Genomic DNA, 576,716 nt, shown 5'->3' with positions numbered 1-576,716 from the left:
CACAACTTGACTAGAAGAAGGGATCGGTTGGTAGGACATGTTCTGAGGCATCAAGGGATCACCAATTTGGTACTGGAGGGCAGCGTGGAGGGAAAAAATCGTAGAGGGAGACCAAGAGATGAATACACTAAGCAGATACAGAAGGATGTAGGTTGCGATAGGTTCTGGGAGATGAAGAAGCTTGCACAGGATAGAGTAGCATGGAGAGCTGCATCAAACCAGTCTCAGGACTGAAGACCACAACAACAACAACCGAGGCACTGCAGCGTCGATGGCTGTACCAAGGACGTCATTCACGGCTTACTCACGTCGATGCCATCACGCATGGAATGACTTATCAGGGACCATGACCGACCCTGTGCCTACCAGGCAACTGGACACATGCTGAACCGAGGTGACTGAAATGCCAATCATTTTTGCAGAACGTACTAATGTACATGCCTTGCGAATATGAACGTTCTATCTCTAGTCGTTCAAGGTGCTTTCTTCTTTCCGAACATGAGTATATTATTATTACTCGTATTTCCCTATAACTTACTTCTGTTTTTTCTTAGAATTTCGAACAATTTGCAACATTTGACGTCGTCAGATCCTAGGAACGTGTCTCGATTTTTCTGCAGTCTTGCTTCCAATATCAACCACAACGTCAGAACTGCATCTCTGGTGCCTTTCCCTTTCCTAAAGCCAAAGTGATCATCATTTAACACATCTTCATTTACTCTTCCATTCTTCTGCACATTATTCATGGCAGCAACTTGGATGCATGATCTGTTAAGCTGATTGTGCTGTAATTCTCATTCTCGTCAGTTCTTCCAGTTTTTGGAATTGTGTGGATGATTTTCTTCTGAAAGTCAACTGGTTTGGCGCCGGACTCACACATTCTACGAACCAACGTGACTAGTTGTTTTGAGCACTTGCCCGCGAAAGGCAAAGGTCTCGAGTTCGAGTCTCGGTCGGGCACACAGTTTTAATATGCCAGGAAGTTTCATATCAGCGCACACTCCGCTGCAGAGTGAATATCTCATTCTGGAATAGTCGTTTTGTTGCCACTTCCCACAACGATTTTAGAAATTCTGTTGGAATGTTATCAATCCTTTCTGCCTTATATTTCCAAAGATCTTTTAAATTCTGATACTGGACCCCCTGTTCTTTTATATCGAACTCCTGTTTCTTCTCCTATCACGTCACCAGACAAATCTTCTCACTCATAGAGATCTTCAATGTACTCCTTCCACCTATCCACTATCTCCTCTGCATTTAACAGTGGAATTCTCATTGCACTCTTAATGTTACCACACTTGCTTTTAATTTTATCGAGAGTTATTTTGACTTTTCTATACGCTGAGTCAGTTATTCCTTTTTCGATTTCTTCACATTTTTCTTGCAACCAGTTCCCCTTAGCTTCCTTGCACTTCCTGTTTATTTCACTCCTAAGTGACTTGTATTTTTGTGTTCGTGAACTTCCCTGAAAATTTTAGCACTTCGTTCTTTCATCGATCAACTGAAGTATTTCCTGAATTATCTATGGTTTCTTCGCAGCTACCTTCTCCATATCTGTGTTTTCTTTCCGACTTGTATGAATGAATAGCCAAGTGAGCTATCCCTATCACAGTCTCTACAGCGGTGGAGAACTTCAAGCATATCTCTTCATTACTTACTACTGCCGTACCCACTTCTTCATGCGTTGATTCTTCGTGACACGTCTTTTAAACTTCACCCTACTCTTCAGCAATACTAAATTGTGATCCGAATCTATATCTGCTGCTGTGTACGCCTTACAATCCAATATCTGACTTCACAAACTGTCTGACCATGGTGTAATCTAACTGAAATCTTGCCGTCACTTCCAGACTTTCCTAAGTATACCCTCTCCTCTTGTGATTCTTGAACAGAGTATTCGCTATTACTAACTGGTATTTATTGTAAAAATCAGTCATTCTTCTCTCTCATTCCTAGTGCCAAGTCAGTATTCTTCCGTTAGCATTTCTTCTACTCTTCTGTTCATTCCACTACAACCGCATTCAAATCCCACAGGACTATTATATTTTCATCTCCCTTTACGTGCTGAATTACCTGTTCAGTATCCTCAAAAATGTATTAAGTTTAAAAAGGCTTTTTGTTAATTCTCATCACAGGAGAGCAAAAATGGAAGCTTGCAAGAAAGAAGACAGCGAGCAAACCGAATCAGGTTGTAAAGTTTGATGGAGGATCATTGCAGAAGAATCAATACATCGAAAGTACGCGGAAGAACCAGCCGTCATCACAAAACGCGAGTATGTGGGGTTTTCGCTGAAACAGTCTACTGAACAGTTACCAGCATTATGTTGGTTGATGAGAGACTGACCTACAGAGCTAATACGAACGGTGTTACGAAAAGCGACTGTTTAGCAATCTTTCACATTTAGATTATTTTAACTATTGTGAGAACCAAAGCGCACTTTATGTGATGAATCTAAGGAAAATTGACATCACACTACCGGCCGGTGTGGCCGAGCGGTTCTAGGAGCTTCAGTCCAGAACGACGCTGCTGCTACGGTCGCAGGTTCGAATCCTGCCTCGGGCATGGATGTGTCTGATGTCCTTAGGTTAGTTAGGTTTAAGTAGTTCTAAGTCTAGGGTACTGATGACCTCAGATGTTAAGTCCCATAGTGCTTGAGCCATTTGAACTATTTGAGATCATACTACTAAAATACGTCATTACTGGGCGTCCATTGTGCTTTATAATTCGGTGCTCAAGAATCAGACCAGTACAACCTAGTTCTGATGTGTGTATAACTGGACAAATAAGGTACCTACTTGACATGACTCAAATTTTCCTTGAACCATTCAGAAACTATTTCATCTGAGTCAGGGGGCCTGTAAAAGAAATGGATTATTAGTTTTGTTCGGGATGTCGAATACAACCTCCATCAGTAATCCTGCTTTCTGCTTTCTCCTGGGCTACATCCCGCATCCCCACACGGTCGGCATATTAATCATTATTTGGAAATGTTAGTGACAGAGAGTGGCCAGATGAGATTTCTGTCCCACTCATTCCCTCTGGGGACTCTATTGGTCTGTGTATTCAAGTGAGGAGATGGTGACCCACTCACAAGGCGAGTGCAGCGCTGCGGCGATACTGCCCTCTATCGTCCATTGAGGTCCATTTGCTCCGGTGGGCATTCAACTTCCGTGCATCCCGAAACCAGAATAACCGTTGCAACATCGGGAGGGATGTTCATCAACAGCACGAAATTTTCAAGAGAAGGATATACGTAAAGAAACTTCGGTGTCGCCAGATGTTAAACCAGTTTAACAGGTAGATCAGATTGCAATTGCCATCATGGCTGAGAACTGGATGTAAAGACAGCACGGGTTGCAAAATGTGAGAGCGACCACTTCCTTATAAAAAGCTGCCTACAGGTACAACCCGCAATCAGAGTTAGAAACAATCTTAAGAAAGTAGTGGCTACCACGTGGATGAGCTCAAAGATGCTACAAAGAAAGGACGAATTTAAGCCACAGCTTATCAAAAGCTTTCAATTTCTGCATGAAGAGGGTTCACAAAAGAACCCAGTAGAAATGTGAAAAGATGCCCAAATTACAGTAAAAGATGAGGCAAAGATAGTCATCAAGAAGCGGATCAGGGCCAAGAAGAATTGGTTCGAGGACGAAAGCCAAAAGAAGGGCAATCAAGCAAAATTGGGTACGAGGCCAGATTTTGCTTAAAACACAGTTCGAAGAAGTACGGAGAACTACTCAAGGAACCCTGAGGACAGCAAAGAGATTGTACCTCAAAGAAATGATAGAGGAAGTGCAATATCTTGCGAAAAGAGGCGCGAAAGGCATACCAGAGCCACCAAAAATTTGTCAGGGACTATAATGAGGCTATACGCACCAACGAATCCAACATGGCGGAGAGATAGAAACAATACTTCATGAAGCTCCTTAACTGGGATGAACCTAAAGATCTGTTCGAATTTCAATCTTGCAGGATAGAATTTAGCAGTTTCCAGAAGAAGTGACTGTTGAATATCAGGGGGTTGGGATTCAGAAAGGGCCGTTCGACTATCGACTACATCTATGTGACGCGACAGCTTACCGAAAAGTTGTGTGAATATGGTGAAGACCTGCATGTGCTCTCCATAGATTTTAAAAAGGCATATGATTGCATCCACCGGGACAGCCTGATGTATTGCCTAACCGAGTTTGAAATATCGAAGAAACTCGTCAGCCTAATTCGAGTTTTTCGCACTGATTCAAAAGGCAAAGCGAAGCTCGGGAACCAAGTCACAGAGCTATTACACAAACACAAGGTTGAGACAAGGAGATTGTTTAACCTGACGCTCGAAAAGCTAGTGAGGGAAGCTTTCCATAAGAACTTAGAGGGGACCGTTGTAGAGGATAAGAAAATCACATATCTCGCCTTTGCCGACTATGTGATCCTGTTGTCCAGATCTAAGGAAGAACCGAGCGACAGCGAGCAGAGTCGGTCTCCTTGCGAATGAATCTAAGACCGAATATCTGGTGGTGAGCAAGACTCATGCTATTGAACATTTCGACTCTAGCTTATGGTAGTCGGAACCCGCCCATACGAAAGGATTCGTAATTTTAAATATCTTGGGTAATCTTTACAGAGGACGCATCGTTTGTGGCAGAAAACAAATCGCCGATCCAAGTCGCAAACCGATCATACTTCCGCTGAGTCCGCTTTTTAAACAGCGCAGTCTCTCACGAAATTTTAAAGTCCAGTTGTACCAAACACTGTTCCATCCCGTTGCGGAACTTGGAGCGTCCGGAAAAAAGTCTTAAATAATCTTGTTTGCAAACGAAAAGTCTTAAGGAAAACCAATGATCAGGTACAAGGTGACATCACTGGAGAATGTGGGACCCGGCATAATTGTGAGCTGGGTGAAATCTACAGCAGATCAAATAACGTAGGTGTGATGAGAAGCAATGGCTGATATGTGCAGGACATATCCCTCGGATGGATAAACACCGATGGCCTTTGAAATCTATGGATTTTAGTCGCTGCGGAAGAAGACCACTAGGAAGACCAAAACAGTGGTGAAGAGATAAAATCCATGAGGTCTTGCTGCAGATCGGCATAGATGGTGACTGGCGACAGAAGACACGAAACAGAATCCCGTGGAAAAGGAGCCTTCTTACTGCTGGCTGTCCTCTGGGCATGATCGCGTAAAGTAAACTAAGTTGGATGTAATCGCTGCTGCACAAGAAAGGCAGTCGCGGTAGGCGACAACAAGATAGCCAGATGATTGATAACAAAAAAAGCACTATGTCAGTTTTCTGTGTAACAAGTAATACACATCTACACGCAATGTCCGTGAGCGGTACTGGCTTCTCCTGCATCTGTAAGCTTCAAGGTCGAAGAATGGTAAGTCGTATTACCTCAATAAAAACACTCACGCTGGTAGTAAAAGTGTTATCAGTCGTAGCAGTGACGGAGTGCAAAAACTATGCAGTCACGCGGTGGGTTTCTTCTTTTCTTTTTTTCTCTTTACAGTGAGACAGAATTGCGACTTTGGTTTCTCAGTACGATAGGGTATTTGACAGTTTTCCGGAAATCATCATAAATGATTAATGTCGTTTTATGCTTAGAACATGCTTTTTTCCCCATGAATTTCAATATTTTTTTTTACAAAAGACGGAAATGAAGTTCAAATAATTTGAAAGCTCACTAAAGCGCTCCATTTGAGTCATGTAATTCCTATGACGTCACTAGATAACACGTAGCTCCTACTCTCGTAACGCTCACCGTGTTATCTTCTTTCGGAAGTCACGTTTCGTAAAACTTGTTACAAATGGTGTCTAGTACTTTTTTGTCCGTAAGGTGTAATAGGCTATTTTTTATTTTAATTTATTCATTAGTTACTGCAAGAAAGTGATGAAAAACGCACTACTAAACTATATCTTTGTTTTAAACGTGAGCCGTTTTTTATTTTGTCAAAACTCAAAAAACTATAGGTCATTCACCTAAAGCCATCCGCGATAGCAACATTTTGCACACCGAGAAGAAAGGACGTAGACTAGATATTCTAGAAGAATTAGAGATTTTCAAGCATTTTGCTCGAAAGGATAACATCATCATTAACGAACAGCTACAGCTACGTAACAAAATATTTTTCAACGGTATAAAGCTATTGCTCGACATCTGGGTCTCCTTGTGCAGGTTGCCGAAATGTTCTTTTTCTTCTAAGGTAGTCATATGTTTTTCAATTATCATACGTTTCTTGGCTGCATTTCACGTCAATATTGCTTTATACAAGTTGTCGTTCAGTCCTATCTACATTTTCATAAAGATGTTTTCATGTTTTATCTTATGAGGTTTCATGTTTTATCTTACTGTTATCAGCTTTGATGTAGACAAATGTTATGTCTATGCTACTATCAAACAAACATTGCTCTCTATTATATACCAAATACCGTTTATTTATAATCATTTCCGCTATATTTCAATGTGAAGTAGCCTTATTGAATCTACGGCTACTAGATGGCGCGCTCGTTGCAGTGCCATGTTCACCTGGCCGCATTTGTTAAAGCGGGCACCTCAGTCCGTTTCGCAACCTGCACCACGCAAGTAACGAGCATCCCTTAGTGGCTCGCCATCACAGTTTTCTTTATCTTAAATATCTTTGTGACTAATGCCCTTTTGGTACATTTATTATTTTATAAATGACATATAAGTACTGCCAGTCTTTCCGTACTTATACTCTATCATACATTTTTAGTCATAATTCTATGACCATGTTATAGAATATAGACCATTCTTTGTTTTAAATTCTGAGGAAGACACTCCTAGCAGTGTCGAAGCCAGGTTAATTTGTTAACAATAGTGACCGAGGGCTGATTTTCTTTCAATTGTAACTCAGAAAATGTGTCTAATAAACAACCAATAATGGGCAAAATGACTAACGTTGATTGCTTTTTTTTCTTCCAAAAAATCGTAAAAATCACTTATTCTATAGGCTGACTGAGGAGTATCGACCTCAGCACTTATAAATCATAGAGTTTCAGGAGCAGTTAATTATACAGTAGAACAACTGATACTTTGAGGTTCTGCATCAACCGCATAGTTTATAAAAGTAACTTTCCTGTGGATTAATGATGTGGAGGAACAGAAACACTGCCATGTGTACATTTGCTAAAGGCAACAAGATAATGCTCTGCGTTCCCCACAAGTGTTATTACGCTGTCTGAACATTTGAAAGTTGAGAAAAGACATGCAAATCCGTTTCCACGTTTCTTGTTTCCGGAACATAAAAATGTGGGCTGTTTTTGAAGACCTAAGAGACAATAAGCGTATCAACATAAAAATATCTTTTTCATTGTTATCTAAAAGTTGTTAATGCGTTTTCCATCAATAAATAACTAAACTCTTTGTTTAAGAAGTGAGGAAAAACACTAATAACTTCGGTCAACGCTCCTGTAATACATGTACAGATTCATCTTACTTCTAGCCTATGACGTCACCAGAGCTTCAGTCAGGAGCAGAGCGGCTTAGATCACGTGACCAAATATTGAAATTTAATGACTTTTAAGCTATAATTACATAAAGATAACTGATATTTTATGACAAAATTGACTGAAAATGCTGCTTAAATGTTATAACCATTCAGAACAACAAAATTAATCATACTTTTAACGTAGAAAATACCGTATGGAGATCTGGTTTACGTCAGGAAATTTCTTATACAAAAACTCGAAACAAAGGCAGAAAAAGTCTCTACTATATTAATTTCTTACCACAATAATAACGTGGTGAGAACACTTCCAAAATAGTACGAAGGGAAAGCAAAAATTACTTTCTTTATTTATTGCCTCATAATCGGTTTGGAGCCATATTTTCTCATCTGCAAATGATTATATTTTGGACAATACTGAAATACACTTTACAGGGAGGAAGTACCTAAAAAAAATGGTTCAAATGGCTCTGAGCACTATGGGACTTAACTTCTCAGGTCATCAGTCCCCTAGAACTTAGAACTACTTAAACCTAACTAACCTAAGAACATCACACACATCCATGCCCGAGGCAGGATTCGAACCTGCGATCGTAGCGGTCACGCGGTTCCTGACTGTAGCGCCTAGAACCGCCCAGTCACTCCGGCCGGCGGAAGTGCCTAAAAGCACTTGCACTGCAGTTCTCAATCAGGTCATGAGAGGTTTCAGTTATGTTACTATCATCAAAGAAATCTATTGTTTTATCAATGCATTACTCTTCAGAAACAATGACTGCTTTATTCCTCTACTCAGGTTTGAGAAGTGCATGATTATCTCTCGTTAATGTTTTTAAGTGGTTTAGTTTCCATCCTGTGCTGCTAGACTGCTCACATTTGAGCTCTCTAGAGTTAATACTGCTGGCTTTAAGGGCTGCTGTATTTTGTTCATTTCAGCTATACTGTTTCACTGGAATGTTTCACCCTAACAAATAATGTTATCAGGTTGTTATAATTAATGTGCCGCTACTCACAGAGGTCCGATACGGATTACCGTATGCCAGCTAAACTTGGTAAATAGACTGATGCATTAACGCGGAAGCGATTTACGCTTGAAAAAAATTAGTTCCGGTTTGGGTCACAAGGTGCAAATCTAGCACTCCCTGGTATTTATGTAGAACAAATTGTGAGAATGGCAGTTAACAATGAAATCAACATTTAGTCTTTCTTCCTTGTTTGACTTTGTGTGCTCACGTCTTGTTCCTAATCCATTATATGTGGAAATATTTATCTACGTCGTTCTTGCATTTACGGTGCCAGATTTGCAATTGGCGGACAAAATTGGAACTAATTTTTTTCCAACATATATCTGTTTGTCGTTGACACATTAGTATATCTACCAAGTTTCGCTATCATACGATACTTACACATTCAAAATGGTTCAAATGGCTCTGAGCACTATGGGATTTAACTTCTGAAGTCATCAGTCCCCTAGAACTTAGAACTACTTAAACCTAACTAACCTAAGGACATCACACACATCCTTGCCCGAGGCAGGATTCGAACCTGCGACCGTAGCGGTCGAGAGGTTCCAGACTGTAACGCCTAGAACCACGTGGCCATTCCGGCCGGCTACGATAATTACAACTTGTAATGGTCCTTTGTGAATAGCCCTATGTGTATAGCTGCACTTTAACTGTAAGTGTACGTAGGGACTCCAGAAAGTAAATCGCACATGTCGTTCCACGCAGGAACACCCGCAGGATTTTATGTTGGTAGAAACAAAACATTATCATCATCATCTGATCAGAAATTTCGTGGACATTGTCATCGGCTTTTCATTTGCTCATATTGATTTTTACAGTGCACTTTTAGTGTCTGGTCAGTGCTATAAACATAAATAGATAACAGTGTAATTACAGTAATACCTGTTTTTAAGAGGCACTTTCATAATGATTTTCGCATTTTTTCGTAACTTGAATGTACTCTAAACTGCGACAAATCATCAAAAAGAACATTTTAATTTGTTCTTTCTCTTAAAATCAACAAGCAATAGGATGTTTAGTTTCTATTAATTCCGGAGGAGTCTCACTGACTGGTTCTTCTACACCCGTTCTTCTACACTCTTAGTTTAGTTTGTCATGTTAATAAAATTATTTGATTTCTCAGCTGCATATTTAATTCATTCGGAATTCATATGCATTTTCACAGATTCATAAAACTTTTAAAATTGGTGAGTGGATGGCTTATGAATGTGCCATGACGACTCAATGCGTTATACGAGACCGAAAACTCACACGCAACTTATAAAGCGCACTGTTAACTGCTTTAGAATAAACCAAACATGGATTTCAATGACATCCAATTAAATCGAAATGTTCTCTTTATGAAGACATTATTCTCGTAATTATAATTTTCCTCGGGTTGCCTTAGATTCAATAAAATCTTATGCTTTCAGGAGTCGTCAATATTTTTTTCAATGTCATTTCCGACATCGGAAACACTGACCAGGAGACTACTATCCTTTTCACCGAAGCTCTTGAAGCCAGGAGGAGTACTGGTTAGATCTACATCTTCTCCATTACTACAATTACTGGAATTTTTAATAGAAGGATTTGAATTTGACTCATCCATTTCTTGTGATGTTTTGTCGTGGGTAGTATATTTTTCGATTCCTCCACTTTAATTTTCGGTTTTCATTTGTTTATGAAGCACATTTTTACCATTCTATTCACTACTCTTTTACTCATCACAATCCATAAAATCATAATTAATCCACTTCCATGCATTACTACCCCCTCACAACTCATTGTTGACTATGAAAAGACTGAGAGACAACTTCATTCACTGCCGACAACACACTCACGCCGTACCGATCAGCTGAGATTCGTAACAGTGAATTATAGAGACGTTGATGCTCAAATGTGCTTATTTGCAGTGTTGATTATGAAGTTAATTAAATGAAGGCTCCTGCACAACAGTTACTCAATGAGTGTCATCCACCAGCATAGGGTGGCGGTAGCTCCAATACGACAACTTCTTTACTTCTACAGACAAGTACCGACCAGTGGCCACCTACTACAAATGTTTACATGGAATGGAGTGGGGCCTCTGGTCCAACTGAAGCGATCATTTACTGGAAATGGTTACGTTCGGCTAGTTGGTGACCATTTCCAGTCATTCATCTATGGAATTTTTATTTATGAAGTCACTGAGTCCCAGTTGTCCGTAATTGGTATGATGACTATCCTGGATAATTTGAGCGAATGATTTGGCCGTGCGGATCGCCCGACATGAATCCCAGCGATAGTTTATGGGACTTAATCAAGAAGAGGTCAGTTCGTGCACAAAATCTTGCTTCGGCAACGCTTCCGAAATTATATTTCTTCAGGGAACTTCCAACGACTTGTTGAGTCCATTCCACGTCCAGGTGCTGCACTACGCCTAGAAAAGACGGTCCGACACGATGTTAGGAGGCATTATATGACTTTTGTCGCCTCAGTGTAGTCTGATGTTGCGTCTCCATTCCAAACGGTTTTAGTGGCTTGTGAGTCAAATGTCTTGTAGAGCACGTTGCTGTGTGAAGCGCTTCTAAAGTGTGGTATTGGCGTGTTGTGTTTGTGTAGTTGTTGCGTGAGAAAGGAGAAGATCAAACACAGTTTTTATCTCACAGCCCATTTCTTTCGATGGTCGACAGCATACTTGGAAGTCACATGTTACTCATTTCTCCTCATATGTTAGCTCTCTATATAAACAGTTTTGGAATTGGCGATTAGTATTCTGCGTTTTTGTATTCTTTCATGTATTCACATCAATCATCACGTGCGTTTTCCAAGAGTTTGTGTACTCTTTTTTGATGATTGTCATTGGGTCAATGCTGTGATTAGGTACATGTAGACTACAGAGTAAAACCCGAAATGACTCGCTTGCATCTAAACTACCTGAAACCCGTCTTCGAAATAAGTATATTTAGGGGCTGCACGGTGATAGTTTTTTCCTTACACTGTCGAGAGTGTGGCTCGTAGGTTGAATGTTAAAGTGCCAGAGTACGGATAAGAGATCTCGTCAATAAAATTCATCTGGGTTTGAGGCCGCATTGTCATCTGTAAAATTCCGACGTTTCGGCGCCTGTTGCAAGGCGCCTTCCTCAGGGTGTATTGCTAACTGCTGAATGAGCACTAGTTTGGATGTTTATATACTATGGAGGAGTGCTGTCATTGGATGTGAGGGTGAGGAGGAAGGGTATTATGAGTTCATTTTGTTGGTCTTTACATTGCGTGTTGTCATTGGCGGAAATGGGCGTTTTCCATTGAAGTTTCCTTTTCTGCTTGCCATTGGTGGAAATCGGCGGAGACTGAGCGGTGACTACGGTGTAGCGTTGTTTACTAACTGCTTACAAGGGAACCTCCCCATCGCACCCCCCTCAGATTTAGTTATAAGTTGGCACAGTGGATAGGCCTTGAAAAACTGAATACAGATCAATCGAGAAAACAGGAAGAAGTTGTGTGGAACCACAGGACCACGCCGCTCCTGAGCTCAGGCTCTCCTTCATGTTACCTATCTTGCGCATGGACTACTCAGTTTGTATATTTTGCTTATTTTTTTCATAGTTACACACAACTTCTTCCTGTTTTCTCGATTGATCTGTGTTCAGTTTTACAAGGCCTATCCACTGTGCCAACTTATAACTAAATCTGCGGGGGATGCGATGGGGAGGTTTCCTTGTTAGTATCGACTAGGCCGCGTCGGTGCTGTGTGCACCCTCCACCGCTGTGGCCTACCGTGCGCCTGTTTCTCTACGAGAGCTGGCCTTCCGCAAAGCTGTCACTGCTGGCAGCCAAGTCACTGGAAGTCGGTGCCCGTCTTCTCTATTCATGTTGTCGGGTCGCTTGTCTATTTCTATAGCCTCTCTAATCTTCCTCCTCAAACTAAAAGGCTGATTTGCCAGTACGCGGGCCTCTCGAAATTAGATCTACATCGTGCACTGTTCCTGATGTTCTACCACCGCTAATTTGTTGTATTGTTTGAGGCGGATGTATCTCTCGTGTTCAGTTAAAATTGTGCTTATTGGACGCCCAGTCTCACCTACATACACCAGTCCACATTCGCACCGCATTTCATACACTCCGGCGGCACGGAACTTGTCAAATGTATCTTTCGTCGAGCCCAGAATGTCTTTTATTTTGTTGTTGCTACGAAAAATCGACTTAATGCCTGCCCGACGGAGAATTTTGTCCAGACGTTCAGTAACCCCTTGTACATATGGTAGCACGACAGTGTTCTGTGCTTCGTTCTGCATTTCGCCCTTGCCTTCCTCCTTCGGCGCCATGATTTTGTGTATGATTCTGATGTCGTAGCCATTAGCTCCAAAAATGGACCTGAGGTTCTGTAGTTCAGCTTGCAGGTTGGTTTCATCACTGATCCTGTACGCTCTCTTATTTAAAGTTTTCAGGGCCGAATTCTTTTGAGTAGGACGGTGGTGGGAGGATGCATGCAGGTACCTGTTCGTATTGGTGGGCTTCCTATAAACTCTGTCTCCGAGCTTCCCCTCTGGCTTACGGTAAACTTCTACGTGGAGAAAAGGCAATACCCCGTTCTTTTCTATCTCCGTCGTAAAGTGAATTTTGCTGTGCAGCTAGTTGAGATGTTCGTGAAAGTTCTGAAGCTCTTCTTCTCTGTCATCAACATATCGTAGCCAACATTCTGGACGTAATGGTGCGGACTGGAGTGTTGTTTCTTCGACGCTTGCATAAAAATGTCTGCTGCGGCCGGCGAAAGAGGGGAACCCATAGCTACACCGTCCGTCTACTCATAAAAATCCCCTTTCCACCTGAAGCATGTGGTCATCGAACAGTGGCGCACTAGCTCGCAGATATCAGGTGCCAAACGTTCCTCTAAGATGTTCATGGTGTCCGTCACGGGTACATTAGCGAACAAAGACTTCACGTCAAAACTGACCATCAGATCCATATCTGAAATACGTTTTTCTTTCAAAAGTGCTGTAAAATGGGTGGAGTCCTTGACGTATGAATCTGTATGGCTCACTAAACTCACTGCAACAAGGGCCGAAACGTCGTAATTTTACAGATGACAATCCGGCCTGAAACCCAGAAGAATTTTATTGACTGTGACAACGGCCGCGGAAGCCTACGTTTACAAGAGTGCTCGTGTTTCACCCTGGAGTGTTCTATAATTTTTGTGTGTCACTTTTCACGTCTTTGAACTATGGCAACGGAAAAATTTGCACGCTGATTCGTAGCTCACGTTAAATTTTAGATCCTCAGACCAAACGACGGAGGAATGGCAACGGCATGCAACTTCCAATAGCACCATGTCCAATGAAGCACTGCAATGTTCAAACTAGCTCTTTAGTTAATGACAGTTTTAGCTTTTACCTTTACACAGTAAAAATCCTCTCTAATAGCCGGAGTCTTTCGATCCCTCAAGGTCAGTTCGGCTTATTCTGATGAGAACAGATGCTACTGTAACCGACCAGTTGAGGTGACTTGAAAATGTTATGAAACAGTGTAATTGCAGAAGACTGGCCACTAGCTTTAAAGAATCACTTATTCGAGACAGGTTAAAATCAAACTGCCTTCCCAACTAAAGATATCAAATGCAGGGTGAAGGAGCATAGGAAGATAATGAGCCAGATATCGCAAAGAACAGCCTTGGCTGACGATCAGTTCTGAACAGGAAGCACGCGGAGCTCTAATGTAACACTGCGACATTTTCCACGGTAAGGTATGTTAGGAGACACACCCAACGTCGCGCAGAGCTTCTCGCGTTTGATGACCTTCTAGCGACCAAACTTGTTTCCATACAGTCTGAGACCACTGCTCACAACACACTGCTATGCGTAATTATTTGTGCTACCGGTTTTCCTGCGCTAGCTGGGATAGTGTTACTGTTAATCTGCCCTGCGGCACGTTGTCTGTAACAGCGCTTCGAAATACACACCAATATTCCCGGAAATTACAACTTTCCGAGACATCTGCCAGAATGAGTCGACACCGGAGGGATGTGCAGAACTGTCTGCTAGCACCATCTTCAATATGACTGGAGGGTAGGCCAAGCTAAGTCACTGAAGAGCCGCTAGCCGACGTGGCAACATTTACGTTGGTGAGCCCCATCAACGTCGAATGGTGCTCGTGTGGAATCGTTGGATAGTTTCCGATCGGAAGGTAATTAGTCCTAAATTACATGAGCTATTGCATTCTCTTCTTCTCCGCGCTATACCAACACTGTAAGAGATACGAGTTTACAACTTGAGTGAAACAGTGAAGGAAACCTCGACTGCTCAGAAAACGATGTGGCAATGCGCAAAATGACTTCTCTTTGTCTCTAAAGTTGTGTCCACACCAGTCGGTGTCGACCTGCGCAGCACAAAACCAACACTGGTAGTTCGGTGCAGTGCGGCGCGGTCGGCGTGGAAGGCAAGCAGCGCAGCTCACAACGGTCAAGTTCAAAGCAGTGTCGGTATATAAAAGGAAGTGGTTTGTGCTCTTCTGGGTGGTTCTGTTTGGGCGGTGTTTTTCGTAACCGTATCCATTCTTATTGACGCGCATGCACTGCACGCGCGCCTACAAACATTCTACTCCAATCTGCGCAGTTTATAGCTGCTCTGCGCCGGCTAAATGGGATAGTCCTATTTGAAAGCCTGAAAAATAGACGATTTTCGAAACTTTTTCCAAGTAAAATAAAAGGTACTGCTATATCCGATTCTATAATCTTATTCCTTACACTTTTCATTTTTGTGTTCACATCCGACGCTCCCTGTAACCGCTGCACCAGGTGGAACGACTCCTGACAGCCGGAACATTTACCGTGGGAGGAAATTCCCGAAGCCCTCCTGCTGGAACGGTAACAAAATAATTTTTTATGAGTAATTTTAAATATATTTCCTATCATCATACTTCAGATAACGGAAAAATTTAAGTTTTAACAAAATGTTGACATGTTGAAACAAGTGTCATTCTATTCGTCCACAAAACTGAGACAAAAGAGTGCACCGAAAACAGACTTTTGTAGATATCGCAGAAAGGCTGCATAAGCTGATAGATAATTCAGTTTAGAATGCCGACATCAAATTCCGATCGAAATTATGTTTACCACTCTCAACTTGTGTTTCCCAACAATTTGAACAATACGATTTCGAGAAAAATGCGTTTAAAGTTTTTCGTTATATTTTTTGCAGTTAAGCGCTCCCTGGACTACTCAGTAATTCTACCAGGTCAAAAAAAAGGAAGTCCTCCTCCACTTTCCTCGTGGCCATGGTGTTCTCGTGCGCCACTTTGGCAGCCCTCTTCATCCACTGCTCTGCTCGCTCGATACGCTTTTCGTCCGTTTTTGTGCAGAAGTTTTAATAGGCTGGTTCGATCTCAAGTTAGAGCACGTTCATAATGTCCATAATACCTTCGTCGAAATTACGTGCTGTCACTTCGGCAGTAATGTGCTCTTTTTCCCGTTGTGAATGATTTTCAGAGACACTTTTCCACAAATCGCTTTGTAGGTTGATAACGGAGTTTTCTGGCAAACGTTGGTAGAACACTATAATAAAGTAGACATCCCAGGAAGCATCTTAAGCAACAAAAAAATCGACTCTTTTTCATTTTCAAAGACAACTACACCCTTAACCCCTTCAGAAGTTTCAGAATAAATTTCACAGGAAAGTAAATTTTTGGTCTCTCCCGTTCTTCCTAACTTTCGCTATTGAGATGTAATCCAACAAGGCACGTGTAGTCTTAGAATTAACCGCAGACGCTCGCTTGTATTTCATCTGCAACGTCCGTTTGCTTGACCACGTCAGTTATTCATCGGCCAACTTGGGACGGTCACTCCCAGATGCCTTCTCTACTTCTTCAGATTCTCTGTATGAACACATCCCAATTTACCCCGCCTCACACATCAACTATCTATCGCAACATAATGTCTCCTAGATGTTACTGTCTATTCAAAAAATTCGCAAATTCCATCTTTATGCTAATGCTTGTCTTTGGGACAAGATACTGTGCACTCTGCGAACAATTCCGTGCCCTGTTACAGTTAGTGAAAAGCTAAGGCATTGCATAGATTTTGCCTCAGAAAAAGCTAAGCAAATGGTCACATCTCAACAACATACTGTCTGTGCCGTGAGTAAAAAGTAAACCTTTCCACAACCACGACATTTGTCTGAGCACCGTAGCGCTTTACATGCCATTGTCCAGTTCGACGTAACGCGCCGTTGATTTCCTCCGACTTACCCAGTTATAAAGGTATCTGCAGTATAACGTGGGCTCCGAACCATCTGGGCCGCAGACAGCGTTCAGTACTATTTAACAAGACTGCAATTATTATAGTGTCATTCTACGTTCTCATGGCATTACTTGATGATAACGTGCACTTCACTAAAATGTGCAGGTGTTTCCATTCACCTGAACATAACGTTTCTTCATAAAAAGTGGGTGGCAAATACGTCATTGCTTATCTGTGTTATTCTGTGCATCACACATTTGGAAGGAATTGAAGGCGTATTTTCAAAGAAAAGTTCAAGACAATTTTCTTAACAAAAATCTTCTATTCTCTGTAATAATAACTACAGATTTTTAACAGTGTAATGATACTTGATCACAGCCAACACTTAGTTTAAGAATCATGAAAGAAGGTAATATACGTGGAAGAGGCCTGGAGGCACTGGAAGGATTCAGACAGGTTATATAACGACAAGACAGAGAGTGGTTTGAAATTTTAAGACATTTTCAGGAGCAGATGTGGACTCTGACCACAATTTATTGGCTATGAACTGTAGATTACAACTGAAGAAACCGCAAAAAGGTAGGAATTTAAGGAGATGGGACCAGGTTAAAGTTAAAAAACCAGAGTTTGTAGAGTTCCAGACGGAGCGTTAGGGAACGATTGACAACAACAAAGGAAAGGAATACAGTAGAAAAAGAAAGGATAGCTTTGAAAGATGAAATGGTGAAGGCAGCAGAGAATCAAGTAGGTAAAAAGACGATGGCTAGAAGAAATCCTCGTGTAACACAAGAGATATTGGATTTAATTGATGAAAGAAGAAAATATAAAAAAGCAGTAAATGAAGCAGGCGAAACAGAATACAAATGTCTCAAAAATGAGATCGACAGAAAGTGCAAAATGGCTAACAAGGAATGGCTAGTGGACAAATGTAATGGGAGAAGCATATATCGCTACAGGCAAGACAGATGCCGTCTACAGGAAAATAAAAGAGACCTTTGAAGAGAACCACGTGTATGAATATCAAGAGCTCAGATGGAAAACCAGACCTAAGCAAAGAAGGGAAAGCAGAAAGGTGGGTGAAGTATATTGAGGGTCTATACAAGGGCAGTACTTTAGGACAGTAGTATGGAAATGGAAGAGGGGGTAGATGAAGACAGAGCACTGAAAGACCTAAGTCGAAACAAGGCCCCGGGAGCAGACAACATTCCGTTAGAACTACTGATAGCCTGGGTAGAGACAGCCATGACAAAACTCTTCCATCTGGTGAGCAAGATGTATGAGACGTCCGAAATACCCTAAGCCTTCAAGAAGAATAGAATAATTTCAATCCCAAAGAAAGCAGATGCTGACAAGTTTAAAAATAACTGAACTATCAGTTTAATCAGTCACAGGTTGCATAATACTAACAAGAATTCTTTACGGAAGAATGGAGACCATGATAGAAGCTGACCCCGCGAATATCAGTACGGATTCCAGAGAAATATAGCAATATGCGTGGGAGTATTGAACCTACATCTTACCTTAGAAGAAATGTTAAGAAAAGGCAAACCCATCTTAATGGCATTAATAGACTGAGAGAAAGCATTTGGTAATGTTGTCTACAATACTCTCTTTCAAATTCTAGATGTGGCAGGAATAAAATACATGGAGCGAAAGGCTATTTACAATTTGTACAGAAACCAGATGGCAGTTATAAGAGTCGACGAATGGGAAGCAGTGGTCGAGATGGAGGGAGCAGGATCGTAACCTATCCCCGATGTTATTTAATCTGTATGTTGAGCAAGCGGTAAAGCATACAAAAGAAAAATTGGGAGTAGGAATTAAAATCCAGGGAGAGGAAACAAAACCTTGAGGTTTGCCGACGGCATTGTAATTCTGTCAGAGATAACAAAGGATCTGAAACAGCACTTGAACGGAATGGACAGTGTCTTGAAATAAGGATATAAGATGAACATAAACAAAAGCAAAACGAGTATAATGAAATGTAGTCGAGGTAAATCAGGTGATGCTGACGGAATTAGATTAAGCAATGAGACACTTAAAATAGTAGATAGGATATTTTATTTGGGCAACAAAATGCCTAATGATGGTCGAAGTTTTAAAGGATATAAAATGTAGACTGGACATGGAAAGGAAAGCGTTCCTGAAGAGGAGAAGTTTGTTAACATCGAGTATAGATTTAAGGGTGAAGTGGTCTTTTCTGAAAGTATTTGTATGGACTGTAGCTATGTATGGAAGTGAAACATGGACGATAAGCACTGTAGACAAGAAGAGAATAGAATCTTTCGAAATGTAGTGCTACAGAAGAATGCTGAAGATTAGATTGGTAGAGTACGTAACTAATGAGGAGGTACTGAGTAGAATCGGAGAGAAAAGGAATTTGTTCCAGAACTTGACTAGAAGAAGCGATTGGTTGGTAGGACACATTTTGAGGCATCAAGATATCACCAATTTAGAACTGGAGGGTAGCGTGGGGATATAACTTGACGAGATAGACCAAGAGATGAATACAGTAAGCAGATTCAGTAGGATGTGGGTTGCAATAGTTACTCGGAGATGAAGAGGCCTGCACAGGATAGAGCAGCATGGAGAGCTGCATCAAATCAGTCTTTGGACTGAAGACCACAATAACAACAATAACTATGGTCAATCTCTAAAAGTTTTAGAATTTGGAAATTGTGGATGTTTTAATAAGAGATGAAACTTAGTAACTGATGCAACCATCCTGATTTGAGTTTTGCATTTCTTTTTTTTTCGAATCACTGAATGCTCTGCTGGAATAATTCCACACAACAGTCTATGATCGTCTCCTTCCTCGTTGTTATCGCGTTGAATGGTTCAAATGGCTCTGAGCACTATGGAACTTAACATCTTAGGTCATCAGTCCCCTAGAACTTAGAACTACTTAAACCTAACTAACCTAAGGACATCACAAACATCCACGTCCGAGGCAGGATTCGAACCTGCGACCGTAGCAGTCCCGCGGTTCCGAACTGAAGCGCCTAGAACCGCACGGCCACCGCGGCCGGTTATCGCGTTAAAAGTAACGCCTTATACACTCCAGATATTACTACCATCCATTCAGTTCGTGTACTTATTATTAATCCATTAATGTAATGAACTGCACCTAGACCATCCGGCAGTGTTAACAGTGGTCGTACGGAATGAAAACAAAAATCTTGCTCTAGTGGGCAATCTAAATTATTTCAAAGAATTATCCACTAGTATGGCCTGCTATGAGCCGGCCTCTGTTCTATGGCCCGTTGCACTTAGTCAGTGAATACAGGAACGGTTAATGCTGGTTCGTCCACAGCTCGTGGTCGTGCGGTAGCGTTCTCGCTTCCCACGCCCGGGTTTCCGGGTTCGATTCCCGGCGGGGTCAGGAATTTTCTCTGCCTCGTGATGACTGGGTGTTATGTGATGTCCTTAGGTTAGTTAGGTTTAAGTAGTTCTAAGTTCGAGGGGACTGATGACCATAGACGTTAAGTCCCATAGTGCTCAGAGCCATTTGAACCATTTTGAATCAATGCTGGCTCTGGATGACGGTGTAGTTGTCTCCTTATGATGTTCCGTACATGCTCAATTGGAGACAGATCCTGTGATCGAGCAGGCCAAGGCAAAAAATCGACAATCTGTACAGCACGTTGGGTTACAACAGCGGTATGTGGGCGAGAGCTATCCTACTGGAAAATACGCCCTGCAATGTTGTCCATGGAAGACAGAACAGGTCAAATCACCACACTCGCGTACAAATTTGTAGTCAGGATGCGTGATATGATCACGAGAGTTCTCCTGCTGTCATACGAAATTGCACCCGAGACCATAATTCCAGGAGTAGACCTAAGTGCGTCACGGCCGCATACAGCTTGGCTTCAGGCGCTTAACTGACCTCCTCCTAAGCATCACACGACCATCACTGGAACCGAGGCAGAACCGCTATTCATCAGAAGACACAACAGACATCCACTCCGCCCGCCAATGAGCTCTCGCTTGACATCACTGGAGCGCTGATTTGAGGTCAGTGGAACGCTACAAATATAGCACCATTCTTATATGTCATCTATCAAAGATCATTGGAACGGCGGAAAGTTCCAAGGGGCTGGAAGAAGGCCCAGGTCATAGCAATCTATAAAAAGGGTACACAATCGGATGCACATAATTACTGGCCAATTTCACTGACATCGATTTGTTGTAGAATCATGGAACATATTTTTTTTCAGACATAATGACCTTTCTAGACTCTGAGAAGCTCATCTGTAGAAACCAGCACGGTTTTAGGAAACAGCGGTCATGCGAGACACAGCTGGCCCTCTTTGTGCGTGATATACAACATGCTCTAGATACCGGCTCCCAGGTTGATGCCATATTTCTCGACTTTCGAAAGACATTCGACTCAGTTCCGCACTGTCGCTTGCTACAAAAAGTGCGCGCTTACGGTCTATCGGATGACATATGTGGTTGGATAGAAAGTTTTCTAACAGACAGGGAGCAGTATGTCGTCCTGAACGGGGTAACTTCGACAGAAACAAGAATAACTTCAGGTGTGCCCCAGGGCAGCGTAATAGGTCCTCTGCTTTTTACGATTTGTATAAACGATCAGGTTGATGGTACTGACAGCGGCCTTAGACTGATGCTGTAGTCTACAGGAAAGCAGTATCACACGAAAGCTGTGAACAAATCAGTACGGATTTGCAGAAAATAAATGCATAGTGTAAAGACTGGTAGTTATCTCTCAATATTAGTAAGTGTAACCTACTGCGTATAACAAGGCGAAAATCCCCATTAATGTAGGAGTACAAAATAAATGCCCAGTCTTCGAAAGCGGTAACGTCCGTCAAGTATCTGGGTGTGACTATTCGAAATGATCTCAAATGGAATGGGCTGATTACACAAGTAACGGGTAAGGCGAACTCTATATTGCTGTGTATTGGTAAAATCCTGAAGCTATGCAGTCCGTCAGCAAAGGAAATAGCTAACAATACGTTAGTTTGTCCAGTCTTGGAGTACTGTTCCGCTGTGTGGGACGCTTACCAGTTGGGTCTGATTCAAGAGATTGAGAAGGTCCAAAGAACGGCAACATTCGTGACTGGTACATTTAGCCATCGCCATAACGTTACAGATCTCATAGAAAGTTTGAAGTGGGACACACTTGCAGACAGACGGCGCGCTAAACAGAAGGGGCTGCTCACTAAATTCCGAAATCCGATCTTCAGCGAGGATGCAGAGCATATATTATTACCACCAACTTTCAAGTCGCGCAATGATCACCATTCAAAGATAAGGGAAATGAGAGCTCGTACTGAGGCGTTCAGACAGTCGTTTTTCCCTTGCCCTATCCGCGAGTGGAACAGAGGGGGTGAAATACGACTTTGGCGCGGATTGTGCCCTCCGCCGCACACCGCTTGGTGGCTAGCGGAGTATATATGTAGGTGTAGATGTAGATGAGTAAGGCTCGGAGCTGTCCTTGATTTGTAACAGTTTGTTGTGTCACTGTGGTGCCAATTGCTGGTCAAATTGCTGCTACAGACGCAGTACGATGCGCCAGAGCCATACACCGAAGACGGCGGTCTTCTCTCTCGTTAGTGCCATGTGGCCGCCCGGAGTCTGGTCTTCTTGCGACCGTACCTGCCCGTGACAACTGCTGCCAGCAAGCATGTACAGTGGCTACATTCCAAACCGGCCCTCCAAATCTGACGTACGCAGAGTGCGCCGTCTCTCTGCACGGTCGTCTGTCTGAAAGGGCCCACGAACACACAAACGTCCAAAAATGGCCTGAAATGTTGTGTAATGTGGTTGGTGTCTGTAAGGGTACTTTTTTAGTATAGCCGTGCTGCCTCTCGAACCTTTTCCATCCGCTTGGCCATATACAAACATCTCGGCTTGTTCCAGACATGGATACTGACCATTCTGTTGGTTACAGTATTCTGCGTCAACTACACAACCTGCAACGCACAAGGAATACAAGGCACGTGGTCAGGGGAACTTTCATTCGTCAGGGTCATCTACCGTGGCAACAATGCATTTCCTGACACATGTTCATAGACCCTTTTTTCCTCTATTTCCAGTCAGTAATCCATCCCTGCACTTTGTCAGTTTTATTAATTTTCACCCTGTACATAATATACAGACATATATTTAAGAGAGAAAGGGAAATTACGAGTACAACGTGAATGTTTTCTGTTAAAACCGATTGCGAGAAAGAAAATTTTGTGCTGTGCTATGTTATTCAATCTTTATATTGAGCAAGCAGTAAAGGAAACAAAAGAAAAATTTGGAGTAGGTATTAAAATCCAGGGAGAAGAAATAAAAACTTTGAGGTTCGCCGATGACATTGTAATTCTGTCAGAGACAGCAAAGGACTTGGAAGAGCAATTGAACGGAATGGACAGTGTCTTTAAAGGAGGATATATGATGAACATAGACAAAAGCAAAACGAGGATAATGGAATGTAGTCGAATTAAATCGGGTGGTGCTGAGGGAATTAGATTAGGAAATGAGACACTTAAAGTAGTAAAGGAGTTTTGCTAATTGGGGACCAAAATAATTGATGATGGTCGAAGTAGAGAGGATGTAAAATGTAGACTGGCAATGGCAAGGAAAGCGTTTCTGAAGAAGAGAAATTTGTTAACATCGAGTATAGATTTAAGCGTCAGGAAGTCGTTTCTGAAAGTATTTGTATGGAGTGTAGCCATGCATGGAAGTGAAGCATGGACAATAAATACACTCCTGGAAATGGAAAAAAGAACACATTGACACCGGTGTGTCAGACCCACCATACTTGCTCCGGACACTGCGAGAGGGCTGTACAAGCAATGATCACACGCACGGCACAGCGGACACACCAGGAACCGCGGTGTTGGCCGTCGAATGGCGCTAGCTGCGCAGCATTTGTGCACCGCCGCCGTCAGTGTCAGCCAGTTTGCCGTGGCATACGGAGCTCCATCGCAGTCTTTAACACTGGTAGCATGCCGCGACAGCGTGGACGTGAACCGTATGTGCAGTTGACGGACTTTGAGCGAGGGCGTATAGTGGGCATGCGGGAGGCCGGGTGGACGTACCGCCGAATTGCTCAACACGTGGGGCGTGAGGTCTCCACAGTACATCGATGTTGTCGCCAGTGGTCGGCGGAAGGTGCACGTGCCCGTCGACCTGGGACCGGACCGCAGCGACGCACGGATGCACGCCAAGACCGTAGGATCCCACGCAGTGCCGTAGGGGACCGCACCGCCACTTCCCAGCAAATTAGGGACACTGTTGCTCCTGGGGTATCGGCGAGGACCATTCACAACCGTCTCCATGAGGCTGGGCTGCGGTCCCGCACACCGTTAGGCCGTCTTCCGCTCACGCCCCAACATCGTGCAGCCCGCCTCCAGTGGTGTCGCGACAGGCGTGAGTGGAGGGACGAATGGAGACGTGTCGTCTTCAGCGATGAGAGTCGCTTCTGCCTTGGTTCCAATGATGGTCGTATGCGTGTTTGGCACCGTGCAGGTGAGCGCCACAATCAGGACTGCATACGACCGGGGCACACAGGGCCAACACCCGGCATCATGGTGTGGGGAGCGATCTCCTACACTGGCCGTACACCACTGGTGATCGTCGAGGGGACACTGAATAGTGCACGGTACATCCAAACCGTCATCGAACCCATCGTTCTACCATTCCTAGACCGGCAAGGGAACTTGCTGTTCCAACAGGACAATGCACGTCCGCATGTATCCCGTGCCACCCAACGTGCTCTAGAAGGTGTAACTCAACTACCCTGGCCAGCAAGATCTCCGGATCTGTCCCCCATTGAGCATGTTTGGGACTGGATGAAGCGTCGTCTCACGCGGTCTGCACGTCCAGCACGAACGCTGGCCCAACTGAGGCGCCAGGTGGAAATGGCATGGCAAGCCGTTCCACAGGACTACATCCAGCATCTCTACGATCGTCTCCATGGGAGAATAGCAGCCTGCATTGCTGCGAAAGGTGGATATACACTGTACTAGTGCCGACATTGTGCATGCTCTGTTGCCTGTGTCTATGTGCCTGTGGTTCTGTCAGTGTGATCATGTGATGTATCTGACCCCAGGAATGTTTCAATAAAGTTTCCCCTTCCTGGGACAATGAATTCACGGTGTTCTTATTTCAATATCCAGGAGTGTAGTTTGGACAAGAAGAGAATAGAAGCTTTTGAAATGTGGCGCTACAGAAGAATGTTGAAGATTAGGTGGGTAGAGGTATTGAATATGATTGGGGAGAAGAGAAGTTTGTGGCACAACTTGACTAGAAGAAGGGATCGGTTGGTAGGACATGTCCTGAGGCATCAAGGGATCACAAATTTAGCATTGGAGGGCAGTGTGGAGGGTAAAAATCGTAGAGGGAGACCAAGAGATGAATACACTAAACAGATTCAGAAGGATGTAGGTTGCAGTAGGTACTGGGAGATGAAGGAGCTTGCACAGGATAGATTAGCATGGAGAGCTGCATCAAACCAGTCTCAGGATTGAAGACCACAACAACAACAACATGAAAAAATATGGTTTTGTTTTGTTTCTAGCTGTCAGTGTCAATTGCAATAAGTTGGACGTGTAAACCATTAGACAAACTGTTCTTCTTATGCATCTTCTCATACAAAAATTGACACACAGCAACGTGCTGTGTTGTTTTCTCCCTATCTGTTTTATAGAAAACAAAAAAGTTGTAATTATGTCTTATCGGCTCATGAAAAGAATACTATTACGAAATCTGAATCCTGCCGGTTCTCAGATTAAAACTATGTGAAACACTGTCATTGAAGCTACCATCCTTACAGATCCATCAGCTGATGAGGTATCTCTCATATCCAGTATGCGAATCATCCCAGCCGGTTTATCCATTAATTTCAAGCGGCTTCGATTCTCAGTCAAAGTTACATTTTCAATAACAGTAAACAAGGCTCAAGATCAGAGAGAGGTCAGAGAAGGGGGAGGCAGTGCACATAAGGAGGAGGTATATAAAGACTTTCCTTCTTTCCAAAATTGAGTTTACAGAACCAAATAGGGATAACGCAGGGGTACGTCTAATAATAAATCAGAAACCAGGAGTGGGGGTAAGCTACTAAGAACAGCATTGTGAAGGCATTGCCATAGCCACGGTAGATAAAAAGCCAACACCCGCCACAGTAGTACAAGTTTATATCCCTACTAGCGCTGCAGATGATTGAGAGATTGAAAGAATGTGTGATGAGATAAAATAAATTTTCAGATAATTATGGAAATTGAATATTTTATCGTGATGGAGATTGAAAATTGATAGTAAGGAAAGGAAGAGAACGAAAAATAGAAGAAGATAGACGGTTTGAGAATCATGTAAGAAAGCAGTATGCATGGAAAACACAAGGCGAGACTGAAAGATTTCAAATTTATTACATAATAATAAGACAAACATCCAGTTGTAAAATTGCAAAGTAAATAACTTTTCTGCATTAAGTTCGATGTGGTTGCAGATGACAAACTGTGAAAGAAAACCAGTGCAATAAAAAACGTAAAAACCCAGGAAAACCACAGAATGTAGTAATGAGGTATATACATGCAGAACGTTGTCTTTCATTGTGGTATGTTGATAATTTTTACTTTTTGACCACCTAATTAAAGAGAACAATTCTTGGGTGATAGGCGTTTCCCCTCTATTCTTCGCATGGCATCTTCAGAGGCATGTTTCTAGAATGTTGTTCTACATTTCGTGTTTTTGTTCCATTCTAACACTGTCCTTCTTATAACACTTGTTCGGTTCCTAGCGCTGTGAAGTCTGAAAACAAAATTTCAAATGGCGATTATAAGAAGAAAAACATTGCTAACAATCGACCAGAACATAACATGTAGAACACCAACAAAACTTGCCACTGAAGATGCCTTGCAAAGAATGAAGACGAAACGTGTATGGCGCAAAAATTGTGTTTCACTTATTTGTAATTAGACGGTCTTACTGTAAAAATTATCAACATGTCGTAATATTATACGCAACAGAGGACGCTAGAAGTAAAAAGCTGTTTGACAGAAAATAAAATTCTACTGATGATACTGAAACTTCAGCGAAACACATCTGGGAAAGAAAAGGAAAGTTAAATTTGTCGTTTTCTCAAGGCAGCCCTCTTCCATAAAGAAAGCTAGTAAGACAAAGATTTCAAAACCACACTTTAAGCTGTAATTTCTCGAAGCAGATATGGAATCTGACCATAATTCATTGGTCTTGAACTGCAGATTAAAGCTGAATAAATAGAAATAAGGAAGGAAATTTAGGACGTGGGACCTTGTTAAATTGTTGGAGCCAACTGTTCTTCAGAGTTTCAAAGTGTGCATTAGGCAACATTTCACTGAAACTGAGTGAACGAATACATTAGAAAACGAATGGGTAGCTTCAAGAGATGAGAGAATGAAGGCAGCAGAGGATCAAATAAGTTAAACGACAAGACCTGGTAGAAATTCTTGATTACACAGGAGGTATCAAACAGATAGATTAGTCATTAAAATTTGTAATGTCTCAACAAAAAAGAGATATTTTTATCCTTTATTGTGATTTCATTCCCCTGCCCCATATGGACAGGGGAGGGCTGTCAGCGGCACAATCCGCCGCTCTTCAGCTGAGTGACAAGACAACTAAGACAAGAATAAAATGTTACATATATAAGGCGATAAAAAAGGGAAACATAAAACAGAGTAAGAGGAGATAATGGAGGTAAAAATACAATGACAGGAAGACGCTCATGAGAGGATAATTAAAAAAGTCATCATAAAGTTAAAAAACACAGTTGACGATTCTTAAACCACGAAGAAGACACTGAATGCACATGCCCAGGTTAAAAGTCGGCCACAGTATTAAAAACACTCCAGAACAAAACACTTTAAACCCACTTAGAGCACACACGATGTAGAATGAAACTGCCAGGTGGGACCAGCCGAGAGATAGGCCTGAGAGGATGGAAAAGGAGGGGAGAGCAAGGTGCAGCAGTGGAGGCGGTAGGATGAAAAGAGTAGGGGCATCAGCAGGTGCACGAAGAGGCAGGAGACTGGTGGGGCAGGAGATGAAGAGGGATGACAAGGCAGGAGGGAGTGCAGAGACACTGAAGGGGAGCACAAGAGAGGGAGGAAAAAAGGGGTAATATTAAGTGGACATTTTAATTGAAATGTTTGGGTCAAACGTATCTTATAACCGCACATAAGTCTCTTGTAACCCACACAATCATACAACAATAGTTAGGAAAAACAGCGGTGCTCCTACTGATAATCCCATATCACATAGTATATTATAAATTCAGAACTTTGTGTGCATGTTTGTTACTGCATGGCGCTAAAACCACTGGACGGCTACGGATGAATTTTGACAGTGAGGTAGCTTATGCCCTGGAGTAATAGACAGGCTACTTTTGGAAATTATATAGTATCAGATATTTATTTATTTGAAAGATATAACGTGAAATACGGAATAATAACTCAACTCTAATCAGCAACCAATGAAAAGTCTTAAAAGAAAGGCCAGTCAAAAACAGCATTGCGTAAAGGCTAATTTCCAGATTGGAAACTGTGTTATGGCAGTTTTGCGTTTCAAGGCAACATGACGTGGAAGATTTATGACAAACCCAACATTCTTGGTAAGATTTGCTCTAATTAAATGTCAGGTAAAACCATATTGGCAGCAGCAGCCTTAACGAGCTACTAATACATCATCTCCCCTTTTTTTCCTTTATTATTAATTTCAAACCTGATACATGTATGCCAGCATCGGTATATTACGCCGCTCTTCAGCCACAGATAAAACTAATGATACAAAAGAAGACAATCGTAGAACAGACAGGGTGGATATACAAACGCAGACATACAAAATTAAAACACACGGAGCCGTTCACGGGCACAGAGTCCAAAATAATGTTCAGACACGTGGACACGCACAGAGATGCCAGATGGCACACGCGAACGTTGGAGCACAAACGAGTAACACTGGAACACTTGAATACGAACACGACGACACACACAAACACTAGGCGATGATTACCGGCGCGCGAAAGTTCACTATACGTGTGCGAGACCGGGGACCTGCCAAAAGGGGAAAAACTGCTATGCGACGGTTCATTTGTTTTCCATTACAATTGTTTGATTAACTTCAGGCCATCAGGCGTGTACTATTGAGCGTATCCTAACGTTTGTGAGGCGAAAATTACCAATATTACAATGTTCTCCAGAGCTGTTTAAAACTCATGCACCAATATGATTGTGATCGTGCAGAACTTTCTGAATTTTCACAACCGTTGCTAATTCAACTCCCTGAATAACTTAACACCGTCTGTCAGTCTCCCCTTCGTCGTCTCCCATAAAGTGAACTTGCAAAAATTGTGCTTCACCATTGGACGGATGTAAAAGATAGCTGATTTTATGGTGCACTTGACCCTGCACCGTAAAGATCGGTGAAAATCCAGGCACGGCGAGAAAGCCATCTGACCCCAAAGAAGGTCACGTGGAAACAGGAATTATATTTTTTTATGTGGTTTAGGAACTGTTGTGAGTTGTCAGCCTCTCCAGTAAATAATTCCTCTAGACGATCCACCGGCTCTTCTGGTGTAGGAACGGATATCTTGCTTCCAGAACAACACATTTCCATCGATTCCTTCTTGCATTTCAGTGTCTTACAAAATCTGCATGCCTTGTTTGATGAGTCTGTGGTTACCGTAATCCAAAGTTGCATCATAGTCGAAAGCACATTTCATTTCTTTTCTTTTGTTTTTTGGAAAACCCCACGTATTCATTGCAAATATTTGCCAACGTTCAACCTGTCGATGAGCAACAAACAGCGTGTCGGCGTGCGTCTACTGCTTTGACTGCTGCAGAGCAATGCACGGATGAATGCGTAGTGCGTCCGCCTGACGCCGAGAAACCGCACCTTCGGCTGTCTCAGTGCGTTCAGCTGTCTGCGGACATGGAGTATCGGCTTGTGCAGCGGTTTTAACTACTCGAGCTTTTGGCTGACGGTCCGCCTGATCAAATCGCCGTTCTTCAGCACGTGCAAAAGATTGTTGCTATCTCCTTAGCTCGAGCTCTTTCTGAGCTCTGTGACTGAGTTGACTTGTGGTTTCTAGGCATCAAAAATTGAAACGGTAATACCTAAACTGAAAAACTAATCTCGTAAGATATCCAACCTAAACAACCTATAACTAAATACAATAACAACAATACAGTAATTCAAAACAAATGCCAAGTTTACGAACGAAATAAACTACAATCCTAACAACGAAACAAACTGTCGAGATCCCTCTTACGCTAAGCAGACGAACGAAAGAAACAACAGTCCTAACCAATAAACAAACTACGAAGATCTTACAAATACCAAGTACACGAACGATTGAAACAACAAACTAACTGGATATATGAAGATAGTAACTGTTCTCGAAAGAACAAATACCGTTGATGACCATGCAGCCTCTCTAGGGTAAACGATAATTAATTGAAACCCTCTGCTGCTGACAGGTGTTGTGGATATACCTCGATGGGGACAGCTGAAAATGTGTGCCCCGACCGGGAGTCGAACCCAGGATACCCCGTTTACATGGCAGACGCTCTATCCATCTCAGCCGCAGAGGACACAGATGAATAGCGCGATTGCAGGGACTTATTCCTTGCACGCTTCCCGTGAGACCCACACTCCCAACTGTCCACAATCTAACTTCCTGGCAGATTAAAACTGTGTGCCCGACCGAGACTCGAACTCGGGACCTTTGCCTTTCGCTGGCAAGTGCTCTACCAACTGAGCTACCGAGTACTCACGCCCGGTACTCACAGCTTTACTTCTGCCAGTACCTCGTCTCCTACCTTCCAAACTTTACAGAAGCTCTCCTGCGAACCTTGCAGAACTAGCACTCCTGAAAGAAAGGATATTGCGGAGACATGGCTTAGCCACAGCCTGGAGGATGTTTCCAGAATGAGTCGTGCTTCGGTTGCTCAGTTGGTAGAGCACTTGCCCGTGAAAGGCAAAGGTCCCGAGTTCGAGTCTCGGTCGGGCACACAGTTTTAATCTGCCAGGAAGTTTCATATCAGCGCACACTCCGCTGCAGAGTGAAAATCTCATTCTGTCCACAATCTACATACGTAATGTACCCAATAGATATTTGCCCATCCACTCATTAATCGCGCACACTAAGGTAACGATTTCCGTAAGAGTTCGGGCAAGGTGTGCGCATTCGCACAGACGAAGGTCAATGGCTGGGTAGCCTTTAACTATATACCGGGTGATCAAAAAGTCAGTATAAATTTGAAAACGTAAGAAGCCACGGAATAATGTAGACAGAGAGGTGTAAATCGACACACATGCTTGGAATGACATGGGGTTTTATCAGAACAAAAAAAGTTCACAAAGTGTCGACAGATGGCGCTTATTCTGGTTTTGTAACTGCTGCCGTGACGGGTGAGAGGTACGCCGATATGTTACAGAATCGCATCATCCCCAGCCTGGCTGATAAACACCTGCTGGGGCGTACGATGTTTATGCAGGATGGCGCTCCACCCCATATTGCTAGACGCGTGAAAGATCTCTTGCGCGCGTCGTTTCGTGGTGATCGTGTGCTCAGTCGCCACTTTCGTCATGCTTGGCCTCCCAGGTCCCCAGACCTCAGTCCGTGCGATTATTGGCTTTGGGGTTACCTGAAGTCGCAAGCGTATCGTGATCGACCGACATCTCAAGGGGTGCTGAAAGACAAATCCGACGCCAATGCCTCACCATAACTCCGGACATGCTTTACAGTGCTGTTCACAACATTATTCCTCGACTACAGCTATTGTCGAGGAATGATTGAGCATTTCCTGTACAGAACATCATCTTTGCTTTGTCTTACTTTGTTATGCTAATTATTGCTATTCTGATCAGATGAAGCGCCATCTGTCCGACATTTTTTGAACTTTTGTAATTTTTTGTAAGGTGTAAAAAAGATCTGATGATGGTCATTACGGACTGAAACCGGTCATCGTCTAAAGAATTCATATTGTGATCAAAGACTGGAATGAAAAACATTTGACATTATTGGATCACTGTTTGTATACGCGACCATGTCGCAGTTGGTGATGTGATTTTGCCGTGGTGGATGGGCTTACGTAACTAACAGTATCACATCTGTACACCCATGCTGACTGGGTAGTACAGTTTATTTATCGTCATACGTACACTTTAGGCATTGTTGTATGATTCATTTGTCATTTATAGTCGATCTCTATCAAATTATTATGCTTACAGCGCTACGTATTGCTACATTTTGTAACTATTTATTTTTCTTCTATCATACGTTTCTAGCCGGCCGAGGTGGCCGAGCGGTTCTAGGCGCTTCAGTCCGGAACCGCGCGACTGCTACGGTCGCAGGTTCGAATCCTGCCTCGGGCATGGATGTGTGTGATGTCCTTAGGTTAGTTAGGTTTAAGTAGTTCTAAGTTCTAGGGGACTGATGACCTGAGCAGTTAAGTCCCATAGTGCTCAGGGCCATTTAAACCATTTTTTTGTTAAGTCCCATAGTGCTCGGAGCCATTTGAACAATTTCATATGTTCTCCGATAATATTCCGTTGCAATTTGACGTCATTCTGACCAGTGGTATTATTTCTACAGCGGTTTGAAATTTTAATTATAATCACCCTGTATATTGACATCGTTCGCAATGGCGTCTTGCAAGCGGAAATAATTCTCTGCATGCAGCTCGGTTTGGTTTACCGCTATGAACTTTAGCCGCTCACTCTTCAAGTACATGTGTACCAAATGGTTCAAATGGCTCTGAGCACTATGGGACTCAACTGCTGTGGTCATCAGTCCCCTAGAACTTAAAACTGCTTAAACCTAACTAACCTAAGGACATCACACACACCCATGTCCAAGGCAGGATTCGAACCTGCAACCGTAGCAGCAGCGCGGCTCCGGACTGCAGCGCCTAGAACCGCACGGCCACCGCGGCCGGCCATGTGTACCTAAAATGCGACAGAAGTACCGTAGTACACCATAGCGGCGAGTTGAAGTCGTGTTTGCGGAGCATCAGGTGAAAAGAATAGAAAGCCTCGCATGTCACTTTTTTGTTCGGGCTCTCTCCCCCAGTCGCCGAGTTCGTTTGAGGAATACAGGAATGATATCCTTCTTGGCCTTTCCGAACATAATGGGATACTGCAGAGCATCATAGTAGCGGTGTGTATCCGCGTTCCAGGTGACGCATTGGTCGCGCTTGCGCAGGACACTGCTGTCACCGGCCGCTGTGACCGAGCGGTTCTAGGCGCTTCAGTCCGGAACCGCGCTGCTGCTGCGGTCGCAGGTTCGAATCCTGCCTCGGGCATGGATGTGTGTGATGTCTTTAGGTTGGTTAGGTTTAAGTAGTTCTCAGTCTAGGGGACTGATGACCTCAGATGTTAAGACCCATAGTGCTTAGAGCCATTTCAACCAATTTGAAAACTACATGTTCTCTGATTGAGAAGACAATTAGCACATTTACAGGGTTCTTTTCACAAATTATAAAATATGGACTGCGGAACGCAACTAGTCCACGTCCTCCTTTCATCGAATAGAAACAGTAAAAGATGAAGCGCTCAAGGCCTTATTTGTCTTGAAACAACTGAATCATTAATCGATACGTGTACATAGAGATTTACAGCCGCAGCGCAAGAGCGGCAAAGATAAATGCTAAATATAATTTTGACGATGCCGTTATGGCCTTATCACTTTAAGACAAGGTGTAAAAAAGGTCTGAGGATGGTCATTACGGACTGAAACCGGTCATCGTCTAAAGAATTCATATTGTGATCAAAGACTGGAATAAAAAAAAACATTTTAAGATCATATCACATCGGATGGGAATTTTTTCCTTCGAAAGGGCACGGCCGCTTTCCTTCTCCATCCTTCCCCAATCCGAGCTTGTGCTCCGTCTCTAATGACCTCGTCGTCGATGGAACTTTGAACACCGATCTCCTCCGCATGATGTGGCATTTTTTCACGCATCTCCTTGTTTATGACGTCATACCTCCAGAACTATGATAGGCAGGTGGTTCTTACACCCTCAGCGATTGTTGCCGGATAGTAAGTGATACGTACACCAAGTTTGGTTGAAATTGGTCCATTGGTTTAGGAGGAGATGTGGAACACACACACACACACACACACACACGCACACACACACACACATGCGCGCGCATGCAAATAACACACTCACACGCATACATACATAGATTTTTTAATCTTTTTCTCGCTTACTGCCCCACAAAGCAGTAAAAGGAAAACAGTTAATCGCTTTGTAAATGTTCGTTGTTCATGCGGCTACACTTCAGCCCGAGCGGTTCTAGGCGCTACAGTCTGGAACCGCGGGGCCGCTACGGTCGCAGGTTCGAATCCTGCCTCGGGCATGGATGTGCGTGATGTCCTTAGGTTAGTTAGGTTAGGTTTAAGCAGTTCTTAGTTCTAAGGGACTGATGACCTCATAAGTTAAGTCCCATAGTGCTCAGAGCCATTTTTTTTTTTTTTTTTTTTTTTACACTTCGGCACCTACTCATTCGTAATCAGATGTTTGAAGCTTTTGCATACATGGGAGTCCCATTCTTTAAAGAATGAGGGATCGGGGGCAGGTTATTGATAAAGTACTCCTTCTTCCTTTTCTTCGCCTTGCTCCCTCGCCGTTAAATTATTGGACTTGACAGTATTAGTGGTAGAGAGTTTCCGGCCACCCTGTTTGTCGCCATCCCTTTCCCCCTCTCACCAGCGACGGACTTCGTGTGCCCCATCAGTGTGCGTCTAGCGTTACACCATGTGCAAACATTTTCTAAATGTACCGAGAATGTCGTAACTGAGTTGGGACGTGGGAGCGAGCCCGATATTCACCTAGTTGGGTGTGGCAAATCGCCTAAAAACCACATGAAGCCTGACCCACAGAACGGCTCCCCATTATTCATCCGCTGGGCGCATCTTCCAGAAATCCCGAAGCGACTCGTTTTTACTTTTTATTGTTGTAAAAGCAAATTTCAAATGAAAAATTGATGCAGACACATACTGTAGTGTTCAACTTAAATGTCCTCATTAAACAACTATGAGACAAAATTTTCTGTAGCAATCACATACCGTGTTTGTCTGACCTTTCCACAAACAGGTTTCATCGTTATTGTTACTAAGCAGTTGATGAATTATTGTACATGAAATAGGTTCTCTTCCTTCCTTATTTGTTTGTCAAATTCTTAACGAAACATCAGTTCAATTCTTAAGCTTAAAATCCATATCCAGACGCATTATGAAAATGGAAGTACGTATACAGTGCTGGACATTAAAATTGCAACACCAAGAAGAAATGCAGATGATAAACGGGTATTCATTGGACAAATATATTACACTGGAACTGACACGTTATTACATTTTCACGCAATTTGGGTGCATAGATCCTGAGAAATCGGTACACAGAACAACCAGCTCTGGCCGCAATAACGGCCTTGATGCACCTGGGCATTGAGTCAGAGCTTGGATGGAGTGTACAGGTACAGCTGCCCATGCAGCTTCAACACGATACCACAGTTCATCACAGTTGCTCGGCCACCATCGACTAGACGTTTTCAATTGGTGATAGATCTGGAGAATGTGCTGGCCAGGGCAGCAGTCGAAGATTTTCTGTATCCAGAAAGGCTCGTACAGGACCTGTAACATGCGGTTGTGCATTATCCTGCTGAAATGTAGGGTTTCGCAGAGATCGAATGAAGGGTAGAGCCACGGGTCGTAACACATCTGAAATGTAACGTCCACTGTTCAAAGTGCCGTCAATGCGAACAAGAGGTGACCGAGACGTGTAACCAATGGCACCCCATACCATCACGCCGGGTGAAACGCCAGTATGGCGATGACGAATACACTCTTCCAATGTGCGTTCACTGCGATGTTGCCAAACACGGATGTGACCATCTTGATGCTGTAAACAGAACCTGGATCCATCCGAAAAAATGACGTTTTGTCATTCGTGCACCGAGGTTCGTCGTTGAGTACACCATCGCAGGCGCTCATGTCTGAGATGCAGCGTCAAGGGTAACCGCAGCCATGGTCTCTGGGCTGATAGTCCATGCTGCTGCAAACGTCGTCGAACTGTTCGTGCAGATGGTTGTTGTCTTGCAAACGTCCCCATCTGTTGACTTAGGGATTGAGTCGTGGCTGCACGGTCCGTTATAGCCATGCGGATAAGATGCTTCTCATCTCGACTGCTAGTGATACGAGGCCGTTGGGATCCAGCACGGCGTTCCGTATTACCCTCCTGAACCCACCGATTCCATATTCTGCTAACAGTCATTGGATCTCGACCAACGCGAGCAGCAATGTTGCGATACGATAAACCGCAGTCGCAATAGGATACAATCCGACCTTTATCTAAGTCAGGAACGTGATGGTACGCATTTCTCCTCCTTACACGATGCATCACAACAACGTTTCACCAGGCAACGTTGGTCAACCGCTGTTTGTGTATGAGAAATCGGTTGGTAACATTCCTCGTGTCAGCACGTTGTAGGTGTCGCCACGGGCCCCCACCTTGTGTGAATACTCTGAAAAGCTAACCATTTGCTTATCACAGCATCTTCTTCCTTCCGATTAAATTTCGCGTCTGTAGCACGTCATCGTCGTGGTGTAGCAATTTTAATGGCCAGTAGTGTATGTATGTGTGCGTGTTTCACATCTCCTCCTGAACCAGACGGTACACTTATGACTTACTGTCTGGAAAGAATGACTGTGATTGAAGAACCACCCATCTACCAAAGGGGTGGGAGTGAAAAAACAGTGCAGTCCACGACGCGCAAATACCCTCATTTTGTCGTCAAGTATTTGCTAATAAGAGCGCTTAGATACTTGCAACAAATTTTAAGCATTATTTCAAAACTTAATGAAACTTCTTCTCGCTGACAAAGTGATGAAAAGAGCCGTCCTCTGTGGCCGATCGATTCTAGGTTCTTCAGTCCGGAACCGCGCTGCTGCTACGGTTGCAGGTTCGAATCCTGCCTCGGGCATGAATGTGTGTGATGTTCTTAAGTTAGTTAGGTTTAGTCTACGGGACTGATGACCTCAGATGTTAAGTCCCATAGTGCTTAGAGCTTAGAGCCATTCTGATGAAAAGATAAAAGCTTATTGTTTACAGTTTCGCTGTTCATGTAGTGAAACTGCAGCTTGAAGCATGACGTTTTCATTTCTCGTTTATTGTTCATATTTTCGCTGGTCATGCAGTAAAACTGCTCCATGAAACACCACGTTTTATTTTCTTAGTTCTTTACTACTAACTATATTCGCGCCACATTTTGCAGATTGTGTTCATACATACCACTGAATGTGCCAGCAAAATTGTATCATTGTGCGCCACACAGTTCAAGAAGATACGACATCACAGGCACTGAGATGCGTAAAAAATTTCCGCATCGTGCATGACGCTTAAATTATTACGTCTTTGCTGACAGCTCTATTCGCAACACATTTCACAGACTGCATTCACATATGTCCCTGAATGTACGTACAAAAATACAGTATGTCATTGTATGACGCATAGTTCGGGAATACGACGCCAAATACTAAGATGCGTGAAAATTAGATTCGATTAGATTAGATTTACTTTCATTCCAATTGATCCGTAGTGAGGAGGTACTCGAGGATGTAGAAAATGTCATAAAAACAACAATACATGACAAATATTTATAACTCAAACAAATAAGCTAATGTACCATTCCACAGGTCGCAAGTGGAATGATCGTCATTTTTTAATGAACACTATATGAAAGGATCATTTTACAAATACTAATGCACTGAATTTAAAATTAAAAAAAGTTTTTTTATTTATTTATAAGGTAATAAACGTGTAATACAACTACTATAATACTTATTTACAATGAAGATATTACTGCACTGAAATGGTGCAGAAGTTAGATTGTACTTACACACACAAACACACACACTTATTTACAATGAACACATAACTGAACTGAAATTGTGCAGAAGATATATATATCTCAGTTGGTTCTACTGAGAAATTCATCTATAGAGTAAAAGGAGTTGGCCACCAATAAACCCTTTAGGCTTCTCTTAAACTGAATTCCATTGGTTGTTAAGCTTTTTACGGCTGCTGGCAAGTTATTGAAAATGTGTGTTCCTGAATAATGCACACCTTTTTGTACAAGACTAAGTGACTTTAAATCCTTGTGAAGATTATTCTAATTTCTAGTATTGATTCCCTGAATCGAGCTGTTGGTTTGAAAAAGTGATATATTTTTAATGACAAATTTCATTAAATAATGAATGTATTGGGAAGCAGTATTTAGTGCCCCTAGTTCCCTAAAGAGGCTTCTGCGGGATGTTCTTGAGTTCACACCTCATATAACTCTTACTGCATGTTTTTGTGCATCATGTGGCATCATGTACGACGTTTCAGTGTATTACTTTTTTACTCCTAACTCTATTCTCAGCACATTTCGCAGTGGTATTCGCATGCTGTTGAATGTAGCTAGGTAAGTATATCATTGTAAAATATATAGTTCAAGCGATATGACGTCGTTAACACTGAGATGTGTGAAAAACTGTTGCATCATGCATGACGTTCTAATTTTACTGCTAACACTACTAACACTATTAACAAAAAATTTCGCCGATAGTAGCCATATATACCACAGGATGTACCTACAAAATTATACCAAGTACAACACACATTTCAGAAGATATGACGTCACAAACACTGAGATGCGCGAAAATGAAGCTGCAGGACGAAATTCGCTAGATATAGGGGAAATGGAAGTATGTGTACAGGTACGAGTGAAATGTTTTAAACACATCTGAAATATATTTGATATGTTTAAAGCCACGGGTAAAGAGCCCATCCTAAAACCCTGGAACGACTTCAAACAAATTTGGTACACATAAAAGTTACGGTCCGGAAATAAATACTGTGAGGGTAAGAACCACTAGCTTCCTATTGAGATGGTGATAACGTGGAGAGAGAAGGGAGGAGCAGAAGATGGACGGAGAGAGAGGGCGGAGAAGGAGATGAGCACAGATAAGAGGAGCAGGAGATGGACAGAGAAAGGAAAGAAGAAGAGATGGACAGAGACAGGGGGAGAAAGAGGCAGGAAGAGGGGAAGGAAGAGATGAACAGAGAGAGGAGAAATGAGAGATAGGCAGAAAGAGGAGGAGAAAGAGATGAACAAGAGAAAGGAGAGGAAGGAAAGAGATGGACAGAGAGGGCGGATGATGAAATGGACAGAGAGAGGGAGGAGAGAGTGGCCGGTGTTGGATGAAGATGGGGGGGGGGGGGGGAAAGAGGAGATGGACAGGGAGAGGAGAAGGAGGAGATGGACTAATACAAACATCAAAAAAAAGTTTTTCATCACCTCGGTTCCGAGAGTTCCGGAACCTGTACAGAAAATTGGAGATCAACATAAACATCATTTCCGCCCTTTTTATTACTCATTAAGACCATGCACTGCATGTTTTACCACCATGCAGCGAGACCTTCAGAGGTGGTGGTCCAGATTGCTGTACACACCGGTCCCTCTAATACCCAGAAGCACGTCCTCTTACACTGATGCATGCCTGTATTCGTCGTGGCATACTATCCACAAGTTCATCAAGGCACTGTTGGTCCAGATTGTCCCACTCCTAAACAGCGATTCGGCGTAGATCCTTGAGAGTGGTTGGAGGGTCACTTCGTCCATAAATAGCACTTTTCAATCTATCCCAGACATGTTCGATAGGGTTCATGTCTGGAGAACATGCCGGCCACTCTAGTCGAGCGATGTCGTTATCCTGAAGGAAGTCATTAACAAAATGTGCATTATGGGGGCGCGAATTGTCGTCCACGAAGACGACTGCCTCGCCAATATGCTGCCGATATGATTGCACTATCGGTCGGAGGAAAGCATTCACCTATCGTACAGCCGTTACGGCGCTTTCCATGACCACCAGCGCCGTACGTCGGACCCATATAATGCCACCCCAAAACAGCAGGGTACATTCACCTTGCTGCACTCGCTGGAAGTGTGTCTAAGGCGTTCAGCCTGACCGGGTTGCCTCTAAACGCGTCTCCGACGATTGTCTGGTTGAAGGCGAATGCAACACGTGATGCCAGGCCTGAGCGGTCCATTCGGCATGTTGTTTGTCCTATCTGTACCGCGCTGCATGGTGACGTGGTTGCAAAGATTGACCTGGCCATGGACGTTCGGAGTGAAGTTGCGCATCATGCAGCCTATTGCTCACAGTTTGACTCGTAACACGACGTCCTTGGCTGCACGAAAAGCATTATTCGACATGGTGGCGTTGCTGTCAGGGTTTCTCCGAGCCATAATCCGTAGGTAGCGGTCATCCATTGTAGTAGTAGCCCTGGGCCGGCCGAGGCATGTCATCGACGGTTCCTGTCAGTCTGTACCTCCTGCATGTACGAACAACGTCGCTTTGGTTCACTCCGAGATGCCTCGACTCTTCCCTTCTTGAGAGCCCTTCCTGGCACAAAGTAACAATGCGGACACGATCGAACCGCGATATTGATCGTCAAGGCATGGTTGAACTACAGAGAAGACGAGCTGTGTACCTCCTGCCTGGTGAAATGACTGGAACTCATCGGCTGTCGGACCTGCTCCGTCTAATAGACGCTGCTCATGCATAGTTAGTACATCTTTGGGCGGGTTTAGTGACATGCCTGAACAGTCAAAGGGACTGTGTCTGTTGTATAATATCCACAGTCAATGTCTACGTTCAGGAGTTCTGGGAACTGGGGTGATGAAAAACGTTTTTTGATGTATGAAGTCTTCGCGGGTTGTCAGCCGAGTAGCATCGTCGTCTCATAGCAACGTTTCGATGGAATGCGTCTCCATCATCTTCAGGCGAAGGCGATGAGTGTAAAAGATTGGAATGAATAGATACCAGGGCAACGCCGGAAGCTCAGCTAGTTTGGAAATAAACGAAGGTGCTAAGACAAAACCACACAGTAAGAAAGATAGGGCAAAAAATGATCAATTATCGATTGAGCTGAATTTTTCTATTGTCATTAAATAGTTACAGTACAATTAAAACACTATGTTCCGCGATTCAGTTAATTATGACTAAGGAAAAATATATCTCTTGAATTAAAATTTGAATAAAAGTTTTTTGCGTTTTGTCTCAGTGTTACAGTATGCTTGTATATAAATGTATTCTCACTGTTTCCTTGTGGCTTAATGTTACAAAAAAAAAAAATGTTCAAATGTGTGTGAATTGTTAAGGGTCCAAATTGCTGAGGTCATCGGTCCTTAGGCCTAGCCGGCCAGGGTGGCCGAGCGGCTCTAGGCGCTACAGTCTGGAACCGCTCGACCGCTATGCTCGGAGGTTCCAATCCTGCCTCGGGCATGGATGTGTGTGCTGTCCTTAGGTTAGTTAGGTTTAAGTAGTTGTACGTTCTAAGGGACTGATGACCTTAGAAGTTAAGTCCCATAGTGCTCAGAGCCATTTGAACCAATCCTTAAGCCTACACACTACTTAACCTAACTTAAAGTTACGCTAAGGACGACACACACACACCCATGCCCAAGGGAGGACTCGAAGCTCCGACGGGGTCAGCCGCCAGGACCGTAGCAAGACGCCCAAGACCGCGCGGCTACCCCGCACAACCTGAATGTTACAGTTCCTAAACATATCGAGATAACACGGAAACGAACTTTTGCAATACTAAGTATAACTATGCCCTACCTCTGCATTTTTAACAAATACAGAGATGGTCTCTTTTCTTCTGCAGTTCATCAGGCAGTGTCCGATCCTATGTCTGTAATCCGTTCTGTTTTGTCCACACTCATTACATAGTGTGCAAATTGATCAGTTAACAAGATAACCGTACTGTGTGTTTGGATCGGAAATCGCTTTACATCTGGCTGTGGCATCCGTTCCATAAGATGGGGGTTGGGTTGGGGAAGGAGACCAGACAGCGAGGTCAGCGGTCTCATCGGATTAGGGAAGGAAGTCGCCTGTGCCCTTTCAAAGCAACCATCCCAGCATTTGCCTAAAGCGCTTTAGGGAAATCACGGAAAACCTAAATCAAGGGCGTCGGACGCGGGATTGAACCGTCGTCCTCCCGAATGCGAGTCCAGTGTGCTAGCCACTGCGCCACCTCGCTCTGTGTTCCATAAGAAACAGGTTGTTCTACCCAAACAGGGTTACAGGTAAAGTAGTGATGTGAGTAAAAGTATCAATTGAAAAGTATCGAAATAAACGGTCTGAGTATCAACTTGAAAGTTCTCGATACCAACTAGTATGGATACGGTTTGTGTGTCCCTGCTGATACGTCTTCTCTTTCAGTGGTAACTTCAGAGGTTTTGGGAGCCACTGCTCTGTATCGTGTTGCAGTGCGCTGCTCGCGCTTGCGTCGCGCTTTGAGTGAAAGGTGTGGCAGGGTGTGCGAGGCGAGCGGCGCAGGTCCGCGTCGCGACACCGCGGGACGCCGGGAGCCCCGGAGCCGGCCAATCAGGAGCGGCGTCGCCGCGGCCCAGCCTCGCCGCGCTCTTGGCAGCCGGCACCAGTGCGGGCAGCGCCACACAGCCGCACAGCCGCCGGCATGTCGCCCGTGCACGATTGGACTCGCTCCGACCTCTCCGCCAAGACGGTGAGTCCGCCTCCGCTGGGCCAGCCGCCAGATTTCGTCCCCTCGCTCGTCAGCGCAGCCAGTACTTAGCGGGGGAAACACATGCACCGATTCTGTTCGCCTTTAGCATGACTGTGGTACATATACGTCTACATTCATACTCTGCAAACCATTGTGAAGTGCATGGCGGAGGGTACTTCCCACTGAACATATATTAGAGCTTCTTCCCCTCCCACGTACGTATGGAACACCGGAAGATTCACTGCATAATTGCCTCTAATTTATCCTCGCAGTTCCTAAGGGATGTTTAAGGGGGGTAGACCTCAAACGGGACGACTTGGAGCAGGAGAGACACCACAGGAATTTTTATTTTCCACTGTCTACACTTTTAAAAATAAATTCATAAAACTTTGCCAGAATGACCAGAAAGGATTCAGTATTTACACTTATAGTGGTAGAAGTTCAAAAATATAAGAAAATAATTTATATTTTTACGTTTGTATTTCCCTTTTTTTTACTTACCATTGGCTGCATTTGTTGCTATAGGTACACTTTTCTTCATAAGTAAGGGATATTCTTCGATGGATTTCGCACAGCATATAAACTATACGTACAGGTGTATGAAACTCTAGAATTTTCGAAATCTATTAAAAACTGTGGTAAAACTGAGATAATTAACTATAAAATTTTTGTTTTTTCTAAACATGAAGTTTAAAATGTAACAGCACATTCATTTTTTCATAAATTAAATAATTTCTAGAGTTTTATAAACCTGTAAGTATGGATTGTATGCTGTACAAAAGTCATCGAAGAATCTCTCTTACTTACGAAGAAACATGTACCTATAGCAACAAAAGCAGCCAATAGAACTGAAAAAATGATGAACTTTCACATGTAAAAAAAAAATTATTTTGTTATTTTTTCGAACTTCCGCTGCTATGATTGTGGATCCTTAATCCTTCCTGGTCATGCTGACAAAGTTTTATGAATTTATTCGTAAAAGTATAGACAGTGGAAATTAAATTGTCCTGTGGTGTCTCTCCTGCTCCAAGACGGCCCGTTTGACGTCCTACCCCCCTTAAGAACCAGTGACTGCAACAAGGCACTTTTTTGTGTATAGGTTACACCATTTGAAAATGAGCCTTAAAAGATTCGAAAACCGGTTCTTGGCATCAATAACTATTTCAAGAAAGTGACTTGCAGTTTTCTGTATTTACATTATATACGTAAGAAATTGTATAGCCCTATAGTCAATACATAAAGCCAGTTATTAAAATCGTGTGAGTAAAGTTCCTCGGGATAATTTACGGCTATCTTCGGCTGCATACCAGTTCATTTTTTCTTGCATCTCTGATACACTCTAGCACGAGTTAAACAAACCTGCAGCCATTCGTGTAGCCCTTCGTCTGTATACGTTCAGTATCCCCTGTTGAGGCGAGATCGGACTTCCCGTGTCCATTACGTAGCGCAGTGATATCCCTCTCACTGAGATGGCAATCACTGGACTAACGGCTAAAATCCAGTTTTCCGTTTGTTCCTGAACTAATGTTACCCTAATGTCTTCCTGGCCTATGTAACGTACTTTGCAACTTTCCATCATCGGGTGTGGACTAAAACCGACAGGTAGTTGGTGATGTCACAGTGACGACTTCCACGTTCCACTACAGCGGAATGCGTGAAAGGAAGAACCTGCTGTGTCAGATTTTTGCCTCGTGGACAGCATCGTGACCAATAAGACGCAGCATCGGTTTTACGTCAGAAACACTACTTAGGAGACATATTGTGTTAAGTTAGAAGGAGCTGAACACTCTTGTTTTGTGATATTGTAGCGTACAAAGTATCAATAGAAGCTGTTTCAAAACACCAGCACATTGAGATTGTCTCGAAAACGCTTCGTTTTGGGTAAAACCACTACTTGTTAGACCACAGTCCAACATATACAGTCGGGGGACTCACTGCTGTGAAAGTTGTTAACGTTTGACAGTTGGAACGAGACTAGCGCTCACAGCGGCGAGAAAGTCAGATATAAGGCGAATGTTTGCTCTCATTTTTCCACTTAATTAATGAAATAGTTATTGTACTCGTATTTTTGCATTCCAGCCATTAGTAAATTATCGAGAGATGTGAACGACTGTGAAATAAATGTAAAATCAGCCGAATCCCACTGATGCAACGACATAAGCTACAAATGACTGATGAAGAAATTCTTTCGAATTGCTGCTTACTCCGATGAAAGCAAAAGAATATAGACATATATTTCTATTGTTGCCTATTCTTATTATGGTGGGTACAGTCCTTGTACGTAACAATTTTCTATCTAGCCTAATGATTCACACCTCCTACGATTCACTCGACTTTCTAGTACACGAGTACTTTTGTAAATGTAATTACTTCTCCTCCGAAAGCGAATGTGTTGGAGATTCTTGTCATTTGTGGCTCAGATGTAGCAACAATTGTGGAATTGCTTTCTTTTGCGTTGGGAAACAGTTTTGTTGCTTTTGACGTTTTATTGCCACCTTCAGCTAAATAACTGGGGTGAGTTGATTTGGTATGTTAAATAACAAGTTTCCTACATTTCACATTCACTGATTTGACTAGAAGTGTAGGGAAGGAAACGTCACATTGGTGAGTAGGTAGAAGAAGTCTTTCTACGAAAGGTTAGGTCTTCTGCTGTTTACTAGCCGTTTATTGGTTCTTAAAAGAGAACGACTTCTTCAGCAAATACCTGTAAGTTACAAGAGAATCGTACTTAAACTGTCCTGTGACACTGACGTACCTCCCGAGGTCATTAGCAAACTAAGGAAAAACAGATGCTGTGAAATTTTTTAGTTATTACCGATTTTATGGTACTACATACGCTTCCCATTGTGAAAACTATGCTACAGATCAATATAAACGATACTATTCGCACTCATCCGATATCGCATTCAGGAGTGTAGCTTCCCGTCCGCTTGGAGCGCTGCTGTCGTAGTGTACAACACAAATGAGCAGGAGTGTCGTGACCGTAAGTGCTAGACAGTGTTTAAATGTCAGATAAAGACATATGTGGCTACAACCTTAAGACATTTGTAAAAACTGTATACCATGTAACTTAGACGCTGCAGTCGTGTTCAAGCTCTAGCCTGGTAGACAGTGTTGCAAACTGTCAAGGAAAAGGTTGGGGATTTCCGTCGGTCTACCAGCAATTTTTTTTCCTCTAATGTTTTCTAAATGATTCTGTGACTTTACTAATTTTACAGAAGTATGCTCAACAATATTCGATATTATTTATTATACAGAATGTATACGCTGCAATTCTTCTTGTAGAGGCTAACGATTGAAATGTTCCCCCAATGGCCGGAATTCATACAGTAACGGCCAGTCTGTGTCAGAAAGTAAACGCAAGTTACACACTAGTTTTTGCTATTGTGAAACTTTCAGTGAAAGATATATGCCTTATGGACTGTCTCATCTTTGTGTCTTGTCGGTAAATATCTTTTTCAATGACGGTGAGTAGCTTCGAAAAAGTCTCCCATGCAAATGTCGATCTTGAAACCTATGTGATGTAGAACATTACTTCAGAGTGATAATAGTCAAATCGTCACTGTGGATTACTATGCATGTGCAAACCGACGTTAGACACTGCACTTTAATTGTACACAACTGAAAACCGAAAATGTAATGCATCTTCAGTTGAGTTAATTTTGTGTACATAGTTCCGCGTAGTCAGCGCGTACACAACTTTCCCACTAGAGCGCGCCCCGAAAAGCACAACAGCGCAGGCGCAGCGCTCGTCCTTCTCCGCACTACGAGATGGCGCTGTCATAGAGACGGACCAAATTCTCCTTCCGCCGATCCGCGTATTAATATGTAATGCAGCCAATGAGATTGCTGCTAACGTAGAACGTTTTCTCCTCGCGGATCACACTCGCGCAGTGATACCTGAACGCGCGAGGTATTATAACGAGTGTACAGACCTCCGATTTGTCAGTCTGCATTAGTCTGTAATCAAGTTTCAGTCTGCGCCTAATAAGATTATCATATTCCTGTACATAGCCATGAAGATAAATGTATAGACACTTTGTCAAGTATCAGAGATATGTGAGGATAAGATTAACGCACCAAGACCAAAGGAACTTCAGAGTGTCAATTGTAAAAAGCATCCAGAACCAAGTTAAGTAATTTTATGCTTGTTATTATTTTAATAAATGTGTGTGAAAATTAATCAAGTTCTGTTTAAAGTTGGTCACCGTCAATCTGCTACTCTAAGCGTGCAAGTAGCATTTCTATCGTCTGACCTAACGGCAGAAGATAAACACGCCAGACATATTGCTGACACTCGCCTACTTCGTTAGAGCGACAAGTCAAATAATCTGATGGTGTGTGTACCGAAGGTCTTACAGAACGCACACCACAGTTAATGAATAACTTCTATCAGTATGTACCCCAGATCGTTCTGCAGCAATTCGCTGTTCAAGCTATCGACGAATCTAGAAACATCTTCGTGATTTTCTCCGTCCTTCTTCGCGGATCGCGAAGATAGTCAACACATCTGTTTTATGCGCGTCCGTTCGTGTAAACAAACTTTGTGATTCGTGCAGCAGATGCAGCAACCGCCGCAGGACAGCGCTGCGAACGAGGAGCGTGTTCCGTGTGATGTGTCACGTGGTTTCGGAGCGTACAGTAAGCACGACGGACACTACGTCTGGTGTGCTTAGCGATGAGAAATGTTACCAATGTAAGGAGGGCTTCAGTCCCGTTTGATATGGGTCCCACACACTCGAGCAGTATTCTGGGATGGGTCGCACGAGTGATTTACAAGCAATCTGCTTTGGAGACTGACGGTATTCCCCTAGTCCTTTATCAATGAACTGTTGTATGCCACCTGATTTACTAACGCCTGACTATGTGATCGTTCCCTTTCATATTCTGGCTGGTGGCTGTGGCCCCTTTCATATCCCTACGAAGTTTCACAGTACAATATTTGTTACGAGTTGATCGATTGCAACTGTGATTCGTTGATACTGCAGTCAAAGCGTTCTATACTTTTCGGTTTCGCGAAGTGCACAATTTTACATTTCTCAAAATTTAAAACAGTCTTTACATGACCTTTGCATGTTACCGGTATCTGACTGAATATTTATGCAGACAGTAATTCATTACAGATAACTGCATTATCTGCGAAACATTTGAGGCTACTTTTACTATTATCTGCAAAGTTGTTAGTATGCAACAAGAACAACAATGGTTCCAAAACACTTGCTCAAGTTACTTCTACGTCAGTCGATAATCCTCCATCCACGAAAGAATGCTGCCATCTCCCTACGAAAAGATCCTTAAGACTGCACAAAATCCTCTTGATACCCCACACTACAGTAAGCGGTGATGTGGTACCGAGTCAAATACTTTTCGGAAATCGAGAAATATTGCGTCTGACTGCCTTGATCCACGGCTTTCAGGATGTCATGTCAGAACTGCACGAATTGGCTTTCCCATAACCGATGCTTACGGAATTCGTGCCGGTTGCATAGAAGGGGTAATTCTGTTCGAGATAGATTACATTTGTGAAGTAAGATTCTCCAACAAATGGATGATAAATATATTGGACAGTAGTTTTGTGGATCACTTCGTCTATCCTTCTTGTAGACGGTTGTGATGTGTGCTTTCTTCCAGCTACATGACACAATTTCTTTTCCCAATTATCTATTGTAGTTTATAGTTGAAAGAGGTACTAAATCAGCCTTAAACTCGGTTGCTCACGTGAAAGGGGTTTTGGCTTTGACATTCTTTAACTGATTAGAAAGGAAGTCAACTCAGAGAAACCGCACATAAACAACACAACAGTTACGTTAGTGATGGTTTCTGCCGTGGGCAGAGCGATATGACAACGGTCAACAAAGCAGAAGGCGTGAGCAACTCTGGTTGGTTGTTGCTGTGGTAGTTCTTTTCCAAACAATTAATTGTTATTCTGATCCGGATAAAAATGTATCAGTTGCTGTGACAGGACGATGCGTTTCTCAAGCATTTTCCAGAAATCGAGGTTCAAAGTTATACGAGCCTGTTCAGTACCACAATAGAGCGACAGGCGACGAGTAGCGTCACCAGGTCAAGCGGTTGAGGCGTCACACTACAATTCTACCCTCATTTCCCTTTTTCCTAATCTCCCAACAAACATTTGTTTCGCTACTTCGAATCATGTTTCTTTGGAGAGAAGCAATAGTAATAATGGTAATAACTGTGGTTCACTCCTAGCAATGTACAGTCGAAGAATAATAATGAATCGATATTAAATGGTTCAAATGGCTCTAAGCACTATGAGACTTAGCAACTGAGGTCATTCAGTCCCCTAGATTCAGAACTACTTAAACCTAACTAACCTAAGGACACGACACACATCCATGCCCTAGGTAGGATTATAACTTGCCACCGAAGCAGCAGCGCGGTTCTGAACTGAAGCCCCTAGAACCGCTCGCTCACGCAATAGAGATTATCGTTTATTTAACGATCTATTCTTAAAAATACTTTGGAGTAACGCTTCGTGGAGATGTATGTGCTTTTATAAGCTATTCGGATAAGTTCTGTAGCTTTACAAGTTACACTGAATTTCCTTGATGTTCGTGTCATAAGTTGTCATCAATCTTGATAATCTGCAAACTAAATAATTTTGTATGTTTATAAGTGAAAGAACCAAATTACATTCTCCTTTCTCTTTTGTCTCTACTAGCTAAGATGAATCTCTAGTGTGTTAAAATTAGACCAGGAGCTGTGGACTATACCTCGTCATGAATGTCGTTATTGTTACAATTTCTCGTGTCCAAAGAAAGACGATTCCTTATAGCGATATAAGTGTTTGGTGAATGCCCAGCAAAGCAATTATTACATCCGAACGCAGTACGGGCAGAACTGTAACCTGCCATTTCAACCAGTTGCGCTAACGGCGCTTCGCTTTGGCTTACGCTCTCGCAGTGTGTTCAGAGTGGCTCCTAAAGCTTTGAACCTCGAACTCGCCAAAACGCTTGAGAAGCTCCCATGCAAATGTCGATCTTGAAACCTATGTGATGTAGAACATTACTTCAGAGTGATAATAGTCAAATCGTCACTGTGGATTACTATGCATGTGCAAACCGACGTTAGACACTGTACTTTAACTGTACTCAATTGAAAACCGAAAATGTAATGCATCTTCAGTTGAGTTAATGTTGTGTACATAGTTCCACGTAGTCAGCGCGTACACAACTTTCCCACTAGAGCGCGCCCCGAAAAGCACAACAGCGCAGGCGCAGCGCTCGTCCTTCTCCGCACTACGAGATGGCGCTGTCATAGAGACGGACCAAATTCTCCTTCCGCCGATCCGCGTATTAATATGTAATGCAGCCAATGAGATTGCTGCTAACGTAGAACGTTTTCTCTCGGGTACCCTGGGGGGTCATGAGATGAATCTTTCTTTATACAGGATTATTCATAAGTACCTCTGGGGTTTTAGAGGACGACTCATATTAGTGAATAGAGCATCTCTTCAAGTTTCGATTCGTAATAAGCGCCGGAGTTGGACTACGCGACAAGCCTGTCAGAACATGTACAGTATGAGGGTCAGTCAAATGGAAACCAAACACCCGCCACAACGGGACCAGTGAATGGTTCCATTCAAAAGTAATTACCGCACTCGTTAAGTCATTTATCCCATTGGAAGACGAGACGATCGATTCCTGTTTCGTAGAACACGGTCGGCGTCTGCCGGATCCACAGCCGCACCCACTCTGGCACTTCCTCGTCTGACTCAAACCGACATCCACTCCTGTCTTTCTTCAGGTCGCAGAGACCTGTAAGAGGATGTTGCAGTCCCGAGGACAAACACCAAAGCTAACAGTGGAAACACCGAGGCAGGTGGCGCAGTGGTTAGCAGACTGGACTCGCATTCTAGAAGATAACGATTCAAACTCGCGTCCGGCCATCCTGATCCAGGTTTTCCGTTATTTCACTAAATCGCTTCAGGCAAATGCCGCGACGGTTTCTTTAAAATGGCACTGAGGAAATTCCTTCTCATCATTCTCTAATCCGATGGGACTAATCACCTCGCTGGTTGGTGCCCTCTCTTCATATTAACCAACCAACCGACAGTGGAAAAAGCCCACACCTCCCCCCCCCCCCCCCACCCCCAAGGAAATCCAAAGCTGTAACACAAAGTTTTGGCAAGGTCACGAGAGTCCTTCTTCGATAGCAGGGGCCTTCCATTCGTCGAGTTTGCAGGACGTGGAAGTACAATCAATGAGCAGCACTATGGATACACTGCGCAGAAACTGCGTTTCGCCATAAAGTGAAAACACCCAGAAATGCAATCGGGTGGGATCATCCTGTTGCACCATAACAGCTGCCACACAATGCCAACCGGACGGGGGGCTATGTTTCAGCTATTTGGTTCTCCGTACAGCCCTGATCTCTCACCGTGGGATTTCACATCTTTGGTGACCTGAAGAAAGACATGAGTGGACGTCGGTTTCAGTCGGACGAGAAGGTGCAAGAGTGGGTGAGGCTGTAGGTCTGGCCGTTGCCGACCGCGTTCTAAGAACGTAACTCATCGTCTCGCCTCCCAGCAGCGTAAATGTCTTAACGTGTGTAGTGATTACTTCTGAATCGAACCATTTCATGCCCTCGTTGAGCCGTCTGTTCGGTATTCATTTGACTGCCCCGTATAGGCAAACCATCCGCTCCGTATTATCGCATCGACTTACTTCGCGCCTTACATAGGCAACCCAGTGAACAAATTTTCAATGCGGGCTGCAGTCACGACTTCAAATGGCTCTGAGCACTATGGGACTTAACATCTGAGGTTATCAGTCCCCTAGAACTTAGAACTACTTAAACCTAACTAACCTAAGGACATCACACACATCCATGCCCGAGGCAGGATTCGAACCTGCGACCGTAGCGGTCGCGCGGATCCAGACTGTAGCGCCTAGAACCGCTCGGCCACTCCGGCCGGCGCAGTCACGACTTCCAGACCAATTCGTGCCAGCTACTTCAATTAACTGCGCGCACGTATTGACGTTTGCTGCCACGCATACTGTGCCCGCATTAAAGAACTGTAATACAAGTTATAAACTTGGATAGATGCTGTGTTCACTGACGGGCCTGTTTCCTGTATGTCCTCTATTTTCGTGGAATTGTCCTCTGAAACGCTGGAAGTATTTACGATGACTTGTATTAGCGGCATATTCATGTTTTTATTCGATCAAATACGCATTCCACTTGTCGTAGTTCGGAAATCTCATATTTCTGTGCTCACTAAAGGGTTTCACTGTGCTCCCTTCCTTCAGTTTACTGTAAAATGCCTAGGAGTGAAGAGAATTATGCAATACCAGCCGTTGGCTTTGACCAGTGACGTAATAGTAAGGTATTTAAAATTTTTAAAAAAGAACAAATCTTTTAATTGTCCTGATCGCAAAGATCTATTTCTACGATCAAAACAATTTAAAAATTTATAAAAAAAAGTACATAAAATCGCTTTCGTCCATCGCCTGCAAATGTCAGGCGCAGTTATCAGTGACGCAATACAACATGAGACACGACGCGTTGCGATAAAGGTCATACAGCGCGACGCTTATCCGCGGGACACTAGTTTTCCGATAGAAGCAATACAAGCAACAGGACACAGCATGCCGCAAAATACAAGCATGCCGCACAATACAAGCAACAGGACACAGCATGCCGCAAAATCCTCGCACGTGACACGTTCCTGTAGCCTTGTCACGGACAACTTCCACATACAATGAAGTTGGATGCCTCCTAATATCGTGTCGGATCTCGTTTTGCCCGGAGTAGTGTAACAACTCGACGTAGCACATACTTACCAAGTCGTTGAAAGTCCCTTGCGGAAATATCGAGCCATGCTGCCTCTGTAAAAGAAACACTGTCAGAACAGGCCTTGAAGGGTCAACGATACCAATCGGCCGCGATGTCATCCTCAGCCCTTAGGCGTCACCGGATGGGGATACAGAAGGGCGTATGGTTAGCACACCGCTCTCCCGGCCGTTGACAATCTTCGTAACCAGCAGATTAACGGTCTCATCATTGATTCCGTAGAACCGATGAACATCTTCTGAATTGCGATGCCTTGCTTTAGCGAGTCGATATAAGTCCCGCTCTCCTTCACGTGTGTCAAGTCTGGCGTATGTATAAGCAAACCATGAGGATTTGGTTGCTGCTATAGCCTGCTTTGCATCTCTTCGGGCTCTTCTGTACGCATTCCATCGCTCCACTGTTTTATCGGCAAGAAACTCATGACACAATCGTTTATTTGTGTGTAGCGCGTCTTTGACGGTGTCATTCCAAAGCCACGTATCTCTACAGATTCTCCGTCGTCCTGGTTGTGTTGTCCCAAGAATTTTTTTATGGAAAGTTTCCTCAAAATCGTATGAAAAAGCGGAGAACATGTGCGATTTATGAAACAGCAGCCTTTAATTTTTTAGATCAAAAGTAAAAGTGGAATAGCTACACCGTCTCACAACTGTGTCCAGCACACAGCCTGGCTAAGATGGGTGCACCGCTTCACTACTCGGACCTATTTACTGTCAGAGTGTCTCAGCTTCAGCACTGCATGATACTCCGTGAACACTGCATAGGTAGGCCTGAAGATACTTGCGTTATGTCCTTTTACAGTGTATTGGTAGTATTTGTGTTGTGGATACATGAGCGTCAGATAAAGGGATGAGAAAACACTGTCTATTCTTGTCGAATAGCACCAAGCGCTGCCAGGATTTAACATCAGAATGTGCTGTACGAGTAACTGTCAACAGCGCTATATACTCCCACCATATGAGACGCTACACCTACGACTACAGCTCAACCCAGGGCTTTAGGAATTTTACGCTACCACCTTATCTCCCCTTTCCGGGGCTAATGCGGTAGCCTGGAACTTCTTCCGTTACCGGGATTAAAACGGGCTCAGTACTACGTCACAACCTAAGTAAACGAAGAAAATAATGCAGACACACAACACAGTTGAATTCGTGCCCACAAGTAAACTACAGAGTAATTATTTCTTCTGTTATTACGTACATGTTAGCAATATTCTCCAACGCTTCCATAAAAAGATATCGTAGTTTTACGTGGCAGTGATAATAATAGTTAAATCAAAGATGTAATTTCACTCACCATACAAAACAAATCACCACCAAGAGGCATCACGCTAATACGCCATAACATCATCTCTAACTTTGATAATGGCCTCATTTTGCCAAAAACAACAATATACACCTTCAGGTATACAATTTCCAGTCGATGGTTACTCGCTGACAATTAGATCCTGAGAGCTACCAGACTACGGGGTGTGAATCGCTACATTTCAGCCTCAGTTTTAGTCCCACACATTTCCTATGAGATTAAGAGCGATTGATCCAGCGGACCGGTCGAAGTGCGACTGGGTGCTCGAACGTTCGTAAAACCGTGACAGTATGCGTGCTGCCTTCTGAGCACAGCCGTTGTCATCTTGGATGACGGAACTTATTGATCACGAAGAAAGGGCAATACCTGGTCACCGAGAATGTTAAAATAAGTGTCCTTGTTGAGATTCACCGTAACCTGAATGAATGAGCCCAAGTCATCGCAACACCTCCAAAACATCACAGAACCACCTTCGCCCTGAACTACGACTTCCACAGATTGTAGATTAAAGAAGATTATAGAATAACCACACTAGTAATAGTTTCCTCTTTTACATTCTGCAGAATCAGGATGGATAATTAACCAGGGAACACTTGGTTGTCATCTACAACAGGAAAATAAAAGAAGTCCAGTTGCTTCTGACGTTTATTTCTGCAAATTGAAAATCACCGAAAATATACTATTAGCGTAGCCAGACTGAATGAGAATATTCTAGCATACAACTGAAGTTTCTCATGTTGAGGAAATGGAAAGGAGCGATCTCTATTTCACTTGAAAGAACTTTATATATGCAGGACCGCATTAATCAATATTTATTATTGACGATCGGTTTCAACAGTTGAAACATCTTCTGAGCTTAAAAATTTTTTTGGTTATAAATTTTGTTTCATTACGAGTTTAGCACTCACGACACGTCTACATTATAGTGCAGAATATGCAGCACATTATACATAGGTCCGCCGAAAGTAAAACTATACACAGGCAAAAAGTACCGTTCACACAGCGTAGCACTCCACTATCTGTTATGCCCCATTATAACCTGTGGGAGCTAATCATACCTACTGATAAATATCATCTTTCTCAATTGATATTTCTACTAGAAGCCACTCTGGCACATTTACTATATTATTTTCTTCTTTTTCTTCATGCCATTCTCCGGCTTCGGCGCAGGGTCAGTACAGTTATAAACAAATTTGTTATGGCCAGGTTAAGGGGTGGCCGGATACCTTCCCTGTCGCCATTCCAATGAGTGCTATTTATGTGCCTAGCTTTTTTTTTTTAAGGCAACAGCTTACTTACGTAACAGGCTGTGTTGTTCAAATTAACAGTTATATTTGTTCATATTGATAATCATCTCCCTTATTGTCGACGAAATAAGATTTCGTCTGTGAGTGGTACAACGATGCTTGTTGTTGTTGTGGTCTTCAGTCCTGAGACTGGTTTGATGCAGCTCTCCATGGTACTCTATCCTGTGCAAGCCTCTTCATCTCCCAGTACTTACTGCAACCTCCATCCTTCTGAATCTGCTTAGTGTATACATCTCTTGGTCTTCCTCTACGATTTTTACCCTCCACACTGCCCTCCAATGCTAAATTTGTGATCCCTTGATGCCTCAGAACATGTCCTACCAACCGATCCCTTCTTCTAGTCAAGTTGCGCCACAAACTTCTCTTCTCCCCAATCCTATTCAATACCTCCTCTTTAGTTATGTGATCTACCCATCTAATCTTCAGCATTCTTCTGTAGCACCACATTTCGAAAGCTTCTATTCTCTTCTTGTCCAAACTATTTATCGTCCATGTTTCACTTCCATAGATGGCTACACTCCATACAAATACTTTCAGAAACGACTTCCTGACACTTAAATCTGTACTCGATGTTAACAAATCTCTCTTCTTCAGAAACGCTTTCCTTGCCATTGCCAGTCTACATTTTATATCCTTTCTACTTTGACCATCATCAGTTATTTTGCTCCCCAAAGAGCAAAATTCCTTTACTACATTAAGTGTCTCATTTCCTAATCTAATTCCCTCAGCATCCCCCGACTTAATTCGACTACATTCCATTATCCTCGTTTTGCTTTTGTTGATGTTCATCTTATACCCTCCTTTCAAGACACTGTCCATTCCATTCAACTGCTCTTCCAAATCGTTTGCTGTCTCTGACAGAATTACAATGTCATCGGCGAACCTCAAAGTTTTTATTTCTTCTCCATGGATTTTAATGCCTACTCCGAACTTTTCTTTTGTTTCCTTTACTGCTTGCTCAATATACAGATTGAATAACATCGGGGAGAGGCTACAACCCTGTCTCACTCCCTTCCCAACCACTGCTTCCCTTTCGTGCCCCTCGACTCTTATAACTGCCATCTGGTTTCTGTACAAATTGTAAATAGCCTTTCGCTCACTCTATTTTACCCTGCCACCTTTAGAATTTGAAAGAGAGTATTCCAGTCAACATTGTCAAATGCTTTCTCTAAGTCTACAAATGCTAGAAACGTAGGTTTGCCTTTCCTTAATCTAGCTTCTAAGATAAGTCGTAAGGTCAGTATTGCCTCACGTGTTCCAACATTTCTACGGAATCAAACTGATCTTCCTCGAGGTCGGCTTCTACCAGTTTTTCCATTCGTCTGTAAGGAATTCGCGTTATTATTTTGCAGCTGTGACTTATTAAACTGATAGTTCGGTAATTTTCACATCTGTCAACACCAGCTTTCTTTGGGATTGGAATTATTATATTCTTCTTGAAGTCTGAGGGTATTCCGCCTGTCTCATACGTCTTGCTCACCAGATGGTAGAGTTTTGTCAGGACTGGCCCTCCCAAGGCCGTCAGTAGTTCTAATGGAATGTTGTCTACTCCCGGGGCCTTGTTTCGACTCAGGTCTTTCAGTGCTCTGTCAAACTCTTCACGCAGTATAATATCTCCCATTTCATCTTCATCTACATCCTCTTCCATTTCTATAATATTGTCCTCAAGTACATAGCCCTTGTATAGACCCTCTATATACTCCTTCCACCTTTCTGCATTCGCCTCTTTGCTTAAAACTGGGTTGTCATCTGAGCTCTTGATATTCATACAAGTGGCTCTCTTTTCTCCAAAGGTCTCTTTAATTTTCCTGTAGGCAGTATCTATCTTGCCTCTAGTGAGGTAAGCCTCTACAGCCTTACATTTGTCATCTAGCCATCCCTGCTTAGCCATTTTGCACTTCCTGTCGATCTCATTTTTGAGACGTTTGTATTCCTTTTTGTCTGCTTCATTTACTGCATTTTTATATTTTCTCCTTTCATCAATTAAATTCAATATTTCTTCTGTTACCCAAGGATTTCTATTAGCCCTCGCCTTTTTACCTACTTGATCCTCTGCTGCCTTCACTACTTCATCCCTCAGAGCTACCCATTCTTCTTCTACTGTATTTCTTTCCCCCATTCCTGTCAATTGTTCCCTTATGCTCTCCCTGAAACTCTCTACAACCTCTGGTTCTTTCAGTTTATCCAGGTCCCATCTCCTTAAATTCCCACCTTTTTGCAGTTTCCTCAGTTTTAATCTACAGGTCATAACCAATAGATTGTGGTCAGAGTCCACATCTGCCCCTGGAAATGTCTTACAATTTAATACCTGGTTCCTAAATCTCTGTCTTACCATTATATAATCTATCTGATACCTGCTAGTATCTCCAGGATTCTTCCATATATACAACCTTCTTTTATGATTCTTGAACCAAGTGTTAGCTATGATTAAGTTATGCTCTATGCAAAATTCTACCAGACAGCTTCCTCTTTCATTTCTTAACCCCAACCCATATTCACCTACTACTTCTCTCCCTTTTCCTACTCTCGATTTCCAGTCACCCATGACTATTAAATTTTCGTCTCCTTTCACTACCTGAATAATTTCTTTTATCTCATCATACATTTCATCAATTTCTTCATCCTCTGCAGAGCTAGTTGGCATGTAAACTTGTACTACTGTAGTAGGCATGGATGGGCTTCGTGTCTATCTTGCGTTCACTATGCTGTTTGTAGTAGCTTACCTGCACTCCTATTTTTTTATTCATTATTAAACCTACTCCTGCATTACCTCTATTTGATTTTTTATTGATAACCCTGTATTCGCCTGACCACAGTATCTGACGTGTAGTGAATTTTTCTAACTGTTCACTTGTTCCAAATCAATCGTGTTTGCTTTGCTTCCGCCGGCGGGTGTGGCCGAGGGATTCTAGGCGTTTCAGTCTGGAACCGCGAGACCACTACGGTCGCAGGTTCGAATCCTGCCTCGGGCATGGATGTGTGTGATGTCCTTAGGTTAGTTAGGTTTAAGTAGTTCTAAGTTCTAGGGGACTGATGACCTCAGATGCTAAGTCCCATAGTGGTCAGAGCCATTTGAATCTTTCTTTTTTTGTTTTGCTTTGCTTCCAGGACATCAGAAATCAATCACAGCATGAGTAACTCAGTCGCTAATCGAGTCAGAGATAGCATAAACGAAACGAGAAACCACTCATCTACAGCAGAAGCAACGTCGCGGCAAGTTGCCAGAATTTGCCACAGCTGTTAGCTAAAAGAGAGTTCCACTTCTCAGGCGCCAAGTACAGAAAACAGCGACACTTAGCTGAAGCGCAGATATTCTGCAGAAGTCTCTAAATTCAACCATCAGATGAAGCTAAAGGGCAATGAGATCAGGTGACTCATGGAAGTATTACGAAGAGTTAAGTGAATACACCCAAGTCAGTCGACGAAAAGCACCATCAAAGATTTATTGCCTCAAGTGATGAAAAATTAGACTCATTTGAAAGAAAGACTTCTCCAGGGTGCAAAGAGAGTGTCCAACAGTACGATTATGAATCATTTTCACAACTACAAACCGAAAACTACACTGCTGACAAATATCGTGAACCACACATGGGAGGAGGAAACGAAATGAAAAGGCATGGGATACCTCTTAATATCGTGTCGGACCTCCTTTAGCCCGGCATAGTCCAGCAACTCGACGTAGAATGGACTCAACAAGTCGCTGGAATTCTACTGCAGACATACTGAGCCGTGCTACCTCTATAACCGTCCATAATTGCAAATTTTTGCCGATGCAGGCTTCTGTGCATGAACTGACCCCTCGATTATGTCCCATAGACGTTCGACGGGATTCATGTCGAGTGATCTGGATGGACAAATCATTCCCTCCAAATATCCTGAATGTTCTTCAAACCAATTGCGAACAATTGAGTCCCGGCGACACGGACCATTGTCATCCAAGAAAATTCCATCCTTGTTTGGGAACATTAAGTCCATGAATGGTTGCAGATGGTCTCCAAGTGGCCGAACATAATCATTTCGAGTCAATTATCGGTTCAGTGGGTCCACAGGACCCATTACGTTCCTATAAACACAAACCACACCATTAAGGAGCCACCACCAGCATGCACAGGGCTTGTGTCCATGGATTCGTGGGGGCTGCTCCCCACTAGAACCCTACCATCAGCTCTTACCAACTGAAATAGAGACTTATTTGACCAGCCACGGTTTTCCAGTCGTCTATTGTCCAACCGATACGGTCACGATTGCACTAGAGCTGCATGCGACGTCGTTATCTTAGCGAGGGCACTCGTGTCGATCGTCTGCTGCCATAGCCCATTAACGCCAGATTTCGCCGCCCTGTCCTAACGAATACGTTCGTCCTACGTCCCACATTGATTTCTGTGGTTATTTGACGCCATGTTGCTTCTCATTTAGCTCTGACAAATCTACGCAAACGCAGCTGATCTCGGTCATTTGTGAAGCCCGCCAGCCACTTGGTTGCCCATGGTGATGGGTAATGACTGAAATGTGGTATTTTCGCCACATACTTGACACTGCGGATCTCGGAATATTGAATTCCCTAACAATTTCAGAAGTGGAACGTCCCCTGCGCCTAGTTCCAACTACCATTCCGCGTTAGAGATTTATTAATTCCCGTCGCGCGACCATAAGCACGTCGGACACTTTCTCACATAAATCACCTGAGTACAAACGACAGCTTCACCAATGCACTGCCCTCCTATACTTTGTGTACCCGATACTACCGCCTTCCTCATATGTGCATATCGCTATCCCATGACTTCTCAATGTAGTTACTAAAATAACTAACTCACTAATGGACGTAGCCCTGACTCAAATCACATAGACTTCTGCGCACAGTGTCAGTTAACATACGTTTTATGGATATACACTACTGGCCATTTAAATTGCTACACCAAGAAGAAATGCAGATGATAAACGCGTATTCATTGGACAAATATATTATACTAGAACTGACATGTGATTGCATTTTCACGCAATTTGGTTGCATAGATCCTGACAAGTCAGTACCCTGAACAACCACCACTGGCCGTAATAAAGGCCTTGATACGCCTGTGCATTGAGTCAAACAGAGCTTGGATAGGGTGTATAGGTAGGTACAGCTGCCCATGCAGCTTCAGCACGATACCACAGTTCATCAACAGTAGTGACTGGCGTATTGTGACGACCCAGTTGCTGGGCCACCATTGACCAGACGTTTGCTGTTGGTGCGAGATCGGAAGAATGTGCTGTCCAGGGCAGCAGTCGAACATTTTCTGTATCCAGAAAGGCCCGTACAGGACCTGCAACATGCGGTCGTGCATTATCCTGCTGAAATGTAGGGTTTCGCAGGGATCGAATGAAGGGTAGAGCAACGGGTCGCAACACATCTGAAATGTAACGTCCACTGTTCAAAGTGCCGTCAATGCAAACAAGAGGTGACCGAGCCGTGTAACCAATGGCACCCCATACGAACACATAGGGTGATACGCCAGTATGGCGATAACAAATACACGCTTCCAATGTGCGTTCACGGTGATGTCGCCAAACACGGATGCGACCATCATGATGCTGCAAACAGAACCTGGATTCATTCGAAAAAATGACGTTTTGCCATTCGTGCACCGAGGTTTATCGTTGAGTACACCATCGCAGGGGCTTCTGTCTGTGATGCAGCGTCAGGGGTAACCGCAGCCATGGTCTCCGAGCTGACAGTCCATGCTGCTGCAAACGTCCTCGAACTGTCCGTGCACATGGTTGTTGTCTTACAAACGTCCCCATATGTAGACTCAGGGATCGAGACGTGGCTGCACGACCCGTTACACCCATGCGGATAAGATGCCTGTCATCTCGACTGCTAGTGATACGAGGCCGTTGGGATCCTGCACGGCATTCCATATTGCCCTCCTGGACCCACCGACTCCATATTGTGCTAACTTTCATTGGGTCTCGAAAACGCGAGCAGCAATGTCTCGATACGATAAACCGCAATCGCGATAGGCTACAATCCGACCTTTATCAAAGTCGGAAACGTGATGGTACGCATTTCTCCTCCTTACACGAGGCATCACAACAACGTTTCACCAGGAAACGCCGGTCAACTGCTGTTTGTGTATGAGAAATCGTTGGGAAACTTTCCTCATGTCAGCACGTTGTAGGTGTTGCCACCGGCGCCAACCTTGTGTGAATGCTCTGAAAAGCTAATCATTTGCATATCACAGCATCCTCTTCCTGTCTGTAGCACGTCATCTTCGTGGTGTAGCAATTATAATGGCCAGTAGTGTAGTTAGCGAGATTGTTGTGAGCAATGGGCTTCTTCAAATTATTAGACTCCATCCACGGGCTATTCGTCGGCTTATTTTACTGACAGTTATATTACATACCCAGAAATCTTTTATCATAATTAGTCCTGACTTACGTCCGTAGCAGACATTATTATCGATCGATCACCATACTGGAAATAGAGTAATGTGTGTCCACCCCACCACACCCCACTCCCTCCCCCTCACCGTCCCCCAGGAGATACCATGTTGATACCGTGTAACACCGCCTCTAGGTATGATATAGGTTTGAGTTCGGCGAGGAAAATATGAGGGTTGCCCAGAAACTAATGCTCCGCATTTTTTCTTCAACAATTCTTTATTGAACATAATGAGAAATACGGAAACGAAAGAAAGGTGTTTTATCTACACACCCCACTTTTTACACGTAATCTCCATCCCGTTCCGTGGACTTCCTCCAGCGCGAAACAAGGACGTGTATGCCCTGTCGGTACCAATCCTTGTCCTGGTGGCGGAGCCAGTGCTTCATTGTGTGAATCACCTCCTCATCGTCCTCAAAATGTCTTCCGCGAATGGCATCCTTCAATGGCCCAAACAAGTGGAAGTCCGAGGGGGCTAGGTCAGATGTGTCAGTTGTGACAGCCGTGACAGCCGTGGATGGTCTCCCCGACCGCTGCAGATCGTGGAGCTCCACCGAACCGCCTCCTGATGGCCTCACCTTCCGTGTCCGGGGACTAACTGTACTTCTGTCGTCAGCAGGAGCTGCATAGACTTCGCACGAGCGTTTGTGAATATTCCCCACAGTTTCTTCCTCTGCAGTGAGAAATTCAATGACATCACGTTGCTTGTAACGTATATCACCTACAGTCGCCGTTTTGAAACTGTCCTGCAGCTACGCTATCTGTCGGAAGTGGCGTAAACTTGGTGAGCTCACTAGGGAGACTTCAAATACATACGTAACGTTTTACATTCGTAGCATTGTTGGCGGATGAGAAAAAAAAATGCAGTGCATTACTTCCTGGGCAACCCTCGTAGTTCACACCTTTTACCAGGTAGGCTATACCCAGCTAAAGCCACTAATTGATGACTAGATCCTGCACAACTGCCAACTTGCGGGCATGTTCATTAGTACATTTCGTCTAACACTCGAAATACTGCGGAACAGTTTTTGTAATTTTAAGAGAAAGGTTTTGTGGCAGTGATTTTAGCGTTTGTGAGTGGCAACTGTGCTGTGACTTGCGCGGTAGTATTATTTTCGGAGGCAGAATTTAGCTTTTCATCATTGTGCTGCTACTTAGGGTCTTTCCCGATTGTCAAAAACTTGGCTACCAGGGTTAGATCGAAAGGGTTTGAGTCGATTAATGTCGAGGCAAGTCAGTGATTGATCAGAGAGGGTAGTTACCAGCACGTCGAAATCACAAGAAAATAATTCATTCTCTCCCTAGTTCTGTTGTTTGGCTGCCGGGCACCTGAAGACAGCGATAATCTGCCGATCTGAGGTCTAGCTAAATCGGTTTAACTTTGCCCTCAACTTGATCTACCAGTCTTTTGTTCTCGATGCTTTTAAATGTTGTTATTTGCATTTTTTTCGTTTGTTTCCCTAGTTGAGTAGACCAATTAAAAACGTATTAAACTTTTGGGACATTGTGACATTGTGCTATCGCTCAAAAAAATTGCAAGTTAATATTCAAATTATGGGCAAGCCTTTCTAGTGCAATCTGGTCTTAGAGATAAATGTAACCAGAAGCACTATACACTGGTGAATCTTCTCTGTGGATGGGAAAACAGTGCAGCGAAGCGCTGTGCACTCTCTGGGAACGAGTCAACAGGTTTCCAGTAACTGAAATCAGCTGGGCTACTTTAATCAATCCGCGACCACCTGCAATGAAGCATCATCGTGCTGTTTTGATATGCAGGGTACAGCAGCCGAGAGGACTATAATGATCTGTCACTTTACAGGCTTCGTTGGCTGCTCTGACTGCCAGTTCATTGCCCGTAATTATCGCTTTCCTCGGTGCCCAGGAGAATATCACACTCTTCCTCAGGTGTTGTAGACGACGGTGTGGTTCCTGTATGGACTGAAGAGGTTTCCTTGCTGGTTAATCGCATTGTATGGCTTGTACGAGTAATAATTTGAGTGAATCGGAGCAGATGAATTCCGGGGGCCGCAGCTATACAACCCTCTGGCTGGTATGTAGCTCGTCATCATAAACAGTGCACTTTCACGGAGAGTCTGCCTCAAGATGCAATCGGGGAAAAATACTGAAGAGCAACGATCTCCTTATTGCTTAAGTGAATCACTGAAATTGAGTGTGTTACTACTGGATACCATAAATGAGTGCGGCGCCTGTGGCGACACAAACCACATCCATGCACGCGCGCAACAGCACTTCAACGCAACTGAGAGCAAGTCTTCGGTTACGCGACCGAACCGGCATTCATTTACACGAAAGGAGTGCCGCTCGACAAGCGCACGGGTACTGCCGCATGGCTTGCGTCATGACAGCCGCCGTATTGGAATCTCACCTTCAGCGATGTGTGGCGCGCACATTTACACGGCAACAGTTATTGGAGGGCTTGAATTAATTATCAGCACCATTACACTATTAAAATCTGTCTAAATAAGGGGCACCGAGTCAGGTGGAGCAATGGTTAGCATAAAGGATTCACATTCGGGAGGGCGACGGTTCAAACCCCAGTCCGGCCATCCTGATTTACGTTTTACGTGATTGCCCTAAATCGCTTCAGGTAAATGCAGGGTTGGTTTCTTTGCAAAGGACACGGCCGATTTCCTTCCCCATCATTTCCTAATCCAGGCTTGCTGTCCGTCACAAATGACATAGTTGTCGACGGGGCGTTAAACACCAATATCCTCTTCCTCCGCTTTGACGCGCTTGACCGGGATAAACTTATATCCAGCCCAAATTCAATAATTAAAGGCATTTAGCTATCTAATCAATTCCACAAGGGTTCCGAGATAAAACAGCTGAACTAGAATATGTACACAGCCAACAGTTCACACTCTACCTGCACCTAACTCCTTGGCAACTTCCTGCAGTTTACACTAATACCACACTCAATTTTCCACGGAAACAAAGGGAATTTAATGTCTGCAAATTGAATATTGCCTAGTCCGCTTTCTCATTGAGCACCACCTCCAGCTAGTTACTGGATCCACGGCTTACTATACGGCCTCTGCGTAGGAATCATGTGCGCACTTCCAAAACCGCTGCGGTAGCCTGGAAACCCGGAAAGTTCTCTGCAGTATTAGACATCCATCCATGGCAACACACTTGCGAACTATTGAAAGTTGTGTATGGGCGAAACAACTTTACTGATGCCTGATAATCAGCAACTCCAGACTTTATATAAGCAACACAAGACTTGGAAAAAAAAAAAAAAAAAAAAAAAAAACCTCCAATCCACACCCCTCCCACTCGTCCCTCTCCCCCACCTCTACCCCTACTGACTAGTGACATGCTCGAACACGGTTTCCAGCAGTCTGAAAGCAAATACGTATGATGGCATAAGTATACGCGTGCTCCCACACAATGAGTGACAATGAGTCATATGGCGAGCACATAAATAACATTCCAACAGTAGCTTCATCTACAGTATATATATAAAAGTTCGTGCAGCCACCGTGGTGGCCTGTTGTAATCTGTTCAGGCTGCTGGAAACCATGGTACTGCGTGTCACGTCTTAACTGTGTGTAGTGAGCCTTTACTTCCCTTTATGCTTGAAAATGGGAGAATGTAGAAATTACAATTGCAAGTAGACTGAATATACTAAAAAATAACATAATGGCTATGGATCCAGTCCCATCAAAATTTTCAAGAATCGTAGGTTAAATCTCCCTATTTGTTCCAGAAGTCTGGAAATAATTCTGGGCCTCTTGAGCATTCAGTGTGCCAGACGGCTCGATCACTACTCAAGACTGTTTTCGGGCACATAGTACTACGCAATAGGAAACAATGCAATTTTAATTTTGATTGCCCCTACAAAAACTTGTACCAACCGTCTGCCTACTTACCGTTCATCGTTGTTGCTGTCTGTCCTGCCACATTTCGTGACTGTCGACAGTCGGACTGTAAGCCGCTGATCTGTATACGGGTAGTTGTTCATTGATACTACTGGAAATGGGAAGAACACAACGGAAATCTTGGACACACGTGAAATAACACCAATGCGCATCATATTATCATTTACAATTTGATATGAACTAGCTCCCCACGACTCTTCGGGGAACATGCGCTTAACCAGATAACCTAGAAACGACTCTCACTGTCGACTCCCGCGTATCAGATTTATACTGTATCAGCATTTGATGCCGAATAATATCTGGTGTACTTGCGGTTGAGTCTAACGGACAGCTATCACACTGCTGTCTTCCTTGCGTATATCTGAGGCTTAATTTTACTTCAGTAACTGTTGGCATAAGACTGAACTTGATTTTTAGTAAGCTTACCAACCACTAGCTATTCAAATGGCATATTTATTAAACAAAGAAAACGCGTTTCGTCTGAAGCAGTGTTGTTTATGTCACATTTGTCGGCCCCCTATGTTAAATTCTGTGGACAATACACATGTCTAAAACCAGCCTCAGGATACACCCCACAAACAGATATATTTCACCTGAGCTGCAAAGCGAAAAACTGTTACTGCTTGAAAGAATCCTAGGTCTTATTAAATTCTGCAGCGGAAGGTCATAACGATTAATCATAATATCATATGCATACGGAACCGGTTTGTCCTCGTGCTGACATTGAAGTGCGACCTTAAAATGGTCCAGACATTCCGGGCGACACGTACCTAACTGTAACAAACACTCCGACGTAATTTCCATTCACACTTAAAGCGAGCGATTTCCAGTTCCGGAACCAGTTTACATAACCCTGTCCGATGTCCGTAATCTCAGGGATTTACGCTGGCTGTCCCTGGTTGAAGCCAACGAACGTCCTTGCTCAATTGGCGTCAGATTACAGCGCCTACATCTACATCTACATTTGCACTTCACTAGCCATCTTACGATGTTTGGCGGAAGGTACTTCAATCTTTTTCCCCATACCCTGTCCCATTCACGAATCATCCACGGGAAGGACAACAATCGCTAAGCCTCCATATGAACTGCAGTTTCTATCATTATCTGTTAGTGGTCATTACGCGAGACGTATGTGGCTGAAAGTAACACGTTGCTCGTGTCTTAGAACATCAACTCTCCACTTCAAGGAGTTTACGATGTATTTATTTCATTTACTGATAGTTCGAAGAAGTGGGTAATGACGAGCTCGATTAAGAACATTCGTTTTTAGCAGATTACTGAAAGCCTTACTTATCTAATACACTTTGGAATACACTCACTTTAGCAATACATTAATACCTCGGACTAGGTGGACCGAACGATACCGCAATAAGGCAAATTCGCGCAAGTCAGGGTCCAATTTTGCGTATAAATAGGCCTACATGCAAATTGTGTTCAACTGGGACCAGAGTTTACAGAAAACGATGTAATTACGAGAAAAACATTTATTAAATGTTAAACAATAAAACAAATCATATTACAGTATAGTATTATTCACTGCAACAATGTAAACCAATGTTATTGTGACGTAGACTGCTTCCTAAAATCTAAAAATGTAGTTTGACGAGTCATTCTTAATTCTCACGCAAAATATCCTCTTAGCGCATTAATAAAATTGTTATGTCCCGTTTTATGGTGGAAGTAAGCATCTCGTTGGATCCTACATTTTTTTAAAATTTGTAAACCTTTTTTAACTGAGGCCTTCTGTCAAGTCTGTAACCTTTATTTGATCTTCTGACTGAACTTGGTCTAAAGAATCAGTTTGTTCAATGTTTTGCTCTTGTTTACGCATTTCTACACTCATGCACCGGGCGAGGTGGCGCAGTGGTTAGCACACTGGACTCGCATTCGGGAGGACGACGGTTCAATCCCGTCTCCGGCCATTCTGATTTAGGTTTTCCGTGATTTCCCTAAATCGTTTCAGGCGAATACCGGGATGGTTCCTTTGAAAGCGCACGGCCGATTTCCTTCCCCATCCTTCCCTAACCCGAGCTTGCGCTCCGTCTCTAATGACCTCGTTGTCGACGGGACGTTAAACACCACTACCCTAACCTAACCACTCATGCTGATAAATTAAGGATAATGCTGATACATGGTGAAACAACGCTCTGGTGAGCGGTTTGCTAGTTTAAATCACCTCGGGGTGTGACCATGCGGTGCATTTGACCTGCGGTCGTCGCACGGTGGGGCTGGCAGTAGTCCAAATAAGCAGAGGTGTGTTGGTGTATGTCAGAGTACGGTGCAGCGAGTAAGTGTGCAGACGTTTTCACACGTGCTAATGGTGACTTTGTGTTGAAAATGGCTCAAAGAACTCATGTTGATGACGTTATGAAGGGTAGAATACTAGTGCGACTGCAGGCTGATCACACACAGCAGGTCGTAGCATGGGCCCTCCGTGTGCCACAAAGTGTGATCTCAAGATTATGGCAACTATTCCAGCAGACAGGAAACGTGTCCAGGCGCTACAGTACGGGACGTCCACAGTGTACAACACCACAAGAAGACGGCCACAGAGTACTGCAGGTAGCCTTGCTCTGGGCTTTACCGCAGCCACTAGAACAATTGTCTCCAGACACACAGTCTACATACGACTGAACAGACACGGTTTATTCACCTGGAGACCCGAAAGTTGCACTACACTGACCCCTGGTCACAGGAGAGCCCGTAAAGCCTGGTGTCAAGTACACAGTACATCGTCACTGGAACAGTGGTCCCAGGTTACGTTCACGGACGAGTCCAGGTATAGTCTGAACAGTGATTCTCACCGGGTTTTCATCTGGCATGAAGCAGGAACCAGATACCAACCCCTTAATGTCCTTGAAAGGGACCTGTGTGGAGGTCGTGGTTTGATGGAGTGGGGTGGGATTATGATTGGTGCCCGTACACCCCTACCTGTCTTTGACAGAGGAACTTTAACAGGTCAGGTGTATCGGAACGTCATTTTGCACCAGTATGTCAGCCTTTTCAGGGGTGCAGTGGGTGCCACCTTCCTCCTGATGGATGATAACGCACGGCCCCACCGAGCTGCCATCGTGGAGGGGTATCTTTAAACAGAAGATATCAGGCGAATGGAGTGACCTGCCTGTTCTCTAGACATAAACCCCATCGAGCATGTCTGGGATGCTCTCGGTCAACGTATCGCTGCACATCTTCAAACCCCTACGACACTTTAGGAGCTCCAACAGGCACTGGTGCAAGAATGAGAGGCTATACCCCAGCAGCTACTCGACCACCTGATCCAAAGTAAGCCGGCCACTGTGGCCGAGCGGTTCTAGGCGCTTCAGTCTGGAACCGCGCGACCGCTAACAGGTTCCTCAGTTTTGCAGATGGTCGGAAAACACACTTGATGTCATATCTTTCGAGGACTCTTCCGATTCTTGACGACATGGCACCAAAGTACGACAAGAAGGCCAAGGTGGTGGGTGTCTTCGTATCTTCATTCTGCTCCATAGACTGAACTCGTTTGGGCCTGAATGCATTACGTATCTGTCGCTCAGAATAACCGTTTTGACGGAAGACTCTTCAAATGTTGCATCTCACTCGGCAGGCTTTCAGAGTCAGATACCACACGCGCTCTATGAACTAGCGTACGTAATGCACTACCGCACTGTGCCGGATGATTGCAGCTTGTGGCCTGAAAATATAGATCTGTATGCGCTGGCTTGTGGTATACGCTGTGTCCCAAGGTTCCATCTGCTTTCCTTCGTACCAAAACATCAAGAAAAGGTAAAGTGCCAACTTTTTCCACTTCCATAGTGAAGTTAATATTCGGATGGAGTGAATTTAAATGTTGAAGAAACGTAGGTAGAGTATCCAGTCCGTGTGGCCACGCCACAAACGTATCGTCAACATACCGCAGAAAACAAGAGGGTTTGAGAGTGGCTGACTGTAGTGCTTTATCTTCAAAGTCCTCCATAAAATAATTGGCCACCACAGGAGAAACAGGGCTCCCCATGGCGACACCGTCCACTTGTTCAAAATATTGGTCTTGAGATAAGAAGTATGTTGAAGTAAGCACATGTTTAAATAGTGCCACTATGTCCTCCTCAAACTTGTTACTAATGAGCTCTAAAGAGTCCTGCAAGGGGACCCTTGTAAATAAAGACACAACATCGAAACTTACTAAGAGATCCGATGATTGCAGTCTAAGAGTTTTCAAACCACCTATGAAATCCTCAGTGTTGCGAATATGATGGTCGCACTTGCCTACGAGTGGTCCCAATAGTGACGTCAGATATTTGGCAGGTGCTCCAGTGTTGCTCACGATGGGGCACAGAGGCACCCCATTCTTATGGATCTTGGGTAGGCCATAGAGTCTAGGAGGAACTGCAGCTTGTTGACGTAAACCATTAGCGACTTGCGCTGGGATCGAGCTCTTTCTGATGAGTTCCAAAGTCTTCCTCTGGATCCTACCCGTCGGATCACTTTTTAATTTACTCTATGCAGGATCGTCGAGCAGTTTGTGCATCTTGCTGTTATATTCTGTGCGTGAGAGGAGAACAGTAGCGTTTCCTTTGTCAGCAGGTAAGATGATGATGTCACGGAAAAAACGCTGGACGACGCTGCACTTTCGGTGCTAGAGAAAGGTCTGAATCTTGCTCCTACACCTGGGACCATTCCTATCCGAGATGTGATTAGTGGAATAGAACAGGCTGTTCTGAAACTTCCTACGGAAGCTGCCGAAGAGATTAGGCGTGATTCATGCCGTATCCTGACTCGGGCGCCACCTAAGAAGACCAGCTTTAACATTACCGCAGCTGAACGAACTCCACTATAAGATCTGAGAAGAGACCAAGACATCGTCATCTGAAATCAAGACTTCAATCAGAAGAAGATAAAATGAAGAAAAATAAAGAAGAATTAGGTGTTGCGTTCAGATCCGCATGCACAAGAAGAAAGATCAGAATAAGAAAAACGACAAATCGGTGAAATACTTTAGATATGGAGGTTCAGGTCACCATGTAATCGAGTGTTAAAAAACTGGAACCAAACACAGTGCCCTCCGCGTGGTGAATATCATCTAGGAAACTGCTGGGCAATATAGGAACTGCCTTTCTTACAAAGAGGAACTTGGGAAGATGAAGAAAGCGCCAAAGACAGTTTTTCTTTCTGATGCAAGAAAAGAATACTGATAAGACAGAAAGTGGAAGTAATGAGCACATGTGAAAGGAAAATTATGTCACGTTTGAATAGCTGCAAAAATACTAAAACTAAGCTTGCAAACGGAAATTTCATGTGTTCTTATCTTGTTTGTGAAGCTGGATCATAACAGGTGTTGTTGAAAATACGCCCCAAGTCCGTGAATTGTCAAGAAATTTATTGTCAGTAAATGTCATCTCTGAAAAGGGACGAGTGGGAACTTTTGACAAGGAAAAGGTGAAGATTGTGAAAGATGGAGATGTTATTTTGTAGGGCAACAAATCAGAAAATGGACTGTACATCATTAACGTTGGAAATTACCGTAAAAAAGAAGTTCTAATGGCACAAAAGAAGAAAACAGTGGCACAAAAACTAGCACATCTAAAGAAGAAAACACCAAAACTGTCTGATGATGTGACACTTCTTATTGTGAAACATGATGGCAAAGCAAGTATGAAAACCATTCAACACTGTGTCATACAGAGCAATGAGATTCCTTGAGATTATTCTCTCTAGTGTACGTGATAAGATAATCCCCTAACTTATCTCAATTAAGAACAATTTTTAACGTGTCTTGATGATTATACACATTTCTTCAGGGTATATCTTCTGAACACAAAAGATGAAAATGAAGGCTACATCAATGAATACGCAAGTGGAAGTTAAACTCATCTCAATCTGAAGGCCGAAAAAAATAAGATATGACAAAGAAGGAGAATATAGAAGTGCTGATTTCAAGGAATGATGTAAAAAGGAAGCTACAGTGATTTACTACGCTATTAAAGAACTTCCTGGTAAGGCAGCAAGAATAAATCGTACTATCATGAACAAATTAAGGACCATGTTGTTTGGTTAAAGAATTGGAAACCCAATTTGGGGCTATACTGTTCTGACTGCAGTTTATCTCATGAACAAAGTCATGCTACAACTATTGACGTGACTGCAGCTCAAATGTGGTATGGTACAAGACAAAATTATCAAGATTGAATTTTTTTCTGTGGTATTCACAAAATGACTTGGGTATTTAAAAAATGAGTATAAGAGATGAAAGAAGTGTTCTTGTAGGATATACAAACAGTGGCTTTGTCATATGGAATCCTAAGACTGGAAATTTTATGACGCAAGAAATAAGAACAACCTAGAAAAAGATCTATCAGGAAAAAACCCTCAAACACATTTGCCAAAGAAAAATGATGATTATGTCATGTTCACATACAAGGAATGCATTGAAGGTGAAGACAAGTTTCAAATGGTTCAAATGGTTCTGAACACTATGGGACTTAACATCTGAGGTCATCAGTGCCCTAGAACTTAGAACTACTTCAACCTAACTAACCTAAGGACATCACACATATCCATGCCCGAGGCAGGATTTGAACCTGCGACCGTAGCGGTAGCGCGGTTCCATACTGAAGCGCCTAGAATCGCTCGGCCACAGCCAAAGACAAGGAAAACTGGATAAAGACTATAAATGAAGAGAAAGAATCATTGAAGAAAAACGAAACTCGGACTCTGGTGAATAAAGAAACTGCTCGTGCAAAATGAGTAACTATATGAAAATGGATTTTCAAGGAAAAGGATAATGGAAAGCACAAAGTTAGGTTGGTTGCCCGAGGATATCAAAAAGATCAAGCAAATATTTTTAGTTTTGTTGTACAAACTAATTTCCTGAGATTCTTATTTGCACTTGCTGAGCAAGAAGATTTGAAAATTACAACAATTGGTGTCATAATTCTTAATGGTGATCTAAAAGGAAATTTTCACAGAAATTCCAGAGGGATGCAAGGCACCTGGGAAAATTTGCCTGCTCAAAAAGGCACTGTATGCTTTGAAACAAGTCAGTGTAGTCAGGAATTGAACAAGTTTCTTAAGAATGAATACTTCATCCAACTGAAATCTGTCCATTGGTTTTACATATCAGATACTGACAAGAAAACGTATCTTGCTATAAATGTTGACAATGGGAACCCATTTGGAGAAGACATCTGTCAAATGAAAAATCTCCTCCAAAAACTTAAGAAAAATATTGTCATTACAGTCGATGAAGAACCAATATTGTATTTTGGACTTTAAATCAAAAGAACGAAAGAAAATGTTTATATTCACCAAGAAAAATATGCTAAAGAAGTTGTGAAAAGATACAGAATGGAAAAATTAACAACTCCAATTTCACCATAAGAAGAAACAGGAGAAATAAGTGCAGAAAAGTGAAACGTTCCATATCGTGGAACTACAGGCAGTTTGTTGTATTTACGCTGCACTTAGCATATGCAGTGAACTATGAAAACAGAGCAATGAGTTACCCATATCACTTATACGCCCAAAATCTGAAGAGAACTTTAAGATACGTGAATTCAACGACAGGGAGTGGAATATTCTACTCATCAGAAATACAAGAAAAAGAAATAGTGGCTTACTGCGATGCAAATTTCGAAGGCCACAGGAAAGATAGAAAAAGTACTACAGATTGTATACTTTTGTACAATTTGCTCAAATCACTTGGTTCTACAGGAAAGAGTGTATCCACAGAATACATATCTGCAGCTCAGTGTTGTCAAAAGAAGAAAATTTTGAAGAATTTCATGGGAGAATTGTTGAATACAGATATAAAAATTACACTTTAAGTGGACAACCAAAGTGCAATAGCAATGACGAAATCTGGTCAAATGTCAAGAATAACTGAGCAGGTTGAGGTGAAGTATCATTTCATCAGTGATGAACTAATCATGGATGGTTCAACATACAATACTACCAAAATCGAGAACACGTTGCTGACATTCTAAGTAAACCTCTCCAAAACATTGCTTTTAAAAGTCTGAAAGGAATTTATATGAATATTTGTTGAGAGTTACGGGTGGAGCATTAGGCAACGATTGACTAGGACAGATGAAAGGAATACAGTAGAAGAAGAATGGGTAGCTTTAAGAGATGAAATAGTGAAGCAGCAGAGGATCAAATAGGTAAAAAGGCAAGGCCTAGTAGAAATCTTTGGATAACACAAGAGATGTTGAATTTAACTGATGAAAGGAGAAAATTGAAAAAGGCATCAAATGAAGCACACGAAAACGAATACAAACGTTTAAAAAATGAAACTGACGGGAAGGGCATAACTGCTACACAGAAGTGGCTACAGAACGGATGCAAGGATTTGGAAGAATATTTCACGAGGGGAAAGGTACACCGCTTACAGGAAAATGAAAGAGGCCTTTAGGGAAAAGGGAAGCAGCTGCAGGAAAATCAAGAGCTCAGATGGTAAACCAATCCTAGGCAAAGGAAGGAACGACGGAAGCAGTATGTAGAGGCTCTATGCAAGGGAGAGCAACTTGAAAGCAATAGTGCAGAAACGGAAGTGGACGTACATGAAGGTGATCTGGAAGATATGATACTGCGAGAAAGATTTGACAAAGCTCTGAAAGATCTAAGTCGAAACAAGGCCCTGGGAGTAGGCGATATTCTGTCAGAACTACTGACAGCCTTGGGAGAGCCAGCCATGACGAAACTCTTCCATTTGGTATGCAAGATGTATAAGACAGGCGAAATACCCTCAGTCTTGAGGAATAATGTAGTAATTCCGATTCCATAGAAAGCACTTGCTGACAGGCGTGAAAATTACCAAACTATCAGTTTTATAAGACATGGTTGTAAAATATTAACACGAATTCCTTACAAAAGAATGGAAAACATGATAGAAGCCGAAATGGGAATATCATTTTGAATTCCAGAGAAACGTGGGAACACACGAGGGAGTACTGACCCTCCGTCTTATCTTAAAGGATAGTTCAAGAAAAGGCAAACCTGCCTTTATAGCATTTGTAGACGTATGGCAATGTTGACTGGAATTCTGTCTATGAAATTCTGTAGGTAGCAGCGATAAAATACAGGGAGCGAAAAGCTATCTACAATTTGTAGAGAAATCAGATGGCAGTTGAAAAATAGTCGATGGGCATGAAAGGAAGGCTGTGGTTCAAAAGCAAGTGAGACAAGGTTGTAGCCTATCGCCGATGTAATTCAATCTGTATATTGAGCAAGCAGTAAAAGAAACCACAGAAAAAACTGGAGTACAAATTAAACTTCAGGGAGAAGAAATAAAAACTTTGAGTGAATTTTATCCATAGTGGATGCTGTCGAACTCCGTGACTGTTCCTTTATCGGGTGTAGAAAAATATCCGCTACCAGTCACAATAAAAGGTTATTTATTTGTCAGACGACCGGTTTCGGGCTTGCGCCCACCTTCAGGTGTTTATACATTCATTTACAACAGTATAAACATGTAAATGAATGTATAAACACCTGGAGATGGGCGCAAGCCTAAAACCGGTCGTGTGACAAATAAATAACCTTTTATTGTGACTGGTAGCGGATATTTTTCTACACCCGAAAAACTTTCAGATTTCCCAATGACATTGTAATTCTGTCAGAGACAGTAAAGGTCTTGGAAGAGCAGTTGAACGGAATAGACGGTGAAAGGAGAATATAAGATGAACATCAACAAAAGAAAAAAAGGTTAATTGAATGTAGTCGAATTAAAGCAGGGGAAATTTAGGATATTAGATCAGAAAACGAAACACTTAAAGCAGTAGATGAGTTTCGTTATTCGGGCAGCAAAGTAACTAATGATGGTCGGAGTAGAGAAGATATAAAATGTAAACTGGCAGTGGGATGAAAAGCATTTCTGAAGAAGAGAAATTTTCTAACATTGAATATAGTATTTAGTGTTATGAAGTCTTTTCTGAAAGTATTTGTCTGGAGTGTACCCATGTATGGAAAAGAAGCATGGACGGTATACAGGTTGGGGAAAAAGAGAATAGAAGCTTTCGAAATGTGGTCCTACAGAAGAATGCTGACGATTGGATGGGTCAATCACGCAGCCAATGTAAAAGTACTGAACAGGACTGCGCAGACAAGAATTTGTAGCACAACTTGACCAAAAGAAGGGATCATTTGATAGCAGACTTTCTGAGACATTATGGGATCATCAACTTAGTATTGGAGGGAAGTGTGTGTGTGTGTGTGTGTGTGTGTGTGTGTGTGTGTGTGTGTGTGTGTGTGTGTGTGTAGGGGGGGGGGGGGGGTTGGGGGTGAATTATCGTAGAGGGATAGCAAGAGACGAATACAGTAAGCAGATTCAGAAAGATGTAGGTTGCAGCTGTTTTTGGAGATAAAGAGGCTCGCAGAGGATAGAGTGCCATGGACAGCGGTATCAACAAGTCTTCGGACTGGAGACCACAACAACAACAACGTAATTGATTCGCTTTGATGGGCAACGAATCCCTTTTCTTCAATGCGGATGCATGATTACATCCGACGTCCTGCGGGAATCTCACAGTATCGAGCATGGAGAACATGCACAAGGACTGGCGAATAGATGGCGTTGGTGGGAATTTGGTTCGGTCGAGAGGCGTGTCGAGATGGTCCGTGCAGTTCCCATAAACGCTGTGTCTGGGTGGCGCAGTGCTTAAAACATCTGCGTAGTAAGCAGGAGATCCCGGGTTCGAACCGCAGTCTGGCACACATTTTCACTCGTCGCCGCTGATTCCACGTCAAATCCCGAATCAGCTGACATCAGTAGTACATACATACATAAATACATTAATGCTTGTTCCATAGATCATGAATAAGACATTTCGTAATGATGTGAAACGTGTCACTTTAACATAGATTTTCTTTACACAAAATAATTAATTTTTTACATATCTAAGAATACATCTATTGAGTAGAAGGAGTCGTCATTCAGAAATTGTTTTAATTTGCTTTTAAATGTTGGTTGGCTATCTGTCAGACTTATAATACTATTTGGCAAATTACCAAAGATTTTTGTGGCAGCATAATTCACCCCTTTCTGTGCCAAAGTGAGATTTAATCCAGAATAGTGAATATCATCCTTTCTTCTAGTGTTGTTGCTATGCACTTCGCTGTTATTTTTGAACTGGGATAGGTTATTAATGACAAATTTCATAAATGAATGTATGTATTGCGAAGGTACTGTGAATATCCCGAGTTCCTTAAATAAATGTCTGCAAGGTGATCTTGGGTGGACTCCAGCTATTATTCTGATCACACACTTTTGTGCAATGAATACTTTCTCTCTTAATGACGAATTTCCCCAAAAGATGATGCCATATGAAAGCAGTGAATGAAAATAGGCATAGTAGGCTAATTTACTGATATTTTTATCACCAAAGTGAGCAATAACGCTAATAGCACAAGTTCTGAACCTAACCGTTTCAACAGATCATCGATGTGTTTCTTCCAGTTCAATTTCTCATCAACGCACACACCAAGAAATTTTGAGTATCCTGCCTTAGCAACAGATCTCCGTTCGTAGTCTATATTTATCAATGAAGTTATGCCATTTACTGTACAGAGTTGTATAAACTGTGTTTTCTCAAAATTTAGTGGTAGTCCATTTGCAGAGAACCACTTAATAATTTTCTGAAAGATATAATTTGCAATTTCCTCTGCTGATTCTTGCTTCTTTTTCTTTCCTTTCTCCCTTCCCCACCTTCAATTTACATGTACTGAAAGAAAAGTGGATGTTTAACTGAAATTAAAAATCTTTTGTTTGCTTTTATTAATTCAGAGATTATCGTCAAAACTGTTTTGGGTAGTGTGAGGAGAGTCACAAAAATCGTAATAAACAAAATATGTGTGCATTAATGTAGGATCTTTGTTGGCTGACGTTTATAATTATGGATGGAGACTCTCGTTCCTTTATAGCCTTGTGGTCTAGTGCACGGTCTTAAAATATAAATCAAAGGCAATCCCCATAATTTTCCTAGTTATCTTGACACTCTGGATAGAGCGATGCAGTCTCTATCAGCGCTTGCAGCCTCTCCAGTTTCTGGGATGCTATGCCAATTACAGCGACTTTTGACTCGGCTAAACCAACCGTTACTAGCTTTAAACGTTTCATCTTCGGTCGCCTTCCCAACTTGTTCTTTCAATTCCTCAAAAGGCTGATCTTGAGAGCACTCCATGTTCTTATCAGCAAGACAATTTTTGAATCTTACTTGGTTATCACATTCAAAAATGAGCATTTTCCACAACTTAGAAAATTTTTTCTTTGTCTTTTATAACAATCGTAATAATCGTTGTGACTGTTGATTCCGGTAGAAGTTCTTTGCCAATTCACAAATTTTAATTTTTGCATCGAAGTCTTTGATAATATTATTAAGTTGCGAGGGTCATGATTTTGTTTTTTTGTTTGATGGGAATGAATCAATTCTACTTCGTTTGGACGACATAGAATCTATCAATGAACCCAGCTTCGTAGCTAAAACGATTACGCTCGAAACACGTACGAACCTGTCGTAAGGCGAACACAGTGTCGGCAGAATGGGGGAAAAGTTGTGTTAAAAAAAAAAAAAAAAAAAAGAAAAGAAAAAAAAGCACGTAACTACGTAACTCTTGATTTGCGCATAACCAGGTACGTTAATCGGGGTGTCATTGTACTCCACATTGCACCATAAGACATTGATCGTTTCGCAGTGGAACTTTAAAGCGTACAACACGCGGCGCGGATGTTCATGTCAAATTAGCAGCTACATCTGAATACCGCACACAAGCACATCGTCTTAACCAGACTCGACTCGAGCAACAGAGTGCTGATTAACAGCCACACTCAGTCGGTCGCGTTAAGTTACAAGAGTCATACACCACACCAAGCATTGTCAATGGACAGCGGTTACTTTGGAATTTTGGCCTGGGCTAAGAAGAATCGATGGAACAAATGTTTTGGAAGCTAATTTTTCGTGGATAAATTACAGTTTCCTAAGATTTTTCTAATGAAACTCAGCCTCTCGTCTGATTAGCCTACAATTAGTTTTATGTGGCCATTGCACTTTAGCTCGTTTCGGATATCTTCAGTCCTCCGCAGATCTTGCTGCATTTCGCTGTAATCTTCTGACGCTATGACAACGACTCGGCGGCATCTAATCGCCATCGAGTGGTGTCAGCCGGATGCGGCATAGCTGAAGAAACTTATGGACTCTGTCCTTGTCTGATTTGAGACCATAAATGAGGCTGAAGTTGGTGCTACACCATATTAGGGTGACGTCCCCTTAGGGTGACTAATCTTATCTCCAGTGTGATAGAAGCAAGAAGGAAATGCAGAAATAATCAGGAAAAGAAAGGACTGCTGTAATACGACACCAATAAATGTTTTTCATCGCCCTTTTATTTCGAAATTCATGCCACAGAAAACAAAAATTGGCTCTGAGACCACCAAATAAAAAAGTCCTACAAAAGACTCGAACCCACACTATCCAGAAAATGGTATGATGCTTTTATTCTCAAGGTGGACCAACACGCTACAAAGCAGTTGATCATAGTGATGAATTCTCCTCGGCTTATCAACCGAGTGGTGGCGTCGTCTTGTCGCAACGTTTCAGTGGGTTTCGTAACCATCATCTTCTGGCGAATTGTCGGGATGCTGGCTGGCGGCTCCTTTTTGACTTTGCTCACTGTGAGGAAGGTCGAGTGGAAGTTTGTGACCTGTTGGCCTTTACTCCCCTAAGAATTTGTTGAAACTTGTTTCTGGACTGTTTAGTTATATCTCGAACTGGCAAGGAGTGCCGAAAATTTATTTCTTGTTCTTGTCGATGTGACGCTTTTTCTTTTTCTTCTTACTAGTGGCTGAGTACTGTTCCTCGGTGTTGGGTTCATACGTAACGTATTCCGTCTTCAGTTTTTCTCCGTACACCAGAGAAATGGTTACACAATGCATCTGCAGAGTGGTAAAGATAGGGTAGTATCAGCTCATAATCCTCCCTGGAAAGTCCTACAAGGCCTTCTGGATAACCAACTGGTTGATGTGGGGGTGGTGGTTTTGGATGGTTTGGTGGGACAAAAGGATAGGGATTTTCGTGGTGGGGTTATGTACCGTCGAGAAGCGAACTATCAATCTTCTTCATTATAGCACTTGCGCTGTACATGTCCGGAAGCTGGAGGAGTGGTACTTCTTCCCTCTCTTATTCCTCTTGTGCAGCTGCTTAGGTGTCCTTTTGCTGTGTCGCCTCCCCTTCGGCAGGCTCGCCGGTTTGCGTGGCCACCGTTACGAACTCCCTCTCTCGTGCAGGAGTCGTGTGGGTGGCGGTGTCACCTCTGGTGGCGGAGTCTTCTTTGGCTGAGCGAAGTTCCTGCGTCAGCACAGCAATCTGACGCCGAGCCTCGCCCAGTTCCGCCAACATGGCCGCCCTCTCTTCCGCCATGGCGGATTTGAAGGCGGACATGGCTTCTTGTACAGCGTCCTTTAGACGCCTGGAAACGACTTCTTCTGTACAAGAGACCGCCTCTTCATGTGTGGTGGTCACTTGCTTCTGCGTCTTCTTCTTGTCCGGTCCGCGCCAATTCCTCTTGTAGGCGCAGGAGCGGGCGTTCGCCTCGTGTGCGTCGCCGCAGTTGACGCAGGTACAAGGGGTGTCCTTCTCTATCTTGCAGTCGCGTGTGTCATGTGCTTGCCCACACTTGAAGCACTCAACTGCGGCGCTGCAGTGCTTGGCGACGTGGCCAAGCTTTTGGCAGCGAAAGCACTGCGCTGCAGTCTTCTTCTTCTTGTTGCCGGACGTTCCTGCCAGCGTGAGCAGCAACTCCGCTAGGGTTGCAGCTTTGGTCCCCTTCCGCGTCCCGACATCTCGAGTAGCAACAGCGACAACAGCGATGCTTACCCCTCCGCAGCGTGAGCGGGAATGTCGGGGTGCTGACGCTGACGCTGGAATGACGAGCCTGCCCTTGGCTCGTGGCGGTGCAGTTTAGACAAAAATTTGTCATTCCTGCGGTTCCTGTAAGAGAGAGAAATATATATTACCACTCTTGTCGATTGGTCCTGTCTGGTGTAACCTGAAAAAGAGAATGACACACTCTGTTGAGGGATTAGTAAAACTTAATCCCTCAGCAGGTCAGGCCAAAGCGTGGTTGGCCTGTGATGAGGTGGTTGGCCCAGTCCACGGATGAGCCGGTTGCGAGAGCGTCCAGTCTTCTCGTAGAACTTCCTGGCGATGGCGCGGAACCTGTCTCGGAGAGGCAGGATCCCGATGTCCTCGTGAAGTTGGCGCGTCGAAAAACGCCTCGGAAAATGCATAGCAGTCTTCAGGGCGCGGTTCTGTACCCCTGCAGAGTCACAATGTGAGCATCTGCGGCTTTCCCCCAGACCACGGCCGCATACTCTAACAGTGGGCAAACCAAAGCGTGATGCCGTGTTGCGATGGCAATGACGACTGCGGATTTAGCAGCGGACACAGGACGCGGAGGCGTCCTACTGCTCTCCCTTTCACATCACGGATGTGATGCTTCCAGGTGAGCCTGCGGTCTAGGGTAACCCCTAGGAATTTTGCCTTCCCACTCCATGGGATGGTTCTCCCAGGATTTCGAGCGGCGTAAGCCCTGGTGGCAGATGTCTTCGAGTGAAAACGACTGCCTGGCTCTTTGTGGCGTTGAATTTCAACCACCACTTTGTGGGAATGTCGGGGTGCTGTGTTCTGCATATCTATATATAGCTGCTTGGCCGCATTCGCTTCTGTAGGCCTGCCAATCACATTCCTCCGGAAGGGGGTACCCCGTCGGTGGTGGTCCAGGCGGGGTGGGGGGGGGGGGGGGGATGAGGACGGCCCGCCGTCGAGACCCGATGGCTATCCAACCTGTCTGCGGACGTCGCTACCTTCAGATCGGAGCGTCCCTGAAGTATTTGGTCAATTGTGGGAATCCCACGCTGCACTCAGCTGAAAACCGCTATCCCTGTTGTTCTGCAGACGTATTTCCACTGTCTCTTTGAAGATCGAGTCCCAGAAATCGTTGGCGCTGCACAGCTTCTTTTCCGAATTCGATAATGCTATGTTCTGCTACAGCGCACTTGTTTGTCAGTCCTAGTCGTACGTTCCTGATGTGTTCAGTACAGCGCTGGGAGATTCATCGCTGTGTCTGACCGATATATTCCATCCCACATTCGCACTCAATACTGTAAATTCCCGGCGTCTGCAGCCCCAGTTGGTCTTTGGATGAGCCAAGTATATCTTTGACTTTTTTCAGTGCGCGAAAGACGGTCGTTATTTCGTGCTTTTTTAATATTCTTGCGATCTTGGATGTTAGCGGTCCAGCAAACGGCAGAAACGCCACACATTTTGCTTCGTCTGCACGCAAAGCGTGTCTTATTTTTGTCTCGGTGTAGTCATTCTTACGGAAGGTTTCACGCAGATGTGCTAACTCACGCGGCAGTCTCTCGCTGTCGCAGACCGACCTAGCTCTTTGTACTAAGGTTTTCAGTACTAAGTTACGTTATTCTGGATGGTGGCAACTCCGAGCATTGAGATATGTCCGTGTGCGTCTTCTTCCTGTAGACAGTGTCCCAAGGTACCGTCGTGGTTTTTCTTGATCAAAATATCCAAGAAGGGAAGGCAGCCATTCTCTTCTACTTCCACTGTGAATTTGATGCTCTCATGTATGCCATTGAGATGGCGTAGGAACTCCTGTAGTTTTTTCCTTGCCTTGGGGCCACACTACGAAAGTATAGTCTACCTATCTGTAAAGCACCTTTGATTTATGGCGGGCGGTGTTCAGTGCCACATCTTCAAAGTGCTCCAAGTACAAGTTGGCAATACCTGGGGCCAGGGGGGGAACCCATGGCAAGTCACTGAAATGTAGCGACAAGACGACGCTCCCACTCGCCTGATAACACGAGAATAATTCATCAGTGGAATATGCCGAGAAAGACTGAAATCGCAGGTGATCAAAGTGTTTTGACACCTCATTGAATCTGGTCTTGATTAAAAGTAAGGATTTTTGACATACTCCAAAGTCTACACCAAAAGTGATTTGCAAATCTGCAGATTTTTTACGTGGTTGTTGTAGGAGATGGTCATCAAAGGGATTTTCCATCGCCACAGAGAGATTTAACGCTGTGATGGCTGCGCCACATCTTTGAACCGGACTTTCTCGACTGCGAAGGTACATTGTGACGTGTGGAGGACAGCTCTGTGCAGGGTTCGGCGGCCTCCGCGTCCACCTCGCAGTGATCGCGCGGTCGCGGCGCTGGAACAGCTATTAATAGCCCCGGTTATAAGGAGAGCCGGCGCGCGCACCCAACGACTCCCCACATGTGGAGCCGGACCTCTGGCCAAAACAGCTCCCACGTCAGAAACGATCGTATGCAAGAATGGCAATAAAACTAAAAGAATTAGGTTGCAGAAGATAAACTTCTTTGCCAAGACCATTAATAACTGTCTAGATCTGAAGATGGTAACATCGATTACCGAAACGGATTGTCATGAATAAAGGTTATTTATCAACGATCTTGGCAAATAAGTTCATTTTCTCTAATCTATTATAACAGCGCCCCGACAGCTGAGTGGTCAACGCGGCGGTCTGTCACGCCAAGGGGCTCAGGTTCGATTCCCGATTGGGTAGGAGATTTTATCTGCTCAGGAACTGGGTGTTTTGTTGTCCTCATTATCATTTCATCATCATCAGTGGAAGGCAACGGGAAAGCACCACTGGAATCACTTCCCTAGACGCTCATGCAGTGGACCTCTCTGACGGGGCTTCACCCATAACAAGACTTGCTGTAAGGTAGAACACAAAGTTTATCATCACAGATCCCCCCTTGTGGCTCAAAATGAGTGGACTAAAAGGAGAAGCTTTCTTCTCGTAAAATGTCATTCCTGTAATAAAAGGCGAATACCAGGCGCACAACAATCACACTGCATACGAACAACATGCTCGGAATGGATAAAAACACAAAAGCAGACTTTATGTTTTCAAATGAACACTCTTCCTGTTGCCTTAAGTTGTGATCGTTGGGGGTTGTGCGGAACTGTTCCTGTTGTTGCTTCTATGAATAAGGCGCTGACCATAGAAGTCATGAGCAGCCAAAATAAATTAATTTCAAACGAATATAGTTAAAATGTTCGCAGTTGGATTCCGTTCTTATACAACTTCGAAACGGAATAAAAAAATATGAGGTCAGGATATATGAGAGTCAGTCAAAAAGTAATGCCTTTTTTTCCTTTTATTTGTCGAGAATCTCAACTGCAACCACGTAGGCTGAAAACCACAACACCGACGATTAATATACGACTTTTCAATATGATCTTCGTCCATTTCTACAGGTTTGGTCCATTTTCTACCAGGAGCATGTATTCAAGTGTATATAGTCTTGCCTCTGAAGCCATTGACGCACGATCATAATTACGGCCTTCTCATCTTCAAAGTGAATCCCACGATGATCGCTGGCCGCTGTGGCCGAGCGGTTCTAGGCGCTTCAGTCCGGAACCGCGCTGCTGCTGTGGTCACAGGTTCGAATCATGCCTCGGGTATGGATGTGTGTGATGTTAGGTTTAAGTAGTTCTAAATCTATGGGACTGATGACCTCAAATAGTAAGTCCCATAGTGCTTAGAGCCATTTGAACCATTTTTGAACCCACGATGATCTTTTATCGGCTCGAACAGATGGACGTACAATGGTGCCAGGTAAGGCTTCCAATTCAGTTTTCACAGTCCCTTCAGCGGTGTTACGACTGGAGTGTAGTCTCGCGTTGTAAAGCAAAAGAATAACATCTGTCATAGCCTTTTTTGGGCGAACTCTCTGAAGATGTTCTTTAAGCTGTTTGAGGGCTCTGACGTATTGGACTGAATTTACTTTGCACCCCTATTCCTAAAAATCAACCATAATCACACCCTCTGCATCCTAGAATACTGTAGCCATTCACACACGTTTGAACTTTTTCTCCTTCTGTGAGTTCCTTTGAGGCTATTCCATTGGCTGCCTCTTTGATACTGGTTCAAAAAATGCCTCTATATTTAATCTCCAGTCACAGGTATTTTTTCCAGAAACTCCTCTCCCTCCAAACGGAAGAGCTGCAAGAGTTGAGAGGCAGTTGTTTATCTTGCCTCTTTGTTCTGATCGGTTAACGTTCTTGATACCCAAGTCACATAAACCTTTTCAAAATCCCAGTTTCTGAATAATAGTCATCCACTGACCTTATCGAGGGAGATAATGCGATGCAAATCATCTACCGCCCCCACTGAATGTTGTTGGAGAGTCACTGTGGTAGCAACCAGCCTGCCACTCTGTGTTTAGTCAGCCAACGGTGGTTGCCCTTCAGCTTCGTTACAGCGACGAACCCATCGTTTATCAGTGCTGATATCCACTTCTCTACCGCTGTACACATTTTTCAATCTTCCATGAATGCGAATGGGCGTTTCACTTATTGCATTTAAGAATACTACAACAGACCGCTAATGTTAACATCGATGTCGGCCATTTTGTAAGTGGCTGCAGTACTGGCGTCTGTTGACACAAACATACTACTGCAATGGACTGGGGAAGAAGCTTTACAGAATAGCGCCAAACTCAAATTTTTCACTTGACCAACTTTATTTAATGAGAAAAAATATAGGAGGCATTACTGTTTGACTGCCTCTCGCATTTCTTTTTAAACCAGCCGTTAAAATTGACGTACAATGACTGTACTGACACTAAAATCCACGGCCTAGCAAAAAAGTGGAGCTCACCGATGACATGGTCGGATGTCAATATGACTTCGCATACGTATACACCTTTATGAGGTAAGTTAATGATTACAGTTGTAATAATTCTCTGTGGCAGGTAAAACGGCTACCAGAATGTATTAGAGATACAATTAAAAGAAAACAGCCCTCGGTCACTAATTTTTAACGAATTAACCGGGTTTCGACACTGCTGGGAGTGTCATCCCCAGAATTTAAACCCAAGAATGGTCTATAACATGGTCACAGAATTATGACTAAAAACAAATGATACAATTATAAGTACGGAATTATCGTGAAAGACCGGCAGTACTTATATGTCATTTATGAAATAATAGATATGCCAAAAGGGCATTATCCACAAAGAAATTTAAGATAAAAAAATTGATGGCGAACCACTAAGGGCTGCTCGTTACTTGCGTGGTGCAGGTTGTCCATTTGAACGACTGTTCGGGACGTACGATATCGAGATTTGTGTGACAGTGGTCCGATATTGGACTGCGAAGGAACTTGAGAGCAGGAATGATCGTCATCAATGTTCCGGTCAGCTACCTCTGGCCAGCACAAGGAAAGATCACTATATTTTGCAACAACAAGCAGAAAGTAACCCCTTCAGGTCTGCACCTGGCATTCGAGAACAAGTAACGGAATCTGTGCAACACTCTGTGTCATCCCGCACTATTGGCCAGAAACTAACAGCTGTCGTACTAGGGAATTACCGTCCCGTGTGTAGGCTGCCGTTAACACCACAACACAAACGGCTACCTTTTGACTGATGTCATGACTAGAGAGCATGGGGCGTTGCTGGATGACGTCCCATTGTCTTCAGGGATGAATCGCCATTCTGTATTACCCCGGGTGGCCAATGGCGGTAGGTATGGCGGCGACCTGCGGACAAATCCCGTTCTTCCAATGTTTTGAAGAGGCGCAGCGGTGTTACTCCCGGCATAATGGTGCGGGAAGTCGTCGGGTGTGTTTTTTGGTCCTGACTGAGAGAACTCTGACGACGCAACGACGTAGCACAGACATCCTGCGTACTCGTGTATTACCTCTCAAGCAACAGTATCGTGGTGCACTTTTCGAGTAGGGCACATGTCGCTATGAACTGTATGCTCGATGCCGAGGTATTCCCATGGCCAACAGGATCCACAGATTTGTCCCCAATACAGCACGTGTGGGACACTCTCGGGCGTCAACTGCGGTGCAGTGCCTGTATCCGGGATATAAAGGACCAGTTACAACAGCTGTGGGTCAGCTTGTCCCAGGAGAGGATACAATGGTTTTATGACACCATTCTCAGCAGAATCAGACCATGCGTTCAAGAAAGAGTGGCTGCAAAGTTGTTCTGACAAAAGGGCTCAAACTGCCAAGTTCGTCGTAAATTTGACTCTAACGTGTAATCACTGAACTAACGTCAAATACTCTCTCAAATTGTAATTTTGTTTTTGTTTCTTCCTCCCCATCTAGGAGTTCCACTTTTTTATGTGGAATAATTTATACTGCTGCAGTCACTTTTTACTAATATTTTACTAGCACAATACATTTCCGCAGCATACTGCCATCATCAGGTGCATTGACAGAATAGTTTTCATTAAGTCTCCATGTAAAATTCTCCATATTGCCTATACATCTAGATAAAAGTCCTCATCTTTACTACAGGTATATATTACTGTGTTTGAAACTGTAAGTAGTTTAGCTTAGATTTTATAACTCTCTGGAAAGATGTTAACAGTCTTTGAAATTGCAAGTAGTTTATCTTTGATTTTTAAAACTCTTTGGAAAGATGTAAACAGATGTTTGTGAAAATCCTAAGTTTTGATTTACCTATTACTGTGCTCTGTGTGCCAGAAAATGAAGTCGCCAACAGAAATCTAAGTAAACGTATTAATATATTACCTCATCATGCTATTCACATAATGTACACACAGTAACAGATTTATCCCTCCACACAAGTTTATTTTTCGATTCTTAGCCCCACAGGCACACACAGCTAATGTACATAACCTATCAGCTGATGTATAAGTAACTGTATAATGCACCTGATGATACATGATGCCGAAATGCATTGTGCTAATAAAATATTAATGAAAAGTTACTGCAGCAGTATAAATTATTCCGCATAATCTTATAGTACAGTCGCAGACCTCAAACAACATCCATATAACATGGAATAAATTTAAATTCCACTTTTTTGTCAGCTAGTGTGATATAACATAGCACTGTGACTGGATAGTCATTGGAAAAAATGAATAAACCAGTCAACCTGAAAACACGTTGTAATCTTACATTTACTCGTTATAATGTATTTGGAAGAGCTGTGGTTACTCAGAATCTTAAAACACCGTGCCATAATTATTTCATCTCGTAAAATGAAGGACTGTTAGGTGCTGAGCCAGTTTGTCTTCATATCATGACAAAAAGTTGCTGTTTTTGTGGTCTTCAACGCTTTTCTTACGATTGCCAGCATCCACCTTATATCCTCTGTACTTCAACCATCGTCACTAATTTTGCTGCTCAGACAGCAAAATTAATGTACTATGTTTAGAATCTAATTTCCTGATTCAAGGAGTGGGGAACGGGCACGGAGGTTAGTACGGTGCTGTGCCACTAAAATCTTTATTTGCCAAAACAAAAGGTAGCATTATACAAGATATAAATATCAAAATTACGCCTTCGTAAGAGAGAGTCTCAGCTCCTTCCAATCTATATAAGCATGGAGCAGATGTGGTTTAAATTCAGAGAAATAATTTCGACAGAGATTGAGAGATATATACCAAATAAATTAATAAGAGATGGTACCGAATCCCCATCACACCTAAAATAGGTCATCACACTGATGCAGAAGAAACTGAAAAAGCATGCGAAATTTAAATGAACGCAAAACACCCAAGATTGGTGATGTTTCACAGGAGCTCTAAATTTAGCGTGATCTTCAATGCGAGATTCTTTTAAAACTTTCCACAACGAAACTCTGTCTCGAAATGTTGCAGAAAACCCAAAAATATTTTGGTCATATGTAAAGTACACCAGCAACAAGACGCACTCCTTATCTTCACTGACGTTATTGATGACAGTGCCACTAAAGTAGAATTACTAAATGTAGTTTTCTGAAATTCCTTCACTAAAGAAGAAGAAATAAATATTCAGGATTTCAAATCAAGAACAATTGTCGAAATGACTAACTTAGAAGTAGATATCCGCGGCGAAGCGAAGCAGTTTAAATCATTTAAAGAAAGCAAGACCTCCAGTCCAGATTGTATATCGGTGAGGTTCCTTTCAGGTTATGCTGGTACAGTAACTCCATGCTTAACAATCATATACAACCGCTCGCTCAACGAAAGATCCTTACCTAAAGATTGGAAAGTTGCCAAAGTCACACCAGCACCCCAGGAAGAAAATAGGAGCAATCCGCTGAATCTCAGACCCATATCGCTAACGTCGATTTTGGAACATATATATCGCTCGAACGTTATGAATTACCTCGAAGGTAATGATTTATTGACAAACAGCCAACACGGATTTTAAAAATATCGTTCCTGTGAAACACAACTAGCTGTTTATTCTCACCAAGCAATCAGTGCTATCGACGGGGGATCTCAAATTGATTCCATAGATATCCAGAAGACTTTTGACATGGTTCCTCATAAGTATCTTCTTATCAAATTTCAAGTCTATGGAGTATCGTGTCTGCGTGCGCACGAATTCGTGATTTGCTGTCAGAAAAGTCATCGTTCGCAGTAACTGATGGAAAGTCATGTAGATAATGTCGTAGGTAAACAACCAAAAACTACGGTTTATTGGCAGAACAATTTTCAAAAAATGCAATGGGGCTACTAGAGACACTGCTTACACTACGCTTATCCACCGTCTTCTGGAGTACTTCTTTGCGGTATGGGATCTGCATCAGATACGATTGACGAAGGATAGCAAAAAAGCCCAAAGAAGGACATCTTGTTTTGTATTATTGCGCAATAGGGGAAAGAGTGCCGTGGATATGATACGTGAACTTGGGTTGCAGTCATTGAATTAAAAGTGATTTTCGTTATGGCAGGATCTTCTTATGAAATTTCAATAAGAAAATATTTTGTGGGCTCCATCTATATAGGGAAAAATGATCATAATAATAAAATAAGAGAAATCAGATCTAGCATGGAAAGATTTAAGGGTTCGTTTTTTCTGTGAACTGTTAGAGTGGAACGATAGATTAATAGCCTGGTGTTTTGATGAACCCTCTGACAAGCACTTAACTGTTAACTGCAGAGTAATCGTGTGGATGTAGATGAATGACAATACAAATTAATTAACCAAAACTTTGACAATATAGTCGTTAGAGAAATACATAGCTCTTTGAACCAATTAAGAATTTGTTACAACTGCGAAATACCCAACACACTAGCAATTTCTAACAATAATTGGAATGGATGAATAGGTTTAGACAATTGTCAGAGTCCCATTAAAAAACAGACTTCTTCTTAACTCATCACATAAATTTGAGGTGAATGAAATTAATTTATTTTTTAAATAATTCATAGTCCATCACATTAAATTTTAAAGGGACTAAAAAAAGGTGATGGTAGAATAACTCTTTAACTGTCCACAGAAAATTTTTAAAAAATGGGCAGAGCAGAAAGAGCAAATGATGAAATTACTCCTTTACAATAAACAGTGACACAAATTTTTTAAAGTTTAGATATAGTTCATGGTGGAGCTAGTCACACTTCAAAAAATTTTATTTAAACAGCCAAATAGCAAATAGTGGTATTAGAAACCCTATGAAGCAGCAGAAGAAAAAAGTAACGTTTATGATTCACGACCTGAAGATAGAAACGAGCCTAACTCAGGTTTAGCAAAGATTGGTACATGAAAGACAATCCAGTAAAGACGACTTAATGTGACTCAAAGGTGCCCACTATCAGTGGTATCCATCATTAAATTAAATAATGCTTACTCACTGAACTCATTATCTACTAGATGGGTAAAAAAGTGGTGACAGTAGACTCCCAGAACAGATTTCCCTAATTTTAATAGATGATTTACTGAAAGCTAGAACAATCACGTTTTAACCTGTAAGACAAACCAATATTAGAAATCAGTTCATGCACAGTACATGCCACCTTCAAGCTTACTAATCAACCTTGAAGATGAGGTTTAAATATTATAACTCCAACGGCCTTGCACAACTGTCTATTGCCTGTTACCAGTAAAAGGCCACATTTGATCAACTTTCCTTTACACAACAGAAATGAGCTAAGTGATGGCCTAAAATTCACATATTGTAATTATATAATTTGCCCATCAAATAACGTGTAACAGATGGGTTAATGCATCAATGCAAAAGTTCACTCGAAACAAGGCAATTCAATGATCTGAGTGAACAGGTGAATCACACACCAAAAAACTAAATTTTCATGTACTTGCTGATGAGCTTTTGAATAGAACAATGAATATCATTACTTGCGCTTGTAATAAAGCAAGACACTCTACAGCTAACAATTTGCTCACTACCCACAATAAGGTTCTATGTAATCATGGTGGTGAATTGCAATCCACAGAAACCCTTGAAGCTCGCCAAGCAAGCCACTCACCGTTAATTCCAAGCAGTGACAGCTTGGGCACCACCTTTCCAACAGTTGGGTGTTCGGCTCCTTTCAAATGGTGACTGCTGTAACGATTTGTAGTGACCTCAGTCACCACTTGTTTTACTGTTATTGATGTTCCTCTTGTCACTCTTTTCAAGAAACATTGTGTTAAATTATGGTGCAGTGATACCTCTACGCCACAACGCTGTGAAATGGTGTGAATTCCTTCTGAGGGAGACATCCAGGCTATCCAGAGGTGCATTAAAATTACCTCTCTCGACATTAGCAGCCAGAAAGTCATACACGTATCAGTTGTTCCATCAGCCAAAGCTTAACCCACCACTGACACATGCGTCCAGCTTGCTGTTCTGGATGAGGTCGTAGTGTAGGTGGTTTGTCGTTGCTTTCCTCTGACCTGATACATGGACGTGATACATACATGTTTGTCATGGATGAGTATCAAATAAGACTATTAGGTAGGAAACTGCAGCCACATACCCTATTCATGTTGACCTACACTAAGAGGAATTCCAAGCTTAACAGTCCCATTTAACAAATGGAACCTCTCAACAGCTTCACGTTCTCACACAATACAAGATTGTGGAGCAATATCGAACATTAGTACGTGATCTGGTGATCTACAACAGCTATACACCACCAACGTGACTAAATATTACTGACGAAAAATTCTTCTACATCAGGGTTCAATCAGCTTACTCCTATTCGAGGTTACTAAGTTGACCAGCGCGATAGCTGACTTATTTTTGAGAAATCTGTTGTCTGGTCTATTTCAGAAAGTTTTAAGTTTTAAAACAGCATTGTTCATTTGTTTCAGCAGGAGAGTGGTAGTAACGAAGACATTGGTTGGAAAAAGAAAGTGATAAACTCAGTGCGCTCTGAATATACTGAGAACCTTTTTAGCTTCAAGCTCTCTGACTTGGAAACCATAAACAGTTGCATCTCGACTGCCTCTTATAATTGAATTAGTCTCAACTGCTGACTGCTCGTGAAGGATTCCCGTCTAAAAATTGGCGTGGTCGCAGGGGATCGTTTCTTTGTCTTTCAGTACTCTAGTTGCTCGATAACGCCAACCTACTGACCGACCGTAACACAACATAATTAAGTTCACTGGATGAAAAAACCGTCACCATGAACGCGCATCACATCTGAGCGTGCGCAAAACAACATTCCCCACAGCATGGATTGCACGAGGAGACATAAACAACCCGCTCAAGTAGGCCGAATGGCGTGTTCGTCTTTTCTGATGTTTGGCGTGTTGTTCAAGGCTGTTCCAGATATTTGTATTAGGATTCAAAGCCCTGCACTTTATGAGTCCTTTCAGGTGTGTAAGAGTTCTGACTGTTAAGCAGTTACTGTTAATGTCACGTACAGGATCATATGGCTATTCAGGAACACAAGGCTGTTAATCTTACGCCCATCGTTAAGGTGATGAGGAAACAATGAAACCTGGTCGTCCAGTAGCTCGACTTGATGTAGCAAGCCAGAGGACTCATTGCGGCATTATTATCTACAAACAACATATAAGTTCATACAGCTTGTATCATCCCTCACATCACCAGGAAGATTCCCTGATGTCTTCGATCAACACTGAAAGCCTCCTGTTTTTAGAAGTAAACTTAGTACGTAAGAGAAGTGATTGCAGTAAACTGCCCTGAAAATATTCCCTTTTATACGATATTTTGACTCAAGAATAATCACTTATGCTATCTGACCTCTATTTAACTGAGATGTTCAGAAGTAGGAAAAGCTCTCATTGCGCAATGAAGAACAAAGGGGAGCCTGAACAAATACTTGAATGAATGCAGAACCATAGTTACACTCTCTCTGACTTCCTGGCGTGATCTGCAAGTAAGGTTACGAAATCCCTTATAAGCAGATTACGTGCAACGAGGGTGTGAGACGACACTTTGTAAGCCTAATGCTGTTCACAGACAGAACATGGAATAAAATAGTCACGTCTAACATAATCGGGAGCAATGTGAAGTCTTGAAGTCTCGTCAACTCTGACTTACCTTACTGGCCGTAGTATGCATGCAATTAATTCAAAACATTTTGGCAGCTCTTTTTTTAGTAATAATTCCGCTGAAGATAGAATGTACGTGATATCTTGTTCTCAGACCAGATACTGTCTCCCTTAAAAAATGTTAGAGCGTATGGAAATAGCGTAGAACTAGGGTGAGTTTTCTAAATGACTAGGCGATGCGAATAAACCGATGTACTTCAGGACAATTCGTACTTATTAATCATTGACTCAATAAACAGTGGGAAGAACAAAATTACATCAGTCCTTTGATGGACCACGTGGAAAGAGAATGAATGGACACTCCATACACATTAAAATACTCGACAAAATATCAGAACAATGGGAAAGTGATGAATGTCATACTCTAATTTCAAGGATGGGCAATTGAAATATCGATATAGTTCAGTGAACATGGAACAACATCTCTCTGTTTTAATATCGGATGTTAAATCTGGACAGGACTGATTGAACACATATAGCCCTGAAAGTATTCCAAACAAAATATTACGCCAAGTTGCGGTAGCATAGCCACATCCTCAGCACAACTGTTGTAGATTACAGTATGAGAATGATCTTCGGAACATCAACTCAGTACTCACAATATCCTCAAAGCAGTCCCAAAAAGAATGGAGATCCAGAACGAGTACGCACACGAAACAGAATGGTTTTGTCTAGCGATCACTGGAGTGTGTTTCCACCAAACTAGTGACCCGTGATTGGACCACTGTGCACATACACCTACAGATCGCCAGCCAAGGCTGTACTATGATTAGCACTCCATAACTCAGGTACAGAATGTTCTGCTTTACTTTAGCGGTTCAAACATCGTACAAAAATAAATGATGTGAAGAACGACTTTTAACGAAAGGCTTCGTCCACTGCAATCAAACAGCTTTGTAGGTGGCTGGGAATGTCTGCTTCGAATGTGGATGATATTTATTTCCTTCACTTATTTACTCCAGTAACCTGAATCTGTCACGATGCTGTTTCGCCCAGAGTATTTTCGTGAATTCCTTGCAGTCCGGTACATTTTCCACTACTGTTGAACCTGCTGTTGACCCGTAAATTCCTCCACTTCCTTCACAGGGTGAGCTTTGCACGTCTGAAGCCAGTTACATCACATTGTGCGCCCAATGACAGACGCTACGTAGGCGCACTGAATGGCCTTTTCTTAGTGTCTGGGATCTATATTTCTGAATTTACGAAGTCGGAAAGTCTCCGGACCGCCACTGTTTATGCGCACACACTGCGATCCTTACAGATCTACTAATAACGATACTGTGTAAAATATTGTAGAAGATATTGTGCCGTGCTGTCAACTTGTTTGAATCTAAATGAGTGATGCCGCACTTCTACAACGACTCGCTCAAAGATAAAAGATATAAAAAAGAAAGCTCTGTGCATAAATGAATCGATACATAGTCTAAGCTCTGCTCAAATACGTTTTACTTGTAGACGATTGGATATTATATCCAAAGATTTATTTTATCTTCACTTAGAGATTTCTTCACTGCTGTCTACAATATCTTGGGAGTGGGTTGATCTCTCTTCCTGGGCTTTATCAGATTGGGTGCACAAGAGTGCTTCTAGTAGGCAGTGCTCTAAATTTCAACGTCTTTGTCGTCAACACTTGATACCGGGAAATGATACTTGTCGACGGACTGTGATTAATCTTACAAGTAAGGAACTGGATGACGTCACGGTTTCAGTGTTGGAAAAAGTTTTAAACTTTGCACCCACGCCTAGAAGCATTCCCACCATGGAATTCATTTCTTCTGTTGAGCAAGCTGTGTTTCATCTTCCGGAAGAACAGGCAGAAGAGATTGGACAGGAGGTTTCTCACCTTTTGCGTCGGGCTCGGCCTCCACAAAATAACATTTCTTAAGCTGAACGAGCAGCCATTCTGTCTACTAGAGAGGACCCTGAACTGTTCATTTTACCAGCGGATAAAGGTAATGCGACCGTTTCAATCTCAAAGGCAGATTATTGAATAAGATGTATGATTTACTTAAGGATCCATCATATCCCACGGATCGCATAAAACGGACTACGATTTCTCTCCTGAAGAAGAGATCCTTACCTGAGGACATTACCAAAAAACTACGTCCTGGTGCGACCGTTTCACCTAGATTATAAGGTTTGCCAAAGATCCATAAGGATGGGGTCCCATTGCGCCCTATTGTTTCTAATTTGGGGGCACCAACTTACGACGTGGCAAAATATTTAGCGTCGGTTCTCAGCCCTCATATGGGTAAATGTGAACACCATATTCTTAACTCCATGGATTTTATTCAGCGTTTAAAATTGCTTCGTCTTGGTCCCTCTGATTTACTTGTTATTTTTGATGTGGTGTCACTTTTTACTCGGGTCCCTCTTGAAGTTTTGAACAAACCGACGGTGTGGCTATGGTTTGTCCTTTATCCCCCATAGTCGCTAATCTTTTTATGAAGGACTTTTAGGATATGGCCCTGAAAACATCATTTTTGAAGTCTTCCTGTTTTCTGAGATATGTTGATGATATGTTTCTTGTTTGGCCACATGGAATAGACTCTTTGCACCAGTTATTGGACCATTTTAACTTTCATCCGAACATCAAATTCACGATGGAAATTGAAGAGGGGTGGGGAGAAAGTTACCTTTTTGGATGTACTAGTTTACGGAAAAGAAGACGGAACTCTTGGATACAGTGTTTACAGGAAACCGACTCATACCGACAGGTATTTACATGCTACCAGTTGCCATCCACCTTTTCAACGTACAGGAATTCTTCGGATCTTGGTTAAACGAGCATATGCTGTCACGGATGCTGAAAATTTACCACAGGAGCTGCAACATCTTAAGGACGTGTTCAATAATAACGGCTTAGGACCGACAAATTCGAAGTGCTTTTGAGTTTTTAACTCTACCTGAACCTTCTGAAGACATCTTTAGGTCTGTGGGTTTTCTTCCGTATGCTGGGAATGTGTCCGCCAATATAGGTAGAGTTTTGAAGAAATGCGACATCAGATATGTTTTTCGTCCGCCAGCTAAGATTCGAGCACTTCTTGGCTCTGTCAAAGATGATTTAGGTTTGACGTTTACAAAATATCGTGTGAGTGTGGGAAAATTTACATTGGACGAACTATTCGTACCTCAACGACAGGTGTATTGAACATCATCGCCATACGCGATTATTACAACCAGATAAAACTGCGGTGGCTGAGCATTGCCTTACAGAGGGACAAAGGATGCTATACAATGAGACGCAAGTAGTTTCAAATGTTTCTCGGTATTGGGATTGTGTTTTAAAAGAATCTGTTGAAATCAGATTAGCAGATAATATCATTAATCGTGACAATGGATACCCACTAAGGGAAACGTGGAATACTGTTTTATCAGACATGCAAAAACAACGACATCTGAATCGGCCGGCTATGAATAATCATTTGTAACGATATATCGTTTTCAACAGTATTCACCACCGGAGGCGCTGCAACTCTTTTTGCGCCAGGGGGCAGCAGGAGTGACTGAGCGCGTGCACACAGTATCTAGCGCATGCGTTGCTGTACTTACGATGCATGTAAAGGTGCAGTCGTTAGCGAGTGTTATAAGTTATCGGCGAGAGCAGCGTAGCTTTTCTCAGCTGATGATGGCGGCCAGGCGGACCGCTCAAATATTGTGCTCAGATGACAGTTTGATCCGGCTGGAAACCCGACAAGAATATAATATACTAACACGCCGGGAGAGTCTACATAGACACTCTAAGCTCTGGTATTTTTTCTGGACATACACTGGTGAGCCGAAACATTATCTATTTAACAAGGACTTCCAGTTCCAGCATCAAACTGAGAACCAAGGGAAACTACCCGAAAACTGTGGTCGCGCCGGGAACTTGGAACTAACTTAGATTTATTTGTGGGACAATTTTGACAATTTTTCCAATCAAAAATTAGAATTTTCCTAAGCCTGCTTACCTTCACACTCAGCAGACCTAAAACGAAAAACATCACAAGAAAAAAATTGTTCTTAATTTATTTGTATGTCATTGAGTAAGATATACGTTCGTACAACTTTCCGGCCATCCTGATTTCGATTTTCTGTGGTTTTCCTGACTCGATTAGGGTGAAAGAGAAGTTTTTTTCAGGATGACTCGGTTTCCTTGTCCTATTCGACCATGATCTGCAATGACCTAATCGTCGAAATTAAATATTCTGCCGTCCTTCATTTACGCTAAGGTGGCGAAAGTCGCAGGATACCGCCTGAAATCATGTCGGACTTCCTTTTGCCCAGCGCAGTGCAGCAGTTGTACGTGCCATGGACTTAACAAATCGTTGGGAGTTCCCTGCAGAAATATTCAGCCTTGCTGCCTCTGAAGCCGTCCATAATTGCGGAAGTTTTAGCACTGAAGGATTTTGTGCACGAACTGACCTGTCGATTATATCCCATAAATGTTCAATCGTATACATGTCGGGCGATCTGAGTGGCGAAACCATTCACTCGAACTGTCCAGAATAGTCTTCAAAGCAGTTGCAAACAACTGTGGGTCGGTGACATGTCGCATTGTCACCCATGAAAATTCTACCGTTGTTTGAGGACATGAAATCCATGAATGGCTGCAAAGGTTCTCCAAGTAGCCGTACATAACAATTTACGATATGAAGACGTCCGAAAGAACAGATGCCATCTTCATATCGTTTAAGGCTAACCGGCTGATGACGTCCTTCAGTGCGGCTGCACACGATTTACGGGACTCGATGGATTGTTTGCCGCGAGTAATGGGCATAATGGCAGGGGCACTACGAATGTAGTGTGTGGACTATAAGTTGAGAATGTGGGTCTCACGAGAAGCGTACCGGCGATAAATCCCTGCAGTCGCACCATCCTCTGTGCCCTCAGTGGCTCAGATGGATAGAGCGTCTGCCATGTAAGTAGCAGATCCCGGGTTCGAGTCCCGGTCGAGGCACACATTTTCAACTGTCCCCGTTGATGTATATCAACGCCTGTCAGCAGCTGATGGTATTGATTTGATTGTAATTTCATAACAATTTACAGTCAAAGATCGGTTCCGTTAGATCAGAGAATTCAGTCCATTCCATGTAAACACAGTGCCTTGTTGACAATTTGGGTCCATGGCTTCGTGAGGTCTGTGCCACACTCCAGCCCCACATCAGTTGTTACCAACTGAAATCGGGACTCATCTGACCGGCCCCGGTTTTCCATTCGACTAGGGCCCAACTGATACGGTCATGAGCGCGGAACAGGCACTGCAGGCGAAGTCGTGCTGTTAGCAAAGGCACTCTTGTCGGTCGTCTGCTGCATATCCTGTTAAAACTAAATTTCCCCTTACTGTCCTAACGAATACGTTTGTCGTACGTTCAACACTGATTTCTGTGGATATTTCACGCAGTGTTTCTTGTCTGTTAACGGACAACTCTACGCAAACGCCGGTGCTCTCGGTCGTTAAGTGAAGGCCGTCGGTCACTGCGTTGTCCCTCGTGAGAGGCAATGCCTGGAATTTGTTATTCTCCGTACACTTTTGATACTGTGGCTCTACCTACGATTTTCGAAATGGTATGTCCCATGCGTCTAGCTACAACTTCCGTTCCGTGTTAAAAGTCTGTTAATTTTCTTCGTGCGGCCATAATCACGTCGCAAACTTTTTCGCATGTGTCACCTGAGTATAAATGACGGCTGCGTCAAAATGCTGTCGTCTTATACACTACTGGCCATTAAAATTGCTACACCACGAAGATAACGTGCTACAGAAGCGAAATTTAACCGACAGGAAGAAGATGCTGTGATATGCAAAAGATTAGCTTATCAGAGCATTCACACAAGGTTGACGCCGGTGGCGCCACATCCAATGTGCTGACATGAGACAAGTTTTCAACCGATTTCTCATACACAAACAGCAGTTGACCGGCGTTGCCTGGTGAAACGTTGTGATGCCTCGTGTAAGGAAGAGAAATACTGCGTACCATCACGTTTCCGACTTTGATAAAGGTCGGATTGTAGCCTATCGCGATTGCAGTTTATCGTATCGCGACATTGCTGCTCGCGTTGTTCGAGATCCAATGACTGTTAGCAGAATATGGAATCGGTGGCTTCAGGAGGGTAATACGGAACGCAGTGCTGGATCCCAACGGCCTAGTATCACTAGCAGTCGAGATGACAGGAATTTTATCCGCATGGTTGTAACGGATCGTGCAGACACGTCTCGATCCCTGAGTCAACAGATGGGGACGTTTGCAAGACAACAACCATCTGCACGAACAGTTCGACGACGTTTGCAGCAGCATGGACTATCAGCTCAGAGACCATGGCTGGGGTTGCCCTTGACGCAGCTGCATCAGACAGGAGCGCCTACGATGGTGTACTCAACGACGAACCTGGGTGCACGAATGGCAAAACGTCATTTTTTCGGATGAATCCAGGTTCTGTGTACAGCATCATGATGGTCGCATCCGTGTTTGGTGACATCGCGGTGAACGCACATTGGAAGCGTGTATTCGTCATCGCCATTCTAGCGTATCACCCGGCGTGATGGTATGGGGTGCCATTGGTTACACGTCTCGGTCACCTCTTGTTCGCACTGACAGCACTTTGAACAGTGGACGTTACATTTCAGATGTGTTACGACCCGTGGCTCTACCCTTCATTCGATCCCTGCCAAACCCTACATTTCAGCAGGATAATGCACGACCACATGTTGCAGATCCTGTACGGGCCTTCCCGGCTACATAAAATCTTCGACTGCTGCCCTGGCCAGCACATTCTCCAGATCTCTCAGCAATTGAAAACGTCTGGTCAATGGTGGCCGAGCAACTGGCTCGTCACAATACGCCAGTCACTACTCTTAATGAACTGTGGCATCGTGTTGAAGCTGCATGGGCAGCTGTACCTGTAAACGCCATCCAAGTTCTGTTTGACTCAATGACCAGGCGTATCAAGGCCGTTATTACGGCCAGAGGTGGTTGTTTTGGGTACTGATTTCTCAGGATCTATGCACCGAAATTGCGTGAAAATGTAATCACATGTCAGTTCTAGTATAATATATTTGTCCAATGAATACCCGTTTATCATCTGCATTTGTTCTTGGTGTAGCAATTTTAATGGCCAGTAGTGTATCTTGGGCACGCGATAATGCCGTCATCCGTATACCTGCGTATCGCTATCCATGACTTTCGACACCTCAGTGTACAAGCGGGAGGAACATCGGTGCCACTGAAACTGACCTCAGCATTCCCACCGCGCATAAGGAGAAACAAACCGGGCAAGACTGACAGACTTTGCTCTACACACACTTACGATAATATTTAGTAACAAGCATTCATGCCGTATATGCTGCTGCAGAAATGATTTTTGCTCAAGTGGTAGAAAGACCCTAGTTACGTCTGTGAGCCAGGTGTGTAACATAATCAAATGCAGTCTCCGTGGCAGTTACATGAGTAGGTAGGAAGTCTGAGAGAGTTGTGCTCTGCGAGCGCTTTGTGTATCGACACTCGCGCACATGCCAGCACGCACCGGTTGCAGCCAGCTCGGCGGCTGCGAGACATCTTGGCCAGCGGCCAGTCGCGCTGAGAATGCAACTAGGGCGGCGGCTGGTCAGGCCAGCGGCTATCAACACGCAGCAGCGGCTTCCCAGACACTCACCTGGCTTATTTGTCCCATCAGTCACCTACTGGTCCGGTTATCAACCACCATCCGGATGCAGGATACAACAGATTAGTTAAAAGCAATTGTGCAAACACCTGACACGATTTGTACAGTTTCTCTGGGTAATTTCGATATTGTTAAGCTACAAAGGAATATGGGATGCTTTTAAGTACTCTGATGTACCCTACATTTTGTGTTAGCAGAAGAGCCAACACCGTGTTATGAGTGGAGGCCGAAATGCACGCGTTTTAACTCAAGCAGGATAGCGTGAGGAGAGAAGAACTGTACTGACGTGAGGTCTGGAACATGACAAGGAATGAGAATTCAGAAAGCGGACGTAATTAGTTTGATACTTAACTTTAATCCATTAATGATGGTCGCTCTTGACGGTACGTGAGTCACAATATTATCTGTTCAGAAGACATAGTAACTGAATATGGCGCCTTGCTAGGTCGTAGCAAATGACGTAGCTGAAGGCTAAGCTAAACTGTCGTCTCGGCTAATGAGAACGGATGTAGACAGTGAACCATCGCTAGCAAAGTCGGCTGTACAGCTGCGGCGAGTGCTAGGGAGTCTCTCTAGACTAGACCTGCCGTGTGGCGGCGCTCGGTCTGCAATCACTGATAGTGGCGACACGCGGGTCCGACGTATACTAACCGACCGCGGTCGATTTAAAGGCTACCACCTAGCAAGTGTGGTGTCTGGCGGTGACACCACAGTTAATACTGAAACCGTGTGGACAAATAAACAGCGGATGGTTAATATGCATTTTATGAAATACTTCAAGCCTGTTTAACATCACCTTGTGGAAACATTACAGATCACCTAGTCCTGTCTTTACGGAGAGCTACAACCTGAAACCAGCGACACAGAGTTTTGGTGCTTATCTAAAAGGTTCTAATTTTAAAGAGCATGTCTTCAAAAAATGGTTCAAATAGCTCTAAGCACTATGGGACTTAACATCTGATGTCATTAGTCCCCTAGACTTAGAACTACTTAAACCTAACTAACCTAACCGGCCACAGCGGCCGGTCTAACAGAATGCTCATCATGAATAAAAATATTGTCTATGGCTACGCTACTGTTCCCCTGCACCCTAATTGGAAAAAAACGCAGTCTGCATCAGATCATTTGAATTTAGGAGCCGGCCGCGGTGGTCTAGTGGTTCTAGGCGCGCAGTCCGGAACCGCGGGACTGCTACGGTCGCAGGTTCGAATCCTGCCTCGGGCATGGATGTGTGTGATGTCTTTAGGTTAGTTAGGTTTAAGTAGTTCTAAGTTCTAGGGAACTGATGACCACAGAAGTTAAGTCCCATAGTGCTCAGATCCATTTGAACCATTGAATTTAGGACATCTACCACCATCCTTTTTCTTGCACCATCATATACAAAATTAATATTGAAGTCACTACATACAACTAATTTCTGATACTTCCTGTAAAGTGAATCAAGAACCCTCTTATAGTCTGGAACCGCGCGACCGCTACGGTAGCAGGTTCGAATCCTGCCTTGGGCATGGATGTGTGTGATGTCCTCAGGTTAGTTAGGTTTAAGTAGTTCTATGTTCTAGGGGACTGATGACCTTAGAAGTTGAGTCTCATAGTGCTCAGAGCCATTTGAACCATTTTTGAAGCACCCTCTCTAGCTTAAGTAGAAATGCTCTGAAGTCAGAGTCAGGGACCTATAAACAACAACAACTAAAAGTTTAGTTTCACTAAATTCAACTGTCCCTGCACAACATTCAAATATCTCTTCAGTGCAGTGCCATGATACGTCTATAGACTCAAATGGAATACTGTTTTTTACGTACATGGCCACTCCCCTACCCTGCAAGGAACTCCTGGCCTGAGGCAGAATCCCAAACATTTCTAACTGTGTACCGGGCATCTCGATTGATGTTTTCATGCAACCTAATCTCAGTCGCCTCTGTCATGACACTATTCCAGAATTTCGGCCTCTGCGCCAGAAACGTGTTTCATAGTAGTCCCTAGAGTTTCATAGCTCTGGACAGTTCAGTGATAGTTTATTTGCCAGATTGCAGCATACTCTTTGTATTTTTTCGGAAAGCAGTTCATCAGGAGGCCTCTTCCTCTAATTTCCATTACCTATAGCCATAGACAGCTGTCTTCCATCAAGGCTCCCCTTCATATATTATTTCCTGTTTACTTGCGTTCACAGTCCTGTAATATTTTAGTAATGACAATACTTTCTGCGAGGTTATTAGAACTATAGTTGTCAGATGTCACATCTGGTCGACGCACAGTGGAAATCAACAGTGCAGATCTATATATATATATGTGTGTGAAATCTTGTGGGACTTAACTGCTAAGGTCATCAGTCCCTAAGCTTACACAGTACTTAACCTAAATTATACTAAGGACAAACACACACACCCATGCCCGAAGGACGACTCGAACCTCCGCCGTAACCAGCCGCAAGTGCAGATCTCATGAATGCGATAAGAACTACTACGTAAGATGGGGCTAGCGAAAATTTTAATGAATAACGTCGTAGAAATCATAAACCTTACAGTAAATTTTAATTTACACATGTCCTTCCGAGTATTCCTGGTGTATGGAATGCTTCCAGCGATCTTCCCCCTGTTGGCAGCAACGATAGAATTCTGTTGACTGAATCGTGTTCAGAATTAATTGCGATTTCGCTTGATTCTCTTCTATGGAGTCGAAACGCCACCCTTTCAACTTCAGTTTCATTTTCATGAAGAGGACGAAATCGTAAGGAGTTAGATCAGTAAGGTACATGGGGGACATTTGAAGCTGTTTTTTTTTTTCTTTTTTCTCTCTCTTTTTAGTTAGATCAGAAAGGTGCGTGGGGGGACACTTGGAGGTTTTCTTTTTCACGAGGTACGTCAGAATGAGCATGGTGCGTTCAGGTCCATTATCATGGTGCAGCAACCAGTCTTTGCTGTTCAATCTGTCAGGCCGTTTGCGTGTATCATATTCCCTCAATCTCTTCAAAACATCGCAGTAGTAGTTTCCTTTGACTATATGACAAAATGAAACAAACTCCTTATGGACAATTCCCTGAATCCAGAATGAATTCTCTCTCCACAGCTGAGTGCACAATAATTAGAAAATTCCTGGTATAGTTACTGTCATCGGACACTACCAGGAAACCGTGGCCGACCCGACGAGAGCGTTGGCGGTGAGCCGCCGAAAAATACGGAAGACAACGACAGCGATGGACGACCAACAACAGGATGGAGTGACAAGTCCGGAGCGTAAACCAAAGTCGAGAGCCCAGACGTAGCGACATTTGGAATCAAGGAACGATGCATACCAAATGTAGAAGTATGAAAACGGAATTTCCCTATAGGTGGTGCTGGACGTCGTGTAGCACCCGTGAGACCGCGTCACCAGCGTCATCTGCTTCATGTAACGGCTGACAACAAATGTCAACACACAGTAAAACAAGCTCCATACATCGGTACCTGTTTGAAACCCGTAAACGCGTCGAGTTTTGTGCCTGCGAACTACGATTTGCGGACAGCATTGGTTTTCTATTCTCATTTGAAGTAAATTGCTGCAGAATCGCATCGAATGCTTGTCAAAGCGAACACGCTCTTGGGAAAACACAGTGTTTCGAGTAGTGCAAACAGTTCAAAAGTGGTGATTTTGACGTGATAAACGACTTGCGCGAGAAACCACCGAAAAAATTCGAAGACAACGATTTGCAGGCCTTATTGGATGAAGATGATACCCAAACTCTACAGGAACTCGCGGAACAACTGAATGTGACGCAAAAACCGTTTCTCTTCGGTTGAAAGGTATGAGAAAGGTGCAGAAAGTAGGAGAATGGGTTCCGCATGAACTGAATGAAAGGTAGAAAGCAAATCGAAAGACCACTTGTGAAATTCTGCTCGCCAGATACAGAAGAAAGTCGTTTCTCCACCGAATACTGACATGTAGTGAAATCTGAGAATCCTAAGGGTCGTAAATCGTTGACATCCACTGCAAGACCAAACCGCTTTGAAAAGAAGACAGTGCTCTATGTTTGGTGGGATCAGAAAGTTGTCATCTGTTATGAGCTGCTAACACCTGGAGAAACCGTTAACACTGCTCGCTACCAACAGCAAATGATCGATTTAAATCGAGCATTAAGTGAAAAACGACCGGAATATAGAAAAAGGCAATACAGAGTCATATTGCTCTATGATAACGCCCCATCACACAGCAAAACGCGCCAGGTAAACGATCGAGGCGTTCAGTTGGGTCATACTAGGACATCCGTCTTATTCTCCAGACTTGGCTCCGTTCGATTATCATCTGTTTGCATCACTGGGACAAGCTGTCGCTGAACAACGCTTCAATTTGTGTGAAAAGGTACGAAAGCCGCTCCCTCACTGGTTCGCTTCAAAAGAAGAACTGTTCTTTTTTTTGCGTGGCGTTCATGGCCTGCCGAAGAGGTGGGAGAGAACTGTATAAATAGCAATGGAGACTATTTTGAATAAAATATTGTTTATCAGTTTCAAACAACAGACATGTAATTACTGCAACCAAATTCCGGTTTCATTCTTATACACCTGGTACAAGGAATGATACGAGAGCCCCAGCCGAAGCACAACGGAGGTCCGGGCCCCTGAGTTGCTAGCCTTGTAGCGTGGCAACAGGCGCCGGTAGGCAGGCGCGTCGTGTGTGGCCTGTGACTAGCGCTGAGGCGGTTAGCGCAGCGCTCGCAAATATTAGGAGCGCCGCCTAGCGGCTGCAGTCTAGGTCCACGCGCTCTGGCGGGCTTCCGAACACGTTGGGTCGGGATTTCAGAGCTGGCTGATTTAAACTGTGTGACGGACCGTGAGTCGAACATGGAACAAGCCCATGTCTGTTGATTCCGTAACTGACACAGTGCGGCTGATAGTTACAACGCCAACAGAACAAACGAACGTGGAAATTACACACTTGAAGGTTTTTAGCCATTTTTAGCAACGCAAAGGTCGACGTAAAGTCCCGATCGACTGGAAATAAAGCGCAGGTGACGCCTGTATATAAGAACGGTAGAAGGATGGATCCTCATAATTACAGACCAATATCCTTATCATCGGTTTGTTGCAGGATTCTCGAAGATATTCTCAGTTCGAATATAATGAATTTCGTTGAGACAGAGAAGTTGCTGTCCATGCATCAGCACGGCTTTAGAAAGCATCGCTCCTGCGAAAAGCAGCTCGCCCTTTTTTCACATGATACCTTGCGAACCATGGATGAAGGGTATCAGACGGATGCCGTATTCCTTGACTTCCGGAAACCGTTTGACTCGGTGCTCCACTGCAGACTCCTAACTGAGGTACGAACCTATGGGATTGGTTCCCAAATATGTGACTGGCTCGAAGACTTCTTAAGTAATAGAATCCAGTACGTTGTCCTCGATGGTGAGTGTTCATTGGAGGTGAGGGTATCATCTGGAGTGCCCCAGGGAAGTGTTGTAGGTCCGCTGTTGTTTTCTATCTACATAAATGATCTTTTGGATAGGGTGGATAGCAGTGTGCGGCTCTTTGATGATGATGCTGTGGTGTACGGGAAGGTGTCATCGTTGAGTGACTGAGGAGGATACAAGATGACTTGGACAGGATTTTTGATTGGTGTAAAGAACGGCAGCTCTCTAAGTATAGATAAATATAAATTAATGCAGATGAATAGGGAAAAGAATCCCGTAATGTTTGAATACTCCATTAGTAGTGTAGCGCTTTACACAGTCACGTCCATTAAATATTTGGGAGTAACATTGCAGAGCGATATGAAGTGGGACAAGTATGTAATGGCAGTTGTGGGGAAGGCGGATAGTCGTCTTCGGTTCACTGGTAGAATTTTGGGAAGATGTGGTTCATCTGTAAAGGAGACCGCTTATAAAACACTAATACGACCTATTCTTGAGTACTGCTCGAGCGTTTGGGATCCCTAGCAGGTCGGATTGAGGGAGGACACAGAAGCAATACAGAGGCGGGCTGCTAGACGAGTGGAGGCGCGAGGATGGCGGGGTAGGAGTAGGGGTTGCAGGTCGCCAGATGCGATGACGCTGACGTCTCAACTCCTACACTACTGGCCATTAAAATTGCTACACCAAGAAGAAATGCAGATGATAAACGGGTATTCATTGGACAAATATATTATACTAGAATTGACATGTGATTACATTTTCACGCGAGTGTCACGGAAATGCTTCAGGAACTCGGGTGGGAGTCTCTGGAGGAAAGGAGGTGTTCTTTTCGTGAATCGCTACTGAGGAAATTTAGAGAACCAGCATTTGAGGCTGACTGCAGTACAATTTTAATGCCGCCAACTTATATTTCGTGGAAAGACCACAAAGATAAGAGAGATTAGGGCTCGTAGAGAGCATATAGGCAGTCATTTTTCCCTCGTTCTGTTTGGGAGTGGAACAGAGAAGATGCTAGTTGTGGTACGAGGTACCCTCCGGCACGCACCGTATGGTGGATTGCGGGGTATGTATGTAGATGTAGATGTTTTGTAGAGCACGCGTCCAGTAAGTTTCGTGGCACCCATACCACAGACTCGCGCTGGACACCTTAACAGTCACACCCCACACTATCGGGAGAGGCACTGTCGATTTTGAGGCGGGCAGCAATGCTAGAGTAGTGGATCACTGAGCATACGAAATTGCCTCGGCCCCCGACCTAGAGATCATTCCAGTGTTCAGGTATTAGTGTTTGTTATATTTGGCTGACGTCAGCATCAGTAATTTTCTGCCCTCATCGCATCTAGCCAAGTGCACCATGGCTATTCCCGGAATCCTGGCATCAGCATCAGCCCCTTGTGCACCGGTCCTTCGCTCCTCATGCACACACTCCCTGCCCCGAATGCTCTTGCTTGTCATCACACTGTCAGTCACCGGTGTCGAGCAATTCTGCATGTTGTGCAGTATTCCAGCCGCTAAGGACAGTTCTACACTACTGGCCATTAAAATTGCTACACCACGAAGATGACGTGCTACAGAAGCGAAACTTAACGGACAGGAAGAAGATGCTGCGATATGCAAATGATTAGCTTTTCAGAGTATTCACACATGGTTGGCGCCGGTGGCGACACCTACAACGTGCTGAGATGAGGAAAGTTTCCAACCGATTTCTCATACACAAACAGCAGTTGACCGGCGTTGCCTGGTGAAACGTGGTTGTGATGCCTCGTGTAAGGAGGATAAATGCGTACCATCACGTTTCCGACTATGATAGAGGTCGGATTGTAGCCTATCGCGACCGCGACAGTGCTGCTCGCGTTGGTCGAGATCCAATGACTGTTAGCAGAATATGGAATCGGTGGGTTCATGAGGGTACACCGGAATGCCGTGCTGGATCCAGACGGCCTCGTATCACTAGCAGTCGAGATGAGAGGCATCTTATCCGCGTGGCTGTAACGGATCGTGCAGCCACATCCCTGAGTCAACATATGGGGACGTTTGCAAGACAACAACCATCTGCACGAACATTTCGACGACCTTTGCAGCAGCATGGACTATCAACTCGGAGACCACGGCTGCGGGGCAAAACGTCATTTTTTCGGATGAATCTAGGTTCTGTTTACAGAATCATGATGGTCGCATCCGTGTTTGGCGACATCGCGGTGAACGCACATTGGAAGCGTGCATTCGTCATCGCCATACTGGCGTACCACCCGGCGTGATGGTATGGGGTGCCATTGGTTACACGTCTCGGTCACCTCTTGTTCGCATTGACGGCACGTTGAACAGTGGACGTTACACTTCAGATGTGTTACGACCCTTGGCTCCACCCTTCATTCGATCCCTGCGAAACCCTACATTTCAGCAGGATAATGCACGACCGCATGTTGCGGGTCCTGTACGGGCCTTTCTGGATACAGAAAATCTTCGACTGCTGCCTTGGCCAGCACATTCTCCAGATCTGTCACCAATTGATAACGTCTGGTCAATGGTGGCCGAGCAACTGGCTGGTCACAATACGCCAGTCACTACTCTTGATGAACTGTGGTATCGTGTTGAAGCTGCATGGGCAGCTGTACCTGTACACGCCATCCAAGCTCTGTTTGACTCAATGCCCAGGCGTATCAAGGCCGTTATTACGGCCAGAGGTGGTTGTTCTGGGTACTGATTTCTCAGGACCTATGCACCCAAATTGCGTGAAAATGTAATCACATGTCAGTTCTAGTATAATATATTTGTCCAATGAATACCCGTTTATCATCTGCATTTCTTCTTGGTGTAGCATTTTTAATGGCCAGTAGTGTAGGAGTTGAGACGTCAGCGCCATCGCATCTGGCGACCTGCAACCCCTACTCCTACCCCGCCATCCTCGCGCCTCCGCTCGTCGACGTCGTCGTGCTTGGAACACGATGAAGACGGCCATCGGGCAGATTTGTCGACGAAGGCTGCGCTTTCCAAAGCGTCCACGGCGACTGCAGCAGAGTGAGCGCGCGACTGGTGCCGGCAGACGCGGCGCGCCATGACGACGTCGGCGCTGCTGACGACGGCGGCGACGCTGCTGACGTCGGCGGCGGTGCTGCTGGCGACGGTGACGCCGCAGGCGCGCGGCGCGGCCGGGCCGCTCGCGCTGCGCGAGGCCTTCTCGTGGCGGCAGATCAACTGGACGTGGCCGGCCGGCGGGCCGCCCGCGGGCGCCGACTACCAGCCGCGCAACAACCTGCCGCTGGGGCTCGCCGTCTGGCGCGACCGCCTCTTCCTCACCGTGCCGCGCCGCAAGGCCGGCGTGCCCGCCACGCTCGGATACGTCGACATCGACCGTAAGTCGCACCGCTGTGTTCCAGCAAGCGCACCGACCGCACTACTGATAAAATGCCCAAGCTACACCCGTCGGGTCACGTGACGTCCTCCACTCGTTACTTTGGAGACGCCATATTGGATTTCGTCGTATTTCGTTGTTTCCACATTATACTGTGTTCGTGCATAAGTTCTACGTTCACGTCTGCATCTACATGCTTACTCTACAACTCGCAATTAAGTGCCTGCCAGAGGGTTCATCGAACCACCTTTAAGTTACTTTCTACCGTTCTCTCTCGAAAAGCTCTGATTTCCTACCCAATGTGGCTTTCGACCATCCTACTCTGCCGATGACCAGCTCCTACGCCTCACTTACCTTCTCACCCTCCAGCTTAACTCCTGTTCCTCTGCCATTTTTGTCCTCCTCGACCTCGAAAAGGCCTACAACCGCGTGTGGGATTCCGCTCTCCTGTTTAAACTCCAGACCTACGCCCTTCCTATCAACTATGTCCGTCTGATTGCCTCCTTCCTCTCCCACCGCCCCTCCTACGTTACCATCTATAAGTCTGATTGCTGCACCCCTCCGTGGGTGTGCCCCAGGGTTCTGTCCTCTCCCATCTCCTCTTCCTCCTGTACATGGCAGATATGCTCCAACCACCTCCTCCAGTACACCTCCTGCAGTATGCCGATGACACCGCCTTCCTTGCCCTCGCTTCTACCCTTCAGTGGTCCCACCACCTTCTCCAGAAACACCTTGACCTTTTCACTGCATGGTTCCTGAAATTCAATCCTTCCAAGACCCAGGCAATCATTGTAGCTTTACCACTCGCTCCTTCTGGCTACTTTTTTACCATCTGCGCCCTTCCTGTCCGCCTCTCCCCCATCCTCTCCTACCTTGGCCTCACCATTGACCGTCACCTCACCTGGATCCCTCATCTCCTATCCAATCCAAAGCCCACAACTGCCTCTGACTCTTAAAACTCCTCTCTGGCTGGACATGGGGGTTGAACCCATCTACCATCCTCCACACCTACAAATCCTTAATCCATCCCATCCTCCATTATGCCAGTCCCACTTGGATATCCACCCCCCCCCCCCCCCCCAAATTCTCTGTGTCCCTCCACATCCTCGAGCACCATGCAGTCCGCCTTGCCTTTGGTACATGCCTCCCATCCCCCATGTGGATCCTCTATGACCTGATTCCTTTCCCCATCTGCTGCTTTTCCTAGAACATATCCACATCCTCTACACCTCCTGCCGACTTGATCCCCCTCATCCCCCGATTTCTCTTCCCCTCTTCAACCCCTGCCCTCTGCCACACCTTCACCGTTGCGTCCTCCCTACCCTTCTCCTAAGGTTGCTTCCATCTACTCCCCCTCCATGATGGTTCCCTCTCTCCCTCCATTTATCCCTCCTCTCAACTCTGATCCTCACTTTCCCCTCCCTCTGTCCTTTTCCAAGGCTCCCTCTCCCCCCCCCCTACCACACTGTTTTGTTTTTCCCTGCCTATCCTCTCTCTGACTCCTTTCTCTCCCCCAAGTCCTTTTGCCTTCCCCTCAACTACCTTCCCCACTCCTTCACACGTCCACCCAGCCCCACTCTTTTCTATGTCCTCTCCCTCCATCGCCTCCCCCATTTTTCTTTCGTCCCCCCTTTTCCTCCCTCATCACTCGGGGTCCTCCCCCCCCCCCCCCCCCGCCCCCATCTGCCACCGTGTCACCGCTATAGTGCGGTTTAAAGTGAGTGTTCAATGTTGTGGGTCCCCTGTCAGTGTTACAACGAGCCACCATACTGTCACTAGGTGTGTTTTTAACTGTTGCGAACAAAAACCAGACTGTCGATGTGTTTTCTAACTGTGACTGTCTACTTACTATGTGTTTCAATCACTATCACCGATCTTTTGCTTTTGTATTTTCTTCGCAACTTTTTCGCCTTGTTTCACTTTTTAGCAGCCACCGTTTTGTCGCCTGCTTTTATTGTTCTATCTCCTAATTCTAATTTTTAGCTTTTCTCTAGGCTGCAGAGTGGCGTATTGTGCTGCTGACAACCTCTTCAACCCCTGCCCTCTGCCACACCTTCACCGTTGCGTCCCCCCTACCCTTCTCCTAAGTTTGCTTCCATCTACTCCCCCTCCTGGATGGTTCCCTCTCTCCCTCCATTTATCCCTCCTCTCAACTCTGATCCTCACCTTCCCCTCCCTCCCTCTGTCCTTTTCCAAGGCTCCCTCTCCCGCCCCCCTCTCCAGAAGAGGAGGCGGAGGGAAATCGAAATCCAATAATGGTAAAAAAGCTCTGATTTCTCTTATTCTATTACGATGATCTTTTTTCCAATGTAAGTGGGCACAAACAAAATATTTTCACTCTCTGAGGAGAAAATTGGCGACAAATTTCATGAGAAGGTCGTGCCGCAGAGGAAAACGCCTTTGTTTTAATGGCAGCCACACCAATTCGTGTATCACATCCGTAGCACCCTCTCCCCTATTTCGCGATAGGACAAAATGAATTGCCTTTCGTTGAACTCTTTCGATACCCTCCGTCAATCCTGCCTGATGCAGTTACTCCAGAAGAGGACGGACAAGCGTACTGTAAGAGATCTCTTTAGTAGATCGGTACATTTTCTTACTGTTCTGCCAAGTCCAGGGAGAGGAAATAAAAACTTCGAGTTTTGCCGATGGCGTAATTCTGTCAGAGACAGCTAAAGTCTTGGAAGAGCAGTTCAGCGGAATGTACATTGTCTTGAAAGGAGGATATAAGATGAACATCAACAAAAGCAAAACGAGAGTAATGGAATGTAGTCGAATTAAATCAGATGATCTGACGGAATTAGTTTAGGCGATGAGACAAGGTGGAAGACGAAAAAAAAATGGCTCTGAGCACTGTGGGACTTAACATCTGAGGTCATCAGTCCCCTAGAACATTAAAACTACCTAAACTAACTAACCCAAGGACGTAACACACATCCATTCCATAGGCAGGATTCGAACCTGCGACCGTAGCGGTCGCGCGGTTCCACACTGAAGCGCCTAGAATCGCTCGGCTACAACGGTCGGCTTGCAGACGAGTTGTGCTATTTGAGCTGCAAAATAACTGATGATGGTTGAAGCAGAGAGGATATAAAATGTAGACTGGCAATGACAAGGAAAGCGCCAGCAAGTCTTTTCTGGAAATATTTGTATGGATTGTAGCCATATATGGAAATGAAACAAAGACGATAAACAGTGTAGACAAGAAGAGAATAGAAGCTTTTGAAATGTATTGCTGAGAAGAATACTGAATATTAGATGGATAGGTCACGTAACTAATGAGGAGGTACTGAATGGAACTGGGGAGAAAATAAACTTGTGGCACAACGTGACTAGAAGAAAGGACCGGTTTCTATGACACATTCTGTGACTCATTAATGGAGTGAGGTGTGAGGGGGAAAAATCTTAGAGGGAGAACTAGACATGGGTACAGTAAGCAGATTCAGTAGGATGTAGGTTGCATTAGTTACTTGGAGATAAAATGGCTTGCTTGCAAAGGATAGGATAGCACGGAGAACTGCATCAAACCAGTCTTCCGACTGAAGACCACAACAACAACAGGCATCATGTCTAAATCATTTCTCAATTCGTTTTGATCATCTGATGACTTCATAAGAAGGTAAATGACTGCATCATCTCCAAAAACTCCAAGAGGACTGCTCAGATTGTCTCCCAAATCGTTTATGTACATCAGGAACCGCAGAAGGCCTATAACACTTCGTTGGGGAACGCCTGATGTTACTTCCTCTTTACTCGGCGACTTCGCGCCAGTTACTACGAACTGTGACCTTTCTAGCAAGAAATCACGAACCCAGACACATAACTAAGACGATAACCCATAGATTCGAATTTTAATTAGAAATTGCTGGTGAGGAACGGTGTCAAAATCCGTCTGGAAATCTAAAAATATGGAATCAATTTGGCATCCCCTGTCAATAGCACCCATTACTTCGTGAGAGTTAAGAGGTAGTTGTGTTTCACAGGAACGATATTTTCTGGATCCGTGTTGGCCATTTGTCAATAAATCGTTTTCTTCAAGGTGATTCATAATGTTCGAGCACAGTGTGTGTTCCAAAATCCTACAGAAAATCGACGTTAGTGATATGTGTCCGTAACTCAGCGGAATACTCTATTTTTTTCTTGGTACTGATGTGCAGCTTTCCAGCCTTTAGGTACGGATCTTTCGTCGAGTGGGAGGTTGTATGTGATTTTAAGTACGGGGTCATTGTATCAGCATATTCTGAAAGGAACCTGACTGGTAAACAATCTGGAACGGAAGCTTTGCCTTTCTGAAATGTTTTAAGCTGCTTCGCTACACGGAGTATACCTAACTCTAAGTTGCTCGCATTGGCAGCTGTTCTTGTTTCGAGTCTGGAGTATTTATTTCGTCTTCTTTGATGAAGGAATTTCGGAAAACCGTGTTTAGTAATTCTGCCTTAGCAGTGCTGTCAGCAGTAACTTTACCTCTATTGATTCCGTCTTGCCACTGCCTTGAAGTTCGTGCTAAATTTCGAGCCTCTTTACAAGTTCGCCAATCTTGAGGGTATTACGTTTTTTTTATATTCGCATGCAGATTCACATAACACAGACTTCAGTCACCAATAATTCACCTGGACTATTTACGACACTCTGCCAACTATAGGCTAACTTTTCGATTCCGGCCGGCCGAAGTGGCCGCGCGGTTCTGGCGCTGCAGTCTGGAACCGGGAGACCGCTACGGTCTCAGGTTCCAATCCTGCCACGGGCATGGATGTGTGTGATGTCCTTAGATTAGTTAGGTTTCACAAGTTCTAAGTTCTAGGGGACTAATGACCTCAGCAGTTGAGTCCCATAGTGCTCAGAGCCATTTGAACCATTTTTTTTCGATTCCGTGACTGCAGAAATCATGAAATGTCCAATTATGTTTGCGGCTAATCGTACTGCTAATGTTCCTGGTCGAAGAGCATTTCTACACTACTGGCTATTAAAACTGCAAATACAAATGCAAATCATAACCGGATATTCATTGGACAAATATATTATAATAGAACTAATATGTGATTACATTTTCACGCACTTTGGATGCATAGATCCTGAGAAATCATTACCCAGAACAACCACCTCTTGCCGTAATAACGGCCTTGATACGCCTGGCTATTGAGTCAAACAGAGCTTGGATGGCGTGTACAGGTACAACTGCCCATGCAGCTTCAACACGATAGCACAGTTCATCAAGAGTAGTGACTGGCGTATTGTGACGAGCCAAATGTTCGGCCACCACTGACCAGACGTTTTCAGTTGGTGAGAGATCTGGAGAATGTGCTGGCCAAGGCAGCAGTGGAACATTTTCTGTATCCAGAAAGGCCCGTACAGGACCTGCAACATTCGGCCGTGCAGTATCCTGCTGAAATGTAGGGTTTCGCAGGGATCGAATGAAGGGTGGAGCCACGGGTCGTAACACATCTGAAATGTAACATCCACTGTTCAACGTGTCGTCCATGCGAACAAGAGGTGACCGAGACGTGTAACCAATGGCACTCAGTACCGTCACGCCGGGTGATACGCCAGTATGGCGATGACGAATACACGCTTCCAATGTGCGTTCACCGCGATGTCGCCAAACACGGATGCGATCATCATGATGCTGTAAACGGAACCTGGATTCATCCTAAAAATTAGGTTTTGCCATTCGTGCACCCAGGTTCGTCGTTGAGTACACCATAGCAGGCGCACCTGTCTGTGATGCAGCGTCAAGGGTAACCGCAGCCATGGTCTCCTAGCTGATGGTCCATGCTGCTGCAAACGTCGTCGAACTGTTCGTGCAGATGGTTGTTGTCTTGCAAACGTCCCCATCTGTTGACTCAGGGATAGAGACGTGGGTGCACAATCCGTTACAGCCATGCGGATAAGATGCCTGTCATCTCGATTGCTAGTGATACGAGGCCGTTGGCATGGAGCTCGGCGTTCCGTATTACCCTCCTAAACCGACCGATTTCATATTCTGCTAACAGTTCAAATTATTCAAATGGCTCTGAGCACTATGCGACTTAACTCCTGAGGTCATCAGTCGCCGAGAACTTAGAACTAATTAAACCTAACTAACCTAAGGACATCACACACATCCATGCCCGAGGCAGGATTCGAACCTGCGACCGTAGCAGTCGCCCGGTTCCAGACTGTAGCGCCTAGAACCGCACGGCCACTCTGGCCGGCTCTGCTAAGAGTCGTTGGATCTCGACCAACGCGAACAGCAATGTCGCGATACGATAAACCGCAATCGCAATAGGCTACAGTCCGACCTTTATCAAAGTCGGATACGTGATGGTACGCATTTATCCTCCTTATACGAGGCATCACAACAACGTTTCACCAGGCAACGCCGGTCAACTGATGTTTGTGTATGAGAAATCGGTTGAACACTTTCCTCATGTCAGCACGTTGTAGGCCAGTAGTGTAATTGTTGTGGGTCTAAGGCGAACAACACGTCGAGCCATGTTCGGAACGCATTTTCATCCTAAAAGGAAGTCCCTTGTTCGATAGAGATCGGAAAAAGTGAAAATCTGAGGGCGCAAGATCAGGTGAATAAGGTGGGTGTGGAATGACTTCCCAACCCAACTGCTGTACTTTTTTTTTTCAGTGTAACAGAATGAGTGTGGGTGTTATCGTGATGTAGCATCACACCACACAGCTTTCTTGGTCATTGTTCTGGGATTGCATCTGCAAGACGTCTCAGTTTTTGACAATAAATGTTAGTAGCGATGGTTACACCTCGGGGAAGCAATTCCTAGTATCTTTTGTGGATTTGTGCAGGTCTCTGTTTGGCCTCAACCATTCCTCTCATTTCCTTATGTTAGCATAAAGACGCCATTTCTCGTCACTAGTAACGGTACAGGATAGGAATGGTCTGTGTTGATCAAGAGCCAATTGATGATGACCAAGCAGAGATGCACATATTGCCAGCCGTTGATTCTATTGATTTAGCCTAACAGAGTGCAGTGTCCATACACGCGATTTCTGAACCGTCTGCATTGCATGCAAATGGTGGATTTATCGCAGTTCATCACATTTGCCAGTTCCCGGGTGCACTGACGTGGATCATTGTGCATTAATGCGTTTAAACGATCTTTATCAAACCCTGTAACACTAACAGTGTGGAGAGTCGCTAATGTGAAAACGTTCCCCTTAAAATGAAAAAAACCATTTTCTTGCGTATCCTGTCCAGTGGCTTTATCCCCATTGACGGCGCAAATGTCTCTGGCTGCCTGTGCAGCTGTCACTTCTCTACTGAACTGAAACAGAAGAATGTGTCGGAAATGTCCCGATTTCTCCACTTGGCACTCCATTGTCTAGCGTCCACAACTCCACTCACTATCTCCAAATGACAATATGTAAACTCAAATAGCAAGAGTGATCTACAAAAAAAAAAAAAAAAAAAAATGACAATCGATAAATAAACCCCGGCCAACAGGGATACCAACATGCAAAACAAAAACGCTACGAACATATACATTAACCTAGCAACTTGCGTGTTATGACAGTACGCCGTTTCAAGGCAATGGCGCAGTGAAGAGTTATCACAAACACGTCACTCTTGGTACGATATATATACACGTAGGTTGGAACTTAAATAGTGGCAACACTTCTGTGGAGACACTATGCAATGGAATCTACTATTGCCGCTGATAGCACACGTTGTTGACATACCTACCTTACCTCCGAGCAAATGGACTCGCCCCTCCTACGTTACCGGCGTGCGCACAGTCGATTGTTTCAGTGATTCCCAGCATCCCGTTCTCAAAGTACGCGAGTCAGCCCCATCTCATAACAGTTATAGGACACCACCAACCGAAGAATCACAAACTTTGTCGAAGTTTTGTATTTTTTATACAACTTTTCTTGTTATTTATCGAACGGCCCATGTACTTCAACTGCTAAGATGCACTGACAGTCAGACTTTTTTGTACAAGCAAATTTACATCAAGGCTTTTGATATGCAGTGTCATTAGTATTTATTAACTCTTTTAGTACTGTTCTCTTTTTATACGGGACAACCAGTTGCTGATTACCTTTAATATTATTGGATAAGCATTTCTTAAGTCTCTTTAGTAATAATGGAACAAACATACAGCTTTCGAGAAATTTTCAAAGGAATTTACGTTGTTACTTTTTAACCTGTTCCAGAATAATCACTTGATGGTGGCAGCAGACTTGTGAAAGGATTCTTCCAATAAGTATAGGAAATAAATCTGATCTAAGGGTACCTTCCGCCAGCTGCGCACAAAACACACACACACACACACACACACACACACACACACACACACACACAGACTAACCCCGAAAAATCACTCTGTTAAACCACTAACAAAAACAGCTTTAGCTACCAACCAAGAGTAAAAGCTACCGATAGGGAACCACATGAAAGTAGTGGGGCCGTAGTATCTACATAATGAGCGTGTACAAAAGACCTGAGTAGTACGGACGTGTAGTACACAGACAACATTACAGGTAAAAGTATAAGTACGAGTGCTCAGGGGTTACTTCAAGCCCCAAAGCGATCTCGAATATTACAGTGGTCTACAAGTATGAAGGTGGGTGTCTGATGTTATTTGCACAACACAGCTTTGTATCCTCAGTGGTGTGGCACATGTGCAACGATTCATGTTTCCCAAGTTCGTGTGTAAGTCTTACTTTATTAGCAAAACACATAAAAAGCAATTTTTGACATAATATTGATTCTGATAGACATAAACTGAAAAAAATTCCTGATCTGCTAGAAATCTGACGAAGTCAATGGGCCGGCTGGTGTGGCCGAGCGGTTCTAGGCGCTTCAGTCTGGAACCGCGCGACCGCTACGGTCGAATGTTCGAATCCTGCCTCGGGCATGGATGTGTGTGATGTCCTTAGGTTGGTTAGGTTTAAGTAGTTCCTAAGTCTAGGGCACTGATGACCTCAGATGTTAAGTCCCATAGTGCTTAGAGCCATTTGAACGAAGTCAATGCACGCCGTGACATGCGTCGTGACGGAAACTACCTGTTACAGATTCACAATTAGTTCTACGTAAGAACACAAGTCCTGGGACATCGAATCTGGGGAAGGCTAGCGTCTGAGGAGGCTACGGCTTTAGGGGTGATGGCTGGTAGTTCGATGTGGCTGCTGTGGAGTATCTTCCCTAGTAGCTGCTGGAGGATCGTTGCGCTGCGGCGCAAATCCAGAGGCTGGGCTCAGCTGGACAGAGCTGCCGTGCATGGCCGGCGAGAGCTCAGCGAGAGCTTAACAAGATCTCCAATGAATAGGCTACAGGGCGCGGTCGGCGTAAAGCCTGTAACGTGTGCATAAGCTGCCTGCTAGGTGTCCATCAGTGTAAAAACAGGCAGCAGGCGGAAGGACATGCGCGGCGCTTGATGGTGGGTGTAACACAGTGCTGCGACTGCAGCGCCACTATCGTCGAAGTACAAGCTGCTGGCGGTGAGGCTGGCGTCTTGTCGTAGCTAATCACTTGCCGTACTTGCATTGCACCGCCAGACGCGGAGAAACGCCTGTGGCACTGGATCCCGACTACCCGCTAGTCACGGTTGCTGTACCGGAAGCAGAAGTGGCTGGCGAATGACTATTGCCTTTATTGGTAACCAGCTACAGTGGGATACACATGACTTCAGGAGAATGCTGACTCTCCCTTAAAAGTGGCATACAGGGTATTTAGAAACGAATATACGGAATTTAACGCTTTTTAACATTTATACATTCATATTACAGTTGTTATAAAGAATACAGCAAACGAAAGAGCATCTCAAACAGTCTTACAAGTGTTCAGTGTGAGCACTATTCGTTACACAGCGAGTCGGTAGGCGGTTTCTTCTCAAACTTAAATCAGTGAATCTGGAGTAACTGTTGCAACAATGCTGTTTCAAATGTGTCGAGTAGATCAGCTGGTAGAGGAAGCACATACACATTATCCTTTATGAACCCTCAAAGGTAAAAATTAAATGACATCTGGTCGTGTGTGAACATGGAGGTCGTGTAAAACAAGTTCTGTCACCCGGCTCCTAGTGGTCGGGTACAACGTTATGCCAGTGAGGTAGCCACCATCTTGCTGCCAAATAAAGATCTGTGGTTGAATTTAAGATAAGAACACAAGTTACAATTGTTTCACCGAAAAATAATGACCTATAAACTTTCCGCCGAGTATTTGGCACAGAAACATTCATTTTAAGAGAGACACGTGGGGATTTTTTGACTTCCAGATGCTTAAATTGTGTATGTTCACATTTTTACTTAGGCAAAATTTCGATTTACCACTGAAGACGACACGATCCAGAAAATCTTTATAGTCACGCGTTTGCAAAGTTGGCTTGTAAACCGCAGTCTGTAGGCTTTAGATCCTGTAAAAACCGCAAACGCAAGGCTGCTCCCCCCCCCCCCCCCCCCCCCCGCCCTGCCACCCTCCTACTAGCTCTCAGGGAAAGGAAAAAATATCACGTAGTCAGAAGTTTTTATTTTAAGAAAATTATTTAAAACATGAAATTGCGCAGGGTTTTTAAAGGCTCGGAACTGGAACTTTGTATGGCGGTTTACAAGTCCCCATTCGTCTTCCAAAATATTAAAAGCGCTTCATACCCCCAGGTGTAGCCCTCTCTGCCGATTTTTTTCATTTGTAACGGAGAAGTCAGACACCAATGTTCATAGATGTAGCTTCAAAAATACTTTAGCAGTTCATAATGAGGATATATTTTCTAAAAAAGCTTTCACCCACTGGTTCACCCACATTGGGTTAAATTCCCAAAAATTCTGAAACAGGTATTTCTTTATTTCTGACCGAGAAACCAAATACCAATTTTCGTAGGTCTAGCTTCAAAATTGCCTTAATAATGCCATTTTTCAAAAAAAATTTTATCCCATATTCCACCCCTTAAGGTTGGAACTTCGAAGAATCCATTCTCAAACGACACCTACAGTATAAGATCTGTATCTCCTCCAAATTTCAACATTTTATACCTAACAATTTGGGCTGGGGATGATGAGTCAGTCACTCAGTGAGGACATTGCTTTTTATTATTATTGTTATGTGCGATTAGACCCTGTTGGATAACGCAGACCTTCTTGATTCTTTTCCCTTTTTTTCACATTGCTCCCATTTTTTCTCCATGGACTCTCTTCCTTTCCTCTGTCCATTTTGTTTCTGCTTTTTTCAGAGCTTCGTATTCTGAGTTTCCATCTGTTAACTTTCCGCTTAAATACCTTTCTGTCCAAAATATCTGAATAATTTATGTGAGCTTTTTGTAGGTCCTTTTTGACCTCTTGTATCCAGGGTATAGTTTTAAGTCCTTCTGTGTATTTAAGAATTTCGTGCTTAAGGTTTCTTTTCGGAAGCCTAGAGACGAGCTCATAAAATTTTAATCGGTTATCTCTAATGTCTGCTGCAAGGTTGGACAATTTCTCAGTTACTTGACGAGACTGTATTTATAGCCCTCTTCTGTTTTCTTTGCCCTTAGTACATTTCTGACTATTTTAGTTCTTTCTTTAACAAGTATTTTAGGTCACCTTTTATGTGGAGTGTCAGGGTTTCACTGGCATACTGGACTTTAGGTTTTAATACTGTATTACAGTGCCTAATTTTAGTAGTTTTGGACATGCGTTTTTTATTGAACACCTTGAAGGTTCTTTCACAGGCCCTCTTTAGTTTTTGGAGGCGAATGTTTTGTGCTATTTTCTCTCTCCGCGTAGGTTCAAGGACTTCACCTAAGTATCTAAGTATTTCAAATATGGGACTCTATTGATATGACCGTATTTTTTAGTCAAGTTTTGGGTGTTAGTTTTTGTGCCATGAACTCAGACTTTAGGAAAGATATTTGCAGACCAACTTTCTCTGCACATTCTTTAAGGGTTTCAACCTGTTCGACTGCCGTTATCATTCGCTAGTACGGCTAAGTCGTCAGCAAAAGCTAAACATGAAATTTTTATGTCATCATTGACTCGCCCCATCTGTATAGGTTTCCAGCAGTTTTTATTCTTCAATACCCTTTCCCATTCGCGGATGATCTTGTCCAGCACAGGGTTGAATAAGAGAGGAGACAGATCATCACCTTGTCGGACGCCAGTTTTGATCAAGGAGGGCTCAGATATTTCACCCATGAATTTCACTTTGGAGATAGTATTGTTCGATGTATCTTTAATGAGGTTATGGGTTTTTGGATCTAAATGGTTCAAATGGCTCTGAGCACTATGGAACTTAACATCTGTGGTCAGCAGTCCCCTAGAACTTAGAACTACTTAAAACTAACTAACCTAAGTACATCACACACATCCATGCTCGAGGCAGGATTCGAACCTGCGACCGTAGCGGTCACGCGGTTCCAGACTGAAGCGCCTAGAACCGCACGGCCACAACGGGCGGCTTTTGGATCTAACCCTTGTTCTTCAAGTATATCGAAAAGTGCTTGTCGTTCAGCTGAGTCGTATGTCTTTTTGAACTCAACAAACGTGCGAATTATTGGGCTGTTTCTGACTGCTTTGTATTTTACCTCTGCTTTTAGACTGAAAAATTTGTTCTGTGCTGGATCTATTGGGGAGAAAGCTATCTTGGTATTCACCAGTTTTATTTTGCAGTTGCTCCTGCACTCTTTGAAGAAGACAGGCTGATAAAACTTTGTAAGCGAGCTGAAGTAGGGATATACCTCGATCATTATTTACATCAATTTGTCTCCTTTTTTGTGTAATGGATGAATAAGTGCACATTTCCATTCCTGGGTTAATTTTTCTGTCTCCCAAATACCTGCAATGATTTGGGTTAATTCTCTGAGAGAATTTGGTCCTAGAGTTCTCAGTAGCTGAGCTATAATCCCATCTTCACCAGATGTTCTACTCTTTCTTAATTTAATAGTGCGTTTGTGAATTTCTTCTTGTGTTGGTGGGAATGATTCAAGGTGCGTCTAAGTAGGCCTTTCTTTATGTAATCTCGAAGGTGGTTCCGGACAATCAAGGAGTGTCGAAAAATTCCCTACAGTTTTCCTGGGTGAAATTTTTCCCATGTATCTGCCCGGCCTTTTTCCAGTTCTTCCCAAGCTTAGTTTCTTTGATTCTCCTGGAGTCAAATTTCTACTGGTGCATTTTCTTGCAGTGGACTCTCTTTGGGTAAATTTCATTTTTAACCGTGTTAGATATTGGTCTCAATCTACGTTTGCACCTTGGTTCAAAATGGTTCAAATGGCTCTGAGCGCTATGGGACTCATCTTCTAAGGTCATCAGTCCCCTAGAACTTAGAACTACTTAAACCTAACTAACCCAAGGACATCACACACATCCATGCCCGAGGCAGGATTCGAACCTGCGACCGTAGCGGACGCGCGGTTCCAGACTGTAGCGCCTTTAACCGCTTGGCCACCACGGCCGGCTACGTTTGCACCTCTACAGACTTGTATGTCATGAACTTCCTTCTGTAGAGAATACGAGATGGCAACATGATCAATCTGATAATCAACGAGCTCTTTAATGGGGGATCTCCAGGTCCTCTGTTTTCGAGGATTCTTCTTGAATGATGTTGACATGATTTTAACGTTGTTTTATTGGCATAGTTCGATAAGCCTTCTCCCGTTTTTGTTGGTAAATTTATCGGCGGGATATTTTCCCACAGATTTACAGTATGTTTTTCTTTGCCTATCTGAGCACTGAAATCACCCAATAAGATTTTGATGTTCTGCTTTGGAAATTTAGTCATTACTTTCTCAAGGTCGGTCCAGAATTTCTCCACAGCCTGTGAATTCTTTTTGTTAGCAATGTTGGTGGGTGTATGAACATTAATTAAGATATATTTCGTGTTAGCGCTCTGCATGCGCATTGTCGTAAGGCGACTTCTTAGGGGGCACATATCTCGAATGGAGTCTGTTACATTATACTGTATGACAAAAGTCATTCCCAGAAGCGGAGCACCTTTAGTGATACGTTTTTCTGTTTTACACTTAAATATGCAGTAATTTCCATAATGTACTGTGGCTTCATCTGTGCATCATGTTTCTCAAAGGCCTAAAATCTGAATTTTTTGTAGATCTAACTCCTGTACTAGGATGTGTAATTTTTCCGGTTGAATTATAGCGTTGATAGTAAATGTGCCTAGATAAGATAGTTTTGGCTGGAAGTCTGTCAGATGACTCCTACTCTCAAGACCCGGTTACCGCCTGTTGGCGGGTGGATTGAGTAGCATCTCGCGTTTGTCCAATGTTTCCACTGGCATATTAGAATCAGGGATTGTTAGTTCCTGGAGCAATTAATGCAGTCGCCCCTAACATAGGGAACAGACGCTGACCAGAAAGCCGCCCATTATGGGTTCAGACGCGTCTGGGTTTGCTATCGTTAGCTTTTATATTAACCCTAAAAGCATGGCTGCCTCTTCCGCCAGTTCCGCCGTACTGATGATCTTTATCTCCGCCTTCACTGCCGTTGAGGTCTTCACCGTTACCCTGGCAAGGGACCCTCTCAAGGTACTATCACTCGAGCCAAGTGAACCAACGTTTTTTACGAGGTGCGACTCACCCCCCTCCTCCTTTCTCAACCGGGCTTGGTAGCGGCTATGCCTTTTATATATAGAGACCGTTATGTAAGCACTGTTTTTCTAGTTTAGAGTTAATGTTTACTCCCTTTATTTACTTTTCAACTTTTTGCCTTTGTAATTAAATTACCACTGCACTGTCAAGGACAAAATTTAATGTGTATTTTTGCTCCATTTTACATGAGCAGCATATTTTTACTGTGCTGTTTGGAAATATTCTAACTTCTTTGACGATGATAATTAAAGTGTAGTGATGGCACTGTAAACCTTAAATTGGTTAACTAAATAAATTGATCTGTAGAACATACACAATATTGTGCCTTTCATTTATATATAATAAAAAACATAACATGTCGTTTTTGTTGCACAGGAAAAGCAGTGCCCGAAATGCTGGAATATCTTCCATCATAACAATTAACGCAAGCACGATAAACATATATGCACAAGAAGAAAAACTGATATGTTGAAAATTTTGGTTGATAACAAAATTCACTGTCTGAATTATCTCAAATCTCTATTGGAATTCAAAATGACAGAGGGAATGATCTGGCTACCAAAAATGTGAGTTAAATTGACTGAAAGATTAATATATGGAAACATTTATATTTATTTCTATATCGACAACACAAATATTGTTCTCGCGGCCTGCTTACTGGGCATGAACACCACTCAGTAATTGGAAAAGTAAGAAGGAAATGGATCATCTCACCTCACCACTCGACTAAGTTAATTATCCATGAAACAATGTGTGACAAATATGAGATCGATAGAATGTGTCAGTCACCCCACCTCATTTGTTTCACTGCTGGTTGACAGACGGCAGTTTTCATCTTCCGTGTTCTGTGGTTCAAACTCCTTTATCTGTGCTGGCTGATTGCCGACCTAAATTCTTCATGGTATAGCCTGGCAGCCAATGCAATATTACCGACCCAGCGATGGAGTCTGTTGTCTGCAGGGATTATTTCACACAAGCGGTGTCAGTGTAGTACAGATATTTGGATGCTGAGATAAGACGACGAAGTGCAGACAGATGCTTAAAGATTCGAGCATCAGGCAGTAAAGAGTGTTTATTTAGTATGAAGTGGAAAGTGACGACTGACATCAGAATGAATGCAGTGATCTGGCTTAATGACTGAAGACTCAGTCGACTATGGTTTGGTGTGCTTCCACAGGGCAAACACATTGTCTCTCTTCTCCTGTCCGATTCCTCTCTCTCTGTATTGCTGGCTCATTGACTCTCTGTATTGCTGGCTCATTGACTGATTCACTTCAGTATGACTGATGGATCCCTGATTTCTCGTGTCATTGATCACTCACTGTTTATGTTTGCCCGCTTGGCTACCCTCTGCCGCAGTGTTGTTACTGTTGTGTCTAGACAAGACAGCCTAGACGCAATGAGAGGAAGCCGAAAGGCACGCGCTCAAACTCACGCAGGCTGGCTTGAGGTCTGAAACAGGATACGTAATGAATGTTATAAAGAAAAGTACGTAGCTTCTGGAATACTTAACTTTAATCCACATTTGTAGAACATCGCTCTTGATGATACATTTAGAATCTCAATATCAATTGAACACGGCGCCTTGCTAGGTCGTAGCAAATGTAGCTGAAGGCTATGCTAACTATCGTCTCGGCAAATGAGAGCGTATTTGTCAGTGAACCATTGCTATGAACGTCGGCTGTACAACTTGGGCGAGTGCTCGTAAGTCTCTCTAGACCTGCCGTGTGGTGGCGGTCGGTCTGCTATCACTGACAGTGGCGACACGCGGGTCCGGCGTATACTAATGGACCGCGGCCGATTTAAAGCTACCACCTAGCAAGTGTGGTGTTTGGCGGTGACACCACAGTTACCATGATTCCCCACTCTTTCCGCGAGGGTGCTGAATTTTCCGTTGTACATCTTTGTCATTGGTGGGATCAATTTACTATCCCACTCAGTGAACAACCGATGTTAAGTGACCACGCATCCCATACTTCATACAAGATAAGATTTCGAACTTTCTATGGCTGGCTTGTAACCTGGAAACTCCTGCATTGCTTTAAGGTTTGCCTCGTTGTGGCCTTATCCAACTCTGACTGCTGGGCTCTTTGAGTATTGCACACCGCTAGGATTTTCATGAAGTGTTTTTCTGCATTCCAAACTTATTAAGAACGTAGAGAGACAGCAACAAACTCACTTGCTTCTCTCACCTGTCTCCAGATGTTTGTGAGTCGGCAGCATCCCTCTTGCTGTTGGTCAGACTTTAAACGGTGCAACCGAATCCAAGTGTAGCAAACACTTTGGTTAAGAGATCCATATCTGGTGGTGGCTTAGTCACCCCTCATACCCTGAGTGCCTTGCAGCAAAGTATTACAAATCAAAACATGTAAATAAAATGCACAATGCATGCACACTTCTTTGACACCAGCTGTAAACAGCAAAGGAAACCAAGTATAACATCGTATTTTGTCTAACAGTTACCATGCACTTAAACATTACACTCATTTATGAAACATCTACTGCAACTTACAATCTCCATGTGTTACGGAAACTATAATATAAATGCTAGGCACTGGGCGATCTCCAATGTGTACACGTGACATCGAAGGTATATCAATGTCAGCTTCACAGCAATGCTCTGAAAACGTCGTGCTGTACTTGATCTGCTGCATTTTCTTACAAACCTTGATCCACAATCTTTCCCTTGCACTGCTCTTCATTAACATATATACGTATGAAGCAACATGCACCTATATTCAGAATTGCTCCCAAACCCCAAGATCGATTTCAATCAAATCTGGGACATAAACAGCTAGCTACATTAGTATCAGCACTGTGGGCTCCTAGCTCCATTAGGAGCGCAGATAAGGACAAAAATGTGTTTTTCCGACACATGCTGTACAGACTGCCCTACACAACAGTCATATTTAGTGGGAATAGTGTCGACCTGCCTTATCGACCTGCTTTTGGGGGCCCTTTATGTCAGAGGCAAAAAAACTGTTTTCAAGTTCCTGACATGTAGACTGCCCAGCACGACAGGCATGTTCTGGGAGTAGTATTAGCTTACTCTATCAACCTGTTTTATTGGGGCTATACTTGTGGAAAAGGATGAGGTGGATAGAGGAGCAAAGCAGCAGAGAAAAGGTCAGTTGTAAACATAAAGCAGTGAACGAAAAAATCGAAACACTTAGACTGTATTTAAACCAAAAGTATTAGTTTAGCTACACCGTTTATATGTAAAAAGCTATCTGAGCATCTGTAAACTAAACGAGTAACCATTTCCATGCAAATTTTTGAATTCATTTCGATGAATAACACTACAGTACAGATATTTGACACAGTGTTTTTGGCCCTTCTAATATGGCTAAGTGAAATAATTGTTGACTTCGTGATTACTGGGCCCTGCATGCTGCGAACATGCAAGGAGTACAACTTAGGCTCTGAATATAATGAATTACTTGTTCTGAAAACTTTCCGATCATTGGATGCCACCGTATTTCTTTTTTTTTTTTTTTTTTTTTACACACACAAAGAGCAATTTGTATATTATATGAACAAAACTTCTTTCTCATCTGCATACATGTTCTATTTTTCCGCTGGCGCAATAACATTATTCTTACAGGGACAGCGGTAAAGGTCGCAGCAAGTATATAGTAATTTGTTAATTTTAATTGTTCAGTGAATTCGAGTGTTAGGTAAAGGAGACGATTAATCAGTCCAAGGTACACTACGGGCCATTAAAATTGCTACACCACAAAGATGACGTGCTACAGACGCGAAATTTAACGGACAGGAAGAAGATGCTGTGATACGCAAATGATTAGCTTTTCAGAGCATTCACACAAGGTTGGCGCCGGTGACGACACCTACACCTACAACGTGCTAACATTAGGAAAGTTTCCAACCGATTTCTCATACACAAACTGCAGTTGACCGGCGTTGCCTGGTGAAACGTTGTTGTGATGCCTCGTGTAAGGAGGAGAAATGCGTACCATCACGTTTCCGACTATGATAAAGGTCGGATTTTAGCCTATCGCGATTGCGGTTTATCGTATCGCGACATTGCTGCTCGCGTTGGTCGAGATCCAATGACTGTTAGCAGAATATTGAATCGGTGGGTTCAGGAGGATAATACGGAACGCAGTGCTGGATCCCAACGGCCTCGTACCACTAGCAGTCGAGATGACAGGAATCTTATCCGCATGGCTGTAGCGGATCGTGCAGCTACGTCTCGATCCCTGAGTCAACAGATGGGGACGTTTGCAAGACAACAACCATCTGCACGAACAGTTCGACGACGTTTGCAGCAGCATGGACTATCAGCTCGGAGACCATGGCTGCGGTTACTCTTGACGCTGCATCACAGACAGGAGCGCCTGCGATGGTGTACTCAACGACGAACCTGGGTGCACGAATGGAAAAATGTCATTTTTTCGGATGAATCCAGGTTCTGTTTACAGCAACATGATAGTCGCATCCGTGTTTGGCGACATCGCTCGAACGCACATTGGAAGAGTGTATTCGTCATCGCCATACTGGCGTACCACCCAGCGTTATGGTATGGTGTGCCATTGGTTACACGTCTCGGTCACCTCTTGTTCGCATTGACCGCACTTTGAACAGTGGACACTACATTTCAGATTTGTTACGACCTATGGCTCTACCCTTCATTCGATCCCTGCGAAACCCTACATTTCAGCAGGATAATGCACGACCACATGTTGCAGGTCCTGTACGGGTCTTTCTGGATACAGAAAATGTTCGAGTGCTTCCCTGTCCAGCACATTCTCCAGATCTCTCACCAACTGAAAACGTCTGGTCAATGGTGGCCGAGCAACTGGCTAGTCACAATACGCCAGTCACTACTCTTGATGAACTGTGGTATCGTGTTGAAGCTGCATGGGCAGCTGTACCTATACACGCCATTCAAGCTTTGTTTGACTCAATGCCCAGGCGTATGAAAGCCGTTATTACGGCCATAGGTGGTTGTTCTGGGTACTGATTTCTCAGGATCTATGCACCGAAATTGCGTGAAAATGTAATCACATGCCAGTTCTTGTATATTATATTAGTGCAATGAATACCCGTTTATCAGCTGCATTTCTTCTTGGTGTCGCAATTTTAATAGCCAGTAGTGTACTTGTGTCTAAGGAAAGAGGCAACGTGCTAAGATGCAGCGTGGCCTGGTTTGTCCACAGGGAAGAGTACGGCGCGGCGGTCGCCTGCCCTGCGGCCCTATCCCAACTGGGAGACGAACCGTCTGGGCAGGGGGCCCACCAGCAGGGGCAGCGCACCGCGCATCACCTCCACCTACCGCGTCTGGGTGGATCCATGCGACCGCCTCTGGGTCGTCGACACCGGGCTCGCCGATCCTGGCAACGGCACTGTCGTCACCATCACCGCACCGCAGATCCTCGTTTTCAACCTGCTCAACGACCGGCCCATCTTCAAGTACAGTCTTTCTTCTTTTTTTTCCTCATTGGTCTTCTGATTTGATGCAGTCCGCCACGAATTCCTCTTCTGTGCCAACCCTCTCATCTCAAGGAGCAGTTGCAACCTACATCCTCAATTCTTTACTGGATGTATTCCATTCTCTGCCTTCCTCTACAGTTTTTAACCTCTGCACCTCCCTCTAATACCATGGAAGTTCTTCGCTGATGTCTTAACACATGTCCTATCATCCTCTCCTTTCTTCTTTTCAGTGTTTTCCATGTATTCCTTTCATCTCCGATTCTGCGCACAACCTCCACATTCCTTCCTAATCAGTCCACTGAATTTCCTAAACTAGTCTGTAGTATCATGCCTCAAATGCTCCCATTCTGTTCTGTTCATATTTTCCACGGTCCATGTGTGCTGTGCTCCAAACGTAAATTCTCAGAAATTTCTTCCGCAAATTGACGCTTATGTTTGGTTCAAAGGTTCAAATGGCTCCGAGCACTATGGGACTTAACATCTGTGGTCATCAGTCCCCTAGAACTTAGAACTACTTAAACCTAACTAACCTAAGGACATCACACACATCCATGCGCGAGGCAGGATTCGAACCTGCGACCGTAGCGGTCACGCGGTTCCAAACTGAAGCGCCTAGAACCGCACGGCCACACCGGCCGGCTATGTTTGGTTCTAGTAGACTTCTCTTTCCCGGGAATGTCCTTTTTCCAGTGCTAGTCTGCTTTTCATGTCCTCCTTGCCCCGTACGTCATTGGTTATTTTGCTGCCTAGGTACCAGAATTCCTTAACTTCGAGTGCCTTGTGATTCCCAATTATGATGTTATGTTCCTCGCTATTCTCATTTCTGCTGCTTCTCGTTACTTTCGTCTTTCTTCGATTTACTCTCAGTCCATATTCTTCACTCATTAAAAAAATTCCATTCAACAGATCCTGTGGTTCTTCTTCACTTTCACTGAAGACAGCAACGTCTGACACCTTTTCTAACCTGAGCGCTTCGTGTTTGGTACTCCACTCTTATTTTTCCCTCTTGGATCTTGTACACACAGTACGTTACCTGTCTTTCCCTAAAGCTTAGCCGGCCGCGGTGGTCTCGCGGTTCTAGGCGCTCAGTCCGGAGCTGCGCGACTGCTATGGTCGCAGGTTCGAATCCTGCCTCGGGCGTGGATGTGTGTGATGTCCTTAGGTTAGTTAGGTTTAAGTAGTTCTAAGTTCTAGGGGACTGATGACCACTGATGTTAAGTCCCATAGTGCTCAGAGCCATTTTGAACCTAAAGCTTACCCCTATTTTTCTCAGAAGAGACTGTGTAGAGCGAAGCGTCTCTGGGACTCTATTATTAAAGAGGCAGTGAAGATACAGGTCAGTGATAACCTGGTCAACCGCGATGGCGGCACCCAACTCAGCACCGCACGGAACACAACATTAGCGAGAATAAGACGAGAGCGCACCGTTGGAGGCAGTTCGGTGGCGGTGGATCGAATAAACAGGCCACATCGAGACGAGACGCCAGGACTCGACGCCCGCAGCTGCCCCCGCCCCCCCCACCGCCACCACCTGCTGCCGCGCCGATTCCGCTAGCGCCTAATTGGCACCGAGGATGCAGAGAAACCTGTGCTCCAGCGGCTATAAAGATCAGGACGAGACGTGAACCTGACACTCGCTGAGTGGCACTGAAGGGTTGAGCTTGCTCCTCTTTCTCGCGCACTGTCAGCCATAGGCCCCCGCTTGCACGGGAGTACAAACAGAAGTGTTTTAGGGCTCAGTTTTTATTAAAACACTGACAGGCACTTGCACCGAGGTCTAGCAGCTCAGCAGAACTGCACTTGGGAAGTTTTGCATGGCGTCGCCTGACAGCAGAATTGTCGTGTCTTCTCGTCGAGGTGGTATGTCGAGCTTTGGTGGTGCCTTGGAGTGGCGACGGTCTCTTTCCGCTGACGACACGAGGCGCATTTTCTTGTTGCCGCTGGCCGCGCCGCCGGCCGTTTCGAGTGCTTCGGCTACCTCACAGTTAGTCTCTGCTCCCCCCAAGAATAGGGAAAAAGTAGGCCAGGACCTGGAAGCAGGCCGCGGAGCCACAGAAAGGCTTTCCGCAGCCTCCGTCCAGAATTCCGCGTCTACCATCGTTCTCCTAGGGTCAGCAATGCAACCGGAAAACCCAACGGTGACAACTAAAGTTGTAACTGACAATCACCTGGCAGCAAACCCCCTTTCCGCTCCAGACATGGCAAACACACGCATATCACAAACAAATACTTGTTAGTATTTGCGATCCCCCCCCCCCTTCCCCCCTAGACCGCTCCTGCTTGCCAACGGCCAAAATCGCCTCGCCGAACACATCCTCCGACTAAGTGGCAAGCAGAAGTCCCGTCAACCGACCAAAATCCTTCCCAAACGCGCAACTGCTAACCAACCCCCTACCCGATCTCAGTTCCTCAAATCCCTGGACTCAAGTCCACCTCATCAAAACAGCGGCGTGCAAGGAAGGACAGGAAGGAGAAGCACTCAGAAGCACTCCACCACCCCCACCCCAACCACTCCAGCACACTGTGAGGAACCTGCGCCTCGACAGCACCTTTCGTCGGCCTGGGAGGGGACCAGGAAACAACGGCAATGGAAGGGAACCACGTAAACGGGCAAGACTCGGACGGTTTCGTGCTGGCGAAGAAAACCTTTCGCCACCCGAGGCTTCCGGCGGTTCGGGGAGTGGGACCCACCCCGAACAGGTTTCAGGCGGTGGCTGATGAGCCAGAGACATCACACGACACAACACAAACCCAAAACCATGTCACCCACCACTTCCCTCCGACTGTCGCAGAGTTTACCCAGAACTATGAGGAACTTTCGAGATGCTAAAAACAGAAATCGGGGGAGGCAGTTTCCAGGCAAAACCTGCTGGTGGTGACAAAATCAAAATAACAGTACGCACACTTGAACACTACACCACAATCAAAACACTTCTTAACAACAAAAACATACCCCACTACACATTCCCCACAACAAAGACACGTAACAAGAACATTGTGATCCGAGACCTCCCGAGGCGACTGTCCCCCCAGGCGATCAAAACAGACTTGACTGCCCAGGGATACGTCGTCAAGGCGGTCCAGCAGATGGGCAACACAGGGAGCAAATGGCCCCTATATCAGGTGACACTGCCAGATATCCCGCAAAACAAGAGGGAAATACAATCCTGGCTGTCCCTGTGACGACTGAACCACTGCGCCGCAAAAACAAGATGGTGCAGTGCTTCAGGTACCAGGGCCTGAATCACATTGCAGCACACTGCACCATGGCAGTAAGGTGCAGAAAATGCGCCGAGGCCCATGACACAAGGACATGCACACTAAAACACACGGACCTACAAATATAAGATGCGCGCTGTGTGGTGAGAAACATGACGAACAGTGTGTGGATGGCGAGAACACCAAGATGTGAATATATGGCAGTGATAAAAGTGGCCGGCCAGTGTGGCCGAGCGGTTCTATGCGCTTCAGTCTGGAACCACGCGACCGCTACGGTCGCAGGTTCAAATCCTGCCTCGGGCATGGATGTGTGTCGATGTCCTTAGGTTAGTCAGGTTTAAGTAGTTCTACGTTCTAGGGGACTGAAGACCTTAGGTCTTAAGTCCCATAGTGTTATGTGCTGCGAATACATAGAAAGATACATCCCTTATCATTTAGCTGCAATATAACAGGTCAGCAACTGGAAGCAGTTAATTCCATAAATTATCTGGGAGTACGCATTAGGAGTGATTTAAAATGGAATGATCATATAAAGCTGATCGTTGGTAAAGCAGATGCCAGACTGAGATTCATTGGAAGAATCCTAAGGAAATGCAATCCGAAAACAAAGTAAGTAGGTTACAGTACGCTTGTTCTCCCACTGCTTGAATACTGCTGAGCATTGTGGGATCCGTACCAGATAGGGTTGATAGAAGAGATAGAGAAGATCCAACGGAGAGCAGCGCGCTTAGTTACAGGGTCATTTAGTAATCGCGAAAGCGTTACGGAGATGATAGATAAACTCCAGTGGAAGACTCTGCAGGAGAGACGCTCAGTAGCTCGGTACGGGCTTTTGTTGAAGTTTCGGGAACATACGCTCACCAAAGAGTCAAGCAGCATATTGCTCCCTCCTACGTATATCTCGCGAAGAGACCATGAGGATAAAATCAGAGAGATTAGAGCCCACACAGAAGCATACCGACAATCCTTCTTTTCACGAACAATACGAGACTGGAATAGAAGGGAGAACCGATAGAGGTACTCAAGGTACCCTCCGCAACACACCGTCAGGTGGCTTGCGGAGTATGGATGTAGATGTAGATGTAGATAGTGCTCAGACCCATTTGATAAAAGTGGTAGTGCGACCTCCAGACCAGATGTGAGGAAACGCAAATCAGCAAATCGTAAGTAATTACTTTTTTTACAAAAAATCGCGAACTGAACTGTTTTATAATCTATAACTAACAAGACTGTATCGTTATAGATCCCGCTGATGATACCTTAGAACAGGAGAAGGCGAAAAGCGTATGGGAGATATAATGTAACTAGCAGCAGGAAAAGGCAATTTGATTTGCAAAACAAGTTCAAAATGGCTCTGAGCACTATGCGACTTCTGAGGTCATCAGTTGTCTAGAACTTAGAACTAATTAAACCTAACTAACCTAAGGACATAATACACATCCATGCCCGAGGCAGGATTCGAACCTGCGACCGTAGCGGTCGCGCGGTTCGAGACTGCAGCGCCTAGAACTGCACGGCCTGCAAAACAAGTATTTATATAATTGCGTAGGCTTCCGCGGCCAGAGTCAGTCGACATAAAAGTTTTCTGGGTTTGGTACCGCGTCATAATGTAAAAAACTACTGCTACTGGAGAAAAACCAACATTTCGGCCACGATTGAAGCGGCCTTCTTCTGGGTCTAATGGTGCGGTCTAGCTGTGCAGTGTCCTTTATATTTTGTTGCTAATGTTCACTGCGCATGGAATTACATCATAATTTTAAAAAGGTAGATAGTTTCATTGGTCACTTAAGGAAGAAGGAGAGGGAACTTTATTTTTCCAGGTGATTATTTTAATAGGTTATTATTAAAATAAAGTTGGTTTTTCTATAGCAGCAGTAGTTCTTTACATTATGACGCGGTACCAAACCCAGAAAACTTTTATGTCGCAGTATTTATATGCTTGCTGCGGAGGATATTATTAGTCTTTTGGTGTCCCTGACAGTGGTAGTCTGTACAATCGCAAGTAAATTACCCTACATTTATCGATTTAGATATTGCAGATACTGTGGATCTGCACTGCCTTACGTGCTGACGCGCGGCCGTGTGCCCGCAGCTACTACCTGAAGGAGGCGGACTACCGGCCGGACTCGTTCTTCGCGCACATCGCGGTGGACGTGACGACGGACAGGTGCGCCGAGGCGTTCGCCTACCTGCCGGACCTGGGATCCTACGCCATGGTGGTGTTCGACCTGGCGCGCATGTCGTCGTTCCGCGTGCAGCACCACTTCTTCTTCTTCGAGCCGCAGCACGGCGACTACCGCATCGCCGGGCTGGACTTCCAGTGGACGGACGGCGTCTTCTCGGCGGCGCTGTCGGCGCCAGACCCCGCGGACGGCGGCTTCCGCACCCTCTACTTCCACGCGCTGTCCGCCACCACCGAGTACGCCGTCTCCACCAGACTCCTGCGCAACAGGTTGGTTCACTCTGCATTACGTGTGCCGAGAGACATTAAAAATGGCCAAACGATTTGAGAAACGAATTGTCTGAAAGCAAGAAATAACATACACTACTGGCCATTAAAATTGCTACACCACGAAGATGACGTGCTACAGACGCGAAACTTTAACGACAGGAAGAAGATGCTGTGATACGCAATTGATTAGCTTTTCAGAGCATTCACACAAGGTTGGCGCCGGTGACGACACCTACAAGGTGCTGACATGAGGAAAGCTTCCAACCGATTTCTCATACACAAACAGCAGTTGACCGGCGTTGCCTGGTGAAACGTTGTTGTGATTCCTTGTGTAAGGAGGAGAAATGCGTACCATCACGTTTCCGACATTGATAAAGGTCGGATTGTAGCCTACCGCGATTGCGGTTTATCGTATAGCGACATTTTTGCTCGCGTTGGTCGAGATCCAGTGACTGTTAGCAGAATATGGAATCGGTGGGTTCAGGAGGGTAATGCGGAACGCCTTGCTGGATCCCAACGGCCTCGTATCACTAGCAGTCGAGATGACAGGCATCTTATCCGCATGGCTGTAACGCATCGTGCAGCCACGTCTCGATACCTGAGTCAACAGATGGGGACGCTTGCAAGACAACAACCATCTGCACGAACAGTTCGACGACGTTTGCAGCAGCATGGACTATCAGCTCGGAGACCACGGCTGCGGTTACCCTTGACGCTGCATCACAGGCAGCACCAACTGCGATAGTGTACTCAACGACGAACCTGGATGCATGAATGGCAAAACGTCATTTTTTCGGATGAATCCAGGTTCTGTTTACAGAATCATGATGGTCGCATCCGTGTTTGGCGACATCTCGGTGAACGCACATTGGAAGCTTGTATTCTTCATCGCCATACTGGCGTATCACCTGGCGTGATGGTATGGGGTGCCATTGGTTACATGTCTCGGTCACCTCTTGTTTGCGTTGACGGCAGTTTGAACAGTGGACGTTACATTTCAGATGTGCCACGACCCGTGGTCCTACCCTTCATTCGATCGCTGCGAAACCCTATATTTCAGCAGGATAATGCACGACCTCTACGGGCCTTTCTTGAGACAGAAAATGTTCTACTGCTGCCCTGGCCAGCACATTCTCCAGATCTCTCACCAATTGAAAACGTCTGATCGATGGTGGGCGAGCAACTGGCTCGTCACAATACGCCAGTCACTACTCTTGATGACTGCGGTATCGTGTTGAAGCTGCATGTGCACCTGTACCTGTACACGCCATCCAAGCTCTGTTTGACTCAATGGCCAGGCGTGTCAAGGCCGTTATTACGGCCAGAGGTGGTTGTTCTGGGTACTGATTTATCAGGATCTATGCACCCAAATCGCGTGAAAACGTAATCACATGTCAGTTCTAGTATAATATATTTGTCCGATGAATACCCGTTTATTATCTGCATTTCTTCTTGGTGTAGCAATTTTAATGGCTAGGTTACAGAAACATTTGAATGATGCAACACCGACAAAGATCCCCTAATACTATTTGTGATTCTAAGTCAAACACTGAAGTTTAAATTTTCAAGTGGCACCTCAAAAAATGGTTTATATGGCTCTGAGCACTATGGGACTTAACATCTGAGGTCATCAGTCCCCTAGAACTTTAAACTACTCAAAGCTAACTAACCTAAGTACATCACACACATCCACGCCTGAGGCAGGATTCTAGCGTGCGACCGTATCAGTCGCACGGTTCTGGACTGAAGCGGCTAGAACCGCTCGAGCCACCGCTGCCAGCTAGTGGCACCTCATTTGCTGTACATAAGAGGGGCGTTCAGTAAGTAATGCAAGCGGTTCCTTTTATTGAGGATTCCAATACACCACATTATCTCCCCACTCCTTTGGTTGCAAAACCGTATTTTTCACCTTCCGGGGAGGGCTCCTATGCCACACGGTACCACTCTAATAATCGACATCGAAGCCAACGTCTTGCTTCATCAATAACCTTCCTATCATCCATGTACTTCTTCCTGCAGAGTGCATTGGCCCAAACAGAAAGGTGTGAGATCTGGGCTGTAGGACGGATAAGGAAGACGAGTCCAATGAAGTTTCGTGAGCTCCTCTCGAGGGCCTATATTTGTGCGAGGGCTTGCGCTGTCATGGAGAAGGAGCAGTTCGTTTGAACTTTTCTGGCGACGAACACGCTGAAATCGTTTCTTCACTTTCACTTCAACAGACTTCAAAGTTTAGCGTTGTACCATGAGGGAGCGCATCAAATAGAACAGCCCCTTCAGAATTCCAAAAGCTCGCCGGCATGGCTTTACCACCAGAGGGTGTGGTTTTAAATTCTTTTTCGGGTGAGAGGTAGTGTGGCGGCACCCTATGGATTGCCGTTTTGTTTTCGGTTCGATATTATGAACCCATGTTTTCATCGCCGGTGATAATGGTCACCAAAAAATTCTCACAATTAGCGTTGTAACGTGCAGGCAGTTTAGCACAAATGGTTGTCCATTGCTCTCTATCGCATTCTGTTGAGGGACGGAGAGGGCACCGATCTTTGAGTGCCCCAACTAGAGGACAAATGTGTCAGCCCTACCAACAGAGACGTCCAATTGTGCAGCGAGTGGTGTTTGATTGTGATCCGTGGATCAACTCGAATGAGAGTGTCCGCACGTTCCAACGTTGCAGGAGTCACAGCTGTGTCAGCCGGCCGGCACGAGGGAGATCAGATGGGTTATCTCGCTGCGATGATGACAGGGGTCTCGTCCAACGACTCACCGTGGCTTTGTTCACTGCCAGGTCTCCATACACATTCTTCAGGTGCCTAGGCATATCTGCGATGTTCTCGTTTTCTGCCAAAAGAAACTCAATGACAGATCTCTGCTTGGAAAGCACCTCTGTCACAGACGCCATTTTGTAGGCTACCTGTAGCGCCGCCACCTATTGGAACATTATGAAACCTTACGGGCTGAAGAGGGAATATTCCACGATATCCCACGACAAATTTCGGGTTTTTCAACCAAAATTAGCTGAGGAAAAAAGTGTTGCATTGCTTATTTCACACGCCAAAATTTCGAGCACCATTCTATGACACGTCAAGCGTTTCTCTAGTCCGTTTCATTGATTACTTGTAGACAAATCATTTCACAAAATATTTCACGGTTTAAAAAAAGTCATTTCAGAATTGTTTCTTAACCGTTAAATATCGCGTAAATTGAACTTTTTACGGGAAATATAGCTCTATACCGTGGAGAAACGAATTTATTGACACTTCATTTATGAAATATCCCATTTTTTCTGAAATCATTACAGAGAATTTCTTAAATATCCAGATTACTTTCAAGTAGTTACGTACACCCTCTTCAAATTTTAAGTTTATATTCATAGCAGTTTTCGCTGGGCACTGATGTGTCAGTGAATCAGTGAGACCCTGCTGCACCCTCCTATGGGTTTATTTTATAAAAACAGTGAAACAAACTTTTTTATTTCTAACAGAGGAGCCAAGTTTTCATAGATTTAGCTTCAAAAATGCTTCTATAACGGAATACTTCCATAAAAACTTTCATCGCCTGTTCACTGCCATACGGGTTGAATTTCCAAAAACAGTGAAACACGTATTTTTTTATGTATTACTGAGACTCCAAATACAAGTGTTCTTGGGTTTAGCTACAAAATACTTTCGTAATGTTACATTTTGGTAAACATTTTCATCCCCTATTTCACCCCCGTAAGGCTTGAATTTCCAAAAACGCTTAAACATTTTTTTTATTTGCAACCGAGAATTTAAATGTGAATTCTAAAATTTTCCTGTCGAATTTAACAGAGGATTTAAATATCAATTTTCACTGTTGTATCTTTAACAATATTTCAATTGTTCTTTAATAACGATCTATTTTCACAAATGACTTTCGCCCACCATTTCACACCCACAGAGGGTTAAATTTCCAAAAACGCTGAAATACATCTTTCTTCAGAGACCAAATACCAATTTTCGTCGATCTAGTTCCAAAATTACCTTAATAGCGCTATATTTTCAAAAAACCTTTCATCTCCTAATTTACCCCTAAAGGGTGAAATTTCAAAAAATCCTTTGTTAAACAACACCTACAGTATGATATCAACACCCTCTCCAAATTTCTGGTTTCTATCCTTAGCGGCTTGGGCTGGGCGATAATGAGTCAGACGGTCAGGACATTTGCACTGCAAGTAATCTTTGGGTGTAAAATGACAACAGGAAAAGGGCAACAACAATAAAAGAATTATAAATGTTTTGACGATATAAACATTACCCTATAAAAGTGTACAAAATATTATGAACCCAAACAATCAACAGTAAAAGGTTATTTAACATTTTACAAGGTGCTTATCCAAACAGTGAGCTACGCCGTCGATGGGAAAACAGCGGCTTGCAGAAGGTCCACAGCCAAAAAAAAATTTTCTTTTTTTTTTGTTTCTTTACAATGCGCGCCTTTAATTCAGCATTATGTTCAAATGTACGATCATGCAAGGGGGCAGTAACACACACGTAAGGCAATTTACAATCACAAACTCAAAGCAGAGAAACGTTGCCACACAGTTATTAATAGCTCCCACAACACCGGGAGATAGGCCCCGCCAGACGACGACCGTTGCACTAACTAGATGAAAAATCTTACTTTCAGTGACGACACCACCTTCTGAAGGTTATTGGCTGCCGCAGGCGGACTTCATAGCTTCCCCAGCCCATGAACGAAAAAAAGGAAAAAAAACGCGCTGCAGAAAGGTCGTCCAGGGCGAAACACTCGTCTCAACTGCCTCGTCCGCCCTCAGCACGGCACACTGCGCCTCCTCCCTCCAAACACGAGTAAGCCAAGGGAAAAACAGGAACAGTGGCAAACGACACGGTTCAAGGTAGAGCTGCAGAGGATCGACGCTTGGGGCAGGGGTTGCCCTCTAGGAAAGCGCGGAAACTCCAAACATGAGTAAACCATGGGGAAAACAGGAACAGTGGCAAACCACACGGTTCAAGGGAGACCTGCAAAGAATCGACGCTTCGGGCAGGGGTTGCCCTCTAGGAAAGTGCGGAAACTGCAAACACAAGTAAACCAAGGGAGAAACAGGAACAGTGGCAAACGACGCGGTTCAAGGGAGAACTGCAGAGGATCGACGCTTCAGGCAGGTGTTGCCCTCTAGCAAAGCGCGGAAACTCCAAACACGAGTAAACCAAGAGAAAAACAGGAACTGTGGCAAACGACATGGTTCAAGGGAGACCTGCAGAGGATCGACGCTTGGGGCAGGGGTTGCCCTTTAGCAAAGCGCGGAAACTCCAAACACGAGTAAACCAAGGGAGAAACAGGAACAGTGGCAAACGACATGGTTCAAGGGAGAGCTGCAGAGGATCGACGCTTGGGGCAGGGGTTGCCCTCTAGGAAAGTGCAGAAACTCCAAACACAAGTAAACCAAGGGAAAAACAGGAACAGTGCCAAACGGCACAGTTCAAGGGAGACGTGCAGAGGATCAACACTTGCGGCAGGGGTTGCCCTCTAGGAAAACGCGGAAACTCCAAACATGAGTAAACCAAGGGAAAAACAGGAACAATGGAAAACGACACGGTTCAAGGAAGACCTGCAGAGGATCGACGCTTCTGGCAGGGGTTGCCCTCTAGGAAAGTGCGGAAACTCCAAACATGAGTAAACCAAGGGAAAAACAGGAACAATGGAAAACGACACGGTTCAAGGAAGACCTGCAGAGGATCGACGCTTCTGGCAGGGGTTGCCCTCTAGGAAAGTGCGGAAACTCCAAACACGAGTAAACCATGGGAAAATCAGGAACAGTGGCAAACGACAGGGTCCAAGGGAGACCTGCAGAGGATCGACGCTTGGGGCAGGGGTTGCCCTCTAGGAAAGCGCAGAAAGTCCAAACACGAGTAAACCAAGGGAAAAACAGAAACTGCGGCGAACGATACGGTTCAAGAGAGACCTGTAGTATATCGACGCTTGGGGCAGGGGTTGCCGCTACGAAGGAGAGAGCTTACTAAACCTTCGCTCAAATAATTGTTGACTGTTGCTCGTCGTTCCGAGATCCATACTACACACAACAAAAAAGTTTTGCATCACCTCGGTTCCAAGAGTTACGGAACCTGTACAGAAAATTGGAATCGAGATCAACATAAACACCATTTCCGCCATTTTTATTGCTCATGAGAACCACACATTGCATGTAGTGCCACCATATAGCGAGACCTTAAGAGGTGGTGGTCCAGATTGCTGTACACTCCGGTACCTCTGATACTCAGTAGTACATCCTCTTGTATCAATGCATGCCTGCATTCGCCGTGGCATACTATCCACAAGTTCATCAAGGTACTGGTCCACATTGTCCCACTGCTCAACGGCGATTGAGTTGGTATGGTAAGCGTCGTCCATAAAGAGCCATTTTCATTCTATCCGAGGCATGTTCGATAGGGTCATGTCTGGAGAACATTCTGGCCTCTCTAGTCGAGCAATGTCGTTATCCCGAAGGAAGTCATTCACGAGATGTGGACGATGGGGTCGCGAATTTTCGTCCATGAAGACGAATGCCTTGCCAATATGCTGCCGATGTGGTTGCACTATCGGTTGGAAGACGGCATTCACGTATCGTACAGCCTTTACGATGCCTTCCATGAGCACCAGCGGCGTACGTCGGCCCCATATAATGCCACCCCAAAACAGCAGGAAACCTTGCACTCGCTGGACAGTGTGTATAAGGCGTTCAGCCTGACCTGGTTGCCTCCAATCACGTCTCCAACTATTGTCTGGTTGAAGGCATATGCGACACTCATCGGTGTGGAGAACGTGATGCCAATTCTGAATGGTCCATTAGGCATGTTGTTGGGCCCATCTGTAAAGCGCTGCATGGTGTCGTAGTTACAAAGATGGGCCTCGCCATGGATGTCGGAAGTGAAGCTGCGTATCATGCAAAAAATTGCGCACATTTTGAGTCGTAACACGATGTCCTGCAACTGCCCGAATAGAATTATTAAACACGATGGCGTTGCTGTCAGGGTTCCGCCGAGCCATAATCCGTAGGTAGCAGTCATCCACTGCAGTAGTAGCCCTTGGACGGCCTGAGCGAGGCATGTCATCGACAGTTCCTGTCTCTCTGTATCTCCTCCACGTCCGAACAACATCGCTTTGGTATCTATCATATTGTATTGTATGTTAACCGGGGACCTAGAAACGACGAAGAGGCTCCGTCCCCGCCGCTGCCGCACCACAACCCCACGACGACTACCGCCGTCCACTTCACCCCTCCGCCGCCCCACACCGAACCCAGCGTTATTGTGCGGTTCGGTCCCCGGTGGACCCCCCAGGGAACGCCTCACACCAGACGAGTGTAACCCCTATGTTTGCGTGGTAGAGTAATGGCGGTGTACGCGTACGTGGAGAACTTGTTTGCGCAGCAATCGCCGACATAGTGTAACTGAGGCGGAACAAGGGAAACCAGCCCGCATTCTCCGAGGCAGATGGAAAACCGCCTAAAAACCATCCACAGACTGGCCGGGTCACCGGACCTCGACACAAATCCGCTGGGTGGATTCGTGCCGGGGACCAGGCGCTCCTTCCCGCCCTGAAAGCCGTGCGTTAGACCGCACGGCCAACCGGGCGGGCTTCGCTTTGGTTTACTCAGAGACGCCTGGCACAAAGTAACAATGCGGGCGCGGTCGAACTGCGGTATTGACCGTCTAGGCATGGTTGAACTACAGACGACACGAGCTGTGTACCTCCTTCCTGGTGGAATGACTGGAATTGATCGGCTGTCGGACCCCCTCCGTCTAATAGGCGCTCCTCATCCATGGTTGTTTAAGTCTTTGGGTGGGTTTAGTGACATCTCTGAATAGCCAAAGGCTCTGTGTCTGTGATACAATATTCACTGTCAACGTCTATCTTCAGGAGTTCTTGGAACCGGGGTGAAAAAAAGTGGTTCAAATGGCTCTGAGCACTATGGGACTTAACTTCTGAGGTCATCAGTCCCCTAGAACTTAGAACCATTTAAACCTAACTAACCTAAGAACATCACACATATCCATGCCCGAGGCTGTAGCGCCTAGAACCGGGGTGATGCAAAACTTTTTTTCATGTGTACAAACTGATAGAGGAAATAAAGAAGACTCAAAGAAGAGCAGCGCGTTTTGTCATAGGTTCATTCAGTAAACACGAAAGCGTCACGAAACTGCTCAGCCAACTGTAATGGCAGGTGCTACCAGAGAGGTGTTCTGTAGCGTGGTGTGGTTTGCTGTTAAAGTTCCGAGAGCGCACATTCCTGGAAGAATCACTCAACGTAGTTGTTCCTTCTCCATATATCTCGCGAATAGACCATGAAGGTAAAAGTAGAGACTTAACAACAATCTTTCTTCCCGGGTACCACCCGCGACTGGAACAGCAAAGGGGGAAGCGACAGTGGTAGAAAATGTGCCCTCTGCGACGTACCATAAAATAGCTTGCGGAGTACAGATGTATATGAAAATCTCTGAACGTCGCCACCGTCATCGGCCCTCAGCTGGGTGTTAAACAGTGGTATGCTGGTGGCTATCCCAATTGTCCTGTAAGCTTTGTGTCAGATGGTTATGCACCGAAACTACATCTACATCTACATTTATACTCCGCAAGCCACCCAACGGTGTGTGGCGGAGGGCACTTTACGTGTCACTGTAATTACCTCCCTTTGCTGTTCCACACGCGTATGGTTCGCGGGAAGAACGACTGCCGGAAAGCCTCCTTGCGCGCTCGAATCTCTCTAATTTTACATTCGTGATCTTCTCGGAAGTATAAGTAGGGGGAAGCAATATATTCGATACCTCATCCAGAAACACACCCTCTCGAAACCTGGACAGCAAGCTACACTGCGATGCAGAGCGCCTGTCTTGAAGAATCTGCCACTTGAGTTTGCTAAACATCTCCGTAACGCTGTCACGCTTACCAATAACCCTGTGACGAAACGCGCCGCTCTTCTTTGGATCTTCTCTATCTCTTCTGTCAACCCGACCTGGTACGGATGTCGCAGCCATGAGAGTACTTCAGAATGGCCGGCGTTTGCAGGACCGCGGCTGGCACGACGCCCTGGTTCCGCTCCTTCCGGGCAGTGGGATCGCGTGGGCCCAGCGGCCAGTCGACTGGCAGCTTCATGGACGAGGAGACGGGCGTGCTCTTCCAGATGGAGGTGAACAACCACCGCGTCACCTGCTGGAACTCGCGCACCGGCCTCCCCATGTCCCCTGCCACCATAGGCGTCGTCGCCCCTGACGACGGTCGCTCCTTCGTCTACCCCAGCGACATCAAGGTAACTAACCGGCACCTGCGCTCCTGCTTGCCGCAATTGTTTAACAGCGTCTTCACAAAGTTGCTTCACATACACAATTTTCAATAAAAATCAATAACCGCAAAAATGCTAGTTACTTGGAAAAATACAAAACAAGTGAGGTAAAATTCTAATAATTAAACGAAGTATTTAGATATTTTAATATTTTAAACAAATATGAGCTCGGTTGTGAGCTCTGCATGATCCATGAGCTATTTTATATTTACGTGACAAACCCTAATTCTAGGGCTGTATTTTATTTTTGACACATGGAACTATCCCGACAATTGTAAAACGGCGATGGTACATTAGTCCTTACTAATGTAAAATTGCTACCTTCTGAAGAAGACAAATTTATATTTGTCGAAACCTAGGTAAAGAATTTCTTTATCCATTGCAACTGGTCGGCTGTTTATAATTTTATTATTATGAAACATTTAGACTTATTTCAGGAGCTTTATTATTATTGCACGAATTAGATTTCGAGTTATAAGTTCGTTTCCTACTACACAACTGATCCCAAAGATGGCAACCAAACAAGGATAAAAGTGGAAACTTTCTTAATCTATTGATTCTTGGTTCAAATGGCTCTAAGCGCTATGGGACTTAACATCTGAGGTCATCAGTCCCCTAGACTTACAACTAGTTAAACCAAACTAACTTAAGGACATGACACACATCCAAGCCCAAGGTACCGAGCGAGGCGGCGCAGTGGATAGCACACTAGACTCGCATTCTGGAGGACGACGGTTCATCTACATCTACATGGATACTCTGGGAAACACACTTAAGTGCCTGGCAGAGGATTCATCGAACCACCTTCACAATTCTCTTTCATTCCAATCTCGTATAGCGCGCGGAAAGAATGAACACCTATATCTTTCCGTACGAGCTCTGCTTTCCCTTATTTGATCGTGGTGATCGTTCCTCTCTATTTAGGTCGGTGTCAACAAAATACTTTCGTATTCGGGGGAGAAAGTTGGTGATTGGAATTTCGTGAGAAGATTCCGTCGCAACGAAAAACGCCTTTCTTTCAGTGATGTCCAGCCCAAATCCTGTTGCCGGCCGCGGTGGTCTAGCGGTTCTAGGCGCGCAGTCCGGAACCGCGCGACTGCTACGGTCGCAGGTTCGAATCCTGCCTCGGGCTTGGATGTGTGTGATGTCCTTAGGTTAGTTAGGTTTAAGTAGTTCTAAGTTCTAGGGGACTGATGACCACAGTAGTTAAGTCCCATAGTGCTCAGAGCCTTTTGAACCATTTTTGAACCCAAATCCTGTATAATTTCTGTGACACTCTCTTCCAAATTTCACGATAATACAAAACGTGCCGCCTTTCTTTGAACTTTTTCGATGTACTCCGTCAGTCCTATCTGGTAAGGATCCCACACCACGCAGCAGTATTCTAAAAGAGGACGGACAAGCATAGTGTAGGCAATATCCTTAGTAGGTCTGTTACATTTTGTAAGTGCCTGCCAATAAATCCTGATTTAGCTTTTCCGTGCTTTCCCTAAATCGCTCCAGGCAAGTGGCGGGACGGTTCCTTTGAAAGGACACGGCCGAATTCCTTCCCTAATCCGATGAGACCGATGACCTCGCTGTTTGGTCTCTCCCCCAAACAACCCAACCCCAAGCCCAAGGTGGGATTCGAGCTTGCGACCGTAGCAGCAACGCGGTTCCAGACTGAAGCGCCTAGAACCACTCGGCCACATCGGCCAGCTATTGATTCTTGGCTTCTATTAGATTAAAGAGAGCCGTTATGATGCCACAAACTTGAAGCCGACGCCCGCCATGTTAGCTGCCCTAAACTTTAGCTTCTGTTGAAATATTTTTATCAGAAACGCCAACTTGCGTCATTTACGGTTATACTAATCATCCTGATTACACTCTAATTTTGTAAAGGAATCAATTTCAGTCGTAAGTGGGCTCATTGAAGAGAGATTTTCTTTTACATGCCGTTCCATGAAATTTGATTGCACTGTTCACTTTTACTGTAGAAGTTTTAGTTCTGTCATTTGACTTCCTATCAGTCTACTCGAAAAGCTCTCTCGGTGAACGCTGTGAGAAGGAAACACTGGAAACCGTCCAAACATAGCAAAATAAGTTCTCAGCGTTTTCGGGAGGGTAAAATAAACCAAACTTCAGTTTCGCCTGTCCGTATTAAGGGAAGCCTTTTCATATCGTTCACTTCTCTTCTTGGTCATTCCAAACGTATAAAAAGGAGAAAGTTACGTTAAGGCGAAATGCATCGTATTATTCGATCAAATATGCTTTTAACAATGTCTTAAAATGCCTTGTCGACAGTGTGTTATTCGCTAAAGCACTGCAAGACTTTCTATTTGAAGCAACTGTTTTGTGCACACGACAGAAGTTAAGAACAAAAAGCAATCATAAACAGCGGTCTGCTAATTTTTTGGGGCATATAGCATGGCGTCCCCGACTTCAAAGCAACTTACAGCTTAAGTCCTTAGTACCATCTTCCCTTATCATACTTTCATGGATTCCTGACTTAAATTATAAATGTTATCTCTGTTGAAAGTCTTGACACAGTAACATTTCTTTTCTACCACATCCATTAGGAAATCATTTATAATAACTATGGACAACATACAGTGGAATAAGGCCATTTGTGTCGTTAACTACTCGTGAATGAAGACATCCACGTTTTGCTCCTATGTAGATGTAACATTTTCTAAAAGGGATGAAAAACTGAACAAAATCTGCTCGTTCAATAGCAATTGCGGGAAAATATAATTTTTTTTTAATTTCTAAGATTTCGAATTGAGTGAGCCTTGCGACATTTCCCTCCGCGTGTAGGACTTCTACATCTATTATGTTTTTGTGGTTTTGGTTTAAGCACTGTTCGGCAAAGGCTAAATCTGATTTCTTTAATCTCCAGCTTCTGTGGTGTTCTTTGAGCCTAGTACACATCGACATCCAAGTCTCTCCAGTATATCAGGACTGATACCACTTGCAGATGAACTTGTAAATCCCTCTTTTCATTATGAGCGGATGTTTATCTTTTGAACTGAAGCAAGATGTACCTAATGGCTGTCGGACATATGGAAACAGAGAGAAACCCTTTGCCTTGAAAATGTTGCTTGGCCTTTTAGACGTTTCATCTGTAGAGGATAAACGGCACCACTTCCTTTTCGATCCTTGTACGTTGTTCACTGGGTACGGTAGGTATCTGGCTTGCTTCTTCAGTTTTTTATTCACAATGTTCTCAATAATTTTGAATTCAGATTCATTACTTCTAGCAAATGATTTGTTATATTACGTTCCTCGTCATATTCTTCTGAGGATAAGTGGACAGCAAAGAGACGGTGATCTCTATGATAGAATGCTGCATGTTTGTAGGCTGTTGGATGTTGAGAGGAAGTTTGGATGAATGTGGCAGTGAAGGAGTATTTCCGGTAGACTTTAAACTTATAGTTGCTATTTTCTGTCTGTTAGTTGATATATAGAGAATTAGTGGTGGAATCTCCTGACTTTATGTTAGTATGGTCCAAATGGCTCTGAGCACTATGGGACTTAACACCTATGGTTATCAGTCCCCTAGAACTTAGAACTACTTAAACCTAACTAACCTAAGGACAGCACACAACACCCAGTCATCACGAGGCAGAGAAAATCCCTGACCCCGCCGGGAATCGAACCCGGGAACCCGGGATGTTAGTATGCTACTGGTTCATATTTTCCAGGAACTTCTGGAGTTGTCTGATGGAACACTTCTCCATTAAAAGAATATCATCGGAATATCTTTACCTATACACAACATGTTTTGCCACTGCTTCACTTTTAAGAAAATCAGCCTCCTACTTCCCCACGAAAATTTCTGATAGCAACGGGGATAAGGTTGAGTTCATTGCCAGACGATGTGCCTTTTTTGTAGTAGCTGTCTTGAAGTCACTTAACCACTGTATTGCTGCACAGAAATTTCTGTCTTCCTGTTTTTGTCACCAGCCTTCTGACTGGTTTGATGCGGTCCACTTCCAAACGAGAGTTCCTCTCCTGTACCAATCTCTTCGCCTCAGTACTAGCACCCTACTCCTCAATTATTTGTTGGATATATTCCAGTCTCTGCCTTCACATACCGTTTTTCCTCTATATCTCCCTCTAGTACCATAAACGTTGTTCCTTGACGTCTTATGTCGTATTGTACTGTCTATTCTTCTTGTCGAAGATTTCCACATGTTCCTCTCTTCGCCGATTTTGCAGAAAACCTCTTCATTTCCTACCTTATCAGTACACTTAATTTTCAACTTCCTTCTGTTGCATTACATCTCAAACACTTCGATCCTCTTCTTTTCCTCTTTTCCTGAATTTTTCTAAACAATGGATTCCTCGAAATTTCTTCCTCAAATTAATGCCGACGTTTGATCCTAGTAGACATCTCTTACGAATGAATGCCCTCATTTTCCTATGCTAGTCTGCTTTTTATCCCCTCCTTGCGTCTTTCATCACTTGCAATGTTCCTTACAAAGGTAGTAGAATTCCTTCACGCCATCAACTATGTGGTCCCCAATGTCGATGTTAAGTTTCTCGCTAATCTCCTTCCATTTTAAACCCACTTCTCCTTGATTTGTGTGTCTTCGCTTCTTCGATGCGGGGACAGAACAACAGGGGCAAACCACTACATCCTTGTCTCATGCCTTCATGATACGCGCATTTCGTCGCTGGCCTTCCATTTTAAAGAGGTACACCTGAGAAACAGCTCTTACGCTGTGAAGGAGCGATGCCTTGATAGGACAAGGCATTAGGCGGCTCGAAAAGCCTTTCGAAATTCTCTGACTAACAAAGACTTACGGCTATTTCTTTTTTCTGAAGATAAGCGGGAACCGTGAGTATGCAAGACCGTCACAGAAACAAGTTGAAATTTTCGTCCGATTTTCGTAAAGGTCAAGTAGAAACACTCGGCTAAAAGTTTTCATAGCAGTCTCTCTACATATTCTAATGTCCCGTACTGTATCAAACTACTTTTATGTTCTGCACATGTAACATATCATAGGTAAACTAGTTTACACAAAATGACGGCCTTCTGATTATTTTTTAAAACACTGAAAGGCTGCCATTAAATTATGTGGACCTCGGTATCACAGAACATATACACTGAAGAGCCAAAGAACTGGTACACCTATCTAATACCGTATAGGGCCCCCGCGAGCACGCAGAAGTGCCGCAACACGACGTGGCATAGACTCGACTAATTTATGAAGCAGTGCTGGAGGAAATTGAAACCATGAATTCTGCAGGGCTGTCATTAAAGGTATGAGGGGATGGAGATCTCTTCTGAACAGCACATTGCAAGTCATCCCAGATATGCTCAATAATGTTTATGTCTGGGGAGTCTGGTGGCCAGCGGAAGCATTTAAACTCGGAAGAGTGGTCCTGGAGCCATCCTTTAGCAATTGTGTACGTGTGGGGTGCCGCATTGTCCTGCTGGAATTTCCAAAAGCCGTCAAAATTCACAACGGATATGAATGTATGCTGGTGATCAGACAGGATACTTACGTACGTGTCACGCGTCAGAGTCGTATCAGGGGTCCCGTATCACTCCAACTGAACCTGTTCCACATCATTACGGAGCCTCCACCAGCATTAACAGTCCACTACTGGCATGTAGGGTCCTTGGATTCATGATGTTGTCTCCATAGCCGTACACGTCCATCCTCTCAATACAATTTGAAACGAGACTCGTCCGACCAGGCAACATGTTTCCAGTCATCAACAGTCCAACTTCAGTGTTGACAGGCACAGGCGAGGCGTAAAGCTTTGTGTCATGCAGTCATCAAGGGTACAGGAGTGGGCCTTTGGCTCCGAAAGCCCATATCGATGATGTTTCGTTGATTGGTTCGCACGTTGACACTTGTTGATGGTTCAGCATTGAAAACTGCACAATTTGGGTATCACGCTGAACAATTCTCTTCAGTCGTCGTTGGTCCCGTTCTAGCAGGATCTTTTTCCAGCCGCAGCGATGTTGGAAATTTGATGTTTTTCCAGATTCCTGATATTCAAGGTACACTCGTCAAATGATCCTACGGGAAAGTCCCTACTTCATCGTTATCTCGGAAATGCCACCGCTCGTGTGCCGACTATAACACCAAGTTCAAACGCACTTAAATCTTGATAACCTGGCATTGTAGCAGCAGTAGCCGGTCTAACAACTGCACCACACACTTGTCTTATATAGGAGTTGCCGACCGTATTCTACCTGTTTACATAGCTCTGTACTTGAATATGCATGTCTATACCAGTTTATTTGGCGCTTCAGCGGATATGGTTACTTTGTTGATTCCAGTATGGGAGACCGGAAGAATACCGACATCTGTCATCTTAAGAGCTTTTTCTTTTTTTAATCTCTCTTTTCTATGGAAAAATCCATGACACGTTGTTTGACATAGGAATGTTAGGCTTATACCCGTACAAGAAAAATCGAAAAATATTGAATACTAACATCGCCAGTATTGCAGGATAATACCAGCAGTATGCAATGCAAATAGAGTAAAATTTCTGTTCCCAGAAAGTAACATATTTCACTGTCTTAATATGTATCAAAATACGTACACAGCATGTTTTCCGAAAGTGGTGTTGAAGTTGGGAAAAAAGCAGTCAACTTCAGCTGTCCTGAAGTCCATATCTCTGTTGATATTTGCTTGATGGTTTTATTAAGCTTATTTTAGGATTTTTTAAACCAGAAACCCAGACTTTGCCAGCCATTTGGTAGTTTTCTTGAAACTGTGCTTAAGGCCTATTTTTCATAGGCAATTCACTGCAACACTACAAGAGCACTCTCCATATTGCCTAGCCCAGGAAATTGATAGAGTGAATTCCAACAAGAAAATCTGAAGAATGAGCGTCTCTGACCTGAGACAGATGTTTAGGAAGCGAATCAGGAACCTTAATTTTGCTAACACTTCCCCTTTCCACACGAAACAGAGGACTGAATTACAGGCAACGCACATTGCATTTGCAAGCCGGAGAGTGCCTACGCCCTGCCACTTCTCAAGGGCAAAAACAACACCTTGTATAAGTGTGTGTGTAGCATCATGTATAAAGTGATTAATATTCGTGAAAGAACTGTTGACAGCAGCATTAAACAAAGCACACTTTAACCATAATAAAAGGAGGAAAATTGGTTTTAAAATCCATATGAATATGACACAAATAATGTCTACACCTACATCCATACTGTGCCAGTCTCTGCACATGATGACTAAAGAAGTTATTTCAGTCATAAAATATTGTTAATTCATCTTTAAGTCAGCAAAGCAGTTACGAAAACACTCTAAGACAGAAACCGACTCTGCCGCCGGAGATTCGAGTCCTCCCTCGGGCATGGATCTGAGTTTTGTTCTGAGCATAAGTTAAAGTTAGTTTAAGTAGTGTGTAAGTCTAGGGACTGATGACCTCAGCAGTTTGGTCCCTCAGGAATTCACACACATTTGAACATGTTTTGAACAGTAACCGACACACCACGAAGGAATCATCCGAATGGGAAGGAAATCGGTAAATGTTATGTTCATGTACATAGAAACAAATGATTACAATTTCAGAAAAATTTGGATGATTTATTCAAGAAGAAGTGCTTCACAAATGGAGCAAGTCAATAATGCGTTGGTCCACTTCTGGTTCAAAATGGTTCAAATGCTCTGAGCACCATGGGACTTAACTTCTGAGGTCATCAGTCCCCTAGAACTTAGAACTAATTAAACATAACTAACCTAAGGACATCACACACATCCATGCCCGAGGCAGGATTCGAACCTGCGACCGTAACGGTCGCGCGGTTCCAGACTGTAGCGCCTAGAACCGTTCGGCCACCCTGGCCGTCTCCACTTCTGGTCTCTGGCCCTTATGCAAGTAGTTGTTCGGCTTAGCCTTGATTGATGGAGTTGTTGTATGTCCTCCTGAGTGAGCGCCAAACTCTGTCCAATTGGCACGTTAGATCGTCAAGATTCCGAGCAGGTTAGAAGGCTCCGCCCATGATTAACGCTCCAAACGTCTCAATTGGAGAGAAATCCGACGACCTTGCTGGCAAATGTACGGTTTGGCAAGCACGAAGACAAGCAGCTGAAAATCTCACCTTGTGTGGGCAGGCATTATCTTGCTCAAATGTAAGCCCAGGATGGGTTGCCATGAACGGCAGCAAAAGCGGCGTAGAATATCGTCAACGTACGTGTAAGGATGCCGCAGATGACAACCAAAGGGGTCATGCTATGAAATGAAATGGCACCCCAGACCATCACTCCTGGTTGTCGGACCATATGTTGGGCGGCAGTCGGGTTGGTATCCCACCGCTGTCCAGGGCGTCTCTAGGCACGTCTTCGCTAGTCATCGGGGCAAAGTACGAAACGGGATTCATCACTGAAGATATTTCAGTTGCAGTCAATGAGATTTCAGGCCGAAAGTGCACTACACGACTGCAAATGGTCTTGTTAGAGTACTGATGTCAATGGTAGTTGGCGCAAGGGTCACCATGAGGTCAGCCCCCTTTCTGTGAACTGCCTATTAATGGTCCTTGTGGTCAATCAAGCACCAGTTGCACGTAGGATCGATGGTAAAGGTGAACCTGGGTCTCTGAGAGACTCCCCGACTATTCAATGAATGCAACTCCATCTTCTGGCTGTTGGTCGGTCATCACCTTCTGTCGTCTCTCTAGGTCGACCGCTTTCTTCTTGACACTGTGGTTGACCAATTTCTGCCAAAATTGGCGAATAGTGGCATCGTTCCTATTCAAATATCGAGCGATCCGCCGATTATTAATCTGGTTACTTTGAGCCCAACTACACGTCCTCCCTCAAATTCTGACATCTAGATATGTTGATCACCCATCTGTCTGCGAGGCATAGTTACTGTCCAGCGCCGGCCGTCGTGACCGTGCGGTTCTAGGCGCTTCAGTCCGGAACCGCGCTGCTGCTACGGTCGCAGGTTCGAATCCTGCCTCGGGCATGGATGTGTGTGATGTCCTTAGGTTAGTTAGATTTAAGTAGATCTAAGTCTTGGGGACTGATGACCTCAGCAGTTAAGTCCCATAGTGCTCAGAGCCATTTGAACCATTACTGTCCAGCTGAGAACACGGAATGAAATTCGCAAAGATTTTATGCCCTGGTAAAGACATTTCCCTTGTCTCTTATCCTTGCCAGTTGTGCGGTCAAATTGCACTGCAGCATCACACATCTTTCATCGACGGCCAAGGTTTACAACTTTTGACGAACTGCCTGTTGGCTTCTGTCTCAGGTTCTTGGCCGACGTTCGTCTGATGATGTTTCTGACGTCTCGCTGGCATGACTGGCTGGCGTTGTCAAAGTTTCACCCTCCGTTGCTGTTGTGAATATCAGTTTCATGACTAATTTGCATAACTTCTTCTTGGTGTGTCGGTATTTTTTAATTTTTTTTTAGAGAGTATGTTATTACATTAAGCAACCTGAAGAAGGAGGAAACCAGAAACACATCTTATCAAAATGAAGTTCTCTTATTCTTCAGTGGTCAAGGCTCCATTTGTACAGACAGAATTGCATCGTATCCTTCTGGTTGCAGGTGGACGCCCGCGGGGACCTGTGGTTCGTGAACAACGTGCTGCCGGTGCTGCTGTACGGCGAGGTCGACAGCAAGGCGTACAACTACCACGTCTTCACGGGCCGCGTCTCTGACGTCATCAGAGGCACTGTCTGCGAGCCTTACCGCCCGGCCCACAGATGGCAGCTGCCGCCGACGCCCGCCGCACGTCTAAGCCTAATCAGCGTGCCTTTTGGATAGGCGCCGAGATCCATGTGCAGGAAGCTGGAACGTCTGTCGATGGACGAGAGGACCAGGATAGTTTCGGAACAATTTGTATGGTTTTTTTCGTGTAATGTGCATTGATGCCATATCTGCCTGCAGTGTCAGAGTAGAGACGACTGAGCTTGTTTGTTACCATTATCTTTGTTTTGTTATGTCATACTCATCATCATCAGATACTATCATCACTTCAGCATTTTATCACACATCCGTGGATTATAAATATTTGCTATTAATCGCCTATCTTTGTCTGCTTTTCTATTGCTATTGGTCTCCTAAACTGATACCCACAATCTTTGTATTTAGACACTTCCAGCGTATACTACTGAAGTCTTCGCCAGAAGATGATGAATACAACACTCGACGAAACGTTGCGGTTTTTCATCACTATCTCACAGCTGTAAACTCCAAATCCTTTCGTCACCCATGACCTTTTTCTACTCTCTCTTCAGTATATTTATTTTGTAAGCAATATAATTTATCTTAAATGTCAATATCAGAAGCATAACAGTCATAAAAAAATTGGTACAATAACATACAGGGCGAACACTAACAAAACTGTCAAACCGCAGCGACGGATTTCTAATTGGAACTGGAGGAAAAAAGGTCCTATGACAATGTGTCTGGAAATGGACGGTGGGCGTGCAACGAGAACTTATCGTACTGGAAGACAGAACAGAGCTGCATCGCATCCACGTCATTACAGATGTTCAAAGTGACCTCCATGGGATTGCAGATGATAGGGGTAGTAGCGGTTGTCAGGCAGGATAGACATAACGTACTTTGGCTTACACCATGTTAGCGGGCCACTTGTCTGAAGCTTGTACTAGGAATCATATCAATATTTTGCAGAACCTGGTCCTCCAAATCTGGTGTACGCCTGCTTGCACGTTTTGTTTTGGCATAGCCATGCTGCCTCTCGACCGTTTCCGTCTGCTTGGCTGTACACAATCTCGGCTTGTTCCCAACGTGAATACCGGACCGTTCCGCTGCTTACAGTACGCTGCCTCGATCACACACGCCGTAACACACAAAGAATACACGGCACGTGGTCAGAGAAACCTATCATGGCAACGATGCATTCCGGACATATGTTCGCAGGGCTTTCTTCCTTCATTTCCGGACAGGAATGCGGCCCTGCAGTTTGTCGGTTTTATTAATGTTCGCTCTGTATACGAGCGGAAAAATTCTCATGTCACAGAACAGAAAAGACGAATATGTTCCTCTTTAAAAGACTCTCACCTATAGAATTCGTTTTATATAAGCAGCACGCAAGTGGGAAACTGAAACTTCTTGGCAGATTAAAACTGTGTGCCGGACGTAGACTCGGACTCGGGACCTTTGCCTTTCGGGGACAAGTGCTCTACCATCTGAGCTACCCAAGCACAGCCTCAATTCTGCCAGTACCTCGTCTCCTACTTTCCAAACTTCACAGAAGCTGTTCTTCGAACATTACAGAACTAGCACTCTTGGAAGAAAGGGTACTGCAGAGACATGGCTTAGCCACAGCCTGGGGGATGTTCCCAGAATGAGATTTTCACTCTGCAGCGGAGTGTACGCTGATATGAAACTGCCTAGCAGATTAAAACTGTGTTCCGGACCGAGACACCATGTCTCCGCAATATCCTTTCTTCCAGGAGTGCTAGTTCAGCAAGGTTCGCAGAAGAGCTTCTGTGCAGTTTGGAATGTAGGAGACGAGGTACTCGCGGAATTGAAGCTGTGAGGACGGGTCGTGAGTCTTGCTTGGGTAGCTCTCGGTGTATCACATTCGCGCTTCGCGCGTCGGACGACTAGGTTGTGCTCTTAGTTCCGCCTCTACCGTAGCGCTGCGTGTTTTCCTCGTGTCCGTTTAGTGTCGTGTTGGTCTCCGTGCGCGTCGCATCGCTGGTTGTCGGCTAGTGTTTGGTGTTCGTGCGGCCCTTCCTGTCGCGGCGTCATCTCGCGCCGTGATGTCCACCATGGTTACCACGAAAATTCCGCGTGCAGTTACTGTCAGCTTCACTTAAATCCACGCGTCACGTCCAGCCCGGTTCTTTGGAGATACATGACTGGTTAGTCGATACAATTAAGTCGCTACTGATCAGGTGCATACTGAATATTTTGACAGCGAATTATATGTGTTTTTTGTTCTTTCTTGACTCGCTCCAGGTTGATAAGATACTTTCTCGTCACGGTTCTCAGGTACCCTTTACGCACCGTGATGGTTCCACTAGTATGGTTCTCGTGGTAAATGCAGAAGTGATATATACGAATGTCAGGGTGTTTAACCCTCCGCCCGAGGTGTAGGACAATTTTCTGAGGCCCGTTTTGCTTCCTTATGGGGAAATACGTCATATTCGAAAGGAACGCTGTTCTGCTCAGCACCGCTTTCAGTTCTATAGTGGTATTCGGTCGGTGGAAATGGTGGTCAAACATATTCCTTCTTATCTATAGGTATTTGGTTATAGGGTCCATATTACGTACAGTGGCCAAGAAGGCACATGTTCTTATTGTAATCAAACCGGTCATTTCAGTACTAATTGTCCGTGGCATATGGTGGTATTAAAGGGTCGACACAGGCGTCCGATACCAGGCGTCGGCTTTGACCCGTGACGTAAGGGTGTTGTGTGTGACGTCATGACGGCGTGGAGTTTGGTTTGTGAGTGTGGCGTGTTTGTAGATGTCGTCGTGTTGTGGTTTGTTGTGCTCTCTGGTGATATGTTCAGGGTTTTCGTTTGTGTGTTGTAATGAGCTCAGTTTGCTTTTGCTCATTATCCAGAATTGTTCGAGTGTCGGCTGTGTTTGTAGTGGAATTCGTTTCAGTGAGTTAACGATTTTGTGTGATGGTTAATTTAGTGTTGTTCGCTGCATATCGTGTGGTAATTGTAGTAAAATTAATCGGTTGTTGTTTTTGTTCAGGAATGGATATGACTGATAAAATTAACAGTGCGCAGGTCACGAGAAGTGTTCGAGCCCAATGTGTGGCTGTGTATGTTGATATTGGTATCGGGAGATGTTTTTCAGCTATATAGGCCAAGGGAAGTGTTTGATCCTAATTTATGGGATCGGGAGCTGCTGTTGAGCTATATAGGTCAAGGGAAGTGTTCGATTCCAGATGATAATGTGTTTAGTGGTGTTTGGGGAGTTTTGTGATGGATTTTTTCGTCGTTTTGTGTGGTTTTGTATGGGGGTGGATGTCTAAATTTGTTTATATTTAGTTTGTCCCCACCCAAAAACACCCCATTTCCCGCGCTTGTCCCGTTAGTGTCATTAGGCTTTTTGTGGAAAGTGTGTGTGTTTGTTTTTCGATGTATTTTCGTCCTCATAATGTGTACGTACCGACTTTATATGCGCCATATTGGAATCGTGGTTTATGGTCGTTTCCGACATATTTGTGCCGTCATGGGTCAAAGCAGACGGGCGGGATCGGACGCTTCCGTATTTCCGCTCCCTGTTACTGAGGGACGCAGTGATCTGTTGATCGACAACGCCCGTGATTTTCTCCCGCTGTCCTTGCATCGGGATGTTGATGCCGTTAAATTTCGATGTGCCCGCCATGATTTCTCACAACAAGTGTCGCCGAACACAGGATGACTCGGCAGATGGTTTCCAGTAAAGGACCCCCTTTCTCAGTCTGAAACCGTGGATGAGGACACAACAGGTGCTTTCACGACTGTGCAGAAGATCCCTGACACCTTATCTGGCGTTGTTCCTGTTGTCGAGGCCGCTCCTTCGGAGACGCCCGTGAAGGAACCTGCTTCCGCTTCTCACGTGTCTTCTCCGGTTCTCTCGGACACTTCTCCTTCCGACTCTGTTTCCCATCCTCCTTTGCGACTTCTGTCGCCCCCTCTGGGTCACAGCCTTCCCCCATGAAACAACTGATTGATTCTCAAGAGCCAGTGGATTCCGTTTTTATTCACTAACCGTCCCTCCGTGATCCCATGTCTGCGGACGAGTGGGATGTAAAGGCCTCTCCCTTGCAATCTGAAACGGAATACCTAAATGATGGTCCCACGCGACCGAACGCGGCAGCGTAGGCGCCGCGGAGCCGCAGTAGAATCCGTAAACAGCCACAGAGAGCCGCTTCACGGCCGAAGAAAAAACAGTGGGAAGATGAGGGTTGTGTTTCGTAGTTCTTCTCTATCTGGTTCGACGATTGATTCTGGTATGGTTACTTATATGTTGCTCCGTCAACTGACGGATCTCTACCGTTCTTTGTTCTTCCTTCTCGGTTGAAGTTCCATGCAGGTATACACATTTCTTACTCAGAATATTAACAGAATATGTACTTGCCGCTTTGCGACAGTTTATATATCAATCTGGGGCAGATGTTTTTTTACAGGAAGTCTTATTCGACCACTTTTCTATTCCTGGGTTAACCCTATTTAATGTAGCTTCCGAACTTTCCACGGGCACTGCCCTGGATTTCGAAGTACTCGACAGTGGATGGGGGATCGGGTGCCCGTTTTGTGATCTCAATTTACTCCTTCTTTATGCCTCTTCTGGCACAAGTCGTACTACCGCACGTTCGAGTTTCTATAAAGAAGAAATCATTTACCCGCTTCGTAAATTCCCGACAAAGATTATCTTAGGTGGGGACATCAGTTGTGTTCTACGGCCTGTGGATCGGTCTCCTAATTTTAATTTCAGTAAAGAACTCTAAGACCTAGTGCGCTCCTTGACGTGTGGGTTTCTCGCTGTCCTTGTGCGACATACATACTTTACTCCTACGTCTATCAGTCGACTCGATCGCTTTTACCTTCCCGATTCCTTGTGTGGGCAACTCCTGGATGTTGATGTGATACCAGCCTCTTTTACTGATCATTGCGCCGTAGCCGTCACTTTTAATTACGAGCTGCAACCGGTAAAATTGTTTCGTCCTCCCTGCATGCTCAATACAGCCTATTTGCAAGATACCTCTCTTGGTATCGTCCTGGAGAACGTATGGGGTCGTTGTTCTCGTACTATGGACCGGTACTCGTCTATTGTGGTGTGGTGGACACTGTATGTTAAATCAGAAATCCGTAGGGCTCTCATGCGAAGGTGGCAGACGACCGACGAACGCAAGAATTTTACTACTCAGTCTTACGTCAACTGTACGATAGTGCTACGCATGTTCCCTACCTGCTACTGATACACAGCGCATCAAAGCCAAATTGCTGCAGCTTAAACGCATCCAAATGGAGGGACCGCAGACGAGGTCTCAACCACGTTCCCTTTTACAAGTCGAATTAACGTCACTTTACCATCCAGTCCGTTTACTGGCCCGCCAGAAACGTGTTTGCCTTGCCTCCCTCACAACCACTGACGGCCGCATGTTCACCTCTCATCGCGACATTTCCGACTTTATTTACACGCATTTTACTGATCTGTAAAATACTCATGTTCCGGCTGAAAACTCTCTCGACGACTTAACGTCCTTGATGCATCGCGTCGTCACTCCTCAATTCAATGACGCCTTTCTGCGTCCCTTTCACAAGGCTGATATACAGGATGTTGTTACAGGATCTCAGTCCCGCAAGTCGCCTGGATTAGATGGTGTTCCTCAGGAGTTTTGTGTTCAATTTTGGCCACTCATTGGTGACAACGTCAATGGTAAATGAAGTGATGCTGGAGTCTCCCTTCCTGCTTCTTTTCATGAAGGTAAACTGACCCTCCTCCCGAAATCTACAGGTCGACCGGCGACTGATTCCCTCCGTCCTATTACTCTCCTTAACTTCGATTATAAAATTGTCGCTCGAGCAATTAATATCCGTCTCTCTAAGCTGCTCGATACCATTATTGCCGGCTACCAAAGCAGTGTGCCTGAGCGCACGATACTGAATTCTGTTCTCAAATGTCGCGATGTAATTTCGGTGGCGACTGCAGCTAATATCCGAGGGGCTTTGCTTTTTCTTGATTTGCAGAAAGCGTTTGATCGTGTCAGCCATGATTTTTTAAAGAGAGTGCTCACCGCTGTCAGCTTTAATAATGATGCTCGACAGGTCTTAACTCGTCGCGCTACAACATGAGGAGGAGGCGTTCACGCCAGACAGTTTATAAAGCTATCGACAATATTGATATGAAAGTTAATAGCGTTAATGGGCAGGTGTTTTTGCATGGCCCTTCTGGTTTTTGTGGAGGAGTGTTTAATTTCACTCTACAAAATAATGATCAGAATAGAGCTGGCAATGGATGGGTGACTGTAGCAATTGTACGTTACCCAGGAGACAGTGTCTACAGTTGAAGGACTTGAGGCTTCTTACGATAGAGACATTATTGCTTATCGTACCTATCATATTGCTGAAGTGTTTAACAGAGATATGGGAGCTTCCTATTTTGTCTCTACTATGCCTCTTGTTCTAAGGACAATTAATCACCGTAGAGTAGGTGAATATGAGTCTGTATCAGTGCGGTGATTGTGAATGCTCACACTACCCCCCGGATATCGATCAGACAGGGTTTACTCCAGGGAAACCCCTTATCCATGTCCCTTTTTGTCTTGTTCTTGGAGCCCTTATTTCGCCACCTCGCCATGCAATTACGCGGCTGGACTATATTGGGGGAACTTTTTTCGGTCCGTGCATGCGCCGATGACGTCATGGTTTTAGTGTGACATGTCGAGGACATACAGAGGCTTAAGGATAACTTCGATCCATTTTGTCGTCTTGCTGGTGCTCGCATCAGTGACCGTAAATGCACGTTCCTACCGTTGAGAGGCTTCGATCATGTCGTCATTCATTGAGCGGCGGTCGTCAATCGCCATAAGACCTTAGGGATCTTAGTGGATCGCAATCCGATCAAAATGACTACACTAAATTGGCGTGAGGTTAAGATTCGTGTTCACATGGCGATCCTTTAACATGAACGCCGTTCCCTTAGACTCCTTCACAAGGTACGGGCTTAAGGAACCTATGTCTTCAGTAAAGTATGTCACGTTGCGCAGGTCTTCCCGCTTCCCGCGATAATGGCCCGCAGACTGAAACAGCTGTCTGGTCGATTCCTGTGGCACCACCATATCTTTCATGTCCGGTATAAAGTAGTGGCCAGGCCTCGAAAGTTTGGAGGATTGGGTCTTTCCGATATCAAAATGAAGACATTCATCTTATTTGCCTGTCGCAATGTTTTAACCTGTACGCGGGCTCCGCATTCAGTTACCTCTCGTTTACGCTTCCGCCTCCGGCCGGTGTGTCTGACCCCTCCTGTTTATTTTGGACGGATTAATCGTAAATTGCGGTACATTCGTGAATACTTTCTAATTATCGGTATCCTAGGTATCTATAACGCATATTAATACCAACATGCTATCACCCCGTTGGGGTGCACCATGTCCCATTTTTTCCGTTGAACTTGCTTTCCCGTCAACGTCTTGGAAAACGGTCTGGTCTCGTCTTAGTCTTCCTACATTGCCGATGGAGATTGCTTCAACGTGGTATAAGATCATTCACCGTCTGATACCTACTAGTGATCGTCTTTTTCGTATTGGCCTTCGTCCGACTAATCAGTGTGAGGAATGTCATCAAACTGACACCTTACTTCACAGGCTTGTTGCTTGTGGACGGGATCATTGGCTCTGGGTCCGCCGTCGGTTAGCTTTCCATACTCGAGGGCCTGAAACCGCTTTCCCAGACGACATTCTCCAAGACATATCCTTTTTTCCTCAAAGGAAAACGAACACGATTGTCTGGCTCTTGGGTTACTATGTTCACTATGTCGTTGAAGGCGGGAATGACCCGGATCACCGCGTTTTTCACCATTATCTGACAACTGCGCATCGAAAATGACAGCGGTTGCCACGATACCGAAAGCTTTTTGCGAATATGCTTTTTCTTGTGTTTAACCGTCAGGGTGTTTGTTAAGCACCCCTGTAATCCCTGTTTCTTCCCTGAGGTTGAGTCCCCTCCCATGCAGCTTTGTCTTGTCACTTTTTCTCTTCCACATATATACCAAAAAAAAAAAATTGACAAGAAGGGTGGGATAATGGGTTAGTCTTCCCATTCAGAATTTAATAATTGTTTGTGCTTGAACTAATTTGTTGATTTTCTTTTTGTAGCTGATATTAAATGATGATTTGACTATGGTTGTCTGATTTTCATGAAAATACAAAGTCAATCTGATAATAAAAAAAGATGGTAGAGCACTTGCCTGTGAAAGGCAATGGTCCCGAGTTCGAGTCTTGGTCCGGCAAACAGTTTTAATCCGCCAGGAAGTTTCATATCAGCGCACACTCCGCTGAAGAGTGAAAATCTCATTCTGAAAGCGGGAAACTAACTGTCTCAATCCTCATTTCTCTTTCCTCACCAAAAATTTTGGCATCCAATCATATTCGCACTCTTTTAAAACACAACGTTGTAAATCATGTTACGCAGTCTTTCGTTGCAGTTAAGCCTTCATACTCACCATCTCCCTCTCACCGCCACTGTCTATATATCTCTCTCTCATTGCTTCCTTTTTCTCCCTTTGATTTCCAGTCTACCCCACTGCCACTGTCTATATATGCCTCTCCCCCACTGCTTTCTTTTCCTCCCTTTGATTTCCAGTATTTCCCATTGCCGCTGTCTCCTCTATCACTTACATTGACTCCTTTTGTCTTTCTTTCCCACTGCCACTGTCTCCACCCTACCTCGGCGTTCAAAACTTCCAGGTTGTCCAACTTTTTTCCTTCTACACACATATTTAAAAATGCGCCCCCTCCTACACCTACGTCTCAAAGTTCGCCGATCTGGGCGGGTCCAGACCTCTCAAGCACAGGTATCGTCTCCACTCAACTGTATTTCTCATTTCCATTGTCTCCTCTCTCTTTCTCTCCCATAGGTACTTTCTCCTCTCTCTTCCACCGTCACTCTCTACTATATTCTTTCAACCCAAAAGAAAGAGAAAGAGAGATGGCTGAAAATGATAGTGGGGGACAAAGAGGGAAGAGGTATTGTTGACCAGTGAGAAAGTGGCAGTAAAAGAGAAAGAGAAATGGCTGGAGACACGAGCAATGGGAGCAAATGAGAGAAGAGATAGTGGAAATGAAAAATACAGATGAGAGGAGACTGTACATAGGCTTGGGGGGTTTGAATCTTCCTAGGCCAACGAACTTTAACACACAGGTGTAGGGGTGGAAGCATTTTGGACCAAAAGCTTAAGCACGTGGATATAGGGGATTCCCTCCCATCCCCCCCCCCCCTAGAATTTTTGAGCGCTGATGTATGGTGGAGACAGTGTCAGTGGGAAAGGAAGACAAAGTGTAAGTGGGAGAGGAGGCACTGGCAGTTGGAAATATTGGAAATAAATGGGAGGAAAAGTAAGCAGTGGGAGAGAGACACATACGGACAGTGACAGTGAGACGAAGCTGCTGAGTATGAAGGCGTGCTACAACGAAAGACTGCGTAAAAGCATTTAGAATGTTCCGTGTTAAAAAAGACCGAATGCTGGTATGTTCACATGTCAAACATTTTAGGGTGGCTCACCACTTTTCTGTAAGTCTTTTAAAGAGGAACCTATTTGCCTATTCTGTGCTCTGACAGGACCATTTTTCCACTGGTTCTCTTATTTTTTGTTTCTCTTATTTTTCCTGCTACCATAGATAGTGTTGCTTGTATAAAACTGATTCCATAGGTCAGTAAAGTTTTGACAAGTTATTTGTGAACTTACAGACATGTATATACTTTGCCACATATAAACATATAAGTACATACACTGATGTCCAAGATTAAAGCAGCAAAACTGCTATTTCCCCGTATGTGCCTAATTCACGATATAATCATACAAATTGTCAACAGACGGTGTTACGGTCGTGTTCTGCACGGAATATAGCATTCCGATCAACGGACAACCACGCCAGCAAGCAGGGAGTGTTTGCATGGTAGTCCCACATCCACAATCGCTGTGTACACGGTCACAGACTGTGCAATATGGCACAGAGAAGATGCCTGCGCTCCCTCTACTGTGAAGGGCCATAGGAAAAATGGAAACAGGAGAGTGACAAACTCATGTGGCCCTATGGCTTAATGTGAATCGTTCAGTTTTTTCTCGTATGAGGTGACAGTTTATAGAGACCGGAACTGTATCTTGGAGACCAGAACAGGACCGACCGCGTGTGACTTCAGAAAGAGTGGACCGTTATTTGGCTTACTACTACACTGCAACTGCCATCTGACCTCAGAGCATCCCCTGCACGTGTTCTATCGATGTAAACGGTGCACAGAAGGCTTCAGCAGAGTGGCCTGCTGTCTGTTTACCTCTGGCGTGTGTACATAGAAGGGAACTTCTACAGGCGTCAACATGCCACCTGGACGACTGGACGATGGGGCAATGTTCTTTTCGCAGATGAGTCCCGATTAGGTCTGGAGAGCGATTCTCGACGGATTCGCATCTGGAGGGCATGTGAACACGGCTCCAGGACCCAAACATTGTAGACAGAGGCCGATATCGAGGAGGATCCCTATTTGTGTAGACAGGGATTATGCTGACCACCTGAACACATCATGGAATGCTGTCAGGTACCGTGAGGAGATCTTGGGATCTCATGCACGGTTGTTGCGATGTGCTGTGGGCCCAGACTTCTTATTGATGGACGAGTAAGCTCGACCTCGTAGTGCACGTGCGGTTGATGTTTCCATGGAATCGGAACATACTGCACGCATGGTGTGGCCTGCTCGCTCTCCCAATTTGAATCCCATAGAGCATGTCTGGGGTGCACTGAGGAGGCAGGCTGCATAACGTCAACATCTACCAACCACTTTCCAAGACTTGTGAGCAGCTCTGCAGGAAGAATGGGGTTTACCGTCTCAGCATGAGATTGATGACATCATTCAGGCATGTCCCATCGACGTCAGGCCTGTATTGGTGCCAGATACGGCGACATCCCATTCTGGGCACATTAACCAGTTGTCAGAATATGTGTGCAAACCTGTTAAGTTGAAAAAAAAGAACATCATTTTTGTGCACCGTTATGTATGTTGCAGCTCATTTCGTTCTGTATTCTTTACATTCCATAATGAGATTTTCACTCTGCAGCGGGGTGTGCGCTGATATGAAACTTCCTGGCAGATTAAAACTGTGTGCACCGACCGAGACTCGAACTCGGGACCTTTGCCTTTCGCGGGCAAGTGCTCGCTGGTAGAGCACTTGCCCGCGAAAGGCAAAGGTCCCGAGTTCGAGTCTCGGTCGGTGCACACAGTTTTAATCTGCCAGGAAGTTTCATATTCTTTACATTGTTTCTACTTTATTATCACTTGTGTATACTATTATGTAACAAAACAAACGCAATCTTGCAAACTTTCCTTTTGTTGCTTTAATGTTGGACGCCAGTTTATGATATAAGCACTCTGTCTTCAGGCCACAAGTGGCCCATCGGGACCATCCGACCGCCGTGTCATCCTCAGCTGAGGATGCGGATAGGAGGGGCGCGTGGTCAGCACACCGCTCTCCCGATCGTTATGATGGTTATCTATGACCGGAGTTGTTACTATTCGGTCGAGTAACTCCTCAATTGGCATCACGAGGATGAGTGCACCCCGAAAAGTGGCAACAACACATGGCGGCCTGGATGGTCACCCATCAAAGTGCCGGCCACTCCCGACAGCGCTTAACTTCGGTGATCTGACGGGAACCGGTGTATTCACTGCGGCAAGGCCGTTGCCTTTATGATATAAGGTCAATACAAAATTGTTTATTTTACATTTTTTCTGGATACTTTGCTCACCGACTACAATTTATTGAAACTCCTGGCTTATGTATTGTATCCTAAAAGAGTTAAAATGTTATTAGAAATATTTTACTGAATTCGCAGTCTTTTCATTTTTACATAAATTTTGGTAGTCATTTTAAGTACTTTTCAGGCACGTTAAGATCTATTGTTAACCCTTATTTTATCACTACAGTAGCATTTTGAGCATATTTGTATAGGCCTGAAGAGCCCTTATACACAGACAGCGCGTCATTAAGTTATATTGATAAATAATGCTGAATAAATCGCAGTTTGGAGACCTCATGACCCTTGCCACGTGTTCATTGTGGCGGTTAGGAACTACATTTACGTCTCAGATCGGATATTACGTTCATAAGTACGGTAACTTCGAACCTCTGGATCACGGCAATAGATAATGATAAAGAAAAAAGTTTCAGAGTTACCCGAGATTATTATCTTAAAAACATACAACAAGTTTCCTTTAATTTACGTCTATGGCCACAAACTTTTTGTTAACAGATTACCTGTTTCGGTCTATAATGATCACCATCAGATCTGTTTTATAAAAACAAAGTCCTAATGTCATGCAGCCCTAGTGGCATCGTCAAATGTTAAATGCACGAGTGATTTTCTCACTGGAACTCCTGTTCAAAACAGTAGTGCTACTGACAACATGACTCGTGCACATGATGTTATTCATACACGGGGTGATCAAAAAGTCAGTATAAATTTGAAAACTGAATAAACCACGGAATAATGTAGATAGAGAGGTAAAAATTGACACACATGCTTGGAATGACATGGGGTTTTATTAGAACAAAAAAAAAAATATTGCTAGACGCGTGAAAGATCGCGCGTCGTTTGTTTATGATCGTGTGCTCAGCCGCCACTTTCGTCATGCTTGGCCTCCCAGGTCCCCAGACCTCAGTCCGTGCGATTATTGGCTTTGGGGTTACCTGAAGTCGCAAGTGCATCTCTAGGGATGCTGAAAGACAATATCCGACGCCAATGCCTCAGCATGCCTCAGCCTCAGCATAACAGTGCTGTTCACAACATTATTCCTCGACTACAGCTATTGTTGAGGAATGATGGTGGACATATTGAACATTCCCTGAAAAGAATATCATCTTTGCTTTGTCTTACTTTGTTATGCTAATTATTGCTATTCTGATCAGATGAAGAGCCATCTGTCGGACATTTTTGAACGATTGTATTTTTTTGGTTCTAATAAAACCCCATGTCATTCCAAGCATGTGTGTCACTTTGTACCTCTCTGTCTACATTATTCCGTGATTTATTCAGTTTTCAAATTTATACTGACTTTTTGATCACCCGGTGTATTTGACGATGCTGGTGCTGATTTTGCATTTAACGTTTGACGATGCCACTATGGCTGAAGTATATTAGTACTTTGTTTTTATAAAACAGATCTGATGATGGTCATTATAGACCGAAACCGGCAATTTGTTAACAAAAAGGTTGTGACGTCAGACGTAAATTAAAGGTGACTTATTGTATATACGGGTCACTGTTTTATTCGCGACAATGTCGCAGCTTGTTAAAAACATACGGTAAAAGTTTCGACAGTTTGCCACGAATGTAAATTATAGAAGTGACTATCCCCACAATTGGTGCTTTTCGTGCCCAAAAATCATGGTTTTTCGAGGTTTTCTCAGAAACCACCACTGAACAAATGATGTTTTTATAGGCTGCCTAATGTCTACCCTGAACAACATCTAATGCAAAAGGAGCAACTGATTTGCTCAAATTACCTGGGCTGGTGGAAGAGTGTAACGTTTAAGTTTTGATCGTGTACTGCGGGGTAGCTACGGTATGTCATTCTTCCAATGGATACACATACGGTAGCTAGGCCAAGGGCTGTCCTAAACACTTGCATCATTATCTCTGTCATCAATGGGACCCAAGATACGACCCCCTGAAAAGTCGCATTTCCGTGCGCGGTTTTTCGGGATATATTGTACCGTGCACGACAGGTGCACGGACCGATGGTAGGGAAAATAAAGATAGCACTGGTATACACATAAATAAGTAAGTACAGTGATCTAACACTCGTAAACAGTTTCATTGTAATACCCCACTCACTACACCCACCAACACCTAAGAAACAAACAATAGGATTGAAAGTATGCTTACGGGACAGATCTCCCTCTCCGTGGGTAAGTACAATTAACACAACAAAAATTAGCACATGAATTTGTGTGAGTACCTATTGTTGTATTCTCGTCTTCTCTGCAGTACCAACCAAAGTTTATGCAACCAGTTCTGCCATTAAACAGCAATACATGCTGAAGATTTCTGCATCTCTCCCATCTAACGCGTTCGAAACAACAGATAAATGAGAAGGTAACGAACATCATTTTTTATAAGTAAAATATAAAGATCGGCTGCAGAGAATTTCTTTTAAATTTATGTTAGGCCGGTATGAGGCCAGGCGCCCATCTTCAGTGGCACACTGTAAGAACTGATGTCACCTGAACAATATCTACAACGTGATGCCCAGCATGATCATGCGACACAACACTGATCTGCCATAATAGATTTAAATTTATAATTAGTTTGATATTATATCTCTAAAATAATAAATCTAATGTAGCCAATGTCGACATTTTAGTCATCCGACATTGCAGTGTCTGTGTTGTTCCGAATTACGATGCAATGTCGTAGTTATCTGCCGACACCGGACAAGCGACTTTCAAGTAAAATACGCCGCCTGTGCGGGAATAAACATAATGGATGTACGAGCAAAGATTGTAGACGTATGGTTGCCGATATATGGAAGTCTGAGGCTGGCTGTGAGTCTTGCACGGGTTGCCTAATGGTAAGGCGACCGCTTGCGATAAGAGGGCAATCCGGGTTCCAGTCCCCGGCCGTCACAAATTTCACTGTCGTCATTCCATTACAGAGCTGATAGTTGACCGTATTCGCAATTACGAATACATTTCATGTATTCTGGATTCTCTTTCCCTTGCCTCCTATCGGTGGATACTGCCACAGTTAGGTCAATTGGTAGGAAATAAATTACATCAAGGGTAGCAGAAAATTTTAAATTTCAGCTCAGTTGGGTGTTACGTCATTAATCAATATGCAAAGGGGTTGGAGAGGTGTGTGCGCTCGCAATACCACTATCGGAAACAATAAATTGATCGACGGGAAATTTGCAGAAATGATTGGGTTTTTAAAGCATTATAGAATTCCCAAAAGGGTTCCCCCACCTGGGTAGAGATCACGTCTGCACCCCTTCCCCACCCCTTGCTTACCACATGACATAATGGAATGAAGTGTGGTAAAGTATCCACCGACTGGGGTCTCCTGCATGTATGCCAATCGTCACGGCGCCACCGCAAATTTCAAAAGCGCCCAATAGCCAGACTATAAGATAACTTTAATAAATAACACAGACCACAGACTGGGCATCGACTGCTTTTATCTCATAATCTCCAAACAAAGCTTCAAATAGCGACGTTCTGTCAATCGGGAAATTCCGGACTCGCGTCCTGTCTCTCTCAATAGGCCACTTCCCATTTGTCTCGGTGAACCACAAAGCGAGGTGGTGCAGTGGTCAGCACACTGGACTTGCATTCGGAAGGATGACAGTTCAAACCTGTGTATGGCCATCCTGATTTAGGTTTTCCGTGATTTCCCTAAGTCGCTTCAGGCAAATACGGGGATGGTTCCTTTGAAATGGCACCGCCGATTTCCTTCCCTATGCTTTCCTAATCCGAGATTGTGCTCACTCTCTAATGACCTCGTTGTCGATGGGACGTTAAACACTGATCTCCTCCTCCTGGAACTTTTATAATTGTAGCCGTGGATAGGTCTCCATCGTGAAATTTCCAACTATTTTTTAAGAACTTCGATTCTTTGTTGTGCTATCTCTCAGACAGAGGAAACCAAATTATTGTTTGTGGGGATTTCAATCTAGATTTTCTGAAAGATTCCCATAGAAACATTGACCTTTAAGTATAACTTGGTTCTTTCAATTTGACATCAGTTATTGATTTTCCTAATCGGGTGGTATAGGAAAGCAGCACATTAATAAATAATGTTTTCTTAGACCAAGATAAATTTCATCAAATAAAAACTTTTCCTGTTAAGAATGGTTTCTATGATCATGACGCACAGCTAGCTACAGTATATGACATAGCTCCATATAATAATGCAAAACAGTCCTCCAAGATAATGCATTCAATTAACCATTTAACAATTCAAACTTTTAGGGAAAGCATCCAACATTTACACTGGGATTAGGTGTACAGGGAACATTATGCTAATTTAAAATTTAACGTATTTCATGAGACCTTTGGAGTATATTTGAAAACAGTTTCCCTAAGAAAACAGTGAAATATAATTGTAAGAAACCATCTAAAAACCCATGGCATATTAAAGGGATAAAAATATCTTGTAAACAGAAAAGGGACATGTATCTTATAGTTACAAGGAGTGATGATCCCAAAACAGTGAAACATTATAAAAACTACTGCACTGTGTTAAGGAAAGTTATTAAAAAGTCGAAAAGTATGTGCATTATACCTTAGATTAGCACGTATGATAATAAAATTAAAAAGCTTGGAATATTGTGGAAAGGAAAACAGGGCAACTGAGAGCACAAGAAAACTATTTCTATCATACACAATGAAAAGTTAGCTAACAGGAAATCAGAAGTAGAAAACATTTTTAATAATCATTTTTAAGGGTTGTAGTGAAAATATGATCGTTATTTATTAGAAAATGGAAGGCAGTATATGGAAGAGGCAATTTGATAAAAATTGAAATTCAACCCACCTCTCCTACTGAAATTAGTAAAATAATAAATTCACTCACATGGAATTGTTGACATTTCTAACAGAGAAGTAAAAGCTTGTTGCCAACATATAAGTTGGAGTCTCAGCCATATACATAATAGCTCATTGAAACAGGGCATTTTCCCAGATAGACTGATATACACTATTGATAATCCATTGGCAAAAAACGGGGGGGGGGGGGGGGGGAATAGGTCTGATGTTAACAACTACTGCCCAATCTCACTTCTCGCAGCTTTATCCAAATTTCTTGAAAAAGTAATGTATTCAAGAGTAATATCACATATTTGTAAAAATGAATTACCAACAAAATGCCAGTTTGGTTTTCAGACAGGCTTCTCAACAGAAAATGCTATATATACTTTCACTGCTCAAATGTTAAATGCTTTGAATAACCTAACATCACTCACTGGGATATTTTGTGATCTCTCAAAGGCTTTTGACTGCGTGAATCATGAAATTCTCCTAGATAAGCTTGAGTATTTTGGTATGAGTGGGAGAGTGCACAAATGGTTTAATTCATACTTAACTGGAAGAATGCAGAAGGTTGAAATTAACGGTACAGATAGTCTGCAAAAATCAGCAGAGTCCTCTAACAGGGGAGGTATCAAGAATAGCGTCCCACAGGGTTCAGTCTTGGGTCCCTTATTGTTCTTAATATACAGGGTGTTACAAAAAGGTACGGCCAAACTTTCAGGAAACATTCCTCACACACAAAGAAAGAAAATATGTTATGTGGACATGTGTCCAGAAACGCTTACTTTCCGTGTTAGAGCTCATCTTATTACTTCTCTTCAAATCACATTAATCATGGAATGGAAACACACAGCAACAGAACGTACCAGCGTGACTTCAAACACTTTGTTACAGGAAATGTTCAAAATGTCCTCCGTTAGCGAGGATACATGCATCCACCCTCCGTCACATGGAATCCCTAATGCGCTGATGTAGCCCTGGAGAATGGCGTATTGTATCACAACCGTCCACAATACGAGCACGAAGAGTCTCTACATTTGGTACCAGGGTTGCGTAGACAAGAGCTTTCAAATGCCCCCATAAATGAAAGTCAAGAGGGTTGAGGTCAGGAGAGTGTGGAGGCCATGGAGCTGGTCTGCCTCTACCAATCCATCGGTCACCGAATCTGTTGTTGAGAAGCGTACGAACACTTCGACTGAAATGTGCAGGAGCTCCATCGTGCATGAACCACATGTTGTGTCGTACTTGTAAAGGCACATGTTCTAGCAGCACAGGTAGAGTATCCCGTATGAAATCATGATAACGTACTCCATTGAGCGTAGGTGGAAGAACATGGGGCCCAATCAAGACATCACCAACAATGCCTGCCCAAACGTTCACAGAAAATCTGTTGATGACGTGATTGCACAACTGCGTGCGGATTCTCGTCAGCCCACACATGTTGATTGTGGGAATTTACAACTTGATCACGTTGGAATGAAGCCTCATTCGTAAAGAGAACATTTGCACTGAAATGAGAATTGACACATTGTTGGATGAACCATTCGCAGAAGTGTACCCTTGGAGGCCATTCAGCTGCTGATAGTGCCTGAACACGCTGTACATGGTACGGAAACAACTGGTTCTCCCGTAGCACTCTCCATACAGTGACGTGGTCAACGTTACCTTGTACAACAGCAACTTCTCTGACGCTGACATTAGGGTTATCGTCAACTGCACGAAGAATTGAATCGTCCATTGCATGTGTCCTGGTCGTTCTAGGTCTTCCCCAGTCGCGAGTCATAGGCTGGAATGTTCCGTGCTCCCTAAGACGCCGATCAATTGCTTCGAAAGTCTTCCTGTCGGGACACCTTCGTTCTGGAAATCTGTCTCGATACAAACGTACCACGCCACGGCCAATGCCCCGTGCTAATCCATACATCAAATTGGCATCTGCCAACTCCGCATTTGTAAACATTGCACTGACTGCAAAACCACGTTCGTGATGAACACTAACCTGTTGATGCTACGTAATGATGTGCTTGATGCTAGTACTGTAGAGCAATGAGTCGCATGTCAACACGAGCACCGAAGTCAACATTATCTTCCTTCAATTGGGCCGACTGGCGGTGAACCGAGGAAGTACAGTACATACTGACGAAACTAAAATGAGTTCTAACATGGAAATTAAGCGATTCCGGACACATGTCCACATAACATCTTTGCTTTATTTGTATGTGAGGAATGTTTCCCGAAAGTTTGGCCGTATCTTTTTGTAACACCCTGTATATTAACGACTTGCCACTCTATTTTTGTTAATGATACAAATATAGTAATCACACTCAACAAGCAAGAATCAGCTGAGGAAATTGCAAATAATGTCTTTCAGAAAATTATTAAGTGGTTCTCTGCAAAAGAACTCGCACTAAATTTTGGGAAAACACAGTTTATTCAATTCTGTACAGTAAATGGCATAACACCATTGATAAATACAGACTATGAAAAGAAATCTGTTGCTAAGGCAGAATACTCGAAATTTCTGGGTGTGTGTGCAATGGTGAGAAATTGAATTGGAAGAAACATATCGATGATATACAGAAACGATTAGTTAGTTATGCTATTAGGGTTATTGCAAATTTTGGTTCTAAACATATCAGTGAATTAGCCTACTATGCCTATATTTCCATTCACTGCTTTTATATGGCACTATATTTTGGGCAATTCGTCATTAAGAGAGAGAGTATGCATTGCACAAAAGCGTGTAATCAGAATAATAGCTGGAACCCACCCAAGATCACCTTCCAGACATTTATTTAAGAAACTTGGGATATTCATAGTGCCTTTGCAATACATATATTGACTTATGAAATTTGTCATTAATAACCCATCCCCATTCAGAAATAATAGTTAAGCGCACAGCTACAACACTAGAAGAAAGGATGATATACACTATTCTGTATTAAATCTCACTTTGGCACAGAAAGGGATGAATTATGCTGCCACAAAAATCTTTGGTCATTTGCAGAATACTATTATCAGTCTGACAGATAGCCAGCCATCATTTAAAAGCAAATTAAAAAAATTTCTGAATGACAGATCCTTCTACTCAATAGATGAATTAGGTTTTTTTGTCTCTCCTCAGAATATTGTATCCCTATTTGCTATCGCTGGAGACAAAGGGAAAGATCAAAAGTAGAATGAAATAACCTATTTGCACTACCCTACCAAATTAATTGTTTAAAAATTCACATGTGTAAAATAGATTGCTTAAAAGATTCACATCCACCTTACAATAATCCTTCTTAGCAATGAAACGTATTTTCAACGTTTGAGTATCACATGCAAACACAATGCAAATCAACTAATGAAATTTCCGCCACAAATAAATCGCAGCGCTAAATATATCCAAGATCTTGTATTCACCGATGTTGGAGAGAACAAACACTCTCCTCCATCACAATTTTTCCACAAAACATATCAGGTGAAAAAAATCCAGTCGATCTCATAAACTCGCGATTGTGAAGAGCGTGCCATCCGCCAATTGCAAGGAGCTGTGGTCCCACCATCCGGGGTATAGCGCCATCTCGCAAGCGACAATGAGGAGAGACCCACACATGCATCGGCTATGCCGGTAGATCCACGCGCATCCCCCAGCTTCCACACACCTGCCATACCGAAATGATCAGAGGTCAGAGAGAGACTGTCACCAAGCAGTCAACCAATCAATTTACACAGGGTGTAACACTTGTCATCACACGTCTGCTTCTATCGCCACTCATGCAGCACGCTGATCATTTCACTAGCCCCGCCGTCACAGGCAAGAGCAGACAGGTTGGTGCATTCCTTGTACCTAACTGCCCATCACAATCTGAGCTAATTCTTTACTTCCAGCCTTTAACTCCTCATAACCACTCCTGCTGCAGCACACTGTGAGTAGAACAGCAGCAGCATGAATGTACACAATAGTTCTAACAAGTTTCGCCCTGACATACCCCCCCCCCCCCCCAGTTCAAAATTCCACGTTTTCCAATTCGAGACAGCGATGTTGTTGACCCTACAACTGGAATTTCACACACAAAATGAAGATTTCTTCCCTTTTATACATTTACGAAGACAGAAAAAAACGGGGCATACATGCGTTTTCACATCACTAAAGTATCATTACTTGTGAAAATCCTTAACAGTGTGGAATAGTCTATATTTCCTCTAAGTATTCTTTCACCAGGTAAAAAAATCGGTTCTAATCAGCTTAATATCTGTTACTTCCTGTATCACAGGACTAGAATATTAAACTCACTTTAGCTCATGACTGAGTGCTAAAATCTCCCTCTGTCACAGGACACCACTTCACTTTCAAACTCTCTTAAAGTAACCAAATGCTTAGCTGCATATGAAGTCTCTGGTTACCTTGTCGACCTTCATTATGAATAACTTCTTGCGGAGGCGCCCGACCGCAGCTGTGTTCTTTGATTTGGAGAAGGCTTACGACACCTGTTGGAGCGCGGGCATTTTCTGCACCAAACATGGGGCTTTCGCGGTCGCCTCCCTCTTTTTATTCGTGCCTTTTTAATGGATCGACAGTTCAGGGTACGTGTGGGTTCTGTCCTGTCCGACGCCTTTCGCTCGGAGAATGGGGTGCCACAGGGCTCAGTTTTAAGCGTCGATCTCTTCGCCATAGCGATCAATCCAATAATGGACTGCCTCCCAGCTGATGTATCAGGCTCCCTTTCCGTGGACGATTTTACCATCTATTGCAGCGCGCAGCGTACATGTTTCCTGGAGCGATGTCTTCAGCGTTGTCTTGACCGTCTTTACTCCTGGAGTGTCGCCAATGGCTTCCGTTTTTGTGCCGAGAAGACGATCTGTATTAACTTCTGTCGCTACAAAGAGTTTCTCCCACCGTCCTTACGACTCAGTCCCGTTGCTCTCCCATTCGTGGAGACAACAAAATTTGCAAGTCTTACATTTGACAGGAAACTTAGCTGGTCTCCACATGTGTCATATTTGGCTGCCCGTTGTACCCGTTCTCTAAATGTCCTCCGTGTTCTCAGTGGTATGTCGTGGGGAGCGGATCGAACCGTCCTACTTCGCCTATATCGGTCGATCGTCCGATCCAAGCTGGATTATGGCAGCTTCGTATACTCCTCTGCACGGCCGTCCATCTTACGCCGCCTCAACTCCATACAACATCGAGGTTTACGTCTTGCGATCGGAGCGTTCTATACTAGTCCCGTCGAGAGTCTTCATGCTGAAGCCGGTGAATTGCCACTAACCTACCGGCGCGATGTACTGCTTTGTCGGTATGCCTGTCGGCTATTGTCGATGCCTGACCACCCGTTTTATCGTTCCTTTTTTGACGACTCTCTCGACCGTCAATACGGGTTGTATGTCTTTGCCCTGCAACCCCTGGAGTTCGCTTTCGTCGCCTCCTTCAGCACCTTGATTTTTCACTCCCTGCAACCTTTCGAGTGGGTGAGAGCCAAACGTCACCTTGGCTCCAGGCTTAGGTTCGCGTTCACCTTGACCTCAGCTCGCTCCCAAAGGAGGTTACCCCCGGTTCAGTATACCGCTCCCGTTTTGTCGAACTTCTTTCGAAGTTCATTAACATGATCTCCATTTATACAGATGACTCTAAGACCAATGACGGTGTCGGGTGTTCTTTTATTGTTGGGGCACACAGTTTCAAATACCGGCTCCATGGCCATTGTTCGGTCTTCACAGCTGAGCTATTTGCCCTCTACCAGGCTGTTATTTACATCTGCCGCCACCGACATTCTGCTTATGTCATCTGCTCCGATTCCCTGAGCGCCATCCAGAGCCTCAGTGATCCGTATCTGGTTCACCCTTTCGTACACCGGATCCAACGCTCTCTTCAGCAGCTGGTGGACGACGGTTCTCCGGTTACCTTTATGTGGGTTCCTGGCCATGTCGGTATCTCTGGGAACGAAGCTGCAGATGCCGTGACCAAGGCTGCGGTCCTCCAGCCTCGGACAGCTTCTTGTTGTGTCCCTTCATCTGATTGTAGCAGGGTAATTTGTCAGCGTATTTTATCGCTGTGGCATGCTGATTCGGCTGCACTTACGGACAACAAGCTTCGGGCCTTGAAACCTCTTCCCGCGGCTTGGACGACCTCTTCACGCCCTTCTCGGCGGGAGGAGGTCGTTTTGGCCCGGTTACGAATTGGACACTGCCGGTTCAGCAATCGCCATCTGCTGGCGGCTGCGCCGGCGCCGTTCTGCCCATGTGGGCAATTGCTGACGGTACGCCACATTTTAACGTCCTGTCCGAATTACTAATACACTGCGCGTTGATCTTGGCCTGCCATGTACTCTGGATGCCATTTTAGCGGATGACCCAGGAGCAGCTGCTCGCGTTCTTCGTTTTATCAACTTGACAAACCTGTCTAAGGGCATTTGATTATGCAGTTTTTTAATCCTCTGCCTCTCTATGTCTTTTATAGTATTGTCCCTTTTAGTTGCTGTTTTCACCTTGTGCCTCGCGGTGCATTCCTAACTTAGTCTGGGCGTTAATGACCATTGTAGTTGTGCGCCCTAAAACCACAAAAAAAGAGGCCACTCTCTGTTGGTCCGTATGAATCAATGTCTCCAGACATGTAAATGGGATTTTCATCTCTCCTCAGGATACTCTCTTCCTATTGGATAATGTTGGAAACAATGGGAACGCTGACACAATTACCATATCAAAAATAAAGTGAAATAATCCCTTTGCACTACACTGTCACATTAATTTTTTAACAACTGACAGGGGTCTAATAGACACTCACTTCAACCTAACGCTGATCCTTCTTCATATAAAACAGATTTTCAACTTTTGAGTATCACATGCCAACATTATGCAAATCTAGTAATGAAATCACTTAATAAAGGCAAGGCCTCCAGTCGAGATTGTATACCAGTCAGGTTCCTCTCAGTGTATGCTGACAAAATAGCTCCATATTTAGCAATTATATACAACCAGTCGCTCACAGAAAGATCCGAACCTAAAGACTGGAAAATTGCTCAAGTCACACCTATACCGAAAAAGGGAAGTAGGAGTAATCCGCTGAATTACAGGCGTATATCACTAACGTCGATCTGCAGTAGAGTTTTGGAACATATACTGTATTCGAACATTATGAAGTACCTCGAAGAAAACGATTTATTGGCACATAGTAAACACGGTTTCAGAAAATATCGTTCTAGTGAAACACAACTGGCTCTTTATACTCATGAAGTAATAAGTGCTATCGACAGGGGATGATAAATTGATTTCATATTTTCAGATTTCCAGAAGGCTTTCGACACCGTTTCTCACAAGCGTCTTCTAACCAAACTGCGTGCCTACAGAGTATCGCCTCAGTTGTGCGACTGGATTCGTGATTTCCTGCCAGAAAGGTCATAGTTCGTAGTAATAGACGGAAAGTCATGGAGTAAAACAGAAATAATATCCGGCGTTCCCCGAGGACGTGTTATAGGCCCTCTGTTGTTCCTGATCCGTATTAACGACATAGGAGACAATCTGAGTAGCCGTCTTAGACTCTTTGCCGTCTTGTAAAGTCATCAGATGATCAAAACGACTTTCAAAATGATTTATATAAGATATCTATATGGTGCGAAAAGTGGCATTTGACCCTGAATAAGGAAAAGTGTGAAGTTATTTACATGAGTACTAAAAGAAATCAGCTAAATTTCGATTACGCGATGTTGTTGTTGTTGTTGTTGTTGTTGTTGTTGTTGTGGTCTTCAGTCCTGAGACTGGTTTGATGCAGCTCTCCATGCTACTCTATCCTGTGCAAGCTTCTTCATTTCCCATTACGTACTGCAGCCTACATCCTCCCTTTCATCTCTTGGCCTCCCTCTACGATTTTTACCCTCCACACTGCCCTCCAGTACTAAATTGGTGATCCCTTGATGCCTCAGAACATGTCCTACCAACCGATCCCTTCTTCTTGTCAAGTTGTGCCACAAACTCCTCTTCTCCCCAATCCTATTCAATACCTCCTCATTAGTTATGTGATCTACCCATCTAATCGTCAGCATTCTTCTGTAGCACCACATTTCGAAAGCTTCTATTCTCTTCTTGTCCAAACTGTTTATCGTCCATGTTTCACTTCCATACATGGCTACATTCCATACGAATACTTTCAGAAACGACTTCCTGACACTTAAATCTATACTCGATGTTAACAAATTTCTCTTCTTCAGAAACGCATTCCTTGCCACTGCCAGTCTACATTTTATATCTTCTCTACTTCGACCATCATCAGTTATATTGCTTCCCAAACAGCAAAACTCCTTTACTACTTTAAGTGTCTCATTTTCTAATCTAATTCACTCAGCATCACCCGACTTAATTCGACTACATTCCATTATTCTCGTTTTGCTTTTGTTGGTGTTCATCTTATATCCTCCTTTCAAGACACTATCCATTCCGTTCAACTGCTCTTGCAAGTCCCTTGCTGTCTCTGACAGAACTACAATGTCATCGGCGAACCTCAAACTTTTTATTTCTTCTCCATGAATTTTAATACCTACTCCGAACTTTTCTTTTGTTTCCTTTACTGCTTGCTCAATATACAGATTGAATAGCATCGGGGAGAGGCTACAACCCTGTCTCACTCCCTTCCCAACCACTGCTTCCCTTTCATACCCCTCGACTCTTATAACTGCCATCTGGTTTCTGTACAAATTGTAAATAGCCATTCGCTCACTGTATTTTACCCCTGCCAGCTTTAGAGTTTGAAAGAAAGTATTCCAGTCAACATTGTCAAAAGCTTTCTCCAAGTCCATAAATGCTAGAAACGTAGGTTAGCCTTTTCTTAGTCTAGCTTCCAAGATAAGTCGTAGGTTCAGTATTGCCTCACGTGTTCCCATATTTCTACGGAATCCAAACTGATCTTTCCCGAGGTCGGCTTCTACCAGTTTTTCCATTCCTCTGTAAAGAATTCGCGTTAGTATTTTGCAGCCGTGACTTATTAAACTGATAGTTCGGTAATTTTCACATTTGTCAACGCCTGCTTTATTTGGGATTGGAATTATTATATTCTTCTTGAAGTCTGAGGGTATTTCGCCTGTCTCATACATTTTCCTCACCAGATGGTAGAGTTTTGTTAGGACTGGCTCTCCCAAGGCCGTCAGTAGTTCTAATGGAATGTTGTATACTCCTGGGGCCTTGTTTCGACTGAGGTCTTTCAGTGCTCTGTCAAACTCTTCGCGCAATATCGTATCTCCCATTTCATCTTCATCTACATTCTCTTCCCTTTCTATAACATTGCCCTCAAGTACATCGCCCTTGTATAGACCCTCTATATACTCCTTCCACCTTTCTGCTTTCCCTTCTTTGCTTAGAACTGCGTTTCCATCTGAGCTCTTGATATTTATACAAGTGGTTCTCTTTTCTCCAAAGGTCTCTTTAATTTTCCTGTAGGCAATATCTATCTTACCTCTAGTGAGATAGGCCTCTACATCTTTACATTTGTCCTCTAGCCATGCCTGCTTGGCCATTTTGCACTTCCTGTCAATCTCATTTTTGAGACGTTTGTATTCCTTTTCGCCTGCTTCATTTACTGCATTTTTGTATTTTCTCCTTTCATCAATTAAATTCAACATTTCTTCTGTTACCCATGGGTTTCTACTAACCCTCGTCTTTTTACCTATTTGATCCTCTGCTGCCTTTACTGGCCAATATTATCACACAGATAATATTGTGGGTAGAGCAAACCAAAGACTGCGATTCATTGGCAGAACACTTAGAAGGTGCAACAGGTATACCAAAGAGAGTGCTTACACTACGATTGTCCGCCCTATTCTGGAGTATTGCTGTTCGTTATGGGATCCGCATCAGGTGGGACTGACGGATGACATCTAAAAAGTACAAAGAAGGGCAGTTCGTTTTGTATTATCGCGAAATATGGGAGATAGTGTCACAGACATGATACGTGAATTGGAGTGGCAATCATCAAAACAAAGGCGTTTTTCGTTGCGACGGGATCTTCTCATGAAATTTCAATCACCAGTTTTCTCCTCCGATTGCGAAAACATTCTGTTGGCACCCACCTACACAGGGAGAAATGATCATCACGATAAAATTAGAGAAATCAGGGCTTGAACAGAAAAATTAAAGCGCTCGTTTTCCCGAGGGCCGTTCGAGAGTGAAACGGTAGAGAGACAGCTTGAAGGTGGTTCATTGAACCGTCTACCAGGCGACTTTAATGTGAATAGCACAGTAATCACGCAGATGTAGATGTAGAAATTTCCGTCACAAGAAGATCGTAGTGTTAAATATATCTGAGGTTTAGTATGCACCGACGTTTGAGAGCATAAAGACCCTCCTCCACCGCAATGTTTCCTCTAAACATATCGTGAAAAAGAATCCTGGCGATCACAAAGCGCGCAATCCGCCGACATCAGGGTACCCCCATCTGCACCAGCTGGGAGAGGCAGACCGACGACCGCGCCGGCCTTGCCCGCCTGTACCGAACTATCGGAAACTATAAATTCATCAGTCGTGAAATTTTACGTCATGACTGGGCCTTTAACGTACTATAGGCTTGCTAAATTTATTCTCTCCGCTACATTCGGAAGAAGGAGGCGGAGGAGAGTTCCACTACGTGATAGGATAGAGACAATAACAAATACCACTGCAAGACAGAGTCCACGACGATGTATTGAGAATTGTTAAACACGATACACTCAAACCACGATCGAATCCGTAGTAGTACTAGTAGTTGTCGTGGCTAAATGTCGGAGATTGGAGTCAATAGGGGAATTGGCGTCGCGACTAGATTTTTAAAGCACCACAGAATTCCTGAATTGGTTCTAAAATGGTTCAAATGGCTCTGCGCACTATGGGGCTTAACTGCTGAGGTCATCAGTCCCCTAGAACTTAGAACTACTTAAACGGAGTGGCCGAGCGGTTCTAGGCGCTACAGTCTGGAACCACGCGACCGCTACAGTCGCAGGTTCGAATCCTGCCTCGGGCATGGATGTGTGTGATGTCCTTAGGTTAGTTAGGTTTGAGTAGTTCTAAGTTCTAGGGGACTGATGACTTGAGAAGTTAAGTCCCATAGTGCTCAGAGCCATTTGAACCATTTTTAAACTACTTAAACCTAACTAACCTAAGGACAACACACATCCATTCCCGAGGCACGATTCGAACCTGCGACCGTAGCGGTCGCGCGGCTCCAGACTGTAGCGCCTAGAACAGCTCGGCCACTCCGGCCGGCGAATTGGTTCTCTTCGCTCCACACAACAACAATACCACTGCAAGTCAGAGTCCACTGCGATGTATTGAGGAGCGCTAAACATGACACACTTAAACCACGGCCGAATCCGTAGCAGTAGTTGCCGTGGGTTCATGTCAGAGAACTCTGAAACACTCGCACATACGACGCACTCACCTCCCTGACAATCACACACGACGCGCCCGTCCACTCAAACAATGCCAACGCTGATGTTCAGGGACCTGAGGAAACTACAGCTGCGGCCACAGCCGTATTTGTGAATGGGTATTTGTGAATCGTTCCAACGAAAAAAACGCCAAGTCAATAATCATATCTGTGGTGAGCTACCCATCACCTACAGCCGCCAGGTGTCATGTCACTGATATCAAATGGATAGGGTAATTAATTAAATTGATCATGAAAGTCACTTCGCATGTCGCGAAATTTTTCTTCTACAGTAGTCGAATTACGTTCACCACGTAGTTCAAATGGGAATCCTTGGAGCAAAGACGAAGGTCTTTTCGAAGAACACTTTATATGTCGCATGAAACCAGGGTTATCGGCAACAGCCCTATAAATTTTTATAAAGTGTCCTTAGCTAAAATCTGAACTCCTTCCGGACAGGCCATGAAGCCCCAAAGGGACCGACCGGCCACCATGTCATCCTCAGCCCACAGGCGTCACTGGCTGCTGATATGGAGGGGCATGTGGTCAGCACACCACTCTCCCGGCCGTATGTCAGTTTCCGAGACCAGAGCCGCTACTTCTCAATCCTTAACTAAAGAGCGTTGTATTATTGGCAGGGGTGATTGCAGTATACAGCTACAGAATGGATCGCGTGTTTGACCCTGTGCAAGACTGTTTGTGCTTTAAACCCTAACAAACAGTACAATGTGCTTCTCTGTACTCTCCGTCATTCACAACCTTGGGTATCAGCTAACAAACATTTTCTATATGGCAACATTCTACTGTATGTCTATTTAGGTAATAATGATACATGCAAGATGACTGCTGTCTTTTGCTTTCCTGGAAAATAGAGCCACCTGCCTCTAAACTTTCATGGATCTGCGTTAAAGGACGATAGGAAGTAGATGATCAGTTGAGAAGGAGAGAAGAAGGTATTGCTGCAGGTCATTTATCATGCATTTAACCATTTTTTCCATTGTTCTCTCGGGGTGCACTAGTTGTGATCGATTCGTATACAACTACGCGTTCTGTGTATGAATTAAATCCTATCTACATGCGTAACAGCAAACCTATCTAAACCACTGTCATCAAAAGACTTCCAACTTCTGTGTGATGAAACATTTCTATCGATGGAAAAGCTGTTTCGGTACCTTTCCCTAGACAAACGAAGATCTATGCAACACACTCCTTTTTTTTGTCACATCTTGGGCATCAAATCGAGTTTATTTCATAACTACGGTGATTCTAAGTTAACAACAGGTGTTTATGAGGCTGAAATCCCCGTGTATACATCTGCTTGACAAGTGTCCTGTCAATGGAGTTAGTGGCGGCATGACGTGTAATTTCACATGTCAATTACCGCTATTATGCGTTTGTCTCTTTCCTTGTAAGAGACATTCTCTGTTACTAACAATCATTTTATAGGAAGTGATGCGAGCATACTATAATTTCTGAACCGTGATCGGATGTGAGTAGTGTGCACTATGCAGAACCATGTAGCCTTAGGAGTGCATGTGTGTATGTTCTCTCTTACCAATACCTTCTTGCTACTGAGCCCAGACACTAGAACTATACTTTAGAATTGATAGCGCAGTTGATTTAGGTACAATTCTTCAAACTCCATCCGTCTGGAGATCCATCATGCATGAAAACCGCACTTTTCTTCTTCGTAACAGTCTGCTGTATCACCACAATTCTTTCACGTCTACTGTACACCGATAATGTATGCTAACCTCCTCAACATGCGCGCATCTGGAGAAATACTGTGCACTTGGATGGGTGCCATGAGTAAAATTGGTGCGGAACAGCAGTTACAGACTCAGCTCGCTCTGCCCCTTCACAAAACATAGAATGTGGCGGTCTGCTTCTGGTCAGATGCAGATTAAATCGGTGATGATACTTTTTTTAATTTAATCGAATGGCTAGGGCTCCCCATCGGGCAGACCGTTCGCCGGGTGCCGGTTTTCAATTTGACGCCACTTTGACGACCTGCAATCGATGAGGATGACAGCACAGCACCCAGTCCCTGGGCGGGAAAAATTCCCCGACACAGCCGGGAATCGAACCCGGGTCCAGAGGATTGACAATCCTTCACGCTGACCATTCAGCAACCGGGGGCGGACTTGGTTATACTAAGAATGAGAAAATGCTCTGTGACTCCCATCCATATAGGGAAAGACGGACAATTGTAATCATAAATTACGCACTATGACCAAAGTGGTAAAAATATGTACACAGCTGTCTGGTATTCTTTGGCATAAATTTTAGAGAATTAACACTAAATGGATGTACTGCACAGTCATCTATCTGCGTTAGCAGTGGTGCTCGCAAAGTAGTGGGGGGGCGGTTTAGCGAAGATACAGAAACCGGGAACCATGCTGCCATGTCACTGGTTAGCGTTGAAATTAGAGAAAAAAACTGTCAAAGTTGCTAAAACTGTTTGCACTATCAGCTATGATTCTTATTACAGTACATCGACAGTGTCTTTTACATCCCATCCATGCACTGCTATGCTGTTGATTACTGCATAATGATTGACTGACATCACTTGTTTGAGATGGGGAAAGAGTCTGTGTGGAGGTGCAACACCTTCTGGGGATAGCTAGCACCGAATTTGTGATCGCATACACGAGTGCATATGATGAATCAATCTAATCACTTTGAAAGACGAGTTTAAATGTAGAGGTCATCAAACAACTTGGTGTTTGGAAACGCTCCACAAAGTCGGAAAACTCTTCCAGTTTCCTTATGCTGTAACTGTATTTTATTCCAATCATGTGTGTTGTGGGAGCAGCAGCCTAATATACTACGTTCAATGTCCAGCTTTCAGTTAGATCCAGTGGATCTAAGCGTGTTAATGTCAGTTTAAAACCTGACACAGACATCTAGGTTGTGGTGGGAAAAACAAAAAGTATGGTGGTGTAAAAGCTGTAGTCATACGCTGCTTGGACGTGTTACAGCAGAAAAAAAAGCATGTCAAGCAACAACACAGGGACCCTATCTTGCGATTGAGTGTCTGTGGGATATGGTCCTCCTACAGTACAGGCGATGACACTTTACTCTGGTCTGTGCAAGTGACTTTGATCACTGAGTGGGGTCGGCGCATATGCTCGATGCCAGCATGCAGATGGTATTTGTTTTCGATATATATATACCGGAAGACATGGACGCAGTAACATCTTATCAAGTCTCTGTCAGATGACATTAACGGAGCTTTTGTAGTTCGTAGTTTTTTATTCTCTGTTGGGAGGCACAAAATAACGACAATAGAGAGAATGTTTGGGTGACACACATGAATGCACCCTGAGAGATGCAGATTTGCTTCGAATTTTAGTAGCTGTATGTAGTTTGGAGATGCACAGCAATGCAGCAGCAAAATCCCCATCTTTCTTTCAGTTCCCATACTGTCTTTTTCTACTACTACCTCGTGTTGTAGGAGAAAACTTCGTTTTGGCTCTGGCCTTACACATCATACACCGCTGGAGGAGCTACAACAAAATATCTGCATTTACACCAAGTGGTCAGAAAAGAGGGTCCTGTCGCATTGACTCAGCTCAACCTGTGTCTACATGGGATGCAGAAGGAGGTAGATATAGCGCTTTGCGTCTTTTGTTCAGTTCCAACTTAAATTGGAACGGTCATATGGGCGAAGCTGCAGGGATGCTGGGCAGAGACTGAGGGACAATTACAAGATGCATAGGGACTGTCTAAAGCCACATTCCAGATAGGTCAGAAAAAGGTGACTCGTTTCGAGCTATGAGAGTGCCACGAATATGACTCACTAGTGGCTGCAGTGATTGAAAGAGATCATAGGATCCAACTCAGATAGATACATAAATGGAAAGACTTCATCCCAAATCGCTGACAGCATTTCTATAAAAAATCGTAACGCTATCGGCAACTCGTGTGTGTGAATGTAGAGCATGACCACTTTTTATTTAGGGTGACCTTAATATAGTGGTTGTGATTGCGTTTTTTAGCACTGTCCTTACGCAAAATGTACGTTGCTGGCGATAGAATACTTCTGTGGTCAACTTCAAATGTCAGATATCAGTAGTTTTCCTCAACAACAACAAAATCGTCTCTCCTCCAGGAATTCCCATTTAAACTGCCTGGTGATTGCAATCCAACTACTGAAAGCCGGCCGTTGTGGCGGAGCGGTTCTAGGCGCTTCAGTCCGGAAGCGCGCTGCTGCTACGGTCGCAGGTTCGAATCCTGCCTCCGGCATGGATGTTGTAATCTCCGTAGGGTAGTTAGGTTTAAGTAGTTTTAAGTTCTAGGGGACTGATGGACTCAGATGTCCCATAGTGCTCAGCCATTTAAACCATCCGACCACTGAAAAAGAAAATTTTGGCGCCATGCGAAGTGTCTCTCATGATCAATTTAATTAATTAGTCTATCAATATGATATCAGTGACATGCCACCTGGTGATTGAGGTGATGGCTGGGACACAATGGATGTGATTCTTGACTTGGGGATTTTTACCTTGTGGCGATATCTTTTAACGATATTTGAATCTCTCACCTACAGAGGGAGAGACGACCATGGTCATAAAATCAGATGTACTATCGATTTTATAAAGTGATACGTAGGGTAAACCTTATATTTATACAACTTCTCTGTGATGTTACCTGAGGGTCTGAAAGTGAGGAGGCGTCCTGTGAGAGTGGTAGATCTTAGTGCTCCATCATGAGCCAAAAATGAGTTGAATATTCTAGTCCTGTGATGCAGCACATGACAGACAGAAAAATATATTTTTCTGCCTGACGAGAGAATACTTAGTGGGGATATACCCTATGCTGCAGTCCTGTACAGAATTTTCGCAACAATAGCAATATGGAAATACGTGTCTGGTCCGATTTTTTCTACCTTCGAAAATGGCTCGTGTAAAAGGGAGAAAGCTACATTTTGCGTGAGAAATTCGAGGTGTATGGTCAATAACATCACTGCCTCCGATTGGGTAAAGTAGATATTTTAAAATGGTCGGTCCATGTTTCGGTGGAATTGCTTAGAACTGCTGTGTACGTTCAAGCTGCAGCTGCTTGTTTCGCGGCTGGCTGAAGCGGCGGTCACGAGCAGTCCGGAACTGGAAGTAACGGAGTAGTACAGCCTGGGCCGGGTACGAAGTATGTGCCGACCTGTCTCATCTGCCTATGGCAGCAATGGCTGATGAAGTGACCAGTGGGCTAGGCGAGTGTGACAGAGGCAGAAGTGCGTGTGCTGCGTGAGAGAAGATTCAAAATGATGGATGTTTGCGCTGTATGTATGTATGGATGTATTTGATAGCATCCAAATTTCTACCACTCCAATCATCTCTGGATGCCCTCCATGGCCAGGAATGGTGCATTCTGGCATACGCGCGGGTCCATGACTGCGGCTGCAACAATGGCTGCAATTTCTTGATGCAATAATTTACCAACAGCCCTATGTATTGTAGATATTTATTTTATTTTATGAACTTCTATGTGCTACCAGTTTCGGCATTATATTGATGCCATCTGCACGCCCCACTCGTCATAGTCGTAAAATCGCTATACACGGAAGGAGCCATATAAATGGATCCGTGAATCAAATCGTCCTGCAACAGCTCTTGGTGGCCAGGCGACACTGATGGGGTGAGAGGGGGGAGAGAGAGGGGGGGAGAGAGAGACAGAGACAGAGACAGAGACAGAGACAGAGACAGAGACAGAGAGAGAGAGAGAGAGAGAGAGAGAGAGAGAGAGAGAGAGAGAGCACGTTGTAGAGAGAAATTTCTCAGGTATCAAGTATCAAAGAGCTGCTGCCAACTGATGCTTTGTTCAGGGATTATCGTGACATTCAGTCTGTCACTCATGGGGCCCAAGCGGATGCCTCTTCGCCACCAGCACATGGCACGACCTCTGGCGGAAACGTCGCTTTAGGAGACCCAGAGCCACCTGCACATACAGTGGCGGAAGCCACCACTGGCTGCAGGATGATGGACAGTGTGTACTTCAAGATCCAAAGATTTTTAACGCTCTAATTACGTGTCATGGGTATTTCATGGTGGTATTCCTTGCGCAATCGGGATTAAAAAAAATAGCGATCGATTTAATTACTTCTTTTTAATGTATTTTACAAGTCCTGCAGCTTCCCAAACGATAATGATGAGCAAGAGAGATGCAACACCTGCAAAATGATTTTTTTTTAAATAAACAATATGCACTATGTGATCAAAAGTATCCGGACACCCTCAAAAACATACGTTTTTCATACTGGGTGCATTGTGCTACCACCTACTGCCAGGTACTCCATATCAGCGACCACAGTAGTCATTAGACATTGTGAGATAGCAGAAGGGGTGCTCTGCAAAACTCAGACTTTGAACGTGGTCAGGTGATTGGGTGACACTTGTGCCATACGTCTGTACGCGAGATTTTCACACTCCTAAACATCCCTATGTCCACTGTTTCCGATGGGGTAGTGAAGTGGAAACGTGAAGGGGCATGTGCAGCACAAAAGCGTACAGGCCGACCTCGTCTGTTGACTGACAGAGACCGCTGACAGTTGAAAAGGGTCGTCATGTGTAATAGGCAGACATCTATCCATACCATCACACAGGAATTCCAAACTGCATCAGGATCCACTGCAAGTACTATAACAGTTAGGTAGGAGGTGAAAAAACTTTGATTTCATGGTCGAGTGACGGCTCATAAGCCACACATCACACCGGTAAATGCCACACGACGCCTCGCTTGGTGTAAGGAGTGCAAACACTGGACGATTGCACAACGGAAAAACGTTACGTGGAGTGACGAATCACAGTACACAATGTGTGGCGACCAGATGGCAGGGTGTGGGTATGGCGAATGACCAGTAAACAGCATCTGCCAGCGTGTGTAGTGCCAACAGTAAAATTCAGAGGCAGTGATGTTATGGTGTGGTCGTGTTTTCCATGGAGGGGGCTTGCACCCCTTGTTGTTTTGCGTGGCACTATCACAGCACAGGCCTACATTGATGTTTTAAGCACCTTGTTGCTTCCCACTGTTCAAGTGCAATTTGGGGATGGCTATTGCATCTTCCAACACCTGTGTCGGAGTGGTTACACGACAATAACATCCCTGTAATGGATTGGCCTGCACAGAGTGCTGACCTGAATCCTATGTTTTGGAACGTGGACTTCGTTCCAGGCCTCACTGACCGACATTAATACATCTCCTCAGTGCCGCATTCCGTGAAGAATGGGCTGCCATTTCCCAAGAAACTTTCCAGCACCTGATTGAACGTATGCCTGCGAGAGTGGAGGCTGTCATCAAGGTTAAGCATGAGCCACTACCATAGTGAATACCAGCACTGCCGATGGGGGGCGCTGTGAAATTGTAAGTCATCTTTCAGCCAGGTGCCTGAATACTTTTGATCACATTGTGTACCTTCTGCTTTGTAGTTGAATTTCCTGTTATGAGATCCTTCCCCTCAAGCACAAGGCCGCAAATTTCCAGATACTGAAAAGGGAGAGAGGAGGGAAGGGTTGGGAGTTTACCAGTGGTAGGAAGTGTTAATTGATAGATTTAATTAAACAGTCAATGAAATTGATATCAAAAGTGAGCTAGTATCATCGAGGTGAGTTCCCTGAGGTATGAAGGTTTTGTGAAGGCTCCCAAACCCAAGATCCTCGGCGGTACTTTTGAGGCAGCCACCACAAATTGTATAAAGCGTGGGTAGTGACCAGGATGTAGCTATGTCTGTCGGCCGAAAAATAATTAATGACAAGAATTGCGCCAGCTAGAATGAAGAGATAACTTATCTTTATTTCTGATGAAACGTGCACCAGCAATACAAGTCCAAGTAATATCCAAGAGTAATCCGTGTACTGAGCCAAGTCAAATACAATAGCAAATATCATACTGCAATGACTCTGCTATAAACTCCACAAAAGGCTAGCAATAGACAATCGACAATAGACTGTCCATCTCAGGGCTAGTGCTCCTCCTTATATGCAAAAGGCAGAGGGCGCTGCAGACCCGAGCTCAGCCATGGCGCGACCTCTTCCGTCAGTCGTCACGCCCTGCGACGCCGATGGCCGCGACAGGAACTGTGGCCAGCAATGTCACGGTCAGGGCGTGCGTGCGCGAGTTGGTTGGTTGGGTCCATGGATACATCAGGAGCAGCATGAGGGGGAGCAGAGGACAATGGGGAGGGGGATGCGTGGGAAAACAATAGCTTAAGGACCTATTAATCAAAAGGGAGGGTTATCCCCAGGGGTTCATAATCCTCTTGGCAGAATAATAGGTTGAACTGTCAATGAGAGGATAATGATAGGTTTGCCCCTGTATGTTTGCTTGCCCCTGAACGTAGGCAACCTGCACTAACAAATTGTGCTTGTGTCGTCCTTTTCCCCCTACTCGCATCTCTGGAATGCCTCCCCTTTCCACTATTAAAGTGTGTTCATATAGCATGAGTCTACTCTCCTCTTAAAGGAGATCCAATTTTATTGATTTCGCTCAGTACTAATTTAATTGTATTTTTCTATAATTCTATGTATTCTCAATCAATTTTCATAATTTTACTAGGTTTTTCGCTATTTTACATGTTTCATTGTGCTCCCCCTCAATTTTTACGTATTTCACATTAATTTTTCTTTATTATACCAGATTTTCCTCTAATTTAACAGATTTTATTTCGTTTTTCGTATTTTTGCACAGTTTTCCATATTTATATGGTCATATTACTCACATACCCATGTGATGTTTCATTTTTTACGAGAATATTTGCGCATGTTATACATTAGTCTACTAAAAAATTCTAGGACTTGCCCACTCCCTGATGATCCACAGCCATACATTTTGGATAGGATGATCATGAAAAGTATAGTAACAGCCACTTCATACTTATGTGAAACTAATGACTCTATTTATGTCCTAGATGTGACAGAGAAATGAAGTACTTCACGTACATCATCATTCATCTAGAGGAGGGTGATGAAATAGGTTTTGCATCAATGAACATGATTCATCACACATGCGTTGGAAACCCTCTGTTTGCAGTGGTGTGGAGATGTTTGCTGGTCCCGGCTGCCTACGGTGGACTGGATGGCCGAGCGGTGACCTCTCCAGTTGTGAGGATGCTAGGAAATGACTGTGGAGGCGTCAGAAACGCCAAAGAAACATTATTAATTCATAATACCTTTATTCTTGGCGAGTACTGTGTGGCTTGGTGATATCTTCCCGAGTCCTCGCTGACTCGTAGCGATGACACCAGCTCCGGGCCGCACAGTCTCACTAGCGCAGCGCCGCGTCCTGTGACGTAGCGAAGGAATGCCCTTAAGGCCGGTTCCCACTAGAGAGCGGCAGCGCGTCGTGCGGCAACGGCAGCGGCAAGCGTTTTCCGCGTTGACGCGGCGGCTCGCGGAATTGGCGTTCCCATCTGGAAGCGGCAGACGTTAGCGGTAGCCAATGACGGACAGCCACTGAGGTACGGGGCAGGGTCCACTGAAACGCGCGGTGCGTTTGATTAACTATATCTTACACCTACACGAAGGAAAGACGAAGTTGGGTGAAGACATACCAGTTTTTCATTTTCTGTACAATGTGCTCTTTCACATATTTCGTTATTCATGTTTTCTCATTTCGCCATAAACAGATTTCATGACTACCGTTCACGATTGTTCACTATCTCCTAACACAGTGAAACAATGTACAACAAGAGAGATTATTCAGATAGTTAAGCGAGACAAAAATTTAAAATGTGGTACGGTAGCAGGTACACGAAAACAGTAAGAACACAAAGGCTAGGTGGAAGGGATGAAAGTGGAAGCCACCTGATAGAATTTCCCACAGAGCATAATGTAATCATCGCCAGCACCTTGCTTAAGAATCACGAAAGAATAATATATATTTGGAACAGTTTTCGAAACCAGATTTTAAATTTAAGGCATTTCCTGGTGCAGACGCAAACCTGACTGAAGACTGTCAACAGCAAGAAAAGCGTTCTGAAAAAGAAAATTTGTTCACACCGAATATAAATGCTAATGGTTGGATACTATTTTACAAAGGTATTTGTGTGGAGTGCAGCCTTGTATGTAAGTGAAACGTGGACGATGAACAGTTCTGTCAAGAAGACAATGGACGCTTTCAAAACGTGGTGATTCATAAGAATGCTGAACATTAGATACGAGGATCGTGTGACTAAAGAAGAGGTACGGAATTAAATAGAGGAGGAAGAGGAAATTATGGCACAACTTTGACAACAATAGGGGTTAGTTGAAAGGACGTATTGTGGGGCGTCAAAGAGTGAGGACAAAGGGGTTGGGTGATAGTATTCTGATAATAATCATCTGTTGAAATACTATTCTACTATTTTATCTATTAATGTAAGCAGTGAATTTACTCTTCCATGCACTCCTTAAAACATTTAAACCAAAACTGAAATCAGCTGAACACCAAATCTTTCAACCACTGTCTGACAACTACTGGATTCACTTTCAACTTTCTATAACTATCACTGGCTAGCCACACACACATACAGACATAAGGAGAACAAAAATAAACAAACATTTGTTTTCAACATATAATTCTGCAGGTTGGCAACATGTACATAAACAAACCAGACAGGAAGGGACATGAGGTGAACACACTGTAGTTACGACTTTAAATCAGAATTTTCCGTAAAACGTCTACTGCTAGTGACAGAAGAAAAAAGAGCGAACATGAAAATGTGCTTATGTTCCATAATCTAAGTTTTAGTTCAACCTCCAGCATGTGACCAGGTGAGGGGAAACGTATATGTCCGCCAAAAACTCAATTCACTGTAAGTAATCAGTCATTCACGTAAAAAAAGATGTGAACTGTTTTATAATCTGCAAGTATCACAGATCAAAACAAAACTGACTCATTCTGGATTCCACCGAAGATGCCTTAAAGTAAAAGGCGAAACGCGTCTTGAATCAGTAAAGTACACTGGATAAAGAAAAAAGGAACGAAACAATCAATAGCTCTACATATTTAGTAAATTACATCTTATGACATACCAGCAAATTAGTTTCGGTTTAACTTCTCATTCGACATGCTATTAATGCCGTTTAAAAAAATTCATCTATCCCTTCCGAAAAACTGTAGTTACTTTCATATCTCGGTAGATAAACAGATTTAGGATATTTATCATGCGACGAAATACATGACTTTTCACAAGTTATCGTTTGCAAAAAACACACATTTCGATTTCTTGAACCATTTACGAAATTTGCGGTTGATACAACCACATGGTTTACGACGAGCAGGACGAAGTACCGGTCGCGTCGCCGAGCAACCTGCGCGCGGTCACGGCATAGCCCGTCCGCCGACATATCAATCAATATCTAGAGAACGGTGATAGCAATCGATCTGCTCTCAGCTTTAAAAACAATTTCGATATGTTGACTAAATTTCATACGCAATAACGTATTACCTAAAATGAGCTGTACGCAAAGTCCACACAATGCGTTTTTGCCTCTGCACACTCATTAAAATTTCGTGTAAAGGTTTACGTAAATGCGATACAGCAAGTAACCACCACGAATAACGAAAAGAAATTCGGTTCCTTATCGAGAGAAGATATCAGGCTGTAACATGTCCAAGAATCAAGTTTTTCTAGCGAATAATTTCCTTGGAATCGGATGTTAAGTATTTCATAGCTGCCGCCGCGTCCGCGCCAGCGGTTCGGCGAAAGTTTGCGTGGCCCGGGGTTCCGTACCTGACGTCACGCTCAGCGCGTTCTGTGAATGGCGGCGCGCACCTGGAGCGCGGCACGCGGCAGCGGAAGCGGTTCGACATGGTCAAACCGCGACGCAGAGCCCGCCGCACCGTGCCGCTGACGCCGTTTCCATGGCAACCACGACGCTGACGCGCGGTTTTGACGCACGGCAGCCCTAGTGGGAACCGGCCTTTACTTCGGCCGCGCGTGGCTGGCAGCATCTGGCTGGCCAGCCGGCTTGGTGGCGGACAGCAAGCTGCTGCGTATGGAGGCTCCGGGTTGGAGTCCCGGCGCTGTCAGCACGAGAGGCGTTCTCGTAGTGCGGAGTGTATCCCACCCCGTCTTCTTCCCTGCTCCTCCTGGTGGCTCGTCCGCGGTGGACGGGCGGAACGGGCTGCAATCCCCCAGCGTCGTCGGCTCAACCGGTTGTGATGGCGGATGCACGGGGCCTAGGCCCCGCACGATCTCGACGATGGCTCACTGATGTGGTCAGCATTGGCGGCGAGCGAGTCTGCCGCGATGTCTGCTAATCCTGGGTTGATGATTGACAGCAGCAGCAGAGAGGGCCAGAGCTGGTACTGTCCCCTCACGTCTGGTGCTGGATGGGCCGCCCTTACTGCTACATCTCCTTAATAAAGATTAACATGTCTCTCACAGAGCTGAGCGCTACGCAGCGGCCCAGTACACATCTAACCGCAACTGTAACTGCGAGTGCCCTGTTGCTATCAAAGCTGGAAGCACGAGCGACGTCCTGACGTCATGCTCGTTTATAATGAACGCATTCGTTCCACTTATACTGCTGATTCATCTGTCGTACTCGCCCCTTAGGTGTTCTTACGACAGAGTTACGTGTTGTTACAGCAGACTTACGTGAAGTTGCAAAATGCAGTACAGCTGATGCTATACCTCTGTCTTGCACTCTACAAAAGGCTCCGTCTAACACAAACCCGCGTGCTAAGCAATCCTCTCTCACCTGTTGTGTGTAACCAGGCCATTGCCCCTGCGTGACGACACATTCCAATATATGTGCAATCCTCTTACCCCTTGGGCTAACCTACTGCCTCTGGCTCTCGGCATAGACAACGAAACTTTGACAATATCCCACGTTTCCAACTCTTTACTATTCCGCGACACTATAGTAGATAGCGCTATAAGTCACACACAGAATTGTATACAAGTCGATCACAAATGTTACCACACAACTGATGCACCCAAAGAGAACAACGGAAAAAAGTGATTAAATTCGTGATAAATGATGTGCAGAATCGTGTCCCTCTCTTTAGAACGCATCATCAGTCCACCATTAAATCATACCTTGTTACAACCCGTCTCAACCGATCATTCCATCTACTTTCTGTCGTCCTTTAACGCAGATCCATGTCAATTTAGAGACAGATGTTTCTCTTTTCTAGGAACTCATCAAAGACCGCAGTCAACTGGCATGTATCACTATTATCTCAATAGACATACAGTAGAACGTTGTTTAAAAAATGTAGAAACTGTTCTGTGAGGTATTTATAATCTGATACCTCGTGATTGCGATTGGTCGAGTGTACAAAGAAACGCATTGTAATTACCAATTGTAAGGGTTTAAAACACCTAAACAGTCTTGCGCAGAGTCAAACATGCAATCCATTCTGTGGCTGTATATTGCAGTCACCTCAGCCGATAATACAATGCTCTTTAGCTAAGGACACTTTATAAATATTTGTAACGCAGTTGCCAATAGCTTTGGTCTCCACCTGGGCTTGTGATGCAACATACATAAATTTATTACTCTACATTTGGTGGTCATCCTCATTAACCATTCTGTTCCAACAGTCTTATCGCTGTTGACAAAAATGATAGTTTCCCTGGTTCCCAGTGCTTCCATGTCACCAATTTCTCGTATTTTTCATGCTGTCACATACTCATTCCCAAGTACATGAATTTTCTTGTACCAAGCAGAAGATATGCAAATACTCCCTCGTTCACCCTCAACTTCCCCCACGTTTTGGGGAATTTACCCTCAGTTTATAAGTATTTTCCATTTTTTGTAGTTTCGTCAATTTATGTCATTTCTAACCATGCGATCGTGGCATCACTCCTTGGCACTTATCCTAAAACTGCTTGTAAATGTAGTACAATTCTCAACATCTAGCGCAAATGTAGGTAATGTATTAGCTAAGCCTGTGACAGGTAGTTACGAGTAAAGAATATGATGACCTGTCTGCTCTTGCCTGTGGCATCGAGGCTAGTGAAATGTCCAGTATGCTGGGTGAATGGCGATAGAAGCAGACGTGTGTGTGTTGCATTAGAAGATTAAAAAGGACAGCTGTTTGTGTTGTGCAAATTGATCGGTTGACTGCTTGCCCACAGTCTCTCTCCAACCTCTGAGCATTTGGTACAGCAAGTGTGTGGAGGCTGGGGGATGCACATGCATTTGCCAGCATAGCTGATACATGTGTGGGTCTCTCCTCACAGGCGCTTGTAAGATGACGCGATGTCCCTGCTGTGGGGATGACGCGACTGTAGTTCCAGGCAGTCGGCAGTTGGTGCGCTCTTAACAATGGCGATTTTATGTGATTGGCTGTAGTTTTTCACCTGATATGTTTAGTGGGAACATTGTGGTGGAGAACGGTGTTTGTGCTCTCATACGTCGGTGCATACATGGCCTCGGAAATATATAGCACTACAATCTATTTGTGGCGCAAATTTCATTCTTGATTTGCATAAGGTTTGCATGTGATGCTTAAACGTTGAAAATACGTTTTATTGCGAAGAAGGATCATTGTAAGATAGAGGTGAGTGTTTTAAGCAATCTACTTGACTCCCATAAATTTTTAAACAATTAATTTGATATGGTAGTGCAAGTGGACTGTTACACTCGGTTTTTGATATGGAGATTGCTTGAGCTCTCCAGTATTAACCAGTAGGAACACAGTGTTCTGAGAAGAGAAGAAAGCCTCCGTCTGTGTGTTTAGAGACGTTGGTTCACACAGACAATTACTGGCATCTTGAGAAAGACAGAGACAGGAAGCGAGTCTGGAATTTCCTGAAAGTTGCTACTTGATGCTTTGTTTGGGGATCATGAGATCAAAGGAGGGTCCTGTACAGTCCATAGTCAGTGGTGTTTAGTAAAGTGATGTGTTACTAGGATATTTGGAAGTTTTGGCAATCACAGTGGTGCTCTGACGATAGACATACAAGCAGATGACCCCAAACGATGGCTACTGTACCGCACTTCACTCCATATCTCGATAATTACAGTTATTACATCATGGAAAGTGGGGGTGGAATGCAGACATGAGCTCCCCCCAAGTAGGGGAATTTCTTTAGCAATTCTATAGTGCTTTAGAAACCCAACCAATTTCAGATTGATCAATTTATTGTTTCTGATAGTGCAAGCACACACACCAGCCCAATCCCTCTGCATATTGTTTAAAGACATAGCTTGCAACTGAGCTGAAATTTAAAATTTTCAGCTATCTCCAACTTAATTGGTTTCCTATCAAATGACATAACTGTGCCAGCATCAACCGACAGAAGGCAAGGGAGAAAAAAATCCAGTTGGATTTGGAAACTGAGTGGTTGCCAGATCGAACCCCACCAACATTTCAGTCCCAGTACCCATCAATAAGAAGCAAGGAAATGTGACAAATGTGGCCACTTGAGAGAGAGAGAGAGAGAGAGAGAGAGAGAGAGAGAGAGAGAGAGAGAATGTGCTGTCACTTGTGCAGCCACTGATAGGCATGTTGTATTGTGGGACCCCGAGCAGCCTATGCCTGCTTGGCCATCGAAAGATTTTTGACAGTGTAATTACACATGATGGGTTATGTCGATGGTATTCCTTGCCCAATCAGAATATAAAGAAAGCAATCGAATTAATTAATTCTTTTCGATCTATTTTACAAGATCGGCATCTTCCCAAACAGCAGAGAATGATAAGGGAGAGAAAAAAATTTATAAGTAAACAATATATCCTTTGCTATATAATTGAATTTCCTGTCATGAGATCCATCCTCTCATGCACAGACCTGTGAATTTCCAGATGGTGGGAGGGAAGGGCTTTGGGATTTACCAGAGAAGAAGGGGTTAATTAATTCATCAATTTAATTAATTAGTCAATCAAATTGACAGAGTGGGAGGGAGCTATTCAAATAACTCAGACCTGATAGTTTACTTGTATCAGCAAGAGGGAGGAAGGGGTCAGAGGTTTGTAGAGAGGATGGGAGGAGGAATGTGGGGGAGGGGGAGGGGTGGAGGGAGGTTTCTCATAAGGATGTATTATCTGCAGAGGGTCATTATCCACTAGTCAAACAATAAGTCAATGGCTGTCAATCAAAAGAAAACAATAGGTTTGCCCCTGAATGTATACTTGCCCCTGATGTGGGCAACTTGCACTATCAAAACGCGCTGTTTCCTGCTTTGCTCTACTACATAGATTGCTACCACAGGTCCTATGGAAGTCCAGGTGAATGACCCTCATAGAACGTTAGTGTTCCACTAGCCTTTGTCTATTGCAGGATGCATGTTTAGAGCAGCAGTTCCCCTGTATGATGGTGTATCCTGTTATGAATATCGACCTGGTGTAGCAAGGAACATAATTCATCTGAACGGGCGACAAGTTTCCATTGATCCAAGATACAATTTGATTATACCATGCCTGCTGGAATCATAACTGACGACGTCGTTGGGTTAACATGCAAACACATGGTCTTTGTCTGTCATGAAGCTCCATATTGAACAGTGTGTACTGAACGGTATGCTCCAAAGCACTGCATTATACTCAGTCCTCACATCAGATGTTCAGCGCGCAAGAGAATCAAGTCAAATAAGAAATTTTTGAGAAAAACAGGCATAAATCTTTTGCTCAGTAATTAATTACGGGAAAATGTTCCCACCACTTTAAAACACTTGAATCGTGAAGATATTTTGTATAATGTATTCTCATATTGAATAAGGATAAATTTAAGTGCTGGTACAGGCTACTGTGGATAGAAAAGTTAAAGTTTGGAGTTGACTGTTTTGTGCATTAAATGTATTGTACCTTCATTGTACTCCTCACGTTTTGTTGTTGTTCTTGTTGTTGTTGTTGTTGTTCTTGTTGTTGTTGTTGTTGTTGTTGTTTTTGTTGTTGTGGTCTTCAATCCAGAGACTGGTTTGATGCAGCTCTCTATGTTACTCTATCCTGTGCAAGCTTCTTCATCTCCCAGTACCTACAGCCACCTACATCCTTCTGAATCTGCTTAGTGTATTCATCTCTTGGTCTCCCTCAACGATCCTTACCCTTCATACTGCCCTCCAATACTAAATTGGTGGTGATCCCTTGATGCCTCAGACCATGTCCTACCAACCGATCCCTTCTTGTAGTCAAGATGTGCCACAAATTTTGTCTTCTCCCTAATACTATCCAATAACCCCTCATTTAGTTATGTGATCTACCCATCTAATCTTCAGCATTCTTCTGTAGCACCACATTTCGAAAGCTTCTATTCTCTTCTTGTCCAAACTAGTTATCGTCCATGTTTCACTTCCATACATGGCTACACTCCATACGAATACTTTCAGAAATGACTTCCTGACACTTAAATCAATACTGGATGTTAACAAATTTCTCTTCTTCAGAAACGCTTTCCTTGCCATTGCCAGCCTACATTTTATATCCTCTCTACTTCGACCATCATCAGTTATTTTGCTCCCCAAATAGCAAAACTCCTTTACGACTTTAAGTGCCTCATTTCCTAATCTAATTCCCTCAGCATCACCCGACTTAATTAGACTACATTCCATTATCCTTGTATTGCTTTTGTTTGTGTTCATCTTATATCCTCCTTTCAAGACACTGTCCATTCCATTCAACTGCTCTTCCAAGTCCTTTGCTGTCTCTGACAGAATTACAATGTCATCGGCAAACCTCAAAGTTTTTATTTCTTCTCCATGAATTTTAATACCTACTCCGAATTTTTCTTTTGTTTCCTTTACTGCTTGCTCAATATACAGATTGAACAACATCGGGGAGAGGCTACAACCCTGTCTTACTCCCTTCCCAACCACTGCTTCCCTTTCATGTCCCTCGACTCTTATAACTGCCATCTGGTTTCTGTACAAATTGTAAATAGCCTTTCGCTCCCTGTATTTTACCCCTGCCACCTTTAGAATTTGAAACAGAGTATTCCAGTCAACATTGTCAAAAGCTTTCTCTAAGTCTACAAATGCTAGAACCGTAGGTTTGCCTTTCCTTAATCTTTCTTCTAAGATAAGTCGTAAGGTCAGTATTGCCTCACGTGTTCCAGTGTTTCTATTGAATCCAAACTGATCTTCCCCGAGGTTGGCTTCTACTAGTTTTTCCATTCGTCTGTAAAGAATTCTTGTTAGTATTTTGCAGCTGTGACTTATTAAGCTGATAGTTCGGTAATTTTCACATCTGTCATCACCTGCTTTCTTTGGGATTGGAATTATTATATTCTTCTTGAAGTCTGAGGGTATTTCGCCTGTTTCATACATCTTGCTCACCAGATGGTAGAGTTTTGTAAGGACTGGCTCTCCCACGGCCGTCAGTAGTTCCAGTGGAATATTGTCTACTCCGGGGGCCTTGTTTCGACTCAGGTCTTTCAGTGCTCTGTCAAACTCTTCACGCAGTATCATATCTCCCATTTCATCTTCATCTACATCCTCTTCCATTTCCATAATATTGTCCTCAAGTACATCGCCCTTGTATAGACCCTCTATATACTCCTTCCACCTTTCTGCTTTCCCTTCTTTGCTTAGAACTGGGTTTCCATCTGAGCTCTTGATATCCATACAAGTCGTTCTCTTATCTGCAAAGGTCTCTTTAATTTTCCTGTAGGCGGTATCTATCTTACCCCTAGCGAGATAGGCCTCTACATCCTTACATTTGTCCTCTAGCCATTCCTGCTTAGCCATTTTGCACTTCCTGTCGATCTCATTTTTGAGACGTTTGTATTCCTTTTTGCCTGTTTCACTTACTGCATTTTTATATTTTCTCCTTTCATCAATTAAATTCTATATTCCTTCTGTTACCCAAGGATTTCTACTACCCCTCGTCTTTTTACCTACTTGATCCTCTGCTGCCTTCACTACTTCATTCCTCAAAGCTACCCATTCTCCTTCTACTGTATTTCTTTCCCCCATTCCTGTCAATTGCTCCCTTATGCTCTCCCTGAATCTCTGTACAACCTCCGGTTCTTTTAGTTTATCCAGGTCCCATCTCCTTAAATTCCCACCTTTTTGCAGTTTCTTCAGTTTTAATCTACAGGTCATAACCAATAGATTGTGGTCAGAGTCCACATCTGCCCCTGGAAATGTCTTACAATTTAAAACCTGGTTCCTAAATCTCTGTCTTACCATTATATAATCTATCAGATACCTTTTAGTATCTCCAGGGTTCTTCCATGTATACAACCTTCTTTCATGATTCTTAAACCAAGTGTTAGTTATGATTATGTTGTGCTCTGTGCAAAATTCGACCAGGCGGCTTCCTCTTTCATTTCTGTCCCCCAATCCATGTTCACCTACTATGTTTCCTTCTCTCCCTTTTCCTACACTCGAATTCCAGTCACCCATGACTATTAAATTTTCGTCTCCCTTCACAATCTGAATAATTTCTTTTATTTCATCATACATTTCTTCAATTTCTTCGTCATCTGCAGAGCTAGTTGGCATATAAACTTGTACTACTGTAGTAGGCGTGGTCTTCGTATCTATCTTGGCCACAATAATGCGTTCACTATTCTGTTTGTAGTAGCTTACCCGCATTCCTATTTTCCTATTCATTATTAAACCTACTCCTGCATTACCCCTATTTGATTTTGTGTTTATAACCCTGTAGTCACCTGACCAGAAGTCTTGTTCCTCCTGCCACCGAACTTCACTAATTCCCACTATATCTAACTTCAACCTATCCATTTCCCTTTTTAAATTTTCTAACCTACCTGCCCGATTAAGGGATCTGACATTCCACGCTCCCATCCGTAGAACGCCAGTTTTCTTTCTCCTGATAACGACATCCTCTTGAGTAGTCCCCGCCCGGAGATCCGAATGGGGGACTATTTTACCTCCGGAATATTTTACCCAAGAGGACGCCATAATCATGTAATCATACAGTAAAGCTGCATGCCCTCGGGAAAAATTACGGCTGTAGTTTCCCCTTGCTTTCAGCCGTTCGCAGTACCAGCACAGCAAGGCCGTTTTGGTTATTGTTACAAGGCCAGATCAGTCAATCATCCAGACTGTTGCCCTTGCAACTACTGAAAAGGCTGCTGCCCCTCTTCAGGAACCACACGTTTGTCTGGCCTCTCAACAGATACCCCTCCGTTGTGGTTGCACCTACGGTACGGCTATCTGTATCGCTGAGGCACGCAAGCCTCCCCACCAACGGCAAGGTCCATGGTTCATGGGGGGGGATCTGTGACTTACCATTATATAATATATCTGAAACCTTCAAGTGTCTCCAGACCTCTTCCATATATACATCCTTCTTTTATGATTCTTGAACCAAGTGTTAGCTATGATTAAGTTATGCTCCATGCAAAATTCTACCAGGCGACTTCCTCTTTCATTTCTTACCCCCATTCCGTATTCACCTACTACGTTTCATTCTCTTCCTTTTCCTACTACCGATTTCCAGTCACCCATGACTATCAAATTTTCGTCTCCCTTCACTAACTGAATAATTTCTTTTATCTCATCATACATTTTATTAATCTTTTCGTCAGCTGTAGAGCTGTTTGGCATATGTACTATTGTGGTAGGCGTGGGTTTCATGTCATCTTGGCCACAAAATGAGTTCACTATGCTGTTTGTAGTACATTACCCACACTCCTATTTTTTTATTCATTACTATAGTTACTCTTGCGTTAACCCTAATTGATATTGTATTTATAATCCTGTATTCACCTGACCAGAAGTCTTGTTCCTCGTGCCACCGAACTTCAGTAATGCCCACTATATCTAACTTTAAGCTACATATTTTCTTTTTTAAATTTTCTAACCTACCTACCCGATTAAGGGATCTGACATTCCACGTTCCGACCCGCAGAACGCCAGTTTTCGTTCTCCTGATGACGTCCTGAGTAGTCCCCGCTCGGAGATCCGAATGGGGGACTATTTTACCTCCGGAATATTTTACCCAAGCGGACGCCATCATCATTTAACCATACAGTAAAGCTGCATGCCCTCGGGAAAAATTACAGCTGTAGTTTCCCCTTGCTTTCAGCCATTCGCAGTACCAGCACAGCCAGGCCGTTTTGGTTAGTGTTACAAGGCCAGATCAGTCAATCATCCAGACTATTGCCCCTGCAACTATTGAAAAGGCTTCTGCCCCTCTTCAGGAACCACACGTTTGTCTGGCCTCTCAACAGATAGCCCTCCATTGTGGTTGCACCTACGATACGGCTATCTATATCGCTGAGGCACGTGAGCCTCCCCACCAATGGCAAGGTCCATGGTTCATGGGAGGGGCACATTTTACTACAGGAAGAGTAAAGAAGTAATTTTTTTAAATGCATAATTATAATTTTGTTCCTTGTGTTTGCTTGTAACAAATTTTTTCCAAACAGGAATCTATGCATTTAAAATTGAAAGAAAAATGCATTTGGTTTCATCTGCTTGCTCTTGAAAAGCTGACGAAGTTCTTGTGGCAGTGTCACACAGTAGGTTCTTGAAAAAATGGTGATATGCACGTGGAATACCTAGGAGTAAATCCTCCGTGTCCTTTTTCTTCATTTTTGTTACTGCACCACGTTGTCTATAAAGAGAGCGTTTCTGGATTTTGCAAAAGTATGTCATGCACTTCTTTTTTAAGTCAACGTCGTCAAATTGCACATGATCATTCAGAGTCTGCTTAAACATTGGGGCAATAGCAAATTCGAATATCATAATGTGACCATCTGTTAGTCAGCCAGCTGATGCCATAACCTTCAACTATTTCTTTTCTTCATAACTGGATTATCCAAGTTTCTGGAGGATAAGAAGCCTGATAATTCCATTTCAATGACTGGGGAACGTTTTCTTTGCTTGCCTAACATATCCATCCACTCATTTGGTGCGTAAATGTAAGAAATTTTCCTAGTGGCTTTCTCCACGAAAACAAAATCATTATCATAAGGTATGGAAGAATGTCCTGATACCAATAACTTGGATCAGTGGCTGAAACTTCACGCTTGGATCTTGACATGACGTCGTGGCAGACAACGATATTTTAATATTCTTGTTTTGGTCGGCACAATAGTGAATATAAGATTATTTTATTGTGACTAGACGCTTCACACCCTTACAGATCTCACTCCAAACCTCAAGAAGTATTTAAAGCTAGCGTCTTTGGAATCTTTTGGAACCAACTATTTTCCGAGCTCTCATAATCACACATGACTAAACAAGTCATTTAACCAACCGTAGTCACCAAGTTTCCAGAAGGAATTGAATATGATTTTTCTCTTCTTCTTTAATCCTATTGTGACATTGTAATTTGCAGAAGGAGGCGTTAGCAAGAAGGTTTTTATCAGAAACACACACACACGTCCTCATGGTATACCAGTGCTCACTTATCTGCTACCGTTGCCTGATACCCGTGTTCAATTTCTAAGGACGTCGCGAACTTCTTCTTCCTCTGCTCTCTGTTCCTCCTTGATTACAGACGTTATTGTCATCTCCTACAGAAGCACCACCTTCCTCAGTATGTGTGTCCTCTCCTGCAAAAAAAAAAAGAAAAATATGCTGAAATATTATTCTATGGCTGTGAAAATGCTGTAAAATATTGTTATCATACTTTTAAGCTCAAAATCCCAGTCTGGTTCTTAAACCTCGTGTATCAAATTCACAAAGTAATTATTAGTTTACCTGAGCTGACATTCCGATGCATTGCCTTCAATATCTACAGATAAATCACCAATAATCAGCAGTCTGTCGTAATTAATAATTCACACTCTGACCAAACAAACAATGCAAACTGCGACAATGGACGTGTACCCATCGTGCTCTGAAGAAAAGACTGCTTCCATCAATGCACAAGTGTTGCCAACAACAGAGCAGTTATTTACATCATCAGGTTATGGCTGTTTTTTGCTCTGCAAGCAGTTTCACAAAAAATACTTAAAAGTGGAATGAATCAAAATTGACCAAACATGGACCTGATTCCCTTCTGCTCTGAACACCCCATATCTGCCATAGAACGCAGCCTATCCTGCTTTACAGAGAGGACTAACCTCTCATGTTCTCTCATCAGGCGTGTATGTTGAAGTCCTTGTCACTTACTCCAGTCGCTTTCCGTAGATGCTCACGACAATAGCACGCGAACATCCGAACAGCTTCGACTTTTCCGAGATGCTCATTTCCAGAGGCCAGATCTTAACAATCTGTCCTCTGTTAAAGTCTCTTTTGCCAATTGATTTCTCTAGTTTCAGTCCATATCGTGTGTAATATGTTTCCTCAGACGTTTCTGCTCATCTTATGTACTTTCGTTACGAAGTCACGTGGCTGCAACGCCATTTGGCATCGATTACTCTCAACCTGAGCGGTGGTCATAATTTTCTGCCACATCGCAGTTCATAAACACATCTGATCAAAAGTATTCAGGCATCTGCTAGTGGACATTAATATAGGATGTGTCCATGATGGCTTGAACACTACTGAAACACTTTCTATGAGGTGTCTGAGTATCTGTTGAGGAATGGCAGCTCATTCTTCGTCAAAAACCATAACCAGAGAGGGTAGCGATACTAGACACTGGGGTCTGAAGCGAAGTCAATGTTCCAACTCCTCTCAAAGGTGTTCCATTGGGTCCAGGCAGGAACTCCAGGCAGGCCATTTCAGGTATAGCGGATGTGTGTGTGTGTGTGTGTGTGTGTGTGTGTGTGTGTGTGTGTGTGTGTGTGTGTGTTGCTCTTAGCATAAGTTAGTTTAAGTAGTGTGTAAGTCTAGGGACCGATGACCTCAGCAGTTTGGTCGCTTAGGAATTCACACACATTTGAACATTTGTTCATATCCTTCCGCATCCAGTGTTTTTTAAGCGCAATAAGGGAATTACACGTCTCTATTGTACACAGTACACAACGGTGTAGAATATGCTCGTATCCTTCCACATACAGTGTTTTCCTAAGTGCAATAAGGGCATCAAACGCTTGCCACGGAAATACCTCCTCTGTACCTCGCTGTTGACGCTACACATTATGGCAGGTAACATCCTACAGTCATTCGCCAAACCCAAATGCTCCTGTCGGATTGCCACAGACCATACAGTGTCAGCACTCCAAATCATTCGATTCCTATCATTCACTGTCCAGTAGCGTCCCACATTACACTTCCTCAAGCCTTTTTAACAGCTGGTCCGCTGGCACCCATTTGGGACTCACGAGTGATCCTTTCCGCCGACTTCGTGGATTTTTTTTCAACCCACTGTTGGCCGAGAAAGCGCGGTGGGACCAAACGCAGAGCGGCCCGCGAACAAACAAACGAACGGAAATGACGGAACAGAGACAACTAAACGAATCCAAGACGTCCACTAGTAATGAAAACGAACAACGGCAGACACTATGTCTGTTGTCGAGGCGATATGTCAAGACGCACGCAACGATTAGACTCACTGGCTGAGCGAGAGGCAGGCGCTTAAATACATGATGGCAGGGCGTCGCTAATGGCCGCTGTGACTACGTGTTCCACTGTGGCGCCCTCACACTAAATATGAGCCAGAGGCGTGCGCCGCCACGGCTTACGGAGCGATGGTACAGAGACCTCTAGAGGTCTTCGACATTCATGACGTCTGGCGCCGATTCAAATTCCGCGGCGCGCGGTACCAGACCCATACTTCGCAATGCTCGACGGTCCCTGCCCACCAGTACACGAGTTCTGCGTGGTATTGCTTTATCTAAGGTTGTTCCTTCGCGTTTCCACTTCACAAGGACATCTCCAACAGTTGACTAGGGCAGTTTTGTCAACAAGTGTTGAAATGTCCCTGATGGACATCTAATGGACAGTCCATTTTCGAAATCGGTGAGCTCTCCTGACCGACCCAATCTCTCGTTTCTGCTTCTCTACTGAGAATCCAATACTCCCCCCTCGTTTTAGGCGAGCAGGTTTATGTCTCGTTACATCTAGTTGACAGTCTTCTGCATTCCATAGGGGTGTCCTGATACTTTTCATCGCATAGTGTATGGCCTGATGTATAATATCGCAAGCCGCATGAAACTGTTCTCAGCTGTTACGGTTTCATCTGAGAGGGTCGCAACGCTGGAAAATTGTGCGAAGGTCAGGCTGCCCTACAGAGGATCGACAGTAGGCCCCGTGACTGACAATTAACTCGCACATAAATACGCATAATTTGTTGTACTTAAGTATACAGTAAGTGTATTACTGTTCTATAACCGTATTTAAACAGCAATAATCATAAAATATCTATGCAGCTCCTCGCAGTCGGCGCATTTTTCTCTTAGTTTACTTTCTGACTGTTTCACACTAACAACGCCTCTAGGCTTCCAGAACATTCATATGAGAATTATTGGCATGTAATTGTTAGAACAGACTGCTTTGATACATACTACAGAACATTAATTTTCATCCTAGAGATAACTGTAAAAGCTTAATAATGCTTCTGGGATGGAACCTGAACACATCAACTTAGCTCCTCGCCCTTGACATCATCGTTGACTAATTTCAAAAACTGCAAGGAGACGTGACGTCAGGATGATGAAATAAATTATACATTTCAGGATCAAAATGCCTCCATATTTATTCCTTTATTAAAATTGTTCCTACACTGCAAACAAACGCCAAATACGTGCCATTAAAGTGCTTGTGAATCGTTTTAGACACTTAGTTTGGCAACCCTTTGTTTTATATGGTGCTTGTGCTCAGTACAACGCTCTGCAATAGTGCGAACTGTTTGTTGGATATACATGCTGCCTCATTCACAGGGTACACCATACGAGATATATTGCGCTCTGTTAAAGCCATCGTTGCTCTTTGAGTGTCCGGTGTGTATGGTGTACCCTGTACAAAGGGAGCTTGACAAGTCGGCCATAGTGGAGCATTGCCTAGAAAAAGGACATAAAATACAGTTTGAAAATACAAAGTGTTGGCTTATGCGTCTACATATTGAGCCTCTGTTATAAAAGAAGTGGCCTAGATTCGTTTAAACAACTTCAACAGAGACCAGGGGCACACACTCAGCAGGGCATGGGGACGGGCGTTGGACATCGAAAGAAAGCAGATATGCAACGTGGGAGCGGCAGTCTCAAACATGGCGCCTGTCCCTGGCGCCACCTGACGTCAACGGTGCTGCCACGGGCAATAGCTGCGCTAACTGCCCGGGTCGACTTAACGCGCATGTGCACCACATTGGGTGTATCTGATTGACGGCTGATGTCATCATGCTTATATAAGCAAGAAACCGTAGCGGCCTGGCAGTCGGTGAGCTCCTGACGATGGCGAAGATGGCCATCAAAAGCTCGAGGATTTTATTCGAATTGACGTGGCTTGAAAACCGATAACGTTTTATTCAGATATTGCATTGTAAGGCGTAATTACGAGCAGATATAGACTCGGATTTACAATTTAGTAATGATTGAAAAGCAGGATCATATTTAGAAACTAGTCAGAAAGAATCAATGATCAAATAAGTGGAATACAGAAGCACTAGGGAATGAAGAGATGGAGCAGGTCGCTTCATCTTATCTGAGGCTATAGATACTGCGATAATGAACAGCCCAGTAGGCGGTTCAGTGAAGAGGAATGGATATCTCTAAAAAGGATAATCACAGAAGTTGGAAAGAAAACCGTAGGTACAAGGAAGGCAACTGTGAAGAAACCATGGCTAACAGATGGAAATACTCCAGCTGACTTACAAATGAAGGAAGTAAAAAAATGTTCAGGAAAATACAGTAATGCAGAAATACAAGTCACTTAGGAATGAAACAAATAGAAATTCAGGGAATCAATGGTGAAATGGCTACATGAAACCTCAGTAACATTAATAATGCAATGGTAATTGCTCTATCAAATACAGAGGAGTGAACGGCTAGGTGGAAAGTGTAAATGAAGGATTTTGTGGTGGGGACCACTTGCCTGATGACGTGACGGAAGTAGAAACAGGTGCCGACAGGGAAAAGATAGGAGATCCAGTAATAAAATCAAAATTTAAGAGAGCTTTGGACGACTTGAGATCCAGTAAGGCGTAATGTATAGGTACTATTACATCGGAATTCCTAAAATGATTGGGGGGGAATGGCAACGAAACGACTATTCACGCTGGTGTGTAAAATGTATGAGACTAGTGATATACGACCATCAGACTTTCGGAAAAACACCATCCATCTAATTCCAAAGATAGTGCAAGACGACAAGTGCGCGAGTTATCGCACAATCAGCTTAACGTTTCAGATGTCAGATGGTGCAAGGTGTTCGAAATACTGAGGCAAATAGGGGTGAGCTATAGGGAGAAACAGGTAATACACAATATGTAAAAGGAGCAAGGGGGAACAGTAACACTGGAAGAACGAAGTGCTCTGATTAAAACGGGTGTAAGATAGTGATGCAGTCTTTCGCCCCTAGTGTTCAATCTACATGTCGAAGAAGCAATTACGGGAATAAAAGACTCAAGAGTTGAATTACAATTCAAGGTGACTGGATATCAATGACAAGGTTCGTTGATGATGCTGCTATCCTCAGTGAAAGTGAAGAGGAGTTACAGGATCTGCCGAAAGGAATGATCAGCTTAATGGGTACAGAATATTGACTGAGAATAAATCGAAAAAGTTGCAGGTATTGATAAGTAGCAGAAATGAAAATAGGGAGAAACATAATATCAGAATTGGGACTCACAAAGTAGATGAAGCTAAGGAATTCTGCTATCTTGGAAGTAAAATAACCCATGATGGATGGAGCAAGGTGGGCATGAAAAACAGTGCTGGAAAAAGGACTTTTCTGGCCAAAAGAAGTCCACTAATATCAAAAAAGGGTCTTAATTTGAGGTTAAATTTCTAGAATCCATGGTTTAGAAATGAAATTTTGATTGCAGGAAAACAGGAAACGAAAGGGTCGAAGCGTTTGAAACGTGGTGTTACAAAATGATGCTGAAAATTAGGTTGATTGAGAAGGTAAGGAATGGGCAGGTTTTCCTCACTATCAACAAGGAAAGGAACATACGGAAAACGCTGACAAGGAGAAGCGACAGGATGATAGGACATCTTTTAAGACATTAGGAAATAACTTCCGCGGTACTAGGCGGAGCTGTAGAGGCTAAAAACTGTAGAGGAAGAAAGAAATTGGAATACACACAACAGATTATTGAGGAAGTAGATTCCATTTGCTATTCTGAGATGAAAATGTTGATACAGGGGAGGAATTAGTGGTCGGCCGAATAAAACAAGTCAGAAAATGAATCATAATAATAATAATAAACCCCGTGGAGGCCCGGGAAAAGAATAGGCCTCCGGTATGTTCTGCAAGACGTAAAAGGCGACGAAAAGAACAAACCACTAATAGGGCTAGCCCCCCCTTTTAGTGCGATTAGTTGGTTCAGGACAGAACTAATGAAGCCTTGGACAAGCGCTGTCATGGGATGACGCTTGAACCCTATGCCCATCCACAATGGTAACGACACTGCTAGCCACATGGAAAATGATTTAAATTCAAATAGAGGTGTTTTGCAGGATATGTTTCCTGCAACCACTCTAGAAGGAAAACAAAGACAGATGATGAGATGGTCAGACGAAGTTATCTGACACCTCATGTTCCGTTATTACCAAGCAACAAACTTAGGAACCAACACAACTGGATACAGATCACAAATATACACAACATTTATTACCAGATACCCAGAATTAAAATTTTCAACAGAACAACGACTAGCTGATCAGATCCGTGTAATAATCAAAAATAACAGGATACCCCAGTCAGAATTAGAAAACATCAAACAACAAGTACAACAAATACTGGAACAAAATAATGTGCAATCAGAAGAAGAAGAAAATACAGTAATGGACTCATAAATCCCAGAGCAAACAAACAAAGAACAACACGCATCAATTAAACAATCAGAGGAAAACGAAATCTTAAGACAGCTACCAGAACAAGCACAAATAGAACACGAAGTGACACACATGTTAGATATAGAAGAAAAATTTCAGCTGACATATATAGAATACAAAGACACAAATACAGACATTAGACCATTCTTGCATAGACCACCAAATAACCCACAAGTCGAAACAACAATAACAACTATCAACACAATCGTACACAACAAAATAAATGAAAATACAACTATGGAAGAGTTACAACTACTGGTTTATATAGGAGCACTCACTACACTAAATATACACACTAGGCAGAGATCAGAACCAACCAACACACAGAAGAAACCCACAAAACCAGCATGGCAACACAGGCTACAGATCAGAATATAGAAACTTAGAAAAGACATCGGACAGCTAACACAATTTATAAAAAATGAAATATCAGACAAAAAAAGAAAAACGTTAGGTAAAATCTCACAAGAAGAAGCAATAGAGCAATTACATGAATTGAAGCAGAAATTACAAGCATTGGCCAAACGACTTAGAAGATGCAAAAAAAAAGTGAAAATAGAAGGAAACAAAACCAAATATTCAACACAAACCAAAAGAAATTTTACCAGACAATAAATAACACACACATTAAATAGACAATCCACCAAACATAACAGACATGGAACACTTCTGGAGCAACATATGGTCAAACCCGGTACATCATAACAGGCATGCACAGTGGATACAAGCAGAAACAGACACATACAAGATGATACCACAAATGCCTGAAGTGATAATTTTACAACATTAAGTCACCCTAGCAATTAATTCTACGCAGAATTGGAAAGCCCCTGGAAAAGATAAAATAGCAAATTACTGGCTAAAGAAGTTCACCTCAACACATTCACATCTAACTAAATTATTTAACATTTACATTGCAGACCCATAAACATTCCCTGATACACTCACACATGGAATAACTTATCTGAAACCTAAAGATCAAGCAGACACAGCAAACCCAGCAAAATATCGCCCCATAACATGCCTACCAACAATATACAAAATATTAACTTCAGTCATTACACAGAAATTAATGACATGTACAACACAGAACAAATTTATAAATGAAGAACAAAAAGGCTATTGCAAAGAAGCACAAGGATGTAAAGAACAACTGATAATAGATGCAGAGGTGACATATCAAGCTAAAACTAAACAAAGGTCACTACACTACGCGTACATTGATTACCAAAAAGCTTTTGATAGTGTATACCACTCATGGTTATTACAAATATTGTAAATATACAAAGTAGATCCTAAATTGATATGGTTCCTAAAGATAGTAATGAAAAATTGGAAAACCACACTCAATATCCAAACAAATTCAAATAATGTCACATCACAGCCAATACAGATTAAGAGTGGAATATACCAAGGAAACTCTTAAAGTCCTTTTTGGTTCTGCCTCGCTCTGAACCCACTATCCAACATGCTAAATAATACAAATTATGGATACAATATTATTAGAACATACCAACACAAAATCACACGTTTGGTATACATGGAAGATCTAAAACTACTGGCAGCAACCAATCAACAACCCAACTATTTACTAAAGATAACATAAATACTCAGCAATGATATAAATATGGCTTTTGGAACAGACAAATGTAAGAAAAATAGCATAGTCAAGGGAAAACACACTAAACAAGAAGATTACATATTGGATAACCACAGTGACTCCATAGAAGCGATGGATACAGACAAAAAATAGGAATAGATAATACAAATATTGAAGAAGAACTAAAAGAAAAATATAGACAAAGACCAACAAAAATACTGAAAACAGAATTGACAGCAAGAAACAAGACAAAAGCTATAAATACTTACGCTATACCAATATTGACCTACTCATTTGGAGTAGTGAAATGGAGTAACACAGACCTAGAAGCACTCAATACACTTACACGATCACAATGCCACAAATATAGAATACATCACATACATTCAGCAACTGAAAGATTCATATTAAGCAGAAAGGAAGGAGGAAGAGGATTTATCGACATAAAAAACCTACATTATGGACAGGTAGAAAATTTAAGAAAATTCTTTATAGAACGAGCAGAAACCAGCAAAATACGCAAAGCAATACCTCATATAAATACATCAGCTACACCACTGCAATTTCATAACCGCCTCTACAACCCTTTAGATCACATAACATCAACAGATACAAAGAAGTTGGAAAAAGAAAACACTACATGGCAAGCACCCGTATCATCTAACACAGCCGCACATTGATCAAGACGCATCCAACACATGGCTAAGAAAAGGCAACATATACAGCGAGATGGAAGGATTCATGATTGCAATACAGGATCAAAGGATAAACACCAGATATTACAGCAAGCATATTATTAAAGATCCCAATACCACAACAGATAAATGCAGACTTTGCAAACAACAACAGAAACAGTAGATCACATCACAAGCGGATGTACAATACTAGCAAATACAGAATACCCCAGAAGCCATGACACTGTAGCAAAAATAATACATCAACAGCTGCCTTACAACATAAACTTATAAAACAACATGTTCCCACATACAAGTATGCACCACAAAATGTACTGGAGAACGATGAATACAAATTATACTGGAACAGAACCATTGTAACAGATAAAACACCACCACATAACAAACCTGACATCATACTCACCAATAAAAAGAAGAAATTAACACAACTAATCGAAATATCCGTACCCAATATAACAAATACACAGAAGAAAACAGGAGAAAAAATTGAAAAATACATCCAACTGGCTGAGGAAGTCAAGGACATGTGGCATCAGGATAAAGTTGACATTATACCAATTACACTATCAGTTACAGGAGTCATACCACACAATATCCACCAGTACATCAACGCAATACAGCTACATCCAAACGTATATATACAACTACAGAAACCTGTAATTATTGAAACGTGTTCAATTACCCGAAAGTTCCTAAATGCAATGTAACATGTACCATACAGTTAAAAGGAAGTCACGCTATTTAAGGTCCGCGTCACTCACCATTTTTAACCAGATGAAACGTCTGAGAAAGGAAAGAAATAATAATAATAATAATAATAATGCTTGGTCGCAGCTTGGGATGACATCATCCCACAATTCTGGATTACTCATCAGCAAGCCGATCTCCCGTATGGAGCACAAACAACTGAACAAGAAACATTAGAACATCTATCCCCTGTAGAGAAGCTGTTCCGAACGTCGCCATAGAGTCAAAATTAAATTTTCTAGTTGTAAAAAATGAAAGTATCTGATCGTGTTTCAATCACGAAAATAAATTATTATTAAAAGTTGATTACTATTCCTGCTATTTCAAAACAAAGTAATACTGATTTTAGTATGCCTTTAACTTTTCACTATGTTTCTTCTATCTGTCTTTAGACCATTTTGAACCAGCCTTTTTAGGTACCCTGCCTTGAAATCCTTCCATTTTCAACACTTTTTCCGAAAAGCTTCTCTGTTGTTTATATTGTTTCTTCGTAAATCCTTTTTAACTTCGTCGACCCAGCTTGTTGTGGGCTTCTTACCTCACAAATCTTAGTAGTTAATCTACTGTCTTGCATTTGAAATATATGTCCAAAAAACAAGAGTCTTCTTTTTCTCATTACATTTGAAATATTTTCTACATTTTGATATATTTCAGCATTGCTTTGTAATTTCCAACCTTGTGCTTTGTTTTGTGGTCCTAATATTTTCATTGAAATTCGCCTCTCTAGTACTTATATCTACGAGATTATATTTTAAAGGCAGGCATTCGCTTGCATATAAGCATTCTGGCTTCTCTAATGTTTTGTAATGCCTTATTTTTGCATTTTTAATGGCGACCATTTACTGTAGAGATCTTTGGTGATACCATATTCTCTCTCCAGTTTTAAGCAAACTTTCTTCTATTCCAGATATTTCCATAGCATTTTCTTAGATTATCTCCCCTAAATACCTGAATTTTCTTAATCTCTCTATTTGGCCAATATTTGTGTTCAGAAATTTTGGAGCATCTTTAACATTTGTTACAATTTTTTTTCTGCAGAAATTTTTAAGGCAGTTTGCTGTTTATTTCTTCCAGGAGATTTATTTGTGTTACAGGAGTTCGGAAAGTATAGCAAAATCATCTGCAAATGCAAGACAGTTCATTTTGTTTTTTTTTTTTCTTTTTTTTCCTTCCTCTTCATAACATTGTAGGTGGCATGTTGAGTTCAATAAGTTTTTCTTTCCTAATTCGTACTATTTTCTCTAACATACTATTAATAAGAATTGGATATAGGCCGTCACCTTCATGTAGGCCTGTTTTTTATTGAAAATCCAAAACATTTCTCCCATAAATTTTACTTTACAGTTGTATCTGTAAATGTTTCAGGGATTAGGTTTGCCAGTTTAGACTTTACGCCAAATACTTCAATTATTTTATCTATAGTTTCTCTGCTAACAAACTCAAAAGCCTTTTTGAAATCTACATGAGTAACTAAAATATCCTTTAAGTAATTTGTGGCGCATTACTGACTTAAGATTAAATATTTATTCTGAGAATGAACGTCCTTTCCTAAAACCATCTTGATATTCACCTAAATGATGTCTGGTGGTTTTTTTCTCATCCTGTTTAGTAAAATCTTGGGAAATACTTTTTATGCTACTGGCAGTAAAGAGACTCCTCTGTAATTTTTCCCATTCTGTTTATTACCTTTCTTGTAGAGGCAACTTTCCCTTCCTCTGAGATTTTTTCTGTTTTCCAGATTTCTGCAAAGAGTAAATTTAGCTCCTTTCCTGTATTGGCAGGGAACACTTCAAAAGTTCAGCTGTAATAGAAGCTTCTCCACCGGCTTCGATGTTTTTGAGTCTTAATTACATCTTGAATTTCTTCTATAGTTGGTGGAATATCATCTCCCCATTAATATCTGAGAATTCTATTTTATAACTTCGTTAAGGACAGTTCAGGAACTGATGAAAATATCTAGCTAGTGTTTCACAATTTTCAGTATTGCTTCACCCAATTTGCAGTTTTCGTTTTTGAAAAAGACTTCGGTGTTTGTAACTCCCTTAATTTGTTCTTAAAAGTTTGATTAATTCCTTTGGTTATTTCATGCCAGCTGCCATTTACCCACTTCAATTTTTTCTTGACAGTTTTTAACTGATTAAGCCTGTCTGTAGTATATTTTATTAACCCTTGTGACTTTCTTTGTTCTTTATCAGATAGGACTTTGACTTTAATCTTAGAGAGGTAATTATCAGAATCAGATTCACCATTCTTTACTACTTTCATATTCATAATTTCCATCGTACTTTTTTGCAAAATAGCCACATGATCAAACTGAAATTTACTTAACATTGGGTTGGGAGATATCCACGTTTTACCTTTTCTTGGGAATTTCCTAAAGACAGTTGACCTTAGGTTGAGGTGAGGGCTTTGACACAAGGTGATTAGTCTCAAGCCAACTGTGTTGGTTCTTCTATAAGCTGGGTAGTGTCCCACTACATTTCTAAATTTCTTTTCTCTGCCTATTTGGCCATTGAAGCCGCCTAATAGTAATATGGTGTTCATCTTTGGAATTTTTAATATTTCCGTTTCTAAAAGATCCCAGAATTCCTGTTTTTTTCGTGTTGTCTTCCTTTATTGGTCCATGGAGATTAACAAGTGTGTATATCTTATGTTTGCATTTTACTAATAGGGAACTGAAATCATTTGAAGCAATGAGTGCTAAAGCTCCGTGAATAACGCAGTAACACTAATAATGTTTTATTTTCCGAACTGCCTGCCGGTGTGGCCGAGCGGTTCTAGGCGCTACAGTCTGGAACCGTGCGACCGCTACGGTCGCAGGTTCGAATCCTGCCTCGGGCATGGATGTGTGTGATGTCCTTAGGTTAGTTAGGTTTAAGTAGTTCTAAAATACTCTCTCTGAGGTGGATTTAAATTCCATAATATTTCCTATTATACTCTTATCAACATAGAAAGCTGTACCCAATAATGGAATCTGATTCATAATTTTGATTGCTGGTTTGCCTTTGAAGATTCTATAGTTACAAGTATCTGCTACATTTTCGTCTAGGAACCTCGTTTCCTGAACTACTAAAACCTGAATTTTGCTTTTCTCTAAAAGTATTTCTAGTTCCTTTTTTACCTGTCTTGATTGGAGAATTTACATTTAAAGTGCCAAGAAAGAATTTGTTTTTGAATTTTATTTTAGAAAGATTTCAAGGTTGCTCTGATTCTACCTTCTGACTGCAGTTGTTGAGACTCCCTAGAACCCTTGGTCCCAGTGCATTCCGTGATGCAATGGTGGATTTCTCTCTCAAGTTATCACCTGGGGTAGAGCATTGATTTTGCGGACTTTCCATACTGCAATTGAAGCTGTATTACATTCAAAGTAAGGAATTATATTCCAAAATAGATCCCACTGTTAGTCCGAAATTTGATTTTTTGTTCGTGGTTCACTCCACTAGGGTCTTCCGTTCTCTCCACCATTGGAAATTAAATCAGTCTTCCTCTTCCGCCCCCAAGGCCGTTGACAGTATATCATCAGGAACTCTAAGCATGGGTCCTCACAGGATACTAACATCCAGACCCATATGGACTCAGGATTTTTAATGAGTTTGCTACTCCTCCCCTGTCACTTGCTAGATGGGGCTCCGGGCCTGGTAGCGGTAATACAGGAGTTCATTATTATTATTTCTTTCCTTTCTCAGACGTTATGTCTGGTTAAAAATAGAAAGTGATGCGGACCTTGATCAAGTGTGACATTCATTTTAAATGTATGGCATATGTTACATTGCATTTAGGAACTTTCGGGTAATTGAACATGTATCAATAATTACAGATTTCTATAGTTGTATATATACGTTTGGATCTAGCTGTGTTGCGTTGATGTACTGGTGGATATTGTGTGGAATGACTCCTGTAGTTAATAGTATAGTTGGTATAATGTCAACTTTATCCTGATGCCACATGTCCTTGACTTCCTCAGCCAGCTGGACGTAATTTTTAATTTTTTCTCCTGTTTTCTTCTGTATATTTGTTGTATTTGGTATGGATATTTCTATTAGTTGTGTTGTATTGGTGAGTATGATGCCAAGTTTGTTATGTGGTGTTGTTTTATCTTCTATAATGGTTCTGTTCCAGTATAATTTGTATTCATCATTCTCCAGTATATTTTGTGGTGCATAATTGTATGTGGGAACGTGTTGTTTTATTATTTTATGTTGTATGGCAAGTTGTTGATGTATTATTTTTGCTACATTGTCATGGCTTCTGGTGAATTCTGTATTTGCTAGTATTGTACATTCGCTTGTGATGTGAGCTACTGTTTCTATTTGTTGTCTGCAAAGTCTGCATTTATCTGTTGTGGTATTGGAATCTTTAATAATATGCTTGCTGTAATATCCGGTGTTTATTATTTGATCCTGTACTGCAGTCATGAATCCTTCCGTCTCACTGTATATATTGCTATTTCTTAGCCATGTGTTATTATTATTATTATTATTATTATTAGTGGCAGCCGTCAGACGCGAAGCACTGGCAACTTGAAGTTCTTCAGTTTCTGTCAGTACCGAAGTAAGAATTCCGGGAACCAAGTGATTTACAAACAATAAATAAAACACACGAATTTTAACTTGGTTGAATCAATATGGTGCAGTGTGTGGGTGAATCAGTCGTCGCTAGGGAAGCAAGATTAGGGATTAAAGTCTTGTTGATACAGAGGACATAAGAGACAGAGCAGAATCTTTGATTAAAAACCGATAAAAACAGTCTCAGTCATATTTTCAGATATTTTATTTCTTATTTGTTGGCACTGCAGTGACAACCGTACTTCTACGTACCTCGCTCCGTTTACCGCCACCAGCAGTCATAATGGCAGTGTAAGCTTGAAGATGGTCTGAGTTAAGAGCTGAAACCTGTTGCCAACAAATAAGAAATAAAAAATCTGATAAAGCAATCGAGACCGTTTTTATTGATTTTTAACATTTTATACCGATCGCTGCTTCCTAAAATTTTAGAAGCTCTGATTGTTTCAAGGATGGGGAAGGATATCAGCTGTGCCCTTTCAAAGGAACGATCTGGTATTTACCTGGAAAAGTTTAGGCAAATCGTGCAAAACCTAAATCTGGATGCCTGGATGCAGACATGAGCTACACCCCTCCCAAATGCGAGACCATCGTGCCAACCACTGCGCTCTGCAAGAAATTCCTCCTGCATCTATGTTTCGACGAATATAGGCTCCTTGACAAGTAAACAGCAATTAACACCCTACTGCATGTGCGGATGATACAGTAACTGAATTCCGCCCGTCGCGTCGTAGTCATTAAGAAACAACACGTGAAAAAAGTCCTCTTATACCGAATTACAACAGGCCATACGAAACGTCGACTCTGCAGATTGATCCCAGGACCAGTTTAACGTTTCAAAACCAGAGCCCATCTAACGCAGCGGCAATGGAATTCCTGTCTCACTATCACGATGTGTGTGTTGTGTGTACAAATGGGTCCATCTCTAGTGATAGCGCTGATTGCGCCCCGAAACTAATGACGAGCCCTACACATGCTGGACCCAAACTCCACTGTTAAGACAGCCGAGCTGATTGCCTTTTTGGAAGCCCTGATACTCGCACAAGCGACCACAGCAGACACAACAGTCATAATACCTGATCATATGTCAGACCTACAACTGATTAGAAACCATCGTAACAGTAGTACAACCCCATAGTTGCAGCTGTTATAAACATTGTGTTTCCAATGCAGAGCAACTATCACATCATCATGATGCCGTGGCCAAAATGCCACTCTGGGATACCTGGAAATGAACAAGTGGGTGGCCTGACAAAGCAAGCATCCTTCATGGAGCTGTTAAATATGAAAAAACTCCCGCTCAGCTCTGAAAGCTGATGTCATTGGACTGGTAAGAGTAATGTTCGAGGACATGTAAAATCAAAGGCAGTCGCTGCAGACTAATTCATCCCATGTTTCCAAGAGTTTCATGGTCTAATAAGACATAAACATCGAGGAGTTTCACAACAGTTTTAGCGCAGCTGAAATTCAGTCATTGGTAGTTCCACAAACCCCTCTATCGGCTCACCCTATGCACCACCGCTCTATGTGTTTGCAGAGAGGAAAGAGATCCAAACCATATACTCAACACATACATCAGTGTGTGTGTGTGTGTGTGTGTGTGTGTGTGTGTGTGTGTGTGTGTGTGTGTAATCTAATGCTCTTGGTAATTAGAATGCTAGGAGAAGAGCAAACCACACTTAATTAACTATATTTCCACATGCTACTCAACTGGATGTGGAATGTTCAGCCTATAACTGTATGTCACCATGTACCTCCTACGTGTATGTGTCTGAATACTGGTGTATCAATAGGTATGGCCCTCTTACCCAAGTCTGGTTACTGTATGTCCGCAGCTCGTGGTCGTGCGGTAGCGTTCTCGCTTCCCGCCCCCGGGTTCCCGGGTTCGATTCCCGGCGGGGTCAGGGATTTACTCTGCCTCGTGATGACTGGGAGTTGTGTGACGTCCTTGGTTACTTAGGTTTAAGTAGTTCTAAATTCTAGGGAACTGATGACCATAGATGTTAAGTCCCATAGTGCTCAAAGCCCTTTTTTTGTTACTGTATATTGTTTTCATGTTCTATATAGATGGTACATACAGACCTGCACAAATGTTCAGTTATCTACCTGCAGCTTTCGAAACAATTCTTGCAGGACATACAAAAGAACATTTTATTGCTAATTAGAGTACTTAGTCATTAATATGGATTGAATTTGGAATATTCCGAATATGTACCAGTGATGTTTTATCATTTTTATCGTGTTGCCAGTATGATTTTAACAGCATACACCACTGTGTATCCTTGTTACATTTTGGTCTTGTTTACTCTTTTTAGTATACTGTGGATATAAAACTTGTTTTATGTCGGAATTTGTACTTTATTAAGACTATTTAACTTCGTATCAGGGTACAACTCAATCTAATGTATGCTCTGGATTGTCAAAACAAACTTTAGAATCACAGAAGAGGAGTGGCGCAAATTTTAAAAATAAAAGTGTTCAAAGAAAATTCTTTTTCATTCTAAAGTGTAGTTAGGTACCAGCAATGTCTGATTGCTCTCAGGGCTAATGGTCTGAGAAAGGTTAGGAACCACTGCAGTAGAGTCTTATAGGCCTACAGTAAAACTTGATGAACTGCCAGAAGTAATGCACAGCATGATTGGCCATGAGGAAAACTAGGTGTAAATACAATCGTTCCATCTGAGCGAACGCGTTGTGCTGTCACTTCACGTAATTACGGCAGGCGAAGCAGGCAAGTGCATACTACCGCTGTGCAACCGAAATTCTATTGGAGAGAGTTTGCAAAAGATTATACTCCGTTCATCATAAGAATAAACCTGATGTAAACATTGCACTATGTGTTCTCCAGCGTTTGCTGTAACCTCATTGGATTTCCGTTTCACGTAGGCCTGCAGCAAGCTGTCTCGAGTACTGTCAAGTATGGTAATAAGGGTACGTTTTGTGATACCCGTTACGCGCACATCGACTTGGCAACAGTACGGAACAACAACTTTACCGGCGCATTTAACTTGGACAGCACTGGCCGGTCAGCTGGTACAGCTAGACTGCAGTGACGTGGCCAGCTGCAGTTTACAGGTAAAAAGAGACGAGCAGAGGAGCAATACCGCTTCGAATGCCATTTAATTTTTAAGCAGAATGAAATAATACACATTAAATCTCCCACAATAGGCTCCTTAGACGACTAGGCGAAAACCGCAAGACGTTATCGTTTTTATCTAACGTACTATTGTAATTAAAGACAAGAATGATGAAAATTCCTGTCTTAACCACAGCGTAATTTTTCTGCATAAGCTGTGTGTAGCGTAAGAGAGTATTGAAGTATTCCACCATATACACTCCTGGAAATGGAAAAAAGAACACATTGACACCGGTGTGTCAGACCCACCATACTTGCTCTGGACACTGCGAGAGGGCTGTACAAGCAATGATCACACGCACGGCACAGCGGACACACCAGGAACCGCGGTGTTGGCCGTCGAATGGCGCTAGCTGCGCAGCATTTGTGCACCGCCACCGTCAGTGTCAGCCAGTTTCCCGTGGCATACGGAGCTCCATCGCAGTCTTTAACACTGGTAGCATGCCGCGACAGCGTGGACGTGAACCGTATGTGCAGTTGACGGACTTTGAGCGAGGGCGTATAGTGGGCATGCGGGAGGCCGGCTGGATGTACCGCCGAATTGCTCAACACGTGGGGCGTGAGGTCTCCACAGTACATCGATGTAGTCGCCAGTGGTCGGCGGAAGGTGCATGTACCCGTCGACCTGGGACCGGACCGCAGCGACGCACGGATGCACGCCAAGACCGTAGGATCCTACGCAGTGCCGTAGGGGACCGCACCGTCACTTCCCAGCAAATTATGGACACTGTTGCTCCTGGTGTATCGGCGAGGACCATTCGCAACCGTCTCCATGAAGCTGGGCTACGGTCCCGCACACCGTTAGGCTGTCTTCCGCTCACGCCCCAACATCGTGCAGCCCGCCTCCAGTGGTGTCGCGACAGGCGTGAATGGAGGGACGAATGGAGACGTGTCGTCTTCAGCGATGAGAGTCGCTTCTGCCTTGGTGCCAATGATGGTCGTATGCGTGTTTGGCGCCGTGCAGGTGAGCGCCACAATCAGGACTGCATACGACCGAGGCACACAGGGCCAACACCCGGCATCATGGTGTGAGGAGCGATCTCCTACACTGGCCGTACACCACTGGTGATCGTCGAGGGGACACTGAATAGTGCACGGTACATCCAAACCGTCATCGAACCCATCGTTCTACCATTCCTAGACCGGCAAGAGAACTTGCTGTTCCAACAGGACAATGCACGTCCGCATGTATCCTGTGCCACCCAACGTGCTCTAGAAGGTGTAAGTCAACTACCCTGGCCAGCAAGATCTCCGGATCTGTCCCCCATTGAGCATGTTTGGGACTGGATGAAGCGTCGTCTCACGCGGTCTGCACGTCCAGCACGAACGCTGGTCCAGCTGAGGCGCCAGGTGGAAATGGCATGGCAAGCCGTTCCACAGGACTACATCCAGCATCTCTACGATCGTCTCCATGGGAGAATAGCAGCCTGCATTGCTGCGAAAGGTGGATATACACTGTACTAGTGCCGACATTGTGCATGCTCTGTTGCCTGTGTCTATGTGCCTGTGGTTCTGTCAGTGTGATCATGTGATGTATCTGACCCCAGGAATGTGTCAATAAAGTTTCCCCTTCCTGGGACAATGAATTCACGGTGTTCTTATTTCAATTTCCAGGAGTGTAGTTAAATACTGAAACCACTGATGGTATTACTTACACAAGTCTGGTAATTTTTAGCTCCTTCCTTATCCGAATCCGAGAAATACATTTCAGTTGTGGAAGTGTTACCTGCTACGTTGATAACGAGCCTATCAACAACAAAACCCACGAAGCCAATCATGCGCAGCATTTTCTCTTCTTTTATGACGAGCCATTCTACATCCCACCAGCGTTTGGCAGTAACGTGACAAAAAGCTGCGTGCGTTAGTTCCAGTACGTCTGGCAGCTTAACAGTCTTGTTATTCCTCGGGCCAAATCCCGCAGCTTGGCTCCAGATCAGTTCTGTTGGGTTCATATTGTAATGGTACAGTAACAAATGTAAAAATGCATCATTTGTATGACGTGCTCGATGCTGTGAAAATGATTGTTTTTCGTGTTTCTACAATAGTTATCTATCTATGTGGTATAAAACGATGGACATGGTCCAAATAAAGAGGATTTGGTTTCTCATTTTTGCCTTAAAGAATTAACTGTTATGTTTTCTTAATTTAAACAACTTTTATGAAGTCATTCATAAAACATCGATAATTAAGAATTTGTATTTGAAATGGAAACAGAAATTTCGCGTCCAGTATGTAATTAGAAACAAGAAGACGTGAATTATTCATAAAAAATTATGATGATTTTTATAATTACGAGATGTATGTATTTCAAATTGAACGAGAAATAAACAGTAACAATGGGGAGATTTGAACCAACGAACGAATTACCAGGTTGTCGTACACATTCCATTACGCTACCGACTGCGCTATACGTTCAACACGACATGTTTCCCTCAATCGCAATATACTTACAGGTCTCGGAAAATTTCAGAGCCGAATATCTCCGTAAATTTATTAAATACACTAAGAACAGCCTATTTCTCGGCAATTTTTAACCGTGTTCCACGCACGTGTCTCACTACAGAACAGAAAGCAGCCTCAATCAGTTTCAGCATTAACCCTCTATTGCCCAAATTATTATTTCCTGTAGAAAAAAATATTTATATGCACAGAATGTTAGAGAATAATGTATTTAACACATATAAGGTGAATTTTTGTTTTTGAAATAATTTATTTTTTAAAAATAGTTCTGTGACTGAGGTCACAGTGGGCAGTTACATTTTTTGTTCAGTCTTGTACAAATAATTTAGTAGTTCTAATTCGAGACAAGAATGGAGCTGCACGTTACGGTAAAATTGGAAGTAAGTAAAGAATAATGAGATAACAATTAATTACAGATAAAAACATACGCAATACAATAATTAAAAAAATACAAACTTAAAAATTGATTTTAATGTCAGCAATTTTCTGGTTATTTTTAATTTCTGACATGAACTACTGAGGATGAAAATAAAAACAAAACAGTTAGAATTTTGTGTGAAGCAAAGATGCACTTTACATTTTGTGCAAAACACTTTTGGTGCACCATTACTTCCTGGTTTTTTGCAACGACCTCTTTTTTCTGAAAATTGAGGCCAGTGGCCAATTCCATCCTTCCTCACTTCTTTTTCAGGCAGTGGTGCTGCTGACCCAGTCTTCTTCTTCAACTGAATTGCAGTTTCCATTGACGAACTACTAGGTTTTCCCCTTTTTTTCTGTCCATCCTTATTCTGTTTGCAACGACAAGCAGCAACAGTAGCTTTGAAGTCCAATAGGCTGAGCTGATCTAGTTTTCTCGCGTTACACTCTGTACAATCTCTTCTGTATAGTAGCCAAGCATTGACTACAGTCAGATCAAGCAAGTGAAATACAATTCTCAAATACCATTTCTTCGACCGGATCTTGATGCGATACAATGCTATCAGTGAGTCCAACAGATCAATACCACCCATGCACTGATTGTAATAGTGAACAATACTGGGGCATTCAACATTTATTTTTTCTTTCTTTGTACAGTCCCATCTCTCCACTGTTGATGTTGGATGAGCACCAACAAAAGTACTGAGCTAATAAACAGGCTTGTTATCATACCATTTTGCTGCACTCAAAGTAATGCCATCAATTTTAGATAAATGTTCCTCATAACTCCCTCGACCCTTATTTTTCATGACTTTGCCAGAAGTGAACATACAGCCTTTGAGCCGATTAGGTCTCACAGTTCCTAAAGACTGAATACCCATCTCTTCTAGTTCAACTTCTAACCGAACTCCTGTGAACCAATTATCAAAATACAGTTTGTGAAACATGTGTCTAGGTATTACAGAAGCCAATCTGAGAAGGTAAGGATGGGACATGTTTCACTTTCCCTGAATATATCTCTAAATTATGTGCAATTCCATGTGAATCGCACAAGACAAATGCTTTGTAACCCCATTTTTTAGGTTTATTTTTGACATAATTCTTCAAGGTGTGTCTTCCCTTGAAAGGAATCATCTGTTCATCCACTGACAATTTTTCACTCATGGGGATTCTTCGAAAATTTTCAACCAATGGCTTCAGAAAGGGTCTGATCTTGTACAATGCGTCAGCTTGATCTATAGTTTCGTTATCATTGAAATGGAGTCCTAATTTTAGCTGCTCCCACCTATTGAGGCTCATTACATCAGCAACAGCTGGAATCTGAATAGTAGTTTTCCAATACATACGAGACAATGGAAGTCCATAAATGGACAAGTACATACAACAACCAAAAATTGTTCAATCTCATTTTTATCAGTGTTTATTGGTTTAGAAATGTCTTTCGGTATCGCATATAAGTTGGTTTGATCTACAGCATTTTCCACAATTGTATCATCTAACAACTGCCTAAAATAGGTCATAGGTAGGTGAGGTTCTTCCAGTGAACACGGGAGACAACACTTCCATGGTTGAACAGGACGAATAATACGATTGCTAGAACGTCTCCAATCATAATTGACTTGAAATTCATCACTAACGTTCTCGTTATCACTTTCATTATTCACAAGTACAGCATTATCACCATCCTCTGCACTATCATTATCACTCTCGCCTATAATTACGACGCTTTTCTACTATCTCAATATCATCCACACTATCTGAATCTAAGACAGAATCTTCTGATTCATACCCAGGAATAGTTCTAACTTCATATTCTTCACCTTTCTTACGTTTTCCATAAAACTTATTGGGCTCCAAGACTCTGTAACAAAGTGAGGTTATGATTCCATTATTGCCCAAGGTGACTTCAGAGAAACGGACCCAAATTCGCTCATAGCACATGCAATATTTATAGTTGCATGAAATGCAGTGTTTATAATGAAGAATGATACTTACATTTCTAAGTATTTTTGTTTCTTGAAAAATGACAATTGCATCACTGTAAATAATAGCTAAACTTGCACCAGCACAGGAAGACGACAAATGACTGCAGTCCAACATTCAATGCTACCTACCAAAGATATTATTATTCTGGTGCCAGTGCAAACAACCTAAATATAAAGCAGCCATATTGTAACACTCAAGTCATACTGGTCAAGAAAGAAATAACGATCCTAATGCGAAATATTACGATAAAATTCGACGTGACTTCAGAGTCACGGTGGGCAGTAGAGGGTTAACAGCGCGACAGCCAGAGCACAACCATGCAGAGGCTGTGACTGTACACGATTTTTTAAATAAAAACTACGTAGCTGAAGCGTGATTAAGAAAAAAGTTGATGGCTGTTAATACTTTTGAATGTCTTAAAGTTTCAGTTAAAGTAACTTAGTAATAAGAAACCTCTTACATAAGTAGGATCTACTTCCAAGAGCGTAACAACACCAGTGTACGTGTGCTATGGCTTCCGACCAATCATAGCGTTTGTGTTTGTTTAAATCAGGTTTATCCTAATGATGAACGGATTATAGTTTCAAAGTAATGGAAAACAATTCACGTTGAATATGACGACACCAACTTGCGCCCTATCCCTTAGCGGGATGACGGGAGAGTGAAGGAGGAAAGATGTCCCGGTGTTTAAGTTCGACACCATGTGGTGGCCCTAGTAAAACTTCTCCCCCCATCTGAGGTCAAGACTGAATGCAACAGTCTTGCCCTTTACTGATTTACGTAATCTTGAGGCTTTCTTATTTTAACTGATATTAAAATTAATCTACCCCCATACTTAGGCAACACATTGGTAGTCTTGGCAAATTAATAATATAAGGTAAATTTGCTAATTAAGTCTTTCAACTTGTTAATTACGTAATTACACAAGTGGTCTGTAGTTATTAATTTTATCCTCTGTATTAATTTGTGATTTTAAACATTGTTTATTAAGTAATTAATCACAACATTATTCGCTGCATCAAACAATCAACAGATGATGACTAATCTGCTGTGGCACATGAAACACTAAGGGTGTTATATTGCACATCAACTGTTAGTTGCCATTGCTTTAACTTGCGCTCAATGTCAGCTTGCATGCCTGTAACTTGAATAATATCAATAACAGCTCCTATTAAAACATTGCTCAGTGTCATGTAGCAGTATCCTTACTATATTAGTTTATTATGGTATCATGAGGAATTCTTCGAGTTGATCTGGTTTGTATCTCCCCAGCAGGAGATAAGCATGTCCATAAGAAAAAGTCTTTTACAAGTTTTTGACATCTGCACATGATACTGATCCCAAACGAAATCGCCGGCCGCGGTGGCCGAGCGGTTCTAGGCGCGTCAGTCTGGAACAGCGCGACCGCTACGGTCGCAGGTTCGAATCCTGCCTTGGGCATGGATGTGTGTGATGTCCTTAGGTTAGTTAGGTTTGAGTAGTTCTAAGTTCTAGGGGACTGATGACCTCAAAAGTTATGTCCCATAGTGCTCAGAACCATTTGAACCATTTTTGAACCAAACGAAATCGACCCCTCTTCCTGCTCACCCTATGGAAGTGCTTCCTTGAAACATGCATTAATACTTGGTCTCTTCAACACTCATCTTCAACTATCAGCTGGAGTCAGAAAAATCCTGCACTCATCGGTGAAGAGAACCTGACAACATTGACACGGTTTGCACTGCTGATGTTCCATTACCCACCTTCTCCATGCACCACAATGCTGGGGCCTTTGTGCTGTTGTTTGCAGCAGACGCCTAGGTGCTTCATATGTCGTATGGAGATGGTTGTCTACATTCTGCGTCGAATAATCCCCAAAGGGCAGTGTACAGATCTGTTGCATTCTCCTTGAGGGTCCTATGAGCTATAACACACACATCAACGAAAGTGTTGTATCACCACGATATGCTGTGCAGCTGTGTTGCTATTGTGACTGTTTCTGTACCTATCAGAAGACTGTCCCTGACGTTGTTTGTAACCGTACACTCATTTATAATGCGTGATACCTACGGTACTGCACTCGAATGGACTCTAGCATTTCAATTGAAAGTAAAGCACCAGTGGACATGTGGAGAAGTCTGTGGAACAGTAGAGTGCACATGGATCATTACACGAAGGACAGTTGTAGCCAATGATCAGGGCTGCATCGTCAAGTTACGTGCAGAAGGTTTGTCAACCAGGGAAGTTGCTCAACATGTTCTCTGGAGTCAAAGTGATGGGGTGCGGACACGAATTCGGTTCAAAATGACAAATGGTGTTGAAGACTTACACCGCAAAGGCTGCCCACCTTCGACAGGTGCACAGGATGATCGATATATACGACATTTGAGTCAAAGGAACTGTGGACCGACTGCTCCAGAACTAAATCCAACATTCTAAGAGGTTACAGGAAATCACGTATCGCATCAAACTGTTAGAAAACGACTGCATGATGTAAATCTCCATTCCCTACGACCACCATGTCGTATCCCAGAACACCACGGACTTCGATACAGATGGACATGAAATCATGATGAATTGATGCCCCAGGATTGGCGTAAGTTGCTGTTCATGGACGAAAGTCGGATCTGTTGTAACCTGATAACTGCAGACAATCTCTGTAGAGAATATCTGCTAATATCTACCGCTTCCAGCACTGTGTGTCACATCTAAAACAAAGTGGTGATGGAGTTATGTTCTGGTGTAGCATTACATGAGGCCACTGTACAGCTCTCGTGGCTGTTGAGGGCAATCTCTCTTTCTGCAGTGCAGGTATGAGATTTTCCAGCCAACAGTGGGATTGAGTCACTAACGGTTTGGTGAGAATTTCAGCTTGATGAACTGTAGCTTGCGTACTGCTTTCGTGGAAACAGTCCTTCAGCCCGCTGGTATCACCAGAATTGAGTGTGCTGCCTGTTTGCTGAGCATGAACCCAATCGAACATGATGCGTGAATCTCGACAACAACCACATATCGTGTGCGACTTATACATAAGTGCATTGAGGAGTGACACAATTGGGCCAGGGCTTGATGACTTCAGTGATGGCATGTCATGATGGATTCAAACCTGCATCTCGGCAAGGGGAAGTTCTACCACATATTGATGTTGCTCACGAGTCCCCTATGGAAACAGACGATTTTGTCAATACAAAAATGCTTGTTCTTTTGATTTGGTGATCTGTACACATTAAGAAAGAATATAGGCACATGCCTCGGTGCTCGTTTTTTTGTTTTATACCGTGAATTTCGAAATAAAGTTGTGATGCAAAACTTTTGTTGATATGTGTATATAGGTAGCGTGTATCAATTGATGTTGTGGTCCACGAGCGATCTCTAGAAGGAAGATCTTCAATATTTGGTGTCAGGTAAATTTTCAAGTGGCGTCAAATATAGAATACTCAATTCACTGTGTGCATAATTATTCCCATGTCGAAATCGTCCCTACACAGCAAACAAACGCCAAATATTGACCACTATGAGAATGACCTTCAGTGTTTAGTGTCCGACCACTATGAGAATGACCTTCAGTGTTTAGTGTCCAACAGCTGAATGTTCAGATGATGTCAATGTGGAGTACACTAATTTGGTGTGCAGCTTCCCACGCTGACAAATCTCATTACTATAAAGGCTGATGGTCACATGGCATAATCTCAAACTCAGCCACTGAGATATGATGACAAACTAACTAGTGAACATAAGCCACATTGTCCCATTCACTACTGGAAACAGCACACACGCTACTGCACTGCACTGATAATGCAGCATTAGTTTCACTGCCAAAACACAATTTGGCTGTTCATAGTGGTTTCTTTTAGTCAAATTACGTTGACAAAGAGGTGTCCAATTTAAAAAAATAACTTTTGAAGGTGATGTATAAGTCTTTCTGTGTGATTTATATACATTATTTTTGTACTGTTGCCAAAATCTCCCTCATAAAAACTCCTCTCCATACAATTCTATCACTTCATCAGACAAATCCTCGGTCTTGTAGAAGTCTTCATTGTATTCTTTCCAACTAATTGCTCTTTCCTTTCTGTTGAACAGTGAAACTCCCACTGCAATCTTAGGGTATGTTCATGCTGCAGACTTTCTACTGACACCTCACTGCCAGCACATTGCACCTCTCTGCTCACCAGGAGACTTGTTACACTTACGCTCCAGCCTGGTTGCTCACTGATGATAATTACCCTGTAGCCTTTTATGTAGGTAACTGAATGCTTGCAGAATCAATCATGGCACTGCTGGAGTGACCTTGAAGCAGCCAATTATGACCTAAGTCTCAGGCCATGCAGCGATGGTCACGGCGCAAAATAACAAACGAGCCGGATATCACCGTCTGGCGAAAATTGTAGGGAGCAGTTCGGCAAGCATCAATAGATTGTTTTGACTTTTATATACGCCGAATCAGTCGTTGTTCTGTCGACCATTTCTTTTATGACATCTTCACATTTTTCTTGCATTGGTTGTGGCTTGACTTCCCCACACGTCCTATTTATTACATTCCTTAGTGACTCACATCGCTATATTTCTGTCTTTTGTTGGACGTTTTTGTACTTTGTTTTGTCAAGCAGTTTAATTAATTCTTCTGTTGCCTAATGTTTCTTCATAGTCACTTTCCATGTACCTATGTTTGTCAGTCTAGCTTCTGTGATTATGTTCAAAATTTTTTAATTGGATAGGTAAAAAAATCTACTCACCAAGCTGGTGCCGTTTGGTGAGTAGATTTTTTATCCAACCAATTAAATAATTTTGTCAATAATTATTTGTTTATGTGATTATGTGTGTTAGCGATGTCTATTCCTCTTCAACTTAACTGCCTAGTGTGGTACTCATTAGGACAATATCCACAGCCTTAGAGACCTTCAAATACATCTCATCATTCCTTGGTATTACAATATCTCACATCTTCCCACATTGATTCTTCTGGAAGATTATTTTAAATTTCAGTTTACTGTTCATCATTACCAAGTTGTGATCTGAGTCTATATCTGCTCCTGGATATGCCTTACAATATAACACAGCTCTACAAAATAAATTTTTTTTTGTTCATCATTACCAAGTTGTGATTTGAGTCTATATCTGCTCCTGGATATGCCTTACAATATAACACAGCTCTACAAAATAATTTTTTTTTTTCGTTGCCAGGGAAGTTTGAACGAAAATGGGATATTGTTATGATACTCATTCCGAGTATATTTGTACTTTTTCCAAATTGGCTCTGGTTTTTGAGATATAGGTTATTTGTGGAAATGAGAGTTTCATGTGGATAATATCGACTGCAGGGTCCATATATGGTGTAATGTATTTGCTACCTGTTTTTTAATTAGTGATAATGTACTATCTTTATTAAACAATTGTGCTCAGGGAGTGCATCTGTGTGGTTGAGGATTACATCATGCAAACATCACACTGTCAGCATGTGTTCAGTCCTGTTGTGCGGTGCGTGTGTTGAAGATATTGAGGGTTGTGCAGATTTGAATTCGGCGGTACTCGACATTCATTTGTTGGCCGAGGTAATCCCCGCAACAGCCGATAGGTAGCGTTCAGTGTAAACAAGAAAAATGGCGATGGTCGAAAGTCACACACATGTGCAGTGCAGCTTCAAGGAGATAGAACCTTTTCATCGGGACGTAGCAAATAAGAGGTGAGTATTCATTTCACACAAAACAATTAATGATGTTTGTTGGATGTGATTGACATGCAAATACAAGAAAGTTCTGCATAATATGTAGTATTTGTGCAATTTTGTTTTAGGAAAACATGAGTTCTTCACGCCGTCTTTGCGTGAACCATCCAGATGAGTTCTGCTACATTTGTGGTGAATACGTTCTTCAAAAGAACAGGAAGAATATCACTCCTTTTGTGAAGGAAGCGTATCTGGCATATTTCGGAATTAAACTTGGAGATCAAGACAAGGCGTGGGCACCCCATAAAGTTTGTAAATGCTGTGTGGAGTGCTTATGGCAGTGGACAAAACGAAAAAGGAAAAGCTTAAACTTCGGAGTGCCTATGGTATGGCGAGAGCAGAAGAACCATACAGATGATTGCTATTTTTGCATTGTTAATGTGAAAGGTTTTAATAGGTTCAAAAAACGAAAGTGGGAATATCCCGATTTGGAGTCAGCAAGAAGACCGGTGGTGCACAGCAACGATGTTCCTGTACCAACCTTCACAACATTACCCACGCTAACATCATCAGATGACGATGTGCACGGCGAGGAATGTACAAGTAGTGGTTCGGAATACGAAGGACGTGAGACACAACCCCAGCAGTTCGACCAGAAGGAGCTCAGTGACTTGATACGAGAACTCAATCTTCCAAAGCAAGCATCAGAACTCTTAGCATCCAGGCTTAAGGAAAAGAACTGTCTTCATCCAAGTGTTAAAATAACAGCTTACTGGACGAGAGAAGAAAACCTTCTTCCATACTTCAACCAAGAAGAGGTTATAGTGTATTGCAGCAATATACCTGGACTTTTGCTTGAATTGGGGCTGCCGGAATATAGACCAGAGGACTGGCGTCTCTTCATAGACAGTTCCACTAGAAGTTTAAAATGTGTTCTCCTACACAATGGCAATCGTTACGCATCTATTCCAATTGCCCACTAAACAAAACTTTGTGAAGCATATGCTAACATCAAGATGGTTCTGCAGAAAATTCAGTATATGCAGCACCAGTGGTTGATTTGTGTTGATTTGAAAATGGTGAACTTCTTGCTTGGACAACAAAGTTGATACACAAAGCACCCATGTTTTATCTGCATGTGGGATAGTAGGGCAAAGCATGAACATTGGAAGCAGAAAACATGGCCTCCAAGGGAACATATGGCTGTTGGTGAAGCAAACATCATTAATGAACCTCTGGTTAGTAGGGACAAGATTGTTCTTCCACCATTACATATTAAGTTAGGACTAATGAAGCAATTCACCAAAGCGTTAGACAGAAATGGTAATTGCTTCACATACATCTGCAATACGTTCCCTGGACTCAGTAGTGAAAAACTTAAGGCAGGAATATTTGATGGTCCTCAAATTCGCAGGCTCATCAACGATACCAATTTTACAAGTGTCATGACTGTCACTGAAGCATCGGACTGGAACATTTTTGTCGCTGTTGAAAAATGTTTTTTGGGCAATCATAAAGCTCCCAATTACGAGGAACTGGTCAAAAACATGCTCACTAACTTTCAAAACTTAGGAGCTAACATGAGCATAAAATTGCACTTCCTTCACAGCCACTTGGATCGATTTCCTCGTAATCTAGGTGATTTCAGTGAGGAACAAGGAGAGCGATTCCATCAAGATATGAAAGGAATAGAGGAAAGATATAAAGGAAGATGGGTCAGGCATATGATGGCAGATTATTGCTGGAATCTGCAACGTGACTGTTCTGAAGAGACCTATAAAAGGAAAGCGTGCAGGAAGCGGTTCGTCATGGACGGAAAATGATATACTTATAGAGAAACTTTTCAATTATGTTTTATACGTGGACAAATGCCTATCAGGTTTTCATAGAAGCTATTTATAAAGATTATTTTCTTTTTTCAATGTAGTTTGTAGCGCTCGAGTTCAGTATTAGTAATTTTTTCTAATTTTTTGAATAAATCATGCATTATCTCAAAAACTAGAGCCAAACTGCATAAATGGTTGCTATATTCGTCCTCAGCACCACTAACCCATCCTAAAGCCACTCAAATATCCTTGGCAAGAAATTGAGTGTTGACCAGTGTAATATATGACTCTGGAATGTCCATCTGAGCATGATGCAATCTAAGTGTAATTTTCTCATTCCTCATTCGCCATTCAGCATGTATAACTGAGCTATTGTTGTTGGTGTAGATTTTCTGTTGATTCTGATAAGAGCAACTCTTATCATCTTTCATATTAACTCACTCTGTGCCCACCCCAGTTATATCATCTTCTGCTTCTGTTGGTATTACCTTATATTTGGATGAGCAGTAAGTACTATATTCTTTCCATATCACTTCACTTATCCTCACAATATATATATTGACCTCTGCATTTGCCTCTTTGGACTTTCTAACTTTCCTGCCATCTGACAGTCCACACTCTGACACGTAGAATGATAAACTTTCGTTGCTTATTCAATCTTTTATTCATGTTTACCTCCCACTTGATTGTCCTCTCCCAGAGATCTGAATTGGGGACTAATCCAGAATCGTTTGCCCATGGGAAGACTATCATGACACTTTTTCAATTGCCAATACAGGTTACATGTCCAGTTCCAGTGAATACACACAATGTGGCTTTAGTACATTGATTCCAATTGCCTTCTGTATCCCCATGCTGTTGTTCATTGCTGATACTTTCACCTTTTGAGAGTAGTTTACCACCCAAAATTTAAGCAGTGTCTGGAATCTAACCTCAGTAGTTTCAATTGCTTGTCAAACACATTCCCCCTTTTTTGTAATTTTCTGTATTTTTTTTCCTTCCATAACGAAACTAATCCATCCCTATCTTCTGTCACATAATGTATTCAAACAGAGAGTAACACAAAGTGTTCTCGTAGACATCCCAGAAGAAGAGGTTTTGAATGAGATATGTTCCCCAGTAACAGTCCTTAATGTGAGAAGACTCTCAGAATGGTCCTAGGAGAAAACAAAAAAAATAAAACTACAAACAAGTGTGTTAACCTTTTACTCTCAAACTCTCCTGCAATATGTATATTTATTTGGTACAAGACGTGAGGTGTCACATCAAGTATCACAAACGGTAATCCACCTCCATTTAGGGAAACAAAGATGAGTATAATAGACACACATTCTCAGACTTAGTTTCCACATATCAATGGCAGTGTGGCGACGTTCAGAGAAGTAGTTAGACATCGACCGTCACCAGCTATGAAGGTTTGATTTCTCGTTGCCATGTTCTTTGGAGCGTCAAGCGTAGACCCACGTCTTGGCGCCCTTTCCTTAGTCTGTGTGCTGTATACATTGTGCCATCAAGTACAATAAATCAGTGTTTTTAGTAATGGGTGTATTATTCGGTATTATAGTACCTACTTATACCCCGTATTGGTGACCCCAAGTTCGTTATTCCACCTTTTCGCATGAGTTAAGTGTTCGGGACTACCGCATCGACTCAACCGCATCACGGAGACAATGGCCATGGGCTACACACACCTGGAGTTCAGCGTCGACCAGCACAATGAAGAAAGCGTGTTTAGCCCGCTGGATTTTCAACACCCTGCTACAGTGAAATCAGCTCACGCTACATCGCCAGAATCTGCTTCCACGCCACTTTGAGTACATAACCTAGAGAACAATCCGAGAGACTCTGGTTTTGTGACGCCATGCTTCCCCCACGTTACACCAAAATATGAATCCCACCAGCGGAACAACCCCTTCAAATTTCCTACACCTACAGCAGTGCAACGAAACATTAATTACAGTGTGCAAGCAGACAGCATTAATTCCGTAGATGGACCTGCTTCTGTCCCATATATACTTCAACAGTATCCTTCTGTGAATGTGACACAGCAACAAGTTGCACAGTCCACGAACGCCTCTATCGACTTATCAGGCAGTTACTCTCATAATGCAAGTGTTACCATACCTTCGCCAGTGAACGTACCTCAGTACTTTTTCGTACCAGTTCATGGAACCTCTTTTTATACGTCCCATGTGAACATTGTAAACGTTGCACCGTGATCACGTAGTACCACACCGCTCCAGTCGATCACGGTGAACTATTCCGCCAGGGGACCATGTAACGTCAATTGTGAACGCTGGCCTAATGTTCAGCCATGTACCACAACACGTGTTGTGCCAGCTGCGTCGATTGACTGCTTCGTTGCACCGAGCTACTCTACCGCCCAACAGTGCCACCGAGCACGCCGGCCGCGCCACGAAGTCTAGAAGATACAACAAACCCCCCCACATGGCACCTGACATCCGTGCGCGCACCTAACCTATCTGCCGCTTCCAAACCGCTGCCACCCAAGAGGCTACCGAAACTACCAGCGTTCACACTAGAGCACCCCGAATTTTGGTTCGCTCTCGCAGAACAAACTTTTCAGTACTATTCGCTCAATGATGACTCAAGATTCATCTGTCAGCTGACCAACCTCCACGACCATGTAGACCTGATCCATGATTTAGTAAGCACATCCCCACAGGTAGACAAATACACAACTGCCAAGGAGATAATATTGGAAAGCGTCATCCAGACGTCAATGGAAAAGGTTCAGAACCTCATCTACAAGGAGCACCTTGGTGACAAAACTCCGTCTCAGATGTGGCAACGCCTATGACTCCTCGTCAACAAACGGGCCCTGCCCAATGACACCCTCATGTCGATATGGATCGGGAAATTGCCTCTCTCCACCCAAACTGCCATCGCCAGCAACGAAGATCAATCAACTGAAGAACGCATCCACGCTGCTGCCCGAGCGCACTCCGCTCTCCAGCGCGAACGCCACGCGCAGCAACCCCCCCCGCCTCCCCCTCGCGCTACAACCTTCCACCCCCCCCCCCCCCCCAACGGCAGGCCGCAGACGACGCCACAACTTAGACGCCGGGCACAACTCACCAGGCCAGCCAAAGCAACTACAAACCGCACAAACAGCAGTGACTACACCACCTCCGTCCCTTCCCCCTAGTCTCAACACTTCCGATGATCCAGAGCCCCAAGAGCACCCACAACACTACCCATTCTTCTACTACCATACCAAGTTCGATCGGGCGCTAAGAGATGCAGCCCTCCTTGCTACCACCCAAATGCACCGCGCAGGTCGGTCTAGGCGCCGCCACCTGCAACGAAAAAGCCAGGTGCCAGCTGTCCCTCCACTCAGTAGAGGAGCCACTCCCTCAGTGCACTCCTACGTACATCAGAGACTGTGAAATAGGCATTCGTTTCCTCATCGATACGGGCGCAGACGTGTCTTCGCTACCACTGTCGATGAAACCAGCAAACATCCGACCACACCGCACACAGTTATGAGCGGTCAACACTACGTGTCTAAAGTGTGTAGGCTCGATGTCATTTTCCGTACACCTTTCCCCCAAGTGCGTGTTTAAGTGGACTTTTCTGGTGGCAGACATTCCAGAACCGATTCTGGGCATTGACTTTCCTAAACACCATGTAATTTCGCCTAACATAGGGTGCGATACTGTTTTTCACGAACTCTCGTGCAAACATTTCCAGTGCGCCACTGCGAGTGTGTGTGATACCGACTTGAGTTCATACTACCACCTAATAAGTTTGTGTGACTCGCTCTCAACCACTTTACAACAAACTACTGACAAACTGTTCGCCAAGACAGATGAGAGGACATGTTTACAACAGGAACAGCACAAGATCAAACGTCACATGGAAAAGGTTACACTCAAGCTTACAGCCACCAGACGATACATCGAGAAGCTACAGGAATGCATCACAGAGGACGATACTAAGGTTAGTACCAGTACCTCGATTTAGAGTGCGAACAGTGATTCTCCACCCACACACAGTGCTAATCTTCCCTCGGCAGACTCTGCACAGCTGCAACCCACAGACACGGATATTTGTAAACTTTCAGGTGTTACCATGACAACCGCGTGCACAAAAAGTGATGTCTTGCGCACGGCAGTTGTCACATCGCCACTAGTGCCAGTTTCCAACACCGCAGTTGTGGCTCGTACTCCCTCACCGCCAGCAACGCCTTCTGTGCCGGACCCGCTAACTAAAGACAAGGCCGCCACTACACGCAAGCATAACGCACTTTTTTCGCCGACTCCAGAAGCGTTTGTTGTTATATCCTAGCCAGTAATGCCACCCGAGCCCGCTGCCAAAAGGTTGGCAGCATCAAAGTCCGGACGCCGTCCGCATAAGCAGCGCCAGCGAGACAGGAAATCGCCGCAAGTCTGCGCGCGCCACCGCTGGCTTCTGGCTTCTTAAGCGCTGGAGTCGCGAGCGCTAGGACAGTTCTGTACTCGCCGCTCAGTTGTATACTCGCCACCGAATTGTGTACTTGCTAGTCAGTTGGGTGTTCATCGCAGCAGAGTTGTTGTTTGTCGTCAGCCGACGCTGACCTAGCCGCTCCGACTCGAACTAGACAGATTTCCGTAGACACGGAGTTCACGACCTTGTTTCTGTATCTTCGTTAATAAAGATAAGTACCGACTTTTGTTTAATCTGAGTGTTTGGGCTTTCATCTTTCTGCTCACTGTTCCAGCGGACCGGTCGGCCCGCTATTAAAAGTGTGGCGGTGACTTCGTAAGCCGTTTCTACGGCGAATTGCTTGTCGCTACGAACACCACCACAAAACTGGCGACGAGGACTTCCGAACTCGTGTGCAGGGCTGGTTCAACTTGTTTCTGGTTATACTAATTATAGCGATAAAATTTTGGGGGCTAATTTAATTTGTGTTCACTATGTCTGCCGAATTACAACAGTTGATCTTGTTACAGAGTCAGCAAATACAAAGTCTGGTGGAAGCGATCGCCAAACAAGCGGCTAATCCTCCAACACAAAAGGAACAAGCACAGGCAGCACCGCCGTTCCGTGCTTTTGATGCATCACGAGAAGAATGGCGAGAATATTTCGCGCAGTTGCAGGCGCACATGACAATCTACAAAATCACAGGTACTGAGCGGCAGCTTTATTTAATTTCCACCGCAGGCGTGGAAGTCTATCGACTACTTTGTAAGTTGTTCCCGGAATCCCAGCCAGAAGCTTTAGACTATGACGTTGTTGTTAACAAGCTTGCTGAGTATTTCGAGTCGCGAGTTCATGTGGCAGCAGCCAGATTCAAGTTCTTCAGATTAAAGAAACTGCCACATCAATCTAATAAACAGTGGTTAACAGATTTACGGGGCCTCACCCGTCAGTGCTGATTTAATTGTGTGTGTGGAGCTTCCTACAGTGATGTCATGTTACGAGACGCTATTACTCAAAACATTGCAGATTCTCGTATTCGTGCTGCTATCTTAAAGTTGCCTGACCCGTCATTAGAGACTGTGATGAACATCATTGAAGCCCAAGATACTTTTGACTATGCTGAGTGTGAGTTAGATCAGCCATGTATTTCTCAAATTGCCTGTGCTAAGCAAGTTATGTCACGCCCGCGGCCCCACCGGCAGAGTCAGCCTGTAAACACTAGCCGGCCGCGTCATGTTAAACACATTCGTCAGCCGCGTGTGCAAAATGATAGAGTTAAGTCTTGCCCTAAGTGTGTTCTTGCTCATCCTCGTGAACGTTGCCCGTTAAGAAACGCGGTTTGTCACTTTTGTCAAAGGAAAGGACACATCCAGACTGTTTGTTTGCGTAAACGCAAGAACAATTCTAGTGCTGCCCAGCCCATGGATATTCATGTTCTTCAAAGCCAGCCCGCCCAGAAGGTCGCGTTTAAAGACTCTTCCACGGTTCGTGTGGGTAATAAACTTGTTCGCAATAAGCCACCCACCCAGCCCTCTGCTATGCGACCCAAGCGTAATTCAAACGCTGTAAAACGTAATGGCGAAGCGGGAGTTGTTGTTCCACCCGCCCAACCCACGAGTTGTCGTAAGCAGCGAACACGCGCTAAACGCGCTGATTTTGTGTCTTCCGCCTCCACTGCACCGATCCAGAGACAGTGTAATAAACTATTTGTGAAGCTACGCATCCAGGATAAGACCTTCAATTTTCAATTAGACACTGGTGCGTCTGTGACTCTCATAAATAGTGCTACGTATGCGGCTATCGGCCGCCCTAAACTTTCAGCGGCAAAACATTCTTTGGCTACTTATAGTGGAGAACAAATTCCTGTGTTAGGTGTATGTAGCGTGCCAGCCACATTCCGTGGCAATACAAAAACAGTTTCATTCACAGTGCTCCGCGCTACAGACAGTGTAAACATTTTCGGATGAGACTGTTTTGACTTGTTTGGCCTGTCTATCCAAGACAATGTGTTGCAAATTAATTCTGTTGTTGTTCCTCAAGACAGCATAACCGATTTGTGTAAACAATACAGTGACATATTTAAAGACGAACTAGGTAATGCTGCGAACTTTGCCGCTCATATTACGTTAAAAGATAATGCTCAGCCTCGATTTTGTCGTGCTCGTCCAGTGCCTCACGCCCTCCGGGCGCCTGTAGAAGATGAACTTCGTCGTTGGCAAAACAACGGTGTTATTCAACCCGTTTCAGCGAGCCAATGGGCTTCTCCCTTAGTTATTATAAAGAAACCGTCTGGCAAGTTACGTTTGTGTGCTGATTTTAAGTCGACAGTTAATCCTCAGACTGTCATTGATTCTTTTCCTTTGCCTAGACCGGACGAGCTGATGGACAAGTTAGGGGACGCTCGTTTCCTTTCCAAAATTGATCTCCGTGAAGCATATTTGCAATTGCCCCTCGACGAGCAATCACAACAGTATTTTGTCATAAACACGTCGTTGGGGTTGTTCCGTTTTCTGCGTTTGCCTTTTGGTTGTGCGTCAGCTCCAGCTGTTTTTCAGCGTTTTTTGTCACAACTTCTGGCTAATGTGCCATCGTGTTGCAACTATTTAGACGATATTGTTGTGTCTGGTCGGACGCCTGCTGAACATTTCCGTAATTTGGAGTGTTTGTTTAAAGTGTTGTCTCAGGCAGACCTACGTTGCAACATCGATAAATGTTCATTTTTCCTTACGGAGATGGAGTATCTGGGACATGTTATTAATGCTCAAGGCTTTCATCCCTCTCAGTCACATTTAGCAGCTATTCGTGATTTGCCCGCCCCTCGCAATCTGCATGAATTACAAGCAGTTCTTGGCAAATTGACGTATTATATTAGGTTTATACCTAATGCGTCACAGATTGCTGCACCGTTGCATCGTCTCCGCCGTAAGAATGTTCCGTTTGTGTGGTCAGCTGATTGCCAGTCAGCCTTTCAGCAGCTTAAAGAGGCTTTATTGAATGATCGTTTTCTGGTCCATTACGACCCTAACAAGCCTCTGGTGTTAGCTTGTGACGCCTCTTCTTTCGGCCTCGGTGCTGTGTTGTCTCACCGAGTCGGTAACACCGAACGTCCTATTGCGTTCGCATCTAAATTGCTAAACAAAGCTCAGTGTAATTATAGCCAATTGGACAAGGAAGCGTTGGCTATTGTGTTCGGTGTCACAAAATTCCATCACTACCTCTATGGTAGACCATTCTATTTAGTCACAGATCACAAGCCCCTGACGTCACTGTTTCATCCGTCTAAACCAGTTCCTCAGCGGACAGCTCAGAGACTACAACATTGGGCTCTTTTGTTATCACAATACCAGTATGAGATACTGTATCGCCCTACAGCTCAGCATGCAAACGCTGACGCGCTTTCTTGATTGCCGATTGCTGCGGATGATGTCTTCGATTCCTCTGACGACTCTTGCCATCAGATTGACGCCGTTGAGCATCAATCCCTCCGGGATTTTCCGATTGATTATCGTCAGGTGGCACGTGAGACAGCTACGGATCCTCATCTGAGTTTACTATTACGTTTTGTTCAACGTGGTTGGCCGTCCAAGGCAAAGGACATATCGGATCCTGTGGTTCGTCGCTATTATCCGCGACGTCATCTGTTGTCTGTTTCGCACGGAGTTTTGCTGTACGCACCGAGAATGACCAGCTTCGTGCAGTGGTTCCCCAAGTGCTCCAATCCAAGGTCCTCGACTTGTTGCATCAAGGTCATTGGGGAGTGGTCCGCACCAAGCAGCTTGCCCGCCGTCATTGTACATGGATCGGCATTGATAAGCAGATTACGCAGATGTCTACAGATTGTTCGACGTGTGCCGAACACCAAGCTGCTCCGCCTCAACGCTATTTTGAGTGGGCACGCCCTGCCGGTCCCTGGCAGCGAGTACATATTGATTTCGCTGGTCCATATTGGAATTCTCGTTGGCTCATCGTGATAGATGCATTTAGTAATTTTCCGTTTGTTGTGCCCATGCAGTCTACAACGTCTGCACAAACTATACAGGCGTTGACTTCAATTTTTTGTATTGAGGGTCTTCCAAAAGTTTTAGTGTCTGACAATGGTCCACAATTTACCTCTGCTGAATTTGAAAGTTTTTGTTCTGCCAATGGCATTCGCCATGTTCTTACTCCGCCGTTCCACCCTCAATCGAATGGTGCAGCGGAACGTTTTGTACGCACATTCAAGGATCATATGGACCGCCTTCGTGCTACGCACTCTCGTCAGCAGGCCCTCATCACGTTCCTGTCGTCGTACCGGACCACGCCACGCGACGGCCCTTCGCCTGCGGAGCTTCTCCACGGCCGTCGTCATCGCACCCTACTACGGTTGTTGCACCCCCCGGATCGACCCGCCGCTTCTGAGCATCGCACGCGTTTTCAGCGCAACGACGCCGTTTTTTTCAGAGTTTATCACGGTCGCCGTCGTTGGGAACGTGGTACCGTGATAAGTGTCCAGGGTCGCGGTTTTTATACTGTTCAAGGTGCTACTGGGGTGCACAGGAGGCATCAGAACCAGTTGCGCCGCGCTGGCCACCCGGATTCTGCCGCTCGTTCTTTGTCCACAGATTTGGTCCGCGGCGGGTTCCAGCCGCGCCTTCCGACTTCGCTGCCGCCCCCAGGGCAGCAGCAGCAGCCGTCGGCGCTACCACGCCGACAGCCCGTCCCGTTGATGCCTCCCGCGCAGCTTCATCCGGGAGCGCCCCCGGCGGTCGCTCCGGCGCCTGCGGTCCCTCTTCAGTCGCCACCGCCTTCGGAGCTGATGGACGTCGACCCCTCAGCCGGGCCGCCTTCCCAAGCGGTGGCTGTGCAGCCTGTCCTGCAGCCGCTTTCCTTGGGCACCCCCAAGGAGTCTGACACCGCAGCGCCTTGTCCGGCGCCCACTCAGCAGCCGTCGACGCAGCGTCAGGAGACGCTGCCTCTCTTCGTGGGTCCCGACGCCCCGTCGCGTCCAGTACCAGAAGCTGCGCCCGTGGTCACAGGCGTGCACCCTGACCTCGGTTTTCAGTCGGTGTTTCCCGAGGCCCCGCGCAGCCAATGCTGGGGTGCGGACCGGGGACTGCCACCGACAACAGTCTCCGCCCCGGTCTCTTCTGCTACGCCTGCGGCCAGACCCCTCCCCCGCCGTCGACGCTCACCACGTCATTATTCAACGACGGTGCGGCGATTTGGGGGGGGAGGAGTGTTATATCCTAGCCAGTAATGCCACCCGAGCCCGCTGCCAAAAGGTTGGCAGCATCAAAGTCCGGACGCCGTCCGCATAAGCAGCGCCAGCGAGACAGGAAATCGCCGCAAGTCTGCGCGCGCCACCGCTGGCTTCTGGCTTCTTAAGCGCTGGAGTCGCGAGCGCTAGGACAGTTCTGTATTCGCCGCTCAGTTGTATACTCGCCACCGAATTGTGTACTTGCTAGTCAGTTGGGTGTTCATCGCAGCAGAGTTGTTGTTTGTCGTCAGCCGACGCTGACCTAGCCGCTCCGACTCGAACTAGACAGATTTCCATAGACACGGAGTTCACGACCTTGTTTCTGTATCTTCGTTAATAAAGACAAGTACCGACTTTTGTTTAATCTGAGTGTTTGGGCTTTCATCTTTCTGTTCACTGTTCCAGCGGACCGGTCGGCCCGCTATTAAAAGTGTGGCGGTGACTTCGTAAGCCGTTTCTACGGCGAATTGCTTGTCGCTACGAACACCGCCACAAAATTTGTCACCCCCGTGCAGCAGGCATCTTCCCTAGAAATGGCCGTCGCGCCACCAACTCAGATTATGGCCACACAGCACACTACGTCAGCAAGGACACAAACAGCTGACCCGAAGACAACCTAACAGCACACTTGGAATACTTTGGACCTGCCAAACCACACCAGGCGCGTTGACCTCGCGCCACTCCAACAGACTGCTGCACAACACACGAGTGCTCACAAGTACACAGTCGCACGCATCGACCAACAGTCTCAGTCGTTACAAACGGAACCATCCACAAACTGCGCCTAACTGATGGACCCCCAATCTCTTGTAAAACTAGACCCTTAAAACCTGAACTCGTGCAGACCGCGAAGGAGCAAATTACTGAGCTTTTACAAGCCAAAGTCCTGGAGCCCTCCTCCAGCGCGTGGTCTATGCCGATACGTTTCGTAGATAAGAAAGACGGTAACAAGAGAATGTGCAGAGACTACAGACTACTCAACGCCTGCACTATTCTTGACAAGTACCCTGTACCTAACATAGCCGATTTTGCACACGTACTTCCCGGCTGTAGTTATTTTTCGGTCATCGACTGCAAACGTGCGTATCATCAGATACCTATGGCACCCGAAGACGTTGAAAAGACGGCCATTACCACACCTTTTGGCCTCTTTGCATACCGTTACATGCCTTCCGGTCTTCGTAACGCAGCCCAGACTTGGCAGCAATTCATAAATTTTTGTTTCACCTATTTAGACGACATCATCGTCTTCAGCCCCTCACTAGAGGACAACAAGACCCATGTACAAACTGTACTCGATACCTTGCAGCCAGCAGGTATCGAAACTAACAGTAAGAAGCTGCAGTTACACCGGACCTCCGTCGACTTCATAGGGTTCGTGGTGTCATCAGTTGGCAGTGCAACCAGTGTTAGAGATGCAACGCCCGTCTACTTACAAGGAATTGCGCTATTTCTTAGGAACAATAAACTATTACAGGTAGCACCTACCTGCCGTGGCAGGTCCAGGCTCCACTTACGGACGCGCTTGCAGGACGGTTAACCTTAGGCACACTACCCGTCCCTTGGACAGAAGAAATGAACTCCGCTTTCGAGAAATTAAAAAAACTTTTGGCCTCAGCGGTTACCATAGCACACCCTCACCCGGAGGCAGAACTATTCATAACTACAGACGCTAGCGAAAACGCAGTAGGCGCCGTCCTGAGCCAAGCGGTCAGCGGCTCTACCTCCCCCCTGAGTTTCTTCTCGAAGAAATTGAACAACGCGCAGAAGTAGTACTCTGCTTTCGATCGTAAACTATTAGCGGTCTACGATGCCATCAAACACTTTCGTCCAGAGATCGAGGGCCGAGGACTCTATATACTCATGGACCACAAACTGTTAGCCGATGCCATACAGAACCCCCCCGAAAGACCCGCCCCCACGCCGTTTTCGATATTTCGACTTCATATCACAGTTTACCACTGATGTGCGGTATATCAGGGGCGCCGACAAGGTCGTCGCAGACTTCCCGTCGCGAGTGGACGCAGTGACGCCACTTTTCGGTATACCGAACCTCGCTACCTTGTAAGCAGTGGACGAGGAACTCTTGACAATGATTTCCGACCAAAACTCGTCACTCAAACCAGTACGCACTACTTACCTGGGCGTAGTGGGCGAGATTTGGTGCAACGAATCCACCAGGACCCTACGACCGTTCAACCCACGTGCCTTACAGCGCGAAGTGTTTCTCAAGCTCCACAATTTAGCACACCCTGGCATCTGCGCATCCACATGACTCATAATGGAATGTTTTGTTTGGCACAACATGAAGCGTAACTGCCAAGAGTGGGCCCGCAACTGTACACCATGCCAACAGAACAAGTTATCACGCCACTCCATATCCCCCACTGCATAGTTTCCCTACACCCACAAGCCGGTTTCAACATGTCCACACAGACTTAGTGGGTCCCCTCACCCCCTCTGAGGGCTACAGGTACATCCTTTCAGTAATTGACAGGACAACACAGTGGATGGAAGCACCACCCCTGCCGAACATTACCGCAGAGACTGTAGCACAAGAATTCTTCTCCGTGTGGATTGCTCGTTTTGGTTCCCCTGCCACTGTCACCACTGACCAAGGTCGCCAGTTCGATTCCACATTGTTCAACTCGCTCTGCACTCTTTGCAGTGTTGCCCGTGTTCACACCACAGCCTACCACCCCCAATACAATGGATTAGTTGAGCGATGGCACAGGACGCTAAAGACTGCAATTCCATGACACAGAAAGCTATGGACAGAGGCACTGCCATTCATACTGCTTGGCCTCCGTGCCACCTACAAGGAAGACTTGAAGGGCACAACTGCCGAGTTCGTGTACAGACAGACACTCGTCTTACCTGGTGAACTGGTCAATCTCTCACCTGAGCCCATCCTCTCCGAGCTACTCACCTTACTTGAATGCGTCAAACTGCATTGCTCTAAACTCCTACCATCCCCCCCCCCCTCCCTCCTCCAGCCACACTCCCCCGCACACAAACATCTTGCGACATTGGAAACCTGCACACACGTAATGCTCCACATGACACAGTGTGGACTCCCCTAAAGCCTCCCTAAACTGGCCCACATAAAATTATTAAACACAAAGACCAGACATTAACATCAAGGTCAAAGGCAGCCCAGTCCACTTCACCGGGTAAAACCAGCATACGTGGAGCCGACGTCCACGCCCCCTCCTGTTGAGGATGCAATTCCTCTAATCACATCACAGCTCACAATCGAGCTCCCTTATTTTGCCCCCGGCTGCTCCCACTTCTAGGCCCCCTGCAACTTGCAGCACTCCTGGCTCACCCTTCCGGGGTTTCTCGCCCCAACCTTCACTGTCCAACTCACCCCAAGCCAAGTCCAGTGACACCAACAGCTCTCCATCAAGCTCTTTACCCCCCCTCTCAGACCTCTCCCCCCACGCCGGGAACATCAAGGTACTCCCAACCAAGCACATATTATCCCCACACTCCCGTGCCCCCCTCGCCGGGTCTGCACAAACCACTGACCCCTCCCAGCTCGCCATTCCAAGGCTTGTCAGCACCCCTACCTAGAACTGATCAGGGCCTTCCACCAGAGACCCACATGATTGAACTGCAGGTGGACATTTCCCCAGGGGATATCACGAACCTCTCTATCACCATCCTAGGTGATTCTGCTTACGTACTGTTAGGAGTAAAACTGTGTGTGTCGCCCCCTACTTCCACACCAGCCACTTCAGTAGTGCAACGATTCCCACTCTCGCCCTCCACATCTGTTGACTCTATCAGAGCATTTGTGTGCCCTAACGGGTTCGTGTTCCTGTGTGTGCCGTGTGCGTCACAGATCTCCTCACCACACCCACACTCCAGGGCTGGCCGGCGCCTTCGCTACCCTCAGAGATTCGACAACTACACCATCCAGTGGCCCCCCCTTGAGCTGCAAGCCCAGCCATCACCGCCGATCCCAGACGACATCGAGGAGTTATCAGTCACACATCTGCCTGTCGGCCCGCTGCCCCCACCCACCGCACTGACGAGTATTCCATACACCAAGGAGGGAGGGTGGGCTATGTGGCGATGTTCACAGAAGTAGTTAAACATTGACTGTCACCAGCTATGAAGGTTTGATTTCTCTTTCCCATGTTCTTTGGAGCGTCAAGCAGAGACCCACATCTTGGCGCCCTTTCCCTTTGTGCTGTATACATTGTGCCATCAAGTACAATAAATCAGTGTTTTAAGTAATGGGTGTATTATTCAGTATTATAGTACCTACTTATACCCCATAGCAGCACCTCAAGCAAAACTTCTGAAGTCATCCATTGCATCACCAACAGATCAGCAGTTACTACAGCACAAATAGTCAACATAATTTTGAATGAACAAAAAAATGGAATTCAAATACAAAAATAAATTCTTCCAAGTGTAACAAGAATCCACATAGACACACAATACAGGAGTTAGGATTTGATGCAAGAGGATTAACTGGACCTCATATTGGATATAATAATTTCCAAGTTCAACATACTTCCCAAGATTATAATGAATCTTTATTAAACCACTCATTGCCAGATAAAATGTTTCGTTTCATTCTTTGTGTTATAGATCAGCTGTGGAAAAATGAACCAGCAGATACACAGCCCTTTAGAACCAGACTGCTTAAACTGATTCCCATATAAGGAAGCTAACAAGGTCACTAAATGCAAAATCAGGAATTTTAGAGTTTTGCAATGGAATACTAGATCTGCTATGTCCAACAAAATCAGCCTGTAAAATGAATTTCATCGACAGAAGATTATGATAGCCTGCATGGTTCCAGTCTTCCTTACCTGTAACTTTCAAAGGATGTTCTTTGACAAGTTCTGACAGATTAGATGGAAAAGCTGGTGTGGCAATTTTGTTTCACAGTGATATATAATATACTAATGTAAATCTACAGTCACACAATTCAAATTTACATGCATTAGCTTTTACTATTTCTTGTATCACATCTACCTTCTTTATAGTGTCTGTTTATAATCCACTAAGAAATAAAATAGAAGCTGGGACATGGAATCGGCTAAATATGCCAGTCACTGTATGTGGTGATTTCAGCTCCCACTGTAAGAGTTGGGGCAGTGATTACACAGACAGAGAAGGAAACAACTTATTGACAGCAATAGAAGATAACCAAGAAACTAACCAACAAACTGTAATGAATGGTGGCCCACCCACCGTCATTCATCATCTGTTTGAAAAACAGTTCACCCCAGACATTATGCTGTATTCTCCTAGCATCGCCAATATTTCCAACTGTGAGTTTTAAGCGACCCACTAGGTTCAGACTTTGACAATCAAAAATTTATTTACATTTTTTGTGTGTAGACCATCAAGCTGATGACTTTTGCAAATGTCTTGCATAGGTTTAGCTAACACTTACATACAGTAGTAGTACATACATTCATCTTAATACCGAGCGAGGTGGCGCAGTGGTAGCACACTGGACTCGCACTCGGGAGGACAACGGCTCAATCCCATCTCCAGCCATCCTGATTTAGGTTTTCCGTAATTTCCCCAAATCATTTCAGGCAAATGCCGGGATGGTTCCTTTGAAAGGGCATGGCCGATTTCCTTCCCAATCCTTCCCTAGCCCGAGCTTCCACTCTGTCTCTAATGACCTCGTTGTCGACAGGACGTTAAACATTAACCTAACCTAACTAATTCATCTTAATATTCTAATTATATTACTTGTTACAGAAGAGGGCAAGTAGATTAGAATTTACTGAGCGAATATAAACATTTATTCACTACGAAGGATTTTAACTACTTGTGGAACAGCTTTAGTTCACAAGTTTGCATAGCATGTGGCAGCTTGTTGAACCATATCTGCCCATTAATGAAAGGACTATTGTCAGTTATTTTTAATTTTGTCCTCTGCCTGAAGTAGTTACTCTTACTTCTAGTATCATAATTATGTGAATCACTGCATTTAGTTACTTTGTTTTTACAATTCATAAAAATACAGGAAGTTTATGCAAATACAAGGAATATACTGTTAGATATTTGCATTGGACAAAGGTTTCACTGCAGACCTCTCTGGACTTTAGTCCATGCATTAATCTAATTGACTTTTCTGTAATACTAATATTCTATTCAGGTGCAGGTCTGCTGCACTATCCCACAACTCAATACCATAATTAAGAAATGGATAAACTTTTCCACAGTAAACAATTTTTAACGTTTGACTTGGGACTGTTTTTGCCAGCTGATTTATCAGACATAGACTACTGCTGATTTTATCACATACAGAAGTAATGTGGTTTACCCAACCCAGATTTTTGTCTGGGAGGACGCCAAGAAATTTAATGTTATGTTTCTGCCTCATGAGAACCAGTTGTTTTAAATGTTAGTGGCTGGGATTTACTGATGGTATTTAGCCCCTGGTGTAGAAAATATGTGGTTACTTCCATTACATCCTTAGTTGCAGCTGATTTTAATGTCTCCACATCTTTTTCATAAAATAAGCATAGGGTACTAGATGTGAGTTTAAGAGTTGTGTCATGTCATTGACATAAACCAAGAAGAGAAAGGACCAAGTATCGATCCCTGGATTACTGTATCTCTAGAAGACTTGAAATCTGTAACCTTATTATCTATTTTACATGAAAGTTTAGTACACTGTTTGTGATTTGTCAAGTATGTGGTCAGTAATCACATAAATGAGAGTTTGATGTTGCAAGCTTTCAATTTCTTAATGAGCTATTCATGGTTGATTGAGTTGAAAACTTTGGAAAGATCTAAGAATACGCCCGCTGTCTTCAGGCCTTGGTCTAGGAGGATGTACATTAAATGGAGAAATTCAGCAACTGCAGTAGTTGTGCACCGATCTTTCCTAAAGCCATACTGGGTTTCTGTTAACAATTTGTTCTTTGTAACATAAGCAGGGATCTGAGAAAGGGTAACCATTTCAAAAACCTTACTAAACCTTACTGAGTGGTAGTTTGAAATCTCTTTTGTATTCCCCTTCTTATGCTCTGGTTTAACAATGCTTATTTTGAGGCTACTAGGATAAGTGTTTTCTCCAACACTATAGTTAATGAGGTACATGAGTGTTGTAACTATTTGTTTTATGCATTTTTAACTGCTACTAAATTGCCAGTAACCATTAAAAACTGGTTTTTAGATGAAGCAGGGGTCAAACAGAGTTTGAAAAACTCTTTGATAGGCAACTCCTTCTACTCTGTAGATGTATATCTTAACAGAGACAGTTAAGCCAGGTTAAGTAAATATGTTTTTTAGATTTCAGTTTTGATAGCACTTGGTCACAACAGTCAATAGTAGGTATTTTGTGTATGATAAATTTATTAATAGTGCATAACAATGTTTCACCCTGACTGTGTGTTAAATCTGCAAAAATTAGGTGCTTCAGTTTACTGTGAAGGAAATGTTCGGGTTAGTTACACCGGACATCCCCCATTTAGTGGTAGTTCATTTATTCACCCAAACACAAGCAAGGCTCACAAAGAACTGACATGGCAGAACAGGCCAAAGATAATCTTAGCTTAGTTCAAAGATGGATGCATTGATGTTGGTGTTGATTTCATCAGCGCCAAACCCCCCCCCCCCCCCCCCCCCGCAGTATGGAGTACTCTTGAGAGGCTGGGGAGGGGGCACTATGGCGTCAGCAGGAGTGATCTGCAGGAGCCGGACCATGGTCAGCTTGACAGTGTCATCGGGGAGCTGTGTGGGTAGATGTCGTGAAGGAAGGTTTGGCCACTGAACCTGGAAGTCAGGAAAGCGAACTGGGCATCGTACTGGGCATGCAGCAACAGGCAGGCCGGCAGCTTGCGGGTGGAACTGAGCGACAATGGCAATGTCTCTGGTGGGTGTGGCGAACACACGAAGCATGTCCAGGTCAACGAAGGGTGGGAGGGAAACACATTTCACCAGGTGGCAGGTAATGGCAGAGGTTGTGTCATGAGCACTGGATGAAGAGAAACACAAAGTGAACAGGGTATAATCATGCAGTATTATTGAGATGTCATGGATTATGTCCAGGGATACAGGCACAAACACCTCGAGCGAGGGCAAGATGGGGGGGAAGGGGGGGCATGAGAAACCTCGACAGGGTGAGGCAGGCGACGGTGGAGAGCTCAAAGGGACCAGCGAAGGGCCCAGCAGCAAGGGTGTGATCGTAGGTAAGCTCGACGTGGGGAGCATATGGTCACTCGACGGAGTGCGTGAGACCGGAGTAGAGGGCGAGGTCGGAGGAGAGCTCGATGATTGGAGCTGGAAGTCACTTGACTGAGTGTGTAAGTCCAATGTGGAGGGAGTGGTCGGAGCATTGTGAGCCACGACAGTGAGTGGCGTGGTCGTGGCCTGAAGGGGGTAAAGGAAGGCTCGACATGAGCAGGTTTAAGTTTGTTGGGAGAGACTGTAACTGCTGAATCTTTCATCTGGATGTCATGTTGGCTGAACGCTGGAGAACTCGGTACGGGCTGGTATATGGAGCTTGGAAGGGAGCACGGACAGTGTCATATCGGAACATGAAGTACTCGCAATTGTCCAGAGATTTCGGGACGTGAACCTTAGGGCGGGAGTGGCTGGCGGGTGGAGGGATATGGTGGTTGATGAAAAGGCGTATGACGTGGTCCACGAAGGAAGGTAAGTCAGACTGAGGGAGAGAAGCGGAAGGGCTCACAAGTTCGCCAGGGAGAACAATGTTCTGGCCATATACAAACTCAGCTATTGTGCCTTTGACGTCTTCCTTATAGATCACACAAATGCCGAGTAGCACAAGGGGAAGGACCTCCATCCATAGAGAGTCATGGCATTGAAGAGCCGCCTTGAAAGTGCGGTGCCAGCGCTCAATTAGCCCATTGCTTTGCAGGTGATATGTTGTGGTATGGATGCGCCAGATGCAGCAAATGTTACAAATCTCATTGAACAGGGCAAACTCAAATTGTCTGCCCTGGTCAGTCGTGATGATAGCTGGACATCCAAAACGCGATACTCATGACTTGACGAAAGCTCGAGCAACAGTTTCTGCCGTAATATTGAGGAGGGGGACAGCCTCAACCGAGCAAGAGGGGGGGGGGGGGGGCAACAATGTCAATATAAATATACTGGAAACGCCCAGGAGGGATCGAAAAGGCACTGAGGGGGGGGGGGGGGTGAAGTGTGCTTGTATACTTTGCAGCGTTGACACGCGATGCAGAGCATACCCATTGCTGGCAGTCCTTGTTGACATTTCTCCACACAAAGCCCTCAGCTATGAGGCGGGCAGATGCACAAACACTGGGGTGGGCTAAATTATGCAATGCGTAACGTGCCCGTACTGTCGTCGCACCAGTTCTCACCAGAAATGCCAGGGAAGGTGGTGCGGACGAAGTGTAGTGAAGAGGTAGAATCTGAAATTCGGTTTTATGTTTCCCAGTCGGTGGGTTGGAGGTTAAGCAGTTCAGAGAAGTCTAACAGTGAATGGACTGCATCGACTCGTGAAAGGAAATCTGCAACTATATTTTCAGCACCCTTTATGTGTCTGACATTGGTAGTGAACTGAGATATGAAATCCATGTATCTGAAGCGACAAGGAGCCGGATCAGCTGGCGGGTTTGTAATGGCCACAGCCAGGGGTTTGTGGTCCGTTAAAACATAGAAAGGGCGTCCCTCAATGTCAGTCTTAAAATGCTTGATCACTTCGTAGACTGCGAGCAACTCCCTGTCAAATGCGGAATATTTCCGTTGTGCATTGGTGAGCTTGCGCAAGAACAACTGCAGAGGCGAAGTTTGGCCGTCGACTGTCTGGCTAAGGACAGCGCTGATGGCAGTATCGCTCATGTCTGTGGTGATGAAAAGCTGCACATTGGGATGAGGATGTGTGATGGTGCAGGCCTCGGCAAGAAAATTTTTGAGGGCAGTGAAAGAGTTAGTCCTAGCAGGGGTCCATGGAATGGGCCGAGATCCAGAAGTGTTGGTGCCTGCCAAGGCATCCGTCAGTGGAGCCCGAATCTCCACAGCCCGAGGTAGATGTTGGCTTTAATAATTAACTGTCCCCAGATAGTGCTGGAGCTCTTTGAATGACGAAGGTCTGGGTAGGTTTAGTATTGTTTGTACTTTCTCAGGGGCGGTGAAATGCCGTCGGCAGAGACCCGAAAACCAAGAAAAGTGACAGCAGGCTGATGTAGCTGCAATTTGTCCTGGTTGGTCTCGATGTCTGCTGCTGTGAGAGTGTTCATAACAGTTTACACATGTCGGATGTTGTCCTCAACATAGGAGCTGAACACAATAATGTCATCAAGATATGCAAAGCAGAATTTTAGGTCGAATAGCACTTTATTGATGAAGCGTTGCTATGTCTGGGTTGCGTTTCTCAAACCGAAGGGCATGAATCGAAACTGAAATAACCCAATTGTGGTGGTGATTGCTGTCTTCTTGATGTCTTCAGGTGCCATGGGGATCTGGTGGTAGGCCCGTTTGCAATCAATGACAGAGAACGTGGTCGCACCTGTGAGGGAACTGGTAAAGTCGGCAATGTTGGGTATGGGATAGGTGTCCATAATTGTTCGTGCGTTTAGTTGACAGTAATCTCCACACATGTGCCAGGACCCGTCTTTCTTGGGTGTCATATGAATGGGCGTAGACCAGCTACTGGCAGAGCTTAGTAGTTCAGAAATCTGATTTTTAAGGTCAGAGAGGCGCTCGGGACAAAGTCGACGTGATTTACTGGAGATTGGGGGACCTGACGTGCGCTGAAGCTTGTGAACCGTGCCGTTGGTGACGACGGAAATGTTGCCGGCGGCGCGGGAGGCGGTTTGTTTACAATGTGTGGTGGGCAAGGCAGGCTAGGCGTGGTTGTGGTGTTTGGAGCCACTTGGCGGATCCGACAGGAGCCAAGGCGGCAAAGTGTGCCAGGAGTCAACACAAGATGGCCCCCGGCCCGCAGCAGTGGCACTGTGGTTGGGTGAGCTTGGTAGAGCTTGTGAGCCATTAGTGAGTCCATTGTCCGAGGGTGTGGCCTGTGACAGCACGGTCGCGGGCGAAACGCTTGGTGTGAGTGCACTGTTTGTGTTGTCAGTGGTGGTCGCACGGCGGTGCGCCGGAGCCGAAGTTGCATAGTTTGAGGTGCTGTTCGCGAGGGGCGGGATAGGAGCTGTCAGTTCAGGAACATGTGATGCTCGTCACGCATGCGCACTTGTGTCCAGCCGAGTGTCAAACACTGCCATGTTAGGACGGTGTGGCCCTGCGGAGCTGTCAGTACATGTTATGGCGGTCTTAATAGTACAGTTGCGAGGGGTACCAGGAGATAAACACACAGAGGCTCGATTGCTGCGACTGCAAGCAGATTCGGCGCACTTATTGACCTTGCTTTGTCCTTGCTGTAGTGTCTGTAATTCCTTTGCTGCATCGGAGAGCTGGAGCTGAGATTCGTGGAGCCAGAGGGAGAGCTTGAAGTTTTCCTTGCGTAGGCGAGCGACGTTTTCAAGCTCGACAAGACACCTGTGCATTGTTTCTTGTAACATCGTCGACAGAGATGAGCATGTACGGATGAGATGAGCCCAGACCGATGTGTCACGGGGGAGTTTGCTCGATGGAGCACAGGGGAAGTGAGTCTTGGACAGGTGATGAAACACGGTGTTTCGCACTAGGTTTGGTGAAAGTTTGTGGTGTCGCAAGAAGTCAATGCCTAGTATAGGTTCATCAATTTCGCACACTAAAAAGTCCACTCGATTTTGCAGTTTGTGAAGAATGATATGACGTGGGAAGTTGAACCCGAGTATTGTAGTTTAGTTGAATTCACGGCCTGCAGTGAAGTATAATGATGGCGGATGTTCGATGACACTAAGGACGTAGGCAGCAGCGAAACATCGGCGCCTGTGTCCACTAGGAAAAGGTATCCCGACGAAATGTCTTTAATGTAAAGTCCTCCGCAATTATCTGGTCTTTCCCGGACAGAATGGAGCACTGGGTGGTGCCTGTCATGTTGTGCGCAGGAGGCGGCATCTGGATCTAGCTGCGATTGGCGTTTGGGAAGTAGCAGGGCGGTCTGCAGTTCCGTGCCACCTCACCAAACCTTGTGTGGAAGTAACAGCACGGGTAGTGCAGTTGCATTTCCTGCGGAACGTTCGTTGCCAGTGGCGGTGGCAGAGGTTCGGTGGCCGCAGCAGGCTCGGTTGCAGGAGGGGGTGTGACCGTGGGCGGAGCCGGTGACGTCCCAGTAGCTTGTTTACTGCTTCCCGGAGCGAGCGGAACGGTCGGCACAGTGCGGCCCCGGCCGCGTCCGGCCGCAGGACGATGAGCCTGAACCAAAGACTTGTCAGGTAGGCAGTGGCTAGCGAAATAGAGCAGTGATGCATCGTGTAGCTTGTCAGCAATTGTCATTCTTTGCTTGACAGGTTCGGGAGACCTCTGAGCCAGAGCAAAGCGGATGTGAGGAGATATTTTATCTGACCAGATGGCGAGGAGAGCTGTGTCAGAGAGTAGATCGGCGCTGACCAGGGCACGTAGCCGTCTCCAGAGCTGGAAAGGTTTGTCGTTGCCTAGTTGCTCGACGTGGAGCACTTGCTTTGTTGCTGCCTCAGTTCAGCGCGCAAGCCGACGTAGAACTGTCTTTTTGGCTAGAGTGTACTCGGTAGATGAGTCTGGGGCATCGACCAGGTCAGCAATCAAGTCCTCCTGGTCGTGCAGGTGGGTGATGAGACACAGAAACCTGGTTGACTCGTCGAGTTTGTAATGGTCGAACACTTCGTCCGCAATTTTGAACAAGGTTTTAGCTCTGTCGGGATTAAACGGCGGCAGCGTCGGTAAGCGTTGTAGAATCTTTGGAAGAACAGATAGAGTTCGTTGGGCACTGCCTGAAACGAGCTGTTGTTGCTGTAGTGTTCCAGGAGAGTGTGCCTCCAGGGGATGTGGCAACGATGGTTGTTTGGGTGGCAGCGTGAAGGTGACACGTCGTGGTTGAGCGTGATCCGTCGCGATGCGGAAGGCCGACGCGGGTGAGACACCGTAATGTGTCAACTGCGGTTGCGGAAGCTCAACACGTTGCAGCTGTGTTCGGATTGACGTGTCGTGGAAGACCGACGCGAATGAGGCACCGAGATGTTCCGAGAACGGTAGCAGAAGCTCGACTGGAACCGGCGCGGGGGCAACAGGTGAGAAAAAGTTCAAAGTTTGAGAATGCGTGTTAGTCCGCGGAAAGCTCGACGAATGATCAGAGCTGGGGCCACCTGTGTTGCAGGGAGGCTACGGGGGTGTGGGCTGTCCGGTAGCACAGTGTGGGAAATGATGTCGAACGTGGGATGGAATGTGTGAATGTTCACTGTTCTTAGTCACTCCACTCAAAATGGTGTGCGGATAAGGTGAATGCCGTAGCACAAAACACTGAGGTGTAGCAGTGGGACGGAAGTGGAGGTCAGGCACAGATAACAAGTTATTGTTCCTGTTGCAGGCCGAGGTATTGAAGTAGGAAGGCATGTGCTGATGCTGAGTCAAGGCAGCCGTGGGCATGGTCGGATGCTGAGGAGGTTGACCTGTGAACAAAGCAGTTCTGGCCATGTGGCAGGTGTCCATGTGGTATTGCACGGATTGGGGCGTGGCAAATCGTTGTCCTGGCGGCGGTAGGTTGTCCAACGAAGCATTTGCAGGAATCGGCATTGGTCCCGCACTGCATGGAGGTCCGTAAGAGGTAACTGCACAGTCGATGAGGGAGGGCACGTGTGGTGGGAACAAAGGCGTTTGATAGCCAGAGTCATGCACACTCCTAACCTCACTAATTGTTGCAGGCTCGAAAACGCCAAGCGAAATGGGCGCAATCGTCGAGAGAGAGGCATCGTGTTGCAGTCCTGGCAGGTGTACATCGCCCGCAACACGATGCATGTCGATCAAAAAATCCGGCGTTAGGCGCTGGGCCTAAATCATTGTTCGAATGCTGTGTCGATGTAATAAAGCGAAAATAAGCGACGTGGAGGTCGCGAACACAGTAAAACGGCGAAAACGGAAGACATTACAACTCGGGGTCACCAGTGAGGGAAATGTTCGGGTTAGTTACACCAAACAACCTACATTTAGCAGTAGTTCATTTATTCACCCAAACACAAGCAAGGCTCACAAAGAACTGACATGGCGGAACAGGTCAAAGATAATCTTAGCATAGTTCAAAGATGGATGCATCGATGTTGGTGTCGATTTCATCTGCGCCACAACTGCACTGTATTCACCTATTTCTACAATCTCCCGACAAATGATAAGGGTATAAGTATTATATTCAAATGTTTTAGTTTTTTATCTTATACTTTCTGACATGTTCCACACCCACAAGAATAATCTCAGTTTTTGTGTCTATGGAAGAAAACTGAATCTAAGCTAATCTGGACTAATCAAGTAGACTACAAAATAGAACAATCAATTGATGTAATGAAGTCTATAGCCGGCACTTGGTGGGGTACTCATCTCTCTGTTCTGCTGATATTACACAGAGTACTAATAACAGTAGTACTAGACTAAGGAAGCTTTCTTTGTGGTAATGGTTCAAAAAAGCTCTGTCTAGATAATCTTCAATATTGTTGTCTTGGGATATGTAAATAAGGAATGCAATCCACAGCCATAAATGCATTGTTGGCTGAAGCAATAGGAAAGCCCCTTTCAGAAAGAAGGCTTCAAATAACAAAGAAGATCTTATAATGGAAGAGACAAGACTCAGGTCTTACTTCACATCGTCTCCTACACCAATTACAATCACTGGATGTGTTAGTAGTTCAAATTCAAATCAAACTCACAACTGTAATCTTACCCTCCCACACATCACCATTAAAATTCACTGTCGGTTCATTATTTTCAAAAGCTCCGAGAGGCATAAGATGCACAAAAGAAAACCTTTTTAATAATCTTCATTATCTCAGTGTTGATGGTACCAAGTTTTGAGTATAGGGTACATTCTTGAGGCTGAAATTTTTATAACGTTGCGGGTTCTAGTTGAACTGAATAACTGATGAAAATTTGCTATGAATATCTTTTTATTTTATCCCATTCTTTTCTATCACACCGACTTTAGAATTCCACTTCAGAACATGAATTCACTTTGTTGTTGTCAAGATTAGAAATTCGTCTACTTCCATCAGAGGCATGCCCACTACTACATTCCGCAGTACTCACACTATTCCAAAGAGTTTACAAAGCAAAAGATTTTTATGTACTGTTTTGAAAAAAGAAGAATCATCACCAAGATATAACATTATTTTATAAATTAATCCAGAAATAAATTTAATAATTGGCATAAGATTGTGCAATTAATAACATGAATTTTAAATGTGCCAGAAATTTTGTAATTTTAAATATTTTTAAAACAAGAGTAATTTTAACTGTATGTACAGAGAAATAACAAATTAATTTCTTTTTACATATTTTAGCCCAAAACACAACACATCACGTACCAAATCATTCAGTTAGACAGCTGATACAATGTTCACCTATACAATGAATCGAGAGAATAAATGGCATAGGTTATTTCTATAAAAAAAAAAAAAAGGTAATGTTAGAGGAGAGTGACCCATTACACAACCTCTCCTTTTATTAGCAGCCATTCAAGAGGTCCAATTAAATTTCCATTCAGTTGCCAGTTGAGTAATGCTACAACTTTTTATTGTAACCTGACAAGGTGCTCTTCTTATAAATGGAACAAGGATGCCATGAATTGAATTTTTGAAGTTTCTTCTAAGGTGTTGTTAATATTTACAGATGGTTCAAAAAGGAGATTCAGTGGTTCTGTTGGCTGTGCTTCCTTATGACCCGTAAATAGAACTTTGCAACCAATTTATCCTTCCAATACATTCTTCCATCTATATCACCGAAAAAATAGCCACGAAGGAGGCACTATTACTAGGTAGACAAACAGGATATGGCAACATTGCAGTTATTTCAGATTCAAAAAGTGTTATTCTAACCAACAAAAATTCAAAATGGAACTATGATACAAACTTACATACAGCTGAAATTATTCACATGGTGATGCAAAGCAATGATAAAGGAATTCTATCTTCTTTCATTTGTATTCTCAGACTTTCAGACATCATAGATAATGAATACGCAGATCAGGTTTGAAGTCAGTAGGAATTTTATATCACTCAAGAGTTTCTAAATCCGACCTCAGTCCATGGATCAAGGAAAAAATTATTATTTATTCAAAGGAATGTTGGAAGCCATCTGTAGCCAATAAGGACAACTTATATGCATTAATACAAGAATCTATCTCACATAAACCTTGATTCCCGGACAGAAATCTTTAAAGGAAATTAATAACTACCGTAACTTAGATATGGTTCAATCACTGATATTTTCCAGCCCAAATTCACCAAATTGGAGTCTTGGATTCTCCTTATTGTGACAGTGACAATATCTCCATGACAGCTCAAACAATATATTCTTTGCTTGTCCAAAACACAGTATGCCCACTACCTTGTGGCTGCAAGACAATATTTAAATTTGTTACTTCAATTCAAATTGCGGCATAGATACTCAGATGTTCAAGAAAGTACCATTGAAAATATATTATTTAATCATTAAAATTTTCAGTACATTATATATGTAATATTAGTGGTTATGTGGTACTATTTACCAAGAGGTAAAGAAAACAAAAAACTAAAGAAAAACCTTGTATTTTACTTTGGATAAAAACAAACATATAATCCTTTATTCCACATAAAATTACAGATTTACGCAGAAATAAAGCAGAATGGAACAACATACTGACAGTGCAACTCAAAGAGTGCAGTACACACAAGTACTCGCAATCAGAAAACAATGCAATGAATCAAGAGTTTCTGAATCTGATCTGTGACATGTTATATCACAAAATTTTTAAGTTTTTACACATGCTATTCCACTTGATAATTGCCACTGAATCGAAATTGCGGTATTGGGTTTTAGAAATAAATAATTTTACAGTTAAATGGTGACCATGACAGCATGTACAAAATATTGTGTGACTGAACCTCAACTACGGAAGTTGATTTATTTATTTATTTATTTATTTATTTATTTTGGGTTCTATATATCCATATGAGAATATATCTCTGGGTATAGAACAAGTCTGTTTTTTACAAATTATTGTTTAGTGCACAAGTACATTGTTCTCATCATATAAATAATAGGAACAGATAAGTTAACATATAACATCACGTATGAGTTACTGTACTTGACTTCTGAATGAATATACAGTTATACATACACATATACATACATTTCAGTTTTTAAATTACACTGTAGATAGATTAAGAATGGTAAAGAATTATAAAGGCCGCAAGAAAAGCATACTCAGGAAGTGTTATGCATTTTGGCTTAGAAATTCGTCTATACTATAAAAAGATCCATCTAGAAGGAACTGCCTCAGCTTTTCTTTAAAGTGGGGTATGTTTCCAACCAGTTCTTCAATTATTGGTGGAAGGACATTAAAAATCTTGGTGCCACGGTCTAACACCCCCTCTGCACGATGCTCTTTGTTTTTACATTATAATGAATATCAAGTTTACTTCTGGTGATATAATTACGGTACAGACTATTGGATTTAAATAAATTGCTATTTTTTTGAAACAAAGCACATCAGGGAAAAATATATTGAGCAGTTGTTGTAAAGATTTTATCTCTAAATAGATTTCTGCATGAGTGCCTAGGATGTACTCTGCACATAATTCTTATGGCTCGCTTCTGTGCATGGAACAGTTTTATTGTCGACAATTGATTTCCCCAAATATTACACTGTAGGCCATAAGCTTATGGAAATAGCAAAAGTATGCTGTTTCTGTTGTGGTCACCTCCCTACTGTCTGATGTGTTTCTCAAGGCAAATGTTATTGAGTTTAACCTTTTCCACAGATCCTGAATATGGTAGTGCCACTTAAGTTTGCTGCCTATATGCAGACCCAAGAATTTGGAGGACTCAACCTTTGTATTAGAGGAAAAAGAACATAATTTGTCTTTTTTAGATTGATGGCAAGACCATTAGTCTCGAACCACTTGTCATAACTGCTATGGTAGTGTCATAAACGAACATGGTGAGTTTCCCATGTTCTGTGGATAGTGGTAGATCATTTATAAATATTAGAAAAAGAAGTGGGCCCAATACTGAGGCTTGAGGTACTCCAATGGCAATGGAGCCCCAGCTGGAAGACACCATGCAGTACTTCCATGATTTCTTTCTGGTTTCTACCACATAGACAGGATTCAAGCCATTTGTCTACTGTTCCACTCAATCCTAGGGTGTTGGCTTTATTCAGAAGAAAATGGTGACTTACACTGTCAAAAGCTTTTGACAGGTCACAAAATATTCGAACTGTCAGCATATTATTATTTATAGATTCTAAAACATTGTCAACAAATGCATCCCCAGTTGATACCCTTTTTGAAAGCCAAACTGGCAACTGCTGAGGGTGCAATATTTACTAAGATGCTCAACCACTCTGTTGTGCACCAATTGGAAAAACTGAGAGTAATGAAATGGGTCAATAATTTGTAGCATCAATCTTTTCCCCCTTTCTATAAATTGGTCGTATAAGTCCACATTCTAGCCTGTCAGGCAATACGCCTTCTTCCAGTGACATATTACAAATATGGCTGAGGACTGTACTTTTTCACTACAACTATATTTCTGTAACTTGGTGGAAATGTTATCAACTCCAACAGAGTTTTTAATTTTTAAAGACAGAATTACTTTTTCTATTTCTTTCACTGCCATTTTCCAAACATTTTGTTACTTAAGGTGTATCTTTATTTAAAGTACCCAGGCACCCCATTTGTTTTGTGACTGTTAAGAAATGGTTATTGAAAATATTAGCCAATATTTCAAGATCAGTCACTGTATTGCACCCATTTCTTAAACTAGTAATTTCTTTGGCAGTTGATCTTTTCCCAGTCTCACGTCTCACATATTTCCATATGGTTTTCATTTTGTTAACCGATTTATCAATTTTCTCTTTGAAGTGCATGTTTTTTGATTTCTGTATCACTTTCCTTAACATCTTAGAGTCCACGTACCTTGCCTCTTCATGTCAGTATTGTTAGACAGTCTGGCTGACCTATAGAATTCTCTTTTTGTTTTACATGTGTACTCCATGGCTTAAATGTAGTGTTAAACTTGTTTCCTGTGACTCTTTTCTTTGGCAACACTTCCTCAAAAAGACTTGTTATTTGATTAATAAAGACAATGCATTTTGAGTTAACTTCTGTTGAATTATATATTTCAAACCAGTCTACTACTTGTTGCTCCTACCTATATGTCTACATTGTTTCTTTATTTACTGGTCTCAAAGTTTTTCAGATAGGTTGTAGTTTTATCTTAAAATCAAACTGAAGGACAGTAAGAAGTACATCATCATGGTCTGACAGCCCACTTAAGACTTGACTGACTGACAAGCTGCTGTGCCTAGACTTATTAACAAAACCATTATCAATAAGAGTACTTGAATGGTCAGGTAACCTAGTGGGAAATTCTACTATTTGCACTAAGTTGTAAGCACTCATCAATTGCTCTAATTCTATTCTATCACTTCTTTCAGTCAAGAAATTTAAATTAAAGTCACCTATTAATATGACTGAAATGTGTTTTTATACAATTTTGACAAAACTGCTTCACTCTGTTTGAGAAAGATTCCGAGATCCCCTGTAGTTACTCTATAAATTAACAATATCACAACTGGTCTCTTATTTGCTGTCAGCTCTATACACACAATTCAAAGTGTTGCTTAGTACAAATCAAGATTTCTCTAATATGTTACTTTGCAAGGTCACAAAACTTTTGTTTCCAGGGACGCACTTTACCGCTAAAGTAAGACGCCCACTCGTAAAATATAAATGAAATATAGTGTCATCTACATCGTGTATTTAGTATTAAAAAGTTGTATTCAAAGTTCACCGCCATACCACTAGGAGCGCTGCTGTCATTCTGTTTCCGTAGCGTCACAGTCTAGACTGTGGTAGCGTTGTACTATTTATATTTTGATATTCTGTGTCGTAGTGTCAGACACCGCAAGATGAGCAGATCATTGGTCTACATATTATTTATTATAGAGTTTATTTCAGTCAGAATGAAAATAAATTGTATTTAATGTCATAAAGACCTTTTGCATTGTGCAGGTTGCTGTTTTATTTGAAAATTAATATCTTTGATGGGTTACGCCTATCATTGATTGGTGCTGTTTCGCTTTCATCAGAGGTGCAAGTGTATTGTGGATTTGGAGTATGGGAGTAAATACTTTTTATGTGGGTGTTGATGAGGATAACACGTTCACTCTTAATGATATTCAAGTGCAACGACAGCGAAAGTAAAGGAAGTGAGATGTTTGTACTGCGAATTAGGCTATACTTGTTTTTAGGTAGCTTTCACGGTAGGTGCCTATGTGCAGCAGAAAATCACAAAAAAATACAAATTGATAGGAATGGTTTCGTGAGATGGCATACGTCAACGTAGCGGAATGGAAACCTGAGCAAGTAACAGAATGGTTGAAAGGTGTGTAAAAACTTGAATTATCAGTAGAAATTAAATTTGTGTGTAAACAACAGGTGTGTGTTTATGGTTCTACTGTGATCAGTAAATCTTTATTATTGGTGATCGTAGGACTCGACAACGCAGTTTTACCGTATATCCATTCCTTTCTGAACAATGAAGTGAGCGGGCAGCAGCTATTGAACCTGAGACCAGACGATCTTGACCACTTGGGTGTACACAAACTTGGTCACCAGGAACTTATTTTGGAAGCTGTCGAACATTTAAGAGATTTTGTAAGTCCAGGGTTGAATTGTTTATTAAATACTAAAGCGGTTTAGTTATTGTATTGTAATATTTGATGTAAACCTCTTCAAATAGTGTGATTAGTAACACTGTAACAGCTCTTCATTATTAGAAGCTTTCACTGCTGCTGTATTCAGTCACTTAATGAAATTTCTAGTGTGTAGATCGCATTCAGTAAAGTAAATTATGTGCAAACCATCACATGAATCTTGTGTGTTCAGTTATTATCCTGTCTTTCAACACTAATGAAAGGATAAATATTTGTCTCTGGGTTGGTTTTTTTTCTTATTTGGTGTAATATACTGAGTAATAACTCATTGAAACAGCACTGTCATTTAATATTTTTTGTAGCACTATGAACTGGACAGAGAAAACTTGCAGTTGCTTGCACTGCGTTTGTCCTGCTCTGCTAACAGCCTATACAAGGAACTATTGCAGAATACTGTCTCACTTCCAGTCAGTACTCAGACACTGGCAGATGTAGCCAATGTAATTAGTGCTGTGAAGCCACTTGTTTGCTGGCTTGACAGGTATGTTTGATTTTACATTTGTTTTATTATTTTCAAAGGTGTTTAGAGCTATGTGTATTTATGGTAACTTTGATCCTAAATGTAAATAAAAAGAATCTTACCTGTTGCTCCTCATTGTTTATGTTCTTTCTTTCTTTACCTTATGTCTATATTTTTGGACTGGTGTTCGTGAAGACTTGATGCATTTTGCCTTCCTGTTTTTGTCACCATATTTCTTTAACTTCTGAATATCAACATTATGCTTCCAAATAGCTAAAAATTGTACTGACTTTCTCAAGTTGCTTCAGAATTTTTGTAGTTTCAACATTAGTGAATGTAGTAGTTTTCTCTGTTTAAGGTACCTGACACCTGCCCTGCCCCCCCCCCCCCCCCCCCCGCCCCCTTCCTGTCCTGTGGCATAAGTCAAGTAAAACTGGCACCTCTCTCTGAACACAAGCAGAGTAAAGTCCAGATCAGTGCCAGTGTCAGTCACTGTGGAGCTTACGTACAGCTCATAGGTTGGCAACATATCAGTTTTGTGTAACCAACTTGAGGTGAGAACATGGATAATGTATTTCTAGCTGTGAAATTGAAACCATTGTCTTGTTTGCTTTTTATAAATCATCCTTCTTGGCAATTCTCCCATTATTTGATTTTTAAAAAAAAAAAAAAAAAAAACATTGATCCTACAATCTCCTCCCACAATTTAATGGTTTAATTAAAACATTGATCCACCTATCTCCTCCCTTGAGCTAATTAAAAAAAATTGATCCCCTTACTCTTTGTGCTTGTGCAGATCGATTACGTAGCAACATAGAACAGAGAAATATTTCATTGTTTTTCGAATACATCATGGGTTGGGACTTGTCCTTGCATTATGTTTATAATTTCATTTACAGCAATGTTTCAGCTTCCCTTCTGAATGTATTCAAAGCACATCATCTGTTTGTTCCTCACTCATTGGCTATGTAACACAAACAGCTGACACCCTTTTGTTCCCATCATACTTCATGGCATGTGCTGTCAACATTCCTGTGCAAAACATGGAAGCACCCCACTGGCCCTGTTTAGACATTCACCACACAGGCCACCTCATACATAAATTCGATCTCCAGTGAGAAGAGCCATTATTGTACACTGCAGATATGAGAAGGTGACCATGGTTTATCTTGGGATTTGCTTTCTATTTTGGTTGACAGCATTGGAGATATAAAGCGTATTGTAAAATTTCTTGTAAAATCTACCCACATACTAAACAATCCACTAGCAGTGCAAGGCAGAGGGTGCTTCATACCACCAGTAGCAACTAACTCCCTGGCCTATTACTCTCATGAATATGCTATGAGGAAAGACGATTTTTACAGTGCCTCTTTACAGGCTTAATATAGGTCTAGAGAAGACAGTAGGGTCATTCCATGTAAAAAGACCCTCTGTACACAAAACTGAAGCAGTTCAAGATAAATTTAATAGAAACTTTTTACAGCAAAAGATCCCTTCTGACAATTAAACAACTTATTTTTTAAAAATAGTGCAGTATTTTATTTCTATACGTATTTCAGTGTCATCGTTGTAGAACTGTCCAGTAAAGGGAAATTGCTGCTTGAGGGTTGACTAGCCTGATCACCTGTGTTTTTGTTTCTCTATTGCTGTCATTTGCCACACTAGCTGTTCACATGTTGTAGAATTTTATCTGAAACGTTGAAGCAAATCAAGTGAGCTTTTCCATGTGTAATGCATCAAAATAAACGTTAATGATCCTTTATCACACAGCCAACAAAACATGATTTTATTTATATTGTAGCAAAAGTAATGAAATTATCAGTTTGAAAGCTTCTGAAAGTGAGGTGTGTGAATGGGTTGCACTTTTCTAGAACAAATTTTCTTTATAGCTTGATTCTTTTGTGCCTAAAATTATGTTGGGTGTGTGACACTGCTTTACCGCATCATATTAACTTTTCCAATTCAATGTTACTCAGTATGCAAACTAAAAAATTACTTAGTTATTTGCTTCTGAGGTGTCTAAACTATGTCTCAGTTTAAGAAAGTCATCTGCTGAGAGAGTACATGTGTTTAGCAAAAAACTTGAACAGGATCCAGTCAAGTATGCAGAATATCAATCGAAAGAGTGTGAAAGGTTTTAATTACGAAGGATGAAAGAAAACAAGCACTTCAAACTGATAGAAAGGAGTTAAAACTCATGTGTTAGCAAGATTGGGTAAGGCAGAAGCAGCAGAGAAAAAGCTGAAATCATTATACAAGACAGACAAAGCATCTCCACTAAAGGATTCATATAACAGTTGCAGGTCATTAGGGAAAGCAGTTGTTAAGGTGAAGAGAAGTTGCCAAACATCTCAAGGAAACTTTGAAAAGAACTGTGTGGGGAATGGTGAAATCGTATCAAGAGATATTACTTGCCTTATGAATTCTAGAAATGTGCAAAACAGAATTTAAAAAGGTGTAACACAACTGCACAGGAAATTAAAGCATCATTGTCATTTCAGGATGGACACTGGAAAAATCTACAGCCAATTCCATCCCTTCGTAAAGTTCATTATGTGGCAACATGTAGTAAATAAGGAGTGTTGAAAGTATCTGTAACCTCTGAACAAGAGGAATCTTGAACAGAATGAACACCTCAATGTCAACCAGTATGGATTCCGAAAACTTGAATCATGTGAAACCCAACGTGCACTTTTCTCACATGACGTACTGAAAGCTTTGGATCAAGGCAATCGTATCAGTGCACTATTTCTTAGTTTCCGAAAAGCATTTGACTCAGTACCACATCTACGCGTATTGTCAAAAGTACGCTCACATGGGGTAGCAAGTGAAATTATCGACTGGATTGAGGGCTTTTTGATAGGAATGACACAGCTTGTTAACTTGGATGGAGGGTCGTTGTCAGATGTAGAAGTAACTTAAGGTTGCCCCAGGAAGTGTGTTGGGACACTTGCTGTTAATGCTGTATGTTAATGACCTTGCAGACAATATTAATTGTGGCATTGGGCTTTTTGCAGATGATGCAATTATCTATAATGAAGTACTATCTGAAAGAAGCTGCATAAATATTAAGCCAGAACGTGATAAGAATTCAAAGTTGTGCAAAGATTGACAACTTGCTCTCAATGTTGAGAAATATAAAATTGTGCACTTCACAAAATGAAAAACTGTAGATCCTATGGCTACACTATCAATGAGTTATTTTTGGAATGATCAGGTCATAACAAATATCTGTGTATGACAATGTAGGGATATGAAATGGAGTGATCACATAGGCGCAGTCGTGGGTGAAGCAATTGGTAGACTGGTTTATTGGTAGGATACTGGGTAAGTGCAGTTGGTCTACAAAGGACACTGCTTACAAATCACTTGTGCAACCAGTTCTAGAATATTGCTCAAGTGTGTGGAACCCACATATTGAGTTATACAGGGAAGTGCAACTCAATTGGTAACAGGTATGCTTAACTTGTCAGAGTCACCGAGATACTAAAGGAACTGAACTGGAAAACTCATGAAGCTAGATGTATACTATCCCAAGATAGTCTATTAACAAAGTTTTTAGAACTAGCTATAAATGATGACTGTAGGAATATACAACAGTCCCCTACATATCACTACATAGGGATCGTGAAGAAAAGATTACAATAATTACTGTAGGCACTGAGGCATTCAAATATTTGTTCTTCCCATACTCCATATGTGAAAGGAACAAGAAGAAACCGTAATAACTGGTACAATGGGATGTACCCTGTGCCATGCAACTAACCGTGGTTTGCAGAGTATAGATGTAGAGTCAGTGACAATTTAGTTGTATCCGCAAGGAGGGGAAGAAGAAGAGGAAGAAGAAATGAAGGAAAAGTCCTCATCCAACAAAGAAAACAGTAACATTAAGCCGGGAGATTTTGTACTAGTGCTAGGAGGAAGCAGGACTATTTTGCAGAAGTGAAGTAATATGAGGAAGAATCTAACCAAGTCTTACTCAATGACGTGCATTCCAATGGGGAGTATTGTTTTTGCTCATTAAATGAAGACAAGTAGAGGGAAGACATATCAGTAATTGTGAAGACAGTACAAACTCCTAACCTGGTCAATAATAGAGGTAAGTTTGTGTTTAAGTTATAAATGCACATTTGCACACCTGTTTTCCCTTCTTTTGTATTGCCTATATTGATTTGTATGATTGTTAATTTCTATTGCTAATTCCCATTTGTTTCTCATACTATCATATCTCTCGCTCTCGCTCTCTCTCTGCACACATTTTCAAACTAAAATTTAGATGTGATGTATGTGTTTGAGAGGAATTTCCATACTGTTTAGGCACTGATGACATTGCTGTGAGCACCCTATATATACCACTATCATGATCTATTCTGTTGTCTCACGAGAAATTAATTTACAATAAAACAGTGTTTCAGTGACACTTATGAGCCAAGAGAATGGAATTTTAACAAAATATCCACATGTCTGGATAAGAAATGTTCCCATTTGTGACACAGAGAACAAAAATTTCAATTTGGTTCCATTATCTGTATTTATCTTAGCTAACTGGATCAAACTTGTTACCTGACTTACTTAAGATGCAGTCTATTGTAATGTAAGAAATTAAGTTTTACCAAGAAAGGCATGATGCTTTTTTAAATGTATTTGTTTTCAAAATGTCATGCATGCAACCATGGAATGACCCAGTACACACACTTCCAAACCCCCCTTATTTCTGTGAAGGTCCCACCATTAGTTTGTTTTCTCTTTTTTAATAATGCTTTCATGTTGGTAACAGCTTTCGAGGCTCAGCTGTCCACCATATTGATGATTTCAACATCAGCTGTCCTTTGGCTCAATATGTTAAGGCATTGTGTCATGTACTTCAGGTGTTGGAAACTGTTCTCTCTGCAATTATTCCAGTTAAGCTATCTTAGCACACCAGACACATTAATAAATGCCGTATCTACCACATTAAGAGTTTATCAGCACATTTCTGAATTCTCTTAACAACTTCAGTGAGGTTGACTGCAGTCTAATAATGGGCTTCACCAACAGATCATTGCTGCGTTCACCTTTTCCATCCTAGATTTCAGATGGTCACTCCATCTCATATCACATCATAGTATCAGTCCCAAATAACCAAAATAGTTAAAGACTTCTGAATACCCTCACTGGTGGTAAAATTTAATGTTATTTGGTTCATTCTCCAACCTCCTTCCCAAATTTATGAGAATTCCACGTTAGTTTTTTTTTTTCCATGCTTATATGCTAATGGCAGCTAGAGTGTAATATCGGAATCCCTTCCTTGAAATCTTGTTTGGGGTGATAGACTGATTTTCAGCATAGCCCAAAGTTCAGGTTAGATCTGAAGGTGACAATTTGGTGCCAGTGAATGTGACTGAATGTTTACATTTTCACTGTGTTTGACTCACTGTGCTTCTCACTATAAAAATTAAAATGGCAATGCAGTTCAAAAAACCATATTACATAAACATGGACAAGTGGCCAGTAAGTGCTTTGATTCATATTATATACATATATTGTACATATACGACAAAAATGCAAGGGAGGTCCATGAAGTAACTTGTACCCTAATGACAGCATGGAAATGTGGCCTTAATCAAAAAGTGACAACAAATCTGGAGATACATTGACTTTTGTACCTGCATATGTTGTGCAGAGATATCTGTTGTTATTACATACATGTAGCAGAGTTCAGATATGACAACATACGAGGGTGAGTCAAATGAAAACCTAAATATTTTTTTAAATATTATTTATTTATATGTTATTCAACATAATCTCCCTCACACTTAATGCAAGTCCTCCAGCACTTAAAAGTGCATAAATTCTGTTAGAAAAAATTTCCTTTGGTAGCCTGTGCAACCACTTGTGCACCACGTGGTGTACCTCTTCATCAGAACGGAACTTTGTTCCTCCCATTGCATCTTTGAGTGGTCCAAACATATGGAAATCACTTGGGGCAGGGTCTTGGTGAGTATGGTGGATGAGGAAGACACTCAAAATGCAGGTCTGTGATTGTTGCAACTGTTGTATGGGCAGTGTGGGGCCTTGCATTGTCATGTTGCAAAAGGACACCTGCTGACAGCAATCCATGTCGCTTTTATTTGATTGCAGGGAGCAGATGATTTTTTAGGAGATCTGTGTATGATGCACTGGTGACAGTGATCCCTCTAGGCATGTAATGCTCCAAAATAACGCCTTTTTCGTCCCCCAAAAGAGAGTCAGCATAACCTTCCCTGCTGATGGTTCGGTTAAAAACTTCTTTGGTTTTGGTGATGAGAAATGGTACCATTCCTTGCTCTCTCTCTTCGTTTCCTTTTAGTGGAAGTGAACCCAGGTTTCGTCCCCAGTAACGATTCTTGCAAGGAAGCCATCACCTTCTCGTTCAAAACGCCAAAGAAGTTGTTCACAAGCATGAACACGTCATTCTCTCATTTCAGGAGTCAGCTGCTGTGGCACCCATCTTGCAGACACTTTGTGAAACTAGAGCACATCATGCACAATATGGTGTGCTGACCCATGACTAATCTGTAAACATGCTGCAATGTCATTCAGTGTGACTCGGTGGTTTTCCTTCACTATGGCTTCAACTGCTAGGCAACAGCCTTGCTGCAGTGGATACACCGGTTCCTGTGAGATCACTGAAGTTAAACGCTGTCGGGCGTGGTCGGCACTTGGATGGGTGAGCATCCAGGCTGCCATGCGCTGTTGCCATTTTTCGGGGTGCACTCAGAATAGTAGCAGCTTCGGTCAAGAATACCATCATAACGCTTCGGGAGAGCAGTGTGCTGACCCCACGCCCCTCCTATCCACATCGAGGAGCATCTTCCACTGAAGTCACACCATTTGCGAACTTCCTACTCCATTCGTAGACTTGCTGCTGTGACAGACATGCATCACCATACTGAACCTTCATTTGTCGATGAATTTCAATAGGTTTCACTATGCAAAACCCGAATAACAGAACACTGTTGTTCTTCCCTGCTGCAAGTCGCAAATGGGGCAGCCATCTTTATACTGATAATGCGACGGTATATGTGCATCTTCACTATTCTGCCACCTACAGGCCATTCTGCACTCTGCTTGTTGCATGCTTACCAACTTACAGGATAACGGCCCGAAATTTCACTTTGTCATTACAAATTTAAAGTTTTTGTTTAACTCACCCTCATAGCACCCCAGGAGTGCCAGAAGGTATTTAGTGGACACAGTACAGGGAAGTATTGTTGAAATTTAGCTTATCTTTCTGTTTTGGTTCCCATTTTTGAAATTTGTAACATACACTTTTTAGAGATGTTGCTGTAAGTGATTAGCCGTAAAATAAAGGAAAGCCACTCACCTACAGCAGATCAATGCATGGAACATAGAAACACATAGCAGAAACCAGCATCCGCAATAGCTTTTGAACAATGACTCTTTTTCTAGCAAAAGCACGCACACACACACACACACACACACACACACACACACACACACACACACACACTCACACACTCACACTCCTGGGGCCACGGCAAAACTGAATAAACTAAGCTTTGTGAAGTTGCATACCCTTATAATAGCCTGCAACTTCTTTGCGTGTTTAGTGTCTTTGATAAGGAGTGCCCTAATCAACTGTCCATAACACAGTAGGTTTCTCCAGTGACAACTACAGTGCAATGTTGTATAACAGTTAGCACACTGGACTCACATTTGGGAGGGCTGTGGATCAAATCCGTACCCAGCCTTTCATATTTAGGTGTTATGTGGTGTCCATCACGCTTGTGTGTGTTCTGTTTATTTTGTTTGTTTGTTTTTTCATTTAATTTTCATTCATCTCGGTGCAGCACTGTCACCCTATGTCCTCAATTATTTCAGTATCTTCCTGCCTGTACAGTTTTTACCCTTTACAGCTCCCTGTAGTACCATGAAACTTATTCTCTGATGCTTAATCATATGTTCTTAATCCTGTTCCTTTTTATTTTCAGTGTTTCCCATGTGTTCCTTTCTTCATTGATTCTGTGGGAAACCTCCCCACTCCTTTATATTACCAGTCCAATAATTTTCAACTTTCTTTTGTGACCCCCATATGTTAAATGCTTAAATTCCCTTCTGTTTCAGTTTTCCTGCTGCCCATGATTCACTACCATACAATGTTGTGCTCCAAATGTAATTTCCTCCTTAAGGCGTTTATTTGACACCAGTAGACTTTCAATGCTAGGAACACACACTGTGCCTGTGTTTGTCTGTTTTTGTTTTCCGATTCCTTCGTCTGTAATAGGTTTCTTTTGCATCCAAAGTAGCAGAATTCTTTAACTTCATTTACTTTGTGACAGTTCATTTTGACATTAAGTTTCTAGTTAGTCACATTTATGTTAATCCTCATTACTGTTGTCCTTTGGCAGTTTACTCTGCCCATACTTTGCACTCGTAAGACTGTTCATCCCATTCAACAGATTCTGTATTCTTCTTCACTTTCATTGAGGATAGCAAAGTCGTCAGTGAATCTTATCATCGATATTGTTTCACCCTGTATTTTTATCCCACTCTTGAAACTTTCTTTTATTTGCATAATTGCTTCTTCTATTTGCATAATTGCTTCTTCTGTGCATAGATTGGACAGTAGGGATGGAAGACTACATCCCTGTCTTACACCCTATTTAATCCTAACAACACTGTAAGTAGTGTCTAGTGAATGCTTATTGCCAGAAATTTGGAATCCACTGCATATTGGAAAAAACTGGGCATGTACACAGTCTGAAGTAGCTTTTTACAAATTTCTGCAGAACTGATACATTGTGTTGACATGGTCTGCCTGCTAATGAATGACCAGCAATTCAAAATGACATTTATGAAGAAAACATCTAAATTGCTTTCTTGAACATTTCATTGTCTGCTAGCATTACCTCATCAGTTACTATCTTATTATCTCCAGACAACAGTTGTTTATCACCACTGCCACAGTAGGTAACAGATTTTCCCATTACTTAACCTTGGTGTGGTGTTAAACTGATAAATCTTATCAGTTGTACTGTGTGTAGGCTATTTGATTCATATTTAGATGAAATAGGTTTAAAGTTCTTTTCTATTCATTCTACCAGGTTTCCCAAGATTTTCCTAGAATGGTGGCATGAGCCAATGAAAAAAAGGTCTTGAATGATTTCCTGCACCATCTTGTCCAATAGAAGCTTGTGCTTTCACTGATATTGATAAGATAATAAACTCAAAATTCCCTTACAACCAGGCTGTTGATTTCTTAATGTGTATTCTGAACCACAGTGCTGTTGACATGGTTTCTTAAAAAACTTGAGCAACTTGGCTCAGTAATTACAGCATTGGACTCACCTCTGGAAGAAACAGGCTTTAGATGTCTGTCTAGCCATCCAGATGTACACTGTTTGTAGGGTCCATAAATCACATAAAGAATATGGCAAGGTTGTTCCATTGTCAAGGGCATGTCCAACCAATATCCTGCTTCATCCTTCTCCAATCTGACCATTAGATCATCTGTAATGACCTTGATGTCAACAGATGTTAAGTCCAAAAAACGTCAGGAACCAATCAGGAATTGAGCCTCCGGCCCTTGGGCATCTGACATTTATCCATGGAGCTACCAAGGGAAAACATCAAAAGTAACATCGGCACATCAACATTCCTCAAGTGTGTATTCGCTTAACTTGGGTTTTGAACACTTACAGTAAGGATACAATTTATCTTCAGGCACCAGTATGCTGTTCATTTCAGATAGCCTGACAGAAGAGAGGGAACATTGAATTGGAACAGGTACTGGTGATTTAGATTATCGTCTTGGCTACTGATACAAAATCAACAGTCTTTTATTAAGTTCCCTTAATAGTTGTGTAGCCTGTGTCTAAAAAAAATTTGCTCTAAGTTACTCAAGAAAAACTACTTGTTCCTCCATGCCCATGAATGAAAAGAGGAATTGCTCTAATAAAATTCATAATGAATAAGTTCCATAACCTGCTTAGGCAAGTAGTCCCATTCCAAGACAAGTTTTGTTCATGTAGGTAAGAAAACAAGTCCTGTATAAGTAAGTAATTACAGTATATCAGAGTCAAGTAAACGATTCAGCGAGTAACATAAATTAAAACTGAGTGTATGAAGTAAGCAGTAGTCACCAAAAAGTCATACACATTTCATTAACACACCTCATGCATCTTGAGCTTAATATTTGAACTTAACAAATAAATGAACTGTACACCATGTTCTTCCTCTTCTCTTTGGATATTAGGTTCCAAGGGCATGATGCTATCTGAAACCCATGAAGAGTTCTGTGCAGTCTGCTCGAATGCTCAGTCGGCTACAAAGTAGCAACACAGTAGCAGGAAGTCAAAGAGCATCTCCTAATGGCTGTGATACAAATTGGCAAGTCTGCAGAACCCTCATTAGGCATCAAAATAGCGCCAGAAAAGTCGCATTAATTTTTTGTTGTTGGTGTATGTATAAGGATACGAGTTTTTTGACTGGAAATTCAAATAGTGCTGTACCTATACCATTGTAAGCTATGTTTTTCCATATGCATTGTAACACTAACACCATTGATATAACCTCTTAGTCAACTAAAATCCTAATGTATTGGCCATGTCAGTTGGTTTTTAAGAAAAGTGAGTAGTAGTTTACACATAATTTCTAATCTAGCTTTTGTTATTGCTTTGACAATTTATCTCCTGTACAAAATACATTTGTACAGAGACTCCTATTTCTTGTGATCCACTTCTCATTCCTAACCTTTGTAATGATGAGTCAGCCATTGGACAACAGAACTAACACTATGTTTAAGGGTCTTAACAATATCTTTAACACACTGAATTTTCACTGTCAGTGAATACTTCTACCAAGGTCAACAGGCCTGATCTTACTGGCAATCCAGCCAGCTATTCTCTACCCTTTATTTCAGGCACTATATCAGAACATTGGTCATTCATGACCAATTTCAGGTATACATTGGCCATCTTAAGATTCTGAAGTGCGTAAAACATCATTTAATACATTAACCCTTTTCCCCACAGACAGACTGCTGTTTTCTCCTAATCCTGTTCTTGCTAGCTTGAGTTCTACCACTGTCCTTGTTGAGGCAGGTGCTATTGATAGAACATCACTGTACAACAATATTCCAAATGTAAATGGCTTGTATGCTCTGGAGAAAGCCCAAGCAATTGTTTTGATTAATATTTATTTCACTTTTGAGATCAGAAGAATAGCCTTGGGAATCAAAATGAGTCTCTACTTTGACAGCCTCTTCAACAGGTTACATGAAAGAGAATTGCTTGGGCCCTCAGAACTGGTATGGATAAAGTTCATATGAGACACTTTTGCCATCTGTATTCTTTTTCTGACTCAATACATTTGCTACATTTTGTTTTACTCTTTTTACAGATAGTTTTTTACTGTGAGTACCCTTGTAGATCATGAACTTTAAATTATCTTTCTCCAAATTCCATAATATTTTTGTCAGTGTTGATATCCATGTGTTTGATTATCTCCTCCTCCCTTTACTTTAGAAAAAATCCACCAGCAAGCAGCAGTAGCTTCCCTTTCACAGTAATCAGTCCCCTCACTTTAACTCTTTGGCTTTAGGGTAAACATCTGTCCTGATGCAAGCTCTTTCAGTAACCCATAGCTTAAAAAGTATGTTGATATTTATTTGAATTTTTGAATATGTCCTGTTATTTTATTGTACTTTGTGTCACAATGTCTTATTTGTGTCATAGTAAACTGAAGTGCATTGTATATCTTTGCATATGTATCAGTGAAACACCATTTTACTTTCACTGCTACGGTGTTAACATGGAATGTTAAGGAAGACTATTTCATTACAGGTCGCCATTTACAGGACAGCTTGAGTATCATGAACGCAAGGTTTCATTGCTACGACTAAGTTTAAAGATAGCTACATGTGCCCATCTTGATCGGTTTGCTGAAAGACCTATAGAAGAGATTCGCTCTTCATGTCAGGAACTAGGAAAATTGGCTGATGGGATAATACAAGATATTGTGGATCCATTAGTTCTTCAACCAGCATCACTTGACCTTGCCACCCTGAGGAAAAGGCCTGGTGATGACCTTGTGAGTATTAGAAAGTATAGAAAAAAATGTGTGCTACCTGTAAACTCTATCTATAGTGATCATTTCTCCAGCTCTGAATCAGCAGAATTTGGAAGGTATTGGGCCACTAGTATTTTGTCTCTGGCCTTAGCAGTCAAACAATAATGTATGCATTAACTTTGTAGTAGTTATTTGTGCATTTGTTGCTTTTGAGAACTGATATGTATTTTGTAGCAATAAGAACTATTATTTAGCCTGCCAATAAGTCACTTTCCACTTTGGTGACATGAAACATCTACTACTTATTACCTGCGCGTATCATTTCCACTTTCTTAGATGGTCATTGCAGATAACAGGGTTTGCAGCTGCACTATGTGAAAAAGACAAAGCATGCCCCTCCTGCACAGCACCTTTCCCTGCTAACTTACATTACATCCACTCATTGCTGCCAGTTGTAGCAAACAACACAAATTCACCATATTGATTGTTACTTAACTTTACTTCAGCAGTGTCCCAATGGAGTCGACATCATTATTCGATCAGTCTGTTGTGCCTCATTTTGCATTACACTCAAATTTAGATCTGAACTTGTAATTGATTAACCCATCCCAAGACAAAAAACTCATAACAGTGGCATATTTAGTTTTTTATGGCTTTTGTATGACCCCATTCAACAGTCGATGTGACAAATCTGAAAAAAAAAATATATTAAACTTATACAAAGTAGACAGTTTCAGTGACCTAGTTTCATAATTGGCTACTCATGAACTGGTTTTATTCTGTCAATGTAATTTCCTTCTTGTGTTAGCTGTCTCCATATAATTACTATTAGCACTGTTATAAAAATTTAACTAATGGCACACTTCCATATGTTGCTCATTGCCAGGTCTCAGCCTTTTATATTTTGCTCATGTGTATCCTGTCAGTTGTAATTCATTCTGCATTAGTTCGATTCCCATTCCTGCCACTGTGTGACATTCCAAATATTTTTCCAAATAGTGTTGCGAATATTTAATGTATCATTGATGTAACCATTGTTTACTTACTATTATTGTTTAGCCATAAAGTTTTGGGAAAAGTCATGCAAGCAACTACTTTTCTAAAAAATTATCTTCATGTCTTGTCTAGATATAATGTGCACTAGTGCATCCTCTTAAACTACTTAATAAAGTGTCCTTGATATACTGCTATGGGAAGGCTGTTCAGGAGGTGAAGTCAGTTCCATCAACTTGTGATACCAAAGAGAGATGCGGATAGTTGATTTAAAAAAAAAAAAAAGGTAAAAAGATATCATATCAATCCATACAGACATGTACACAGCTACAGCTATTTTTGTTTGATAGTTTTGAAAACAAACAAAAAAGTAGAGGCATACTCCAACACTCCAATAACAGGAGTACTGTGAGTATGGTGGTAGCTACAACATTTTCTGAAAGCAAAACCCATTTTCTTCGATAGCAGCTACTGATGGACCTCTGGATGTACGTGTATCGTAAAGAGCATTTTGGATCCCATGAATAAATTTTAAAAAAATTGTTACTGTGGAATGAGAAGAAACCCAAGATGCAAAATGGGACTTGCTGTGACCGCTTTAACCCATTTTAAAAATGTAAATATCAGTTGTTCAGATGCTATCCTATTTCTAGTGTAAGAATATGTTCATGAAATTGCTATTCAAACTAACCTTGTTTCCAGTTACCCTCGCCCTCAGGATGTTTGAAGAAATACCTGAACATTGTGATATGTTTCTGTGTAGGATTAATCATGCTCACAATATTTTAATTCAGTGAGCACTTTAGTAAAAGCTGAGATCAATAGTAAACTTGTGCCACTACAACTGACACATGAACTTAAATTTACGTTAATTTTATATGTGCCTCTGAAGTATGTTTTTGTTATTGATGCTGCTGTCACCACTGCCACCACCACTACTGTCCCTGCTGTTACTAACAAGGGGAGGATGTGGGACAGGGCCCATTGATTTGGCTCAAACTATGAGAGTGGAAGCAGACAGTAACCCGTTTCAAGTTCCTTGTGTATCTCACCATATGCCATAGGAAAAGATAAAATGAGCTCTCAAATTTTTCAGGTAGTTAGTGAGGGAATTTTGAACAATCAATTTCAAGTCAGTGGTGTGGCGCAGTGGTTTAGCACATTGATTGTCAGCTTGCTGGCCTGGGTGTAGTTCCCACTGTTACCATGAATTATTATTATTCCTCATGATGTTAAACTTAATTATAAAATTTAAATTTATTTTAACACTTCAATTTATATATGTAAAATTAATATGTTCTATGTAGTTATGACTGATTAAATTAATTAATATATTTAAAAAATTAATTTACATAAATTGGTGGAGTTTTGAATGAATAAAATTTCTGAAAATTCTGGCAATTAATTATCTGCTTTTTATTTATTATTAGAAGTTACATTACATTTTGTAGAGTGATAATTGTCAGAGAAACACTTAAAACATAAATATCATTCACGTTATGCACATTTTATGACAAAATTTTTTGAACAAGAACATTATTTGAATTATGCCTTAAGGGAAAGCATAGTTCATTCTGGTTTTTAAATTAAGATTTTCTTCTGTCATTTTTTATGCATACTGAATTACTGGGGTGAAAACAGGAGCACTGAATTGATGCTGCATGATTGAATGTGTTTAACTGCGTGATAATTCTTGTTTTTGTTGTAGCAGTTCAGGAACACTTCGTAGTCTTTTAATTAACAATGCAAGAAAAAGATAGATTGCTACTTCCTATCTTTTTGTTGCATGGTTGACGTTCCCACCTGGAATTTCCATTGTTTGATTGATATTTTAATGAGATTTTTGACTTAACAATAGAAACATACATCACAGGGTTGAGGAGGAGGAGTACATTTGGGTGGAATTATCTTCACGGTACACATTAGTTTGCCTTCCTCATTGATGAATGTCTCATCATACAATGTCAGATCTGCTTGGTCACCCCAAAAATCCATCAACAGAAGGAATTTGTTGTTAGCAACATATGGTTTTAAAGTTATTTCCAAAAATTTTACATAAAGCTCTTTTATTAGTTTCCCTGACTTGGAGCAAGTAATGACAACATTCTTACCGTATTTACTCGAATCTAAGCCGCACTTTTTTTCTGGTTTTTGTAATCCAAAAAACCGCCTGCGGCTTAGAATCGAGTGCAAAGCAAGTGGAAGTTCTGAAAAATGTTGGTGGGTGCCGCCACAACTAACTTCTGCCGTCGAATATATGTAGCGCTACACGGCATGCTTTGTAGGCACAAAGATAAATACTGGCACCAAATCCTCTGTGTCAGTAAATAAATTTAAAAAATGGTGGAAGACGAGCTTTTTTCTCCGCCCCGAGTTTTGACCACTGCATTTTCGTACATTATCCAACGAAGTAAATACAAATTCCGTGTTGTTCATCTTCGAATGTAGGAGCATTTTAATGTACTACAAAAATCCGACTGGCAAGACTGTTTGGGATGTTTGTCAATATGGCCAACTCTACGTTCTGAATTTTTTCCTACCTGTGAGAAGAGATGATAGCTAATAGGAACTTTCATGAATTGTGAATCACATGCAGTATTCTCTTCACCATAAGAATAATACGAATATAAACATTTTGTCATGTATTGTTTCGTCTTTGCTGCTATCTCATTTAAATCCTGTCTGCCTGATAAACTACGAAACTAGAGTGAGACAACAGCAAACACGGAAGAATATACATATCATGTCATGTTTATATTTGTATTATTCTTATGCCTAATAGTGATACAGTCAGAAATGAAGCACAGCAATTGACTAGATTTTTAAATCTAAGATGACTCTAATTTCTGTGCAGAATGTAATGTACTAAAGAGGCACCTACAAAGATTTTCAAACGGAGAAAAATTTTCACTAAACTCTCGTTCAGAACATCTTCTATCATATGGAGTCTATTATTTGGTTCTTGTTGATCATTATCAAAGAAAGCAGCAGTGTAAGTAACAACAAATAGCAGTTTTTTTAAAAATTGTAAGCGGCGGTAGCGCGCACAAAAGCAAGCCGTGCCACGAGCGGCAACAGGCCGTAAACACGCACTATCAGAATGTGACAAACAATGCATGACACAGTACAGTAATGAATTTTCAGCTTAGAGTGACGTAAACACCTATAACAAAGAAAACGGCGCTTATCAGATCAAAGAAAAATAAGCAATCAATTCAAACCAGACAAAGCACGTGAAAAAGGAAGGGTACCCGTATAAATAAGGACGGAGTGCCTGACTCATAGCAATGGTTACCTGGTAAAGCTTAACTGCTAAGCTTACAACTCCAACCAAACTACTGTAGCTGTATCGTCATTCATTCGATCTAAATTGTGTCTCATATTACAATGGACCAACTTTGTTTCGGCCTAAAACTTTTCTCTCCCCTTGAATTTCGACTCTCAAATTTCAGGTGCGGCTTAGATTTCAGAATTTTTTTTTCCGCCCCCCCTTGATTTCGAGTCTCATTTTTCAGGTGCGGCTTAGATTCGAGTGCGGCTTAGATTCGAGTGCGGCTTAGATTCGAGTGCGGCTTAGATTCGAGTAAATACGGTATATCCTTCTTATTTCTTGACGGTACTGGCAACTCAAGGACCAAATTTATTGGCAGGCTCTTACATACATAAAAATACACATAGGAACAATTTCCCTGAAGCAGTTCAACTGTACTGAGCTGTATAAGAGTGGGTGGTTTTGGACAGATTGGGCTCTTTGCCAAAACAATCTTTGCCAATTGTCCTGTCATATGTTGATTCACACTGGCATCCATTCGATACACTGTTAATTATATAATCAGGGTTGAAGTTAGACATTATGTGTCTCATATCTATACAAATGTAATCTGCTTCTTCCAGCATTTCTTCCATGTTGCAGTTTTGTTGACAGTTGATGATTTTTCGCTATCTTCTTGAATGTTGATATTAGAAGCTTTTTATCCAGGTATCATTATCAATAAACTGAAATTTTTCTGACAAATATGGAATGTGACCACCATTGCCCATTGTTGTAATGTTCTCATTGTCACTTGTTCGTAACACCTTGTTTATTCTGAAATCTTCCCATGTTTCAGTGTTGATGACTGCAGTTTTGTCGTTACTAGTGCCACCTTTTTCTATTTTTTTCTTTCTTCTTATCAGCCAAGACATGTAAGTATGAGAGTGATATTTGTTAGGATTGTAATCAACATTAAAGCTGTACTTGAAGAAGGAACCTGTTACAAGTTAAATAGGATTCCATAGAGTAAAAGTGTGTGTGTGTGTGTGTGTGTGTGTGTGTGTGTGTGTGTGTGTGTGTGTGTGTGTGTGTGTGTGAGAGAGAGAGAGAGAGAGAGAGAGGGAGAGGGGGGGGGGGGGCGGAGGGGGTTTAGTTTTGATACTTTCACCAATCACTTCACTGGTAGAAAATTCTTGTTGGGTTTCCGTTTCCCAATAAAATAAGAAGAGCCCCCCCCAAGAAAATCGTGCATACATTTGGTGAGACGCTGTTCACTACTTTAGAGACCAATACAGAATGTCTAGGAACTATTGAAATCACAATCTGTCAGAAATGTACCATTTAAGCAATTCCTTTTTAACTGTATTAATTAGTGAAATTAAAGTTGTTATAAATAAACTACATATATTTACTTGGCATATACAAATCAAACTGTTTAAATACGTTCCGATTTTATAATTATCAGTTTAACATTGTGAGGAATAAAATAAAATTAAGGAAAAATAAAATAAAGGTGCTGTAACTTACCAAACGAAAGCGTTGGTATGTTGATAGGAGACAATAAAAAAACACACAAACACACACACAAATTTCGAGCTTTCACAACCCAAGGTTGCTTCATCAGCAAAGAGGGAAAGACGAAAGGATTTGGGTTTTAAGGGAGAGGGTAAGGAGTCATTCCAATCCCGGGAGTGGAAAGACTTCCCTTAGGGGGAAAAAAGGTCACGTATACACTCTCTCGCGCGCGCACACACACACACACACACACACACACACACACACACACACACACACACACACACATCCATCCATTCGCACATATGCAGACACAGGCAGACATATGTAAATGCAAAGAGGTTGGATAGAGATGTCAGTCGAGGCGGAAGTACAGAGGCAAAGATGTTGTTGAATGACAGGTGAGGTACGAGGGGCGGCAACTTGAAATTCGTGGAGATTGAGGCCTGGTGGGTAACGAGAGGAGAGAATATATTGAAGGGCAAGTTCCCATCTCCGAAGTTCTGATAGGTTGGTGTCAGTGGGAAATATTCAGATAACCCGGACGGTGTAACACTGTGCCAAGATGTGCTGGCCATGCACCAAGGCATGTTTAGCCACAGGGTGATCCTCATTACCAACAAACACTTGTCTGCCTGTGTCCGTTCATGCGAATGGACAGTTTGTTGCTGGTCATTCCCACATAGAATGCTTCACAGTGTAGGCATGACAGTTGGTAAATCACGTGGGTGCTTTCACACGTGGCTCTGCCTTTGATCATGCTCACCTTCTGCGTTACAGGACTGGAGATTAGATACAGGCTCCCAGGTAGATGCTATTTTCCTTGGCTTCCGGAAGGCGTTCGATACAGTTCCGCACTGTCGCCTGATAAACAAAGTAAGAGCCTACGGAATATCAGACCAGCTGTGTGGCTGGATTGAAGAGTTTTTAAGCAAACAGAACACAGCTTGTTGTTATCAATGGAGAGAGGTCTACAGACGTTAAGGTAACCTCTGGCGTGCCACAGGGGAGTGTTATGGGACCATTGCTTTTCACAATATATATAAATGACCTAGTAGATAGTGTCAGAAGTTCCATGCGGATTTTCGCGGATGATGCTGTACTATACAGAGAAGTTGCAGCATTAGAAAATTGTAGCGAAATGCATGAAGATCTGCAGCGGATAGGCACTTGGTGCAGGGAGTGGCAACTGACCCTTAACATAGATTAATGTAATGTATTGTGAATACATAGAAAGAAGGATCCTTTATTGTATGATTATATGATACCGGAACAAACACTAGTAGCAGTTACTTCTATAAAATATCTGGGAGTATGCGTGCGGAACGATTTGAAGTGGAATGATCACATAAAATTAATTGTTGGTAAGGTGGGTACCAGGTTGAGATTCATTGGGAGAGTCCTTAGAAAATGTAGTCCATCAACAAAGGAGGTGGCGTACAAAACACTCGTTCGACCTATACTTGAGTATTGCTCATCAGTGTGGGATCTGTACCTGATCGGGTTGACGGAGGAGATAGAGAAGATCCAAAGAAGAGCGGCGCGTTTCGTCACAGGGTTATTTGGTAACCGTGATAGCGTTACGGAGATGTTCAGCAAACTCAAGTGGCAGACTCTGCAAGAGAGGCACTCTGCATCGCGGTGTAGCTTGCTCGCCAGGTTTCGAGAGGGTGTGTTTCTGGATGAGGTATCGAATATATTGCTTCCCCCTACTTATACCTCCCGAGGAGATCACGAATGTAAAATTAGAGAGATTCGAGCGCGCATGGAGGCTTTCAGACAGTTGTTCTTCCCGTGAACCATACGCGACTGGAACAGAAAAGGGAGGTAATGACAGTGGCAGGTAAAGTGCCCTCCGCCACGCACCGTTGGGTGGCTTGCGGAGTATAAATGTAGATGTAGAGTAGGTGGTGGTGGTGGTGGTGGTGGTGGTGGGAGGGTGCATGGGACAGGTTTTACACCGGGGGCAGTTACAAGTGTAGGAGCCATGGCTCCTATCAGAACTCCGGAGATGGGAACTTGCCCTTCAATATATTCTCTCTTTCCGTTACCCACCAGGCATCAACCTCCACTAATTTTAAGTTGCTGCCCCTCGTACATCACCTGCCATTCAACATCATCTTTGCCTCTGTACTTCCGCCTCAACTGACATCTCTGCCCAACCTCTTTGCATTTACATATGTCTGCCTGTCTCTGTATATGTGCAGGTGTGTGTGTGTGTGTGTGTGTGTGTGTGTGTGTGTGTGTGTGTACACACCTGTATTTTATTCCTCCTAAGTTAAGTCTTTCCGCTCCCGGAATTGGAATGACTCCTTACCCTCTCCCTTAAAACCCACATCCTTTCGTCTTTCCGTCTCCTTCCCTCTTTCCTGATGAAGCAACCTTAGGTTGCGAAAATTCGAAATTTGTGTGCGTGTTTGTGTGTTTTTTACTGTCTCCTATCAACATACCAACGCTTTCGTTTGATATATAATGGTAGATAGGTAGCAGCAGGATGAACCAGCAAATTGCCGATGCACCACACTACTGATTTGGTGACTATTCCCCAAAAATCCTTGCACTCTATTCGAAAGACATTTGAGAGCATTTTACGTTTACTATGGCCTACTCAGGTGTCATATTCCGAGAACTTGAAAGGGGCATCTACCTGCTTATACACACACACAGTTTGAGGCAAATCGGGGAGCCCCGTACCAAGGTGTTCCCTTGTAAGTTGAGGATAAGTTTTCAGTGTGTAAATGAAGGCCGAATGCTCTCGTTGGGATAAATGCTGTTATACAAAGTTGATGTAATCACCTACTGTATTGTTATTGTAGAAGTCCACAATTGTACGACATTGATAGCTTGTTCCAATTTTCATCAGAGCATCTGAGGATGTCTGGCAGGTGCCCTCGTGTCATACTTATAGAAAACAACTAGTGGCTGCACTGCTGATGATTAGCATCATCTCTTTGTGGATATGTAAAATTTTAATTAGTACAATTGATATGAATCTTTTACTTTTATGTTTTATGTGAATAATGCTCTCTCTCTCTCTCTCTCTCTCTCTCTCTCTCTCTCTCTCTTTGCTACTGTTGTATATGTGTGTGGTTAGAACTGTTTAATTTATTACTGGACTTGGAGAGCTTATTTTCTTTTCAGGGCTTTTTCCTGGTGCCTTCTTTTCATGGTATTCATCAAATAGGCGAGATTAAATTTAGCTCACCTGCACATCAATGTGGAAAGATTGAGGAAGGTGATGAAGTAGTTCAGGTCAACTATCAGACTGTGGTGAGTTGTGGTTAGCTTATGTGAACACTTCTTCCACATTCCACTTTTGTGTTACACATGACAATTGTTGGATTACAAAGTTATTTTAAAGAAAACATTTTAATAATCTGAATGTGTGTTGAAGACTAAATTCACTTTCAGCCCTACAAAAGTAATTTTTGCCTCATGAGTTTGTTTTCAAATTGTGTTACGGAAATAACACATTTTTATGATTGCGTGTTCCATATATCCTGTAGAAGTCCTGTGTCTTATATGTAGTACATTCTAATTACATTTGTTCGCATAGTGTGGTGTATGAAGACTGTATCTTATTCAATGCGCTACTACGCTTTAGAGAACCTAACAACTTTTATGACATACATTTGATTTTTGGTGCAGTATGGATAATTTCCTCCAACACCCCTCCCTTGTCCTCTACACAACCCCTCTTTTTCACACTCGTATTGTAATGCTTTTCATTCTGTGCAATCAATTATACATTTATGAAGGAAACGTTGCTAATTTATTTTATTACATTCTAAAACAAGATAAAATGTCATTGCCAGTTCGCGGACTCCATTTGTGTCTAAGAAAATTAAGTGAAAGTAGATCTTAGTTCCTCAAAATCATGTTTTCTTATTAATATCATGTTTAGTCCAATGGGTCTCTGCAATTTCATTTCAGTGCTTATCAGCAACTGGCAGATGATATCATTTTATTGTGTTCATTGATAGTTCCAATAATATCTTGTAGTGGATGTATATAATGCCTTTTTTTATAATTATAACAGAGACTAAGAAAGAAAATCAAATTATTATTGGCAAATCTATTTCATTCAGATATTTTGCAGCGTTTTGAAGAAGTATTTAATGCTAACCATTCCAGTATAGACATGGAAAGTAATGATGTTGAGGTTGACATTCGAAGGTCACAATTGACAACTTCCTAAGAAACAGATTAAGACCTTGCAGAAAGTGAATGTTCAATAATGCTTTACTTCACAAAGAAATAGTTTCAAGAAGTATCGTATACTACAAAATATTATGTTGTGAATTTTGTATTTTTTGTAATTTTTACTTTTTATATTATATTTTGTATGTTAGTACAGTAGTACCGGTACATGTGTTACACTGTCAGAGATACCAAAAAGATTGCCATTTATAACTTTAGACTCATTTGTTTCCGGACCAGGATACCGTACTTCAAATTGATACTTTTACTCTTTTTCTATCATTCCTGAAAGTTCGTAACACCACCACGCAATAACCTGCCTCCGTGACTGAGGTTGCTAACGCATGCTTGTGCAGTGGCCCTCAACCTGAGGGTGAACCAGTTCGAATTCCGGCAGTGGAAAAAATTTTCGCTGCCAATATTTGGCCAGCAAGTGAGAGGAGAAGTGGTGACGTAAAGTTTCTGATACCAGACTTCACACCATTGTCCTGGTTTAAATACCAAAACTCTCCACACTGTCTCATGAAGTGCATCTGACACTGTTGATGGTGATCCATCACTCGGATGGGGTCATTAAGCTCAGCAGCCCCCTTGATGCTATTTGTGAGTAGTATGCTATGTGTGGGCACTGGGCTTCACGCTCTCCCTTCTCTCAGCATCATAATCACCATAAACATTCAACACAAACACATTACACTACACTCGATGCCTCCCCCCCCCCACTAAATGAAACCAATTCAGAAATTAAATTTATTTTATGCAACTGGTTGCTGAATCTCTTGATATGTACAACCATAGATGCTGAAGGTGGATAAAATACCATATTTTATTTCTATAACTAGGTAGGGTGGCAAGCAAAAAAAGTCATGATACTGTTCGAAGAGAGCCCTACAGATGTATTTTTGACTCTGAAGAAGCGCCCTCGGCATACGAAAGTATATGGGCAAATTTATATGAAGCCTTACAGATTGCCAAGTAAAAAACGTGCTGCACCATATTCTCGCTGGAATGATAATTTGCCATCACCAAGACCTGAGCTGCTTACAATTCCAGATTTTGAAATGCCATTGCCGAGGTAAGTGTCTATTTTTCCTTTGTACTACTTAACATGTTATTTTCTCACAGAACACAAGTTTATGAAAACCACAAGTTAGAGGTATTTTAAATTTGACAAATTACTTGTATGTTTCCAGTGTCTCAAAAGTATGTTTTGATGAATAAATTTGTGATGGGTGGCATCACTAGATGCAACAAAGAACTCCTCTGTGAGAAAGGAAATATTATTGATGTTTTTCATAGATTGCCCATTGAAAATGCGCTATAATGTTGTGCAGCATTTAGCCTAGTTTAAAATGTTGGGTGGTTGCTACTGGTAGTTGCTCTACTATGTTGCAAACAGTTCTTTAAGTACCTTTTTTTTTTAAATATATTATCTCATATAAATGTAGGGTACTGCCCTCTGTGTTTAGTGAGCAATAACCACAAGAATTATTCTGAATTTTTCATTGCTAATCTCCTCCTCTTGTTTTGAACTCATTTTAGTTTATAAACAACCGTGAAAACTAAAGAACCCCAGAGACATGAGGGTATTGTTAATACTGCCCGCAGATGGCACAGTGTCTTACAGGCAGCACTCTATTTCTCAGGTAGCATAATATATCTCAAAAGATTTTGATATTCTCAGTAATGTTGCAAGACCTCTCAAACTAATCTACATATCATCAATATTGTTGCTGATCTGGAAATATTGAGCAATAATATTGACCATCTAGAGGAATTAAACATTGAAGGGGGTAAATAATAAATTCAGTTGGAGGCATTAACTTGGTGGGAGTGCCAGTGGAGGGGGGGAGTGTAGAGTGAGTGAAGGACGTACGAGATTGGGCTCAAATAGAGAGAGATAAGATGGAGGAATATTAAGGAATATAAGCTCACTAGATGAAATGTTAGTAACCCTTAAAAGAGCGCAATTGCTTTGGAGCACTAAAGGTATTACTCTGGATACGGGCTGGTGCAGTAAGTGTAGGCTACCTGCCAGTTGGCCGTATGATGCACATTCTGCGTATTCTTGACCCATGTGGTCACCTGTGCGTGTAGTCATTCAGCTAGGGCACTATGATCATGACAGCTTCATCATGGGTACCTGACTGTGCATCAGAAGTTTGCCCATTTTTATTTTTGCAACATCCCAGCACCTGAGACTGAGACATTTTATTTAATATCTGTTTAGGAAGCCGATCCACTTATGGGTTCAGTGAACACACTATTGTTTTAATGATGAATTTTGAAATATGGCTATGGTACATTTCAGAATTTATTGTTAAAACATTAGATAGCTCATTGAACCAACAGCTGATCGGGTTCCTAAACAGATATCAAATAAAACATCGTACGCTAGTGCACTCTTGGAAGCTGGGATACTCGGTCCTGCCAACAGCTACCTGTACAGGAAAACTCATGTTAGAACAGCGCTTGGTTGGGGTATTGTTGATAGAGATCAACATGTTAAATCCACATACACACCATAATATACCATGTGTTACCACAGTGATTATAATTATTGATACTGTGGCCTCTGCCATTTCATTTTAACATAGCAAATATATGTGATGGGCACACAGGTACCCATGTGTTATGAATACGGAAGTGAACTAGAGAGATTCTGCACAGTCTGGATAATGTTTCATGAAACCATTATGTCGCTACACATTATTATGTAACAAATGCAGTTCAATTGAATTTAATAATGTATAAATAACTGAATAACTAAACGACAGTTAACAAAATAAAATAATAATAAACTTAAGCAATCTAGACATGTGCAGGACATGTTACTCATATCTCTCATTACTGACACATTTAGGTGACAAAAGTCACAGTATAACTTCTAATGTTGTTTCGGACCTCCTTTTGCCTGGCATAGTGCAACAGCTTCATGTGCCATGGACTCAACAAATCGTTGGAAATCCCCTACAGAAATATTGAGCCAGGCTGCCTCTATAGCCATTCATTATTGCAAAAGTGTTGGCAGTGCAGGATGTTGTGCCCGAACTGACCTCTCATTTATGTCTCGTAAATGTTCAATGGGATTCATATCGGGCAATCATTCACTTCATTTGTTCAGTATGTTCTTCAAACCAAGTGTGAAGAATTGTGGCCGGTGATATGGCACATTATTATCCATAAAAATTGCATCATTGTTTAGGAACATGAAGTTCATGAATGGTTGCAAATGGTCTCCACGTAGCTGAATATAACCATTTCCAGTCAATGATCAGGTGAGTTGGACCAGAGAACCCAGTCCGTTCCATTAAACAAAGCCCACACCATTATGGAGTCACCACCAGCTTGCACAGTGCCTTGTTGACAACGTGGGTCCATGGTTTTGTGGGATCTGCACCACACTCGAACCCTACCATCAGCTCTTACCAACTGAAATAGGGACTTGTCTGGCCAGGCCATGGATATTGTCATGAGCCCAGGAGAGGCACTGTAGGCGATACCGTGCTGTTAGCAAAGGCACATACATCGGTCATCTGCTGCCATAGCCCATTAATGCCACATTTTGCCACACTGTCCTAATGGATATGTATGTCCCACATTGATTTCTGCACTTATTTCACACAGTATTACCTGTCTGTTGGTAATGACAACTCTATGCAAATGCCACTGCTCTCAGTCGTTGTGTGAAGGCCGTTGACCACTGCGTTGTCAGTGGTGAGAGATAATGCCTGAAATTTGATATTCTTGGCTCCCTCTCGACTCTGTGGATCTCAAAATATTGAATGACATAATTTCCAAAATGAAATCTCCACTGCATGTAGCTCCAATTACCATTCCTTGTTCGAAGTCTGTTAATTCCCATCATGCGACCATAATCTCATCGGGAAACTTTGCACATGTATCAGCTGAGTACAAATGACGGCTTCACCAATGCGCTGCCCTTTTATACCTTATGTACGTGATACTACACTGTCTGTATATGTGTACAATGCTGTCACGTGACTTTTGTCACCTCAGTGTGTAAGTCTGGGCAGTGAAGTGGGACGTGTGAGCCAGTTGGTTGTATGGAATCGGCACAGTAAGATGGGTCAACTTGGATATGTGAAAGGATGACAGAAGAGAGCTATCTTGTTTGGAAGTGCCCATCACCTCACAATGAACGAAATTGTCCTATTTGTTGCTATATCAGTGCAGACTGCCCAACATGTCTACAAGGAATGGTGTGTCACTCACAGCCATTTAATGCAGTGTAAGAACCATTGTAAAAACATCTTAACTGGCAGGGACTGGAGGCGAGTGGCATGCCTGTCAGTTATCCAGCAGTTTCAGACCCAACAGAAATTGCTTCTCCCAGTGAATGCTGGTTCATATCAAACAGTTTGTGAACAAACATTATGAAGGAAACTGTATGCAATGTCCATTTGGAGTCTGGCACTTCAAAAGGCCATTGCTAACAGCAGCACATGAAACTATGCATCTTGGCCAAATAACACAGAAACTGGACAGTAGCTGACCAGACGCATGTGTGGTCTGATGAGTTTTGATTTTGCCTCTTTCCAAATGATGCGATATGTCAAGTGCACTGATGGCTCAATGAGGTGTTTTAACCTGCAGTGTGTGTAGAGTATAGGTAGACCAGAATTTGCTTTATAACATTTTGGAGGATTTTTCATGATTTGACCCCATTTGTTTGCATTAACGCGAACATGAATCATTAGCCTCATTCCACTCAGTCTTAACCGAACAGAAAATTTTTAGGACTAATTTGGAGAAGCCATTGAAACTTATCAATATCACCAGAATATGGTAGTTTTACCAGATATAATCATCAGTGAGTGTCTTTGGCTGGATATGGCATACCTGAAGAACCTTGTGGACTCTATACCTCACTAAACTGTGATCATTATCAGGGCCAAGGCCAGAGATTGTGTTGCACAATATTAGTGTCATGTCTTTTGGGAATGACTTAATTTTTTGTCTGGTGTGCTTTTGTGCTTATGAGATGGAAAGTTGTAACATAATGGAGGTAAGAATAGGAAAGGAAGCAAGCAATATTGATCGTTGAGTAGCAGACAGGCACGTTGAAAAGACTGCTAGATATTATTAGCTATCAGACTAATGTGGCCATTTGTGTATGTATATGTGTGTTAAAAGGATTCACACAAAAATTAGAAAAGTTGTTTGTTTAGTTTGTGTGCCTTTTGACAACTCAGTGCCTCAACTACTACCTGTACTCCTCTAAGTCTGTAAATGCTCTGTCCATCGAACCATACATTCTTTATAAGTACTTTAGACCTACAATTACATGATGTACATCCCTTTGGTGTAACTGTTGCTGCTGGTGAAAATCAACTTTCATTCCCTTCCAGATCTTCACCAAAGCAACAGTCTAGAGAAGCAGAGGAACAGCCAGAAGCTGGGTTGGATTCTGATGTGGATGAGGATGATGATGACGACGATGATGAAACTTTTCTACCTGGCTCTGCTGATGACGATGGTGGACAGGCATCACCGACATCTGCTAGACTGTATTTGCCAAAACAAAGGTCATCTGTACAAAGAAGAGCTACTGTTACTGGGGCAAGTCCTACAAGCAAGAGGTCACCAGTGAAATTAGAGGAGGTATGACTCCCTAAATTCTTTCACAGGATTACATACGTAATTCACAGCATTCAGAGTTTGCATGAGACTCACGGAGTCACATCTACTCCCTTTATCAGCCTTAAACTTAACTGTTGCTGTAATTGTGTACAGGTTGCAAAAGACTAAGGGGAAAGCCATGTAAGAACATTAAAAACCCCTTTTTAGGGTTTCATAGCTCAATCGTTAAAAATAGGTCTGAGGTCTATGTCCTTTGCAATCAGAAAATATGGCCATTTATGTCATATATTTTGATATTCTCAAACTCACTCATCAAAACCCGTAGAATACTTCCCGTTGAAGTAGAATCATGAAATTTGGCAAGAAGCAAGGTTTCACAGTACAAGTAAAGAAAAAGAATTAGAAAATTGTGGTCACTTAAAACTTCCAGTCTATTAGGCCATGGTCGATGTTTAAAACTTTATCCTAACATCCCCTCTCCAACTGCAGGAGACATCTTCAGAGGTAAAATGGCGAACTGCAAACAGAACTCAAGGGAGTGTGGAATATATAGGCAGTGTAGAGGGCACAACAGTCTTATTACGTGATGTGGCCTAAGAGATTATCGCTGGTAATGCCAACATTCTTGATTGAAAGTAATCGATTGTCATTTGTACGTTGCAATGTTGAAATCCAAATTTTATCTAATGTAAAATCTTCCTCTTTTCTGTTAAAATTATTACAGTGTTTATAAATCTCAATTGCCTCTCAATACATATGCATATATAATGCAATGTTTTTGGTGTGACAGTTGTCTCGGTGAACTTTATATCACGATCACCATCTTGGTAAAGATATTCCACTATGGCACAATTTATCCATGTGTCCCAAATGGCAATTCCTCTTGTGTTCTATGAGACAGGTGTTAACACTTCTTTTTATGGTACTAATATAAAACAGTCCACAACTACAAGGAATTTTATATATAGCTGGTGTAGCCAAAGGATGTCCTATATCTTTTGCCAATCTTAAACATGTTTTATTTCCTTGGTGGATCTGGAGGTAGTTTCCACACAGTACTTTCTCATACTTTCCCAATACAATCTGTAATCATACAGGTAAATGGAAGGAAAACTTTCCCTTTGGCCAGCCGTTATTCCTCATCAGTCTTGATTCTCTCCCTTGGGTGAAGTGCTCTATCTATCTATCTATCTCCTTGTTAGAATAAACATTCTTCTTGAATGTCAACCATAGATGTTCAAAGTCATCTTTTAATTAAGTCGGTTCACAAATCTTGTGCACCCTATCTACCAAGTTTTTGATCACTCCTCTTTTTTTTTGTCTGGGATGATGGGTAGGATCTTTATACAGGTAACAGTCAGTATGCATTGCATTTCTGTATATTCTGTGGCCCAATGTCCCGTCGCCTCACTTGATAGCAAACACATCCAAGAAATTCAGCTGGCCAGTATTCTCCGTCTCCATAGTAAATTGTATTTTCTGGATTGAGAGATGTATCAAGAAGGCATCCAATTTCTCTGCTCTGTGTGTCCACACTGTGAAAATATCATCGCATCGACGTACTACCTGGCTGGTCTTTTCCTGGCAGTCTGCAATGCCTGTTGTTCAAAGTTCTCTGTAAACAAATTGAAAACACCTGGACTAAGAGGACTACCCTTAGCCACTCCGTCAACGTGTTCATAAAAATTATTATGTTGAAAATAGGTCATGGTGAGGCAGTGTCTGAATAACTCCAAGGTATCTGCTGGAAAAATATCCGCTATACATGAGATAGCTTTATTCACTGGAGTCATGGTAAATAATGGCACAACATCAAAAGTAACTAGGATATCGCCTTGGCCCAAGTGCATTTCTTTTAATTTGTCAATGAAATGATATGAATTTTTAATACAACTATTAATTCCACCAGCATGAGGTTGCAGCAGTGAGGCAAGGTGTCTAGCTAATTCGTGGGTGGGAGACCCTATAGCACTCACAATAGGCCTCAAAAGAATCTGTGATTTTTGCACCTTGGGTGATTCATAGAGCCTACGTGGGTATGGGTCTGTTTTGCAGAGTAGCTTCTTATCGTCAGAGGAGAGTGAAGACGCTTTCACCAGTTGATTAGCGATTTTAAAAATCTTTGTAGTTGGGTAATTCTTAAGTTTTTTATAATTGGTCAGATCCAATATATTGTTGGTCTTTTCATGGTAGTCCTCACTCCTCATTGGGATTACCCAAGATATGTTCTTGTGTCAGTCTTACTTCCAATCCTTTGGTAGTGCTACATGGATTGTATCTGTATGATTCCCTAAGATGTGGAGACCTTATCCATGCACTAACCTCGCACATCAACTCCAGGCCATCAAAGGCATTTCCTACTCTATCAGAGGCAGGGCTATATAATATTGCTTCATTCCAGCCGTTCGTTCCACATTGCACCGTACGAGAAACAACTTCCCTGGGCATGATATTTGTATGGCTTTTACCTTCTTGTGATAGTTCTTTCTTAGATTAGTCTGTATGTTGGATGTTGTGAACTAATTTTTCTGCCAGGTTCAATGACAACATCTTTTTCATACATCTAAAGTATTGGCATTGGACTGATCTTTTTATAATGTTCTTTATGTATTTTATTTTTTTAATCTAAAGTGTCTTGTGCATTTTCAACTTTTCATGGCATAATGAATAGTCCATTAAATTTCGGGTGTACAACCACGCAAATAAAATTTCTTCCACTGATATTTCGGCTGCATACCATTCGGCCATCCTCAGAGTGAGGCACAAGATTGACGTCAAGGTGCGAAGCATGGCCTTATATGCTTTACTGCCGTGGTATGCTTCTGCAAGTTACAGACACTGGTCAGCAGCAGAGAGATACGATTACACATGCGCCACCTGTGGTGAAGGCGTACAGACGTTCGATTCGCTTATTGATGTACAAGGCCTGTCTAAAGGTATCAGACTGTTGGCCAGAAAAAATATTTCAAATACCTAATGAGGTTGTGACCCTAATCCCCTTCAAAGTAGGCCCCTTGTGCTTGCACACACTTAGCCCACCGAATCTTCCACTGCCGAAACACCTCTGAAAGTCTTCTTTTAGAATGGTTTAGCTCCGTTGTTGTGTTCTGCATGCTCTCTTCTCTATTCTTAAAATGGGATCCTTTTAGTGACGTCTTCAATTTTGGAAACAACCAGAAGTCGCAAGGAGCCATGTCTGGAGAGTAGGGAGGTTGGCGAATGGCTGTAATTCTGTGTTTGGCCAGAAATTTTCGATCAAGTGGGATGAATGTGCAGGAGCACGGTAGTGATGTAGTTGCCAGTTTTTCGCCCCCACTTGTCTTATCTTCTGTGCTGAACTGCATCACGGAGTCGCCGGAGAACATCTTGATAGTACTCCTTTGTCACTGTTTGTCCTTCTGGTGCGTATTCCTGATGACACCAAGGAAGACAGTCAGCATCACCTTGATTTTGCTTCACATCTGCCGCATTTTCTTCAGCCTTGGAGATTCAGGATGCTTCCATTGCAATGACTGTCTTTTTGTTTCTGGGTCATACCCATACACCCAAGACCTCTTCATAATACCTGGTTCAGGCCTTCCAGTTGACTCAGAACCAAGTGACCACGTTCAGTTCCAGGGATAATTCTACAGATTGTGGGCTTCATTGAAATTCCATGAGCAATTCTGGTCTACTCACCTTCTGGAATAAAGAGAAGTCCTCAAGGATGGGATGCATTTTTTGGAACAATCTACATGGTAATGGAAATGTCATGTGACTAGGGCCTCCCGTGGTGATATAGCTTAGGGTCCCAGGTATAATACCTTGCAGCCATTCGCCATGGTGGGCCCTCCTTTGCAAGTGATCAATGAAAGAAAAAAAAATAATTTTGAGTGATGCACTAGAGTTTGAAAAATATAAGCTTTTCACAGACTACTGATGTAGTGTATTTGTTAAGGTACATTCTTCATAAGCAGAAGGTTATGATTTTGTTGTTGACTATAATGAAGTACTCTCTGAAAAAAGCTGCACACATACTCAGTCAGATCTTGAAAAGATTCGGTTCTAGGCGCTACAGTCTGGAACCGTGTGACCGCTACGGTCGCAGGTTCGAATCCTGCCTCGGGCATGGATGTGTGTGATGTCCTTAGGTTAGTTAGGTTTAAGTAGTTCTAAGTTCTAGGGGACTGATGACCTCAGAAGTTAAGTCCCATAGTGCTAAGAGCCATTTTTGAACCATTTGAAAAGATTTCAAAGTTGTGCAGTTACTGGCAACTTGCTTTAGATATTCAGAAATTTTAAATTGTGCATTCCACAAAATGAAAAAAAGAAAAACACAATATCCTGTCAATACAATATGTTCAGAATGAGATTTTCACTCTGTAGCAGAGTGTGCGCCGATATGAAACTTTGTGGCAGATTAAAACCGTGTGCCAGACCGAGACTCGAACTCGGAACCTTTGAATTTCGCAGGCAAGTGCTCTACCATCTGAGCTAACCAGCACGACTCACGACCTGTCCTCACAGCTTCAATTTTGCCACTACCTCGTCTCCTACCTTCCAAACTTTACAGAAGCTCTTCTGCAAACCTTGCAGAACTAGCACTTCTGAAAGAAAGAATATTGAGGAGACGTGGCTTAGCCGCAGCCTGGGGATGTTTCCAGAATGAGATTTTCACTCTACAGTGGAGTGTGCACTGATATCAGTCAGTCACAGTCAGAATTAATCAGCACATACAAATACCTGGGTTAAAAATTTGTATGGCTATGATCACATTGGTTCAGTTGTAAAGCAGATGGCAGACTTTTTTCCTCATTTTTAGTTTTGTTATGTTTTGTTCCTTAAAAAAAATATTCTTGTCCTCCCCCCTCCTTGCCACTTACCCCTTACCACTCCATAGCGTTAGAGACTTCAACTCTTAATGGAATAGTTCATGGCTGAATTGTTTTGATATTGTTGCAGAAGAAGCTGAGTAGCACCGTGGTGTAGTGGTTATGATACTAAACTGTTGCATGAAGGGTCGTAAGTTCAAAACTCAGCTGGACTGTACAATTTTAATTTGTATATTTGGTTCAAGTACACACTAGAGGTATCCACAAATGTCGAGAATCATTGTACTGGAATGTTCTATAGCTGTGTATATATACTGTGTGTGTTCTGGCCGGTGGCAGTTTGCTCCACGCTCTTGTATTTGCAAGTGCTGAATATACCTTCATTAAGTGAAGTTTGTGTTCATCATTCATCTAATTACACCTTCTTCTACGTGACATTATTCTGGTGGAGACGCCGGGTATTGGAACTTGTGATAGCGCACATTATCGACGATACAGTGGCTCCCAACAGGCCACGACAGATCCACCATTTACGTGTCAAGAAACCTGAGTTCGAGCTATATTCAACAGATCACAATCTATCGGAGACAGAAGAAGAGGAGGATGTTACAATGACAGCAACTGTGTGCCACCACATGAGACATCCTTCCAGGTTCATTGATGACGAAGGCCAAGATCCAAACAAGTGGCTGAAGGTATATGAGTGTATAGGTAAATTTAACAAATGGGATGACACCGTGTGTTTGGCTAACATATTTTTTTACTTGGAGGGCACTGCCAAGCAATGGTATGAGAACAACGAGGAGAAGTTCACAAGCTGGGAAGTATTCCAGGCGGAACTGCGCAATTATTTCGGCGACACACACACAACAAAAGTGCAAGGCTGAAGATAAACTAAAGTGCAAGGCACAGCGTCCAGGAGAAACTACAGCATCCTACATTCAAGACGTCTTGGAGCTGTGTAAAATAGTGGATCCTAGAATGAAGGAGGAAGATAAGGTTGCACATCTCATGAAGGGTGTTGCTGAGGACATGTATCAAGCCCTACTCCTGAAGGAGGTTTCGACAGCAGACGACTTCATAAAATGTTGCCGGTATATCAAGACAATGCATCAAAAAATAATTACACGCAAGTAGTTTGAAAGGCTTCCAAACGTCATATCAATGTCTGTGATGGAGGAAGCAACTAATTTCACAAGTGTTCTTCATCAGACAGTGAGAGAGGAAGTTTAGAAGGCACTTGGATCGTCCTTCATTTCCTTTTAAAGCGGTGAAAAGTCAAGACCCATGCGGAGTTACTTTCCTACAATGCTGCATGCGGAACTTGTTTGGGCACCAAAGAAGACTGACATCTGTAGGACCCAGGATAACCAACCAGTATGTTTCCATTGCGGACGACCGGGACGTGTGGTGCGCTATTGTCAAGAAAGGTGCGCGAGAAAACAGCAGACCAATCCTAGCCATCGCCAACTCCAAAATGACGAAGATGAAAAAGATGATGTGGGTGCAGAACGGCGTAGGTCACCATCGCCACAAGCTAGCCACTGGAGAGGACGCTCCCCAACACGCCGATCAAGGTCTCCATTGCCGTTTAGAAGCTCCAGCTGATCACCTAGCCACTGCAACCTGGAAAACTAAAGGGTGCAGCCTTCCTTGGAGGTGAGGCCGCCGAAGAGAAAAATCCTCTGCCGTCGATCACTACAAAAATGATAGAAAATTACATTGGTATCCTCATGGATGGCCGACCAGTCCAATCTCTTGTATATGCTGGAGCATCATATTCAGTCATTTCGGAGGAATACTGTCGCCAGTTGCAGAAAATGGTTTTTCTCAACCATGGACATGTAGTTGGGATACTGGCAAATCAAAGTGGATGAGGTTGATAGTGAGAGAACTGCATTCATCACCCCTGAAGGCCTGTATGAGTTTAAGGTAATGCCGTTTGGTTTGTGTGACGTGCCAGCAACTTTTGAACGTGTGATGGATAATTTTCTAAGGCACCTGAAGTGGATGATGTGTCTTTGTTATTTAGATGGCATTATAGTGTTCTCACAGACATTTGATGAACATATAAGAAGACCGAGGGCCGTTCTTAAGGGTCTCCAACAAGGCGGACTGAAACTTAATCCAAGAAAGTGTCTCTTTGGAGCAAAAGAAATCAAAATTCTTGGACACATTGTGTCAAATGGAGGTATGAGGCCAGACCCAGAAAAGGTGAGATCTATAACAGAATTTCTTGTGTCTAAAAGTATTAGAGATGTGAGAAGCTTCCTTGGATTATGTTCTTATTACCATCGTTTTACCAAAGATTTTTGTATCAAAGCCATGCCACTCCAAGGGTTGTTAAAAGCTGATGCTAAATTTATCTGGGGTGGTGCTCATCAAGATTCTTTCAATGTGCTGCGAAAAGCTCTGATGACTGACCCTGTACTTGGTCTGTATGATGAGAGAGCACCTATAGAACTACACACTGATGCCAGCGGGTATGGGATCGGTACTGTTCTGGTACAGATTTCGGATGGAAAAGAGGTGGTTATAGCCTGTGCTTCTGGGACACTTACAATAGCTGAGAGAAACTACTCAACTACAGAAAGAGAATGTCTTGCTGTGATCTGGACCATGTGCAGGTTTCGGCAGTATCTCTATGGAAGGCCATTCACAGTTGTTGCAGACCATCATTCACTTTGTCGGTTGACAGGTCTTAAGGATCCAACAGTACGACTCGCCAGGTGGGCACTACATCTTCAAGAGTGTGACATTACCGTAGTGTACAAAAGTGGAAGAAAACACAAAGATGCCGACTGTCTCTCAAGAAACCCTGTGCAAGACCATCAAGACTTTGATGAAGATAGTGACTGCCTCGCTGTACTCCAGGAACACTCTGCCGAACAGAAGAAGGATGCCAAGATATCTCAAATTATGCTTGCCTTAAATCAATCAGAGGATGTGAAAGGACAATTTAAGGTAGTTAATGGATTATTTTGTGAGAAAAACTTTGATCCTTTTGGAAAGAGGTGGCTACTAGTGATTCCTAAACACATCCGCTTAGGTGTTCTACAGAAATTTCATGACACACCTGAGGCCGGACATTTAGGATTTACTAAGACATACGATAGGATCCGCAAGAGAATTTCCTGGCCTGGTTTCTTTAGGAGTGTCCGTCACTATGTGTCCCACTGTCGAGAGTGCCAGAGGAGAAAGGTGGTTCCTCAGAAACCACCTGGCTGACTCATACCACTTCCACCAGCCAAAATGCCTTTCCACTGTGTTAGGATTGACTTCCTTGGACGATTTCCAATGTCTGCTCGTAGCAGTAGATGGATTATTGTTTGCACTGATTACCTGACATGCTATGCCTTTACAAAAGCCATGAAAACAGCCAAAGTATCCGAGGTAGCCAAATTCATCATGAAAGACATTGTATTAAAACATGGTGCCCCAAGGTCGATATTACGGATCGAGGGAATGTTTTTCAATTGAATCTTGTGACTGAGATAAACCGTCGGTGCAACATTATTCATCGCATGACAGCTGTCTACCATCCGCAAACTAACGGGCTTTCTGAACCCCTTAATAAGACCTTGGCTTACATGCCATTAATGTTCATCAATGTTGAGCAGAGCAACTGGGATGACGTTTGCCTACAATACCGCCAAACAAGACACCACAGGATTTTACGCCATTTTTCCTGCTGCATGGGCGTGATGCGATTACGACGATGGACACTGTGTTTCCATTACATCCTGAAGACATGGACGACAACTACAATGGCCAGGTGTTAACCAGAGCTGAGGAAGCTCAGCAGTTAGCTCGACTCCGCACACTGTAGGTTCAAGAAGACGATCGCCGAAGGTATGACGAGAGCCACCGCCCTGTTGCCTACCAGCCTGGTGACCTCGTCTGGATCTTCACTCCTGTTTGGAAGGTTGGTCTCTCTGAGAAGCTACTTTGGACCTTATAAGGTTGTAAGACAGTTGTCTGATGTTACTAATGAAGTTGAAGATTTTGACCCCGACACAAGACGATGAAAGATCAGAGATATGATCCACATCCTTCGAATGAAGCCCTATAAGGGTCCTGCAATCCAGGGTAAATTCAAAGCTTCAATGACAGGCAACAAGCGGAAATGTGGTGAAGAGTGTAGCGGCAAAAGAAGTTGTAAGATGATCGTCGCCAGGGTGAGAATCAGTCATCGCGAGTCGGAGTATGCAGGACTGATGACTAGTTCCCGGACCAGGACGACGCAACACCGAGATGCTGTTCTCGTAAGGAGGGAACAATGTTGCAGAAGAAACCGAGTAGCATCGTAGTGTAGTGGTTATGATACTAACTGTTGCATGAAGGGTAGTGAGTTCAAAACTCAACTGGACAGTAAAATATTAATTTCTATATTCGGTTTAAGTACATTCTAGAAGTATCCACAAATGTCAAGAACCATTGTAGTGAAATGTTTTGTAGCTGTATGTAGGCCTATACTGTGTGTGTTCTGGCCGGAGGCAGTTCGCTCCGCGCTCTTGTATGTGCAAGTGCTGAATAAATCTTCGTAAAGTGAAGTTAGTGTTTGTCATTCATCTAATTACACCATCTTGTATGTGACAGTATGAAGTATGCTGGGAGAAGCTGAATAATCAATTCATCCTTGGTTAGCTGTTCCTCAATTTCTGATTAAGCATGTGCCCTCTTCCCCACAACAAAATAAAACTTTCAGTTGTTATTTATTAGTTTCCATACTATCATGTCCTGATGTGATTTTCTTAACTTTGTGATCTCATTAGCATTTATTCCCGACCCCCAACAAAGATGATGTGACTTACCATACGAAAGCGCTGGCAGGTCGATAGAAACACGAACAGACACATACATACACACAAAATTCAAGCTTTCGCAACAAACTGTTGCCTCATCAGGAAAGAGGGAAGGAGAGGGAAAGACGAAACGATGTGGGTTTTAAGGGAGAGGGTAAGGAGTCGTTCCAATCCCGGGAGCGGAAAGACTTACCTTAGAGGGAAAAAAGGACGGGTACACACACACACACACACACACACACACACACACACACACACATATCCATCCACACATATACAGACACAAGCAGACATATCTGGTCTTTAAATATGTCTGCTTGTGTCTGTATATGTGTGGATGGATATGTGTGTGTGTGCGCGAGTGTATACCCGTCCTTTTTCCCCCTAAGGTAAGTCTTTCCGCTCCCGGGATTGGAATGACTCCTTACCCTCTCCCTTAAAACCCACATCCTTTCGTCTTTCCCTCTCCTTCCCTCTTTCCTGATGAGGCAACCGTTGGTTGCAAAAGCTAGAATTTTGTGTGTATGTTTGTGTTTGTTTGTGTGTCTATCGACCTGCCAGCGCTTTCGTTCGGTAAGTCACCTCATCTTTGTTTTTATATATATTTTTTCCCACGTGGAATGTTTCCCTCTATTATATATATAATCTTTCATTTAACTATTATCATTTAGTCTTGCTGTGGAAGAAAGAATCTGTGAGCAGATAACGTGTTGATTTGCTATGCTATTATTTATATGTACCGAGCACTGTTTCCATTTGGCAATCGAATATATACCATTTATATGTACCGAGCACTGTTTCCATTTGGCACTCGAATATATACCATACATACTCGAGTAACCCATGCCCTTGAATAATCCGTGCACCCCAATTTTGAGGAAGAGGAAAAAAAAATAATTATTTTTTGCTTTAATTTGTTTTATTTACAAAAAAAAAAGTTTTGTTCCAACATTATGATGTAGTATGTATAATAACTACTGGTTTGAAGCAGTGCTGCTGTACAGGTTGATACATTGTTAAAACGCAACCGATTCAGCGGCGTGCAGCTGGCCAGCCGGCGGGTGGGCGGCCATCAGCGTGCAGCTGGCCGGCTGGCCCATTAGACGGGCGGGCGGGCAGGGAACATTATCACCGCCAGCCGGGACTCAACGCGTACCTACAATAGCTAAAAAAGACATGTGAATTATCTTGCTTAAGAGTTTGTTAATACAGTATGTGCAATAAAATATTTTAGTCAATACCGGTACGTTTTTCTCTCTTACCTCTCTATTCATCACTTTCATCATCATCACTAGCAGGAGAATCATTGTCATCTTCCCATAGAGCGTCGTCCTCTGTTCCATCCAGTGAATTTGTGATTCCACATTTTTTGAAGGATTTTTCCACTGTGGTTGTGGAATGGAGTCCCATGCACTTTTCACCCATTCACAAATCTGGGACAAATCCGGCTATTTGATTTTTCCACTAGGTGTGAACTTACGGTATCATCAACCATCCATTGCGTATATCACTGTTTAAGTGTAGCTTTGAATGGCCGATTTATACACACATCTAGTGGTTGTAGGATGGATGTTAGGCCTCCAGGGATAATGACCAAGTCAGTTTTCGCTTTTTGTAATTTGTCTCGCACTTCCTTAGTTATATGTCTGCGGAAGCTGTCCAGGACCCACATGTTGCATAAATTCAGTAGCGCACCAGGACGACGTTATCAAACTTGTGTCACCCAGTTAATTATAAGTTCATTGTCCATCCACCCTTTCGGATTCGCTCTCACTAATACCGGTATGCCTTTTACTGATATTTTCGGAATAGTTTTCCTTATAAATATCACATAAGGTGGTAGCTTTCATCTATCACCAGTTACACACATCACTGTACATCTTTGTTTCTTACTGCCGCCAGTTCGTATCATGACGCTGGATTCTCCTTTCCTGTTCACTGTGTTGTCGAGCGGCATTTCAAAATAGACTGGCGTTTGATACGCATTACCAATTTGCGATAATATATAGGACTGTTTATGGCGCAGATTTATCACATAACGATGAAAATTCACTATTTTTTCCTCGTAACCGCCTGGAAGCTGCTGAGCGATAGTAGTTTTCCTCTGGAATCCTAAACCGTTTCGGTTGAAAAATCTTGATAGCCAGCCCCGGCTAGCTTTGAAATTGGTAATGCCTAGTTCTTTGGCTAAAGACAGTGCTTTATAAGTTGGCACATTTCACTCGTCACCACGCATCCGTATTGTTTCTTCTCATCTACATAATCGCAGAGCCTTTTCTTGAGGTCCAGTTGCTTCGCTTTTCGGCTGCGAAATGCCTGGCAATTACTATTAGTTTCTTGAAGCTGCGTTTTATTTTTTCGCCAGTCACTAATACAACTCTCACTCACGTTGTACTTTCTTCCTGCTGCATGGTTTCCAATATTCTTGGCTTCTTCAATAATTTTCACTTTTTCTTTAGCAGTGTACGAGTGATAACGAGAACTTGTAGCCATAATTAACAAGTTTGAAGACATTAATACTTCACTCCTAACATGCTACTGATGCATCACAGACTGAGGCCACAACAATGCAATAGTATAATGGGATGTATTATTGGAGGCGGAGCAGTACCAAAAATGTTTAGAATAATCTGTGCACCCCAGTTTTTCGTCCTAAAATTTGGGAAAAACATGCGCGGATTATTCAAGTATATACGGTAATTGTTAGCCTTTATGTAGTTCTGATTTTTCTTTTGTCCTTATTTTCATTTTTAACCAGTCAGTTATTAAATTTGTTTGCAGCTGCTTCGTGGTCTTCCACAAGAAGGACGCGTTCTGCGAGACAAATCAGCAAGTGTTGGCCATGGGTTGTCATCTGGATCATCTCGTCCAGCAACATGCCTTGGTATAGAAGGCCGTAAGTCAGGAACACGGGGGATCCTGGATAAGAGTCACAGTACTCCTGCATATGATCTGACAGACTCAAGAAGTGTTGTCGTGAGGGATGCTGCTATTGTTGACAGTGGACCTCCAGACATCACAGTGATCCAGGCAGTCAACTTACCTCTTGTACAGGCAAATGTTTCTATGGATGTTCAGAAGTAAGCAAGTCCTCATCATGTAACAATGAGCACCACTATTTTAAGATTTGATTGCAATTAGGTAGTAAAACACTCAAACGGTCTAGCTAATGACATGGAACACACACATGAAAGAGGGATAGTAACAACAATAATTAGAAGGTAGCAGTGACAACAGGATGGGTGAGGAGTGTGGGGAGATGTAAACTAGGAAACCAGCGGTTCAGGTTTAAAGCTGAGTAAAGAAAACTATGAGAATAATTGTAAGGTGCATAGAAGGTATATTTTACACTATGGAAGTAGGCAGTGCAGAAGGATGAGATGAAACTATACAAACAAAGTGGAGAGGAATGAAAATTAGGAGTGGCTGAGAATGACACTGAATTTTGTGAGAACAGTGTGTGCGCATATTTCTGAGAACTATATTTTATCTGTCAATAGAAAACTGTACTTTAGTTGGTTGAACAAGAGCATGTCTGGTAGTAGCAACCTTTTTTTGGCAGTACGCTGTTTGCAGCAGTTCAGTCAGTTTTATTCATAGTTGTCTGGAATTTTTCAAAGGTTTGTTGTCCATAGTATCAAAAATTTATCTCACTGAAAACACTACCTATATGAAATTCTTGTGATGTAGTATGAGGATAAACGGAAAGTAAGAGAAGTGATATGCAAAGGACACATGTATTTGCAGCTCACTTTAGCATGCACGCCTTATTCAGGGAATGGATTGAAATTGTAAAAAGTTCTTATTTATATAATTTGAGGGCTTTTTGTTTATTATTCTCGATGATGATGATGATGATGTGAAAGAAAGTAATTTTATTGTAAAACACTTATACAATTTTAAAAAATTTCCTTTCACAAAACTTGAAATACTCTATTAAAGAATTTCCATTTTCTTTTACAACCACACACTTATACATTTAATTTCTTCTTCTAAATGTGTTGTATTCTGCAATGTACATCATCATCTGCAGCATCAGGAAGAGCTTCCAGCCCCTGACCTGGGTCTTCCTCCGTCTTTCACCACTATTCAGTAACCATCCTGTTAAAGTCCTGACCTCGTTTCCCAATTTCTCTTCAACTTCTCTCAGCCAGCTGTCCCCTGGCCTTCTTCTCACAAGGGAATGGTCCAATAAGACATGTCTAAACCTACCTGGAAATTTTTTACACAGGAAGAAGACAACTAAAGAAATGCACTGCCAGAATTTTAGCTGCTAAGACACACTGCAAGTATTTTGTTAAAAATGTTGAAGTTACACATTTTTGCCATGCAAAGGACAGCTTAGAACAGCTGTTTGTACAGCCCTGCCCACCTAGCTCATGACTCAGTGAATCACTCATGCAACACTGCATAGCAGAATTATCTGGAGTTCACAGACGCCAATTTCAGGCACCTAAATCCTGGTTTACAATAGAGCAAATGGAAGCAAACACATAAAAATGAGTATTTGAAGAAAATTTATTATCATTCACTTGTATATGGGTATAATCGTTTATACTGGAGGGAACAGGAGAGAACGTGAGGTAGCGAACATGAATGCTGTGTTATTAGTTTTTAGTTTTTGGAGCTAATATTCAGCATACAGGATACAACTCTATCTTGTTAGAGTCACAATGCCAAACTTTGCTATTCAGTGAGGATTATTTTGCATGGCAAGTACACTGTTCTTGACGGAATATGCAAAATGGTGCAAGGAAGGAAGAATTTAAGTGTCTCAATTTGTATGGAAGTGTGACATGCGTGGAGATCGTGCACTTTACATGAAATTGCATCTCCATCTCTCCTCAGCAGTGGTCCAAAATTCTCCTTGTGTGTCAGCTGCCATTTCTCCCTGGCTTCTCATTATCATTGAGGGGAAATTTATAAACAGGACACTAATTACCAGTGTCAAGCATCATCTCAAGAGGCAACACAGCTAGCATTTCCACTATGTGTAAGGTCTAATGGTCATAATCTTCTTTTCTACAACAAAAATGGTGTAGTGGCAAAGCACATGCTTTGTGATCCAGACAGTGCAGGATCAAATCCCGTTCAGACCACAACTTTTTCACTGTGATTTTTAACTGAGCATTTGCTTCTCACAGATGTTGGAGTGGCCACGAAAGACGTATGGTTTGGATTCCACATTAAACTACAGGTCTCCATTTTCTGATTAGGTAAATGGGGAGGGTTAGGGACACATAAGTAGCTGCAGTGGTGTCCAGTCCAGACCTGCAAGAGGCATACTGGGTGCACCTGTCAGAATTCTCTTTTGAAACTTCCTGGCAGATTAAAACTGTGTGCCGGAGTGAGACTCGAATTCGGGACCTTTGCCTTTTGCGGGCCGGTGCTCTACCATCCGAGCTACCCAAGCACGACTCACGCCCCATCCTCACAGCTTTACTTCCGCCAGTACCTCATCTCCTACCTTCCAAACTTCACAGAAGCTTTCCTGTGATGATGCAGAATTTTCTTTTGCTCATGCTTGTTAGCTTGTTTGCTCCGGGCTTTGGCGTAACTATACAAACGTTTTTTTGAATAACTTCATATTGACAGTTCAGTTCTTGCACATATATTACTGATAAAAGTGGCTAGCAGAGAAAATAAAATCACGGCAATGTTTGATGTCAGAGAAGACGTCCATCAGTGAGGATTTTTAATTTGTTGAAATGAAATGTGTCTTAAGGTACTACATTTTATAACAGTTCCTGTCAGCCATTCCTTATAAAAATGTTTGAATGTTTTACGTTTGACTATCAGTGAAACAGTTCTCTGTTTGTTCTCTATAGTTGTCACAAAAATGCAAAGTGTATTGAATGACAAAAACAAACATTTTTCTCGCTCCGGGCACACTGGACAAAGAAAAAATTGATGCAGTCAGGCACTTTGCAGGAAGCATTAGTTTTATTTAGACAGAACTGGAATGGAGTCTGAAACAGTCCTGGCTGTTGTTCCACATATTGTGCTGCATACCAGGCATATGTGATCAAATTTGTAAATCGTGGTGGAGAAAACTGGTAATGCACAAATGGCTAGAGCTTAGAATACTGATCCAGTGACAAATATGAAATGAGAGGGGTATTGGAAATCATGTTGTCTGATAATTTCCCCAAAAAATGTTTTTATGAGTCACATTAGTAGTTCCAGGCAGAATCCACATTATATCTACAGATTTTTTGTCATCCTCCACAGTAACAGAGGTGGTGCTATGTCCAGACCATGAATCCAACAAAAGCAATGAATTAGTTTCTGCAGCTGGTGGGAATACGTTTTGAACGAAATGTTGAAAAATATTCTTCCCCACTTTTCCAGATTTTGATATGTCGATTACAAGATTTTTGCAACTAAACAGTCCATTCTTTTATTTTTGATCCACATTTGCCTTGCAGTTCTTGAAGACAGATATGTAGCTGCAGAAACAGTAAACCACTCGTACTTATCGCCGGCATTATCGTACATGAATGTGTCAGTGCATTCATTCATTGGGCGGCCGACTCCGTCTTTTATTCACCCCGAAATGGTGAAGTGCATTGTGCCTGCAATTCTTTCACAAAACCTGACAGATCAGCTGTGGGGATAAAAGCAAGTCTCGTCTTTACGTCAGCTATGAATTGCTCTGTACCATTGTCTATCACTGGCAGCTGCTCTACATGTTTATGTGACGTAAACTTGATAATTTTGCTACTTTCTATTCTGTAGATTTCTTGAACCTAGGTAGCCAGGTCGACAAAGCCTGAAACTTAGCAATGTTCATGTCAGATGCAATTCGGAGGGCCTAGTCTCGGGAACGGTGCATAGCCTCTCACGAACAGTTCTAAATCTTCATCAGGTTATCTTCCATTCAGAAGGCTGTTGCACGCAGCGACTGTTATATTGACTTGTAAAGAATAGATTTCAGCTATCAGTCGTCCTTTTGAAATTTTATTGGCAGATCTAGATTTCAACTAGAAACTAGCGATTTGCAATGCACTATCATTTTTCATCAATGTATGTACTGCCTGTTGGTCAGGCTTCACCCAAAGTTCATTTAATACTAAATCTTTCAAATGGCTTTTCATTCATATGGTTTCGGATTTCTGTTTGGCGCATATTTCTTACTGCATGTAATTCGTTCTTACATTTGTACAGTTCATGCTCCGATTTTATGAAGCAAAAACGCCTTTGCACTCTGAATAACTTCAAGCATTTTTTCCCTCTTTCGTTTAACCAATATTTCACACATTTTCTTTGTTGTTGAAAACTATTGCAGAACATGGTTTTTTTTAAGGCTTGGATGGTATTCTTCTTCAGAACTGTTACTGGCACAACTAATGTCATCCGAACCATGATTCATGGAATCGTCACAGTTTTTTCCTATTTCTTCTAACATATCCACAATTTCAAACAAAATATTGATATTCGATTGAATGTCAAGGAAATAAATTAACAAATGACACACATGTACGTCCTTGGGAGAAGTAGGTGATTTCGGCTGGGAACCACATTCTTCATATTTCATAATTGCTAACTTGAGAATGTTAATTGAATTCCACATTACCAGAAAACTGGAAGAATAAAAAGTACTATTAGCAGGCATGCCTTACGAAAGCACAATAAATATTAATTCAGCTTTATCTGCATTCTCAATACTTACCAATACTGCAAAAAGCAACTGATAATTTGTAATAGGTGTTACTTGAGTGGCTAATTCCAGAAAACAGTAACTGTGAACCGTAGTGTCAGAGAAACTATCAACAAAAGATAACCTGAAACATATACATGTCTGTACCATCTGAGCCTTGCTGATTCTATCCATTACTGTAAGGACTTCACCATTTTCCTGATCTCTTAATTGTGCTATCCATTGATGGTAGTCCTACTCTGCTTCTGTAAAATTTCATACATTATAGGATAACTATATTATTCCCTTGATCTTATGTGGAACGTTTTATTCCACACCAAGCTACTGATACTCCTCGAAGATGTTATTGCTTACCACACCATTTTCATCATCATTTCTACCACTTGTTTCACAATACCTGAATCTGTTAACTTTTTACTTCTGTTTCCCCATCAGTGTGGGTCCTGGAGTATTCCTCCTCCTCCTCCTCCTCCTCCTCCTCCTCCTCCTCCTCCTGCACTCACTCTTGCTCACATAAAATTTTGTAACCATATTAATCCAGTCAGTTTTATCCATGCTTATGTTTGCTGTAGCACTTCATTTTGTTTTTTTCTCAGATCCTTAGATCAGCAGCAAAGACCATTATCTTATCATTGTCCTCTCCAACTCTTTGAATCATGAAAACAGGCATGCAGCAAGGTTTCACAGTTCAAGTAAAGTGAAAGAATTCAAAAATTGTTAATTTGTAATTATGTCACGTAAAATATACAGGGTGTTACAAAAAGGTACGGCCAAACTTTCAGGAAACATTCCTCACACACAAAGAAAGAAAATATGTTATGCGGACATGTGTCCGGAAACACTTACTTTCCATGTTAGAGCTCATTTTATTACTTCTCTTCAGATCACATTAATCATGTAATAGAGACACACAGCAACAGAACGTACCAGTGTGACTTCAAATACTTCGTTACAGGAAATGTTCAAAATGTCCTCCGTTAGCGAGGATACATACATCCACCCTCCGTCACATGGGATCCCTGATGCGCTGATGCAGCCCTGGAGAATGGCGTATTGTATCACAGCCGTCCACAATACGAGCACGAAGAGTCTCTACATTTGGTACCGGGGTTGCGTAGACAAGAGCTTTCAAATGCCCCCATAAATGAAAGTCAAGAGGGTTGAGGTCAGGAGACCGTGGAGGCCATGGAATTGGTCCGCCTCTACCAGTCCATTGGTCACTGAATCTGTTGTTGAGAAGCATACGAACACCTCGACTGAAATGTGCAGGAGCTCCATCGTGCATGAACCACATGTTGTGTCGTACTTGTAAGGGCATATGTTCTAGCAGCACAGGTAGAGTATCGCATATGAAATCATGATAACGTGCTCCATTGAGCGCAGGTGGACGAAACGAAAACGAGCTCTAACATGACACATGTCCACATAACATCTTTTCTTTATTTGTGTGTGAGGATTGTTTCCTGAAAGTTTGGTCGTACCTTTTTGTAACACCTTGTATATCTGTTTCTCTGGTAATCTTATGGAGTCACAGTCATTTACTTTTTCATGCAGTTTTTGGAGAAAAAATGTATAGTTAAAGTTTTGCTTTTATTTGTATTAGTTTGTCTTTGTGTAGCTACTGCGCAGGCTTATCAACCATTGTCATTTTTTCACTTTTCACCTTTTCTGCATTGGGTTCAGTCGTTACAAGAGTTGTATCATCAGCATACATTACCCACTTGTAGGGTGTAGACATATGCAGATCATTCATATATATTGAGAAAAGAGTAGACAAAATGGGAGTAATTGACAGGATATTTGATTTATGATTATTTACTGTAACGGCTGGTTACCTGTCCAACAGGTATTGTTTGAGTAATGGTAGTTCATTGTTGTCATCACTACTTTGTTCCAATTTAGATATTAGGATACTATATGATTACAGAGCCAAATGCTTTGCTTAGATGAAGGTGTGTTGCACAGGCAAAAAATTGGTTTCAAAACATCTGAGGATATCTTTCAACTAGATATTTCACAGCTTCAGTGGTGGATAGACTGGACTGAAAGCCACACAGCAAAGAAAGGATAAGTTCATTGTTCCCAAAGTAGCTGCATAGTTGCTCTTTCATGCTGTGTTCAATGACTTTAGATATTATGGGAATAAGGGATGTTGATCTTTAGTTATGAATGTTTTAATCTACCTTCTTATAAAATGGGACAACAGTTGCATCAAATTTTGCCTCTAGTAGGGTTCAGCATTACGCCTTGCAACACTTTTCACACTTTTGCTTCTAGTCAGCTCAGTAACAGAAGTGTAATCTATTTCCTTATTCCATATTTAAAAGATAACATTCTCATTTTGAGTGCTCTAGTCTTTTTTCTGAAATTACAAAAAATATTCTATAAAAGTATAGTTTTTCCAAATGTGAAAAAATGTTCCACATTACAAGATGGTCATGTACCTTGAAAGAGAGTTTAACAGTCTATCTTTTACCTTATTAGGTACTCTGCTGCATACCAATAATCTATATGTGAAATTGAATTAAGTAGAAGTTTCTCAAAAACCAGTTATAAATTACATATGTTTTGAAATAGGAACTCTTGTAAACTAACATAAATTTCAATTTTCAATACTGATAATATTGTTAAGACATTAAAGGACATCAGTTCATTTACAGATATCACATTTTCCATATTAGAAAACCACCTCCTGTTTCAAGATGAAAGATTGTACCAAACCAACAGAGTGTGGCTTAATGTCCTCAGCTTGTTTAACTAGTTTTAAAAATATACAGAATTTTACCCACCATAAAATACTGTAGCTGAAGAATTAACAATTACCTTACTTATAGCTGTAATGTATTATATAGCACTTAAAAATGTAGAACGCAAAATATTTGCAATTGCTGTGCAAAACACAATTTCATGTCCCACAACAATAAAAACAATAGAAAATGCTGTAAAACCACATATGACCATCTCTGTGTGCATTGGTTCTTGAGATTGTAAAATTGGTCACTAGATTGAAACACCCAAACACCATGTGTTCCTAGGTTCACAATCCTCAAAGTGCATACTCTGCCCTACCATGGAAGTTGTTGCCCAAGTCTTAACGCACAGCCTATCATCCTGTCCCTTTTTCTTGTCTGTGTTTTCCAAATTTTTCTTTTTTCACCAGTCCTGCAGAGAATTTCCTTGTGTATCGTGCTACTAGTGTGTGTGGATGTGAGTGCTCAGAGTGCAGTGTCGCCGCATGAGTGTACTTAAATCAACCACCAACTGTATCAGTGTGGGCTGACCATTAGAAGCTGCCTGTAGGAAGCATGCACACGGCGTGGTCTTTCCCACACTGTCTTCTGGTGGCTCGCACATATAGATGTGTGGAGCAGCACTTACTTGTACTCACTATGTTCTTTTAGTTTGTGGTTTACATTGTTATTCAGCGATTTGTGAATATAGCCATATTTGTGTTACTTGGATCAGTTTCATTTATTGCCGACGAGTTTGGAAGGTTTTCCACATGTGCAGTCTTTCAGTGTGGTTACATCAGGTTTAGTCATAATGGACACCATGCTACCATCTCTGAATGAACAGCTCACTTTGCAAGTGGCCACTTTGTCAGCTTCCATTGACAGACAGGGTACCATTCCACCAGTCTATCCACCCACTTTTCCTCTATATGATGATTCAGCTGAGAATTAGGAAGCTTATGAAAAAAGACTCAAGACAGCATTTTTCAGCTTTGTGTCACAGACCTGAATTTGTGCATAGCCCTATTCCTCTCGTTTATTCCACCTAAAGTGTATCAATTACTATGTCATCTTGCCCATTACAAGAACCGGTAGTTCTCACCTTTGATCAGATGTGCAGTTTATTGTCCAACTACCATCATAAATGAATGCTGGTCATAGCAGCACGAGTTGAATTCTACCGATGCCGCATGAAACCAAACCAGTCATATAGGGCTTGGGCAGCCCAACTTCCCAGCCTATGTATAAGTGTCAGTTCGTTACTGATGCCCGTAATGACTCTTATGCAGACTCCATGGTGTGTGATGCAATAATCTGTTTAGCTCTGGACAAAGAAGTGCACCAGAAGGCTTCCCTCTGTGAAACCCTCGTCTTTACAGAATCTTTGCAAATAGCACAATCTCTTGCATTTTCTCGGGCAGTGGGTGCCTAAATTGAAGCATTGGGGGGATGTGGCAGTCTTTTTTTTTTTATCAGTTTACCTATTTTCAGCATCCTTCTAGATCACTGCAAGTCAAACATTTCAGTTCTCTTTCTTTCCGGTTTTCCCACAGTCCATGGTTAACTGCGATGCAAAGCTGTGCCACGCACATGCATTCTCAGATATTTCTTCCTCAGTTTAAGGCTGATATTTGATGCTGGCAGAATTCCCTCAACCTGTGATGGAAATAAAAGAAAGGTCCAAATGTGGGCCAAAAAATTTACCTGCACTAACATGCTTTTTATGTCCTTGCTTCGTTCAGCAAGTTTTGTTATACTTCTAAGGTAGCAGAATTCCTTAACTTCGTCTACTTGTTGGTCCTCAGTTTTGATGTTAAGTTCATCACTAACCTCATTTCTGCTGCTCCTCACAACTCTCTATCTTTCTTCAGTGTACTCACAAATAATAATGTGAATTCAGTAAACTGTTCTTGCCATTCAATATGTCATGTAATTCTTTGTAACTTTACTGATAAAACCATGTCATCAGCAAATCTTATCATAGATATCTTCTCATCCTGAATTTTAGGCCCACATTTGGATGTTTCTTTTATTTCCATCACTGCTTCTTCAATGTATAGCTGGAACACTAGTGGTTAAAGACTACTTCCCTGTCTTGCACCCTTTTTAATCTGATTCCTTCATTCTTGTTACATTCTTATAGTTCCCTCTTGGTTCTCAAACATATTGTGTATTTTCCAGATCCATAAATCCTATGAATGTGTCTTGATTTTTTTAAAGTCTTACTTTCATTATTAATCACAGTGTTAGAATGCCTCTTTGGTGCCCTTATCTTTCTGAAAACCAAACTGACTGTCATTGAACAGACTAATGATTTTCTTTTCAATTTTTTTGTATGTTATTTTACTTCGGTGCATGATAGTTAAGCTGATTGTGTGATAGCTGCTCTTGCAAGATTTGGGGTTGTGTGGTTGGTATTTTTCCTAAAGTCTGGTGGTACGTTTCCATACTTACAGATTCATCGCAATGACTTCAGTAGACATTTGGTTGCCACTTCCTCCAGTGATTTCCAAAATTATTATCTATCGCTTCTGCCTTATTAGATTGGATCCTCCGTGTGTTCCATGTTGACTCTCATTTCATCCTCAGTCACGTCATCAGACAAGTCCTACTCCTTTCCCTCTCACTTCCGCACTTAACAATGGAATTCTCATTGCACTTTATTGTTGGTGCCCTTGCTTTTAATTTTAGAGATGGCTGTTTTCAGTTTTCTATGTGCCAAATCAGTCCTTCCGATGACCATTTCTTCTTTTATTTCTTTACATTTTTTTATGCAGCCATTTTGCCTTGGCATCCTGCATGTCCCATTCTCAAGTGACTGAATTACTGTGAACATTTTTGTAATTTCTTCTTTCATTGATAATCTGAAAATATCCTCTTTTTACCTGAGGTTTCTTTGCTGTTACCTCCCTTGTACCTGTGTTTTTCTGTCCGACTTCTGTGAATGTCCATTTTAGAGATTCCCATTCCTCTTCAATCGAACTATCTACTGTGGTACACAGTCTATAAACTGACATGAGTCCACTTGAAAGTAATTTGTCTACACTACTTTCAGAATTATTTTCATTGTGTATTTATCCATTTTGTGCTGTGCTGCACTGAAATATTTTGTTATAGCCTCAAGTTCAGTGCTAGCACCCTCCAGTACATAAATTTCATTGCTTAATGAAAATGTGCACCTTCTGGTAAGCTTTGTCACATGAAAGTGGTGTGGTATTAGCAGAAATCAGCTTCATGTAAAAGTGACCAGTTGCTGTACTTATTGCCTCAATTATTTTATTTACAGTGGCTGAGGAACTTCACCTCTTAAGTATAAAATTTTTAACTATAACATTTCAGAACTCCCATACATTTTCTGCAGTGTGTGTTAATTATTGTTTCTGTTGCTTATTTGGGATGTCACAGGTATCTGATATTAAAGGAAGGCCTCTTGCCTAATTATGCTCGCTGGTTTCACATACAATATAATATTTGTCAAATTTTCTAAATTTATACCACTTTCTTTTAGGAGTGTCATGACTTATGATAGTTAACTTTGTGTGGACTGTTTGTTTTTGTTACTTGCCTGCATGTGCACTTTGTATTTGGTATTTTGGGTTACTGTCTTCCAAAAGCAAGGTTATAATAAACATCTTTGTAAAATAAGTGTTTTATCCTTACATTTTGGTATATTTTTCTGGATCAGTTGATTAACAAAATTGTTTCTCCCTCCTCTAGCAGATCGGAAATGTCAGAAGTAGGAAACAGCACCATACCTTCATCTTCTGCCGCTGTCACTGTGGAGCATACCACAGCTAATGCAAGAGACATCATTCCTCTTCCTCCAGGTGCTCAGTCTGTACCTTCAAGCAGTAATACCGAAAGAACACAGACACTTCCACTGCAAAATACTCACTCTTCAAATACACCATCTGAACCAGCACCTCCAACAAAGCCCCGTATACCTCTGCCCGTGCTTAGTCCGAGAACACAGAAAAAGAGGAATTTGTTGTTGTCAAGTGAGTAAACCATTTTTAACTTGATATTGTCCAATTTCATAGTTGACTTGTAAGAAGTGAAAACTTTTTGATGATTATATTAATTTAGCTGTAGTGTATATACAACTCCATTTGTTACCTTTGCTCAGCAGCTATTCAGTTTTCCACATCTCTGCATGTTGTTTGTTTGGAAAAATATATTTGCAACCTGGGGCAAAAATTATAGAGGGCCTAGTCAAAAATAAACGTAGCCAGTTTGTCATGTTGGATTCTAAAGTGAGCATGCTAAATTTTACAATAATTAGTCGTTTTAACGTTTTTGCTGTCTTACTTGCTAGCGTAACGCTACTTTTGGAGTGCGTGAGTGGGTTCCTTTTTTCATTAGTGTCTGTATTAAAGGTGCTGCAACAGTAAGCTGCGCATTCATCTGAATGTGTATCTTTTATCTTGTTTACACATGTATGCTATCAATGCTACCACTGTCAAAAACTTGACATCTTGCCTCACCAAATGTCTTGTTCAAATGTTGGCTATAAAATCCTCTCCTTTTTGTCACTTCCCACCTCATTTATCCCCTCACCTACTCCATCCGATATACCCCTCATGCGAGTCTACTTGCCGAACTGCAGGCTCAGCATTGGGTATTCAGATGGCACAATGGGGCTGTACAGGCAGGTGTGTGTGTGTGTGTGTGTGTGTGTGTGTGTGTGTGTGTGTGTGTGTGTGCGCGTGCGTGTGCGTGCGTGGCCGTCCGTCCGTCCATCTGTCCTTCCGTCCATCTGCCTATGCTATTCGGTAAATTCTTACCTTTATTCCTAAATTATTTAGAACAATAAATTATGTTGAATAACTCAGTAGTAGACTTCAGGTCTAGTTTATTATATTTGAGGAGGAGAAAATTATGGATCTGTGATACATAAATTTTGAGTTTACTTGTTGAATTTAAGTTGCCAGAAATTTTGTTAATAGTAATGGTTAGGAGAATGTCACTTGTTTCCCAGTAGGGCTCATTTCTATCAACAAATGGAAATGAAGTCTCATATTGACTCTTAAGATGTTCTTCATTCACTAAAATTGTTACTAGGACGTCGCAACATACCTGCAGCTGAGGCTACTGTGGGTGCTGAAAAATCAGGATGGCTGGTGCGTCGGTGCCGGCAAGGAGGTGCTGGTGCTGCATGGGTGCGGGCTTGGTGTGTGCTCCGAACACCGGTCTTTTACGGCTTCCGTTCACGTGAAGCAGCACATGCGGATATCATGGTGTCATTACCAGGGTTTACTGCAGCACCTGCTACAGAAGTTAAATCGAAGAGCTTTGCTTTCAAGATATACCATACAGGCAAGCATTGCTCTGACTGTTACTCAGGTGTCACATACAAACAATGAATAGTGGCTTTTATACTACACAAGCCACTTTTAAGTTTCTTCAGAAGTAATGAAAAAAATTAATGTAAATTGTTTTATCATTTCTCAAAAGTTTTTCTTTAAAATTTATATACTTTTGCATGCATTTGAACCAGTTCTGTGTTCATTTTTTTTCCTGGCCTATGTTATTACATCAAAAACCTAGTTTTGCAAGAATTCAGCACCACCTGGAGGTAATGAAAAATCACTATCTGTTATATATATATATATATATATATATATATATATATATATATATATATATATATATATAATAGAGGGAAACATTCCACGTGGGAAAAATATATCTAAAAACAAAGATGATGTGACTTACCAAACGAAAGCGCTGGCACGTCGATAGACACACAAACAAACACAAATAGACACACAAAATTCTAGCTTTCACAACCAACGGTTGCTTCGTCAGGAAAGAGGGAAGGAGAGGGAAAGACGAAAGGATGTGGGTTTTAAAGGAGAGGGTAAGGTGTCATTCCAATCCCAGAAGCGGAAAGACTTACCTTAGGGGGAAAAAAGGACGGGTGTACACTCGAGCACGCGCACATATCCATCCACACATATACAGGCACAGGCAGACATATACAGAGGCAAAGAGTTTGGGCAGAGATGTCAGTCGAGGTGGAAGTGCAGAGGCAAAGATGTTGTTGAATGACAGGTGAGGTATGAGTGGCGGCAACTTGAAATTAGCGGAGATTGAGGCCTGGTGGATAGCGGGAAGAGAGGATATATTGAAGAGCAAGTTCCCATCTCCGGAGTTCGGATAGGTTGGTGTTACTGGGAAGTACCCAGATAACCCGGATGGTGTAACACTGTGCCAAGATGTGCTGGCCGTTCACCAAGGCATGTTTGGCCACAGGGTGATCCTCATTACCAACAAACACTGTCTGCCTGTGTCCATTCATGCGAATGGACAGTTTGTTGCTGGTCCTTCTCACATAGAATGCGTCACAGTGTTCTGGGTTTGAGAGGATGAGGAAGTGGCTCTGGTTATTTGCTTCTGTACCAGGTCGGGAGGGTAGTTGCAGGATGCGAAAGCTGTTGTCAGGTTGTTGGTGTAATGGTTCAGGGATTCCGGATTGGAGCAGATTCGTTTGCCACGAAGACCTAGGCTGTAGGGAAGGGACCGTTTGATGTGGTATGGGTGGCAGCTGTCATAATGTAGGTACTGTTGCTTGTTGGTGGGTTTGATGTGGACGGACGTGTGATGCTGGCCATTGGACAGGTGGAGGTCAACATCAAGGAAAGTGGCATGGGATTTGGAGTGGGACCAGGTGAATCTGATGGAACCAAAGGAGTTGAGGTTGGAGAGGAAATTCTGGAGTTCTTCTTCACTGTGAGTCCAGATCATGAAGATGTCATCAATAAATCTGTACCAAACTTTGGGTTGGCAGGCCTGGGTAACCAAGAAGGCTTCCTCTAAGCGACCCATGAATAGGTTGGCGTACGAGGGGGCCATCCTGGTACCCATGGCTGTTCCCTTTAATTGTTGGTATGTCTGGCCTTCAAAAGTGAAGAAGTTGTGGGTCAGGATGAAGCTGGCTAAGGTAATGAGGAAAGAGGTTTTAGGTAGGGTGGCAGGTGATCGGCGTGAAAGGAAGTGCTCCATCGCAGCGTGGCCCTGGACGTGCAGGATATTTGTATATAAGGAAGTGGCATCAATGGTTACAAGGATGGTTTCTGGGGGTAACGGATTGGGTAAGGATTCCAGGCATTCAAGAAAGTGGTTGGTGTCTTTGATGAAGGATGGGAGACTGCATGTAATGGGTTGAAGGTGTTGATCTACGTAGGCAGAGATACGTTCTGTGGGGGCTTGGTAACCAGCTACAATGGGGCAGCCGGGATGATTAGGTTTGTGAAATTTAGGAAGAAGGTAGAAGGTAGGGGTGCGGGGTGTCGGTGGGGTCAGAAGGTTGATGGAGTCAGGTGAAAGGTTTTGTAGGGGCCTAAGGTTCTGAGGATTCCTTGAAGCTCCTCCTGGACATCAGGAATGGGATTACCTTGGCAAACTTTGTATGTGGTGTTGTCTGAAAGCTGACGCAGTCCCTCAGCCACATACTCCCGACGATCAAGTACCACGGTCGTGGAACCCTTGTCCACCGGAAGGATGACGATGGACCGGTCAGCCTTCAGATCACGGATAGCTTGGGCTTCAGCAGAGGTGATGTTGGGAGTAGGATTAAGGTTTTTTATGAAGGATTGAGAGGCAAGGCTGGAAGTCAGAAATTCCTGGAAGGTTCGGAGGGGATGATTTTGAGGAAAAGAGGCGGTGGGTCCCACTGTGACGGAGGACGGAACTGTTCCAGGCAGGGTTCAATTTGGGTAGTGTCGTGGGGAGTTGGATCATTAGGGGTAGGATTAGGATCATTTTTCTTCGTGGCAAAGTGATACTTCCAGCAGAGAGTACGAGTGTAGGACAGTAAATCTTTGACGAGGGCTGTTTGGTTGAATCTGGGAGTGGGGCTGAAGGTGAGGCCTTTGGATAGGACAGAGGTTTCGGATTGGGAGAGAGGTTTGGAGGAAAGGTTAACTACTGAATTAGGGTGTTGTGGTTCCAGATTGTGTGATTGGAATTTTGAGGTGTTGGAGGGAGTGGAGCTGGAAGTGGGAGACTGAGTAGATGGGAGAGACTGGGTTTGTGTGCAACGAGAGGAGGTTGAGGTTTGCTGGAAAGGTTGTGAAGGGTGAGTGAGTTGCCTTTCCGGAGGTGGGAAACCAGGAGATTGGATAGTTATTTAAGGTGGAGGGTGGCATGCTGTTCTAATTTGCGGTTGGCCTGTAGGAGGATGCTCTGAACAGCCGGTGTGGATGTGGGAGAGGAAAGATTGAGGACTTTTATTAAGGATAGGAGTTGACGGGTGTGTTCATTGGCTGAGTTGATGTGTAGGTGAAGGATTAGGTGGGTGAGGGCAATGGATTGTTCAGTTTGGAACTGGTATAGGGACTGATGGAAAGAAGGGTTACAGCCAGAGATGGGAACTTTAAGTGTGAGGCCTTTGGGGGTAACGCCAAATGTCAGACAAGCCTGAGAAAATAAAATATGGGAATGTAATCTGGCTAGGGCAAAGGCATGTTTGCTGCTATCATATAGCTTGGAACAACTGATTTTGGTCAACCATCATAAAATTCAACATTGACTAAATCAGAAACTAGACAAAATTTCCAATCCAAATATAAACAAGCTAGTCTGGAGGCAAGTGATTACCAAAAGTTGATCAAAGCAATTCAAAATATTGTTGTTGAGTTAGGCCTGTATGAAAATTGGTAAAAAATTATCCATTGTATGCCTTTGTGTAAAATTACCATTTTTTCACAACATTGTTTCTTAAAAAATGGCTGTAAAGAAACTGCACAGGCAGCTTATGAGCCACCGGTGTTATAACAAATGATCAATTTTAAAACAATATTAATGTCATGACAGCAGTAATATCACAACAGTAGTAACATCATGTCTCAGTAAACACCATCTAGTGATCAATCTTAAATATGTAAGAGATGACACTCGTATTGCTGTAATTTCTTTTACTGTAATTGGTGTTGTCAACAACCTATATAAACAACATGGACTGCCCAAGATGTTGCCATATTTGAAGCCAGTTAGAAACTTGGCTGCAGTGTTGTACAGCGTTATGATGAGTGATACTTAGCATGGAATCTTAAGGTTTTGTTTGTTATATGCCAATATTTCCTGCTACCAGTGATGATTTATCTGTATTTGTTGTCTGCGCAACACATTTTGGGAAATAATTGCCAATAGGAAGTGCATTTTTCATGCACTGTGGGATGTAAAGTGCAATGTTTGCAATTCGTGAGGTGCTCCATTATTCTGTGACTTTACTATAATGAAAACCGACTTGTTTGTCATACACTATAGATACTGACAATTTGTTTTATAGCTTTACTTACAATTATTATACATTTGACTTGAATGACATTTCGTGGGTTTCATGCTAGGAAGTTATGTCATATGTATTTATTACAGAGATATATTTATATAGGTTGTCGGTATTTGCAGAGGGAGCAAACAGTAGTAGATGTACATAAATGTTTTAAGATGAGCTTTGAAGCATTAATTATCATTGCTTTTGCAGAGAATCTCAGATATCTGGGTCAGAGTTTCTGTTCTAGTGTCAAGTTTTTTGTTTACAGCAGTTCCAGTGGAAGACAGATCTGTCACATTTCATGTAATATTGTGTAAGGATTTTTGTTTCTTGGGACAGAGCAGTTACCAGATCTCTTAATAGGAGAAGAGCATTTATAGATACACTGAGGAGGTTACCTCTTGTTCCAGTCTTGTATTGGTTACCCATCATTGTATTGTATTAGCTCCTTATATTTCAAAGAAATTTTGTGCCGAAAAATAAAGACTAGGTTAATTAGAGTTTATTTACATACACAGGACACATGCCCATTATAGTTGTTACTGTTTAACACCTAATTTTACCTTGGACAAACAGATGTATTGTTGATACATTACAAAATGATAAATGCAGTAGAGGAGTGTACATTAATAATGTGCCTACCAGACTTGCCCTCTGATCTATATACAGAATTTTTATTCATATTTTAAAAGGATAACAATCAATTCTCTGAAATAAAGTAAATTATTATAAATTTTGTTCTGAAGCATGGCATGACTCTAAACTGAAAACTCATTTATATCAATAACTGCTATTTTAGAATCTTGATGCCCTGGAAAAATTTCTGTGGGATCCCATGGCTGTAGTTACTTAAAAACACACATTTTACAAACCCAGTGATGGCTTGGAAGTTTATTAGAGTCAGTACAGGCTTTTCCAGTTATCACAATTGAGTCCCCTTCAAATATCTGTATAAATGTTGATTACAAATTGTGAAGAGATTATATTATCTCAAATCCATTTAAAACACAGAATTTCAAGGCTCTTTGTTATGGAGCATAAAGCTTTCGCTTCATAAGCTTCATAACCTGCTGTCAGGTTGTCTCAAGAGTGCATTCGCTGAATTCTCCATATTTATTTAAACTTTCATGTGTACAACTTGCAGATCATGTGAATTCTGAAGCACAAACTCTGGCTGCAATTAGCATTTCGTCAACTAGTGAAAATGAACATAAATGAGGACAGTGAATTTTTGCCCACATTGTGTATTTCAAATGAGAAGTGTACCTCCCTCCAGAGTGAATGAATAAGTGGAAATATCATTCCTGGCAGAAAACAGCCCTACTACAGTTCATTGATACCCATTACATAGCTCTCAAGTGACTGTATAGTGTTTTGTTCAGCACAGAGGTTACTGGACATTATTCCCACTGAAATGAAGAGATCACAATAACTGTTACTTCAGGTCACTCATGTTGAGGTGGTAATCTTCTTTTGAATATTCATTACACAATTTTCACAGCCTTGCCAGTTTTGATTTGGGAATATCTTGCATGTAAGGCAATAAATGACATTTGTGCGTGACTTATTTGGTAAGAATATCATCTTTGAGATTTTGCTGTGTCTAGGGGGAGCCATGGTGGCTAATTTGATGAATTTATGGTACAGCATGCGAAGAAGATGCCATCTGCAGGATATAAGTTTCAAACATTGAATTTCTGTTAATAGGTATCTTCATCAGATCTGTTGTAGTTTTTATGTCCTTTTTTCTTTTTTTCCCCATGTGTGTTCTTGGGATGACATAACAGCTATTTTGCATGACATAAACTGTTGGGTGAGGGTGAGGGGGGGAAACAACACTACTATAATTTGTTGTGGAGTATAGCAGTACTCATACCATTACACAAAGGGCAATTTATAATTTAACTACATCTTTTGTGTGGTTTAAGCATCTTGATGATAAGAGCTCCATAAGAGATTATTAAAGCCTTTGTTCACAGAATCACACCATACAGTGTTTAAAGCCAAGGTTTGGAGTTTGCATATCAGCTGCATCTGATAATTCAGATTTTTTAGATTTATGAGTGCACTTCAAGTAGATCACGTATTTTTTTACTCTAAGGTTTAATGGTTATAATATTACCTTCAAAATTAAACAATATATCTTTCTGTTTTACCACAATTATTGTTACAGTTAAAGCGATCAACAAATTGTTCTTCAAGTAAGAAACTGACACCAACAGGTTGTCACACATACAAATGGGAATCAAATTGTTTTAATTCTGTAGAAGGCTTTGTTAATTACTACAATAATAGTTGTTCAGTAATTTTGTAATGCCTGCCAATATTTTCCCATATTTTCTTGTTCCATCACCACCATGATCATTTTCACAGCCCATCCCACAGAAAAGGTAACTGATGTGAAATAAAATAAGACATTGGTTGTTTGTAGTTTACATGCCTTTTTTATTCAAAATAGTCTCCTTGTGAGTCAATACACAACTGTAAGTGTTGGAAAAAATGTTCAAAACAATTCTGATAGTCAACAGTTGGAACTGCCTTCAGGACTATTGTCATAGCCACCTGGATATCGGAAATCATGTGAAAAGCCATCCTTTCACCCCCCATTTTCAGTTTGAGAAACAGCCAGAAGTCGCACAGAGCCAAATCTGACGAATATGGAGGGTGGTAAAGTGCAGTGATACCGTTTTGGAGGCCAAGAAATGATGTATGCTCGTACTTTAGTGTGCTGGAGTATTATCATGCAACAAACACCATGTTCGTTGGTTGCAGTATTCAGGCCTCGCCCAAACAGTCTTCACTTGTAAATGAGTTAGAATTCCCAAGTAATAATGTGTGTACACCATTTGATCTTCTGAAGCGAATTCTTTAGGGACAATTTCTTTGGAATCGAAGAAGACTGTGAGCAGTGTCTTGCGTGGCTTTTCTGCATTCAGACTTTTTTTGGTTTCGGAGATTCTGGTCCTTTCCATTCCAAGCTCTAGCGCTTTGTAAGTTCCTCATACTAAAGACACCATGTTGCATCACCTGTTATGATTCACAACAAGAACTCTGAATCCCCATCAGCAAATTGTTTCATTTCTCTGCAGTGTTTCTGATCGTCCATGAGCGAGTGGGGTACAAAGCGACAACAGATGTTCTTTTTGCCCATATTTTCAGTCAGAATATGATGGACGGTTGGTTTAGGAATTCCAGTGAGCTTCTGAATTAACTTGGTAGAAGCTCAACAATCATTTCAAAGAAGTTCAACCACTTTTTCAACATTTTCTTTGACTCAAACTGTCACTGATGTTCTTGGACGTTGTTCACATTCAATGCTCTCTCGGCCATCACAAAGTCTTGCATAACACTTAAAAATGTTTTTATGACTCATTGCTTAACTACCATAAACACATTGTATTATTTCAAAAGTTTCTGTGGCACTCTTGCCCACTTTGAATTTGAAACAAACCTTAATGTTTGCATATTACTCCATTGCTCTTTTCACAACTGAGGTTCAAAATATACTAAGGCGGCAGGTAGTTGAAACACTCTGCATCACATCACAGGTGGAAGTAGTGGTTCCGTGAATATAAAATCAGTCACCTTCTCTGTGGTACGGACTATGTACTTCAGGGACTGTGAGAACTGCAGTGAAAGCATTATTGATAATGAAACTCCTGTTGAGAGAGATTTTTTTTTTTTTTTTTTTTTTTTTTTTTTTTTTTACTAGTTCTTTCCAGATACTTAATACAGAAATTTTCAATATCATCTGATGCCTTTGCCTGTGTCTGAGGTGTGTGTTTCCTGTTTCCAGGTACTGTGTTTTACTTTGCAGTGGAGTCAGAAGATGAGTTAACAGGCTGGTTGGACTGCATAAGTGCTGCCACAGTTGTCAATGATTCATCGCAGGAACCGGAAGGTTTGTTTCTATAAAGTACAAATTTTAAGATTATATACAGTTCATTCTCATGATAAGCAGTGTAATTTCCTTCCTCCACTCCTTTCCTTCTTTTACTGGCCATTGAACGTATGAGACGATTTTAGTTTTGTCATAGATGTGTCCACAGCCTTATTGTAATTTCTGAATGCTAAAGCAATTTCAGTGTCCACTGTAGGCTCTCAGATTCGTTTTATGTATGTGTAACAGTATTACTTTATCTGTACTTACCCTATAAAACTTATGATGTACTTTCAATTAAGTTCTTGAATATTTTAGCCTGCACATACAACAACTAAGGCACAGGCTTTGCTAGAATTTTATCTTGTGTATTCATTAGAGCTACAGTTTAACTTGTCCTGCCTCAAAACAAAAGAAACAAGACTGCTTACAACATCAAGGAACTACTTGTCATAACATATTAGTGTGCAACCTTTTCTGCCTTTAACTGTGTCCTGTCTCTGTGACATGTTTCATTAAAATTTACCAACTCTGTAGCAATGGACAAGCAGTTTACTACAGTTGTGTTCTTGAGCCCCCTATGCAACCTCAGGAAAACAATATGGAGAAATATTTTGAACAGTGGAAGGAATGGATGAAAACAAGCAACATACAAATGTCTCCGACATGAAAATCCTTGCTATTAATTTGATAAGTACACAAATTTACTCCGTAAGTCTCATTTCTTTTGTGTCAGACATGTTCGCAGCTACTGGTCTGGTGGTTAGCCTCTGGATTGCAAGTTCCAGGATTGGAGATTTTCTTCACTCGGGCTGGCCTTCAGGTTGTCCTCATCATTTTATCTCATCTTGATCACAGAGACACGCAATTCCCCAAACAGGTGTCAGATAGAAAGACTTGCACCAGGTGGCCAATTGACCCCAGGTGGGGCCGCCCAGCCAACAACGCTCTTTTCTCTTGTGTTGAGGTAGTGGACATTGTTTCATTACAGTCAGTTCACAAAACAAGGAACTTACTTTTGTGTACATGAAGTCAAAGGGTTAGATGGCACTTCAGAAAAACATGTGGCACTGTTCAATATTTAATTCAAAATTACATTGGTTAATAGATGCACAGAAACCACAGACATGAGTGGCACCAGTTCTTTAAAGTATGTAAGTGTGGTCTGCCAGTTAATAGTTGTAGACACAGATGTTCTGAGTTCTGTTCCGTCAGTGAAAATTGTGGGTGAACTTATTCCGTTTTTACATTTAAAATGTTATGTAATGTATATTTCCTCCAACAATTTTGATAAGTTACAATGAAACGAATACCCTTAGCTGCATACAGGCATTGATATAAGTCAACGGGGACAGCTGAAAATGTGTCTCAACTGGGACTCGAACCTGGGATCTCCTGCTTACATGGCAGACGCTCTATCCATCTGAGCCACTGAGGATACAGAGGATAGTGCAACTGCAGGGACTTATCTCTGTCACACCTGCCGTGAGACCCACATTCGCAACTTATTATCCCCCACTGTATTCATAGTGCCATTGCCCGTCACACTCATTAGTCATGGCTTTACTGCCGATTCCTCAGTATGTGCATCCACACAGAAGATGGTCAAATGGCTGGTGAGCTAAAAACAAAGATGATGTGACTTACCAAATGAAAGTGCTGGCAGGTCGACAGACACACAAACATACACAAACAATTCACCTGACTCCATCAACCTCCTGACCCCACCGACACCCCGCACCCCTACCTTCTACCTTCTTCCTAAAATTCACAAACCCAATCATCCCGGCCGCCCCATTTGAGCTGGTTGCCAAGCCCCCACAGAACGTATCTCTGCCTACGTAGATCAACACCTTCAACCCATTACATGCAGTCTCCCATCCTTCATCAACGACACCAACCACTTTCTCGAACGCCTGGAATCCTTACCCAATCCGTTACCCCCAGAAACCATCCTTGTAACCATTGATGCCACTTCCTTATATACAAATATCCCGCACGTCCAGGGCCTGGCTGCGATGGAGCACTTCCTTTCACGCCGATCACCTGCCACCCTACCTAAAACCTCTTTCCTCATTACCTTAGCCAGCTTCATCCTGACCCACAACTTCTTCACTTTTGAAGGCCAGACATACGAACAATTAAAGGGAACAGCCATGGGTACCAGGATGGCCCCCTCGTACGCCAACCTATTCATGGGTCGCTTAGAGGAAGCCTTCTTGGTTACCCAGGCCTGCCAACCCAAAGTTTGGTACAGATTTATTGATGACATCTTCATGATCTGGACTCACAATGAAGAAGAACTCCAGAATTTCCTCTCCAACCTCAACTCCTTTGGTTCCATCAGATTCACCTGGTCCTACTCCAAATCCCATGCCACTTTCCTTGATGATGACCTCCACCTGTCCAATGGCCAGCTTCACACGTCTGTCCACATCAAACCCACCAACAAGCAACAGTACCTCCACTACGACAGCTGCCACCCATTCCACATCAAACGGTCCCTTCCCTACCGCCTAGGTCTTCGTGGCAAACGAATCTGCTCCAGTCCGGAATCCCTGAACCATTACACCAACAACCTGACAACAGCTTTCGCATCCCGCAACTACCCTCCCAACCTGGTACAGAAGCAAATAACCAGAGCCACTTCCTCATCCTCTCAAACCCAGAACCTCCCACAGAAGAACCACAAAAGTGCCCCACTTGTGACAGGATACTTTCCGGGACTGGATCAGATTCTGAATGTGGCTCTCCAGCAGGGATACGACTTCCTCAAATCCTGCCCTGAAATGAGATCCACCCTTCATGAAATCCTCCCCACTCCACCAAGAGTGTCTTTCCGCCGTCCACCTAACCTTCGTAACCTCTTAGTTCATCCCTATGAAATCCCCAAACCACCTTCCCTACCCTCTGGCTCCTACCCTTGTAACTGCCCCCGGTGTAAAACCTGTCCCATGCACCCTCCCACCACCACCTACTCCAGTCCTGTAACCCGGAAGGTGTACACGATCAAAGGCAGAGCCACGTGTGAAAGCACCCACGTGATCTACCAACTGACCTGCCTACACTGTGACGCATTCTATGTGGGAATGACCAGCAACAAACTGTCCATTCGCATGAATGGACACAGGCAGACAGTGTTTGTTGGTAATGAGGATCACCCTGTGGCTAAACATGCCTTGGTGCACGGCCAGCACATCTTGGCACAGTGTTACACTGTCCGGGTTATCTGGATACTTCCCACCAACACCAACCTATCCAAACTCCGGAGATGGGAACTTGCTCTTCAATATATCCTCTCTTCCCGTTACCCACCAGGCCTCAATCTCCGTTAATTTCAAGTTGCCGCCACTCATACCTCACCCGTCATTCAACATCATCTTTGCCTCTGCACTTCCGCCTCGACTGACATCTCTGCCCAAACTCTTTGTCTTTAAATATGTCTGCTTGTGTCTGTATATGTGTGGATGGATATGTGTGCGTGTGCGAGTGTGTACCCGCCCTTTTTTCCCTCTAAGGTAAGTCTTTCCGCTCCCGGGATTGGAATGACTCCTTACCCTCTCCCTTAAAACTCACTTCCTTTCGTCTTTCCCTCTCCTTCCCTCTTTCCTGATGAGGCAACAGTTTGTTGCGAAAGCTTGAATTGTATGTTTGTGTGTCTGTCGACCTGCCAGCACTTTCATTTGGTAAGTCACATCATCTTTGTTTTTAGATATATTTTTCCTACGTGGAATGTTTCCCTCTATATTTATATGGAGATTACAAAACTATTTTTCTTCCGACATACCAGAAATTTTTTACATTGGTTGCTTCAACAAGAGTAACTTTTTTAAATCAATAATGAATTCACTTAAAAAATACACATATCCTCCATTAGGTTATTAAAATAATATTGGAGTACAGAAAATTATTAGAAAAAGATGGTTTTGCAATTCAACTAATGGGCAAATTCCCTGTGTATAAAATTCTGCCACTTGAAAGTGCAGAAAGCTCATAAGTGTCTAGAAGGTCTTCATCAAAGATAAAATTTTTGAAGATAAGCCACTTTTCATGTGAGGAAAATAGTAGAAATCACTTGGCGCTAAGTATGCTCTGCAGGGTGAATTTTAAAAATACCCGGTTTGAACAGATGCAACGGGGTATTGCATTTGCTGGAAAAGTGTGCGCCCAAGTATTGCATTGCATAGAAACATAATTCTTCATTTGGCCAAACCTTCTCAGGTTTTGTAATGTTTTACAAAACAAATAAGTCCATAATCTTTGTGACTGACTGTTTTTGGTAGGTGTTGATTTCTTTGATTGACATCACAGTACCAGCTCCAAATCACAGACTGCTGTTTTGTTCTGTTTGTTAGCATAGGAAATCCATGTGCCATTGCTAGTTACAATTTTCAGTAGGCATTCTTAATATGTTAAACAATGGACTTAACGATCAGATAAACAGTTATCCATTGTGTTTTGTGGTTCTCAGGAAGGAGCTTCGGAACTCGTTAAGCACAGAACTTCTGGCAGTTTATTCATTTAGTCATGCTCTGACACACCTCTGGAGAGTTGAGACATAGTTAAATTATAGTTTTCATGAATTGTTTCACCAGTTTTCCCTGCCACTTAATTGCTGGCTGCAAATACCTACTCACTTCTTTCGCCATCATGAATATTCTTCATTCCATTCATAAAACAGTGAAACAATGTAGGCACAGCACTTTTGCTCCTTTCATCCAGTAGAACACAACTTTCATGACAAAATTTAGCTGTTTTGAGATTATTTGCAACTAATAACTGTATTACGGAACTGACTTCACATTTTGTTTTTAAATGGTTACTACAATCCAACAATAAACAGTTTTACCTTCCCATCTGTTGCAACATGGAGCACACTAGTTGTGAATCAGTGTCATAATAGTTTCTCCCCCCTCCTCCCCCCCAACTGTGATCTCCACCTTCACCAACACCCCACCCCTACCTCTCCACTATTTAACATGTTGCATGAAACCAGAAATTGTGTTGTAGATAGTCCTCAACATATATTTTTTATCCTTTTCTTGCTACCATCTTTGCCTCTTTGTTTCATCTTTCATAAAAGTTTGATGCAACGTAATAGAGTCTTCCAGTGAAAATTATTTAGGCTGAACTGGAACTCCGCTGACAAACTTTCAGGTGTAATGTATAACCAACACTGCCGTGAAAGCAAGCCTGAGACAGAGCCAAGCAGTATTGAGTGTTAGTCTGAGGGTGAAGAGTATAGTCAACATTTGTGTTGACAACATGAGTTACCATGAGTGAAAGGAACAGTTTTTGTTTTCTAAAGAAGACATCGACAACTACATACGTACTCTGCAAGCCACCATATAATGACATAGCATTGAAATTTGCGCTGTTGTGCACTATTTTCAGTGCAGTACAGATGCAAAGCTAACTGCAACAAAAAACCAAATGAAATGCAATGACTCTGTAATGACACACTGGAGACCATGATCCCTTACACCAAAATACTCAGAAGGTATCCCTGAACAATTGCTGAAAGTTTGTCAGCGGAGTTTCTGGTTCACCATGTATATCCAGTTCATGATCAAAATTCGTTTTCCTACATGCCCTGTTACATCTGAAGGTCAGTAAAAACTGTTAAGTCCACATGTCATTGAGTGTTAGGCACTACCATTATCTGATGAAAACAAGTAACTGTGTTTATGAAACAAAGACCATAACATATTTCTTTTGCAGTTGTCTTTAGTGAAACAGAAGAAGAAGATCCACTGACACCGCTACCAATGGACCAGGACAGCAATCACTCCAGTCCCAAATCTCGAAGATTTGCTGCATGGCTTGGAGGATCCAGTCAGCCTGGATCACCGCAGAATGCCATTACAACTTCCTCAACTGGAGAAGATTCAGGAAAAATTAGGTATGGTATTTGTCACCTGGTACAATAACCGGTCAAAGATGGTGACTTCCCCATTGTTTTGATTGTTGTCACCTGTCACACGCAAAAATTAAATCTTAAATGTTGTGGGTGCAAAAATCGTACTGACAGTTTAGTAGGATTGATGATCTTTGAAGACAAACTTCTCTGCTGTTGCTGGCACTTTTATTTCTTGGGAGCCATAGTTCTGAGAGGTGTTGATAGCATCAAGTTATTTTGAAAATAGGGGAGTCGAAGTTCCTGGGACAGATGTATTACAATAATCTTTCTGGTCACATCGTATCCATGTGTAACAAATTTAGTAAATTGTGCGCGCGCCCACACACACACACACACACACACACACACACACACACACACTCTTCTGGAGGTTCATCATACCAGACGTCTGTGCGCACATCACACAATACCTTTAAATTATAGGCCAGTGGTTTGTAGGCACAGATTTGGTACCCAGTTGTTTCCAAACGTGTTCCATTTGGCTCAGCTGTTTAAAATTGAGGAAGGATTGGTGGTCAATAATTACCTTCAGGAAACAAAATTTTTAGTACTTCTGATATACACATATAAAAGTACATGAAACTGTCCCAGCTTGTAGAATTATAACAACAGATGAGCTGCTCTCATTTTGGGATGTTTGTTTAACTTTCCCATGCTGGCCCCCCTTCCTCCACAAGGAAGAAACTTTTTATTTCTGAAAACTAGGATAGTTTGATGTATCTTGAATTGTGCGTATCAGTGCACTAAAAGTTTTGTTTCCTCAAAGGAAATACTGACCAGGAATTCTGTCTCAGTATTTTATATTTGTCAGATGATTTTTCCTCTTCGTGAAATTAATTATGATTTTTCATGTTTTAATTGTATTTCTTGGTCAGTAGAACTTTGTTTTAATTTACATTCACTTTCTCAGTGCCGAGTCAAGAAAATTTGGTTCACTGAAAAAAGCATCCAGCAATAAGATTGCCAGTACTGCTGCAAATGAATCATCACCAAATCCATCGTCTAGCCTTGATCGGAAATATCTTCGCTTTCTTGGAGCACCACCACAGCCTGTTCCAACAGCACGATTCAGAAGTTACCGACGTGTAGTTCCTGCAGCACCACAGCGACGACCTGTCACTAGTCAAGCAGGTTAGTTGCATTTGCTTTAAGTGCTAACATTTTAGATTAGGCTGTTATGAATGTGAGTTGAAAAATACAAATTATTGTAACCTATAAGGTTTGATGGAGATTTGTGGCATCAGTTCTTGTCACAAAGGGGCCAAAATTGTCATCCATGTGAACATTCAGGAATTGGCAAAATTTGAGATTGACACACACTACCGTTAAGTCAGCCACTTAGTTAGTCAGCCAGACAGCCAGTGAACAAATGAACTTCATCACATTGTCAGTTGTGATTGTATGACGTCCGCAGCTCGTGGTTGTGTGGTCGCATTCTCGCTTCCCGCCCCCGGGTTCCCGGGTTCGATTCCCGGCGGGGTCAGGGATTTTCTCTGCCTCGTGATGACTGGGTGTTGTGTGATGTCCTTAGGTTAGTTAGGTTTAAGTAGTTCTAAGTTCTAGGGAACTGATGACCATAGATGTCAAGTCCCATAGTGCTCAGAGCCATTTGAACCATTTTTGATTGTATGACAACAATAACTACTGGTCATGTAATTGTAAAACAGTTTTAATTTATTTTCTTGTACATGCAGCTAGTTTCAGTGTATCTCATGTTATGACTGAAGTTGTGAGTAATTGTGTTTGTTGTACAGGTACCCAATGAGGTAAGTAATTATAACTTTTTATTATGATTTGGTTATGTACAGAAGAAACGCAAAAATCTGTAGCCATTGTTAAAAATAATTTTTCCCTCTCTCTGTGACTCATTTTTATGTAAAAGAATTTAATTTGTGTGATCGTAAGTTGGATTTACTGACTCTGAAGTATGTGTAAGTGGCATAGTTACATTACTCACAAGCAAAGTACCAAAAGCAAGTGCAGAGTGATTTAAGTAGGAAGTACACAACCAAATCAATGGACAGACAAAGGCTTAAAACTCTTGTCAGAGTACCATTAACCCAGAAAAAATCCGGATAAATGCAAGTGAGACTTGCACACCAAGAGTACCATACAAACTTAATTTTGTATTGTTACATAATTATGTATATAGGTAGTTCATGTATCCCAGCAATTGAGAATCTCGATGATACTTGTCTGTTATCGATATTGGTTCTGACAAGGTATCGGTCCTGGGAATTCCAAGACTTTCCAGAATATTTTAATTTCAAGTTTTAAGTGCATATTTTGTGTAATTTCACATCTGTTATGGTAATTTTTCATTTATTTAAGTTTTGGAGTTATATTAACATGCTGTGTTTATTAACTGTCAATTGCATTTATGTCACTTATTTTGATACTTGAAAACTTAATCATCAAAATCTATAGTGTACTTCCTGATAACCTCAAATCATGAAATTTGGTAAGAATGAAGGTTTCCTAATACATACAAGTAAAGGAGAAAGTCCAAACATTGTTAATTACGTCTCCAAGGGACCATAGACCTCAGGAAGTGATATATTTGATACGTCTACCCAATTGTAAGCATGAGAGGCACCACAGGACATTTTAATTTCCACTGTCCTGGATATGGTTTGATGGCATCCTTTACAAAGTATACACGTTTCAATTCCCCAGAGTGAAATACAGTGACATGCGATAGGAGAATGCTGTGTGAAGAGGTGTGGCACTGCACTTTGGCACACTTACGACCAAATAACATGTCTTACATTTTCTCGAACACATATGTTAAATGCATCAGACTCTTCAGAAAGATGTGCGCTACAAAATGAACATATTTTTGAAAATTCTTTTTTTTTTTTCTTTTTTAATTTTTGACATCCTTAGCATGGAGAGCTGCATCAAACCAGTCTCTGGACTGAAGACCACAACAACAACAACAACAACAACAACAACAACAACAACATCTCAAACACTCGAGGGAGTGGCGGTGTATTGCCCCGATACGGAAATATTGTAGATCTGGGGCTGATGCGCAGAGCAGTCTGAGTTACAGTGGGGAAGTGCGTCGTCTCCACAAGACCCGTGCTTTGCTGTTTCCTCTTCGTGTACTGCTCTCATGTCAAATGAAAATAAAACAGATTTCTGTGGCTGGGGGCTGTCAAGTGAATTAAAATACATTCACACAATTATGGAGGGCTAAAATGTGTTGTTAGTTGCAGATTTTATTTTATTTCCACCTTTGACAGTCAATCGTTAGTTTCCTTGCAGAAAAATGAAGTTCTTTTTGTCGGTTTGCTAAAGAAATTTTCCTTTATTAATCTTTTCCGCTGAGGCATACAATATACTTGAAACGAAGTGTTTAAGTTCACACACTATTTGTTGCATTTCAAGTGCACGTTTTCAACAACTAGCACGTATGTCATTATGCCATAATAAAGAACCAAACATGAGATAACATAGTACTGGTACTCCAAGAAAATTTACATCCCGAAAACTACATTGAAAAGCTTAATATCAGGTCATGGCCTGCTTCACTGGGAATCTGGACATATGAATGTGCACTTTAAATATACCCTTTAAATGTGCACGTTTTAGTATGGATCACAAAATTGCAATGCACTTGGAGTGTCCTCTGCCGACATTGTGGCTGTGCAAGCGCTGTGATGCCTGTCATCTGGCGATCGCTGGCAACTGCAAAAACGAACCTATTTCTAACAGGTCACGGGAAAATATTCCAAATGGTGGTTTGAAAAGCGTTACTATAAAAGTAAATTTCCTTTTACTCAAGTTGAGCTATGTGCGAGTGTGTACGATGGATTTCTTAAATCACAGAGCATTTGACTCTCATTTAAAAATCAACTCTTTGATGCTGAGCCATTTAGATGAATTTCGAGCCCAGATGATCACACATTTATGTCATTATTAAAAATTTTACTGACACATTTGCGTGATATATCTTAAACTGTAATACGCGCATACAGGACCAACATTATATGTGAAATCTTAGCTTCTCTTGCAGCGTACTAATCTTACAGACCAATATTATATGTGAAAGCTTTACTTTTCGTGTAGCAACACTATTAGCTTTTTCTGTTTGTGTGTTTGCGCTACTTAACAGTGATGTTGCTATTGGCTGACTACGTCGAGTGTCCTAAGTTCTGAATACCCGCTTTCATCAGCTGGTGAGATCACATGACATGAGCTATGCCTGGGTTACAAAGCGCATCACAATCTCGATTTCATTGCTTCGGAAAGTAACATGCGGTGTTTGGTGGAATTCGGATTTATACTTCCGTAGTACGAAAATGTGCAGCGTACATGGTGCAGCACATTAAAGATCTTTCCAAAACGTGCTTTTTTCCCTTGTGTTTCGTTTTCTAAACCGCCGGGAAATTCTACGCCGTATATAAAGCCATAACCATTCAAAGGACTGATAAGTTATACAGTTCTGAGAGAAAATACACTGTCAGTTAACAGGGAAAAAGTATGTTTTCACCCGGGAGAAAGTGTATTTTTAATCAGAAAATCCGGGAATTTTTTTTCCTTGTCCGCATATACACCCTGACAAAGCTGCATATAGATTCCGTGGTTCTCCCACACACACACTTACTAACACATCTACTTTCTACATGTACATGTACATACATACTCCACAATCCACCATACGGTGCGTGGTGGAGGGTACCTCATATTTTCTTCCTGCGACGAATTTTAAACCTGCACACACAAACATGTGCTGCACAGTAGGTAGGATTTTACCATCCCACATTCATAACTAGAATATCGTGTGTTTGAGACGGTAGAAGGCTGAGTGGTTCTAGAATTTACACAGAAATTCTCAAATCACTACATATCCCCCCCCCCCCCCCAAGACCGAACACGAAATATTTTATACATAATCATTATTCACATAATATCAATCATAATAACATTTCATATCTTAACAGTATACACTTCTTACGTACGTTTATATACGTATCTTTCCTTTGAGTAACAATTTATGTCCTTTCTTGCACAATCTTTTGCTTATTTTTTCTCTGCTCTTTTCTTCTTTTACTTTCTTATTATGACATGAGCATTTATTTGTTGGTTTAGTCAGCTTTGTTAATATTTAGTAATTGTGAGGACTCTTTTTCTTTTATTTTTTTATTTGTTTGTTTATTTTTTTTTTTATTTCCCCCACCCCCACCCCAGTTGTGAATTTCGGGTGTTTAGGACACATGAGTAATCTTTTTCTCTATTCTTATCTTTAGTACTATCTTTTTCCTGGTATGTACTACTTTCATTGTTTGTAGCTTGGAGGAACTCTGGGTGAAGTTAAAGTGTTCTTTTGACACTCATTTACTTCCACAAAACATAATAATGCTAGTTGTTCATAGAATTTACACTTTCCAGAATAATTCCTATAAAATTTGTGTCTTTTGTCATGATACTGTCCCCTTCTCCTAGGATCAGCACCTATTCCTTGCTTGTGGGTTGACGTTATGGGAGCACTAGCTCTTTCCATTCTGGCAGGTACGCCCCTTACAAAACATCTCTATTTTTTAGGCGACAGATCATCCTATCTCCACGTAGGTACATCTGCCCTTTATACTTAGTGAATGCCTTGTACGCCCCCCTAATCTTTTCTGAGTAGGCCTCATGGTTCGTTACCCTAATATACATTTTTATGTATACCATAATTAAGTATCTTCTGGTAAAGCTATAAATCTATTTTAAACTTAGCAGTCATTCTTTAATATATCATTCTCTCCCTAAGAGTCCTCCTCTACTTATCAACTTCTATACTTTCAATAGAGATAACGCCCCACTATCCTTCAATTTGTCAGAGTTTTTATTGCACTGACGTAGCTTAATGACCAACCTGACTAATTCTACTCCTCCTCTAGTTTTCTTTGTTTGCTCATGCCTCTCTCGTATTTATCCAGTACTCATTACTACTATATAGTTGTTCGTTATGTATGTGCACCTCTTCTTATGTATATTCAATCTAGAACCATCATAACTCCCCATATATGTGCGCATAATTCCCAATGTACACACCTTTTCCCCTACAGCACCGGTGGTTCTCACATCATGACGGGCTTTGTCTTATATAATTTAATGTTTGTGTAGAAGTGTATGTATATTTGTGTATATTTGGATGTGTGTTCGTGTAGTCTGATTCTTCGGCCTTCTTATCTAAAGATAAGATGTAGGTTATTATTACCCACGGAAATAAGGAAGGACTTCAGTGATAGAAGTTTATGAATATGGAAAGAGGGAAAAGATAGACAGGTCCTCAAGATGAGAAGTAAGAACCCATCTATATCACATCTCATAAAAGGTATAAAATACTCTATACAAAATAGAAAACTGTACACTTCGGTATAACAATTGTTCAGTTAGTCACATCATATTATATTTTCCACAAACATAATACTCTATTAAATTTATTTTGTCTAGACATAACTTTCTTTCTTTCTTTCTTCTTCTTCTTCTTGTTCTTCTTCTTCTTCTTCTTCTTCTTCTTCTTCTTCATTTCAAGTTGTTCTTTATTTTATGTTTGTATTCAGTTTTTTTAAGCATTAAGGTTATAGGATAATTTTAGATTTTAAAGGAATTCGGTACAGGAAAACTATTTTGGAAGAAACACAGAAAACAACTTGGGATCCGACGGTCGGCACTCTGCCCATTAATTCAGAGTGTTAATGTCCCTGGGGGATATACAATTTTACATCCTTTATGTTGTATTTCTCTTTTTCTAATCCAGTTGTGGGATCTACTAAAAATAACGTCTTAGGATGGACCACTGTTTGTACCCGGGATGTTCCCTCATATTTTTGAAAAAAGTTGAGTCTCTTTCCTCAGAGTCAACTGGGAAGATGTTGTTTTATAAGAACCAGGTCATCGACTTGGTACTGAGGTTCCACAGCCTTTTCATGGCAGCATGCATGACATAATTTCCCAATTTCCTTCATTACCCGTTCACATGCATTTGATGACAGGTTATAAATGGATATTAACACTTGTCTAATACTTTCCCACACTAGGAATTCTCTAAATTCGTTGCCCACAAATTGTGGTCTGTTATCTGTAAGAAACCATTTTGGTTTACCTACTTCTAGAAAGTATTGTTGTAAACAGTGTATAACTGTCTGCATATTTGCTCGCTTAATAGGATATAGTTTAGCATATTTTGACCAGCATTCTATGATAACCAAAATATATTATACTCCTCCCTTTCCTTGTGGAACTGGTCCAAAGAAATCTGCTGCTGTAAGGTCGTGTAATGGCTTGGGGATAATAGGATACATTCTGTACTTCACGTGAGTATTACTCTCTGGCAAATTTCACAGGTTCCAATCATAGATACTATTTTATGTCCTAGCTTCTTGAAATAATAAAATTTATCCATATAAGATATGCATTTTTTGATTCCAAAGTGTCCAAACCCTGTGTGAACATACCATATAAGTTCGTTTTCCATTATCTTCGGAAGACATAAACGCCAACACTGTGATGTTACACTGTCTCCCCAAAACAAGTTATGATCTACAATTTTCCATTTTCCCAATTGATTAGGAGGTAACGAGTCCTGGATACACATAGAAAATATTTCTGTGAAATAAGGATCATGATGAATATTCTCTGTTATTCTTTGAACCATCTCTTTTACCCTGATGTTCGGATATTCTGATGACATAAAATTAATGGCATAAATAATTCCAGGCCCTTCCGTACGCTTAAAGTCTTCCATTCGTACGGGTAGCCTCAATAATTCATCAGTTACTATATTTTTGGAACCTTTTACTTATCGTATCTTGATATTGTATTCCTGTAGGAAAAATATCCAGCACATCAACCAACTGTGTTGTAATCAATTACTCATCAGAAAGGATAAAGCCTGCTGATCTGTATAAATATGGATTTCTGATCCCCATACTAGTGTTTGAAACTTTTGAATATTCCACACAATCGCCAATAATTCTTTTTCGGTAGCTGTGTAATTTAGTTCGTGCTTAGTTAGGCTACGGCTAACAAAAGCTATGGTTCTGTTCTACATTTCTCAAACCCCATTCTCCGTAGCCTAACAAAAGCTATGGTTCTGTTCTACATTTCTCGAACCCCATTCTCCTTGGAAAAGCTTGGCAGCAATACCGTAATCAGATGCATGTGTCAAAATTTTAAACAGTTCGCCCATAACTGGTTGATGTAATATGGGTGCCTCAACAAGCACTCTTTTAACATTTTCAAATCCATCATTTGCACCTTGAGCCCAAGTCCACAGTACTCCCTGTTTTAGTAAACGTGAACTTCTCAGGTCATTTAACTACTCCCCTCGTACGTACCATCGATAGTATCCGGCCATACCTATAAATCCTTTTAATCGTCTTACATTTCTGGGGTGTGGACATTCTTTGATAGCTTTCATGCATTCAGAGTCTGGTCTGATTCCCTCTACCCCTACAATATGCCCTAAGAACTTAAGTTCTTGGCGCGCAAAAAAGGATTTTGACAGCTTCACCGTAATACCTTTCTCTTTAAATTTTTTCAGAGTCTTGCACAAAGTTAGACACTGTCCCTCCCAAGTAGCTGATATTATTAGGATATCGTCTACATATATTATCAAATCCTTCAATAAGTCTCTTCCCAGTGCTTCATCTAATGCACATATAAGTATGGACACAGAGTTATTAAGTCCAAATGGCAATACATTGAAATGATATGATTTTCCATCAAACAAAAAGGCTTTATACTTTTTGGATTCTTGATGTAATTTTGTCTGCCAATATCTCACGGTCAAATCCATAGTGCTAAAGAATGTTGCCTTTTCAAATTTGGATACGTTAAACTCGGAATTTTCCACTGTCCCTGCTATTATAGGTTGTGGGTTATTAGTAGATAAGCTTGGTTCTTCAATCAATAACCATTCCTTTGTGGGTATTTTGTGCGTAAAGTTAACATACTTATATGGAATATAGCCTCCTAATGTATTTCCACAACCTGGGACCCGGCCCTGGACCCAGGTCAAACAACATTTTCCCCATTACTTAGCGTCACGGGTTGGTTACCGTAATGAGGTACTACATTCCTATTTTGTGTTTGTTGGTGTTACTCGGTAAAAATTCTTGAAGTTACTGGATCTAAATTTGAATGTGGATGCTTCTTTTGATAGTTGCTGTTACAACTTTTCTTACTGCACTGGTGTACTTTTGCTAAATTTGCCTAATGCCGTTTTAAATTATTCCAGCTATTCTTTTTATAGTTTGAACTTTCACTTTGGTGTAAAATTTCGTTGCGGTCCTTATTTATTGCATCAACAAAAGACAACAACTCTTCTACCATTTTCTAACCACTACATAAGATGTCTTTTCTCGCATAGATGGGCAATCGCCTAATTAAAATACGTACCAATCCCTCTTCCTCCACTGGCTTATCTTGATACTTTGCTCGTGTTAAATGCCAATCAATCGAAATATTTCCTCATAGTACCCCAAGTATTATTGTAATATGAGTCCCATAGATCTGATATCAGCTTTTCTTGAGCACTGGCAGACCAGTATTTCTCTTTAAATTTCTTTTGAAAGTCCTCCCAAGAGGAAAAATTCTCAATATTTGCTGTGCCCCATTCTGAGGCTTCCACTAGGAGGTACCCCACAGCAAATTTGATCTTCTTAGAATCTTCCTAATTTTTTGGTAATGCTTTGTTAAACCTTTTTAAGAAATGGGTCGGATGTACTTCTCCGTCAAGCTTAAATTTAGGGAATTGTCTACATAATCTTGTATTAGCTCTCCATTGTATATCAGTCACAGCTTCACTAGTTAATACAACACTAGGTGAAGATACACTTTCGTCTACTTTATCTTGGATAAGCTTAATCTCTTTCCACAGGTCGTCCATACCCTTCCTGGTATCATTAATTTCAGAAGAAGGAATAGGCAATACATTCCTGGATGTTATTCCCTCGGTAACTTTTCGATCTATAATTTCCCCAAATGTTCCTCCAAATTAACTACATTTATGATATCAGAGTTAGCTATTTTCTCTTTGAAATTTCTTTCTACATTATCTACTCGTGTACTGACACCTGTAATCTGCGATTGAATGACTGGAATTAACTCATTCTGCTTATCTACACAAGTATACAACTCATGCCTTACATCATTATACTTACTACTGTATACTTTTTCAAAAGATCCTAACTTTTCAATAAGTTCCGATTCTACACTATTACATTTGTTCTCAATGCTAAGTTCTAACCTTTTTGACAAATCCTGAAGCGTATCATTCTGTTTCTGACTAAGGTTGGTAAACATATGATTTATGTGAGTAGTCAAAGAATTTGTCAACTCATTCTTTAAATCTACTTTTAAATTCTCTACTTTAGTACTTATAGTGTCAAACTCAGTCTTCAAAGCGTCCATGCCTTCGCACAGATTACTAAATTCTTCGCTTTGGCAGTCAACCTTGGCACTTAACAAACCTAAATTTGTCATTAAATATTTAGAGTTTCCCTGTGCGCATTTAAATCTTCACTCTGGGTATTTAATTGACAATTTACGAAGCGTAGTTCTTTACTTAGCGTCACACTTTGAGCTTTGGTTAAATTTACCAACTCAGCCCAGTTAGGCACTTCTTTGCTAATTTTCATAGCCAAACCTATTTTGTTTCATGCTCACCCAGCGTAGAATTCTTGTAGTGTAGGTGAGCAGATGTGGAGGCAGGCCTGCACTGGTGAACAGCAGCTGGTGACGGCGGCATCGGGTGTACGTTGGTTTCCACGTCTGCATCCCCGCGACCTGTGTGAGAGCTGTATACTCCCCACACTGGGTCTTCTTGGTTGAAGCGTTCTATGCATATTTCTTCTTAGACAAATACGTCGAAATGTTCTTTGCTGTTTTATTGTTGTGAATTTTTCATGTCTTCACCATTTTTCATTCAGATTTTGCTCCATTAGATAATTGAACATATTCCAATGTCTCAGAGTAAATCCCTTATCGTATTATGTTTGGTTGCTATGGCAACACACAACAGCTTCTTTTCTTGTTTTTTGACTGAAAATTCCTGTGTTTTTTGTCCTTTTACACAGGTCGCCACATTCTAGCGTTTTGACAACTTACAGTGTGAGTGTGAGTGTGGGTGTGGGGTATACTGATTTATTTCCCCAAACTACATTTCACTTCTTTACGAGATGACTTACTTGGGGTTTGCAGCCGCTCTTCTTTACTGGATAGCTGGCTGCTGGAAACTCTCTTGACTTCTTCTCCGTCGAATAATGCTAGGTACAGGAACTTTCAATCCTCTTTCTACTAGTGAAATAAGTAGTGATACAAACTTTACATTTTGTCAATCAACGATGTATTTGACTTTCAAGCACACTAAAAATTCACACTTTCAACATAATATGTAACTTCAGTAAGTCTCTCGTACAGTTATATGTTAGAAACAAATTGATTTACGTTCGAAAGAAAGTCTGCTTAAACACTACGACTGTCAGAAAAAGAGATTGAAAAAACATCTTGCCTCTAACAAGGCTGAGTCAAGAGTCTATAAGAGTACTTTTTCAAGTGTTCTTGTTTCACAGAACAATAGTCAGTGTCACAATCAGCACAAAGCTGCATATAGATTCTTTGGTTCTTCCATACACAGTCACTAATACACATATGGATTGCCGAACAGGTACTTGTCGGTGCCGTTTGACTTCTGCATCTACTTTCTTCCCGCAACTGATTTTAAACCTTCACACACAAACATGTGACATGCTGTAGGTAGGATTTTACCATCTCACACTCATATTTAGAATATTGTGTGTTCAAGACGGTAGAAGGCTCGGTGGTTCTAGAATTTACACAGAAATTCTCGAATCACTACCTCCTTCTGAGTTAGGCAGCGCGAGCGCACGCGCGTGGCCCCCCACACACACACAAATACATCTCTTGCACACATGAAAACTGTCTCTGGGTGCCAGTGCCAGACTACGAGCAGCTGCTTATGATCCATCATGGATTTTACATTATTTGATTTTTAATACTTCATATAAATAGTGACTGAATTCAAAAATCTAAAATGCTGACATGATCTGCTCATTAAGAGGTGTAATGTTATGTGAAAAGTTCCACCACAGTAAAATAAGTTTTACAGTTACAAACTGTGTATACTACTTGAAACAGTGAAACTCATTGCACTAATACCCAGACTATGTTTATTTGGTATTAAAGAATGAGAGCACTTACTGGTGTGCAACAAACTTTATACATAGTTTTAAACCTTTATGAAACTTTTGCTCATTCACACCATCCACAAAATTATGAAAGGAAAATAATCACTGTTCATGTAGTAAAACTGCCACACCATGCATGACACTTTAATTTATTTCTTTTTTATTACAAACTGTATTTGCAATATATTTTGCAGACAGTGTCCACAAATAGCACTGAATGTACTTGCAAAATTATATCATTGTATGACACACAGTTCAGGAAATATGATGTTATAAACATCGAGAAGTGTGAAAAACTAGCTTTTGCATAAAATTGTGTGCAAATTACCCAGAGTGCACACATCCAATATTTGATGATAAAACCACTGACTTCTAATGAAATTTAAATATAATTTCAAACTTTCTCTAAACTTTTCCTTGCTTGCACATTAGCTCAATTGAAAGGTAGTCAGAAGTTTGAAGCTGTTTTATACACAGGAATTTGTTTCTTTAAAGAACTGGAAGTTTACTGATGTATCAACTTGCTATACAACAATTACTGCTTCATCCAACAGGTCAGTGACCAGACAATGATCACATTACCAAAGAAATTGATAAAGCTGTTATGGATTACAGCATAGTGGGCATGTAGCCACACCCCACTCTCAAGGGAAGGCTTCAGATGGTTTAATTTTGCTAATCTGTGGCTGAGAATAGGCAGAAAAATATTTCCACCCTCAATTAACGCCAGCAACAGACAAGAAGTTTTAATGCAAAGTAGTTTCATGCTCATCAAAAGCTGTTTGGATAAGTACCAAAACAGATACATGGTCAAACCCAACAAAAACTACTCATTAATAAGTTTTATGACCCATTGCATTCAAAGTGTAAACTATCTTAAAGTAGTGCTTGGCACAGCTGTTTTTCCTAAATGACCATACTGGCGCTTACATCTCAGACAAAGCACTAAAAGTCGCTGTAGAAAAAAAAAAAAAACCATTTGAGTGGCTGATTTTGAATCATTGTGTTGTGTTGCTCGTACACTGCAGTTACACATTATGTAGAGTTGAGGATTTGATTTTAAAAAATTATCAAAAATTGCATCATTTTCAGGGAAATTAACAAGGCCTGGAGATATTTGACCACATTTTGAAAAACATTGAATTTACCAAAACACACAATTTTTCAAGATATTGAAACACATTAGAATAGTGTGTGGTTAATGCTGTGACATTTGAATGAGTCAGTGTATGACTAAAATCTATACTGTATTAAAAAAGGAACAATGCAAGAAAATCATCAGTGAAGACTGGAAAACTGGGATTCCATTATAGATGATATTAGTGTGTTGCATTGGTTTTACCGAGTCACATTGGACATCGCAGCAGGTACATGCTATATATAGGTGATGATGCTTAGTGGCAGTGAAAAATGGAAAATTAAACCCAACTGAAATTTCTCAGAGATCTACAATTAAAAATGGTGAAAATAGTGATCATCAAAATTATGCTGTTGGAGATAGAGAAAGACAGATTCATTAAAATCAGAGGTTGGGAGCTCCTAATACAGCTTCTTTGCTTTTCTCAGTTTACAGAAAGGGTATGTAATGTAAATACAATCTGAAAAGGCAGCCCGTGACCACCAAAAACAGCACTACAGATATTGCAAAAAAGTCATACATACATACTGTCTGTGCCTTATTAATTGAAATAAACGTGTAGGGGGTTGTTTTTCAGTTGGTATATTAATTGCAGTTTGTAGTTACATCAGGTATCATTTGCCTCCATTTTATGTTTTTGTTTTTCATCTTGGTGATTTAAACTTAATAGAATTAACTGATTTTTGCACTCATTGTATGAAATGTATGCCTCTGAGCTCTTGAGAAATTTCTACAACTTGTAATGGTGATATGTTCGTTTGATGGGTATTATGTGGACACTAGTGTGAGTTTTAGGTGCGATGTGTTTAACATTATGGTTGCTTAAGATAGCTTCATAGATCAGACAGAAATACTTCATTTATGACACTACAAACATCAGTAAGCAGTAGTGTGGTCTTCATTACCACATAATTTTTGTATTTCGTTTTGCTTTGAACTGTGTGTTGCTCATTGTGTTCATTTCTAATTTTGAAATGAGCAAAGAAACTAATCCTGATCCATTATGGAGTTGAGGATGACTCACATCATCAGAAGGAATTGGCAGTCTCTTTGACCATTTGCCAGTTCTGCTCATAAAGAAGCACAAATCATGGGTTTAGACTGCTAGTCCTGTGAGGAGGAGGCAAGGCTTGTTATCCAGTAGCACACCTCCCCCTTCAGACTGACAAAGTTCCCTTTTGTTTATACGCATGGTTGACTGCCAAGTCAAGATGTCACACTGTTAATCACAGAGCATGATAGCTTAAGGATTATGTTTTAGTACAGTAAGGATGAAAACAATAAATAGAAATGAAGAAAGTCAACCACTCACCTACAGGTGATTGATCTATAATGCAGAGATACATGTAAGAGCACAGAGGCTAAAGTAGCTGTAGATTTACCTCTTTTTGTAGTGCTAGTACACATTGCCGTACACACAGAGACCTTGACGCAACCACCTACAGGTTTGATAACATTGTTTATGAGTGTACTGTTGCCTGTATCTAGTACCTAAAACTGCTTTGGGAAAACAACGAACTCTTAAATCATCATGTGGAATATTCAATTAAAGTCCATCTAATCATAAAGTGTGAAGACAATATTATTAAAAGGAACGTTTGCTACTCACCGTTTACCGTATTTTGTGGGCTATAAGACATACCTTTTTCTTCGAAAAATTGTCTCCAAACGACAGGTATATCTTATACTCGAAATTAATGTTAAAAATGTCCATTGATTGCTAAAATTCCCACCACTCTTAAAAATGGCCATACATTTGATGCCACAGGAAACTTATCTCTATCTGACACCATTGGATTCAACTTTGAGCAGTGCACCTATGTGACGAACATGAGTTGCGAGGATTCACAAGCTTGCAAACACTGTTCCCCTTCTTCCTCGCCATCATAGACACAAAACACTGTCAATTTATGATGTATCATTGCAGTCTATGGCACCATTGAACTTGAGTTGAAAGTGATGTATGTTATTGGTAATAGTACAATATTTTTTATACTAGCTAGTTTTGTAATGGAAAAATGGCATTGGAATTAATACAAAAATTATTGGACTACACACTCTTAAGCTAGTGTTACAGTGGACTTTTAAAGAGGAGTTGGTTGATGCTAAAGGTTTATGAAGTGTCACAGACTTAGCACGCAAACAAAAACCAAAATACCTTAGGAAATGCACAAGAGTATGAAGAAAAATTATCGTCTTTCCATTGCTTTATTGTTCAAAATTGAAAGAAAACCAGTATGGAACTGAGCCAAATAGTGAATATGGACGAGACTCCTCTGACACTTGATGTGCCTAGTAACAGAACTTTTGCCATGAAAGGTTCTAAAACTGTAGCTATAAAAGCAAGTGATTATGAAAAAATGCAATACACTGCAGTCCTTTTATGTTTTCTGACAGTACTAAACTTAATCCAATGATAATTTTCAAGCGCAAAACGATGTCAAAACCTTGTGAACTATTGACAGGTGGTGGTGTTCACATACATGACACTGGTTGGATGGCTGAGGATGGTATGAAATAATGGATTAATGGAGTGTGGGAGAGAAAGAATGGTGTTTTATTGAAGATCAATTCTCTTCTTGTGCTAGATTAGTGTACCAGTCACTTCAAAAATGCTGTGAAAGAGAAATTGTGCAAGGGAAATACAGAGCTTGCTGTTATTCCATGAGGACTTATTTCACAATTGCAACCCCTTTGATGCCATGATAAATAAACCATTGAAAGTGTATATGGGAGAGGACTGGCACAAATGGATGATCGATGAAACCCAACATGAATTCATGTGAAGGGAGCTGTAAAACGACCTACAACCAAACAAATGTGTCAGTGGATAAAACAGCCATGATCTGGAGTGAGAGGGAACATTATTTTTAAATCTTTCAAGAAGTGTGACATAAGTAACACTCTCAGTGACAGTGAAGACCATATTATATACAAAGAGGACAATGTTGATGACAGCGAGGGAGAAGAAGAAGAAGCGGAAAGTCCAGATTTTCAGCAATTTTAAAGGTCAGTTCAGTTTTAAAAACTAAGAATTTTTTTTAGTCTGGCTTTGCAATCTAATAACAAAAATTATAAAAATATTGTGTTTTTTTAAAAATTGCCTAAAAGTTAAGGTGCATCTTACAGGCCACATCATCTTACAGTCTGTTAAATACTGAAGTGGAGATGATATGCTGCAGACATGCACAATAGAAAGATCACTAAACAAGCTTTTGGCCAGCCAGAGACTGCGATCATTTGTGTATGAGTTGCCTAATAGCTTTTCTTCCACCCCCATAACGCAGTGCTGTTTTCTCTTGTTACAATTTTCTAACACAATACTATCCTCAGTGTCCATCCTTTTCTTTCTCTATTTTGCATATTGCATTCCAAACCATGACACACGTTCTGACTTAGGAGCCACTCAGTATCAACTGTCTCGCCCAAGCACAACTCGGGGACAGCTACATGACTGCACCGAATGTTGGTGCAGCATCCCATGTTCTACATTACTCCCACCAATATCATTAATCCTAGACTCTCAAATTGATCACTCTTCCTGCACCGGCCGGCCAGAGTGGCCAAGCGGTTCTAGGCGCTACAGTCTGGAACCGCACGACCGCTACGGTTGCAGGTTCGAATCCTGCCTCGGGCATGGATGTGTGTGATGTCCTTAGGTTAGTTAGGTTTAAGTAGTTCTAAGTTCTAGGGGACTGATGACCTGAGAAGTTGAGTCCCATAGTGCTCAGAGCCATTTGAACCAATCCTGCACCACTCTTGCATATTTTTATGCGTTATTGTCTGTACCTTCCTGTCCAAATGAACTTACACCACATCCCAGCAACCACCAATGTGACCATCCCCCCCCCCCCCCCCCCCCCCCCCCCCCGAGGTTTTCTCCTCTATTATTCCAGTTCGCACATACTAAACTCACCTAATCTAGTAACATCTGCTGCCCCTCTCTTCATACATATCTGCCCACCAACCTGCAATTCACATCTTCAGCATTCTTCTGTAGCACCACATTTTGAAAGCTTCTGTTCTCTTCTTATCTAAACTATTTATCGTCTATGTTACACTTCCCATACATGGCTACACTCCGTGCAAATACTTTCAGAAAATACTTCCTGACAGCTGACTCTACACTTGATGTTACCAGATTTCTCTTTTTCAGAAATGCTTTCCTTGCCATTGCCTGTCTACATTTTATATCCTCTCTACTTCAACCATCATCAGTTATTTTGCTCACCAAATAGCAAAACTCATCTTCTACTCTCATTTTCTAATTCCCTCAACATCACCTGATTTAATTTGGATACATTCCATTATCCTCATTTTGCTTTTGCTGATGTTCATCATATATTCTCCTTTCAAGACTATCCATTCTGTTCAACTGCTCTTCCAGGTCATTTGCTGTCTCTGACAGAATTGCAGTGTTCTCGGCAAACCTCAGAGTTTTTATTTCTTCTCCATGTATTTTAATTCCTACTCCAGATTTTTCTTTTGATTCATTTACTGCTTGCTCAATATACAGCTTGAGTAACATTGGGGATAGGCTACAATCTGTCTCACTCCCTTCCCAACCACTGCTTGCCTGTCATGCCCCTCAACTCTTATAACTGCAGTCTGGTATCTGTACAAATTGTAAATAGCCTTTCACTCCCTGTATTTTACCCTTGCCACCTTCAGAATTTGAAAGAGAGTATTCCAGTCAACATTGTCAAAAGCTTTCTCTAAGTCTACAAATGCTACAAGCATAGGTTTGCCTTTCCTTAATCTTTCTTCTAAGATAAGTCGTAGGGTCAGAATTGCCTCGTGTGTTCGAACATTTCTAAGGAATCCAAACTGATCTTCCCCAAGGTCAGCTTCTACCAGTTTTTCCATTTGTCTGTAAAGAATTCATGTTAGTATTTTGCAGCCATGACTTATTAATCTGATAGTTCACTAATTTTCACAACAATCAATGCCTGCTTCCTTTGGGATTGGAATTATTACATTCTTCTTGAAGTCTGAGGGTATTTTGCCTGTCTCATACATCTTGCCCACTGGATGGAAGAGTTTTGTCATGGCTGGCTCTCCCAAGGTTATCAGTAGTTCTAATGGAATGTTGTCTACTGCCGGAGCCTTTTTTCAACTTAAGTCTTTCAGAGCTCTATCAAATTCTTCATGCAGTATCATATCTCCCATTTCATCTACATCCTCTTCCATTTCCATAATATTTCCCTCAAGTACATCACCCTTGTATAGACCCTCTATGTAATCCTTCCACATTTCTGCTTTCCCTTCTTTGCTTACCCACGGATTTCTACTAGCCCTCGTCTTTTTACCTACTTGATCCTCTGCTGCCTTCACTATTTCATCTCTCAAAGCTACCCATTCTTCTTCTACTGTATTTCTTTCCCCCTTTCTTGTCAATCGTTCCTTAATGCTCTCTCTGAAACTCTCTAGAAGCTCTGGTTCTTTCAGTTTATCCAGGTCCCATCTCCTTAAATTCTACCATTTTTGCAGTTTCATCAATTCATAATCAGTAAATTGTGGTCAGAGTTCACATCTGCCCCTGGAAATGTCTTACAATCTAAAACCTGGTCCCGAAATCTCTGTGTTACCATAATACAGTCAATCTGAAACCTTCCAGTGTCTCTAGGTCTCTTCCATGCATACAATCTTCTTTCATGGTTCTTAAACCACATGTTAGCTATGATTAAATTATGCTTCGTGCAAAATTCCACCAGGCGGTTTCTGCTTTCACTCCTTTCTCTCAGTCTATACTCACCTATTACTTTCCCTTCTCTCCCTCCTCCCACTATCGAATCCCAGTCCCCCATGACTGTTAAAGTTTCGTCTCCCTTCAATGTGTGAATAATTTCTTTTATCGCATCGCACATTTCTTCAATCTCTTCATTATCTGCAGAAGTAGTTGACATATAAACTTGTACTGCTGTGGCAAGGTTGGGCTTTCTGTCTATCTTGGCTACAATAATGCGTTCACTAAGCCGTTCGTAGTAGCTTACCCGTGCTTCTACTTTTTTTAATTCATTATTGAACCTACTCCTGCATTACCCCTATTTGATTTTGTATTTATAACCCTGTATACACATGACCAGAAGTCTTGTTCCTCCTGCCACTGAACTTCACTACTTCCCAGTGTATCTAACTGTAACCTATCCATTTCCCTTTTTAAATTTTCTAATCTACCTGCCCAATTAAGGGATCTGACATTCCGTACTCTGATCCGTAGAACGCCAGTTTTCTTTCTCCTGGTAATGACATTCTCTTTAGTAGTCCCCACCCACATCGGGGAGAGGCTACAACCCTGTCTTACTCCCTTCCCAACCACTGCTTCCCTTTCTTGTCCCTCGACTCTTATAACTGCCATCTGGTTTCTGTACAAATTGTAAATAGCCTTTCGCTCCCTGTATTTTACCCCTGCCACCTTTAGAATTTGAAACAGAGTATTCCAGTCAACATTGTCAAAAGCTTTCTCTAAGTCTACAAATGCTAGAAATGTAGGTTTGCCTTTCCTTAATCTTTCTTCTAAGATAAGTCGTAAGGTCAGTATTGCCTCACGTGTTCCGGTATTTCTACGGAATCCAAGCTGATCTTCCCCAAGGTCGGCTTCTACTAGTTTTTCCATTCGTCTGTAAAGAATTCGAGTTAGTATTTTGCAGCTGTGACTTATTAAACTGATTGTTCGGTAATTTTCACGTCTGTCAACACCTGCTTTCTTTGGGATTGGAATTATTATATTCTTCTTGAAGTTTGAGGGTATTTCGCCTGTTTCATACATCTTGCTCACCAGATGGTAGAGTTTTGTCAGGACTGGCTCTCCCAAGGCCGTCAGTAGTTCCAATGGAATGTTGTCTACTCCGGGGGCCTTGTTTCGACTCAGGTCTTTCAGTGCTCTGTCAAACTCTTCACGCAGTATCGTATCTCCCATTTCATCTTCATCTACATCCTCTTCCATTCCCATAATATTGTCCTCAAGTGCATCGCCCTTGTATAGACCCTCTATATACTCCTTCCACCTTTCTGCTTTCCCTTCTTTGCTTAGAACTGGGTTTCCATCTGAGCTCTTGATGTTCATACAAGTGGTTCTCTTATCTCCAAAGGTATCTTGAATTTTCCTGTAGGCAGTATCTATCTTACCCCTAGTGAAATAAGCCTCTACATCCTTACATTTGTCCTCTAGCCATGGCTGCTTAGCCATTTTGCATTTCCTGTCGACCTCATTTTTGAGACGTTTGTACTCCTTTTTGCCTACTTCATTTACTGCATTTTTATATTTTCTCCTTTCATCAATTAAATTCAATATTTCTTCTGTTACCCAAGGATTTCTACTAGCCCTCGTCTTTTTACCTACTTGATCCTCTGCTGCCTTCACTACTTCTTCCCTCAAAGCTACCCATTCTTCTTCTACTGTATTTCTTTCCCCCATTCCTGTCAATTGTTCCCTTATGCTCTCCCTGAAACTCTGTACAACCTCTGGTTCTTTCAGTTTATCCAGGTCCCATCTCCTTAAATTCCCACCTTTCTGCAGTTTCTTCAGTTTTAATCTACAGGTCATAACCAATAGATTGTGGTCAGAGTCCACATCTGACCCTGGAAATGTCGTACAATTTAAAACCTGGTTCCTAAATCTCTGTCTTACCATTATATAATCTATCTGATACCTTTTAGTATCTCCATGGTTCTTCCATGTATACAACCTTCTATCATGATTCTTAATCCAAGTGTTAGCTATGATTAAGTTGTGCTCTGTGCAAAATTCTACCAGGTGGCTTCCTCTTTCATTTCTTAGCCCCAATCCATATTCACCTACTACGTTTCCTTCTCTCCCTTTTCCTACACTCGAATTCCAGTCACCCATGACTATTAAATTTTCGTCTCCCTTCACTATCTGAATAATTTATTTTATTTCATCATACATTTCTTCAATTTCTTCATCATCTGCAGAGCTAGTTGGCATATAAACTTGTACTACCGTAGTAGGCATGGGCTTCGTGTCTATCTTGGTCACAATGATGCGTTCACTATGCTGTTTGTAGTAGCTTACCCGCATTCCTATTTTGCTATTCATTATTAAACCTACTCCTGCATTACCCCTATTTGACTTTGTGTTTATAACCCTGTAGTCACCTGACCAGAAGTCTTGTTCCTCCTGCCACCGAACTTCACTAATTCCCACTATATCTAACTTTAACCTATCCATTTCCCTTTTTAAATTTTCTAACCTACCTGCCCGATTAAGGGATCTGACATTCCACACTCCGATCCGTAGAACACCAGTTTTCTTTCTCCTGATAACGACATCCTCTTGAGTAGTCCCCGCCCGGAGATCCGAATGGGGGACTATTTTACCTCCGGAATATTTTACCCAAGAGGACGCCATCATCATTTAATCATACAGTAAAAGCTGCATGCCCTCGGGAAAAATTACGGCCGTAGTTTCCCCTTGCTTTCAGCCATTCGCAGTACCAGCACAGCAAGGCCGTGTTGGTTATTGTTACAACGCCAGATCAGTCAATCATCCAGACTGTTGCCCTTGCAACTACTGAAAAGGCTGCTGCCCCTCTTCAGGAACAACACGTTTGTCTGGCCTCTCAACAGATACCCCTCCGTTGTGGTTGTACCTACGGTACAGCTATCTGTATCGCTGAGGCACGCAAGCCTCCCCACCAACGGCAAGGTCCATGGTTCATGGGGGGAGAATACCTTGGCCAAAAGTTAAATATGAACAGTCTTTTTGTTGTGCCCATGTGCAACTCTGCAGATTATCTTTACAGTGAGTAGCAGTCTGTCCTTTTTTTAATGTTGTTGATATTCCAACTTGGAGTTTCCATTGTTTCATCTTATTTTTAGATTCAGGCACATTACATTAACCAAGAAAGATTTTCCCCATCTCACTGACACATTATGGAGCTTGAAGATCATCACATTTAATCATTCATAAGCAGGTAGCAGCATTTCATGCGGAAAGACACGTCAGGCTGTATAGAATCTATTGCATTTGCCAATTTATACTAAAACCAGTTGTTGTAAAGTACATGACCATGGCCTTTACCCATGGCACATGGGTGCTGTTAATCCGTTTGACTTGTAAGCATTGTAGGGACTGTTGAGACTGCTAAGTGGAACATCACAACTGGATACATGAATGCCGCATATATTAAAAGTGGAGTTACACCACAGTAAAGAAAGTGAAAGAAAGCTGAGGTTGTTGTATGGCCATATAAAAAAGTTGTACTTTCTCAGTACCTGTTGGGAAAGTATGCTAGAAATTTTCTGATTTTGAGAGCTGCACAAATCAGTGACATGAAGCATACATCCATAAACAGGAACAAACCGTTGAAAGTCCTCATTTTGTTAGGTACTGAAAAGCATCTTGGTGTACACCATTTTTATCGTTCTGTGTACATTCATGGTTTGACTGTGGATTCACATATTGGTCCATTTAGAGTTTCTTTGAAGTAACATTTACAATAATTGACATATACACACATTACAAGGTTTTGCAGCCTCTAACAAATATCACAGAATATATACTGAAGTGGCCCTACCTTCATTAAATAATACAAAAATATATTCACGTACACAGTTCATGCAAACAGAACTTTACAGTGTAAACAAGATGTGCAGTCGGCGCTGCTCAGTCGATCACCACTATCAGATGTATTGCTATCATGACAGTTGGAAATACTCTGGGAGAGCACATTCAAAGTTGAAGATGCCACTAGTACAAAGCAAGTTAAATGGAAAAATTCTTCACAGTCAAACCTGCAAAGTAGTTGTATATGTCTACCAGTTTATGAACAAAGAAGCTTTGTTACATGCTCCACTGAGACTACAATCCACATTGAAATGAGTGGATGAAGCAACTGGTGTTTCATTTGCTTCCATCTGGCAAACCAAGAGAGAACTGGAAAGAGTCCATGCTATTCTTGCTTGGTGTGTGTAATTCCACATCTTTTTAAGTTACAGTGCATGTGTGTTGCCTTTGGTAATTAGTAAATTGCTTCAATTTTATTGTCAGTACTGTTAAGCATGTGTCCAGTCTCTTTGCGTGTTTGATTATGAAAGTCTCCTAAACATATTATACGTGGAAGATATCTCCAAAAAATTTGGTAAAAAAAATAATCTGCAACTGCTAACTTTTTTCACAAGTAAATCACCCACTCTTGCAGATTCACGCAAATACTCTGCTAAGCTTTACACCCATAAACTTATTCGTAGACAGAGTCCGTATTCCATTTCATATATACCAGAATTTTGAAGAGGTGGTCCTCTCATAACCTATTATTAATGATGGAGACTGAAAAGCAGAAACATTGAGTCATTGAGTCATTGATAGACACATGCAAAACAAGGGATACTTGATAGGGTTCGTAGTTCTCCATTGACGAGGTAGAGTATGCGCGCATGCGCTAGCGCGCGCGCGCGCGCACACACACACACACACACACACACACACACACACACACACACACACAGGCGCAGGTGCACACACATCCCAATGTCCCTGTATGGTGCCAGCATGTGTGTGTGTGTGTGTGTGTGTGTGTGTGTGTGTGTGTGTGTGTGTGGGCGCGCGCCGCGCGCGCTGTAGCTTGTCAAGGATAACTCTAAAAGCTAGCAAGTTTTCCATCTTTTGTTTGTGTGTATCAATGACTCTGCGTTTCTGCTTTTGAGTGCGTGGTCTCCGTTACTCCTAAAGTATTTATACCCTGTTGTTATCTTATTTCTTGACTCTTTGAGTCCATCAAATGGATTTATCTGTTTTGTTTCCAACTGCTCTTGATTGAAGAGAGGAGAGAGAAGATGATAGATACATATTGAATTGTCGAGTTAGAGACAAAAGCTCTACATAATGTATCCACGTAATTACATTTTTTAAAGAAAATCCATTTTATTTGATCCTCTCGTTGCTTATTTAGTGCATATCCATATACCTGATGTTAATACAAAAGAAAGAGTTCAAGGTTAGAAACTAAGCAAGCAGTCATAAAAATGCACTATACTACAGAGACTGAGTTTGAGAGTAGGATTTCAAAACCGTAGGTAAATCCTTTAACACTCATAATTAAATACACATTGTTGTTACATAAATTGTTAATGGGGGCTGTCTTGTATTGCAGGCCATGCTCTTAGTGACTCTCCTGTCCGACCCCCACAACTTCACTCAAGCAATCCATCATTACCAGCATTACCTCCTGACATGGCAGATTATCGGTTGGCTGCAGATTTGCTGCGAGAGTTTGGTCGTGGCCGTCAGGATACTTCAGGATTTGTCACCCTTGAGGAGTTCATGTTGTCACGGCAAGAAGAGGATAGGAGAGCACTTCGTGGGAGCCACAACTCGGAGCGTGAACGGTCTGAACACACCCAACAACCTTCACTGACATCAAGTAAGGAATGGGATGTACCTATATAATAGCCTACAGTAATGACAGAAGCTTTAGAATTGTGATTTGGTATTATATCCAACAATACTGATTTTATTTCTGCAGTTGGTAGTACAGACATATTGCTTTGTCTTTCTTATGGGCACATAGCTTTTTCTTTTTTTTCCCCCAAGATAATCTCTGTGAACAGAAATCTTACAAAAGTGATTTTACTCCCTTAATATTCTCATTTCATTTTTAATTTTTTTCTTTAACACAAAGGCAATCAAATATGGTACATTGTAGAGCTCTTTCATCAGTTCATAGGGAAAAGTTAATTAAAAAAAACACAATACATAGTCATATAATTATCTAAGAATCAACATGTACTTTCACACTTAGTTCTCTAAGTAGCGACATTAACACTTATGAAAGCCGGAACACCAGGAAGTAGAAATGCAACTGAAGTAAATTTTATACCACTGAGAAAGTATGTAACAGTATGCAAATAATGACTACAAAACTGCATATGGTGTCTGGCTTTTAGTATGGTGTTAAGTTCTCACATGCTGCAATCGGAGCCTCTAAAAATTGTAATGTGGAAACAAAAAAGGCTTAGGTATATTCCTGGGGCATCTGCCTCCACTTGGTTTGCAGCAAAAATGTTTGTTGGAGGATCACATTCAGTGACACATGTCGTATGAACTTGTGGGAGAGAAAAGGAAGCAGTTGTACTCACATGGGTGACCATTGTTCTCTTGAAATATGGAAAATAAAATTTCCAAAGAAGCTATGGAATCTTGTACTTTCTAATGTAGCTGTATCAGCTCAAATTGCCCATTATCCCCAGGACTCAAGATCACATGTTGCATCTAATGGCGTCAGAAATTATTGTACTAGGTATTTGTCCATTATGCTGCTTAACTATTGTAGATCTGTAGTCAAGGGACAGCTTCTTTGTTCAGTAATCAAAACATCCTTGGTCCCAGATTCGAACCTCACCACTGCTTACATTTTGAATAAAAAATCATCAGTAATGGCAGCCAAATACTTCCATCATAAGAAGTCACCCTCATTCTGCCAACGACCTTGTCAAAGAGGGTGGAGGAACGGATGAGGTTCAGAGCACTCTCTAGCCCTTGGGGTAGGAAACTGACCATAAAGGCAGAAGAACCAGCAAAGATCAATGGATGTGGATGCAGGAGGCAATGGAAACCACTGCATTAAAGATACAGTACATCATATGTATCCACAGAACATGTGGCCTGCAATTGATAAAGTGTCATGTTGATCTCTCCACTGGCAAATCTCCAGGAGCAAACTGCCAAGAGAGAACAGTAAGAGTAGAAGACCAAGAATGAAGTGCTTGGATTAGAAAGGGTGTTAGACAAGGATGTAGTCTTTCACCCCTTCTGTTCAATCTATACATTGTAGAATCAATGAAAGGTTCAAGAGTGGAATTAAAATGCAAGATGAAAGGACTTCAAGGATAAGACTCACTGATAATGTTACTATCCTTAGTGAAAGTGAAGAAGTAGTACAAGATCTACTAAATGGAATGAACATTCTGCTGAGTACGGAATATGGCTCAAGACCAAAAGAGAAAAGTAATGAGAAGTACCAGAAACAAGAACAGTGAGAAACTTAACATCAGGATTGGTGATCACGAAGTAGATGAAGTTAAGGAATTCTGCTACCTAGGCAGGAAAATAACCCACGACAGACGGTGCAAGGAGGAAATCAAAAGCAGACTAGCACGGACAAAAAGGGCATTCTTAGCCAAGAGAAGTCTACTAGTATCAAACATAGACCTAAATCAGAGGAAAAACTTTCTGAGAATGTGTGTTTGGAGCACAACATTGTATGATAGTGAAATGAAGGCAACAGGAAAACCAGAAGAGAAGAGAATGGAAGTGTTTGAGATACGGTTCTATAGAAGAATCTTGAAAATTAGATCACTTATAAGGTAAGGAATGAGAAGGTTCCCTGCAGAATTGGCAAGGAAAGGAATATACGGAAAACATGGATAAAAAAAAGACAGGATGGTAGGACATCTGTTAAGACATCAGGGAATAACGTCTATAATATTAGGAGGAGCTGTAGAGGGTAAAAACAGTATAGGAAGACAGAGATTTGAATACATCTGACAAATAATTGAAGATGTAGTTTGCGAGTGCTACTCTGAGATGTAGTAGTTTGCACAGGAGAGGAAAAAACTGCTGTATTTGTAGTCACTATACAAGCATCATTAGTGATTACATCGCAGTAGGGTAAGTTGAGGCAGGACTGTTTTGCAAACACACATTCCGCAACTCCACAACCCCTTCTATGATATTCATGTACCTACTGCAGCATGAGACATTTATGATTCATAGGCAGTGGAAGTCAATGAAATGGCAAGTGTATCATCATTCATCATTTCCACCCACCCCAGATGCCATTGAGCTGTCAACACGACAGCTTTCTTGTAGCCATATATATAAGAAGGTAGTCATCTCATGATGTAATCACATTGTGTGTCCTAATGTCTACTTGTCGCAGCACACGACTATCTCCTATCTACAGTTTCCACAAATGTACCGTTGTCATCTTATCGGTGTGCCTAGTATGAGTCAGATTTTGCTGTATGATGTATCCATTACCTAGACCGTGAGCACACACTCATATTGGAATTCATTTGCCTACTGGTATTTCACTCTTCAATATCAACAAGTCACATTGACAGTTGCTGGATTTCAACCTCGTGCTTGGCTCTACAAAAGATCTTTTAAAGCTAAAAACAGCAGGTTTGTATGGCCTCACACTTGTGTTGTAATAAGTCAACAGCCAAATGCAACATTGCATCTCGGAGATGTGATGAATACGTGAGGAACCTTCAACTCAACTACTTGGATAAGTCAGCAGTAATGGAACATAGCATCTTAGAGGAAGACACATTCAACTTTAAAGACACAGAGGTGCTGCGTAGTGCCAGGAGTTTCTAGCATTCTATAATAAAAGAATGAGTGCTTGAAAATTCAGTAAACAGGAGCAGCGGCCTCCATCTGAACTTCAGTTGGGATTACATATTCCAAAAAAAAATTGACAGATTGGAGCACCAACAACAGTCAAGACTAACTGGTGACCCTGGCACTCAGTTTGGGGCCACTGCCCATTATCTCCCCTCCACCACCTGTGACACTCATTTCTGAGTACTCACAGTATGCAAATCTGGTGTGTTTCCAGGAGATGAAAGATGTGACCCAAAACAGATAGCTGGATCTGACAGGACCCAGGCACTTTGCCAGAATATGACAAATAAGAAACTTACTGAAATGTTTCTATGAAAGGTTGACATTACTCGGCTAATTTCTCAAGAAGAAAGTGCATAAACATTTAGTAAACAAATAATACATTGCTATAATCATATTCTGAATGTGATTCATAACATACTTGTGATGATGAGCAACAGACTAAAAAAAAGCAGCAGTGTGGTAAAAAGCAGGGAAATTGAGAAATTGTTATGAAATAATAAGTTAAAATGAAAATGGATAGAATTGTGACCACTTGGCTCAGTTAACATATAAGTGCACAGTGTGTGAAATGTAACTAAGGAGGAAACAATAAAATCCGTAAATGCAACTACCAATACAGCAAAGCTGCTTCATCTTTTATCTGTAAGATGTAAATGCAAAATCAGTATGATGCAGAAAGATTCCAATAGCATCGGTCAATTAGAAATGAAATCTGGCTAAAGGGAGAGAAGGAGATATTTTTAATAATAAATGGTGTACGAAAGACTGGGTACTGCCAAGAGGAATGTGAAATGCAATTTCACGTGGGACCCAAATGATTGAAAAACTCAACGGGTTCCTCCCATTTACTTCTACATCTGTACTCAGCAAATACCTGTGAGGTGCTTGTCAGAGGGTACACCCCATTGCCAAGTTATTAGGGTTTCTTCCTATTCCATTCATGTATGGAGTTCAAGGAGAATGATTGTTTGAATGCCTCTGTGTGTGCAGTAATTATTGTAATGTGATCCTCACGATCCCTATGTGACCAATACGTAGGGGGTTGTAGTATATTCCTAGAGTAATCATTTAAAGCCAGTTCTTGAAACTTTGTTAACGGACTTTTTCGTGGTAGTTCAAGAGTGTTCCAGTTCAGTTCCTTCACTATCTCCATGATACTCTCACACAGGTTAAACAAACCTGTGACCATTCATACTGCCCTTCTCTGTGTGTGTTTAACATCCCCTGTTAATCCTGTAATACAGGCCCACATACTTCAGCAATATTCTAGGACCACTTGAACAAGTGATTTGTAAGCAATCTCCTTTGTAGACTGATTGCACTTCCCCAGTCTTCTACCAATAAAGTGAACGCTACCACCTGCTTTACCCACAACTGAACCTATGTGATCATTCCATTTCGTATCCCTGTAAAGTGTTACACCCAGATATTTGTAAGAGTTAGCCAATGCCAGCCATGACTGATTGATATTATAGTCATAGGATATTACTTTTTTTTTTTTTTTTTAATATATGTATCCTGGGAGCGGAGGGACTTGCCTTTGGGGGAGGGGGTTCCTCATTACCTTAGCCAGCTTCGTCCTGACCCACAACTTCTTCATTTTTGAAGGCCAGACATACCAACAATTAAAGGGAACAGCCATGGGTACCAGGATGGCCCCCTCGTACGCCAACCTATTCATGGGTCGCTTAGAGGAAGCCTTCTTGGTTACCCAGGCCTGCCAACCCAAAGTTTGGTACAGATTTATTGATGACATCTTCATGATCTGGACTCACAGTGAAGAAGAACTCCAGAATTTCCTCTCCAACCTCAACTCCTTTGGTTCCATCAGATTCACCTGGTCCTACTCCAAATCCCATGCCACTTTCCTTGATGATGACCTCCACCTGTCCAATGGCCAGCTTCACACGTCTGTCCACATCAAACCCACCAACAAGCAACAGTACCTCCATTATGACAGCTGCCACCCATTCCACATCAAACGGTCCCTTCCCTACCACCTAGGTCTTCATGGCAAACGAATCTGCTCCAGTGCGGAATCCCTGAACCATTACACCAACAACCTGACAAAAGCTTTCGCATCCCGCAACTACCCTCCCGACCTGGTACAGAAGCAAATAACCAGAGCCACTTCCTCATCCCCTCAAACCCAGAACCCCCCACAGAAGAACCACAAAAGTGCCCCACTTGTGACAGGATACTTTCCGGGACTGGACCAGACTCTGAATGTGGCTCTCCAGCAGGGATACGACTTCCTCAAATCCTGCCCTGAAATGAGATCCATCCTTCATGAAATCCTCCCCACTCCACCAAGAGTGTCTTTCCGCCATCCACCTAACCTTCGTAACCTGTTAGTTCATCCCTATGAAATCCCCAAACCACCTTCCCTACCCTCTGGCTCCTACCCTTGTAACCACCCCCGGTGTAAAACCTGTCCCATGCACCCTCCCACCACCACCTACTCCAGTCCTGTAACCCGGAAGGTGTACACGATCAAAGGCAGAGCCACGTGTGAAAGCACCCACGTGATCTACCAACTGACCTGCCTACACTGTGACGCATTCTATGTGGGAATGACCAGCAACAAACTGTCCATTCGCATGAATGGACACAGGCAGACAGTGTTTGTTGGTAATGAAGATCACCCTGTGGCTAAACATGCCTTGGTGCACGGCCAGCACATCTTGGCAAAGTGTTACACCGTCCGGGTTATCTGGATACTTCCCACTAACACCAACCTATCCGAACTCCGGAGATGGGAATATATATATAATAGAGGGAAACATTCCACGTGGGAAAAATTTATCAAAAAACAAAGATGATGTGACTTACCAAACGAAAGCGCTGGCAGGTCGAAAGACACACAAACAAACACAAACATACACACAAAATTCAAGCTTTCGCAACAAACTGTTGCCTCATCAGGAAAGAGGGAAGGAGAGGGAAAGACGAAAGGATGTGGGTTTTAAGGGAGAGGGTAAGGAGTCATTCCAATCCCGGGAGCGGAAAGACTTACCTTAGGGGGGAAAAAGGACAGGTATACACTCGCGCACACACATACATATCCATCCGCACGTACACAGACACAAGCAGACATTTGTAAAGGCAAAGAGTGACCCACACTAGGTTTACCCTATTGCTTCCCCCTAGCTCCACCAGAGAGCCCTGTGGCATTCTGCAACAATCTTAGATCTTGTTGTAGGAGTTGCCAATGAATCCAGGGCTGCCTAGCTGTTTGAAGAGATGTAGATGCTACAGTCATTGTAGCATCTTCGCATATTCTCCTTCACACATGCCCTGATTGCAGCTATTTCAGCTTAGAATACAGAGGCCAGTTTTCCTAGAGAGATGATGCCCTCCAGTCTTGGCTGAACCCTGTACACCCCTGCCCTAACTCTTTAGTCTGAATTCAACCCATCAGTGAACCAAACTATGTCCCTTGTACGGTGTCGAACTGTTTTTTTTCCACTGCTTCCTGCTTCCAATTATTATATTATAAGGCTTGTTGAAGCAGTTGGGAGTTGTTATACTAGTCGGCAGGCATTTCCCCAGCTATTCCTATATTTATCTCACTCACTATGTTAGTGTGTGATTCTGGATATCCGAAAGAGACCCAGTTTTTGTCAGTTTTAAGTCTGCATGCCCCAGCTGCTGCCTTCATCTTGACCCAGTGGTGTAGTGGAGGCATGTCCAGCATGGCTTCCATTCCAGTGTCTGGTGTGCTGCTAATTCCGCCTGCTATGGCTAAGCAGGCCAGTCTCTGCACCTTAGCAAGCTCCTTAGCTGCAACCCACTGTTCTACCTTCTTCCACCTCACTATGGCCCCTTAGGAAATCACATGTCTAACCACTGTGGCGTATATCCAGTGCATACCCCTGGGGCTTAGGCCCCAGTATTTGTCACAAGCCTTTCTGGTACTCACTAGAATACTTTTTACCTTGGAGCAGATGCTCTTAATGTGAGGGGTCCACGTCTACTTCCTGTCTCCCCAGGCAGCGACTCAGGGCAGCAGAGGCCCCTTTACTATGCTGCAGATTAATCTGCAGCACCTCCAGTCTCCATCTTGCTGCCATCTTTGAGGTCTTTGAGAATCCTGATGATAACCTGCAAGAACTCTAAAAACAGTTTCAGGTCCTGTTCCCACATTGCCTTCAGAGACTTCTCTCCGACCTCCACCACCAGGGTTTGTGCTTCCAGTACAACCTTCTGGTTGACCACTCTCCAGTCTTCAGTCTTCTGTCAAGACTTTTGGCTTCTTGGCCCCTATTTTCTCAAACAGAGTCTTAGAAGAGACTTCATTAAGGATCTTCGGCACCCATATTGACACCTTTGTGGTCTTACAGAGCCTCCCTGCTGTCTTGACCAGCAGCTTCGCCTCTTCCCAAGGGGATATCATGGGCACCTTGTCCTTAAGCCACTCCACCGTGTGCCCTCCCTCGCAGACAAAAATGAGGGCACCACAATCTAGATAGACCCTCCTAAAGTTGAGTCCTGGGCCAGCGTCCCCCCCCCCACCCCCCCCCCCCACCTCCATCTTTTCAAAGAGGGCCATCTGTACCAATTCCTCCTGCTGCCAGTGGATAGCCTAGCTGGATAACTGCCATCCTAAAAACTGAGACTGCAGTACGGTAGGTCTGTTTCCCCATTTCTTGCCTCTGTTTTTTCTGTACTCACTTATCCAGGGAGGAGGTAGTCTTAGAGTCCCCCCTTATCCTCTTGCTACCCGTCTTTGATGTTGTTGGGGTCTGCATATCCCCTTCAAGTTGAGACAGATTTTTCCTGGGGGTCTTAGATTTAAGTCTCTTTAATTCCCACCACTTGTCTTTAGGAAACAGTTCTTTCCATTCCTATTTCCTCTGTTCTCTGAGTAGTTTCCTCCTCTGGCCCGCAGACAAGGCTTTGATCTTAATCTGGTCTAACTTTTCGGTTACAGGTTTCATTTCTGCCTCAGGTCTAGACCCAGATTCAGTAGCGGAAATGCCTCCCATCGGTCCTGACCCCGATGTTTGGATGTCTGAGATCTCAATTTATTTTCTTTAATCATGTCCATATTGGTCCCACGACATTTGGGGATCTACATGGTCCACACCACAAATACCCCACACTGTGTAAGGCTACTTACTCAGGGAGGTCGCCCAGTATCCCTGAGGCTCCATCCATCTTCCCATGTGCCTCGCACCCCTCGGCGTGGATCACATCACACCTTGGGTTGGGAAAAGGAATTGGGTAGGACTAGGAGCAGGTAGGGAAGATGGGACGTTGTGGGACACTCTTAGTCTGACCATCGGCTGAGGCCTTTTTGGCAGTAGTTCCTCTACGTTCAGCATAGCCCTCAGCTTCACGCAAATACGCAAGCCTCTCCACCCGCACAGACAGTGCTTCATCAAGGTAGTATCCCCTGGAGAGGACATCGCTCTTTGTAAATATCATACACCTCTGTATTGTGCCGAATCCTCCATTTTTTTCACTCTCATTATCGTAAACTGGTCCAAAAATCTGCCGAAGGACTTTCATTTCAAATATCATCAGTCTGTTCAGATCTTGCTTGGTTGTACGCCAGGTGGCACATCCATATAGTACTACAGGCTGCAGGAGTGTTTTGTAGGTGTTTATTTTGAAATATCTTGACAAACTTCTGGTTTTGAGGAGAGCATTAAGGCCGTGATAACAGCAATTACCTGCCTGTAGTCTTGCCTGTATTTCCATTTTACTGGGCCTGTAGTCTTGCCTGTATTTCCATATTACTGGATGGTTCATCTCTGAATACTGTGCCCAGATATTTGAACTCCCAGACTGGACCTTCAGTTGTCTGTAAGGGTGGAAGTGGTTCTTGAGTTTCGTTATGTCTATGGTGTAGAACCATTGTCACAATTGATTTGAAGTCCAATTTTCCTCACTGTTATTTCCAGAATGTCAGCTATTTCCCCTAATTCTTCTTGCAACCCAGACAGTACCACTATAACATCAGCATATCTGAGGCACTTGATGTTCACATCCCCAGTCTTGGACTCCTGTGAGTTCACTAGATGACATATCTCGCATTACCTTCTCTAATGTGAGGTTGAAAAGAACAGGTGATAGTCAATCACCCTGCTGTAGCCAAGTTTTTATTTTGAATGTTTCAGTCACTTTATTTCCAATTTTTACCTTTGCTGTAGTATCCATCAGGCAGGCCTTCGTGAGGCTTACTAGTTTGTTGACAAAATTGAACTCTTCCCGACACTTGAGCATACTTTCCCGATGAAAGCAAGCATATGCTTTTCTGAAGTCAACAAACAGTATGTGTAGTTCTTGGCCAAACTCCCACCATTTTTCTACGATCTGGCGTAAGACAAAGATTTGATTGATAGTATATCTTCCGTGATGAAATCCTCCTTGATATTCTCCAATAATGGTGTATGCCAACGGTTGAATTCAATATATAAGATAGTTTGAGAAGATCTATAACAAATTTCTCTAAAATTGATTTTATAAGTTTATTCGCTTTGCATGTTTTGTGTAATGATTGGTTGATCACTAATCTTGTAATTAAATATCACGAATTTTTGTCATGGTTTTTAGGCTTACCATGCTTTTTTAATCATTTAAAATGAACTACCACTAAATACCAAGATGAGTAACAGCATGTACATCGCTATTTTCACCTTACTTTATACATGACTAGAAAAAGCTAACACCGCCATCAGGGAGTTACAAGGCTTACGTGAGAGCCTGAGAAAACAATATTCAAAAGAATCATCGCTCCCCCTTGTGTCTTTCCCACTTAGGTTGTAATTTTTCCATGCATACATTTAAATTTTCAAATTTTTGTGTTAACTTTCCCCTATCTATTCTTCACATGTTAGTGGGTACAGTATTTTTGACCTCTTATATTTCTTGGTAACATCTTCAATGTGTGTCCGTGTGCGTGTGCGTGTGTGTGTGTGTGTGTGTGTGTGTGTGTGTGTGTGTGTGGTGTTATTATTATTAGTGGCTGTTAACCACGTAAAAGTTTATTGTGTTACTCAACTTGCTGCTGTGTAATAATGGCTCGATGAAGTTATATAATACCAATTGAGCTTTGAGGGAAGTTGAGTTGAAAAAGTATTGAAAAATAATAAGTTGCCCTTTCTTTCTTTCTTTCTTTCCAATCTACTTAATTATCTTTCAGAGTTTTCCAGCAACCCACAATACAGAGCTTTTGAAATTTAAGAATGGAGTGATAAGTTTCATGCAACTGATGACTTCTCATTATTTTCAGATGTACTTTCCATAATAGTGATAAGAATAGTCATTGAAACAAATGATTAGAAATTTCCCTTTTGTGTAATCCTCAGCCTTGCTTGTATGTAAAACTTCTAATGTCTTGTGCTTAGTTGTATGATGTTGATGGGAGAAGAGTATCAGTTCCCTAAACTGATATTCATGACATTGAAAACAATTTTGTAATGATTTGTGCAGAACACAAACAACTTATTTGCAGAACATGATTATTTTGGATGCATAAAGATATAAGAATCTATGAAAGTACTCTCGTATTTGAAATTTCTTATCTACTTATTGTCTGTATGGAATGATAGTCTAGATGTGTAACATACATCACACATATTAAAATTTTCCGTAGATACTGTATGAAAAATTTTATTTTAAAATAACACAAGCCCTTACCGAAGTACCACCACAGTGTACTATATGTTTATTTCATTATATAGCAGGTAGCAGTAGGCAGTGTGGATCTTCTAGTCGGAATTTATCAGCCACGCCTGAGCCAGCTGAAAGAAACAGTAGCCAAACATCACAACTAGCTTTGAACATAAGTACAAACAATTCACGTCTGTGCTTCCCAAACAACAGGGAAGATGGATCAAACCAGCGTGACAGGTATGTGTTACTATTCTGGATGATAAATGCTTGTGACTTAAATTAAATATGTAACCATATTTAACTTGTCGTCAGTTTGCAAAACTGAGACTAACCTGTTTGAATTATTTCCTTGTCAAGAGAAAGACAGGGTTAGATGGGGAAAAACGGACTATAGGAAAGAAAAAGAAAAGTTAATCAAAGTAATGGAGTTACATAACCAGATCTGATTTGTAAGTAACAAGCTGGAGAAGGGTCACAGAAACAAGTTTTGAAAGATAATTGTATAATTAGAAAGAAAGAATTGTATTGGAGATGAAGAAAAATTTTGATTAAATAATTGAGAGGAACTGCACAAGGCTAAAACCAAATTAATGGATAGCTTGAAACTGTAGATAAGTTGTAATTGATATTTTCATTTATGCCACACGGTTTTATTAATCTAAGCAGCTGAAGATGAAATAAATGAATAAAACAGTGAACAGAAAGTTAGTGTCAGGAAATAAACTAAAATGTCATGTTCAGTGGGAAATTAATAGCCTTTTCCTATGGTAAGAATGATTGATAAGACAACACTGATTCTGAAAACACAAGTGTAAGTACAGTTTTGTGGTATTACCTTATACTGTTATTAATCTGTTGAAACATTCCAAATGTGATTGAACATAGAGAAAATGCTTCCCTGAAAGTAGTTTTCAACATTAAGGAAGACATGCATTGTAGCAGCATGCTCCCATATGCTGCGTATGTTTCTATACTAGTGTTACTCAAGGAGAGAGAAAATGTGAAATTTTGTAATGTGGCAACAGGTGGAGGTACAGTACTATATAAATCTGATTTCAAAGGCAAAGCAATCTTAGTGTGGTGTATTATAATAACTGAATGCCCAATCCACAAATCTCATGCCTAAGATAACCTGTCTATGAAATGAATTATGTGCACTGAAATTAAATGAATGGAATGACTGGGATGTAAACCATTTAGACATGCAGGATAATCTATGTATCTAATATGTAGTGACAATTGAAAATTTTGTTAGGCTGCAACTTGAGTTCAGGATTCGTACTTGTTGTGAGCGGCAACTTTAACCATTAGGTTATCTGGTAATGCCTCCAAATTTAACTCGGAACTTTGTTAATTATGTCTCCAAACTACTGCCTGAGGCTTTTCACTGGTATGTGGGAAGGGGGGAGTGTGGCGATGGAGTTGATAAAGGACACCCAGTGCCAATATTCCAGTGGCACTGTTGCCACATATTCCAAAGGAAACCTCTGCTATTTGGAGAACTCTGGTGGTAGTGTTTGGAAATAGGAAGTGGAAACAACGATGGCGATGAAAGTTTAAGTTGGGCTTCGAGGTATGTTCAGATGGCCTGATAGTTAAGATGACTGTTTTTGATATACATGAATTTAGAGTCTGAGTTCCAGCCTGCCACAGAGTTTCAACTATCAGTACATATTCACCACACGTAGTATTCAGCATATCTAAACAGTTTGCATCCTGTGCTGGTTGCACATAGTAGATTATCTACTGGATAATGTGTGTCAACCATCTGCAATTTTTTGAGTTACATGTATCATATACATACAACTATTCATTGATGATTCATAGCAATTACAAGGACCAGATAATTCCACAAAGTTGTATCTAGGCAGTCCAAATACCATGGTTGCTCTGTATGAGTTACCTCTTAGATGTCTAATTCAAAGTCATTGACTTGTGTTAGAGCATGTAACCATTCAATGCTTGCCTTTCCTCGAGAAATTTTAATACTGTAGACCTTATATTTAATGGATCAGGGGCACAAAACAATCTAATACAAACAATTGAGAATATTCTTTTAGTACCTCTTATGAATGTTATGTGATATGATTTCAATGTTTACAGTTGCGTGACAATGATGACCAGCTTTTCAGCTTGCAGCATGTACTCCAGGAATTCCATTGTCTGCCTCTTTGTGACCTTAAGCAGATAAAACACAAACAAACACAGTATTTCATAACAGACACTATCTTAATACTAACATCCATTACCATGTATCGTAGTGAGCATGAGTCAGGGTATTCTGACCATCCGAGTAAATATCAGCACAGTCAAAATCAATCACTCATTTCATTTAAATGCATTTAATTCATTTCATAAAGTGTTATTTTTGGGGCTTGTAGAAGCAGAATGCAAACTAGATCTAAAATTAAATGATCAGAAAACAAAATACACGATAGAGCAAGGATGTTGAGAGGAAAGAGACAACCGATTGTATTTCATAATTGCCAAACATAAACTCACCCGTGCTGAACAGTTCAGATTTCTGGGCCCAAAGATGGGCGAACAAAATCAGTAACAAATATAAATTAAAATGCTAACAGAGCCTACTACTCCACTCATAAACTTCTAAGGTCTAGGTTACTGACAATGAAAACAAAAATTAAGCTATATAACACAATTGTGAGACCAGTCTTAATATATGGAGCAGTAACATTGAGTTAAAATGAAATGGAGGAGCACCAGTTACAAGTATTTGAAAACAAAGATTATAAGAAAATTTTTGGTCCATACTATGATAATCAATTGCAAATGTTATTGGTATCAGTATCAGCCTGTGTAATAGGCAGCTCGATAAGATTTTGTAGGTGACACCCAGTAAGGCAATTCCTCTGTAGGTATCACAAACAAGTAGATTATTCTCCTTAAATATGGAGGACACAATTACAGTTTTCCAATCTGCAGGAATAGTTTCTGTCTTCCAAATTGTTTCTATTAACATCTGTATTTCTAATTCCAGTTGTGGGCCTCCATTCATTTATAACTCAGCATATATCAGGTCTTCGCCACAAGCCTTGTTATTCTTCAATTTCTTTATTGCTTGCTGTATTTCATTTACTGATGGGGTAATATCAGCTTTATCAATTGTATCAGGTTCTTCCAATTTAAAGTAAGAGTGTGGGTTATTGCAGTTGAGAAATTGTGAAAAGTATGTCTTCCTTTTTTTTGTATGTCACTTTTGTTGGTCAATATTTTCCCATACTGTTCCTTTATGAACTGTTCCCTTTTACTGAATTTGCCTAAGGATTTTTTTTTTTTTAATATATATTTTGATACATCTGCCTTGTTCTTTTGATTTTGGAAATCATCCTCTGCTTCTCTGACCATATTGTTATAGTATTCCTTTTTCTTCTGTCTTAGGGTTCTTTGCATTTCTTGGTGGAGTTTATAAGTAGCTGTCCTTTGATGTCATATCGTCCCTTTCTTTAATCCATGCATTCCTCGCATTTCTTTTTTCCAGCACTTTTTTATGACACTTTGTGCTAAACCAAATTTCATTAGGTCTTTTTCTTTTACCTGTGATTTTGGAAGCATCATCTTGAATACAGCTCTTCAAGTGTCTCCATCTGCTTTCGACATCCTGTGGTTCTGTATTGGTCAGTCTCGGTTTTGTTAGATTGCTCTCAATTTCTTTTGTAAAATTTTCTTTTATATTTACTTTCGCCAGGTTTCATATGTTATATCTTGTAATTTCTCCTCTATTTCTGTTTATTTTCCTTTTGAGTTTCACTTTCATTTTTGATATGATTAACATGTGGTCTATGTCACAATCCGCTCCCCTAAAGTTTCTAACACCTTTAATACTGTTTTAGAATAGTTTCTGGATAGCTACATGATCTATTTGATTGACTACCTTTCCATCTGGTGATATCCATGTTCCTAAATGAATGTGTTTATGTTAAAATTTTGTGCTGCTTATAGTGAAACCATTTGTCATTGCAAAGTTTATAAGTCGAACCCCATTATCTGAACTTTCCTCGTGTAAGCTAAAATTGCCGATGGTTGGCTTGTAGATTTCTTCCTTTCGTACTTTGGCATTAAAATCTCCTAACACTATTTTCACATTGTGCCTACTTACAGAGTTGTACTTTTGTTCCAGTTGGCTGTAGAATTCTTCCTTCGTGTTATCATCCTTATCTTCTGTAGGTGCATGTGTATTTAGAAATGTCGTGTCTAACCACTTTGTCTGAATAGTTATGTTGCTTATCCCTGATTGATTATTGTCATCAAAATTCCTCCTACGATCTTCCACTGAGGGCTTCACCCTCTCCACTTTATCAACATAATTTAAGAAATCACCAGTATTACTCCTAAGGGCAGGTACAAGCAATTCTCTTCCTCATTACCACTCTCAAACTCTATTTCTTCATTGGGGCTAATATTATCCTCCTCTATTCTTTCTTTATTTAGCACATTGCCATCATTATCAATTATAAATTCAAATACCTCATCCTCACTACTGGATTTGTCACTGCTATCATCATTACCACTACTGTCCAAACCAGACCCACTGTCACTTTCATTGTCCTCCCATACATGGCTAATTAGTTGATCCTTGTTTCCAGGATTAGACCACAAAGCAAAACATCTGAATTCCTTATGTTCCCTTAAAAATTATCGTCCATTTTGACACTTTGCACATCCTGAGCGAAGCAATGCACTCTGTTTCATCACTTTAATTTTATTATAGTAATTTCGCCCTCCCTTTTTACAGGATGAACATTGCTACCCACACCATCATTAGACATCTCACTAGAATTAGACTCGTCTTACTACTATCATTTACATTACCATTACCTGTGATTACAGCACATTTATATACAAGTGGCTCTCCATCACTCCCTGCTCTAGTGTGAGCTAAAACTGGAGCATTATCTAGTTTAAGTGGTTGGGTCCAGAATTAAAATCATCTCCTCCGTTACTTTTACTCTAATTTCTCCTACCATTTCCGTGCCCTTCTGGCTATCCTCCATTCAACCATTCCTTGAATTTCTACTGCAATTAATCCTGTTCGTCCTATTTACCTGAAATTCTCTTCGTGATTGATTATTGTCATCAAAATTCCTCCTACGATCTTCCATTGAGGGCTTCACCCTCTCCACTTTAACAACATAATTCAAGAAATCAGTAATATTACGCCTGGAGGCAGGTACAAACAGTTCTCTAACTTTCTGAAGCAACTTAGTTTCTAAACCCATAATTATTGATTTGCTACCTAGCTCTTTGTCCAAATATTTCAGTTCGTTTATCCAAAGCTGACAGAAACCTTTCACAGTACCCTTCCTAGAGTCAGATCTCTCCCCTCCCAAAAATTCACTTAAAATTCTGTGCTGCTTCACTTTGGACCAATATTCATCTAAAAATGCTTCCTCAAAGCTTTGACACAAAGTACAGCTATCAGCTACCTGAGATGCCCATCCATAGACCTCCCACAAATGACGGCAAATCATTAAATTATCTAATGAACTCCAGTGTATGCACTCCCTCATATGGTTCAAAATTATTAAATTTCTTACAACCAACAAATGAAGAACTTCTTTGGGACACTACATACTCTTATGCTTTTTTCAGCCAATTTTGAATCTTCATTTTTATTTACTTTTACTAGTTTTTCCTCTACCACTACTGCACACTTGATTTCTACCTCTGTTTCTAAATCATTTGTAATCTGATCAATTTAGTTCTCAAGTTTAACCCTATTTTCAGCACAAAATTTCCTGGCAGCTTTGACTTTATCTTTACACTATTTCTCAAAAGCCTCCACCTTCCTACTATAGTCATCACAAGGCTTCTTTCTCTCTTCTACACATTTACTACTCATTAATTTCTCATTAGTATTATGTGCTACCTTTGTTATCTTTTCTTCACAGTCTTTAACTATAACCTCCACCTTCTTATTTAATTCTGAAAAATTGAGAGTTGGCTACCTTAATTTCTTCTTTAATTTCTTTCTTCAGCTCATCCTTTAAGCTAGTCATATCAGTTCTAACACTACTGTCTTCTTTCGTACACATACTACTCAGACTACTCATAATTTGCCTTAACATCTATTCCACTTTTCCATCTGCCATAAACTTTTGTCTTTGCTGACTTTCACTACTAGGTTCCTCCCTCTTAACCTTAATGATTTCATCCACTTCAGTACTGTTTTCATCCATTTCGCTCACCTCACCATACAGTGTAGATGACACTTTTATCATTCCATCTACAATACGACTTTTGTCCCCATCATTCAAAGTTACATTCATGTCTGAATTATAACCACTATCATCTACAGAACCAGTCCCCATTAAGTGTTTCTGTTCATTTAAAAACTTAACCTCCACAGCTTTGTTATCAATTTTCACATCACTTCCCTGTTGTCTATTCTCCTCCATCACACTGTTATCTTCGTTAAGGCCGCTCATTATGTATCACTTAATATAAAACCGCTTTTGCTATGAAATTATGTTGTTCTTATTCACTCACCCGCTGCGGCATCTTGATTGCCATCTGTACAGCTGCTGCAAGTTGTAATTTTCTCGGTGAGGCGTCTTGTTTATTCCAGTCGGCTGTACTGATTGGCTGCTTCCATAGAACCCTCTCGCTGATTGGCTACTTTCCTACTGTGGCCATGAAACCCAAGCACTGATTGGCTGTTGCATCTCCTTCGTTAAAATCACTGCACTGTAAACACTCTTGAGTTCACTGTTCAAAGTTAGTGAATCCTTGTTTATTGTGCTCAGTTACAATAGTCCTCACTGGCACCATATGTGACGTTCGCCTGCTTTGTTTCCTTGTTGATTGTCCTCGGTGTCGACGTACTGCGTTGCTATACTGGCTGAAAAATGGGGGTGGTGGAAGTTGAACACTACTTTAAATGATGTAGCTATCCAACAGTAAACTATTGTATCAGTATGTTGATGTTTGCTCACAACCTATTAATGAGACTTATCAAAGTTAACCAGTAGTGGACTTGCCATATAACTGTGTATTTTGGGGGGAGGGGGGTTGTGAACAGTGAAAGTAAAGAACTGTGAAACGCAAATGTGCACCTGTCGGCTACAGCACTTAAAGTAGTCTGTATTGAACTTCTACCCCCGATTTTTCGGCCAGTATAGCAATGCAGTATGTTGACACCGAGGACAATCAAAGGGGAAATAAAGCAGGCAAATGTCACACAGTATATCATCTCTCCTACCTTCCAGACTTCACAGAAGTTATCCAGTGAAACTTGCAGGACTAGCACTCCCCTAAGGAAGGATATTTGGAGACATGACTTAGCCACAGCCTTGGGGGATGTTTCCAGAATGAAATGTTTGCTCTGCAGCAGTGTGTGCACTGATTTGGAACTTCTGTGAAGTTTGGGATGTAGGAGACGAGTTACTGGCGGAAGTAAAACCCTGAGGACGGGTTATTAGTCATGCTTAAATAGCTCTGTTAACAGAGCCCTTGCCCAGGAAAGACAAAGGTCCCGAGTTAGAGTCTCAATCTGGCATACAATTTTAATCTGCCAGTTAGTTTCATATCAGCATACACTTAGCTGCAGAGTGAAAATTTCATTCTGAAGAGTTATGTTAATGCCAGTGATATCCTAGCCTTACAAAATTTGTGGCCCCTTTTGGAATCTGAAACACTGCATTTAGAAGAGCAAGTCAGAGTGAACTTTTGCAGTGGCCAAGTCCTCAGTTCCTTGCTATTACGTTCTTGAGTCCATTTAACTGTAGGATTGTTAGTACCTTCAGTTCTATCCTGTCATGCCTGTATAAGGAGCTACCAAAGATAATTAGAAACCTCTGGCGAATTACCCTGCTTCATGTAGTTTGCCACTGTTGATTCCAAATTGTTGTTTGAAAAGAAGTGCACCCTAATATTGGAAAGAGTCTACAGTTTGTCACCACCAAGCTGAAACAGTTTGAAGGGGAGGTGTGTTAATGGATACTGAAGTACCTGAGACAGTGGCAGAAAATTTTGATTGTTGACATTTTATTTCATAGTATCATCAAACTTCAGAAAATACTTCACAATATTCATTGTTGTAATACTGTGGGTTTTTTTGTATGTTATGTACTTTTTTGTTCATTTTACCAGTGGTGGACATTTAGCATAGACTATCTCCCACCTGCTGTTTAATAAATCGCAAAACTCAATAGGATGGAAATTTTTCTTGTAACAGTGCTGGATACGTTTATGTTTGTAAATAAATTATATGTTACACTAATTATAGTTTTATTTAACTCAGGCCAATCACTGCACTTCACTTACAATCTGATGAAAGAGTACTAAGATGTAAAGGTTGTTGGAATGTAATTGCTTGGAATTTTTTGATGGACTCATTCACTATATGTACCATGTCATATTCAGTTTTATAGAACTAAAATGGCTTTAGAAACATTCACAGTAATTCCCAATGTTATTTATGTGCCATAATGTGTGTTGATCATCATTGTTTGTTGTAATAATGCTATTGTAAATCCTGTCTGCAAAGAAGCTACACATTTGAGTATATGGAGATGTTTAGTAGCATTGCTACATAAAAATAAAATGTGGTATTTTGTTTTCAGAAATGGCCATTCTGAGAGAATTCGACTAACATCAATGAGACAAGGAGGAAGTGAAAGTAGTGTTGGCAAGTCACAGCCAAGACCTCCTTTGAAGCCTGCGGCACAGTACCAGCCGCCACCAGCAGCAGTGGCAGCTGCATCCACCCTTGCGCCAGGCTTTGAGATGCACTTAGGTGAAAAGACACCGGAACAGCGGCGGCGTGTTGCAGATATCAGCCCCCCTCTTTCTTCAGCAACAGCAGCAGTGCCAGATCCAGGAAAGGTGAGTCGGTTGCTGATGGCCTTTTGCTGTCGGCTAGCCGAACGAGTCAAGAGTTCTCGTGTGCGCTGGCACCGTCTCATCAAAGGTGCTGTACATGGTGGAGGTATGGGCAGCACCAGTGGAAAGTCAGCTAGAGGTGGTTCTGAACCACAAAAGTGACCTTCTGAAACTTGTAACTTCATTGAATTTATTACATTCAATTTCAGTTGGGTTCAAAAGCTTTTTGTTGCTGTTTGAAGTCTACTGATTTCATGTAAGTCATTAAACTGTTCATGGTGTTAAAGTAGAGGGATGGGGGCAAGTAGGTAATGTAAAGGTCTTGTTTTTTAAACAAAGAAGCTGCTGCAAGTCATTGTCATTTGGGAGCAAAACAGACAGTTGAAAATTAAGGAAGGAAGCTAGTTGTTGGTTTCTGTGAGGAGGTTAGTTTCCATGTCTGCTTAACACAGTATTGTTAATTAAAATAAATGTTGGGAGTATTTTAACTTATATTTAGATAATAGATTCAAAAACAATGTTCTGTATTTGTATGTCCCACATTCCTCAGCCATCCTTCCACATATATATAGTTTCCGTTTAGTGCTTCTTTGCGTTTGGTACATAGTGATGACACTGAGGTGCAAAAACATGCTCTTCTGGAAATTGATTTGTTGCCGTAATACATGGTAGAAAATTCTGTCCCCACAAATAAACATGTGTCATGACTTTTTGAATAAAAAGTATGTGTTAATCTTCTGGCACTGGTTGTGTTATGTTTGATTAATAGAGTTCATGAAGGATATTTGTACATAGCACTTTAACTATGTAATAATTGGAAGAGATACATTCTTCATTTGATTTGCAAGGCATAAGTTTCCTACCTGACATTGCAATGCATCCTCTTCTTCTGTTTGATTGGCATGTGGTACTATAACTATAAATATATGAACAATGCCACATTCCTTGGTACTCAGTGTTTGTGCAAGTTGTTTGCCACATAATGTCTTGGCCATATTTATCAGTTAGCAGTGGAGTTTTGTTGTTAATTATATTTTCAAATCTTCTACAATATAATCTAGAGGAATGATGTTCTTGAGGTAGAAATAAGATTAAAGCTTCTTTGAGATAAAGTGAAGGCTCAACAACATATTTTTTACAGAGGTCCAATAATTACAGTTTGTGAAGGAAGTAAGCTTAGGATCAAGAGAATTAGTGTACCAGATTTATGTGCCAGAGATGTTAGTCATGGGGCTGAAATTTGGCAGTACATTATATATTATCAAGCTGCAATATTACCATGTTGCAGTGCCGATTTCACAGTACTTCCCTTAATTCAGTTTCTCTAAACATTCCACTAAAGGTTTATTAGCCATATATGTTGGAGTACAAAATTAATGTTATGATAAATTGTTCTCTGATGAATTTCACACTTTTATAGCATGTTGTTCTTGCTGTGCATCTACTTGTTTTTTCACTACAGTTTCAGCTAACAACATCTAGTTAAACAGTTCGAAGTTATATTAGGTAAATTTATATACGAAATGTGTGTTCCAAAAGCTTAAAGTTTGAGCTTCCTCCCTATCAAATGTGTTAAAAGATTTATTCGTATTCCTTTATTAGACATATCACACCTTGACCTAGTGTTTGCAATGTACATTGTCTGGCTTGGAAGCTATTACCTTTTACCATGAAAAATACAGGTTGTGTGTTTCAAAAAAAAGAATTGACTGTAACCAAAACTTACTAAATGCACATTTACAGAGTATATCACAAGAAAAAAGAAACATTTCTTGTAATTAAAAAACAGTGAATATCTTTTTTTCATGTACAATAATGTTCTCTTTCAACAATTTTTAAATAGGCATTGTTTCATTGTGTATGTACAACAACATTTTTCAGATTGCCATCATTTAAGAACTTTATTGAAACTGTAACTATAATAACTGTATGCTAAGAGTGTCACAATACTTTTCTAAATTGTATTATAAATGTATAAGGTTACGTAAGTCATTCTTGGATGTTTTTCATCACTCTTTTTTTAATACAATTTGTGTCAGTTTGTGATGCTCTAAAATGTCTTTTGGTCAGAGTTCATCTACCAGTTTCGCTCTTGCAGCTAGCTTGCATTTGAATGCAGGTTTTCTCTGTCATTTATCCTCTTCCTAGTGACATGTTTCTGTGTGCATTTTTCTTTCTTGCTCTATCCTTTCTGCAAGCTGCCATGTGTGACAACACACAACTCTGTCACAAGGGCTGTCTTTATTAGAGCTTTATAAAGTATCCTTTATGTACAGATGTATATGAGATGCATATACCATTTTCTTTTTTTTTACACACAAATTTTATGTTTTATGTTTTTATTGTTTTTTCAGCCTACAATGGGGATCTCGATGCTTGGCAAAAAGCCGGGCCGCCGTGTGCCCCCCTCTCCCACTCCTGACTACCCTGGTCTAGAGTATCCCCCTGTGTTCGAGCCTGAGACGTATACGCTGAGCGACGCTAGCAGCCTGGCTCGCTCCCGTGCCAGGCAGCGTCCCCCCAAGTGAGATTCCCTCCTACACCCCATTTATTTGCACCAGTCAACTGTGGTACAAATCTGAACTAGCATTCCTTGTGTAGACATATCAAATTGGTCAGTCACCTTTAACGGGTGGGCACTTTAATTTACTTAATGATGAAACTGGGCTGTACTATTCCAACAAATTGTGATAGGTGTGACATATTTAAAAAATGTCATGGGACTAGGTGTCGTACAATTTGTTTGTGCATGTTGCATGCTTATTCAGCTGCTTCTGGACTTTTGCCTGACATCCAATTGAATAATTTTATTGCTGAGAATGAAGTAATTATGCACTTTCTTATAATACTCCAAAACACGTCCTCAGTAAAATTTCTGTAAGATGACTCACTTGATTTACAAGATTTTAATGACTGTAATTTTGCTTAATATTCAAGACTGGCAAAGGTGGTGATACACCCATATATTATATATAAAGAACAATGTAATTTTCTTACTTGGTCAGAATTTTCTGTTATGTATTTGTAGTTGTGGAGATACAGGGTACAGTTACACCTCAGTCTGGGAGAACTGAATTTCTGATAATTATTGCTATCTTTGTATACAAAGAGTAATTTATGTGAAACTGTGTAGTGATATTTTGGCTACATGTCTTACGTTGACTATTTAAATCAAATAGTTTATTGTACTTGTTGAGACATAGTTGTTATACAAACACAGCACTGCCCCACCATTTTTATCTGTAAATGTTTCAGTGTAACAATACTGGTACAGTAAAAGCAGAAGTTTGTAGTTTGAGAAGAGAGACGCAGATACGATCAGCATAAACTATACACAAGTAGCATAGTCCTGGCAAGAAAAATGATCAGTCAGACTGACAGAATTCCCAAACACACTAAAAATGGAATGGAGATGATTCCTTCAATAAAAATCTAAAGACTGGCAAAGTATGAACACATTAATGTGAGAATTATCTAAATATAAATTGTTGGGTCAGAAACTAGAAATGTGGAGTGCTGCATCATATCAGATTGAGGCTGTTCCCATCATTTGTGGTAAAATAAAACTGTCCATTGGCAAGTTTCAGAGTATAAGATGAATGCAGATTAAAAGATGAATTTCCAGTGTAACTAAATAAAATGTGAGGAGGAGGAATGGGTTGTACTTAGGTTTAGGGTTGCAAAGCAAGAAACTGGGACATGTACAGCTAAACAGTGGCATCAGAATTTGTCATTTCTCTGTACAGTGTGATCTGTAGTATATTAAGCACAGTTATTTTGTGAATTCTAATGATTGTATGGTATAAATTATTGTTGGACGAAACAAAGAGAGCCCTACTTCATCACAAGTAATGAATCTCCATTGCTTGACTGTCATATGTGTCTCTTGTCTTTCAATTCATTTTGTGATAATGTATCAGCATACTTTTGTGCCAATGAGCACATTATCTTTTGACAACTAAATTTTCTGTAGCAGCTTTGAACAATTTAGTCTGTTCAAATTCTAGAAATTTCATTGAATAAATGAACTCTTTAAAGTTTTACTGCACATATAAATCTGCTTGGACACAAAAGTTGAATTTCAACAAGTATGCCTGTTACCATCATAAATGAAACATTTGGACATCGTGCCTATACTAAACATTTCCACCAATCTTACTGTCTCTTATATCGAGCAACTGTATCATTCACAATACTCCACAAATTATATGATTGTTGATCTCAAAGTCATTATGTATAAAGATGAATAGTGGTAAATGCATGAAAGTTTATACTCAGATGGCACATATAACAAAAGGACTTTGTGCTGAGCTATTTTGTATAAAAATAGAAGTCTTACTCATAAAATGTGTGCAATATCCCAAGAGAAATTTTGATAAAGATGTATTTGAAATACAAAATTATCATGCCACAAGGTTCCATATGCATAATAGTTTGCAAGTAGACAAATGGCAGATAAGTTGTACAAAATTAGATTTTGCGCCTCTTTCTGAACATACTTAGTTTCAGTTAATGATTTTGATACACATTATGAACTTGCCCACTTCCTCAGCACAGTTGAGGATAATTGAACTAAGGGTGCAAGTAAATTAAGTTTATTGCTACTTATCTCAACCTCACAAACAGAAGTACTTAGACCATCATGTACTGATGCAATATGGCTGTCACTTAGTTGTGTATCAGTTCTTCTGCTGAAAAGTAAATGGGTATTATATTCAGGCCAGTGAATATTATTGGAAACTTCTGCTTTTATGAATGTAGTTTTTACAAATACTGTGGCTGAACACTTCTGTTATATCTCTAAAAATCTGAGAGACATTTAACAGTACTACATCTATTGTCATGTTGATGTGAATTAATTTCATCAGGTTATTCAGTTCAACATAGAAACAGTAGAAACTGTATGATGGGGCAATTGAAATGTTCATGTTGGTACTCTTACTGTTTGTCTTTTGTCAGGCTGCAGTAATGATTGATTGCTTGCCTGAGATGCTGATCATTATAGCTCTGTATAGCTCATTTACAAGCTTTTAAAGCAGCTTTAAGCATAGGACAGATCACTGGAAGGTGTAGATTCAGAAACTTATGAAAATTATTGAAAAAGCTTCTAAATACACATTTTGTCTTGAGATTAATTTCAATTTAGTGCAGGCTGATCAAGAACAGTAAATAATAAGTCCCTGTTCTGTGAGAAGGTACCAAAGTAAAATTTCAGGTATTGGTGTAAATAATGGAAGACATGGTTTTAATTCCATGCGAGTTAACTGCAAGCAAACATGTTAGTACTGCACAAGGAGGTATTCCTACCAGTTTTCATTATAACATCAGTTAAAATATTTCATAACAGATCAGCATCTCAGAAACCTCAGACATTCAATGTTACTTATGTGAAACATTCGCATATTTATGTGAAACATTTGCAGACAACTTTTTATGAACAGTAATGCTTTCCCAGATATATATGTTTGCTTGTTTAAGAAAAGGCTCCACAATGATGTCCAAAATTGTCACACATATATTACAGATGATGGAAGCATTGAGCTTGCAAGTATAATAGAATAAATTTTTAGTACTGTAAGACAAAACTGAATATTTTTTGTTAGTCAGGATGTAAGTTTATTTTATTGACATTCATCTTCTACATTTAAAGATCAACTTGTGCCATATTAAGAGAAAAGGGCACAATGTGGTATTGCATCACATTTATCATATGTGCAGCATTGCCCAGATTATAAAAACCTACACTTTGTTATTTTTATACAGAATTATAATGTCAGCCTTATAAAATGAAAACAGTGAAGAAATCCCACTTAATGAGAATATCCTAGTGGAATATGCTCTATGACAAAGGAAAAATGTCTAAGCTATGATGGTTTCAGAAGGTCTTAGATAACAAGTTTATTGTGAAGCAGCACTTAAGCTGTATCCTCTACACGATTAATATTGCTCAGTGTTCTTGGGTGTTAGAACTTCAGTAATTCCAAAGAAGAATTAAATAAGAAAAGTAGTGACGAAGAAATTAAAATGAAACTTTTTAATAAATGGTTTATGCCTACTTTTGGTTTCTTTGCAATTGGCCATTTTCATAGCACTAAAAGGTGTAGGTTCCTCAAAGAAAAATATAGCCCTGTTGTGCAGCTTCTTTCGTCTCACAAAGAAGTACCCCCCTTAAAAACTAATAATGTTTAATAAATTTACAATAGGCCTACAGTAAAATTAAGAGGGTTTTTCCTTTACTTTGTGCCAGATTGCCAGCAAGTTTTATTGTAGCTTTGCCAAAATCATTTTGCTTCCATCATTTGTGATTTTGAAGTTAACTCACATTATGCTTTAGAAATAATTGATAACAATTAGCCTGTACATTTCTAGCTGCCATGTTGTATGTTCTCTGGGAAATGGATTGTGGACAAAACAGTATCTTCTAAACATCAGGACATCCTTGATTAAAATATTCATAAAACTGTATTTTTTTTACTAACACATGTCTCAACAAGAAGCACTAAGCAGATTAATCAAAAGCTTCATTATGTAACAGATTTTTCATTGGTTTATAACGTTATTTTTTACTGCTTGTTTGTCAGATTTAACATTTCTCACTTCCCTTACATGAAAAAGATTCACATTAAAATGCCAATTAACGAGTAACATTGGATTTCTCCTAACCAAGATAGAGGCTAACATCACAATGTAAAGGAACTTTTGGATTTTACTTGCTACTCCAAATACCTCCAGGATCTCCTCCTAATTTTCATTGTCAAGAGCGGGTGCTGATGACTGCACAGTTGAGTGCCCCAAAAACCAATAATCATCATCATTGTCAAGAGATCACATCTTCTAATATGTATCCAGTGGAAGCCTGTCTTTAACACCTTCAGTTGTCTTTCCTGTTTTCTTTTATCTGCTGTCCTAACCATTTTATGAATAACTGGAATTAGTTTGCTGAATAAGTATGTGTAATTCTTCTATAGTTCAAGAAGTAAATTTTACACACCAGACTTTGATGTAGTTTGGCTGATGCATGTAACTCAGTTTTGCATGATTTTTCTGCACGATGGAATATGCTGGTAACTTTTGACTTGGCTTTTTTATTTCCAGAGTTATGCATGCTGTATTGATAAAGACTCTGGTGCACGTGAGAGCCAAATGTCAGAATAATTTTCCACCCTTCATCGTCCCCATTGCAGATGTCTTATGAATGTAAATCTACGATGTTAATTTTAAAATGACTGTAAGAATCAGAAATGTATAGATATATTTACACTATAATATTGTAAAAAAAATTTAATAAATATGTTTTATTGTTTGAATTGTAAATGTTTAACCCACAATGACTATATTATGGTTGGACAGAAAGTATGTGTTTTGTTTCTTGTTATATATTGTGAAACTTTTACCTTAAATATGTATTGTGAAACCTTTACCTTATATATGCTTGCAAGCAATGTCACACTTGACATAGAAACCAGGCGGTAACAGTGCTTGATGATCACTTGTGCATTACATTCACATTTTACATGCAGACACACAGCAATGTGTATTGGTGAAGAAAACATTGTGACAAACAATCTGAGCATCCATGACAGGTAAGCTTATATTATAGAACTCGAGAACTGTTAGTTGAATGTTTATTTTCATATAAAGCTGTAGAACATCCGTGACAACAGATTTGTTGTCTTGCTTGACACTGAGTATGCCAAGTTTGAGCTCCTTGTATCACTAATACCATAACCAAGTTCTAGTTTGATTCATTAACTGTACAACAGAGCAGCTACTGCCATGATCACCCTTGCTTACCCAGTGTAGATATTTACAGTTTTGTTCCACTAGCAAAATCTGCACACAGATTCGCTGATATGGAGTTTATAAAATTCCACACAACATAAGTCTATTTACAAAAGTCAGTTTTTAGTGGGTAGCACACACCATTACCCTACCCCTCCTCAGGAACCATGTTTCTCTAACCTCTCAATATGTACCCCTCCACTGTGGTTGCATCAATGGTGTGGCTATCTGTATCACCAAGGCACACAAGCCTGCCCATCAATGGCAAGGTCCATTGTTTTGGACAGGGCGGGGGGGGGGGGGGTATAGGTTTAAAACAGTTCATTGAGATTTTCATAATAAAATAGAAAAATACATAGATCCACATCTAATTGATTATATTATGAAATCCTCAATGTACCATTTTAAATCTATAACCTACATGTGCAAACAAAAAAATTGTGTAGTATTTCTGGACGCCCAGCGAAGACGCTTTGTAACTAAGGCAAAACTCTGGGTACACAACATAAAAGAAGAACTTAATGTGCAACATGCAAAAAGAATTTTTCTTATGAACTAATGTAATTTATATACAGCTTTTGCAAAAATGGCCAGCACATGAAACTTGTTAAAATGTCTATTGATGGAAAGTATGTGCTCAGTGTGTTATGAGAACATTTGCAATTGTTCTTACCATGAGTAATGAATTTCCAGTTCTTGGACAGCTCATTTAAGTGACAAAACAAATAGTGGAGATGGAAGTTAAATAGCAAATCATGAATGCACCAAAACATACCACATCTTGAAATCTCTCACTACTAAGTAAAATAAGGCTCAAGATATTTCAAAAGTACAATAGCTTCATTCTCTGTGGAACAGTAGCTCAACACAAATAGAGGAAGAAATACTTTAGTTTTTTAGTGTTTGGTTGAAGAAATCTCTTTGGGCAGGGCAAAATGAAAATGATTAGAAACAGGAAAAAACTAAGTGCTGTATTACTTGATGAGCCAGTCATACATTTTCCAAATAATTAAAATCAGAATAATGTACAAGGCAAGTAATTCATGTTTGCAACCATAAGAAGGTGGACTCCTTCAGGAAACTTAAGAACAATTCCGATGGATGTAGTGTTGTTGGCTACTGTCAATGTTTGACAAATAAGAAATATGTGGTGCAAAATAATTGCCAGTTGAATCATACTGGGTGTGAGAATTACATCAAAATGGTATTATGGGTGTTTATTTCTCCCTGCCGGAGCCACAGTTTAGGATCGGAACCAAACTTGGACGACACTCCAGCACAACTTGTAGTATACAGCCTACTCTATCTGAAGTCTATATTCCTGTAAACCTATCTTGTTACCTTCATCCAGAAACTCGACTCTCTTGATAGTGTGATATAAAGACAAGTTATTCAGATGCAGTGGACGCTAATAATATTTCTTGACAAAATACGTTTTAGTGTAGTTTATGCTGGTACTAGATCACAAAGAGCCATCAAACGTAACCAGAAGGTTAAACATGGTTTCCTTAAGTAACCTTTAGAGCTGCGAGCATAAAAATTACTCACGAAAATGCAACACTGTTAAAATTTTTTCTTTCACATTGATCTTTAAACAAAAAACCACAAAATTTATAACAGATCATCTACTATAAGAAAATTCATTTTACAGACTTACAACAGTATTACATATTCACAGGAATGCATCATGTGGTCATCAGCAATATAGTACTCGCATTGCGAAACAGTAATAAGGCAATCAAAACACAGGTGTATGTGTACTTACTTGATTTGGAGAGAAATTAAGAATTTTTCACATGCAAATCAATCTTTGGTTTGGTTGAAAACTCCCTTATAAATTAAACTTTGGGAAAATCTAGTACATCCATGGAGTTTCTTATGATTGCCAGCGTGTTGGCCATGTCTCCTATGGCCACTGTTCTGTCTCTGCCAGCAGGGCCTCAATGCTCTCTCTGTTCCGATGCATGTTGTAATGTTAGCCTCCAACACCTACACTTATGTTCTGTAATGTTAATTGTCACACAATTCACAGGTACAAGCCCTCATACAATCTAGATAATCTCTGGTAGAAGTGGCAAATAAAGTATGTATGTTTTTAATTTCTAGTATTCTGACTGACTTCCTAAGCTCATGCCAGACAGGAATGCACAGATCTTTGTATTACAATATGGAACCTCAGTTTGCACTCTTGACAATTATATCCATAGTTCATAGTCAAGCAATGTGAATTACAGTTCTTCTGAATGATTTTCTTATGTTTAATGAATACCATTAAAGAACAGTACTAGCAGAGTAGGCCTGTATTCTGATACAGTATGGTACACTTGCGAGACAAAATTCTCTCGGGATTCTAAAATGAAATCTAACTTTTGAATTTTACAGTTTACTGCACATTATATTCAATTTCCTTATTAGTGAATAAAGGTTTCTGCGTTCACGATTTGGCGCTTTCCGAAGAATCAGGTTGTATGTTGATACAATAATTAAGAGTAAATTTATTTCAGTTCGTGTATTGCAAATTATTTTCATTACATACCAAAACTGCCACAATAGTAGTAGTAGAAATTGTAAATCATATAGTAATCGATTCGCCGGTAACGTAAAGATTAACACCTAATAACATGGGACATATGGCAAGTAAGTGTCCGATTTCCGCGTGACTCAAAACTTAAGAACTAGCGATACGAGGATATAATAGCCAAATCACAGAACATCAATTTTGCACTCGAATTTTAATACGTGAGCAAGTGGTTACAGAATGTTCACGATACAATATCAACTAGACACTTCTAACAGCTGAGCAAATTATTAGCACGACGAAGATCAGTAAGATACACTGGTGTGCTTGATGCGAACAAGCTGAAGTAACAAAATGCATTTCTTCAGACTTAGTTTTCTTAATTGTGCCCGCAAAGAAGTTCTGCGTAGAATGCAAGTCTTAATCGCGCAAGTAGTCTTTTGTTTCAGATTACTGCCAACTTTACAAATTATAGATAACAAAACCGGGTGCACTGTAGTTGCTATCTGAATGTCACGTTGCGCTGTTATGGAAATTGTGTTATGCAGTAATTCAACAGTGGGCGCTACTTACAACTCTTCGAGGAGGCGACTTACAGTAAAGACGCGAGTCATCTCTACTCGTACGAATGTAAGGTACGAAGAACAAATCAAATCTGTAGTTCCAGCACTGCGTGAGAAAAGTCGGAATTTGACCCCACAGCGACGCTACGTATTGGGCGTAGAACAAAGTTTGACACCTACATATCGTTTAACACTGAGAATAATTTATGTAATCTGTTTTACATGAATACGATATTCCTATTTAATGACATGCCTGAACCTCAAGCTTTAGTTTCACAACACAGCTTGCTCTCACTGCGACATAATTCGCTAATGTTGGCAGAAAGACCTTCATCCAAAACTGTTCTGGGAGCTCGAAGGGCATAATTTATTGAGTTTTCTCTTCATACACTATGAAGCTGATCTGCACTTGATAATAGTATATCTTTTGACATAAATGGTTTCATTTCCCCAATGATCCGAGCAATCCCCAAATTGAGAGTCGTGACGAGTGACGCGTTTTGTACTTCAGTCGTGAAAAAAACACTAGCATTATTTTATTATGATATTATCAATGCTCACATTGTTGTGCACAAACCTCGATTACAAAGCCATATCCTCTATTAAAGTTCAGAAATAAATAATTTCTCAAAGGTGGCAACACTTCCTTGTGCTACGCACTTAAGATATTTATTTAACATGTTTCGCGGTATGAAAAAAATAGAAACTCATAGGAATACTTATTATTTACATATATATGAGCGTTTTAACACGGGGAGGGAAACTTAAGGTAGTACTAACAGATTACTGCTAAGCCGAAATGTGCAGCTCAAATCTTGAAGGGGAAGTCCCGAATGACGAAAGGCATTGTGAGGTACGTGTTGGGGAATTTACTTACAGTGGCAGTTGCTGATCATAAAGGTCGAAACGTCCAGCAAACTTGGTGTTGCGTGGAAGGTAGGCATATAATTCGTTCATTCTCCTGGTGTATCAGTGAATGATTTAAACCTTTAGAAAATGGCAGGCATTCGTCGCACTTTACACCCTTACATGATAATGTACGTTACTGGTGTAAGTGTGAGTAAAGAGGTTTCTTTGTTAGAAGGTGCAGAAACACGTGCTGCTATGGTTATTGTTGCATTGTAATATTTAGTGTGAAGTACTAACATTCACATAGAGCCATCCGTGAATTGTGTTATAATGTTAATTAATATTAGTACTCATAGCATTCATGTTCGAAAGAATAGTATCAACAACTCCTTCAGAACTATATTGCCGCAGAAACTAATTGTTATATAAATTGATATGAATATCTACTGTGTGACTTGCTATCGGCGCAGTAAATTTTAGATTAGGAAGGTCCTGTCTACAACCAATGGTTAGTGCAAGGACTTTGTTCCTACATGTTAAGAAACCTGCTTTTCTGGCAATAGTTTGAGAATGTGGATAGACAAAATCATTGGTCTTATGTCACGCACAACTTTCCTGCATAAACGGTAGATCATTTCTGGTCCAGATAAACTTATGAGTTGACTGCTTCTTTAATTTCATGTCCAGATTGTGTGGATTAGCCTGATTTTTATAGAACATTTAGCTTAAATTACGTTTTAAAAAACGAAGAAAAGGTAATCCAAATGGTACCAAACTACTGAAATGCTTGAAGCAAGAATAACGAGGTGAAGGAGTCCATAGGAAACTTTGAACTGGTCGAACGAAGTGATACCATATGTTCTATTGAAAGGACATGTATATACAAATCAATATGAAGTAGCTTCAGAATAAATGGATAGAGACTTGTTTAAGTAAAATGAAAATATGTTGGTCCCCGGTGACGGTCATATGTTGAGTATGTTGTAGTATTAAAATTTCCCATGGCATTGTATTTCTGTGACAACAGTTTTAGATACTTTATATGCATTTGCTTCCTGTAATATTTGTAATGGGGCTGATAACCTTGGCGTTGAGTGCCTGTAAGCTCCCAATGCTCCTACACACACTGCATTTCCTTTCATCTGATACCGAGATTATGTAGTTAATAGAATAACGGAGAAACTACAGCAACATTTATTTATGTGTTTTTTCAGGAATCATCTTGCAATGATATTTTAACCTTTTTGTCAATATAATACAATGATAATAAACATCTCACAAAAGCATATACACAGAATATGTCAGTATGTTTTTATGAGGATAGGGCACATGGTTGGCTGTGGCCTTGCTGAAGTAGCCATCCTGGCATTTGCCCGATAGGATTTAGGAAACCCACAGAAAACCTAGATCAGGATGGCCAGACAGACAAATCCCATCTTCCCAAATATAAGGTCAGTGTGTTAATAACTGTATTGTGAATATGGCTTATAATTTTGTGCAGTTTCTTCATGTCTCTCAACATCATCACTGCAGATGCCATGAACATTCATTGGTGACTTTGCAACCATGCTCATGCTGCTTGCCCTCACTTCAGTCCATTCTGAAAAATGACACCTGGCCTATAAATATGCTGCTGTGCCTCATGCACTTCACAATGTCCTCCCTTCTTTTTGTGTGGAGAATTTGAGCCAACATCCCCCTTAATGTGTAGCATTTTGATTTGACTAGAATGACAGGATGTTAAACGCCATGCACTCTCTTTGTAAAAACATTACATTATGATCATATCTCATAATGTTAAAGAGTGTTGTAGTTGTCCCCTTTCATTATTAACCCATAATCTTATTTGTACAAGTAGCCTAATTTATAATTTTGTTGTATATACAATACTTATGTAGTACATTACTTGTGAATTATGTTTCACGTTTGTTAAATATTTGTACTGTGTCATTGTATTCTGTAATGGGAGGAGAAAAATGTGGAAAGAGCTCTGGCCATAGCAAAAATATAAATATGTAGCCTACTACAGACATTACGAAATCCATATCTTTGTCATCAATTAATCATTTACTGTGTGCTAAAAGTGAAATTATGAGAATACAACTAAAATTTACCTTGAGCAATAATAAACAAGAAACACGTGAGGCCTTAATTGCGATAGCTCCGCATCTGCAGTCTCCATATCTTGTTGCAGTTATATGTGAATATGAAATAGTGTTTCATTTTTCTTTAATGTGTTTGGAGAGTATTTATATTTGTGCATATTTACTCCAAATTCAAAACAAACCTTCCTAGCTAAAGTATTAAAAATGGGGTCGTACCATTTTATCTTAGATCTGTTTCCTGTGGGAGAATCATGTACACACACACACTCTCTCTCTCTCTCTCTCTCTCTCTCTCTCTCTCTCTCTCTCTCTCTCTCTACTTACACCCTTTCGTGTGAAGAAGAGGTGTTTTTTTGTGTGGCAGACCAATCTGCAGCATAACCTGAAATCTTTTAAGTTTTTTATTGCTGTTGTTTGTACCATAGTTAATAAATGCAGATATGAAGACATGCGAGCCAAATCCATTATTACCAGCACTGACTTTACATTTAGTACAGGTTTGTGTGTGGATAACAAAAGTCCTGGACTAAATTCAGAAAACCTGTTTTACATAATATAGTAATTGCTTTTGAATATTTTGGTGTGTGTAATATTCATAAACCATAAGAAAAATTATGCAGACATGCTTTTGAATATTTTGGTGTGTGCAATATTCATAAAACAAAAATTATGCAAACATTTAACTAGTACAGAACAAATCCTAAACTGGGTTAATGCAACTGCTACACGAGAAGGGAGTCAGAATAGATCTAAGTAACTACAGAGGAATTTCACTAACAGCAGTTGCGTATAAAACTCTTCTCGAAAGAGCAGAGAAGCAACTTGAACCAAAAGTTGAAGAATGTCAGACAGGACTCTCATCGGGCTATTAATGTCCAAAGCAAACTGTAAACCTAAAGCTAATCCTAAGACATTAGAGAATTTGTAGAAAAAATGTAGTTGGCACATTTATTGTTTTCAAAATTAAGCCTATGACTCAGTTCCCAGCAAATCATGCTCCCAAATATTGAAAGAACAAGATCTAGATGTGAAAACACTTGCAGTCATAAAACGGACACTGACCAGACGAAACCAGTGTCAAATGCACGGAGAAACTCCCAGATCCTTTCGAAATCAAAATAGTAGTTAGACAAGATGAACTGTCTCCATTACTTTTCACTTATGGCCTTGAGAAAGTGACACAAATACGGTGCAAACTGAAATCAGCCCATAAAACTGACCAAACAATCACTTTAGGTAGAAGCAAGTTACGTGTACACTGTGTAGCATTCACAGATGGTTTAGCAATAGTAACTCATGACATTGCATCAGCCCGAAATCAACTAGCTAGTTCCACAATTTAAATATGCAAGTGAAACCATTCAGGAAAACTACATTGATACAAAAGCAAACAATATTAGATGCCAAAGGATGGAAACTGAATACTGACTTAAAATCCAAAATATCTACAAGAAATGTTGAAAACATAGAGAAAGGGAAGAAAAATTCTAAGCCTAAAACTTGTAGACGAACAATACCGACTCGTAAGTTTCCCCTCCCCTATCAGCAAGAGTAAATCAAAATGGACATGATGAAATAGGTTGGCAAAACAAAAACTAATCTGAAATACGTAGGAATTACTCCAGAAGTTCAACACCGTGTAGCCTTCAGGTCCAAAAGGAAAAACCAAAGAGGAAGACTTCAGTCTGAAGAGATAAATAAACACTGCAGGAAGAGAATGAAAAAAACATGGACACAAAGAAAGTCAAATGCCCACCTCTTAAGTATTTATTTGGTCCTGATACTCTTATTTGCAAATAAGAATAATAAATCTATATTCACAACATGTCAGTTGTAGTACAAGAATTTCAGGAAGAGGGCATAACATAAAATAAAATAATGTCAGTGGGTGATTCCTCTCACTGAGCATGTGTTACAAAGTAGTGCGTTAAGTCAGGGTGTTGGTGGTGTGAATTTACTGACGAAGCACTCAATTTCGGCTTTATGAGTCACAGAAGTGATGCATTTTGTTCATTGCAGACAATATTACAGGCCATTTATAATCTCTATTACACACACTGAAACAAAAACAATCTTGAAAATTATTCACTGGTTCTCTGCAAATGGACTTTCATTGAAACAAATACTGCAGTTTTGTTCTGCAGAAGGCCTGACTCACCAGAAATTACTTGTGAGAAAATAACTGCTGAAATGGAAGTCACATATTACACATCTTGGTCATATAAACTCTGCAACTTCTGTCTCACAGGCAATAGTTAACTTGGCAGATAGAAACTGTCAAAAAGTTAACATGGCATTAATTGCTGGGGCAGCTCTTCCCCGTGGAAGAAAGTGTTCATTTCACAGAAGCGCATAAGGGTAATAAGTCTTGACCCTTTTGTAGATGGCACTTTAAACAGTTTCATATCATGGCAATGGCCTCAGTACATGTATCCCCCTTATATGTGGTGATTTTTAATATGTGCCTGTACTCTTAAATCAACATGGGGTATACAGCAGAGTCTACAGTGTAGCCTGTCACATATAAAGCATTCATTCCATTCACTGGTGGAGAATGGTAAGGGTAAGATGGAGAATTGTAAGGGTAACTCTGTAAATTTTACTAGGGTTATTTTATATGTGAAGTCTCTGTCACATCCTTTTGTAGGTGACTGAGCAGCATTTTATGATCCTGTCTCACAGACTGGTTTTGAAATATTTGCGGCAGGTTTTGTGAGAAGACTGCTAAAGGTCTTGTCTGTAATTCTAAAACATCTTCCTCTGTGGAAGACTATCATCACCTTATTTGTTGCTTTGCTGATGTGCAGTCATAAACTTATAGCAACTGGCAGTAGGTTTTGACAACTCGTTTAAAGTGCTGGGCACTCACAAGTAAAATATTTAGTTACCTTAACCACCACTGACACACATACGTAAAGGACATCTTTGCCATCTATATGTATTTGGCAGTGTTGCAGTTTCACCCATTTCATTTCTGAAGGCAGTTTAGGCATCAAGTCAGAACATGAATAAAAACAGAACTATACAGCATTCAGCAGTAGCAGGCCAGAAACAATGTTTCCTTTGGTCAGCAAACAATGTTTTGAGCTCAGTGTAAATAGCTTGAGAATCTGTTAATGAACATAGTTCTAACTTTCATGAGCTTGATCTGACTTTCAACTTGCTATGTTGAAGAACACATTGGACACAACATGACAAATCATGCCAAAAGGAAGCTACCAACATCTCCAGTACAGCACTAACAGTTATATTTGTGAATCTGTATGCTATCAGGTACAAGATTGCAATTTTTGTACAAACATGTGACAAATATACATCATAGTAGTATTTCAACATTATGTCAATAAAACAAGATATAATACTGTAGTGACAGTGGAAGAACAGTTAAGGTATTGTATTTAATGTACGAAGATTACAGATACACTAACTCTGCCACAAAGGAATTTATTTAGAAACTTAATGAAATTTTATTTTTAATAGTGTCATGTCACTTTACTAAAACTACCAGTTTTGTACAAACAGGTATCCTATTGGTATACAGCAGATGGTTTTTACTCTAAAAGATGAGCTTCCATCAGGTGAACAAATTATGTAGCTTTCAGGTGATTGATTAGATCTAAAAGTGTCTTGGGATCAACATGAAAAGAACATCAGTGGTTTACAAGACAATTTTCGGATTGTGACCCCAAATATATATTGGATCATACTATTTTTAAATTTTTGCAAGCAAAATATCATATGGTAGTATTATTTTGTAAGGACACTCAACTTGTGTGTGCAGTATTTTAAAACAGCAAAAGAAAGCTATCGAGGTAATTACTCATTTTGAAATTATTGTACTGCTTAAGAATTAAGGCCAGAGAGCTTTACACCCTCATAAATAATTTTCATTTTAATATCAAGGGAAGTATCATTTGACTCCAGAATCAAACTTTTAACATTTATACAGGCTTAGATGTCCCTCCAGATGTTCAAGGTAATCAGTGTTTCAAACTTAAATAATCAATCAGTCTGTGTATTTCTTTTATCCTGTACAAGACAAACGGCATTGACGTTCTGTGTATTTTAAAGCTTCTATTACCTCTGGTAGTCTTCATTGCCTCAATTATTGCACTCCATCTTGTTTCAGACAGACTGTGAAGAGATTGAAAACTAGTGTGTTTAAATAACTCTGTCCATCTCTGTGGGCTTGCACTGAAGAAAGTGTACAGCTGGTTCAGACAGCTTAAGAATACATCTACTACTTCATTACTTCTTGTAGCATGTAATTCTACTAAGTTTGAAGTATGAGCTGCACAAAGAGAAAATGTTACCAGCGGATTAATTTCTCTAACTTTTGCGTGCATAGCTTTTATGTGTGTAATCATATTTGATCCATTATCAAAGCACTGACTGTGACAGTGCTGTAAATCAAATTCATGCTTGTTAAAAACTTCTGTGATAACATTACTAACCGCATCATCTGTCTTTTCTGCTAATCAAAATATTCCAGAAACCTCTCATTTATCTCATCATTAAAAAAAAATATACCCTAAAAACAGAATATTCTGTTCGGTCTCAACTTCTTCCCTTTGTTCTAAGATTTTATTTATTGTATATCTCCATACAAAGATAAAATCTCATTCTGTGCTCTCCAAGATAAACAGTGCTCTATCTTTTCATGTTACTCTTGACAGCTTTTAACATAAATAGTATATTTTCTTAAAAATATATCATATTTAGCCAGTAAGTCACCTAACTCCAAGAAGTTACGATTATCTGGCTCTCCTAACTGGTGACTACTTCTTCTAAAAGGCAAATTTTGTGTGGATAACAAGTTGCTTTGTTTTAGGAATAGTTTATGGAACATGGAAAGCACACTGCTGCATAGTTGGCTTTGTCCATGACATCTCAATGCTAAGCAGTTATTTTTATGCAACAAACTTCTCATAATCAGAAAGAGTGGAGTATAGCTCTTTCAAAGCTGTTATTGTGTAGTCGAATCCTTGATCCAGTGTAGCTAACCTTGATGTAACAAGCTTTTTGGATTCATTCTGAAATACTAGCCATGGATTATAGAAGATTTTTTCCTTTCTGTCACTCCACACTAATCAATCCCTTTTTACTTGAAATTTGTTGTTACAGCATTTGGAATTCAAGTGATACTTGGTAAATACTCTACTTTGTTTGTCTACAATCTGATGAACTGTTCAATGATCAGTGTTTGAAATGCCCTTTCTAAAAATTCTGTCTCTGTTACTGTTATTAAATGGATATGGCCATTGTCCAGGATCACTTGGATTCCAGTCACAAGTCTGTGGATACAAACTCAAGACTTCTTTTCTCTTTTATCTCTCCTTTGTCAGATGGCAAAATGCCTACATCAGATGCTGCTAGTTTAGGTGTTTGCTCAGAACAAGTTTCAGTTTCTGCTGATGTTGAAGGGTTACTTACATTCATCACAGAACTATGTTTTGGCAAAAAGTAATCAAGTATTGGGTTTTTAATTTTCTCTAGCTCTTTCATAAATTTTTCACCGCTTTTACATTTCTGTGATCACATCTGAGCAGTACATTTATGTGCATAACCATACATTATCCTGGAAATAAATAATTAAAATACATACTAAAATATGTTTAAAGTAACAAAGAACACTTTAAATAACAGTGAAATTTGTGGTAATAAATTATTTTTTTAAATTTTATAACGTACCTCAGAATAACAATGATATAATAGATACCTGTGGTATTTACATAAGCAAAGAAGGATAATTTTCACAAAAAGTTATTATCATTCTGCCATCAGCCCCAGTGTTCACTGAATTAATGAAAATAAGCACAGCACGTAAGTCTGAAATACACTGCATATAAAACATCAGTGTTCGGACACTAAAACCAAGCATGAAAACATCGGTCATCGCAAATTTTGCCAATGCTGCTTTTATAAAAATAGCAAAGTCATAAGTGCTAGGGTCTCTAAATTCCTGTAGGCTCGTTATCGATGGAATAAATGTTATGCTTGTGACCTAATGGGCTTTAGAGAGTTGCTTAGTCAATGTTTGAAAGTGTATTTAATTTCTAGAAAAGTTACAATTATTTGTTGTTAAGAAACATGCCAAATGCTGGATGTGGGGATTTATCAATTGACCGTACAAGCTCGTGTGACAGGCGAGCAACCTTTCAATCCCTGAATCAAGATATTCAGCTTATTTGTAGAAAGAGTGGCTTTTGAGATATATTTTTAAGTTTCTGTTGAACTGATTGTGGTTCTTTATGTGAGAGCTTGCTGAATATCTCCCTGGCAGAGTACATACTCCATTTTGAACACCCTAGACAAGAAGTCAAAGTCTACATGAAAATTATTGTTGTCTACAAAATCCATTAAAGAGCAAATGTACTGTGCAGTGAGAGTGAGAACACTAACATGCTTAAAAAGACTTTTGCAAGATACATGGTTATCTGCTTCACACGATATTCTTACTTATTGCTTCTGATAAACAGGTATTTTTTGTACTTTAGGTGAACTGCTGCAGAAGATACGAGTAATTGCATTAGAAAATGTGCAAAATAAGCCAACAGTCTTGTCTTTACGTCAACATGACGAAAATTATTTCTTGGGACACTATACTGATCATCTTGATTAATTTATCCTTGTGGTGATTCCAGTTAGACTCCTTAGAATTTTACACAGTGTGTGTCATTTAGTGTATGACTATTAATGTTTACTTATGGTGCTATTGCAATTATTGCTTTTTTTAAAGTGCATATTATTAAACTTCATGAGATTAAGGCTTAAACTGTAAGCTTTTTAAGTGTCTTCAGCTAAAACCTGGTCTGTGTCTGCTAAGATTGAGTTTGGGCTCGTGCTTCATAATCACCAACATTAACAGTTTGCAAACTGCACTTTAAAGTCATGAGAAGATTATTTATGTAGATAAAGAACAAGAAGGCTACTTATGTAGGTAAAGAGTAAGAGAGGGCTAAGTACCAATCCTTGTGGCATTCCATCTCTTTGTTCCCCATTCTAAGATAAATTTTAAGCCTGAGATACAGTTTTCAGCGAGACTAAGTGCTTTCTGTTTTGAAGAAAATACTATTGGTGCAAGAAGGATCCATCAGTGCTGTAACATATTAGTTTTCCAAGTAGAATGTTGTGATTCACCTGATGAAAGGCTTTGGAGAGGCCTCAAAGTATATCAGCAAGATATTTTTTTCTTGTTTAGCTCTGCCAAGGCATCATTTGTGATGTATTATATTGCTTTCTGTGTGCAGAATTCTGTATAAAAGGCAAACAGAGATGCAGTTAATTATGCTCTGCTCTGTTCAGTGAGCCAGTATTTAATCATAAGCAATTTCTCAACACTTCTGAAGAGACAGGAAGGATAGTTAGCTCTATTATTAGGGACGGTTTTTATATCTCCAGTATTCCAGATAAGTGTTGCTACAGTGTATTTAAGTCCGCCAGAAAATATGCCATGTGTCACTGCTTGATTATAGGTATAAGTAAGGTAAACCTCCCCAACTGAATGCCTCATCATCGGATGTGGTATGGAGGGGCACGTGATCAGCACACCACTCTCCTGGTCATTTTTGGGTTTCTTGGCTGTGGAACTGCTTATGATCAGTCGAGTAGCTCCTCAGTTGGCATCAGAAGGCTGAGAGCACTCCATAACAGTCCTCTCGCCAAGGAAAAATCCCTGGCAGTACCGGGAATTGAACCTGGGTCACCCACAGGGCAGATGATGACGCTGACCTCTCAGCTACAGAGACGGTCAATTGCAAAGATAGTTTAAGGGTAAAACTATATCAAGTCAGCCCTACATTTTAAAATTATGCTAAAGAACTGGCATAGGCAGCATATGGTCACATGAATTTTGTTGCTGGTGCATGCAGTGTCTGCTCAAATGAATTTAATGTAGGCTATCTCTGTTAGGTTATTTTTTGTGGCTGCAACATTTCCTCACACTGTGAGTAGGTAATCATTTAATCTGATGGCCTGTGAGTTTCATCTGTTAACATTTCAGCCAAAGTTATTTTTACTGGGGAGTGGGGGGAGGCTCTTAGATTGCAACTTTGGTTTCTGTTTATTAATATTACTAATAGTTTTAGTGTTATCCTTAGACTTTTTTTCCAGCAAAGTACTTGCGTTTTGCTGCTTTTATGATTGACGGAGGATTTTGTTATTCTGGTGGTAGTAGAGCTTCTACCATTGATTACAGCCTTTCCTTGGGATTATGTAGACTACTCATGTCCTAGCACAAGATACTTAGATTCCAGGAGTCACTCATCCCTATCCTTCTGTGTTTGATTTTGCGCTTACTTCTTTTAGAGGTAAAGGACACCCAAAATGCTGTAGGAATGAGTTTGAGAAATGATTCCATGATACTTTCAGTTCTATGATCCGTACCTAGGTGGTCAGTATATTTTATTGTAAACAGTTGACCATTTTTGTCAGATAAACCACTGCAGATTTTTGTATATAAAAACAAGTGATCAGTAGGTGTTCCACTTCGCCCTTCAGTCCCCATAGAGAATTTTACAATGGAAAACTATCAAGAAGTGGGCATCAACAGTTCTATGTGCTCATGGTCAGTACTGTCAGGTAGAAAAACAACACTGCAGACTCCGAAATCAGTGATCCTCCATTTAAATCTGTATAACCTTATTAAAAAATATCTATTTGATGATGCTTAAGACTGTTCCTGCTGGAGACCTGTAAACCATCAACATTAAAGTGTGTGTGTGTGTGTGTGTGTGTGTTTCCTGTTTTCCTGATCCACTATTGTGGCACAGCATTCACAAAGCGGTTCAACATAGTATTCATTAACGTGAAGGGCCTGCACACAATTTGCATCTATCCTTTCATCCTTATGTGCGAAATATGAAGTTCAGCCTTTTTATTTACGGGGCTTCTATTGTTTAATGAAGGGCCCGAAATACATTTTCTTTAATATTGATGTCTTTGACCATGCTGCAGTATTCTGTTTTACTAGTAGCTATTTAAATTGTTAAGGCACACACTTCTAACAGCATGCTTGACAGGAGCACACATGTAAGCTTGCTTGCCCATGTATAAGATGAATTTGCGCAAGCATCACAGTTGCATACTTGTTTTTAACCTCTCTTTACTCCACATATCATGTTTTTATTTATTTATTTTCACAAGCAAACAAATTGGCTGTCAAATCCTGCATATTGTTACCTGAGCTCAACAATTTCTGATAAACAATTCCGCTCATACAAGCACACTTTTACATGTGTGCTTGTCAGGCGTACATTTATGTGTGACTACCTTAACTTCATTTATTGTGCAACTCTGTCTAATGCATGAATTTACCTCAGGAGGCATGCTGGAAATCACTGGAATTGGATGGATGTCGCTGTGGTCAGACTGGATGCTCCTGGCATTTAGATGTACAAGTAACTTCTTATTTTAAGTCTTCACATGTGATCTATTTTGTGTATGATAGCACTGAATGAGGGACAGTCCATCAATCCCATCCAAGTGTGGACATCCTTCTCCCCTGAGCAATTTTGTGAGTTCTGCATTAACACCTTCTTGAGAACATTTCATGCAGCACTTACTATATCGCTCAAAGAGTTACATGGTCTTCATGATGAGCAATCTTAACAATTTTCCTATCATCCTCAATTTTATTATGGCAATGGTCCAAGCTGTTGCTTGCATCACCCTACGAGTATTACACAATCTTCTTTTCCAGGATCCTTCCCCAAAAAGTCTAAATCACAGGTAACGTCTATGAGCCCTGCACTTGGCTAAAAAATACTAGTTACATGATATCTGTACTTGCTCTCTGTAATCACTTCTCAAAGAATTCTGCACTATTTAATATTGCCCTCCCATGCTTACAGCAATACTTCCTTTGTCTTCTTAAAACTTTTATCCCTACACTTCTTGCACATAATTCATTCTATTTTCATATTGTTTCTGAACTTCTTGGAATGCTTTTGTCCTCAGTTTCCAAAGCATGAAGCTATTGGACACAACTAGACTGAAACAATCAGACTTGCAACATCCCTTGGGTCTTTTCACTAATTTGTAAGGCTTTACTGTAATCCAGTCTTCTGGTGTAGCCCTAGCATAACTGCTGCAGACTGCAGCTTGCGAAGCTGTTATGTCTTCTTTTGTTACTGCCAAGTCAGCTAGATAAATTGTTGCATAGCAGCAGTGAGAATCATTGCAACTCCATAAATGGCCAATATCATTCCTCATGTAGATCGTATTACAACAACCCACATGAAAGTTACATGGAAAGTTCTCAAACTGATTGCCATTCCTGATAATTCTGTGGCAATCTGCACATTTGTCCATTATGACAATCAAGCTGTTCAGGTTTAAAGCTTTTTTCGAGCAAATTAAATCGGAACAATTTTTGATATAATTATTTGTAAATGAGAATACTCTTGATAATTGCATTATGTAATTCAAAGGTAGCTTTAAGCCTTAAATACTTTGAGTTACAGAATTTTTTATGAAGGAAAATGAAAATTATTCTTAAAGTTAACTGTATTTACGTGTAAGAAATAAAGTTATTAATGCAAAATTATGTTCACGGAATTTATAAGATTAGTTCGTTTAATCATCTGTGTCAATTAGCGAAGGTTTTTCCATAGGTGCAGACATTTACTGCCACAGCAACAGAGGTTAGGTTAATTCACAACCACCATACTATTGATACAAATTGTAATAACATGTCACTTACATTATACTCAAAACTGTATAATAAAATTATGTTAAGCTGTTGTATCGAACCATGGCTATTCAGATATTGGTGATGATGTGTTGACACATTTAGACTATAGTCTTTAGGCTGTACAAGGTGTTTCAAGCCTTTAGGGTCAAATTGGAATGCCCCACAACTGATTGTATTGAGATAGGATATCGGTGGTCAGAAATGCATGTTTATTGTGTTGTGAACATACACTGCATAACAGCAGCAGAGCTCATAGTAAGTGTTCAAAGTGCTGACAACCAGTCTCAGTGCATGCATGGCAGTGGTGCATGAATTTCTGCCGTACTCTGTAAAAAGATCCCTGGTGTCTCTAGTTCTAGAAGTTGTGTAGAGTAAGTCTATTTTTGATGACCAGGTATATGCGCAACACAACGCAAGACCCAGTTTGCCAGTGACTGTGAACATAAGGCAGTCTAGGCACTGCAGGCATCCCAATTGCTGTCATAAACATAATACTCCTGAGAATAGATTAGTAACTATACTTTACCATTGAATGGCTGAATAATTTCAGCAAGGAACCTATGACATTGGGAGCAGTTGTTAGGCGAAGACAAATTCTGTGTCAGAGAGAGAGTGGGCACCACATTGATTTTGTGTGTACTAGAAATGCTTTAATAATGATTTAATTTACCAGTTACGTTAAATACACTTTATAAAATGGAAATTGTGTATGTAAGGGAACTTGTATAAAAATGAAACAGCATTTGCTTGTAGAATGATGCATTAGCTCTTCAGGAGAGTGAATTCTGTTCTGAAAATCAGTGGCAAATTAAACGTCTGCCAGTCCAGGACTCAGATCTGGTATAAACAGCAACGGAGAGCATTATAGCAAGTAAATTAATGAAGGAAGATCAAATCTGCCATGATACAACAAAATAAGTCAGGGTACTGTGGTACAAGTTATGAAATAAACTTGCCAGGTTTAAAAGAATGCAAAATCTCCAAATTTTCAACGATTTACAGATGCTTGATACTAGCGTGGACTTCAGTGTGGGACACTTTTAATAGTTTCTGCAATGAACCTGTCTCAGAATGTGATAGAAATTCCAAAGATCTGAGCAACAAGACATAACCAATATCTTACGATAACAGTGCCAGTGAAGTGGAGTTATTAAAGACTTTTTTCTGAAATTCCTTCACCAAAGAAGATGTAGTCAATATTCCAGAATTCAAATCAGGAACAGTTGCCAGCATGATTAATTTGGAACTAGGTACCCTTGGTGTAGTGAAGCAAGCTATGCCACTTAATAAAGGCAACTATTCTGCTCAGTTGTATACCACTTGTTTCTTTTGTAGTATGCTCATGAAATAGCTATATTTTTAGCAGTTGTATACAACTGCTCATTTTATGAATGATTTGTACCTAAATATTGGAATATTTGAATGGGTTGCACTAGTACACAAAAAGTAAATAAAATTAATCTGTCCAGTTATAGACCCACATCTATGACATCAATTTGTAGTCAGATTTTGGAACATGCTGTGTTCCAGCACTATGAAATATGCTGAAGCAAACTATTTGTTGATACATAACCAGATGGATTCAGAAAATACTGTACTTGCAAAAGACAACTGGATCTTTATTCATGGAAAGTAATGAGTAATTATCTGAAGAGGGTTGTAAATTGACAAAAGGTTTTTGACACTGTTCCACACAAGCAGTGTCTATCCAAATTACATGCCTGTGGAACACTGTTTCATTTGTGTGACTGGATTCATGGTTTTTGGGCAGAAAGGTCACAGTTTGTAGTAACTGACAGGAAGTCATCTAGTGAAACTGAAATGATATCTAGGGTTTGCCAAGAACTGTTACAGGCCTTCTGCTACACTTAATCTATATAAACTATGTAGGAGGCAATCTCTCAAAATGAATTGCAAAATTATTTAGACAAGTTATCTCCATGATACAAAAGTATGGAAACTAACACTAAACCATAACATTCAAGGACCTCCACATTAGTGCTAAAAAACTTCTGTTAAATTTAAACAGGAAGTGCAAAATGGCTAAGCAGGGATGGCTGAGGACAAATGTAAGGATATAGAGATGCATATCACTAGGGGTAAGATAGATACTGCCTACAGGAAAATTCAAGAGACCTTTGGAGATAAGAGAACCACTTGTATGAACATCAAGAGCTCAGATGGAAACCCAGTTCTAAGCAAAGAGGGGAAAGCAGCAAGGTGGAAGGGTATATAGAGGGCCTATACAAGGGCGATGTACTTGAGGGCAATATTATGGAGATGGAAGAGGACGTAGATGAAGATGAAATGGGAGATATGATACTGCGTGAAGAATTTGGTAGAGCTCCGAAAGACTGAAGTCAAAACAAGGCCCTGGGAGTAGACAACATTCCATTAGAACTACTGATAGCCCTGTGAGAGCCAGCCAGAAGTTCAACACCGTGTAGCCTTCAGGTCCAAAAGGAAAAACCAAAGAGGAAGACTTCAGTCTGAAGAGATAAATAAACACTGCAGGAAGAGAATGAAAAAAACATGGACACAAAGAAAGTCAAATGCCCACCTCTTAAGTATTTATGTGGTCCTGATAGTCTTATTTGCAAATAAGAATAATAAATCTATATTCACAACATGTCAGTTGTAGTACAAGAATTTCAGGAAGAGGGCATAACATAAAATAAAATAATGTCAGTGGGTGATTCCTCTCACTGAGCATGTGTTACAAAGTAGTGCGTTAAGTCAGGGTGTTGGTGGTGTGAATTTACTGACGAAGCACTCAATTTCGGCTTTATGAGTCACAGAAGTTATGCATTTTGTTCATTGCAGACAATATTACAGGCCATTTATAATCTCTATTACACACTCTGAAACAAAAACAATCTTGAAAATTATTCACTGGTTCTCTGCAAACGGACTTTCATTGAAACGAATACTGCAATTTTGTTCTGCAGAAGGCCTGACTCACCAGAAATTACTTGTGAGAAAATAACTGCTGAAATGGAAGTCACATATTACAGATCTTGGTCATATAAACTCTACAACTACTGTCTCACAGGCAATAGTTAACTTGGGAGATAGAAACTGTCATAAAGTTAACATGGCATTATTTGCTGGGGGAGCTCTTCCCCGTGGAAGAAAGTGTTCATTTCACAGAAGCACATAAGGGTAATAAGTCTTGACCCTTTTGTAGATGGCACTTTAAACAGTTTCATATCATGGCAATGGCCTCAGTACATGTATCGTGACTTTGCTGTCGTGCTGATATTACAGCAATAATTGATGGCGTGGCTCTACGAAAAAACAAGTTATGAGGTTTTTATGAAGTTTATAACTGAAATCCGTGGTGATTTTTAATATGTGCCTGTACTCTTAAATCAACATGGGGTATACAGCAGAGTCTACAGTGTAGCCTGTCACATATAAAGCATTCATTCCATTCACTGGTGGAGAATGGTAAGGGTAAGATGGAGAATTGTAAGGGTAACTCTGTAAATTTTACTAGGGTTATTTTATATGTGAAGTCTCTGTCACATCCTTTTGTAGGTGACTGAGCAGCATTTTATGATCCTGTCTCACAGACTGGTTTTGAAATATTTGCGGCAGGTTTTGTGAGAAGACTGCTAAAGGTCTTGTCTGTAATTCTAAAACATCTTCCTCTGTGGAAGACTATCATCACCTTATTTGTTGCTTTGCTGATGTGCAGTCACAAACTTATAGCAACTGGCAGTAGGTTTTGACAACTCGTTTAAAGTGCTGGGCACTCACAAGTAAAATATTTAGTTACCCTAACCACCACTGACACACATACGTAAAGGACATCTTTGCCATCTATATGTATTTGGCAGTGTTGCAGTTTCACCCATTTCATTTCTGAAGGCAGTTTAGGCATCAAGTCAGAACATGAATAAAAACAGAACTATACAGCATTCAGCAGTAGCAGGCCAGAAACAATGTTTCCTTTGGTCAGCAAACAATGTTTTGAGCTCAGTGTAAATAGCTTGAGAATCTGTTAATGAACATAGTTCTAACTTTCATGAGCTTGATCTGACTTTCAACTTGCTATGTTGAAGATCACATTGGGCACAACATGACAAATCATGCCAAAAGGAAGCTACCAACATCTCCAGTACAGCACTAAAACAGTTATATTTGTGAATCTGTATGCTATCAGGTACAAGATTGCAATTTTTGTACAAAAATGTGACAAATATACATCATAGTAGTATTTCAACATTATGTCAATAAAACAAGATATAATACTGTAGTGACAGTGGAAGAACAGTTAAGGTATTGTATTTAATGTACGAAGATTACAGATACACTAACTCTGCCACAAAGGAATTTATTTAGAAACTTAGTGAAATTTTATTTTTAATAGTGTCATGTCACTTTACTAAAACTACCAGTTTTGTACAAACAGGTATCCTATTGGTATACAGCAGATGGTTTTTACTCTAAAAGATGAGCTTCCATCAGGTGAACAAATTATGTAGCTTTCAGGTGATTGATTAGATCTAAAAGTGTCTTGGGATCAACATGAAAAGAACATCAGTGGTTTACAAGACAATTTTCGGATTGTGACCCCAAATATATATTGGATCATACTATTTTTAAATTTTTGCAGGCAAAATATCATATGGCAGTATTATTTTGTACGGACACTCAACTTGTGTGTGCAGTATTTTAAAACAGCAAAAGAAAGCTTACGAGGTAATTACTCATTTTGAAATTATTGTTCTGCTTAAGAATTAAGGCCAGAGAGCTTTACACCCTCATAAATAATTTTCATTTTAATATCAAGGGAAGTATCATTTGACTCCAGAATCAAACTTTTAACATTTATACAGGCTTAAATGTCCCTCCAGATGTTCAAGGTAAAAATAATCAATCAGTCTGTGTATTTCTTTTATCCTGTACAAGACAAACGGCATTGACGTTCTGTGTATTTTAAAGCTTCTATTACCTCTGGTAGTCTTCATTGCCTCAATTATTGCACTCCATCTTGTTCCAGACAGACGGTGAAGAGATTGAAAACTAGTGTGTTTAAATAACTCTGTCCATCTCTGTGGGCTTGCACTGAAGAAAGTGTACAGCTGGTTCAGACAGCTTAAGAATACATCTGCTACTTCATTACTTCTTGTAGCATGTAAGTCTACTAAGTTTGAAGTATGAGCTGCACAAAGAGAAAATGTTACCAGCAGATTAATTTCTCTAACTTTTGCGTGCATAGCTTCCAGTCAACATTGTCAAAAGCTTTCTCTAAGTCTACAAATGCTAGAAATGTAGGTTTGCCTTTCCTTAATCTATCTTGTAAGTCATAGGGTCAGAACTACCTCGTGTGTTTGAACATTTCTACGGAATCCAAACTGATCTTCCCCAAGATCAGCTTCTACCAGTTTCTCCATTCGTCTGTAAAGAATTTATGTTAGTATTTTGTAGCCATGACTTATTAAACTGATAGTTCACTAATTTTCATAACTATCAATGCCTGCTTCCTTTGGGATTGGAATTATTACATTCTTCTTGAAGTCTGAGAGTATTTTGCCTGTCTCATACATCTTGTTCATGGGATGGAAGAGTTTTGTCATGGCTGGCTCTCCCAGGGCTATCAGTAGTTCTAATGGAATGTTGTCTACTCCTAGGGCCTTGTTTTGACTTCAGTCTTTCGGAGCTCTACCAAATTCTTCACGCAGTATCATATCTTCATCTTCATCTACGTCCTCTTCCATCTCCATAATATTGCCCTCAAGTACATCGCCCTTGTATAGACCCTCTATACCCTTCCACCTAGCTGCTTTCCCTTCTTTGCTTAGAACTGGGTTTCCATCTGAGCTCTTGATGTTCATACAAGTGGTTCTCTTATCTCCAAAGGTCTCTTGAATTTTCCTGTAGGCAGTATCTATCTTACCCCTAGTGATATGCATCTCTACATCCTTACATTTGTCCTCAGCCATCCCTGCTTAGCCATTTTGCACTTCCTGTCGATCTCATTTTTGAGACATTTATATTCCTTTTTGCCTGCTAAATTTTCTGCATTTTTATATTTCCTCCTTTCATCAATTAAATCCAATACTTCTTCTGTTACCCAAACATTTCACCTAGCCCTTGTCTTTTTACCTACTTGATCCTATGCTGCCTTCACTATTTCATCTCTCAAAACTACCCATTCTTCTTCTACTGTATTTTTAAAAAGAATGGATACAATCAAAGTAGAAACTTTTCAATACAATGCTTTTGACAGCAATTTTCAAGATCCCTCATTAAGTAATACTTCGGAAATAAATAAATAAAAATAAAAAATGCTGACATGTTAAGCTTTTGGACATCAGCCTTGTTCTGAAATAGAAAATGTACACATCCACATGAGCATAACTCATACACACATGCCCATTGTCTCCAGGCCTGAAGACAGTGGCCAAGTGTGTGTGTTGTGCTTGTGTGTGTTTTGTTGCTATTTCAAAAGAAGGATCTTGTCTGAAAGCTCAATATTTTAGCTGTCTTTTTCATTATGCCTGTCTGTGGCTCAGCACCTCTGCTATTTGGTGAGCAGCAATTTATCCTTTCTATGTCGATGTTATTGTGATGTATAGTGTAATTTAAGTGCCAGCCATGACAAAACTCTTCCATCCCATGAACAAGATGTATGAGACAGGCGAAATACTCTCAGACTTCAAGAAGAATGTAATAATTCCAATCCCAAAGGAAGCAGGCATTGATAGTTATGAAAATTAGTGCACTATCAGTTTAATAAGTCATGGCTGCAAATTACTAACATAAATTCTTTACAGACGAATGGAGAAACTGGTAGAAGCTGATCTTGGGGAAGATCAGTTTGGATTCCGTAGAAATGTTCAAACACACGAGGCAGTTCTGACCCTATGACTTACAAGATAGATTAAGGAAAGGCAAACCTACATTTCTAGCATTTGTAGACTTAGAGAAAGCTTTTGACAATGTTGACTGGAATACTCTCTTTCAAATTCTGATGGTGGCAGGGGTCAAATACAGAGAGCGAAATGCTATTTACAATTTGTACAGATACCACTGCAGTTATAAGAGCGGAGGGACATGAAAGGGAAGCAGTGGTTGGGAAGGGAGTAAGACAGGGTTGTAGCCTATCCCCAATGTTACTCAAGCTGTATATTGGACAAGCAGTAAAGGAAACAAAATAAAAATTTGAAGTAGGAATTAAAATCCATGGAAAAGAAATAAAAACTCTGAGGTTTGCCGACAACACTGTAATTCTGTCAGAGACAGCAAAGGACCTGGAAGAGCAGTTGAACGGAATGGACAGTGTCTTGAAAGGAAGATATAAGATGAGCATCAACAAAAGCAAAACAAGGATAATGGAATGTAGTCGAATTAAATCAGATGATGCTGAGGGAATTACATTAGGAAATGAGACACTTAAAGTAGTAAATGAGTTTTGCTATTTTGGGAGCAAAATAACTGATGATGGTCGAAGTAGAGAGAATATAAAATGTAGGCTGACAGTGGCAAGGAAAGCGTCTCTGAAGAAAAGAAATTTGTTAACATCAAGTATAAATTTAGGTGTAGGGAAGTCATTTCTGAAAGTATTTGTATTTAGTGTAGCCATGTATGGAAGTGAAATGTGGATGATAAATAGTTTAGACAATAAGAGAATATAAGCTTTTGAAATTTGTGGCACAACTTCACTAGAAGAAGGGATCGATTGGTAGGACATGTTCTGAGGCATCAAGGTATCACCAATTTAGTATTGGAGGGCAGCGTGGAGGGTGAAAATCATAGAGGGAGACCAAGGGATGAACACACCAAGCAGATTCAGAAGGATGTAGGTTGCAATAGGTACTGGGAGATGAAGAAGCTTGCACAGGATAGAGTAGCATGGAGAGCTGCACCAAAACAGTCTCAGGACTGAAGACCACAACAACAACAACATTCTTAAGAAAAGAAAGCAGAAACATTCACCCAAGCAATTGCACCAAATGCACACATGACCACCATCTCCGGCATCTTGGACCAGAACATAACTCTGGACTGAAGACAAGAGTAGAATTTACTAGCAGTGTAAGGTTATAGGCAATAAACAAATTTAAGATTTTTTTTAAAGTACTTATTTCTGTCCTAGTTTTCTTTTGGTAGCTGAAGTAGCTTCATAAATTTAGTGACCACCGCTCTACGCTTATCCATGAATTTCAATTCTCAAAGATGTGGATCGGTAATGCTCCTTTTGCTATATATAAATGACCTAACATCAGCCAACCAGTACCATAGCACTATCCAGTTTGCAGATGACACAAGCATATTAGTCAGCGGGAAGACTGCAGAGATACTACAGACAAGACTGTCTGAAGCATTAACAAATGTTGTAAACTGGTTCAACCAAAACAAACTAATAATAAATAAAAGCAAAACAGTAGCATTAAATTTTCATAATATCAAGAGAAACATTGAAGAGGATATAAGAATTCAGATGTCAGACACGGATATTGCAAGTGTGCCTAATACAAAATTTCTGGGGGTCTGGCTACAGGATAATCTTAGATGGGAAACTCACATTGACAACATATTAAAGAAGCTAAGTACCATGTGTTATTTAATGAGAGTGCTAGAAAACTGCTGTCATAAGGACTGTCTAATGACAGTTTACTATTCTAATATACATTCTGTCCTAAAATATGGGATCACTTTTTGGGGTAACTCGCCATCCTGCCTAAAACTCTTCAGGATGCAAAAGAGAATAGTGAGAATCATGGCTGGAATAAAAAGGAACAAACCATGTAGACCATTATTTAAAAGGATGGGGATTCTTCCCCTTCCATGTATTTTCCTATTTGAAAGTGCAATGTTTATAAAGAAATATACAATAACAAATCCTAGTATCCTCCCCAAAAATGAAAATGTCCATCATCATAATACAAGACAGAAAACTGACTTTCATGTACTCCATACAAAAACCAGTTTGTGCCAAAAAGGAACATTACACCATGGAAAAATTATCTACAATAAATTGCCAAGAGAAATTAAAGTAATGACAGATGTAAAAAATTTTAAAGCAGCATTAAAAGAATATCTGTTGACACATTGCTTTTATAGTGTGGAAGAGTTCCTCCAAAATCCTCGGGAGTCTAAGTGATGATTATGCAAATACTGTAACCATTAATATTGGCCTATAAATACATTCAGACGTAATTCTCAAGTGTATAATGGGGTTCAAGTATAAGTTGTATAGCGACTTGCCCAGTATATGAAGTAAAATTCTGTGAATGTAATTCTCTAGTGTACATGTCAGTTCATAGTGTAGAAGAGTTCCTCAAAAATCCTTAGAGCTTAAGTGAGGATCATGCAAATACTTTAATCGTTAATATTGGCTTATACATGTATTCAGTTGTAAACTTCAAGTTTCTAATGTGGTTTAATTATAACTCACACATTGACTTGCCCAGTATATGAAGTGCTGTAAAATTTTGTGAACATAATTTTCTAGTTTCTAAAGTGTTTTAATTATAAGATATACTTTGACCTGTCCAATATCTGATGTGCTGTACTGTACATGTAAGATTTACTGGACCAATAAATACAATACAATACAATATGCTCACATGCAACAAGTATCCACTTTTCATTTCATTCATGTCTTGGTCTTCTCCAATCTTTCAATATCCAATAAGGAATGTGTCTCATTCATCTACCATTCATTCAGCTGGTTACTTGATCCACCTACCTACTGCCATTTAATTTTCATTATAGTCTTAACAGTTCTCTACTTCATTTGTTCATTTTGTGTCTTATCTTGCAGTTGCCAACATAATTTCTTGATTATTTACTTAGCAAAACCAGTGTTTGAATGGTTTTCACATTAAAAGCCGTAGTGGCACTGCCAGAAGTTAAAATCACAATGCAAACTGACTACAAATTTCCGTTTCTGACCTGTTGGAAGCTTTGTGTTGAAGTGCTCCAAGCTGAGGTTGTGTTTATTTCTTTTACTGTACATTCAATTTTGATCTCTGTCTGCCCTAAGTTACAAAAATATTATGGAAGGAAAGGTGCTACTCACCATGTAGTGCATATGCTGAGTCGCAGGTAGGCACAACAGAAAGACTGTCACAAGCAAGCTTTCGACCAGCACAGCCTTTGTCGAAAAGAGATGAGAAACACACCCACATATGCAAACACAAATCACACACACACGACTGTAGTCTCTGGCAACTGAAGCCACAGTCGCAGATCTGCTGTATGGTAAGGGGAAAATTTCCTTTCATAATGTTGTTACATTCCAGCCTGGATTTCCCATTGTTTGACGAAATTACAAAAAATTATTAACACGTTGGGTAATATCATTGTTACTTTATTCAGTTTCCGGTTTGGTGTATTTCTTGTACACAAGTTTAATGTTATGATAACTGGCTTTCAGGCATGTTTTCAAACTTGCTCTGTTAAACTCTTCCATCCATTGTTCACATTTATCAGGAGAAAATGTTGTGATCGTCTAACGAAAAAGAAAGGTAGTTGTGATTATGATGTTTTTTATTAACATGTAAACCTTCTTCATCTGCACAATTTTAAAATTGTAAAAACTTTATTGAGGACACCATAGAATAGTTTAAGGAATCTCCTTATCTGAATGCTCTTTTGATTATCAATTTCTCTCTACTATGACGAAGTCTAATGGAAACCATTAGCTGCCTCTCAGTGACTACTCTAGAGGTTGCTACAGAAGTTCTCTGTTACAGTCACCTTGGATTATTTGGGTTAAGTCAAGATGTATTTTGAGTGTGAATTGTTCCAAAGTGTGGTTAGTGAATTGTTCTCAAACATGATTAGCCAGCCAGCCCACCTCTAGTCAGAAACTGTGTGGACTTTCATCAGTAAGCAGCACTGTGCCAAGTCTAAGTGATACTAAGTATGTCATTAAGTTAATTCTCTTGCTTGTCAGTCACCTACCATGTTGGTAGGATCCATAGGAAGGATGATAAGTTTGAACCTTGATTCCAACCCTCTCCAAACTTATGTGTCTCCAAACTTATGTGCAGCAGTGTTGCAGTCACTGATAGGAAGTCGTCTGTACGCTCTAGCTGAAGAATTAGATGCGACCCACCAGATTATCAACTTAGTGCCGCACTGTGCATTTGGATTCCACCATTGTTAGCATATGAACCGGAAAAACTGTATTTAGGGTGGGGGGTCTTAAGATACCCAAACATATCCAATCAAATAATTTCACACATGCTTGTTGACATTTCATTCTCAAGATTTATCATACTATTCATAGGCTGACATTAGATCCCCACTTTATGGTATTGCTATGACTGCCTTTGGTTCAGATGGATCACTAAACAGTGCAAGAGATTGACCAGATGCTCTAAAAGTGGTTCAGTTGTGCAGTGCTCCTGATATTAAATCTGCCAATTGTAACGATTAACATTTCATGCACCATATAAGAATAATCACTAAGGAATTTAATATTATTCACAAAATCTATTATAAGAAAGTCTGGCCTTCCAACTAGCAGCCAAATGTCAGCTGCCAGACTTGAAAAATAGTGTCAAAAATGGTTCCCACCTATGCAGTGACCACTGCGACTACTTAACTGCACTGCAAGCAATATAGAAGCATGACTGTGGGAGTGCATGATTCAGTGCTATGGATTTCCTGCATAAGAGAAAGTGAGATGAATAGTGCAATTAAGAATTAGGATGATAAACAATATGCATTTCACAATTCATCTCTCTTTCCCTTAATTTGTCTTTGCTTCTTATTCTGGACTGAAGCTTGCACAGTGTTTACCAGTCTGCCACCTCTGACCAATGTCTCTGACACTTACCACTTCGTGTTTGTCTGCCCTTGTTCTCACTAAAGGTGGTTCTCTCTCTCATCTTGTGGGGTCTGAATGACATGGCCTTCCTTTTCTAACCTCCCATAGCAAATGGCTCTCTCCTCCCCAGTGAATGAACTATTAGTTCTGAAAACCAAGTAATGTGTCCCTTTTGCTTTTATATACACTGATGGAAAAAAATCACAACACTAAAAAAAATCAATGTAGAGTGTCGAAATTTTGGGGATACATTTGTCTAGGTAACGTATTTAAATGATTAACATTGCAAGAACACAGGTTAATGTTAGCGTGAGATAAGCCATTGCAAATGTGGAATGCTGGTACATTAATAACAGTTGTAACTGCCAGAATGTTGAATGTAAGTATGCAATTGTGCACATGATGCTGGAGTTGTCAATGGATGATGTCCCATGTGTGCTCAATTGGAGACATTGTGTGATCAAACAGGCCTATGCAGCACATTGACTCACTGTACAACATATTGGGCTACGAGAGCAATATGTGGGTGATTGTTACCCTGTTGGAAAACATCTCCCAGCATGCTGTTCATGAATGGCAGCGCAACATGTCAAATCACCAGTTTCATATCAGATTTGCAGTCAGAGTGCATGGGATTCTCATGTGAGTGCTCCTGCTGACTTAACACAATCACATCCCATACTGTAACTCCATGTCTAGCACCAGTGTATCTAGCACACAAACAGGTTGGTTGCAAGTCCTCATCTGTCCTTTTTATCAGAAAGAAACGTGTTGCAAACAGACTATTTTCCAGATAGTAAATTGCAGTGTAAAATAACAAGCAGACAGAGTGTAGCTTTGGGAGGTAAAATTCCAAGTCTTGCCAATAGAAACACTTAAAATCAAAATACAATAATAACAATTCCCAGTTTTCAGAACTTTTTTGTTTCTCCCTCAGCGGGAGAAGTTTTCTCAACTGACTTGCATTTTGATAGAATTAAAAAGTTAGGTACTTAAATTCAGCTTATAAACAGCTGTTGTAATATAACATTATTTTAAATGTTATGTAATTAGATAGCCAAAAAGTTTACTCACCAACTGGGGACAGGAGAATACACATAAACGGCATTTAAACTAGCAAGATTTCAGAACCAGTGGCCTGTTCGGCCAGTTCTTCTTACGGAAGAGTTGAAGGGGAAGGAAGACAACTGATGAGGTATACGAAAAGGGGACAGTCCAGAAAAGTCACCCAGAACTCCGGTTCAGGGTAGACTTATTGGGTGGGATAAAAAGGAAAGACTGATTGTTGGGGACTGCACCAGATGAGATTGAAAACCTGACACCTTAAAGATAGGGTAATAACACAAGACATAGATTACTGCGAAAACATAATGCACGATCTAATAAGAGCAAAAAACTAAACGCATTGTATGTGATAGAGGTGAGAGGTAGGAGGGCAGGTTGGCAGGGAAACATAGACAGGTCAGAAATGAAGGATATAGAAAAGTGAAAGGGAGTGAAGAAAGGACTAGTTGCTGTGAAGAAATGCTGAAATCAAAGAAATTGATGTAGATTAAGGCCAGGTGGATGGCAAGAACCAAGGACATGTAACGTGAGTTCCCATATGCAGAATTCTGAGAAACTGGTGTCTGGGAGAAGAATCCACATGGCACATCTGATGAAACAGACACCGAAGTCATGACTGTCATGTTGCAGAGTATCCTCTGCAACAGGAAATTGTGTGTTGTGAGTATACACCATGTGCTCAAAATGGTTCAAATGGCTCTGAGCACTGTCGGACTCAGCTTCTAAGGTCATAAGTCCCCTAGAACTTAGAACTACTTAAACCTCACTAACCTAAGCACATCACACACATCTATGCCCGAGGCAGGATTCGAACGTGGGACCGTAGTGGTCACGCGGTTCCAGACTGTAGCGCCTAGAACCGCTCGGCCACCCCGGCCGGCCACCATCTACCTATGCCCATTCACTCTAACTGTTAATTTACCTATTTAAAAGGCTGAATAGCATCTGCATAACATCTGGTATGTGACATGACGTTTGACAGGTGGCTCTCCCTTCGATAGTACCGAGTGATCAAAAAGTCACTATAAATTTGAAAACTTAATAAACCATGGAATAATATAGGTAGAGAGGTAAAAATTGACACACATGCTGGGAATGACATGGGGTTAAAAAAAAAAGTTCACAAAATGTCCGACAGATGGCGCTGGACAGCAAAACGTCAGTGACTGCTCATGACAATTGTGTATAAAAGGAGCTGTAATGAGAATCAGATGCACCTGCAGTCGCAGCATGTTGACGTTACCTAAAAAGGCGCTTTTAGTGAAGCTATATTATCAGAATGGGGAATGTGCTAGTTCAGCGTTACGATCCTATCGCCATAGGAAGGGGATTCGAACGGGTAAAGGTCCGTTGACAAATGCAGCTGTGGCGAGAATGATTTCGAAGTTCGAAGCCATGGGTTGTTTAGACAATAGACCCCGTAGTGGCCAATCGAGCACAAAGTGTTATGCTGCTGAGACAGTTCAGGAAGAAATGGAGACTGTAGTGGGTTCGTCTATGCACGGGGAAGTCAGCGCTCGTGCAGTCGCACGTCGCACCGGCATTCCATACACTACTGTTGGGTTGGCACTGAGGCGTACCCTCCGATACTATCCGTACAAAATCCATCGGCATCATGAAGTGTTACCTGGCGATTTAGTGAAGTGGAGGGCATTTGTGGTGTGGGCGTTGCAGAAGATGGCGGAAGATGACGATTGGTTGAGTAATGTGTTGTGGACCGACAAAGCTCATTTCACGCTCCGAGAGGGTCTGTCAACGCCCACAACTGCAGAATTTGGGCTACCGAAAATCCTAGAACTGTCGTGGAAACTCCATTGCACGACAAGAAAGTCACAGTATGGGTTGGATTTACCACATCTACCGTTATCGGGCCTTTTTTCTTTGAGGAAATGCGTGATTCTGGTTTTGTAACTGCTACCGTGACGGGTGAGAGGTACGCCGATATGTAGCAGAATCACATCATCCCCAGCCTGGCTGATAAACACCTTCTGGAACGTATTATGTTTATGCAGGATGGCGCTCCACCCCATATTGCTAGACGCATGAAAGATCTCTTGTGCGTGTCGTTTGGTGATGATCGTGTGCTCAGTCACCACTTTCGTCATGCTTGACCTCCCAGGTCCTCAGAACTCAGTCCGTGTGATTATTGGCTTTGGCGTTACCTGAAGTTGCAAGTGTATTGTGATCGACCGACATCTCTAGGGATGCTGAAAGACAACATCCAACGCCAATGCCTCACCATAACTCCGGACATGCTTTACAGTGTTGTTCACAACATTATTCCTCGACTATAGCTATTGTTGAGGAATGATGGTGGACATATTGAGCATTTCCTGTAAAGAACATAATCTTTGCTTTGTTGTACTTTGTTATGCTAATTATTGCTATTCTGATCAGATGAAGCGACATCTGTCGGACATTTTTCGAACTTTTGTATATTCAGTTTTCAAATTTATACTGACTTTTTGATCATCCAGTATATGTTTACCCAGTTGCAGGTCTGGCACAATTGATGGTAGGAGAGTGCATGGGAGAAGTCTTACGGCAGGGGTGGTCACAGAGGCAGGAGCCATAGGGTAGGGACATGGAAGCAGAGGGAGCACAGGGTCTGACAAGGATTTTGTGGAGATAGGGAGGATGATGAGAAGCTATTCTAGGTGTTCTGGACAAAATGTCACTCAGAATGTACTTCATTTCAGGGCATGATTTGAGGAAGTGATGTCCTTGTCAATGTAGCTGATTAGTACATTCAAGACCAGGATAACACTGAGCGACACGAGGTGTAATCGATCAGCAGTACCAGGATTGAATGTGATGGCTTGGGAAATCTGCTTTTGAACTAGATTGGGCTAATTACCAATGGTGGTTTATTGGTGTAAAGAGTCTGCATCTGAACAAATATGTTTATGTCGAACGCCCATTCTGTATGGGAGGATGGGAAAGAATGTTTGACAAGTAAATGATGGCTATTGTTAAATGTAAGAACTATTTGTTAGTTTATGTAAACAAAAGAAGTGTGTTTCCTGACCCTTAGTGAGAATGAAATCAGTGTCAAGGAATGTGGTGTGGGATTCAGAATGAAATTTAATTTGAAGGAGAGATTCCAAAAAATTTATCAGGTTAGCCTCACCATGAGTTCATAAGGCAAAGATGTCATCAGTGTATCAAAACCAAAGCAGGGGCAGAAGGGCATATGGACCACAGGAAAGCTTCCTCCAAGTGACACGTGAAAAGGTTGACATAGGAAAGAACCATCCTAGTTCCCGTGGCTGTGCCTCTGATTTTTTTTGTATGTCTATCCCCAGAGGTAGAGTAGTTGTTGATTAATGTGAGTAGGAAGGATATCATAGGTTCGGGACCAGGTGAACACAATCTGAGGAAGTGTTTAGCAGGAGACACACCATGTGTGTGGGGAATGTTGGTATAGTGGAAGGTGACATCAATGGTGGTGGGAGTGGGATGGGCCCAGATTTCAGATGATCTGGGAAACGGTTGGTGTCATTAATGCAGGAGGAAAATCTTTGTCTTATAGATTGCACGTGTTGATCAACTAAGGGATATATCTGTTTGGTGGGTGATTTGAAGCCATCAGCTATGGGACAGCCAGGGTTATAGAGCTTGTGGATCTTAGTAGGAAAGTAACGTGGGGGTGGGTGGTATGGGTGGGGGTAAGAAGTTGTATGGATTGAGTTGTTAGTCATTGTGAAGGGCCTGAGAGATCTTGATGGCTGGTGCTGTACTTAGAAATGTCTTACAGCTGACATAGACCTTTGCTTATGTTCTCCCATCAGTCAAGTACCACAGTGGTAGATCCCTTGTATGCTGGGAGAATTTGATAGTCATCAGTTTTTAGGAAATAAAGAGCATGGATGTCTGCAAAGGACTGGTCAGAGTCATGTTGTAGGGACCTGGGGAAGGGCTGTGAAGCAATGCTAGATGTGTGGAATTCTTGAAGTACTTGTATGGGATGATTTTAGAGGTGGTGGTTATGGATTAAGTTGAAGTTGGGATTGTAGTCAGAACTTTTCAAGGCATGGGTCAGTGTCAGTTTGCTGTTGGGAAGGTTTTGAGATTAGGCTGCATAATGGTATCTCCACCTGACATTACATGTGGAGGAAAGTAAATCATGAACAAAGCCCACATGATTAAATGCAGGGTTAGGTCAGAAAGGGAGACTCATGGACAATGCAAGTAATTCAGGAGGTGAGAGTGCCTTAGATGAAAGGTTGAGAATGCTGTACTGTTGCGACTGGTTCTTGTGATCATTTGTGAGGTATCTTAGGTCTAGGATGTAGTGGTGAAGACAAGGGGTGTTAAAGAGTTTGGCCAAGCTTGGTTTGTAGGAGAGAAGTGGTGGTTGATGATATGGTTATTTAGAAAGCTGCATAGGGACAGGGACCAATGTTGAAGCAGTTTAGGAGGAGATTTGAATAGCTTTTTGAGGTGAAGTTTGGCTTGTTGGTCCATGAAGTTAGCTTGGCAGATGATACCATCCAAGGAAACATGAGGGACAGATAACTACAGGACTTTGTGGAAGGAGCAAAGTCTATTGGACTGGAAATTTGGCAGATGAGGCACGTAAAGGAATTGTAAAAGAGGTAGGTGTAGAGTAGGATTACATCCAGAAACAGAGACTTCCAGTGTTAGACCTTTGAGTGTAACAAGCAGGTTTGAAGAAAACAGAATGTGGTACCTTAGTTTTGATAGGAAATATGTGATGGTATTCAGCATGGTAAAGAGGATGGTTGGGAGGGTTAGGGATGAGTGTCAAAAAAGAAGCAGAGGATGGAAAAAGATAGAAAAATGGAAGAAAAGCAAGGAAAAGGATTCAAAAAATTCAGCCATTGGTTAAGCAATGAGTAGGTGATCATTTCTTGCCAGAGAAGTGGCCTATATGGTAAGAAAAAAATATGATTTGAAAGGGGGGGTTGCAAAAGTCAAAAACACAGACAAAATTTTGAAAACAGGGCAAACAGAAAGAGGAAGTCATTGAAGAAAATGTAATCTACTGTGTTTGGCAAATAAAATAATGCCATGCAGGAGACAGCAGTAAAAGTCAATCAAGAGTTGTTTGTTGAAAAACAAACACAAACAATTTGAATGAATTGTGTACAAGCAAGGTAGGTGGAGAGTGGAAAAAGAAAATGCTGTCAAATTCTCTAGTAAATCTGTGAGAGATGATCAAGAGCAGGCCCTGCAGTGTAGTGAACCGTAAACAAAGTTTTATATGCAAAGCTTTTGATACTGTGGATCATACAATTCCGTTGCATAAATTAGAAGCATATGGGATGAGAGGGGTAGCCTTGCAACTTCTTATCTCATATTTGCAAGACAGGAAACAGTGTGTCAAGCTGACTTATGAAAGGAATGAATAGTTGGTAACAACCAAATCAATCCACAAGATACTTCACTGTGGTGTGCCCCAGGGAAGTATGTCAGGGTCTTTTCAGTTTCTTGTGCACGTTAATGATTTAATTGAACCCCAAAACTGCAAGGTTGTAAGCTGTGCTGACGACACATCTTTTGTCAGCTGGAGCCATGGTATGCAAACTACGGCAAACAGTAGTGAAACCAATTCTAATTTTCTGTCAAGCTATCTTACTGCAAATAAGCTACTCATAAATAAAGAGAATACAGTGGCAATGCAGTTTGTGCTAAGCTATATTCAGAGCATAAATAGAAATCTATTCACACCTCCATTGGGCCTTAGCTACACAAACTATTTGGTATAATTGTTGACGAATGCCTGTCAAGGAAAGAATGTAACAATATGAAAAGAATCGTTGCTACTCACCATATAGCAGAGATGCTGAGTCGCAGACCATTTTTGTAGGAAAATGAGTACAAATGTGTATCTACTGAAAAGGGTCACAGCCTACTGAACGATATAAGCATGCGACAAATGTACTTAAGAGTGATACATCTACATCTTCAGTATGGTATTGAGATAGGTGTTTGGGCACCAGCTGTCTGTACAGAGAGGCTCTTCAGGCTACAAAAAAAGGCGAGGTAAACGGAAGAGTGCCTTGTAGAGAAATCTTCAGAAGATACCAAATGTTAGAAATCTTCAAAAGATATAAAATGCTAACCATATTACAGAGATGCTGAGTCGCAGATAGGTGCAGCAAAAGATTCTCACAATTATAGCTTTCCACCATTAAGGTCTTTGTCAACAATACACACACACCCAAACGCAACTCGCACACACAACTGCAGCATGATGGGAGTGGCAACTGGGTGGGGGTACAGAGGAGGCTGGGATATGGGATGGGGAGGGGGAGGGATAGTATGTTGTGGTGGTGGACAGTGAAGTACTGCAGTTTAGATGGAGGTGGGGGAAAGTTGAGGGGGGGGGGGGGGGGGGGAGCTGTCATTTCACCACCACACCCAGTCTTTTTATTTCTTTCCTTTCCCGCCACACACCCCGTCCTCCCACCCGTTCCCCCCTCTCCCCTGCCCTCTGTGTAAACTGCAGCGCTTCACTGTCCTGTCCGCCACCTCCACCATACTATCCCTCCCCACCCCGGCCGCCTTCATTTTCTGACCTGTCTATTTTTCCCTGCCCACCTTCCCTCACACCTATCACCTATACCGCATACCCATCTCCAACAAATTGTCTTTCCTTCTCATCCCATCCAGTAAGTCTACCCTAACCCATGCTTCTGGGCAACTTTTCTGAACTCCCTCATTTCCTAAACCTCACCACTTGTTATCCTTCATCCCTCTTCCTTCTGCTTCAACTCTTCTGCCAAAAGAAGTAGCCATTGGCTCCAGAAGCTCGCAGATTAAAAAATTTTTTGTGTGTGTTCTCCTGTCACTTGCTGAGTAGGTTTCTGTATCCATCCTATTTTCAAAAATTGATTATTTTCATTGGTGTATTAATCCATCTAACCATTCAGACAGTGTTTCCACTAGTAAGGCTGCAGTTGCTACTGACATTGTTTCTAAAATCACTTCAACTGAAACACTTCAAGCAAAATATTGGGCATGGGAGCAGATTGTATGCTAAAATCAGCAGCTTGAAATCTCTAGTGAAGCACACTTATTGCACAAATAAGTTTCCTGTTTGTGCTTCATTGTGAAATTTATACTGCCCGACAGAAGGTGAAGCACACACGCACTGATTCATTTGGAAAGAGTGCAACAATGCCATTGTATCCACTCCTGAGACGAGATAGCCCAAAATCTTTTGAATGGTCCTTCCATTTCCTGTATGCCGGCACTGGAATAGAGTTGATGTTCGAACTGATCCAACACAGGTTCTGTAGAGGACACATCTGCGGATCTTGTTGGCCATAGAAGTACCTCAACATCATAGAGACATGCCATGTGTGGATGGGCATTTTCCTGTTGAAAAATGGCACCGTGATACTGTCGCAGGAGAAGTTAAAGATGGGGGTGCATGATGTCTGTCACACTGTTATGCTGTCAGTCAGTCCAGCTGAGACTAGAAGTCATAGCCAACATCTCGAATAGGACCTCTCCCTAGGTCACTGTCATACTCACCAACAAAGCTCATCCTGGGTAGTGCAGAACTGTGTTTCATCGTTGAATATAACGCGATATAACTCATCAGCAGTCGATGCTACTAGGTCATGGCACCACATCCGCCATTTGTGTTGTGATGTTAATGGCAGTCTACCCGAAGGACAGTAATTCTGCGTGATACGACCAGCTGGCTAAATGCAGACCCATAATGAGACTCCTTTCAAACTCTTCAGAAGCTGAAAACACTCTCTCAAATGAGTATACAGCATCTCATTGGGCTTCTGAGTGATCACTGAACATCTGATGCTGTCCACACCCCTGATATATTGTACCGAGTCTGGTAATAATGCTGATCCTTTCTTATGCCCATTCTATCTGTCACAGACAGTAAGTATTCTGTTCATTACTTCAGAAGTAATCATCATAACTGTTAATGCATTATCCCACTGTAAGACAAGACAGTCAGTGCCTTCATTGAAAAATGTTTGTGGTTGCCTGTTGAACCATGATTGTACCTGGACCTGTTGCTCTTCATCCAATTCAGATTGATGGCCACAAATGTAGGCTCCAGAAATATAGAAATCATGTGGGGAGAGATCAGTACTACAGGGAGGATGTGTAAGGGCCTCCCAGTGAAACTTTTGTGGTGTAGTCAAAACAACCCTGGCAGCATGTGGGTGGCCATTATCCGGCAACAAAATGATGCTACCTGTCAACAGTGCTGCATATTTGGACTTGAAGGGGCACTTCAGTTTTTGCATACTGTCTACATACTGCTGTGTGTTAATTGTGGTGCTGTGTTTTCAAAAGTCGATGAGCAGTGTAACCTTGCAGTCAAAGAGAAAGGTTGTGCTTGCATTGCCATTTCAGATGCTTTCCCTCCGTCTCTAAATGATGATACCATGTTACGACATTACAGGACAGAACGTGACATTCTTCTTCGTGATACTGTTCCAGGTCCTGCAGTGATGTTGACATTCTGTTCCTTCATCAGTCTATGGGAACTCCACTATGCTTAGATTTTCTAGAACTTAAGATGCTCTGTCATGATGGCGTGAGCAGTACCTTGACTGATAAACAACATGAGCCAAATATGAGAATGCAGGATTACTCAGCAAATCTCAATGATAAAATCTTATCGGGATGACAGCCGAGTCAATGCATTGTTCTCCAGCAGCATTTCAGCAAGTTCCTTACTTGCCGTCTTCAGGCAAAGATGGTGACTTAGTCTGAAGATGGCAAGTAAGAAACTTGCTGAAACGTTGCTGGAGAACGACACTTTGACTCGGCTGTCAACCCTAGAAGATTTCATCAACATGAGCCAAATGTCATCTGCCATCAGTCATTTCTGTTGGCATCATTCACTGTAGCAATGGCAGAAGGGGTAATGATACAATGAGCCTATCCTGGCTGATCACTGTCTTTCAGTGAAACCCTGATCTTTTCGAAAATGTTTATTCCAGGTACACGCACGTGACATGCTGTGTTCGCCATACACAGCAAACATTTAGGCATAAATTTCACTTCCTGACACTACTTCTGCACAGCACATCTAGAATAGTTTTCCATCAACCTCCCAATCTCCACAGTATTCTTCTCAGACCCTATGCTCCTTCTGCACCATACCCTATGGCTCGGTATCTGTTTCATCAGATGAGCCATGTGGATTCTTCCCCCAGACACCAGTTTCTCAGAACATCACAGGTGGGAACTAGCACTACAATACATCCATGGTTCTCACCAGCCACCAAGACTTAATTTACATTAATTTCTTCCATCTCAGCATTTCTTCACTATAACCACTCTCTGCTTACTCCATTTTAGTTTTCTACATCTTTCACCGCCTGCCTCTGTTATGCACAATGCACTTAGCTTTTCACTCTTATTAGCTCATGTGTGATGTGTAAGCAGTAATCTCTGTCTGCATATTAACCTGTCTTGAACCTTTAAGCTCTCAGGCTTTCAAATCTCGTCGGATGCAGTCCCCAACAATCAACCTTTCCTTCTCATCCCAAATGGTAAGTCTCCCCTGATTCGCTGTTCTGTGTGACTTTCCCAAAATCTACCCCTTTTCCTAGACCTCTCCAATCATTTTCCTTCACCGCTCTTCCTTCCCCTTCAATCCTTCTGCCTGGAGGAGCCACTGGCTCCATAAGGTTGCAAATTACAACCGTCTTGTATGTGTGTGTTCTGTCGCCACTTGCTGAGCAGATTTTTTTATCTATCTAATTAAATCATTATATAAATATAATAGAAAGAAACATTCCACATGGGAAAAATATATTTAAAAAAAGATGCTGTGACTTACCAAACAGGAAATCACTGGTAGATAGACACAATAAAAAACACACAAACACACACACAAATATCAAGCTTTTGCAACCCACGGTTGCTTCATCAGGAAAGAGGGAAGGAGAGGGAAAGACGAAAGGATGTGGGTTTTAAGGGAGAGGGTAAGGAGTCATTCCAATCCCGGGAGCGGAAAGACTTACCTTAGGGGGAAAAGGGACAGGTATACACTCCCACACACACACACACACACACACACACACACACACACACACACACACATATCCATCTGCATATATGCAGACCTCTATCTACCAGCACTTTCCCGTTTGGTAAGTCACAGCATCTTTTTTAAAATATATAAATCATTATATAGTCTGTTTCATTTTCATTTGACTGCCTGTTATGTGTACTTGCCAATTATGTGTACAGGGATGCCACAGGTTCTGGAAATCGGGGAATTTCAAACACGTCAGGGAAATTTGAAAGAACACTGGAAAAATCTCGTTTTTGTCTCAGTAGGTGAAATGGTTTGTTTACTGAGGTGTCACGCATCGTTGCTGGCTGGGTGCAGCTGAGCACAAGCACTGTTTCCCTACTCCCTCATTACTACTGCTTCTCTCCTTCCTACCAGTCTCCTCATCTTGCAGTCAGTGCTGCCACCACTTCTTGGTGGTAGCGTAGCAGCTGCTGACCAGAGGCAGGCAGGCATGAGGAGTGGTTTCTTTGGATCTGATTCTCAGAGACTGTCGATGCAGTGGCAGGGGAAGGTGGTCATGTATGCATGATCTGTGTCTGAACAATTGTGTGAATGCGTGTGTGCTCTCATTTTCTGACAAAAGCTATGGCTGAAAATTTGGTTGTGAGAGTGTGATTGTCTTTTCTACATGCCTGTCTGTCCTCAGCAATCGTCTTTACAGTGAGTTGCTACTTATCCTCATTAGTATTGATTCTCAGAGTATTTGAATAAGTTATCTGTTGCATGGTTGATCACTGTGGTCTCATTTCATCAACATGCTGTCAGTGGCTTGTGAATAGCTGGGCACATGAGTGGATTTCCATGACAGGCCAAAACTGAAGGCTGTTTCTTTGGGCATCTGTAATGGATTGGGGCTGCAGATCCAAAGCCATTCAGTTTCCACTATTGGCAGGCCCTACCCAGCAGATCTAGTCTCACTAACCTGCCTGCAGTCCAGGTCTGTCTGTGTGTGACATATTGCTGCAGATTTTTGTGGTTCCTTGGACCCAGGACTGTGGTGCTCCTCAGCAGGCCAGAGGCCATGGGCAATGGATTTCAGGAATTGCGACTGTCTCAGTGCAAGTATGTTCTACAGTGTGGTGCTTTATAGACATTTTATTTGTTCTAGTACATTTTGGCACTTTAAAAGTAGTTTATCTACTAAAAAGTATGGACGATAAGAAGAATAAAATTGTGTCAGTCACTGAATGTGTGTATGCTATGCACTCATATATTTCTCAAAAGAAAAATCACAAAATAAAATTAAAATAATAGATATACCACTGTGGGTAATAACACACAATAACAAACTTAGTAGAACCAGCATTTTATTGGTAGTCACAATTCTTCCTCACCTTATACACTTAACAGGCCTACTTTTTTTTCTGATGTTATTTCCGTAATCAGTGAAGTTATTTTAAATATGTGTGGCGACTCCAAGGAAATGTGTATTTTCCACCAAATGTGTTTTGTTTTATTGAAATAAAATAAGTGGTCTTAGTGAAACACACTTACCATCTGGCTTGGTTTCTCCATCTAAAAACAGTTCATTACAAAAGATGTTGATGTTAGTACTGAAGATTTTCCCTCACATCAGCAAATGCCATCTGCTTGCAAGTGTTTTTTTAGATATTTCCTCATTTGCACTATTGTTTCTTGTACTGTAGCTGCAAAGACAGATTGTCAACTTACATCTTAACTTACCCTTGAGATCTCCAAATTTGTCAGGGAAAAATTATAAAACTTGTCTGGAAATCTGAGAATTTTCTTGGGGAAACTTGTGGCAACCCTGGTGTATGTGTATGAAGTTACATTGACCTGTGACCGTATCTCCTAGGTGCTTCACATTTTTTGCTTGGCAGTGTAGATTCAGTGAGCATTAAAAATGATTGTTATAAATATAAGGTGCTTTCAGAATATGGCTGTTGCGCAATAATTGTATTTGTATTCAGTAGGTAATGCTTTACAATTTTTTTTCTGAAAGCAGGTTAGTTTCATTTACTATTCCAATACACCAAATGTTCCCCACTCTTTTTTCTCTGCAAAACCCTGTTTTTCAACATAATCTTGGGTCAATCCAGGAGCCTTATGCCACACTACTGGGAGGATATGTGTACCCACAAGGCAGTACTCTACTAGTCAATGTTTGAGCCAGTGTCTTGCTGCATCAGTAACCTCCCCATCATCAGTGGAATGCATCCTCCATTGGATCAAAGAGATGGAAGTTGGAAGGTGTGAGATCTGAGCTGTAGGATGGATGAGGAAGAACAGTGCAGTGAACTTGTATGAGTTCCTCTCAGGTGCACAGATCTGTGTGAGGCCATGCTTTGTCATGCAGTAGGGCTCCCCTCAGGTATGCAGACTTATGTGAGGCCTTGCTTTGTCCTGGAGAAGAAGTCATTTATTCAATTTCCCAAGGGTAGCACAGTACACTTCTGAGTTTCTCATTGCACAGTTAGGTAGGATATCAAACGGACATCAAACACAATAATCTTTTCAAAGTTTCAGAAGACTGTCTCCATGACTTTATTGGCTGACGGTGCAACTTTGAACTTTTCTTCTGAGGGGAGATGGTGTGGTGCCACTCATGGATTGCAGCTTGTTTCCAATTCAAAGAGATGAACCTGTATTTCATTGCCTGTGAGGATGTTTTACAAAAAAAATTGTCACAATCAGCCTCATAATGTGCAAGTAATTCCACACAGATGGTCCTTAATTTCTCTTTATGGGCTTGTGTTGAGCGATGAGAAACCCAGTGGCCACACCCCTTTGAGTACCCCAACAGGTGGACAAGCATGTCAGCACTACCAACAGAGACATCCAGTTGAGCAGTGAGATGTTTGATAGTGATCCATCGATCCTGTCAAAAATAAGAGCGTCTACATGTTCAAAAATTGCAGGAGTCATAGCTGTATGTGACTGGATTGCTTGCAGGAGATCAGACAGGTTTGTGCGGCCTAATTAGGATAATGATCCATGTCTTCCCCACTGACTCACAGTGCTTTTGTTCACTGCCAGGTCTCCATAGACATTCTGCAAGTGGCTATGAATATCTGTGATGCTCTGGTTTTCTGCCAAAAGAAACTCAATGACAGCTCTCTGCTTGGAATGCATCTTTGTTACAGGTGCCGTTTTGAGGGCTGTGTATAGGACTACCACCTATCGGAACTTCGTGAAACTGTAGTGACTGAAGCAGGAATATTCCCCAATGTCCCATAGCAAATTCTGCATTTTTTCAACCAAAATCGGCTAATAAAACAAAAGTGTTGCATTACTTATTGAATGCCCCTTGTATAATATCCTTACAAAGTTTTTGGATTTGGCTCTGTTGTTACAAATCCAGTTGCTCCATTCATACTAATCATTGATGAAAAGGAATGCCGAAGGCTACATGAAGTGTACATTTTGACTCTTTGCAAATTATTTAGCTATACTTCCTACATTGAAAAATACAGAAGGTAAGAATGGTAACTTCAAAACATCAGTAACCTCATTAATAAAAAAAATGTGAACTTTTAGTATCCATACAGAAAAATGAATGAGCGACGAATTGTCTGCTGATGTGTTGCACTTACCAGAGCTCGAAAATAACTCTGAGATCAGAACGTTATGAACAGAAGCTAATGATATACTTCTTTTGGACCGGTAAGAGGAAACAGAAGGTGGTTGTTGAGGGTATTCATATATTCAAAGTACGAACTTCTAGGATATTCTCACACCATCATACTGGAGCTTTAGTGACCTGCCCATCATCAGTGACCTGCCCATCATCATCCTGGAGTTTTAGTGACTTGCCCCATCCCTTTTAACATTTCAAACTTAATCCCTCTTTCCTTATCAAGGAAGTAATTAAAACTGGTATAGTGTGTATACATATATACATGTCTATCAGTAGTACTTAACATTTCAGTTCATGGAGATAAGTGATGGCCAGGAGGTGCAGTTGTATCCACATTGTGTTATACAGCACAGTCCCGTTAATCCGAACATGAAAAATGTTAGTCTAAGTATGGAAAACTGTGCAGTAAACTGCTGTACATACACACTATTTTAATTTACGCAGTACAGTAAACATTATTAGAAAAAACATTAGGTTTAAGCAATTCGTAACAATGAAAGAAAAGCTGTAAGACTTACTAAAATACAGCAGACATTTTATCCCTACTTTCTAGATGACAAAAACTCAAGTCATTGTTTTTTGGCATAATGAAGATGGTCTGTTATATGACACATAGTTGCACCATCGTCTCATAAACAGTGGGCTGTTGCTCCAAATAACGTAGCGTGAGATCAAGGGCTTCTGCTGCGTCACTATGTGGTACCATCTCTCCTTTGTCACTTTCATACTCATTGTCACTTCCATCACAGCAGTCCACTTCTTCCTTGTCTTGAGTCACAGCAGCAACTAAATCAGCATCAGTAAGGTTCTCCAAGCATGCCCCATCCACTGCCTTCCACTCATCTATGTCTCCTTCACTAGCTCCTTCACATCCAGTGATTGTCTGTATCATTTGTAGTAGATTTTCCTCTTCATTTTCAACCAGGTTGTCCTGAAATTCAAGAGATGTCCACAGTTTTCTCCATGATTTTCTCAGAGTATTTTCTAAAATACTCTGCCATGCCTGAGCGGCCCAATAAACAACATCCTTCACATTGGTCTTTTCTATTTTGTCCACTAAAGGATTGCTGTCATCTTGGATCAGCCTTCTTAAATACTGTTTTCTGTAAATCAGTTTTAATGTTTGCAGTACCCCCTGGTCCATCGGCTGTAGAAGTGGTGTAACATTCGGCAGCAAAAACTTCGCCGCAATTTCTCCATCACATAATTCCTCATTGCTGGGGTGAGATGGCACGTTATCAATCAAAAGGATTGCACGGGGAGACAAATGATTTTCCTTAGAAAACCGTCAAATAGAGGGAACAAACTGGTCGTGAAACGATTCTTTGAACAGCTTACCATCCATCCATGCTTTTTTCTGGTTGCGATAATATACGGGCAGGGACTTCATGTTGGAGTTTTTAGAAGCTCTTGGCCTAGCAGATTTGCCGATCAGCATTAAAGGCACCTTGTAATTACCAGCAGCATTGCTGCATGCTAATAAAGTAACACGAACTTTGCACATTTTAAAACCAGGAGCATGGTCTTCTGCTTTTGATGCCAGGCTTTTTGTTGGCAAAGCCCTAAAATTAAGGCCAGTCTCATCAGCGTTATAAATTTGTTGGGGAGAATACTGTCCCCCTCTTATCATTTTTTCAAACTCACCCAAGTATTCCTTCGCTGCATCACAGTCAGAAGAAAGCTTCTCTCCAGTACGTGTTAGCTGACAGATTCCATGACGTTTTTCGAATCTCGATTCTTCTTCAAATGACAAATGGTTGCCTTACCAACACCCAATTCTATTGCCAGTTTAGGTACATTCTCACCATTTCTTATCTGTTTTAAAGCATTCAGTTTTTCTTTGAGAGTTAACATGTATGTTTCCGTTCACTCATGAAGAAAATACGTGCACCACTACACCTGAACAAATACAATACATCTGTTACGTGTGCCAATGATCGATAACTAACATAACCAAGAGCTTTGCAAGCCCACTGGCAGTGCACTGACCTCAGATACTACAAAGGCCTCAACAGTGCACAACAACAAGGGCAAGGAGTGAGAGTGAGCCATTGTTCCCACACTAGCTCCCATTTGTTACCATGGTATACCTACGTATCTGCTTGGTATACTTCATTCTAGCTATTCCTCACTGTAATTCCAGCTAATCCGAATAAATCGATAATCCGAACAAGGTCTGGTCCAAATTAGATCAGATTAAAGGGACACTACTGTATATAGAAGGGTTTTAAACCTCTTGGGTGGTTGTGGGGAAGCAACATAATGTCTCTATGTAAAACAGTTTGTAAATTTTTTATCGTGACAGCCAGCCATGCGTAGTCCTGCTAGGCAGAAAGGTGTTTCCAAAAGCAAGCTGGGTCTCAGGAGTCAGGAATGAGGCAGGGGCATATCGGTGTAAGTTTGCAATGCATGTGGAAATTAATGTAATATGAAATTTGCAGTGTGTATTTCATTCTTAAATTATTACCCAAAATTCTTGATGACATGATGACTTATTTGGCATTTCATTGTGTTTCTTGTCGTTAGAATATCGAGCTAAAGAAATATGGTTTGAGGCCTCCTGTTACATATTCTAAAATTCCATTTTATCATATTTACTGCAGTAAATTTTTAGATAAGACATATTGCCCTTTGGATGCTACATTTTATTATGCATAGTTCTTTTTTAACTAGTTATATGTTTCTGTTTGATTGTGTGTGTAATTTACATTTTGGTTTACTTTTCAATCCAGTCTGCAGATTCTGGGACAATGAGCAAGAACAGCAAGAAATCAAGGAAAAACAAGCATAAGGCTGCTCCTGCTAGTGCAGAGCAGAGCTCGGAGTCAGTGAATGACAGTATGATCAATGGAAAATCTGAAAGGATTCTAGAAGATGCATCAGGCCCCAGTAAGAATAAAGACAATACAGACAAGCTGACGATGGAAGCTGATGCTCCAGAACCTAAACCAGGAAGGATTCTAGAAGCTGCATCAGGCCCGAGCATGAATAAAGACAATATAGACAAGCTGACGATGGAAGCTGACCCTCCAGAACCTAAATCAGGAAGGATTCTAGAAGACGCATCAGGCATGAGCAAGAATAAAGACCGCTCATCCGAGGTGTTACATGCAAATACAGACAAGCAGAAGATGGAAGCTGAACCTCCAGAACCTAATCCAGAAGACCTTTCACAATTAAAGAACACATGCCGTGCTTTGAAATCAAATCTAAATACCATTAATAGGAAATATCAAGAGGAAAAAAAAGAAAAGGAAATGTTACTTAATGAAAACCAAGATTTAAAATCCAAATTGTGTTCTGTGGAAAGGGAATTGGAAGCTGCTAAAATGCAAATAGAAAAATTGAAAAACCAAGGAGCTCTTCCCCGAAAATCATGCGAGGCTCACGAGCCAATGGATCATGAAACAGTTGAGGTATGGCACTTGATCTTACTTATAAAACAAGCAATATGTGGTAACTTAAAACTTAATGTCAAGCTGTACTGTAAATTCTTCATGTTTCATAAGAGCTGGTCTATAGTGGCTTAGTTCTTGCTTTATTGTTTCCACATGAAAATAAATTTTATCATTATTGAGTTTAATAAAAATAATATAGGCTCAAGTGAAAACTGTAGTCTTGTCATTGTCATTGTTATTGTTGTTGCCCAAATAATTTATCTATCCCAACAGATACATATTTTTTGCATATAAATGTAAGCTTTTGTTACCAATGTTAATCTGATAAAAGTCTTCCAGGTGCACTGCCAGTTACTTAAATAGTAAAATTTCTGTCATTTTATCCACATACAGCAATTGTTCTTTTAGTGTAGACAGTCTACGCTCTCAGGGAGGCCACTGCACTATAATCAAAACATTGGTTATTTTAGCATTTTAAGTAATTTAAATGATGATATTTGCAGTGTGGAGAAGGATTTTAATGAAGGCTCACTGCCACGCACCCACCCACCAGTCTCTGTGATTAGAATTTTTGCAGTAGTTCTTGTATAAGTACACGGGGTTTGTACAACCCAGGAGATCCGGGAAAAACACAGGAATTTTTTCATCAGGGAGAAAATCGGGAAAAACCCAGGATATTTTTAGAATTCGGGGAATTTTTCATTGTTTGAGTTTTCAGTTAAATTTTTGTAATTTTGACTGGTAAGAACCGATTTTCTAACAAAGTATATTACTGTATCCCGCTACTGCAGAATAATACTTCAACAATAAAACATAAACAAGAGAAAAAAACGAAAATAACTTAAATTGCAAAGGAATTGCGCCATATACAACAACTACACACAGTGCTCATTCAAGTGCCTGCCAATTGAAAATGTGTCAAAGGCTTTAGGAAGACTATGTAGTGCTTCATAACAACAAATTGCCTCCAATGAGCGTGAAGTCGCAACTGTTTACATTCGATTTGTTTTTGCAGTTACACATGGGCTCATGCACATGCGCAGTTGAGTCACGTTTGAGTAGTTGATTCTCCCGCTTCTGTCTACAGGAATGTGGCTGTTGGCTGTGCAAGCAGTCACAGCAAGCAGCTAGATGATACCGGAAAGTTTCCTCATATTCTTGAGGAAAAATAACTTGTTTCACAAAGCACCTAACATCCAGGCACATTTGTCTATAGATTATTCATATGCTTTTGAAAAGCTTCCCTGTTGGTTTTTGAACACATTTTAAGTTGATTTCTGAATGAATCATAAGTTGACTTTTGAATGCATGCATAGTGTACGTGATGCCTCTGTCAGGAGAATCTTCGTCGCATCTAGAAATAAACTTTCCGCAGACAAAAGGGGGCGGGGCAATACGAGCTGATGGAGTAAAGCCAAACAGATGAATGCCAATTGCTGTCTGGTTATGTGGTTGATTGGGTTTGCAAATGATCAGCATTATTATAATTACTAGCGAAATCCGTAGATTCAGACTACCAGAATGGAAATAAATGACTAACAGGAATAGCAGGTGAGAAACATTACGTATTATCTTCTCGGTGTATCCAAGAAAATGGAATTTTGACAGAAAATTTTTGGCCAGATCACTACACTAGTAAGGACCAGTTGTACAGTCCCCGGCTAGCAGACGCACAAGATCTATTTGGAAGTAATGCGGAAAACGTGTTGTTCGAACACATAATAACGCCTAACTGGAAAATTATCACAGGATAACTAAACCTGTGATTCTGACAGGGTTAGTGAAGTTAATGGACGAACAAATTTCGACAATGGCAGCAATAGCTACAGAATTGGTGATGACAAGATTCTTAGAATGAGGAAGGAGAAGAAACGGGGGCATCACACAAATTATGGAAGAATAAGACGATTTCAAATTTATATAAAAATTTCGTAATACTACTTTTCGATCTCATGCTTGAGAAGCTGTTGCATATGAATGAAATGTGATACTATTTCCTAACATAAAGCTTTTTGTTCGTAGAAGGCCTAATAGGCATTTGATATTGGTATTTCATGGATTATGTCCTATTGTGTTATAAAAATGGCCATTTGTGCCAAAACAGTCTCGTTTATTTGGTGTGTTACAAAATTGCTGCCATATTAGAAAGGCCTATTTTGTTTTATATAGCAGACAGTGCCAAAATAGACATAATCAGATTGAGAAACCACACCAGTCTTGGGTATTATTTGTATTAACAGCTTTTTCAGTATTAGATAACGACATTTCGATTTTTCATGTAGCAAAACGTTTGGCGAACTTTGATGAGGTAATAGATTCTTTCGCAGAAAGGAAAGCACGCCATATAAAGCTGTACCAAGATTAGAGAGAAAAAAGTATTAGGAGCTAAGGTTTGAAGAAATGTGTAATTTCTTGCCTATCTCTTGTCGGTATTGGTTTTATATATCCTATATTTAATTTTATGTCACACAAAACAGCAAGTTATTAACTAAAAGGCAATAAAGAGTTCAGATTTTCTGAAGAGTTCTTGTTCTCTTGATTACAAATAATCTCATCCGCTATTAATTGCGAAATTTTTTTCAAGAGGGCCAGGCTGTCAAACCAGCTGACTGGGAGCAGGAGAGGCACCACAGGACATTTCAATTTCCCCTTGCTTGAATATAGTTTGGATGTGCGGTAGAAAAATGCTTTATGAAGAGGCGTGGCACTTCACTTTGGCATACTTAAGACTAAATAATATGCCTTACATTTACTCAAATACATATGTTTTATGTTCCAGACTTTTCAGAAAGATGTGCGCTACAATATGAACATGTTTTGAAAATTCGATTTTTTTTTTTTTTTTTTTTTTTTTTTTTTTTTTTTTTTTTTTTTTTTTTTTTAAAAAAAAGTATTGACTCGGTCCGCAAATGTCGTACTGGAGCAGTCTGAGTTATAGTGGGTAGTCTCCACATGACCCGTGTTTACATTTATTGATTTTGCTGTTTCCCCTTCGTTTACTCTCACGTCAATGAAAGCAATACGGATATCTGTGGCCGGGAGCTATCAAGTGAATTAAAATACATTCACAACATTACGGAAGGCTAAAATATGTCATTAGTTTCAGATTTTATTTTATTTCCACCTTTCTGACAGTCAAGCATTAGTCGCCTTGCGGAACTATGAAGTAATTTTTGTCTGTTTGTTCAAGAAATTTGACTTCTGTTAACGTTTTCCGCAGAGGCAGTCAATGTATTTGAAATGAAATATTTAATTCCACAGCACTGGCTAGTTTCAACTGTTCGCTGCATTTCAAATACACGTTTTCATTTTCTAGCATGTCATAATAAAGAACCAAACATGATATAATACAGTACTGGTGCTCCAAGAAAATTTACATCCCGAAAAACACACTGAAAAGCTTAATGTCAGGTTGAGGTCTACTTCATTGGGAATCCGGACATACAAATGTGCACTTTAAGTATGCACTTTAAATGTGCACATTTTAATATTGTTCACAAAATTCTGATGATCTTGCAGTATCCTCTGATGTCTTGTTTCTTTTATGACATAGTGTATGATCTTTCAATGTTTTACACGTACGTACATACGTTATGATAGCTACCCAAGCGCGGTGTCACCTGTTATCTGTGCTTTCTGGCAACTGCTGAAACGAACCTATTTCTAACAGGTAGCGGGAAAATATTGCTAATAGTGGTTTGAAAAGCATTGCTTTCAAAGTAAATATTCTTTTACGTAGGTTGAACTATGTGCAAAAATGTACCATGAGTTTATTAAATCACAGAGCCTTTGACTCTCATTTAAAAATCAACTCTTTGATGACGCGCCATTTAGAAGAATTTCGAACCCTGAAGAGCAGACATTTATGTCATTATTAAAGATTTTACTGGCACATTTGTGTGATATATCTTAAAATGTAACACATGCAAAAAAGATCAACAGTATATGTGAAAGCTTAGCTTCTCTTGCAGCTTGAGAACAATATTATGTGTGAAAACTTGGCTTTTCTTGTAGCAACACTATGTATATTAATTTAAACTATGAACTTTCCCTGTTTGTGTGTTCGTGCTACTTAACAGTGATGTTGCTGTTGGCTGACTACATCACATGTCCTATGCTCTGAATCTCCGCTGTCATCGGCTGGCGAGATCATGTGACGAGCTATGAGTGGCCTACAAAAGCGCATCGAAATCTCGATTTCAATGATTTGAAAAGTAACATGCGGATTGGTGGAATTCCAGTGTATACTTTTGTAATACGAAAATATGCAGTGTACATTTTGCTGCACATCAAAGATGTTTCCAAAACATGTCTTTTTTCCTGAGTTTCATTTTCTAAAGTGCTGGGAAATTGTATGCCTGTGTATAAAACGATAACCATTCAAAGGATTGATAAGGGAAAATATACTGTCACCCGGGAGAAAGTGTATTTTTTTTCCTTGTCCATGTATACAACCTGGTACACTCTCTCTTTATTTGAAGTTCTTAATGTGGTGTCCTGTTTAAAAGAGATTTTGATGTGTACTGTAATGAAGGCATCTTGAGCTGTTTATTGGAGTGCAATCTGTACATTGTATGATCTCAAAAAGGGATTCACATTACTAAATGTGTCAGATGGAATTTACATGGTATGAGAAGGCTCCCATTCGACTTGGTGAAGTACTGTTTAAACAGTTGAGTAGTGTTCTTATTTATAAACCTACTTGTTTTTGAGCAGAGTGTCACTATATTATGAGACACAAAGTAGATTGGTGGTTACTGTCAGCATCTTGTCCCTCATTATCTGAAAGGCCGTTAATAATCTGCTTTGCAGCAGTGTTGTTGATTTTACTTTTATCTGCAAAGATGATTTCTATTGTTCTAGTAGGATTGACAGTAACTTGTAGGTAAGCACATTATGAGAACTGGATTAAAGGAAAACAAAGCAGTAGTCATTAACTTGCTACATGCCATGTTTGTGTATCTTCACCCAAAAAAGGGCCTGAGTCATTTAAGTTTACACACTCATTATCAGCTGTTTGGTATGGGTCGTTTAAGCTGTAATATACTGCACTGATCTTGCTGACATCTTTTCAGGGGAATATTTGTAGGGTGTGCTATTATTAATTCCTTTCTGTTTTGCTGGACTTTAAAGGGCACCTAAAACTTCTTCTTCATCCTGTTTATGTGGAAGCTATACTTTGTAAACACTTCTTAGTAAAATTAATTACAATTTATAATAGGATTTGTGAAATGGTTTGGATATTATAGTTTGAATGAAAGCCTCATCATGCAGTATTGTCATTATGGAATATTATCAACTACTTTGATGTTCAAAGCGATCAAAATTTTCTCCTTGATGTCATGAACAACACCATAACCTTCATTAAACACAATGTCTGATTAACCTATCAGTATCATATGATAATGTTTGACATCAGTTGCATATTTTCATTTCGAAGACAGTCAGTATCTATTCTGGACGAATATGTTCAACTTTCATCTGAGCTCTGTCAGGTGCAGTTGACTTTGGACACCTAATTATCATGCTTATATTAGCAAGCAACATTACATTATTTTGAGTTATTTGTTATGTTTGAACCGAGAAAGGTGTAAAAGAAAATGCATAGCCATTCAGTAGTAAGAAGTATTTTTTGAGTCAGACCTGGTGTTCTGGTAGTAATAGATACACTGGGAAACTAAAATGTCACAGGATTGAATCCTGGTTGAACTATGAAATTTGCAGTATGTCATTAAGGGGAGTTGGAATGCCCTATCCCGACAATGTTAAATTTAGTGACTTGGCCTCCCTGTATTTCAGGAACCACTGTAGCCATTGACATGAAACTTTTACAGGACATTAAACTGTATATTCTGAGTCTACTGAACTACAGTGATTGTATTTCAGCTACTAATTTCGGAAATACAGTTGTTTAATTGTATGGTTAAAATTTTGTGTACTTTTTTGTACGTTATCCTAAATAATTTTAATTATACATAACATTATATTCTTCTTTTAGTTCAGTAGATTCAGGATATGTATGTTATTACTCCCTGAAAATTTGAATGCTCTGCTTGAAGTGGTTTCTGAGATTTAGGGAAAAATGCAACAGACAATGTAAATTTTCAGGAACGGCTTCTATAAAGTTTCAGAAGACCGTAACTCACTTAATATATGCTTAATTTTTTTTATTTTTTGTCACTCAGAAGCACCCTGCACCATACTGTATATCATCCTCTTGATCTTTTTCCAAGTTTCTTCTTCTTTCTGGACTCCTTGATGGCCAACTGTGCTGCATATTCTTCTTTATCAATGCGAACCTTGTCCATCCGTTCAAGTTCTCTGATGCAGTTTGCCCCAGGATTCATTCCCATATGCTGTAGCACTTTCACCATACCAATGTTGCCATCATTAAAAGCAATAACAGCATCACTGACCCCCTCCCCCCCCCCCCCCCCCCCCCCCTACTTTCGTGTCTTCATTCCAACAAAAACATATTTTTGTAAGCAAGTCCATATAATATTATTGAACAACTCATTGGGATTTTGAGTCTGACCATACAGACACTTCTTCAATAATTCAGGATTTGCCAGGTCTCTAAAAATAAGTTTTATGATGTCCATGACTGCTGCTGGGAAAGAATGTTTATGGCTGTATGAACTGTTGTAGACTGGACATTGTGGTAATTCCACCATGAATCGGCTCCATGAGGGCAAAGGTGGTGTACTGTTTTTTCATCAGTTGACAGTTTGTGGAAGAAGGTAGCCCATACTGCCTGCTTTATTTTCGACGAATCCTCAGTATTATTTCTAATGGCCATCCCATAATACTGCTGTAGTTCCTCAATCATTTTATCTGTCAGCCTGCCTCTTATGGTTTTACTAGCAGAAAGTTTTCTTCTTTTTCAAACTTTGTTTCAACTTCCTCGATCTGGTACCCATCTTTATAACACAGCCTTCTATATAAAAAATTACCATTTTATTAGGTCTTGAAGTAATGCATGTAACAATTTTAATGTTTTCAACTGGTGTAGATTATATTTAAAAAATAAAATAAATTTTTTTTTTTCTGTTCTAACTCCCTTAATTTATCCTTTATCTCTCAGTGATATATTAAGGTTCATCAGGAACGTCCACCTCCGTAGCGTACGGGAACGTTATCACCTACCACGCAGAGGGCCCGGGTTCTATTCCCAGCAGGGGACTGGTTGTTGTGTGCATCCTTCCATTGACTCACAAGTCGCAGAAGTGGCGTCAACTAAAAAGGACTTGCAATACAGCAGCCGAATTCCCCTGAATGGGGTCTCCTGGCCAACAATGTTATACGATCATTTCCATTTCATCAGGAATGATGGGTGGGTTGGATCCCATCTTAAACTGTAGGTCCCCTTTCCCCCATAAGATTACTGGGTTAGGTTAGGGTCAAGCAAGGAACTGAAGTGGCTTCCAATTGAAATTCTTGCATTAGGCTATTGAGCCCCGTGGAGTTATAGTGTAAAACAAATTAGCTTATGCAGTCTATTAACAGAATTCAATTATAAGTTTGGGGTTCGGCACCAGATGGAAGCATCATCTGGAAAATGTGGAAAGAGAAGATTGGGGACATTTGAAATGCTGTTTTGTAGCAAAGCTCATGAAGTGAATAGGAATAATAATAATAAAAAGGTCCCAACACAGAATGTGGAAGTGGAATAAGCAAGTGAGATATAGAAATATGTGATATTAATTACATTTCTTGAAAAATATATAACTTAAGAATGGGAAATGTAAGGAGGTGACACGTATTACTAAAGATGTTGATTTTAATAAATATGCACAAGTGACAAGATCAGCCACTGTACATAAAGGTCTACACGAAGCAGTAAAAGAAGTGACCACATGAAAAAGTAAATTGTTTTTACCATGAGAAGTTCTCTTCTCTATTCCAAACAGTTGATATTTATATTGAGGGCAGGAACCATACAACTGTAGATAACTTTTTCCATTGCTATAATAATGTGTATTTATTAGTTAACAAATATAGCAATTTTCAAGATATTGAAAATATGCCTGCTGCACTAACTTACTTAAAATAAGAATATAGAAACAAATTATACAATATTGTGAAATTTACATGTATCAGTAACAAACTTGCTGCCAATCCATATTCTATGATTTGACACACATACCACTCTGATAATTGTGCCTTTCTTTATATATGGACTAAGCAAACAGCTTCGCATCTTCTCTCATCCCAGGGTTTGGGTCAGGATCTCTGTCTCTTTTGGACAACCCTTTCCAGTTGTGTGGTTTAAATTTCATGACTATTTAGTGTCTATGGTTACCTATATTATACATTGATGCCCCTATAGCCTGTTCATATTTGCTGTCAAATGTAATCTTCATACTCTTTCGGTGGTAGTCCTAAACTATATATGATTTGTGTGTATTGTCATTGAATGTTTCCTTTTTTCTCAATTTGATTGCTTGAGATGGAAGTATAAGGTACAAGTTCTATATAGTTCATTGTAATTGATACCATGGTTGTAAAATTCACAGTTGGTAAGTGAAATGTTTCAATTTTCTTTATGTTCTTATTTCATTTTGATTTTTTTTTTTTTAAGACAATTGTTGTAGGCATTTGTTTCTACTTCACAGGAACATGCGAGTGAGCAACCAGACCAAAAAGCATCTTCAGATGGACTCATGCGGTATGTTAGAATACAGTCCCATCTTTTCACTGTTCAATCACTTGTAGCAGTTGACACAATGAATTGTATATATAAAATATGTAAAGAAATGCAGCTATAAGAGTTGGAGGTCATGAAAAGGAGGCATTTATTAGACGAGGTATAAATAGTGGCTGTTTAATGCTCTTCACAAAAATGCTCTATCTTTTCTTATAACACCCACAATTTTTACAGGATTCCTAAAGTGTCCTATTTTTAAATTTCCTCCATAATACATACTGCAATAAATCATAAAATGATTCAACATGATTGATTGTGAAAAGATCAATACTTCTTGAGTTGTTTTGACTCTCAAAAGCAGGAGAGAGAATATAACCTCATCTGTCAAAATAGCATACCTATCTTTTGTTAATATAAAGTCAGGACATCAGGACAAAACTTTTGCACCAAATACTGTTGGTTATACTGTGTTGTAGATTTGAGGAAAAGGCAAGCAGAAATCTTTACCATTTGGTATTCCAATGGTATGGAGAGAACAAGAAAACCATATAAAATATTGGAATTTTTGTAGATGAACAGTGTGAAAGGAATTGTTCATTCACATAACTGTTTATTCCCATGCCTGAACTGCCCACTATTTTGGGATCTTCAACATCATGAGACCCTGATTATTACTCCACACTCACAAAAGAACTGAATGACCTCGTAAGTGGCATAAGTTGTCGGGTCTCTACTAAAGGAAAAGCATTTGCTTACCCTGTGCACAAAATTCTACTGGATCAAGAGAATCAGAATTTCATGAATGTTTCACTAAAGAAGGCTCTCTTGTTTATTGTAAGAACATTGAAGGTGTTCACCAAGATACGGTGTTACATACAACATGAATGGATTGAGACTATTTATAGATTCTAACAAAAGAATGCTGAAGGCTGTACTTCCACACATTGGAAATAAGTATGGCTCTGTGCTGATACAATATTCTGTACCCTTAAAAGAAACTGAATATTCTAAAATAACCTATTAAAATACGGAGATTCTACTGAAGGCACTGAACTGCTTGAAACACCATTGGGTTGTATGTGGAGACCTGGAAGTAATGGGAGTGAAGTTTCCTGTGCCTCTGGGATAGTCATGCCCTTGAATCACATTGGAGTAGAATAGAATGACCTACCAGAACAATAATGAATCCTGGGCAGAAAAATGTGATAAGAGAGTCTTCTGTGAAATAAGAGAAAATCGTCCTGCCATCTCTTCATGTTAAACTGGGAATCATGAAACTGTTCGTCAAAGCAATGCCTAAAGATGGTGATTGTTTTAAGTATATAAGTTTCAGATTTTCTTTTCTGTCTGAGGCTAAACTTGAAAGAAGGAGTATTTGTGGGATCGAACATTTGAAGTTTGATGAAAAATGAACGACTGGCTTGGACAGGATTTAAGAATGTGATTAACAATGTGTAAGAAATATGAAACACACAAATTTCAAAGCCATGGCTGAATATATGATGACAGCTCTGGAAAATTTAGGATGAAATATGAGTATTTAAAACCCATTGTCTTCATACTCATCTTGCTTTTCTGTCTGACAGTCTTTGAGATGATGTGAAAAAGCTTGGACAAAGAGCTCATCAAGACATGAAAAAAATTGAATCACGTTACCAAGGAAAATGGGATGAACAGAAGATGGGGCTGACTACTGTTGGTCTCTAAAAGAGATAATGCGGAACTACAGGACAGAAGAAAATCTCGATGACAAAATTCCAATATCAAGAGGAATTAGTACTTTAAAAGTACAGTGTCTCCGTAAAACTTGGAACAAGTTCAGCTTAAATTGTGATTCCATCTGTGAAAAAATGAGTGCTCTTTGATTTTATTTACTGCTTACATTTGTAAACAGTTTACAGGTCACTAGTATAGCTGTGTGTGTCTTAATTAATATATTAAAATGTCTTAATATTGTCTAATGTGATTGGATACATTAAAAAAAATCTACTCACCAAGTGGTGGCAGGACAAACAAAAGAAGGTTACACTCAAGCAAGCTTTTAGAGGCAGTGACTCCTTCTTCCAGCAGAAGTTGAGGGGGAAGGAAAAGGACTTGAGAGGTTTAGCAAAAGGGTTAGATGTCACTCAGAACTGCAGTCAGAGAGACTTACTGGACAGGATGAGAAGGAAAGACTGATTGTTATGAACTGCACCAGACAAGATTCAAAAACCTGAGAGCTTAAAGGTGGAACCCAGGGTAACATGCAAGACAGAGAATACTGCTAAAACACAAGTCATGAGTTAATAAGAGTGAAAAGCTAAGTGCATTGTACATAACAGAGGTGGGAGGGGGTGGCGAAAAATAAACAGGTCAGAAAATGAAAGATGTAGAAAACAAAAACAGAGTGAAGAAGGCAGTAATTAGAGTGAAGAAATGCTGAGACAGAAGAAAGTAATGTAAATTAAGGCCAGGTGGGTGGCATAAACCAAGGACATGTTGTAGCACTAGTACCCAATTGCGGAATTGTGAGAAACTGGTGTCTCAGGGAAGATGGTACGTGAGGTGAAACAGGCAGCGAGGTCACGACTGTCATGCTGTAAAGCATGCTCTGCAGCAAGATATTGTGTGTTACTGGAATACACCCTCTGCCTATGCCCATCCATCCTAACTGATAACTTGGTGATAGTCATGCCAATGTAAAAGGCCGAACAATGTTAATATAATAGCCGGTATATGACTTGTCGTTTCACAGGTGGCTCTTCCTTTGATAGTATATGTCTAGTCATTTACAGGGCTGGTGTAGGTGGTGGTAGGAGGCTGCATAGGGCAAGTCTCACAGCGAAGATTGTCACAGGGAAAGGAGATGGTTGCAGGATGAGCATAGGGTCAGACAAGGATGTTGGGGAAATTGGGAGAGCAGTGAAAAGCTATTCTAGGTGTGGTGGGCAAAATCTCAGATAGAATGGATCTCATTTCAGTGCATGATTTTAGGGAGTCATGCCCTTCCCGAAGTACCTGAGTGACAATTGGTGTATTCCAAATTTGATCGGATGGCCTAATAAAGCTGCATTTGAACAAGACTGGTGGGGTAATTATGTTCAGTGATGGCTGAAGTCAAAATGGTGGTGTATTGCTGTAAAGAGTCTGCATCCGAACAAACACTTTTGCCTCAAAGCCAAGGCTATATGGGAGGGATTGTTTGACATGGAAAGGATGGCAATTGTCAAAATGCAAGTACTGTTTGTTAGTTGGTTTAATGTGGATTAAAGTGTGTGGCTGGCCTTCGGTGAGGAATAAATCCTATTTATCTTTCTTCATCCTTCATTTTCTGACCCGTCATTTTTTCGCCGTCCCCCATCCACCTGTGCTATGAACAGTGCACTTAGCTTTTCACTGTTTTAATTTGAGCACAATGTCTCAGCAGTAATCTCTGTCTTACATATTACCCTTAAGCTCTCAGGTTTTTAAATCTCATCGGGTGCAGTTCTTGGCAAACAGTCTTTCCTTCTCATCCCATCCGGTAAGTCTCCCCTGACGTGCAGTTCTAGGTGCTTTTTCGAAATTATTCCTTTTCGTAAACGTCTCCAGTCCTTCTCCTTCACCCCTCTTCCTTCCCCTTCAACCCTTCTGCCAGAAGAAGAAGAATCTTTGCCTCCAAAAGCTTGCATATGTATACCTTGTATGTGTGTGTTCTCCTGCTGCCACTTGGTGAGTAGATTTTTTTACCCATACAATCACATTATCACTGCCCTGTGTAATTATTGCAATAAAGTCAAACAACCTACAATATACACTCCTGGAAATGGAAAAAAGAACACATTGACACCGGTGTGTCAGACCCACCATACTTGCTCCGGACACTGCGAGAGGGCTGTACAAGCAATGATCACACGCACGGCACAGCGGACACACCAGGAACCGCGGTGTTGGCCGTCGAATGGCGCTAGCTGCGCACCATTTGTGCACCGCTGCCGTCAGTGTCAGCCAGTTTGCCGTGGCATACGGAGCTCCATCGCAGTCTTTAACACTGGTAGCATGCCGCGACAGCGTGGACGTGAACCGTATGTGCAGTTGACGGACTTTGAGCGAGGGCGTATAGTGGGCATGCGGGAGGCCGGGTGGACGTACCGCCGAATTGCTCAACACGTGGGGTGTGAGGTCTCCACAGTACATCGATGTTGTCGCCAGTGGTCGGCGGAAGGTCCACATGCCCGTCGACCTGGGACCGGACCGCAGCGACGCACGGATGCACGCCAAGACCGTAGGATCCTACGCAGTGCCGTAGGGGACCGCACCGCCACTTCCCAGCAAATTAGGGACACTGTTGCTCCTGGGGTATTGGCGAGGACCATTCGCAACCGTCTCCATGAAGCTGGGCTACGGTCCCGCACACCGTTAGGCCATCTTCCGCTCACGCCCCAACATCGTGCAGCCCGCCTCCAGTGGTGTCGCGACAGGCGTGAATGGAGGGACGAATGGAGACGTGTCGTCTTCAGCGATGAGAGTCGCTTCTGCCTTGGTGCCAATGATGGTCGTATGCGTGTTTGGCGGCGTGCAGGTGAGCGCCACAATCAGGACTGCATACGACCGAGGCACACAGGGCCAACACCCGGCATCATGGTGTGGGGAGCGATCTCCTACACTGGCCGTACACCACTGGTGATCGTCGAGGGGACACTGAATAGTGCACGGTACATCCAAACCGTCATCGAACCCATCGTTCTACCATTCCTAGACCGGCAAGGGAACTTGCTGTTCCAACAGGACAATGCACGTCCGCATGTATCCCGTGCCACCCAACGTGCTCTAGAAGGTGTAAGTCAACTACCCTGGCCAGCAAGATCTCCGGATCTGTCCCCCATTGAGCATGTTTGGGACTGGATGAAGCGTCGTCTCACGCGGTCTGCACGTCCAGCACGAACGCTGGTCCAACTGAGGCGCCAGGCGGAAATGGCATGGCAAGCCGTTCCACAGGACTACATCCAGCATCTCTACGATCGTCTCCATGGGAGAATAGCAGCCTGCACTGCTGCGAAAGGTGGATATACACTGTACTAGTGCCGACATTGTGCATGCTCTGTTGCCTGTGTCTATGTGCCTGTGGTTCTGTCAGTGTGATCATGTGATGTATCTGACCCCAGGAATGTGTCAATAAAGTTTCCCCTTCCTGGGACAATGAATTCACGGTGTTCTTATTTCAATTTCCAGGAGTGTAGATATATTGTTAAATGGAAGTAGTATATACATTTGTATGAGTGAAAGGATGTGCATAGGATTCTAAATAAGTCTAATACATTTTGGGCTCTGTCAACCTTATGAGGAGAACTCGAGTCCTCTTACGTCAGTCACATAAAACTTTTCAAATGCTTGGTGCATAATACATCATTTTCATGGGGTGGAACCTGAACATATCATTAAACAAAATGAAACATAGATAAGGTAATTAAAATATTTAATTGTATGGTAAAACAGTATCTATTTAGGGTTGAGTCATTATTTGTAATGTGGTAGGTTACAGATGGTTCTGTATAAGGTTCCCACCTGCTCAGATTTTGTAGGGATCATCCTTACTTTTCTGTGAATGTCTTGTGTCCTTATAAGAGTATGACGTGACACCCTCGGGTCTCGACCTTTTTATGTTGCTTCTACAGTGTTATTTTTTTTATATCACCTGATTTTTAATTTCACGTTCTTGTCATCCTGTTCTTGTTACCCAAAGTTGGTGTGTGTAAAACACAGGAGAGAGCAACAAAACATTGGGTTTTAAAGTCAATTGTTCCGCTGCCTCATTATCATAGCAGTTAAGTGTTGAAGAGACAGTTGTATTTATGAAGGAGCCGAGTGAAGGAGTATTGACATGTTTCACACTTTTCGCTATTCCATAAAAGCAAAACATTATTAATAGTAGGTTGGTTTTAGGGTTTTCCAAAGTCTAACTCATTTTTTAAGAGCTCAGTAGATTAAGTGGAAATACAAATAGTAGTGGCAGTGATTGTAGTGCTGACAATTATGATGGTCAGAATGAAACCTGACAGAAAAGAATCTGCTCATTTCTTAAAAAATGATTAGAGGATGAACAGTTTAGAAGATGGTTAGCTAAAGATGATGATGAAGGAATATCTAAATGACCAGTACATATGTCCTGCCTTTTCAGTAAAAACTGAGGGTATTGGGGCCTTGAGAAATAACACTGAGCATGATTGCTACCAGTAAATATAGCTGGTAATGATAACTTTACTGCATTCAAAAGAGGTAGTTCAATGGATTCATTAGGAGCTCAGGGAATTAGATTAGAAAATGATAAATAAAAAAATATAAAATGCAGCACGGCAGCACCAAGATAAACTTTATTAAGAAAATGTAATACATTAATGTTCTAATGCCACCATTAATGTTGATGCAGTTATTAACAATCAATTGTGAGAAAGAATTATTAGGATTGTGTATTATGTGTAAACTACATTTATTTCAATGACGTGAGAATTATAACAGTAGAAGTGGTAGAAAACAGAGAAAAATGTGGTTTCAACTTACCTTATTGCAGAGTCAGTGTCTAGTGGCAGATAAATTCCGTTCAGATATTCTGTAAGTGAGTTTCAGGTTGGTTACAAAATCATTAAAATACTTTTCTTGAAATTCCACACCTTTTATTACGAACTTCAGTCATATCCAAAAAGCTCACAAATCTTTATGTATAACATGGCAAAATCTCGAGAAAGATACATTAATAGTATAAACTGTTCATTACAATCCATTAAATTGTCACCACAGTCTGTAATCTAACCACAACAACTAACAACTTCTCTCTGCCACTGCAACACTTGGTGCTAAAGACAATCATTATACAAAGATACTTCAAGAATGTTACGCTGGAATGTCAAGTTTATTACAAAGTACAATTTGTATTAATATCTATAGTTAATATTTTGAGCAGTTAAGTTTGAACTAAATGTAAAAATATCTGGATGACTAGTTTTTCAGAATGTGCATAAATTTGTATAAGATTAATACCAATAATTTTCAAAATTATCCAATGGGATAAAGAAATAGAAATAATAAAAAACAGTGCCCCAACAAGAGCCGACAATCATGATGCAGATACCAACAAAAGTAGTATTTAGTGCTTCATTAACCTGCTGTTGCTCGTACTTATTATTGTCACACGACAACTTCCGTGTTTGATTTTTTTCTAACAAACTCTTACGTAAAGGTATCCACAAATTATTGCAACCAGTTGCCTTTTGCTTTATTATTCAATTTTTATTTTCCATTACCAGTTTCGAACCGCCTTATGATTTGTCATCAGATGATACATATTCATTGCTTTCTTTGGGATTGGAATTATTATATTCTTCTTGAAGTCTGACTAAAGTTCAGTAGTAATCATAACTGTGAACAGAGACCTCTTTAATTTTCCAATAAGGGGCATCTATCTTTCCCCTAATCATACATGCTATTAGAGCCTTGCATTTGTGATAGGGTTATGCTCATATCCATTCTGCACTTCCTGTCCAACTCATTTTTTAGATGTCTGTATCCCTTTTTCCTACTTCATTTTCTGCAATTTTACATTTTCTTGTTTCGTCAGTAGTGTAATAGTTATCCAAGAATTTTTAATGGACATTATCTTTCTGTTTGATCGTTTGCAGCTTTCATTATGGAGTGTATTTTTCCTTCTTTTCTTGCTGTTGTTTATTTTGTAAGATTTGTGGTGGGTTTTATACCAGCACTAGCAGGGAGTTGCATCCCTGGCCGATATAATATTTTGCCAACCCTAATACACCACCAGATAAAAGTAGTATTACCTTTATCATATCTTCTCAGAGTAGTTATTTCTTCTTTGGTGGTCCAGATCCTTTGGTGCCACCTCCCTGTCGATCCAACTGCGGTGAAAATCCCTGGAATGCTTCTGCAAGTTCTCTCTATTGCACTACTGAATAAATAGCCACACTTTGCACAAACAGGGGTATATTTTGTCCAACATTTTCATTATTTCTTTTCACAGCACAACTAACAATTGCTACAATCATACTGCTCTCTTGATTACATTCAAATGTCCATATATGCATACCATAGGACGTGATGGGGGAGGGGAAAAAAATCAATTACCACTCTTCAGATGTTCATTACACCCTTGTTAGTGCATCATTTAGTTCATGGCTTTCGGATTCAGGCATTGGTGCACCATAGGACAAATTACTCCCAGATGACCAGTGGTTGTAATACTGTTTTTACTCATCCCCTTCTTGCCAGCTCCACCACTGCTCCACATTCACTGCATATATCCTTATTAAATTTACTCACGAGCTTATCCCAAAACACTACAATTATTTATCTCTCAGTGCTACACATTTGTCCTTTGCTACACATTTGTCCTTTCCCCTGTTTCAGTTAATCGTTGCCTAATTCTCCCTCTGAAAACCTCTACCAGTTTATCCAGATTCTTTTTCCTCGGTTTCATATCTTTCTGAAATTTATTCAGTTTTAATCTACTGTTCTTAACCAATAAATTATGGTCAGACTCCATGTCCACTGATGGAAATGCTCTGCAGTTTAAAATCTGGTTACAAAATATCTGCCCTACCATTATTTAATCTATCGGAAACCTTTGAGTGTCTCCAGGTCTTCTTAGTATACACAGCTTTCCTTCATGATTCTAAAACAAGGGGTTGCTATTATTAAATTAGGCTCTGTGCAAAGTTCTAACAGGTGGCTTCCTTTCTCATTCCTTTCCCCAAGCCCACAGTCTCCTACTATTTTTCCTTGTCTTCCTTTTCCTACTATTGAATACCAGCCCCACATTAGGATTCAATTTTCGTCTTCTATAAAGATCTGAATATTTTTTAAATTTTTTTTATCTGTTCTTCATCTGTTGACCTAGGTGGCATATAAATTTTTAGTATTGTGGTAGCTTTTGGCTTCATGTCTATTTTGTTTACAATAAAGTGTAAACTCTGCTGTTTGTAGTGTATTGACCATATTGCTCATTATCCGAACTCAACCACATCCTTTGCAAGAGCTCTGACAACAACTTATCATACCTTGAAATGAAAGACATCCAGATGAACATCCTACTCCCTTTGCCCCAAGTAATATCTGTTATCAATCTAACCACTCCCTCTATAACCTAGTACATTCCTGTGCCACCTCTGCTTCCAATCATGTGCCCCTTGGACCTGTCCCCTTTGGATGACGTAGGTGTGAGACTTGCCTTTTTGTACTGCAGTTTGTTCATAGGCATATCTTAGGCACTCTCAGTTAGGGGTGCATGTGAAAAAAGACTTGTCATGTATGATCTCTGCAGTATTCTATGTGGTTGCAACAACTAAGCGACTTCACATGAATGGTCTTTTCTAAACCTTGTCTAATGACAAACGCACATATCTAGTTGCAGAACATGGGTGCTACAACAAGTAACAACTGCTTCTATAACTGTGCATTTGGGTTCTCATCTGCAGCACCAACTCTTCTAAACTGCATTTCTGTAAAATGCTGCTAGCCCACTTCCTTCCTCGAATCTCTTCACTCTCCTTTTTTTCTCTTGACATCTTTCAGCTATTTCTTGTGTTTCAATGTTGCAGCTCCTTTCCCCCACAACTATCTCTCTCCCGTGCTCCATCCCCTCCTCAGTTTTGCACTTGTTGTTGTTGTGGTCTTCAGTCTTGAGACTGGTTTGATGCAGCTCTCCATGCTACTCTATCCTGTGCAAGCTTTTTCATCTCCCAGTACCTACTGCAACCTACATCCTTCTGAATCTGCTTAGTGTATTCATCTCTTGGTCTCCCTCTACGATTTTTACCCTCCACGCTGCCCTCCAATACTAAATTGGTGATCCCTTCATGCCTCAGAACATGTCCTACCAACCGATCCCTTCTTCTGGTCAAGTTGTGCCACAAACTTCTCTTCTCCCCAATCCTATTCAATACTTCCTCATTAGTTATGTGATCTACCCATCTAATCTTCAGCATTCTTCTGTAGCACCACATTTCGAAAGCTTCTATTCTCTTCTTGTCCAAACTATTTATCGTCCATGTTTCACTTCCATACATGGCTACACTCCATACGAATACTTTCAGAAATGACTTCCTGACACTTAAATCTATACTCGATGTTAACAAATTTCTCTTCTTCAGAAACGCTTTCCTTGCCATTGCCAGCCTACATTTTATATCCTCTCTACTTCGACCATCATCAGTTATTTTGCTCCCCAAATAGCAAAACTCCTTTACTACTTTAAGTGCCTCATTTCCTAATCTAATTCCCTCAGCATCACCCGGCTTAATTAGACTACATTCCATTATCCTTGTTTTGCTTTTGTTGATGTTCATCTTATATCCTCCTTTCAAGACACTGTCCATTCCATTCAACTGCTCTTCCAAGTCCTTTGCTGTCTCTGACAGAATTACAATGTCATCGGCGAACCTCAAAGTTTTTATTTCTTCTCCATGAATTTTAATACCTACTCCGAATTTTTCTTTTGTTTCCTTTACTGCTTGCTCAATATACAGATTGAATAACATCGGGGAGAGGCTACAACCCTGTCTTACTCCCTTCCCAACCACTGCTTCCCTTTCATGTCCCTCGACTCTTATAACTGCCATCTGGTTTCTGTACAAATTGTAAATAGCCTTTCGCTCCCTGTATTTTACCCCTGCCACCTTTAGAATTTGAAAGAGAGTATTCCAGTCAACATTGTCAAAAGCTTTCTCTAAGTCTACAAATGCTAGAAACGTAGGTTTGCCTTTCCTTAATCTTTCTTCTAAGATAAGTCGTAAGGTCAGTATTGCCTCACGTGTTCCAGTGTTTCTACGGAATCCAAACTGATCTTCCCCGAGGTTGGCTTCTACTAGTTTTTCCATTCGTCTGTAAAGAATTCGTGTTAGTATTTTGCAGCTGTGACTTATTAAGCTGATAGTTCGGTAATTTTCACATCTGTCAACACCTGCTTTCTTTGGGATTGGAATTATTATATTCTTCTTGAAGTCTGAGGGTATTTCGCCTGTTTCATACATCTTGCTCACCAGATGGTAGAGTTTTGTCAGGACTGGCTCTCCCACGGCCGTCAGTAGTTCCAATGGAATATTGTCTACTCCGGGAGCCTTGTTTCGACTCAGGTCTTTCAGTGCTCTGTCAAACTCTTCACGCAGTATCATATCTCCCATTTCATCTTCATCTACATCCTCTTCCATTTCCATAATATTGTCCTCAAGTACATCGCCCTTGTATAGACCCTCTATATACTCCTTCCACCTTTCTGCTTTCCCTTCTTTGCTTAGAACTGGGTTTCCATCTGAGCTCTTGATATTCATACAAGTCGTTCTCTTATCTCCAAAGGCCTCTTTAATTTTCCTGTAGGCGGTATCTATCTTACCCCTAGTGAGATAGGCCTCTACATCCTTACATTTGCACTTAACTAACATAATTAGTACTTATACCGTAGTTTACTGGCACTTTTGACAGCTATGTCTCTCGAGTTTTCTAATACCTCCATAACTCCTTGCCACAATTGACTTCCCCCTGCCACAACCCTTTCTTTCTCCGCCACCCCCATCCCCGCAGACACACTGATCTACACGTCCAATCATTTGCAATGTTTATAGCCACTGCATTCTGTGTGTGTGTGTTTGTGTGTGTATGTGTGTGTGTGTGTGGTGAGGGATATGTTAACACTAAAACACTTAAAAGTCCAAACTAAGCTTTTTCTCTTAGAAACTAACCATCTTTCTGTGTACTTCTTCACAAGAATGAAAAATCCAGGAGGGCAGCAACAATAAATTATGTAGAAAGACAACCATTCACTTAAGATAAAGGATGGGTGACATACAGGCATGTTTGAGAGATTAGAAAACTACGTGCATTTTTCATCTGCAGGTGGGTGGCAGCTTTTCCTCATGTTTCATTGTTGCCCTATTACTTTTTCATCCCTCATGTAGTTATCTCTTATGACTACTTTTGCTATCATGTCCCCAGCTAAAGATTCAAATTGGTGGTCATTAGAGTTGTTTGACCTTGTTTAATAATGAACTAATTATCTATCATTTGTTTCATGTCCTGTAAAGGGAGAAGAAGGAAGACTATTTGGTTCAGAACAGTGCGGAAGGTAAGCGTGTGTTTTTCCTCTTTGTAATAATGAGTTAACAACATGAGATTCCAGAACACTTCTGTACCTGTGAAGTAAAAGGATTTTAAGTCAAATTTCTGCAATTTTCGGCTTACGGCTATGTCAGTTATACTCACATTGATTAATTTGTGGGAGATATGACAGTAATTTTGTTGTCTGCAACCAATTTAGGCAGTGTTTAATGAGCACATGCCACTTAATGCTGTTCACGTCAACCATAGTTTGGAGGAGGAGTGCCATGCTTTGTTCACAAATGAAGCCGTGTATATGTGTCTCAGGTCAAAATTGCATTAGATTTCACACTCCAGAAGATCGAACGTCGATGTTTGCCTTTATTCAGTAGCCATATGTATTTTACCCTTTCAGTTTCAATGTACATTTAATTTTAATTTCCGCATGTGATTTCAGGTGGTTAGCTCATGATTCATGTAACATGTTTTAATTATTGTAAACAAGCATCTGTTTCTGAAGAGGATACTCAAAGTTGTATTACTCTTAGTAGTATTGAAAACTAGGCCAAGTTTAAACATATAAACTTCTGGGAACCGATTGATAGTTCACTTAACTAATCCAATTTGTCGGATTTATTCCAGTTTACCAGTCAGGTGCAGAATTCTTGAGAAGTTTTTTCCAATTCCTGATATTACGGGTTTTGTGTCAAATGGATTAAATTTAAGACTTGCCAAAATACTGTTACTAAGCAACTGATAGTTACAAAGCATTTACAAAACCGTATGTGTACACTAGTGTCCACCGTGAGATTCGATGAACAGTACTTGGACAATCTTGCTATTTTCTGCTCCTCATCCCTTGCAGTTGTGGCTCTCAAGGGCATCTAAGAGGTTGGTTGAACATGTTGATCACAGTGGCTTTGTTAGGACAACAATTTTTCTCATAGCAGATTGTGGTTTAAAGTTGATACATGAGGCACAACAATGTAAGTGAAATGTTGCCGTTCCTGTCTGCCTCGTTCATAATTTCACTGTCATCTTTGGCTGATCAGACACAAAACGCTGAGAGGCCGAACCTGACTGGGACATCTCAGCCAACAGTGCCATATGAACATTTCATTTTTTACTGCAGATGTGCTGTCCAAGGGTGGCTAGGCTGTATGGGAGAGCTCTTTTGGTGTGGAAAGGATGACAGATGTTGAAATGCAGGTACTGTTGGTGGTGAATATGTTTCATAAGTGTTTGATAGAACAGATTTGTCCATGGAGGTTACAGAAGGGTCGAAGTCAACATCCTGGATTGTGGGACATGGGGTTGATGAGGATCGAGTTAAGTGGTTGGGAGAGAAGGTGCTCAGGTTGTGAAGAAGAGTGAGGATAAGGTGTCTTATTTTGACATATCCATCCTTATTAACTAGGAGGAGAGGATTACGGCCAATAGGAATATTTCAGTTTTTATCACTACCGTCAGTTGTTGTTTCATTATTAATTTGTTGACAACTGGTTTCGATGATAGAGTTCATCATGGCCGCAGTAGTAACATAAAAGCAGTTGCATTAACAGCAGCGTGACATCAAAAGCAAAATGGTACCTAGAATTAAAATATGTAATACATATTTATTCTAGTGGTTAAAGCCAATTAATATACAACATCAATGAATGTATCACTGTACAAACAGTGTAACGGGGAAACAGAAATGAGAGCCCATATACAATTACAGAACGAGTCATGTATATTCTTGCAAGGCTAAAACAATGGAAACCAATATGTATCACAATAAATTACATAATTAAAATTCATGCAAATAAATATCCACTAATCTTGGGCAGGATCATCCAAACAGTATAATTACAAACATAAAATAATAGTATGAGGTACATACACCTGTGCAACTGGTCGGTCTTGTAACCAACACTAAAAATTAAAATCCATGTTTATATACAGTATTAGAAGCTAAAATGAAACACATAAAGAACTAATCAAATATAGAGAACAAAACCAATCATAGGCTTATAGAAGCTTGTATGAAGACAAGATAGAAAGAAGAGAACCAACTAATGAAAATAGAACCATTCATCAGAACTGTCACTCTGTTAAGTTATGAGATACAAATCGATCATGTGATCTTATTACTAAAGTGTCAACACTATTGGAACACAGTAACAAATGAACTCTAAAATGTTTCAGTTAAATTTTTGGCTCTGTATTTTCAGGAGGCAGCCTTACTGTATGTTGTCAGTTTACATAATCTGATTTGAATGATCTTCTGAATAATGTTGTGATATATGTGAAATGAACATCCAGTAGCTATCAAAATTCAGGGTGCTGCTTCTTTTTTCAATAATATCAAAATTTTGGTAAAAATAAGTCCTGTATCAGCTGTCAGAAAGTGTTTTACATATTTAAAAATCATTGTTTGGACCACAATAGTTTAAGTTGATTTCCTATATTACCATAAGTCAAGAAATGTTATTAATTTTTTTCCCATGGACATAAATCCCTGCTGTGACATCAGGGGAATTATGACAGTGATGTGTTAAAAATAAGATACTTTCTATTGCTATTATTATTATTTCTGTCTGAAGTAATTGAATCCAAACTTCAGTTCCGGCATTTACATTTGTAAAAAATTTCAATTTTTTCCTCTCGTCCTCTTAATTAATTACATGTCTAGAATGAAATTTTCACTCTACAGTAGAGTGTGCGCTGATATGAAACTTCCTGGCAGATTAAAACTGTGTGCCGGACCGAGACTCGAACTCGGGACCTTTGCAAGTGCTCTCCGCAATATACTTTCTTCTGGGAGTGCTAGTTCTGCAAGGTACGCAGGAGAGCTTCTGTGAAGATTGGAAGGTAGGAGACGAGGTACTGGCGGAATTAAAGCTGTGAGGACGGGGCGTGAGTTGTGCTTGGGTAGCTCAGTAGGTAGAGCACTTGCCCGCGAAAGGCAAAGGTCCCAAGTTCAAACCTCGGTCCAGCACACAGTTTTAATCTGCCAGGAAGGTTCAGTTACATGTCTGTTAAGTATTTGCTTCTCTTAATTCTTAAATAAAGTTCCAAATCAGAATCTTCATCAACATCTGAGTTATGGATGCTAATGTAGATAAATGCAGAGCCCAGTTATCAGAATATCACTACTTTTAAAATTCGATATAAAAAAAATGTTTTAATCTAAGAGCAAAAAGATTTTGCACTAGGAATGTTATAAGTATAAGCAAATGTGCACATCTTCATGAAAATCCGAGATGATGGATGACATGACCTGTATGATTTGACATGGAATGACCCTCCAAGCCTTGTTATTCTTTAATTGTTTTATAATGTGCATGTAAATTCTAGTGCAAAGAAATTTGTAATCTATTTCCCAAATGAGGTGGCACAGTGGTAAGACACTGAACTTGTATTCATGACGATGGTAGTTCAAAATTTATGTTTTCTGTTACTTTGCTGAACAGGTTGAAGTGGCTACCTTTGCAAGCTTGAGCTTTTGCTCCATTACTTAATGCCTTTGTCATCAAAAGAACCCTAATCTTCCTTCCTTCTCCCTTCTCATACAATTCCATTAGTTAAGTTGTATTTTATTACCACTTTATTAATAGATTAGAATGCTCCTTTTTAAATTTTGTGTATGTTTAAAGGTGATTGTGTAATGCGACTGAGAGGAAATAATTGGAATCTTATTTCAACATATCCTCCCTTTTTAACTAGGAGGAGAGGATTACAGCCAATAGGAATATTTCAGTTTTCATCGCTATTGTCAGTTGTAGTTTCATTATTAATTTATTGACAACTGGTTTCGATGATAGAGTTCATCATGGCCCTAATATTTTTGATCTCTTATCGAGATTTGTCATTTATTTCACAATAGGTTTGAAGGTTATTAATAACAATTTTGATGCATGTCAGGAACCTTCAGTAATCACTGTCAAGAATAATTATACAATTATGTGTTGTTATGGAGTGTTCACAAATAAGTAAATTGCTTTACTTTTTCACTGTAATATTATTCTCAAGAATTGTGTCTGCAAAGGAATTTTGATTCGAAAGAGGTTGTCTGTTGAAAGATAATCAGCCAATATTTTCATACTATAAAATATCTTTCAGTAGGTAGGCTTCAAATTTCTATATGTATAATTTGCACCTGTTTATCACTTAATATGGAAGAGTATGTTATTCGTCATATCGTAATAACACATAAACATGGCTGCTTTCATAACTAATTAATATATGTGTATAGTTTTTATATTTTATGTAATTGAAAAAGTTAGTTATAAACTATGTTAAAAACACATAAAACTTCTTAACTACATATTTTGAACCCAGTTGCAATTGCTATTGTGTTGTACAATTAATAGTGCTAAGATATTTTAAATTACTTTAATGCAGGGATTTCTGAGGGACCTCGTGAGACGTGGGATCAGGATGTTGAAATGGATGACTCGTTCAACAGATGGGAATCAGGTGAGTGCAGAACCTGCAAGTTGAATGCAAAACATGTGGATTCATATGTTACTTTGCAGATGCACATCAATATGTGCCCCTTATTTTGGAAAGCAAAAGTAACACTCTCTAGTCTGGTTAACACGACCATCTGTCAAAAGCCTGACTGAGGTTATTTAATGTACAGTCAGGATGTGGAGACATGCTGACTCTTGTGCCATGGCCAGCTGTGCTAGGTTCCTTGGTTGAGGATCCATGGCACCTGCAGCCTGATAGAGGTGGTCCCACAGATTCTCGATTGGTTTAAGTCCAAATGTTTGGTGGCCAGGGGAATACATTCGTAATTTTGTGCCAATGGTGTGTTGAAGTGAAATGCAGTTGGCATCCCTCGACATGTGTAACTGCTGAAAGTTTTATTGTTGTCTGTCTGTTAGTTGTTGTTCAGTGTTGTATTTAGCAGAATGTTGTGTTGCACAGTTTGTAAATTTCAAGATGGCAGAGTTAGAGCAACAACACATCTGCATTAAATTTTGCTGGAAACTCAAGAAAAGATTTACAGAGACATACAAAATTATGCAGGAAGCCTACAGTGATGAGTGCTTAAGCCGTACACAGTTATATGAATGGTTCACATGGTTTAAAAATGGCCTGACAGAAGTTAAAGATGACTCTTCTTCAGGTTGTCCTTTGACATCTACTGACAACGTTGATGTCAAGAACGTCAACAAAATTGTGCCTGTGAATCGAAGATGGGCTGTCCGAGTGATTGCAGAAGAATATTACATTTCATTTGGATAATGTCATGAAACCCTGATACAGCATCTTAGAATGCATCATGTTCTTGCCAGGTTTGTCCAACGGATCATGAGTCAAGACCAGAAAGACCTTCGCCTTGCAGTGTGTGAAGAGCTTATGGATCGTGCAAATGAGAACAAGATGTTCCTTAAGAGAATCATGACTGGTGATGAGATGGGAGTCTATGGCTATGACGTTGAGACCAAGGTTTAATCTTCACACTGGGACGGGAAAGGTTCCCCAAGACCAAAAAAAGCCCATGAAGTCAGGTCAAATGTCAAAGCTATGCTGATAGTTTTCTTTGACTTTGAAGGATGAGTTCAACATGAATTTGTGCCACAGGGATAAACTGTTAATCAATGGTACTATCGAGACATGTCGTGATGCCTGTGAGAGAATGTGAGAAGAAAATGGTCTGAATTGTGGTGAGAAGAAAATGGTCTGAAATGTGTTGAGACAATTCATGGCTGTTTTGCATCACGATAATGCAGCCGCACATTCATGTCTGTTGGTCCATGACTATTGCACAAAGAAAACAAGATCTCTCCCTCTGCCCCCCCCCCCCCCCCCCCAACCCCCAGTGGCTAAGGAGACCTCAGGTGAAGCCATGGAACGTGAAGGGCACTGGGACGTCATGAGTAGACCTATGGTGGCAGCAAAGTGCAGGGGTATCAAAAGCAGCAGTCAAGGGTTCGAGGTCCAGTGACAGTTGTATCAGCTGCCTCAAAGGTATGTTGTCTTCTTGGCAGCATCCATCATAGTGTGGGTGTCATAATACAGCCCAGCTGCCGAATGGTGACTGGCTGGCTCCAGGGGTATAAATAACTGCTGTGTGGTGGGTGCGGAAGAAGTAACGCTGACACATTTCTTCCTTCATGCAGAAGCTTCGCAAAGGATGATCAGTGTCTGAGAACTCACAGAGATAGTAGAAGTGCGACAGCAGCTCATTGCTGTCTGGGTTGGTGTCAGGATGAGTCACCAACCATGGTGATTAGTGCCTGGAACACAATGCTTCAGCTATTCGCACTATTTGGTTCATTGCTAAACTGGAATGTGCAGTGTGTTTGAAACACACTTCTTTATTATCAGTTACCTTCATCGCATTTTCTTGATGTATATTAATGAGTGTTTGAGGGTGACTTCATGTTATTTTCATAAGAAGACACAGGATTTTTAGTTCTGATGATTTCACAGTTAAAACTGGTTGACAGTAGTGTGTATAACAATACAAAATTCGATTTTTTTATTTAATTTTTTTATTTTTTTTTTAATACCAAGTTGAAAACAGGATGACCTGAGGCTGAAATAAAGCTGCTGACATTGCCGTTCCTGCTAAGTAATAATTTTAAATTGAAAGTAATTTGGAAACCATCGAGGTAAATCAAATGCAGAGTGTATCATAATTATTGGCATAAATGCATAAGGTTGAAAGTACACAATACTAGAAGCAAAAAAGTCTGAGTAAACATAGGGTCGAAAATGCATATCTTAAGACCTACGAGCAATTTTTCATCTTCGATTCTATAAAAGAAATCTCTTCTACTGCAAGTTCTTTGCCTTCCATATTTTGGAAACTGGTAGTATGGACCAAAGCAAGGGAAAAAAGTCCAGTAAACATGCTCTAAAATGCATAACTTAAGGGTTACGAGCACTTGTTCATCTGCTATTTTAAAACGCAACTCTGTTAATGATCAAGTGCTCGTAACTTCTAAAGGTACTATTTCGCTGCAACTGCCGGCCGTAGCGTCCGGCAGTGACTGCGGGCAGTTGACTACTGCTCTTAGGCAAAGCAACGGAACATATGTCGTTGTAACTGCTCGGCAGTCAGTGGTTGTGATGTCATCGCGACTGCCACGTCTCGGCCGCTGCAGAAGCAGTCAAGCAGTTCGGCCGCGACTGCCAGGTGTGTGACGACTGCAGAAATCAACGACGCACTATGTCGAAGAAAGGTTTTCACGATGACGACGACGAACAGTTTGTGGAGTATGTGAGCAGATACTCTATGCTGTATGATAATACGCATACAGATTTCAGAAATGTGATGGCAAAGGATAAGTTGTGGACGAAGATAGGAGAAGCAATGAAAAAAGATGGTAAGTGTTTTGCATATACACATTCATTTATTTATGTTTTTTGTCCTACTGTGACAAATTGTACAATATGAAGGCTACAACAATGCTTCCATTCTTTCTGTCACCAAACAATTACAGTAGTCGTTACGAATAGTAACAATAATTTATTTCCTTTATTTGAGCCTTAGTTCTTTTCCAGGTTGTGATCATTGATTTGTAGGTTCACAGAAGTAATTCTTAAATGTATCTCATACCTGAAACCCTTCAGCTTGGTAGAATCCCCCTGTTCGGGGCAGGGGAATAATGTTCCGTGGTAAACTCACGTCATGGTCAAGTTCATAAAAAGGTCATCCTCCTTTTTGTAAATAGGTGTCCCTGATGAGATAGTGTAGACAGCAACAAGCTGTAACTAGTTTATCACATGTGTTAGGTTGCAGATTCAGATTTGTGTAGAATACTCAAAATACCTGACACAAAAGTCCAAAAGCGTTTTCAGAAACTTGGCGCGCTCGTGACAGTTTATAGTTGAAGGTCGCTTTTGATTTATCTTGCTGGGCAGATGAGTGAGTGTAATGCTTGAGAATATGCTTTCGCAAGCAGAATGCCTCGTCGCCTACTATAACAAATGGCATCTTGATGTCAGTTAATGGAAGCTCTTCATCTGCTGGAAACACGTCTCCTTTCATGATCATTTTCCCCATTGCCGACTTATTAAATATGCCACTGTCTCCTTCCTTCCCATACGAACCTACGTCTATCGCAACGAGTTTACAGTTCACATCAACCAATGCCAAAAGTACTATGGAGAAGTACCCTTTGTAATTCCAGAAAAGGGAACCACTTTTTCCAGGGCACCGTATCCTTATACGTTTCCCATCAATCGCAGCACAGCAGTTAGGGAAACCCCAAAGAGTGTAGAATTCTTTCGCACCTTTCCTGAAAGATTCTCGAGATGGAGGAGGCAGGAAGATAGGTGCCAAGTGTTGGCACATAGCTTCTACTGTTTCACGAACTATGATGCTCACATAGCTTGGTGATATCCGGAAACCATATCCAAGGGACACAAAACTCTCCCCTATAGCTAGAAACCTGTAACACAAAGCATAATTATTATTAATACATGAAACATAAATGTCTTGTCCTAATTACACAGCTAAACAAATATCATTCCGTTTTAGGTAACCAGTGTAAAAAGAGATGGAAAGACATCAGAGATAACTACTGGAAAACAGTTTGAAAAGAACAATTGCAAACAGGTTCTGCAGCACCAAGTTCAACAACAAAATGAGCGTTGTTCAACAGACTAGGCTTTTTGAGAGCTGTAGAAAAGGAGCGGTCATCTTTTTGCAGTGTTCCACTAAAGGAGCCAACAAGTGTTGAAGGACTGCTATCTGATGAAGACGGACAAAATGCCAATGAAACAGGGCCTGACGCTCCACAAGCCATTGCTTCCTTGTCCTCTGGTGACGCACTTGCTGCCAACTCTTCCATCTCAGCTCACAGATCGAGGAAAACACACTGGGATTCAATCAACCAAAGGGGCCAACAGTGATTGGAATTGCTGCAGCACTTGGCTAATAATCGGGACCCGGAAGATGATGTTGGGCTGTTCGTGAGAAGCATCACAGCGTCCATTAGGAAACTACCACGTCACCTCATTAATAAAGCGAAAATTGACATTTTAAGCTATGTTACGGGACTTGCCAGTTCTTCAGAATCATCTCTTGTGCCACTACCTGTCAGCATTAGCCCTTCCGGTTCGTCTTCCCTTTCATCCCCATTCGAACGAACTTCATCGGTTGGAGACAGTATGTACACTTTCACCCCATTAATAAACATCAGACCACAAGCAGGTGATACTACTTTTGAAAATAATTACTAATCATAATGTAAACACAGTGTAAAGATAATGTAAACATAAACAACAAACTGTACAGGCCCTGAGTCGTTTCCAAATAAACTTATTATTTTAATAGAAATTTATGTTATTTCAAAGAGATACAAAATTATCCATTTTAAACCATTGTTTATGAATACGTATGCTTTTATACAGCTACTTACTGTAAAGTCACTGCCATTTTTTGTTGGTTTCTATTGGAGTTTGCACTGCACTGGTATCTGTTCCTGCTATATCTTCTCTCACCAGACTTAAAACAAAATCGAACAGAGATGGGTTAAGTCTAAAGAAATTTCTGAACCTCTCTTCATCGTTTCGAAAGTGACCAGTTACTAAGTTAGCATAAATTCCTCCACTTTTCCGCGTTTGGAAAATGCTGTGGGGACAAGATCTTGTAAGCATTGCAATAATTTGCACCTCTTCTTCCTCGTCCACCAAAACACCTAGAATGGTATTAGCATCCATGTTGTGAACTCGCTTGCGTGTTTCTTTCACAGAGGTAACTCACTGAGTGTCATGGCCGCTGCAGTCAGCAGTCGCAACGAAATACACAGGCAGTGACGGTCGGCAGTTATGGCTGACAGTTACTGCCCGCCGCTACGGCGGGCAGCCGCAGCAAAATAGTACCTTAAGGTGTGCATTTTAGAGCACATGTTTGATGCACATTTTTTTCTTATTTTTGTCCATACTACCACTTCCCAAAATGTGGAAACGAACTTGTAGTTGAACAGATTTGTTTCACAGTATCGAAGATGAAAAATTGCTCGTAGCTTTTAAAGTACGCATTTTCGACCCTATGTTTACTGAGACTTTTTTGCTTCTAATATCGTGTACTTCCAACTGTATTTGCTTACACCATTAATTATGATACACCATCTATATGCAGCAAAATGTGCAATAAACAAAAGTTTTTCTAAAGTACAAACAATAAAAAATGGAAGTTAATGTAGATGAGAGTTTCACCATACTTCTTTATTCGTTTACCTCTGATATAGTTATCACACATAAAAAATGAGCCTCATCATTATCCAGGAGTCAGTGTGTGTATCTTCTGTTGAGGGTTTTGGAAGCTGCGCTGGATGTTTGTATACACACATTTTTTCTGGTGATCTTCTAAGGAGTCGGAAATTTTGCCCTTTCTTTTGCTGTAAGAAGCAACATTTCCTTCCACTTTGCTGTTTTGATTTAAATGTCTGTCTTCTGTAGTAGGACTATCATCAGCAAAGCAAACTTCTTTACGTTCTCTTCTTATGTTCATTGTTAGTGGAGTTTTTGTGGAATTTGGTGAAAGAACTGCCTTTTTGTGGCTTGTACAAGCCTCTATCACCATAATTCTTTTTACTTTAAAACAAAAGCTTTTTTAATATGTCATTTTGCAAATCAGTGCCTGTGTGAGCTCTACTGTGTATATGAAAGTCTCTTGAAACCAAGTGTTCTGTTATTGAAGTTGTTTGAACTAATTTATTGAATTTCAAGGTTAGATTAGATTAGATTAATACTAGTTCCATGGATCATGAATACGATGTTTCGTAATGATGTGGAACGAGTCGAATTTTCCAATACATGACATAATTAGGTTAATTTAACAACATACTTAAGTTAATATAACAACTTTTTTTTTTTTTTTTTTTTTTCACCAAGGTCGCTTACTGGGTCAACCAGGTGATCTGTGAAAGTATTCCCGTATATTTGGCTAGTCTTTAGGTGAGAGAATGCCAAATCATACCTCTGAACTATTAACTTTTACTCATAAGTGTAATTTGAGGCATTTATATAAAAGCTCTTATTTAGAAGATTCTCTGCCTGAGGTGCCTGACTACAGTACTGTAATAATGTAATGTACCATGGCAACAGAAAATGCAGTGTATGCGATTTCTCTAATTCTAGTTCCTTAGATGCCTCTTTGAAGGGCAGTGAAAACCCCCTCAAGTTTTAAAGCACTTGTCATAAATTAAATGCTAACATTTAAACATTACAGTAATAAAATTGCATACATATTGTGAGAGGAGAAATTGATTTGTTTATCAGTGTAGTATCAATTTCTTCTATTCGACCTATTTCTCTCTTGTCAGACAGGTTTTTGCACAAGGCCAAAATTGGTTTCTGTCAGTTCTAAAATAGTCAGCCATGAATTTCAGCAAGTATCCTTGAATGGTTTCAGTGTTCTATCTAGAGCATTGAGAAGGCTACTCTTATTTACATGAGTGGCAAGTTCATTTGCCACAGTCAGAGTAGCATAAACTGTTGGACAATTGGCACGTACATACTCTGCATTGAAAGCATTTTGTAGATCTGTGTTTAACATATGGCAGGAACACATCAGTTGTGAATAATGACCCAGTTCTGCAATAATGTTGCCACTTTCATCAGTCATTAAAGGCATGTTGATACCAAGAGATATGAATTGCTCATTTGTTGCTCATCTGGAAACTGCATTGTAAACAAAACATGGTTTATGAGGTTCCAGTCAACTAAACAGGAGAATGTAAATGTTTGTTCTTGTGTTGCATGTCCACATATCTGTAGTTGGTGAGTATTGATGTCTTGTTATGTAAGCAATTACTGCAAGCATAATTATATCTCTTAGACTTGTAAGCACTTTCTGCCATATGCAGCAATATGGTTGTGGGGTAAGGTGGACATTTTTCCATAAGCCACGCCAATGTCAACTAATGTCTGAGTGAGACCCAGAAAACATTTGTCTTCTACAGTTACGTAAGACATTAAGTCTTGCCCGCACATAGCCACACATTTATCAATAATCGTTTTCTGAGAGGATTTAAGGTGTTTTTAGCCACCAGGAGACTTCTTTATTTATTAGACATGTGTGGATGGTGAGAAACGTGTAAAGTGCCACAGAATCCTTTAACATCAGTGTGAATTTCACTGCCTAACGAAAAGTGAATATGATTAATGTTCTTCCCATTGCCATCTGCTATAGACTTAAATACCGCCTAAATTGAACTTTTTTTCGGGCTCTGTAGTTCTATATTCCCCACTGATTGGGTTTTTTGTGTTTTATTGATAGGCTTACCTTTGAAAACCACCTTTAGTTTGCACTCTCATTTCCTGGATAGCAAAAAATGGAAAAGTCTGTGATCAGCCTACACTCTCTGCTGCACCACTCCACTGAGCACTGCCCTACTCACCATTCAAAGACTTCTGATCACAACGGTGGTCAGTGCTTGCACCCAGTACTACAAGGCCCTTGCAGTGATGCCGTAGGTTCACTTTGTCCAAGACCATTGTAGACCAGTGTGTTGCTGTAGAATCTGGACAAGAATGTTGTAATGTGCTTAGGCAAATACTATGCTGACATTTCTGTTCAATCAGGCCAGAATTCCATTCTCCTTGACACACTCACTTATGCATACATCCCCCCCCCCCCCCCACACACACACACAGAGAGAGAGAGAGATTCCTCCCGCAGTTTTATTTCCATATGTGTGTTGCTCACTTCCTGTGCATGGACTTCAGTCATTCCCTCGCAGAAGCTATCCGCTCTACCGACACTGCATGCTCTGCTTCCGGAATGAGATTTTCACTCTGCAGCGGAGTGTGCACTCATATGAAACTTCTTGGCAGATTAAAACTGTGTGCCTGAGCGAGACTCGAACTCGGGACCTTTGCCTTTCGCGGGCAAGTGCTCTACCAACTGAGCTACCCAAGCATGACTCACGCCCCGTCCTTACAGCTTCACTTCTGCCAGTATCTCGTCTCCTACCTTTCAAACTTTGCAGTTGGTAGAGCACTTACCCACAAAAGGGAAAGGTCCCGAGTTCGAGTCTCGGTCCGGCACACACTTTTAATCTGCCAGGAAGTTTCATATCAGCGCACACTCCGCTGCAGAGTGAAAATCTCATTCTGGAAACATCCCCAAGGCTGAGGCTAAGCCATGTCTCCACAATATCCTTTCTTTCAGGAGTGCTAGTTCTGCAAAATTCGCAGGAGAACTTCCGTAAAGTTTGGAAGGCAGGAGACAAGATACTGGCAGAAGTAAAGCTGTGAGGATGGGGCGTGAATCATGCTTGTGTAGCTCAGTTGGTAGAGCACTTGCCCGCGAAAGGCAAAGGTCCCGAGTTCGAGTCTCGGACCGGCACACAGTTTTAATCTGCCAGGAAGTTTCATATCAGGGCACACTCCGCTGCAGAGTGAAAATCTCATTCTGGAAACATCCCCAAGGCTGTGGCTAAGCATGTCTCCGCAATACCCTTTCTTTCAGGAGTGTTAGTTCTGCAAGTTTCACAGGAGATCTTCTGTAAAGTTTGGAAGGTAGGAGACGAGATACTGGCAGAAGAAAAGCTGTGAGGACGGGGCGTGAGTCATGCTTTGGTAGCTCAGTTGGTAGAGCACTTGCCCGCGAAAGGCAAAGGTCCCGAGTTCGAGTCTCAGTCCAGCACATGGTTTTAACCTGCCAGGAAGTTGCATGCTATGCTGCTTAACAACCAATCTTCCTCACTTTCCAGAATGCTCATAATGCTCATCCTGTCCACCACTCAAGCTGGAACCCATTAATGATGTTTAGACCCCTGTTTTTCTCAATTTTGAAGAAGAATCAAAGTACAACTGCTTAGCAGTTGGACTTCTAATCTTTGTGTGTGACTGTTCATAACTGCTCTTGCAAACAAAGTTTAACAATGAAAAAATGTTTATATTTAACTGGAGAAAATTATCTGAGGAAGAAAATAAGGGGACAAAGAAACAAACATTCTTTTAGTTTGCCTTGAAATTTAAAACATATTATTATCTCTTTCCCCTTCTTTATTCTCAGTTTTCCTATACAACATTGCGTATTTATCAGAAGCGATTTCCATTGCATTAACTTCTTCATTTTTGATTGACATGTTATTGTTGATACAGGACGTGCAGCAAAGCTTCCTCAAGGTAATGACAAAGATAAGGAGTCCAGTTGGCACCAATCGGATCGGAAGCAGTGGAATGATGTGGCTGCTTCGGTTGAGCGTGATGAATCTTTGAGTAGCAGCCAATCTTCGGATCACAGTAAGTTGCTTGTAAACTCAGGTGATGCATATTTGTATTGTACACCTATTGCTGACAATAATATGTGCTTAAACGATAACAATTTAATATTATTTATATTTGCATTTATTGACATGTGCAAAGACAGTTTCTGCCTGGAAGACATGTTATAAAAGTTACTCCTGTCTAAAACAGTTCTTTTAAATAAAATGTTCAGACTGGAAGACAGAAAATTCCTTTTAAATTAGGGCAGGTGAGGAACTTTCTGACAAAGTTACTGAAGACATGATAAGAGAGTAAATGGGGAAAGAAGTTCCTGTGAGCATAAATGAAACTCACAGCAATGTAAAAATCAGTTAATCATGTCAGGTGGATAAAGACACAATTAAAAATGAAGTAAAGTAGATTTATGATGATGGCAAGTGAAAGCAAATAATTTATTTTGTTTGGCCTAGGGTTAAATTACAGAAAAAATAAGATATGTGTAACAGAAATCCATGGCATAAAACAATGTACTACATATTAGCAGACTTATATAAAATTATAACAAGGGAACATTTAAAGATGTTATTAATGTCACAGTTCTGTCAGAGTGGGGAACTTAGCCATGTAATAAAATTTTGAGAGGCTTTTATGAAGTAATCTCGGTTGCCCTAATATCTTATTGGATATTAACTAATATTGTGTTCTGCTATTTGTTCCATTACACCTCAGTACCATTCAGGATAGTGTGTACATTCAAACTAGGATGCTGTGCACTTAAATTCTTGTTACTAATGTGATTGAGGTGGCTTTGGATTTTTTATGCAGCTGTACACCTGTAATCTGTATGGCACAGTCAGTCTAATTCTCTTGAGTATGATTAGGTCAGGCTGATTCTTGGAGTGTTATCCAATTAGCTCTCTAGTTGACTCCTATTTTACGAGGAGTTGGTTGATGGAGACTCAGGATTTTATGGAGTTATTCTAGACTTACATGGTAGACGAAAGGAATTTTTGTTCATTGGCGAATTTATAGGAGCTGATCTGTTATGTATTTTATCCTATTATTGGGCTACTGCCTATTGTCATCAGAAATGTGGTGGTGGTTTATTAAATAATACATGTTGATACTAGCATGCTGGTGGTAAATGTTGTTGTGTCATTGAGCTGCACATCAATCTTGCTGACCTGTTTGCTTGTTGCCACACAGGAACATGGTATCAGCAGTATGATACACAGTTGATTGTGCTGCTGAATGTAAGCTATCTGCTTTTGCTTCTCAGCTTGTTCCAGCCAGTTCTCTGATAACGTTAATTGTTTATCTCATTGCTTAAAGATGTTTCCTAAATGTTAAAAAGTTATTGTGCATTATGCCTAGATGTGTAGGTTTTAGTTTAATAATGCTCTGCAGTAATTCTTTAAATCTACTCGCACAGTGTCATCACAACCTCATGCTGCCTTCAGGTCATTCGCTTATGAGCAGTAGAGTGGGGCAGCACCTTCACTGTCTAATTTGTTCGATGTTTCATTCAGGTTTACTCCCCTTTAGTAGCATGCTGTCAGTTGGGTTGTTATTACAAACAAGAGTTACCTGAATAATCAAGTCTTAAAGAAGAATTTAACTACATCATACAGGGTATACTAAAAATTAGCAATTCTCAGAAACACTTCAGCAATGGCATACTCGTGAAAGATTTTCCAACAGAAACTGTGAAAACATTTGGTTATGATGATGCCAATGAACACTTAAAGACAGCTGCTTTGGCACATAACACTGTAAAAAGTCAAGTTCTTGATATGGGATATAGCATAAAAAAGAAACTAAGCAATGTAATTGGTTAGTTAGCTTATTCTTTGTATATGGATAAGTCTTACTTCCTGAGTTGCTGTCAATTGTAACAAGAACACATGGAAGTAAAATTTACAAAATTTAAATCCATTATTGATAAATTCTCCTATGAGTTTCACAGTAATTTTACAGATTTTAAATGTCTAGAGTTGGATACCTTTCTCTTTAATAATGTAATGAACACATTAGTCACAGAAGTGGTAGAAGTGATCTTCAAGAAGAGTACAATACACAAAGTTATCTATTCATGCTATTCAAAACAAAAAGAAATATTGCAGTTTTTGAACTCATACCACAAAATTGCTACCGAAAACTCACAAACTCCGCTCTTAAAATGGTATCCTTTTTCAGATCAACGTACATTTCTCAAAGTACATTAAATTTGCTCAGTGTGATGCAGTGCCCAGTGAGTCTTTGGAACATCACAAAAGTACAAATTGAAATTGATTTTACAGAACTTGTCAAGACCTAGTTAAATAAAACTAACCGAAGTATTAAAATATCTCATTAATATGTGTACAAGAGTTTGAGATAAGTAACTAAATAAAAATAAAAGTATTAGTAGTTAATGCCCCTTATAACTAGGGGCATCGAAATTTTGTGAAAATAATGTGAAGCTAGCAATTTTAAAATAATGCAGAAGTGGCAACTTTTATGAGATATTGCAAAATACATAATTTTGCCTTACATAATGGTTATAAATTTTAGGATGGCAGTTTACTATTATTTGTAACTGATAATTGTTAAATGTTGAAATTATGTTTTGATTTCAAATTTCTCAAGGCTGAGATTTGTGAATAGTTTTAAAATGACAGTTCATTTCCTACAGATGTAATGTTGAGGTGATGACAAAAATAGAACCAAATTTGACAAAAACAAACACCAAATTAAAAAAAAAATTAATTTTGAATATGGCATAAAAATTACTGGGGAATGTACTGGCCTTCAAAGACATGAGACAGAAGAGGAAGTGTTCACTTAAGAGAGTCATTGAAGTTTGTTCCATGTGAGTCTTGGCACTCTCTTGTTAGAGTCAGACATCCCTCACGTCCATTTTGGGAAGAAAAATCTCCTATGTCATCTGGACATAATGCTGAAAAGTGACTATAACCACCCTATCATTCTCTTTGAGAAACTATGAGACAATAAAGCCAATTTTGGACAATGCATGCCAAACAGTCACATGTTTTGTATCCTGGGGCTGCTCACAAAGTTCATGGGGTTTCTTGCCACTCCAGTATCAATATTTTGTTTATTCACGCATTTAGCCAAATGAAAACGTGCCTCGTCACTCAAGAACACAAAGGTGTCAGTAAGCAGGTTTTCAGTCAAGGCTCCATGTGCATCTTTTCATTAAACAAATTTGTATGGATTAAGTTTGTGTGAATGAAATTTCAAGTCTTCATGAAGAATTCATCTCATTGTGCAATCAGAAATTGCAACTGTGTGTTTGTGTGCAGATTGCTTGGGGGAGTTCACAACTGCCAGCCTTACTTTCTTGACATTTTCTGTTGGCCCTGTGGTTCTTGAAGGTGCTGGTTTCTTTTTCTGTACGCTACCAGCATTCATAAACATGTCAATCCTCATAATGATTGATTTTCAATCAGGAACACGGCCTGGCACGGTGGTAAACTGTCCCCTGAATTCACACTGGATTGCGATGACGGCCATTGGCAAAATTAGTCGTCATGGTGAACGTGTGCTCCTCTTTCATCCATTAAATGATCACTACTAAACTACACTTATGTTCTGTCCTTTCGAATGCACTCAAACACTAACAACAATGAGTAACAGCCGCCTTGTGGCACTCATTCCAATTAAGGATGGTCCTGTGCTGCACTCTGTTTAAAATTCTATTTTGGTTACCATTTAGTTCTTAAGCATGTCTGTTGCACTTACGTGTAACTTATACCACTCTGCTACAATTCTACCAGTAGCATGTTGAATCCAGTTTCCTTGATAGATTTACTACATTTTTTCGGAACATGCCATCAAATCCGTCATCCATTTGACTTTCCTCTTACAGATTTTACTTGTTTGGCTTTTGAGTATTTCCCTAAAAATGTAATAGTTGTGACTCGCTCCAGATTTTCACCACTGACCTAGTAATTTAATACTACCAATCTCTTTCTCATGTTACAATCATTATCTACTATTTATCTCCCTTTGATGAGAGTTGGCATTCATGACACAAAGTGGAAATTTTTATCCACATCCTTCTGCATTTCCTTGCTGCCCTTCCACACCACGTACCTGTATACAACATTAACACTGAAAGATATTGCTGCTGAAGCTAATGAAGAATTATTGATCTATATTTAGGTCATTAGTTATCTTTATAGGCTTCCTTGAGGCTTACCCAATATTACATGTGTTTCTGTTGAACATTAGCAGCCCGGTATAGTGTGCTGGATTCTATTCATCAAAAATTCTTTGCGCCAATCGTATGATCTGGAAATATAGGAGCACAGAATAACCTACCTGTCCCCTGCACCTTTAATTCACAGGGTACAGTATGTGAACAAAGCAAATAATGAGATTTTCACTCTGCAGCGGAGTGTGCGCTGATATGAAACTTCCTGGCAGATTGGAAGGTAGGAGACGAGGTACTGGCAGAAGTAAAGCTGTGAGTACCGGGCGTGAGTCGTGCTTCGGTAGCTCAGATGGTAGAGCACTTGCCCGCGAAAGGCAAAGGTCCCGAGTTCGAGTCTCGGTCGGGCACACAGTTTTAATCTGCCAGGAAGTTTCAAAGCAAATAATGTTTCAACCCTGTCTGATTCATTGAGAGGAGATTCTTTTCCTCCAGGAAAGGCATAATTTTCAAGCTTAGAAAGAGTGTCAGGGAGTCTATGCCTTGGGACAACTGGGAAATCTGAGAAAAACCTGGTAATTTTTTCATCCAGGAGAAAACCAGAAAAAACACCAGAATTTTTTAGAATTCTGGGAATTTTTCAGTGTTTTAGCATTCAGTTAAATTTTTGTAATTTTGACTGCTAAGAACTGATAGTCTAGCAAAGAATGTTATTGTACCTCACTACTGCAGAATTATAATGGAGCAATAAAACATAAATGAGAGAAAAACTAAAGTTGAAAAGGAAATTTACTTTTTACAACAAAACACACTGTATAGGCAAGCGTTTGCCAACAGCCAAATGTGTTAAAGGCATTAGGACGAAAGACTATGCAACACTTAATAACAACAAACTGCTTGGGATGAGCATGACGTCAGAAGTGTTTAAACATTAGCTTCGTTAGAGCAGTTGCCAGTGGGCTCATGCACCTGCACAGTTGAGTTGGGTACGAACAGTACATCCTCTCACTTTTGGCTACTTGAAGTGTGGCTGTTGGCTGTATTGGCTGTAGCAAGCAGCCAGATGCTACCTGGAAAAAAATTTCTAGCTCACAGTGCTTACATTTAGAGATTTTGCTGTTTCCTCTTTGTTTACAGCTCTCACGTCAAATGAAAACAAATTGGATTTCTATGGCCGAGAGCCATCAGCTGAATTAAAATACATTTACATAATTATGGAAGTCTAAAATAAGTTATTAGTTTATAGTTTTTGGTTTTAACTTATTTCCAGGTTTTTGACAGTCAAGCATTAATTGCCTCGCAGAATGATGAAGTTATATTTGTCTGTTTGTTAAAGAAATTTGGCTGTTATTAATATTTTCCACTGAGACAGTCAATTTATTTGAAATGGAGTGTTTCATTCCAGGCTGTTCAACTGTTTGCTAGATTTTAAGTGCACATTTTCATCTTCTGGAACATGCGGCATTATGCTGTAATATAGAACCAAACACGAGGTAATGCAGTACTCGTACCCCAAGAAAATTTACATTCCAGGAACAACATTGAAAATCTTAATATCAGCTTGGGTCGCACTTCATTGTGAATCTGGAGATACAAATGGGCACCTTAAGCGGAATTATGTATTTTGTATTGTTTACGAAATTCTGACTCTCTCGTAGCATCATCTGATGTCCTGTTTCTTTTATGGTACATTGTAATATCTCGTTATACTTTAAACATACAAACATCCAGGCTTCCTACGTCATTGTAGCTGCACATGTGAGTACTTTAAACATACGAACATCCAGGCTTCCTACGTCATTGTAGCTGTGCACGCGCAGTAATAACTGTTTTCTGGTGGTCAATGGCAACTGCTGAAATGAACCTGTTCCTAATAGCTCGCGGGAAAATATTGCAAATGGTGGTTTCAGAAACATCACTTTTCAATATAAATTTCCTTTTACGCAAGATGAATTATGTTGTGTGTAAGAATGTGCGATGAATTTCTTAAATCGCAGTGTATTTCGCTCTCTTTTAAAACTTACCACTTCGAGGACCAGCCACTTAGAAAAATTTCGGGCCCAGTGTCATTTAAAATTTTACCAGCACATATGTGTGAAGTATCTTGAAGTGTAACACATAAAAAAAGACATATTTAAGCATGAAAGCTTAGCTTTCTGGTGGTTTATTGGTATTCGAGACCAGAATTATATGTGAAAGAGTGCATCAGTTTCCCGTTCTGCCCGCAGTTGTTTGCTGATGTGCCAGGAAGTTCAAGCTGGTGCATAAAACCTTAAACCTTCAAAGAATTGATAAGTTTTACAGTTCCAAGGTAAAGTATACTGTCACATAGCACAAAAAAAGCGTATTTTCATCCGGAGAAGTGTATTTTTAACTGGGAAATCTAGGAATTTTTTTCCTTGTTCACTTAAACACCCTATAACTGCACTGCACAGAATCACTCATGTGCCACCACATCGTGTAACTGATACCTACCGTGACGGGCACTGACTTCCAGTAGCAAACGTGATCCGTAGTCCGATTGCAGTGAAATCCCCGCCTTTGTGGTTGTATGATCAAGTATTCTGATTCGCCAAACTCCAAAGCCATTTTGTTGTGGGCCACATCGCCTTGTGTGAAACTAAATACTGTTATGTGGTGGCTGCACTTAACCAGTAAATGGCTACGTAAGTACAAGACATTCTAGTTCCACAGCCAAGCACTGAAAGATATGCCTCTCAAGCACACGCTTGTAATGCACTTGTTGCAGTTGGAACCTAAGTAACTTGAAAACTTGCCCCACACTGAAGAATGCTGCGACCGCACATCATCTCAAACATTTTATTGTCATCGCATGTTGTCAGGCTGTGAAGTTGATTATTTGCAGAACACAGTGTGTTTCAAAAAGAATTTACATATTAAAAAGTGCTGTTTTGTCCAAACCTTTGGTTGCTGCTCCACGGCTTGGTTATTGGAGGAATGAATACATTGTCTGGTTTATATTCATTGCTGTTAGGTATTTGTTGTCTTCTGCTTGCTTGGTTACCATCAGTGTTGCAAATTGGCTACTCTGCAGCAGAAATTATTTTGTGTTCTCATAACAAGTTTGTTTGCAGGGCCATCTTCCACAGAAAGTACAGAAATACTTTTTTTTTTTGTAAAGAAAACTACATACTGACATCACAAGATACAAAAAATATATAAAATTCCCAGTTGAAAGGGAACAGAACAATCAAATTATCTTTCTGGGTATAACAATCAAAAAACAAAACAAAAAGCATGTGTTTGAAATTTACCATAAACCCCCAGCAACGGACATTATCATTCCACAATCCTCGAACCAACGACAGTCACAATAGCAAGCAGCACTTCGACACATGCTCCATAGACTCAACACAGTGCCACTCACCAAAGAAAACTATCAATAATAATGCAGATAGCACAATGCAGTGGTTTCAATAATAAGTCACAACAAAATTTAAAGTAAAAATAAAAGCAGGAAGCACCAAACCACAGACAACAACACATCAGGACCAAACACAAACACAGTCCCTTAACAACTACACAGATAGTAAGTGAGAGATGAAAGAAAACACAAAATAGTACACAATGACATACAAACACAAACTCACACACAAAATCACCAACATTTCCAAAAGACATGGAATAAACATAGCATACACAACAGACAATGCTATAAAAAAAATACACCCCAAAACTGACAAAAAAACAGAGACATATACCAGAAAGCAGGAATATATATCAACTACAGTGTAACACCTGTGAAGGCAGATACAATGGACAAACAGGTAGAACATTTGATATCAGATACAAAGAACACCGAGAACCTGGAAATATGGGACCAACTACTCCACATTTGCAGAACACCTAAGAGAACATGACTACAAACCAACCACTAGAGAACAAGACATGAAAATAATTAGAATCAACATTAAAAAAATACCTCCTAACCCTGCAAGAAAATTATCACATACAGAAAACCAAAGCAGAAAGGAAAACATTGTTGAATGATTGGGTACACATGCCAAACAATTCATTGTTTACACTAATAGATAAAGAGTAACACTTTCAAAGAGGATTAATATAATAATGCCATCCAATGTAATAATAATACCACCCAACATCTTCACACTCACTATCCATGAACCCCTCCACAGAACTTTGAAACAAAAAGCAAATCAGCTGTCACCAAAGCTTTCAACCACTTGCTAACAGCTAGTACATTCATATTCAACACCCTATAACTCAACCCCAACACACACACAACATGCTCTTCAGCTCACTCTCTCGCTTGTAAACACACACGATATAAACGTCATGAATACAGGTTGGTTTTTAACATAAACATTGTTAGGTTGGCAACAAGTAGGTAAACACCAAAGAGGAGGAAACACATAATGAAGTTGCAGTATTTACATTGTTAAAAGCACAGCACCCAAAGAAATAGTTACATCAAGTGGCAAAAGAACAGTAGTACACCACAAAAATAAGGAGAAACATGGTGAAGACTGTGAAAAAGGTCTGAATGCAAAATTGTGCTTCTATGTCGATAACAAAGTGGTAGTGCGACCTCTAGACCAGATGAGAGAAAACACGGGTCACTGCAGATCATAAATAATTACTATTTTTTACATAAAAAATTGCAATGTGAACTGTTTTACATTATAGAAATAACAAAACTGCATCATTATAGATCCCACTTATGATGCCTTAGAACAAGAAAAAGGCGAAACGTGCCTAGGAAAAATATAGTAAGTGGCAGCAGAAAAAGGTGGTTCTCTTCACAAAACAAGTATTGTGTTCTCATGTTTGCATAATCTAATTCAATGATAGTTCTCCTTGTTTTGAGACGTCAGTTGACTAGGAAGCCGTACAAGTTGCAGCTGTTACAGGCACTACATCATGATTACAAATGCAAATGTGTGGCATTTCCTGACAAACTTTAAAAGGCTGTTGACAATGACAACACGTATGTACAATGCGTTATTTCAGTGATGAAACAACTTTCCACCTCAGTGGAGATGAAAGTAAACACAAAGTTCGAATCTGGGATGTACAGAACCTATGTGCACTTAGTGTACATGTACAGTATTCATCCAAAGTCAGTGTCTTTTGTGCGATATGCCATTCATCTGTTTACAGCCCGTTCTTCTGTGATGGAAACATGAAATGGTCAGCAGTATCTTGTTGTGTTAAAAGACTGGTTGTTCCAAAGTCTCAATGGAACCAACTTCATTTTTCAAGAAGAAGGAGCACCCCTTCACTTGAATCACCAAGTGTCTGAATATCTGAAAGAAACTCAACCAAGTCATTGGATTGATCATCAAAACATTCGGCAGTGTAGCAGCTCCTGTTGGCCTCAGTGGTCCCTGGATACACTCTTTGAGTTCTTCCTGTGGGAATTTATTAAGGACAACGTTTATGCACCAACACTACCACAGACCCTAGAAGAGTCATAACATCAGAGAACACGGACATGCATATCTGAGTATAGGAGAAATTTGAGTATCAGTGTGATATTGTTCGTGTCACTGGTGGAGGACATATTGAATATCTGCAATCCAAACTTGAGAGATTCATACATGTGTGTCGCAAGTTTTATAGTTGTATGTTTTACAGTTTTTAACTGTTGCCACCCACTTATGACCCAAAGTTGGTTCATTAATTCTTAAGTAAGATTAAATTTGGGGTGGTGGTCACAATTTTGCAGCACTTGGCACACTGAGATAGTGACACACTGTAGAGAGAGGTAACAATTGTAGAATTTAAATAAACAGTTTTCATAGAACTCATCTGTTATTGTTCATTGTTGTTGTCGAAAGTTGTAGGCTTGTAATCCATGTCCGTGCTATATTATGAAAGGTAATAATGGTTGAATTTAAATAAACAGTTTTCATAGAACTCACGTGTTATTGCTCTTTGTTGTCGTCGAAATTTGTAAGCTTGTAAACCATGTCCATTCTATATTCTGAAATGCAACTTCATATACTGATCTAAGGGATACTTGGCTTCATGTTCTTAAATGATGTGAACAAGTATTGAGTTTCTGTTGATGAGTGGATATATTTTTAGTTGTTTCACTTCACAATACAGTTAAGTTCTACCTCCATACTAACTCAACCCACATATAACGTGTAATTCACACTCATACTGAACAAGAACAAATATTTACCTTAACAACATACATCAAAGGAAATGCTATCTTATATTGATCTATTCATGCAAAATCATCCTTGAAACATACGTTACAGAAACAAAGTACAAATAATTGTTTAAAATTGCCTGTCTTTTGAAGAATTCCGTAATAATCATAATAACTACATAAAGTTTTTATATATGTTGACATTTATATATTTTTGTAAAGTTACTTGGTAATGGATCTCTGGGTTTTGAATCTTTGGCTTGGGAATCAGTCAGTTCATATTATTCAAGATTGGTTAATGCGTTTTATCTCACCATAACCAGTCGTTACAATTAACCCCCAGAATTTTGAAAGCATTAAATAAGAGAAAAATTTTTTACACAAAATACTTAAACTGGTTACACTAACAAGATTTGGAATGTAACAAATCATCATAGTTTCTTCATAACATGATGCAACATTTTCAACTACCTTAGCGTCATTACTTCATTCAAATGAGGACTAGAGCAAAATTTCACCTTACGAAGTTATTATCTCACAAATTTTCAAAACAGTTACAAAGTCTGACTTTTTGTCTGTCCTATTTCTCCCAAATCATTACCAAATGTCATATAACATACATAGGAGAAGCAAAAGATGGTACAAGTAACTAATATTTCTACTTGTAACTCTGTTCTTTGGCATAAAACTACATTCATGGATTTTATCACAGTGGCATGACAATAAAACCTATATTTCATGAAAATGTCTTTTAAACATTTCGAAAAATCCAAAAATACTGTGATCAGCAAGGACAAAAGAAAACGTCTTAGCCATGTAGGATCTTTTGAAATTATTTAAAGAAAATATAGCAAAATACTTAATCACAGAACAAAATTAAAGTAGTTAGGAACTTACTCTTTTGCTAAGAATGCAAATGAAAATGTTTTTACAACAACATTTTACAATGTCTTTTACATTTTTCACAAATATATTCATGTCCTTCAAAGTACTTCACATCACCAGGTATACTATTTCAGAACCTAGTGGTCATCAAATCTTAAGCTCACTTCTTCCGTGTGCGAGTCCATCATTTTCATAACTCGTATTGTCCTTTGGTTTCTGATTGCTGTAAACACTTTTCACTCATCAGTTTTCATGTCATATAACCGGTAATACAATAACATATCAAAAATTACTTTTCAAGCCTTTCAAATCATGTTACGTGCTGAGACAACTCTATCTCAAAGGTGAACTTGCTATTCTTACTTATTCATGTATAGAAATCTTTTCACTCTTGGGTATGTATATGTTAATTATAAACAGATAAACACAAAATTTAGAATATAACAGAGAAAACTCTAAATTTTTAGCTTTGTCCCACGTTGTCATAGCAGTTATTGTGTACTAATTTTAACCTTTTCAAAGATGTAAATTTCTTTGAACATAAGTAGAACATTTTCAATTATAAACTCCCTGTAGTGAGCTTAAGTAAACTGAACAGGTTGTGGAGTGCTTTGTAATTATCACAAAAGGAAAAGTTTCTTAATAGATGCTGATATTTTTCTCATAGCTTATTCTTATGGTTATTTATTTATTTATTTTTTTATTTAAAAAATTGAGCGTAAGTTATGCCAAAAATGTCAGTATCAGTGAAATTTATCTTTATAGTTCTGTTCATCAACTGTTTGTCACTGTCATACTTAAATTTCTATTATGTCTACATAAATCACACTGATTCAATATCATAACATGAAAATTCAGCACATGTACAAAAATAATATTAAACATCAGAAAAAACATCTTTAATAGAAAATGCAAGCTATCCATTACATCTTCAAAATCACTGATGTGTTCATAACATGTAGGATGCTTGTGGCTATGGTATGTGTTTTATTCATCTCATGACATACATTTGCAACAATAAATAATAACACTATACGGATATTTCTTTGAATGTGTAACACATTGTATCCAGCTCAAATTTGCAGTTTGTCCTGCATGAATTCATCCACTGAGTAATAACACTTCAGTGTTTGTAATTCATATTGCTTTCTTTTAAGTGAACCTAAATTCATCTGCATCAACATGTTCCCTTTTCATTTATTACAATTTTTCATTCCCATGTATTGAGGTCCCTGGGCATACAGTCTGAGGTGATGGGTGGGGAACATAAAATTTTCTTTGTTTCTAGTATCATGTGAATTGACTAAATGGTTTCCCTCAAATAATTCATGTCTGGTGTACAAAAATAGAATAAGCTCATATCTGTATAAGGTTGGCAGAGTTAATATTTTAAGTTTTCTGAATAATGGTCAACAGGGTTCTTTGTGATTTCCAGTTCACATTTTTCGAATGATTTTTTTCTGTATTTTTAGTATCCACACTATTTGCTGAGTTACCTCGAAAAACAATACCATATCTAATAATGGATTCAAAGTAGCTTGTATATGATACTTTTCATGTGTCCGTGTCAGTTGCAGTTGTTAATATTTGCATTGTAAATGCAAAGCTGCTTAGTTTGTTTGTCAGGTATTCAATGTGTGCCTGCCAGCTCAAATTTTTATCTACATTTAAACCTAAGAATTCTTCTATATCTTGGTTGTTGTGTACAATATTAATGTGCTCACATTTTGACTGTTTGGTTTTGAACTGCATCATGTTACTCTTAGATATGTTTCGATTCATCCCATTTAGCAGAAACCAAGTTTCTAAGGTACTGAGGTTACTGATCACAAATTTGGTAATTTTTTCTGAATCCTAATTTTCAACTAAGACAGAAGTATCATCTGTGAACAGTAATGATAAGGAGCCGATATTTAATGGCAAGTCATTAAGAAAGAAGAGAAATAGGACTGGGCCTAATATGGAGCCTTGTGGAACACCCTGAGATATTTTTTTTCCAGTCAGAAAAGTAATATGTGCCATTTGAAGAGATGCTAACTCTTTACTTTCTGTTGGATAAGTAGGATTAAACCATTGTAGGGCACTGCCGCTAATGCCATACTTTTCAAGTTCGTATCGTATTTACTCGAATCCAAGCCGCACCTGAAAAGTGAGACTCGAAATAAAGGAAAAAAAATTTCCCGAATCTGAGCCGCACCTGAAATTTGAGACTCGAAATTCAAGGGGAGAGAAAAGTTTTAGGTCGCACGTCCAAATCGAATCAAAGTTGGTCCATTGTAATATGAGACACAATTTAGGTCGAATGAATGACGATACAGCTACAGTAGTTTGGTTCGAGTCGTAAGCTTAGCATGCGGGGAAGACGCATGCTTAGCATGCGTCAGGCGCTCCGTCCGTATTTATACAGGTACCCTTCCTTTTTCACGTGCTTCGTCTGTTTTGAATCTATTGCTTATTTTGCTTCGATCTGATAAGTGCCGTTTTCTTTGTTATAGGTGTTTACGTCACTCTAAGCTGAAAATGCATTACTGTACTGTGTCATGCATTGTTTGTCGCATTCTGATAGTGCGTGTTTACGGACTGTCGCCGCTCGCGGCATGGCTTGCTTTTGTGCGCGCTAGTGCCGCTAACAATAAAAAAAAAAAAAAAAGAGAGAGGAATCGTGTCATTAGCGAAACAATGGCAAGAGACTGCTATTTGTTGTTACTTACACTGCTGCTTTCTTTGACAATGATCAACAAGAACCAAATAATAGACTGCGTATGATAGAACATGTTCTGAACGAGAGTTAGGCGAAAATTTTTCTCCGTTTGAAAATCTTTGCGGCCGCTTCTTTAGTACATCAAATTCTGCACAGAAATTAGAGTCATCTTAGATTTGAAAATCTAGTCAGTTGCCGTGCTTCATTTCTGACTGTGTCACTTAATACGAATATAAACATGATACATATATTCTTCCGCATTTGCTGTTGTCTCACTCTAGTTTCGTAGTTTATTAGGCAGGCAGGATTTAAATGAGATAGCAGCAAACACGAAAGATAACATGGCAAAATGTTTATATTCATATTAATGGCAAAATGTTTATATTCATATTATTCTTATGGTGAAGAGAATACTGCATGTGATTCACAATTCATAAAAGTTCCTATTAGCAACCATCTCTTGTCACAGGTAGGAAAAATTTCAGAAGGTAGAGTTGGCCATATTGACAAACATCCCAAACAGTCTTGCCAGTCGGATTTTCGTAGTACATTGAAATTCTGCTACATTCGAAGATGAACAATATGGAGTTTGTATTTACTTCTTTGGATAATGTATGAAAATGCAGTGGTCGAAACTCGGGGCGGAGAAAAAAAAACTCGTCTTCCACCTTTTTTTAAAAAAAAAAATTTATTTACTGACGCAGAGGTTTTGGCGCCAGTATTTATCTTTGTGCCTACAAACCATGCCTGTGTAGCGCTACATATATTCGACGGCAGAAGTTAGTTGTGGCAGGCGGCAGCACCTACCGACATTTTTCAGAACTTCCGCTTGCTTTGCACTCGATTCTAAGCCGCAGACAGTTTTTTGGATTACAAAAACCGGAAAAAAAGTGCGGCTTAGATTCGAGTAAATATGGTAATCAAGCAATGCATGGTTTACAGAATCAAATGTCTTTGTATGTCGCAGAAAATTTCTGCCACTTTAGTTCTATTGTCTAATGCTGTACTTATTTTCTCAGTGAAACTGTTTACTGCATCTATGGCATTTTTCGCCTGCTGAAAACCAAATTGATTGTTTAGAATAACAGAATATTTTGCAGTGAAGTTTTGTATTTGTGCAACAGCAAGTTTTTCAGATATTTTAGATATGACTGGGAGAATTGAGGTAGGATGATAGTTTCCCATGATCTCTCTTGATCCCTTCTTGAAGAGTGGTTTGACTTCAGCATATTTCAGTACCTCTGGGAAACAGCCCTCTTCAAAACATTGATTTATTATTTGAGATAGTGGGGTTGCAGTTCTGTTGTGAAGCACTTTAATAACTTTGGTGTGTATTCCATCCCAGCCTGCAGATTTTTTGTTTCTTAATGTTAGAATAGCATTTTCTACATCCTCCACAGAAACTTGTAAAGTTTTCAGGGTTTTCGCCTAGGTCAAAGGGATTTACTTTGTTGTGATTATCTGTTATATCTACATCAGACTTTGCTACATTTATAAAGAATTCATTAAAGTACTCTGGCATTTGAGGTGGATTTACAGTAGTATTTCCTTCAGTGTCAGTTTTTGAAAATCTTGGTCACATGCTTTAACTGACCACACAGCCTTTGTCATATCTGTATGATTTAAAATTAGCCTGTTATTTGCCAGTTGTTTTGCCTCCCTGACAACTCTTTTAAATATGGTTTTATAGGGAGTAATGTATTTAATGAAATCAATATGTTTATTATATTTTAGTTCTCTGTGCAGTTAATTTTTCCTTACAATGGAAGTTTTTATGCCCTGGGTAATCCACTTTATTTGTTATTTAATTGCTGCAGAGTATAGTTGGAAATGTTTCATTAAAGACACCAAGAAAACTGTTTAGCAATTTCACTTGAGTTACATTGATCAAAAGGCCATGTTTTCTCTTTTAGCTTCTCACTAAATGTTAGCAAGTTTTCTTTGCTAAAGTTCCTGCTCATACAGGTTCTCATACGTGAAATGTTCCTGTCTGTCTGTGGCAGCTCAATGAACGATGCACAATGATCTGAAATACCTAGATCTAGACAAAATTTATACACATCTTCACATTTAGTTAGAACATTGTCAATACTTGTTGCTGATTTTACATTGTCTCTAATAGGTTCAAAGAAATTCAATTTGAAACCATATTTCTTTACTAAGTCAGTGAATCTTGAAGTGCGACTACTTCACATGTGATATCAATATTAAAATCAGCAGCTATTACATTTTTTTTTCTTTTTTTCTCTACTAAAGTCTTTTAGCATAATTTGAAGCTTCGATAAGAATTGTTCTGTTGTTGATGTCCCTGTAATTCTGTATATTGAGATTATTATAACATTTGTTAGTGAGTCCACTATTTCCACACAACAGCTCTCAAACACACATTCTTCATTTAAATAATTAAAACAGTTTCTGGTCTCATAATTTATATCACTATGTAGAAGTGTACATGAGCCTCTACGTGACTTGTCTCTCCTGCAAAAGCTACTTGCTATTGTAAAGTTCCCTGTTATTTTGTGTAGAATTTTAATTGTGTCCTCAGTAAACCAATGCTCATTTAAACAAACAACTCTAATAATTGCACATTCTGACAGAATGGGATCCAATTCATCTGTTTTGGAGCTTTTATTTTTTGAAGCATCTGTGTTTAAACCATGTATATTCCAGTGGATAACATACCTACTTTGACTATTAGTTATGCACTTTAGCATGTTTCTTGCAAGATAATGGTTTGATTTTGTCTTTCTTAATGCTGCGCACGTTTTTTCACCCCCATCACTACTTATCAGTTTACCCTTATTTCTTATGACCTGGCAAATATCTATGAACATGTTACTGAATATTTTTCAGCCCAACCTATTCAGATGTAGACCATGAATATTTTTCAGCCCAACCTATTCAGATGTAGACCATCTTTGGCAAGGCACTTTGCAGTTAGAAATTTATTGGGCTCAATGAAAACGACTCCTAGTTTATTGCACTATTCTTTAATATTGCTACACTTAGAAATTTGTTGGGATTAATGAAAACAACTCCTAGTTTATTGCACTATTCTTTAATATTGCCATTTATTCTCTGGACATAGCTGTCACTCACCAATCTCCTGTACACGATACCATTTATTATTATTCTGGAATTCGAGTAGAGTCTTCTGGCTGTTTGGATGAGGTTCCTTGTATGATTTTGGTGTTGTTTTGAAGTAAATTTGTTACCGTGTGGATAAAAACACCTTTTGAATTTCTGCTATGCTTATCTGCTGCGTTCTCTCTTGAGTTTAAAATGTTGTTTAGGTGTGTATGCAATTGATGCGTCCTGATTCTAGGTCGAATGTTGATTTCGGAATTTGGAAGGCAATATTTTTCAACAGTGGGTCACCTATAATAAAGAATACACTTTCTGTCTTATTATAATGCTTCATGAACATAGACAATTAATTTCATGCAAATATTTCTTTGCTTCATTGGATGAAGGATTATAAACTGAAATTAAAATGTGTTTATACCAGTTTTTTTCTGTTGAATGGTTCTCAGTACTTTGATACAAACTGTGATCCATTGTCTGACAGAAGCCAGCCGGTGTGGTCGAGTGGTTCTAGGTGCTTTAGTCTGGAACCGCGTGACCACTATGGTCGCAGGTTCGAATCCTGCCTTGGGCGTGGATGTGTGTGATGTCCTAAGGTTAGTTAGGTTTAACTAGTTCTAAGATCTAGGGGACTGATGACCTCAGATGTTAAGTTCCATAGTGCTCAGAGCCATTTCAACCATTTTTTTATCTGACAGAATGACTTTGGGTTTTCCTAAATTTTTGAAGAAATCTTTTTCAATTTTAGCAATAATCTCCTTACTTGTAGCTTTTCTTATAGAATATAATTTTATGTATTTGGAGAAAAGATTAACCATAGCAATAACGATTTTTTATTTTTGGTAAACTTCCATAAAAATCCTCAGCAAGTAAGTGCATAGGTTTCTGAGGCATTATGTTTTGCATCTCACCTTGACAAGTTCCGTTACTTACCTTCATTCTCTGACACTTGCCACAAGTTGGCAGTTCTCTCCCATCCTTCTTAGTCATTTTTTTGAAATAAACATTTTCTTATAGTTTTGTATACATTTGTGACTATCACTGTGTCCATAGTCAGGAGTATATACTTAGTCAACTTTCCAGCTTCCTCCTCTAGCCAACATAACTTCCAATCATCAGAATCCATAAGTTGTGTAATACCTGTCTAATTTTTCATAATGTCTTTTGCCCAAAGAACTCTTTACTGGCTTCCAGTTTGAATCGTGGTTTTGGTTCCTTCTAATTTTGTTGCACATTGCCCCACCAATTTTTTCATCATTTATACCATTCTTTTATCTGATTTTAAAGTTTGTTTCCTCATTTTGATGAAAATTTTCATTGCACCTGCCCAATGGCATCCATGACATAAAACATCTGCAACATTGTCTGGACGTTTAATATATTTAATTTTGCAATCAAATTGTTGCAAGTACATTCCCCAACTTTTAAGTCTGTTGTGATATAGTCTACATTGCTATAGGTAGCTTAATACTTTGTGTTCTGAATATATTATGACTTTATGTTCCCTTTGTGGTCTGAATATACAATTCCTTTATGTTCCAACAAATAGATTCTGAATTTAGTAAATGCCCAGTAAACAGGTAATAACTCTTTTTCTGTAACAGTGTGAGATTTGTCACCTTTTAACAGCATTCTACTTGCAGAAGCAATTGTGTAATGTGTGACGTCCACATTAACTCCTCTTTCCTAAAACAGTTCTGCTCCCAAACTGTTATCACTACTATCTGTGTGAAAACAAAATGGTAGTCTGATATCTGACCTATGTAACAAATTCTGATTATTCAGTTGTTTCTTAATGCTTTCAAATGTTTTTTGCTTATCTTGTGTTCAAACCCAGTGTTCTTTTTAAGTAAACTGCTTAAACAGGGTGCATTCCAACTTCGTCCACTCATCAATTTCTTATAAAAACCACATAAACCATAAAATGACTTCAGTTGTTTCCTACTATGTGGTGCTGCAGAATCTGAAATTGCTTTAATTTTATCTGGATATGTCAAGATTCCTTACCTAGTAATTACATAGCCTAAGAATTTTACTTCAGGTACAACAAATTCACAATTTTCAAATTTCGGAGTTGTTCCTACTTGCCTAAGTTTTTCACACATCTGCTTCAATAATTCTAACTGCTCTTTCCTACTTCATCCAGTTACCAAAATGTCATGAGTTACCAAAATGTCATCTACATGAACAGTAAGTTTTCACACCGAAACTTGTCCAAGTATGTAATCAAATGCTCTCATAAATTGAGCTACAGATGAGGTCAATCCAAAAGGTACTACACAGTGTTGGTAACATCTTTGACTGTAAAGAAAATCAGTTATTTATGAGATTCAGGAGCTCAAGATACCTGATGGGTTGTTATATGGACTTACACCTCTCTCAGTTATGTTACATGCTTCCATCTTAAGCAACTCTCTCTCAACTGCAGGTCTCTGAGCTATAGGTACACAGTATGGGCTTATGAAAAGTGGTTGGTGTGGGTTTTGTTGTAAAGTACACTGATATCCTCACACTCCACCTGGAGTATTCTAAACACATCACTATACTTCCACAACAAAGATTCTTATTCATGTTTCTGATTATCTTTGCTTCTGAAATAGTAGTACAAGTTCTTTAAATAACACTTCATCTGTGTCTAATTTGTGCATATCCTTAACTACAAATCCACTGTATTTTAAAAACAGTATACTGTTTATTTGATCCTCGTTATAAGATAAAACTGACTTTATAAAATTAGTTTAAATACAATCCCAACAGGTGCATTAATAACCAACTTCTGCCCTCCCCAAGCAAAACCTGCATTCGCACTAGCTATCCATGACATCCTGAGTATAAGATCTTCACTGAGATCTTGAATTACTGAGCATCCCCATGTAAAAGTTACTCTGTCAATTGTGAAACTTATTAAAGCCTGACTTTTAACCAATTTGCTATATTTCCCAGTTGCACCTTTAATCCAAACTCCAATTACAAGTAATTCCACATAGTTCTTATTATGTTTTAATTTTTTACTTAAGGATTCAGATTCTCCTGAAATTTGGCCACCTGTATCATCAGGACATACGCCTTTCCATGATCCTATTCTGACTCTGCTGAGTGGATAACATACATCGATACATTTGTCAGTCTTATCATCCTCATATAACAGGTCATCTTCTATCTCTTAAAAACTAAAGCCTCCAAAATCACTATTGTTCTTACTAGTTTTATCACCTGGGCACACTTTCATTAAATTATTACAGATGTCATTATCACTTTCACTGAGGATTTCTTCAGTCTATGTACGCTTCTTGTTTCAGATAACATATTTAATTTTACGTGACCATTCTGGACATAAAGTTGAACACAGATTTTTAATCATCTTTCTAAATAGCATCACTATTTAACCATGCATTATATAAAAAAAGATCCACTTTCATTCATATTATTAAGCAGACACTACCACTGTCATAAGGGTACTAAATTAGTATGATCATCTATACATGCTTCATTACTAGTAATTAAATCAAAAGTTCTATTTGCTGTGATGCTGTCATTAACATCCCATAATCATTTAACAGTGTTCTTGATTACCTCTACAGCATCGTTGCCACTAATATACATTTCCTCACTAACATCTGATGCCTCCAGTTCTTCTTTAAAACAAACGAAATACTTTCCTTCTTCATTACTGTGCTTATCGTCACTTACCTTCAATTCATTATATTCATTGTTATCCATGTTACCACAAACAACATCTATATCACCACATATATTGCCAACAACATTATGTCCTACTTCATTACCGTTTAAATATGCAGTTTCACTGAAGTTGCTGTCAACTAATACGGTGTTCAATTTTCTTACCTGGTTCGTTCATTAGTTTCTGAATACCAAAATTGTCACTAAAATCAGTTACTTCAGCATTTGCTAAAGTAAAAGTCTCTACCCAGTTATAAAATTCTGATAAATTAATAATTCATTCCGTATCCTCGTTTCCCAATTTCTGTGTGCTCACATACCTTATTTGCATGTTTTGCCTTACCTGGTGAACATATTTATTCCTCAACAGATTTAATTTTAACTGAAGAATACAAATCTTTAAGATAGCTACTGATCACTTCACTAGACTGTTTTTCGTGTGTGTCAGTATTAGTGTAATTTCTCATCCATTTGTTATTTGTTTCAAAAGCCCCTAACTTGCGGACCGACAATGGGGCCCAGGCTGCGATAATTGTAGCCATTGGTGTTACTGTGTTCACTCCTGTTGTGAGTACTAATGTGCCAGTTTTGATTACTAACTCCTTCAAACTTTGTGTGCCTATTATGCTTATATTTCCCCGTTTCTTTTCAATACTCTATCTACTTTATCTACATATTTAAAAACTGGTCTTGTGTCATCTGGGCCATAGATCCAGTCCCACTGTACGTCAGCTAGTAACCTCCTCCTAAGGCATCTATTTGGGTGACTTCATCAAATTTTCTCAAATAAGCTAATTTTGTAAGCTGATTTTTGCAAAACTGTTTCATGTTAATATGCCCTTTCCTGTAATTTGGTCCATTGAGGATTTCGCTTTTTATTCCAGCTTGTCCAGTCTCTGACCAAAACCTATCTGAAAATCCTTTCTCAGAATTTGCATATATTGTGTCATTATTAGTATACTGATTAGCTCAATTTAATGCTTCACCTCCTAGAAATTTTTTTAACAAACTTAATTTTCATAATGTCAGTCATATTAGACACAAAATTATCTCTGCAATGCTGCAGGAAAGCTGCAGGATGTAAACCACCTTCATCTGAAAAGTTTTTCACTGGAATGTTGCAAAACACAGTACCAACATTGTTAGCAAGATTTCTATTAAGTATATCACTGGACAATCCTTCAATATTTATTTATTTTTTTTTTTTTTATTTTTTTTCTTCAGAGAACAGACTTACTAGACTACTTTTTAGGGTGGTGGTTTTGTTATTACTAAATTTTTCTCTGAATTTATTGTGTACTGTCTTCAGCTGTTTGACAAAGCTGCTTTCAACACATGCCAGTTTAGAACTGTTACATTTTTGTCAAAAGTACGTATTTCCTCATGCACTTCTTCGAAAGCAATTTTATTCTGTCCCTTAGTTACATTGCGTTCATCTTTAGTATTTTTTACTTCAGTATTAAATGTAAGTTTGATTTCTTGCATCATGGACTCAATAGACTGTACTCAACCATGTATTCTATCGATTTTTTGGTTGATATCATTTAGTTGAGCTTTATTTTTACCTGTACTATCTAGTAAAGATCCTATTGAATGACCGAATTCTGTGAACTTGTCCTTGCTTTCTTGTTTAAATTTTTGATCTGACCATTTTTAAGTTGCTCATTAATTTTTACAAACTGATCCTTAGTATCTTTATTCATTTTTGTTAACAATGTCAACATGGTACTTATGTCATTATTATCACCTTGTTGTTTTAATAGTTTACATGACAGTGTCTTTTTCCTGTTCTACTGCTTCATCAATATATTGACCAACTGGATCACATTAACAACTTCAGTTCCTCTTCTTCCGTTGTTATTGTTTCCTATTTTTCCAGTATTCCCTCATTTTCTCCCAATGAATGTCTCTCCTTTCTTTTGTCCATGTTATTCCCGATTTTTTATTTCTTCTGCTTTGAAAGGCAGTATTTTATTTTTAAAACAGTTTCTTTCTGCTATTTCTTAGTCTTTGATGTTTCTTTCTAGATCTTTCTTTACTGCTGTAATCCATGCTATTGTCGATTTCTTCTTCCATAAATATAGGAGTATTTGTTTTGTTAGTCTATTTCCATCCATTCGGTAGAGGTGTCCAAAAAAGGTTAATCTTCATTTTCATTTGTAATCCTTTTCTTCTTGATTGTGAACTCCTTTTGCTGTTATTGTTGATGTTTTGTAGCTGTGGTTCATGCTTGATTCATTGGCCATGTAAATTATATACTTAAAATTTTCACAGTATATAAAGTTTAAATGTGCAAGAAGAAAAATAGAAGATCCTGGCTGAGCCCAAATGACCAATTCTAAACATCTCCACCCTATTATAACCCAAAGTCTATACATTAATTGCAAAATACGTTTAAATTTGGGTTGCTGGTCACGGTTTCATAGCACTTGGTACCCTCCGATAGTGACACTGCAGAGAGAGGTAGCAGTGGTAAAATTTGAATACACAGTTTTCATAGTACTCATCTGTTATTGTTCTTTGTTATCAAAAGTTGTAGGCTCGTAATCAGTTTCCATGCTAGATTCTGAAGTACAACTTCGTATACTGGTCTAGGGGATGATTGGCTTCAGTTCCTTATAAGAAGTCCCTCATAATCACAGTAATTACACAAAGTGTTTATACATGTTGACGTTTATATATTTTTATACAGCTGTTTGGCAGTGGAAATCTGGGTTTTGAGTCTTTAATGTGGGAATCACTGATTTCATGTTATTCAAGATTACTTAGTGCATTTAATCTCACCATAATCAGTTTTATAACAAGTTTAATAAAATATGTATTCCAAATTCATATATTCTTTCTGAAAAACCCTGTAGATGGCTGTCACACTTACATGTGGATATACAGAAGTAGTCACAGTTTGATCTGGCAATATCTCGACGCTCTCAGTGTAACTGCTGACCGAATAATCGAGATATATCCGTCAACGGGTGTTGCAGCAGTCTTGGCCAAAACACGAGACTCATCTGGAAACACTGCAAGCACAAGTAACTGAACTGTGTAAGGAAGTCACGGCTGTACAAATATGGCACCCCACATGCACGTGATGATTATGACCCTCTTCCAGCAGAAACAGGTGTTCGGACACCAGGGAGAATATCTGCCGGTATCACAAAAAATTTGGAACTGATGCTCAGCAGTGTCGACAATGCTGTAACAAGGAAATGCTGTCAGAAATCTGTAGCAATGAATGGTTGTTGTCTGATTGTAACAGAACACTCTAAGCGACAATTTCTCATTGACACAGGTGCCGATATCTCAGTGTCTTCTCGTCTTCATAGCAGAATACCAACATAATCACATGTCTTGAATGAAAAACAGCCCACAGTTGCACTAAATTAGTTTGATTTTAAACCTTGACCATGGTTCTGTTATAATAATACAGCCTTCTTCATAAGTCCTAAAAATTAAGAAAATTGGGTAAGTGATAACATATTACATACACACTAATAAATTAAAAGTGTCTTAGCCCAGCAGCTGCATCAAGACCAATAAAATAACTTCAACATACATAAGCCTGTTTCGAACATAAGTAAAGTTTCATATGGCACCGTATGTCCTCCGGCACTACCTCTGTTATACTTGGTGCACAGTTGTCAAATGTGCACCATAGGTGGCACTCACCACAGTGAGCTGTCGCACCATTTATCAGGCAACTAGTCAATATGTATGACAATAAATTAATAATAAGCCTACATGTGCAAATGATGGACCATATACTATTAATACGAACATCCCACAGATGAAATACTGTTGCATACAATCAATAGAGTGGCAGAAAATTAACAATTTCATATAACAAAGTTTGTCATATCACTATTTGATGCATGATTCAGAAACAAGACTATCATATGCAAATATAACTTCAGCGTACATTACACGCTCTAATAGCTTATAGGGCTAATTCTACCAGCTGACCAATGATTGACATTATTTCTACGACTAGCACCCTAGTGCATGAGTGTGGTAACATGGTACGAGATGACAAAAGGCAGATTAACATATCTGTCTCAATATAAACCACTGTTAATGAAAAAGCAGCTCGTGACTCTATGACAAATTCCTACTGGAGCATTGTCCTAAAACATTAGTTTATCTAAAAAGATAATCATACCATCATATGGCAAAATCAAGTAACTATTAATGCCTATGTGTGTTGCCCAATATGGGCTGAAAGCCTTCAAGGAAGCTAGAACTTTTCAAATAACACTGATCATTCAGTAAATTCCTACTATCAAACTTTTTGTGCTTGTGTATCTGCACCTCCCCCAATAAATCTAATTTCACACCCTTAGCTTCTTTACACAATAGTTTGGTGCCGTTAAACAGGTTGTGGCGTATGTCCTTCTTCAATGTTTGCCCTATGTTGCCTGATAAGTGGTGCGACATAGCTCACTGTGGTGGGCGCCACATATGGTGCGCAGGGTGCAGCACATTTGATAACCGTGTGCCCAGGATAACAGAGGTAGTGGTGGAGCACATACGGTGCCATATGAAACTTTACTTACATTTGAAACAGGCTTATGTCTGTTGAAGTTATTTTATTGGTCTTGATGCAGCCGCTGGGCTAAGAGACTTTTAATTTATTAGTATGTATGTAAGTAATATGTAATCACTTACCTAATTTTGAAGTTTATGTGTAGTTTGTATCACTGGTCTAGATGTTATTTTGATCATTTTTAGGACTTATGAAGAAGGCTGTATTATTATAGCAGAAAACATGGTCAGGGTTTAAAATAAACATAATTTACTGCAACTGTGGGCTGTTTTTTATTCAAGACAATTTCGTAATGGTTGCTGTTGTCCCTGCCATGATGAAAATAATGTAATCATATGTATAAGGATCGTTCAAAAAGAAATGAGCCAGAGGCATAATTACAGAAACCAGTTCCTGTATGTTAGAAGTATTGGCCCTGGCTGTTGAGACACTTGTCCCACTGCGACACAAGACAGTAAGTGGCTGTCTCTTAAACTTCCCAGGGCTGCAATGTTAACCAGCTCTGCACGTACAGCTGGACGTCATCATCCTATGTTGCTCCTATACTGACGTTCTTCTTTGACCAAGATGGCTCCCTTCTGATTCACTTCCTGCAGCATGGGACAGCAGTGAATGCCCAGTGCTACTCACAAACCTTGAGCACCCTTCGCCAAGCGATCAAATCAAAACGACCAGGCAATCTCACCCTTGGGGTCATTTTGTTCCACAACAATGCAAAGCCTCATGTGGCCAACACAGTTGCGACACTCATGCAGAAATTTAAATGGGAGGTTCTCGGCCAGCCTCCGTACAGTCCAGACTTCTCCCCCTGTGATTACGCCATTTTTGGTCCCCTTAAAAAGGCTCTGAGGGGAAAACGATTCACTTTGGACGACGACATCCAGCTGTACGTCCAGAACTGGTTAACATCACAGCCCCAGGAATTTTATGAGACAGCCATTCACCGCCTTGTGTCACAGCGGGACAAGTGCCTCAATAGCCAGCGTCAATACTTCTTACATACAGGTACTGGTTTCTGTAATTTCTGTGTGAATGCCCCTTTTATACATTGTGAATGGCTCTTCCAACAAGACTACAGCAACTTCCATCTAAACCTAAATCTTTGGCGTAAGTTCATACAGAGAATAATTGTGTAGCATGTGCTATACCTGACTGTTGGAGTGGGCTACTTATCTTTTTACAATTTCATCCAAGATCGTAACAATCATTGCCTCAATGATTCTACAACACAGTTCTCTAGGCCTATGAACTTACACAATCTCAACCCTGCTGGCATCAAAGTTATTGTAGAATGATACCTGATCGTTATCCTGTGCGCCACACATCAAAGACGGCTGTGCACAATGATCAACTTCATCAATTCCTTGAAATCACCTGTGCTTTGCCCACTCCAGCACCAGTAAGACACTCAATGGTACATCACATTGTCATTAGGCCAAGATCACCAGTTCGTGCATGGCCTTATCAACTGTCCCTGAAAAAACTGAAGACTGCAAAGCAAGCTTTCTCTTTTGTGCTAGAACAAGGGATCTGTTCCCCTCCAGATAGTAGGCTGGCACTCTCCACTCCATATAGTTCCTTAGAAGAATAACGGGTGATGATGACCATCAGCTTAATGCTTGAATGATACCTAATTGTTATCCCGTGCCACTCATAGAAGAATCTGCTGTGCACATTCATACTAAGAAATTTTTTTTCTACCGTTTACGTCATCCGTCCTTTTTTCATATACCAGTTACAGCAAAAGCTATACTCAAAACCACTTCTTGCATTCCATTTGGGCTGTACAAATTTGTGCAAATGCCATTTGGGCTGAATAGTGCAGCCCAGGCTTTACAGTACACAAGGAATTCAGTCAACTCGAGACATAGTGGAACCTATTTCTCAGTTTCCGTAGCCCACTACAGTATGAAAATTATGTTGTTTCTTGGGCTTGAGAGACTATCGGACATTGTTGGCAGCAACTCTCAGTGAAATCGTAAAAGGTTCACCTAAGCTTGGAGGCACACTACCCAGTGGAGTGATGAAAAGAAAGCAACCTTGTTCAAAGTAAAAGCTGCTGTAGCAGAAACTGCATTGGAGATAGCTTTGTAGGGAGGGCAACCACAGCCTAGAGACATTGTGAATAACAAATTGTCATAAAAATTGTAACATCTAAAAAGGCAAGAATGATGAGGTATTTGCTGTATGAAGATTCTTTATTCATATCTATCAGTTTCACTTCATTATAAACGCATCTTCAGATTTATCTGCCAAGAAAATAAATCACTGCGTGAAATTTATGAAATGGTAGAAATACAGAACCATAGATTGTTTTGGCATTCAACAATAAAAACATCACAAGTACTCACAGTGGTTTTATTTTAAGGATGTATACAGACTATTATGAAGCCCCAACATTCCACGTTATGAGTCAAACCACATGGGTGGGTTGTCAGAATAAAACTGAGTACACCAAAAAGATGTTTGGCAGAAATGCACAAAGAAGACTACTGAATGAGCCACGCCTACAAAAATGTGCAGGGGGAGGGGGGGGGGGGGGGGGGATAAGAAATGTGACAGTAATGTGAATGGGGATAAAATGCCTAAAAATTAACTAACTTCTAGGGAATGTGGTACATGTACACAGGCAGGTATCATCCAAAAATTAATACTAGTGTGTGGAACTGATACATCGAGAATGAAAGAAATACGAAAAATAGCTTACCAGATAACACCCCTTCAGGATGTGTTGCAGTATTCAATAGACACCAGCTGTATAGAATCAACATAAATAAAACAAAATCCTGTATGATATGTATACATGTGCCTTATTAGTAACAGGTCAATGTGGTGAAAGCAGCCTGTGGAGGCTAGCAATACAGTGGAAGGCAGAAGGCCGTGTTGCCAGAAAGGAAGACGAACTGTACACATGAACAGCTGCAAAGAGGAAATCATAACTACAAAAACAAGCGAAAGTTGGGAACCACATTACATAACTTTTAAAAATCCATATTTTATTATAGATGTAAAGTAAAAGACGAAACATAATCTGCTTTACATTAGTACTTCAATTTTATAAAATTACCAAAGGTGCAGTATTTTAGTATTATACACTTGCTAGATTAACATGTTCAGATAATAAAAATTCCATAGGGTATTCTAATATCTCTAACATGTTCAGATAATAAAAATTCCATAGGGTATTCTAATATCTCAATTCAATCTGATTATTCAGAGTTGATCCTGGGATTCAATTTAATGCCTTTTGATGTATATTTCCTCCAAAGCATTTTTTTTTTGTCGTTACGATTTCCTCCTTGCAACTGTTCATGTGTCCACTTTGTTTCCCTCATCAGAAACATGGGCTCCCGCATTCCAGTGGTTTTGCTGGCCTCTACCAGCTACTGTCACAACATGAGCCTGATAGCAGTGTGGTGGATATATGCAAGTCATAAAGGATTTTAAGGTTCAAGTAGGATGAAGTCACCAGTTTTGGCCACTACACCACTTATGGCACTTTGACATAATTAATAAATTTTTAACCTTCTTTTGGATACCAGACAATCTGACAATAGCTTATTATACACAATATGAAATGTACTATTCAATTAGACATTGAATCATTTCTATGATTGTTCTTGTTTGGAGTTGTAATTTTTTGAAAAGGTCTGTGTTGAAGATAAATTTCATAGAGTTTTTCTTACTTGACTGACAGGTGTATGTTATAGCCTGCTTCACATAGGACGGTGCTTCTGTGCATAGAGCCAGAGTGATAGGGAGGGGTGGAGAGGATGAGGTTTGCGCATGTTTTGCGGTAGAGAGCAGGCAAAGGAAGTCTGTGTTGCTGCGGACAACAGTCATGTTCATTTGCCTTCGATACATCGTATGTTAGTTCAAATCTATGAGGAAATAATACATTAGAGATATCTTACTTGTGGGTCTTGTGGTTGTGTCTGCTGGTCCACAGCAATTACAGACGTCAGAAGGTGAGAACAGCAGATACAACTTTGTGAAGACATCAAGAACAATTTTTCTCAAAATGATGATTGTCTAATGACAAGATCATCAAAAACAGTCACAATAATTGTCATTTATTGCAGTTTGGACTGTGTTATAAGTAGACCGCAGATTTTAGGTAAAAACCTATTTTGTTCCTGAGTTCCTATTTGCATAAAAATTTGTACTTATGCGTTTCATGACTATTTACACTTAATAGCGTTAATTCTATAAGACCTAAAAAAGTCTATTTCGATGTCAGTGCCTATTTTTGCCTATTTTGACTTCAATATCCTAAAAAGTGCCTGTTTCATCATATAACACAGTGGTTGCAAGTTTTTCCACACTATACAACAGATGGAAAATAATATTTTCTGCCCAGCGTGCAGCAAGGTGGATAGTTGATATGCGCTCATGCTTCGTATTTGCCTAACACTTCGGTCTTTTTTTATTTTTTTATATTGCTATCCCTGTTAATACCAAATACTCTTTATAGGTTTTTTATTATTCATATGTAAAGAATAGATCACGGATCTTTAGGTTAAAACCTATATTTTTTCCTAAGCTCCAATTTGCATACAAGTTGGTACTTATGGGTTTCATGACTAGCTAAACTGAATACCGTTAGTTCTATAGGACTTAAAATTGCGTATTTCGACGTTGACGCTTAATTTAGCCTATTTCGGCATCAAAATCCTAAAAAGTACCTATTTCGTTAATCTTACATAGAGTTCTTGTGTTTTCTAAGATTAGTTAAAGGAAGTAAACTTAGGGCTTTACGTCTCGTCGAAGGCGAAGGTTGTTAGAGACTGTTTACAATTCCTTTGCTTGCCTTACTACCAACAGCATTCGGCACGGTTGAATGGTCATCCATCCAAGTACGGGCCGAGCGCGACAGTGCTTAACTTCGGTGAGCGAATGGGAACCGGTCAAAGATTTGAGTTACACATTAGAATCGAACGTGGGAGTACTAAATGTTATATATGAAAATATTTCGTTCGTAGGATTCTGGCCAGCTGTGTATTTTTGCAAATAAACGGTTTCATAGGCCTTCAGCTGAGCATGTTAATGTTAATGTTAATCGTAGACGCCCGCTGTAGCTAAATTACTGCCCTTCGCACATTTTCTCGCTGCTGTCTACAGGCAGTCCTATCAAACTACTCTGTTTCATGAAAGGTATTACACGTGAATTTTCCGGTTCGAAAAATTATTTGCCAGTAGTGAGATGTTTAAAAAAAAAAAAAAACAGGTCATCGTTCACTTTTTCCCAGCGAAAACAAATCAGTACATTGTGTAGCGACCGACATCTTAAGTGCTACTGACGTTCTAAGTGCAAAATAAATTCTAGTTTCTGTGTGAGAATACTATGCCATGCCGAAAACAGCTAGTTCAAAGTCTACTCATATAAGGCAGTGGCTGCAAGAATTTCCGCATTATATAACAGATGGGAAAATTATTTTCTGCCAAGCATGCAACAAGGAGGTTAGTTGATGTTTTTCTTAAACTTCTTATTTTCCTGTCACTTAGAATTCTTTTTTTATCGCTATCCTGTAGTAATACGAAATACTCTTTATATGCGATTCTAAACTGCATTTCCCTTTTCTCTCGTATTAGGTTTCGAGTGTTAAGAAATCTCACTTAACTCAGCATGCAGATGGAATCGCACATAAAGCTAATGTTGAACGAAAGTCAAAATTGAAGCAAACTCTTTTAACCAATAAATCTGGTGAATCCTCTGAAAAAATCAAGTTCTGCAGTGATTTGTGTCATGCCCTTGTGGCAGCAAACATCCCCTTTCGGAAACTAGAAAACCCTATTTTCAGAGGTTTTCTTGAGAAGTACTGCCATCAGTGTATTTCTGCAGAGTCAACTTTACGTAAGAATTATGTAGATTCAGCTTACAATGCGGCATTGCACAGAATCCGAGATGTTGGAGAATCTTGTATATGGATTTCTGTGGATGAAACTACAGACAGTCTTGGCCGTTACATTGCAAACCTGGTTATTGGCAAGCTAGATCCAGATGCTCCATCCAGGGCTCATTTGATTTACTCAAAACAGCTTGCAAAAACTAACCAACAAACAATAGCACAGTATGTGAACAATGGGCTTAAGGTGCTATACCCAAACGGAGTGGATGAGAATAAGGTGCTTCTGGCCGTCACTGATACTACTGCATATATGATAGCAACGTTTCAACTATTAAAAGTATTCTAATCATTGATGCTGCACGTAACTTGTGTAGTGCATGGGATCAACCGCATAGCAGAGCAAGTAAGGCTACAGTTTCCTAAAGTAAATAAAGTAATATCTATGTGAAGAAAAAAATTTTTTAAGGCACCATCAAGAATACACGCATTCAAAGAACAGCTTCCAGATGTCCCATTGCCGTGAGAGCCTGTTGTCACCTGCTGGGGCATGTGGCTGATAGCAGCATCTATCAGCTGTCCAGAAGGTGGTTGAAAATATACCGGAGGATGCTGTGCATCCGTAACTGCAGCAATGGAGTTACTCAAAGATTCTTCTTTAAAACGGGACTTATCTTACATCAGGGCCCACTACACATTTATGGCAAGAATAATTTCACAATTAGAAGGCTCAAGGAGACCTATCTACGACAATATTTCTTTGCTTGAAGAAGTCAAAATGAAAATTACTGAAGCGCCAGGTGAAGTAGGGGAAAAAGTACGGGCAAAAATGCAAACGGTTTTGCAGAAGAACACTGGCCTGAAGGAGTTGTGTGCAGCTGCCGACACACTTAGTGGAAAATCCAGCACTCCTGGCTGCAGCATTCCTGTCCAACATGTGTCGAAAATGAAGTACGCTCCCGTCACATCTGCTCATGTAGAACGTTCTTTTTCAGCGTATAAATTGATTCTGACTGACAAGCGCCACAGTTTTTCACTAGAAAACCTAGAACAGATTTTGGTTATTTATTGTGAAGCCAGCTACGGCCAGAATATGTGAAACTACGAATGTATTAATTAAACCATTGCCACATCTTTTTTACGGAGATCTTTATCTTGCAGGAACTCAAAAATATTTGGAGTTACGTTCAACATTAATGTTGTAGATTGCTGTGCTCTGTAACTGTGTAAATATTCATTCTCCTTGTTTTAATGACTAACAAGATGTTCGTACTGTCAACACTGTGTATTTTAATTTATTTTTATTTTCTCTGCATCATTTTTATTACAGCCTATTTTAGGTTTTAGATAGCCTAAATGAACTACTGAAGGAGCCTATTTTACGTGCCTAAAACACACATTTTTACGACCTAAAAATCCGTGGTCTAGTTATAAGTAAGAATGTAATGCATAACAAAATAAACATTAAACTAGAATTGAAATCATTATATTTGTTTGACAGCTGCTTCTACTCCATGTAATTTTTTAAATGTGTATATTGTGTGTTTCGCCGCTGTTCAATGTAAATCCCTAAGTGTAAAAAAGAAGTACTGGTAGCAAACAGTAGTGCAAAAGACTATCTTAAAAATTGTCAGTATGTTAAATTTTTCGGTGTCAATAAGCATTATAAGTTTAAACTATCTCGTTCAACATCTTCTGTGAATAACTCGATGGAATGCTGACCTATAATGTCGAAAACCATTGATATCTTGACAGGTAACCCTCCCTTTCATTTTAAGGTGTTTTCCAGTTCATGCCATGAAAATGAAAAGGGTTTTCCTAAGGGAACTAAAAAACTGCCAGTACCATCACCCATTTTCCAGCAGGTATTCACGGAATGCTTCTGATTCACCCATGTTTCATCAGAGTAATACACTGTAAAACTACCTCCTCCTGTTGTATCATGCATTTTTATAACATGTGCTTTGTACTGCTTCTATATCACTTCTTTCAACTAAAGACTCTCTTCTAACATGTTTAAAACCAATGTATTTTGATATTATTTACATTAAAGCCAATTTGTTCAGGCATAATTGCAACAAGTTTTTGTGATGTTAGGTATTCCTTTTTTATATACATTTCAAACACGGAGCAGTTCAAAACATTGTCATCACAACCATCTATTTGTGTTACAGGTTTCTTACGATTTCAGAGATTTTCAGGCAACACGAAAAGAAAAATTTGCCAGAGGTTTCTACGGCTTCGACACTTTTCTTTACTATTCTCTGTACAGTTCTGTTGTCGATGCGTGCTTCTACAGTTCGTTCTTGAGTGTTCAAAATGTCAAAAATAGAAGTATCACTTTCAGACTCACTTTTGAAGAAGTTACAAATGAGGGACATAAAACCTCCTCGACTGCTTGTGAAACATCAACATGATTACTCTGCAATCCACAATTAGTGCCTGACAGAGCATTCATAGAAGCTATTTCTCCAGCGTTTTTTCTCAAACAGCGTGCAGGAAACATGAATGCTTTTTTCTTTCCTTGCGAGCTCTAATTTCTCTTATTTTATAATGAAGAACATTCCTTCCTATGTAGGTGGGTGCCACCAAAGTATTTTCACACTCTGAAGAGAATGCTGGTGACTGAAATTTCATGATAAACCCCTGTCACAACGAAAAACGTATCATATCCATGGCAGTCTCTTCGCTATTTTGCAAAAATACAAAACGAGCTGCCCTTCTTTGATTAATTATGTCTGCTGTGGATCCCACACCAGACAGCAATACTTCAGAAGACGGTGGAAAAGCGTAGTGTAAATAGTCTCTTTAGTACACTTTTCCAAGTGTTCTACCAGTAAATCACAGTCTTTGGCTTGATTTCCACCACAACATTATCCATGTGATAGTTGCATTTTAAGTTATTTGTAATTATAATCCCTAAGTATTTAGTTGAATTTACAGCCTTTAGAATCGTGTGTTTTATCCTGTGGCATGCTACTTTCCTTGACGTTGACCTCCACCTGTCCAATGGCCAGCTTCACACGTCCGTCCACATCAAACCCACCAACAAGCAACAGTACCTCCATTATGACAGCTGCCACCCATTCCACATCAAACGGTCCCTTCCCTACAGCCTAGGTCTTCATGGCAAACGAATCTGCTCCAGTCCGGAATCCCTGAACCATTACACCAACAACCTGAAAACAGCTTTCGCATCCCGCAACTACCCTCCCGACCTGGTACAGAAGCAAATAACCAGAGCCACTTCCTCATCTCCTCAAACCCAGAACCTCCCACAGAAGAACCCCAAAACTGCCCCACTTGTGACAGGATACTTTCCGGGACTGGATCAGACTCTGAATGTGGCTCTCCAGCAGGGATACAACTTCCTCAAATCCTGTCCTGAAATTAGATCCATCCTTCATGAAATCCTCCCCACTCCACCAAGAGTGTCTTTCCGCCGTCCTCCTAACCTTCGTAACCTCTTAGTTCATCCCTATGAAATCCCCAATCCACCTTCCCTACCCTCTCTCCTACCCTTGTAACCGCCCCCGGTGTAAAACCTGTCCCATGCCCCCTCCGTTCACCACCTACTCCAGTCCTGTAACCCGGAAGGTGTACACGATCAAAGGCAGAGCCACGTGTGGAAGCACCCACATGATTTACCAACTGACCTGCCTACACTGTGAAGCTTTCTATGTGGGAATGACCAGCAACAAACTGTCCATTTGCATGAATGGACACAGGCAGACAGTGTTTGTTGGTAATGAGGATAATCCTGTGGCTAACCATGCCTTGGTGCACAGCCAGCACATCTTGGCACAGTGTTACACCGTCCGGGTTATCTGGATACTTCCCACTAACACCAGCCTGTCAGAACTCCGGAGATGGGAACTTGCCCTTCAGCATATCCTCTCTTCTCGTTATCCGCCAGGCCTCAATCTCCGCTAATTTCTAATTTCAATTTGCCGCCGCTCATACCTCACCTGTCTTTCAACAACATCTTTGCCTCAGTACTTCTGCCTCGACTGACATCTCTGCCCAAACTCTCTGCCTTTACAAATGTCTGCTTGTGTCTGTGTATGTGCGGATGGATATGTGTGTGTGTGTGTGTGTGTGTGTGAGTGTATACCTGTCCTTTTTTCCCCCTAAGGTAAGACTCTCCGCTCCCGGGATTGGAATGACTCCTTACCCTCTCCCTTAAAACCCACATCCTTTTGTCTTTCCCTCTCCTTCCCTCTTTCCTGACGAAGCAACCGTTGGTTGCGAAAGCTTGAATTTTGTGTGTATGTTTGTGTTTGTTTGTGTGTCTATCGACCTGCCAGCACTTTCGTTTGGTAAGTCACATCATCTTTGTTTTTAGATATATTTTTCCCACGTGGAATGTTTCCCTCTATTAAATCCTGTAATATATCATATGTGGTGTTACCCAGTGAGCTATCTTTCAGATTTCTTCCATTCTCCATGTTCCTGTTCCATGCTATTATACTATTAATTTTTGAATCATATCTTCCCGTAGTATAGTACTCTTTCAAGGCATTAGTTAATTTTTAGGCATTTTATCCCTGTTCATTATTTGTTTTTTAGTTGACTTCTTTTAGGCCTGGCACATTCAGCAGTCATGTTTGTACATTTTTTACAAACATATTGTCTACTCAATTTTATTATGACAACCCACTGATGTTGTTTGGCTCTTGATGTGGATAACTTCCCAGATGCTGGGCTCTGTAATTGCCCATCTACATTATGAAAATATAGCCATTTTGAGGACTTGTCATTGTTTCTGTAGAATACCAACACTGTCTATTGAAACTTCCTGGCAGATTAAAACTGTGTGCCAGACCAAGACTCGAATTCGGGACCTTTGCCTTTTGCGGGCCTGCGCTCTACCGACTGAGCTACTCAAGCACGACTCACACCCCATCCTCACAGCTTTAATTCCACAAGTACCTTGTCTCCTACCTTCCAAACTTCACAGAAGCTCTCCTGCAAGCACTTGTCCACAAAAGGGAAAGGTCCAGAGTTCGAGTCTCAGTCCGGCACACAGTTTTAATCTGCCAGGAAGATTCACATCAGCACACACTCCACTGTAGAGTGAAAATTTCATTCTAACACTGTCTATTGTTCTATATTTCGAACATTTCCTGTATTTCACACAGTGATTAGTATTCTTGACAGATAAACCTGAAGATGCGTCTATATTGAGGTGAAACCAGTAGTTGCAAATAAAGAATCTTCATACAGCTATGCAGCTTTTGAAAACACTTCGTCATTCTTAACTTTTCTAAATTTTGTAATTTTTATGTTAGTTAGAATGTGTTGTTTTTTATTATTCTTTTATACAGAGGCTGCATTGTTAGTTCTCCCTCTTCTGATGCACTTTTCTCAGTTATGGTAGATGCATCATCAACTGCAATGGGAGCCTTGTTACAACAATGTGGTTGCCCGGGATACTGCCCGCATTGAGGCTGATCCCTCACCTGTGGTAGAGTGGGAGGTCGTTTCAAGGTGTGGCAGGGGGCGAAAGCCATTCCGGAGGGCTGAACGGAAAGCCTCTCCAGTTTGTCTGACGAACCGGTTTCAGGCTCTGTCTCAGGCTGATACTGATCTTCGGCCTGACATGGCTGCTTGTCCTGTTCCAGAGGTTGCCCCTCAGTCTGCAAGATCCGGGCAGTCGCAGAGGGTGGGCTTACTGGTAGTTGGGAGCTCCAACGTCAGGCGCGTAATGGGGCCCCTTAGGGAAATGGCAGCAAGAGAGGGGAAGAAAACCAATGTGCACTCCGTGTGCATACCGGGGGGAGTCATTCCAGATGTGGAAAGGGTCCTTCCGGATGCCATGAAGGGTACAGGGTGCACCCATCTGCAGGTGGTCGCTCATGTCGGCACCAATGATGTGTGTCGCTATGGATCGGAGGAAATCCTCTCTGGCTTCCGGCGGCTATCTGATTTGGTGAAGACTGCCAGTCTCGCTAGCGGGATGAAAGCAGAGCTCACCATCTGCAGCATCGTCGACAGGACTGACTGCGGACCTTTGGTACAGAGCCGAGTGGAGGGTCTGAATCAGAGGCTGAGACGGTTCTGCGACCGTGTGGGCTGCAGATTCCTCGACTTGCGCCATAGGGTGGTGGGGTTTCGGGTTCCGCTGGATAGGTCAGGAGTCCACTACACGCAACAAGCGGCTACACGGGTAGCAGGGGTTGTGTGGCGTGGGCTGGGCGGTTTTTTAGGTTAGATGGCCTTGGGCAAGTACAGAAAGGGCAACAGCCTCAACGGGTGCGGGGCAAAGTCAGGACATGCGGGGACCAAGCAGCAATCGGTATTGTAATTGTCAACTGTCGAAGCTGCGTTGGTAAAGTACCGGAACTTCAAGCGCTGATAGAAAGCACCGAAGCTGAAATCGTTATAGGTACAGAAAGCTGGCTTAAGCCAGAGATAAATTCTGCCGAAATTTTTACAAAGGTACAGACGGTGTTTAGAAATGATAGATTGCATGCAACCGGTGGTGGAGTGTTCATCGCTGTTAGTAGTAGTTTATCCTGTAGTGAAGTAGAAGTGGATAGTTCCTGTGAATTATTATGGGTGGAGGTTACACTAAACAACCGAACTAGGTTAATAATTGGCTCCTTTTACCGACCTCCCGACTCAGCAGCATTAGTGGCAGAACAACTGAGAGAAAATTTGGAATACATTTCACATAAATTTTCTCAGCATGTTATAGTCTTAGGTGGAGATTTCAATTTACCAGATATAGACTGGGACACTCAGATGTTTAGGACGGGTGGTAGGGACAGAGCATCGAGTGACATTATACTGAGTGCACTATCCGAAAATTACCTCGAGCAATTAAACAGAGAACCGACTCGTGGAGATAACATATTGGACCTACTGATAACAAACAGACCCGAACTTTTCGAATCTGTATGTACAGAACAGGGAATCAGTGATCATAAGGCCGTTGCAGCATCCCTGAATGTGGAAGTTAATAGGAATATAAAAAAAGGGAGGAAGGTTTATCTGTTTAGCAAGAGTAATAGAAGGCAGATTTCAGACTACCTAACGGATCAAAACGAAAATTTCTGTTCCGACACTGACAATGTTGAGTGTTTATGGAAAAAGTTCAAGGCAATCGTAAAATGCGTTTTAGACAGGTACGTGCCGAGTAAAACTGTGAGGGACGGGAAAAACCCACCGTGGTACAACAACAAAGTTGGGAAACTACTGCGAAAGCAAAGAGAGCTCCACTCAAAGTTTAAACGCAGCCAAAACCTCTCAGACAAACAGAAGCTAAACGATGTCAAAGTTAGCGTAAGGAGGGCTATGCGTGAAGCGTTCATTGAATTCGAAAGTAAAATTCTATGTACCGACTTGACAGAAAATCCTAGGAAGTTCTGGTCTTACGTTAAATCAGTAAGTGGCTCGAAACAGCATATACAGACACTACGGGATGATGATGGCATTGAAACAGAGGATGACACGCGTAAAGCTGAAATACTAAACACCTTTTTCCAAAGCTGTTTCACAGAGGAAGACCGCACTGCAGTTCCTTCTCTAAATCCTCGCACAAACGAAAAAATGGCTGACATCGAAATAAGTGTCCAAGGAATAGAAAAGCAACTGGAATCACTCAATAGAGGAAAGTCCACTGGACCTGACGGGATACCAATTCGATTCTACACAGAGTACGCGAAAGAACTTGCCCCCCTTCTAACAGCCGTGTACCGCAAGTCTCTAGAGGAACGGAGGGTTCCAAATGATTGGAAAAGAGCACAGATAGTCCCAGTCTTCAAGAAGGGTCGTCGAGCAGATGCGCAAAACTATAGACCTATATCTCTTACGTCGATCTCTTGTAGAATTTTAGAACATGTTTTTTGCTCGCGTATCATGTCATTTCTGGAAACCCAGAATCTACTATGTAGGAATCAACATGGATTCCGGAAACAGCGATCGTGTGAGACCCAACTCGCCTTATTTGTTCATGAGACCCAGAAAATATTAGATACAGGCTCCCAGGTAGATGCTATTTTTCTTGACTTCCGGAAGGCGTTCGATACAGTTCCGCACTGTCGCCTGATAAACAAAGTAAGAGCCTACGGAATATCAGACCAGCTGTGTGGCTGGATTGACGAGTTTTTAGCAAACAGAACACAGCATGTTGTTATCAATGGAGAGACGTCTACAGATGTTAAAGTAACCTCTGGCGTGCCACAGGGGAGTGTTATGGGACCATTGCTTTTCACAATATATATAAATGACCTAGTAGATAGTGTCGGAAGTTCCATGCGGCTTTTCGCGGATGATGCTGTAGTATACAGAGAAGTTGCTGCATTAGAAAATTGTAGCGAAATACAGGAAGATCTGCAGCGGATAGGCACTTGGTGCAGGGAGTGGCAACTGACCCTTAACATAGACAAATGTAATGTATTGCGAATACATAGAAAGAAGGATCCTTTATTGTATGATTATATGATAGCGGAACAAACACTGGTAGCAGTTACTTCTGTAAAATATCTGGGAGTATGCGTACGGAACGATATGAAGTGGAATGATCATATAAAACTAATTGTTGGTAAGGCGGGTACCAGGTTGAGATTCATTGGGAGAGTGCTTAGAAAATGTAGTCCATCAACAAAGGAGGTGGCTTACAAAACACTCGTTCGACCTATACTTGAGTATTGCTCATCAGTGTGGGATCCGTACCAGGTCGGGTTGACGGAGGAGATAGAGAAGATCCAAAGAAGAGCGGCGCGTTTCGTCACTGGGTTATTTGGTAACCGTGATAGCGTTACGGAGATGTTTAATAAACTCAAGTGGCAGACTCTGCAAGAGAGGCGTTCTGCATCGCGGTGTAGCTTGCTCGCCAGGTTTCGAGAGGGTGCGTTTCTGGATGAGGTATCGAATATATTGCTTCCCCCTACTTATACTTCCCGAGGAGATCACGAATGTAAAATTAGAGAGATTAGAGCGCGCACGGAGGCTTTCAGACAGTCGTTCTTCCCGCGAACCATACGCGACTGGAACAGGAAAGGGAGGTAATGACAGTGGCACGTAAAGTGCCCTCCGCCACACACCGTTGGGTGGCTTGCGGAGTATCAATGTAGATGTAGATGTAGAATTGACAGCCTTTAGTTTTTGTCAGCAAGAAATTATCATTTGCACAAGCAAATTGGTCAAAATATGACTGTGAATTTCATGTGGCATATGCCTCAATAAAAATTTCAGGCACATGTTTGAAGGCAGACATTCTACACTTCACACGGTTCATAAGCCACTTGTGTTTGTTTTCTATCAGAAGCAAGATAAGTCATTACTTGCACCAGTTAGACATCTGATACTTCCATTGTTGGTCATTCATCATATTTATGGTGAACTTAACGGGCCAGTAGATACACTATCTCGCACTGGTGCCGCCACAAAGGAATTTGGTTTCATAGTGCTTACCAGCACCCAGGAAAGAGACAGTGAGCTGAAAGCACGCCTTGAAGCACCATCAGGCTTACAGTTCCAGCACATATGAATACTGAGCTTCAACATAGCACTATACTGGGATATGTCAAGATCATAAGCATGACCGTTTGTTACTGTTGATTTTTGCAAACAAGAAATTTCGTCTTTACATAGCCCCACTCATCGAGGAATGAGCTACTGTGTGACTGGTGAAGAAGGAATTTATTCAAACACTGATAAGGATTGTAAGGTGTTTTTCACTGTTGTAAGGGTTGTCAGTGCAAAAAACTAACTTCGCACTTCTTGTGCAATGGCCTCATTGGCAGTTAAAGGCTTCACCCAAATGCCACACCCCAGAACTTTTTACTACCAGCTTATCTAATGTTCTATCAGACCCCAACACAGCCTTCCAAGAAGATCTCAGTGTAAAAAAACAGAATTAGCATACGGGCAGGCACTTCAGATGCTGGGATAGTTCTTTCCTGACTCATCAAATAGCATTTGTTAGGTGGTCACTTCCATGTCTGCATCAGTGCATCAGAGCCCACTGTTTCGTTTGTGAGCGGAAGTGACTTATTTTTATTTTCTTTTACTTTTTATTTTAAATTCTCAAATTTCATATGTGTTTGTGTGTTTACCAGTTCTATAATCAGAAACTTTTTCCTAATGTCTATAGGTCTCTTCTAGATTCTTCATTCATGATTCTTAAACCAAATGTTTTAAGTTCTTCAGTTTCTTGCTTGTTTGTTTGTTTACCAACCATCTGATCTATCTGAAACTTTCCAGGGTGTCTAGGTCTCTTCCAAATATACATCCTCCTTTCATGATTCCTAAAACAGGTATTAGCAGTGATTAAATTATTCCCTGTGGAAAATCCTGTCAGTCAGCTTCCTTTCTCTCCCTCCGTCTCCCACTCCCTCTCCCTCTTCTTTTGCCCAGTCCATGTTCACTTGCTGTTTTCTCTTCTTCACATTTTCCAATATTGAACTTCAGTGCCCCTTCACAGTTGAATTTTCATGTCCCCTAACTACCGGAATAATATCTTTCATTTCATCATACAGTGTTTTCATCATCCATTGAGGTATTAGTACTGTAGCAGGTGTTGACCTTGTATGTATCTTGACTAAACTAATGTGTTCGGTACCTGCAGTTCGTTACTGTTATTCCTGTTTTCTGAATTACTAGATCTTCTCCAGCATTACCTCAGTTTGATATTTTGTTGATAACTCTGTATTCACCTGACCAAAAGTCGTGTTATTCCTGCCACAGCACTTCATTAATTTCTACTATATCTAACTCCAGCCTAACTACCTTATTGTCTTTTTGGATTATCTAACCTACCTACCCAGTCATGGAATCCACCATTCCACACTCCAACCCAGAGAACGCCAATTTTGTTTCTTTCCTTATGACATATTCCTTAGTAATCCTTGAACAGATCTCCAAATATGGTACTATTTTTCTTTCACACATTTTACAAATGATAATGTGATCATCATTAATTGACCCGTACTGTAGAACTACGTTTCCTCGGGAAATAAAATGGATGTAGTTTCCTCTTGTTTTCAGCAATTTACAATACCAACATAGCAAGGCCATGGTGGGTAGTGTTACAAGTCTAGGGCAGTTAATTATCCCATTGCAACTGTCATATTTTAGTTTGGCATTTCCACAGATACACCATCCATTCCGTTGCATGAATGAAATTGTTATAAGGTCCATGATCATGGAAGAGGGGAGGTTGTCAGTTCACCAGTTTATATGTAATTATATTATACAAAAATTTCATGTGTAGAGGATTACATGTGAATGTGTTCCAAAGGTAAAACCACCACTGGTAAGTCTCTGACAAATGCATAGCCATGTTTGGTTTAAAGCCATTTAAGCATTTTATAATACCTTCTAAATCGATCTAGTTCTGAAAAATGTAGAGCTAGTGGAGATCTTAGCTGAGTTTGAGAAATTTTATCTTTGCATTCCGAGTAATTTATTCATCCAAAAAAAACATTTCAACAATGGAAAGTTCATGTTGGAATAGCAACAGTGATATAAAAAGGATAGTTTGCTACTCATTGTAAAGGTGACATACTGAGTTGCAAACAGGCACAACAACAAAAACACACAGAAAAAGTAATACATACCACATCTAATCACCCCCACAACTGGGAGGTTGCAGCACTACAACACGTGTAATATGGAAGAAATGGGATTTGGCTCAGCTAGAACCATACGAATAGCTAGGAACAACAGGTATGATACACATGCAGTACACAGACTCAGTCAAAACACAAATATGAAACAAACTGAACATACCCAGAGTGCAGGTAGACTATGATGCACTATGCCAGAGACACATAAATTAACACATAGAGTGGCAAATCAAAACACAAATATGTAACAAACAGAACATATCCACAATCCAGGAAAACTCAGAAGCTTCAAACCCACAAATAAACACAACACACATACACAATGATAACATCACAAAGAAAAGAAGCAGGTGGTACACTATGACTTACACACCTAAATTAACACACAGAATGGCAAATATGCTAAAGAAACAGCACTGCCAAATAGAATTTAAAATTGTGCAAACCCTAAAAACACTTAAGCTAACCAACAATCAAAAGACACAAATTTCAGGGATGAAGAATATAGAAATTTGAATTTTAAAATTACTCGTCCGTTATACACAGAAATAGTACGCAGGAATTTTAAAACATAGTAAAAGAACACTCTATGTGTTAGAAGTCTGAATCAAACCATTTCACATTTTTCAGGACACACAAAACACCACAACAGGCATCCTCCAAACATGGAACAAAATATGAAAATAATCAAGATAAACAACCACCATAAATGCCCTATACAAATGCAGGATAGCTGCAAGGGTTGCCCAGAAAGTAATGCACCACAATTTTTTCTTCGACAATTGCTTATTGAACATAATCAGAATTACACACATGAAAGAATTGAGTTTTATATACACACCCTATTATTTTTCCATGTAATCTCTACCCCGTTCTATTATCTTCCTCCAGCGCAAAACAAGGATGTGTATGCCCTGTCGGTACCAAACCTTGTCCTAGTGGTGGAGCCAGTGCTTTACTGTGTGAATCACCTCCTCATCATCCTCAAAATGTCTTCCACAAATGGCATCCTTTAATGGCCCAAGCAAGTGGAAGTCCGAGGGGGCTAGGTCAGGTGTGACAGCCACAGATGGTCTCTCCGACTGCTGCAAATCCTGGAGCTCCACCAAAACATCTTCAAATGACCTCACCCTCTGTGCCCAGCAGCTAACTGCACTTCTGTCGACAGCAGATGCTCCATAAAATTTGCACAAGCGTTTCTTTCTCTGCAGTGAGAAATTCAATGACACTATGTTGCTTGTAATGTACATCACCTACAGATGCCATTTTGAAACTGTCCTGCAGCTACGCTATCTATCAGAAGTGACGGAAACTTTGTGTACACACACACACACACACACACACACACACAGGGTTAAAAATTGACCTGTGGGGATTTTGTTGCACAGCCATCTGGCAGTGGCATTGGCAGGGAGCAATTTCCCCTCCACTGTGAGGTCGTTGTTTGTGCAAGTAGCACACATTAATAATGCAGTGTATTGAATGAAAGTGTTTCAAGTGAAATGGAAGAATACAAGTATTTTATTAATCAAAGAATATTAATAAGTGATTCATACTTGTGTGAGAATCAGTGCCTGCAGTAAGGAGATCTTGGTTTGTGCAGGTAGCATGTGTTTGATATGCAATGTAATACAGAATGATGAGTGGAAGTGTTTCAAGTGAAATAGCGAAATACAAGTGAACTATTCACCAAAGAGTATTCATGTATAATTCATACATGTGTAAGAATTAGTGTGTGCAGTAAGGACATTATTTCAAGAGGAATTTGCTGATATTTAGGTCCATAATCAGAGTATGATTCATCAATTGATCAATAAATTTCTTGAAACAGGAAGTTAACTTGACCGCCAGGAACATAGAAAACCACATCCAGTACTCGTGAAGAAATTCTGGAAAACAGTGGTATGCTCTGTAAAGGTGTCCTCACATCTTTCTCAGCAAATAGGAATTTCCCATGGCTCTGTTCAAATGGCTGCAAAGTTACTGAAATTACTGCCCTACAAAATAACTGAAACTGCGTGACCAGGCAAAAAGGTTGTGGTTTTGTGAATGGATTGTAAATAGGGTGCATTACAAAGAAAGTGCCCCTCACTTAACTTTATTTTCATGTGAATCATCATTCCATCAAAGTGGATACAATGTTCAGAAAATAACTATTGTTATTAGTTCTGAAAAACCTAATGTAATATAAAAGGCATCCCTGCATGGTTAAAAAAAAATAGCGTGGTTTGTTAATAGCAGTGAGAGAATAATAGGCCTCCTTTTTTTTCTCCCAGGAAACAATTAACAATGAGAGATATGTGGCAACCATTTTGCAGCTTTTTTTGGCCAGTTAACTGAGAGATAACATTCTCTCACAACCCTTCACCAGGACTCTGTGATAGCACATATGGCCAACTTCTCATTACAGGAAATTCGTGACGTGTTTCAGGTTAGAGTTATTGCCAACAACAGATGGCCTCCTTGTTCCCACGATTTAACACTCGGTAATTTTTATGTCTGGAGGGGCATTGAAAGAGAAAAATGTACAAATCAAAATCGCATATTTTAGGTGGACTTATAACTTAAATTTGTGAAGAAATTTCTGCTATTTACCAGAGGGGACTGCAGAGCATAATGAGCAATTCCTAAGCAGTGTCAGAAATGCTTGAGCAATGAAGGGAGACCATTCCAGCATCTATTTCCTTAGTATACTTGAGTTATTTACTTTTCTTTTTAACAGTTTGTGTTATGTATGTTAGAAATAACTGATGTGACAAACCGTACTATATTTGCTGTGGACCTCCTGTCACCAGCACAGTACTCACAGGCCCACCCACTGTATTTTCCAGACATTGCTCCCTCTGACTATCACATGTTGAGATGAGTGGCACATGGCCTGGCTGACCAACACTTCTGATCTCATGAAGAAGTCACAAATTGTATCGATTCATGGATCGCTTCAAAAGATGAACAATTTTCTCGACGCAGGACTCATACATTGCCTGAAAGATGGGAGAAGTAGTGGCCAGCAATGGAAAATACTTTGAATGATACATGTGTAACCAATTTGTTTCATTAAATGGCAGAAGCAAATTGTACACATTGTTTTTGATTTATACCTTTCCTTTCAACTAAATTTGTCAGATTTATACCTTTGAAATTGGGTTATTATTCATCAAAGTCTTTTTATTATGGCTGGGGTGAAATATTAGGTGGTCAAGGTGTATATAGCTTGTTTCTTCTTCTTCATTGCATTGGATTCTGGATAATGCTTGTTTGTTTATTTAATTAGTTATATTCAAGGTTGATGTTACTCGAATTTTTAAGTTTTATCTTTCAACTTTTATTTTTTGAATATTTATTTTAGAAGTGTTCTTTTTAGTGGTGGATGTTCTCCCATGGACTTAACAATGAGCTGCCATTGGCCACAATTATTGTAACAGAATATGTTTGTGCATAATGATTGATTTTGGTTGTTTTAAATTTCTAGATACATTATTAATGATGGATAAAAATATTTAAAACCTTTTATCAGTTATGGATGTGGAACACTGACTGTAATGAATAAGGGTTTTCACGAATTATTGCAACCAGTTGCCATTTGTTTTATTATTCATTTTTTATTTTCCATTACTGGTTTCAAATTGCCTAGCAATTCATCATCAGATGGTACATATTCCTTGCATGTTTGCAGAATTTTGGTGGTTGTGTAGCTGTGGCAGAATGTATAAACAAAACGTGAGCACTGGATGTGGCAAAAATTATTCACATTGTGAGATCGATTTAGTTGCATTACTTACAATTAGTAGTATCTGTTGGTTTGTTGTTGGTGCACACAATGTTTTGGAAAACATGTTATACCACTCCATAATTTTAGCCACAGGTAACAACTTAGCAACTTCCATATGCTTTGCAAAACGTAAGTAAACAAAGTAGCATGATTAAAGTTACATTCTAAGACTTTGTTCTGGAGCAGAGAATTTCTTTGTTCAGCTTGCATTGCAGACTAGCTACAGTAAGTATATTCATTATTGGAAAAAATAACATGTATTCACATTACAGACTTTGACATGTACTATTTACATAATGTATTAAACAACGAGTTTGATATTTCAACTACAATTTTAGTGCTTAAATTATTTTTGACTTTTGTCTTGATGTTTAATACACATTCATCATTACTTATGAGATAAACATTAGAGCTCTGCATGAAGCTCTCTCTCTCTCTCTCTCTCTCTCTCTCTCTCTCTCTCTCTCTCTCTCTCTCTCTGTGTGTGTGTGTGTGTGTGTGTGTGTGTGTGTGTGTGTGTGTGTGTGTGTGAAGGGTTTTGTATGCTAGGTCAGTTTGTTCATTTAAGACGGTGTCGTTTGATTTGTTGTTATGGGTAAAAATCTGTAATTGTTCCACGAGCTTCACCTTTATTCAAAAATGGTTCAAATGGCTCTGAGCACTATGGGATTTAACATCTGTGCTCATCAGTCCCCTAGAACTTAGAACTACTTAAACCTAACTAACCTAAGGACATCACACACATCCATGCCCAAGGCAGGATTCGAACCTGCGACCGTAGCAGTCGCACGGTTCTGGACTGCGCGCCTAGAACCGCTAGACCACTGCGGCCGGCTCACCTTTATTCCTTTGTCTACAGTATGGAATATGTAGGTTTGTTTTGATGACTGTAATTGAATGACAACTTTATGAGGTGGGCCGCTAACTAAAATTTCATCCTGATTGCCCCATGTAGCAGCAGGAGCAGCTGTCACGGGGAAATTTACATATACCATATTTGTGAAATGGTGGTTTAGCTCTTCTACTGTTATGAACTATTTGGTTTTGTACTTAGTTGTTTGTGTTGAAACTTACTTTTGACTTTGTGTTTTGCAGATTAATATGAAATATTACTGAAGAAAGACATGGAGATATATTTAGTTTCTTTTGCAATTGAAAACTGTTTTGTTGATGCTACACACATCAAAAAAAGTTTTGCATCACCCCAGTTGCCTGAAGTCTTGAAGATAGACATTGACTGTGGATATTGTTATCACAGACACAGTCCCTTTAACTGTTCAGAGATGTCATTAAACCCATCCAAAGATGTAAACAACCATGCATGAGCAGTGCCTATTAGACGGAGGGGGTCCAACAGCCGATCAGTTCGTCATTCCACCAGGAAAGAGATACACGGCCCATGTTGTCTGTAGTTCAACCATGCCTAGACTGTCAATACTGTGATTCGATTGCATCTGTATTGTTACTTTGTGCCAGGAAGGGCTCTCAACAAGGGAAGTGTCCAGGCATCTCGGAATGAACCAAAGCGATGTTGTTTGGACATGGAGGAGATACAGAGAGACAGGAACTGTTGATGACATGCCTTGCTCAGGCTGCCCAAGGGCTGCTACTGCAGTGGACAACCTCTACCTACGGATTATGGCTTGGAGGAACCCTGACAGCAATGCCACCATATTGAATGATTCTTTTCATGCAGCCATAGGACGTTTGTTACGACTCAAACTGTGCGCAATAGACTGCATGAAGTGCAACTTCACTCCTGACGTCCATGGTAAAGTCCATCTCTGCAACCATGACACCATGCAGTGCTTTACAGATGGGCCCAACAACATGCCGCATGGACCACTCAAGATTGGCATCACTTTCTCTTCACCGATGAGTGTCGCATATGTCTTCAACCAGACAAGTGCCGGAGACGTGTTTGGAAGCAATCCGGTCAGGCTGAACGCCTTAGACGCACTGTCCAGCAAGTACAGCTAGGTGGAGGTTTTCTGATGTTTTGAGGTGGCATTATGTGGGTCCACCGTACACTACTAGTGGTCATGGAAGGCGCTGTAATGGCTGTACGCTACATAAATGCCACCCTCCTACCAATAGTGCAACCATATTGGTGAGGGATTCATCTTCATGGAAGACAATTCAATCCCCCCATCGTGCACATCTTGTGAATGACCTTGTTCAGGATAACGACATTGCTCGACTAGAGTGGCCAGCATTTTCTCCAGGCATAACCCTATCAAGCATGCCTTGGATAGATTGAAAAGGGCTGTTATGGATGATCCACCAACCACTCTAAGGGATCTACGCTGAATCACCGTTGAGGAGTGGGACAATCTGGACCAAAAGTCCCTTGATGAACTTGTGGATTGTATGCCACGACAAATACAGGCATGCATCAATGCTACTGAGTATTAGCGGTACTGGTGTGTACAGCAATGTGGACCACCACCTCTGAAGGTCTCGCTGTATGGTGGTACAACATGCAGTGTGTGGTTTTCATGAGCAATAAAAGGGGCAGAAATGATTTTGTATCTCTGTTCCAATTTCTGTACAGAACCAAGGTGGTGCAAAGTGTTTTTTGATTTGTGTATTTTGGTGTTTTTTTATTTTTTCATGTAATACGTCAGCTATGGACAGGTCATAAGCATTGTTGTGGTTTATTGTTTTGAAAATATTTAGTTCTTTGGTTTTTACCTCAGGTTCAGTGTGGAATTTGTTTACATGGTTGAGTGCTTATCTAAAAAATACTAATTTGTGTTGATTGGTGTGGCTTAATGAGTTATTTATCATGACATTGATGTAGTGGACTTCCTGTAAATTTGGAATTTGTGTTTACTTTCATGATGTCATCAACATAACAAAATGTTTATAATAAATGATTTTGTCATTTTCTGTTGTACTTGCTTTAAAAAAAATTGTTTCTAGATCATTAATATAGATGTCAGCTAGTAGGCCAACTAAGCTACTACCCATTGCTGAATATAGACTTTGTTACTAAAGAAAAAGTAATTGTAAGATAGCACCAACTCAAGCATATCCATTAGTTCGTAGATTCCTGCATTGCCTATTCAGGGTGTTTCAGTTATTGGTATGTTGGTGTAGAGGTTAACTATGTGAGGAATGTAAACTTTCCTGTGCTGGATACAGTGATATCTTTGGTGCTGTCAATCAATTTGTAACTTTTTTATAGAGTACTTGGTTGTAAATGCATTGTATTTAGTTTTTTGTATCCAGGACTGTTTATTGATTTGACTAATGAATTTATTGGATGGCCGTGTTTGTGAATTTTGGATCATAATTAGTGGCATAAACACATACAGTTGAAAGTGTACAGTACTAGAAGCAAAAAATCTTAGTAAACATAGGGTAAAAATGCATACCTTAAGAGCTACAAACAATTTTTCATCTTCAATACTGTGAAACAAATCTCTTCTACTGCAAGCTCTTTACTTTCCATATTTTGGGTAGTGGCAGTATGGACCAAAACAAGAAAAAATGTCCAGTAAACATGTGCTCTAAAATGCATGCCTTAAAAGTTATGAGCATTTGTTCATTTGAAGAGTTATGTTTCAAAGTAGAGAAGATGAAAAAGTGCTCATAGCTCTTAATGTATGCATTTTAGACTGCTTTTTTACTGGACATTTTTTCTTGTTTTAGTCTATACTGCCACTTCCCAAAATAATGGAAAGCAAAGAGCTCGCAATAGAAGAGATTTGTTTCACAGTATCGAAGATGAAAAATTGCTCATAGCTCTTAAGGTATGCGTTTTAGATCCTATGTTTACCAAGACTTTTTTGCTTCTAGTATCATGTACTTTCAACTGTATGCCTTTATGCCATTAATTATGATATACCCTGTATATTCTCATTCATTCATTATTACTGCTGTATTGCTTTTTTCTGCCTAACAACAAGAGCATTATTGTTAGTTAGTTTTTTATTAATTTGTTTCAGTGTTGTAGCTTCCTTATGGGTGTTCCTGTGGAGTTCTGTTTTAGGTTTTCTTCACTATTTTGATTCATGCACTACAGCATTTTGTTCTTTTGACTTAATTGTGCTGACAGGCAGGCTAGTTGAGTTTAGCAATCAGATATCTAGCAGTCTTTTTATCAAGTGCGCGTGCACACACACACACACACACACACACACACACAGAGAGAGAGAGAGAGAGAAACTCTAATGTTCATTTCGTAAGTATGATGAATGTTATTGGGCATCAAGTTAAATCTCAAATGTAATTTAAGCACTAAAATTATAGATTAAATATTGTCCAAACTCATTATTTAATAGATTTTGTAAATACCACATGTCAAGTTTGTATTGTAAATTTATGGTGTTTTTGCAATAATGAATATAATATAAATAGATATGTACTTACTGTCACCAGTCTCCAACTCAAGCTGTGAACAGAGAAACTTCTCCGGCACAGAGACTTAAGAGCATAACTTTTAATCATGCTGCTTGGTTTATTTGTGTTTTTTTGAGCATGTGGAAGTTGTTATCTGTGGCTAAATTTGTGAAGTGATGTACAATTAACATAACTGGAAAACATACATTATGTTTTCCAAAACAGTATGTGCACGAAAAACAAAACAACAGGTACTACTAACTGTAAGTTATGCAACTAAATCGATCTCATAATGTGAATAATTCTTTCCACATTCAGTGCTCACATGGTTTGTGGATACATTTTGCCACAGCTACACAACCCCCACAATGCTGCAAACATGCAAGGAATATGTACCCCATCTGATGATGAATTGCTAGGCAATTTGAAATTGGTAATGGCAAATAAAAATTTAATAATAAAACAAAAGGTGAGTAGTTGCAGTAATTTGTGGAAACCCTTAATCATAAATTTTGTTGTTTCTTTGATCCACTATATCATAGCATTTCAGTTATAATAGCTTAAATGAAAATTTTTTCTGTGTGAAACATTTTTAAGATTATTAATTTTGAGTGATTAAATAATAATGGTTCTTAATACAATTTTGTAGGGGGTGATACCAGATCACAAAATAGAAGAGAAAGTTATGTGGGATGGAAACGCAATGAAAGGTCTTTCTATCAGCCACCAAACAGAAATGACGAGCATGGCACACGTAATTTCCAAAATGACAGAGCCAATAGACATGACAACACTTATAGAGAGAGGGGAAGAGGAGTGGATAATAGAGGTGATCGTGGTCAAAACTATAACCAGAATGTGAATGAGAGGGGAAGAGGAATGGATAATAGAGGTGATCGTGGTCAAAACTATAACCAGAATGTGAATGAGAGGGGAAGAGGAATGGATAATAGAGGTGATCGTGGTCAAAACTATAACCAGAATGTGAATAATTGCAACATTCGTGACCACAGAATGAGAACTACAGGTGAACCACAAGTTGTCACAGAGACTTCTGGTGATCTTTTTACTGCGCCAGCAGACTACTCCCTTGCACACTGTGTTGCAGAGGATATGCGCATGGGGAGTGGAATAGCTGTCACATTTAGGTATGTATGCTTCTAACCACATTTTTTTCCCACTTCATATATTAGCCTTTAAGGATTTTGTCTTTACAAAGTATTGGGTTATCTTTTAGAACATATGACATCTCCTGTCTTCTAATTTGTAAGCTAATGCAAATTTGCAAAGTCAGTGTTGTTCATCCTCTTGTATGTGTTCTTGCATAATCTACTCTTGAATAACCACTTAATCTTCTTATAAATTTCATTTATGAACAAGATTATTACCTCTTTTGCATAGATATCAATCATTCAGTGCAATCACGAACTTCAGAAAGATCCATATTTTATTTTTTAATCTGTTCTAATTTTTTTTTTTTTTTTTTAATTTTTGAATGCATAAAATATGAGAAAGCCAGCCACACACCTACGGAGGATCAATGTGTGGAGCTGTGAACATGTAACAGAAAACAGCATTCGAGTTACTGATGGCGCCTCATAAACTTCCTAATAGCCAGTTTTACATTTTTGATTATACGTGCTGCCTTGGTCATTTTGACATTTGAAATACCTGTCTCAACATCGTGTCGATATACAAATGATTCAAGTATAGAAGTGCACGTTTAGCAAAACTTAATGTGGTACTAACTGTTTTTTTGTTTATCAGGCATGCCACGTCTTTTGCCTGTTTCCATTGAGTTAATGTTTCACCTACCATGGTAATAATACCCAAGAGTTACATTGAAATTTCTAGATCATGCTGCTTAAATTTTTCAAAAAACTAATAACTTCTAAATCTCTTTTGTATTTTATACTTCATTTAATTTCAGAATTGTTGAGGTAAGAATATTACCTTTATTTCTCCAGGAAAAATATTTTGCAGGTGTTCATTCAGTTGTTCAGTTATGTTACTGGTAGAAGTCTTATTGCCTCACAGTCGTTATTTCAGTGATTAATTTTGTTCTCAGATATGTTCGTACAAAGATAAATGACAGAAATTCAGTTGTAATTGAATATTTTCTTTTTTTATTATTTGTGTGTATCAAAAGTAAAGTCATGATAGCTATTTAATTGTGAGACAGAATTGCTGACCAGTTCTTACGTTGAATAGGCAAAATTTTGGTACTAGTGATACACACACATAAAAATTTATGAGTTGTCCTAACTTTCAGGACCAATATTTTCCCCTCAGTGAATATAAAGCAGACTCATCCAAGGATCACGCTTGACAGGTGCAGGCACAAGGCAGTGTAGTTCTGGGCCCTCTACATGACCTTGCGTTGCTAGTGTCTGCATTGGAGCAAGAGAGATAGCTGCAGAGCAAGTGAGACTGCATGGCACTGCTCTGCACTGGACTGTGCGTGGTGGTTTTTTTATGTTGACAAACTTTGCTCAAAGTGCCTCCTGGTGTATCAGACAATGGACTTCTGTGAATAAGGAACAGCCAACTTAAGCCATTTTTGACCTGACCTAACCCAGGAATCCAGGGTGTATCCCTTGTAGCGCAGGGTCTCCATTATTACATTGCTCAGACATTCCCATTTTAAATCCATTGACTCGAACATGTTTTCCATGTCTAGTAAAATATCCAAACCTGTGGTTGTGTCTTTTATTGGTATAAGGTCAAGAAATTCTTTGGTGACACGCAGATTGTTGTCGACACCCATAACTAATATGATGAGCTGAGATATGTCCGTAACGTCAATGGACTCATCAAGAACGACAGAAAATGAAACCAAGTTTGCCGCTCTCTATTAATTGGTCTTCCATATCTGGGGCCATATCTTTGACTCGGTGAGCAACAGTTTGAGGCGAAAGATTTATTTTCTCAAATTTTTCCGTGAGGTCTGCTGGACAAATACAAGCTGCCGAGTCAACCAGGCAATCCTTGATGAAAGTGTCAATAAATAACACAAATTTCTGCATATTTCAATGCTGGGCCATCAACAAGTGTCAGCATGTGAACCATTCAGTGAAGCTTCATCGATAGAGGTTTTCAGGGCTGAAGGCTCACTTGTGTACTCTTGACGACTGCGCGGCACAAAGCTTTATGCCTCACTTGGGACCATCAACACTGACATTGGACTGTTGATGAATGGAAACATGTTGCCTAGTCGGACAAATCTCGTTTCAAATTGTATCGAGGAGATGGATGAGTACTGGTATGGAGACAACCTCGTGAATCCATGGACCCTACATGTCAGCAGGGGACTGTTCAAGCTTGGTTGAGGCTCTGTAATGATGTAGAGTGTGTGCAGTCGGAGTTGTATGGGACCCCTGATACATCTAGATATGACTCAATACATCTAGATACAACTCTTGATAGGTGACACATATGTAAGCATCCTGTCTGGTCTTCTTCCATTCATGTCCATTGTGAATTCCGATGAACTTGTGCAATTTGAGCAGAACAGTGTGACACCCCACACATCAAAATTGCTACAGAGTTCGTCCAGGAACACTCTTTTGAGTTTAAATACTTCTCCTGGTCACCAGACTTCTGAGACACTAACATTATTGGGTGTATCTGGGATGCCTTGCGATGTGCTGTTCAGAAGAAATCTCCATCGCCGTGTGCTCTTATGGATTCATGGACAGCCTTGCAGGATTAGACATTAGTCGAGTCCATGCCACATTGTGTTGAGGCACCTCTGCGTGCTAATGGGGGCCCCTACATGATATTAGGCATGTTTGCCATTTCTTTAGCTCTTCAGTGTACCTATGCACAGATTCATTACAGGAGTTACGAAGATGAGTACTGATCAGCTGTTCTTTTGTGATAGTTACATCTTCTATCATGTACATATGGGGGGGGGGGGGGGGTACAAAATTTTCGTCTCTTTTAAATAGTTGCCAGTAGATCTCAATTTAGCTCAGTGTAGTGATCTGTTGATGTCCTAGTCTGTGTGGTGAAAATGTCCGCTGCAACAGTTTTTTTCCACATTTACAAACATGTTCCTAGCATCAGATTCATAGTTCTCAGTATTACTGTTACTTACAATATGAGAAGTGTAGATAGCTGGTATTGTTGGTGGTCGGTAGGTTTGTTATGGTGGAACCACTAATATAGCCACCCTTAATATGGAGGTACTCCCATCTTCACGAAAATTTCCAAACACCAATAATACTTTCACATCAGCATCTGATCTCACTTCTGTACAGTCTAGCCACTTAGGGTCATTATAACTGTAATGATGAGCAGCCCCTCTGCAAAAGGTCTCACTGAGGCCTTTTCATACAATATTCTCCATTACAGCCTATCTATTGCCAGCAATGTATCATCCAGAAAAAATGGCTATTCCAATTGATTGAATGAGATTTCCCACTATTTTGTCAGACGCTAAGGAATTGTCAGCTTTTGTAACTGAGTGGTTGGCAAAGGTGACTGCCATGCGGAGGAACCAGGTTCAGTTTCCAGTACTGCCGAGGGTTATTCTTTGGTGGAAAGATTGGAACAGGGTGCACTCAGCCTCATGTTGCCAGTTGATGAACTGCCTGACCGATTGGTGTCAGCTCCATGTCACGAAAACTGGCAATGGCTGGGAGAGTGGTGTGCTGAGCTTACACCCATCCATACCACATCCAGTGACACCGTTGGCAGAGGGTGACATGGCGATCATTTAGGTGAACAGTTTCTCGCAGCATATTCAGTGTAATCAGAGCAATATGTTTTTGTATGCTGTCAGATACACACACACACACACACACACACACACACACACACACACACACTTTCTATTGTACCAGTGCACCTGCATTGTACTTTTCCATTCCTGTACTTCTATCCTTTCCATTTTGCCTCCCCCCTCACCGGGCTACACCTAGCAGCTGCATCCTGCCCCCCACCCCCACCCACCACCACATCCCTGATTGCTCCCATAGACAACATTACATATCTTCCCCCACCATACTCTGTGATCCTTTCCCCCTCTCACCCTTCTTTCTCCCCCCGTCCCCCATCTCTTGTATACCCCCACTACCTACCCCAGCAAAGATTGCTGCCCACCTGCGATACAGTCACAGTATTGCCTTAAGGGTCCAAAGACAGCAGTCTGTGTGTGTGTGTGTGTGTGTGAATTATGTATCTGCAAAGGTATGTGTGTTTAGTTTTGTTACGTCTGATGAATGTAGGTTGATGGCTAATAATATCTGGCAGTATTTTTCAGTGTGTCTGTCTGCAATTAAACACCTCCTCTATGCAGTGAGTAGCAGTCCATCCTTTTCATGTTGTTATTCCAGCCCAGATTTTCTGTTGTTTGATTTTACTGCTACTAGTGTAGCATCCCTCAATTAGTGCTCATTTAGACACATTTCTTAATTACTGTGAAAGTATAATTTCCAGTCTTAGTAATTTTTTTGCGTAGAGTATGGACATTATGAAGGCACAACATAAAATTATGGAGAACTTCTTCAGTATTGTTTCACTGAGCATTTAATCAGTACTTTGCTTTGGGTTTGATAATCAGTTTTACTGTCTTCTTACTTACGGGCTTAACACCTACCATTGTTTTTTTATAAAACTAATGTTACCAATACTTTTTTCTGATTGTTTTTCACTATTACTATAAGGCTTGTATTTGGCTTTTTCGACTATTGTATCTGGTTTGTCACCCCCTCAACCTATGTTAATTTTCTTAGGCTATTGCAATATCTCAACTGTGTCTTCTTCAATCCCTTTTTTTCTTGCCATGGTTGGATAGAGCATCCTTTAAGCTTTCAAAGCTATATTGTTTAATTTCTGGATCTCGCATACTGATGGGTAAGAATACCCATCAAAATCAGGGAAAATGGATTACTGATAAATACAAAAATGAATACAATTTGAAGTTGTAAATCAAAAAATGTGTAATTGTAGTGTCTTCTACCAGTATAAGATTTTCCTGTGGTTTAGGGAAAGTAACTATGCAAATAAGAAGTACTTTTACATTATTTTACAGTGAAGAATATAGATATAATAAAACCTCAGAAAGAGCCCTGAAGATTATAAAATCTAGAAGATCATAAGGGAATGCTATGTTAATTTAGAAGGTTTCAACCCTACAATGCATTGTCACTCAGTTTCCATTGGTATTTTAAAGCGGAAATAGTTTTTTAAGGCTAATTCCTCACAGCAGTGATATACATTGCTGAATCACCACTTTCAGTTGCTGCTTTCATTATTGGCAGTTCACACAGTTTCAGTCTTTAGTGCAGTGTAATCTTTGATTATGACACTGTACAGTCGTAGTGTTGAGTACTGAGTGTTTGAATAATCAGTAATGACTGTTGTAGCTGAAGATAAGCATTAAAACAATGTGCTTTGATAGCCTAATTTGTATATTTTATGTAAAAACAACACTGAATATTGTCTGAAGTCATCACCATTCTATCATGGCAAAAGGGAACAACAATCAGCGAAATGTCACCAATTGACAAGGAGCTTCTTCAGTGTAGATCTGGGCTTGGTTTTATTGAAGATACCCAAATTTGTTCATACGAGAATGCCTTGTTGACGACAAAATTTCAATTCCTGCAGAATTTCTGCAACCCATTAGGTAAAGGAAAACATATAACCAAGAAGGCTTGAACACCAGTAAACACTGTCATGTCTGATAGGTTGAAGTTACTTACTAATGAAGTTTTTAAAACCGTCAGAAGATTTGTGCCAAATGTAGACATGAAATGCCCGAAAAGAATCATCCCGTCAGGATAAGCAAGAATCACCATCCACTGAAGACATTGATGGTGTTGATGCTTCATCATCATCACTTGGAGAATCACTACTAAAGCTTCAACGGGTCAGTGAAAGGGATTCAATGGGATACATAAAGTGCAAAGTTCTGAAAGCGCAAAGCTTGGAACAACTTCAGATTAAACTTCGGACTTTAAGCAGTGGCAGTAAAGTTCAAATTTACACCCTGGCCCCAAATAGCTGGACTACTGAAAAATGGCTAAAGAATTTGCTGTTTCAACTAAGATGGTGAAGAAGGTTAGGAAACTAAAGATGGAAGATGGGATTGTGGCAACACCTGCAAACCCAGAAGGGGAAAAAGTTCGTTTATGAAATAAAACTAAATTTCCTCACTTTATTTGAAGATGATGAGTTTTCTCATATATGCCCAGGCGAAAAGGATTGTGTTGCAGCAAGAATAAAGGGGAAAGATTCACAAGGAGAAATGCCTACTCCTTTGTAACCTTAAAGAAATATTCATTGCTTATTGTAAGCAATATGGAAATGAACTAAGTTTCTCAAAATTTTGTGAGCTCAGGCTGAAATGTTGTAGAACAGCTGGTGCTTCTGGATCACATTCAGAATGTGTATGTGCTATTCATCAAAATGTCAAATTAATGTTGGCTTCAGCAACATCCATTCAAGATTACTACAAGGAATTAATAAACAAAACTGTATGCAGTTTGGAATCAAAAAATTGTATGCTCCAACATTGTGAGGAATGTCCAGGAAAAATGCGACTAGAGGCTTTTCTTGGTGACTCTTTTAAAGACTATGACTCTGAAGAAACAATGGAATACAAGGAATGGGTCCATGCTGGCAGAGAGCCATTGGAGACTTGCCAGATAACTGTTGAAGATATTGGGGAGGCATTGATTTTGAAAATTACCAGTTTAAGCCCCCCCCCCCCCCCCCCCCCTGAACCATGGACCTTGCCGTTGGTGGGGAGGCTTGCGTGCCTCAGCGATACAGATGGCCGTACCATAGTTGCAACCACAACGGAGGGGTATCTGTTGAGAGGCCAGACAAACATGTGGTTTCTGAAGAGGGGCAGCAGCCTTTTCAGTAGTTGCAGGGGCAACAGTCTGGATGATTGACTGATCTGGCCTTGTAACATTAACCAAAACGGCCTTGCTGTGCTGGTACTGCGAATGGCTGAAAGCAAGGGGAAACTACAGCCGTAATTTTTCCCGAGGACATGCAGCTTTACTGTATGATTGAATGATGATGGCATCCTCTTGGGTAAAATATTCCGGAGGTAAAATAGTCCCCCATTCGGATCTCCGGGCGGGGACTACTCAAGAGGACGTCATTATCAGGAGAAAGAAAACTGGCATTCTACTGATCGGAGCGTGGAATGTCAGATCCCTTAATTGGGCAGGTAGGTTAGAAAATTAAAAAAGGGAAATGGATAGGTTAAAGTTAGATATAGTGGGAATTAGTGAAGTTCGGTGGCAGGAGGAACAAGACTTTTGGTCAGGTGATTACAGGGTTATAAATACAAAATCAAATAGGGGTAATGCAGGAGTAGGTTTAATAATGAATATAAAAATAGGAGTGCGGGTTAGCTACTACAAACAGCATAGTGAACGCATTATTGTGGCCAAGATAAGACACAAAGCCCATGCCTACTACAGTAGTACAAGTTTATATGCCAACTAGCTCTGCAGATGATGAAGAAATAGATGAAATGTATGACGAGATAAAACAAATTATTCAGGTAGTGAAGACGAAAATTTAATAGTCATGTGTGACTGGAATTCGTCAGTAGGAAAAGGGAGAGAAGGAAACATAGTAGGTGAATATGGATTGGGGGGAAGAAATGAAAGAGGAAGCCACCTTGTAGAATTTTGCACAGAGCATAACTTAATCATAGCTAACACTTGGTTCAAGAATCATAAAAGAAGGTTGTATACCTGGAAGAATCCTGGAGATACTAAAAGGTATCAGATAGATTATATAATGGTAAGACAGAGATTTAGGAACCAGGTTTTAAATTGTAAGATATTTCCAGGGGCAGATGTGGATTCTGACCACAATCTATTGGTTATGAACTGCAGATTGAAACTGAAGAAACTGCAAAAAGGTGGGAATCTAAGGAGATGGGACCTGGATAAACTGAAAGAACCAGAGGTTGTAGAGAGTTTCAGGGAGAGCATAAGGGAACAATTGACAGGAATGGGGGAAAGAAATACAGTAGAAGAAGAATGGGTAGCTCTGAGAGATGAAGTAGTGAAGGCAGCAGATGATCAAGTAGGTAAAAAGGCGAGGGCTAATAAAAATCCTTGGGTAACAAAAGAAATATTGAATTTAATTGATGAAGGGAGAAAATATAAAAATGCAGTAAATGAAGCAGGCAAAAAGAAATACAAACGTCTCAAAAATGAGATTGACAGGAAGTGCAAAATGGCTAAGCAGGGATGGCTAGAGGACAAATGTAAGGATGTAGAGGCTTGTCTCACTAGGGGTAAGATAGATACTGCCTACAGGAAAATTAAAGAGACCTTTGGTGAGAAGAGAACCACTTGTATGAATATCAAGAGCTCAGATGGCAACCCAGTTCTAAGCAAAGAAGGGAAGGCAGAAAGGTGGAAGGAGTATATAGAGGGTTTATACAAGGGCGATGTACTTGAGGACAATATTATGGAAATGAAGAGGATGTAGATGAAGACGAAATGGGAGATAAGATACTGCATGAAGAGTTTGACAGAGCACTGAAAGACCTGAGTCGAAACAAGGCCCCGGGAGTAGACAACATTCCATCAGAACTACTGTTGGCCTTGGGAGAGCCAGTCATGACAAAGCTCTACCATCTGGTGAGCAAGATGTATGAGACAGGCGAAATACCCTCAGACTTCAAGAAGAATGTAATAATTCCAATCCCAAAGAAATCAGGTGTTGACAGATGTGAAAATTACCGAACAATCAGTTTAATAAGTCACAGCTGCAAAATACTAACGCGAATTCTTTACAGACGAATGGAAAAACTGGTAGAAGTGGGCCTCGGGGAAGATCAGTTTGGATTCCGTAGAAATGTTGGAACACGTGAGGCAATACGAACATTACGACTTATCTTAGAAGAAAGATTAAGAAAAGGCAAACCTACGTTTCTAGCATTTGTACACTTAGAGAAAGCTTTTGACAATGTTAACTGGAATACTCTCTTTCAAATTCTGATGGTGGCAGGTATAAAATACAGGGAGCGAAAGGCTATTTACAATTTGTACAGAAATCAGATGGCAGTTATAAGAGTTGAGGGGCATGAAAGGGAAGCGGTGGTTGGGAAAGGAGTGAGACAGGGTTGTAGCCTATCCCCGATGTTATTCAATCTGTATCTTGAGCAAGCAGTAAAGGAAACAAAAGAAAAATTTGGACTAGGTATTAAAATTCATGGAGAAGAAGTAAAAACTTTGAGGTTCGCCGATGACATTGTAATTCTGTCAGAGACAGCAAAGGACTTGGAAGAGCAGTTGAACGGAATGGACAGTGTCTTGAAAGGAGGATATAAGATGAACATCAACAAAAGCAAAACGAGGATAATGGAATGTAGTCAGATTAAATCGGGTGATGCTGAGGGAATTAGATTAGGAAATGAGACACTTAAAGTAGTAAAGGAGTTTTGCTATTTAGGGAGTAAAATAACTGATGATGGTCGAAGTAGAGAGGATATAAAATGTAGACTGGCAATGGCAAGGAAGGCGTTTCTGAAGAAGAGAAATTTGTTAACACCGAGTATAGATTTAAGTGTCAGGAAGTCGTTTCTGAAAGTATTTGTATGGAGTGTAGCCATGTATGGAAGTGAAACATGGGCGATAACTAGTTTGGACAAGAAGAGAATAGAAGCTTTCGAAATGTGGTGCTACAGAAGAATGCTGAAGATAAGGTGGGTAGATCACATAACTAATGAGGAGGTATTGAATAGGATTGGGGAGAAGAGAAGTTTGTGGCACAACTTGACTAGAAGGAGGGATCGGTTGGTAGGACATGTTTTGAGGCATGAAGGGATCACAAATTTAGCATTGGAGGGCAGCATGGAGGGTAAAAATCGTAGAGGGAGACCAAGAGATAAATACACTAAGCAGATTCAGAAGGATGTAGGTTGCAGTAGGTACTGGGAGATGAAGAAGCTTGCACAGGATAGAGTAGCATGGAGAGCTGCATCAAACCAGTCTCAGGACTGAAGACCACAACAACAACAACAACATTGCATTGTTCTTTGAAGGCCAAGTTTATGTTGCAGTTATATTTATAACTCACTGACATTATTATAATGCGACTAACTATGAGCCCTAATCCTGTGTCAATTATCTGATTGGCATCTTCTGATATAGTAACAGCAGAACATATCACAGATGACTTCCCAATTAATGAAAAATCAAGATACTAGCGATCACAGTCATGTATTACTCTGATTGTATAACTTTTCTTTAGGAAAATAGTATGTGTTTTAGTTTTTCCTCTCTCGCTCTCTCTCTCTCTCTCTCTCTCTCTCTCTTTTGTAGTTGTCAGTTTTGTTATGGGGTAGACTGAAAGAAAAGCACGAAACAAAATTTTTTTTGATTTGTCTGTGAAAATTAGTTGTCCTTCCCAGCAGCAGCCCCCCCCCCCCCCCCCACCCCCCCCACCCCGATGTTTTCTGACGTCAAGGATGTGGGAAGTTGGATTCCAATCTTCCCACTTCTTTTACACGAGTCAACTTACTTGTGAATGCGCAGCTGATCTTCTTCACTGGTTAGCCGGCTACTGGAATCTCTAAAACCTTATTTCCCAAAGAATAATGCTAGTTAAAGGAACATATAAGACATTCTCTTTCTCTCTCTCTCTCTCTAACTCTCTAACTCTCTCTCTCTCCCTACTTGTGAAATAAGTAGGTACTCAAAGAATACTTTTAGTTCACTGTCTGTGTATTTCAGCTTCCATAAAGAACAAATTGCCATATCTCACATAAATATTCGGCTTCTTGTAAGTCATCTGTGTTGTCTCACATTAGACACAATTAAGACACATTTACAACAGAGTTGGTGTAACAACCACAGAAATCATAAACATGTCTTGCCAACTGGACTCGCATTCGGGAGGACGACGGTTCAATCCCGCGTCCGGCCATCCTGATTTAGGTTTTCCGTGATTTCCCTCAATCGCTCCAGGCAAATGCCGGGATGGTTTCTTTCAAAGGGCACGGCCGACTTCCTTCCCCATACTTCCCTAATCCGATGAGACCGATGACCTCGCTGTCTGGTCTCCTTCCCCGAAACAACCAACCAACCATGTCTTGTCTCTAGTAAGCCTGTGTTAAGAGTTCCTTAAAAGTCTTTCTCCACTCAACAGTTCTTTTGTCACTCACAATAGTCACAATTACAAAACATCACAGAATAACACAGTAGTTCCTTGGTTCTTCCGTGTGCTTTCACTACAACCTCCATGGATCGACCGACAAGTACTTGTCAGTGCCGTTCGACCGCCGTGTCTACAGTCTTCTCACAACAAACTTCAGATGTACACACACAGACAGGTGACACGCAGTAGACAGGGTTCCTTTTTCCCATTCACACCTAAAATATCGTGTTTGAGATGGTGGAAGGCCGAGTGGTTCTAGAATTTACGCAGAAATTCTCGAATCACTACAACTCCAATTCATTGAATTCAGCTGGTTTACGTATACTGTTCACTTCCCATGAAAACAAATTCCTGATTTGCTACAGAAAAACCTCAGACATTTGAGGCATTGGCACCTCTGAACAGAACATTCCTGAAATATCCTTTTACCTCAGTTTGTGGCAACTCAGACCAGTAAATTTTTAAATGGAGAATAACGGTGTTCTTGTTACCTGCTCTTTCAAAATCTACATACTCACAGCAGTGGTAGTTGAAATTGCTTTACATTGTTGTACACTCTGTACAGGATGGTCAGAAAAGCATGAAAAGCTTATCAAGATGTTGCAGGATAGGTTGTGCTGAGAAATAATAGTTAAGAAAAATTTTGATAAATCGCACCATTTCCAAGTTAATTAGCATTGAAGTTAGCCAATCAGTCCATTGATGTGCGCAAATTCAAGCAGCCTGTGAGATACAATTAGTGTCAGTTGCGATCATAGCACAAATGATGGACACATGAAACTGCTTCACCTGTGGCTTGGTTACAATCCTTAATAGTACCCCATGTCCAATTTCTGAATTGGTCTCTTATTTGGTTTTAGGAAACCAAAATACGCCCAATTTTAGCCATTTCTCTACAGTCATATTCTGAACACGATTTGCACTCTGATTATAATAACACCACAACACATCAGTGATCATTCCACTAGATGTGGCATTGTTAAGCGATAAATATCATTTGAGTAATATTTGGTACAATTATTGTCAAACATTATTCTTTCCAATTAATGGCATATTCACGTAGCTCAAGAATGCTTTGCTCAGTGACCAGATAATGATATTTATTTTCCACAGCCTTTTAGTCAGGACCTAATTCCCATTTTACTTCTGTGAGCAACATTATTATTATTAAAAAATTATTATTATTATTATTATCATCATCATCCCCCACCACCACCACCACAAAAAAAAAAAAAAAAAAAAAAAAAAAAAAACCTTCAGAAATATAAGCTGAACCGTTATAACCTGTACTTAAACTGTATAGACATCGACAGCAACCTCCTTGTACTAAGTGAAATACTTCCTTACTATCATTAAATGACAAATGAATACAGCTATCCCTTCTTGTGTAACAATGCCCAGCTTAATAAAGGCAGGTGCTCTGTATTACCTCAATTTATTATGGTTTTTCTGTTGCTTCAACAAATTTCTATGTTGTAATAAAATTTACACATTAACGCACATCAAATGCTAATTCACAGTTAACATAATGAATCCTAAACAAAAAAGGTGGATATTCTATCTAAGTAGTCTCCTTCATGATGCCTGTGTTTTCATTTTCGAGCGTCACACTCTGTATTTGCAATTTCAGTCATATATACACATAAACAGTCATCATGTGTTCACGGAAAGTCATCCATTATGAATAGGATTTATTTTTGATCACTTTTCTAACAATCAGTGATTGCTTTTTGGCGCCTTCAGTCACTTGCTTATCACTTTCTTTACATGACAGACTGTTTAATTAAGGCTTTTTGATGACAGTGAAGTGTGAATGCACTTTTTGTTGGCATCAGACTTCACTGTATATATTTTCCTCCCTTCTGAAGGCCTGAATAGGCAATAACAAATGGAAATCATACACTTGCTTTTGACTAAAACATGACACTCCAAACTTCAGGGGACACAATTTGGTTTTCCTATTTTTAAACCCATAAATTTACACTTCCTTATAAGAGGGGCATTAACATTTTGCTATTATCAGTGCAACTAATTCTTTCACAAGTTGCAGCCACATTAATGCCCACATTCACTCTTTTTTAATGTTGTATTATAAACAACGCTCTCTTGTAACTTCAAAACTTAATGAGTGTACTACTTTTCCTGTTGCAGGCAGACGTTCAGACGTGTGGATGAGCTTCTTGATCAACGTAAACGACAAGGGCAGGTTGCAGTGCTGGAACTTGATAGCCGCTTCATTTATTACCTTGTGACTAAACGTGAGAGTACTGGGAAACCAACAATGGAAACACTAGAAAGGAGTCTTGTGGCTATGGGTCAACATGTTATTGAGAACAATGTGAAAAAAATTGCAATGCCTCGCATTGGTTGTGGTCGTGACAGATTGGAGTGGCGCCGTGTCAAGCCACTTATAGAAAGCATCTTTTCAGGAACAGGTGCACAAATCATAGTTTACAATTACGATGAGGTATGTAATTTAATAGTGAGAGTTTTCCTTCTACTCTAGTTGATTTATAAACATTGCAAAAACTAGGCATCACTTTGTTTAAGAGATTGTTTGTAAATGGCACTGTCATTCCAGACATTGTTATGACTATTACTTTTCAGTGCCTAAGAATGTAAGAATTTGAATACAGTGAAGCTTCTCCTATATTATTAATAGGTACTTAAGAAAGCTTATGCTCTCAAAAACATTAACACATCAATCTCAAAATAAGTTACTTAATCAGTGTCCATTGGGATTTTGGAACAGTCTCTCCACAGAGCTTCCCTTGTTCTTGGCAAGAGTCAGATTATACAACGTTAAAACAACAGATTATTACAGACTGTTTTTTTCTGTGACTTCTCAGTGGCATTTGTTAGTGTATTTCACAGCATTCTCTTAGAGAATCTCAAATATTATAGTATTGGAAATTTTACTGCTAACTAGTTTGCACTTATCACCTACAAAATGTATGAAAATATTTCTTGAAGAATTAGAAATGTATTTAACTAAATTTATCAGATAATTCCTATAGGTGTTAAAAGCTGGAGATACAAATATTAGTGCACTGAAAAACGCTTGCCGTATAGTTTTTTTTAATACCAAAATTTATAATTTGAAGTTAGAAGTAAACATCCCAACAAAATATAATAAAATGTCAAGTATGGCAATGCATCTCATTAAGAAATCTAGGCAGTGTTCAAGAAAACAGCTTCTTCAGAGGAAGGAATAATTACTACAGCTGTACCCCTGGAATTAATATTGGCCCTGCGTGTGTTTGTGTTATTTACACTGGTTAAAATTATGTAAATGAAAGCTCCAAAACCAGCTGCAATAAGATAATATATTTAATATTTTACATCACAGGCCTGTTTTGGTTTACTGCAAGTATCAAGTGACTTATATGTTAACAAACTTACCAGAGATGATTTTACATTTCAATGTTCTTATTTTCCTTTGAATTTTATCTATGGTTTGTGTGTTTTATTTCCATATGACATTCACTTTTCATAGTCTATTATGTCAATAAAGTTTTTGAGACAGTAAGTTTTAGTTACGGCAGTGACGATGTAGTGAGCTGATGTTACAGTATTGGTATCAAAATCATTTCTGTAGGCTATGTACCAGAGCGTTTCCAGCTTTTTTTGTGTAGTTGGTTGATCTAGAGGTGAATTGACTACTTTTTAAAATCATTCAGTGGAAGATGGCATGCTTTTGTGTTTTAGGGTGGCAAGTGTTGGCATTTATTATATTATCTTTGGTGATAGGTTTTCCTTATATGTCACATGTGTGGTGGATTTTATCTTTGCTAATTTTCAGGTCAAAGTAGTTTATTGAATTATCTGTTTCCAGTTCCACAGTAAATTTGGTACTGAGATGTAGGTTGTTAAGTGCCTGAGGATATTGTTGCTGTCTGTTTTGTTTCCCTCAATCAGCAGTAAAGTGTCGTCTTCGTATTTATAACATAGATGATTTCTTTACGTATTGGCTGCTGTGAATTGAAAGCTTTTCTTGTAATGTGTTGAGAAATATATTTGCACAGTTTCCCATAGCCACTCCATCTGTGTGGGTGCAAATTTCTCCATTGAATTCAAAATAATTTTGGGATAAAGTAGTTTTTAAGGAGATCTATGATTTCATAAGTTCCTGTGGTAAAAGTTTTCCCATGGTGTAAAAGATTTTGTTCTTTTATTTCCTGTACTGGAATGTTGGTATATGGGTTTGTAATGTCACAAGAGACAATTTGCCATTAGGATTGCTTTTGCTAAAATATGCAAATTTTTGTGGTATATGATGCAGTTTTTTATAGTTTCTTTAGTTGCGGTGTATAGTTGTTCGTTGCATTATGTGGTAGTTCTGCGATGTTAGTTTTGAAAAATGTCATAACTTTACATAGTTGTGGTTTATTATAGTGGTACCGTTTCCTTTGTCTGATTTTACTGCTATTGCATTGTTTGCATGTAATTTTTTTTATTAGAGGCTTTGAGGGCAGTGTGTTCTGTCTTTGTTGTTTATATACATTCACTTTGTGTAATTCCTTTCCCACAATTTTTGGCATATTAACTGTTTGTTCATTTTGCTATTAACTGACAGACTTGTCATACCAATTGCCACATTTGTAGTTGCTATTAGATGTTTCACATTTGTAATTTAGGTTCTAAATTATATTTCAAGCCTTTTGTAAGTAGATTAGATTCATTGTCTGGGAAGTTAATGTTGGGCAGATTTTTCATCCTTGTACAGAATTCGAATGGAGATTCCAATCAGTTTTTTATATAGTGTTTTATATAGTGTTGGGTTTTCATTAGCTTATAAGCTGTCTGTGTAGTAAAGGTAAAAAATCTCTCACTGAGCACTTTAATAGTATGTGCTGTGCCTAGTTGTGTGTGGGTAAACGCAGCCTATGTGCACTGTTCAGCCTTTGTCAAGCCTCCAGGGGTCGTTTCAATTTTAGGAGATGTACACAGTGTCACCTTATGACAAGAAGGATTGTCAGCACAGGAAGTTGCCCACTGAATTGGCATACACCACAGTGAAGTGATTAGAATATTCAACAATTGTTATGACACTCAAAACAGTGTTGAGCTGCCTCATAATGGTGGCTTGGTGTAACAATACCAACAGATAACCACTTTCAACAAATTTAAATTCTTAAAAAGAGGAAGCAACAGAACTGTACACTGCTTTTATAGATTAAACTGGGAGAGCTCAGATAATACTTGGCAATTAATATGTGATCAATTTCACCTCTAGGCATTCATTATGAACAATATTACAACCCCAGCACCTTCATGTGCCTTAAGGTGGACAGGGGAACACTTGGAATGGAATGTGGATTACTGGCATGAGATTCGCTTCACGGAATGCAGGTTTAGCATGACTCCTTAACATTGTGCTTCCAGGTGTTCCGACAAGTTTTCATTTCTGTTTTATCCACAATATTTTGACGACTGACCCAGCCATCTTCTTCAGGTGCTGTGAATTTTGCTGTTATATGTACTCACTGTATGGACTCCACTCATTAAAGAGTGGAGAGGGGGTCAATTACTAATGCACATACCAAGTGTGCCGGCCATGGGCTTAGCGGGGATGTGGGTCAGTCATTTTTTGGGCCAGTACCACGTGGGTAAAATACAGGGAGTGAAAGACTATATACAATTTGTACAGAAACCAGATGGCAGTCGAGGGTCATAAAAGGGAAGCAGTGGTTGGGAAGTGTGTGAGACAGGGTTGTAGCCTCTCCCCGATGTTATTCAATCTGTATATTGAGCAAGCAGTAAAGGAAACAAAAGAAAAATTCGGAGTAGGTATTAATATCCATGGAGAAGAAATAAAAACTTTAAGGTTCGCCAATGACATTGTAATTCTGTCAGTGACAGCAAAGGACTTGGAAGAGCAGTTGAACGGAATGGACAGTGTCTTGAAAGGAGGATATAAGATGAACATCAACAAAAGCAAAACGAGGATAATGGAATGTAGTCATATTAAATCGGGTGATGCTGAGGGAATTAGATTAGGAAATGAGACACTTAAAGTAGTAAAGGAGTTTTGCTATTTGGGGTAGTAAAGGAGTTTTGCTATTTGGGAAGCAAAATAACTGATGATGGTCGAAGTAGAGAGGATGTAAAATGTAGACTGGCAATGGCAAGGAAAGCGTTTCTGAAGAAGAGAAATTTGTTAACATCAAGTATAGATTTAAGTGTCAGGAAGTCGTTTCTGAAAGTATTTGTATGGAGTGTAGCCATGTATGGAAGTGAAACATGGACGATAAATAGCTTGGACAAGAAGAGAATAGAAGCTTTCGAAATGTGATGCTACAGAAGAATGCTGAAGATTAGATGGGTAGATCACATAATTGATGAGGGGATATTGAATAGAATGGGGGAGAAGAGGAGTTTGTGGCACAACTTGACAAGAAGAAGAGACCGATTGGTAGGACATGTTCTGAGGCATCAAGGGATCACAAATTTAGCATTGGAGGGCAGCGTGGAGGGTAAAAATCATAGAGGGAGACCAAGAGATGAATACACTAAGCATATTCAGAAGGATGTAGATTGCAGTAAGTACTGGGAGATAAAGAAGCTTGCACAGGATAGAGTAGCGTGGAGAGCTGCATCAAACAATGCATGAGCGTACAATGCCCAGCTACTGAACCCCTTGGCAGGAATCAGTTCAGTGGGATGCTATAATGGACTTGATTGAGCACGCATCAGACGAGTTGAGACTTACACAGTTTGGGGGACCACTGTCAATAATTGTAATAGGTTGAGCAGCAACATCTTAATCACCTTGTGGACAACACATTATTGGATAGCACTCAGCATCAGATTTTGATTTAAGAAGCGTGCACTCTTGATCAGATTGCATTTATTTTTGTTTTTATTTCACGGTGAATGTATCTTTTCAGTTTCATAAGCCTTATTTTTTAGTTTCCCGGTCCTCTTGACTCTAAGCCCACACATGTTGGCAGATATTTAGGTGTTGCAAAACATTTTTAGATCAGTTTATAACTGATATGCCTTCATGTATCCAAGAAGCTTGTATGCAAGGCATATTCAGAAAGTAAGTTTACTGTGAATTTCTGTTTTTTGGGGTTAGCAACACCTGAGTGGTAGGCGGGTAACCTCAGATGAGAGCGAGCATTACAGGAACACGGTAGTAAATAAACTCATGTTTTATTGCCCAGTTGCATGAAAGATGTCAGTAAAAAATCTCATCAAGTGTGAGCCCCATGTTTTGACCCACTTCCTAATCATAGAGGGAATGACATCTACTGTAATTTTTTGACAAATCGGAACGGTTTACAGCAAAGGTCTTATGGACAGAACAAGTTTGTTTATGTGGTGTGGGGTGTTTAGTGGAGGCAGAACAAATGTTAAAAACAAACAGAGGAGTGGAATACTTTCCATTTTGACTGATGAGTTGGTGTGTGAAAAAAATTCGAGGAAATTGTTCGTGAAGACTGCCGATTGATGGTGGACGAAATTTCAGCAATGTGTCCCCAACTCTCCAGAACTCTTTTGTGAGACACTTGCAGAAACACTGGAGTGCCACAAACTGCATGCAAGACTGGTCCCAAAATAGCTGAAAGAGCAGCACAAGAAAAACGGGTGAGTATTGCCTGCAAGATTATTGAGCGACTTTTTGAATTGGAAGATGAGGATTTTCTCAACTCTGTGACTGGAGGTGGATAGCTCATTACAAGCCCAAGACAAAAAAAACAATTGTCACAATGCTGTCACATGTACATCTACATACATACTTCGCAATCCACCATACGGCACGTGGCGGAGGGTACCTCGTATCACAACTACCATTTTCTCTCCCTGTTCCACTCCCAAACAGAACAAGGGAAAAATGACTGCCTATATGCCTCTCTACGAGGCCTAATCTCTCTTATCTTATCTTTGTGGTCTTTCCGCGAAATGTAAGTTGGCGACAGTAAAATTGTACTGCAGTCAGCCTCAAATGCTGGTTCTCTAAATTTCCTCAGTAGCGATTCACGAAAAGAACGCCTCCTTTCCTCTAGAGACTCCCACCCAAGTTCCTGAAGCATTTCCGTAACACTCGCGTGATGATCAAACCTACTAGTAACAAATCTAGCAGCCCGCCTTTGAATTGCTTCTATGTCCTGCCTCAATCCGACCTGATAGGGATCCCAAACGCTCGAGCAGTACTCAAGAATAGGTCGTATTAGTGTTTTATAAGCGGTCTCCTTTACAGATGAACCACATCTTCCCAAAATTCTACCAATGAAATGAAGACGACTATCTGCCTTCCCTACAACTGCCATTACATGCTTGTCCCACTTCATATCACTCTGCAATGTTACACCCAAATATTTAATCGACATGACTGTGTCAAGCGCTACACTACTAGTGGAGTATTCAAACATGACAGGGTTCTTTTTCCTATTCATCTGCATTAATTTACTTTTATCTATATTTAGAGTTAGCTGCCATTCTTTACACCAATCACAAATCCTGTCCAAGTCATCTTGTATCCTCCACAGTGACTCGACGATGACACCTTCCTGTACACCACATCATTATCAGCAAACAGCCGCACATTGCTATCCACCCTATCCAAAAGATCATTTATGTAGATAGAAAACAACAGCGGACCTAGCACATTCCCTGGGGCACTCCAGATGATACCCTCACCTCCGATGAACACTCACCATCGAGGACAACGTACTGGGTTTTATTACTTAAGAAGTCTTCGAGCCACTCACATACTTGGGAACCAATCCCATATGCTCGTACCTTAGTTAGAAGTCTGCAATGGGGCACCGAGTCAAATGTTTTCCGGAAGTCAAGGAATATGGCATCCGTCTGATACCCTTCATCCATGGTTCGCATGGAAGTCAAGGAATATGGCATCCGTCTGATACCCTTCATCCATGGTTCGCAAGATATCATGTGAAAAAAGGGCAAGTTGCGTTTCGCAGGAGCGATGCTTTCTAAAGCCGTGCTGATGTATGGACAGCAACTTCTCTGTCTCAAGGAAATTCATTATATTCGAACTGAGAATATGTTCGAGAATCCTGCAACAAACCGATGTTAAGGATATTGGTGTGTAATTTTGAGGATCCGTCCTTCTACCCTTCTTATATACAGGCGTCACCTGCACTTTTTTCCAGTCGCTCGGGACTTTACGTTGGGCAAGAGATTCGCGATAAGTAAGGAGCCAATGCAGTAGAGTACTCTCTGTAAAACCGATTTGGAATCCCACATCTTCCAGAAAATTAAAAACCACAATTCCAGTCAAAAAAAAATCATGGACTCAGTGTTTTGGGACTGAAAAGGCATCATTTTGGTCAAGTTTCCGCCTCTGTGGGAGACAATCAGTACACAATAATATTGTGAGAAAAATGCTCATAAGGAACATTCAAAACAAAAGGAGGGCAATGCAGACACCCCTCTGTGTGCTTGTTGCACGACAATGCCCATTCTCCCCAACCCTTAGTCGCAAAGGTGCTCTTGAACTCATTTGGTTGGAATGTTTTGAACCAGCCCCATATTCTCCTGACTTCACGCCTTCAGATTATCATCTTTTCACCTCTGAGAAGGAATTAAATTTTTAACCAGTGAACAGATAAGGATAGAGGTTACGTAGTGGGGGAAAGAGATGGGGGGAGAGTTTTTCAAGGAGGACATAAAGAAACATTTGCCATGGCTCACCACTTGCACTGAATGAGATGGTGATTATATGGAAACATATTCTACAGTTTTTTCCCCCAAGTAGGCTTTTCCTTTTTTTTAGAAACGTGGGGTCTAGTACACTTACTTTCTACATGGCTCAGAGTTCACATTGCTAATGATGCAAGTTTTATATGGCCTAATGCTGAAACTTTTAAGTGTTCCAGAATGTGGATAAAAGTTATTTGCTGGTTCTCTGCAAGTGATCTGTTACTGAACTTGGATTAAAAAACAATATATATTGCTTTTGTACTTTATAATGTCTGACCACACTGGAAAAAAAAAAAAAAAAAAAAAAAAAAAAAAAAAAAAAAAAAAAAAAAAAAAAAAAACCACCCGAGTGAAAACTCAATAACACTAAAGAGAATTTTTAAATATCATATGTTTTATTGACAAGATCTGGAACAGGAATTTACATATTACAGATCTTAAATGTCCAACCATTGCAACTTTTGCTTTATAGGTATGAGCAGACCTTGGAGAGAGGCATTGTTAAAGTTAACTGTCACAAATTTTATTTTTACACCATCATATTCTGGAGCAACTCTTCACTAAAGAAGAAAATGCACACTACTCAGAACAGTGTAATAAGAATAATAAGTGGTGCCCATTATAAAACCCCTTGCAGACAAACAGACTACACCCATACAATACCTTTACTCACTTGTGCAGTTTGTTCTCGACACTCGATCACAGGTCTTAACAACTGTCACATTCATAAATACACTCCTGGAAATGGAAAAAAGAGCACATTGACACCGGTGTGTCAGACCCACCATACTTGCTCCGGACACTGCGAGAGGGCTGTACAAGCAATGATCACACGCACGGCACAGCGGACACACCAGGAACCACGGTGTTGGCCGTCGAATGGCGCTAGCTGCGCAGCATTTGTGCACCGCCGCCGTCAGTGTCAGCCAGTTTGCCATGGCATACGGAGCTCCATTGCAGTCTTTAACACTGGTAGCATGCCGCGACAGCGTGGACGTGAACCGTATGTGCAGTTGACGGACTTTGAGCGAGGGCGTATAGTGGGCATGCGGGAGGCCGGGTGGACGTACCGCCGAATTGCTCAACACGTGGGGCGTGAGGTCTCCACAGTACATCGATGTTGTCGCCTGTGGTCGGCGGAAGGTGCACGTGCCCGTCGACCTGGGACCGGACCGCAGCGACGCACGGATGCACGCCAAGACCATAGGATCCTACGCAGTGCCGTAGGGGACCGCACCGCCACTTCCCAGCAAATTAGGGACACTGTTGCTCCTGGGGTATCGGCGAGGACCATTCGCAACCGTCTCCATGAAGCTGGGCTACGGTCCCGCACACCGTTAGGCCGTCTTCCGCTCACGCCCCAACATCGTGCAGCCCGCCTCCAGTGGTGTCGCGACAGGCAGGAATGGAGGGACGAATGGAGACGTGTCGTCTTCAGCGATGAGAGTCGCTTCTGCCTTGGTGCCAATGATGGTCGTATGCGTGTTTGGCGCCGTGCAGGTGAGCACCACAATCAGGACTGCATACGACCGAGGCACACAGGGCCAACACCCGGCATCATGGTGTGGGGAGCGATCTCCTACACTGGCCGTACACCACTGGTGATCGTCGAGGGGACACTGAATAGTGCACGGTACATCCAAACCGTCATCGAACCCATCGTTCTACCATTCCTAGACCGGCAAGGGAACTTGCTGTTCCAAAGGACAATGCACGTCCGCATGTATCCCGTGCCACCCAACGTGCTCTAGAAGGTGTAAGTCAACTACCCTGGCCAGCAAGATCTCCGGATCTGTCCCCCATTGAGCATGTTTGGGACTGGATGAAGCGTCATCTCACGCGGTCTGCACGTCCAGCACGAACGCTGGTCCAACTGAGGCGCCAGGTGGAAATGGCATGGCAAGCCGTTCCACAGGACTACATCCAGCATCTCTACGATCGTCTCCATGGGAGAATAGCAGCCTGCATTGCTGCGAAAGGTGGATATACACTGTACTAGTGCCGACATTGTGCATGCTCTGTTGCCTGTGTCTATGTGCCTGTGGTTCTGTCAGTGTGATCATGTGATGTATCTGACCCCAGGAATGTGTCAATAAAGTTTCCCCTTCCTGGGACAATGAATTCACGGTGTTCTTATTTCAATTTCCAGGAGTGTACAATACTGGAAGCATAATTACTTACACTATCCATTTCAAAGCCTTAGAGTAGCACAAAAAATAATGAATATAATAGAGGGAAACATTCCACGTGGGAAAAATATATCTAAAAACAAAGATGATGAGACTTACCAAACAAAAGCGCTGGCAGGTCATTAGACACACAAACATACACACAAAATTCTAGCTTTCACAAACCAACGGCTGCTTCGTCAGGAAAGAGGGAAGGAGAGGGAAAGACGAAAGGATGTGGGTTTCAAGGGAGAGGGTAAGGAGTCATTCCAATCCAGGGAGCGGAAAGACTTACCTTAGGGGGAAAAAGGGACAGGTATACACTCGCACACACACACACACATCCATCCGCACATACACAGACACAAGCAGACATTTTTGAGCTGTGTGTTGTACAATGATATAATTTTGCATGCACATTCAGTGGTATATGTGGATACTGTTAAAAAATATGTATTAAATAAGAGTTAGTAGCAAAGAAATGTTATATACGCTGAGATGTGTGAAAAACTAGATTTTGTTTAGACTATTCTCCCCCAGTGTTTGATAATGAGAACACTTCATGACTTTCAAGAAACTTTTAATTTAATTTCAAACCTTTTCTAAACTTTTTCTCACGTATGTGCTTAACATCAATGTAATCAGATATTGGAAATCATTTATATGTGGAAGTTCAATTCTTTAAATAACTGGTGGTGGTAGTTTATTATTATTAAACAACAAATGTGAATGGTGAGCCAGTTGCCATATTTTTCAGTGGTAAATTAACTGATCCATCCATGTTGTAGCAAGGGATTAGTATTGTGGTCCCTAAAACAGGCAAATAATCAACTCGTGATTACAGTATTTTGAAAAGGATAGATTGCTGCTCACGGTGTAGAGGGAACACTTAAGTCACAGAGAGGCACAATGAAAAGACTGCTATATATTTAAGATTTTGGTCAAAAGGCCTTTTTCTAAAGTAGAAAAAACTTGTACAACCACTGTCCCTGGTCAGTGTAATTGGGACTGAGTTGTAACTGTGCCTGATGGGAGCAGCAACCCAGTGTGGGTGTTGGGGGTAAGGAGGAGGAATGACATGGGATGGGTGTAGTACTGCATCTGAGAGCATGCAAGGGCATGGTCAGTGTGAGGATGCTGCATGTAGTTGTGGAGGGGGGTAGAGAATGGGAACTGACTAGTTGGTACATGTTTGGAATAGAAGCTGCTTTGGAGTAGGGAGAGTAGGTAAGTTGAGGACAAGATCTAACAAAGGTTGAGGCCAGGGGGTTATGGGAACATAGGTTAAGTTGCAGGGAGTGTTCATGACATTGCAATTCAGAAAAACTGGTGTTGGTAGAAGGGATCCAGATAGCGCAGGCAGTGAAGCAGACATTGAAGTGAAGTACATTGTGTTGGGCAACATGTTCAGCAACTGGGTGGTTCAGCTGTCTCTGGGCCACTGTTTTGTTGGTGTGGACAGCCAGCTTGTTAGTTGTTATGCCCAGGTTTGAAAACAGCACAGTGGTTGCATCTTAGTTTGTAGATGACACGTCTGCTTTCACGGGTAGCTCTGGCTTTGATGGGATAGGAGATCCCTGTGCCCAGACTGCGGTAAGTGATGGTGGTGAGGCTGGCCTTGAATGTAGATCTATTGCAGGGTTATGAGCTATGAGGCAAGGGGTTGGGAGCAGGAGTTGAGTTGGGATGAATGAGGAGGATATGTATGTTCAATGGTGACAGAATACCACTGTGCAAGGGGTGGGAAAGATAGGGGTAGGATATTCCTTATTTCAGGGCACAGTGAGAGGTAGTCGAAACTGTGGCAGAGAATGTGATTCAGTTGCTCCAGTCCTGGGCAGTACTGAGCCATGAGAAGTGTGCTTCTTTGTGCCCAGACAGTGAATAAGTAGGAAAATGGTAGGGGACTGGCGAGACAAGGCACGGGAGATCTTGTTTTTAGACAAGTCTGTTAGTATAATTATGATATGTGAAGGCTTCAGTGACACCCTTGGTATATTTGAGGAGGGACTGCTCATTTCTTCAGATGTGACAATGGTGGGTAACTGTGATATATGGAGTGGGTGGTAGTCGTCAAAGTGAAGGTATTGCTGGTGGTTGGTAGGTTCTGATGTAGCCTTCCTGATGGTGGAAGTCAACTTCGAGGAATGTGACTTGTTGGGTTGATGGTGACGAGGTGAAGCAAATGGGATTCAGTAGTAGCAACACCATGGGCATTGGTGATGTAAGTGTAAAGGGAGGTGCTATCAAGAGTGATAAGCACAGTGCCGTATGGTAAAAGAATTGTCAAGAGTTGGTGGAGGAAATGGTTGGTGTCTTTTATACACACAGTCCAGTCACATTAGTGTGACCATAGCCTATGTTCAACTAGAGCATGCAGTAGTCAGTCGCAGATGGCTGCACTATCAGCGGAGGTTATGCATTGTGTTGGGGTGAATGTGAATTACAGTCATAGTTTGGAAATGGAGTGATTTATCTGATGTCCAAAATGGCATGATCATTGGCTTTTGGGCAAAGGATGGGAGCATTTTCAAAATGGCTAAGATTGTCAACTGCTTACATGCCACCATGTTTGGCAAAATGGCACTATCTGAAACCAGTGCTGCAGCAACTTTGGTGCGCCATGGACCATAGATGACAGGTTAACGATGGCTGCAGAAAAGTGCATCGGTAAATAAACATGCAGCAGTTGAGCAACTGGCAACTTGTATGAACCAAAGGCCTACCAACAGTGTCACCTCAATGATCTTTCAGCAAACGTTGCTGCCAATGGGTCTCCGCATCAGGTGCCTGGTTCATGTACTCATAACGGGTGTTGATGTGCAACATGAAGTGTTTGGTGTGTACAGCGGGAAATGTTTGAAAGCAAATATCCCGCGACAATCATTGGAAGGTCCAGGCTGCAGGAGGGAGCATTATGTTCTGGGGAGTGTTTCTGTGGCATTCCCTAGGTAATCTTGTCATTCTGGAAGGCACAATCAATCAACACAAGTATGCATCTATCTTTGGGGCCATGTTGACCCCTATATGTAGTTTGTCCTCAACACAATGGCGGCATCTACAATCAGGACAACACGATGTGCCACACAGTTTGCAGTGTACGTGCTTTGCTTCAGAGAGCGCCAGGATGAGTACGATAATTTTCTGGTTACCCAACTCCCTGGATATAAACCCAGTCGAGAATCTGTAGAACCACCTCGATCAGGCTATTCGCACCATGGATCCTCAAGTGCTACTGACCACGACAGATGGAGTTGGCATGGCTACACATCCCCCCTTTCAGTAATGCCCAGAGCCTCATTAATTCTCTTCCTTCATGTTTCACAGTGGTCTGTGATGCAAAGTTGGTTATTGAGGTTTTTGACAGATGGTCAAAGTAATGTGACTGGATGGTGCAGGAGGGCAGGTTACGGGTAATAGGCTAAAGGTCATGGTCCGCAAGAGCAGTGCTTTTCTCCTGGGAGGTTGGTTTGTTGGATTTTAGAAAGCATGTAGATGGTAGGTGTGAGGAGAGAGAGAGTTTCAGGGGAGAGGTTATGGGCCGAGCCTAAGGATTTGAGGAGGGACTGGAGATCCCGTTGGATTTGTGGAATGGGGCCACTGTGGCAGGGTTTTTTCTGTGTTTATTTAGACTTCTTAATATTGTTTTATGTGCTATCTCTTTGCATTAATTTAACAGCTTCATGATCACTGATAAGACTAGGTAAATTTTAGTACCTCATCATAATGAACTGGCTATATTTGAAAATTTATGAACTGATGACTAGTGAGTTTGATCTGTAAAGCACTTATAGCAACAAAAATTCATCACCAAAATTAAAAATGGCTATTGTTACATTAGTAAGATTAAGGCAAATGGTTTACAAGGATTAAGTGACAGTATGGAGTGCTCTCTCTCAATCTTCCCTCCCTCCCCCCCCCCCCCCCCCTCTCTCTCTCTCTCTCTCTCTCTCTCTCTCTCTCTCTCTCTCTCTCTGTCACACACACACACACACACACACACACACACACACTTACTCTCACTCACTCACTTCAAAGATAGTACACATAAATTTAGAAACTAAAGAGATCCTATTCTACTGTCCGTTACTATGGATACTGGAAAAGATTTGCGAGTGAAATTGTTGGTGGCTGTTGTTTCAGAAATGTAGAAAACACTACAGTACTTGTATGAACTATATGAATGCTAGTGTAAAATTATTGTGAATGTATTTATAATGCTAATTTTACACATATAAAAGAAGCATAACATTGTGATGCATGTAGCACTCTTCAGGACACCTTCCATGTAAATAAAATTGTAAATGTTTATTTGTTCAAATTCATAAATCTCCCGGAGTTCTTGATCAATTGATTTACTTCAACTTTTTACGTGGTATTGTGATAAACAATCAGGCAGTAACAGTGTGCAGGTTTTCAGTTAAAATCAGCTGGAAGAAATAAAATGCTGTGCTGCGAAAATGTGTGGTTTCATTTTCTTTACTGCTGTCATTTTTAACTACAGTACCAGGGCATTTAAACGTACCAGGGCATTTAAACCATTAGGTAAATAGTTTCTCTCATACATATTTGTTTTCGTTATATGTAATTATAAACAAATAGTTTTCATTTCATTAATCAGAACAGTGTGATGTTCTGTTTTTTCCCTTACAGTTGGTTTTAGCAGAATACTGGAAAGTTGTGAAGATAATGTCATTGAAACCCCTATTGTCACCCAGTGAATCAGGTGGAGAGGTTGCCAAAGACCACAACCAGTTTACCCATTCATTTTAAGCAACTTCAATTTGCATTCGAGGTTTCATTTGTACTTACAAGGGTCTTGGTCAGGGGAGGGGGGGACATAGAAAGGGGGAAAGAGGAGATGGATAGAGAGAAAGGATAGGAGGTGATGGACAGAGAGACAGGAAGGAGGATGGGATTAACTGAGAGAAGAGGGAGGAGGAGGGGATTAGTTTCTTTGTCCATTTCCGATACATACTTAGTAATTGCAAAGCATTGCCAGGCTTGCTAGTAAAGAATATAATATTGCCAAAATCTTGTTTAATGAAGTTCATATACTTAACTGAATTTGTTGCATGAGTGTTCAGATTAGCAATGCTGGATCAGAGTGAGCTGAAACAAAGACGACTTATAACTAGATAGGACTCAGCACAACATAATTGTCTTATTCCTCACAAAAAGGAATTTATTAATGGAAGTGGTTACTAATTTCAGTTGAGATAAACTAAGGATGGAGTATTTGTCAAGCTGAATGTAGATAACCTTCCAAACTTTTGACTCTAAAACTGAAAATTTAAAAGAAAAAATTGATATCCCCAATAACAGAGAGTGAAAAAGCCTGGCATCTTTATAAATATGTGTATTTGTCTCAAACTCCAAATATTTTGTAAGTACACTGTCAAAGAATACAAAGATGAATCAGTGAATATTGGATTAAACCACGAAAGTGCAGGGTGAAGTAGAAATAACCCCACATTTGGAAAGAAATAAAAGTCTGGTTAATTGAGATAGGTAAGTTTGAGGCGTAAGCCCATGACTGGGTTATTGGCGACTGGATGTACAGTGCAGTCTTACTTCCCTGTGACACGAGAAGGTGGAGGGTAGTGGGCCCTTCACCCCTGCCATCCTTTCCCATTGGAAAAGATTTCCAGTACTCATTTGATATCAGGTTGAGTAGGCCTAGCACCATATGGATGGACTTGAATGAGGAAAAATCCCCATATCTACCCAGGGTTGATCCCGGGCTTCCAAGCTTAGAGTTAAGTGCTCTTCCTGGAATGTCACCATGACCACAGGTGAAGTGAAGAATAGAACAAAATCTCATATTTATGAAAGCCATATATTTTTTAAAAAAATTTCAATTGCCACCTTTTGATGAAATGATATAGGAATATGTCTGTCACTTTGCTGGACATTGTTGACAGAATTGCAGACATTTTACATCATAGAGGGTCAACTGCTTAGGCAATTGAGGAAGGTTCGTTGTTGTATGGAGTCTTCTTTCCATGTTAGGTTAACACAGGTTTTTAAGGGTAGTGAAACCACAACTGAAACCTTATTTAAAATCCGTGATGCCTTTGAACAGTTCCATGCCCCCAGGGTCATCATATGTCAGTATTAAGTCATAAATAAAATAGAGGTAATGGAAGGATTGGAGGTAACCACTTCAGTATAGTTGGGCAGTTGACAGGCCAGCAAACTAAATTAAAATGATTGCTCACATATTGGATGAAGTCCTTTCTCAAGGCTGTAACAAAAACAGACGCACGTGGTTACAGTGTCAGTCTGGGATGAGGATATATGTTCAGTGGAGTGAGTGAGAAGAACAAAGGAAGCGGAGTAAAGAAAGGAAGGGAGGTGTAGATGAGGGCTGGTGAGGCTGCCCTGATACACAGAGGAAGGAAATTGTATTATGCATATAATGACAGGAGTGGATTGAGAATTATCTTTTTCATTTTATTAATTATTTGGGAGGACGGGAGGAGGAGATAGCTACAAGGAAGATTCTGAAGAAACTAGTGTGGATGTAGAGTATTGGAGTGATGTGAGAGGTCTAGGGTCTGATGAATTTGGTTGTATGTTCAGGGAGTATTGTGGGCTCAAAGGATACTTTTTGGATAGTGCATGTCCGTAAAAGCCTTGTTAAGATGTTTGGCATAATGGGAAAGGGATTGCTGATCACCATAGATGCATTGCCCATAGGTCCTTCACAGAAATGCGTTACCCTCCAGTTCTAGTGCATAAACAGATCTCATATGTATGTCCACACATGCTCCTAACTCCCCAGTCACCCACAGACCAGTTGCAAATGAGCACTGTTCTCTGTACACAGTATCATCCCAGACTGGAACAAGTGAGTCATGTCCTCCACTGTGCTTGTATGGCCTGTCTTTCATTATTCCCTGAAATGAGGAATATCCTTTCGAAATGGATCACATCCATGCCAAAGACCCTGGCATGATCTGTCCTATGCACCTACACAGTGCATCCTATTCCAATCTTATCAGTTTCATACTCTATCCTTATCAATGGGAGAGCCACCTGTGAACGCAGTAATGTCATATGTAAAATCTGTTGTAGCTAATCAACAGCATCTTTTTGTAGCATTACCACTAACATGCCTTCCATCCCAGTGGTTGGCCACAGCCAAACTAACAAAGGGGAAAGTTGACAGTGTAGTAGCAGAACATGGTACTGAGCACAAAATGTTCGTCTTCAATTTCTGCTTCACAACCTGTGGCAACACATTCTAAACACACATCCTGATCCTGCAATCCCCTGGGCACTTATCTTCACTAGCTCCATTGCGTACCCCCCCTCCACATCTGTCTCCGTGCCTCCCACTTTACACCATTAACCTGCACCCACACTCTTCTCTGTAGTCCTTCCTCTGCTGTGTTTTCACCTCTTCCAACCCATTCCTCAACTTTGTGTCTTAGATGCAACTTTATCTTCCTGAGCAAGGACAAACTCACAAGTTTCCCATCTATCATGTTCCTGTTCTTCCTTTCCTTCCTTGCAACCAGCTCTCCCTCACTCCACCACTTTCTTCATCTGCCCTCTTCCTTTTTCTGTCACTTACTCCACCTGCCACACCCCACAGCAGAGTTGAGCTGCAACACTGGGACAATCTCTCTCTCTCTCTCTCTCTCTCTCTCTCTCTCTCTCTCTCACACACACACACACACACACACACACAATACTAGCAATGATTGGAATCTTTTTCATGTGGCTGTTGACTGCTCAATGCCTCCTGCCACCATAAAAATTGTGTGCTTGAGAACCATTTTATCAAAACGACAATGTTCCTGGTAACAATACTGTCATCTGGATTTTTGTTGTGATCAGTATTCCCACTCATTGTTCCATATTTGTGCATAACAATTTTTCTGTTTTTCTTCTTCTAGACTGGCATAGATTTTTTTCTTAAATAATAAAATATAATGCACTAATTACTGATCAAAACATTCAGTAAACTGAATTTGAAAAATATATTAGTGATTGAAACATCGCATTGCTACAGTCAGTATGAATGTTGCTATTCCTTACAGGGTCATGGAAAGTATAAGCCTAAAGATCGCAGTAAATCAGGCAGCCGTGAGAAACGTCAGTGTCCAAATAACAAGAAATTTAAAAACCAAAAAGGAAATAACAGGAAATCTGAAAAGAAACCAGAAAAGTACAATAAAAAAGGAAACAAGAAACATAGAAATTAGCCTCTTTACTATTGAATGGTAAACTTGAAAGAATTTTTTTGTGATTTTATTCTCATTGATCAATTATTTAATAAGAAATTAAACTATTTTAAAGGAGGCTGGCCTTACTTGAGATTGGGCATTGTAAAACTCGTTGCGTGGTCCAAGCAAGTGAATATCAGTTAGTTGTGTAGAGTGTAAAGGTATTCGGGATTTGATGTCGCAGACATACAACATAGTTTTTTTTTTTAAGAAAGTTAGTGAGAGACTCATGGATGTCCGATGTGTAATAGTGTGAAATACCATTCTGTTGTATAGTTTAGCTGGAAGGATGCCTAAATGTGAATATACATTATTAACTCAAGAAACAAATATATTAAAATGCTTCATTTTTAGTACATAGGACAATACTCCAGGCAGGAGTTTTCATTACATGTTTGCGCAAAAGTGTAATGTTTTCACTCAGAAATTATCTGTGGCTTACAATGAACCATGTTCTGTGACTTATGAGATTTTTATCACCATTTTGTAGACTTAAATGTACTTGAAACACCTATTTTCTATATATCAGAGAACGAAAATTGCTACTCACCATATAGCAGATATGCTGAGTCGCGATAGGCACTACAAAAAGATTCACACAATTATAGATTTCAGCCAGTAAGGCCTTTGTCAGCAGTAGACACACACACAAACACGCACACACACACTCACGGAAATGCAACTTGCACACACGTCTGCAGTCTCAGATAACTCTACAAAATCATAATATCAATTTCCTTCTTCATAACAATTTCAGTTTCGACAGACTTCGCCGGCCGCGGTGGTCTCGCGGTTCTAGGCGCTCAGTCCGGAACCGCGAGACTGCTACGGTCGCAGGTTCGAATCCTGCCTCGGGCATGGATGTGTGTGATGTCCTTAGGTTAGTTAGGTTTAAGTAGTTCTAAGTTCTAGGGGACTGATGACCACAGCTGTTAAGTCCCATAGTGCTCAGAGCCATTTGAACCATTGACAGACTTCGGTTGGCGTTGGGAATCAGTAGTTATTTTTCCTTTTGCGTAGATAACGATACTTGGCAATGTTTCAAATTAGTGCAGGTATTTTGAACTCGCATTTGAAGTGTAGCATTGCCAGAAATGAGGTTTGTGGATTTTACTTGGTGCCTGTCACCCATCCTAGATATAACAGCAGTGCTGCGTTATACATTTTAGTGTTATTTTTTCTAACACCATACGAATTTAATCAAGTAAACTTGAAGCAAAGCCACTTTTATAAAAAAATAAATAAATAAATAAAATAAAATAAAAACCAGCTGCTTCCTCAGTTATATTAAATAGCTGCTATTTGTAACTAGTTGGTGGTTTAATGTTTACTTTGACTACATTGGTAACTTTCAAAGAAAATAGTTTCCCTTATCTCTAAAAGAAAAGCCCTGTTTACAGTACATTACTATTTTACATGCAGCTATACAACAAACACCACCAACTGTCACGTGGGCGAGTAAATGTGTTGGAAAGAGAGAATAAGAATTCCAGTTCACATTCTGCTGAATAAACATTTTATTTACTATAGATGCATTGCCCCAGAAGATAATTCCATAAGGTATAAAAAGTGAAATTATACAAAATAACCCAACGCTGTTCTCTTTATATCAGCACAGTAAGAGATGCTTCTGCACTGTCCAGTCACATTAATTTGACCACCATGTATGTTTTGACATCAACAAGCAGTAACCACTCACAGATGCAGGTGGCAGCTTTAGTAATTGAGGGGATATTAAACGTGTCAGGGGAACACAGAAGCAGTGCAGTCATAGTCGTAATGTGGATAAATGATGTATCTGACATCCAAAGGGCATGCTCATTAGTTTTTGGCCCAGGGGTGGAAGCATTTCCAAAATAGCCAAGTTGGTAAACTGTGTGACACTGTGGTTAAAGTATACTTCTTCTTCAGTAGCACTACAGCCCTTGGTGAGCCTTGGCTTCTTCAACAATCTTCCTCCACACTTCTCGGTTATTTGCTGCTCTTTTCCACCCCCGAACTCCCATATTGGTGATATCCATTATTACCTCGTAGATCCATCTTCTTCTAGGTCTCCTTTTTCGCCTAACTGAATGGATCATACCATTCATCATTTTTTTTTTTTTAATTCTATCCTCTGCCATTCTCTCCAAGTGTCCAAGGCATCATATTCGCTGCGATTTCACAAATTTTACTATGTCCCTGCCTTGTATTAACTCTTGTAATTCGGCATTGTAGCGTATTCTCCAGCCTTCTTCCTCCCTTATTGGCCCATAGATTTTGCGTAGTATTTTCCGCTCAATGCTTCTTAGTGCTTTTTATCGTGTTCTGTCAACGTCCATACCTCTGAGCCGTATGTGATAACTGGACGGACTAAGGAATTATATATTAGCAGTTTAGTTTTTCCTGTAACAAGGCTATTTTTGAAAAGCTGCATGTTTGCAAAGTAAGTTCTGTTTCCTGCTTGTATTCTTTCCCTTATAGCCTTTCCAATACTGTTGTCATTTGTTTATTAGGGCTCCCAAGTAGTTAAAAGAAGACACTCCATTGAAGCATTTCCCATTGATGTTTAGGTTTTTAGGGGTTCTTCTGGCCTCAGATTGTGACATTACCATATATTTTGTTTTGTTTCATTTACTATGAGGCCAATTTTTAAGGCTTCTGTTTACATTGTCCGGTATGTTTCTAGGAGTGTATTGATGTTTCTTCCTGCTATAACAATGTCATCAGCGTATGCACATATCTGGCAAGTTTTCATAAATATGGTGTCTCGGTTAAAGTATACTGTGAATGGCAAAATGGCTCTATCCCAGAGAGGCAGCTGTGGTGCACCATGGACCACAGATGACAGGGGTGAACAATGACTCTAGAGATGTGTACAGACAAATAGCCATGCAGCAGTGAGCAACTAACCACCCAGATGAACCAAGGGGCCACCTACAGTGTCTCCTCAGTCACCGTTCAGCGAAGGTTGCTGTGTATCTACCTGATTCACGCACTCATGTCGACTGCTGTATATCAGCAATGAAGGCTGAAATTTGCAAGCCAGCACCACAACTAGATGCCCACAGAGTGGCAACAGGTGGATTTTTGAAATTAATCATGTTTTATGTTCCATCAGACCAAGGACCATTGGCATGTATGGCACAAAATATCTGAATACAAATACCCTGCAACATCATTATGGTTTGGGGAATGTTTTTGTGCCATTCCCTGGGTGATCTTGTCATTCTGGAAGGCACAATGGAGCAACAGAAATATTCAAATGTCTTTGGCGACATCATCCACCCTTTTATGTACTTTGTTTTTCCTCATCACAATGGCATCTAGCAGCCGGGCAAAGCAATGTGTCACACAGCTCGCAATGTATGTACATAGTTCAAAGAGCAGGTGGATGAGTTTACTGTACTCCTCTGGCCACCGAACTCCCCTAATTGAAGCCCGTTCGAGAATCTGTGGGAGCACTTCGATTGGCCTGTTCACGCCATGGATTATCAACCTTGAAAACTAATGCAGCTGGCCATGGCACTGGAATATCGATGGCTGCACATCCCTGCCAGTACCTTCCAGAATACCACTGACTCTCTTACTGCATGTCTCACAGTGGTCTGCACAATCAAAAGGACTTTTGACATGTGGTCACATTAATGAGACTGGACAATGTAAGAGCAAAACACGCTTAACTGAGCTTGATTAGTAAAACTTTGTGTTGGATCAGTTTTAACTTTTTATCCAGCTGGATCCCAAATAATTTTACTCTGTGTATCTCACTTGTTTATCCACAGGCACAGGTCCCAACATTTCCATTGCTGTCAGAAATGAAGTACTGTTCAATACTCCACTTTATTAGTAAACTTCAGTGTTTTGTTTTGGGTCATCTAGCTACAGTATTAGATGAAAAGTATCAGTGTATTGCTTGTGAGTTGCATTGTAAGGAAAATATCTATACTCTCTACTGGCTCTAATCTCTCCATCTCAGTTCTAAAAATCTATCTTTAATAGAGAGAAAAAGTTGATTTTCAGTAGTTTTGAATAGGATAATAAATATGAAATATCAGAACAGATTATCTGAGAAACAGCTGAATAGCACCCAACGGCAAATAAATTAGAACTTACATAAACTCCCCAGTTTTCCTCCGTAGTCAGTCAGAATCTGTATTTTATGCAGTCATTTCACTTATAATCTTGTATGTTACTTTGACAATGTGTTGCGTGCCTTTGAAAGTAAATTCATAAGTGGCACTGATGTCACCACAGTTGTCAGCTATTCATTGACTAGCTTATAGAACATGTCGTGCCATTACTCTATGGGGATTGGTCCAAGTCCAAGTGATGAAACAAGTATTGCCAAATAAAGGCCAGTTCCATCTTTTTGATCATTCAGAGCATATATGAAAGAAGTGACTGCTTCATTCCTTTTCTTTTGTTTGCTATGTACTAATGTCTTATAATGACTCCAAAAGTCATACACCATTTCGAGAGAATTACTATCTGGTTCGCTGCAGCTGGTGCCACCAGTATCAGTAAGAATTTCATAATAAATGCTTTATTGCAGGTGTTTAGCTCACACAACCTCTTGAATTTTAAAAATTTACATTTTTGTTTCTTGTGTCAAGTAAGCAGCATACTGCAATCAAATGACTATCTTCAATTTTTCCAACTTTTGCATTAAGTTATGGAAAGTGCTGAAATTGTCGTGGCCAAAATTTTAGGTCAGTAATAAAAATGTAACAAACAATGAGCAGGATCATTTCATACGATACCTGCTGTAAAGTAATGGCTGTAAGTAAATGAAACTACTTGATACCATACTGAGACGTAAGAGTACTTTTTCCATGTGTCTGTGTCTAGCAGTGTGCTGCAGTACTGTAGTAAGGAGATTTCAATGTTCGCCAATACTACTGACATGTACCTCCCAACAAATAAAACATTAATTATATAATTTTGGAAGTTACAATTAAAACTTCCACTACCCCTCATAGATTTGAAAGCTTTGTCCACAAATGAGAATAATATTGACTGCTCAGTTTTCATTTATGCTGTGTATAAGGCCACCACAGTATAGCACTGTACTGCCTTTTGTCACCTGGCACACATATTGCTGGATCATACTGTGAGCCGTACAAGGATAAACATCATTTTACATTCCATATATTCAGAGACAATAGGAGATAAAACCACTAGTGGTGGTACATTCCTTGGGTGCCTAAATCTGGTAGTACTGAGTACACAGTTGAAGAGAATGAGAATATTCAAGGATAGTGTCAGAATGAGAGGCAAGCCAATAATAATATGTCTGCTACAGACATGACCTGTAAACAAGTATAAGTTAGAGCATTTGAACAGAATTCACAATCTAATCTGTCTCAGACCAGGATGAATAGTGGAACTTCCTGGCAGACTAAAATTGTGTGCCGGGCTGAGACTCGAGCTCAGGACCTTTGCCTTTCGTGGGCAAGTGCTCTACCATCTGAGCTATCCATGCAAGACTCACTACCCGTCCTCACAGCTTCAATTCTGCCAGTACCTCATCTCCTATTTCCAAGCTTCACAGAAGCTCTTCTGTGGTAGAGCACTTGCCTGTGAAAGGCAAAGGTCCCGAGTTTGAGTCTCGGTCCGGCACAGAGTTTTAATCTGCCAGGAAGTTTCATATCAGGTTCTCAGAAGAGCTTCTGTGAAGTTTGGAAGGTAGGAGATGAGGTACTGGCAGAACTGAAGCTGTGAGGACAGGTCGTGAGTCATGCTCGGATAGCTTCATATCAGTGCATGCTCCGCTGCAGAGTGAAAATCTCATTCTGGAAGGATGAATAATTATCGTTAAACAAAATACTGTTCTTGATTAAATACAAGTGTGGATTACAAACTTCCATCATGCTGCAATAGCTATGAATCAGTAACTTCTGTTAACCAATACAACAAAAAACCAGTCTGAAGTTGAAAAATTCACTTTATTTCTATTTATTTATTTATTTTCACTCAGTGACTAGTTTTGGGCCGAGATTCATTTTCAAATCATCATAACATAATCAAAAATAGTATTCCTGAAAATATAAACACCATGTCAAAAATGTGATCTGTATGCACTGTAACTGTTTGTTTGCAAATTTTTAACTTGCTTTTTACATTTTCGGAAATATCATTTTTGGCTGTGTTACAGTGATTTGAAAATGGGTGTCAGCCCAAACCTAGTCTTTGAGTGGAGTTTGCAATATTGGACGTTTTTTGTAATATGGATTATATGGAGTAGTTACTCATGGCAATATTCTCCTATACTTTGTCACATTTCTCCCCTGTTTTGATTCTGATTTAATCATTTCATTTAATCAAGGATTCTTCAATGTTTGCTTTTTTTCTATTCTTAGAAACCCTAAAACTGTGATTTTATGTGTGGGTGTTCTTTTCTTTTGGATGTCTTAATCTGCTCATAACCTTGATCAAGAGGAATGAAGGAAGCAATAAGCCAACAATTTTAAAAATAAATTCATAAAAGCTATCAAAGTAGAAGCCTGTATTAATTTTTCATTACATTTCATTAATACTTGCTCCAATGATCATGAGTATGACACACTTTTCTTTCTTTCTTTCTTTCTTTTTGTTCTGTACTTCATATCTAAACATTCAACTATTGAGTAGAAGTAGTTGTCATTCAGAAGTTCTTTTAATTTATTTGTTTATTTTTAAATGCTATTTGGGTATCTGTCAGACTTTTACTGCTGTTTGGCAAAGATTCATGATAGCGTAATGTGCCCCTTTCTGTGCCAAAATCAGATTTAACCCAGAATAGTGATGATCATCCTTTCTTCTGGTGTTGTGGCTATGCACTTTGCTGTTATTTTTTAATTGCAATGGGCTATTGATAACGAATTTCATTGGTTAATATGTGTATTGTGAAGGTATTGTAAATATCCCTAGTTCCTTAAGTAAATGTGTGCAAGGTGATCTTTGGGGAGCCCAACCATTATTCTGATTACACACTTTTATGCAATAACTACTTTTTCTCTTAATGATGAAATTACCTAAAATATGATGCCATATGAAAGCAGTGAATGAAAATAAGCATATATAGCATAAGTTGAAACTAACCATTTCAGCAGATCATCAGTGTGTTTCTTCCAAAGCAATTTCTTGTCAGTACACACACCAAGAAATTTTGAATATTCTGCCTTAGCAATAGACTTCTGTTCAAAGGCTATATTTATCAGTGGTTATGCCATTTATTGTACAGAACTGTATATGCAATGTTTTCTCAAAATTTAGTGAGAGTGCATTTGTAGAGAACCACTTAATAATTTTCTGAAATACATTATTTACAATGTCCTCATCTTCAGCAAAAAGAACTAGCTTTCCATCTTCGTGAATTTAGAATGGCAATCATTGATATATATTAGGAACAATAAGGGAGCCAAGACTTGACCCTGTGGGACACTGTTCTTGATACTTCCCCAGTAAGAGTAGTCTGTTGATTTTTGCAGACTGTCTGTACTGTTAATTTCAGCCTTCTCTTCTAGTTAAGTATGAATTAATCATTAAACCATTTGTGCACTGTTCCCCTCATACCACATACATAAGCTTATCTAGAAAAAATTCAAGATTCACACAGTCAAAAGCTTTTGAGAGATGTTCTGCTATTCAGACCATTTAATATTTGATCAGTGAAAGCATGTATAGTGTTTTCTGTTGAAAAGCCTTTCTGAAAACCGAATTGACATTTCGTTAGTACTTTATTTTTACCTCTAAATATGATGTCATATGAAAGCAGTGGATGAAAATAGGCACAGTAGGCTAATTTACTAATACATTTATCACCAAAATGCACAATAACCCTAATAGCATAAGTAGCTGAACTCAAACTTTTCGGATAAAGTTGTCAGAAGTGAGATTATGTGATAGTTGTTAGCATGACACCTATCCCCCTTTTTATGCAATGGTTTAACAATAGCATATATCTGTCTGGCTGGAAAAAATATCCTCTTTTTGTGAGTACTACATATGTGGGTGAGAATCATTCTTACCTTTTGGATACAAGTCTTAGTACTGTGTTTGAAATGCCATCAATTCCATGTGAGCTTTTACTTTTGAGTGATTTTATTATTTTCCTAATTTCAGTAGGAAGGGTGGGTTGAATTTCAGTTTTATCAAATTGCTTAGGTATTGCATCTTCCATATAATGAACAGCTGGAGCCTATTTTCTACTTCTGACATTTTGTTAACAAACTTTTCAGTGAGTTTGATAAAAATTCAGTCTTCCTGTGCTGCTTGCCCTGTTTCCCTTTTAACAATATTCCAAATTGTTTTAATTTTATTATCAGAGGTGTTAATCTCATACATAATGTATACACTTCTGGACTTTTTAATAACTTTTCTTAATACCGTGCAATAGTGTTTATAAAGTTCGACTGTTTCTGGATCATTACCCCTTCTAGGAAGGGTGGGTTGAATTTCAGTTTTATCAAATTGCTTAGGTATTGCATCTTCCATATAATGAACAGCTGGAGCCTATTTTCTACTTCTGACATTTTGTTAACAAACTTTTCAGTGAGTTTGATAAAAATTCAGTCTTCCTGTGCTGCTTGCCCTGTTTCCCTTTTAACAATATTCCAAATTGTTTTAATTTTATTATCAGAGGTGTTAATCTCATACATAATGTACACACTTCTGGACTTTTTAATAACTTTTCTTAATACCGTGCAATAGTGTTTATAAAGTTCGACTGTTTCTGGATCATTACCCCTTCTAGCTATAAGATAAATTGCCCTTTTCTGCTTACAAGGTATTTTTATTCCTCTAGTAAGCCACAGATTTTTGGATGGTTTTTTACAATTATGTTTCCCAGATATACTCACAAAGCTATCAAGATATATGTTAAGTTTTAAATTATCATTGGTTCCCTGCACTCTTCATCCCTGCCTAACTGTTGCAAGTTGTCACTAAAACTTGCAGTTGTTAAATTGTCAATTGAACACACTATTTTGGAGGCTGTTTTGCATTACTATATGGAGCTGTGTCATTCACTGTAACTAGCTCTGTTTCACAGAGGAAGACTGCACTGTAGTTTCTTCTCTAGACTGTCACACAGATGACAAAATGGTATATATCGAAATAGACGACAGAGGGATAGAGAAACAATTAAAATCGCTCAAAAGAGTTAAGGCTGCTGGATCTGATGGGATACCAGTTCAATTTTACACAGAGTATGTGAAGGAACTTGCACCCCTTCTTGCAGCGGTGTTCTGTAGGTCTCTAGAAGAGTGTTGCATTCCAAAGGATTGGAAAAGAGCACAGATCATCCCCATTTTCAAGAAGGGACGTCGAACATATGTGCAGAATTATAGACCTATATCTCTAACATCGATCAGTTGTAGAATTTTGGAACACGTATTATGTTCGAGTATAATGACTTTTCTGGAGACTAGAAATCTACTCTGTAGGAATCAGCATGGGTTTCAAAACAGACAAGTCGTGTGAAACCCAGCTCGCACTATTCGTCCACGAGACTCAGAGGGCCATAGACACAGGTTCCCAGGTAGATGCTGTGTTTCTTGACTTCGACAAGGTGTTCGATACAGTTCCCCACAGTCATTTAATAAACAAAGTAAGAGCATATGGACTATCAGACCAATTGTGTGATTGGACTGAAGAGTTCCTAGATAACAGAACAGAGCATGTCATTATCAATGGAGAGAAGTCCTCTGAAGTAAGAGTGATTTCAGGTGTGCCGCAGGGGAGTGTCATAGGACCGTTGCTATTCACAATATACATAAATGACCTTGTGGATGACATCGGAAGTTCACTGAGGCTTTTTGCAGATGATGCTGTGGTGTATCGAGAGGTTGTAACAATGGAAAATTGTACTGAAATGCAGGAGGATCTGCAGCGAATTGACGCATGGTGCAGGGAATGGCAATTGAATCTCAATGTTGACAAGTGTAATGTGCTGCGAATACATAGAAAGATAGATCCCTTATCATTTAGCTACGAAATAGCAGGTCAGCAACTGGAAGCAGTTAATTCCATAAATTATCTGGGAGTACACATTAGGAGTGATTTAAAATGGAATGATCATATAAAGTTGATCGTTGGTAAAGCAGATGCCAGACTGAGATTCATTGGAAGAATCCTAAGGAAATGCAATCCGAAAACAAAGGAAGTAGGTTACAGTACGCTTGTTCGCCCACTGCTTGAATAATACTCAGCAGTGTGGGATCTGTACCAGATAGGGTTGATAGAAGAGATAGAGAAGATCCAACGGAGAGCAGCGCGCTTCGTTACAGAATAATTTAGTAATCGCGAAAGCATTACGGAGATGATAGGTAAACTCCAGTGGAAGACTCTGCAGGAGAGATGCTCAGTAGCTTGGTATGGGCTTTTGCTAAAGTTTCGAGAACATACCTTCACTGAAGAGTCAAGCAGTATATTCCTCCCTCCTACATATATCTCACGAAGAGACCATGAGGATAAAATCAGAGAGATTAGAGCCCACACAGAAGCATACCGACAATCCTTCTTTCCACGAACAATACGAGACTGAAATAGAAGGGAGAACCGATGGAGGTACTCAAGGTACCCTCTGTCACACACCATCAGGTGGCTTGCGGAGTATGGATGTAGATGTAGATGTAGCTGTGCATTGTGATCCAAAAGACCAATCTTAACAGGAAAAGTTTTTATTTGATTACATTTATCTTATTCTATAAAAAGATTATCTACCAGTGAACTGTTTTTGCATTTTGTGTACTTCATCAGGTCAGAGAGGCAGTGTTGGTTCTAAAAGTTCAGAATTTTTGTGTTCAAGGTATCTTTCAAATTTCGTGTTAACTAACAGGGTAGATAGCATACTCCGAATAGCATTACCACCTCAATCTCGTATGAGATTTTGGAATAGCTTCGTTCATTTATTGGTAGTACTATGGCAACTGCCAGCAATGCTTTACTTGAAGAAATACAGCCACCAGCCAATTTTTGTTTATGTCTATTTAAGCCAAGACCCATTTTTTACTGGTGTAATATATTTTTGTCACTATAAGATTGTTATTGAATGTGTTTTGAACCTGTGGTTACCTTCTGTTCTGTAATTTGTGGCTTCATTTCCCACCTGTGGAAGATACAAATGTATTATGTGACTTGAATTGAAGATGAGTGAAAGCCTGAGCTATGTTGTTGTTGTCTAAAAACTTTACTAAAAGTTGCTGGCGTCTGTATTTCTTCAACTGATTCTGTTCGCAGCCACAAAGTTCAACCACTGTTACCATCAAGAAACTAATGCCTGTAGTACATTTCACTATTTATTCACTTGCATGATTTGTTTCTTTATTCTAGGATACGGCAGAATCATCAAAACCTAAGCACACCAGTAATGTTTGGTTGAAGAGCGCACAGATGCCAGTAGCTGACATTGATGTAGGTACTGCTATTTTGTGCCTTTGTGCAGCAGATCGCTCGGTCAACTCAACATTAGAATTATTGGACAGAAAATTCAGAATAATGTCGCAGTATCAGCAAATGGACAGAAAGCTTGGCAAATTTATTGCTATACAAAAACCAAATTATTACATTTTCCTTTTAATTGTTAGAGAGAGCAAAAGCAGTCCACTTTCGTTTAGAGCACTTGGAGACTGTATGCGGCAAGTCTGTAAGTTGATTGACAAGGACAGATACGAATATGTTGCTGTAGAAGCTTTTGATGACGAGGATGATCCACTTCTATTTGAAAAAGTCATTACTGTAATAAAGACAGGACTCGATACAAAGTATGAAAAAGAGTTGTGGTTATGTTATCCTGCAACAGTTTCAAGAGTACCCAACACAAGGCCAAGCAGTGAAACATAATGCTCTTTCATATATTATAGTTCTTTGTAATGATATTAAACAAGTGAATGTAAAATAAAAATGTAAGAATATTTTCATAAATAAATGTAATTGGTGTATATTTGTAATTTTATGGTATTTAAAGTGTCAATAATTTCAACCTATGACATTTCTGCATCCCATTAACTTTTACAACAAGATGTTTTACAGAAATGAATAGGTGTCAGACTGACAGCTGTTGCTATGAACACTTCTCCTCCCATCCAGAAAGAGGAGTGTTCATAGCACCAACCATAAACATCAAAAGTAACCAGGATTACTGTCATCAATGTGTAACTACTGCAACCTACATCCATTTGAAGCTGCCCCACACTTCACACCATTACCAAATTGGCGATCCCTTGATGCCTCAGGGTGTGTCATATGAACTGATACCTTCTTTTAATAAAGTTGTGCACTAAACTTTTCACCCAGTTTATTCAGTATCTCCTAAAGTTATTTTATCTGCTTTTTAGCATTCTTCTGTAGCACCAAATTTCAGAAGCTTCTATTCCTTTCTTGTCTGAACTGTTCATTGTTCACATTATATCTCTGTACAAGGCTAAGCACAGATACCTTCAGGAAAGGGTTCCTAACACTTGAGATTTATATAAAAGTAACAAGTTGCTCTTTTTCAGAAACACGTCTTGCTAAATCTAAGTTAAATACTTTTTAAAAAAAATTAAAACAATCTTGATCTGATATAAATGTTTATTAATATAGTGACTGGTTTCAGTCTATTTTTAAGACTGTCTTCAGACCATTCGCCAATGGTGGCAGGTTGAGGTAGTAAACAGTATAATATAATAAAAATATATATAATAAAAAAAGTTCAGATATATAGAATTAATGAGATCAATTTTTTGGCGCCCAGACAAGCACAATAAGCTGGGCTATGCCTGTAAATGAGTTCATATTAGTTCTGCACGGACGAAATAATCTTTCTCTTACTATAGATTAATGCTTACCAATTAATAATACTACGTCCGATCGCTGTATCCACCTACAAAATCTTGACTGTGTCCATGATACGGTAATCAGATCTTCGTGATAACTGAAGTACACAAGTGGGCTTCTTCAATTCTTCTCTATTACAGTACTACTTGGAATAACAACGCAATTTCTCACTAATGAAATATGAATGTATGATTAATTCTACACACATCAAAAGTACAGGCTTTTCACTTATTCTCATAACCAAAATTGCTACTGCCAATTATGCTCTAAAATATCATGTGTCCACCTTCGTTCATTAACAGAGTGTGAGTCCTTCCCCTTGCCAAGAAACAGGAAAATTATCTTATGTTTTTTAACATTTGAAAATCAAAAATACATGATGGTAGGCGCAGGCTCTACGCTGGGCCACCACTTCACCTTTTCTCTTTGCCTTTATTAAACGAAAACATAAAAGCAAGAAATGCAAAAGGTACGTCACAAATGCCCCCTTACTGTATACTGTCGTACCCCCCCCCCCCCTCCACCCTTCCACCCTCTCCACACTGTATACTGTCGGAAATAAGTCTCTTTATTTAGGGAGACAATATACAGTAGCCATATTTATGTTGGGTCTCATAATTTGGTCATTTAGTGCACCTCAATGGAGTTTTAATACCCTTATGCTACTACAAGTATATCTACAAATTAGTACACATAAATACATTCACATATATTTATATTACGTAATTGAATGTCCATGTTGTGCTTCCGTCTTAGTTTATTATTTATCCTTACATTCGTTAAGCTGTGTGGTGTGAACAGGGGAAAAATTTTAAATTTCTTAAATGGCCCTTTCAAGCTGGTTTAAAAATTGTTTTTCTCACTTGCTTTTGGTTCATTGGCAATTCTGAGAATGTATCCTTTCGGCACATGCTGTCTCATTGTTCGCTGTACATATGGCCTCAAGCTGCTCATTGTTTACCGCGCCCATCACAATGACGTGAGTGCCACATGAGCACCAGCACTGCCTGCACATCCACTGTAATGTCGCTCCAGGCTTATGAAGTCGGTGTTGTATATGCCGTCCAGTCCGGGGACGGGTTACGACAGATTCAGCTCCAAAGCTCAACACCAATACCTCATCTCGCACCTGGGCAAAGTTTTCTGCCAGCGAAATTGAAGGTAGGGGCCGCACTGCAGGACTCGGCATTATGTTTTGTTGTGCATTGCAGTTCGGCGGTCTTCACACATCATTTAGTGGTTATATGGGTTTCCTCTGATTTCTCCGTCGCACATGCATCTCACCGCTGTATTCACTTCACTAGACTGTAGTGTCTACTCTTATCAAAGCTCAGCCATTATTTTCACTGTTATCAGGCCTTACTATTTTTGTATCACTTCATTCCATCTTACACAGTTATGTATGTAAATCAGAAGGAATCTCGTATTTATTCTGAATATTTGCATTTTCTTTTTTTGTCTTGCAGGAGCGACCTTCTGCGCATTATTACCTTCACAACTACACATAGAAAATACGTTCCAGCACTATTCACTACATCGAAAAAAGAGGATTTGCTAGGGTTTGCTTCAGAGATCAAGCTACTTCTAGGATTGCTACTTGTAGTGTGTTGTTAGTGTACTTATTCTATCCTTGGCATTTGATAAATCTTCATACTATGTACAATATTGACACGTGCTCGTTTGTGAGCGAGTATGGGGAATGTTTTATACCTTGACAATCCTAACTTCATCACTGCTTGTTAATCGTCGTAATATTTCACATTCATGTACACATATTTCAAGCCGTATATCTGCCTTATTGATGCAACGAAATATACATGTTTACCTTCGTAACATGTGACTGGTAATTTTACTGTATTTTTGTCATGTAATTCCACTTACAATTCTTTCCCGATGAAGAAAAAGGTGCTTATGTTAAAGTACTGCTTTCACTTCTGCGTGTGTCAAGAACTCAGTGTAGAAAATATTGTTTCACTGCATTTTGTGTTCATGCCTCGTATGAATTGTATATCATATTTTCATTTATATTCACCTTATAGTTGCTGAAGCTGTAACAGTTAGTCGGTAAGGAAATATTTTTCATACTAAGTTGTTTTACATTCTGATGTATGTGTAGCAAATTACTGTGCTGTGATGTACGTTAAATGTACTGTGTACCCTTGTACTACTGACTTCACTGTCTCTTCTTTACTCTTCACTCCTTCTTCAAGATGTTCATTTTCACAATTATTTACCATACATGCATCATCATACTTCGCCCTCGATGCTCATATAATCATTCATACTGAGACTTAAAACTATATAATGTATTCTTTCTTACATCATCTTCGTGGTCCTTTCCTAGGTACCCCTGTTATATTCATCTTCATATTCATCACTGTATACCCATATAATTATTCATTAAAAATCTTCCACATAAATATCTATTTATATATACGCAGGTATTACCTGTGTGGTTTTGACACTAGCATCACCACCCTATTTATTTCTTCCCACAAATATAAATAAACTCATATTACTCTAATACACTTTCATTCTCTTCCTAGTTTCACTCCATGTATGATATGTCACCACAAACATGGATTAACTAATTAATACCTCCAGTTGAATCTAAAATCTTTCACACTCTCTCTACTTCCAAGTATTATCCAGCAGTGAAATTTCAATTGTTTCTCCTTATCGCTTTTTAAACATACAGTACTTACCTCAGTTTTTTGTTTAAGTTCATGGAATTACATTGTGCATGTATTGGTTGGTTTTCATATTTACTTAGCTTATCTCCCATGTGTTGCACCTTGTGAATGCCTTCATACCAAGTATACAGTAAAATAATAATAATAAACAGTTCACTAGAAGTGTGTCTACCAACAAGAAAGTACACTGCAAAATTACACCACATATGCTGAGGGGTATGCTGGCCTGCAATTTTATAACTTTAGATTTACTTCCCATCTCCGTTATGATCTTACAGTTCCCTACAGGTAGTGTGACTACATTTACTTCCCATGCTATCTCTTTAAACATGCCGGTTGACATCAGGCTTGTTGACGTGCCAGTATCCAAAACAACTGGTACATCTAAGCTTCCCACCTTTACCTTTATTGTTGCTTGAATAATTTCACTTACCTTGTGTGTTGTGTCTTTGTCTTCAGTAAACAAATCTGCTTTCATTTCTGCTTCCTTATCTATCATACCTCAAAAGCAGATTACGGATATTCTGTATGTGTAAGTTTGTTTCAGTGTCTACTTCCTCTTCTTCATTTCTCTTCATGCTAGTGTTTATATTGCTAATATTATTACTGTGGCACACTGACAGTTCATTACCTTCTTCTTCTAGTCATGCTTGATTATTGTTATTTCTTGGGGGCAGTAAAGGTATTGTTTCATTTTCTGCTGTCACTTCTACTATGTTCACCGCATGTTCGTGTGCTCACCAGTTTATGTCCCGGTTGTTTCAGTCTGACTGTACTGGCTGCCGGTTCTCTCTCGGATCCCTGTGTTCCATATTCCGATTCTGGTATTATGCATTTCCTTGTCGCCTAGTATCAAAGCTTTCTCTCGAATTTCTCCTGTCTCGTCCATTGCTGTACAGACGGGGTTGATATTTATTTTCATACCTTTGGCCACCCTGTGGCTAACAGGTAAACCAGTTGTACTCATTTCAGCTGTGGTACGGCGGTGCATAAGGATGCCATTCATTCATACACACATGACCATTATAGTTTCCAAAGTCATTGCCGTTACCATGGTTGCTCTCCCCATTTAGGTTGTGTTCATTACCATTACTATAACTAGGCATGGCTTGCCCATCCTCATGAATTAGATGTATTGAGTCGAGCAGTGAGAGAAAATACTCGAGATCATATTCGGGAATGGTTACTAATTTTTCCCTTACATTTTAAGGCAACTTCTTCTTTAAGATTTTCAATACATCGATATGAGATATCAGATTATTCCAGTAGCGGGTCCTGTTTAGATCTGTTTCGAAATAGTTTCTTAGCCCCCCCTCCCCGAATTTTGGATGATATGATACTTGGTTAAATACCTCTCGTCTTAATCTCTCCTGGATAGCTGTTGATCAGTATTTATCTAAAAATGCATTCTCAAATTGATTATATGTCTCACAGAGTTCCAACATCTCTGTAGCCCACAGAAGGGCGTCGCCTTCTGTGTGTCCTACCAGGTAGTTGATAATTTGAGCTTCTGTCCAAGTCGTCGGCAGTACATTCATAAAGGCTCAGACAAACACTACCAGGTGCGTTTGCTTTGTTTCATTTGAAAAAACTGTTGATGTTTTATTAAAATCATCCATTAACAATGCTGTCCAGCAGGACGGAACAGCATTTACATGCAGTGATAATGTATCTATCTCATAAAAGTTTTGCCCGTTGCTCGCGTCGGCATGTGGTCGTGCGGCGTGGGTTGGACATTGTTGACTGCGCCACTGATTTCTCTCACCAGCAGATGGCTCTTTATAGCTCTGCTTGTGCTCTCGGTGATGATATTATCATAGTTTGTTTGTTAACTATTTCGTCCATTAATATTTGTTCTACCTGTTTGATATCACGTTCTACACGTTTTAAAATTTCTCCTTCCTTGTCCCCCATTACTTTCTTTACCGCTTCCACATAAGTATGCTGTTCGCGTACGCATTTTCTGCAAACGTTGTGTTTTAATCTTTTTTATTCCCCTTTACTGTTTCGTAAACTTACACAATGTCTAAGTTGATTCTTTTATGCTCTAACTTACGTAATCCTATCTCCACTGTGATTTTCTCTACATTTTCTGGTAAGTCATCACAGAAAGGATGTAGCTTCGCTACTTCTGATTGTACATTATCTATGTTAACCTGTGTATTCTTTTGCATTACATGTAAATTATTCTGAGTTTCTCTGATTCCGGATATTTCCTGTCCATACATGCGTGTTGGTGTTTCAATTTTTTCTTCCACTATGCCTTTTAATTTCTCACTCATATTGTGACCTGAAGTTTGTTACTCATTCATTGATTTTCCTATCCACTTCCATGGAGATTTGCGAAATGTGCTATGTGAAATTCGTATCCAGATTATTGAGTTCTGTGTGCAAATTTTTTACCTCTGCTGAAATGTGTGTCATGTTTGTATTAACCTTCCCTATCTCGGACTTTACTGTGGTCATGTCTGCTTTCATATTATTCATGTCTGTTTGTATTGTTTCTAAACTTGACATTTTTTAATTTAATATGTTCATGTCCGTTTGTACTCCCGTTAAGGCTTGCGTATCTTCCCTATTCATTTCTGGCCTACACCTGTCAGTATCTGCGTCAGTGCTATGCGTACTACTTTCATTTAAAATATTCCTTTGCCTTGAAGTGTCATTAATTTCGTCTGCTGTAATCAACATATTGCTTATAATGAAATGTTCAATTCTGTCATGGTCGCCACTTTATAATATAATAAAAAATGTTAAGATATGTGGAATTAATGAGATTAACTTTTTGGTGCTTGCACAAGCACTATAAGTTGGGCCATGCCTGTAAATGAGTTCATATTAGTTCTGGACAGATGAAGTAGTCTTTCTCTTGCTGTATACTTATACTTACCAGTTAATAATACTACATCTAATCACCGTATCCACCTACAAAATCTTGGCCGTGTCCATGATGGTAATCAGATCCTTGTGATAACTCCAAAGTACACAGGTGGGCTTCTTCAATTCTTCTCTATTACACTACTACTTGGAATAATAACACACTTTCTCACTAACAAAATACGAATGTGTTATTTCTTCTACTCGCATCAAAAATACAGACTTTTCACTTATTCTTATAATCAAAATGGCTACCACCGATTATGCTCTAAAATAACATTTGTCTACCTTTGTTCATTAGCAGAGAGTGAGTCCTTCCTCTTACCGAGGAGCAGGAAAAACAACTTATGTTTTTTAATATTTGAAAATCAAAAATACATGCTGGGCTGCCACTTGACATTTTCTCTTTGGCTTTAAAGAAAACGAAAATATAAAAGCAAAAGGTACATCACAACGGTGCAGCTACTGTCTGTTGATACACAAAAGTCAACTGCTCTGTGCAAAACTGTGTTGGGCAGCTTCCCCTTTCATTTCTTTCTTCCAGTCCTGCAATTTTCCCCCTTTTCTTTCTTTTTCTCACATCTGTTTCCATTCCCCCATCACAAATTTTCATCTCCCTTAAAGTTCTGAATAACTTTCGTTTTCTCACCATATATTTTTAAATCTCTCCATTATCTATAAAACATCTGGAGAGGAGAATCTTAAAAGAGGATTCACAACAAATTTTCACATCTCTCGTAGAAAGCAGTCACCACCACCTTCATACTAGGATATGAAAACGTAGTTGAAACCTGAAGTAGAAGGTATGGATAGTTTCAACTATAAGTGTAATTTATGTCACAAAGATGAATTAGACTTTCCAGAAGGAGGAGTGTTCATAGCAACAAGCAAAAACATTACTTGAATAACAAAATTAATTCAACCATATGGATAAGAGTAACAAGGATCAATGTACGTAGATTCGTAGTTGAATGTGTATATTAACCACTATATTCAGATCCATTGGTCATAGAGTCATTCAAAGTTTGCCTAAACTTGAAAGAATGGAAACGCCATGATTGTGTGAAAGACTTATTTCAATAGTGGTACACCTCCAGTTTAGTTTAAACATAACTCTGTGATTGAGATACCTGAAATATTGAAATCCTTTACTTGTTGCATGGGATACCATTTCTTTCTGTGTGTATTGTTATTACAATTACATTTAACACCTTAAAAGATTACAAGGAACATCAATCTGTACCACTGCTGAAATAATGCCTTATATACACTGAAGCACCAAAGAAACTGGTACAGGCATGCATATTCAAACACAGACATATCTAAACAAGCAGAATAGGATCCTGTGGTCAGCAATGCCTGTATAAGACAACAAGTGTCTCGTGCAGTCGTTAGATCGGTTACTGCTGCTACAACGGCAGGTTATCAGGACTAAAGTGAGTTTTAACGTGGTGTTATAGTTGGCACACAGCATCTCCGAGGTAGCAATAAAGTGGAGATTTACCCGTATGACCATTTCACAAGTGTACCGGGAATATCAGGAATCCGATAACACATGAAATCTCCAACGTCCCTGCGGCCGGAAAAAGAACCTGCAAGAACGGGACCAACAACCACTGAAGAGAATTTTTCAACGTGGCATAAGTGCAAATTGCTGTAGATGTCATTGTTGGGCCATCAACAAGTGTTTGCATGTGAACTGTTCAACAAATCATCATTGATATGGGCTTTCAGGACCAAAGGCCCACTCGGGTACTGTTGATGACTACACAGCACAAAGATTTACACCTCGCCTGGGCCCGTCAACACTGACATTAGACTGTTGATGGCTGGAAACATGTTGCCTGTTTGAATAAATCTTGTTTCAGATTGTATTAAGCACATAGACGTGTAGACAACCTCATAAATCCATGGACCCTGCATGTCTGCAGGGGATTGTTCAAGCTGGTAGAGCACTGTAATGGCCTGGGTCATGTGCAGTTGAAGTGATATGGGACGCCTGATATGTCTAGATATAACTCTTGATCACTTGCATCCATTGATGTCCATTGTGCATTCCGATGGACTTGGGCAGTTCCAGCAGGACAATGTGACACCCTACACATGCAGAATAGCTACAGAGTGGCTCCAGGAACTCATCTGATTTTAAAAACTTCCGCTGGTCACCAAATTCCCCAAACATGAACATTATTGAGCATATCTTGGATGCCTTGCAGCGTGCTGTTCAGAAGAGATCTCCACTCCCTCGTACTCTTACGGATTTGTGGACTGTCCTGCAGGATTCATGATGTCAATCCCCTCCAGCATTACTTCAGATATTAGTTGAGTCCTGCTACATTGTGTTGTGGCACTTCTGTATTAAGTCTAGTTTACACGATGACACTGCCTTGCACCACTCGTTGAGTGTAATGAGTTGTCCGCAAGTAGCTGCGTACGTGTCCGTAGACACAGCACCACCAGTGTACACTTTTAAGTTTCGTCGTTTTGTGAGTGCTGTAGTCGTGTGTAAAATGAAAGTTTTGGCAGCTATAATAGTTGTGAAGGAGTTAATCTTGTTCACATGAAATAGTTGCACAAGACAAAAGATAAAGAATAAAGTGTTTGGCTCCGTGACTGCATAAAAAAAAGACATCAGCTCTGTTGCTCACTGACCTTTCTGAAAGATATTATACTGGAAGACTAAATTTATTTTAATCATTTGTACGACAATTTGTGAATGAGAAGCAATTCTGTGACTTTAAATAAATTAATATCGAGTAAAGAATTCAGACTTCCAGATTTCTGTAGCATTTTCTCTTGTCAATTGTTTTCCTCAAAAAAGAATTGGCCAACTCGAACCATGGGATTGTAGCCTTGTACATGTGGGCTGTTCCTCAGCTAGACGTTTTACTTGCCTGTGTTTCTATTAATTCATTTGTGCATGTGCTGCTATAATTTTAACTGAACGGACTTCGTTCTGCAGCTCAATTATTGTCTGTGAATCCATGTTCAGACAACTGCCTCGAACATCTAATTAAAAAACACCACGCAGAATTCACACTTTAGGCCTCCTGGCTATAAACAGACCATCTCTTTTCAAATGTGTCAGAATTGAGAGTGGGATTAGCAACCATATTAATTTTAGAGGAACAATCGTCAACAAAGGCAATATGATCATAAAGAAAAGTAGGAGAGTATCTGTGGGTGGTTGAAGTAATGGAAATATACAGACAACGTACTTCAAACACTAACTGAAAACATTTAGTTCAGACCCAGAAAATGCAGAACAATTGTATTGCAATTAACTGTAGCGATCCAAGCTTCACAATCGCAAACAAATATTGATCCATTTGCAAACCGCATCATCGTAAAACTGTGTAATAGCTGCCATTTTCAAAACTGATGCAAGTTAAGGCAATTGCATGTATTGTATTAAGAATGTTAGTGTTCAAAATTATTATATACTTATGCACCATTTTGTTAAATGCCTTTTGGCTCATTACCACTTAGTTAACAAACTAATATTCTGGGTTCGGCAACAATAAATCGCCCACTATGAGGTACATTCAAGTTCTAAGGCCTCCGATTTTTTTTCTAATTAACTACTCACCTGAACTCGATGAAACTGGCGTTACTTCTCGACGTAATCGCCCTGCAGATGTACACATTTTTCACAATGCTGATGCCATTATTCCATGGCAGCGGCAAAGGCTTCTTTAGGAGTCTGTTTTGACCACTGGAAAATCGCTGAGGCAATAGCAGCACAGCTGGTGAATGTGCGGCCATGGAGAGTGTCTTTAATTGTTGGAAAAAGTCACTAGGAGCCAGGTCAGGTGAGTAGGGAGCATGAGGAATCACTTCAAAGTTTTTATCACAAAGAAACTGTTACATAACGTTAGCTCGATGTGCGGGTGTGTTGTCTTGGTGAAACAGCACACGCGCAGCCCTTCCCGGACGTTTTTGTTGCAGTGCAGGAAGGAATTTGTTCTTCAAAACATTTTCGTAGGATGCACCTGTTACCGTAGTGCCCTTTGGAACACAATGGGCAAGGATTACGCCCTCGCTGTCCCAGAACATGGACACCATCATTTTTTCAGCACTGGCGGTTACCCGAAATTTTTTTGGTGGCGGTGAATCTGTGTGCTTCCATTGAGCTGACTGGCGCTTTGTTTCTGGATTGAAAAATGGCATCCACGTCTCATCCATTGTCACAACCGACGAAAAGAAAGTCCCATTCATGCTGTCATTGCGCGTCAACATTGCTTGGCAACATGCCACACGGGCAGCCATGTGGTCGTCCGTCAGCATTCGTGGCACCCACCTGGATGACACTTTTCGCATTTTCAGGTGGTCATGCAGGATTGTGTGCACAGAACCCACAGAAATGCCAACTCTGGAGGCGATCTGTTCTACAGTCATTCGGCGATCCCCCAAAATAATTCTCTCCACTTTCTCGATCATGTCGTCAGACCGGCTTGTGCGAGCCCGAGGTTGTTTCGGTTTGTTGTCACACGATGTTCTGCCTTCATTAAACTGTCGCACCCACGAACGCACTTTCGACACATCCATAACTCCATCACCACATGTCTCCTTCAACTGTCAATGAATTTCAATTGGTTTCACACCACACAAATTCAGAAAACAAATGATTGCACGCTTTCAAGTAAGGAACACGTCACCATTTTAAGTATTTAAAACAGTTCTCATTCTCGCCGCTGGCAGTAAAATTCCATCTGCCGTACGGTGCTCCATCTCTGGGACGTATTGACAATGAACGCGGCCTCATTTTAAAACAATGTGCATGTTTCTATCTCTTTCCAGTCTGGAGAAAAAAAATCGGAGACCTTAGAACTTGAATGCACCTCGTACATTGTGGATATTTCAATGTTGGTAATATGATTATAACAATCACATGTATAAAATAATACATTTTTCAGCAAAAATTATTTGTTTCATACTAAAGTAAATGCAATATGGAGAGAGTTAATATGAAACGTGCTGAATCCAATGTTCTGTTTTGCACGTATGCAATGTTTTTGGCATAATTATCTATCTTCTTGAAAACTGACTACACCATTAAACCCTTTGATGCCACAAATGACTTGACCATCTACAATAAGAGAATGATAAAAGTGTTTGGCATCACTGGAATCAAGTGCAATATAGACTTCAGATCTTCAGGTTTAGGTCTAGGTACAAGGGTTGCCCAGAAATTAATGCACCACATTTTTTTCTCAGCTGAAAACAATGCTATGAATGCGAAATGTTACATATGTATTGTTTGAAGTCTTCTGAGTGAGCGTGTCAAGTTTCTGTCACTTCCGACAGGTAGCATAGCTGGAGGACAGTTGCAAAATGGTGTCTGTAGGTGATGTACATCACAAGCAAAGTGCCGTCACTGAATTTTGTCACTGCAGAGAAAGAAATTGTGCAGAATATTCACAAATGCTTGTGCATAGTCTGTGGAGTATCTGCTGTCGACAGAAGTACAGTTAGTCACTGGGCACGGAGGGTGAGGCCATCAGAAGGTGGTTCGGCGGAGTTCCACGATTTGCAGCAATTGGGAAGACCATCCACAGCTGTCACAGCTGACAATGCACAGCTTGAATGGATCTTGCTTTTTCAACATTATTTCATGTATTTGTAACCAATTAATTTTTTTTTCTTGTGGTATCAACCTTATGATTCACAATGCGACTCTCCATTTTAGAACGTCCAACAAAATCGCTTGTCTCCATTAAAGTTGGAGCAAGAGGATTTCTTTTTTTACAGGTTTCCATAACATTTAGGTACTAACTTGGTAGATAAATGCATTTGTGAATTTTTAAAGCTCATTCAACATCACTGAAATCCGCATCATTTGGCAGAAATGTGTGCCCAGGTGTCAGTTATCTTAGAGAAACTGAAGTAAGAGATGGGCAAGTTTCCCTTATAGCCTCCAACATCATCGGTGTTTTGATTTTTTGGTTTTGGCCACTGCCAGATTCTACCCACAAAATGAACTCTGTAATGCTTTCTTCACATTGTTCTCAATATACTACTTGAGACATGAACCTGCTTCTTGGGCACCTTGAATAGTGGTTGCTTTGACCCAAACAAAGCAAAACCTTTTTCCTGTTGTACCAGAGTAAACTCTACATTTATACACCCATAACTGTCTTTTTACAGAATGTAATGTTGGTTGGGATTCTTGGTAACAGCAACGTCGTCTCAAGACCAGATGTGGTCATTTCAAGTCCTTCACCCTCTTTTTGTCCTTTGCATATTTTGTTTCATCTTAAGTGATTTTTATATTCTAAATGCAGTGCTTCTTTTTGTGTTTTATCGTTCTCTGACTACGTTTTGTGTGGAGTGAATCGCAACTGTTAGCATGTATCCTTTCTCGGTGCTTGCATTTTTATGTTGAAGTACTTGTAGAACATGGCTTTATACTTTGACATGCTTACTGTATTGTTATTTCTAACTTGTAGTGTTCACACATAAGTCCCATTGTTAAGTGGGTTTCAAAATATTCCTTATGATTTAAATTTCAACAGAAATGTGATTTGTATCTAGGAGTTTTATTTTTTGGTTTATCACTTACTGAATACACTCATCATCAACTTTATTATGACCACTTTTCCATCTTCATTTGCCAGAAATATTAGTAGAGGTAACCTTTAGTAGTGCTGTGTTTACTTTTTGAGAAGAAATGCGAAATGTCTGCACAAAAATATCGCAACAAACCTCTTAACGGTTGAGAATTTACTTCTTTCAGACAGTGCATTTTTTCCATTTAATTGGCTCCTGGTGTATCATAGAAGTAAATAACAAAGTCTTAGCATCTTTTGTAGTTCATTGTCATCCTTAAAATCTGTACGTCATGTTTCGTCGTTCACAGCATCTGGACATTTTTTACACATTTGCAGGCAAAGAATCTAAGTTCCATTGACAGCTTCAAAACATTCCTAGCACAGCAGTAATCTTCATTTCTGTTCCTTTTTAATTTCCTTATTTTTGCATTTTGCTCAGGATACCTTTTTTAACCCTTTTTTGCCTATCCATTTCTGGTATATACATATTTTCACTGGGAACCATATTTCTATCTGTTGTTGTTGTTGTGGTCTTCAGTCCTGAGAATGGTTTGATGCAGCTCTCCATGCTACTCTATCCTGTGCAAGCTTCTTCATCTCCCAGTACTTACTGCAACCTACATCCTTCTGAATCTGCTTAGTGTATTCATCTCTTGGTCTCCATCTATGATTTTTACCCTCCACACTGCCCTCCAATACTAAACTGGTGATCCCTTGATGCCTCAGAACATGTTCTATCAACCGATCCCTTCTTCTAGTCAAGTTGTGCCATAAACTTCTCTTCTCCCCAATCCTATTCAATACTTCCTCATTAGTTATGTGATCTACCCGTCTAATCTTCAGCATTCTTCTGTAGCACCACATTTCAAAAGCTTCTATTCTCTTCTTGTCCAAACTATTTATCATCCATGTTTCACTTCCATACATGGCCACACTCCATACAAATACTTTCAGAAACGACTTCCTGACACTTAAACCTATACTCAATGTTAACAAATTTCTCTTCTTCAGAAATGCTTTCCTTGCCATTGCCAGTCTACGTTTTATATCCCCTCTACTTCAACCATCATCAGTTATTTTTCTCCCCAAATAGCAAAACTCCTTTACTACTTTAAGTGTCTCATTTCCTAATCTAATTCCCTCAGCATCACCCGACTTAATTCGACTACATTCCATTATCCTTGTTTTGCTTTTGTTGATGTTCATCTTATATCCTCCTTTCAAGACACTATTCATTCCGTTCAACTGCTCTTCCAAGTCCTTTGCTGTCTCTGACAGAATTACAATGTCATCGTCGAACCTCAAAGTTTTTATTTCTTCTCAATGGATTTTAATACCTACTCCGAATTTTTCTTTTGTTTCCTTCACTGCTTGCTCAATATAGAGATTGAATAACATCGGGGAGAAGCTACAACCCTGTCTGACTCCCTTCCCAACCACTGCTTCCCTTTAATGTCCCTCGACTCTTATAACTGCCATCTGGTTTCTGTACAAATTGTAAATAGCTTTTAGCTCCCTGTATTTTGCCCCTGCCACGTTCAGAATTTGAAAGAGAGTATTCCAGTCAACATTGTCAAAAGCTTTCTCTAAGTCTACAAATGCTAGAAAAGTAGGTTTGTCTTTCCTTAATCTAGCTTCTAAGGTAAGTCGTAGGGTCAGCATTACCTCACATGTTCCGATATTTCTACGGAATCCAAACTGATCTTCCCCAAGGTCAGCTTCTACTAGTTTTTCCATTCGTCTGTAAAGAATTCGCGTTAGTATTTTGCAGCCGTGACTTATTAAACTGATAGTTCAGTAATTTTCACATCTGTCAACACCTGCTTTCTTTGGGATTGGAATTATTATATTCTTCTTGAAGTCTGATGGTATTTCGCCTGTCTCATACATCTTGCTCACCAGATGGTAGAGTTTTGTCAGGACTGGCTCTCCCAAGGATGTCAGTAGTTCTAATGGACTGTTGTCTACTCTGGGGGCCTTGTTTCGACTCAGGTCCTTCAGTGCTCTGTCAAACTCTTCACGCAGTATCATATCTCCCATTTCATCTTCATCTACATCCTCTACCATTTCCATAATATTGTCCTCAAGTATATTGCCCTTGTGTAGACCCCTATGTACTCCTTCCACCTTTCTGCTTTCCCTTCTTTGCTTAGAACTGGGTTTCCATCTGAGCTCTTGATATTCATACAAGTGGTTCTCTTTTCTCCAAAGGTCTCTTTAATTTTCCTGTAGGCAGTATCTATCTTCCCCCTAGTGAGATAAGCCTCTACATCCTTACATTTGTCCTCTAGCCATCCCTGTTTAGCCATTTTGCACTTCCTGTCAATCTCATTTCTGAGACGTTTGTATTCCTTTTTTCCTGCTTCATTTACCGCATTTTTATATTTTCTCCTTTCATCAATTAAATTCACTATATCTTCTGTTACCAAAGGATTTCTATTAGCCCTCGTCTTTTTACCTACTTGATCATCTGCTGCCTTCACTACTTCATCCCTCAAAGCTACCCATTCTTCTTCTTCTGTATTTCTTTCTCCCATTCTTGCCAATTGTTCTCTTATGCTCTCTCTGAAACTCTGTACAACCTCTGGTTTAGTCAGTTTGTCCAGGTCCCATCTCCTTAAATTCCAACCTTTTTGCAGTTTCTTCAGTTTTAATCTACAGTTCATAACCAATAGATTGTGGTCAGAATCCACATCTGCCCCTGGAAATGTCTTACAATTTAAAACCTGGTTCCTAAATCTCTGTTGTACCATTATATAATCTATCTGAAACCTGTCAGTATCTCCAGGCTTCTTCCATGTATACAATCTTCTTTAATGATTCTTGAACCAAGTGTTAACAATGATTAAGTTGTGCTCAGTGCAAGATTCTACCAGGTGGCTTCCTCTTTCATTTCTTACCCCCAATCCATATTCACTTACTACGTTTCCTTCTCTCCCTTTACCTACTGACGAATTCCAGTCACCCATGACTATTAAATTTTGGTCTCCCTTCACTATCTGAATAATTTCTTTTATTTCTTCAATTTCTTCGTCATATGCAGAGCTAGTAGGCATATAAACTTGTACTACTGTGGTAGGCATGGGCTTCATATCTATCTTGGCCACAATAATGCGTTCACTATGCTGTTTGTAATAGCTTATCCGCATTCCTATTTTGCTATTCATTGTTGAACCTACTCCTGCATTACCCCTATTTGATTTTGTGTTTATAACCCTGTATTCACCTGACCAGACGTCTTGTTCCTCCTGCCACCAAACTTCACTAATTCCCACTATATCTAACGTTAACCTATCCATTTCCCTTTTTATTTTCTAACCTACCTGCCCGATTAAGGGATCTGACATTCCACGCTCTGATCCGTAGAACGCCAGTTTTCTTTCTCCTGATAACGACATCCTCTTGAGTAGTCCCCGCCCGGAGATCCGAATGGGGGACTATTTTACCTCCGGAATGTTTTACCCAAGAGGACGCCATCATCATTTAACCATACAGTAAAGCAGCATGCCCTCGGGAAAAATTATGGCCGTAGTTTCCCCTTGTTTTCAGCGGTTCGCATTACCAGCACAGCAAGGCCGTTTTGGTTAGTGTTACAAGGCCAGATTCATCAATCATCCAGACTGTTGCCCCTGCAACTACTGAAAAGGCTGCTGCCCCTCTTCAGGAACCACACGTTTGTCTGGCCTCTCAACAGATTCCCCTCCGTTGTGGTTGCACCTACGGTACGGCTATCTGTATCGCTGAGGCACGCAAGCCTCCCCACCAACGGCAAGGTCCATGGTTTGTGGTGGGCCAGCAGCCTGTCGGCCACAGATATTGATGTCAGTGGTGCACAATGTTGTGCTACAATGGTGGCATGTGGAGTTTGCTGTACACAGGACGCGACTTACTGTCCATCTACTACTGAAAAAATATATATAATTCCATCTAATTTTACCAAAATCATAATAATGTAATAATGTCTGTATTTATATGTACTGCATTGTACAAAGTTTTACTGATTAAGGTGGGGGGGGGGGGGGGGGGGAGGTGAATGGTAGTAACAGGCTGCGAGGCCCAGTGCTGACACTGTTAGCAGTTACAAAGAACTTTATTGACCTTGATTGATACAATGCATAGTGAAGCATGCATGTCTCTCTTTATTATTCCTTGCTGGGGCTGTTGTAAGGGCGGCGGCTTCTGCCTGGTACTGCTGCTGAGCTGGTACCTTGTGCTGCTGAGGCCAACAGTGTCAGTGGCAGTGGCAGTGGCAGTGGTGCGCAATGTTGTGCTGCAGTGGTGGCATGTGGAGTTTGCTGTACACGGGACTTGACTTACTGTCCATCTACTTACCATTCAAAAGAGAAAATTAAACTTTTTGTTCATTTACTTAGTTCAAATTTTTTTTTAACAAATTGTGTGTAGATACAAGAAATATTTGTAGAAAAGACAGAGGAGGTCACAACAGAAAACAATACTAAATTTACTAGAGTTGACAAAAGGTCAATATTATTAAGAAACATAAGAGGGCACTGCAACATAGAACAGAATAAAATGAAAGAAGATTGGAGGTTAATGTTCTGTCTACAATGAGAGCAGTACAGACAGAGCACAAGCTTGGATTAGGTTAGGATGGGGAAGGAAACTGGCCATACTCTCTCAAAGAGACAACCATGGTATATGCCTTAGCTGATTAGAGAAATCATGGAAAATCAAAATCTGGATGGGCAGACAAGGATTTGACTTTCCTCCTCCTGAATGTGAGTCCAGTGTGCTAACTACTGCAGCACCTCGCTTGGTTAGAAAAGGATGGC

At 41.1% G+C, this 576,716-nt stretch overlaps 3 protein-coding genes, 1 non-coding gene and 1 pseudogene across 9 annotated transcripts; 4 read left to right on the top strand and 1 right to left on the bottom strand.

Moving 5' to 3' along the window:
- Nucleotides 1-66,847: 66,847 nt before the first annotated feature.
- On the top strand, nucleotides 66,848-66,920 carry Trnaa-cgc. The gene has a single exon. It is a non-coding gene; the product is annotated as a tRNA-Ala (tRNA).
- Nucleotides 66,921-108,371: 41,451 nt separating this feature from the next.
- LOC124712388 (L-dopachrome tautomerase yellow-f2-like) lies at nucleotides 108,372-153,627 on the top strand. The gene is made up of 5 exons (XM_047242683.1): nucleotides 108,372-108,669; nucleotides 128,365-128,617; nucleotides 133,950-134,309; nucleotides 143,352-143,592; nucleotides 153,145-153,627. Exons 1-5 carry the CDS (start codon nucleotides 108,372-108,374, stop codon nucleotides 153,361-153,363), a joined length of 1,371 nt encoding a protein of 456 aa, XP_047098639.1. The 3' UTR covers nucleotides 153,364-153,627.
- Nucleotides 153,628-164,857: 11,230 nt separating this feature from the next.
- On the bottom strand, nucleotides 164,858-164,975 carry LOC124712744 (annotated as a pseudogene).
- A 97,793-nt stretch (nucleotides 164,976-262,768) lies between these two features.
- Nucleotides 262,769-382,101, top strand: LOC124712507 (connector enhancer of kinase suppressor of ras 2). 3 transcript variants are annotated; one of them, XM_047242813.1, is made up of 17 exons: nucleotides 262,769-263,120; nucleotides 263,229-263,392; nucleotides 263,754-263,932; nucleotides 275,737-275,983; nucleotides 284,865-284,993; nucleotides 286,766-286,998; nucleotides 291,296-291,548; nucleotides 303,925-304,223; nucleotides 315,256-315,533; nucleotides 316,597-316,851; nucleotides 324,609-324,713; nucleotides 330,414-330,594; nucleotides 331,523-331,743; nucleotides 355,071-355,340; nucleotides 366,022-366,190; nucleotides 374,536-374,797; nucleotides 377,149-382,101. In XM_047242813.1, exons 1-17 carry the CDS (start codon nucleotides 263,063-263,065, stop codon nucleotides 377,320-377,322), a joined length of 3,477 nt encoding a protein of 1,158 aa, XP_047098769.1. In that variant the 5' UTR covers nucleotides 262,769-263,062; the 3' UTR covers nucleotides 377,323-382,101. The 3 variants fall into 3 exon arrangements, with proteins under 3 accessions (XP_047098769.1, XP_047098770.1, XP_047098768.1); XM_047242814.1 differs by having other exon boundaries at nucleotides 262,770-263,120; nucleotides 315,253-315,533; nucleotides 381,890-382,101; XM_047242812.1 differs by having other exon boundaries at nucleotides 262,770-263,120; nucleotides 315,253-315,533.
- Nucleotides 382,102-385,586: 3,485 nt separating this feature from the next.
- Nucleotides 385,587-558,927, top strand: LOC124712559 (putative uncharacterized protein DDB_G0282133). 4 transcript variants are annotated; one of them, XM_047242872.1, is made up of 10 exons: nucleotides 386,373-386,593; nucleotides 428,530-429,213; nucleotides 437,811-437,863; nucleotides 449,884-449,924; nucleotides 454,283-454,357; nucleotides 463,961-464,101; nucleotides 515,445-515,943; nucleotides 529,094-529,409; nucleotides 546,837-547,019; nucleotides 558,318-558,455. In XM_047242872.1, exons 2-9 carry the CDS (start codon nucleotides 428,548-428,550, stop codon nucleotides 546,999-547,001), a joined length of 1,956 nt encoding a protein of 651 aa, XP_047098828.1. In that variant the 5' UTR covers nucleotides 386,373-386,593; nucleotides 428,530-428,547; the 3' UTR covers nucleotides 547,002-547,019; nucleotides 558,318-558,455. The 4 variants fall into 4 exon arrangements, with proteins under 4 accessions (XP_047098826.1, XP_047098828.1, XP_047098827.1 ...); XM_047242871.1 differs by lacking the exon at nucleotides 546,837-547,019 and having other exon boundaries at nucleotides 386,377-386,593; nucleotides 515,445-515,624; nucleotides 515,688-515,943; nucleotides 558,318-558,927; XM_047242870.1 differs by lacking the exons at nucleotides 386,373-386,593; nucleotides 546,837-547,019 and adding an exon at nucleotides 385,587-385,729 and having other exon boundaries at nucleotides 558,318-558,927.
- The last annotated feature ends 17,789 nt before the right edge of the window (nucleotides 558,928-576,716 follow it).

This window comes from Schistocerca piceifrons, chromosome 8 (genome assembly GCF_021461385.2).
Source record: "Schistocerca piceifrons isolate TAMUIC-IGC-003096 chromosome 8, iqSchPice1.1, whole genome shotgun sequence".
In the NCBI taxonomy this organism is placed as follows: Eukaryota; Metazoa; Arthropoda; class Insecta; order Orthoptera; family Acrididae; genus Schistocerca; species Schistocerca piceifrons.
Note: the sequence above shows the minus strand (reverse complement) of the source record. Positions and strands in the feature narration are given on the sequence as shown.

Excerpts from the sequence above, each read along its gene's own strand:
- LOC124712388 (XM_047242683.1), top strand. The coding sequence starts at position 108,372 with ATGACGACGTCGGCGCTGCTGACGACGGCGGCGACGCTGCTGACGTCG. Across the intron at positions 108,670-128,364 it reads CGGATACGTCGACATCGACC|GGAAGAGTACGGCGCGGCGG; the intron begins GTAAGTCGCACC and ends GTTTGTCCACAG. Across the intron at positions 128,618-133,949 it reads AACGACCGGCCCATCTTCAA|CTACTACCTGAAGGAGGCGG; the intron begins GTACAGTCTTTC and ends GTGTGCCCGCAG.
- LOC124712507 (XM_047242812.1), top strand. The coding sequence starts at position 263,063 with ATGGCATACGTCAACGTAGCGGAATGGAAACCTGAGCAAGTAACAGAA. Across the intron at positions 275,984-284,864 it reads AAAGGCCTGGTGATGACCTT|GGCTTTTTCCTGGTGCCTTC; the intron begins GTGAGTATTAGA and ends TTTTCTTTTCAG. Across the intron at positions 374,798-377,148 it reads CAGTGCCAGATCCAGGAAAG|CCTACAATGGGGATCTCGAT; the intron begins GTGAGTCGGTTG and ends TTGTTTTTTCAG.
- LOC124712559 (XM_047242870.1), top strand. The coding sequence starts at position 428,548 with ATGAGCAAGAACAGCAAGAAATCAAGGAAAAACAAGCATAAGGCTGCT. Across the intron at positions 437,864-449,883 it reads TCTTCAGATGGACTCATGCG|GGAGAAGAAGGAAGACTATT; the intron begins GTATGTTAGAAT and ends TGTCCTGTAAAG. Across the intron at positions 515,944-529,093 it reads GGAATAGCTGTCACATTTAG|GCAGACGTTCAGACGTGTGG; the intron begins GTATGTATGCTT and ends TTCCTGTTGCAG.